Consider the following 576,716-nt stretch of genomic DNA (forward strand, 5'->3'; position numbering starts at 1 on the left):
CACATAGTAGGTGCTCAAAAATAATTTGGTGAATATTGGACAAGAGAGTAGCTGAATGAATCAGCTGCAGAGGAGCCCAAATCCCCACTTTTCAAGTTAAATAATTAGAAAAATCGGCTTTTGGCCAGGCGTGGTGGCTCACACCTGTAATCCCAGCACTGTGGGAGGCCGAGGCAGGCGGATCACGAGGTGAGGAGATCGAGACCGTCTTGGCTAACATGGTGAAACCTCGTCTCTACTAAAAATACAAAAAAAAATTAGCCGGGCGTGGTGGCGGGCACCTATAGTCCCAGCTACTCGGGAGGCTGAGGCAGGAGAATGGCATGAACCCGGGAGGCGGAGCTTGCAGTGAGCCAAGATTGCACCACTGCACTCCAGCCTGGGTGACAGAGCGAGACTCTGTCTCAAAAAAAAAAAAAAAAAGAGAAAAATCGGCTTTTAATGAGGATGCAGGAAAACTGAAGCCCACTGGGGGTAACTGGGTTACAAAAGGAAGCCGCAGTGATTCCAATGTAAAGCAAAACTGGGAGCGTGGCCCAGAGAGCTGCAGTGCAGGGGCTGGGTTAGCCTAAGAGCTGACTACTTGATATTCACAGCAAGCAGCTCAAACAAAGAGAGAGGAGAGGGACGAATTCCATGGGGAGCTGAAGGCCAAAGGCCCGAAGCTGAAGGCAGAAGTGGTAGATTACCCTGGGGGCGGGAGGCTTCCAGCTGCAGAAATCGCCCAGATTCTAGGAATCCATCCCACCCGTGCCCCTGCTCACTGCTGTCTTACCTGAATTGCCTGCCCGCAACCCTTCGGCTCACCAGCCTCAGGAACAGTGACTCACTCCAATGCCTCTGTCCCAGCTACAGCCCAGGCCTCCACCAGCCTGATGTCAGAACCTCTGTAGGGTGGCCAGGTCTAGCAAATACAAATACAGGATGCCCAGTTCAGTTTGAATTTCAGATAAACAAGGAATCTTTTTTTTAGTATAAGTACATCCTGTATCAGTCTGGCACCTCTACCTCTCTGGTCCCATCAAACTCTCCCCAGCAATGTCCTTTCACAGTTACCTTTCTGCTGCTCAGAGTCTTGAGCCTCCTTGGAAGATAAACTGGCCCCCTGTGACCTCTGGGTAAGGGAGAAACCAACGCCAGCCGAATAGGGTGGAGTAAGGACCTCCCCGCCACCACCAAAAAAAAAAAAATGCAGGCACAGTGGCTGAAGCCTGTAATCCCAGTGCTTCGGGAGGCTGACTTGGGAGGATACTTGAGGCTAGGAGTTTGAGACCAGCCTGAGCAACACAGCACGATCTCTTCTCTACAAAAAATTTTAAAAATTAACTGGGCTTGGTGGTGCACACCTGTAGTCCCACCTACTCAGGAGGCAGAGGCAAGAGGATTACTTGAGCCCAGGAGTTCAAGGCTGCAGTAAGCTATGATCATGGCACTGCACTCCAGCCTGGGTGACAGAGCAAAACCGCATCTGAGAAAAAAAGGAAAAATAAATGACCTACCCAGTTCTTAGCACAGAATACATTCTCCATAAAAAGCAACTTCATACAGCCATCCTTTACTCTACGGTCACCTAGGGGCCTCTCACAAGTCCTTGTGAGATACATGGCATGGATGGTTGAACCCTTTTCACAGAGGAGAAAACTGAGGGCCTGCTAATTGGTGGAAGGGCCAAGAAGAAAAGTCCTGCTCTTTAGGATTCTGCTGCTAAAGCTCTGCTTGAGTCTGTCAGATGTGAATATGCAGGAAACTATAAGCCACATGAGGGCAGGTTAACTGTGGCTTCACCGATGGACTCCTGGATCCCAGCACAGTGCTCCAGCCCTTAGCAGCTGCTCCGGAAATAACTGCAGAGCAGCTGAGCGTGATGCCTCAGGCCTGTAATCCCAGCACTTTGGGAGGCCGAGAGGGGCGGATCACTTGAGGTCAGGAGTTCGAGACCAGCCTGGCCTTCATGGCAAAACCTCATCGCCACTAAAAACACAAAAGTTAGTTGAGCGTGGTCGTGGGTGCCTGTAATCCCAGCTACTCAGGAGGCTGAGGCAGAAGAATCGCTTGAACCCGGGAGGTGGAGGTTGCAGTGAGCCGAGATCACACCACTGCACCCTAACCTGGGTGACAGAGTGAAACTCTGCCTCAAAAAAAGAAAGAAATAATTGCAGAGCGAATACAAATCCACCAGAGTCTCCACGACGACCTGATAATAGAGCACACACTTGTGGTCAGGCCCCTTCTCTCAATCTCTCTCTCTCTCTCTCTCTCTCTCTCTCTCTCTCTCTCTCTGTCTCTCCCCTGCACCCCTCTGCCCTGCCCCATGTTCTGGGTCTTGAGCCCAGGTCTGTCTTTCTGTGCTGTCTCCGTAGCCCCAACTACATGGCTACATGGTGGGGAGAAGGAGAGGATGAAGCTTAAGGCAGATTTCTGGCTTTTCTCTCCAAATGAAGCAAAATAACAAATGTAGCTTCAAAAGGAAAGCAGCATGATCATGGAAATGTCAAAACAGCCACGTTCTTTTCTAGCCAGGCAGAAGAGACTTTATAGAACCTGACTCAACACAGTTGCATTCAGCATTCCTTAAACACCTAACATAAGCTCCCCTTTACTGGCAAATTGCCCTGAAACAATTAGGAGGTAAAGGAATTCCCAGAAGAAAAGGATTTTCTAGGGCCTTTGAAGAGATGTGTTGACTCTAACCCAAACAACCCTCTGAGAACATGGAGCCACTTGGTTAGCTCTCTTTGAGAGTTGTCCAACAGGTAAAGCAGGGGCATCCACCAGTATCTGTTTTTAATTGCTTTTGTCTTTACCCAAGGTCAGAAATGAACATTGGGATTTGACTGAGGAGTTACTTTCCATTTCTTACTTATGTTTTCTTTATTCAGTTATAGGGACAGGGTGGCCATGGGGTTGGTGAGGGAAGTTTGGACTTTGAGACCATTTTGATCAGGGCCTTTACTCTTTATAAATGGGAAGTGACTTGCAGGCATTAATAGGCTCATCAGGTTCTCACCTTTGGTGCATCTCCCCCATGGTCAGTGCCAGCCCAGTCATGGATCTTGACCTGATCAGCGGACTTTTCTCCATAAACTTTCCCTAACACCTGGAGAGATACTTCAGCTGCAATGTCACCTCCTCAGAGAGGCCTTCCTTGATTGCATTATCTAGAGGCGATTCCCACCCAGCCTTGCCCAGCAGTCACCCTCTATGAGGTCACCTGTTATATATTGTCCTATGAGGACTCCTATCAACTATCACACGCTGTTGCTTTATTATTATTATTATTATTATTATTATTTGAGGCAGAGTTTCACTCTGGTTTCCCAGGCTGCAGTGGGATGGCACAATCTCAGCTCACTGCAACCTCTGCCTCCTGGGTTCAAACGATTCTCTTGCCTCAGCCACCCGAGTAGCTGGGATTACAGGCATGCACCACCACACCTGGCTAATTTTGTATTTTTAATAGAGACAGGGTTTCTCCGTGTTGGTCAGGCTGGTCTCGAACTCCCAGCCTCAGGTGATCCACCCGCCTCGGCTTCCCAAAGTGCTAGGATTACAGGCGTAAGCCACCACACCTGGCCTATTATCATTATTATTATTTTAAATTTATTTATTTTGAGACTGAGTTTCACTCTATCACCCAGGCTGGAGTGCAGTGGTGCAATCTCGGCTCCCTGCAACCTCCATCTCCCAGGTTCAACTAATTCTCCTGCCTCAGCCTCTGAGTAGCTGGGACTACAGGCACGTGCCACCATGTCTGGCTAATTTTTGTATTTTTTGTAGAGATGGGGTTTTGCCATGTTGGCCAGTCTGGTCTTGAACTCCTGACTTCAGGTGTTCCACCGGCCTCGGACTCCCAAAGTGCTGGGACTACAGGCATGAGCCACCGTGCCCAGTCTTATTTTTTTGAGACGGAATATCACTTTGTCACCCACACTGGTGTGCAGTGGCACGATGTCAGCTCACTGCAACCTCCACCTCCCTGGATTCAAGAGGTTCTCCTGCCTGAGCCTCCTGAATAGCTGGGATTACAGACCTGTGGCACTGCACCTGGCTAATTTTTGTATTTTTATTAGAGACAGGGTTTCCCCATGATAGCCCAGGCTGGTCTTGAACTCCTGGCCTCTAGTGATCTGCCCACCTCAGCCTCTCAGAGTGCTGGGATTACAGGCACAAGCCACCACACCTGGCCTGTTGCTTTATTTTTGACTTGTTGGTCTCTTGGTCTCTGCAACCAAGATGACAGATGTCATCCGACTGTCAGCAGCATGACGACAGGGCCTTGTCTGGCTTCTTCACTGTGGATTCCCAGCCTCAAGAAGGCAACCAGGCCCATGTGTAGCCACTGAGTCAGAGCCTTTAACAAAAAGGATAAAGAAGAAGAAGAAGGCCGGGTGCGGTGGCTCACGCCTGTAATCCCAGCACTTTGGGTGGCCGAAGTGGGTGGATCACGAGGTCAGGAGATCAAGACCATCCTGGCCAACATGGTGAAACCCTGTCTCTACTAAAAATACAAAAATTAGCCGAGTGTGGTGGCGCACGCCTGTAGTCCCAGCTACTCGGGAGGCTGAGGCAGGAGAATTGCTTGAACCCGGGAGGAGGAGGCTGCAGTGAACCGAGATCACTCCACTGCACTCCAGCCTGGCGACAGAGCGAGACTCTGTCTCAAAAAAAAAGAAAAAGAAGAAGAAGAACAATACTAATAATGACTTACATTAACTGTTTGCTAATTGAATCCTTACAGCACTGTGACATAGTAGGTACATTGATTTTGCCACTTTGCACTTGCTGTTCCCTTTGCCCGGAACACTCTTCCCAGGTGTTTGCAGGACTGTTCTCTCCATGCAGGTCTCTGCTCAAATATCACCAACTCAGAGAGGCCTTTCCTGACCCCCTCCCTAAGGGAGTGCCAAGCATCACTCCCTAATCCCATATCCTGTGGTTAAGGATTTCACTGTGTCCCTTCTAAAAAGATACGTTAAAGTCTTAACCCCCAGTACCCAAGGATGTGACTTGATGTAGAAATGGGATTTTTTTTTTTTTTTTTTTTGAGACAGAGTCTCGCTCTGTTGCCCAGGCTGGAGTGCAGTGGCGCAATCTCGGCTCACTGCAACCTCCACCTCCCTGGTTCAAGCAATTCTCCTGCCTCAGCCTCCCAAGTAGCTGGGACTACAAGCATGTGCCACCACGCCCAGCTAATTTTTTTGTATTTTTAATAGAGACGGGGTTTCACCGTGTTAGCCAGGATGGTCTTGATCTCCTGACCTCGTGATCCACCCACCTCAGCCTCCCAAAGTGCTGGGATTACAGGCGTGAGCCACCACGTCTGGCCTGAAATAGGATCTTTACAGAAGTAATCAAGTTAAAATGGGGTCATTAAGGTGGGCCCTAATCCAATATGACTGATGTCCTTATAAAATGAAGAAATCTGAGGCCAGGTACGGTGGTTCACACCTGTAATCCCACCACTTTGGGAGGCCAAAGCAGGTGGATCACCTGAGGATGACCTCTGGCCAACATGGCAAAACCCCATCTCTACTAAAAATACAAAAATTAGCCAGGTGTGGTGGCACACGCCTGTAATCCCAGCTATTTGGGAGGCTGAGGCACAAGAATCACTTGTACCTGGAAGGCAGAAGTTATAGTGAGCCGAGATCACACCGCTGCACTCCAGCCTGGGCAACAGAGTGAGACTTCACCTCAAAAAAAAAAAAAAAAAAAAAAGAAATAGGATCTTTACAGAGGTAATCAAGTTAAAATGGGGCCATTAGGGTGGGCCCTAATCCAATATGACTGAAGTTCCTATAAAAAGAAGAAATCTGAGGCTGGGTGTGGTGGCTCACGCCTGTAATCGCAGCACTTGGGAGACTGAGGCGGGCGGATCACTTGAGGCCTGGAGTCTGAGATCAGCCTGGCCAACATGGTGAAACCCTGTCTCTACAAAAAATACAAAAATTAGCTGGGTGTGGTGGCGCACAGCTCTCAGGAGCTGAAGCAGGAGGATCACTTAAGCACAGGAGTCGAGGCTGCAATGAGCTGTGATGGTGTCATTGCATTCCAGCCTGGGTGACAGAGTAAGACCCTGCTGCCAAAAAAAGAAGAAGAAGAAGAAGAAATCTGGGCTAGGCACAGTGGCTCACGCCTGTAATCCCAGCACTTTGAGAGGCTGAGGTAGGAGGATCTCTCAAGCCCAGAAGTTCAAGACTAGCCTGAGCAACATAGCAGGACCCTGCCTGTTTGAAAAAAATTTTTTTAATTATCAGGGGTTGGTGGTATGTGCCTGTAGTCCCAGTTACCTGGGAGGCTGAGGCAGGTGGACCACTTGAGCCAAGTTGAGGTTGCAGTCCAGCCTTGGTGACAGAGTGACACCTTGTCTCAAAACAAAAAAGAAGAAATCTGGACACGTGGCCTGAAAAGAGCCGTGCACATTCCTCAGCCCCGGGCTCAAAACAAACAAGCCCAGTACAAACACATCCCATCCTCCCATCCCACCACATATCACCATATATCTCTTAAACTTCCCCCGGGCTCAAAACAAACAAGCCCAGTACAAACACCACCAGGAAAGTCTCCGATAAGGGGACAGATGAGGGGACAGCCGTTCGAAGTTTTACTGAAAGAGCGGGAACCAAAAGAATTCCTTTGTTCCCCTGTAACTTTCAGGCTATAAAAAAGCAAACACTCGCATTGTTCGGGGCCCTCTTGTATGCGGTGGAATGGAGGTACCAGGTTCGAACTTGTAGTAAAGATCCTTGCCGCTTGGCTTTGACTCTGGACTCTGGTGGTCCTCTTTGGGGAACAAACGGTCTGGGCATAACAGGCCGGGCATTGGTGGCTCATGCCTGTAATCCCAGCACTTTGGGAGACCAAGGCGGGCAGATCACCTGAGGCTAAGAGTTTGAGACCAGCCTGACCAATATGGCAAAACCCCATCTCTACTAAAAATACAAAAATTAGCCGGGTTGTGGTGGCACGTGCCTGTAATCCCAGCTAGTTGGGAGGCTGAAGTAGGAGAATCGCTTGAACCCGGGAGACGGAGCTTGCGCTGAGCCGAGATTGCACCACTGCACTCCAGCCTGGGTAAAAGAGCAAGACCCTGTCTAAAATAAACAAACAAACAAACAAACAAACAAATAAAAAAGAAAGGAAGGAAGGAAGGAAAGAAAAAAAAGGAAAAGAAATCCGGACACAGAGACAGACACAGACGGAAGATGATGTGAACACAGAGGATTGGAGCAATGCATCTACAAGCCAAGACATGCCAGAAATTGCCAGCAACCACCTGAAGCTAATAGGAAGAGGTAAGGAAGACTGTCCCCTACAGGTTTCAGAGGAAGCATGTCCCTGCACACCTCGATTTGAGACTTGTAGCCTCCAGAACTGTGAGACAATATATTTCTGTAGTTTTAAGCCACCCAGTTGTGCTGCTTTGTTTTGGCAGTCCTAGCAAACGGACACACTTGCTTTATTTTTCTTTATTGCTCTGATAGCCACCTGCCACTGCACACATTTATTTGCCTGCTGACTCCCTGCACCCAGGATGGACTGCAGGTCTCTTGAAGCTGAGGTCTCATGTTCATATGTTCATGCATCTGTTACAAGGGCTGGCATTTACTCCTTCCTTCAGGAACTATTCATTTGAGTGCCTACTATGCCAGGCCCTGCCTTCTTCTTTTTTTTTTTTTTTTTTTTTTTGAGACAAAGTCTCACTTTGTCACCCAAGCTGGAGTGCAGTGGTGCAATTCTCATGCCTCAGCCTCCTGAGTAGCTGGGACTACAGGCATGTGCCACCACACCTGGCTAATTTTTTGTATTTTAGTGGAGACGGGATTTCACCATGTTGCCCAGGCTGATCTCAAACTCCTCACCTCAGGCAATCTACCCGCCTCGGCCTCCCAAAGTGCTGGGATTACAGACAGAGTGAGCCACCGCGCCCTGCCAAGCCTTGGCTTTTTGAAGTTTACATTCTAGTAAGAAGAGACAGGTAATAAACAATAAATAGATAATAAAAAACAACAAGTAAATAATAAACAATAAATAGGAACAATAAAATAGTGTGTTAAATGGTGATGAGTGCTATGGAAAAAAATATAGCAGCAAGGGAGATGGTGGGGGTTGGGGTGGGCAACGGTGGTCATCAGTGTAGACAGAGGCCTCACCAAGGAGGTGACAGCTGAGCCTGAATAAGATCAAGGAGGAGGCGTGGGGATTTTGGGGGAGAGCAGTACAGGTTGAACAGGGGTTCCCAGCAAGAGCGATTTTGCCCTCCAGGGGACATTTGTCTGGAAATATTAGGGAGTTGCTCCTGGCATCTAGTGGGTAGAGGCCAGGGATGCTGCTAACCATCCTGCAATGCATGGAACAGCCCCATAACAAAGAATGGCCCAGCTGGCTGGGCACGGTGGCTCGTGCCTGTAATCCCAGCACTTTGGGAGGCTGAGGCTGGTGGATCACGAGGTCAGGAGTTCGAGACCAGCCTGGCCAACATGGTGAAACCCTGTCTCTACTAAAAATACACAAATTAGCCGGGAATGGTGGCATGTGCCTGTAATCTCAGCTACTCAGGAGGCTGAGGCAGGAGAATTGCTTGAACCCAGGAGGTGGAGGTTGCAGTGAGCCAAGATTGTGCCACTGGACTCCAGCCTGGGCAACAGAGCAAGACTCTGTCTCAAAAAAAAAAAAAAAAAAAGAAGAAGAAGAAAAAGAAGAACGGCCCAGCCACAAATGTCCGCAGCAGTGAGGTTGAGAATCCGTAAGGGAGAGGGAAGAGGAAGCCCTCGGCCTCGGAGTGCCCTGCAGGGACCAGGTGTTGGAGGAATAGCCAAGGCGATCACTGCTCAGATGTTTTACTCTCTGGGAGGACACCGTGGTGGGGAAGGTTAGAGGGTACTGAGGAAACAGAAATATGTCACAGGCCATTTTAAGAAGTTCAGTTTTTACTCTAAATAAGACCAGAAATCACTGGAGACTTTCCACAGATAAGAGACACAGGCTGACAAGTTCCACAAACATCACTCTGGTCATGGGGTTGCAAATCGACTGAAGGGGGCCATGGCAGATGTAGGGAGACTAGTGGGGATGGTTGGAATGTTCCAGGCCTGCGATGCTGGTGGCTCAGAGCAGGGTGAAGGAGGACAGCAAGTCAGGATTCTGGATCTACTTGGGAAATCTAGTTGTCAGGGTTTGTGGAGTATGGGAGGGAGGAAGAGGAGGCATGGATGACTTCAAGATCTTTGTTGTTGTTGTGTTTGTTTGTTTGTTTTTGAGACAGGGTCTCGCTCTGTTGCCCAGGCTGGAGTGCAGTGGCGCGATCACAGCTCACTGCAACCTCCACCTCCCGGTTTCCAGCAATTCCACTGCCTCAGCCTCCGGAGTAGCTGAGATTACAGTTGCACGCCACCACGCCTGGCTAATTTTTGTATTTTTAATGGAGATGGGATTTCACCATGTTGACCAGGCTGGTCTCAAACTCCTGACCTCAAGTGATCCACCTGCCTCCCAAAGTGTTGGGATTACAGACATGAGCCACCGCAACCGTGATTTGTTTTGTTTCCAGGCTGGAGTGCAGTTGGCGCCATCATGGTTCACTGCAGCCTCTACCTGAGCTCACGTGATCCTCCCATCTCAGTCTCCTGAGTAGCTAGGACCACAAGCCCACACCGCTATGCCCAGCTAATATTTTGAATTTTTTGTAGAGACAGGGTCTTGCTATGTTTCCTAGGCTGGTCTCAAGCTCCTGGGCTCAAGTGATCCACCCCCACCTTAGCCTTCCAAAGTGCTTAGACTTCAATATCTTCTGACCTGAGCTGCTGGGGGGCTGGAGTTGGTGCGGGCTGAGATGGGGACAGCAGTGGGAGGAACAGGCTGGGGGAGGATGAATGTGGGGGTGAGCTATTAGTCATCCAAGTGGAGATGTCACGGAGGCAGTCGGATGATGGAGTGCAGGGGAAGTTTGGGCTGGAAGTATAAATGTGGGAGGCATCAGCATCTAGACGGAATTTAAAGCCATGACGCATATGGGCTGAGATCACCTAGGACTGTGCGTGATGGGAAAGAATCGGGTCCAAGGGCCAGTCCCTGATGCTCTCCACAGCTTGGACATTTGGCTGTGAGAATGAACCAACAAAGATGACAGCCGGGTGCGGTGGCTCATGCCTGTAATCCCAGTACTTTGGGAGGCCAAGGTGGGCAGATCACCTGAGGTCAGGAGTTCAAGACCAGCCTGGCCAACATGGCAAAACCCCATCTCTACTAAAAAATACAAAAATTAGCTGGGCGTGGTTGCAGGCACCTGTAATCCCAGCTACTCGGGAGGCTGAGGCAGGGAGAATTGCTTGAATCTAGGAGGTGGAGTTTGCCGTCAGCTGAGATCTCACCACTGCACTCCAGCGTGGGTGAAAGAGCCAGACTTTGTTTCAAAAAATAAATAAAATAAAAAAAAAAAAGAAAAAGAAAATTGCTCCTTCAAGCCACATAACAGGAGCAGAGAAGGAAAGGTGGGTCGAAGCCCAGCTTGGGCATTTTCCAGGTGTGACCTTGGACAAGTTCCGGCCTTCCCCAGTTACCCCATGACACTGCTGTCAAGGATAGAGGAGATCATGAAAAGTGAAGAGCCTCTCAGCTTTGTAAACTGTGAAGTGCCTTCTAAGGATCGGGGTGATTGCCAACTGAGCATTTCTATAACACCACCACTGAAATAAAAGTTCAAGGTCGCACAGCTTCTGCTGACATCATTCAGCAGAGAACAGATGCAGAATTTCCAATCTTTCAAGAGCTGTGCACCCTGTTAGCTTGAGGGCCAAGACCTTACCACTTCCTGACCAAAACATAATGCATACAGCATATTAACCTGAAAAAAATTCTAGGAAATAGAAAAACATGCATGTAGTAAATAATTAAAATGGCATAGAAACGTATCCATGGGGCTGGGCGTGGTGGCTCACGCCTGTAATCCCAGCACTTTGGGAGGCTGAGGCGGGCGGATCATGAGGTCAGGAGTTCGAGACCTGCCTGGCCAACATGGTGAAACCCTGTCTCTACTAAAAATACAAAAAATTAGCCGGGCATGATGGCAGGCACCTGTAATCCCAGCTAATTGGGAGGCTGAGGCAGGAGGATCTTTTGAAGCTGGGAGGTGGAAGTTGCAGTGAGCTGAGATCAAGCCATTGCACTCCAGCCTGGGCGACAGAGCAAGACTCCGTCTTGAGGAAAAAAAAAAAAAAATTAGCTGGGCGTGGTGGTGGGCGCCTGTAATCCCAGCTACTTGTGAGGCTGAGGCAGGAGAATCACTTGAACCTGAGAGGCAGAGGTTGCTGTGAGCCGAGATCGCGCCATTGCACTCCAGCCTGGGCAACAAGAGCAAAACTCCGTCTCAAAAAACAAAAAAAGTGGCTCACGCCTGTAATCCCAGCACTTTGGGAGGCCGAGGTGGGCGGATCACAAGGTCAGGAGATTGAGACCATCCTGGCTAACACGGAGAAACCCTGTCTCTACTAAAAATACAAAAATTACCCGGGTGTGGTGGCGGGCGCCTGTAGTCCCAGCTACTCAGGAGGCTGAGGCCGGAGAATGGCGGGAACCCGGGAGGCGGAGCTTGCAGTGATCCCAGATCGCGTCACTGCACTCCAGCCTGGGCTACAGAGCGAGACTACGTCTCAAAGAAAGAAAGAAAGAAAGAAATTTATCCATGGAAAAACGAAGTCTCCGTCCCACCATGATCCTCTGATACTCTCCCCAGAATCAGAATCAATTACTATTACCAGGTAGCAGAAATAACCCGTGCATGCAAAAGCACAGTACCTTGCCTTTCCTGGTTTTGTTGACACAAATACTGGCATGCCGTGCACACTGTTCTGCTCCTTGCTTTTTTGCAGTCGTCAGTATATCTTGGAGAATTGCTTGGTATCAATTCACATAGAGCTGTTTTATTGTTTTTAAGTGGCTGTGGAGTTGTATCCACCAAGCAGCTGCATCATCATTTATGTAACCATCTCCTATTGATGGACATTTGGATTGCTTCCAGTCTTCAGCTATTATGAGCAATGCAACAATACATCTCCTAATTTATCTGTCTTGGGCAAGGATTATCTATAGGAAAAATTCCTAGAAGTGGAATTGCTGTGTCAATAGGTCTCTGTATATTAAAGCATTGGTGTAAGTATATGTAAGGATATCTCTGTGTTTAAACTTTTATAGGATGGCCACATGACTAATGTACAGGCTTCTTGACTATGTATGGAGGAGAGAAGGTATGTGAAGGTAATTTTTTTTTTTTTTTGAGATAGAGTCTCGCTCTATCACCTAGGTTGGAGTGCAATAGCACGATCTCAGCTCACTGCAACCTCTGTCTCCCGGGTTCAAGCGATTCTCTCACCTCTGCCTCCCGAGTAGCTGGGACTACAGGCATGTGCCGCCACGTCCAGCTAATTTTCCTATTTTTAGTAGAGACAGGGTTTCACCATGTTGGCCAGGCTGGTCTGGAACTCCTGACCTCGTGATCCGCCCGCTTCGGCCTCCCAAAGTGTTGGGATTACGGGTGTGAGCCACCGCGCTCGGCAATATTTTTATTTTTTATTTTTATTTTGTAGAGACAGGGTCTCACTATGTTTCCCAGGCTGGTCCCAAACTTGTGGACTCACATGATCCTCCCACCCGGCCTCCCAAAGTGCTGGGATTACAGGAATGAACCATCATGCCTGGCCAAACACTATTTGTTTGTTTGTTTTGAGATGAAGTCTCATTCTGTTGCTTAGGCTGGAGTGCAGTGGCACAATCTTGGCTCACTGCAACCTCTGCTCCCGGGTTCAAGCAATTCTTCTTCCTTGGCCTTCCGAGTAGCTGGGACTACAGGCAGGTGCCACCATGCCCGGAGTATTTTTGTATTTTTAGTAAGGATGGGGTCTTGCCATGTTGTCCAGGCTGGTCTCAAACTCCTGACTGCAAATGATCTGCCTGCCTCAGTCTCCCAAAGTGCTGGGGTTACAGGTGTGAGCCACCGTGCCTTGGCCCTGGGTTTTTTGTTTGTTTGTTTTTTACAAGATATTGGATAAGCTTGGATGTCCAAGCTAACAGTAATAGGTAACATTTGTTCTCTCTGGTAGTAACAGGCACTGGGCAAAGTAGTGTCATCTCATGTAAATGTCAGAACAACCCCCGAGACTGAAGTAATTGTCTCCATCCACAGGTGAGGAAACTGAAGCTCAGAGGGGCTCATCCAGTGTCCCCCTGCAAGTAAACAGCCAAATCAGGATGTGAGTGCTATTCTTTCTGATACCAAAGCCCACTAGAGATGCTTCCTGGAACTGGTCAGACTCCAGCTGGGAAGACAGAACAGACTTAGAAAATCAGAATGTACAAGAAGGTCACTGCCAGGAAGGGAACACTCAAGTGATCAGACTCCAGGGGGTGGATATATTTTTCAGCCAAATGCCTGAGAGTCTACAGGCTACAAGACAGATTAAATTGAAAACATTATGCTAAGTGAAAGAAGCCAGACACAAAAGGACAAATACTGTATGATTCCACTTATATGAGGTCCCTTGAATAGGCAAATGCAGAGACAGAAAGTAAATGGTGGTTGCCAGGAGCTGGGAGTGATGGATAACAGAAAGTTAGTGTTTCGTGGGTACAGAGTTTTAGTTTGGGAAGATGAAAAAGTTCTGGAGATGGATGGTGGTGAGGGTGGCACAACGACGTAAATGTACTTAATGCCACTGAATGGCAAACTTCAGGTTACAATGGAAAATTCCATGTTATGTATATTTTATCACAACTTTATTTTTAATTTTTAGAGACAGGGTCTCTCTCTCTCTCTCTCTCTCTGTCTCTCTGGGTCTCTCTCTCTCTCTGAGTCTCTCTCTCTCTGGGTCTCTCTGTCTCTGGGTCTCTCTCTCTCTCTCTGGGTCTCTCTCTCTCTCTGGGTCTCTCTCTCTCTGGGTCTCTCTCTCTCTCTCTCTCTGGGTCTCTCTCTCTCTCTCTCTGGGTCTCTCTCTCTCTCTCTGGGTCTCTCTCTCTTTGGGTCTGTCTCTTTGGGTCTCTCTCTCTCTCTCTGGGTCTGTCTCTCTGGGTCTCTCTCTCTCTCTCTTGCTGAGGCTGGAGAGCAGTAGTGTAATCACGGCTCATTGCAGCCTCAACCTCCTGGGCTCAGGCTATCCTTCTGCCTCAGCCTCCCAAGTAGCTGGGACAACAAGCATATTTTACCAGAATTTTTAAAAATTTTTATTTATTTATTTAGTTTTGAGACAGACTCTCACTCTGTAGTCCAGGCTGGAGTACAGCGGCGTGATCTTGGCTCACTGCAGCCTCCGCCTCCCAGGTTCAAGCAATTCTCATGCCCCAGCTTCCCGTGTGAGCCACTGCACCTGGCCTATTTTACTACAATTTTAAAAAACATCTGGCTGGGTGTGGTGGCTCATGCCTATAATCCCAGCACTTTGGGAGGCTGAGGCAGGCAGATCACCTGAGGTCAGGAGTTTGAGACCAGCCTGACCAACATGGTGAAACCCCATCTCTACTAAAACTACAAAATAAGCTGGGCATGGTAGCGCACACCTGTAATCCCAGCTACTTGGGAGGCTGAGGCAGGAGAATTGCTTGAACCAGGAGGCAGAGGTTGCAGTGAGCTGAGATTGTGCCATTGCACTCTAGCCTGGGCAACAAGAGTGAAACCCTGTCTCGAAACAAACAAACGAACAAATCCTAGGCCAGGCGCAGTGGTTACCACCTGTAATCCTAGCACTTTGGGAGGCTGAGGCAGGAGAATCTCTTGAGTCCAGGAGTGCCAGACCACCTGGGGCAACATAGGGAGATCCTATCTCTACAAAATAAAAAACATTAGCTAGGCATGGTGCCGTGCACCTGTAGCCCAAGCTAGCAGGGAGGCTGAGGCAGGAGGATCACTTGAGCCCAGGATGTTGAGGCTGCAGTAAGCTGTGATTGCACTACTGAACTCCAGCCTAGGCAACAGAGGGAGACCCCCCCACCCCACATACACACACCCACCTCCTCACTCTGATCCACCAGGTCCTACACATCTGTCCCCCAAGCCGCTTTTCTCTGACCTCATTTGCTTTCCATCCTCCCCTAGCTCACTCCAGTACTACTACCTTGAGGCACTTCCTTCTGTTCTATTCTCACAGCAAAGCACTCAGGGCCCCAGGGCCTTTACACTTGCTATTTGCTCTCCCTGGAATGCACTTCCTTCTGTGTTTCTTGGCACCCTTCCCCTCATTTTATTTGTCTCCACTCAAGTGTTTCCTCCCTGCCTTCTCTGTTTAAAATAACTCCTCCAGGCCAGGTGCTGTGGCTCATGCCTGTAATCCCAGCACTTTGGAAGACCTAGGCAGGCAGATCACTTGAGGTCAGGAGTTCAAGACCAGGCTGGCCAACATGGCAAAACCCCATCTCTACTAAAAATACAAAAATTAGCTGGGCATGCCGGGCACCTGTAATCCCAGCTACTAGGGAGGCTGAGGCAGGACAATCACTTGAACCCAGGAGGTGGAGGTTGCAGAGAGCCGAGATTGCGCCACTGCACTCTAACCTGGGCAACAGAGCAAGACACTGTCTCAAAAAAAAAAAAAAAAAACAGTTCCATCTGTAACTGGCTGTGAACAATCAAATGAGATAACTCACTGCCTTCGGGCCAGCCAGGGTGTAGACTTTGAACAGTTTGCCTTGAAGGCCCAGAATTTAAACTTCTTTCCATGGCCACACTACCAGCCCTCTGTAATTGTTCATGAATCATTAACTTGCTGGTATGCATTTTTATTTTTATATATTAATTTGTTCTCTGCTTAAGGGAAAGAAAATTCTGCTGTTGTAACACAATATTGGCTTTTTTTTTTTTTTTTTTTTGAGACGGAGTTTTGCTCTTGTTGCCCAGGCTGGAGTGCAATGGTGCGATCTCGGCTCACTGCAACCTCCACCTCCCACGTTCAAGCAATTCTCCTGCCTCAGCCTCCCGAGTAGCTGGGATTACAGGTGCCTTCCCCCATGCCCGGCTAATTTTTGTACTTTTAGTAGAAACGAGGTTTCACCACATTGGCCAGGTTGGTCTCGAACTCCTCACCTCAGGTGATCTGCCTGCTTCCGCCACCCAAAGTGCTGGGATTACAGGTGTGAGCCACTGCGCCCGGCCAATTTTGGCTTTTTAACAAGCCTGCCCGGTTCTGGCCCTCCTCCTTCAGGGAATGAGAACTACCCAAGTTACTTAGAAGGTACTTAAGGAGGCACTGGCTCTCAAGCACCCACCCTAGACTTGCACAGCTCCGAGAGTGACAGCATCCTTAAATCCTGGCACCTCTGGGCTGGGCGTGGTGGTTTATGCCTGTAATCCCAGCACTTTGGGAGGCCGAAGCGGGTGGATCACGAGGTCAGGAGATCGAGACCATCCTGGCTAACACAGTGAAACCCCGTCTCTACTAAAAATACAAAAAAAAATTAGTTGTGCATGGTGGCGGGCGCCTGTAATCCCAGCTACTCCAGAGGCTGAGGCAGGAGAATGGCGTGAACCCGGGAGGCGGAGCTTGCAGTGAGCCGAGATCGCACCACTGCACTCCAGCCTGGGCGACAGAGCAAGACTCCATCTCAAAAAAAAAAAAAAAAAAAAGAATTTATAAAAGCACAGGGTCTTCCAGAAATTGTGGATTAATTGGTCTGGGGAGACGACCAAGCATTTGATTTTTGTTGTTTTTTTTTTGTTTGTTTTTTTGAGTTGGTGTCTCGCTCTGTCGCCTGGGCTGGAATGCAATGGTGCAATCTGCGCTCACTGCAACCTCCGCCTCAAAGGTTCAAGCAATTCTCCTCCCTCAGCTTCCCAAGTAGCTAGGATTATAAGCACCTGCCACCATGTCCGGCTAATTTTATTGCATTTTTAGTAGAGACGGGGTTTCACCATGTTGGCCAGGCTGGTCACAAACTCCCGACCTCAAGTCATCTGCCCGCCTCGGCCTCCCAAAATGCTGGGATTATAGGCGTGAGCCACCGCACCCAGGTTGATATAGTTTTTAAAGAGCCCCAGCTGATTCTAATGTGTAGCCACGGTTGAGCGCCACTGTTCTAGAAAACTACAAGTTTAAACTAGAAGAAAAAGAGGCATTTTGGCCCGGCGCAGTGGCAAACGCCTGTAATCCCAGCTACCTGGGAGGTTGAGGCAGCAGAATTGCTTGAACCCGGGAGGAGGAGGTTGCAGTGAGCTGAGATGGCACAACTGCACTCCAGCCTGGGTAACAGAGCGAGACTCCGTCTCAAAAAAAAAAAAAAAGCAGGGGGAGGGGCGGCATTTTGGCATGTCCATCACTAATGGGATATACACGCACACCATATCCTGGGTTGTAGCTTTGCAGGCAGTAAATCTAATTTTTAAATTTTTTTTCAATTTCAGCTCCACTCCTAACTAACTATGATTTAGGGCTGTAGGGAAGAAAAAGTACCTTTTCCTCACCCATCACAAGGTTCATGGCTAACACCCCTAAAGACAGATTAACAAGAGATGAGCATGACAAATTTATTTAACCCAAGTTTTGAGTGACTCAGGAGTCTTCCAAAGTGAAGAACCGTGACCCAGGGCACCTGTGTTTTTATGGACAGTCAAGCAGCAGTGTCACAGGAGGACAAAAGGGTTTGATCCAATGATGTACACGGTGGGAACTTAGCAAGGCCTGTGAGTTTAGTCTTCATTGTCTCCACGGACAGGACCGGACCCCCTCTGGAATGAGGGGCTTGGGGCCTGCTTTCAGGAGAGGCAGGTCAGAGAAAACTTGAGTGGCCCACTGCAGAAGAGGAAGGCAGGAGAAGGTCAGAGAGTGACCTTCCTGCTTCTATGGCTTCCTCAAATTCCTTCAGCTTCAAATGCTCAGTTTGCCAAAGTGCTGTAATTTGGGGTATTGTGTTCCAAACCCCTACAGGAGAAGTCCCTACTGCTCTAAGCAGACTTGAGCAGGCATCAGAAGCACGTGGGCAGCTTGCTAAACACTGATTGAGGGACTCACCCCCACCGAGTTTCTCAATTGAAAGATTTGAGAATCTGCATTTCTTGAAATTCTCAGGCCTTTTGATTAAGAAACTCTTTTTTTTTTTTTTTGAGACAGAGTTTCACTCTTATTGCCCAGGCTGGAGTGCAATGGCATGATCTCAGCTCACTGCAACTTTAGCCTCCCTGGTTCAAGCGATTCTCCTGCCTCAGCCTCCTAAGTAGCTGAGATTACAGGGGCCCGCCACCACGCCCAGCTAATTTTTGTATTACAGGTGCCACCACGCCCAGCTAATTTTTGTATTTTTAGTAGAGACAGGGGTTTCACCACGTTAGCCAGGTTAGTCTCAAACTCCTAACCTCAGGTGATCCATCCGCCTCGGCCTCCCAAAGTGCTGGGATTACAGGCGTGAGCCATCACACCCGGCAGATTAATAAATTCAATCAAGGACTTTGGGGGAAGTGGGGCTGAGAATTTGCATTTCTATCAAACGCCATCAGAATTTAGCAGGTGCTGCTGCTGATCCAGGTAACAGGCTTTGAGAACCAGGGCTCAGTTGATTAGTAGTATAATTAACAAACTCTGATCCCATCACTGGCTCCCATTTCAGAGCAATGGTTGGTGCCTGCAAGCTTTCATCTCACTGTGTCCACACACAATCCCATGGGGTCCCAGTGTTCTTATGGATGAGATTACCACGGCTGCAACATTCACAGTGAATTGTCCAGGGTCACGCAGCTGCAGCCAAAGTCTGGGGTGGAACACAGGTCTAATTACAAGCAGGAGAGAACCTGGGCAACACTTTCTTTGGGAGCATCAAAGCAAGCTCTCCCACCACCTGCTTGAGCACTTCCAAATCCTGCCGACATACCCAACCCTGCAACAGGCAAAGAGCCTCGCCTCCTGCTGGGAGAGCAGCTTCTTGCGGCGCGGCCTTCGCGAAACTCCGTGGAGAAATGGCGCCCCCTGGTGGCTCCAGAGAGAGCAGCGTTCCATTCCCCGGGCTGGGAGCTCTGGTCTCATGCGTCATGGACATTCTTGGACCCCATCACTAACATGGAAAACATTATTCAGTCCATTCCATCCTAGGAAAGAACTCAGGGTGCTGAAAGGAGGTGGGGACTTCAGAGCTCAGGAATGTAAAGGAAGGGCGGCGGACCGAGCCCTGGGGCTCTCAGGGGGCTGGAATGGTTAAAGCACAGCTGAGAACAATTCGGAGTTTCACCTTTGACCTTCCCAAAGACTTCTGCTGAGGAATTTTCTTTCTTTTTTTTTTTTCTTTCAGACGGTGTTTCACTTTTGTCGCCAAGGCTGGAGTGCAATGTCGTGATCTCGGCTCACTGTAACCTCTGCCTCCCGGGTTCAAGTGATTCTCCTGCCTCAGCCTCCTGAGTTGCTGGGATTACAGGCGTGCACCAGCTAATTTTTGTATTTTTAGTGGAGACGGGGTTTCGCCATGTTTGGCCAGGCTGGTCTCAAACTCCTGACCTCAGGTGATCCACCCACCTTGGTCTCCTAAAGTGCTGGGATCACAGGCATGAGCCAGCGCGCCCGGCGGAGGAATTTTCAGTACTAAAGCTATAGTGTTGTGATGAGAGTCCGGCGTGCTCCCTGAATGCCGGTGCCCGATTCATAATCTAGTGCATTCGTTCACACATTATTCATTCAACAGATATGCTTTTGCGTGCAGTACTATTCTGGGTGCTGGGACCACAGAAATCAGCAGAACAGACAGAATCTTTGCCTTCACGGATGCCTCCTGCCCTAGAACAGTGAATGAATGAATAAATCAATAGGTAGAACACATGGAAAATAAAGAGATGACACTTAATAAAGAGATGTCATTGAGATGACACTTAAGCAAAACCTGGAGTGAGGAGAAAGAGCAGGTATCTGGTGAAGAAGTGTTCCAGGAAGAGAGAATGATAAGAGCAAAGCCCCCGGGGCGTGGGTGTGTTTCTTTAACATGTTTGAGTTCTTTTTTTTTTTTTTGAGACGGAGTCTCCCGCTCTGTTGCCCTGGCTGGAGTGCAGTGGCACGATCTTGGCTCACTGCAAGCTCCGCCTCCTGGGTTCACGCCATTCTCCTGCCTCAGCCTCCCGAGTAGCTGGTATTACAGGTGCCCGCCACCACGCCCGGCTAGTTTTTTGTATTTTTAGTAGAGACGGGGTTTCACCATGTTAGCCAGGATGGTTTCGATCTCCTGACCTTGTGATCCGCCTGCCTTGGCCCCCCAAAGTGCTGGGATTACAGGCGTGAGCCACTGCGCCCGGCCTTTTTTTTTTTTTTTTTTTTTTTTTTTTTAAATAAGGGCCAGGCACGGTGACTCACGCCTGTAATCCCAGCACTTTGAGAGGCCTAGTGGGGTGTATTACCTGAGGTCAGGAGTTTGAGACCAGCCTGGCCAACGTGGTGAAACCCCATCTCTACTAATTTGCTGGGCATGGTGGCACGCGCCTGTAGTCCCAGCTCCTTGGGGGGCTGAGGCAGGAGAATTGCTTGAACCTGAGAGGCTGAGGTTCCAGCAAGCCGAGATTGTGCCATTGCACTCCAGCCTGGGCGACAAGAATGAAACTGTCTCAAAGAAAGAAAAAAAATAAACATAAATCTGGTGCTGGGCGTGGTGGCTCATGCTGTAATCCCACCACTTTGGGAGGTAGAGGTCAGGAGTTGGAGACCAGCCTGGCCAACATGGTGAAACCCCCTCTCTACTAAAAATACAAAAATTAGCTGGGCGTGGTGGCCTGTAATCCCAGCTACTTGGGAGGCTGAGGCATGAGAATCACTTGAACCCAGGAAGCGAAGGTCGCAGTGAGCCAAGATCATACCACTGCACCCCAGCCTGGGTGACAGAGCAAGACTCCGTCCCCCTCACCCCCAAAAAAGAGAGAGATGGGGTCTCTCTATGTTGCCCAGGCTGGTGTCGACCTCCTGGGATCAAGGGATCCTCCTATCTTGGCCTCCCAAAGTGCTAAGATTACAGGCATGAACCACTGCGCCCAGCTTGAGTTGTTAAAAAATTTTTTTTGTAGAGATGGGGTCTTGCTATGTTGCCTGGGCTGGTCTTGTACTCCAGACCTCAGCCAGTCCTCCCACCTCAGTCTCCCAAAGTGCTAGGATTACAAGTGGGAGCCACCACGCCTGGCCTAGACTAGACTGTTGATGATGGAGTGGGATGTATCTCTTCATATCCAAGAACCACTTACCCTGTTATTAATTCGACAGTTTTTATTAAATCAACTTATTTTGTTTTATTTTTTGTTTATAGAGACAGGGTCTTGCTATGTTGCCCAGGCTGGTCTTGAACTCCCCAGCTCAAGCAATCCTCCTGTCTGGGCCTCCCAAAGTGCTAGGATTACAGGTGTGAGCCCCCATGTCTGGCCTGAAATAAACGCAGTTTTTTTTTTTTTTTTGAGACAGTCTTGCTCTGTCGCCCAGGCTGGAGTGCAGAAGTGTGGTCTTGGCTGACTGAAACCAGGCAAAATCTGGGCCGGGTGCGCTGGCTCATGCCTGTAATCCCAGCACTTTGGGAGGCCAAGGCAGGGGGATTTCCTAAGGTCAGAAGTTCAAGGCCAGCTTGGCCAACATGGTGAAACCCTGTCTCTACTAAAAATACAAAAATTAGTCAGGTGTGGTGGTGCACGCCTGCAATCCCAGAGCTACTGAGGAGGCTGAGACAGGAAAATCGGTTGAACCTGGGAGGCAGAGGTTGCGGTGAACCGAGACTGCACCATTGCACTCCAGCCTGGGCAACAAGAGCGAAACTCAGTCTCAAAAAAAAAAAATCTAAATAGGCCAGGCACGGTGGCTCATGCCTGAAATCCCAGCACTTTGGGATGCCGAGACAGGAAGGTCACTTGAGCCCAGGAATTCAAGACCAGCCTAGGAAACAGAGTGAGACCCTCCATCTCTACTAAAAATTTAAAAAATTAGCCCAGTGTGGTAACACATGCCTGTAGTCCCAGCTACTAGGGAGGCTGAGGCGGGAGGATCGCTTGAGTCTGGAAGGTGGAGGCTGCAGAGAGCCGTGATAGCACCACTGCATTCTGGCCTAAGAGAAAGAGCCAGACCCTCACACCTAATCCCAGAACTTTGGGAGGCCGAGGTGAGCAAATCACGAGGTCAGGAGATCAAGACCATCCTGGCTAACACGGTGAAGCCCCGTCTCTACTAAAAATACAAAAAATTAGCCGGGTGTGGTGGCAGGTGCCTGTAGTCTCAGCTACTCGGGAGGCTGAGGCAAGAGAATGGCGTGAACCTGGGAGGTGGAGCTTGCAGTGAACCGAGATCGTGCCACTGCACTCCAACCTGGGTGACAGAGTGAGACTCAAAAAAAAAAAAAAAAAAAGAGCCAGACACTGTCTCAAAAAAAAAAGAAAAGAAAAGAAAAGAAAAAACTGAAATACTTATTTCAGCCTGATAGAGTCCATTGAGGAGAGAACAGGAACAGGAGAGAAAGGGGAGATGGTAGCGATAAACATGCCTTCGAGAAATTTTACTAAACAAAGGAGCAGAGAAATGGGACCCTCTGTGGAATGACATCCCCAGAGGTGTCTAGCTAGATAAGACAGTAAGATTTGCTGGGCGCGGTGGCTCACGCCTGTAATCCCAGCACTTTGGGAGGCTGAGGCGGGCGGATAACTTGAGGTCAGGAGTTCGAGACCAGCCTGGCCAACATGGTGAAACCCCATCTCTATTGAAAATACAAAAATTAGCGGGGCATGGTGGGCAGGCCCCTGTAATCCCAGGCAGGAGAATTGCTTGAACCTGAGAGGTGGAGGTTGTAGTGAGCCAAGATCGCACCACTGCACTCTAGCCTGGGTGACAGAGCAAGACTCCATCTCGAAAAAAAAAAAAAAAGATTTAAGTGCATGTTGACACCTTGTATGGTCCCAGGATTTGGGGCCTGGGTCTTGCCTTGTTTCTAGATAATCTGGTTCAGTGCCAAGATTTTAAATAGCATCTCCATGCTGATGACTTCCCTATTCATATCTCCTGTCTCCTGCACACATCCAAATCTACAGACTGGCTGGCGTTCTCAGCCATCAATTGTCCAGAACAGAACTCTTGACTGGCTCTTGTCCCACCCTCTGCCCCTTCCATACGGCTTCATAAGGATGAGAGTAAGGAGTGGTCCTTGTTCTCTTTTTCCTCTCACTTGGCTTCCAGGCCATTAGCAAGCATTGCGGGCTCCCACCCTCACCCCCATCTCTACTGCTCCCATCTTTTAGTCTCTCTGTCTCCACCCTTGGCCCATGAATCACTTTTCCACTCAGCAGTCAGGCAGATCTGAAAAAGTAAATCAAGTCACGCCAGTCTTCTACTTAAAATTCAACATTTTTATCCAGGACAACCAGAATAAAAACCAAATTGGCCAGGTGCAGTGGCTCACGCCTGTGGTCCCAGCACTTTGGGAGGCTGAGACGGGCGGATCACGAGGTCAGGAGATCGAGACCATCCTGGTTAACACGGTGAAACCCCATCTCTACTAAAAATACAAAAAAATTAACCGGGCATGGTGGCGGGCGCCTGTAGTCCCAGCTACTCGGGAGGCTGAGGCAGGAGAATGACGTGAACCCGGGAGGCAGAGCTTGCAGTGAGCCGAGATCACGCCACTGCACTCCAGCCTGGGTGACAGAGCAAGACTCTGTCTCAAAAAAAAAAAAAAAGAAGAATAAAAACCAAATTTTTTTTTTGAAATAGGGTCTTGCTCTGTCACTCAGGCTGAAGTGCAGTGGTGTGATCACAGCTCACTGCAGCCTGGATCCTCCTGCATCAGCCTCCCAAGTAGCTGGGACCACAGGTGTCCCCCACCACGCCTGAGTTTCTTTTTTTTTGAGATGGAGTGTCTTGCTTGTCACCCAGGCTGGAGTGCAATGCCAAGATCTCAGCTCACTGCAACCTCCACCTCCCGGGTTTAAGCAATTCTCCTGCCTCAGCCTCCCAAGTAGCTGGGATTACAGGTGCATGCTACCATGTCTGGCTAATTTTTATATTTTTAGTAGGGACAGGGTTTCACCATGTTGGCCAGGCTAGTCTCGAACTTCTGACCCCAGGTGATCCACCCACCTCAGCCTCCCAAAGTGCTGGGATTACAGGCATGAGCCACTGCACCTGGCCTAATTTTTTAATTTTAAAAAAATTATTATTATTATTATTATTTTTTGAGATGGAGTCTCGCTCTGTCACCCAGCTGGAGTGCAGTGGCATGATCTCAGCTCAGTGCAACCTCTGCTTCCTGGGTTCAAGCAATTCTCTGCCTCAGCCTCCAGAGTAGCCAGGATTACAGGTGTCTGCCACCATGCCTGGCTAATTTTTGTATTTTTAGTAGAGACAGGGTTTCACCATGTTGACCAGGCTGGTCTTGAACTCCCAACCTCGTGATCTATCTGCCTTGGCCTCCCAAAGTGCTGGGATTACAGGTGTGAGCCACTGCGCCTGGCCAATTTTTTAATTTTTATATTTGTTTGTAGAGATGGGGGTCTCCCTGTGTTGCCCAGGCTGGTCCTGAACTCCTGAGCTCAAGCAATCCTCTGGCCTCAGCCTCCCAAAGAGTTGGGATTACAGGTGTGAGTCACTGTGCCTGGCCCCAGACTCTCTTCAGTGGCCTCCAAGTTCCTCCATGATCTTTTCCTGGCCTCTGATTTCATCTCATACATTCTCTGCCTTCTTCATCATTTTGTTCTCCAAGAGTCTATCCCCTGCCACGCCCACACCACCCCCACCACTGGCACCTCTTGAATTTCTCAAACTAAGATTCCTTTCCAATGGCATATTGCGTGGGATTCTCTCTTCCAGTATCTGCACATGGCCAGTTTCTTTTCATCCATCTCAACTTAAACATCACAGGTAGATGCTTTTGTGCAAACACAACTTCCCTGTCCACTCTGCCCCACATCCACATGTGGCCTTGTCATGTGGTCATGCCTAGCTGCAAAGAAAGCTGGGAAATGTAATACTTAATTGGGCAGCTCTGTGCTTCCTTTTAGTCACATCCCCCAAGGGCAGCACTATCTTGATTACTCACCGTGACATGGGTTTTACATTTACACAAATAGCCTCCTGTTTTTTTTTTTGAGACGGAGTCTCGCTCTGTTGCCCAGGCTGGAGTGCAGTGGCGCGATCTTGGCTCACTGCAAGCTCCGCCTCTCAGGTTCAAGCCATTCTCCTGCCTCAGCCTCTCGAGTAGCTGGGACTACAGGCGCCCACCACCACGCCCGGCTAATTTTTTTTTTTCATTTTTAGTAGAGATGGGGTTTCTCCATGTTAGCCAGGATGGTCTCGATCTCCAGACCTCATGATCCACCCGCCTTGGCCTCCCAAAGTCCTGGGATTACAGGCGTGAGCCACCGTGCTCAGCCAGCCTCCTGTTATTTATACTTACTTTTCACTCTGTTTTGAATATCTCTTTTACTCCAATGCTGATGAGTTCCTGTCACCTGGATTCCAGGACTTGCCTCAGATCCTAGCCTTCCAGAAGCCTAGTTTCAGCCTTTTTTTTTTTTTGAGACGGAGTCTCACTCTGTCGCCCAGGCTGGAATGCAATGGTGTGATCTCGGCTCATTGCAACCTCTGCCTCCTAGGTTTAAGCAATCCTCCTGCCTCAGCCTCCCTAGTAGCTGGGATTACAGGCGTGCACCACCACGCCTAGCTAATTTTTGTATTTTTAGTAGAGACAGCGTTTCGCCATATTGGCCAGGCTGGTCTCAAACTCCTGACCTCAGGTGATCCGCCCATCTTGGCTTCCCAAAGTGCTGGGATTACAGGGATGAGCCACCACACACGGCCTCCAGCCTTTCTTTTGAGTCAATAAGCTACACCATATTCTACCAATATTTTTACTTGAGTCAGCAGTGGTTTCCTACACCTGCAACTCAAGAACTCTAAGGGTTACTGCCTCCATTGTTTGTTAAGGCACCACAAGACTTTGCTGAACTGTACATAATGCTTTAGGTCAATAAAATAATCATCATAATGACAACTGAGGAGAAAGTCATGATAATATCAACCTATTGAGCACTACGGTTTTTTTGTTTTATTTTGTTGAGACAGGGTCTCTGTCACCTAGATTGGAATACAGTGGTGTGATATTAGCTCACTACAACCTCTGGCTCTTGAGCTCAAGCCATCCTCCTGCCTCAGCCTCCCGAGTAGCTGGGACTATAGGCACGTGCCACCATGCCCCGCTAATTTTTTTTTTTTTTTTTAAGTAGAGACGAGGTCTTGCTATGTTGCCCAGGCTGGTGTCGAACTCCTGGGCTCAAGCTGGGCTCAAGCTATCCTGTCTCAGCCTCCCAGTGAGCAATATATTAGTTAGCACATAGATTCTGTACAAAGATCAAGAGAGAACAGTCTACTTTATTTCCCATTTAGTAGTCCATCTATAAGGGGTTGAGAGCTATTTGGGTGGCTTCCTGTTCTCTGGCTGGGCCCCAGGCTCCTCCTATCTTGTTGCTCAGTGTCCTCAACACATGGCTTCCACCTTAGGGACCAAGAGAGTCACTCCAGCTCCTGCAGGAAAGAAAGGAAGAGAGAGGGAGGGCACTCTCTTTTCCATTTATGGTCTTGGTCCAGGAAGTTCCCATCCCATTGGCCAGAACCTTGTCATGTGGCCACGCCTAGTTGCAAAGAAAGCTGGGAAATGCAATATTTCATTGGGCAGCTCTGTGCTTCCTTTTAGTCACATCCCCCAAGGGCAACGCTATCTTGATTACTCACCGTGACATGCGTTTTACATTTACACAAATAGCCTCCTGTTACAGAGTTCTTTGGTTTTCATTTTCACTCTGTTTTGAAGATCTCAACACGGGTCTCTGTAAATATCTAGTCCATTTCTTCGGCTTCCCCATTTTCTGTGCATTCACCACATTTTACCAAAGTACTCTCCTAGCAATGGCCCCCATATGGCCGCCTCCACACACATCACTGCCTCTTCTCCCCAGGAAGGAGATGCCGGGGCATAGGCTATGTGGGTGCAAAACACTGCCAGGTTGCTCTCCCACATAGCAGCTGCCAGCCCACACTCCTGCCAGGTGCATGTGGGGGTTCTATAGTCCCATAAAAGGTATTTTATTCATTTTTGTCATGTCTATAGTTGGACATCTGTTGTTTTTTGCATGGCCAGCATCCATTCTTCTTTTTTTGGTCACTGTGCCCTAGCATTCTTTTGGGAAACTACCTTTTCCGTCATTCTCAATCCACGTGATTCAGATGGGACTGAATCTCTTACTTACTGGTGTGACCAGGTGACGACACACTGGCCAACAACCATCTAGCACCTCCCGATCAATCCAGTGAAGGCATGTGACTCAAACCGAATCAAATTAGAGCCAGGTCAGGACTCTCACTGGAACTGTTGGGAAAAGGGCTTTCCCTTTCTCTGTGGGTGGTTAAGCTAGAGTGGGTAGAGGCCAGGACTGCTATGATCTCAGGGTAGAAGCTACCTGAGGGTGAAGCAGGCCTCCACAGAAGAAAGTATAGCTGAGAGATGAAGAGAGAGGGTAATTCTCATACTGTGAGAACCAACCATGCCTGAAGGCGACTTGCACTAGAGCTTTTATAAGTTACATAAGTTTCATAGAGTTACATAAGCCAGTAAATTCCCTATTTATTTATTGAGACAGAGTCTCATTCTGTCGTTTACACTGGAGTGCAGTGGTACAATCTCAGCTCACTGCAACTTCTGCCTCCCAGGTTCAAGTGATTCTCTTACCTCAGACTCCCAAGTAGCTGGGATTACAGGTGCGTACCACCATGTCCAGCTAATTTTTTTATTTTCAGTAGAGACGGGGTTTTGCCACGTTGGCCAGGCTGGTCTCACACTCCTGGCCTCAAGTGATCCACCTGCCTCAGCCTCCCAAAGTGCTGGATCACAGGCGTGAGCCACCATACCCAGCCAAATTCTTTTTTACACAAGCCAATTTGAGTTGGGCTTAGGTCACTCAAAAGAAGTCAGACTAACCCCACCCATCCTGGTGCTAGGCATACAGTAGGTCATAGGACAAATGTTTGTTTTTTCTTTTTTTGGTAAAAAAAGGCAGACTTACTAGAGAAAGTAGGAAGATACACTGCATGAAAGCAACGGGCAGCACAGCAGAGAAGGGGCTGTCTGCAAATGTTTGTTGAATGAATGAATGAGCCCATGTGTGGGAATAAATGAGACATGACAGACAGCTACCCAGTGATGTGTAAATATCCACAGTGAGTTATCCAGGAGTTCAGGTGAGGAGCACAGGCTTACTTATTTTGCTAAATATGAATTCTAAGGCTAAACAAGACACATGTGAGCTCATTCATTCATTGCACTTCAGTTTTGTTCCTTTTGCTTTCAGATAATCAGATCATGACAGGCACCGGCCATCACACCTGGCTTATTCTTGTATTTTTAGTAGAGATAAGGTTTCATCATGTTGGCCAGGCTGGTCTCGAACTCCTGACCTTAGGTGATCTGCCTGCCTTGGCCTTCCAAAGTGTTAGGATTACAGGTGTGAGCCACCACGCCTGGCTCTAAAAGGGTATCTTTTTTTTTTTGAGGTGGAGTTTTGCTGTTGTCACCCAGGCTGGAGTGCAATGGCGTGATTTCAGCTCACTGCAACTTCCACCTGCCAGGTTCAAGTGATTCTCCTGCCTCAGCCTCTCGAGTAGCTGGAACTACAGGCACACGCCACCACGCCTGGCTAATTTTTGTGTTTTTAGTAGAGACAAGGTTTCAATGTGTTGGCCAGGCTGATCTTGAACTCCTGACTTCAAGTAACCTGGCTGTCTTGGCCTCCCAAAGTGCTGGGATTAGAGACGTGAACCACTGCACCCAGCCAAGAGGGTATCTTAAGACCCCACTACATTCCCCCTAGAGGAACAGAGACTAGATAGGCACCACAGGACCCTCTATTCTGCAATTTTCTAGGTATGTTTTATTTTGAGCTGATTTTTATGAAAAGTGAGTACTGAGAAATCCTGAGTGTGGATATTAATCCCATACATCTTACAATGATTTAAATTAAAATTAAATTTGAATTTTTTTTGGTCTTTTACTTGAGTATTTGTAAAAAGTAATAAATGTATTTCATTTAAAAATTACCAGTGTTCAGTCCAGGTGCAGTGGCTCACACCTGTAATCCCAGCACTTTGGGTGGCCGAGGCAGGAGGATAACTTGAGGTCAGGAGTTCGAGACCAGCCTGACCAACATGGCAAAACCCCATCTCTACTAAAAATACAAAAATTAGCCGGGTGTGGTGGCACACGCCTAGTTCCTGCTCCTCGGGAGGCTAAGTCATGAGAATTGCTTGAACCCAGGAGGTGGAGATTGCAGTGAGTCGAGATCATACCACTGCACTCCAGCCTAGGCAACACAGTAAGACTCTATCTCAAAATAAATAAATAAATAAATGTAAATAAAATTACCAGAGTTCAAGCACAACACAGGACATGTGTGACAGGCCTGTGTCCTTTGCATCTCTTACCTGTGATTTGCTTTTTTTTTGAGTTGGAGTTTTGCTCTTGTCACTTAGGCTGGAGTGCAATGGCGAGATCTTGGCTCACTGCAACCTCTGCCTCCTGGGTTCAAGTGATTCTCCTGCCTCAGCGTCCTGAGTAGCTGGGATTACAGGCACCTGCCATCACGCCCAGCTAATTTTTTTATTTTTAGTAGAGGCGGGGTTTCACCATGTTGGCCAGGCTGGTCTTGAACTCCTGACCTCAGGTGATCCGCCTGCCTCAGCCTCCCAAAGTTCTGGGATTACAGGTGTGAGCCTCTGTGCCTGGCCCCTGTGATTTGCTTTTGTATTGAGATACAGTCTCACTTTGTCACCCAGGCTGGAGTTTGTGGCATGATCATGGCTCACTGCAGCCTCAACCTCCCAGGCTCAAGCAATCCTTCAACCTCAGCCTCCTAAGTAGGTGGGACTACAGGTGCCTGCCACTACACCTGGCTAATTCTTGTATTTTTTGTAGAGGCAAGGTTTCACCATGTTGCCCAGGCTGCTGTGATTAGTTTTTGTTTTTGAGATGGAGTTTTCCTCTTGTTGCCCAGGCTGGAGTGCGATGGCACAATCTCGGCTTACTGCAACCTCTGTCTCCCGGGTTCAAGTGATTCTCCTGCCTAAGCCTCCCAAGTAGCTGGGATTACAGGCATGTGCCACCACACCTGGCTAATTTTGTATTTTTAGTAGAGACGGGGTTTCTCCATGTTGGTCAGGCTGGTCTCAAACTCCCGACCTCAGGTGATCTGCCCGCCTCAGCCTCCCAAAGTGCTGGGATTACAGGTGTGAGCCACCACACCCGGACTGATTTGTTTGTTCGGTTGGTTTTTTTGGAGATGGAGTCTCGCTCTGTCGCCTAGGCTGAAGTGAAATGGCGCAATCTCGGCTCACTGCAACCTCCACCTGCCAGGTTCAAGCAATTCTCCTGTCTCAGCCTCCCTGTAGCTGGGATTACAGGCGTGCACCACCACACCCGGCTAATTTTTTGTCTTTTTAGTAGAGACGAGGCTTCACCATGTTGGTGAGGCTGGTCTTGAACTCCTGATCTCAGATGATCTACCCGCCTCGGCCTCCCAAAGTGCTGGGATTACAGGCGTGAGCCACCGTGCCCAGCCTGATTTGTTTTTTATCTATTTTTCAACCTTGAATTTCCAATTCATTAAAAAAGAAATCCTGGGGGTGCCAACTCTCTAGGAGCTTAATAATATTTCACTTCGGGCCTGGCGAGGTGGCTCACACATGGAATCCCAGCACTTGGGAGGCTGAGGCAAGAGGATCCCTTGAGCCCAGGAGCTCGAGACTAGCCTGGGCAACATAGCAAAACACTGTCTCTACAAAATATGAAAAATTAGCAGGGTGTGATGGCACGCACCTGTACTCCCAGTTACTCGGGAGGCTGAGGTGGGAGGATCACTTGAGCCTGGGAAGTGGAGGCTTCAGTGAGCTGTGATCTCACCACTGCCCTCAGCCTGAGTGGCAGAGGGAGATCCTGTCTTAAAAAAAAAAAAAAAAAAAAAGATTTCACTTGAGGAACGGACTTTTGAATTCCCAAGCTAAAAGAAATCATAAGTATAATTATAATTATGGCATATTAGTGTTGCACCTAAGTAGCATAAGAAATGAATCAGTTAGGAACTTTCTGGGCTTTGGGCTTTAAATAGCAGAAACCATGATTTAGGATGGCTTACATGGCCAGGCACAGTGGCTCATGCCTGTAATCCCAGCACTTTGGGAAGCCGAGGCAGGAGAACTGCTTGAGCCCAGGAGTTTGAGACGAGCCTGGGCAACATGGCAAGACCACACTCTACAAAAAATAAATTAGCTGGGTGTGGTGGTGCATGCCTGCAGTCTCAGCTAATCGAGAGGCTGAGTGGGAAGGATCACTGGAGCCCAGGATGTCAAGGCTACAGTGAGCCACGTTCACACCACTGCATTCCAGCCCAACACAGGGCATGTGTGACAGGCCAGCAACCTTTGCATCTCTGACCTGTGATTCACTTTTGTCTCATAAAAACAAAAACAAAACAAAACAAACAAACAAAACAGAAGAAAGGAAAAAAAGAGTGGCTTACATTTTTTTTCCCCAAAAATCTGGAGGTAAGTATCTGCTGTCGCTGGTGGAACAATACCAGTGCTGGCTATTCTGTGATCATCTTGGCTTTTCTTCTTGGTAAACAAGATGGCTGCTGCAGCTCCAGGTATCATGTGAGTATTCAAAGCAGGAAGAGGCAGGAAAAGGGCTGGAGCCAGTTGTGTCTCTCCCTTTTATCTGGAAAGCAAACATTTCTTGGAAATCCAACAGCAGAGTTGGCAACTGCAGTTGCAAAGGAACCTGGGAGAACAAATGTGAAGCTTTCCAACTTCTAAAATAGGAAGAAGAATGGCCGGGCACGGTGGCTCACGCCTGTAATCCCAGCACTTTGGGAAACCAAGACAGGTGGATCACCTGAGATCAGGAGTTTGAGACCAGCCTGGCCAACATGGTGAAACCCCGTCTCTACTGAAAATACAAAATTAGCCAGGCGTGGTGGCCTGTATCCCAGGTGCATGCCTGTAATCCCTGCTACTCGGGAAGCTGAGACAGGAGAATCGCTTGAACCTGGGAGGTGGAGGTTGCAGTGAGCCGAGATCATGCCATTGCACTCCAGCCTGGGCAACAACAACGAAAGTTCGTCTCAAAAAATAAATTAAAAAAAAAAATAGGAAGAAGAAAAGAGTCACAGGTTAGTGATGGTAGTTGGCGTAGCTAGTAGGCTGTATCTGTCACAAGAAAGATCACAGAAGCCACAGTGTTCTAGAATATTGAAATCTCTTGTCCTCCTTTCAGTTCTTGCCCCTGAATGACAGACACCGCCAGAACTCATTTCAGGTCTATATGCATCCAGGGGCGACTTAATAGTAATTCACTATGTGAGTTATTAACGGTTATTAAAATGCAGCATTTGTGAACTAAAATTAGCCAATTTATCCATGCCTGTATTCTGCCAAGTCCTTCTGGCTGCCACTCAATGCTTAATGACCTTGCCTTTGCACAAACAGCTGAAGTGGGTATGGGGTTTCCTTTTGAGGTGATAGAAATGTTTTAGAACTAGATAGAGGTGGTGGTTACACAGCATTGTGAATGTGGTAAATACCACTTTGGTTAATTTTCCCTTATGTGAACTTCACCTTAATTTAAATGAAGGAGAAGGAAAAGGAAGAGGGAGAGGGGGAGGAGACACAGAAGGCAGAGGAAGGGAAGGAGAGAAAGAAAAACAAAGAACCTTAACAGTTATTGCTGGTGGCCATAAGGAAAAAAACTCTAATACTTTTTTTTTTTTTTTAGACCTGAGTTTTGCTCTTGTTGCCCAAGCTGGAGTGCAATGGCGCCATCTCGGCTCATTGCAACCTCTGCCTGCTGGGTTCAAGCAATTCTCCTGCCTCAGTCTCCCGAGTAGCTGGGATTACAGGTGCCCACCACCATGCCCAGCTAATTTTTTGTATTTTTAGTAGAGATGAGGTTTCACTACATTGGCCAGGCTGGTCTCAAACTCCTGAGCTCAGGTGATCCACCCACCTTAGCCTCCCAAAGTGCTGGGATTACAGGCGTGAGCCACCTCGCCTGGCTCTACGTTATTGTGCTTTTTTTTTTTTTTTTTTTTGAGACATTGTTTCTCTATTGTTGCCTAGGCTGGAGTGCAATGGTGCCATCTCTGCTCACTGCAACCTCTGCCTTCCAGGTTCAAGTGATTCTCCTGCCTCAGCCTCCCGAGTAGCTGGGATTACAGGCATGCGCCACCGCACGTGGCTAATTTTTTGTATTTTTAGTAGGGACCGGGCTTCAGCATGTTGGCCAGGCTGGTGTCAAACTCCTGACCTCATGTGATCCACCCGCCTCGGCCTCCCAAAGTGCTGGGATTACAGGCATGAGCCACCGCGCCCGGCAACCCTAATACATTATTGTTACAGCCTTTGGGCAAGGCCTTTTAACATTTCCATGGGATAAGTTCCACTATTGGGAACTAATATGTAAGAATATATGTGCAAGAAGATTTGTGCAATATTGTTCATCTTGGCAAAAATGGCAAACAAAGTAAATATCCATCCTTATAGAGTTTCTGAATAGATCACGGTATAGCCACACCACAGAATATTGTACAGCCACTAAAATGCTCTTTGCCAGGTGGCCTGGAGGGATGTCAATGTGATGTGTTAAATGAGAAAAGGAGGATACAGAAAAATGAGTATAACATGATGCTATTTATATAAACTCCTGTGTATTCAATGTGTATGTAGTATGTTTGCATGTCTATATTTACATATACATGTACGTGTATCCAAATATGTATGTATATGTGTATTTGTTTTTTTTGTTGTTGTTCGTTTGTTTTTCCAGATATAGTCTTGCTCTGTTGCCCAGGCTGGAGTGCAGTGGCGCAATCTCAGCTCACTGCAACTTCACCTCCTGGTTCAAGCAATTCTCGTGCCTCAGCCTCCTGAGTAGCTGGGATTACAGGAGCCCACCACACCTGGCTAATTTTTGTATTTTTAGTAGAGACGGGGTTTCACCATGTTGGCCAGACTGTTCTCAAACTCCTGACCTCAAGTGATCCGCCTGCCTCGGCTTCCCAAAGTGCTGGGGTTAAAGGTATGAGCCCCCGAGCCTGGCCGTATATGTGTATTTGTATAAAATTACCTAGGCATGGAGAAAAAGATGGGAGCATACAAATCCGAGGTGAGAACGGGAGAGAAAAAGGAGAAATAGGGAAGGAGAAGCCAAGAGAAAAAAGAAAGAAAAACCAAAAAGATTTCTCTAGAAGAAACTTCCTGGCCGGGCATGTTGGCTCACGCCTGTAATCCCAGCACTTTGGGAGGCCAAGGGCAGGGGTGGATTACCAGAGGTCAGGAGTTCGAGACTAGCCTGGCTAACATGGTGAAACCCCGTCTCTACTAAAAATGTAAAAATTAGCTGGGCGTGGTGGTGAGCCCCTGTAATCCCAGCTACTCGGGAGGTTGAAGCAGGAGAATCACTTGAAACTGGGAGGTGGAGGTTGTGGTGAGCTGAGATTGTGCCATTGCACTCCAGACTGGGTGACAAGAGCAAAACTCCATCTCACAAAACAAAAAAAACAAAAAACAAAAACTTTCTTTCCCCCAACATATATGATATGATCACATTTATGATTTTATGTAAAATTATATGCGTGTGCATGTACATGTATAAAACCGTTAAATCATAGACTTAATGCATTATAATCAAACAGAATTTAACACAGAATTAGACTTACTGTTATTATGGCACCATCATTATTAATTATGCCTGCAATGCCTCCTTTATGCAGAGAGTAACAATGCATTTTTGCATGAACAGTATTTCTGGTGTATAATTTTCCAATTATTTGGTATTAGAATATGCACGTATTATGAGTCAAATATGAATTATTTAGACTCTTCCCCCGAAATATATCCAGAGTCCTGGAAGTCAATTTATGTGGTTGAATAATTAATATAAGTGATTATAGCACCCCGCCCCCTTAAAGAAAAGACCATTTGGTCTTTGTCTGCCCAGCAACTGAGGCCCTTGGAGGAGACTCTGCCTTTGCCCAATAGTTTCCCTGGATTTTTGTAATGGGAAGAATGAAACAGGAGCCAGACAGAGAGGGAGCTATGGAGTAGATCAGTAGAGCTTTTCCTGCTGAGCAGACTCTTGCCAATCACTTTCGTTCTTCTACTCCAGATCTGGATCTCTCAACGCTTGATGTGAACATGTGACCCAGACCTAGCCAATCGGAGGGCTTCATCCATCTGGCCAATGTGATTGGTCATATCTGGGCACATGACCCAAACTGGGCCAATCAGAGGATTCATTTCCTACCACTTCCTGCTGAAACTGTCAGAGGCACGCCTTTCTTGAGACTGCTGGCCCCTCTCACCACACTGAGAGTGAAGCCTCACAGAAGACGCTGACAGCATGAAGGACTAGAAGATTCTGAAGACATCTTTGAGCACCTGGCTCCAACTGTGCTAGGATCTTAGGATCTGGGTATATTTAAAGTGCACAATGTCTTTTATTTTATTTTTTTTTTGAGACGGAGTCTCAATCTGTCGCCCAGGCTGGAGTGTAGTGGCGCAATCTCGGCTCACTGCAAGCTCCACCTCCCAGGTTCACGCCATTCCCATGCCTCAGCCTCCCCAGTAGCTGGGACTACAGGCGCCTGCCACCACGCCCAGCTAATTTTTTTGTATTTTTTTAGTAGAGACGGGGTTTCACCATGTTAGCAAGGATGGTCTCCATCTCCTGACCTCGTGATCCGCCCGCCTTGGCTTCCCAAAGTGCTGGGATTACAGGGCGTGAGCCACCGCACCCGGCCTTTTTTTTTTTTTTGAGACAGTCTCTCTCTCTCGCCCAGGCTGGAGTGCAATGGTGCGATCTTGGCTCACTGAAACCTCCGCCACCTGGGTTCAAGAGATTCTCCTGCCTCAGCTTCCCGAGTAGCTGAGATTAAAGGTGCGCACCACCATGTCCGGCTAATTTTAGTATTTTTTGTAGAGAAGCGTTTTCGCCATTTTGCCCAGGCTGGTCTTGAACTACTGGGGTCAAGTGGTCTTCCTGCCTCTGCCTCCCAAAGCGCTAGGACTGCAGGCATGAGCCAACACGACTGGCTGTGTTCATGAGCTAATATTGTCTCTTCTGGTTTCTGTTTGATTTCCAGATTAATGGTATATCCATCAAGAGTAGTATTCTTGGCCTGGGGCTGTGGCTCACACCTGTAATCCCAACACTTTGGGAGGCCTAATTGGGAGAATCACTTGAGCCCAGGAGTTTGAGACCATCCTGGGCAACGTAGAGAGACCGCATCTCTACCAAAAAAAAAAAAAAAAAAAAAAAAAAATGCCGAGCGCGGTGGCTCACGCCTGTAATCCCAGCACTTTGGGAGGCTGAGGTGGGCGGATCACTTGAGGTCACGAGTTCGATTCGAGAACGGCCTGGCCAATATGGTGAAACCCCGTCTCTACTAAAAATACAAAAATTCGCCGGGTGTGGTGGCGGGTGCCTGTAATCCCAGCTGCTCGGGAAGCTGAGGCAGGAGAATCGCTTGAACCCGAGAGGTGGAGGTTGCAGTGAGCCGAGATCGCGGCATTGCACTTCAGCTTGGGCGACAGAGCCAGACTCCGTCTAAAAAAAAAAAGAAGCCAGGCGTGGTGGTGCGTGCTTGTGGTTCCAGCTACTCAGAACACTGAGGTGGGAGGATTGCTTGGGCCCAGGAGGTCGAGGCTGCAGTGAGCTGTGATTGCACCACTGCACTCCAGGCTGGGTGACAGAATAAGACCTTGTCTCAAAAAGAAAAAAAAAAAAAGCAAGATTCTTGGGTTCTGTTCTTTCTCATTTGTTCTTTCTTTCTTTTTTTTTTTTTTTTTTGAGATGGAGTCTTGCTCTGTCTCCCAGGCTGGAGTGCAGTGGTGCAATCTCGGCTCACTGCAAGCTCCGCCCGCCGGGTTCACGCCATTCCCCTGCCTCAGCCTCCCAAGTAGCTGGGACTACAGCGCCCGCCACCACGCCTGGCTGATTTTTTGTATTTTTAGTAGAGACGGGGTTTCACCGTGTTAGCCAGGATGGTCTCGATCCCCTGACCTCGCGATCCACCCGCCTCGGCCTCCCAAAGTGCTGGGATTACAGGTGTGAGCCACTGAGCCTGGCCTTGTTCTTTCATTAAACTTTTCCTCAACACTATGTGCCAAGCCTTTCTGAGGCTCTGAGGATACAAGGATGAATCAAACTGAGTATTATGGCAGAGACAGCTGTTTCAGCACTAATATCTCTTTTTTTCCCCTTCTTTCTTTAATAACAGAAGTTATGAGTTTTAGGTGGGTGCATGTTTATCCAGTTGATGACTACATTTCTCTTTTTTTGTTTTGAGACGGCGTCTCACTCTGTTGCCCAGGCTGGAGTGCAGTGGCACAATCTTGGCTCACTGCAACCCCCACCTCCCGGGTCAGTGATTCTCCTGCCTCAGGCTCCCGAGTAGCTGGGACTACAGGTGCCGGCCACTGCGCCTGGCTAATTTTTGTATTTTTAGTAGAGATGGGGTTTCACCATGTGGGCCAGGTTGGTCTCCAGCTCCTGATCTCAGGTGATCTGCCCACCTTGACCTCCCAAAGTGCCAGGATTACAGGGGTGAGCCACCATGGCCGGCCCCCGATGACTACATTTCTTTTTTTTTTTTTCTTTTCTTTTTTTTTTTTTTTTGAGACAGAGTCTAGGTCTGCCACCCAGGCTGGAGTGCAGTGGCGTGATCTTGGCTCACTGCAACTCCTGGGTTCAAGCAATTCTCTTGCCTCAGCCTCCTGAGTAGCTGGGATTACAGGCACCCACCACCATGCCTGGATATTTTTGTATTTTTAGTAGAGACAGGTTTTCACCATGTTGGCCAGGCTGGTCTTGAACTCCTGATCTCAGGTGATCTGCCTGCCTCGGCCTCCCAAAGTGCTGAGGTTACAGGTGTGAGCCGCTGTGCCCGGCCCAATGACTACATTTCTCAGCCTGCTTTGGATCTAAGTGTTGATGTGACTGAGTTCTGGTCAGTGAGATATAAGCAACAATGATAAATGTTCCTTCTAGGTCATGCTATTTTTTTTTTTTGCTCTGACACACTTTATCATCACTTAGTGGGTCATGCTATTAAAAGGAATGGATATGTTCTCCCTTTGCCCCCTTTTCTGCCATTTTCCACTGGCCAGGATGCTGGTGTGATGGCAGGACCTAGAGCAGGTACCTCGACCCAGAGATTGAAGCTGTGTGTTGAAGCTGGCCATTGCCTCCCTGCTACCCTAGGACCTCCTAACTTGGGTTGTTAGTGAGAGAGATATATACTTGATTTTGTTTAAGCTACTAAACTTAAAGTCTCTGTGTTATAGCAGCCTAGATTTTACCCAAACTAATAAGCCTCTGACCTCCACTTCTAGTGAAATAGACCAAAGAGACAGCCACCCCCTGCCCCCCGCAAAAAAGTGACAAGTTCTGAAATAGATATAGCCCCATGGTGTTGTGAGGTTATAAATTAGGGCATGCGTGGCTGGGCGCAGTGGCTCACGCCTGTAACCCCAGCACTTTGGGAGGCTGAGGCAGGCGGATCACCTGAGGTTGAGAGTTCGAGACCAGCCTGACCAACATGGAGAAACCCTGTCTCTACTGAAAATACAAAATTAGCTGGGCATGGTGATGCATGCCTGTAATCCCAGCTACTCGGAAGGCTGAGGCAGGAGAATCACTTGAACCTGGGAGACAGGGGTTGCGGTGAGCCGAGATCACGCCACTGTACTCCAGCCTGGGCAACAAAAGCGAAACTCCATCTCAAAAAAAAAGTTAGGGCATGCTCAACTTGGGCTGAGACACTGTTTGATGAAAGGCTTACTGAGGAGGATGGCTGAAAAGAATTCCCATAAGCAGAAATTGGAGTAGGGCTGGACGTTTGAATCAATTAAAAATGTTTTGAGCTGTGAGCAGTGGCTCACACCTGTAATCCCAGCACTTTGGGAGGCTGAGTCAGGAGGATCACTTGAGTCCAGCAGGTCAAGGCTGCAGTGAGCCATGATCAGGCCACTGCACTGCAGCCTTAGTGACACAGCAAGATCCTCACACACACACACACACACACACACACATACACACACACACACACACACACACACGGTGTTTTGGCTATAAGTAACAAGAATAACAAAATACAACAAGGAATATCTTTAAGGAGTCATTCATTTATTCTACAAACATTTTCCTGTCACTTACTATGTTCCAGGTACTGTTCTAGGTGCTGGGGATATGGCAATGAATAAAACAGACCAACCCCCTCACCACTCCTGAAAATCCAAGAAAAACTCTGGCTTTATAGATTTTATGATCTGTGGGGAGAGATTTATTATCTTACAGAACAAGAAATCCAGAGATAGGTGGTCCTGGGCTGGTGGATACAGAGGCTCAACACTATCTTCAAGGACCCTTATTCTTTCCATCTCTTCACTCTGCCATCCTCAGGGTGTTGGCTTTTTTCTCAACCTTGTAACCTCATAGTTGTAATATGGCTGCCACTGCTCCAGGAGGCACATCACATACACATTAACCCAGTGGAGTAGAAGAAGAGAACCTGTTTCCTCCCATGCTGCTCTTCTTTTTTATTTTTCTAGCAGGAAAACTTCCTCGGAAGTCTTCAGCTAACTTTAAATCTTATTTACTAGAATTGCATCACATTCCTAATAAAATCACTGGCAAGTCGAAGGAAACAAGCATGAGTGGCTTAGGTCAGTGTTCTCAAATGGTTGTCTCAGGACCAGGCACGGTGGCTCATGCCTGTAATCCCAGCACTTTGGGAGGCCGAGGTGGGTGGATCACCTGAGGTCGGGAGTTTGAGACCAGCCTGGCTAACATGGTGAAACCCTATCTCTGCTAAAAATACACATATTAGCTGGGCGTGTTGGCACGCACCTGTAATCCCAGCTACTCGGGAAGCTAAGGCGGGAGAATCGCTTGAACCTGGGAGGCGGAGGTTGCAGTGAGCCGAGATCACGCCACTGCACTCCAGCCTGGGTGACAGAGTGAGACTCCGTCTCAAAACAAAACAAAACAAAATGAGACAAAAAAGCTGTTGTCAGGTTATTAATGACTCCAAAGAGCTTTGGTTTATGTGGTTATGTCTATTGATATTTGCTATATTAGAAGTTAAAAGTGAAAAAATTAAACATGTATTTATTAGTTTATTCAAAATTACCCTTTACATAGTAACACAAATAATTTTTTTATGAAAAATAGCTATACTTTGCAAGACAAAAAATAGTGCAAAGCGTGGCATTTTTTGTGTGTTTCTTTGTGTGTTTGTTTTAGACAGGTTCGTGCTCTGTTTCCCAGGCTAGAGTGCAGTGATGCAATCATAGCTCCCTGCAGCCTCGACCTCCTGGGCTGAAGCGATCCTCCTTCCTCAGCATCCTGAGTACCAGGAAGCACAGGCGTGCAGCACCACATCCAGCTAATTACTTCATAATTTTTGTAGAGACAAGGTCCTTCTGTGTTCCCCAGGCTGGTCTTGAACTCCGGGGCTCAAGCGATCCTCTGGCCTTGGCCTCCAAGTGGCATAGTGGCCCTGTTTTGCATTTTGCTATTATCTCTTTGATGTCTGCTTAACAGAAGAAGCTGGATTTTCATGTCTGCTTCTGCATTCAACCCATTGTGATATTCTGTTTTGCTTTAAATACACAGGAATTCTGGTCTCATACAGGTATGTTGTTGCAAAAAAGAAGGCTTTGTGGACCTCTTGGAAAGGTCTTGAGGATTCAGCATTCACAACTGGAGAACCACTGACTTAGATTGATTAAAACTCGCTCTCTGAGGATCCCTTGAGCCCAGAAGTTTGAGACCAGCCTGAGCAACATATTGAGACTCCGTCTCTAAAATATAAAAATAGGCCAAGTGTAGTGGCTCATGCCTGTAATCCCAGCACTTTGGGAGGCCGAGGCAGGTGGATCACTTGAGGGCAGGAATTCGAGACCAGCCTGGCCAACATGATGAAATCCTGTCTCTACTAAAAATAGCAAAATTAGTTGGGCATGGTGGCGCACACCTGTAATTCCAACTACTTGGGTGGCTGAGACAGGAGAATTGCTTGAACCTGGAAGTGGAGGTTCAGTGAGCCAAGATTGTGCCACTGCACTCCAGCCTGGGCGACAGTGCGAGACTCCATCTCAAAAAAATAAAATAAATAAAAATTAAAAAAATTACCTGGAGGTGGTGGCGGTGTGCACTTGTAGTCCTAGCTGCTTGGGAGGCTGAGGTGGGAGGATCATTTGAGCCCAGGAGGTGGAGGCTGTGGTGAGCTATGATCGTGCCACTGCACTCCATCCTGGGAGACACAGCAAGACCCTGTCTCAAAACAACAACAACAACAACAGCACTCACTCCCTGGGCTATAAAGAGGCTTAGCCCCCACCCATTATTCCACACAGCTCAACCTCCCTATAAACACATGGCTGCTTCCATTCCTTAACAAAATCATAATTCTCTCAGCAAGGAGAAAGGCAGGGAGGGTTATTGGGTGGGCAGCCCACAGAGTCTGCCACGGATTACTCTACAGTGGAGGTTTTCCAGCCTATTCGACTGTATCCCACAGTGACAAATACATTTTACATGGTGACTCGGTACACACATGCACACAACAGAAAAATTTTTATTAACAATACTTAGGCTTGCAACATGGAATGCCCTCTGATATTTTCTATTCTTTGTATTCTTTTCTATTTCATTTTTTAAAAAGTGCTGGCTGTAACCCAATAAATTCACTTCATGATTCACTAGTGGGTCATAATCCTCAGTGTGAAAAATACTGTTCTCTAGGGACTTGTTATTTGATTGGATAGAGGGGCTAGACAGAGGCCTTCAAAGGAGGGAATTCATAACCATTGCCTCAAAAGTTGGCCAAGGAATTGCCCCGAGATGCCTGTGTTGACCCAGCCTTTGTCCTTTTTGCCTGCATTAACTCTTTTATATTGAGCAGAGGGCAAGCAGGCTCAACTCTAATGGTGTTAAGTAAAAAGGTAAGGCTGGGCGCAGTGGCTCACACCGCGGCACTTTGGGAGGCCGAGGCAGGCGGATCACCTGAGGTTAGTCTGGCCAACATGGTGAAACCCCATCTCTACTAAAAATACAAAAATTAGCCAGGCATGGTGGTACGCGCCTGTAGTTCCAGCTACTCGGGAGGCTGAGGCAGGGAGAAACCCTTGAACCCGGGAGGCGGAGGTTGCAGTGAGCGGAGATTGCACCACTCACTTTAGCCTGGGTGACAAAAAAAAAAGTCTCAAAAAAAAAAAGTAAAAAGATAAACAGAATTATAATTATAACAAAATTTATTGACTCATAGAATTGGAAATCCCAGGAGCCTCGTGAGCTTCAGGCACAGCCAGAATGATGGCCACAGGGTAAGTACTTGTTGATCTCCACCTGGAGACCCTCATGTCCTCCATGTTGGCTTCTCAGGAGGAGAATCTCAGGCAATAGTGCCCCCTGTAGCTCCCCAACTTCAAAAACCAGAGTATAGAAAACTACATCTTACTGGCAGGTCTAGAAAAATGTCGCCAAACCTGGATCATGCATCCACCTTTTTTTGTTTGTTGGTTTTTGAGACAGTCTCGCTCTGTTGCCCAGGCTGGAGTGCAATGGCACGATCTCAGCTCACTGCAACCTCCACCTCCTGGGTTCAAGCGATTCTCCTGCCTCACCCTCCTGAATAGTTGGGATTACAGGTGTGCACCACCATGCCTGGCTAATTTTTGTATTTTTAGTAGAGACAGGGTTTCACTATGTTGGCCAGGCTGGTCTTGAACCCCTGACCTGGTGATTCACCTGCCTCGGCCTCCCAAAGTGCTGGGATGGGATCACAGGCATGAGCCACCGCACCTGGCCTATGCATCCACCTTTTGAAGGGAATGCTGAGATCAGCCTTCTCTGAACACGTAGGGTGAGAGTGGATGGGCAGTGGCTCTCCAGTGGAGAGGAGGAAGTTGTTGCTTGAAGCTGAAGCGGGGAGGATTTTGAGCAGGCAAAACCAGCAGATGTTTACTACCTCAAGCTCCATGAGGCCAGGGAAGGTGCTGGGTCCTGAGCACCACTGTATGCCCAATGACTGGCACAGATTAGACTCAGAAAATACTTGTATGAACAAGGGCAATTGTGTTGTATGATTGGGTATCCATGGACAATTTACATATTTGAAAAGGTAACAGAAAGATTTGTAGGGCATGATGGCTCATGCCTGTAATCCCAGGACTTTGTGAGGCTGAGGTGGGAGGATTGCTTGAGCCCAGGAGTTCAAGACCGGCTTGGGCAGCACAACAAGATGCCATCTCTACAAAAAATTAGCTGGGTGTGGTGGCATGTACCTGTGCTCCCAGCTACTTGAGGGGCTGAGGCAGGAGGATTGCTTGAGCACAAGAGGTCAAGGCTGCAGTGTGCTATAATCCTACCACTGCACTCCAGCCTGGGCAACAGAGAAAGACCACATCTCAAAACAAAAAAAAATAAAATAAAGAAAGGTTAGTGGAAGAGAATAGAAAGTCCAGCTAGCTGGGTGCGGTGGCTCACGCCTGTAATCCTAGCACTTTGGGAGGCCGAGGCGGGCAGATCACAAGGTCAGGAGATCGAGACCATCCTGGCTAACACTGTGAAACCCTGTCTCTACTAAAAAAAATACAAAAAATTAGCCAGGCATGGTGACGGGCGCCTGTGGTCCCATCTACTTGGGAGACTGAGGCAGGAGAATGGTGTGAACCTGGGAGGCGGAGCTTGCAGTGAGCGGAGATGCGCCACTGCACTCCAGCCTGGGAGACAGATCAAGACTCCGTCTCAAAAAAAAAAAAGAAAAAGAAAGCCCAGCTGAAACTGACACATATATGGCCAAATTCTCTTCAACAAAGTCACCAGGGTAATTCACTGAAGAAAATCAATTTTGTATTTCAACAAATATTACTGGGACAGGCCAGGTGCAGTGGCTCATGCCTATAATCCCAGCACTTTGGGAGGCTGAGGCAGAAGGATCACTTGAGGCCAGGAGTTTGAGCAGCCTGGGCAACATAGGGAAACCTCGCCTCTGTCTAAATAAATAAATAAATAAATAAAATTCACTGTTGAGAAAAAGAAAAGGCCACTGAATTGTATACTTTATTTTATTTTATTTATTTATTTTTGAGACTGAGTCTCGCTCTGTCACCCAGACTGGAGTGCAGTCTCATGATCTCAGCTCACTGCAACCTCCACCTCCCTTCAAGCGATTCTCCTGCCTCAGCCTACTGAGTAGCTGGAATTACAGACACGCACCACCATGCCCAGCTAATTTTTGTTATTTTTAGTAGAGATGGGGTTTCACCATGTTGGTCAGGCTGGTCTCCTGACCTCGTGATCTGCCCACCTTGGCCTCCCAAAGTGCTGGGATTACAGGTGTGAGCCACTGCGCCCGGCCTGAATTGTATACTTTAAAATGGTTTGGCCGGGTGCTGTGGCTCACGCCTGTAATCCCAGCACTTTGGGAGGCTGAGGCAGGTGGATCATTTGAGGTCAGGAGTTTGAGACCAGCCTGACTAACATGGTGAAACCCCATCCTTACTAAAAATACAAAAAAAAAAAAAAAAAAAAAAAAGAAGAAAGAGAAAGAAAGAAAGAAAAAGAAAGTAGCTGGGCGTGGTGGCATAGTCCCAGCTACTTGGTGGCTGAGATGGGATAATCACTTGAACCCGGGAGGTGGAAGCTGCAGTGAGCCGGGATTGCGCCACCGCACTCCAGCCTGGGCAACAAGAATGAAACTCCGTCTCCCCACCAAAAAACCCCCAAAAAACATTGTATCTTCCTGGCTAAGTGATTGGCTTATGGTAACTCAGACTGAGCCAACGAAGCCCTCCTCAGTTTGTTCTTGGAACTATTGTCAGGGGTATTTTCCCTTTCCATTGGTGTTGCTGTGCTGGTGAGAAATAACCCCAGAACCAGCATGTAGGCAAAGCTACAGGAGAGGAAAGCCGACTTGGAGAAGAACCGAGAGATGATAGAGAAATGGAAACCAGCCATGTTGAGCCCCTGGGTTCAGGTTCACCTGATGTCCTCCAAACTTTTTGTTCAGGCTAGTTTAGGATGTGCCTATATTTCTTGCAAATGAGTCTCCAAATACAAATCCCAAATCATTGTAGCAAAATGCACTGACCAACTGTGCTTCCAAGATCAGATCAGTAAGCTGGGTGCAGTGGCTCACGCCTGTAATCCCAGCACTTTGGGAGGCCAAGGTGGGCGGATCACTTGAGGTCAGGAGTTGGAGAACAGCCTGGCCAACATGGTGAAACCCCATCTCTACTAAAAATACAAAAATTGGCCAGGTGTGGTGGCAGGCACCTGTAATCCCAGCTACTTGAGAGGCTGAGGCAGAAGAATCACTTGAACCTCGGAGGCAGAGGTTGCAGTGAGCTGATATCATGCCACTGCACTTCAGCCTGGGCGACAGAGCAAGACTCCGTCCCAAAAGAAACAAACAAACAAACAAACAAACAAAAACCAATGTGTAAGTGAACAGAGAGAACAAGAAGTTTAAGGAAAATTAAAAACATAAAGGACAAAGTGAGAGAAGAGAATATCTGTAAAATACATGAATACACACACACGCAGTAGATGTTTCATGGTTGTTTATCCCCCACCTCTCGCTGGAACACAGACCGGTGCCCCACTTCGTGCTTGGGATGTCCTTCCTCTGTTTCTTGGCTGAGTCGAACTTGTGCTGCTTCCTTTCTCCTTAAATATCCTTTCCTCTGGACAGGATGTTCCTGAAGGAGGCCACAAGGCAGAACATCTCGGCTAACTTTAGTTTGCTATTTTCAGCCTGAATTTGTGCCTGGGCAAATCAGTCCACGGACAGAGTATCCTCCCCAGTTGGATATTTCTTGCATGAGCATCAGAATTTTGTGGGACACAAGGCTTAGTTTCACTAAGCTCTGAGCCTCAAAACCTGGTATGCATCTGGGTTAGAGAGCCTCATCCAGTCTTTTTTTTTTTTTTTTTTTTTTTGAGATGGAGTCTCACTCTGTCGCCCAGGCTGGAGTGCAGTGGCGTGATCTCAGCTCACTGCAAGCTCTGCCTCCCAGGTTCACGCCATTCTCCTGCCTCAGCCTCCCGAGTAGCTAGGACTACAGGCACCCACCACCACACACGGCTAATTTTTTGTATTTTTTTTTAGTAGAGACGGGGTTTCACCATGTTAGCCAGGATGGTCTTGATTTCCTGACCTTGTGATCCGCCCGCCTCGGCCTCCCAAAGTGCTGGGATTACAGGTGTGAGCCACCGTGCCTGGCCCTCATCCAGTCTTAAAAAAAAATTCCCTGAGCTATAGAATATATGGTGGACATATTTTCTGCATTCCTTTTTTGATGCAGGTAGGAAAAAAAAAAAACCCAAATCACAATTGTCCCTCCAGGGAACTGAGAAGCTGGGGTACTTACCCATTGACTCCTGTATTCCATTGGTTAAGAATAGCTTCTGGTGGCTTTAAGTCCCTAACACTTTTTTGGGGCTGTCTTGCATCCTGTGCTGGAGACAGCTCTTAGGTTAAGAGACACAGGTGTTCAGCCTGGGCAACATAAGGCGACACTGTCTCTGCCAAAAAATAAAAAAAATAAAAAATAAAAGCCAGGGGGTGGTGCGTGCACCTGTGGTCCCAGCAACTCAGGAGGCTGAAGTGAGAAAATTGCTCGAGTCTAGGAGGTTGAGGCTGCAGTGAGCTGTGATCATGCCACTGTCCGCAGCCTGGGCAACAGAGCAAGACTTTGTCTCAAGAGAAAAGAAAAGTCAGATGCGGTGGCTCATGCCTGTAAACCCAGCACTTTGGGAGGCTGAGGCAAGTGGATTACTTGAGGTCAGGATTTCAAGACCAGACTGGTCAACATGGTGAAACCCCATCTCTACAAAAATACAAAAATTAGCTGGGTGTGGTGGCTTGCACCTGTAATCCCAGCTACTTGGGAGGCTGAGTTAGGAGAATCACTTGAACCTGGGAGGTGGAGGTGTCAGTGAGCCGAGATCGCCCCACTGCACTCCAGCCTATGCAACAGAGTGAAACTCCATCTCAAAATAATAAAAAAGAGACTAGTGTGGGAGGATCACCTGAGCCCAGGAGGCGGAGGTTGCAGTGAGCTGAGATCACGCCACTACAGTTTAGCTTGGGTGACAGAGTGAGACTCTCTCAAGAAAGAAGAAGAAGAAGAAGAGAAACAGATGTGTGTGTGAGGTGGGAGCTGCCAGCCTGTCCATCACAGTTGTAGCTAATCTCAGAAGCAGGCCAAGGGGATTTGCTATAGGGCACCAGCAGTATATGCTAGAAAGAGAATGTAGTACATATACTGGCTTGTAGCACAGGGGACATTCTAGTTTTAGGCAATGCTGAATCAAGGGCCTCAAATAATGTCAACAGGACTTGAACTTTCACTATCTTTTAGTTCCTTACACCTTATATCCTCTATTAGTGGCTTCTCACAACTGTGGGCTTAATCCTACCAGTCCAGGAGCCCCAGTAGAACAGAGCACCCTTTCTAACACCTGAGCTGACTTTCATGGTCTTGCTTGAGTTCTGTGCCCAGTCCTGCTCTATGGCCAGGAAGCTGTGGCCCTCTGATTGACCAGATCTGAGCTACACGCAGTGGTGTGTTGATAAATGTCTAACAATAGTCTTTTTGAGAAAATAAAAGTTTTGACTTGTAGTGTTTCCTGATTTCTATGATGTAAGTACCCCCATTAGCTTGAAACCATAGCCGATTTCAATTACCAATGTAGTGTCAACCGGTTTACAGAACTCTTGTCATGTCCCATCAGCTCTAGTGAGCTAGTTCGAGCCAGCTCAAACACAATGCTGGCTCATGTGTCTCCTGTTGAGCAGAGGCAGTTGAGGCACCCCATGCATTCCACAGGGACTGAAGGTGGGGAAGGGAAATCGGGTGCTGTTATCACGATTTGGGGGGCGAATAGTTGCTGAATGGGAAAAACCAGGTCTCCATCAATCATACAGACAGACAGAGATCCTGTCTCCAAAAAAAAAAAAAAAAAAAAAAACCCAAAAAACTGCAACAAACATCTTGGTAAATATATCCTTATAATATAAAATTATATATCCTTTGTTTGTTCGTTTGCTTGTTTGTTTTGAGACAGGGTTCTCGCTCTGTCACTCAGGCTGGAGTGCAGTGGTGTAAACTCAGCTCACTGCAACCTCTACCTTCCCGGCCTCTACCTCCCTCACTATAACCTCAACCTCATACCTCAGCCTCCTGAGTAGCTGGTAACATAGGCATACACCACCATGCCTGGCTAATTTTTTGTATTTTTGGTAGAGAGAGGGTTTCACCATGTTGCCCAAGCTGGTCTCGAACTCCTGAGTTCAAGCGATCCACCACCTTGGACTCCCAAAGTGCTGGGATTATAGGTGTGAGCCACCATGCCCAGCCACCTTATATATCCTTATATGTTGTCTTTTCTATAACACTGGTCAGCAAACCAAGGCCCACAGAAAACCAAACCCAGTCTGGCACCTGTTTTTGTTTGTTTATTTATTTATTTATTTATTTATTTATTTATTTATTTATTTTAGATGGAGTCTCCCTCTGTTGCCCAGGCTTGAGTGCAGTGGTGTGATCTTGGCTCACTGCAACCTCCGCCTCCCAGGTTCAAGTGATTCTCCTGTCTCGGCCTCTCGAGTAGCTGGGACTACAGGCACGCCCCACCATGCCCGGCTAATTTTTATATTTTTAGTAGAGACGGGGTTTTACCATGTTGCCTAGGCTGGTCTTGAACTCCTGACCTCAGATGATCCACCCGCCTCGGCCTCCCAAAGTGCTGGGATTACGGGCATGAACCACCTTGCCTGGCCTGGCACCTGTTTTGTAAACAAAGTTTTGCAGGAACACAGCAAACTCATTCATTTACATAATGTCTGTAGCTGCTTTTGCAGTACCCCAGCTGAATGGAGTCATTCAGAGACTGCATGGCCCAGAAAGCCTAAAATATTTACACTCTGGCACCCTTTACAGAGAAAGTTTGCTAACCTCTGCTCTATAATATAGGACCTACATTATGGAAAGGGAAAAAGATATATGTTTTAAAAAATTTAACAGAGAGCCGGATGCAGTGGCTCACGTCTGTAATCCCAGCACTTTGGGAGGCCAAGGCGGGTGGATCACCTGAGGTCAGGAGTTCAAGACCAGCCTGACCAACATGGCGAAACCCCGTCTCTAATAAAAATACAAAAATTAGCAACGCATGGTGGCACGCACTTACAATCTCAGCTTCTCAGGAGGCTGAGGCAGGAGAATAGCTTGAACCTGGGAGGTGGAGCTTGCAGCGAGCCAAGATCACACCACTGCACTTCAGCCTGGGCGACAGAGCAAAACTTTGTCTCAAAAAAAAAAAAAAAAAAAGAAGTGTACAAAGAAGAAAGCCCACTCTTCTATCGCAATTACTGTTACCAGTTTGGTGTAATAGTCCAATCAACACAATAATCAATACCCACACACACAGTTTTGTCCTTTCTTAAAACAAAAACAAAAACAAAAAAACAGGAATGGATCAGTAATTTCCTGTAGCTGTTATCCCCGAAATACTTTTGTATTATTCTGCCCTTTTTCTGATAGCTCATATCCAAAGAAAGATCACTGCAGGTGTTTGGACACAAAAATCCTAGCAGCTGGTGCCCCTCGCAGCAGAATTTCAACCTGACACACTGGGAGCCAGAATGTTTGTTGGCTCTGATAAGCTAATAACCACATGTTTCAATGTCCCGTGTCCCTGAAGAAGCCATTTTCATGTGACTTTCCTGCTTCAGACCAGGCCCAGTTCACTGAGTTAAAAACCAAAATGCTCATCGTGGCCTACAAGTTCCTCCGTGACCTGGCCTGTAGCCAGTTTTCTGGTACCGCTCTTCCCCTTGGTCTCTGTGCCTTCTTTCACTTCCTCCAAGTTGCACCAAGCCCTTTCCGGCCTCATACTGGGTTAGTCAGAACTCTTTCAGTTTCAAGTGACAGAAACCCAACTCGAACTGGACTAAGCCTTTAGAGTGTATTAGGCTCATACAACCGAAAAGTCCCAAGAAGGCCGGGCGTGGTGGCTCACGCCTGTAATCCCAGCACTTTGGGAGGCTGAGGTGGGTGGATCACCTGAGGTCAGGTTCGAGACCAGCCTGGCTAACACGGTGAAACCCCCGTCTCTACTAAAAATACAAAAATTAGCCAGGCATGGTGGTGTGCGTCTGTAATCCCAGCTACTCGGCAGACTGAGGCAGGAGAATTGCTTGAACCTGGGAGGCGGAGGTTGCGGTGAGCCGAGATCGCGCCATTGCACTCCAGCCTGGGCAACAAGAGTGAAACTCTGTGAAAGGAAGGAAGGAAGGGAGGAAGGAAGGAAGGAAGGAATGAAGGAGGAAGGAGGAAGGAAGGAAGGAAGGAAGGAAAGAAAGAAAGAAAGAAAGAAAGAAAGAAAGAAAGAAAGAAAGAAAGAAAGAAAAGAAAAGAAAAGAAAAGAAAAGAAAAGAAAAGAAAAGAAAGGACGGACCCAAGAAGGTGGATTCAGACATAGATGGCTCTAGTCTCCCTTGGCTGCCCCTAGTCTCCACTGCATTATCTTCATTCTCAGTCTCTCCCAAAGGGATGGAAGGATGGTCCTAAGGTTGCAGCCTAATTAGCCATCCAGGTGGAAAGAGGATTCTCATTTCCTCTTTATTGCTCTAGAAAAAGGTCCTGTGGGCCAGGTGCAGTGGCTCATGCCTGTAATCCCAACACTTTGGGAGGCCAAGTTGGGCGGATCACGAGGTGAAGAGATTGAGAACATCTGGCCAACATGGTGAAACCCTGTCTCTACTAAAAACACAAAAATTAGCTGGGCGTGGTGGTGCAAACTTGTAGTCCCAGCTACTTGGGAGGCTGAGGCAGGAGAATCGCTTGAACCCAGGAGGCAGAGGTTGCAGTGAGCTGAGACTGCGCCACTGCACTCCAGCCTGGGCTGCAGGGCAAGACTATTCTGTCTCAAAAAAAAAAAAAAAAGAAGGCGGCCCTGTGGATAAGGCTCATTGAATCAGCTGGGGTGACACAACCATCCCTGAACCAATCACTGTGATCAGTAGGGTAGGCTTCACTGATCAGTCAGCCTTGGGTCTTGTGCCTCACACCCTCCCACCAGCACTGGTGGGGGAATCTGCCCCATCTGAAACATGAACACTGGCAATCAAGAAGGGAAATAGCCGCAGGCAGGCAAAAACAACAGGTGTCCATGGCAAGCCTCTGTTCATATCCTCCCCTCTGCCTGGAGCACCCTTCACCCACTTTTCACTGTGACAGCAAGGTTATTCTTCACAGCTTTGGTAGAGCAGGCAAAAGATTAGAAGTGGCACAGCTGCCTATTAATAAGAAATTGCACTTTGGGAGGCTGAGGTGGGAGGATCCCTTGAGCCCAGGAGTTTGAGGTCAGCTTGAGCAACACAGTGAGACCCCATCTCTACAAAAAATAAATAAACTAGCCAGGTGTAGTGGTCCTGTAGTCCCAGCTACTTGGAAGCCTGAGGTGGGAGGATTGCTTGAATCCAAGAGTTTGAGGCTGCAGTGAAACCCTGTCTCTTAAAAAAAAAAAAAAGAATGTAGAGAATAACTTTGCTTGTGCTTCAGACATAGGCAGTAGAATGCCGAAATAGGCTTGTCCCTGCTCCGGAGAGCCACTTCCTAAAAAGTCAGGAATCTTAAGTCAGTTGTACACTGTAGGTAGCTTGAAACTAGCCATGGTGGAAGTATTTACACCACAGAAATTGGCAAATGCTGCAAACCAGGGCTGTTTTGTTTGTTTGTTTTTCCCTTGGAGAGCCTTTTCATCAGCACACCACTGCCAAAGGGGGGTTTGAAAAGTTCCTCTGGTCAGAGGTCAAAGAGCACTGACAATTAGCCCCAAGAAATCAGAACAGCCAGGTATGGTGGCTCACGCCTGTAATCCCAGCAGTTTGGGAGGCTGAGGCAGGAGGATCTTGAGCTCAGGATTTCGAGACCAGCCTGAGCAACATGGTGAAACTCCATCTCTACAAAAAATACAAAAAATTAGCTGCGTGGTGGTGTGTGCCCGTGGTTCCAACTACTTGGGTGGCTGAGGTGGGAGGATTGCTTGAACCCGGGAGGTTGAGGCTTCAGTGAGCTTAGATTGCGCCACTGCATTCTAAGCCTGGGTGACAGAGCAAGACCCTGTTAAAAAGAAAAGAAAGAGAAGGAAGGAAGGAGGGAGGGAGGGAAGGAAGGAGGGAAGGAAGGAAGGAAGGAAGGAGAGAAAGAAAGGAAGGCAAGGCAAGGCTTGGCTTTGGGCAGAAGGGAGAAACTTATTGGGTCAAAGGAGGAACAGAGGTCTAGGTAGTTGACTTTTCTCCCAAAGTACAGATCCCTTTGAAATAAAGCCAAGGCACTATGAGGGTCGTGACCCTGAATCATATAAGTGCCGGCTGGTCTTTGTTTAATGCTCGCTGATCTTTGTTAAATGCACTGGGTGGTAGGATAGTGCTTTTGTCTAGAGCTAAGGTCAAAGAATATTACACTAAGGCAAAGATTTCTCCCTACTTGCAGTAGGGATCAAATAGGAAAATGAATGCAAACATTTGGAAAAGTACGAAATAGCCTCCCAAAACATTAGGCAAAAGTTAGAGAAAATGATGATTCATGCTACAATAATTACTACCTTTCCAAGGAAAAATCAAATCCTTTATGCTTCTGGCACAGTAACATTGCAATGTACATTACCACTCACTGCATTGCCTCAACAGTCATCATTTCGTGCCCCCAGGAAAGGAAAGTTACAGTGATTAGGAAAAGCAAAAAAAATTCCACAGTTATTGACAACAGTATTCATGGAGGTTAAAGAGGCAGTTTGGCCTCATTTTATTGTGAACTCCGCTTCTTATAACAGCAAGAATAATCATCCACTTTTTTTTTGGAATGCACACTTGATGTGAAAATCCAGGAAATAAAATGTTTCCAATTCAAGATGTTCTTTCCATATAATTCCCAGCATCCTCCCTCCCTTAGCCCTGAGACCATCAGACAGGACCAAGAATCTCTCCCTCCCTTCTTTCTTCACAGATAACTTTCTCATTGGCCAGCCTGCCCTCAGCCCCTGCATTGTTAAATGCTAGTGGCTCCCTCCCTCCCTCCCTCCCTCCTTTCCTTCCTTCCTTTTTTATTTATTTATTTTTTTGAGTTAGGATCTCGCTCTGTCACCCAGGCTGGAGTGCAGTTATGTGATCATGGCTCACTGCAGCCTCGACCTTCTGGGCTCAAACAATCCTCCCCTCAGCCTCCCGAGTAGCTGGGACCGCAGGCATGCGCCAGCCACCACAACTGGCTTTTTTTTTTTTTTTTTTGAGACTGGGTCTCACTCTGTCACCCAGGCTGGAGTGCAATGGCATGATCTCGGGTCACTGCAACCTCTGCCTCCTGGGTTCAAGCGATTCTCCTGCCTCAGCCTCCCAAGTAGCTGGGATTACAGATGCCTGCCACCACGCCTGGCTAATTTTTTTTTTTTTTTGAGGTGGAGTTTCTCTCTGTCACCCAGGCTGAAATGCAGTGGTACGATCTTGGCTCACTACAACCTCCCCCTCCTGGGTTCAAGCGATTCTTCTGCCTCAGCCTCCCAAGTAGCTGGGACTACAGGCGCGAGCCACCATGCCCAGTTAATTCTTGTATTTTTAGCAGAGAGGGGGTTTCACCATATTGGCCAGGCTGGTCTCGAACTCCTGACCTCGTGATCCATCCACCTCAGCCTCCCAAAGTGTTGAGATTACAGGCGTTGAGCCACAGCGCCTGGCATTTTTTTAAAAAATATTTTAAGTAGAGACGGGGTTTCATCATGTTGACCAGGCTGGTGTCGAACTCCTGACCTCAGGTGATCCGCCTGCCTCAGCCTCCCAAAGTGCTGGGATTGCAGGCATGAGCCACCGCGCCTGACCACAACTGGCTAATTTTTAAATTTTTAATAGAGACAGGGGTCTCACTATGTTGTCCAGGCTGGTCTTGAACTCCTGGCCTCAATCAATCCTCCTGCCTCTGCCTCCCAAAGTGGTAGGATTACAGGCGTAAGCTGCTGTGCCCGGACTACCTCTTTCTTAATATGCAAATTGTCCCCACGTAGTAGGGGCTCAAAAGGAAGGCGGTGCTGGGGTGAAAGCAGGCATCAATTTAAGCAGTTCTTAGACTAGAGCCATAAAACCAAACTACACTGTCTGTCATCACCTGAAGAGAGGGGCTGTTCCAGGCGCAGCTGGGAACACAGCAGCAAACTGGGTTTCCCAAACGTGAGTTAACCAGCGTCTTACACGCGGGTTAAAATGTCCCCTTACATTACGAGATGTAGGGAAGGGGTGGTTCCTGATCAAGAAGGCCACTTCAAACCAGATGACTTTGCTTGTCCGCATAGAGCCTGCACTGTGCATGGCTGCCCTGTGTCACAGATGGGCTCTTGCTTCCTTCTGTCAATTTCAGGAAAGATGCATGCTGGGAGACCTGGGGCAGGAAGAGAGGGATGCCCCTAACTACATTACTCTGTAGAATCAGATTAAGATGCTCAAGTAGAGGGGCCTAGGAGAGGGAAGGAGTTCACAGAAGGGCAAGCAGAGAGGAGGAGGAATGATTTCCAGCATCCCCATCTTCCCTGTCCCTCCTGCTCCACTGCTCTGAGCACTCCCTCCCTGCACAGAGGGACTAGAAATAGGGTCTCAGGGCTGGGAGAGCAATGGCTCATGCCTGTAATCCCAGCATTTTGGGAGGCTGATGTGGGAAAATCACTTGAGCCCAGGAGTTCGAGACCAGCCTGGGCAACACGGCAAAACCCCCATTTCATTATTGTTATTATTTTTAAAGACAGAGTCTCACTCTGTTGCCCAGGCTAGAATGCAGTGGAGTGAGCTCAGCTCACTGCAACCTCCGCCTCCTGGGTTCAAGAGATTCTCCTGCCTCAGCCTCCTGAGTAGCTGAGATTACAGGCACCCACCACCACACCCAGCTAATTTTTCTATTATTGGTAGAGATGGGGGTTTCACCGTGTTGGCCAGGCTGGTTTTGAACTCCTGACCTCAGGTGATCCACCCACCTCGGCCTCCCAAAATGCTGGGATTACAGGCGTGAACCACCGTGCCCGGCCCCAAACCCCCATTTCTACAAAAAAAAAAAAAAAAAAAATTAGCCAGGTGTCATGGTGCATACCTGTGGTCTCAGCTACTCAGGAGGCTGAGGCAGGAGGTTTGGTTGAGCCTGAGAAATTGAGGCTGCAGTGAGCTGTGATTATACCATTGTCCTCCAGCCTGGGTAACAAAGCAAGACCCTGTCTCAAAAAAAAAAAAAAAAAAAAGGATCTTGGGACTTTTCACAGGGCCCAGGGCCCAGGCCTCCCATCCAGAGAGGGCCTCCCACCAAGATGTGCACATCCCCTCTGACAGGACCGAGTTTTAAAAATCAACAACAGTGTTGGTAACCCTATTTGGTTTTTCTGCTTTTTTCTTTTTCATTAAGTGAGACCTTTAAAAAAACAGAAGTGCCTTGGTCTTCTCTCAACCTCTGAGAGGCCCTGTGTGCTGCAGGCATCTGCTTTTCAGCTGGGAAAGTTCAGCCTCCTCCCACTCCACAGCCTCTCTCTGGCTCCAACCGTTAGCCCCCAGCTGGGGTGGCAGGTGGGACCTTCAGAAAGGTGGTGTCTTGAGTTGAGTTCCTGGAGAAGCTAACTAGGGACAGACTCCGTGCAACAGTGGCATGAGCCACTGTGCCTGGCCACAAATGGCTTTATTTTATGTATTAAATTAATTAATAATTAGGGCTGGGTGTGGTGGCTCAAGTCTGTAATCCCAACACTTTGGGAGGCTGAGGCGGGTGGATCAGTTGAGGCCAGGAGTTCGAGACCAGACTGGGCAACATGGTGAAACCCCGTCTCTACTAAAAATACAAAAATTAGGCAGGCGTGGTCGCAGGTGCTTGTAATCCCAGCTACTCAGGAGGCCAAGGCAGAGAATCACTTGAACCTGGGAGGCAGAGGCTGCAGTGAGCTGAGATTGTGCCACTGCACGCCAGCCTAGGCAACAGAGTGAGACTCTGTCTCAAAAAAAATTAATTAATAATTATTAATTAATTTGCCCAGGCTGGAGTGCAGTGGTGTGAATACAGCTCACTGCAGCCTTGAACTCCTGGGCGCAGGTGATCTTCCTGCCTCGGTCTCCCGAGTAGCTAACAGTTGTAAGCCACCATACCTGGCTAATTATTTTATTTTTTGTAGAGATGAGGTCTCACTTTGTTGCCCAGGCTGGGCTTGAACTCCTGGGCTCAAGCGATCTGCCTGCCTCAGCTTCCCAAAGTATTGGGATCACAGGTGTGAGCCACTGTGCCTGGCCACAAATGACTTTCTGAGACCCGTCTCCTCCCAATTTCTAATCTTAAGAAAATCAGAGGATCGGGCAACCCGCTCGGGTCCCCTTCCACACTGTGGAAGCTTTGTTCTTTCGCTCTTTGCAATAAATCTTGCTACTGTTAAAAAAAAAAAAAAAAAAAAAAAGAAAATCAGAGGATCAGGCCACATTGGGCCCACGTCCCTGTCTTGCAACTCTTGGTTGAACTGAGAAGTGACTGCCTCTTTTATTTATTTGTTTGTTTGTTTGTTTGTTTGTTTGTTTGTTTTGAGACAGAGTCTCGCTCTGTCTCCCAGGCTGGAGTGCAGTGGCACAATCTCGGCTCACTGCAACCTCCACCTCCCGGGTTCAAGCTATTCTCCTGCCTCAGCCTCCTGAGCAGCTGGGACTACAGGTGCGCGCCACCACGCCCAGCTAATTTTTGTATTTTCAGTAGAGACAGGGTTTCACCGTATCGGCCAGGCTGGCCTTGAACTCCTAGCCTCGTGATCCACCCACCTCGCCTCCCAAAGTGCTGGGATTACAGGCGTGAGCCACCGTGTCCGGCTGTGACTGCCTCTTATAAATAGAGCCACGCTTTCCTCTGGGTCCCCATTTGGTGCATTTCACACCTTTTGTTAGTTCAGTGTCAATATCTTGCCTCTAGAGAAGTCAGGGACCATTTCTGTCTTATCCTTCTAAAACCCTCCTCCCACCCTCCCAGTCACTCGCTACCCCACCCACACTGTCTCCCTGTGGCTTGCACACGTTCCCTTTGCACCTGTACTTCCCTCTGTCTGCCCAGAACACTCTCTCTCCAGAGTTCCCGCTGGCTCACACACTTTCTGGTTTGGTACAGATGAGCATTCTTGGAAACCAAGTGTTAAGGACAGTGGAGCCACAAGATAGGGGTTCAGGAACATGGATCCCCGAATCTGTACCTGGTGGAGGAGGAGCTCCATTGATCAGGAACTCCTATTGTGAAATTTATAGGAGAAGAACTAAATGATTGCATCAAACCATCAAGATTTGGAGCTTATCTGTCCATGACCCTGGCAGTACCCTAAATGATGAACAAGGTGAGTCACATTTGGGGTGGAATGCTTGCAAGCTCGCTTGTCCACACACCAAAAGCCATATTCTCCAGCCAGCATTGTTGGGGATAATGGTGATCATTTGTTCTCACTCTGAGACAAGCATTTGTCTTTCAAACTATTCTGAATTCAGGTGATAGAAGAGGATGTTGCTTATTACGACACTTAAAATTCCAACAAGAATTAAGGCCTGAATAATACCATGGGTGGTATTGATGGTATTGATGGGGAGAAGGGAGGAACAGGTTCTGAAACACATATAAAAAAATCGATCGGATGGCACAATTGTTTTCCAGGCAAAAGAGCAAACCAAACTATTTTTAAATGTCAAGAGCTAAATATCCTGGAGAAAATGTAATATATTACAAGCAGTAAGCAACAGACCTACACATAAGTTGATACCTTTCAGCATAACAGAATGGCGAGTCCTGGCTTAACCTTCTGCACTTCCAAACCGGTTCCCTCCTAGAATTAGCATTTTCTTGTCATCTTAGAGTAAAGGCTGTGCATTCTCAGCCATTAAGTCTTCCAGGCTGAAAGCTTTCCTTAAACTTGTTTCAATCCGTCTTTGATTCTGAAATGCTCCGATTACATTTCCATAGTGGCCATGTTAATTAATGGTGATGATCAGACTTAATGAAAGAGGGAATTAGTAAGCCATTCCCTGGCCACTTTCATAAAAAGGGAGAGTGCTAACAAGTGCTAATGGCCTGACATGGAAACCTCACCTTCCCCGGAGCTTTTAACCTGCAGTCACATCCTGAAACATAACCTGAAGGCTGCTCTAAGCAACTGGGTGTTTGATCTTCTTCTTGTAAGCAGAGCTACTTATACTCAGATTTCTCAACTGAATTCATCCTAGAAAATAGGGCCTTCAGGCCTGGCATGGTGGCTCACACCTGTAATCCCAGCACTTTGGGACGCTGAGGTCGGGGGATCACCTGAGGTCAGGAGTTCAAGACCAGCCTGGTCAACATGGTAAAACCCTGTCTCTACCAAAAATACAAAAATTAGCCAGGTGTGGTGTCACATGCCTGTAGTCCCAGTTACTTGGGAGTCTGAGGCAGGAGAATCGCTTGGACCCGGGAGGTAGAGGTTGCAGTGAGCCGAGATCGCACCACTGCACTCCAGCCTGGTAACAGAGTGAGACTCATCTCAAAAAAAAAAAAAAAAAAAAAAAAAAAAAGGGGCCTTCAAGCAGCAAGAGATTTGGGTCCAGAAAACCATGACTGGCAAAAGCCAATCATTCTGCCCACAGACTTAATAGTTGCATTATCATGTAGTATACATTGTTATGTTAGTATGTTATATGACATTATATTATTTTATAAAATTATGGGCTTTTTTTTGTTTTTTGGTTTTTTTTGAGACGGAGTCTTGCTGTGTCACCCAGGCTGGAGTGCAGTGGGGTGATCTCAGCTCACTGCAACCTCCACCTCCCAGGTTCAAGCGATTCTCCTGCCTCAGCCTCCCAAGTAGCTGGGACTATAGGCGCATGCCACCACGCTTGGCTAATTTTTGTATTTTTAGTAGATACAGAGTTTCACCATATTGGCCAAGCTGGTCTCAAACTCCTGACCTCGTGATCTGCCCGCCTCGGTCTCCCAAAGTGCTGGGATTACAGGCGTGAGCCACCGCGCCCGGCCAAAATTATGTTTTATAATTTTCTTTTTTATTTTATTTATGTTATCTACTGCACAAGAATTAAAGCTCTCTGTGTATGGCCAGGCCTGGTGGCTCACACCTGTAATCCCAGCATTTTGGGAGGCTGAGGCAGGTGGATCACTTCAGATCAGGAGTTCAAGACCATCCTGGTTAACATGGTGAAACCCTGTCTCTACTAAAACTACAAAAATTAGCTGGGCGTGGTAGTGCGTGCCTGTAATCCCAGCTACTTCAGAGGCCGAGGCAGGAGAATCACTTTAATCCGGGAGGCGGAGGTTGCAGTGAGCCAAGATCCCACCACTGCACTCCAGCCTGGGCTACAGAGTGACTTCGTCTCAAAAAAAAAAATACCTCCTTGTGTAGAAGTCTGGTATTGTTCACTTCTGCATCCTCACTGTCTATAAAAGTGAACAAGCTGGGTGTGGTGGCATGCACCTATAGTCCCAACGACTTGGAAGGATTGCTTGAACCCAGGAGTTTGAGGCTGCAGTGAGCTATAATCACGCCACCGCACTCCAGCCTGGATGACACAGGGAGACCCAGTCTCAAAAAAAAAAAAAAAAAAAAAAAAAGCAGGTGCGGTGGCTCACGCCTGTAATCCCAGCACTTTGGGAGGCCAAGACGGTTGGGTCACCTGAGGTCAGGAGTTTGAGACCAGCTTGGCCAACATGGCAAAACCCAGTCTCTACTAAAAATACAAAAACTAGCCGGGCATAGTGGCACGCGCCTGCAGTCCCAGCTACTCGGGAGGCTGAGGCAGGAGAATCGCTTGAACCCAGGAGGCAGAGGTTTAGGTGAGCCAAGATAGTGCCACTGTACTCCAGCCTGGGTGACAGAGCAAGACTCCATCTCAAAAAAAAGAAAGACAATCACAAGTTTTTTTTTGTTGTTGTTTTTGAGATGGAGTCTCGCTCTGTCGCCCAGGCTGGAGTGCAGTGGCACAATCTTGGCTCACTGCAAGCTCTGCCTCTCGGGTTCACGCCATTCTCCTGCCTCAGCCTCCCAAGTAGCTGGGATTACAGGCGCCCACCACCATGCCCAGCTAATTTTTTTGTATTTTTAGTAGAGACGGGTTTTCACTGTGTTAGCCATGATGGTCTTGATCTCCTGACCTCGTGATCCACCCTTCTCGGCCTCCCAAAGTACTGGAATTCCAGGCGTGAGCCACCGCGCCCGGCTTGTTTTTTTTTTTTTTTTTGAAATTTTTGTGTTTTTAGTAGAGACAGGGTTTTACCATGTTGGCCAGGCTGGTCTTGAATGCCTGACCTCAGGTGATCTGCCTGCCTCAGCCTCCCAAAGTGCTGGGATTACAGGTGTGAGCCACCGTGCCCTGACCCCATCTTGTTTTTTTTGTGTGTGTGTGTTTTTTTTTTTTTTTTTTGAGACGGAGTCTCGCTCTGTCGCCCAGGCTGGAGTGCAGTGGCGCGATCTCGGCTCACTGCAGGCTCCGCCCCCCGGGGTTTACGCCATTCTCCTGCCTCAGCCTCCCGAATAGCTGGGACTACAGGCGCCCGCCACGTCGCCCGGCTAATTTTTTGTATTTTTAGTAGAGACGGGGTTTCACCGTGTTAGCCAAGATGGTCTCGATCTCCTGACCTCGTGATCCGCCCGCCTCGGCCTCCCAAAGTGCTGGGATTACAGGCGTGAGCCACCGTGCCCGGCCGTTTTTTTTTTTTTGAGAAGGAGTCTCACTCTGCCACCCAGGCTGGAGTGCAGTGGCGCAACCTCTGCTCACTGCAACCTCTGCCTCCCGGGTTCAGGCAATTCTCCTGCCTCAGCCTTCTGAGTAACTGGGATTACAGGTGCGCACCACCACATCTGGCTAATTTTTGTATTTTTAGTAGACATGAGGTTTCACCACGTTGGTCAGGCTGGTATCAAACTCCTGACCTTGTGATCCACCTGCCTCGGCCTCCCAAAGTGCTGGGATTACAGGTGTGAGCCACACGCCTGGCCCCCATCTTGTTTTTAAACTCCAAACTGCCCTTGGTCACTCTTGAGTGTGGAGTGAGCTAACATTGGGAGAAATTTAGTTCATAGTTTAAAGGATAATGGCTCTTCCCTAAACTAAGCTGCTTTATAAAACTAATAAAAGGCCACAAGTTTAAGATTATAAGAGGGGTCTGAATTCTGCTAAAATGTAGGCATAGTTAAATAATTACCAGCCATTGTTCTGGAAGTCACAACTTCCCCAGTTAGTCCTGTAAATAACATCACTATTATAAAACTTAAGATTGGGGCCAGGCATGGTGGCTCATACCAGTACTCCCAGCACTTTGTGTGCCAAGGCAGAATTGCTTGAGTCCAGGAGTTCAAGACAGCCTGGGCAACATAGGGAGACCCCGTTTCTACAGAAAACAACAAAACAAAAATAGCAGTCATGGTGGTGTACACCTGTGGTCCCAGCTACCTGGGAGGCTGAGGCAGGAGGACTGCTTGTGCCTGGGTGGTAGAGGCTGCAGTGAGCCATGATCAACCACTGCACTCCAGCCTGGGTGACAGAGTGAGACCCTGTCTCAAAACAAACAAACAAACAAACAAACAAAAAACAAAACCAAAGAAACCAAAAAAACAAACAAAAAAACCCCCAAAAACCTAAGATTGGCCTTCCAAGATATCTTTTCAGATTTTTGCATTTCTGACTACTAGGTAACTCCACTTGGATCAGCAACTCCTCTGTGGCCCTTACCCAGAAGCAGACTCAGTGCACAAGGACTGTTTTCCACAGCCCTGTGATTGCATCCCCAACCAGTCAGCAGCACCCATTCCCTAGCCTCCTGCCTCCTATCCTTGAATAACCCTAGCCTTCAAATTTCGGGGGTGGTTGATTTGAGTAATAATAAAACTCCAGTCTCTTGCTTAGCCAACTCTAGGCATATTAAGCTCTTTCTCTATTGCAATTCTCCTGTCTTAATAAATTGGCTCTATCTGGGCAGTGGGGAAGGAGAACCCACTGGGCAGTTATGTACCTATGTAAATGCATACTAAGAATTTTGGAGGCTGGGCACAGTGGTTCACACCTGTAATCCCAGTGCTTTGGGAGGCCCAGGCAGAAGGATGGCTTGAGCCCATGAGTTCAACACCAGCCTGGGCAACATAGTGAGATCTCATCTCTCCAAAAAAAATTTTTTTTTAAATTACCTGGGTGTAGTGACAAGCACCTGTAGCCCCAGCTACTTGGGAGACTGAGGTGGGAGGATCGCTAAAACCTGGGACGTGGAGGTTGCAGTGAGCAGAGATCACATCACTGCTCTCCAGCCTGGGTGACCGAGCAAGATCCTGTCTCGGAAAAAAAATTTTTTTGGAAGAATCTACCTAAAACCTATGACAGTGGTTACTTCAGGGGAAGAGCCTGAGATTGGGAACTGTAGTTGAAGGCTACTTCAGATTTACCTGGAATGATTCTCAGCCAGGGGTGATTCTGCCCTTTTTTTTTTTCTTCCTTCTGCTTTTTGCAGAGCAGGGCTACCCCACAGGCAATGCACCCGAAGTAGTTGATTCTGCTCTCTAGGGATATTGGGCAATGTCTGGAGATATTTTGGGTTATCACAAATGGTTGAGATGGGGGAGGGTGCTACTAGCATCCAGTGGGTCAAGGCCAGGGATACTGCAAAATAGTCCACAATGCTTAGCACAGCCCCCGCAACAAAGAATTATCCAGACTAAAATGGCAATGGTGCTGAAGTTGAGAAACCCTGATCTGGATCATTTTAACTTTTATAAGGAGATAGGATTCAAGTATTATTTGCATAATTTAAAAAGGGCTGAAAAAACAATGATGTGGCGGGGAGGAGTCTCTCTGAAACTATTTTGGTCTGGGAGGCTGCCTGATTAAAAAAAAAAAAAAAGACAGGGATGCTGTGATCCACCGTCCACCTTCCCTTCCCTCTGCAGGACACAGCAGGTATTCCCCTAGCTGCCAGGAGTGTTAGCTGCTACTCCCTCACATTCTGATGAGTCCCTCTTCAGAAATTGCCCTGAGCTGAAGGAAGCTGCCTTGTTCAACAGACTTTCTCCTTGAGAAGCCTCTGCACTGTTGACATCATGCTTTGTAGCAGGGGTTGGGGGAAGTGTCCTGTGCCCTGTAGGACACGTGGCAGCATCCCTGGCCTCTATCCACTAGATGCTAGCAGCCCCCTCCTCTTTTTTTTTTTTTTTTTTTTGAGAGAGTCTTGCTCTGTGCCCCAGGCCGGAGTGCAGTGGCATGATCTCGGCTCACTGCAACCTTTGCTTCCGGAGTTCAAGCAATTCAATTCTCCTGCCACAGCCTCCGAAGTAGCTGGGATTACAGGCACGCACCACCATGCCCAGCTAATTTTTGTATTTTTAGTAGAGGTGGGTTTCGCCATGTTGGCCAGGCTGGACCCCTTCTCCTATTACAACAACCAAAAATATCTCTGAACATCACCAAATATCCTCTGGGAGGCAAAATTCTCCCCCTCCCTGCATTAAGAACCACTGATGTACCCAGTGCCTGGTTAATACAGCAGCACAAAGGCCCAGCCCCCTGACCTCAGTTTGGAGTATCTCTGAGGGCCATCTCAGCCTTTGTTGAGATTGCATCATAAATTCCTCTCTTTGCCCAATCCTCCTTCCCTCTCCCCATCATAGGTGTTGTTTTCCAGAGCATTCTCCAATAAATATTCTGGTGCAAATCTCCCTCCCAGAGACTGTTCCTTGGGGCCACTGACCCAAGACCAAGACGAAGGCTTAGGGGGGTTAAGTGGCTTTTCAAAGGTCCCACAGCAGGCTGGATGTGGAGCTAAGACTGTGACCTTTCTCCTCACTCCACAATTGGTGCTCACAAGCATTGCGCTTCAAGGCCTTATTCTTGGGCTCTGCTGACCACAGCTATCTTTTTCTTTTTTTTTTGAGACAGAGTCTCGCTCTGTTACCCAGGCTGGAGTGCAGTGGTATGATCTCGGCTCACTGCAATCTCCGCCTCCTGTGTTCAAGTGATTCTCCTGACTCAACCTCCTGAGTAGCTGGGACTACAGGTGCCCGCCACCATTTCCTACTAATTTTTGTATTTTTAATAGAGATGTTGCCCGCCTCGGCCTCCCAAAGTGCTGGGATTGCAGGAGGAGCCACTGCACCCGGTGCGCAACTATCCTTGATCTCTGACTTTTCAACCCCCTTGCCTACCCCATGTGTATTTCTATAATAGAAGAAACAGAAGAAAAATTCATAGAATGTGCAACCCAGTGGCATGAACTTCAGCCCTCTTCCTTTGTTGTTCTTAAGCAATATATCTTGTAGTTGTGCTTGTCTGCACCCTCTCAACTGGTTGACAGCCAGCAAGTTCAAACACATAGACTTTTCAACTACAAGTATCTCATATGATTGCATAAAGTCCTTTGTGCTCAAAAAACTTTTAAAAATTTTTTTGTTTTTTATAGAGACAAAGTCTTGCTATGTTGTCCAGGCTGGTCTCAAACTCTTGGGCTCAAGCGAACCTCCCATCTTGGCCTCCCAAAATGCCAGAATTACAGGTGTGAACCACCGTGCCTGGCCAGAAAACTTTTTTGTGTATTTGTTTTTTGTAGAGATGGGGGTCTCACTATAGCCCAGGCTAGTCTGGAACTCCTGGGCTCAAGAAATCCTCCCACCTCTGCATTTTTTGTTTTTGTTTTTTGATAAAAATATGGATGTGAGATAATGGGCCCATACAAGTATGTGGCTGGGACGAGGTCATTTCTCGGTATGATGGTCCATTTCTAACATCATGGGACAGTTATGGAGGTTAGAATGCTGTGGTCTGGTGTGAGAACTCTTGCTATGCCAATAATAATAATAAACATTAGGCTGGGTGAGGTGGCTCACGCCTGTAATCCCAGGACTTTAGAAGGCCGAGACCAGAGGATTGCTTGAGCCCAGGAGTTCAAGACCAGCCCGGGCAACATAGCGAGACGCTGTCCTGTTAATAAATAAAAATAAAGGCTGGGAGCAGTGGCTCACGCCTGTAATCCCAGCACTTTGGGAGGCCAAGGTGGGCAAATCACGAGGTCAAGAGATTGAGACCATTCTGGCCAACATGGTGAAACCCTGTCTCTACTAAAAATACAAAAATTAGCCGGGCGTGATGGCAGGTGCCTGTAGTCCCAGCTGCTCGGGAGGCTGAGGCAGGAGAATCGCTTGAACCCGGGAGGCGGAGGTTGCAGTGAGCTGAGATCGCGCCACTGCACTCCAGCTTGGCGACAGAGCGAGAGTCCGTCTCAAAAAAAAAATAAATAAAAATAAAAAAGAATAATAAACATTAATCGAGCTATTGCTATATACCAAACACTACATACTTATATATATATTTATGTATTATTAAATATATACTATATTAATATATAATACATATAATGTATTTTATAATATATATAATAGTTAATAGTAACATAATATTAATATATTACTGTATGTATATATACTGTATAGGTGTATGTATACTATATAGTACATTACTATATTTACTGTTATATATATACATACATATTTATAACATATAAAATAACATTATATATCATGTTATCAATAGGCAGATATTGTTATTTCACCCACTTACTGGTGAGAAATCTGAGGCACAGAGAAGCTAAGTAACTTACTCAAAGTCACACAGCTAGTAAGTGGCAGAGCCACTCCAGCCTGCATGACTGCTCTTCATTTTCAGAAGGTGCGGCTCTAACTCAGAGCACATTTATTCAACTGAATGCATTTATGAGGAAGATCTTGAAAGCCTGTCTCCCTCTCTCCCTCCCAACACATCAAAAAATAATGGAATGTAAAACAATTGGCTGGTCTTCATCTTAAACTGGTCGGCTTAAGCTGGTCAGTGTCACCCAGGTTCAAGTTATGGAACTGTGTGTAAATGTTGAAAATGTATCATTGTATCTTTTTTTTTTTTTTTTAAGAGACAGGGTCTCCATATGCTACTATGACTAGCAGCATAGTCATAACTCACTGTAACCTTGAACTCCTGGGCTCAGGTGATACTCCTTTCACCTCAGCCTGCTGAGTAACTGGGACTATAGACAGGCACCACCACGCTTGGCTAATTTTTTAATTTTTTGTACATATTGGAGTCTCACTATGTTGCCCAGGCTGGTTTCTTTCTTTCTTTTCTTTTTTTTTTTTTCTCCTGAGATGGAGTCTTGCTCTGTCACCCAGGCTGGAGTGCAGTGGTGCTATCTCAGCTCATTGCAAGCTCCACCTCCTGGGTTCACACCATTCTCCTGCCTCAGCCTCCCAGGTAGCTGGGACTACAGGCACCTGCCACCACGCCTGGCTAATTTTTTGTTTATTTTTAGTAGAGACGGGGTTTCACCGTGTTAGCTAGGCTGGTTTCAATCTCCTGACCTCGTGATCCACCTGCCTTGGCCTCCCAAAGTGCTGGGATTCCAGGCATGAGCCATGGTGCCCGGCTTGCCCAAGCTGGTTTCAAACTCCTGCCCTCAGGTGATCCTCCCACTTCAGCCTCCCAAAGCATTGAGATGAGAGGGGTGAGCCACCATACCTAGCCCTGTGTATTGTATCTTAAAAGGAAAATGTAATTATGGATTTATGGTATATTTTCTTTTTTTTTTTTTTTGAGACGGAGTCTCACTCTGTCACCCAGGCTGGAGTGCAGTCGCGCAATCTTGGCTCACTGCAAGCTCCACCTCCTGGGTTCACACCATTCTCCTGCCTCAGCCGCCTGAGTAGCTGGGACTACAGGTGCCCACCACCACGCCCAGCTAAGTTTTTTGTATTTTTAGTAGAGATGGGGTTTCACCATGTTAGACAGGATGGTCTCGATCTCCTGACCTCGTGATCTGCCCGCCTCAGCCTCCCAAAGTGCTGGGATTACAGGCGTAAGCCACCGCGCCCGGCCAATTTACGGTATATTTTCTTGCATTGAAACTGGAAACTCTTGCAACACATAAGTACATTACTCAACTTCCAGTTATTCAAGAAACACTCTAATTTTTTTAGCCATCATGTATTGTATAAAAGCAGTAGGAGAGTTGATCAATTACTCACTGTTTATTTAAAGCTGTGGTTTAAACACTTTCTGTATAGTATCTCTTTATTGAAGGATTGTTGAGAGAGCTGGAATTACCTCTGTCACTCATCTTTGTGCTAAGAAACCCTGATGTGTGTTTTGTATTGGTTAGTTTTTGCTTCTCTACTGACGAACAGGATCTGATCAAGTTGAGCTTGCAGTAGAATAATTCACAGAAAAGTGCAGGGTGCGGTGAGTCACGCCTGTAATTCCAGCACTTTGGGAAGCCAAGGTGGGTGGATCACGTGACGTCATGAGCTCAAGACCAGCCTGGCCAATGTGGCGAAACCCCGTCTCTACTAATAGTACAAAAGTTAGCCGGGCATGGTGACGCGTGCCTGTTGTTCCAGCTACTCGGGAGATTGAGTCAGGAGAATTGTTGGAACCTAGAGACGGAGGCCGCAGTGAGCCGAAATCGCTCCACTGCACTCCAGCCTGCGCGACAGAGCAAGACTCTGTCTCAAAAAAGAAAAAAAAAAAAAAAAAGAATAATTCACAGAAAAGTTAAGAAAGGTTATCTATGGCCTCTTAATCTTCCTGATCTGAAACGGCAACTTGGGGTAAGGGAAGAATGTTGAGGAAGTGGAGCATAAAAAAAAAAAAAAAAAAGAGGAAGAAGAGAAAGAGAAGAGGGAGTGAGGGGGAGAGAGAGTGAGGAAGGAAGGGAAGAAGGGAGGGAGGGAGGAAAGAGAAAAGGAAAGAAAGAAGGGAGAAAAAAGGAAGGAAGAGAGAAAAAGAGAAAAGGTTGGTGTCATAAATAGTGTAAATATACTTAATAAGCAAGTGAAATCAAAGGCTGAGTAGTACGTCATACTGATGTCTAATATTTTAAAATTTAGGCTGGGCACGGTGGCTCACACCTGTAATCCAAGCACTTCAGGAGGCAGCGGCGGATGGATCACCTGAGGTCAGGAGTTCGAAACTAGCCTGGCCAACACGGTGAAACCCTGTCTCTGCTAAAAATACAAAAATTAGCCAGGTGTGGTGGCATGCACCTGTAATCCCAGCTACTCTGGAGGTTGAGGTAGGAGAATCGCTTGAACCCGGGAGGCGGAGGTTGCAGTGAGCCAACATCGTGCCATTGCACTCCAGCCTGGGAGACAAGAGTGAGACTCAGTCTCAAAACAGAAAAAAAATAAAAAACATTTTTAAAAAAAGGAAAAAGGAGAAAAATTTGGACACAGAGACATGGACATACAAGGGGAGAAGGCAGGTGAAGATGTAGGCAGAGCGTGGAGTAATGCATCTACAAGCCAGGGAAAAACAAAAATTGCTGGCAACCTCTAGAAGGTACAGGTGGCAAGGAAGGAATCTTCCCTAGAGGTTTAGAAGGGAGTCCAGCCCCGCTGACACCTTGATTTTGAGCTTCTAGTCTCTGGAACTGTGAAAGAACATGTTTTGGTTGTTTAAAGCTACTAAGTTTTTGGTAATTTGTCATTGCAGCCCTACGATACAAATATATTCACAATAAAAGAAATGAAAATTAAAATTATACTGACATGCCATTTTTAACCTGCCACTTAGACAAAGATCAAAAAGCCTGATAACAGACTAAGTCAGAAAATGTGTTGGGAAATTGATTGCTTTTATTTGCTGCTGGTGGGAGTGAATGTAAACTGATATAATCTCTAGAAATTACTTGACAATTTCTATCAAAATTACAAATGCACATATCTTTTGACCCAGCAATTCTGCTTCTAGGATTTTCCGACATTGGAGAAAGTTGCATACGTGGACAATTACACATGGACACGTTATGTATCACAGCACTCTCTGTAACCGCAGACATTTGGAATGAACACTAACTGTTCATTGTCAAGCGATGTTTGAGTACACTGAAGAACATCTATACTTGGAGTCAGCAAACTTTTTACATAATGGGCCAGAGAGTAAGTACTCTAGGTTTGCAGACCCAGGGGGCTCTGGTGCAATGACTCAACTCTGCAGTTGTAGCTCAAAAGTAGTCATACAGGCTGGGCACTGTGGATTACGTCTGTAATCTCAGCACTTTGGGAGGCTGAGGCGGGTGAATCACCTGAGGTCAGGAGTCCGAGACCAGCCTGGCCAACATAGTGAAACCTCGTCTCTATCAAAAATACAAAAATTAGCCGGTGTGGTACTGGACACCTGTAATCCCAGCTACTCGGGAGGCTGAGGCAGAAGAGTTGCTTCAACCCAGGAGGCAGAGGTTGCAGTGAGCTGAGATCGCACCATTGCACTCCAGCCTGGGCGACAGAGCGAGACTCCGTCTTAAAAAAAAAATGTAGTCATATATCATACATCATATATAAGTGAATGGGCATGGTTGTGTTCCAATAAAACTTTATTTACAAAAAACAGGCAATGACCAGATTTGGCCCATGAGCCTGTTTGCTGATCCCTGATCTATTCAATGGAATATTATGAGCTGAAAAATTAGGGAGGTGGCTATGTTCTGCTCCACAGTGACTTCCAAGGTAAAGTGAAGAAAGCAAGACTCAGAACAGTATGGATTTGGCAGAAAAAAATATATAAATTTATATAAAGAATTATTTGTATATTCACAGGCAATGTCTGGAAGTATCCATAAGAAAGTGGACCCATTACTTATTTCTGGGATAGGAAACTGGGTGTCTCAGTGTCTCAGTGGGGAAGATATTTTCCTTTGTGTTTTTGAATTCTGAACCAAGCTGAAATTATTACCCATTCAGAAAACAAAATAAAAATGTGAAAAGGTAAGCAAATTTATTTCCCTACCACATACTTTTTCTTTGCAGGGCCAGTGAGCACAAATGGTTTTTAGTTCCGTTTTTGTTTGTTTGTTTGCTTTTAATAGAGATGGCATCTCACTTTGTTGCTTGGGTTGGTTTCAAAAAGGCAAATTTTTCTTCTTTCTTTTCTTTTTTTTGGGATGGAGTCTCGCTCTGTTGCCCAGGCTGGAGTGCAGTGGCACCATCTTGGCTTACTGCAACCTCTGCCTCCCAGGTTCAAGCAATTCTCCTGCCTCAGCCTCCCGAGTAGCTAGGACTACAGGCATGCACGACCAAGCCCAGCTAATTTTTGTATTTTTAGTAGAGACGGGGTTTCATCATGTTGGCCAGGCTGGTCTCGAACTCATGGCCCCAGGTGATCCTCTGGCCTCAGCCTCCCCAAATCCTGGGATTATAGGCATCAGCTATCACACCTGGCCGGGTTTTCACATTTTTGGATGGTTGAAAACAATCCCAAAAAGAATAATATTTTGAGAAGGGGGTGGGGGAAAAAAAGAATATTTTGTGACAAAAGAAAATTATGTGAAATTCAAATTTCAGTGTCCACAAATAAAGTGTAATGGAACACAGCCCTGCCTATTCATTTGCATTCTGTCTATGATTGCTTTGCCTTACACTGGCAGACTTGAGTCATTGTGACGGAGAGCCCATAAAGCCTAAAATATTTATCTGGTCCTTTACATAAACAGTTTACAGATTGTTGTTCTAGATTAAAGAACAAAACAATCTTTCACATGCTTCTACAAATAGAAAGTTCATATTTAATATTGAATGACCATTCCATGAGGACTTTAAAAAATGAAATGGCTTATGAAGAACTCAAAATTAAATTGTGAATTTTCTTGCTTCTTCTTAGAGAATATTTTAAAAAGCTGTGGCCTCTAAACAAAAATAAAGCACTTATCCCATCTGTCTGGGTCTCACTGTACACCGTGTTGGTGAGGCCATCAGAATGAAAATGTATCACAACCCACCTTCCCCTTTATTTTTATTTTTTATTTTATTTTATTTATTTTTTTGAGACGGAGTCTTGCTCTGTCGCCCAGGGGCGCGATCTTGGCTCACTGCAAGCTCCGCCTCCTGGGTTCACGCCATTCTCCTGCCTCGGCCTCCTGAGTAGCTGGGACTACAGGTGCCTGCCACCACGCCTGGCTAATTTTTTTGTATTTTTAGTAAAGACGGGGTTTCACCGTGTTAGCCAGGATGGTCTCGATCTCCTGACCTTGTGATCCACCTGCCTTGGCCTCCCAAAGTGCTGGGATTACAGGCGTGAGCCACTACGCCCGGCCTTATTTTTATTTTTAATTTATATATATATATATTTTTTGGGGGGTGGGCAGGGACAGGGTCTCACTCTGTTGCCCACACTGGAGTGCAGTGGCATGACCTGGGCTCACCACAACCTCCGCCTCCCGTGTTCAAACGATTCTCCTGCCTCAGCCTCCCGAGTAGCTGGGATTACAGGTGCGTGCCACTGCTGCCGGCTAATTTTTGTATTTTTAGTAGAGACAGGGTTTCATCATGTTGGCCAGGCTGGTCTTGAACTCCTGACCTCAAATGATCCACCCGCCTAGGCCTCCCAAAGTGCTGGGATTACAGGTGTGAGCCACTGCACCTGGCCGATTTTTTTTATATTTTAAGATGAGGTCTTGCTATGTTGCCCAGGCTGGTCTTGAACTCCTGGGCTCAAGTGATCCTCCTGCCTCAGCCTCCCAAAGTGCTGGGATTACAGGTGTGAGTCACTGCATCCGCCCCTCCATGTCCCTTATTTGACAGAAAATTCAAAGTACTTGATGTTAACAAAAAGCTGAGATGACCTGGAATTGCTTTTAATTTTTACTAAGAATGAATCAAAGCTTTCTGTTGTTGTTTTGATGGTGGGAAGAACACACTTGTACCTTTTTTTTTTTTTTAATCACCGATAAAACAAGGATACAAGGAAACTCTGCCTTCTGAAAGTTTTGTTCTTGGTTTATAGGAGACAATAAACCCATATAAAAATTTATGTAATAAGAGGACAGTCAATAACTATGTTTTCAACATTTTCGGCAATGATCCACAGTAAAATATATGTTTTATACTATGACTCAGTAGATACATATATACACACACACAAAAATAAAAATATGGGGCTGGGTAAGGTGGCTCACACCTGTAATCCCAGCACTTAGGGAGATCAAGGTGGGTGGATCGCTCGAGTCCAAGAGTTTGTGACCAGTCTGGACAACATAGCAAGACCCCGTCTTTACAAAAAAATTAAAAAAACTAGCCAGGTGCAGTAGCATGCCAGTAGTTCCAACAGCTGGGGAGACTGAGGAGGGAGGATCACTTGAGCTCAGGAAATCGAGGCTGCAATGAGCCATGATCATGTCATTGCATTCCAGCCTGGGCAACAGCAAGAACCTGTTTCAAAAAAAGAGAAAAGGCAAAAATTTTTTTTTCTTGAGACAGAGTCTCACTCTGTTGCTCAAGGTGGAGTACAGTGGCGCGATCTTGGCTCACTGTAACCTCCACCTTCCAGGTTTGAGTGATTCTCCTGCCTCAGCCTCCCAAGTAGCTGAGAATACAGGTGTGTGCCACCAGGCTTGGCTAATATTTGTATTTTTAGTAGAGATGGAGTTTCACCATGTTGACCAGGCTGGTCTCGAACTCCTGACTTCAGGTGATCTGCCCACCTCGGCCTCCCATAGTGTTGGGGTTACAGGCATGAGCCACTGTGCCCAGCCAGAAAAGACAAATCTATTTTTTTGTTTGTTTGTTCTTTTTTTGAGTTGGAGTCTTGCTCTGTCGCCCAGGCCGGAGTGCAGTGGCGCCATCTCGGCTCACTGCAACCTCCACCTCTCGGGTTCATGCCATTCTCCTGCCTCAGCCTCCCGAGTAGCTGGGATTACAGGCACGTGCCACCACACCCGGCTAATTTTTGTATTTTTAGTAGAGAAGGGGTTTCGCCATATTGGCCGGGCTGGTCTCGAACTCCTGACCTCGTGATCCACCCGCCTCAGCCTCCCAAAGTGCTGGGATTACAGGCATGAGCCATCGCGCCCAGCCAGAAGAGACAAATCTATTAAGGCAAAAAGTACAGTAGTGGTTGCCTGGAGCTGGGAGTGGGATCAGAGATTAAGGATAAGCAGGCCTGAGAGTTCCTGTTGGGGTGATGAAAAAGCTGCATTATATTAAAAATTTACTAAAAATAATCGAATTACACAAACAAAAGCAGTAGATTTCATGGCATGTAAATTACATAGCAATAAAACTGTCTTTTAAAAAAGAGAGGAAGAAAAGAAGAAGCAAAAGAAAAGAGGCCGGGCACAGTGGCTCATGCCTGTGATCCCAACACTTTGGGAGGCCAAGGCGGGTGGATCACCTGAGGTCAGGAGTTCGAGACCAGCCTGGCTAACACGGCAAAACCTTGTCTCTACTAAAAATACGAAAGTTAGCTGGGTGCTGTGGCGTGCGAGTGTAGTCCCAGCTACTTGGGAGGTTGAGGCCGGAGAACCCTTTGAACCCAGGAGGCAGAGGCTGCAGTGAGCCGAGATCACACCACTGCACTCCAGCCTGGGCAACAGAGCAAGACTCCGTCTCAAAAAAAAAGAGAGAGAGAGAAAAAAAAAAAAAAAAAAAGAGGAAGAGGAAGCGGAAGAATAACCACCCAAACCAATCGGTCTGCAGGGCTTGGGATTCAGCTTTTAAAAATTACGTACATTTGCCCAACTCCAATCTTCCAGTTGTTCCCACTCTCCACAATTTCTTGAAGATTACTGCCTGCATTTCCTCGGTCACATGTGCCAATTATTTCAGTCCTCTGGAATGTCATTCATCAGGTTTAGAAACTTTTCGACAAGGTGAATATGGTAACGAAGTCCAAGAGTTGGATGTTTTCCCGCCCTTCTGAACCTCTTCCCTTCGCATACTCTTCTCCTCTGATGACTTCTCCTTTAGTCCGTGTTTACATTTTGTGATTTCTTAGACGTGAGCTCCTAGGCAACAGAAAGAGCTGGGGTAGTTGCGTGCACAGTGAGCTGCACCTTAGGAAACTGTGGGCTTCTGGGGTGGCCTTCCCCTAAGTTCCCTGTGTGACTGTTGTAGATGTTTGTAGCTCAGTCTACCTAGCAACCCCTCCTCCTTCTGGAAACAGCTCTAGGTTTCCTGGGTGGGGTTTCCTTCTCCCCCTTGGTGTCTGTGGTCCTGGTGAGGCAGACCGCCACCCATGGGCTCCAGGAATAAGCAGGCGACTCAGGTCAATCCGGACACCAACATAGCTCAGCTCTGGCTGTGGTGATTGGCTGAAAGATGGACATGTGACCTAAGAGAGTCCAGTGAAAGTCAGTTCTGAGATGTTTTCTAGAAATACTGGAAAAGAGATGTTCTTTTTCTACCATGATTGCTTTGTGGTGGGATGTAAGGTTGACTGCTGTAAGCCTCGCTGGGCCACCATATGGGAAATTACCAAGAATGAAGCATTTACCTTTCCTATAGTCCCTGAAAAAAATAAAAATAAAAATAAAAATAAAAATGAAGCTAACACAAGCCGGGCACCGTGGCTCATGCCTGTAATCCCAGCACTTTGGGAGGCCGAGGTGGGCACATCACCCGAGGTCAGGAGTTCGAGACCAGCCTGGCCAACATGGTGAAACCCCGTCTCTACTAAAAAAATTACAAAAATTAGCCAGGCGTGCTGGCATGTGCCTGTAATCCCAGCTACTCGGGAGGCTGAGGTAGGAGAATTGCTTGAACCCTGGAGGTGGAGGTTGCAGTGAGCTGAGATGGTGCCACTGCCCTCCAGCCTGGGCGACAGAGTGAGATCCATTTCAAAAAAAAAAAAAAAAAAGTTAAATAAAGGAAATGGATCAGGAAATAGAGACAGCCAGACGCAGTGGCTCACGCCTGTAATCTCAGCACTTTGGGAGGCCGAGGCGGGTGGATTGATTGAGACCAGGAGTTTGAGAGCAGCCTGGCCAACATGGTGAAACCATACAAAATTAACTGGGCGTGGTGGTGCATGCCTTTAATCCCAGCTACTAAAGAGGCCGAAGCAGAAGAATTGCTTGAACCTGAGAGATGGAGGTTGCAGTGAACTGAGATCGCATCACTGCACTCCAGCCTGGGCTACAGAGTGAGACTCTGTCTCAAAAAAAAAAAAAGAAGCTAACACAAAGGAAATGAATCAAGAAATAGGGAAACAGTACTGATCTCACTGTGTGAGCCTCTGGGTCCATCCATACCTAAAGCTGGTACAAGCTGTACCCTTGCTATCAGGTGAGCCTGTGAATTCTCTTTTCATAACCAATTTGATCGTGATTTTTGTCACTTGTTGGCAAGAATAACACAGTGTCTGGCCAGGTGCGATGGCTCACATCTGGAATTCTAGCACTTTGGGAGGCCAAGGGCGAGGGATCACTGGAGGTCAGGAGTTTGAGACCAGCCTGGCCAACATGGTGAAACCCCATTGCTACAAAAATACCAAAATTAGCTGGGTGTGGTGGCAGGCACCTGTAGTTCCAGCTACTCGGGAGGCTGAGGCAGGAGAATCGCTTGAACCCGGGAAGTGGAGGTTGCAGTGAGCTGGGATCATGCCACTGTGCTCTAGCCTGGATGACAGAGTGAGACTCTGTCTCAAAAATAAATAAATAAATACATAAATAAAATAAAATAAAAATAAAATAATGAATAAAATTTTTAAAAATGTAAAAAAACCCATCCAGGAATGGCCAGTTATTTCCCAACATCCATTTTTTGCCCTTCTCCACATTAAGAGAGTCCAATTTTTTCTCTTTTTTTGTGGGGGGGGGACAGGGTCTCAGTGTGTTACCGAGGCTGGAGTGCAGTGGAACAATCACAGTTCACTGCAGTCTCGACCTCCTGGACTCAAGCCATCCTCCCACCTCAGCCTCTCAAGTAGCTGGGACCAGAGACACGTGCCACCGCACCTGGCTGAATTTTTTTTCTTTTCTTTTTTTTTTTGTAGAAACGGTCTCACTATGCTGCCCAGGCTGTTCTTGAACTCCTGGGCTCAAGTGGTCCTCCTGTCTCCGCCTCCCAAAGGGCTGGAATGATAGGCATGAGCCACTGTGCTTGGCCAGATTCCAATTTTTATTCTAGCACATTGCCACCTAGAACTTAGAATAAAGGTTAAATTTCCCAGTTTCCTTTGCAGTTAGGTATAGATGAAAAAGTAGTGTCACTTTATAGCTTAGTCATATGTCTAAGTTCTGGCCAATGAGATATAAGTTGACATGAGTGGAGGCTCCCAGAAAGGAAAGGGTGCACCCTTTTCTCCCTTCCCGCTTCCTGCTGCCAGGAATGCAGATTTGATGGATGGCATTCCAGCCACTATCTTGAGTCACGTGGATTTAAGAATGGAAGCAGACAGACAGAAACAAGGTTTCTGGGGAAAGAGGACCCACCATACCAGCCTTGGAGAACTAATCTATAGACTTCTTTTACATGAGAAGAGAAATAAACTTTTATCTCATTGAAGCCACCAATCTGTCCTGTCTCTGTTACTATATCCAAAGTTGAGTCTGATTGACAGTGCCATGTTCCTCACACCCTGGCCACATGTTGTATTATCAGTTATTTTTTCATTTAGCCTATCTGACAGGTGAAAAAGCAGTGTCACTTCATAGTTCTAAATTCATTTCTGATAAGAGCTGATCTTATTTTTGTAGATTTTGAGCCATTTGTGGGATTTTGGGTCTGTGAACCATCTTCCCTCCCTTCCCCTCCTCTCCTCTCCCCTCCCCTCTCCTCTCGTCTTTCTTTTCTCTCCCTGTCTCTCTCTCTCCCTTTCTTTCTTCCTTTTTTTTTTTTTTTTCCAGACAGGGTCTGGCTCTTTCACCCAGGCTGCAGAGCAGTGCTGCAATTATGAATCACTGCAGCCTCCACCTCTCTAGGCTTAAGCAATCCTCCCATTTCAGCCTCCCAAGTAGCTGAGACTATAGGTGTGTGCCACCATGCCCAGCTAACTTTTTTAGGGATGGTGTCTTGCCGTGTTGCCCAGGCTGGTCTCAAACGGCTGGGCTTAAGCAAGCCTCCAGCCATGGCCTCCCCAAGTGCTGGGATTACAGGCCCCATTTCTTTCTTTCTCTCTCATTTTTTTTTTTTTTTTGAGATGGAGTCTTGCTCTGTCGCCCAGGCTGGAGGGCAGTGGTGCGATCTCGGCTCACTGCAAGCTCCGCCTCCGGGGTTCACGCCATTCTCCTGCCTCAGCCTTCCGAGTAGCTGGGACTACAGGCGCCCGCCACCTCGCCCGGCTAATTTTTTGTATTTTTAGTAGAGACGGGGTTTCACCATGTTAGCCAGGTTGGTCTCCTGACGTTGTGATCCACCTGCCTCGGCCTCCCAAAGTGCTGGGATTACAGGCCCCATTTCTTTCTTGACTCCATTCTCAGTCAGCCCCATTCCTGTGATTCCAAGATGGCTGCCAGCAGCTCTGGACTTTCATCCCACCTCTCAGCACCCTCAGCAGGGAGAATGCCGCTTTCCTGGATGGTGCAACAAAAGTTTAGGGATTGTCACGAGAAAGAGAGGACAAGTCACAGACTGAGAGAAACATCTGCAAAAACATATCTTGATAAAGATCTTTTATCCAAATAACACAACAATCCGGCTGGGCACAGTGGCTCTTGCCTGTAATTCCAGCACTTGGGAGGCTGAGGCAGGTGGATCGCCTGAGGTCAGGAGTTCGAGACCAGCCTGGCCAATACGGCGAAACCCAGTCTCTACCAACAATATAAAAAGTAGCCGGGCGTGGTGGTGCATGCCATAATTCCAGCTACTCAGGAGGCTGAGGTAGGAGAACGGTTTGAACCCAGGAGGCAGAGGTTGCAGTGAGCCGAGATGGCGCCATTGCACTCCAACCTGGGCAACAGAGCGAGACTCTGTCTCAAAAAAAAAAAAAAAAAAAAAATTAAATAAAAATAAAAATAAAAAAACACGTAACTCAACAATCTGAAAATAGAGCTGGGCATGGTGGCATATGCCTGTAGTCTATTCAGGAGGCTAAGCTAAAAGAATCACTTGAGCCCAGGAGTTCAAGATTGTAATGTGCTATGATCCTGACTGTGAATAGCCACTGCACTCCAGTTTGGGCAATATAGCACGATGCTGACTCGTTTAAAAAAACACGAACGTGAATGACCTGATTAAAAAATGAGCAAGGCCAGGCGTGGTGGCTCATGCCTATAATTCCAGCACTTTGGGAGGCCGAGGCAGGTGGATCATGAGGTCAGGAGTTCAAGACCAGCCTGGCCAAGATGGTGAAACCCCATCTCTACTAAAACTACAAAAATTAGCTGGGTGCGGTGGCAGGTGCCTGTAATCCCAGCTACTCGGGAGGCTGAGGGAGGAGAATCACTTGAACCCGGGAGGCAGAGGTTGCAGTGAGCCAAGATTGTGCCACTGTACTCCAGCCTGGACGACAGAGCAAGACTCTGTCTCAAAAAAAAAAAATATATATATATATATATATATATACACACACACACATAGCAAGACTCTCTCAAAAAATATATGTATATACAGATGGCAAATAAGCATATAAAAAAGTGCTTAATGTCATATGTCATTAGGGAATTGCAAATTAAAAAAATGAGGTACCACTACTCACCTATTAGATAACAGCTAAATTTTTTTTTTCTTTGTTTTGAGACAAGATCTCATTCTGCCACCCGGGCTGGAGGACAGTGACGTGATCACTGATCACTGCAGCCTTGACTTGCTGGGTTCAAGGGATCTTCCCACCTCAGCCTTCTGAATAGCTGGGACTACAGGTGCACGCCACCCTGCCTGGCTAATTTTTAAATTTTTTGTAGAGATGGGAGTCTCCCTATGTTGCCCAGGCTGGTCTCAAACTCCTGGGCTCAAGTAATCCGCTGGCCTCAGCCTCCCAAAATGCTGAGATTACAGGCATGAGCCACTGTGCCTGGCCTAGGATGGCTAAAATTTTTTCTTTTCTTTTCTTTTCTTTCTTTTTTTTGAGGCGGAGTCTCGCTCTGTCGCTCTGTTGCCCAGGCTGGAGTGCAATGGTGAGATCTCGGCTCACTGCCACCTCTGTCTCGCGGGTACAAACGATTCTCCTGCCTCAGCCTCCCAAGTAGCTGGGATTACAAGCACGTGCCACCATGCCTGGCTAATTTTTGTATTTTTAGTAGAAACGGGTTTTCACCATGTTGGCCAGGATAGTCTCGATCTCCTGAACTCATGATCCTCCCACCTCAGCCTCCCAAAGTGCTGAGGTTACAGGTGTGAGCCACCATGCCTGGCCGAATGGCTAATGGCTAAAATTTTTAAAAATGACAACACCAAATGCTGGTCAAGATGTTGAGCAACAGGAGCTCTCATTCATTGCTGTGGAAATGCAAAATGGCACAGCTACCTCGGAAGACAGTCTGATAGTTTCTTCTAAAACTGAAATGCTCTTCCTACATGATCCAGCAATTGCACTCCTTGGCATTTAACCCAAGTGAATCGGAAACTTACATCCACACAAACACTTGCACACAAATGTTTATAACAGATGTATTCGTAATTGCCAAACTTGGAAGCAACCAAGCTGTCCTTCAGTAAGTGAATGGATAAACTGTGGTACGTCCAGACAGTAGAATATTATTCAGTGCTGGCCGGGCGCAGTGGCTCATGCCTATAATCCCAGCACTTTGGGAGGCCGAGGCTGGCAGATCACTTGAAGCCAGTAGTTCATGACCAGCCTGGCCAACATGGCGAAAACCCATCTCTACTAGAAAAAAAAAAAAAAAAAAAAATAGCCGGGCATGGTAGCACACACCCGTAATCCCAGCTACTCAGGAGGCTGAGGTGGGAGAATTGCTTGAACCCAGGAGGCAGAGGTTGCCGTGAACCAAGATTGCACCACTAAACTCCAGCCTGGATGACAGAGCAAGACTCTGTCTCAAAAAAAAAAAAAAAAAAATATTATTTAGTGCTAAAATGAAATAAGTTGCCAAAACATAAAGAGGTGTGGAGAAACCTTGCCTTAGTCTGTTTTCTGTTACTATAACAGAATACTAGAGACTAGGTAATTTATAAAGGAGAGAGGTTTATTTAGCTCAAGATTCTGGAGGTGGGGTTGTCTAAGATCTGCAGGATGTGGGATTCAGCTTTTAAAAACTGAGCTTCTGGTCGGGCTTGTAGCTTACACCTATAATCCCACTACTTCAGGAGGCTGAGGATCACTTAAGGCCAGGAATTTGAGACCAGCCTGGACAAGATAGGGAGACCTCTTCTCTACAAAAATAAAAATAAAATGGGCCAGGTGCAGTGGCTCACGCCTGTAATCCCAGCACTTTGGGAGGCTGAGGTGAGCGGATCACAAGGTCAGGAGATGGAGAACATCTTGGCCAATATGGTGAAACCCCGTCTCCACTAAAAATACAAAAATTAGGCCGGGCATGGTGGCTCACGCCTGTAATTCCAGCACTTTGGGAGCACTTTGGGAGGCTCGTTCAATTCGAGCATTTGAACGCCTGAGATCAGGAGTTCAAGACCAACACGGTAAAACCCTGTCTCTACTAAAAATACAAAAATTAGCTGGATGTGGTGGCATGCACCTGTAATCCCAGCTACTAGGGAGGCTGAAGCAGGAGAATCGCTTGAACCCGGGAGGCAGAGTTTGCAGTGAGCTGTGATCACGCCATTGCACTCCATCCAGCCTGGGCAACAGAGTGAAACTGGGTCTGAAAAAAAAAAAAAAGAATTAGCCAGGCATGGTGGTACGCACCTATAGTCCCAGCTACTCTGGAGGCTGAGGCAGGAGAATTGCTTGTAACTGGGAGGCAGAGGTTGCAGTGAGCTGAGATTTCACCACTGCACTCTAGCCTGGGTGACAAGAGTGAAACTCCATCTCAAAATAAATAAAATGGCTGAGCATGGTGGCTCATGCCTGTAATCCCAGCAATTTGGGAGGCCGAGGCAGGTGGATCATTTGAGGTCAGGAGTTTGAGACCAGCCTGGCTAACATGGTGAAACCCCACCTCTACTAAAAATACAAATAAATTAGCTGGGTATTGTGGCGCACGCCTGTAATCCCAGCTACTGGGGAGGCTGAGGCAGGAGAATCGCTTGAACCTGGGAGACACAGGTTGCAGTGAGCTGAGATCACACCACTGCACTCCACCCTGGGCAACAGAGTGAGACTCCATCTCAAAAATAAATAAATAAATAAATAAAATAAATACAAATAAAAATAAAAATTAGGTGGACATGGTGGCCTGCAGTCTCAGCTACTGGGGAGGCTGAGGAGGGAGGATGGCTTGAGCCCAGGAGTTTGAGGCTGCAGTGAGCTGTGACGGTGCCACTGCATTCCAGCCTGGGTAACAGAGGAAGATCCTGTCTGTAAAAAACAAGCAGGCTGACCATGGTGGCTCATGCCTTTAATTCTAACACTTTGGGAGGCCAAGGTGGGAGGATTGCTTGAGCCCACGAGTTCAAGACCAGCCTGGGCAACATAGTGAGACCCTATCTCTACCAAAAAATTTAAAAATTAGCTGGACATTGTAGTGCATGCCTGTAGTCCCAGCTACTCAGGAAGCTGAGGTGGGAGGATTGCTTGAGCCCAGGAGGTCAAGGCTACAGTGAGCTGTGATCATGGCACTGCATTCCAGCCCACGTGAAAGAGTGAGACCCTGTCTCAAAAACGAATGAATGGGCTAGGCGCGGTGGCTCATGCCTGTAATCCCAGGACTTTGGAAGGCCAAGGCGGGCAGATCACGTGAGGTCAGGAGTTCAAGACCATCCTGGCCAACATGGCAAAACACCATCTCTACTAAAAATACAAAAAGTAGCCAGGTGTGGTGGTGCGTGCCTGTAATCCAAGCTACTTGGGAGGCTGAGGCAGGAGAATTGCTTGAACCTGGGAGGCAGAGGTGGCAGTGAGCCGAGATCATGCCACTGCACTCCAGCCTGTGCAACAGAGCGAGACTCTGACTCAAAAAAACAAAACCAAACAAAAAAAACGAATGAACAAAGAAAAATTGAGCTTCTAGTGAGGGTCTTGTGCTATGTCATAACATGATACAGAAGAGGAAGCAGACATGTGCAAAGTGACCAACACAAGAAGCAGTCTCACTTTTTTTTTTTTTGAGATGGAGTTTCACTCTTGTTGCCCAGGGTAGAGTGCAATGGCACAACCTCGGCTCACTACAACCTCCACCTCCCAGGTTCAAGCAATTCTCCTGCTTCCTGAGTAGCTGGGATTACAGGCGTGTGCCACCACACCCGGCTAATTTTGTATTTTTAGTAGAGACGGGGTTTCACCATGTTGGTCAGGCTGGTCTCGAACTCTCAACCTCAGGTGATCCACCCGCCTCAGTCTCCCAAAGTTCTGGGATTACAGGCGTGAGCCATCATGCCCAGCCTGCAGTCTTGCTTTATAACAACCTGCTTTGGAGCTGATGAATCCAATCCCATGGGATCGAGAACTCAAGGGAATGAGAAAGACCTTAATACATCTTAATGACCTAATCACCCCTTAAAGGCACCACCTGCCAACACTACCTCATTGGGACAAAGTCACGACATAAATTTGAGTGGGGACAAACTGTATTTAAGCCATAGCAAACCTAAAATACTTATTATCAAATGAAAAGAAGCCAATGTGGAAAGACTACAAACTGTATGATTCCAATTATATGACATTCCGGAAAAGGCAAAACTATGGAGACAGTCAAAATATCAGCAGTTTCCAGGGGTTAGGAAGGAGGAGATGTAGGTGGTACACCGAGGATTTTTAGGGCAATGAAATAATTCTGTCTGATACCATAATGTGCTTACATTTTACTATACATTGGTCAAAACCCATAGAACCGCATAATACCAAGAGTAAACCCTAATGTAAACTATGGACATTGATTCATAATGAGGGGTCATGAGGGTTCATCAATTTTAACAAATATACCACTCTGGTGCAGGATGTTGATAATCAGGGAGGCTGTGCATGTGAAGAGACTGGGTATATGGGAACTCTCCATATTTTTTATTTTATTTATTTATTTATTTATTTATTTTGTGATGGAGTCTCACTTTGTTGTCCAGGCTCGAGTGCAGTGGCATGATCTCTGCTCACTGTAACCTCTGCCTCCCAGGTTCAAGCGATTCTTCTGCCTCAGCCTCCCGAGTGGCTGGGATTACAGGTGCCCACCACCATGCCCAGCTAATTTTTGTATTTTTAGTAGAGACGGGGTTTCACCATGTTGGCCAGGCTGGTCTCGAACTCCCAACCTCAGGTGATCCACCTGCTTCACCCTCCCAAGGGCTGGGATTACAGGCATGAGCCATGGCACCCAGTCTATTTATTTATTTATTTGAGACAGGATCTCACTCTGTCACCCAGACTGGAGGACAATGGCACAATCTCTGTTCACTGCAACCTCCACCTCCCAGGCTCAAGCGATTCTCCTGCCTCAGCCTCTCCAGTAACTGGGACTATAGGCATGCATCACCACACCTGGCTAATTTTTGTATTTTTAGTAAAGACGGGGTTTCACCATGTTGGCCAGGCTGGTCTTGAACTCCTGACCTCAAATGATCCACCTGCCTCTGCCTCCCAAAGTGCTGAGATTACAGACGTGAGCCATGGCGCCCAGCCCATATTGTTTTTTTTAGAGACAGGTCTTGCTCTGTGGCCCAGGCTGGAATACAGTGGTGTGATCATAGCTCGCTGCAGCCTCAAACTCCCAAGTTCAAGGGATTCTCCCACCTCAGTCACCTCCCAAATAGCTGGGACTGCAGACGTGAGCCACCACGCTCATCTAATTTTTCTATTTTTTAGAGGCAGGGCATCCCCATGTTGCCCAGGCTGGTCTTGAACTCCTGGCTCCCAAAGATCCTTTTACCTGGTCTCCAAAAGTGTTGCAATTATAGGCATGAGCCACCATGCACAACCAGCTCTGTGTTTTGCCTTCAATTTTGCTGTCACTCTAAAACTGCTGTATATTATAGTCTATTTTTAAATTTAATTATTTTTATTTTTATTTTATTTTTTTTGAGACGGAGTCTCACTCTGTTGCCCAGGCTGGAGGGCAGTGGTGCGATCTCAGCTCACTGCAAGCTCCGCCTCCCGGGTTCACACCATTCTCCTGCCTCAGCCTCCCGAGTAGCCGGGACCACAGGTGCCAGCCACCATGCCCGGCTAATTTTTTGTATTTTTAGTAGAGACGGGGTTTCACCATGTTAGCCAGGATGGTCTTGATCTCCTGACCTCGTGATCTGCCCACCTCGGCCTCCCAAAGCGCTGGGATTACAGACGTGAGCCACCGCGCCCAGCTTAAATTTTAATTTTAATTAATTAATTTATTTTTTGAGACAGAGTGTTGCTCTTGTTGCCCAGGCTGGAGTATAGTGGCACAAGCTCGGCTCACTGCAACCTCTACCTCCTGGGCTCAAGTGATTCTCCTGCCTCAGCCTCCTGAGTAGCTGGGATTACAGGCACCCACCCCCACGCCCGGCTAATTTATTTGTACTTTTAGTAGAGATGGGGTTTTGCCACGTTGGCCAGGCTGGTCTCGAACTCCTGACCTCAGGTGATCCACCCGCCTCAGCCTCCCAAAATGCTGGGATTATAGGCGTGAGCCCCTGTGCCTTGCCTATAGTCTACTTTTTAAAAGGAGAGAGGGATTGGCCCTGAATGGATCAACTTAGGTCATATGACTCTCTGTTCTAATGAATGTGGCCAGAGGAACTGAGCACACTGGTTAGTCATGTTCAGGTGCATGCTCATCTCTGGAGCCAGGAGTGGAATCAGCCCTCCAAAACACATGGAGGCCAGGTTTGGTGGCTCATGCCGGTAATCTCAACACTTTGGGAGGCTGAGCCAAGCAGACTGTTTGAGCCCAGGAGTTTGAGACCAGCTTGGGCAACATAGTAAGACCCTGTTTCTAAAAAAGAAAAAATAAAAATAAATTAATTAACCAGGTGTGGTGGCATGTGCCTGTAGTCCCAGCTACTCAGGAAGCTGAGGGGGGAGGATTGCTTAACTGGGTAGTTCAAGGCTGCAGTGAACTATGATTGTGCCACTGCACTCCTGCCTGGGTGAAAGAGCTAGACCCTGTCTTCAAAACCAAACCGAAACAAAAAAAAAAACACACGGATTAGGGATGGGAGGGATAGAATCCTAGAAAGAAATTAAGGACTTGTTTCCAGAGAACAGGGGAACAGATATTCAGAGGTTAAATCAATAGATATTGACTCTCCTAGGCAAAGAGGAGAATGAAATCCTTGTGATCAGACAGCACAGAGTCCAGAGGCCTTGTTGATAAAAGAGATGGAGTTTGTGGAAATACTGAGTGATCCATTCTCATTTAGATGTCCAATTAACTCCCATTCCCGTCAGCTTTATTAATTTATTGACCACCTAATATGTCCCAGACTTTGTGCTTGGAGTTGAAGAGACTTTTGTGAATAACAACTCAACCAACAAGTCCATGAATTTTCAAAGGCTCCATGTTTATTCCGTGCACATTTAGAAGACCTTGCAAATTTCACCACTATGAAATTAAATTTCACATGGCCTAATTAGAATATCCGCACCCCTAAATCATTGCAATTGCAGAGAATCGGAGGGTTCAAAGGAAAGCAGGGCACTCACGTAATTCACCACAACCCCCAGGCTGCTGGAACCCTTGGTTAACTTTTGACCTTGGCCAACTCCAGTGACCACTTGAAGGGAAGAAAGTGCCATCCCAGGATTGCCCATGATTACTCTTGGGTGGTTAGACCCCTAACTGTGTGCGTCAATCTGGAGATGTTGTTACTGTTCAAAAGAGGGGGACATGAACCACAAATTAATTGGTTTTACATAGGCTTTTAAAACCAACAAAATTAACTTTTTAATATTGTTCATGAAACGAAATACAAACCCTTTATTATTTTAAATTTTAGTGTCTGGACACTTTTGAAGTGGTTTTGTCCATTTTTTTTCATAAAATACTGCCACTGCTCCATTACTGTTTGTGAGGAAGAAAGTATAATAACACATTATTTTCTCTGCCCCCGCCACCACCCCACCATGGTTCCTGTTTATATATATATATGTATATATGTGTATATATGTGTGTATATATATTTTTTATTATTTTTTTTTCTGAGACGGAGTCTTGCTTTGTCACCCAGGCTGGAGTGCAGTGGTGCGATCTTGGCTCACTGCAACCTCCACCTCCTGGGTTCAAGCAATTCTCCTGCCTCAGCCTCCCAAGTAGCTGGGACTACAGATGTGTGCCATTATGCTTGGCTAATTTTTTTAATTTTTAGTAGAGACAGGGTTTTGCCATGTTGGCCAGGCTGGTCTCCAACTCCTGGCCTCAAGTGATCCGCCCGCCTTGGCCTCCCAAGGTGCTGGGATTACAGGCTTGAGCCACCATGCCCGGCCTCTTGTTTCTATATTAAAAAGACATTTACCTAACTAGATAAAGACCTGCTATGCCATTAACTTAATTTTTTTTTTTTTTTTTTTTTTTTAGAGACAGGGTCTCACTCTGTTACTCAGGCTAGAGGTGAGTGGCACGATCACAGCTAACCTCAGCCTTGATCTACCTGGCTTAAGTGATCCTCCCACCTCAGCCTCCCATGTAGCTGGGACCATAGGTGCAGCGTAAGCCACCACATCGTTTAGCAGAAACGGGGTCTTAGTATGTTGCCTAGGCTGTTCTTGAACTCCTAGGCTCAAGCCATCCAACCACCCAATCTCTCAAAGTGCTGGGATTACAGGTGTGAGCCACCACACCCATCTCACACCATTAACTCTTTCAGTCAATCTGCATTAAGCATTTAGTATGTACTTGGTACTATGGAAAGCATCAAAGAAATTGACACTACAGGTTCTAAAAACTTTCCACTGAGGAATTAAGACTTAGTCGGTCTCTAGCTGTGTGATCTTAAGCTAGTTACTTAATGTCTCTGAGTTTCCATTTCCTGATCTATAAAATAAGGATGAAATATCGCTCTTGCAAGGCTCTTATATATCCATGTATTCAGCAAATATAGCTTGAGTTCCTACTCAGTGTTCCACACACCTTTAGGAAGCAGAGATTCAGTAGTGCTGGGCATTGGAAGGAGTTTTCAGTGGGGATGGAATCCAGGCTGCAAAGCGAAAGCATTTGTATGTGAATGCTTCTGGAAAATTACTTAAAGCTGGGCTCAGTGGCACACGCCTGTAGTCCCAGCTGCCCAGGAAACTGGGGTGGGAGGATCTCCTGAGCCCGGGAGGCTCAGGAGGCTGCAGTGAGCCATGATTGAGTCACTGCATTCCAGCCTGGGAGACAGAGCAAGACCCCGTCTAGAAAAATAAGTAAGTAAGTAAATAAATAATGACCTAAAACCATCCCAGAAGACAGGAACGTGAGTCTCTGAAGGCCTCTGTATTAGCTATCTATTGCTGTGTAACAAATTGCTTCAGAATTTAGCAGCTTAAACCAATAAAACATTTATCTCACAGTTTCTGTGGGTCAGGAATCCAGGAGTGGCTTTGCTGGGTGGTTCTGCCTCAGGGTATCTGCCCTGTTTACAGTCATGCTGTTGGCTGGGCTGCAGAGGCTGGAAGCCTCTTTGGGGCCAGATGATTTGTTTCTGAGCTTGTTCATGTGGTTGTGGTCAGAAGGTTTCAGTCCCTCATGACATGGAAGCTGGCTCCCTCACTAAGTGAGAGAGAGAGAGAAACCAAGAGAGAAGTTTTCAGAAAGAGAGAGGGGCTGGGTGTGGTGGCTCACAACTGTAATCCCAGCACTTTGGGAGGCTGAAGCGAGCAGATCACTGGAGGTCAAGAGTTTGAGACCACCCTGGCCAACATGGTGAACCCCATCTCTACTAAAAATACAAAAATTAGCCAGGTGTGGTGGTGCACGCCGTAATCACAGCTACCCAGGAGGCTGAGGCACGAGAAGCACTTGAACCTAGAAGGTAGAGGTTGCAGTGAGCCAAGATGGTGCCACTGCACTTCAGCCTGGGCAACAGAGTGAGACTCCATCTCAAAAAAAAAAAAAAAAAAAGAGAGAGAGAGAAAGAAACCAAGACAGAAGCAGTATTGTCATGATGCACCATCACTTCTGCCTAATTTTACGGGTCACACAGACCACCCTGGTGCAATAGAGGAGGGCACTGCACAAGGTGGGCACACCAGGAGGCAAAGGATCATTGGATCACTGGAGGGCATTTTGGAGTCTGGCTAACACAGCCCCATGACTTTTTTGTGATTTTTCATTTTATTTTATTTTTTTGAGACAGGATCTCACTTTGTCACTCAGGCTGGAGTCCAGTAGCATGATCTTGGCTCACTGCAGCCTCAAACTCCCGGGCTCAAGTGATCCTCCCACCGCAGCCCCCCATAAGTAGCTGGGACTACAGGTGCACACCGCCACACTTGGCTAAATTTTTTTTGTGTGTATATTTTTAGTAGAGACAGGGTTTTACCATGTTGGCCAGGCTGGTCTCGAACTCCTGAGCTCAAGCTATCTGCCTGCTTCGGCCTCCCAAAGTGCTGGGATGACAGGTATGAGCCACTGCATCTGGCCCTGTTCTCACTTTAAATATTCACCTTTTTCCTTCTCCTCCTCCTCCTCCTCTTCCTATCCTCCTCCTCCTTCTTCTTCCTTCTTCTTCTTCTTTTCTTTCTTCTTCTTCTTTTTTATTTATGTTTTTGAAACAGGAAACAGGGATTTGCTCTGTCTCCCAAGCTGGAATGCAGTGGTGCAATCACGGCTCCCTGCAGTGTCAACCTTCTGGGCTCAAGCAATCCTCCTGCCTCAGCTCCCGAGTAGCTAGGACTATAGGCACATGCCACCACACCTGGCTAATTTTAAAAAATCTTTTGTAGAGACAGGGTCTCACATGTTGCCCAGGCTAATCTCGAACCCCGGCCTCAAGCAGTCTTTCCACCTCGGCCTCCCAAAGTGCTGGGATTATAGGCATGAGCCACTACACCTGGCCTAAACATTCACTTTTATACCTAATTTTGTACTTAAATTTTGTATTTGTTTTAAAGAAGGCTCCCCCAAATTGTCTAAGCTTCAGGTACCACAAAACCTGGATCCATCCCTGGTCCTAAGACAGGTCTTCAGTTTTTTGTGACAGTGGGTGTTAGAGATTTTGTACAAAAGTTCAGAAGCTGGACTCAGCCCAGCGAAAAGGTTTGTCGATCTGCCTGGGGGAAGGTGTGGATTTCAGCCCATCCCTGTATGCCTTCACTCAATACTCCTTTGAAAGCATAAGCTGCTGGAATTAAACCAGCGGTTTTGATGTGCTTGGAGCTGAAGATAAAGTCCTGTTTGCACACTGTAATGGTGTATTTAAACATTTTGACAATTATCAGGTGAAATCTTTGGCTGTTATTGACTCCGCTCCTCTGTAAGTGATTGTGTGCGGCAGGAGAGTCTCTCCACCACATGACTGGGCCCTCACTTACAAGTTAATTGACTTGTTTGGTCGCTTTCTTCTTAAGCCACAGGAGTGGTGAAATGCAATTTTTTTCTTGTGTTCTTTCGTAACACACCAAGACAAACAAAGCTGAGTTTTAAATCCTGTTGCATTTATTAACTTTTGAGGGTCTAGCTATGAGTTTTCAGAAACAACAACCAACCACCAGCTCTTCTGATCTTGGTTTGAATCTCTATGATCTGAGATAAATTAGGTTCCCCCCAAAAAAACACACCCCCACCCCAAGTTGGACACTGAATGATGTATTGGGAATTTGTTTGATACAATAAATGGCCACTATTTATTTATTTTTTGAGATGGGGGTGTCTCTCTGTCACCCAGGCTGGAGTGCAGTGGTGTGATCTCAACTCACTGCAACCTCCACCTCCCGGTCTCAAGTGATCCTCCCACCTTAGCCTCCTGAGTAGCTGGGGCTACAGGCCTGTACCACCATGCCTGACTAATTTTTTGTGGAGGCGGGGTTTCACCATGTTGCCCAGGCTGTCTTCGACTCCTGGATTCAAGGGATCTCCCCCCAACCCCTGAGATGGAGTCTTGTTCTGTCACCCAGGCTGGAGTGCAGTGGCACCATCTCAGCTCCCTGCAACCTCCGCCTCCCAGGTTCAAGTGACTTTCCTGCCTCAGCCTCCCAAGCAGCCGAGATAACAGGCATGCCGCATCATGCCTGGCTAATTTTTGTATTTTTATTAGAGACGAGCTTTCACCTTGTTAGCCAGGCTGGTCTTAAACTCCTGACCTCAAGTGATCCGCCTGCCTTGACCTGCCAAAGTGCTGGGATTACAGGCCTGGACTCAAGGGATCTGCCCATCTCAGCCTCCAAAAGTGCTGGGATTCCTGGCGTCAGCCGCTGGGCCTGGCCTATTATTTCTTATGAGTCTTTGGGTGGTTGCGTGGCCCTTCTGTTGGTCTCACCTGGGTTTGCTCGTGAAGCTGCACGTGGCTGAAGGCTCAGCCGGGACAGCCAGGTGGCTAAGTCTCTCTCATTCTGTGGATTTTCTTTCAGAGTTTCTTCTGGTGTGGTGGTCTTGGGGCAGAGTTCCAAAAGAGTGAAAATGGAAGCTGCAAAGTTTTTCAAGGTATAAGCTCTAGACGTGTGCAGCATCTCTTCTGCCCCACTATGTTGGTCAATGTAGGTCCCAAGAAGCTCCACGTGGGTTTAAATCATGTTGGTCTTTTCAGGGCTGTATCCTCAGTATCTAGAATAGAGCCTGGTACATAGAATATTTATTGATGCAACTGAGATTATCATAGTGTATTTTTCTGTGAGCACAGCAGCTTATTCACAGCAGCAGTTTCCTAAATGGTGGCTATTTTATTATAGCTTTCCTAGGGGAGACACATAATGTAAATTTTCTGTTATTTCTTTTCTTTTTTTTTTTTTGAGACAGAGTCTTGCTTTGTCCCCCAGGCTGGAGTGCAGTGGTGCGATCTCAGCTCACTGCAACCTCCGCCTCCCAGGTTCCAGTGATTCTCCTGCCTCAGCCTCCCGAGTAGCTGGGACTGCAGGCACCGGCCACCACGCCCAGCTAATTTTTGTATTTTTAGTAAAGACGAGGGTTTCACTATGTTGACCAGGCTGGTCTCCAACTCCTGACCTCAAGTAATCCACCCGCCTCGGCCTCCGAAAATGCTGGGGTTACAGGTGTGAGCCACCGCACCCAGCCTCAGTTATCTGCTATTTCTAGGAATACTTCAGGTCGGCAGAGAATGAACACTGATCTTAACTGCTTTCCCCAACCTACCCCCAATTCGCTGTTATCTGATACTCAGTAAACTGCCAGAGATGCATTACCAAAATAACATGGAGGTGGTCGAAATCATCAGGAAGAATGTAGACATGGAATCTGTTTGCCTGCGTTCAAATCCCGGCCCCACCTCTTACTCGCTGTGAGACCTTGGATGAGTCATTTAAACGCTCTATGCTTTTGTTTCCTCATCTGTAAAATAGGCTTAATAATCGTACGTATTTCCTGAGATTGATAAAAATTAAATGGGTTAATATTTGTCAAGTACTAACAAGAGAGGTTGGCATGCAGTCACTGTTATGTAAGAGTTAACTGTCATTATAAGTAACGCACAGGCCCTGACTTTGAGTTTCCAATGAGTCACTTTCTTCAGATACCACAAAAACTTTTGGGAGATATTGTTCTCTGCCTCATCTGACAGTCTTCTGGGAATTAGGAAGCCGTCAAGATGAACTCTGAGCAGGAGTGAAAGCAGTTCATGACTGGATAGCTTTAATTCACCTGCTTCTAATTTCATCCATGGTGTATAGATTGTTAACTGTGGTTTTCTATCAGTAGATATGAATTAGAATGCCTTTTATGGAGAAGTCAGCTTTACAGACTTAAATAGAAAAATAAGGCTGGGTGTGGTGGCTCAGGCCTGTAATCCCAGCATTTTGGGAGGCCGAGGCAGGTGGATCATTTGAGGTCAGGAGTTCCAGACCAGTCTGACCAACATGGTGAAACACATCTCTACTAAAAACACAAAAATTAGCCTGGCGTGGTGGCACGTGCCTGTAATCCCAGCTACTTGGGAGGCTGAGGCAGGAGAATCGTTTGAACCTGGGAGACAGAGGTGGCAGTGAGCCGAGATCACGCCACTGCACTCCAGCCTGGGTGACAGAGCAAGACTCTGTCTCAGAAAAAAAAAAAAAAAAAAAAAAGAAAGAAAAAGGAAAATTTATAGCAGGAGCTTTCCTTTATTGATTATTATTATTTCATTATGAAAAAATCAAACATACAAAAGGAGAGAAAATAGTATCATCATCTCCCTTGTCCATTATCTGGTTTCTACAATTATCAGCTCAACTGGGCACAGTGGCTCATATCTGCAATCCCACTGCTTTGGTAGGTTGAGGCAGGAGGATAATTTGAGCCCAGGGGTTAAAGACCAGCCTGGGCAACATGGCAAGACCCTGTCTCTACAAAAAATTTAAAAATTATCTGGGTGGGCCAGGCACGGTGGTTCACGCCTGTAATCACAGCACTTTAGGAGGTTGAGACAGGCGGATTACTTGAGCTCAGGAGTTTGAGACCAGCCTGGGCAACATGGTAAAACCCCATCTCTACCAAAAATACAAAAATTAGTCAGGTGTGGTGGCACACGTCTGTGGTCCTAGCTACTTGGGAGGCTGAGGCAGGAGGATCACTTGAGCCTGGGAGGCAGAGGTTGCAGTGAGCCAAGATTGCGCCACTGCACTCCAACCTGGGTGCACACCATCCAAAAAAAAAAAAAAATCAGCTGGGCGTGGTGGCACACACCTGTAGTCTCAGCTACTCAGGAGGCTGAAGCAGGATGGGGATCACTTGAGCCCAGAAGTTGGAAGCTGCAATGAGCTATGATCCCACCACTGCATTCCAGCCTGGGCAACAAAGCAAGATCCCGTCTCTAAAAGAAAAATAAAAACATAAAAAAGATACTGACAATTAGCAATTTAGGGGCAATCCTGCTTCATCTTTCCCTCCACTCTCGTTCCTGCTGCTTGGATTACTTTGATGCAAATCTCAGCTATCACACCACTCTGTGGATACTTCCGTGTGTATCTCTAAAAAATAAAGACTCGACTTTGGTCATAATCACAATTCTAATATCATACATTTTAAAAGTTAACAATGGCCGGGCGCGGTGGCTCAAGCCTGTAATCCCAGTGCTTTGGGAGCCCAAGGTCGGCGTCAGGAGCTGGATGTGGTGGCATGTGCCTGTAATCCCAGCTACTCAGGAGGCTGAGGCAGGAGAATTGCTTGACCCGGGAGGCAGAGGTTGCAGTGAGCCGAGATTGTGCCACTGCACTCCAGCCTGGGCTACAGAGCAAGACTCTGTCTCAAAAAAAAAAAAAAAAAAAATTAACAATAATTCCTAATGTCATCAAATATGCAGGTACTTGATATATTCAAATTTCCCAGCTGAGAGCATTTCTTTGCTGAACTCTTTGTACCCTGTAACATTGGGACTCACTCCCTGACGTCCAGCGATTGGATGCTGTGTCAGAGAACACAAGGAACAGTAGAGCCTGTGTTTACCTTTATTTATCAGTGCAATTTTTCAACAATTTATGAGAACAGTTGCCAGAAAATTAAGCGGCACATAGACCGTGTTATAGTTAATCTACTGGCTAAGGGATGCCCAGGTAGCTGGTAAAACATTTCCAGGAGGGTGTTTCCAGAAGGGATCAGCATTTGAAACAATAGACTGAGTAAAGAAGAACCTCGCTCGCCAGTGTGCATGGACATCACCCAATCCTTGAGGGTCTGAATTGAAGAAAAAGGCAGAGGGAGGATGAATTCTCTCTCTGTTTCAGCTGAGACATCCACCTTCTCCTGCCGTTCTGACTTGGGCCTTCTGACTTGGACCAGGACAGATGCTGTTGGCTCCCTTGGTCCTCAGGCTTTCAGATTTGTACTGGAACCGCATCACCAGCTTTCTCGGGCCTCCAGCTTGCAGATGGCAGATAGTGGGACTCCTCCGCCTCCATAATCCTATGAATCAATCCCTGTAATAAATCTCTTCCTGTTCATAACTATCTATCTATTTATCTGTCTATCTATCTATCTATCTATCTATCTATCTATCTACCTACCTACCTACCTACCTATTATCTGTCTACCTATCGCTGATTTTTTTTTTTGAGATGGAGTCTCACTCTACTGCTCAGGCTGGAGTGCAGTGGTGTGATCTTGCCTCACTGCAACCTCTGCCTTCTGGGTTCAAACGATTCTCCTGCCTCAGCCTCCCAAGTAGCTGGGACTACAGGCATGTGCCACCATGCCCAGCTAATTTTTGTATTTTTAGTAGACATGAGGTTTCACCATGTTGCCCAGGCTGTTTTCGAATTCCTGACCTCAGGTGATCCGCCCATCTCAGCCTCCCAAAGTGGTGGGATTACGGGCATTACCTATCATCTATTTATCTCTTTATTATCTATCTATCTATCTATCTATCTATCATCTGGTATCTATCACCTATCTCATCTATGATCTATCGATCTATTATCTATCATCTATCTATTAATCTATTATCTATCAATCTATCACCTATCAATCTATTTCTATTATTTATCTATTATAAATCAATCTATTGCTCTATCTGCCTATCATCTATTTATCATCTATCTACCTATCATCTATTTATGTACCTATCTACCTATCATCTATTTATCATCTATTATCTATCACTTATCTATCATCTGTCAATCTACACTTGATTTTAGCCAAAAGGCCAAGAGGCGATCTATCTATCATCTATCAATCTATTATCTATCATCTATTAATATAATTATCTATCTATCTATCTATCTATCTATCTATCTATCCTACTGGTTCTATTTCCCTGGAGAACCCTGACTAACACAGGTGGTAAGTAAGTTGTAGTGGTAACTGGGTTTGAGTCTGCCTCCTCCACTCCTCAACCACTTGAATCTCTCTATGCCCTGCCTTAGCCACCTATGAAATGGGAATAATTACAGCAAGGCCAACTCTTCTTCTTCTTTTTTGGAGACGGAGTCTCACTCTTTCACCCAGCCTGGAGTGCAGTGATGCGATTTCAGCTCACTGCAACCTCCGCCTCCTGGGTTCAAGTAATTCTCCTGCCTCAGCCTCCCGAGTAGCCGGCTAATTTTTTTGTATTTTTAGTAGAGACAGTGTTTCACTGTGTTGCCCAGGCTGATTTCAAACTCCTGAGCTCAGGCTAACCGCCTGTCTTGGCCAACTCTTCTTAATGTCTGTTCAGCATCTCTTCTCCCTGTCTTCCTTTTGTCTCTGGAACCCCCCCATAGGATGCCCTAACACACAGATTTTGGTATGAGTGTGTTCAGCCCCATCTAACTGAGGATGCATCGGAGAGGTCAGATGTGCACATTCACTGTGAAGGGACAGCCTTGAACGTGGACCCACACAGGGGTGATTACTGGTGATGAAAACTCCCTTGAGTTTTACTGAGTTGCATTGCCAGAAGTGACATGATTGTCTAAAGTAGTGAACAAGTTTTGGTAATGTTCCAAACAAAAGAAAGTACAGGCTTCCCTTAATTTATACAGAAGTGACCTTTGTGGAAAATTCAATAATATTGTCTTAAGTCTGTTTTTTGTTGCTTATAACAGAAATAACAGAATACATAAAACTTGGTAATTTATAAATAAAAGGAATTATTACGTTTTAAATTTTTAATTTATGTGGGTACATAGTAGGTACATATATGAGGAATTATTTCTTACAATTATGGAGGCTAAGTCCCAGGCTCGAGGGGCTGCATCTGATGAGTGCCTTCTTGCTGTTGGGGACTCTTTGCAGAGACCCAAAGAAGCACAGGGCATCCCATGAAGAGGGGCCTGAGCAGCTACCTCAGGTCTCTCTTCTTCTTCTTCTAAAGCCACAAGTCCCACTCTATGACAACTCATTAATCCATTTACCCATTAACTCATTGATCTATTAATTCATGAATGGATGAATCCATTCATGAGAGCTTTCATGACCCAATCACTTCTGTTTTTTGTTTTTCTGTTTTTTTTTTTTTTTTTTTTTTTTCTTTTTGAGACAGAGTCTTACTCTGTCACCCAGGCTGGAGTGTAGTGGCACGATCTCGGTTCACTGCAACCTCCAGCCTCCTTGGTTCAAGCAATTCTTCTGCCTCAGCCTCCCCAGTAGCTGGGATTACAGGCATGCATCATCATACCTGGCTAATTTTTGTATTTTTAGTAGAGATGAGGGTTTCACCATGTTGGCCAGGCTGGTCTTGAACTGACCTCAGGTGATCTGCCCGCCTCGGCCTCCTAAAGTGCTGGGATTACAGGTATGAGCCACTGGGCCAAGCCCAATCACTTCTTAAAGGCTGAACCTCTCAGTACTGCCACATTGGGTATTAAGTTTCAACATGAATTTTCAAGGGGACAGTCAAACCATAGCAGATAGAAGTGTGCAAAAAAACGCAATCAGACCAGGTGCGATGGCTCACGTCTATAATCCCAGCACTTTGGGAGGCTGGGTGGGTGGATAACCTGAGGTCATGAGTTCAAGACCAACCTGGACAACACGGCAAAACCCCGTCTCTACTAAAAATACAAAAACTAGCCAGGTGTGGTGGCGCCTGCCTGTAGTCCCAGCTACTCAGGAGGCAGAGGCGGGAGAATCACTTGAACCAGGAGGCGGAGTTTGCAGTTAGCTGAAATCATGCCACTGCCTGGGCGACACAGCGAGACTGTCACAAAAAACAAAGAAACAAACAAACAAATGCCTTTTTTAGGAATGAGGAAGACACAGAGAGTTCATACATGTGCCCAAGGCCACATTAAGCTCCTAACTGCTATAAACTAGCTGCCTAAATAGAAAGAATGTTCTACAAGGACAGAGCAGAAAGGCTCAGAGTGGTTACCTCTGAAGAAGGGTGAAGGAAAGGGTACAAGGAGAAGGCTGGGTGTGGTGGATCATGCTCATAATCCTAGCACCTTGGGAGGCTGAGGCAGGCAGATCGCTTGAGGCCAGGAGTTTGAGACCATCCTGGGCAACACAGCAAGACTCTCTAAAAAATAAATAAATGCTAGCCAGGCGTGGTGGCGCATGCCTGTAATCCCAGCTACTCAGGAGGCTGAGTCAGGAGAATTGCTTGAACCCGGGAGGCAGAGGTTGCAGTGAGCCGAGATTGCACCATTGCACTCCCGCCTAGGCAACAAGAGTGAAACTCCGTCTCAAAAAATAAAAATTAAAAATAAATAAATAAATAAATAAATACAACTTAAAAATAATATAGGTTAACTACAATACCTAACAAAGTTTGACATTTACCTACTGCTGACCCAGTAATTCCACTCTTGGATTAAGAGAAATGTGTGCCCATGTCCATAAAAATACTTGTTCCAGGCCAGGTGCGGTGGCTCATGCCTGTAATCCTAGCACTTTGGGAGGCTGAGGAGGGCGGATCACCTGAGGAAAAAAATTAGCTGGGCGTGGTGGTGCGCGCCTGTAGTCCCAGCTACTCAGGAGGCTGAGGTAAGAGAATCGCTTGAACCCAGGAGGTGGAGGTTGCAGTGAGCTGAGATCTTGCCATTGCACTCCAGCCTGGGCGACAGGGCAAGATTCCATCTCAAAAAAAAAGAAAAAAAAATTTGTTCCAGAATGTTCATAGAAGCTTGTTTCATAATAGTCCAAACTGGAAACAACCAAGTGCCCGACAACAAGAGGGTAAACAAATGATGGTATGGTCCCAAAATGGAATTCTACTCAACAACAGCCAGGAAAGAATTACTGGGGCATCCAGCGTGACTCAATCTGAAAAGCATTATTTGAGTGAAAGGAGCCAGATACATGAGTTCATGCTGGATGCAGTGGCTCACGCCTGTCATCCCAGCACTTTGGGAAGCTGAGGCAGGTGGATCATTTGAGGTCAGGGGTTTGAGACCAGCCTGGCCAACATGGTGAGACCATGTTTCTACAAAAAATAAAAAAATTAGCCAGGCGTGGTGGCGGACACCTGTAATCCCAGCTACTTGGGAGGCTGAGGCAGGAGAATCCCTTGAACAAGGGAGGCGGAGGTTGCAGTGAGCCAAGATCATGCCTCTGCACTCCAGCCTGGGTGACAGAGCGAGACTCTGTTTCAAAAAAGAAAAAAAAGAGTTCATTCTGTATGATTCCATTTATGTGGAGTCTAAGAATAGAGAAAACTAAGGGTGATAAAGGTCAGGATAGTGGTTATCTTGTTTTGGGAAGGGGCAAGAGGGAACTTTTTGGAGGATGGAAATGTTCTGTGTCCTAGGGGATGTTTGGCACTGTCTGGAGAGGTTTTTGATTGTCACAACTGGTGGTGGGGGTGCTACTGGCATCTAGTGGGTAGAGGCCAGAGATGCTGCTAAACTGAATCTTACAATGCACAGGATTACCCCAAAACAATTATCTGGCCTGAAATGTCAATCGGGCTGAGAGTGAGAAATTTTGGTATATGATTTAAATTGCTTAAACACGATCAAGGCATTTCTGCATCCTTGTGGGCATTTGCCATTATTACAGGCAATATTTGAGTGACGGAGATGGCTAGTTATCCTTAGGATATAGAGTTGTCATTGGAAAGCAGCCAGGGACAATATTTCCCAATCCCCTTTGCATCTGGGTACAGCCTGTGATTCATTCTGCAAATAGAATGTGAGCAAAAGCAATGTGTATTAGCTCTGCACAAAGCAGTTGAGAAACATGTGCACCTTTTCCATTCTCCTTCCCCTGCCACCACTGGATGCAGACATCAACGATGAGGCCCCAGGGATGGAGGAAAGCTGTCAGTCAACTGGCAATGCAGCGCTAGAGGAGATAAACTTCTATTATGCAAGCCTCTGAAATGTGAGTGTTATTTGTTACAGTGGCTAGCGTTACTCTAATAGAGTATTCAACAAAAAAAATATAGTCTTTGAAGGGCAGGTCTCCCAAACTGATATATTAAGGGGCAGTTAATCTCACTTGTAAATTCTCTGAGAGCAGGATCATGTGCTATACATTTTCTTAATCTTCGATAATGCTAAGTACCATGTTGAGCAAATGACATGTTTCTTTCTCTCTCCTTCCACCCCCGCCCCCAAAGTCCTATGACTTCCTGGGTTGGAAGAGAATGTAAGTGTTCTTTTGTAATCTTTCCAGGACACCATTAATGGAACCACAGAACACCAACTTTCACACTCTAATTCCATGTGTTTTGGAATAAGATTTACTTTACCCCATGCTCCAGAGTTGGGTCCTGATTGGCTTACATCAATCAAAGTCTTTTCTTTACCCTGGCCTTCCCACTCTGTCACCCAGGTTGGAGTGGCACAATCTCGGCTCACTGCAACCTCTGCCTCCTAGGTTCAAGTGATTCTCCTGCCTCAGCCTCCTGAGTAGCTGGGATTACAGGCACATGCCACCACGCCAGGCTAATTTTTTTGTATTTTTTTAGTAGAGACAGGCATTCACCATGTTGGTCAGGCTGGTCTCAAAACTCCTGACCTCAGTTGATCCGCCCGCCTTGGCCTCCCAAAGTGCTGGGACTATAGGCGTGAGCCACCACGCCTGGCTTCCCTAGTCTTCTCGTTAGGGTTCGCAGATGAACACATCACTGAATGAGAGGCAATGAGATCCAAGGTTTTATCTGGGACTCCGGAAGGCAAGCAGTTTCTTCCCTTTCAAGAGAAAGCCCTGAGCATACGCTTTTCTCCTGTGTGGTGGTGTCGGTTTGGGAGGCTTCAGTTACTACAGTAACTTTGCCACCAAGAGAGCAACTCTTTCAAGTTGTCAAGGATCCATAGGTATAGATAGTTCTCAGGGGCTCAAATATTGTCAGAACCTAAATTCTTTCTGCAGTTCTTCTCTGCCTCTCTTAGTGTGTTAGATATTCTCACTCGTGATGCCACGATAATGCCCACAATTTCAGACATTCAAGTCATAACAACACGTTTCTGTTAATGAGAAAAACCTTTCCCAGCGTGCAGCGGAGTTTTTTTCTTGTCTTATTGGCTAGAGGGCATCACGTGATAAGCCTAAACCAACCACTGACAAGTGGTCTGGATCACCGTGATTGGTTCATATGTATTCCTCAGGCTGGGGTTGGGACTGGGATCCATCTCCCTGGAAGCACATGGCCAGCAGGAGAAAGGTGAACATCTGGTCCCAACCAGAATTCTCGTTTAAAAAGGAAGAAAAGTTTTTGAGTAGGCCAACAATAATGTCTGCTATGTATCCTGCCATTTGTGGTGGTATATATATCAGTCAATTGCAAGTAACAAAAAACCAAAAAGAAAAAAGATGTTAGGGAGAAATGTATTGGCTGGCACAACTCAAAAGTTCAGAGTTTCCCAGCTTCAGGCATGGCTGGATCTGAGCAGCAAGGTCATACTTATTTGGTCTCTGTTTTTATTGCTCATCTCCGCTTTATTCTCAGGCAGAATCTTACCGAGTGGTGGCTCCAGCAACTACAGACTTACTTCCTACCAAGTTAGCAATTCCAGAGGAATCTTTTAGGCAACTGTTGCAACAAAAGTTTAAGAACTGAGCCTCAAAGACTTGGCTTGGATCACAACCCCATTCTTGAACCAATCACTGTACCCATAAGGAATGAAAAATTCTAACTGGTCAAACCATTTCTTTTTTCTTTTTTTTTTTTTTTGAGATAGGTCTTGCTCTGTTGCCCAGTCTGGAATACAGTGGGGTAATCATAGCTCACTGTGGCCTCAAACTCTGGGTTCAAGTGATCCTCCCACCTCAGCTTCCCAAGTAGCTGAGATTAGTGGTGTGCACCACCACGTCTAACTAATTTTTTAAATTTTTTGTAGAAACAGGGCCTTTCTATGTTGGAAGAGGGTCAGGCGGGTGACTTGAGAAATCAAGCACCCTGTTTTACCTGTGATTTGTGTTTTATATGCTGACATACTTCCGGGGTCTTGAGTTCCTTCTCCCGTGATTTTTCACTGGGGATGGGCTGTCTGCACGTGCAATGTGTTTATTGGAGTTGCTCGTGCTCACTTGAGGCATTCTTCCCTTACCAGTTGAATGTCCCTAGACGGTCATCAGTTAAACTTTGCCATTTTGCCTCTTAATTCCCATGCTTGAGCCCATTTACCCAGTCCTGAGATCTTACTGGGAAGCTGCTGATCACCAGTTTCAGGTTGGTTTTTTTTTTTCTGCTTATTGGGAGACTGCCTTTCCCTGGCGTCGGCTGAGACCAATCATTATTTTAGAGAGATAGTTAACAACCGCCTGAGCATCACCTGATGGTCACCTCTGGTCACCTGACATTCCTGGTGTGTGTGTGTTGTGGGGGAACTCTCTCTTGCTCTGTTCCTGTCTGACTAGCTACCTACTGTAACAGCTGCACCACTGCATTCCAGCCTGGGTGACAGAGCGAGACGCTGTCTCAAAAAAAAAAAAAAGGTGGTTTGTGGCGATGGCAAAAATCTCAAAGGCGTTACATGAGTCACTGAAATTTGGGGAACTCTGATAGACCCAGGTTCTATCCTGGACTTTATTTGGCTGAACCAAACTGAACAAAAATTCCCTTGCATGAAAACTGGTGCTGGAGGAATATTTTCTTTGATTGATTCATTGAGGCAGGGTCTCACTGTCACCCAGGCTGGCATTGAGTGATGCAATCACAGCTCACTGCAGCCTCAACTTCCCGGCCTCAGGTGATCCTCCTGCCTCAGCCTCTCAAGTAGCTGGGACCATGGGCGCACACCCAGCTACCCAGCTAATTGATTTTTGTGGGTTTTTTTTTTTTTTTTTGAGATGGAGTCTCACTCTGTCACCCAGGCTAGAGTGCAATGGCTCGGTCTCGGCTCACTGCAACCTCCGCCTCCCAAGTTCAAGCAATTCTCCTGCCTCAGCCTCCCAAGTAGCTGGGACTACAGGCACGTGCCACCACACCCAGCTAATGTTTGTATTTTTAGTAGAGATGGGGTTTCACTATGTTGGCCAGGCTGGTCTCAAACTCCTGACCTCGTGATCTGCCCACCTCAGCCTCCCAAAGTGCTGGGATTACAGGTGTGAGCCACTGCGTCTGGCCTATTTTTGTGTATTTTTTGTAGAGCTAGGATTTTGCCATGTTGCCCAGGCTGGTCTTGAACTTCTGGGCTCAAATGATCCTCCCGCCTTGGCCTCCCAAAGTGCTGGGGTTACAAGTATAAGCTACCATGTCCAGCTTGAGGAAATCTTTCCAAGGACTGCTGCCTTCAGGTGGAGCTTCAAGGTTCAAACGGTCTTTATTCATAGCCTTTTTAAATTTGGTGGGGGCTACATTTTTCAAATATATTTTCAAAGGCCTTCATTTGGGGAGAGGCCTTAAATGTGCCAACTGCCAGCTGCAAGAACCAAGTGGCCAGAACATCGAGGTTTTGAAGTCTCGCAAAACAGATGTGTAAAAGTCAACTGCACAGGCAGGACCTTAGAGTGGCACCCAGAACCCAAGGCCTTGAAAGATCCCAGCTTGTTTCTTTACAGAAAGCTTGGCTTTGTTGACCAGGCTGATAGAAACCGCGCCCAGCTGTAGAAAGTTTGCGTGTGTATATATGTGTGTGTTTCTGCTTCCTCTTTTTTTATCTCATACGATTACAAACACATAATCTCAAGGGTCTGCAGCACATGTCACCTTGGAGTTATTTTTGATTTACCCCCGGAACATCAAATGTTCATTCCAGAAGGGTTTGACAGGGCATAGAGAGTGCCGACTAAACCCAGAGGGGGCAAGTTCAAGCATGTTTTTTGCTACCCCAATTTGCATCAGTGCCTCCCCACCCCCCAAAAACACATGCCTCTTTTGCATTACTCAGTGAAAAGTGAAAACTGATAAAGAAAAGGCATGTTTTGTTAATTAAAAACATCTTTATTTAATAGCGTGGCTGCTAAATCTGGTAAATAGCAGCATGCTGCTAGATCTGAATAATGGGGTCGTTTTTTTCTTTGACACAGGGTCTCACTCTGTCACTCAAACTGGAGTGCAGTGGTGCAGTCATGGCTCACTGCAGCCTGGAACTCCTGGGCTCAAGTGATCCTCCTGCCTCAGCCTCCTGAGTAGCTGAGACTACAGGCACGTGCAAGCATGCCCAGGTAATGGGGTCATTTTTGTTTCTTTTTCTTTCTTCTTATTTCAACCCTATTATCTGACCTTTTTTTTCCCTTGCAAATATTCTTGTTCTGTCTCCTATGTCTGGAGATGGAAGATAAGGAAACCCATACTAGTCCTTTTGGGTTGCTCTGATCAAATAACAGAGCAACAGACAGAGAAAACAACAGAGGGAGGGAGGGCTTTCCCTCTTTCCCCCTCCCTCCCTCCCTCCCTCCCTCCCTTCCTTTTTTTCCTTCTTTTCTTTCTTTTCTTTCTTTTTTTAAGACGGAGTCTCGCTCTGTCGCCAGGCTGGAGTGCAGTGGCGTGATCTCAGCTCACTGCAACCTCCGCCCCTGCCCCAGGGTTCAAGTGATTCTCCTGCCTCAGCCTCCCAAGCAGCTGGGACTACAGGCGTGTGCCACCATGCCCAGCTAATTTTTGTATTTTTGTATTTTTTGTATATTTTGTATTTTGTAGAGACGGGGTTTCACCATGTTGGCCAGGATGGTCTCGATCTCTACCTCGTGATCTGCCCGCCTCGGCCTCCCAAAGTGCTGGGATTATAGGCATGAGCCACCATGCCCGGTCTTCTTTTCTTTCTTTCTCAATTTTATTAAGTGCATCCTATGGTACTATGCTGGGCATAATGGAAACCAAAACAGAAATAATGTCTACTCAGATGGAGTTTAATTTCTGGACAGGAGTAACAAACTGAAATGCGTTAACAGGAACCTAAGATGCAATGAATAGAGCTGGCTTAAGAAAGATAACCTGTAATCTTCACTGGCCTCAGTGTCTGGAAGGCATCAGGGAATAGTGGGTACCATGGTAAACTGGAGAGCCCATGCTCCTTTCCAGATCCTCAGATCAGCCATTAGGAAAGTAGACCCTCTTTTCCCATACTTTTATATACATATTTCAAAAGAAGCCAGAAATTGACAGAAATTCAGATCTTTATGTGAAATCTACCAGTATTCAAATACTGACAACTCATTCAGATTATTTAAAATGCTTGTATGGGCCGGGCGCAGTGGCTCACGCCTATAATCCCAGCACTTTGGGAGGCTGAGGCGGGCGGATCACGAGGTCAGGAGATCAAGACCATCCTGGCTAACATGGTGAAACCCCGTCTCCACTAAAAATACAAAAAATTAGCCGGGTATGGTAGCAGGCGCCTGTAGTCCCAGCTACCCGGGGAGGCTGAGGCAGGAGAATCGCTTGAACCCGGGAGGTGGAGCTTGTAGTGCAGTGAGCTGAGATCGCGCCACTGCACTCCAGCCTGGACAACAGAGCGAGACTCCGTTTCAGACAGACAAACAAACAAAACGCATGTATGGGCCAGGTGTGGTGGCTCATGCCTGTAATCTCAGCACTTTGGGAGGCCAAGGCAGGTAGATCATGAGGTCAGGAGATCGAGACCATCCTGGCTAACATGGTGAAACCCCATCTCTACTAAAAATACAAAAAATTAGCCTGGCATGGTGGCAGGCACCTGTAGTCCCAGCTACTAGGGACGCTGAGGCAGGAGAATGGTGTGAACCCAGGAGGCAGAGCTTGCAGTGAGCCAAGATCATGTCACTGCATTCCAGCCTGGGTGACAGAGCGAGACTCCGTCTCAAAAAAGAAAAAACAACAACCACCTTAGGTTCTATAGGTGATGTTATCTATAGAAGCAATTGGGAAAGTTACAAATCTTGTGACCTCTGGCCACATGACTCCCGAGCAGTAAAGGATTATAGAAACTGTGCCTATTTTATCAGAATTCAGTCCCCTCTCATCCTGCTAACCTTGTGGCCTTTCATTAGTTTTACAAAGCTGGTTTGGTTTTGGGGAGGGCTATTATTATCTTTGCTTTAAGATAAAACTATAAACTAAATTCCTCCCAAAGTTAGCTTGGCCTATGCCCAGGAATGACCAAGGAGTTTGGAGGTCAGAAGCAAGATGGAGTCAACTATGTAAAATTCATCTTACTGTCATAATTTGGCAGAGGCAGTTTCAAGGCCAGCAGTGAATGATAGCCGCAGTGTGCTATCATTGCACCTGTGAAAAGCCACTGTAATCCAGCCTGGACAACATAGCAAGGCCCTGTCTTTTAAAAAATCTATTTTAAAAAAGGCTGGGCAAGGTGGCTCATGCCTGTAATCCCAACACTTTGGGAGCCTGAGGTGGGCAGATCACCTGAGGTCAGGAGTTCCAGACCAGCCTGGCCAACATGGCAAAACCCTGTCTTTACCAAAAATACACAAATTAGCTGGACATGATGGCGCATGCCTGTAATCCCATCTACTCAGGAGGCTGAGGCAGGAGAACTGCTTGAACCCAGGAGGCAGAGGTTGCAGTGAGCTGAGATTGCACCACTGCATTCCAGCCTGGGTGACAAAGGGGGACTCCATCTCAAAAAAAAAAAAAGTGTATAATCAGGCATCCAACTCAACCCAATTGACTAGGACTTTCCTGATTTTAACACTGCAAACCTGGAAAGTCCTGGACAAACCAGAAGGAGTTGGTCATCCTACTTATATGGTACTTAGCATTTGCCAGGCATGAAGTCAGTGGTCAGGGACTGCTAACAGGTGGTGGGCCAACTCACAGGCCAAATCCAGCCCCACCACTAGTTTTTTTTGTTTTTTGAATTGAAAAAATTTTGGACCAAGCATGGTGGCTTACACCTGTAATCCCCACACTTGGGAGGCTGAGATGGGAGGATTGCTTGAGGCTGGGAGTTTGAGACCAGCCTGGGCAACTCAGGGAGATCCTATCTCTACAAATTAAAATGAGAAGTAAATAATTTTGATAATTGCAGATTCACACGCACTTGTAAAAAATAATACAGAGATCTCTTTTACATTTTGTCCATTTTCCTCCAACTATGCAAAAGCATAGTATAATATCACATTCGGGATGTTGATATTCATATGACCCACCAATCTTATTCAGATTTCTCTTATTTGTAGAGATGGGGTTTTGCCATGTTGGCTAGGCTGGTCTTGAACTTCTGGCCTCAGGTGATCTGCCCATCTCAGCCTCCCAAAGTGCTGGGATTACAGGCATGAGCCACCTCACTGGACCAGATTTCCCTTTTTAGCTGTACTCATTTGTGTGTGTATTAAGTTCTATAAAATTTTATCACATGTCTTGTGTGTCCACCACCGCAGTCCAGATACTGAACAGTTTCAAGACCACAGGGATCCCTCATTGTGCCTTTGTATAACCTCACCCAAACCTCTGTCCCACAGACTGCACTCGCAGCCCTCTTCCTTAACCCCCTGGCAACTGCTAATCTGTCCTCCAGTTCTAAAATGTCATTTCAAAAATGTTACAAGCTGGATGTGGTGGCTTACGCCTGTAATCCCAGCACTTTGGGAGGCCGAGGTGGGCGGATCACCTGAGGTCAGGAGTTTGAGACCAGCCTGGTCAACATGGTGAAACCCTGTCTCTACTGAAATTAGCCGGGTGTGGTGGCAGGTACCTGTAATCCCAGCTACTCGGGAGGCTGATGCAGGAGAATCACTTGAACCCGGGAGGCAGAAGTTGCAGTGGGCTGAGATCACACCACTGCACTCCAGCCTGGGCAACAGAGCAAGACTCTTCCCCCCTGCCCCCCTGCCCCCTACACAAAAAGTTACACAACTGGAACCATACCCAGTCCCCATACAGTGTGTAATTTTAGGGGATTTTATTTCCCCCTCAGCATAATTTTCTGGAGATTCTTTCTAACTGTCGCATGAACCAACAATTCATTTCTCTTTATTGCTGAGTAGTATTCCATGATACAGATGTACCAGTTTAACTATTTACTTGTTGAAGCATATCTGGGCTGATACCAGTCTTTGGTTCTGCCTCCTGTTTTTATATAAAGTTGTATTGGAACACAGCCATGCCCATTTATTTACATTTTGTCTATGACTGCTCCTTAGAGTTGAATAGTTTCATCACAGACCATAGGGCCCACAGCCTAAAATATTTACTCTCCAGCCCTTTGTAGAAAAAGTTTGCCAACCCTTATGCCAAGCACCTAACATTTATTAATCTTAATTTTCACAACATCCCTATATAATTGTTATCTTCATTTCGCAAAGGGAGAAACTGAGGCATAAAGAAAGTAAGTAATTTGCTCATAGTCACACAGCCGAGCTAGGTTTTGAACTCAGCAATATGGCTCTAGGGGGCTGCCTCTTAACCAATCCTCCTCAAAAGATAATCTGACTTCTCAGTTCAAGACAGAGGGACTCGGCTGGGCGCGGTGGCTCACACCTGTAATCCCAGCACTTTGGGAGGCCAAGGTGGGCAGATCACCTGAAGTCAAGAGTTCCAGACCAGCCTGGCCAACATAGTGAAACTCTGTCTCTACTAAAAATGCGAAAATTAGCTGGGCTTGGTGGCAGGCTCCTGTAATCCCAGCTACTCGGGAGGCTGAGGCAGGAGAATCGCTTGAACCTGGGAGGCAGAGGTTGCAGTGAGCTGAGATCACACCATTGCACTCCAGCCTGGGCGACAAGAGTGAGACTCTGTCTCAAAAAAAAAAAACAACAAAAAACCACACGCACACACACAAAAACAGAGGAACTGAAAACTGAGATAAGCACACAAGAGAGCTAGCAGCTGAACAACAGGGCTTCTCTTTGAGGGCTAGAAGGAATAGTAGGATTTAACTTGTGATCATTTGCTTTGTTACCTGAATAATGCTTGGAACAGAGCTAAAATTTCTCATTCATTTGAATTAATTTGATATAGGGCTTTTAAAATTTTACCAGGATTTTACAAAGGTTCAGGACCCAAGTGTCTCTGGTCCCCTGACTTTCTTTCTTTCTTTCTTTTTCAGACAGAGTTTCGCTCTTGTCACCCAGGCTGGAGTTCAGTGACACGATCTCGGCTCACTGCAACCTCCGCCCCCCGGGTTCAAGCCATTCTCCTGCCTCAGCCTTCCGAGTAGCTGGGATTACAGGCACCCACCACCGTGCCCGGCTAATTTTTGTATTTTTAGTAGAGATGGGGTTTCACCATCTTGGCCAGGCTGGTCTTGAACTCCTGACCTCATGATCCACCCACTTCAGCCTCCCAAAGTGCTGGGATTACAGGCGTGAGCCACCGCATCTGGCCAGTCCCCTGACTTTCACAGCCACATTTGTAACTGGAAAATTAGCACAGTCATTGTTATCTTTTGCTTGTCTCCCAGGGGTTTTTCAGGTAAGTACAGACCTGAACCTAGAGAAACTTCCCTAGGCCAGCATGAGGCTAAATGGTGGCTTTTAATGGAAATACTTTTCTTTCTTCTTCTTTTTTTTTTTTTTTTTTTTTGAGAGGGAGTCTTGCACTGTCGCCCAGGCTGGAGTGCAGTGGCATGATCTTGGCTCACTGCAAGCTCTGCCTCCCAGGTTCACGCCATTCTCCTGCCTCAGCCTCCCGAGTAGCTAGGACTACAGGCACCCGCCACCATGCCCGACTAATTTTTTGTATTTTTAGTAGAGACGGGGTTTCACCGTGCTAGCCAGGATGGTCTCGATCTCCTGACCTTGTGATCCGCCCACCTCGCCCTCCCAAAGTGCTGAGATTACAGGCGTGAGCCACCGCATCTGGCCGCCTTTCTTCATTTTTGTGGAGAGACTTATGCCCAGCTGAGAGAATTTGGGTCTCCCTTTAGGGTGACCAACTATCATGATTTTCCTGGGATTGAGGGGTTTTCTGGATTGTAGGACTTGCAGTGCTAAAACCTCTGCCTCCTGGGCCCAAGTGATTCTCCTGCCTCAGCCTCCCAAGTAGCTGGGATTACAGGCACACGCCACCACGCCCGGCTAATTTTGTATTTTTAGTAAAGACGGTGTTTCACCATGTTGGTCAGGCTGGTCTCAAACTCCTGACCTCAGGTGATCCACCCACCTCGGCCTCCCAAAGTGCTGGGATTACAGGTGTGAGCCACCACATCCAGCTTGTAACATTTTTGAAATGACAACATTTTAGAACTGAAGGACAGATTAGTGGTTGCCAGGGGGTTAAGGATGAGGGCTGGGAGTGCAGTCTGTGGGAGAGAGGTATGGTGGCTCATGGCTGTAATCCCAGAACTTTGGGATTACAGGTGGGTGGATCACCTGAGGTCAGGAGTTCGAGACCAGCCTGGCCAAAATGGTGAAACCCCGTCTCTACTAAAAATACAAAAATTAGCCAGGCTGGTGTGGTGCTGCACACTTGTAATCCCAGTACTTTGGGAGGCTGAGGTGGGTAGATCACTTGAGGTCAGGAGTTCGAGACCAGCCTGGCCATCATGGTGAAACCCCATGTCTACTAAAAATACAAAAATTAGCCAGGCTTGATGGCGCATTTCAGTAATCCCAGCTATTTGAGAGGCTGAAGCAGGAGAATCGCTTGAACCCAGGAGGCAGAGGTTGCAGCAAACTGAGATCACTCCACTGCACTCCAGCCTGGGTGACAGAGTGATACTCTGTCTCAAAAAAAATAAACAAATAAAATTAGCTGGGTGTCATGGCACATGCCTGTAATCCCAGCTACTCACTAGGCTGAGGCAAGAGAATCACCTGAACTCAGGAGGCAGAGGTTGCAGTGAGCTGAGATCACACCACTGCACTCTAGCCTGGGCAACAGAGTGAGACTCTGTTGGGCAAATGGAGAGAAATCAGTCACCCTAGTCCAACTAGTCCCTGACCCAGACTTGGAAGGAGAGGGTAGATTTCAAAAGACAAAGATATATTCATTCATTTTTTGAGATAAGGTCTCACTCTGTTACCCAGACAAGAGTGCAGTGGTGCAATCATAGCTCACCGCAGGCTTGAACTTCTCAAGGGATACTCTTGCCTCAGTCTCCCAAGTAGTCAGGATTCAGGTGTGCACCACCCCGCCCGGCCACAAAACAAAGACCAAAAACAGCAACATTTCAGCCCTGGGTAGTGGCTCATGCCTGTAATCCAGTGCTTTGGAAGGCCAAGGTGGGTGGGTTGCCTGAGGTCAGGAGTTCAAGACCAGCCTGGCCAACATGGCGAAACCTTGTCTCTACCAAAAAATAGATAAAAATTAGCCAGGTGTGGTGGTACTTGCCTGTAATCCCAGCTACTCGGGAGATTGCGGCAGGAGAATTGCTTGAACCAGAGAGGCAGAGGCTGCAGTGAGCCAAGATTGCGCCACTGTACTCCAGCCTGAGAGAGAGCATGAGACTCCCTCTCAAAAAAAAAAAAAAAAAAAAAAAAAAGAAAGTAAAGGAATGAAAGAATGGCTACTTCATAGGCACAGCAGTAGCATGGGCTGCTGATTGGCTATTTTTATGGTTATTTCTTTCTCCAGCCTGGGCAACAGATCAACACTCTGTCTCAAAAAGGAAAAAAAGAAAAAAAAAGTTACCTTGCCACATATTGAAATGGCCCCAGGAGCCTCCTCCTTTCTCCCCCTCCCCTCAACCCATTATGAAAAAAAAAAAAAAAACGGCCCTACAAAGCCTTCTTTTGTGGGGGAAAATTTGCATTGTAAAGAATTTCTATGAATATAACTAGATTTTTCGTCTTCCAGGCTCTCCAAATCCTGGTGAGATTAACTGAGAATCTAGCATCCTGTAAAGGTCTAAATAGAAAACATTAAAAAAAAATTATAGAGATGGGGTCTCACTCTGTTGCCCTGGCTGGTCTTGAAGTCCTGGGCTCAAGTGATCCTCTTGCCTTGGCCTCCCGAAGTGCTAGGACTACAGGCATGAGTTACCACGCCCGCCCAACAAATAGGAAACATTTGTCCTCTATTGTCTCAAAGGGCAGCCACCTATGAGACTTCATCTACTTCATACAAACCTTGGTCTCCATAGCCCCTTATTGTAACCCAGACACTCCTTTCTTTTGATTCTAGATCTCTAGATAGTAACTTAACTTTCAGCCAATTGCCAATCAGAAAATCTTTGAAACCACTTGTTACCTGTAAATACCCTCGCTCACTTTGAGTTGTTCCACCTTTCTGGACTGAACCAATACACCTCACATGTATTCATTGATATCTTATGTCCTCCTAAAATGTATAAAACCAACCTCAAAGGGCGGGTGCGGTGGTTTATGCCTGTAATCCCAGTACTCTGGGAGGCGGAGGTAGACAGATCACCTGAGGTCAGGAGTTTGAGACCAGCCTGGCCAACATGGTGAAACCCTGTCTCTACAAAAAATAAAAAATTAGGCCAGGCGCAGTGGCTCACACCTGTAATCCCAGCACTTTGGGAGGCTGAGGTGGGTGGATTGCCTGAGGTCAGGAGTTTGAGACCAGCCTGACCAATATTGTGAAATCCTGTCTCTACTAAAAATACAAAACTTAGCCGGGCATGGTGGCGTGCACGTGTAGTCCCAGCTACTCGGGAGGCTAAGGCAGAAGAATTGCTTGAACCCAGGAGGCAGAGGTTACAATGAGCCGAGATCGCACCACTGCACTCCAGCCTGGATGACAGAGGGACACTCTGTCTCAAAATAAAAAAAAATAATAATAATAAAATTAATTAATTAAAAAATTAGCTGGGTGTGGTAGTGCACACCTGCAGTCTCAGCTACTCCAGAGGCTGAGACGGGAGGATTGCTTGAGCCCGGGAGGTGGAGGTTGCAGTGAGCTGAGATTATGCTACTGCTCTCCAGCCTGGATGACAGAGCAAGACCCTGCCCCCCACCCATCCCCCCCAAAAAAGTCTTCTGCTAGCCATCATCACTCATATTTGGCTCAGAATAAACCTCTTTAAATATTTTGCAGTTCAGCTTTTTCAACACCTCCAATTTGAACTTGTCTGATTGTGTCCACAGGTTTAGATTCAGGTTGAATATTTTTGGCAAAAATACTATAAAAGTGATATTGTGTGTGTCCTTCTTGGGGAATGATTTTTATTATACTACGTTTTAATAAATTTACTTTTAGCCGGGCATGGTGGCTCACGCCTGTATCCCAGCACTTTGGGAGGCCAAGGCAGGTGGATCACCTGAGGTCAGTTGTTCCAGACCAGCCTGGGCAACATGGTGAAACCCCATCTCTACTAAAAATACAAAAAATTAGCCAGGTGCAGTGGTCGGTGCCTGTAATACCAGCTACTTGGGAGGCTGAGGCAGGAGAATCGCTTGAACTGGGGAGGCAGAGGTTGCAGTGAGCTGAGATCACGCCATTGCACTGCAGCCTGGGCAGCAAGAGTGAAACTCCATCTCCAAAAAATATATATTTTTTATTTATTTACTTTTCATTTATTTAAGAGGGGTATAACATCACATGGAATCTTTGTCCAGTGGCCTTAGCAGGAAGATTGTTTCAGAATTTGGCATGAACTATGCCCATAATTCCATGGGTCTGAGTTACCTTTCCTCACATCACTCTGGTTTTGTTCAGTTTGCTGCCGGGAGTCACTGTCCTGTTCTTTGCTTTGTATGCATAAGCGCATCTCTTGCCCAAATAGGATTCAGTTTCATCTCAGGCATAAATGCCTTCAATGTTAAGAAGAGCTGTGTACTCCCTTTGGTTCAAGAGACCCTGCTTATAGCCAGCAAAAGTGGCCTTGGGTCCAGGCCCAGTGGTTCATGCTTGTAATCTCAGCACTTTGGGAGGCCTAGGCAGGAGGATCACCCGAGGCCAGTAATTCAAGACCAGGCTGGTCAACATAGTGAGACCCTGTCTCTACAATAAAAAGAAAATAAAGCCAAGTGCAGTGGCTCACGCCTGTAATCCCAGCACTTTGGTAGGCCGAGGCGGGTGTATCACCTGAGGTCAGGAGTTTGAGACCAGCCTGACCAACATGGTGAAACCCCGTCTCTACTAAAAATACAAAATTAGCTGGGTGTGGTGTCACATGTCTGTAATCCCAGCTACTCGGGAGGCTGAGGCAGGAGACTCACTTGAACCCAGGAGGCGGAGGTTGCAGTAAGCCGAGATTGTGCCATTGCACTCCAGCCTGGGTGACAGAGTGAAAGTCCGTGTCAAAAAAAAAAAAAAGAAAAAAAAGTAAAAGGAAAAAAGGAAAAATGGCCTTAGACCACAGCCTTCCAGACATATCTGCCTTTTAGAAGTCCTGTCCTGGTTGGGCAGGGTGTCTCATGCCAGTGATCCCAGCACTTTGATAGGCCAAGGCGAGAAGATCCCTTGAGCCTAGGATTTAGAGACGAGCCTGGGTCTCTAAATATAACATAAGGAGATCCCATCTCTACAAAACACTAAAAAAAGTTAGCTAGGTGTGGTGGCATGCACCTGTGTTCCCAGCTACTGAGGAGGCTGAGGTTAGAGGATCACTTGATCCTGGGATGCTCTAGGTTACAGTGAGCTATGATCGCACCACTGCACTCCAGCCCGTGCGATGGAGTGAGACCTTGTTTCAAAAGAAAAAAAAAAAAAGGCCCTGTCAAGCAGACAGGCTCCAAGATGGTAGAAAGAGAAAGGCCTTGGGGAAAGATTTTTAAATTTACGGCAGCTGAGAACCTAACTTCTTAGAGGGGGAAAATTGTGAAATACTAAAATGTGAAGGTGAAATCCCTTGCCCAAGGTCATATGTGCCTTTTAGTTGGTGACCCCAGACTCTAATCCTGGTCTGCTTGTCTGTCTGTACCTATGTGTTCTTCTGTCTTCTCTGTTCTTAGAAACAAACTTTTTCCTCCCCCCACCTACAGCATGCCTTCTGTGGTCAGAATTCTGCTTTAAAAAGCCTTTTTCCCTTATTACTTTTGCACACAACTCAGTTCTCTCCAACAAGGCCTGAACTGCCATTGTTTGCTTCAAACTTCCTTGCATCCAATCCTTCCTCTTTTCAAGATAAGGCCTGTTTTTCCCAGGGCTCTGGGGGAACCACACCTAGAAGAGGCTGTTCCAGACAAGTCTAGCATTGCTTCCCTTTTTCTGATAAGGTTCCATTGTTGAGAACACTCCCTTTGTTTCTTACCTGTCTCCAAAACATTCTGGAATTTACTTCTATTTTAGTTTGCTGATGTGGCCATTACTGTTAAGTGGTGGTTAATTATCTTTGTATTCTACATTCTTTTTTTTTTTTTTTTTTGAGACGAGTCTCGCTCTGTTGTCCAGGCTGGAGTGCAGTGGTGCGATCTCGGCTCACTGCAACCTCTGCCTCCTGGGTTCAAGTAATGCTCCTGCCTCAGCCTCCCAAGTAGCTGGGACTACAGACGTGTGCCACCACGCCCAGCTAATGTTTTGTATTTTTAGTAGAGACGGGGTTTCACCATGTTAGCCAGGATGGTCTTGATCTCCTGACCTTGTGATCCACCCGCCTCCCAAAATGCTGAGATTACAGCCGTGACCCGCAGTGCCAGCAAGAATTTGTATTTCTAACCTAACCTAATCTAATCTAATCAAGTGATTCTGGCCCACAGATAACACTTAGAGAATCACTGGGAGCTGGGTGTTGTGATTTGTGTCTGTAATCCCAGCACTTTGGGAGGCCAAGGCAGGAGGATCTCTTGAGGCCAGAAGTTGGAGACCAGCCTGGACAACACAGCAAGACCTCATCTCTACTAAAAATTTAAAAAGTAGCCAGGCATGGTAGCATGCACCTGTAGTCTTAACTACTTGAGAGACTGAGGCAGGACGATGGCTTGAGCCCAGGAATTTGGCTGCAGTGAGCTATAATCACACCACTGCGCTTCAGCCTGGGCAACAACAGAGGGAGACCCTGTATGTTAAAAGAAAACAAAACAAAAAAATCATTGGCTTAAACTGACATTTATATAATGTCAAACTGATTAGGCTGGGTGCAGTGGCTCACACCTTGAGCTTTGGAAGGCTGAAGCTGGCAGATTGCTTGAGCTCGGGAGTTCAGGACCAGCCTGGGCAACATGGTGAAACCCCATCATAAAAAGAAAGAAAGAAAGAAATACAAATTCTCAGCTCTTCTTCCTTCCTTCCCTCCTTCCTTCCTTTCTTCCTCCTTCCTTTCTTCCCTCCCTCCTTCCTTCTTTCTCTCTCTTTCCTTCCTTCCCTCCCTCCCCTCCTCTCTCTCTCTTTCTCTTTCTTTCTTTCTTCCTTTCTTTCTTTCCTTCTTTGCCTTCCTTCCTTCCTTCTTTCCTTCCTTCCTTCCTTTCTTCTTTTCCTTTCTTTCCTTTATTTTTCTATTGACAGGATCTTGCGCTGTCACTCAGGCTGGAGTGCAGTGGTGCAATCTCGGCTCACTGCAACCTTCTCCCCCAGGCTCAAGCAATCCTCCCACCTCAGCCTCCCGAGTAGCTGGGACTACAGGTGTGCACCACCATGCTGGCTATTTTTTGGTATTTTTAGTAGAGATGGAGTCTCATTATGTTGCCCAGGCTGGTCTTGAATTTCTGAGCTCAAGCGATCCGCCCGCCTTGTCCTCCAAAAGTGCTGGGATTACAGGTATGAGCCACCATGCCCGGCCAAAACCCCGTCTCTACAAAAAATACAAAAGTAGCCAGGTTTGGTGGTGTGCGCCAGTAGTCCCGGCTACTTAGGAGGCTGAGGTGGGAGGATAGATTGAGCCAGAGAGATCGAGGCTGCAGTGAGCCATTATCCCACCACTGCACTCCAGCCTGGGTGACACAGTGAGACAACGAGACTGTCTCAAAAAACAAAAACAAACAAACTGATTATATTGAAGTATCATAAAGCAAGTTATAGACATGAAGTCACCCACAAAACCTAAAAATGTCCACTTCCCAGGGGTTCAATTCTCTACTTTCTCTTGCTGTCCACATCTAATCTGTTTTGAAGTTTTTCTTGTCTAGCTTCAACATATACCCTGAACCCCCATCCTTTCTCCTACATCGTCTTAGCCCAAGCTCATATCCCCTCTCGCCTAGAATACCGCAGCCACTTCTCATCTGGTATCCTCTCCCAGTCTTGACCCAACTCCCCACACAGTCACCAGGGTTATCGTTGGAAAATGCAAGTCAGATCATATCACTCTGTTAAAAACACATCCAGTGGCTACTGCAATTAGAATAAACGGCAAACTTCTTTTATGACTGACAAGAACCTGCATGCCCAGACCCTGCCTGTCTGTCTGGCATTCTCCTTGCTTCTTGAGCCTTGTTTATCACGCCCAGGTTTACTGGCGTCTTCCTCTTTCTGCACATATCAAACTCTTGGTACTTGTAATCGTCTGGATTGTACCCCACTCCCAGCCTGAATTCTGTGCTTGACAAAAGGCTACCTTTTCTATCCACTTACCTAAAGAAAGTGAAGAAATGTCTAAGATGTGCTGGTAGGTGAAAAAAGTAAGGTGGGAAGTATGTATTGCATACATGTTACCTTTTTATTTATTTATTTATTTGAGATGGAGTCTTACTCTGTTGCCCAGGCTGGAGAGCAGTGGCGTGATCTCAGCTCACCGCAACCTCTGCCTCCCGGGTTCTAGCGATTCTCCTGCCTCAGCTTCCCAAGTAGCTGGGATTACAGGCATGCACTATCATGCCTGGCTAATTTTTGTATTTTTATTTTTCATTTTTATTTCTATTTTTTTGAAACAGAGTCTCTCTCTGTCGCCCAGGCTGGAGTGCAGTGGTGCAATCTTGGCTCACTGCAACCTCTGCCTCCCGGGTTCAAGCGATTCTCATGCCTCAGCCTCCCAAGTAGCTGGGATTACAGGCACGTGTCACCACACCAGCTAATTTTTGTATTTTTAGTAGAGATGGGGTCTCGCCATATTGGCCAGACTGGTCTTGAACTCCTGACCTCAAGTGATCCACCCACCTCGGCTTCCCAAAGTGCTGGGCTTACAGGCCAGGCTGTAATCCAGCCTGGCCTGTGAGCCACCGAGCCCTGGCCATGTTGGCCAGGCTGGTCTTGAACTCCTGACTTCAGGTAATCCACCCGCCTCAGCATCCCAAATTGCTGGGTTTACAGGCGTGAGCCACTGCACCTGGCCTAAAAATTTTGTAGAGACAAGGTCTTGCTATGTTGTCCAGGCCAGTCTCAAACTTCTAGCTTCCAATGACTCCCACCTCAGCCTCCCAAATACTGGGATTACAAGCATAAGCCACTGCACCTGGCCTCTATGTTACCATTCAGGAGATATATAGCCCTTTGCTTGTACATGATTCAACTACTTCTGAAAGCATACACAAGAAACAGTTAACTCTTGTTGTCTCTAGGGAAAGATGCTGGGTGTCTAGGGAAGAGTGGAAGAAAGATTTTTACCAGAAATCTTTTGTACCTTTTGGATTTTGAACCACATTATACCTGGTCAAAGTAAATTAACAAATAAATACCATCAAGACTAACTGGTTAAATAAGTAGTTCTGTGGTTATTCTGTGCCTGTCACAAGCTGTTTTTTTTTTTTTTTTTTTTTTGTAGCACTGATTACAATCTGTAATTATCTTGCTTTTGTGTATGTGTTAACTGATGTTTTGTCCCCGTCCCTGCTGGATTACAAAGTCCTGAGAAGAGAGACTGTTGCTGTTTGTGTCTCACCATTACATGCCTAAGAATTAGCACAGTGCCTGGTAAACGGCAGGATGTCAACAAATATTTCTCTGGGATTTTTTGGTTTTTGTTTTTTTCTGAGACAGAGTCTCGCTCTGTCGCTCAACCTGGAGTGCAGTGGCGCAATCTCGGCTCACTGCAACCTCCGCCCCCTGGTTCAAGTGATTCTCCTGCCTCAGCCTCCCCAGTAGCTGGGATTATAGGCACCCGCCACCAAGTCTGGCTAATTTTTGTATATATATATATATCTATGTATTTTTTTTTTAAGATAGGATCTTGTTCTGTCTCCCAGGCTGGAGTGCAGTGGCGCTATCATGGCTCACTGCAGCCTGGAACTCCTGGGCTGAAGTGCTCCTCCGGCCTCAGCCTCCCAAGTAGCCAGGACTACAGGCATGTGCCACCATACCCAGCTAATTTTTTTTTTTGAGACCGAGTCTGTTGCTCTGTCTCCCAGGCTGGAGTGCAGTGGCGCGATCTCAGCTCACTGCAACCTCTACCTCTTGGGTTCAAGCGATTCTCGTGCCTCAGCCTCAAGAGTAACTGGGACTACAGGCACACACCACCATGACCAGCTAATTTTTGTACTTTTAGTAGAGATGGGGTTTCACCATGTTGGCCAGGCTGGTCTCGAACTCCTGACCTCAGGTGATCTGCCTGCCGCAGCCTCCCAAAGTGCTGGGATTACAGGCATGAGCCACTGCACCCGGCCTCCCAGCTAATTTTTGCATTTTTTGTAGAAATGCGGTTTCACCATGTTGCCCAGGCTGGTCTCGAACTTCTGGGCTCAAATGATCCTTCTGCCTTGGCCTCCCAAATTGCTGGGATTATAGGGATGAGCCACTGTGCCTGGACTGTTTTTTTTTTTTTTTAAATATGAAACACTTCATGAATTTGCATGTCATCCTTGCACAGGGGCCATGCTAATCTTTGTGTTATTCCAATTTTAGTATATGTACTGCTGCAGGGAGCATAAATATTTGTTGAATGAATGAATCTTGTCCAGCAGGGACGAAGTGGAAAGGAAGGTGCAATACAATCACTTGTGGATTCAGGATCTGCATACCTGACCGGCAGACCTGCTTGCTGGCTTGGAACCTCCTGAAGTTCATGACTGTCTAATGAATTCTGAATCAGCCATCCTCTGCAATTTCCTTGCTATGTCGGAGTCAGCGAGATTCTATTACCTGCTCTGGGCCTTAGGTTTCATGCCTGCAAAATGGGCCGAGTGAAATAGATCTGTGTTTGCCTAACTGGAGTTGTTCCTGTTCTATCTTTATGATTTTTGCCATATCGTCTATATTATTTAGCATTTTTATATCTGTACCATCTATATTATTTACTTAACATTTTTCTTGCATCGGTTCACTTATTTTTAGCTATATAAATATTATTTCAAAAGGAAACCTTATGTCAATACATAAGCAGAAAACCTATACCTCTTGCCATAAATGGGAGCTAGAAGTAAAAATAAAGACAGTGAAACAACACAATATGATTACATGCTGGCTAGAGACTGTTGCCTGTACAGGCTTTAGGGTCCAGATCTGCTTGTCCTTTGTCATAAAGGAGATTGGGCTGGGGGTGGTGGCTCATGCCTGTAATCCCAGCACTTTGGGAGGCTGAGGTGGGAGAATATTTTGAGGTCAGGAGTTTGAGATGAGCCTGGGCAACATAGGGAGACCCTTGTCTCTACAAAAAAAAAAAAAAAAAAAAAAATTAGCAGGGCATAATGGCACCTGCCTGGGGTCTCAGCTACTTGGGAGGCTGAGGTGGGAAGATCACTTGAACCTAGGAAGTCGAGGCTGCAGTGAGCCACGATTGTGCCATTGCACTCCAGCCTGGGCAAGAGAGTGAGACCCTGACTCAAAAAAATCAAAAACAGAAAAGGAGATTGCACCACACTGAGACTTCCTACTAGAGGTAGAATTAGAAGAGGATTGAAAAAGGGGTGACTGAGGCCAGGCGTGGTGGCTCAAGCCTGTAATCCCAGCACTTTGGGAGGCTGAGATGGGTGGATCACCTGAGGTCAGGAGTTCGAGACCAGCCTGGCCAACATGGTGAAACCCCATCTCTACTAAAAATACAAAAAAATTAGCCAGGGGTGGTGGTGGCACCTGTAATCCCAGATACTCGGGAGGCTGAGGCAGGAGAGTCACTTGAACCCAGGAGGCAGAGGTTGCAGTGAGCCAAGATTGCACCATTGCACTCCAGCCTGGGCAATGGGAGCCAAACTCCATCTCGAAAAAAAAAGAAAGAAGAAAGAAAGAAAGAGAGAGAGAGAGAGAGAAAGACAGAAAGAAAAAGAAAGAAAGAAGAGAAAAGAAAGAAAGGAAAAGGGGTGACTGGCTGGGTGTGGTAGCTCACGGCTCTAATCCCAGCACTTTGGGAGGCTGGGATGGGAGGATCACTTGAGGCCAGGAGTTTGAGACCAGCCTGGGCAACATCGTGAGACCCCCCCATCTCTACTTAAAAAAAAAATGAAAGAGAGATTCCTTTCCACAGTGCTTTTTAATGGTGCCCGAATATTTTACCAAAAATAATCTTATCTACACTAGGGGAAACATTGAGTTTAAATTGCTCATTTCGCAAACGTAGAAACTGAGGCCCAGTATGGGGGTTGAAATTTTCCAGGGTAGTCATTTGGGAATTTGTCAAGTCTGGACTGTAAGCTTTCATAATAGGAACTGCATTGGCATGTGCTTGGGACAGGTCTGGTACACAGTGTCATTCAATAAATGAGTCCTGGGCCAGGCATGGTGACACATGCCTGTAGTCCCAGCTACTCAAGAGGCTGAGGCTGGAGGGTCCCTTGAACCCAAGAATTTGAGGTTGCAGTGAACTATGATTGCACCACTGCACTCCAGACTAGGCTACAGAGTAAGACCATGTCTCTAGAAAAAAAAAAGTAATAATAAATAAGAGAAAAAAGAGAAAGAAATTAGTTTTTTTTTTTTTGGAGACGGAGTCTCGCTCTGTTGCCCAGGCTGGAGTTCAGTGGCGTGATCTCAGCTCACTGTAACCTCTGCCTCCCGGGTTCAAGCGATTCTCCTGCCTCAGCCTCCTGAGTAGCTGGGACTACAGGCGCATGCTGCCACGCCTGGCTAATTTTTTGTATTTTAGTAGAGACGGGGTTTCACTGTTGTTGCCCAGGCTGGTCTCGAATTCCTGAGCTCAGGCAATCCATCTGCCTCGGCCTCCCAAAGTGCTAGGATTACAGGCGTGAGCCACCGTGCCCGGCCAGAAATTAGTTTTTATTTTATTTATGTATTTATTCATTTATTTTGAGATGGAGTCTCGCTCTGTCCCTTGGCTGGAGTGCCGTGGCGCGATCTCGGCTCACTGCAAGCTCCGCTTCTGGGGTTCACGCCATTCTCCTGCCTCAGCCTCCCGAGTAGCTGGAACTACAGGTGCCTGCTACCATGCCCAGCTAATTTTTTTGTATTTTTAGTGGAGACGGGGGTTTCACCATGTTAACCAGGATGGTCTTGATCTCCTGACCTCGTGATCTGCCCACCTCGGCCTCCCAAAGTGCTGGGATTACAGGCCTGAGCCAGGTTCTTTATCAAACCTGCTTGCTTTTTTTTTTTTTTTTTTTTTTTTTAATAATATTATTCTGTTTGCATATTTTGGTACCTTCTTTTGTGTCTTTAATAATTATTAGCTCATCTTTCGATGGTTTTTGTGCAAACATGCTATTATCTGAAGCTACGCCTTTGCTTGCTGGGTTGACTCCTAGCTCCAGGAGGATGATTTCTGTATTGTAATTTTGGATTATATGAGCCCCAAGGCCTGATTTCCTGCCCTTGCATTTGCATTGCATTTGGAGGTCTTTGCTTTCTGAGACCCGTGACACCTCCTGCTCTGGCATAGTATCTATCAGTTCACACTACCGGTTGGGTTTCAGTTCCATTTTTGTTTTTTGACATGGGGGATTTCCCTTTCTTTCCTGTGAACCCTGTGATTCATTTAAAAGAGAACTTGTTATCTTTTACTCAGAATTTCCAGATGTTTTTGCGGGTGGGGTTGAGTGTTTCAGGCTATCTAATCTGCTGTATTGCTGGAAACTGACCACCTTTGCGCTTTTTTTAGTTTCTTTTCTCTACCCCCTAGCTCTGAATATTCAGTTTCTGTTCTTTCATTTCCCACCCTACTCCCTCCTGTCTATCTTTTATACCTTCAGCTTCAAATCCTTAACAAGTTGATTTACTCTGGAGTTTCTAATTTAAATGCATCCCAGGTGGCAATCTCACAGGTCAACCTGGTTCCTGTTGGGCCAGATATTCTGGGTCCAGCTATCTCATAAATCACTTGCCCTGCCCATGCATTGGCTGCCCCTGGGGCTGATGCCCATGTCTGACACAATCAGCTGTGGTGTGAGCAGAAGTTGCCAGTCACATGGTACCAAAGAAGGTGACTTCTGCTCTGTCTTTAGAAGGGTCTGTGGGTAAGTGGGGCAGACATCATGACTGACATGTACAGTAACATCCTTAACAGGTTTGCAATGTAGTTGATTGATAATAGCCAGAGGGTTTAAAATATTTTTTTTTTTTGAGATGGAGTTTTGCTCTTTTTGCCCAGGCTGGTGTGCAATGGCGCGATCTCGGCTCACTGCCACCTCTGCCTCCCGGGTTCAAGTGATTCTCCTGCCTCAGCCTCCCGAGTAGCTGGGATTACAGGCATGCACCACCACCCTGGCTAATTTTGTATTTTTAGTAGAGACGGGTTTTCTCCATGTTGGTCAGGCTGGTCTTGAACTCCTGACCTCGGGTGATCCGCCCACCTCGGCCTCACAAAGTGCTGGGATTACAGGCGTAAGCCACCACGCCTGGCAAATTTTTATTTTTTTTTAAAGCTAGAATCTTAACTTGCCTTATACATTCACCTCTGGCATAGATACTGTTTGCATGCCCCAACATGGCTACTCCTTCCATGTTCCTACTCTGTAAGTACTAAATCATTGGTAGAGGGTTTATCCTCTCAAATAAGCTTACTGTCATCACTTTAAAACACTATTTCTTTACTTTTCTTTTTTTTTTGAGATGGAGTTTCACTGTTCTTGTTGCCCAGGCTGGAGTGCAATGGCACGGTCTTGGCTCACTGCAACCTCTGCCTCCTGGGTTCAAGCAATTCTCCTGCCTCAGCCTCCTAAGCAGCTGGAATTACAGGCACCCGCCACCACGTCTGGCTAATTTTTATATTTTTAGTAGATACGGGGTTCCACCATGTTGGCCAGGCTGGTCTCGAACTCTTGACCTCAGGTGATCCGCCCGCCTCGGCCTCCCTAAATTCTGGGATTACAGGCGTGAGCCACTGCACCTGGTCCCCGAATTCATTTTTTAAAAAAGGAAGTGTTTTATTCCAGGGCTGGAGTCAGCCAACCTTTAAATGCCCCTGAAACTCTATATGATGGGATACCATGTAGCCAGTGAAACATTATGAAGCTGCTTAACACTCAACAGTTAAAAAAGATCTCCCAGATACTTTACTTTTAAAAGAAGTTGTGGATACATTGTAGGTGTATATATCAATGGGGTATATAGGATGTCTTGTTACAGGCATGCAATGTGAAATAAGCACATCATGGAGAATGGGGTCCAGATACTTTAAGTTAAAAAAAAAAAAAGAGATAAAGCAGTGTGTATAATAGGCCTTATTTTGTGTTACAAAAATGTATATATATATACACCAGATGCGGTGGCTCACGCCTGTAATCCCAACACTTTGGGAGGCCAAGGCAGGCGGATCACTTGAGGTCAGGAGTTCAAGACCAGCCTGGCCAACATGGTGAAACCCCGGCTCTACTGAAAATTAAAAAAATTAGCTGGGTGTGGTGGTGCACGCCTGTAATCCCAGCTACTTGGGAGGTTGAGTCAGGAGAATTGCTTGAACCCAGGAGGTGGAGGTTACAGTGAGCAGAGATCACGCCACTGCACTCCAGCCTGCGTGACAGAGGGAGACTCCATCTCAGAAAAAAAAAAAAAAGAATATATATAAATACGTGTGTGTGTGTGTTTATTTGTAAATGCATCTCTTAAATAATACCTAAGAAATTGGCAATGGTGGCTCCTCTGGAAGAGGAAGTGGGTGGCTGAGGGACTTATATCGCATTTCCTTTGTAGAAGTTAAAAATAAATGAAGAGGCTGGGCGCAGTGGCTGACGCCTGTAATCAAAGTGTAAGCAGCAGTTTGGGAGGCCAAGGCGGAAGGATCACTTGAGGCCAAGAGTTCAAGACCAGCCTGAGCAACATAGTGAGACCTTGTCTCTACAAAAAAATTTTAAAAATTAGCTGGGTGTGGTGGTATGCGCCTGTAGTCTCAGCTACTCAGGAGCCTGAGAAGCAGTGGAATAGTTTGAGCTGCAGTGAGCTATGACTGTACCACTGTACTCCAGCGTGGGTGACAGAGCGAGACCTTGTCTCTAATAAAATAAAAAATAAGGGCAGGGTGCGGTGGCTCACGCCTGTAATCCCAGTACTTTGGGAGGCCGAGGCGGGTGGATCACCTGAGGTCAGGAGTTCAAGACCAGCCTGGGCAACATGGTGAAACCCCGTCTCTACTAAAAATACAAAAATTAGCTGGGTGTGGTGGCATGTGCCTGTAATCCCAGTTACTCGGGAGGCTGAGGCAGGAGAATCGCTTGAGCCCAGGAGGTGGAGGTTGTAGTGAGGCAAGATTGCACCATTGTACTCCAGCCTGGGTGACAGAGCGAGACTCTGTCTCAAAAAAAAAAAAAAATAAAATAAAATAAAAGGAAGGAGGAAAAAAGAAAGGAAAGAGGAAGAGAGGAGGAAAGGAAAGAAAATATTGTCTGGGTACAGTGGCTCATGCTTGTAATCCCAGCATTTTGGGAGGCTGAGGCAGGCAGATCACCTGAGGTCAGGAGTTCCATACCAGCCTGGCAAACATGGTGAAACAAAAATTAGCCATGTATGCTGGCACATGCCTTTAATCCCAGCTAATCGGGAGGCTGAGGCATGAGAATCACTTAACCTGGGAGATGGAGGTTACAGTGAGCTGAGATCTCGTAACACTGCACTCCAACCTAGGTGACAGAGCAAGACTCTGTCTCAAAAAAAAAAAGAAAAAGAAAAAGAAAATGGGCCCGGAGTGGTGGCTCACTCCTGTAATCCCAGCACTTTGGGAGGCTGAGGTGGGTGGATCACCTGAGATCGGGAGTTCGAGCCCAGCCTGACCAACATGGAGAAACCCTGTCTCTACTAAAAATACAAAATTAGCCAGGCGTGGTGGTGGACGCCTGTAATCCCAGTTACTCGGGAGGCTGAGGTGGGAGAATCGCTTGAACCCGGGAGGCAGAGGTTGTGGTGAGCCGAGATCATGTCATTGCACTCCAGCCTGGACAACAAGAGCAAAACTCCGTCTCAAAAAAAAAAAAAAAAAAAAAAAAAAAAAAAGAGAAAATGTAAGAATAGCTCCTAAGCCAAGCTGGGAAAATATTTGCTGAAGAATGGCAACACCTCACATTTATCTGTCTCTAGAAAAAGGCAAGGGTTAAGTCAGTTCCTCAAAAAGGCCACCTCAGAAGCCATGGCCTTCCCACTGGCAGTACTTCTCTCTTGACTTTACCCTTAAGAGGAATTGGGATCTCAGATCTATATACCAAGCCTGGCCCATAGGTTTGAGGTCATGAAAAAGAATGTGGGGGCCAAAAATTCATCCTCCTAGCTCAGTGTCTTCAAGCCTTTGGCTGAATCGCAGAACAGCAACAAACATATTTCACATTGTGATTCAGTATTGACACTTGTATTTCTTTCTCTTTTTTTGAGATGGAGTTTCACTCTTGTTGCCCAGGCTGGAGTGCAATGGTGCGATCTCAGCTCACTGCAACATCTGCATCCTGGGTTTAAGCAATTTTCCTGCCTTAGCCTCCAGAGTGGCTGGGATTACAGGTGCACGCCGCCATGCCCGGCTAATTTTTGTAGGTTTTTTTTTTTTTTTTAAGATGGCCGGCTAATTTTTGTATTTTTTTAGTAGAGATGGGGTTTCATCATATTGGTCAGGCTGGTCTCGAACTCCTGGCCTCAGGTGATCCGCCCACCTTGGCCTCCCAAAGTGCTGGGATTACAGGCGTGAGCCACCACGTCTGGCCTATATATATACATATTTGTAACACAAAAAAAGGCCTATTATACATACTGCTTTACCTTTTTTTTTTTAACTTAAAGTGTCTGAACCCCATTCTCTGTGATGTGCTTATTTCACATTGCAAAACTGTAACAAAACATCCTATGTACTCCATTGATATATACACCTACAATGTATCCACAACTTTTTTTTAAAAGTAAAGTATCTGGGAGATCTTTTTTAACTGCTGAGTGTTAAGCAGCTTCATAATGTTTCATTGACTACATGATATTCCAACATATACAGTTTGGCTGACTCTTGGTATCCCATCATATAAAGGTTGGCTGACTCCAGCCCTGGAGTAAAACACTTCCTTTTTTAAAAAATGAATTTGGGGACCAGGTGTGGTGGCTCATGCCTGTGATCTCAGCACCTAGGGAGGCTGAGGCGGGCAGATCACGTGAGATCAGGAGTTCAAGACCAGCCTGGATAACATGGTGGAACCCCGTCTCTACTAAAAATACAAAAATTAGCTGGACATGGTGGTGGGTGCCTGTAATTCCAGCTGCTTAGGAGGCTGAGGCAGGAGAATTGCTTGAACCTGGGAGACAGAGGTTGCAGTGAGCCAAGACCATGCCATGGCACGCCACCCTGCGCGACAAGAGCAAAACTGTCAAAAAAAAAAAAAAAAAAGAAAATGAGTTTTAAAGTGATGGCAGTAAGCTTATTTGAGAGGATAAACCCTCTTCCAGTGATTTAGTACTTACAGAGTAGGAACATGGAAGGAGTAGAGATGTTGGGGCATGCAAACAGTTCTATGCCAGGGGTGAATGTATAAGGTAAGTTAAGATTCTAGCTTTAAAAACATAAAAGTTAAAACCCTGTGGCTATTATCAATCAATTACATGGCAAACCTGTTAAGGATGTTACTGTACAAGATTTTGCATGGACATATGTTTTCAATTCACTTGGGTATATACTTAGGGGTATAATTGATGGGTCATATGGCAATTCTTTGTTTAACACTTTGGAGAACTGCCCACCAATTTTGCGAAATGGCGTACCATTTTACAGTCCCACCAACAGTGTACAAATGGTTCAATTTCTCTATATTGTTGTTAACACTTAAAAAACAAAACAAAACAAAACAAAAAACTGGGGTCAGGCGCGGTGGCTCACGCCTGTAATCCCAGCACTTTGGGAGGCTGAGGCAGGCGGATAACCTGAGGTCAGGATTTCAAGACCAGCCTGGCCAACACGGCGAAATCCCATCTCCATTAAAAATACAAAAAATTAGCTGGGCCTGGTGGTGGGCGCCTGTAATCCCAGCTACTTGGGAGGCTGAGGCAGGAGAATGGCTCGAACCCGGGAGGCAGAGGTTGCAGTGAGCCGAGATTGTGCCATTGCACTCCAGCCTGGGCAACAAGAGCGAAACTCCGTCTCAAAAACAAACAAACAAACAAACAAAAAACCAAAAAAAACCCCAAAACTGGAATGCTTCACGGAATTTGCATGTCATCCTTGTGCAGGGACCACGCTAATCTTCTCTGTATTGTTTCAGTTTTAGTGTATGTGCTGCCAACATGAGCATAGTCCTTATTTTTATTTTAGCCCTCTTACAATGGGTACTTTTAAAGCATTTGATAGCAAATGATTTTTTCTTCCAAAGCAAATATGTTTAATATGTAAGTCTAGAAAGGAAAAGCAAAACAAAAATGAGCTGGGCTTCAAATTCTTCCAGCTGTGGAGTCATTTGCAGGTTGTGGAGCAGGACAAGTCTGTTGCAGCCAGGCCAGGTGCCAATTCCAACAGGCGCATGTGTCATCTCTGGCACAAAAATCACAGGTCGCCAAACCCTGATTTGAGTTTAAAGGAAGAGGCATGAACAAGGCGACTCTGGGTTGTAAAGCTCAGGCTGCTCTTTATCTCCAAAAATTTGCCTTTAATATGATTCTTCTCAGGGGTGTTTTTCCCCTCTTTTAAGCAAAACAAGAAGTCAAGTACTTGTTTACCCTAAATTGCATTTTTTGATCTCTCTCTTCTGCTCTCTCTTTCCCCCTCAGTTGTGTGTCCTTCCCAGGGAGAAAAGTGGTTCAGAGTACAGCCTGGGGGTGGAGCTTGGGGCTGTGCCAGCTCATTTTCAGATTAGGTATTTCGAAACAGAGTTTTAGGCATGTGCAGGGTTTAGGCTTCTACCCAAGGAATCTATTTTCACTTGCAGGGAAATTTCACACTGTAATTACTATAATGAAGCAAAATATGGTGTGGGGTGAGGGAGGAGAACATTGTTACTAACCCTTGGATATTAACCCCTACGAAGCAAGTTTGGAACTGCCATACATTATCATTATTAACATTTGAGTGCTCTGTGCTTGACGCTGTGTTTAGAGCTTTCACTATGCTGTTCTATTTAATCCTGATAATACCCTATGACATAAGCATTATTGTTGTTGCTATTATTATCATTATCAGTGTTCTCACTTTAGGAAATGGAGGCACAGAAAGTTCAAATAACCAGCCACTATCACACAGCTTTGTAAGTAGCAGAACCAGCTTAGCAGGTTAGGCAGTGAGTGTCAAAGCCCACATTTTCTTTTTTCTCTTTTTGGACTCCAGGGTGGAGTGTAATCACCTTGACTTCCCTGGCTCTAGTGAGCCTCCTGCCTCAGCCTCCCAGTAGCTGGGACTACAGGTGCATGCCATCATACTTGGCTAATTTATGTATGTTTGTATGTATTTGTTTATTTTTGAGACCGTGAGCCCCGCGATCTCGGCTCACTGCAGCCTTAACCTCCTTGGCTCAGGTGATCCTCCCACCTCAGCTTCTTGAGTAGCTGGGAGGCTACAGGTGCATGCCACCACACTTGGCTAATTTTTTTTTTTTTTTTTTTTTGGTAGAGGCAGGGTTTTGCCATGTTGCCCAGGCTGGTCTCAAACTCCTGAGATCAAGTCATCCGCCCACCTGGCCCTCCCAAAGTGCTGGGATTACAGGCAGAGCCACTGCGCCTGGCCATAATTTTTCTAATTTTGTAGAGACAGGGGTCTCACTTTGTTGCCCAGGCTGGTCTTGAACTCCTGGAAAGTCCACACTCTTAACCATTAGGGTATCTGGCTATATCTCACACAATGAAAGAGGGAAGAATGTGGGAGATAGCAGTAGGGACAGAAACTGAGGCACGAAAATGACTTGAGCCCAAAAGGTCCAGGCTGCAGTGAGCCGTGAGCATGCCACTGCACTACAGCCTGGGTAGCAGAGTGAAACCCTGTCTCAAAAAAAAAAAAAAAAAAAAAAAAAATCAGTCGGGCACGGTGTCTCACTTCTGTAATCCCGGCACTTTCAGAGGCTGAGGCGGGCGGATTTTAAGACCAGCCTGGCCAACATGGTGAAACCCCATTTCTACTAAAAACAAAATTTGCCTGGCGTGGTGGTGCACGCCTGTAATCCCAACTACTCGGGAGGCTGAGGCAAGAGAATCGCTTGAACCCAGGAGGCAGAGGTTGCAGTGAGCCAAGATTGTGCCATTACACTCCAGCCTGGGTGACAGAGTGAGATTCCATCTCAAAAAATAAAAACAAAGGCCGGGCAAGGTGGCTCATGTCTGTAATCCGAGCACTTTGGGAGGCCGAGGCGGGTGGATCACAAGGTCAGGAGTTCAAGACCAGCATGGCCAACATAGTGAAACCCTGTCTCTACTAAAAATACAAAAAATTAGCTGGGCCTGGTGGCAGGCGCCTGTAATCCCAACTACTCGGGAGGCTGAGGCAGAAGAATCGCTTAAATCTGGGAGGCAGAGGTTGCAGTGAGCAGAGATCGCGCCACTGCACCCCAGCCTAGACGACAGTGTGAGACTTCGCCTGAAAACAAACAAACAAACAAACAAAAAAACCCCAAACCAACCTGTGTACCCTAAACCTAAACGTACTAATTGATCACATTTTGCCATATTTGCTCATCTGTACTCTCTCTCCCTGTGTGTGTGCATTTTTTCTCCCTAAATCATTTGAGAGTAAGTTGCAAGCAGGCTAGTTACCATTGTTACCGGTCTGGAGTTCCTTTCATATAAAACATGTGATCCAAGCTAGATCAATTGAACAGATTACTCTTCGGAATTTGAATCTTGGAATAGGGTAATGAGAGGACAGGATAAAATGAGTGGTCTTCTCTAGATCTACTGCTGGTCTCAGATAAGATGTTCAAGTATGGCCAGGCGCAGTGGCTTACACCTGTAATCCCAGCACTTTGGGAGGCCAAGGCAGGTGGATCACCTGAGGTCGGGAGTTCAAGACCAGCCTGGCCAAAGTGGTAAAATCCTGTCTCTATTAAAAATACAAAAATTAGCCAGGTGTGGTGGCACATGCCTGTAATCCCAGCTACTTGGGAGGTGAGGCAGGAGAATTGCTTGAACCTGGGAGGCGGAGGTTGCAGTGAGCCATGATTGTGCAATTGCACTCCAGCCTGGACCACAAGAACAAAACTCCATCTCCAAAAAAAAAAAAAAAAAGGAAAAAGAAAAAGATGTTCAAGTATCTTCAAGTATCTTCTCTTCCCTTGCTTTCTTTTTCTTTTTTTAAATCTTTTTTTCTTTTTTTATTTATTCACTTTTACTTTTCTTCTTTTCTTCCCTTTGTTTCTGACATTTCCGACCTGGCCCTCCAGACTTCCCATTGATTCTTTGAGTTCCTGGATATCATTTTGCTACATTTCAAAGTCTATTGCTGTTGCTTGCAACCCAAGAATCCTAACTGGCACAGCTGCCCTTGAGGAAGTTCACAGGGCAGCATGTAAGTAGAGGCTTCATGCACTCAGAAATATTTGTAGGCAGGATCTCTTCATTTCTGGAGGGCTTGTTCTAGTTGACCTTCTAATCGTATCCTCAGAGAATTTGTGCCTTTGGGTCCCCTAGGTCAAGCCAATTTTATTGAGGGATAATTTCAGAATTTGAAATTATTCTTCCTACCTATTAAAAGTTCTCAGCCACAGTTCAACAAAACTTCACACTTACATAGTATTTCAATAATCCATTGCTGCATAGTAAATCACTGTAAAGATTAGTGGCTGAAAGAACAACATCTTTATTATCTCCCATGATTCTCTTGGTTGATTAGGTTTGGTGGGATGGTTCTTCTGTTCCAGTTCTTTTTTTAAAAAAATTATTTAATTATGATTTAGTTTTTTTTCTTTTTTTTTTTTTTTGAGACTGAGTCTCGCTCTGTTGCCCAGGCTGGAATGCAATGGCGTGATCTTGGCTCACTGCAAGCTCTGCCTCCTGGGTTCAAGCGATTCTCCTGCCTCAGCCTCCCGAGTAGCTGGGATTACAGGTGTGTGCTACCATACCCAGCTAATTTTGTATTTTTAGTAGAGACAGGGTTTCACCATGTTGGTCAGGCTGGTCGCGAACTCCTGACCTCAAATGATCCACCTGCCTTGGCCTCCCAAAGTGCTGGGATTACAGGCATGAGCCACTGCGCCTGGCCATTTATTTTTATTTTTAAAAACTACCTATTTTCCTTTTTTATAATTTTTTTTTTCACAATGTTCTGGTCAAGGCTATAGTCACCTGGGGCCTCTAAGGACTGAAATGTATGAGAAGGCTCATTTGCATGGCTGACAGTTACTGCAGGCTCTTGCCTGGAATCTCAGCTGGGGCTGCCAAGTGGAGTGCTTCAGTTTTTACTTCATGTAGCCTCTCCATGTGGCTTAGGCTTCCCATAATCTGGCAGCTGGGTTCCATGAGGAAGAAAGTGTAAGCTGCCAATCATCTTTATTTTATTTTATTGAGACAGAATCTCACTCTGTCGCCTGGGCTGGAGTGCAGTGGCACAATCTTGGCTCACTGCAACCTCCGCCTCCCAGGTTCAAGCGATTCTCCTTCCTCAGCCTCCAGAGTAGCTGGGTTTACAGGCATGTGCCACGGCGCCTGGCTAATTTTTGTACTTTTAGTAGAGACGCGGTTTCACCATGTTGGCCAGGCTGGTCTCGAACTCCTGACCTCAGGTGATCCACCCGCCTCAGCCTCCCAAAGTGCTGGGATTACAGGCATGAGCCACCCCAATCATCTTAAAGCCTAGACTTGAAAGTCCCATGACATCACTTCCACTATTTCCATCGGTCAAACAGTTACAGTGTCAACTCCAGTTCAAGGAAGAGGAAATAAAGCCTACCTTTCGATGTAGGAGTGGCCTGTGCAAACAGCAGGAAAGAATGATAGTGGGCACCTACACAGACTATCTTGTAGAGTGTGTCACTCATTTGGCTTAGATTTTGAGTCTAGAGCAGTGTTTCCACATGTCACTCACTACAAGATCACCTACAGGTTCCATCAAACTCTGCCAATGTTTGCCAGGCGCAGTGGCACACGCCTGTAAATCCCAGCATGTTGAGAGGCCAAGGAGGTTGGATTACTTGAGGTCAGGAATACAAGACCAGCTTGGCCAACATGGTAACACCCCATCTCTACTAAAAATACAAAAATTAGCCAAGTGTGGTGGCATGTGCCTGTAATCCCAGCTACTCGGGAGGCTGAGGCAGAGGAAGCCCTTGAACTCAGGAGGCGGAGATTGTAGTGAGCTGAGATCACACCACTACACCCCAGCCTGGGCAACAGAGCAAGGCTCTGTCTCAAAAAAATTCAGCTGAGCCAGAAGTTTGAGGTTACAGTGAGCCATGATTGTGCCACTGCATTCCAACATGGAGAAACCCCATCCCTACTAAAAATGCAAAAAATTAGCTGGGCATGGTGGCACGTGCCTGTAATCCCAGCTACTCAGGAGGCTGAGGCAGGAGAATCACTTGAACCCGGGAGTCGGAGGTTGTGGTGAGCCGAGATCACGCCATTGCACTCCAGTCTGGGCAACAAGAGTGAAACTCCATCTCAAAAAAAAAAATTTCTAAAAAAATTCAGATGGTGTATGGTATGAATCATTATGAAGACAAAGCAGGGTGATATGACTGTGTTTGTGTCTGTGTGTGTGTTTAGTGCTTTAGAAGTTCTATCCGAGAAGGAGACATTGCAGCAGAGACTTGAATGGCAATAGAAAGCAAGCCAGGAGGAAAGAAAATTCTAGACAAAAGGAACAACAGGTGCACAGGTCCTAAGGCAGGAATATGCTTGGTGTGTTCAGGAATGTTAGTGTGACATGGGGTGAGATATAGGGAGAGATATATCACCTGAGATCAGGGAGGGGAGCAGAGACCAAATCAATTAGGGTCAGAGTAGTTTGTTTTCTTAAATGGAGTCAGGGTCTCCCTCTGTCACCCAGGTTGGAGTGCACTGGCACAATTACGGCTCACTGCAGCCTCGAACTTCCGGGCTCAAGCAATCCTCTCACCTCAGCTTTCTGAGTAGCTAGGACTAGAAGCGTGGGCTACCACACCCAACTAGGGTCTGAGTTTTATCCCAAATGCAATGGGATGCCATTCAAAGCTGTTTAGGTTGGAAGTTTTTTGTTTTGTTTTGTTTTGTTTTTGAGATGGAGTTACACTCTTGTTGCCCTGGCTGGAGTGCAGTGGCACGATCTTGGCTCACTGCAACCTCTGCCTCCTGGGTTCAAGAGATTCTCCTGCTTCAACCTCCCAAGTTGCTAGGACTACAGGTGTGTGCCACCATGCCCAGCTAATTTTGTATTTTTAGTAGAGACAGGGTTTCACTATATTGGTCAGGCTGGCCTCAAAACCCTGACCTCAAGTGATCTGCCTGCTTTGCCCTCCCAAAGTGCTGGAATTACAGGTGTGAGCCACCGTACCCGGCCTAGGTTGGAAGTAACATGATTTAATACATGATTTTTCAAGGATCCCTCTGGGTACTGTATTGGGAGTGCCTTGTAGAGGACCAGTGGGAGAGAAGAAAGGAGAGTAGCTAGGAGACAGGTGCAGTTGCTGAGGTGAAAGGCCATACACGTGTGAGCATTTCATCTCTGGGTTCTCAGCATCTAACGCAGTATTTTATTTTATTATTTTTATTTTATATATATATATATTTGAAATGGAGTCTTACTCTGTCGCCCAGGCTGGAGTGCAGTGGTGCAAGCATGGCTCACTGCAGGCTTGACCTCCCCTACTCAGGCAATCCTCCCACCTCAGCCTCCTGAGTAGTTGGGAATACAAGCAGGTGCCACCACACCAAGCTAATTTTAAAATTTTTTGTAGAGACTGGGTATCTGCTTTGTTGCCAAGGCTGGTCTTGAACTCCTGGGCTCAAGCAATCTCTCGGCCTTCCAAAGTGTTGGGATTACAGGCCTGAGCCACTGTGCCCTGGTGGAAATATATATATATATATTTTTTTGAGACAGAGTTTTGCTCTTGTGGCCCAGGCTGGAGTGCAGTGGCGTGATCTCGGCTCACTGCAACCTCTGCCTCCCGGGTTCAAGTGATTCTCCTGCCTCAGCCTCCCGAGTAGCCAGGATTATAGGCGCCTGCCACCATGCCCAGCTAATCTTTTGTATTTTTAGTAGAGACGGGGTTTCGCCATGTTGGGCAGGCTGGTCTGGAACTTCTGACCTCAGGTGATCCGCCCACCTCGGCCTCCCAAAGTGTTGGGATTACAGGTGTGAGCCACCGTGCCCGGCCCAGAAATGAGATATTTAATTTTTTAATTTTTACTTTTTTTTTTTGAGACGGAGTTTCACTCTTGTTGCCCAGGTTGGAGTGCAATGGTGCCATCTCGGCTCACCGCAACCTCTGCCCCCAGGTTCAAGTGATTCTCCTGCCTCAGCCTCCTGAGTAGCTGGGATTACAGGCATGTGCTACCATGCCCAGCTAATTATGTATTTTTAGTAGTGACGGGGTTTCTCCATATTGGTCAGGCTGGTCTTGAACTCCCGACCTCAGGTGATCTGCCTGCCTTGGCCTCCCAAAGTGCTGGGATTACAGGCGTGAGTCACCGCGCCCAGCCAAAATGAGATATTTTAAATAACATAAGTAAACAGAAATATATCGTGATTTTAATGATAATTCATGCTCTGAAAATAAATGAAGAAAGGAATAGGAGTAGGGAAAGCTGGGATCAGAGTGGGCAGGAAGTTAAAATAGAGCAGTTAGGGAAAGCCTCACTGAATAAGTGACATTTGGACAATGACCATGGGGAGATTAGGGAATGGGTTATTTGAATTTTCTGGGAAAATACTGTTCTAGGCAGAGGAAATAGCAAGTGCACGATCTTTAAGGCCAGAGTGTGCTAAGCACGTTGGAGAGGCCGAGTCCATTGTAGCCGAGTTACAGAAGTGAGTGGAAGAGAAGAAGGTGATGAGTTTAGAGAGGGAAGGGGAGGGCAAGAGACGGGCTGTATGGGGCTTTGCAGGTTACTGCAAGAATTTTGCAGGAGGGACATAGACTGACTTGGTTCTTACCAGGATCCCTCTGGCTGCTGTGTTGAGTATAGACTGTAAGGGGAAAGAGTGGAAGCAGGCAGAACACTGAGGAGGCTGTTGCAGTGGTCCAGGTGGGAAATGAGGTGCTGACCGTGGAGGTGGTAAGTGGTCAGATTATTCTATTTTATTTACACTCAACACATCTAATACTGACTCAATATTATCTAACATACAGTCCACATTGAAATTGCCCCCCAAATTCTTTTTACATAAATAAACATCCTGAATCCAATCAAGTCTCACCTATTGCTTTTGGTTTTCACCTCTTTCATGCTGTCATATTTTAAAAGACTCCAGGCTAGATGTTGTGTAGAATGTCCCACATTCTGAATTCGTTTATTTTTTCAGGTAAGCTTTTTGTGTGTGTGTATGTGGCAAGAATGCGACAGAGGTAGCAATATGCTTTCCCCACTGCATCATATTAGGAGACACATAACAACAGTCCTGACCCATTATTGGTGGTGCTAAGTTCGATCACTTGGTAAGGGGCACCCGTTGTAAAGCAAGCTGTTCTTTATTGTAAGTCATAAATACGCTGTGGGATGATACTTCGGGACTAAATATACCCTGAATATACTGCTGCCCAACAACATTTCACCCAGTGACTTTAGCAGCTAAGGAACAGCCTCGTGGCTTCCGACCTTGTGCCTCAGTTCGCTCATCTGAAAAATGAGGATGATCATGGTCCCTACCGGATGCTTGTTTTGAGGATCCGTGCTTGGCATACCAGAAACGCTCCACAAATGTTAGGTATTACTGGACGAAGGCAAATATGAAAAAAATTAAGGGCAGGGCTAGGACTGCATTCCGGTTCTCCGGATCCCGAGGGAGCTCCCAGTTGATGCTGGGCGAAAGCGGCCGCACGAGCCCATGTCGCCACGCCCTCCGCCGCGGAAGCCAGGGTGGGGGGCGCTGGAACCCTAGGCCGGCCGCGCAAGGCCCCCTGGGACCGGTAGTGCTGGGCGTGGCCTCGGGACTACATATCCCAGTGGCCCCCCGTGCGGCGACTTCAGCTGCTGCTGCCTCAGCCGCTCCACAGCGACGGCGGCGGCTGCGGCTTAGTCGGTGGCGGCGGCGGCGGCGGCTGCGGGCTGAGCGGCGAGTTTCCGATTTAAAGCTGAGCTGCGAGGAAAATGGCGGCGGGAGGTGAGTGGAGATAAAGGAGGAGGCGGTGGCGGGCGAGGGGGTGGAGTGCGAGGCGGAGGGAAGAGGGGCGAGTTCCCCAGGCTGCGAGAGCCAGCGGCTTCAGATCTGCCAAGGCACTGAGGGGCGCGCCGGCCGGGGGACGCGCTGAGGTAGTTTCGGGGTGTCGGGGCCGCGCCGCTTCCCCTCAGCCCGGGGGGCGGCCCGCGGCGGTCGGAGCTGAGACGAAGCTGGGTGGCAGTCCGCTTGGGGATCCGAGAGGGTCCCCGCGCGGAGGGGTCACCCGAGGAGTTTGCGGGGGGACTGCAGGGGCCCACTTTCCCCTTCTGTCCCTAAAGTTTTTTCTTCCTCTTGCCTCCCCCAGCCCTTTTGAAAGCTCCCCGCGTCCTCCTCCTGCTGCCCCGGCTCCTTAGCAGCTACTGGGACGCACGGGAGGGAAAAGCCGCGGGGACCCCCCCCCACCCCAGCCTCCCAGCCGGGTGAGATTTGGTTGCTGTGTTTCCTCCTCACTTGGGCATTTAAAAAATATTTTAACACGAATTGTCCGCGGAATTTTCATGTTGGGCTCGGGTAGGTTCTTAGTTTTCTCGGTAAAAAGGCGTTTTACTACCTCTGGTGTGAAGGCTGGGAAATGGGAAGTGGGAAGTTGGTTGATTAAATTTGGGGTTTGGCTGTCTTTATTACTACTTTTTTTTTTTTTTTTTTGCTCTCCCTATCTCTCATTTTATGAACATCGACCCAGTTCGTCACGGTTTAAATAAACTGCTTGTCTTGTACCTGCCTTAACAAAACTAGCCATGGGTCGTTGGGAGACTTAGTTGCTTCCTAAGCAGTTTGAGGGCATCTAGGGTGGAAAAGTTAACCGAGAGAGCGAGCATCTACCTCACTAGCAGGATCTGGGATTCCCAAATGGAATGACACGGAAGCTATGAGATTCTCTCGAAGTCGAAACTTTTTTCCCCCTCCCGAATGCGAAGACTTCCTTTTTGCAGTATTTGAGCAGGGCTTCAAAACCAACCTGTTTTTGTTATTAAGCCTGTACGGTAAAGAAACAGGAAGGAGAGTACCAGCTGTCTTGCTGCAGTGGTTTTAAATGGAGTTGAATGAGATGCGTGAGAGTGGTGGTAGTATTGAGTAAGATTGCTGCATCTCTTTGATTTAAATGCCTGGCCTCGGATCCACCTAACTGATCCCTGGCTGCAAAAAAGCTTCAGTATTTGTTGCAGCAGGTTGTTGAGAAGGTGATTGGAGGAATAAAAATCCTAGGTCTTCAGCGAATGCTGCACAAACGAAAATGTTAATGGAAACCTGTAAGTTTGTGAATTGTTTGTTCTTGAAAATATTTTAAATGTATGCTCATTTAGAATATGGTTCTACCGAATGATATCCAATTGGAAAGGTACAAACACATTGAAAAGTGAATCTCTCTTTCACGCCAAACCCTACAGTTTCCCCTTCTCAGAGGCAAAGACTGTTACTGGTTTTTAGAATATCCTTGGTCTTTGGAATAATTATTTTAAGATTTTCATTTGAAACCACTTCTGTTGGATACCAAAAGCAGGGAAATAAAATGAACAGAAGAAACAGAAAATGTGGGAATACTGTTTTTGCTCTCTTAAAAAAAATGTTGATAGCTATTGGAAAAAGCTCTTCTGAACTTACTGCTTATGTCACCTTATCTATTAATACCGTTAAATAACAATCTGTGAGGCTTTAGGATGAAGAACTCTGCCAGGGTTCATTGTTTGTATGTACAATGAAGCCTCTGCTTGTAACATGTAAAATGATATTGAACACTATAGCTCCTGTCACTAGAGGTTGCTTCAGGTTCTGCAATGAGCAGAAATCTAAATTGCCTGTGATCCTAAATTATAGGGGCATTTTATGTATAGATGGAAATGACTTAATTGTCCAATCAGCATTTGAAATAAGAGGCATATACCAGCTTTTGGCATATAGAAGATGGGGATTGTGGACTAAGCGGGAGGCTGTAATATTTCTAGAGCAGTTATAGGAAATATTTCTGCCATAAGATATTTAATTACAAAGGCTTTGAAAATGTACAACTTAAGCATCAATAGCGAGATTTATATTTTTATATTTTAGAATGGTTGTTTGAACAGCTTGCCAACACTAACAATTTGCTAAGGAAATTCAGTGATATTAGAGCTAGGTTATTAAAGATTATATTAAATAATTTAACTATTTTGAAAATGATTACGCTGTGCATTTCCTTCTCTGTATAAAAATTATTTCTAAAAAGTGCCACGCACCTCCCGAGCAAATAAAATAGAATTCAGTAAGGAGTGAAGTACTGTTGTACCTGGGACCCTTTTTCTAGGGGATATGCAAATAAAAAGTAGTTTAAAAATGGTTGCTTACTAATGTCTTCTTGACTGGTCTTTTGAAATAAGCTTTCTTGCAGGGACATTACATTAAAGATAAAAGCTAAGTGTGTCTTTTTTTTTTTTTTTTTTTTTTTTAACGAATTCAGTTCTTCCTGCCGGGCTGCAGTGGCTCAGGCCTGTAATCCCAGCACTTTGGGAAGCCAAGGCTGGTGGATCACGAGGTCAGGAGTTTGAGAACAGCCTGGCAAAGATGGTGAAACCCCTTCACTACTAAAAATACAAAAAATTAGCCGGGCGTGGTGGCGAGCACCTGTAGTCCCAGCTACTCAGTAGGTTGAGGCAGAAGAATGGCTTGAACCCGGGAGGCGGAGGTTGCAGTGAGCTGAGATTGCACCACTGCTCTCCAGCCTGGGCGACAGAATGAGACTCTGTTTCAAAAAAAAAAAAAAATTCTGTCTTGTGCATTAGCAGTATGATTCTGGAATAATTCATTTTAACTTGGAGTACTGTAATTGAAAAGTCTTTAAAAGAAAATTAAAAAATAAATTTTAGTTTGGACAATAGGGTAAGATTTAAAAACTCTGCTATTGTCCTATCCCAAATTGATGGTTAAAATAAATGGCTTTGGGTTTTTGTTTTTGTTTTTTGTTTTTTTTTTTGCGGGCAGGGGCGGTTTTTTTTTTCTTTTCTTTCTTTCTTTTTTTTTTTGAGATGGAGATTTGCTCTGTTGCCCAGGCTGGAGTGCAGTGGCGTGATCTTGGCTCACTGCAACCTCTGCCTCCTGGGTTCAAGCAATTCTCCTGTGTCAGCCTCCCAAGTAGCTGGGATTACAGGTGCGCACCACCACGCCCCGCTATTTTTGTAGTTTTAGTAGAGACAAGGTTTACCATGTTGGCCAGGCTGGTCTCGAACTCCCAACCTCAGGTAATCCACCTGCCTTGGCCTCCCAAAGTGCTGGGATTACAGGTGTGAGCCATCACGCCAGCCTGCATTTTAAAAAACTATATAATTTCACACTTTGGCCAGAGGAGGTAGAGTACTTTTGAAAACTTTTAATTTGTTGCAAGTTTAGAATGCATATTAGCCGCCAGTGACTTTTGGTCTACAACAGCAAATTTGTCACAATTTAATACAGTTGTTACCCTGTAAAGCTATCTAGGATTAGAAAAAAAACAAGACTTGTTGATCATGATTGAAGAGATTACCTGTAGCAGTTTGGTTCATATCCTTGGTATAAATATTTGTTTTTTGCATTACTGAGCGGTTAAAGCTCTGAGAGCAGAAAATTAGTATTGGAAATGTATGTTAACTTTTTCTTATTTTTTTCTCATACTTCAAAAAATTGAAAAACAAGTGCACTATATTGGTTTGGATTCTCAGGAATAGCTTTGAGATTGAGTGCTGCAGTAAAATGTAGGCATTTTCTCCTTTTTTTTTTTTTTTTTTTTGAGACAGAGTCTCACTCTGTTGCTCAGGCTGGAGTGCAGTAGCATGATCTCGGCTCACTGCAACCTCTGCCTCCCAGGTTCAAGCGATTCTCGTGCCTCAGCCCCTGCCCGAGTAGCTGGGACTACCGGCGCTCACCACCATGCCCGGCTAATTTTTGTATTTTTAGTAGAGACGGGGTTTCATCGTGTTGGCCAGGCTGGTCTCGAACTCCTGACCTCAAGTGATCCTCCTGCTTTGGCCTTCCAAAGTGCTGGGGTTACAGGCGTGAGCCACCGCTCCCGGCCCATTTTCTCCCATTTTATGAGTGCTTCTTCGGGTTGGGGAGGGGTTACAAAATAAACACTTCAGAATTAAGGTGGAGGAGGGGCTTTGTGGTAATGAGGCATATTCCATGAGTTTGGTCATGTTTTTACTAGGTAAATTCATTTTGTCTATCATTTTTCTGAGAGGGTTTCTGGGAGAAGATTATTTTAGGTTAAAGATGCAATTTATCCAGAGGCTAACTTTATTTTCAGCCCCCTAACAAATTATGGAATTGAATTTAATTGCCTTTCCCTTTCCTACCTTCTGGTAGAGAGTTTTTAAATGAACAGGAAAATGGCCAGAAAATACACAGCAGGAGTAGGATGGGAGACCTGCGGTGTGTAGAAGGCCGATTTATCCACAAACTGGATAATCTTCTTAGGCTGCATACTGCCAGTACCAAACTTTGTTAGCATTAACTCAGTTTGGTAGGTACTGCCAGCCTAGGTCAGTTTACAGTGGGGGGCAGTAATAGGGTTTATTTAACTAACTGTGTAGTAAACTTTGTGGCCTAAAGGCAAAGGAAAGGAGTCGGACCTGACTGGCAAACAGGTTTTACCCATTTAAAGTAATATTCCAAGAGCAAATGGACTAGTGTCTTTTTTGTTTGGCTTTTTAAATATTTTTGTTAGGAACATCTGTGTCTTTTTTTTTAAATTTTCTGTTAATTTTTTTTATTGATATGTTCTAGGAAAGGGTGTGACATTTTTCATCTGTTATTCCTATGAAAAGGTATTCTGTTGAAATGTTTAATTTCCTTGGTTAGAGGCTATGAGTGAGGGTTATGCAGCTTCACTTTTTGGAAACCAGGGTGACTAGATTACTGAATTTAACTATTGATTAGCCACATAATGATGAAAAGGGAATCTTGGCCTGGGTATCACACAGTAATGGATAATCTGCTTCCTGGGGCTTTGCTTTGGTGGCTATGGCAGCTGAGTTGGAGTGGTAGATGGATAGATGGGAAAGGACTGCAGAAGTCAGCATAATCCTCAATTAGGATAAGCCTTATGGTTAATTGAATGTTGAGTGTACAGGTTAAATCCCATTATAACGAACTCCAGGGGACTGGCCAAATTATTTTGTTGTACTGGGATTAGACTTTATTAAATATTGTTTAAAACAGTCTTTTTGTTAGAGGTGTTAGAGATTTTGGAAAAATTTCCATTTATTGTAACAATTTGACAAGTTGTTCATGAACCTTCCATCTTTAATGCTTTTACCTTTAAAAAGAAAAGAAAGCATGTTGAGCTGGGCAGTGGCAGAGCATGTATATCACCCCTCCACACCATGTTCTGAGTAGCTCTTGGTTTATGTCGACAACCTAATTAGTTTGTTAGTAAGTACTACCACCATCTAAGTGTGGTCAGAAGAATGGGAAATTCCCCAGGTTTGCAGGTGACTGGAGCTGTTAATTTTTTCTGTCCCCAACAACATGTATATATATTTTTAAATTTAACCCTGATCCTTAGAGCACCCAACAACTTTTTGTTGTTGTTGTTGTTTTGAGATGGAGTTTCACTCTTGTTGCCCAGGCTGGAGTGCAATGGCACGATCTCGGCTCACTGTAACCTTTGCCTCCCAGGTTCAAGTGATTCTCCTGCCTCAGCCTCCTGAGTAGCTAGGATTACAGGCTTGTGCCACTACACCTGGCTAATTTTGTATTTTTAGTAGAGATGGCGGTTTCTCCATGTGGGTCAGGCTGGTCTCGAATTCCCAGCCTCAGGTGATCTGCCCGCGTCGGCCTCCCAAAGTGCTGGAATTACAGGTGTGAGCCACCACGCCTGGCCAACAACTTTTAAAAAATAAATGAATATACATCATTTTAGTGTGAAATTTAAGTCAGTAATAATTGACTTACCCCCTTTCTCCTCAGCTATCAATGTAGGTTGAGATTTTTAGGTCTATAAATTGTATTGTTAAAAAAAAAAAGGGATAGTAATGATGTAGTTTTTAACTTCGTGATACTATCCATATAAATATGAAAATTTTCAGAAACAAGCTTAATTTATATACATATAAGAAAAAGACTGTTCTTATGCTTGGCCAGAAATATACTTCTTTCTGTCCTGTACTTTTATTAGATTGGTGTTTGCCAAGCTTCAGGCATTTACATCCCACCTTCATATCTAAGGCTAGCATTTTTAGTTTGTTTAGAGAATTTGGATTGGGTGCAGCAAGACATTTTTGAAGTCATTGTTTTAAATAGATGTTCCATGAAGGAGGGAAAATCTGAAAGAAGGAATTTCAAAGCAACCCAAGCAGTGTTTTGAAAATTCTCAAGACTGAAGAATAATGACTGACTAGTAGGCAGGAAGCCTGCAGTTGTATTGTGGTATTGTTCCTCCATCTCATGCATTTGAGAACTTTAGTACAAAAGAAGAGAAAGCATGGGGAGGGGAAGAAAGGGTTTTAACAAAAAAGGGGGCACTTTTGGAGTAAATATTCTTTGCCCTTCTGTTTAAACGAAATCTAAAGCCATATTATTTTACTTTGAAAGAAAATGTGTATCATAATAGAAATGTCCTAAACTGACATTTTTATAAATGAAAGTTAATTGCTGTTGGTGGAAAGAGCAGCATGATCATATGTTCAGTTTCAAAACAGAACTTTGATTAAAAAGAAATCTACATGTGAAAACCTTTTTTTCCTTTTTGGTACCTGATCAATATATTTTGTTAGCTTGTTACTTTGAAAAGAAGACTTACCTAGGGCAGAGTTCAGAATAATTTGTAAGCATGTGCTATAAGCTTTGGACAAATCAGTCTCTCTAGGCCAGTTTTTAAAATTTTAAAACAAAGGGTGCTCTGTATGGTTTTCCAAGGTTCCTTATTTTATACAATTCTATAAACTTAAGGCATTATGTAGATATGTACAATACTCTTTTACTTAAATTTTGTTGATCGAACATAACTGAATTAAGCTCTTTATACCAGATAACCGTGTGAAGTTAGATGCAGCTTTCAGTGCTGACTTAAAAAGAATTTAGAGGCTGGGTCCCATGGCTCACACCTGTAATCCCAGCACTTTGAGAGGAGGATCACTTGAGCCCAGGAATTTGAGACCAGCCTGGGCAACAAAGTAAGATCCTGTCTCTATAAAAAATAGGAAAAAAAAATTAGCCGGGCATGGTGATGTGCGCCTGTGGTCCCAGCCGCATGTGAGACTGAGCTGGGAGGATGACTTGAGCCCAGGAGGTTGAGGGTGCAATGAGCTGTGATTGTGCCATTGCACACCAGCCTGAGTGACAGAGTGAGACCCTGTCTCAAAAGGGACTTTAATCGCCTGACTTCATCACAGTATATGCTATAACTGGGTAAAAGTGTGTGTGTGTGTGTGTTAGAGAGGGATTTTCAGTCCCCTCCTTCTCGTGTAAGAAAAGCAAGTGTTACTTTCTTTACTCTCAGTGAAATTGCTGTCGTTGAAATGGATTATTTAAGTCATCTTGTGGAGTAGCTATATCAGCTTGAGTTTGTTTCCAGATTGAAATTTGGCAATTTTTGGGCTGAGTGCAGTGGCTCCTGCCTGTAATCCCGGCAATTTGGGAGGCTGAGGCCAGAGACATGCTTGAGCCTAGGAGTTCAAGACCAGCCTGGGCAACATAGCAAGACCCCCCCATCTCTATTAAAAAAATTTGGCAATTTTATTTGAAAATGTTATAAGAGTTACTCAGTACTCTTTATCAAATTGTCCCTTTAGTCTACTACACACTCTGTGTTCCATCCCAGCTCATCTGTTTCCTTTTACTTGCTTGGTGGTACTTGTGTTTTATGACAATGTGTTAATCTCAATTGAGGTAGTTGTCTTCACCGCAGTTGGAACAGTAGTTGACTACGTATAGGAAAATCTACCAGTGAAGAAACTCCACCAGTGAGAAAAATAACTCTGCACATCTTGCATCACTGGAGGGTCAGTGATATCTTTGTCATATAATAAGACAGGACTGTTACCATATTAAGTTTAAAACTACTTTCATCAGGAATCAATAAAATGGAATCCAGAAAGCGACTTTAAAAGTACACAGTCATGGCCAGGTGTGGTGGTTCACGCCTGTAATCCCAGCACTTTGGGAGGCCAAGATGAGTGGATCACGAAGTCAGGAATTGGAGACCATCCTGGCCAAGATGGTGAAACTCCATCTCTACTAAAAATATAAAAAAATTAGCTGGGCACGGTGGCGGGTGCCTGTAATCCCAGCTACTCAGGAGGCTGAGGCAGGAGAATCGCTTGAACCCTGGAGGTAGAGGTTGCCGTGAGCCGAGATCGCGCCACTGCACTCCAGCCTGGGTGACAGAGCAAGACTCCATCTCAAAAAAAAAAAAAAAAAAAAAAAAGTACACGATCATATCTAGAATGGTAGAAGCCTTGAGTGTATGGGTTCTAAGATTTGGCAAACCTGTAAGCATGAACTTGCCCAGTAACCTTCAGTTTCCCTTTTCTTTCCCCCAAATCACAATATAGTCATCCACATGTGACTTTTAAAAATTAATTCAATTTTTGGAGAGGGTCTTGCTCTGTCATCTAGGATGGAGTGTAGTGTCACCATCACAGTTCACTGCAGCCTTGACCTACTGGGCTCAAGCGGTCCTCCCAGCGCAGCCTCCCAGTAGCTGTGACTACGGGCACATGTCACCACTCCTGGCTGATGTTTTTAAGTTTTGTGTAGAAGGTGTGTCTTTGGCTGGTCTTGAACTCTTGGGATCAAGTGATCCTTCTGCCTTGGTCTCCCAAAGTGCTGGGATTACAGACGTGAGCCATCGTGCCCAGTATAGTGAGTTTTCTTAAACTTAGTTTTCATACCACTGTTCTAAGTCTTGAGGCCTTAAACTTCAATCATCTTTAATTTGCTGCTGCTTGGTTGTTGTTGCCTACTCTTCCATGCACAGACATACTTAATCAGTGATTATTATGCCTTTACTATTTAAGGAACTGTGAGAGTTAACAAAGTTTGTGACCTCCAAGTGTGCACAATCAGGTACTCATATCACTTCAGTACAAGGCAATCAGTGATAAGTCGGTTTTGCCTATAGAGATTGTAGAGAAGTTCAGAGGAGGCAAGGGACTACTACTGATCCAGGCCATCAGGGTACAGCATGTTGAAGAATAAGATTTAAACATTTTTTTTCTTTCTTTCTTTTTTTTTTTTTTTGAGATGGGGGTCTCACTGTGTTGCCCAGGCCAGAGTGCAGTGGCATGATCATGGTTCACTGCAGCCTTGACCACCAGGGCTCAAGCGATTTTCCTGCCTCTGCCTCCCAAGTAGCTGGGACTACACGTGTCCACCACCATGCCTAATTTTTTTTTTTTTTTTTTTTGAGACAGAGTCTCTCTTTGTCACCCAGGCTGGAGTGAAGTGGCGTGCTCTTGGCTGTATAGATATATAGCTGAGATATGTATCTTTCTTTTTTTTTTGAGACAGGGTCTTGCTCTGTCACCCAGGCTAGAATGCACTGGTGCTATCTCAGATCACCGCAACCTCCGCCTCCCCGGTTCAAGTGAATCTCCTGCCTCAGCCACCCGAGTAGCTGGGGTTACAGGCAGCACTACCACGTGGACCCAGCTAATTTTTGTATTTTTAGTAGAGACGGGGTTTCACCTTGTTGGCCAGGCTGATCTTGAACTCCTGGCATCATGATCTGCCCGTCTCCAAAATAAAATAAGTGGGAACTATGCTACACATGGACATATTGTGTGGAATAATAGACAAGAGACTAGGAAGGGTGAGGAGGGGGATGATGAGAGATTACTTAATGGGTACAATGTATGTGATTTGAGTAAATGATGCCCTAAAAGTCCTGGCTTCACCACTAGGCAATCTATGCATGTAACAAAATTACACTTGTACCCCATAAATTTATACAAATTAAAAAAAATCAGGCTGGGTGCAGGGGCTCATGCCCATAATATCAATACTTTGAGAGGCTGAGGCAGGAGGACTGCTTAAAGCCGGAAGTTAAAGACTAGGCTGGGCAATATAGTGAGACCCCATCCTATGAAAAAAAAATAGGAAATAATAAAATAATTTTTACAAGAAACAAAATATAAACAAAAAAAGGTTTTCTTCTAGAAAAAATAACTAATTTACATCTCAATAAGATAAAAACAATCCAACTTAAAAATAGGCAAAAGAGACTGGACCCCGTGGCTCACACCTATAATCCCAGCACTTTGGGAGGCTGAGGCGGGCGGATCGTGAGGTCAAGAGATCGAGACCATCCTGGCCAACATGGTGAGACCCCGTCTCTACTGAAAATAAAAAATTAGCCGGGCATGGTGGCACATGCCTGTAGTCCCAGCTACTCGGGAGGTTGAGGCAGGAGAATTGCTTGAACCCGGGAGGCGAAGGTTGCAGTGTGCCGACATAGCGCCACTGCACTCGAACGTGGCAACAGAGTGAGACTCTGTCTCGCTAAAAAAAAAAAAACAAAAAACAAAAAACGCAAAAGATATATACAGAGACTTCACAGAAAAAAGGTACCCCAGTGGCAAGTAAGTACGAAAAAAGATGCTCAACATCAGCCATTAGGGAAACTGAAAACTACAACGAGATACCACTATACACCCACTATGAGGGGTAACATTAAAAAGACTGACCATACCATTTGTTGGTAAGGATGTGGAACAACTAGAACTGTATCATACGTGGATACATGGCTAGGAGAAATGTGAAATGGTACAATCACTTTGAGAAACAGTGGGCAGTTTCTTTAAATTTGTAAATATTGGCTGGGTGCAGTGGCTCAAGCCTGTAATCCCAGCACTTTGGAAGGCTGAGGTGGGGGATCACTTGAGATCAGGAGTTTGAGACCAGCCTGGCCAACATGGCAAAACCTGGTCTCTACTAAAAATACAAAAAATTAGCCAGATGTGATGGCGTGTGCCTGTAACCCCAGGAGGCCGAGGCATGAGAATAGCTGAGGCATGAGAAGAGCCCAGAAGGCAGAGGTTGCAGTGAGCTGAGATCCCACCACTGCACTCCAGCTGGGGAAACAGAGCAAGACTCTGTCTCAAAAAAATTAAAAAAAATAAAATAAACTTGTAAATATTATACACTTAGCATATAACCCAGCCATTCTACTTCTGGGTTCCCCCCAAGAGAAACACAAGCTTAGGTCCACACACTACCCTATACACAAATACGCAGAGAAGCTGCTTACTTACCATCAAATACATATGAGGATATTTACTTCCAGTTTTGTTTGAAATAATATGAAACTGAATAAATCATGATATAACCATACAATGGAATGCAGTGTAATTATTAGAAATTTCTAAGCAACTATTAGCCGGGCGAGGTGGCTCAAGCCTGTAACCTCAGCACTTTGGGAGGCTGAGGCAAGCAGATCATTCAAGGCCAGGAGTTTGAGACCAGCCTGGCCAACATGGCAAAATGCGGTTTCTACTAAAAATACAAAAATTAGCTGGGCGTGGTGACACACACCTATAATCCCAGCTACTCAGGAGGCTGAAACATGAGACTCACTTGAATCCAGGAGGCAAAGGTTGCAGTGAGCCAAGATCGCGCCACTACACTCCAGCCCGACGGAGCAAGACTCTGTCTGAAAAAAAAAAAAAAAAAAAAAATTATAAGCAACTGTAAATCAAACTGATATGAATCCTTCCTCAAGATCATTTTTAAAGTATGTACAGTGCAAAACAGGGCTCTTGAGCGCCAGTTACTTAGGTGTGTTCATTTTATAACAATTTAGCAAGCTGTACTTGTGCCCTTCCATAAATATATTATACATCAATTTAAAGTTTGCCAAAAATATAGGAGAAATGCTTAAACTTAAAAACTTTAAACTATATGCATGTATATGTACCTAGACTAGGGTAACAATGGTTCCAGGGCAGGGAAGGAGGCAGCTAAGAAAGGACGGCCACTGTATACCCTCTGATAACTTTTAAATTGATCTGATGTGTACCTGTAATTTATTTCAAAAAGTATTTTCTTAACTGAGACCATTTGCAACTCTCTTTAAGTCAACATTTTCTTTTTTTTTTTTCTAGTATCAGAAGATTTTTTTTTTTACTTTTAGTTTTTTGAATTTCTTTTTTTTTTTTAATTTATCAACATTTTCTTAATATAGAAATAAAGTAGAGGCAGAGATGGATTTAGGTCCATAACAGTTCTTCATAACCCAATTTCAAATTTTCTACATATTATAACAGTCTCATTCTCACTACTTTTATAACTGAAAAAACAGTATAAATTTCAAAAATAAACTTGTAACAAATCTTTTTTTTTTTTTTTTTTTGAGACGGTCTCTGTTGCCCAGGCTGCAGTGCAGTGGTACAATCTTGACTCACTGAAATCTCCGCCTCCCAGGTTCAAGCGATTCTCATGTCTCAGCCTCTGGAGTAGCTGGGATTATAGGCATGTGCCATCATGCCCACCTAATTTTTTTTTTGTATTTTTGGTAGAGATGGGGTTTCACTATGTTGGCCTGGCTGGTCTCAAATTCCTGCCCTCAAGTGATCTGGCCCACCTCGGCCTCCCAAAGTGCTGGGATCACAGGTGTGCTGTTTTTTTGTTTGTTTGTTTTGTTTTGTTTTTTGCTTTTTTTTTTTTTTTTTTGAGACAGAGTCTTGCTCTGTCACCCAGGCTAAAGAGCAGTGGTGCAATCTCAGCTCACTGCAACCTCCGCCTCCAGAGTAGCTGGGATTACAGGTACCTGCCACTATGCCTGGCTAATTTTTGTATTTTTAGCAGAGACAGAGTTTTGCCATGTTGGCCAGGCTGGTCTTGAACTCGTGACTTTAGGTGATGCACTTGCCTCAGCCTCCCAGAGTGCTGGGATTACAGGCATGAGCCACCACACCCAGCCTCTTGTATTTTAAATAGTGTTTTGTATAAGATTTCATTTGTGTTAAAAAAAAAAATTCTACAGCAAAAGAGGTTTGAAAAACCGGGACTATGAATGATATAATGTATATTAAGCATTTAACACTGCCCAGGGACAGACACACAAATAGTAACTTTTAATAGCTATATATATATATATATTTTTAATTTTTTTTTTTGAGATGGAGTCTCGCTCTGTTGCCCACCTGGAGTGCAGTGGCACGATCTCCGCTCACCACAACCTCCGCCTCCTGAGTTCAAACAATTCTCCTGCCTCGGCCTCCCCAGTAGCTGGGACTACAGGCGCACACCACCATGCCTGGTTAATTTTGGTATTTTTAGTAGAGATGGGGTTTCACTGTGTTAGTCTCGAACTCCTGATGTCGTGATCCACCCCCCTCGGCCTCCCAAAGTCCAAAGTGCTGGAAATACAGGCATGAGCCACCACACCCGAGCTTTTTCTTTCTTTCTTTTTTTTTTTTTCTTTTTTTTAAGACAGGTCACTGGGTCACTCTGTTACCCAGGCTGGGGTACAGTGGCGTGATCTCGGCTCACTGCAGTCTGCCTTCTGGGTTTAAGCGATTCTTATGCCTCAGCATACTGAGTAGCTGGGACTAGAGGCATGCACCACCACTCCCAGCTAATTTTTTATTTTTTAGTAGAGACGGGATTTCACTATGTTGGCTGGTCTTGAACTTCTGGCCTCAAGTGGTCCGCCTACCTCAGCTTCCCAATGTGTTAGGATTACAGGCGTGAGCCACTGCCCTCAGCCTTAATACCAATATTATCATCAATCAATAAGTGGTAGCTTTTCTGTGGTACATCCAGACAATGGCATATTATTCAGTACTAAAAAGAAATGTGCTATCAATTCATGAAGAGATGTGAAGAAAACTTTAAGTTTTCACTTAGTGAAAGAAGCCAATTTGGGTGCTCGCTTCGGCAGCACATATACTAAAATTGGAACGATACAGAGAAGATTAGCATGGCCCCTGCGCAAGGATGACACGCAAATTCGTGAAGCGTTCCATATTTTTAATGGTATGTCAGTTATAGAATTAGTAAGTATCTTAAATCTAAGGTAGCTTGTGCTATTTTATGTCAAGTAAGTGTATCAAGTTCTCAGAAAACAAAGTGACAGAAGTCAATGTAGTTGATACTTGCTTCACTATTTTCTAAACAGGCTTGGATAGTCTTAAAGGACATTAAAGTACAATAAATTACACAACCTTTATGTTAACATTCAATGTTAAGTTATGAACATGAATCAATGGTGCTATTAAATATGAAATGTCAAAAAAAAAAAAAAAAAAAAGAAGCCAATTTGGAAAGGCCACTTACTGTGTGATTCTAACTATGTGACGTCTTAGAAAAGGCAAAATTTTGGAAACACTAGAAAGATCAGTGGTTGCCAGGAGTTAGTGGGGGAGGAAAGAATGAGTAGACAGAGCACAGTACTCAGGGTAGTGAAACTACTCTGTATGATAGATACTATAATGGTAGATACATGTTGTTATAAATTGTTCCAAACTCATAAAATGCATGATACCAGGAGTAAACTCTAATGTGAACTACACACTCTGGATGATAATGATGCCTCAGTGTAGGTACAAATGTATCAAGATGGTGGGGGGATGGTGATAGGGGAGGCTACACATGGGTTTGGGCAGGAGGTATATGGCAAATCTCTGTATCTTCTGTTCAATATTGCTGTGAACCTAAAACAGCTCTAACAAAATAAAGTGTTAAAAAATAAATGGCAGCTTTTATCTTTTCTACCCAGGAATAGGAACTGAAATATAGATCAGGACACAGGGAAGAGAATTTTATTGGAATAAGAGGGTAGAAGACAGAGCAAGGGTCTAGACTATCAAGCAACTGACATATAAATAAGATACACACATAGAATTAGAAAGATGGTGGTTGAAATGAAAATTAATAGTCAGATTATGAAAATCTTTGGGAGCTCCATGTGAAGTTTAGTTTCGAATTTTAGACAATAAAAAACAAAGGTTCCAAGCAGTCAAGCAGGCTGGGTGCAGTGGCTCAAGCCTGTAATCCCAGCACTTTGGGAGGCCGAGGCAGGCATATCATTTGAGGTCAGGAGTTCAAGACCAGCCTGGCCAACATGGTAAAACCCTGTCTCTACAAAAAAGTACAAAAATAAAATTAGCCAGGCATGGTGGCACACACCTGTAGTCCAAGCTGCTCGGGAGGCTGAGGTGGGAAAATTGCTTGAACTGAGGAGGCAGAGATTGAGCCAAGATCACGCCACTGCCCTGTAGCCTGGGCGAGAGTGAGACCCTGTCTTTAAAAAAAAAAAAAAAAAAAATTTGCTGGGTGCAGTGACTTACATCTATAATCCCAGCACTTTGAGAGGCCTAGACGGATGAATCACTTGAAGTTAGGAGTTTGAGACCAGCCAGCATGGTGAAACCTCATCTCTACTAAAAATACAGGCGTGGTGGCACATGCCAGTAATCCCAGCTACTCGGGAGGCTGAGGCAGGAGAATTGCTTGAACCTTGGAGGTGGAGGTTGCCATGAGCTGAGATAGCACCACTGCACTCCAGCCTGGGTGACAGCGAGACTCCGTCTCCTCCCCCAAAAAATTACTTTATAATATTTTTTACTATAACGAAACAGTACAGAGTAAAAAGAGATGAGAAAGAGAAGAAACTGAAACAGCAGTTAATTCCCTTTAGATCTATTCCATCTTCTTCAAGTATTCGCTAATAATCCCAGTTGAAAAGGACTTTTCTTCCTCTGAACTTGTGAACCACCTGCTTATGTTGATGCAATTACATTTTCTTCTTCTTTTTTTCTTTTTTCTTTTTTTTTTTTTTTGAGAAGGAGTCTTGCTCTGTCGCCCAGGCTGGTGGGCAGTGGTACGATCTTGGCTCACTATAACCTCTGCCTTCTGGGTTCAAGCGATTCTCCTGCCTCGGCCTCCCTAGTAGCTGGGATTACAGGTGCTCGCTACTACACCTGGCTAATTTTTGTATTTTTAGTAGAGACGGGTTTTTGCCATGTTGGCCAGGCTGTTCTTGAACTCCTAACCTCAGGTGATCTGCCTGCCTCGGCCTCCCAAAGTGCTGAGATTACAGGCGTGAGCCACCACGCCTGGCCAATTACATTTATTTTTCAACTAGATTATAAACTCCTAGATCACAAAGGGATTCTAACAGTCACATTACTTAGCACAATTCTTTGAAAAACAGTGGTACTGAATAAAAACATTTAAATGATGTAAAGAAGGATCGTCCAGTCCTAGGGCAATTTAGAAAACATGGAATGTACTCTAAGGCTGATATGATTTTCCTGGGACAACTCTGTGAGGGAGACACAGGTCCCAAGCAAATCCCTAGGAATATTTAATTTTAACTCCATTTCCAGGTAGAAAAACTGACTCGAGAGTTGAATTCTAAAAACTTTCACATCCAGGCCAGCCATGATGGCTCACACCTGTAATCCTAATACTCTGGGAGGTCGAGGTGGGAGAATTGCTTGAGTCCAGGAGTTCATTACAAGTCTGGGCAACATAGGGAGACCCCGTCTCTGCCAAAAAAAAAAAATTAGCTGGGCATGGTGGTGCGCACCTGTAATCCCAGCCACTCAGGAGACTGAGGTGGGAGGATCGCTTAAGTCCAGGAGTTCCAGGCTGCAATGAGCCATGATTTCACCACTGTACTCCAGCCTGAGAAACAGAGGGAGACCCTGCCTCAAAATAAATAAATTAAATTGGGGGAAAAAAAAAGAAACATAATTGAAAAAAATAATAGAGGATTTTCTTTTTCTGTTTTTTTTTTTTTTTTTGAGACAGAGTTTCGCTCTTGTTGCCTGCCCAGGCTGCAGTGCAATGGCATGATCTCGGCTCACTGCAACCTCCACCTCCCGGGTTTTCAAGAGATTCTCCTGCCTCAGCCTCCCGAGTAGCTGGGATTACAGGCATGCACTGCTACGCCTGGCTACTTTTGTATTTTTAGTAGAGATGGGGTTTCACCATGTTGGTCAGGCTGGTCTCGAACTCCTGACCTCAGGTGATCTACCCGCCTCGGCCTCCCAAAATGCTGGGATTACAGGGGTGAGCCACCATGCCTGGCCAATAGAGGATTTTTAAAGCTTATAAAAGGATTACTCCTTACCTTCAAGAAATAGACAATTTGAATCCACGCTACCAATCAAGAAGTACTGACTCACATGCACATGAACAATTAAGATTCATCTAAGAAATGACTGGTGCGGTGGCTCACGCCTGTAACTCCAGCACTTTGTGAGGCCGAGGTGGGTGGATCACTTGAGGTCAGGAGGTTGCAACCAACCTGGCCAACATGGTGAAACCTTATCTCTACTAAAAATACAAAAATTAGGTGGGCGTGGTGACGGGCACCTGTAATCCCAGCTACTCAGGAGGCTGAGGCAGGAGAATCGCTTGAACCTGGGAAGTGGAGGTTGCAGTGAGCCGAGATTGTGCCACTGTACTCCACACTGGGTGACAGAGCGAGACTCCATCTCAAAAAAAAAAAAAAAAAAGCCGGGCACGGTGGGTCATGCCTGTAATCTCAGCACTTTGGGAGGCCGAGGCAGGTGGATCACTTGAGGTCAGGAGATCAAGACCACCCTGGCTAACATGGTGAAATGCTGTCTCTACTAAAAATACGAAAAGCCAGGCGTGGTGGCGTGTGCCTGTAGTCCCAGTTACTCAGGAGGCTGAGGCCGGAGAATTGCTTGAACCTGGGAGGCCGAGACTACAGTGAGTCAAGACTGCACCATTGTACTCCAGCCTGGGTGACAGAGCGAGACTCCGTCTCAAAAAAAAAAAAAAATGATATTTTTAGTTTTGGTGTTCTGGTAATTTACCTACATGAGATGGTACCTGAGATGGGCCCAACAACTAGACTAGAAAGCAGTGGAGAAACAAGGGAGAAGACGGAGAAAAAACAGTATGTCTGAAACCAAGGGAAATTAGTCTGAAAGACTGATAAAAAGACGGTGATTAAGAACTGAATATCAGGTTAAGAAATTTGGAGCCAGGCATGGTGGCACACACCTGTAATTCTAGCACTTTGTGAGGCCCACTTGGGAGGATTGCTTGAGACCAGGAGTTCAAGACCAGCTTGGGCAATGTGGCAAAACTCTTGTCTCCACAGAAAATTTTTTTTTTTTGAGAGAGTCTCGCTGTGTTGCTCAAGCTGGAGTGCAATGGCACAATCTTGCTCACTGCAACCTCTGCCTCCCAGGTTCAAGAGATTCTCCTGCCTCAGCCTCCCGAGTAGCTGGGACTATAGATGCCCACCACCACGCCTGGCTAATATTTGTATTTTTAGTAGAACCGGGGTTTCACCATGTTGGTCAGGCTGGTCTCGAACTCCTGACCTTGTGATCCGCCGGCTTCAGCCTCCCAATGTGCTGGGATTACAGGTGTGAGCAACTGTGCCTGGCCAAAAAAAAAAAAAAAAAAAAAAGGAAGGCTACAGGTTGTCAGTGGCCTCAGTGCTTTCGGGCTACACCCTTGTTTACAGTGACAACAAGGTGGTATTGGAGTGTTACAGGGTCAGAGAGAAGACCTTCAATTATCAATTAGAGGTTTTAAATTTAAATTTACCCTGGCTTTTAAAGGAATAGGGTACACTGTTTTCTCTTTACTACTTCTCTCTCTGACTCTGTCTCTCTCTTTCTCTCTTTGACTCCCTCTTTGTCTCTCTGCCTCTCTCTCTTTCCTCTGCTGGTCTTTCCCTGCCTCTGCCAGCCACTTATGCCGCTGTTCTCCCCTCTCCTTGCCCTTCCCCAAGGGAGGAACCGGCAGGAGTGGAGCTACTCTTTCTTCCCCTGAGAAGAAAGGAAAGGGGAGTTCTGAATATTTTCCTTACTACCGGAGGTTTGTGTGAGGTTCAACCCCCTGAAATTTGCGGAAGGCTCAACCCCTCAAACCAGTGGTGTCTTGTCTTGGCTGTCCTGGAAGACTCAACCTCTCAAACCAGGGATGTCTTGCCTTGCCTGCCCTGGAAGGCTCAACCCCTCAAACTAGGGATGTCTTGTCTTGCCTTGCCTGCCCTGGAAGGCTCAACCCCTCAAACTAGGGAGTGTCTTGCCTTGCTGCCCTGGAAGGCTGACCTGTTTCCTCCCTTTCCCCCTCTGAAGGTCCTTTGCGCTCACTGAACTTGTGTTGTCCTCTCTGGCTGCTCCCCCGAGGGAGAATTAGGCCCCTCTTAGCGTTGGCGTGCCGGTATAAATCCCACGGCAGGATCTGCCCTAAGCCATATGAGGTAGCTACGGAACGCAGAGGGTACCCACTCACTCTGTCCAGCAGTAGGACTTGTCATCATCTACACGAACAACACCGCAAGTACGGTTGTTTGTGATCATTCACAAACATACACATTTAGCCCTCCAGAATTTGACCACCAAGGAAGTACTCTATCGGCTCCCACGGCTTCTCCTTCCTTGGTGTGTGCACAGAGTCGTCGCCGCAGTATGTGAGGATCTTTTACCTAGGTTGCTGGCCAGTTTCTTTCCGCCTTGCTGAGAGCTCAGCTTATTCCTCGCACTGCGTGGGTCCTGAGGCCGCCACAAGGGGGCGGGGTGCACCTCCTCACAAGGGAGAACCAGAGACCGCCCCCGGAGGGGAATGTAATCACAGGCAAGCCCCCAAATTTGTATAAAGTTTCGGTGCCACAAAAGAAATAGCATTCGAATATAAGATTTTCTTTTTTTTTTTTCCTCAGCAAGGCAATTTACTTTTATAGAAGGGTGCACCTTCACAGATGGAGCAATGGTGAGCGCACACCTGGACAAGGGAGGAGAAGGGGTTCTTATTCCTGACGCACGTGGCCTCTGCTGCTGTGTCGTTCCCCTATTGGCTAGAGTTAGACTGCACAGGCTAAGCTAATTCCGATTGGCTAATTTAAAGAAAGTGTTGGGGTGAGTGGTTTGGCGGGAAAAATGGCTGTGGCAGAGCAGGAAACAGGAATGAGTCAAGGTGAACAATGAGTCAGGGTGGAGCAGGTAATCAGAATAAGTCAGAGTGGAACAGGTAATCAAAAAAGGTTGCTCTACAGGGAAGTTAAGTTTAAAAGTAGAAGGCAAAGAATTGAACATACTGACATATTCTTTGAAGAGAAATTTAGAACTCATATCCAACACTCAGGCACCATACCATATAGATTATGGAGGTCTTGAAATCAGATAGAGTAATTCTTCTAACTTTATTCCTTTTCAAGTTGTTTTGGCTATTCTAGGTCCTTTGCATTTCCATATAATTGCTAGAATCAGCTTATTTCTGTGAAATTTCTGTTGATATTTTGATTGTGATTGCATTGAATCGGTTGATCAATTTGGAGAGAATCAACATCTTAACAGTATTGTGCCTTTGCTTCCATGAACACATTGTATATCTTTTCATTTATTTAGGTTTTATTTAGTTTCCGTTAGCAGTGTTTTGTAGTTACCATTGTACAGATCTTTTTTTTTTTTTTTTTTTTTTTTTGAGACGGAGTCTTGCTGTCTCCTAGGCTGGAGTGCAGTGGAGAGATCTCGGTTCACTGCAAGCTCCGCCTCACTGGTTCACGCCATTCTCCTGCCTCAGCCTCCGGAGTAGCCGGGACTACAGGTGCCCGCCACCACGCCCGGCTAATTTTTTGTATTTTTCGTAGAGACGGGGTTTCACCATGTTAGCCAGGATGGTCTCGATCTCCTGACCTCGTGATCTGCCCACGTCGGCAAAGTGCTGGGAGTGCTGGGATTACAGGCGTGAGCCACAGCGCCGGGCCCTTTTTTTTTTTTTTTTTGTGGTTTTAAGGAGAGAGTTTAATAGGCAAGAAGAAAGGGAGAAGACGGAAGAAGCTCCCCCATACAGAGACAGAAGGAGGGGGGGCTCCAAAACCAAAAGAGGAAGTCCCCACTTGCCACAGATACCAGCCAGGTATATATGCAGCGGCTGGAGGAGGCAGTGTTTGATTTGCATAGGGCTCGGGATTGGTTTGACTCAACAAATCATTCGCGTAGCCCGTGAAAAAGCTGACCCTCCCACCCTGGCCTTTTAATATGCAAATGCAGGGGCGCTATGATGTTCTACACACGTGGGGATATGTGGGGGAGGCCATGTTGCCAGGAACTTGTGGGGAAAGGGCAAGAAGGCTGAGGCAATCTCCATGTTTGGGTGGACCCATTTTCTAATGGCCTGCATTTGCATATCAAAGGTTGTTGGCCTGGCTCTAAGAGCTGAGGCTTTACGAGAAACTTTGCCAGAGATGCTTTAAAAAAAAAAAACGAGCCGGGCGCGGTGGCTCACCCCTGTAATCCCAGCACTTTGGGAGGCCGAGGTGGGCGGATCACGAGGTCAGAAGATCGAGACCATCCTGGCTAACACAGTGAAACCCCGTCTCTACTAAAAATACCAAAAATTAGCCAGGCATAGTGGCGGGCACCTGTAGTCCCAGCTACTCGTTAGGCTGAGGCAGGAGAATGGCGTGAACCCGGGAGGCGGAGCTTGCAGTGAGCCGAGATTGCACCACTGCACTCCAGCCTGGGTGACAGAGTGAGATTCTGTCTCAAAACAAAACAAAAACCCTGAAAATTTGGCTGGGCGCGTTGGCTCACGCCTGTAATCCCAGCACTTTGGGAGGCCTAGGCGGGCAGATCACAAGGTCAGGGGATCAAGACCATCCTGGCTAACATGGTGAAACCCCGTCTCTACTAAAAATACAAAAAGCCAGGCGTGGTGGCCTACACCTGTAGTCCCAGCTACTCCGGAGGCTGAGGCAGGAGAATGGCGTAAACCCGGGAGGAGGAGCTTGCAGTGGGCCGAGATCGCGCTACTGCACTCCAGGCTGGGCGATAGAGCGAGCCTCCGTCTCAAAACAAAACAAAAAACCACGAAAACTTCCCAAGGACCCCTTTTCCTATCACATTATCCCCTGTGGAGATGCCCCACTAACTGTTAGGGGGTTTTGGGCGACGACTCTTTCTGGCTACTTCCTGCTGAAAAGGGGCGTCGAATGGGAAACAGCAGCTAGGGCTCCTTCTGGGGTTGATCCAAGGGTCTTCGGAGGAATGGCTGGCCTGTCCATGTGTGGTTCAGTTTATGGCACCATTTGGAGTTTGATTGCTTCTAGGCAAGAAGAAATATTTCGAGTGATAGTATTAACTATACGGGGTCCAAATATTAGTACAAGACATATAAGCAAGAGAGTGCTTAGTAAAGGGGTTAACCAATTCCATAAAGAAGACTGGAATTTATTAAAGAGGGGTTGTAGCCACTCGGAGCTGAATCTGGCATTTTCCCTGAGCCTGTCAATAATTTTGATTTTTAAGTACCTGTAGATTTTCCTCTACTTTACTAGAGGTGTTAATCCCAAAGCAGCATGTTTCGTTTAAAACTGCTTTACTAAACCCAATAAAAAGTCCTAGCGGACTCAGCGATAGTAAAACTTTCATGCTTCCTTTTTGTAAACTATTATCCCTGCTATAAGGATAATAATTAAGCAAAATATTACAGCAGTGGAAACTCTCTAATATTTCAGTTAGAAGGTGCTACCATGTATATATAACCCTATTGCAAATAGTAGAGTGAGGACAGCAATTCCCACAAGTGTGGTATTTTCATAGCCCATGCTAAAGCATTTACCCATAGAAGAACGGTTCCAGTTAACTTCTGAACTTCAAATCGCCTTACTAATTAAGTACCATCTTAATAGGAGCCAGAATAGATGGCTTAAAGGAATGCAGGAACCGAATGGCCATTTTCCTGTCAGTGGGACAATATTGAGACAAAAATTTGTCTACGGAAGACATTTTACTCCTGTTAAAAGCAGAAACTTCCTGTTCCCAGAAGAGGCCTACAGCCTGATTTCTACTAGGTGGCTTAGAAATACCATGTGTTTGCCAGAATGTAGAGAGAGAGAGACATTTATTGAATTACTGCCTGCCGTGATTCACAATCTTTCTAACATACCTGTTTCCCTGAACTGTAAAGACTCCTGCATGTTAGACACACGGAGAGAGGGTAAGAGGCTGAGGATAGAAAGAGAAAGAAAGTTTGGCGACAGGGTAGCTGGAAGAGAGCCTTGAAATTAAAGGACAGATTTAAAGTTGAAATCCATTCCATACCCACCACTCTGATGGTTGAATTTCCTTTCCTGGCCCATGCACCAAAATGATACGGCTCTAATGAGTGGGGGAACACCAGGGTTCTTGGTCCTCATGCCAGTTTAGATAAAATGACTTGGGCACACGTGGAGTGGTTTTAAGGAGCAGAAGGTTTAATAGATAAGAAGTGAAGGGACAAGTGAAGGGAGAAGACAGAAAGAAGAAGCTCCCTGGTACAGAGACAGAGGGAGGGGGCTCCAAAGCCAAAAGAGGAGCTCCCCTCAGTGTACAGATCTTATAAAGCTTCTGTCAGATTTATCAGTAAGTTCCATATATATATATATTTTGAGATGGAATCTTGCTCTGTTGCCCAGGCTGGAGTGCAGTGGCACAATCTCGGCTCCCTGCAACCTCTGCCTCATTCTCCTGCTGCAGCCTCCCCAGTAGCTGGGATTACAGGCATGTACCACCATGTCCAGCTAATTTTTGTATTTTTAGTAGAGATAGGGCTTTACCATGTTGGCTAGGCTGGTCTTGAACTCCTGACCTCAGGTGATCCACCTGCCTCGGCCTCCCAAAGTGCTGGGATTACAGGCATGAACCACCACATCCAGCCAGTTCCATATTTTTAAATGAGATTATAAATAGTATTGGATTTTAGATTTCAATTTGAATAATTTATTCTTAGTATATAGCAATACAGTTGATTTTTGTATTTTTGCCTAATATAACTTTGCTAAATTAATTTTAGTAGCTTTTATGTAGTTTGCTTAGGATTGTATATATAGGTGATCATGTCTGTGAATAAAGACAGTTTTATTCCTTCCTTTCCAGTCAGCATACCTTTTTTTTCTTGCTCTATTGTTATGGCGAGTAATTCTAGTACATTGTTGAGTAGACGTCTTTGTTTTGTTCTCAGTGTTCGGGGTGAGTATTAAGATGTTATGGGTCTGCTGATCTGCTTTGTATTAGTATAGTATTGTTTCTAGAATTTCATATAAATCTCATGTAATCATAAAGTATGTTGTGTCAGCTTCTTTTTTTTCTTTATGTATATTTTGTTGCTGTTGTTGTGTCATACTTCTTTTGCTTAGTCTAATTCCCTGAGATTCATTCATGTTGTTGCATATATGAGTTCTTATTTTGTTTCTGAGTATGTATATAGTATATAGACAATACATATGGGCAGTTTGTTTATTTACCAGTTGAGCAACATTTCTTAGCTATTATGAATAGAGCTGCTGTGAACATTTGAATACAAACCTTAGCGTGGGCAGAAGGTTTCATTTTCTTGGACAAATATCTAGGAGGTGGAATTGCTGGATCATATGGTAAATGTATGTTTAACTTTATAAGGAACTGTGAAACTGTTTACCTGTCTGTTCCGTTTTGTGTTCTCACCAGCAGTATAGCCAAATTTCAGTTTTGTAACCTCACCAACACTTGGTATTAATATTCTCCTATGTTTTAGTCATTCTGGTAGATATGTAGTGGTATCCCATTGTGATTTTAATTTGAAATTTCATTCAGCTTCTTTGGTGAAGTGTCTGTTCAAATCTTTTGCCTCCTTTTCCTTTCCTTTTTCTTTTCTCCTCCCCCTTCTGTTTTAAAAATCAGGTTGCTTTTCCGTTACTGAATTCTTAGAAAAAACTGAGTTCTTAGGAAAAAAACTCATTTTTAAAAATGTTCTCGATATCCATCTTTTATTAGATATGGTTTGCAGATATTTTCTCCCAGGCTTTGGTGGTACAATTCTAATTGATCAGCTGAGTCTCTGTAGTAATGCTCCATTTCTTGGTCATATGTATATTTTGAGGAATAACAAGTGTTTTAAAGCTCAAAATAACAGTTATGCTAACATATACTATAAACTGCATTCTTTAATCCATATATAGGGAAAGAAAAACCTAGATTGTTAATCCGGAACATTTACATTCTTAAACATAGTAAATTGTCTACTGTACTTAACTATGTTAAATACTTTTAAATGGCCTAGAGCTTCATCTTTTTATCTAATAAAAATGAATAAATAATTCCTTGTCTGTTTCATTATTTATTATTACTAACTAAAATGAAAAACTATGAATATATTGGTCTGGTATAAACCTAATGAAAAGTTGCCAAATAAAAAAACACTTAATCTTGCCTATAAGCGTTTGCCATTGTTCCCTCTCTAACCCTCACTGAAAAACCCAATCTTTATGGCTTACCTCTATTAGTATACAATATATTACTTTTGCATCAAGTATATACACATACTGTCTTGTCTTTTTGTTCTTTCTATGCGTAACTGTTCTACTGACTTGAATTAGTTTTTGAATGCTTGCTGTATAAGCTGATGAGAAAAAAAAATCAGCTTTACCATGTGTTATTTGTCACATTTAGCAATTATATTAAATTATTGTAACACTATATTACCTAAGTATCTACCTGGACACTTTTTTTTCTTTTTCTTTTTTTTCTTTTTGAAACGGAGTTTCGCTCTTGTTGCCCAGGCTAAAGTGCAATGGTGTGATCTTAGCTCACTGCAACCTCCGCTTCCTGGGTTCAAGCAATTCTTGTGCCTCAGCCTCCCAAGTAGCTGGAATTACAGCCACCATGCCCAGCTAATTTTGTATTTTTAGTAGAGACGGGGGTTTCTCCACGTTGGTCAGGCTGGTCTCGATCTCCCGACCTCAGATGATCCACCCGCCTTGGCTTCCCAAAGTGCTGGGATTACAGGCGTGAGCCACTGTGCCTGGCTGGACACTTTTTTTTCTTACTCAGGGTGATACTCAACTCTATTTATTTATTTATTTAAAAAAATTTTTTTTCTTTTTTTTTTTTGAGATGGAGTTTCACTCTAGTCACCCAGGCTGGAGTGCATCTCAGCACTGCAACCTCCACCTCTTGGGTTCAAGCGATTCTCCTGCCTCAGCCTCCCAAGTAGCTGGAATTGCAGGCACCACCATGCCCAGCTAATTTTTGTATTTTTAGTAGAGATGAGGTTTCACCATGTTGGCCAGGCTGGTCTCGAACTCCTGATCTCAGGTGATCCACCCACCTTGGCCTCCCAACGTGCTAGGATTACAGGCATGAGCCGCCGTGCCCAGCCTCTAAAAAACTTTTTTGAGACAGAGTCTTTGTCGCCCAGGCTGGAGTGCAGTGGTGTGATCTTGGCTCACTGCAGCCTCCATCTCCTGGGTTCAAGTGATTCTTGCGCCTCAGCCTCCCGAGTAGCTGGGACCACAAGTGCATGCCACCACACCTGGCTAATTTTTGTATTTTTAGTAGAGGTGGAGTTTTGCCATGTTGGCTGGGCTGGTCTCGAACTCCGACCTCAAGTGATCCACCGGCTCAACCTCTCAAAGTGTTGTGATTACAGGCGTGAGCCACTGCTCCTGGCCTTACCTCAATTTATTTAACAGTCCCCTCACCCAAATGTGAAGATGATAAACAATTCTTTTCTGTCTGAATTATTCTTTCTCTCATGCTGGAATTTTGGAACATTTTACAACTTACATTTAAGAAGGCTAGTTTAAAAAGAAACAGTGGAAATTTCCACCTTTTAAAAAAACTTAATTTCTGGTCTATTAACTGCTTTGCAGGAAGAAAGAAATATGAAGAAGAACCGCAGACATTCTGGATGTCAGCCTGTGAAATTTTCCACTATTTCCCATAATAACATGCAGGCATGCTTATACTGCTGGATTCATTGCAACTGCAGTTGCACTCTGAGTGGAATTTGAAGCTACTCTTATCAGTGATAAAATGGCATGTAGCTTTTAATGAGCAGTGCATATATTTTCACATCTAAGGTATTGTATGTTTGTTTCATCTCTGCCTGAATAGTGTGGCCATAAACACTGAAATTGTAAAATTATTTTAAAAACTTCTGATTCCAAAATTCCTGATTGTTTCAAATGGTTTTGATTGTTTTATTTCAGTAGATTATGTATCTGAGAAGATATATAATCATCCTTTTAGTTACAGTGCTGCATACATAAAATTTTACAGGGTTTTATACATACAGAAGAATGATGAGAAAAAGTTTTAAAAGGATTTGTATAGAGGAGAAAATTGAGACAAAGTTTTAAAAAGATTTGCATAGCTCAGTATTTTGGTTTGATTCAATAAATTTTTAATGATTTAACTTTTTTTTTTTTTTTTTGAGACAGAGTCTTACTCTGTCACCCAGGCTGTAGGGCGGTGGCACGATCTCGGCTCATTGCAACCTCCGCCTCCCGGGTTCAAGCATTTCTTCTGCCTCAGCCTCCCAAGTAGCTGGGATTACAGGCTCCCGCCACCATGCCTGGCGAATTTTTGTATTTTTTTAGTAGAGACAAGGTTTCACCATGTTGGTCAGGCTGGTCTCGAACTCTTGCCCTCAAGTGATCCACCTGCCTCGGTCTCTCAAAGTGCTGGGATTACAGGCGTGGGCCACTGCGCCTGGCCAACAATTTTAACTATTTTAGGTTCCTGTTAATCTTTTAAAATGTCAGTAGACTTTATATTAAAATTGATGCTGTGTTTTTGTTTGGCTCCTTGAAATTTAAAGGCAAACATGGTGTTATTATCCAACTTTTCTAATGATGTAAGTCCAGGTTTCCTAGATCTGTAAACTGGCGTAGCAGTAGGGTGAAGAGTAGATTACAAATACATTGTAATTATCTACTCTGTTTCATCTTTCATCTCTTCCATGGCTAATGCCTAACAGTGGTATTAAGGAATAAAATTGAGGAATTTGGCTGGGTGCGGTGGCTCACGCCTGTAATCCCAGTACTTTGGGAGACTGAGGGCAGGCAGATCACTTGAGGTAAGGAGTTCAAGATCAGCCTGGCCAACGTGGTGAAGCCCTGTCTCTACTAAAAATACAAAAATTAACCGGGTTTGGTGGTGGTCACTTGTAATCCCAGCTACTCGGGAGGCTGAGGCAGAAGAATCGCTTGAACTCAGGAGGCAGAGGCTGCATGCAGTGAGCCGAGATTGTGCCACTGTACTCCAGCCTGGGCGACGGAGCGAGACTATCTCAAACAAACAAACAAACAAACAAAAAGAAATTGGGGAATTCAAGATATATAAATTAACCTTTAAACTGCACTTTTGCAGAGAGGAATTTAAGGGTTCAAAGTGATGAAACAGATGTATTACAGATATCTTTCTGTGTTTTTACACTTACACATCACTGACATTTTGGAAGTACAGCCATATTAATGCAGAAGTATATCTCTTCTGGACTGTTGGGCTAGATTTGAGCAAGAACAGTGTTGTGACATAACAGTGTTCTCCATCCCTTTCCTGTGATCTGCTCCTCCCTTGTACAGTCTCATCCTTCCTCTTGACCTTTCTTGTATCTATAACTTTTCCCTTGACCTCTTCATGCACTTCCCCTTCTCAGCTTTCCTTCAGTCTGCAACTGTCTTATCCCTTCCCTCAGCCTAAATTTCCATCTGGCTTGTAACCTTTTTACCTCTGTCAACTTTCCATCCTTCAGGTCCCTCACTTTTTCTGGTTTCTCACTGTTAACCAAGTCTTTTCTTTACCTTTGGAAGCTTCTTTACTGCGTGTGTTCTCTGCTCCTGTCAGATTGATTTTTGTTTAGTCCTTGACCCCTCAAACGTGTACATCCTCACACCCTCCAAAATCCTTTAACTTTCATTTCTTCTTCCATGCTTTAATTTATTCTGCAAAAATTTATTGAGAGCTAGCCATGTGTTGCCTATTCCTTAGATGTTAGGAATATTCCAGTGACTAGAATGGTTACGGAAAAAAAATAAAACTTTGTAGGGGGGGACTTGTGTGTGTGTGTTTGTGTGTGTGTGTGTGTGTGTGTGTGTTGGAGGGTTTACGTTTTAGATATCATGGTAAGTTTTGCTAAGTAAGTGATACTTAAACAAGGACACCAGGAAGTAAGTAAGCCCTGAGAATATTGGGTTGGGGTAAGGTTGGGATGGGGAGCTTTCTGTTTAGAGGGAACTACCAGTGGAAAGGCCCTTTGTTAGGAGCATTCTTAGTGAATTTGAAGAACAGCAAGGTGACCAGTGTTTCGGAGCACAGTGTTTGGAGGACAGTGAACAAAGACGTAAGTAGCAAGAGAAATCTGAGAGGTAACAGTGAGGCCTTGCAGACAGTTGTAAGGACTTCAGCTTTAAAAAAAATTCATTTTTTAAAAAATAGCATAATAGCATATAAATGCATGGTTTCCATTATTTTCCTTTTGAGATGGGATCTCATTATATTGCCCAGGCCCAGGCTGGTCTAGAACTGCTGGGCTCCCACCTCAGCCTCATGGGTAGCTTGGCCTACAGGTGAGTGTTAAGACGTGCAGCTAATTAAAAAAAATTTTTTTTTCTTGTAGAGACAGGTCTTTTTTGCTGCCTAGTCTAGTCTTGAACTCCTGACATGAAGCAATAGTCCCACCTCAGCTTCCCAAAGTATTGGCATTACAGGTGTGAGCTATCATACCTGGCTTCCTGCAGATTTTTTAATTGTATTTTTGGTTATTCCAAAAAGATCATTTGGCTGGGCACGGTGGCTCACACCTGTAATCCCAGCACTTTGGGAGGCTGAGGCGGGCGGATCACTTGAGGTCAGAAGTTTGAGACCAGCCTGGCCAACATGGTGAAACCCCGTCTGTACTACAAATACAAAAAAATTAGCCACACGTGGTGGCGGGTGCCTGTAATCCCAGCTACTCGGGAGGCTGAGGCAGAGAATTGCTTGAATCTGGGAGGCGGAGGTTGCAGTGAGCCAGGATTGTGCCATTGCACTCCAGCTTGGGCAACAGAGCAAGACTCTGTCTCAAAAAAAAAAAAAAAAAAAAATTAACCGGGCGTGGTGGCAGGCACCTCTGTAATCCCAGCTACTCAGGAGGCTGAGGCAGGAGAATCATTTGAATTTGGGAGGCGGAGGTTGCAGTGAGCTGAGAACACGCCACTGCATTCCAGTCTAGGTGACAGAGCCAGGTTCCGTCTCAAAAAAAAAAAAAAAAAAAAAAAGATCATTGATTTTTTTTCTCTTTTTCCCCTTCAAATTAAAGCATTTCTTTTTTCTTTGGTTGTAAAGGTGATTAATTCATGTTCATGTGGAAAACATGGAAAATCCAGAAAAGTACAAAAAAATAAGGATTACTAGCAACCACATCATCCATTATTAATAGATTTTTGTGTGTATATCTTTCCAGTCTTTTTTTCTTTGTTCTTTTACACATACACAGTGCCTTATACAGTATATGGGTTTAGCAGAGATTAAATGAACTCTATCAGGGTCTTCATAAGACCCTCCAGCAGTCATGTGAAGAGTAGCCTGTAAGAGTGCAAGGGTAGAAGCAGGGAGAGCTAGGCCAGGTGCACTGGCTCACACTTGTAACCCTAGCACTTTGAGAGGTCGAGGAGGGTGGATTTCTTGAGCCCAGGAGTTTGAGACCAGCCTGAGCAACATAGATCCTATCTCTACAAAAAATGCAGAAATTAGCCCAGCATGGTGGCAGGTGCCTGTGGTCCTAGCTTACTGGGGAGGCTGAGTTGGGAGGATTGCTTGAACCCAGGAGGTTGAGGCTGCTGTGAGCTGTGGCTATGCCACTGTACTCCAGCCTGGGCAACAGAGCAAGACCCTGTCTCCAAAAACAAAAACAAACGAAAAAACAAAACACAAAAAACCCAGGATGACCTATTAGAAGGCTGTTAGAGTAATCCATGTTGGTTTAGACTATGATTATGGCAAGAGAGGTGATAAGAAGTGGTCAGATTGTATGTATCTTCTTTTGAAGGTAGAGCCAACAGGATTTTGTGATGGTTTCAGTGGGGGAGGGGGCGAAGAGGGAAGAGAAGAATCAAGCATAATTCAAAAGTTTTTGGCTTGAGCAACTAGAATTGTTTGGCTTCATTTTCTTGTCAAACTACCCATCCAAGGCTCTTCTATTGTGTCCTTCCTGTCCATTTGAACTTGTGATTCTTTAAAAAAAAAAAAAAAAAAAGATTTATTTGCTCTACAGAGAAACCAAAGCATGAACTTGTGATTATTTCTTTCACCAGGCTTCTAGTTTGTGCTGTCCAACTTGGTACTTGGTACCCACCACAAGATGCTATATATAACAAGTGTTTCACTAGCATTAGTCTCCCTAACTGGGTTGTGAGCATCCTTTTACTGGATCATGCTGAATTTGAGTCTTTTCAGGGACCTGTAACTTTCTGAGTACGTTGTGGACGTTCAGAAAATGTCTATTTATTGTATGTTTTTCAGGCTTAAGAATAAGATATGAAAAAACCTCAAAGTAACTGTCTGCTTTTACTTCAGATTACTGACATCTTTTGAGAATGTGTTTGGGCCAGATGAGCTGGTTCACACCTGTAACCCCAGCACTTTGGGAGGCTGAGGCAGGCGGATCGCTTGAGCTTAGGAGTTCAAGAGCAGTCTGGGCAACGTGGCGAAACCCCATCTCTACCAAAAATCCAAAACATTGTCTGGGTGTGGTGGCGTGCACCTGTAGTCCCAGCTGTTGGGTGGCTGAGGTGGGAGGATCGGTTGAGCCTGGGAAATGGAAGTTGCAGTGAGCAGAGATCACGCCATTGCACTGTAGCGTGGGTGACAGAGTGAGACTCCATCTCTCTTTTTTTTTTTTCTTAATTTATAAAAAAAGGTGTTTGGATAGTTATTTTCCTTATATCCAGTGTAAGAATCATTACAAGGTCTGGCTGTGTTGCCCAGGCTTGTTTTTTTTTTCTTTTTAAATAATTAGCGTTATTATTATTCTTAGTTTTTGAGTCAGGGTCTTGCTTTCTTGCCAGACTTGAGTGCAGTAGTGCAGTGGCACAATCATGGCTCACTGCAGCCTCAAACTCCTGGGCTCAAGGAATTTTCCCACCTCAGCCTCCTAAGTAGCTAGGCTCACTTCTTCCGTGCCTCGCTGCCCAAACCCCTAGGGGGAGCATGCAGACGGACAGGTCGTGGGGAGTGTTTTTGGGCTTTGACTCCATAGCAGCATCTAGGGTTGAGTGTTTCCAGCTCCTGAAGCCCCAGTGGCCGTGTGTTACAGTGTGCTCTTTCAGTTTTGTGGTCTACAGGTGGCTTGTGCTAATCAGCTGAGTTACACTCTCTGCCTTATCGCAAGGATAGAGGGCTCTCTGTATCCCAGGTTCTTGCCCTAGTGTGCTGGAAAGATCGGATCACACACGGACTTGGAGAATGAGTGCAAGGTTTTTTTGCTTTTTTTTTTTTGAGACCGAGTCTCACTCTGTTGCCAGGCTGGGGTGCAGTGGCGCAATCTCGGCTCACTGCAACCTCCTCCTCCCAGGTTCAAGTTGACTCTCCTGCCTCAGCCTCCCGAGTAGCTGGGATTACAGGCATGCACCACCACATCTGGCTAAGTTTTGTATTTTTAATAGAGATGAGGTTTCACCATGTTGGCCAAGATGGTCTTGATCTCCTGACCTTGTGATCCGCCCATCTCAGCCTCCCAAAGTGCTGGGATTACAGGTATGAGCCACTGCGCCCGGCCGAGTGCAAGGTTTTATTGAATGGTGGAAGTAGCTCTCAGCAGATGGATGGGGAGCCATAAGAGGGATGGAGTGGGAAGGTGATCTTCCCCTGGAGTTGGGCTGCCCAGCAGCCGGACTCTACTCCGACCACCCCCTATCAAATTCTGCATCAACTTAAATGTGGATGGCTGGCTGGCATCTGCTGGTGTCTGTCAGTGTGCTGTTCTGCTCCTCTGTTCCTCTCGATGTCCAGCCGCTTGTGTGTGTGTCTGCTTAAGGTCCTGGGCTTATATGAGCACAAGATAGGGGGGCATGGCAGGCCAAAAGGCAACTTTTTGGGTGCGTAAACAGAAATGCTTGTTCTCACTTAGGTCCGTGAGCACAGGCCCGAGGGTGGAGCCCTCACCATGTACCCTACTCTTCTCTACCCAGCACTTACTTCCCTGCCCTTCTCCCATATCAAGACTACAGGTGTGCACCTACATGCCCAGCTAATATGATAAACTTTTTTTGTAGAGAGTGTCTTGCCACATTGTCCACACCTCAAGTGATCCTCCTGCCTTGGCCTCCCAAAGTGTTGGAATTACTGGCATGAGCCCCCTATCCGGCCAGTGAATGTTAATGCTTACCTGGTATATGCAAAGCATCCTAGGAGATAGAAAGTTTTGCAAGAAAAGGTCCCTGCCCAAAAAGGAGCTTATTTTTTGGTGCAGACAATATATCCTATACACATTTTGTCTCCTTTACAGGAAAATAATGTATTATCATTTACTGCAAAACAAATTGTTGTCATGCCTTTGTCATTCTAAAGCTTGTAGGGGCTCTTTGCCTCTTTATTAAGTGATGATTGATATCTGTGCTTTGAGTTCTTATTTATTTGTTTTTAAAATAGAGATGAGTCTCACTTTGTTGCCCAGGCTGATCCCAAACTCCTGGTTTCAAGCCATCCTCCTGCCTGGGCCTCCTAAAATGCTGGGATTACAGGTATGAAGCCATTGTGCCCAGCCTCACTGTTTTTTTCTTTCTTTTTTTTTTTTTTTTGAGACAGTCTTGCTTTTTCACTCAGGCTGGAGTGCAGTAGTGCAATCTCGGCTCACTGCAACCTCCGCCTCCTGGATTCAAGCAATTCTCCTGCCTCAGCCTCCTGAGTAGCTGGGATTACAGGTGTGCGCCACCATGCCCGGCTAATTTTTTTTTTTTGTATTTTTAGTAGAGACGGGGTTTCACCATGTTGGTCAGGCTGGTCTCAAACTCCTGACCTTGTGATCCATCCACCTCGGCCTCCTAAAGTGCTGGGATTACAGGCGTGAGCCACCGCGCCCGGCCTGTTTTGTTTTAAGCAAAGAAGTTCTTCATATTTATAGATGCTGTCTGGTTTAGAGGATATGCTATCTATCCATATACAACTGAGTTCTCTACATTTCCTTGGTCTGGAAGGGACTAAATCTTTTAGACAAGGAGAAGGAAAGTTCGTAAAAGTAGTGCTTTTCAGTTACGTTCTTTACTTGTAGCGTTGTAAAGAACTTATCTGAGAAGTAAATTGAGTGTAATTTACTTTTGCCTGTGGTCATCACTTCTACCTCGTAATGGAGTGTTTTTCTATAGAAAGGTTATAGAATGTAACTCAAACTTTTATTTTTGTGATAATCGGCGGGGGTGGAGGGGGGAAGTGTTGGGAAAACAGGTGTGAGCCTTTGCACCTGGTCTATTTTATATTCTACTAGGAAAGAAAATGTAAAACTGCCAAATTAGCTAGTTCAACAAATGACCACCTATAAAAACCAAGGGGTTTACATAGGGTTTTTTTTTTTTTTTTTTTTTTTTTTTTTTGAGATGGAGTCTTGCTCTGTCGCCCAAGCTGGAGTGCAGGTGGCACGATCTCAGGTCACTGGAACCTCTGCCTCCCAGATTCAAGTGATTCTCCTGCCTCAGCCTCCTGAGTAGCTGGGACTACAGGTCCTTGTCACCACACCCGGCTAATTTTTTCTACTGTTAGTAGAGATTGGGTTTCACTGTGTTAGCCAGGATGGTCTTGATCTCCTGACCTGGTTGTGATCTGCCCGCCTCGGCCTCCCAAAGTGCTAGGATTACAGGCATGAGCCACTGTGCCTGGCTGTTTGTTTGTTTGTTTGAGACAGAGCTTTGCTCTTTCTCCTAGGCTGGAGTGAAGTGGCTCAATCTTGGCTTACTGCATCCTCCACCTCCTGGGTTCAAGTGATTCTCCTGTCTCAGCTTCCTGAGTATCTGGGATTACAGGTGCCTGCCACCATGCCTGGCTAATTTGTGTATTTTTAGTAGAGACAGGGTTTCACTATGGTGGCCAGGCTGGTCTTGAACTCCTGACCTCAGGTGATCCACCCACCTTGGCCTCCCAAAGTGCTAGGATTACAGGCATGAACCACCGCGCCTGGACTAATAGGTTTTTAAGCTCTAACTTTGGGGGAAAAAAACCCAAGATGATTAAAAATGTCCCATTTAGATGATCTTTAGTTGACTTGACACAAGTCTTTTGGTCTGGACTGCTATAGTAATTCACGATGTGGTTTTTTTAGGCACTGCGTTAGAAGCGAAGAATAATATTAATTTATTTGGGTTAGAGAGTAGTGGTGAACCTGACTTGTAACATTCTGTTTAAGAGAGTCTGATGTTCCAGTCTGTAACTGCAATTGGAAGAGCTTTGGAAAAATGATTTGTGGACACATAAGATAATTTTTAAAAACATAATTTTCTCTGCCTCCTTAAAGAAGTTTGTGTTTCTTAAATAACCAGCATTATTACTATTCTTTTTTTTTTTTTTCTTGAGACACCTGTCACCCAGGCTAGAGTGCAGTGGTGTGACCTCAGCTCACTGCAACCTCTGCCTTCCGGGTTCAAGTGATTCTCCTGCCTCAGCCTCCTGAGTAGCTGGGATTACAAGATTACAGGCGTGTGCCACCATGCCAGTCTAATTTTTGTATTTTTAGTAGAGACAGGGTTTCCCCATGTTGGCCAGGCTGGTCTCGAACTCCTGACCTCATGATCCTCCCACCTTGGCCTCCCAAAGTGTTGGGATTTCAGGCGTGAGCCACTGTGCCCAGCCAGTATTCTTCTCTTTCAGATGAATCTAAAAGATGTTTAGTTTTCAGAAACTGGAGAAGATGTTATATTCTCACTTTTCCCTGTTAAGTTTCAGCACCTGTTCTGGCTGTTTTACTTTTTCCCAAACCTTTTATTTAGAACAAAAACTTGGATGAATTGATTTCAAGACTTCACTTTGCCTTTGGGTAAGGTTTTCCTTAGTGGTTTGCCTGAGTTGTGTTTTAGTATCTTTCTTGGGTTGCTTAGCTTTTTTAGCCTTTGGGACAATCTGTTGACTTAGTTGTGAATTTTAGCTTTTCATTTCTTGTGCCATAGAATTTGTGTGTGCTGCCAGGCATGGTGGCATGTTCCTGTAGTCCCAGCTACTTGATAAGGTGGCTTGATAAGCTACTTGATAAGGTGGTAGGAGGTAGCTTGATCCCAAGAGTTTGAGGCTGCAGTGAGCTCTGGTCATACCATCGTACTATATGTAGCCTGGGTGACAACGAGACCCTGTCTCCAGGAAAAAATAAAATAAAAGTTGTGCTAATAGAACATAAACTATTTGAGGGCTGGGAGGTATCTGTTTTGTTTACTGCTATATCCTTAGTGCTCAGAATGGTGGCAGACACATAGTAGGTACTCAAATATTTGCTGAATAAATTTAGAGTAGCAGTAGCAGGTTTTTATTTATTGAGCACACACTGAATGGCAAAGTGCTAAGCTCTTTGAATGGATTTGGTGGTTTTTCCATTTTATAGCTTGTTTTCTGTTCATATGATAGTTTATGAATGGGTGTGAGGGAGGAAGGAGGAGATGAAGCCAGCGTTGTTGAGGATGCTGCTAGCTATTACCAAATTTCATCAAGTTTAAGATACCATCAATTATAGAACACAACATTATTTTACGTATTACTAGGTCTCAAACTCCTGGCCTCAAGTGATCTGCCTGCCTTGGCCCCCCAAAGTGTTGGGATTACAGGTGTGAGCCACCGCACCCGGCCTATTTTATGTACTACTGGGAAAGAAAATGTAAAACTTCCAAATAAATAATTGGATACTGCCAATAGCATGACATATCCTGATTTTAAAGATGTAAAAATATGAACAAACCCCAGAATATTTAAGGGATACTAGTTTTACATAAACTCTCATTTAACAATCATGAAACCTTCTAGAGTTGGATATTACTATCTTCATTTGAGAGAGGAGGAAATTGAAGCTCATGGGTTAATTACATAAGCTCTCCAGTAGAGGAACCAGATTGAGGTCTCTCAGATTTCGGAGGCCATGCCCTTTTTACCACCCTACATTGCCTTAGGAGTCAAGGAAATAAAATAGTACATTGGCCTTTCTGTCAACTTTGGCTTGAAGATACTTAGTTGGCATGGCTTTAAACATTTTCTTTGAAATTGATTTTTCCTATTTTTCCTTAAAATCAAATATCTTGGCTGGGGCGCGGTGGCTTACACTTGTAATCCCAGCACTTTGGGAGGCCAATGAGGGCGGATCATCTGAGGTCAGGAGTTCGAGACCAGCCTGGCTAACATAGTGAAACCCCCCCTCTACTAAAAATACAAAAATTAGCTGGGCATGGTGGTGGGTGCCTGTAATCCGGCTACTTGAGAGGCTGAGGAAGGAGAATCGGTTGAACCTAGGAGGTGGAGTTTGCAGTGAGCTGAGACCGCAGGATTGTACTGCAGCCTGGGCAACAAGAGTGAAACTCTGTCTCAAAAAAAAAAAAAAAAATCAAATATCTTTGTATTTACTCTGTGCTAGCTACTCTGTGGGTCTGTGTGTATACAAAACAATATAAGGTCTCATCTCTTCTTCTCAAGGAATTTATAGTCTGTTTGGGGAGATGAGAAATAAACATGAAAGATAACTAGAGAAGATTTAAATAACATTTCAGAGAATAATGCAAGAGGTTTAACAAGGCAATGAAGGATTAATTGCCAAATAAATTGTACAAATAATTGCTTTTGGAGTTCAGAGGAAGAAATGATTGTTTGGGGCTGGGGTAATCTAGGGAAGGATGTAAATGAATTCCTGGGAGATATTTTCAGTTAGTGAGATTATTTACTTTACCTTTAAAATCATATTAATGTTTGTTACAAATGGAACTGCAAACTGTTTGAACATGAACTATTGTATCTTAATTTTTTTAAATCTCCATATGAGAGTGCAGGAGCTACTACCCCAGAGAAAAGTAGATCATGCTTTCTACATGTATTTGCTTCTATTGTATCAAGTAGATGGAGAAAGTACTCAGTTTTAGAAGAAAAATCTTTGGGTGAAAAAAAAGAGGAACTCCCTGTCCCTAAATTCCTTCAATGTCACTCTTGCCACGTTTACAATCAGTTGTACTTTGTGAGTCATTGCCGAGGTCACTTTTTGTGACTTGTAGCATTCATGATTAACTTCTAAAGGGTGGAAACAAGCATTAATCCCCTTTACATCACTAATGTTCTCTCTGTCCCCCCTCCCCCCTCCCCTCCCCTCCCTTCTCCTCCCCTCCCTTCTCCTCCCCTCCCCTCCCTTCTCCTCCCCTCTCCTCCCCTCTCCTCCCCTCTCCTCCCCTCTCCTCCCCTCTCCTCCCCTCTCCTCCCCTCTCCTCCCCCCCCCTCTCCCCTCCCCTCCCCTCCCCTCCCCTCCCCTCCCTTCTCCTCCCTTCCCCTCTCTCTCCTCAGGCTCAATGGATCCTCCCACCTCAGTCTCCTGAGTAGTTGGGACCACAGGTGTGTGTCACTGTGCCCATTTAATTTTTAAATTTTTTGTAGAGATGGGGCCTTTCTATGTTGTTGCTCAGGCTGGTCTCGAACTCCTGGCCTCAAGTTACCCTTCTGCCTTGCAAGGCCTCCCAAAGTGCTGGGATTCCAGGCAATAATCCTTCATACCGTTTTGAAGCAAATACTAGACATTATATAATTTCCTTAAGTATCTATAAAAGATACAACTGTCTTTCATAAAAAGCAAACTATACATTATTACGTCTAGAAAACCTGCATTAATTTCTTAGTAGCATCAAATACACAGTCACTTCAGTTTTCTAGTTCTCTTCTCATTTTTTAATTTGTTGGAATCAGATTCAAACAAGATGCAGACATTGCAGTTTAGTTTTTATGCGTCCTAAGTTTCTGTTAATATAGGTTTTCTCTTCATCTCTTTTTTCCTTCCAATTTATCAAATTATTTTTTGCCCTGTAGAGTTTTTTGTTGTTGTTGTTGTTGTTGGAGGGACAGAGACTTATTCTGTCACCCAGGCTGGAGTGCAATGCTGTGATCATAGCTTACTGTAGTCTCAAACTCATCGGCTCAAGCGATCCTCCCACCTCAGCCTCCCAAGTAGCTGGGATTAAAGGTGCACACCACCATGCCAGCTACATTAAAAATTTTTTTTTTTTGGTGGAAAAGGGGCTCTTGCTATGTTACTCAGGCTGGTCTGGAACTCCTGGCCTCGAGTGATTGTCCTGTCTTGGCCTCCTAAAGTGCCGGGATTACAGGCACAAGTAACCGTGCCCGGCTTCCTGTAGAGTTTCTTATTGTCTGGATTTTGCGAAGTATGTCTTCGTGGTGGTTTTTCAGTGTGTCCTCTGTCCTCTCTCTCTCTATTTTTAAAATGGTAGTTAGCTTTCAAGTCTTGATCAGTTTCTGGTTCAGTTATTTTTTACAAGTATATTCATTATCTGTTGCTGTGTAACAAATTATCTCCAAACTTGACATCTTAAACCAGCATTTATTGGTCCCAGCACCTCAGGAAGCTGAGGTGGGAGGACTGCTTAAGCCTGGAAGTTTGAGGCTGCAATGAGCTATGATTGCACCTGTGAATAGGCAACTCTTAGGCAAGGCCCTCTCTCTAAAAATTGGCCAGGCATGGTGGCTCATGCCTATAGTCCCAGCGCTTTGGGAAGCCCAGGCGGGTGGATCATTTGAGCCCCGGAGTTTGAGACCAGCCTGGGCAACATGGCGAAACCCCATCTATACAAACAATACAAAAATTATCCGGGCATGGTGGCACATACCTGTTGTCCCAGCTACTTGGGAGGCTGAGGCAGGAGGGAGGATGTCTTGAGCTGGGACGTGGAGGTTGCAGTTGGCTGAGAACACACCACTGTACTCCAGTCTGGGTGACAGCAAGACTCTGTTTCAAAACAAAGCAAAATAAACCTCCCAAACTCCTTAGTATTTATTATCTTCCACAGTTTCTGAAGGTTAGGACTCTGGGAGTAGCCTAGCTGGGGAGTTCTGGTTTTAGTACTCTTAATGGGTTGCAGTCATCTGAAGGTTTAACAAAGGCTGGAGGATTTGCTTCCGAGGTGGCTTACTCAGTGACCATTGGTGGGAGGTCTCAGTTTCTGCCTGAGTGTCCTAAAGCTACTGCCAGAGCTAGTGATCAGAGAGAAGGAGAAAAGGAGGAGGGAATTTGAATTGCCTTTGTGACCTCAGAAGTGACAGCTTGTCACTTTTCTTTTGGTCACATAGACCAACTTTGATACAGTATGGGAGGGGACTGCTTAAGTTCATGAATACCTAGAGATGGGTGTCACTGGGGATGTCATCTTGGTGCTGGCTACTACAGTGAGACTACTTCCCAGGGAGTGTGGTTTATCAGAAGACACATGACGTCTGTTTTTCTTTGAGTTGTTAATATTAGCAGATACTATAAAGAAAAACTTTTTCTTTCTTTCTTCTTCTTCTTCTTTTTTTTTCCTTTGGAGAGAGTCTTGCTCTGTTGCCCAGGCTGGAGTGCAATGGTGTGATCTCGGCTCACCGCAACCTCCACCTCCTGGGTTCAAGTGATTCTCCTGCCTCAGCCTCCCGAGTAGCTGGGACTACTGGTGCGCACCACCACGCCTGGCTCAGTTTTGTGTTTTTAGTGGAGACGGGGTTTCACCATGTTGGCCAGGCTGGTCTCGAATTCCTGACCTCAGGTGATCCACCTGCCTTGTCCTCCCAGGGAGCTGGGATTACAGGCGTGAGCCACTGTGCCCAGCCAAGAAAAACTTTTTCTAATCAAGTATTTGGTTACCTGGTGTGGGTACAGTTTACATAGGAAAGATGGGATATATGTTAGACTCTATTTACTGGTATTTAAAATAACAAGTTGGTTTACTAGTATTCTCCTGTGGTAAAAAACTTTTTTTTCCTCAAAGTTTAAAAAAAAACTATTTTGAAATAATTTTAGACTTTTGGGAATGTTGCAAAAATAGTAGAGTTTTCCTGTGTACTCCACCCAGATTCCCCCAATTTAATAACTTGCATAGCCATGTTATAGTGATCAAAACTAAGGCTAACACTGGTATAATACTGTTAACTAAGTAGCAGATATTGTCAAATTTCCACTCTTGTGTTTTTTTCTGTTCCAGGATCCAATCCTATTCTTTATTAATCTCTCCCTTTTGTTTTTTTGGGGTTTATTTTGTTCAAGTTTTTTTTTTTTCAGTTAGGTGTAGGATGCATGTTCATGATAATGTATCTTTATTTGTCCTTTATTTAATACTCCTTTTTTTTTTTTTTTTTTCCCCTTAAACGCAGGGTCTCACTGTCACCCAGGCTGGAATGCAGTTGTGCTGACATGGTTCACTGCAGCCTCAACCTCCTGGGTTTAAGCGGTCCTTCTGTGTAGCTGGGACCACAGGCATGTGTCAGCATGCCTGACTAATTGTTGTGGGTATTTAAAAAAATTTATGAAGTTTGTATTTTGTTTTAGATGTTGCCTTTATATTAAAATCCTTATGTAATAGACTTAGTGCCCCCCAATTTTTTGGTTATTTTCTGTTGGTTTCTTACTTTGAATACTATTGAAATTACCTAGTAACTTCTTTTTCTTCCCAAGCATTTGATTTAAAGTAATATCTTTTTCTTTCTGTTGATATCAGGTAATCAGCCAGTTTTTTTTCCAGTTTTTATCTCTTCATACTTCAGTTTATGGATAGTTGTGCTCTAGCTACAATGTTGGAACATATAGTCATTATGTAGTATAAAGTGTCACTTAGAACCCTCATTCAGGTTTTTACAGATAAATATATATTTAATGCCCACTACCATTTTTATGTTGATATGGACTTTCCAGTTATTTGGGTCATCTGGAATTCATTTTCTCTAATAAATTCCTCAGGAAGAGCTTATGGGAACAGTATTCCTTGTGTTCCCCTATGTTTGAGAAGTTTGTCTGCAGCTTTAATAGTTAAAAGCTGGCTTGGTGATGATAAAATTCTGTTCCACAGTATCTGAAATATGTCATTCCACTGTCTTCTGGCACAGAGCATAGCTGTTACAGTATGATGATGTCGACCTGTTTTTCTTTGAGCAATGTAGCTTTTTTTTTTTTTTTGTAATTGTTTAGATATCCATAGGATTTTTTTTTTTTTTTTTTTTCGAGAGAGTCTCACTTTGTTGCCCAGGCTAGAGTGCAGTGACAGGATCTCGGCTCACTGCAACCTCTGTCTTCCGGGTTCAAGGGATTCTCCTGCCTCAGCCTCCCTAGTAGCTGGAACTACAGGCATGTACTACCACGCCCAGCTAATTTTTGTATTTTTAGTAGAGACAGGGTTTTGCCATGTTGTCTAGGCTGATCTCGAATTCCTGACCTCAGGTGATCCACCTGCTTTGGCCTCCCAAAGTGCTGGGATTACTGGCGTGAGCCACTGCGCCTGGCCTTTGTAATCTTATTGGTGTTGGTTGGTCTGACACATTTTTCCTTGGGCATTCAGTGAGTCTTTTCAATATGTATTAATAGTTTCAAGCTTCCTTCCCCTCTTCTTTTTTTGTCTCTGTTTTTCTCAATATCATGAAGGTTTTCTTAGTGCTGTTTTTTTTTTTTTATTTGCTTTTTGTTTTTTTTGTCTTACTGCCTTGGCTTTCTTCTTTGGGACTCCTACTATACATATGTTGGATCATCTTTGTGATATATATATAGAGACATGGTCTCGGACTGTCGCCTAGGCTGAAGTGCAGTGGTGTGATCATGGCTCATTGCAACCTCCACCTCCTGGGCTCAAGCGATCCTCCTGCCTCAGCATCCTGAATAGCTAGGACTATAGGGGCATGCCATCATGCCTGGTTAATTTTTGTATTTTTTATAGAGGTGGGGTTTTGCCATGTTGCCCAGGCTGGTCTAGAACTCCTGAGCTCAAGTGATCCTCCCACCTCAACCTTCCAAAGTGTTGGGGTTATAGGCATGAGCCACTGTGCCAGGCCTGTATACTGTTTATATGAGATAAACCTCTCTTTTGTTTCCTCACTTGTATATCCAACTGTCCTCTGAACCTTTTCATTTAGATTTCTAATGGACAACTGAAACTCAACATGTCCCAAACCGATCTCATCATTTTCCCTGTAAGATCTTCACTAAAGCCTTTTCTTTCTCATTGTTGGTAATTCATTCTTGCTGTTGCTTAGGCCTAAAAACCTTGACTACTCTTTTATCTCCTTGCTATTTTTAAGATATATGTAGTGTCTGGCCACATCTCAATAATTCTATTGAACCAACATTTTCTATGAGTTATTGTAATAACATCCTAATAAGTCTTCCTGCATTTTACTCTTGTTTCCTTGTATCCTGTTAGTAACGTAACAGCTGGAGGGTATCTTTTACAATCCTAAACCGGTTTGTCATTCCTCTCTTCTAGACTATGTAGAGGTTTCTTATTTCACCCGGAGTAGAAATGAAAGTTCTTACTTTGTTTCAATGAGACTCTGTGACTTGCCTCTGTTTTTTTTTTTTTTTTTTTAAGACCGAATTTCCCTCTTGTTGCCTAGGCTGAAGTGCAGTGGCGCAGTCTTGGCTCACTGCAACCTCCGCCTCCCGCATTCAAGTGATTCTTCTGCCTCAGCCTCTCGAGTTGCTGGGATTACAGGCATGTGCCACCACGCCCAGCTAATTTTGTATTTTTAGTAGAGATGGGGTTTCTCCATGTTGGTCAGGCTGGTCTTGAACTCCCTAACTCAGGTGATCTGCCCGCCTTGGCCTCCCAAAGTGCTGAGGTTACAGGCATGAGCCACCACTACCGGCCTGCCTCTGTTACATCTCTGATCTCACCTATCATTCCTGTCTTCCTTGTTCATTCTTGATCCAGTACAGTTCTTCATCCAGTGCAGGCACATTCTTGCCTTTGGGTATGCCCTTTCTTGGAATGTTTCTGTCATATGTCTGATTAAGTTCCTCATCTCTTTAAAGTCTCAATTCTTACACTCTTAATGAGGCCCACCCTTACCACCCTATTTAATACCGGAACCTCTGACCTTATAGCACTAGTGCTCTAATATATTAATACTTTACTTATTTATTGTGTTTAATTATAAAGCATATGCTCCACAAGAACAAGAATCCTAGTCCCCATTGCTCACTGACATATCTCAAACACTTAGGTAAGTGTCTGGCATATGGTAGATGTTCATCATTCATTTGTCGAGTGAATAAATACACCCTGTATTTCCTTGAAAGGGTGACGTCCTAAAGCCCTTCTCTCACCCCATCTGTGGCGTTAAGATGTTTTTCTGGGTCACAGCATATCGTTTCTCTTTAAACCCTGTGGTGGGAGTACTTTAGGAAAGTTCCTAGTTTTTGTTGATTTTATTTTATTTTTATATTATTATTATTATTATTATTATTATTTTTTAGACGGAGTCTCGCTCTGCCACCCAGGCTAGAGTGCAGTGGTGCGATCTCGGCTTACTGCAAGCTCCACCTCCCGGGTTCACGCCATTCTCCTGCCTCAGCCTCCCGAGTAGCTGGGACTACAGGCGCCCATCACCATGCCCGGCTAATTTTTTGTGTGTGTGTTTTTAGTAGAGACAGGGTTTCACCACATTAGCCAGGATAGTCTCGATCTCCTGACCTCGTGATCCACCCGCCTCGGCCTCCCAAAGTGCTGGGATTACAGGCATGAGCCACCGCGCCCGGCCCATTTTATTATTTTTTGAGATGGAGTCTCGCTCTGTCACCCAGACTGAAGTGCAGTGGCATGATCTCAGCTCACTGCAACCTCCACCTCCTGGGTTCAAGCGATTGTCGTGCCTTAGCCTCCCGAGTAGCTAGGATTACAGGCACCTGCTACCACCCCCTGCTAATTATTTTATTTTATTTTATTTTTATTTTTAGTAAAGATGGGGTTTACCAAGTTGGCCAGGCTGGTCTTGAACTCCTGACCTCAGGTTATCCACCTGCCTCGACCTCCCAAAGTGCTGGGATTATAGGTGTGAGCCACCATGCTCAGCCTTTGTTGGTTTTATTTTAGCTTCCCGTCTCTTTAGGCTGGAACTGTTTCTAGAAATCCATTTAAGATGGAAGTTGACTCTGAAATTGGTTAAATAAAGTTAGGGTGATTTGTTAATATAGAGGAATTGTGAGTTACCACCTGTCACATATATAAGAGAATTTCTTATTTGTTTTCTTACTCTCTAAGCCTAATAAAAAAAGGTTCCTTTAAAAAAAAAAATTCATTCTAGGCCAGGTGCGGTGGCCCACACCTGTAATCCCAGCACTTTGGGAGGCAGAGGCAGGCAGATCACCTGAGGTCAGGAGTTCCAGACCAGCCAGCCCAACATGGCGAAACCCCGTCTCTACTAAAAATACAAAAAATTAGCTGGGCATGGTGGCAGGTGCCTGTAATCTCGGCTACTCGGGAGGCTGAGGCAGGAGAATCACTTGAACCTGGGAGGCAGAGGTTGGAGTGAGCTGAGATCATGCCACTGCACTCCAGCCTGGGTGGCAAGAGTGAAACTCCATCTCAAAAAATAAAATAAAATAAAAATTAAAATTAAAATCTTTTTTACTGCATTTTCAGTGGCAGTTTGAGAAGAAGGGGTGGTACATGTCGATAGACATTAACATGCAATTGAGAAATGCTTTTAAAAAAGTGCATGTATATTATGCCTTCTCAATGTTTTTATTCTGTTTCAGCAAATCAATAGAGTTGCAGTAATCTAGAAAGGATTAATTATGTCATGATGGTTTACTGTGTAGTCTCCCCAAGAAGGGCCACTCTGTTCTGCGTACTGCTGTTAGGCACAAGATGTGAAATAATATCTGTGAGGTCTTCATTTGGTGAATATGATAAAATCAATAGCATTTTAAAGGGTCTCCTAAAAATACCATTTAATGAATTTTAAAAATTAATAGTGAATTATTATTATTGAGAACATTTGTTAAATTAGTGTTTTCTTGGTTTGGATTGGATGTAATGCATAAACTTCAAAGATGTAAAAACTGTATTTAAAACATTTTTTAAATTTTTTGTAGAGATGGGGGTCTCACCACGTTGCCTAGGGTGGTCTCGAGCTCTTGGGCTCAAGTGATCCTCCCACCTCAGCCTCCAAAAGTGTTAGATTACAGTCCTGAGCCATCATGGACTTAACTATCCTTAATTTTGTATCACCTATGGAGAACATGTATTAACTTTGTAATAAAAAAGTTTTTAGGCCTGGTGCAGCAGCTCTTGCCTGTAATGCCAGCACATTGGGAGGCTGAGGTGAGAGGATCACTTAAGCCCAGGAGTTTGAGGCCAGCGTGGGCAACATGGCAAGACCCCAGATTGACAAAAAATTAAAAAAAAAAAAATCAGCTGTGCATGATGTGGTTAAAAAAAAATTTATCTGGGCACAGGATGACAGGTACCTGTGGTCCCAGCTACCTGGAAGGCTGAGACATGGCAATCACTTGAGACCAGGAGGTTGAGGCTACAGCAAACTATGATCTGTCTGCTGCACTCCATCCTGGGCAACAGAGTGAAGACTCTGTCTCAAAAAAAAAAAAAAAAAAAAAAGTCTTCTGTATTTTCTATAAATTGGTGGTGGTTGGATCTAGAGGCTTGAGCACAGATGATTTAATGAGATCAGTTTCCAGGTTTGCAGATTGACAAACCTTTGTTCTCTTAAATTCTTCTTCTTTCTTCTCTTTTTTGGAGACAGAGTCTTCCTCTGTCACCAGGCTGGAGTGCAGTGGCACAATCAAGGCTTATTGCAGCCTCTACCTCCCAGGCTCAAGAAATCCTCCCACCTTAGCTTCCTAAATAGCTGGGACTACAGGCGCACGCCACCACCATGCCTGGCTAATTTTTGTAATTTTTTGTAGAGACACGATTTCACCATGTTGCTTAGGCTGGTCTCAAACTCCTGAGCTCAAGCAGTCTGCCTACCTGGGCCTCCCAGAGTGCTGGGATTACAGGCGTGAGCCACTGCGCTGGCTGTTCTTTTAACTTTTTAAGTTGGCCTGAGAAAGCTTGCAGAGCCTTATTTTCCAGATGTCTCTTTTTACAATTATTCTTCTAACTGCCAAAAGAAGTAAGAAATCTCCCATTTTACTGTGTTGTATTTCAATTTTTTTTTTTTTTAAAAGGGTTTGAAGTCCAGGCGTGGTGGCTCACGCCTGTAATCCCAGCACTTTGGGAGGCCGAGGTGGGCAGATGACCTGAGGTTGGGAGTTTGAGACCAACCTGACCAACATGGAGAAACCCCATCTCTACTAAAAATACAAAATTAGTCGGGCATGGAGGCACATGCCTGTAATCTCAGCTACTCAGGAGGCTGAGGCGGGAGAATTGCTTGAATCCGGGAGGCAGAGGTTGCTGTGAGCTGAGATCGTGCCATTGCACTCCAGCCTGGGCAACAAGAGCAAAACTCCGTCTCAGAAAAAAAAAAAAAAAAAAAGGTGGGGGGGGTTTGAAACACATGGGCAATTAGAAATATTGGTGTCAGAGTTTAACAAGTGAATGACTCTCAATGGCTGATTAACAAACGACCTACTAGTTGGTTTCTAAGTGTGTTTTCATCAGAATTGAGGTGGGAGTTAATCAAATTGCTCTCTGAGAGATCATGAAAACATAATTTTTGATGGTAGTTCACTGAGACTTTTATCATGTAATTAAGATTATACTGAAAGAATTGAATGACATCGCTTTCACATAACTCCTTCCATGTATTTAATCTACTTATGTCAGCACATTTTAATCTTACAAAAAATGAGTGCATGTTAGTGGTGGGAGAAGGACAAAACATCTTGCTCATTGTAGCGAACAGATTCACTGGCAGTGAAAAGTGTATTTTTATGTATATATTACCCAAATTTGTAATATGTTTATGTTTTGAACAATTACATCCTAATAATGATCATAGTAACTCAGAATAAGATGTTTTTCAATACTTAGACCTTATGATCAGATGGAATTTATTTCAGTTTATATATCTTTTTTCAGATATAGGATAATAAAATACATTCAAGCATAAAATGGCATTTCCTCATGATTAAATTCTGGGGAAGAAGAACGGAAATTTTATATTTCAGGAGAAAGGAAGAGTTGTAGAATTTCTGACTCGGAGATGATCTAGGTTCTTTTCAATACATAAGAGTGATAAAACACCTTATTAAAATGCTAATGCTCATAATATCTTGGAAGTGACTACTTCGTAACTAAATTGATGAAAAATTTAAATGTCAACTTGCAAATGTTCTGGGGCCCATAGTTTTTCAAGAATCTTCTGGTAGGTACTTGAGCAAAAACATTCAAGTCCTTTGGTACCTGTTTGTTGTCAGGCTCCGTGCTGGCTGCGTTGGTGATGTAATGACACGTTCCCTGAATTGACACATTCCCATCTTTCAAGCAGTAGACTTTCTACAACAACCAACTTAATTTATGTCTGAAGCAAAGATGTATAACTGTACACACTAAAGATCTTTACATTTCGTGTTTTTATAAACAGAATTACAAATGCATATTTTGTATTTGAAATTTTAAGACCGCTCACCTCCAGGATGTGTGTGTGTTTCTTTATGAAAGTGCAGGCTGGAAGATAAATTTTCTTACTAAGATGAATGTTTCTTTTTGACAGTGATTAAAAGATGATTAAAATAGTGGTGATTCTGTTGAAAAATTTTAAACATGTATTTTTAAAAAATGGAAAAACATTATTTGTGTATGCCATAGCAATTTATTTTGCCCACGTAGGAAACAGAAAGGGAAAGAAGAATTTTTATATGGTTCAATATTTTACTGTTAAGATAACTTAATACGTATGTATCCTTCCATGAGGAATAAATAGGAAGGCTAAAATAGAAAGGTTAATGTAAACATTTTTTAAAAGTAAATTGTTAGGTTTTAAAAAAACTTTAATTTTACTGTTGTTTTTTGGGCTTTAAGGAAGCTCTGTATCTCTAGGTTTTTAAATCCTAATGTACCAGGTTGGCCCTTTTGCTGAGGATGAGGCACTTTTGTGGCAGTGTTGCCATGGTGACTGCTTGCCAAGTGCTGTCTCAAGGTCACTCATCACTCATAGCCCTGAATACTTGGATTTTCTTAAGGGAAAATATCAACACTCAGTTGATAAAATGAAGTTAATTATCATATCACATTACTGAAGCATATCTAGCAAAGTTATACTTATAAACAGCATTTTGTGTTAGTATTGATGAACTGTATGTTTTTGAATACTGAGTTTTAACCTGCCAGATTAGAAGGCCAATGGAAAATCTATAAATTAACCATAGCCCATATTGTAATACTTTAATTTTATTCCATTTCTGACTTTAAAAAATGCAGCAGCGTAATTTTACTGTGGTTATGTTTGAAGATATCTAAACATATTTCCCTCAATATTTGCTTTTTGATATGAGGCAAGAGCAAAGATTTCTTAGCATTTATTTTATATTTTGGTAAACTTAGCTTGAAGTTGCCAGTTGCTGAAGCCCTTGTCCATATAAGAATAGGATGATCATTATATTTTCCCCAAACCAGATTGCAGGTAGATAGTAGATCTATCTACCTAGGTTCTATTTCATATATTCTTTGTCTCATACTGCTGTTAATTTTCCTTGTCCTTACTTTGTAGGTTTTAATTTTTTTGTTATATACGAACATTATACAAGAAAAGCTGTTCATTAAAGGTTTTTGTTGTTTTTATCAAACCAGTTTTCAATAAAGGAATATATGAAAAGAAATTCCCCTTTGCATTAGTCTATATTTCATCTGGGTCTTGTTCTAGAGAGAAAATCAGAGCTATGTGTCTTCATTAGGATGAAAGGTGACTTTGAAATCAGAGATGAGAAGCATTACTGTAAACGGAAAAAATGTGATTGAAACAAACAAAAACATGCTTTTCAAAATACATGGTTAGATTTTTTTTTTTTTTTAAGACAGGGTTTTGCTCTGTCACCCAGGCTGGATGGAGTACAGTGGTACGATCTTGGTTCACTGTAACGTCTGCCTCCAGGGCTCAAGGGATCCTCCCACCTCAGCCTCCCGGGTAGCTGGGACTACAAGCACACACCACCATGTCCAGCTAATTTTCGTATTTTTATGTAGAGACGGGGTTTTGCCATGTTGCTCAGTCTGGTCTTGAATTCCTGGGCTTAAGGGATTTGCTCGCTTTGGCCTCCTGAAGTGTTAGGATTACAGGCGTGAGCCACTGTGCCTGGCCTGAAAATTTGGTCTTTTGGCTAATTAGAATCTAACTAGTTCCTCTGCTTTCAAGGGAATTGGATGAATTGGTTCTCCTAAAGCATTTTCATCTCTGCTTCTGTAGAGCAGACACCTTTGCAATGTCCGATCAAGATATTTTTACACTCTTGAAATTTTTTTTTTAAATTATTATTATTATACTTTAAGTTTTAGGGTACATGTGCACAATGTGCAGGTTTGTTACATATGTATACATGTGCCATGCTGGTGTGCTGCACCCATTAACTTGTCATTTAGCATTAGGTATATCACCTAATGCTATCCCTCCCCTCTCCCCCCACCCACAACAGTCCCCGGTGTGTGATGTTCCCCTTCCTGTGTCCATGTGTTCTCATTGTTCAATTCCCACCTATGAGTGAGAACATGCGGTGTTTGGTTTTTTGTCCTTGCGATAGTTTGTTGAGAATGATGGTTTCCAGCTTCATTCATGTCCCTACAAAGGACATGAACTCATCATTTTTTATGGCTGCATAGTATTCCATGGTGTATATGTGCCATGTTTTCTTAATCCAGTCTGTCATTGTTGGACATTTGGGTTGGTTCCAAGTCTTTGCTATTGTGAATAGTGCCGCAATAAACATATGTGTGCATGTGTCTTTATAGCAGCATGATTTATAATCCTTTGGGTATATGCCCAGTAATGGGATGGCTGGGTCAAATGGTATTTCTAGTTCTAGATCCCTAAGGAATCGCCACACCGACTTCCACAATGGTTGAACTAGTTTACAGTCCCACCAACAGTGTAAAAGTGTTCCTATTTCTCCACATCGTCTCCAGCACCTGTTGTTTCCTGACTTTTTAATGATCTCCATTCTAACTGGTGTGAGATGGTATCTCATTGTGGTTTTGATTTGCATTTCTCTGATGGCCAGTGATGACGAGCATTTTTTCATGTGTTTTTTGGCTGCATAAATGTCTTCTTTTGAGAAGTGTCTGTTTATATCCTTCGCCCACTTTTTGATGGGGTTGTTTGTTTTTTTCTTGTAAATTTGTTTGAGTTCATTGTAGATTCTGGATATTAGCCCTTTGTCAGATGAGTAGGTTGCAAAAATTTTCTCCCATTCTGTAGGTTGCCTGTTCACTCTGATGGTGGTTTCTTTTGCTGTGCAGAAGCTCTTTAGTTTAATTAGATCTCATTTGTCAATTTTGGCTTTTGTTGCCATTGCTTTTGGTGTTTAGACATGAAGTCCTTGCCCAAAATCTCCTTAAGCTGATAAGCACTTCAGCAAAGTCTCAGGATACAAAATCAATGTGCAAAAATCACAAGCATTCTTATACACCAATAACAGACAAACAAAGAGCCAAATCATGAGTGAACTCCCATTCACAATTGCTTCAAAGAGAATAAAATACCTAGGAATCCAACTTACAAGGGATGTGAAGGACCTCTTCAAGGAGAGCTACAAACCACTGCTCAGTGAAATAAAAGAGGATACAAACAAATGGAAGAACATTCCATGCTCATGTGTAGGAAGAATCAATATCGTGAAAATGGCCATACTGCCCAAGGTAATTTATAGATTCAATGCCATCCCCATCAAGCTACCAATGACTTTCTTCACAGAATTGGAAAAAACTACTTTAAAGTTCATATGGAACCAAAAAGGAGCCCGCATTGCCAAGTCAATCCTAAGCCAAAAGAACAAAGCTGGAGGCATCACGCTACCTGACTTCAAACTATACTCCAAGGCTACAGTAACCAAAACAGCATGGTACTGGTACCAAAACAGAGATATAGACCAATGGAACAGAACAGAGCCCTCAGAAATAATGCCGCATATCTACAACTATCTGATCTTTGACAAAGCTGACAAAAACAAGCAATGGGGAAAGGATTCCCTATTTACACTCTTGAAATTTCAATGAATGCAAAGCTCTATAGATATTGTTGCAAATATGCCAGGTAGTATATATATGCCAGCTAACGTTTGTTTCATTTTTGCATATTTATGAAGCCAAGTATATTATCTGATGCTATATTTGCTAATTTATTTGGAAAAAGGTGTTAATATAAAACTCTGTAAGCTATGATGTTAGGCAACATGATCTAGAAAAAAGAATATTGGAGTGGGAGGCCAGGGCCCTGCACTGATCTTCCATCTTTCTTTTACTGTGTGAACTTGGTTAAGTCACTTGTTGTGGTTCGTGTTTCTCATTTGTAAATCAAGGTATTTCCATTTCTGTTGTGACCATCCATAATTCCATTGTCAGTATTCTGTGTAGTAAAATTTGGATTATCTTCAATAATGGGGAGAATTGTAGTTCATACCAATCTAAAGTGCTGAAGCTTTCAAACTGATTCCTTTGATTTTGGATGCAGATTTATTTTGTTTTTCCTTAGATACTATTAAAGTTTTTTTTTTTTTTTTTTGGGACAGAGTCTCGCCCTGTCGCCCAGGCTGGAGTGCAGTTGCACTATCTCGGTTCACTGCAAGCTCCGCCTCCCAGGTTCATGCCATTCTCCTGCCTCAGCCTCCCGAGTAGCTGGGACTATAGGCGCCTGCCACCATGCCCGGCTAATTTTTTTTTTGTATTTTTAGTAGAGACGGGGTTTCACCATGTTAGCCAGGATGGTCTCGATCTCCTGACCTCATGATCCGCCAGCCTCGGCCTCCCAAAGTGCTGGGATTACAGGCGTGAGCCACTGCACCCAGCCTTTTTTTTTTTTTTTTTTCTGAGGCAGAGTCTTCCTCTGTTGTCCAGGCAATGGTGTGATCTTGGCTCACTGCAATCTCTGCCTCCCGGATTCAAGCGATTCTCCTGCCTCAGCCCCCTGAGTAGCTGGGACTACAGGCATGTGCCACCATGCCTGGCTAATTTTCGTATTTTTATTGGAGACAGGGTTTCACCATGTTGGCCAGGCTGGTCCCGAACTCTTGAGCTCAAGCATTCCACCCGCCTTGACCTCCCAAAGTGCTGGGATTAGAGGCATGAGCCACTGTGCCAAGCCTATTAAAGTTATTTTGTATTCCACATGTATATTTAACCAGGTTGTTTTGGAACAAGAAGGGGAAGAGTTTTTATGATGGAACTGTTTATGTGGCAAGTAATTAGCAGTTTTTAAAATGTTTTGTGACTAACTCCACAAGGTTAGAATTGACTGTAGAAATAGCTGCTGAAAGAATATAGAGTAGAAATTGATTTTGCAGTATTTTGAACCTGGGCTTCAAGTAGACTCTGGACTTTTTCAGTAGAAGGAAGGGTTAATGTGCAATGTATTTTTCTTTGAAGTTTTCTTTTCTTTTCCCCTTTTTTTGTTTGAGATGGGGTCTCACTCTGTCACCCAGGCTGTAGTACAGTGGTGTGATCTCAGCTCACTGCAACCTCCGCCTCCTGGGTGCAAGTGATTCTCCCATCTCAGCCTGCTGAGAAACTGGGATCACAGGTGCCTGCCACCATGCCTGACTAATTTTTTGTATTTTTAATAGAGATGGGGTTTCATCATGTTGGCCAGGCTGGTGAAGCTTTCTTTAACATGTCCCATTCTATAGCCCAGGAAAGCATTACAGTCTCAAAAGATGGTGGACATCAATGTTTATTAAAACATTGTTTTTAAAAGTTTACAAAGTAGAATATATGTGAAAAGTGAAAGCTTTAGAATTAAATCCTTTCATACCCATTTCCGTGCATTTATAAACACACAGTTTTTACTTTGTTGGCTTACCTTGTACTTACTCTGCCATTGCCATCTTTTTGTCAGTATATAGAGATCTTTTTCATTTAAAAAATAATGGCAAATATGAATCTGTGGATAGTCTAATAATAAACCAGCTATTTGCTGTTAAAACAGTGCCACAAAGAACATCCTTTTTCTCCCATCTTTACCCACTCCTGCAGAAATTTCCATAGAACGGATTCCTGAAAGTCAAATTTTTTGGGTCTGTGGATGTCCAAGGGATATCTTTCATATTTGGCTGGATTTCAAAATTGCTTTTCAGAAAGCTTTAATAGCTTACAGTCCTGTCAACAGTGACACCTACTTTTTTCATGCCTATTTTCTTTGGATGATGATCTTATAGCAGCCACTTATTGAGTGCCCACCATGTGTTAGGAATTGTGTCAGGTGCTTAACTTGGCTTTCTCTAATCCTGATAATCCTGTAAGATATTATTTTCATCCCCATTTACAGTTGAGGAATTTGAGGGTCAGAGAGGTGAAATAACTTGCTTAAGGCCGCATAACTAGTAAATGGTAACACACTGGGGTTTAAACCGCCACCTGTCTGATTCCAAAGTCTGTGTTCCTCTTAATCACAAACTGTTTCTAATATTGAGAGGACCATCTGTAAATAGGTGCATATATACAAATTGAGAATGTACATATTTTCCTTCAAATTAAGTAATATAGTCAGATAATACATAGAAAGTTAATAGTCCTTCAAATCAGCCATAGCCCAAACAATATAGATAATTCAGTTTATTGACAAAGATATATATGAGATATAATTTCTGACTCTGGCTTTAGATGTTTAGGTTTTTGACTTTTCAAATGAGTATAATCCTTAGTGGTTTCAAGTTTAACTTGAGGAACCAATGATTACAACTAAAAATATACTGCTAGTCTACAAACCCAGTCTAGTTAAGGATGCCATAACAAAGTGCCACAGACCGAGTGGCTAAACAAATTTATTTTCTTAGCGTTCTGGAGGCTAGCATTCCAAAATCAAAAGTCAGCAGGGTTGCTTCCTTCTGAAGCCTCTTTCTTTGACTTGTAGATGGCTGACATCTCCCTGTGTCTTCACATGGTTTTCTCTCTGTTCTCTTTGTCTAAATTTCTTTTTTTTTTTTTTTTTTGAGATGGAGTCTGTCTCTTGTTGCCCAGGCTGGAGTGCAATGGCGCAATCTCGGCTCACTGCAACCTCCCCCTGCTAGGTTCAAACGATTTCTCCTGCCTCAGCCTCCCGAGTAGCTAGGATTACAGGCATGCACCTCCACGCCCAGCTAATTTTGTTTTTTTTTTTTTTTTTTTTTTTTTTTTTTTTTTTTAGTAGAGATGGGGTTTCTCCATGTTGGTCAGGCTGGTCTCAAACTCTTGACCTCAGGTGATCTGCCTGCCTCGGCCTCCCAAAGTGCTGGGATTACAGACGTAAGCCACCGCGCCGGCCTAAATTTCCTCTTACAAGGGCACCAGTCATATTGGATTAGGGCCACCCTAGTGACCTCATTTTGAATAGGATCACCTCTTTAAAGTTCTGTCTCTAAATATAGTCACATTGTGAGAGATTAGGATTAAAACATGAAATTTGGCAGGGTGCAAACAACTCTACCAGTTCTTCCACTGTTTGCATCAGTTTCAGTGTCCCTATCAGTAAAAGAAGTCACAAGCCGTCTTGAATAATTGGAACCCTTCTGCCAGATTGTCTAATGTCAGTCTCTTTTTTTTGGATGCTGCTTCTTCTAAGTCATCTTCCTCATTGTTTGGCACTGGTTCAGAATCCCTCATCTCCATCAAGTTCTCTTAATTCCTCTGGTGTGTGTTGTCTTTTAGCTCTTACATTTCTCTAAGATCCATATCTTAAAACCCTTCACTCCCTACTTTTTTCACTTTTTTTTTTTTTTTTTTTTTTTTTTGGCCATATCCACAACCTCCATGATTTCCTTGATAGGCTCTGTTTTAAATCCTCTGAAGTTATGCACGACATCTGGACACAGTTTTCTCCAGCAGGAATTTATTGTTTTGGACTTGATGCCTTTCACAGCTTTTTCCGTAACAATGATGGCATCTTCAATGGTGTAATCTTTCCAGATTTTCATGATGTTTTCTCTATTAGGGTTCTTTTCCATAGCATCCATAATCCTTCCCATAGAGCACTATGTGTAATGAGCCTTAAAGGTCCTTATGACCTCCTGATCTTCAGACTGAATTAGAGTTATCATGTTTGGGGGCAGGTAAACCAACTCGATGCCTTCATTGTTGAACTTATAGGCTTCTGGGTGGTCAGGGCATTGTCCAATAGTAAAAGAACTTTAAAAGGCAGTCCCTTACTGGCAAGGCACTTCCTGACTTCAGGGACAAAGCATTGATGGATTCAATCCAGAAAAAGGCTTCTTGTTCTCCAGGCCTTCTTATACAACCAAAAGACTGGCAGCTGGTGTTTATCTTTTCCCTTCAAGATTTGGAGCAGGGGAGGGAGGTGGTGGCTAGCAGCTTCTTAGATGAGGGCAGTCCTGATCATAAACCCTACTGCATTTGTACAAAACAGTAGAGTTAGCCTGTCCCTTCCTGCCTTATATCCTGATGCTTGCTTCTCTTTCTTACTAAATGTCCTTTGTGGTCTTTTTTTCTTCCCCAGAATAGGGCACTTTCATCTGCATTAAAAATCTTTTCAGGCTCTGTGTGGTGGCTCATGTCTGTAATCCCAGCACTTTGGGAGGCCGAGATGGGCGGATCACTTGAGGTCAGGAGTTCGAGACCAGTCTGGCCAACATGGTGAAACCCCGTCTCTACTAAAAATACAAAAAAATTAGCCTCCCAGGTTCCAGTGATTCTCCTGCCTCAGCCTCCCAGGTAGCTGGGACTACAGGCACACCCTACCACACCTGGCTAATTTTTTGTATTTTTAGCAGAGACAGGGTCTCACTGTGTTGCCCAGGCTGGTCTCAAACTCTTCAACTAAGGCAGTCTTCTCACCTTGGCCTCCCAAAGTGCTAGGATTACAGGCGTGAGCCACTGAACTGGCCAATTTTTGTATTTTTAATAGAGATGGGCTTTCATCACATTGGCCAAACTGGTCTCGAACTACTGGCCTCAATCAGTCCACCCACCTTGGCCTCCCAAAGTGTTGGAATTACAGGAGTGAGCCACCACACCTGGCCTTAATTTTTTTTTGGAGACAGTTTCGCTCTGTTGCCCAGGCTAGAGTGCTGTGGCACAATCTTGGCTCACTGCAACCTTTGTCTCCTGGTTTCAAGCAATTCTCCTGCCTCAGCCACCCGAGTAGCTGGGATTATAGGTGTGCGCTATCATGGCCGGCTTTTTGTATTTTTAGTAGAGAGAGGGTTTCACCATGTTGGCCAGACTGGTCTCAAACTCCTGACCTGAAGTGATTTGCCCGCCTTGTCTTCCCAAATTGCTGGGATTACAGATGTGAGCCATCGTGCCCGGCCATGAGGACGTGCTTTCAAGTCAATTGGATAAATACCTGGAAGTGTGATTGCTGGATCATATGGTTAAGTTAGGTTTTAGCTTTGTGAAAAACTGCCAAACTGTCTTCTGAAGTGGCTGTATCATTTGTATGCTCACCAGCAATGAATGAGAGTTCCTGTTACTCTGTGTGCTCACAACATTTGGTATTGTCAGTTTTTTAGATTTTAGCCATTCCAATAGGTATGTCGTAGTATCTCATTGTTTTAATTAGCAGTCCTGTAATAACAGATGATGTTCAGCATCTTCATATGCTTATTTGCTATATGTGTATCTTCAGTGAGGTGTCTTTTGTCCATCTTTTAACTAGTTTCTTGTGTTACTATTTTGTCATTGAAGAGCTCTTTATATATTTTGGAATGTAAATTCTCAATGTGTTAAACATTTTTCTCACGATCCGGCTTGCTTTGATTTAAAAATATTTTTTTATTTCAATAATTTTGAGTTATAGGTGGTTTTGGTTACATTAATGAGTTCTTTTGTGGTGATTTCTGAGTTTTTAGGTGTACCTGAGCAGTGTACACTGTGCACAATATGTAGTCTTATCCCTCATTCTTTTTTTTTTTTTTTTTTTTGAGATAGGGTCTCTGTCACCCAGGCTGGAGTATAGTGGTATGATTTTGGCTCACTGCAGCTTGACTTCTGGGGCTCAGGTGATCCTCCTACCGCAGCCTCCAGCCTCCTGAGTAGCTGAGATCACAGATGCATGCCACCATACTCAGCTACTTTTTTGTATTTTTTGTAGAGACAGGGTTTCGCCATGTTGCCCTAACTCCTGAGGTCAAAGGATCTGCTTGCTTCAGCCTCCTAAAGTGCTGGGATTATGGGCGTGAGCTACTGGGACTGGCCAATTTTTTTTTTTTTTTCAAGTAGACTTTTTTTTTTTTTTTTTTTTAAGCTACACGATCTCGATCTGTTGCCCAGACTGCAGTGCAGTGGCATGTTCATAGCTCACTGCAGCTTCAAATTCCTGGGCTCAAGTGATCCTCTTGCTTCAGCTTCCCCAAGAAGCTAGGACTATAGGCCTGTGCCAGCACACCCAGCTAATTTTTTTTCTTTTTCTTTTTTTTTTTTATTTTATAGAGACAGGATCTTGCTATGTTGCCTGGGCTTTTCTCCAACTCCAAGCCTCAAGTGATCCTCTTGCCTCAGCTTCCCAAAGTGCTGGGATTACAGGCATGAGCCACTGCACCTCGCTTAGGCTATTTTTTTAAAGAGCAGTTTAAGGTTATAGGAAAATGGAGATGAGGGTACAGAGATTTCCCATATGTGCATATCTTCCTCCATTATCAGCAACTCCCTGCCAGAGTGGTGGATTTGTTATAGTTGATGAATTTATGCTGACACATCATCACCTAGAGTTCATAGCTTACATTAGGGTTAATTCATAGAATGTTGTATATTCTGTGAGTTTAGGCAAATTTACAATGATCTACCATTAAAATATCATACAGAGTAGTTTCACTACCCTAAAAAACCTGTGCCCCACCTATTCATCCCCTCCTTCCCCGTAATCTCAGGCAACCATTGATCATTTTATTGTCCCCATAGTTTTGCTTTTTTTTTGACATGTCATATAGTTGGAACCATAAAGTATGTAGCCTTTTCAGACTAGCTTCTTTTGCTTAGTAATATGCATTTAAGTTTCCTCCCTGTCTTTTTATGACTTGATAGCGTATTTCTTTACAGTGCTGAATGAGATTCCATGTGCCACAATTTATCCACTCACCTATTGAAGGACATCTTGGTTGCTTCCATGCTTTAGCAATTATGAATAAAGCTGCCATAAGCACCTGTGTATAGGTTTTTGTGTGTAGGATGTAAGTTTTCAACTTTGAGTAAAACACCAAGGAGCATGATTGCTGGTTAGAATATGTTTAGTTTTTTAAGAAATTGCCCAACTGTCTTCCAAAATGGCTTTTGCATTCCTACCAGCAATGAATGAGAATTCCTGTTGCTTCACATACTTTCCAGTGTTTGGTGTTGTCAGTGTTCTAGATTTTGGCCATTCCAACAGGTGTGTATTAGTATCATCATTTCAGTTTGCATTATCCCTGATGACGTGTGATGTGGATCATCTTTTCATATACTTGTTTGTCATCTGTCCATCTGTCTTGATTTTTTTTTTTTTAATTTGTGTTGGCAAATGAGGGTCAGGAATTGGATTTGGGATCTAGCTTTAAGGAATTAGTTAGGGTTTGGTATTTTGAATGTAAAACGGCCAGGAATGTATATAAATCACAACTGTATCATATACCTTTTATTATTTTGTGATTATAAAAGCATAGCAATCACTTTGGAAAATTTGGGATACTTTCAAAGCAGGAAAAAGTACTACTAGTAATTGTGGGGATTAACATTTTGTTATATTTTCTAAATTCTTCTTTTTCTTCTCCTATATATTCTCCATATATCTCTGTATCCTTCTTTTACATGTAATTATGCAGAACTTTTAATAATATTTTAGAGGCTACTTTTATGATTATTAAAAGTAATTTTTTTAAAATAATGATGAGGTCTTGCTATGTTGGCCGGATTGGTCTTGAACTCTTGGCCTCAAGCAGTCCTCTCCACTGGGCCTCCCAAAGTGCTAGGATTACAGGCGTGAGCCAACACGCCTGGCTAAAAGTAATGTTTATGTGAGCATCAGGTGCCACAAGCTTTGTCTGCATTTCTCATACTTCTTTGTTTAGAGTACTGGAAGTAGATTCTGGATCGAAGACTACTGCTGGATGTTACGAATTGTTTCCCTAATCTGTCCTTTTTATATTACATTAAGGAGTTTAACATTTTGTAGAGCTTAAAAAGTTTTTTGGTGGCATCATTTTTGTTTTATTTAAAAATTACAACAGAAAATTATTTGTCATTTTACCACTTAAAAGTCAGTGATTTTGGGTGATGATAATGTGTCAGTGTAGTTTCACCAGTTGTAACAAACTCACCACTCTGATAGGGGATGTTTATGATGGGGGGAGGAGATGCATATGTAGAGGGAATAGATAGGCTATCTCTGTACTTGGTCTCAATTTTGCTGTGAACCTAAAACTGCTCTAAGAAATCAAAAAGGGAAAAAAATGGTACAGTAATTAAACCATGCCCTCAATTCAGTTGCATATTAAATTTGAGAGCAGGCTGGGCATGATGGCTTATGCCTGTAATCCCAGCAGTTTAAGTGGCTGAGGCATGGCTGGGCACAGTAGCTCATGCCTGTAATCCTAGCACTTTGGGAGGCTGAGGCAGGCAGATCACCTGAGGTCAGGAATTCGAGACCAGCCTGACCAACGTGGTGAAATGCCATCTCTACTAAAAATATAAAAAAATTAGCTGGGCGTGGTGGCAGGCGCCTGTAGACCCAGCTACTCAGGAAGCTGAGGCACGAGAATCTCTTGAACCTGGGAGGCGGAGCTTGCAGTGAGCCAAGATGGTGCCACTGCACTGTAGCCTGGGCTACAGAGCGAGATTCTGTCTCAAAAAAAAAAAAAAAAAAAAAGGCTGAGGTGGGAGGATCACTTGAACTCAGGAGTTTGAGACCAGCCTGAGCAGCATGATGAAATCTTGTCTCTACAAAAACTACACAAATTAGCCAGGCGTGGTGGCGTGCGCATGTGGTCCTAGCTACTTGGGAGGTTGAGGCAAGAGGATTGCTTGAGTCTGCCTGAGGGTGAGGCTGCAGTGAGCCATGTACTCCAGCCTGGGGAAAGAGCGAGACCCTGTCTCAAAAAACGAAAAAAAAAAAAAAATTTATGCACCTTTCTCCATTTTTTTCCCCAAGTATGAGCAGATACATCTATATAAACATTGTTCTCACACATTAAAACAATCATGTTATTTTGCTTGCATTTTCTTTTTCAATTATTGTAGCATGGGCATCCTTTTAGGTAATTGTATATGGACATCTACTGCATTATTTTCAATGGCTATGTAATATACTGTTGTTGGATGTCCTTTATTTAGTCATTTATTAATTCAGCAAAGAACTATTGAGTACCTGTCATGTGCAAGTTACTGGGGATATATTCAACAAACAGAACAAACTGAAATCTCTCACCTCAAGGAGCTTGCATCAAGTTGGAGTTTATATTCCCCTATTGATGGTCATTATTTATTTCTCCTCTTTTTTTTTTTTTTTTAGGTAGAATATTGTAGTGAATATCCTTGTTATATTTTTCATCTTTGTTAAAACCCCAATTGGCATCTACATCTTTTGTATCTTGATGTACTTGTGTGTATTTCTAGCCATGGACTTGTTGAGTCTAAAGGATATATGCATTTAAAGTTTTTAATTTTTGCCACAATACCATTTTCTTTATTTTACATTTCCTGAATGCTTGGAAGGGTTGTGCACGTTTTCATGTGTTTGCTGGTCATTTGTACTAGTGTGAATTGCCTACTCTGGTTCTTAGTCCATTTTTCTTAGTAGATTGTCTTTTCTTGTCTGTTTTTCTTAGTAGATTGTGTTTTCTAATTTGTAAAGCTCCTATGTATCCTAAACTTTAATTCCTTGTTTGTTTATACACCAGAGATGTTTTCTTTCTGTTACTTAACTATAGGGTGGTGGTTTTTTTTTTTAGAAGGAGTTTTACACTTGCTGCCCAGGCTGAAGTGCAGTGGCACGATCTCGACTCACTGCAACCTCTGCCTCGTGGGTTCAAGCAATTCTCCTGCCTCAGCCTCCAGAGTAGCTGGGATTACAGGCATGTGCCACCATGCCTGGCTAATTTTGTATTTTTAGTAGAGACGAGGTTTCTCCACGTTGGCCAGGCTGGTCTTGAACTCCTGACCTCAAGTCACCCGCCTGCCTCGGCCTCCCAATGTGCTAGGATTACAGGCATGAGCCACGGTGCCTGGCCCCAGATGTCTCTCTTAATGAGTGGCTGAGCTGTATGTTTTTTTTACTCTCAGAGACATGGCTTTCCCTTATCCAGAGGCAGTGTCACTGGTAGGGAGGATCTCGATGATTTAGTCTTTGTAACTGCCCTGCTGTTTTAGATAGGTAGGGCAGGGCTGGGCACAGTGACTCACACCTGTAATCCCAGCACTTTGGGAAACTGAGGTGGGCAGATCGCGTGAGCCCAGGAAGTTGGAGATCAGCCTGGGTGACATGGTGAAACTCTGTCTCTACTAAAAACACAAAAATTAGCTGGGCATAGTGTCATGCACCTGTAGTCCCAGCTACTTGGAAAGCTGAGGCAGGAGGATCACTTCACCCTGGGAGGCAGAGGTTGCCTTGAGCTCTGGTCATGCCACTGCACTCCAGCCTCAGCCTGGGTGACAGACTGAAACCCTGTTCCAAAAAAGGAAGCAACTGAGGAGGGAGGTGGGGTAACATAGCTAGTAATTAGGACAGCTGGGATTTGAATCTTTTTTTCTCCTTCCAGATCCATTGGAACAAGCATTATTTTTGATAATACTCCCATGACCATCCACTAACTTCTTATACTTCCTAAAAGTGATGTTGTATACTAGCTTTGTATGGTTCTTTCATTGACACCATTAAACCTAAGTTTAAAAATGAAGCATGTCATTCCCTCTCCCACCGTTTTAAAATTTTTTTTTATTTGATGCTGAGTTTCTCTGTGTTGCCCAGGCTGGAGTGCAGTCGCACGATCTTGGCTCACTGCAACCTCTGCCTCCCGGGTTCAAGCGATTTCTGGCTAATTTTTGTATTTTCAGTAGAGATGGGCTTTCATCATGTTGGCCAGGCTGGTCTCGAACTCCAGACCTCAAGTGATCCACCTGCCTCGGCCTCCCAAAGTGCTAGGATTACAGGCGTGAGCCACTGTGGCTGACTTCTCCCACCCCTCCCTTTTTGTTCCCAGTTCTCATTGGTCTACAGTGTGAGTCCCAAGCTGGAATCTGGAAGAAGCTTGGGGCTATTGGACATAATGATAATAAAATAGTTAATTGATTAACTATAATTAACATGAATAATGAAATCAACTATTATATAGTGCTGTCTGTCTGGAACAGTCTGTGTGGTTGGTTCCTTTTAGCTCTTGGATTAAATGTTGTATCTTAGGAGAGCCCTTCCCAGACCTGAAATTACTTTCTTCTCCCTCTTCTTCCCCCTTATCTATATCACCTTATTTATTTATTTATTTTTGAGATAGGGTCTTGCTCTGTCTCCCAGGCTGGAGTGCAGTGGTGCCATTTCAGCTCACCGCACCCTCAACCTCCTGGGCTCAAGCGATCCTTTCACCTCAGCCTCCAGAATAGCTGGGACCACAGGCACTTGCTACCATGCCCAGCTAATTTTTGTATTTTTTGCAGAGACAGGTTTTGCCGTGTGCCCAGGCTGGTCTTGAAATCCTGAGCTCATGCAGTTAACCCACCTTGGCCACCCACAGTGTTGAGATTACAGGCATGAGCCACTGCGCCTAGCCCTAATGTGCTTTTTAAAGAGTAAGCATAGCTGGGTAGAGTGGCGTGTACCTGTAGTCCTGAGTACTTGGGAGACTGAGGCAGGAAGATTGCTTGAGCCCAGGAGTTGGAAGCCAGCCTGGGCAACATAGCAAGACTGTCAAAAAAGAAAAAGAAGAAATTTAAAAAAGTACTATTAGTACTAACAGTTTACATGATATAGTACTGTGTGTGTGTGTGTGTGTGTGTATGTATGTATGTATGTATGTATGTATGTATGTATTTTGAGACGGAGTCTTGCTCTGTCACCAGGCTGGAGTGCAGTGATGTGATCTCAGCTCACTGCAACCTCTGCCTCCTGGGTTCAAGCGATTCTCCTGCCTCAGCCTCCCGAGTAGCTGGGACTACAGGTGTGCGCCACCACACCCAGCTAATTTTTGTATTTTTAGTAGAGATGGAGTTTCGCCATGTTGGTCAGGATGGTCTTGATCTCTTGACCTTGTGATCCACCCGCCTCGGCCTCCCAAAGTGCTAGGATTACAGGCGTGAGCCACTGCACTCGGTTGTACTTTGTTTTGTTTGATGTAACATAAAATATTTGAGTATTTTTCTTTCTTTCTTTTTTTTTTTAAAGAGCTAGGATGTTATACTATTGCCCAGGCTAGAGTGCAGTGCAGTGGTGCAATCACAGCTCACTCAACCTCAAACTCCTGGGCTCAAGTGATCCTCTCACCTCAACCTCCCAAGTAGTTGGGAGTAAAGGTTCATGTCATCACACCTGGCTAATTCTTTTCTTTCTTTTTTGAGACTGAGTTTCATTGTTGTTGCCCAGACTGGAGTGCAGTGGCATGATCTTGGCTCACTGCAACCTCTGCCTCCTGGGTTCAAGTGATTCTCTTGCCTCAGCCTCACAAGTAGCTGGGATTACAGGTACCTGCTACCGTGCCCGGCCAATATTTTGTATTTTTAGTAGAGACGGGGTTTCACCATGTTGGCCAGGCTGGTCTCCAACTCCTGACCTCAGGTGATCCACCCACCTTGGCCTCCCAAAGTGCTGGGATTACAGGTGTGAGCCACCGTGCCAGGCCAATTATTTTACTTTCTTTTTGCAGAGATGGGGTCTTTCTGTGTTGCCCAGGCTGGTCTTGAACTCCTGGCCTCAAGTGTTCCTCCAGCCTCACAAAGAATTGGGATTACAGGCATGAGCCACCATACCTGGTGGCTTTTAAGTCTGTTGTTAAAAACAACTCTGGCAGAGCAAGAAGACATACAGGCCACTATTTTGTTTGCTTTTGTTTTATAGTCAGTATTTCCTTTCAAGTTCTATTTTTGGCACAGAAGCTGCATTGGTCCTGGAAGAAGACCAGGCAACAAGCTGCTGTGGCTCCAGTTGAGTTTACTTTCCTTGACAAGTGAGGAATGCATTGGGTACTTGAATAAAACCAGGGAGGAATGATGGCACTTCCGTTGTGCCAGACCGTGGCAAGAAGCTAGGCAGCTACTGTAAGTCTGTACTTTTTTTCTGTTATCTTTGGAATACTTCACATGGTAGAAGAAAAAAAAAATACAGGCATACCTCAGACCATTGTGATAAAATGAATATTGTGATAAAATGAGTCACTAATTTTTTGGTTTCCCAGTAGATAAAAAGTTATGTTTACACTCCATTCTGTTAAGTGTGCAGTAGCATTATGTCTAAAGAAACAATGTATATACCTTAATTAAAAAAATACTTTATTGTGGCCTGGTGGGTAGCTCCATCCCAGCACTTGGGGAAGCTAAGGCAGGTGGATCCCTTTAGCTCCATGAGACTAGCGTGGGCAACATGGCAAGATTCCATCTCTACCAAAACGATGTAAGAATTAACCAGGCGTGGTGGTGGTGTGTGCCGGTAATCCCAGCCATTTGGGAGGCTGAGGTGGGAGGATCACTTGAACCTGGGAGGCAGAAGCTGCAGTGAGCCAATATTGTGCCACCACACTCCAGCTTTGGTGACAGAGCCAGACTCTGTCTCAAAAAAAAAAAAAAAAAAAATTGCTAAAAAATGCTGATTGATCATCTTAACATTTAGTAAGCTATAAATCTTGCTGGGTGAAGGTCTTGCCTCAGTATTGATGGATGCTGACTGATCAGGGTGGTGGTTAATGAAGGCTGGGGTGGCTGGGACAAATTAAAACAGTTTTTTTTTTTTTTTTTTTGAGGCAGAGTTTTGCTCTGTTGCCCAGGCTGGAGTGCAGGGTGTGATCACAGCTCACTATAACCTCTGCCTTCCGGGTTCAAGCAGTTCTTCTGCCACAGCCTCCCATGCTGAGGCAGGAGGATCACTTGAGCCCAGGAGTTCAAGACCAGGATCACTTGAGCCCACGAGTTTGAGACCAAGCTGGGCAACATAGCAAGACCCCATCTCTATAAAATATTACAAAAATTAGCTGGGCATGGTGGCATGTGCCTGTAGTCCCAGCTACCCGGGAGGCTGAGGTGGGAGGACTGCTTGGGCCTGGGAGGCAGATGTTGCAGTGAGCCAAGATTGTGCCTCTGCACTCCAGCCCGGGCAACAGAGCCAGACCCTATCTCCCCACCCCATACCGTCCCCCAATAAAAAATAAATAATTTTGTTTTTTTAAAGGCTGGATGCGGTGGCTCATGCCTGTAATCCCAGCACTTGGGGAGGCTGAGGTGGGTGAATCACCTGAGGTCAGGAATTTGAGACCAGCCTGGCTAACATGGTGAAACCCTGTCTCTATTAAAAATACAAAAATTAGCCAGACATGGTGGAGGCGCGCCTGTAATCCCAGCTACTTGGGAGGCTGAGGCACAAGAATTGCTTGAACTCGGGAGGTGGAGGTTGTAGTGAGCTGAGATTGTGCCACTGCACTCCAGCCTGGGTGACGGAGAGAGACCCTGTCTCAACAACAGCAACAACAAAAGTCAATCCTCTCAAAACCCTGTTGCTCATGGCTGGGCGCAGTGGCTCACGCCTGTAATCTCAGCACTTTGGGAGGCCGAGGAGGGCGGATCACAAGGTCAGGAGGTCAAGACCATCCTGGCTAACACGGTGAAACCCCGTCTCTACTAAAAATACAAAAAATTAGCTGGACGTGGTGGCGGGTGCCTGTAGTCCCAGCTACTCGGGAGGCTGAGGCAGGAGAATGGCACGAACCCGGGAGGCAGAGGTTGCAGTGAGCTGAGATCACGCCACTGCGCTCCAGCCTGGTTGACAGAGTGAGACTCCGTCTCAAAAAAAACAAAAAAACAAAAAAAAACCCTGCGGCTCCTTTAAGAACTACGTTTATGTGATATTCTAAGTCTTTTTTTATGATTTCGACAATGTTCACAGAATCTTCACTGGGGTAGATGCCATCTCATGAAACCACTTTATTTGGTCATGTATAAGAAGCAACTCCTTAAGGCTGGGTGTGGTGGCTCACACCTGTAATCCCAGCATGCGGATCGCTTGAGCCCAGGACTTTGAGACTAGCCTGGGCAACATGGTGAAACCCCATCTCTACAAAAAATACAAAAATTAGCCAGGTGTGGTGGCACATGCCTGTAGTCCCAGCTCCTCAGGAAGCTGAGGCAGGAGGATTGCTTGAGCGTGGGTGGTTGAGGCTGCAGTGAGCTGTGGTACGCCACTGCATTTCAGCCTAGGTGGCAGAGTAAGACCCTGTCTCCAAAAAAGCAGGGAGCAACTCCTCAAACTCCTCATCTGTTGAAGTTTCATCGTGAGGTTACAGTAATTCAGTCACATCTTCAGATTCCATGTCTTTTCCTATTTCCACCACACTTCCAGTTACTTCCTCCACTGAAATCCAGAACCCTTCAAAGTCATCCATTAGAGTTGCAATCAACGTCTTTCAAACTCCTATTTGTGTTGATATTTTCACCTCCTCCCGTGAATCAGAAATGTTCTTAATGGCATCTAGAATGGTAAATCTTTATTTTTTTATTTTTTTTATTTTTTATTGATCATTCTTGGGTGTTTCTCGCAGAGGGGGATTTGGCAGGGTCATAGGACAATAGTGGAGGGGAAGGTCAGCAGATAAACAAGTGAACAAAGGTCTCTGGTTTTCCTAGGCAGAGGACCCTGCGGCCTTCCACGGTGTTTGTGTCCCTGGGTACTTGAGATTAGGGAGTGGTGATGACTCTTAAGGAGCATGCTGCCTTCAAGCATCTGTTTAACAAAGCACATCTTGCACCGCCCTTAATCCATTTAACCCTGAGTGGACACAGGACATGTTTCAGAGAGCACAGGGTTGGGGGTAAGGTCACAGATAACAGGATCCCAAGGCAGAAGAATTTCTCTTAGTACAGAACAAAATGAAGTCTCCCATGTCTACTTCTTTCTACACAGACACGGCAACCATCCGATTTCTCAATCTTTTCCCCACCTTTCCCCCGCTTCTATTCCACAAAACCGCCGTTGTCATCATGGCCCGTTCTCAATGAGCTGTTGGGTACACCTCCCAGACGGGGTGGTGGCCGGGCAGAGGGGCTCCTCACTTCCCAGTAGGGGCGGCCGAGTAGAGGCGCCCCTCACCTCCCGGACGGGGCGGCTGGCCGGGCGGGGGGCTGACCCCCCCACCTCCCTCCCGGACGGGGCGGCTGGCCAGGCGGGGGGCTGACCCCCCCACCTCCCACCCGGATGGGGCGGCTGGCCGGGCAGGGGGGCTGACCCCCCCACCTCCCTCCTGGACGGGGCGGCTGGCTGGGCAGAGGGGCTCCTCACTTCCCAGTAGGGGTGGCCGGGCAGAGGCGCCCCTCACCTCCCGGATGGGGCGGCTGGCCGGGCAGGGGGCTGACCCCCCCCACCTCCCTCCCGGACGGGGCGGCTGGCCGGGCGGGGGGCTGACCCCCACCTCCCTCCCGGACGGGGTGGCTGCGGGGCGGAGGCGTTCCTCACTTCCCAGACGGGGTGGCTGCTGGGCGGAGGGGCTTCTCACTTCTCGGACGGGGCGGCTGCCAGGCGGAGGGGCTCCTCACTTCTCAGACAGGGCGGTTGCCGGGCGGGGGGTCTCCTCACTTCTCAGACAGGACGGCCGGGCAGAGGCGCTCCTCACATCCCAGACGGGGCGGCGGGGCAGAGGTGCTCCCCACATCTCAGACGGTGGGCGGCCAGGCAGAGACGCTCCTCACTTCCTAGATGGGATGGCGGCCGGGAAGAGGCGCTCCTCACTTCCTAGATGGGATGGCCGCCGGGCAGAGACGCTCCTCACTTTCCAGACTGGGCAGCCAGGCAGAGGGGCTCCTCACGTCCCAGACGATGGGCGGCCAGGCAGAGACGCTCCTCACTTCCCAGACGGGGTGGCGGCCGGGCAGAGGCTGCACTCTTGGCACTTTGGGAGGCCAAGGCAGGCGGCTGGGAGGTGGAGGTTGTAGCGAGCCGAGATCACACCACTGCACTCCAGCCTGGGCACCATTGAGCACTGAGTGAGCCAGACTCCGTCTGCAATCCCGGCACCTCGGGAGGCCGAGGCTGGCGGATCACTCGTGGTCAGGAGCTGGATACCAGCCTGGCCAACACAGCGAAACCCCATCTCCACCAAAAAAATACGAAAACCAGTCAGGCGTGGCGGCGCGTGCTTGCAATCGCAGGCACTCGGCAGGCTGAGGCAGGAGAATCAGGCAGGGAGGTTGCAGTGAGCCAAGATGGCAGCAGCACAGTCCAGCCTCGGCTGGGCATCAGAGGGAGACCGTGGGGAGAGGGGGAGACGGAGAGGGGGAGGGGGAGGGGGAGAATGGTAAATCTTTACCAGAAAGATTCACTTTGCCCATATCCATCACAGAAATCATTATCTATGGCAGCTGTAACTTTATGAAATATGTCTTAAATAGTAATACTTGAAAGTTAAAATTGCTCCATAATCCATGGGATGCAGAACAGATGTTGTGTTAATGGGCGTGAAAACAACATTAATCTCTTTGTACCTTGCTATCAGAGCTCTTGGGTGACCAGGTGCACCGTTAATGAGCAGTAATATATATATACACACACACACACACACACACACAAGTATATACATATGTGTGTGTGTGTGTGTGTGTGTGTATACATTTTTTTTTTCCCCATACAGAGTCTTGCTCTGTCATCCAGGTTGGAGTCCGGTGGCATGATCTCAGCTCACTGCAACCTCTGCCTCCCAGGTTCAAGCAATTCTCCTACCTCAGTCTCCCAAGTAGCTGGGATTACAGGTGTGTGCCACCACGTCTGGCTAATTTTTGTATTTTTAGTAGAGACAGGGTTTCACCATGTTGGCTAGGCAGGTCTAGAACTCCTGACCTCAGGTGATCCACTCACTTCAGCCTCCCAAAGTACGGGGATTACAGGTATGAGCCACCGTGCCTGGCTAATTTTCTTTTCTTTCTTTCTTTTTTTTTTTTTTTTGAGACAGACTCTCGCTCTGTTGCCCAGCTGGAGTGCAGTTGCGTGATCTTGGCTCACTGCAACCTTCACCTCCTGTGTTCAAGTGATTCTTGTGCTTCAGCCTCCAGAGTAGCTGGGACTACTGGCACACACCACCACACCCGGCTAATTTTTGTGTTTTTATTAGAGATGAGGTTTCACTATGTTGCCCAGGCTGGTCTCGAACTCCTGGCCTCAAGCAATCCACCTGCCAGCAGTAATATTTTGAATTTTTTTTTGGTGAGCAGTAGGTCTCAACAGTGGACCTAAAATATTCAGTAAATCATGCTGTAAACAGATGTCATTCAGGCTTTATTGTTGCATTTATAATGCACAGGCAGAATAGATTCAGTGTAATTCTTTTTTTCTTTTTTTTTTGAGACAGGGTCTCCCTCTGTCACCCAGGCTGCAGTCTGCAGGCTGCAGTGCTGTGGTGCAATCTCAGCTTACTGCAACCTCTGCCTCCAGGCTCAAGCAATCCCTTCCACCTCAGCCTCCTGAGTAGCTGGGACTACAGGCACATGCCACCATGCTCGACTAATTTTTTTGTTCTTTATGGAGACAGGGTTTCACCATGTTGCCCAGTCTGGTCTCTAATTCCTGGACTCAAGTGATCTGCCTGCCTTGGCCTCCCAAAGTGTTGGGATTGCAGGTATGAGCCACTACACCTGGCCCTTTCATTTTTATGTTATGTAGATGGGTTCTTTCCTTAAACCTCATGAAGCAACCTCTTCTAAGTTTTCTTCAGCTTCCTCAACTGTCTCAGCCCTCATAGAATTGAAGAGAGTTATGGTCTTGCTTTGGCTTATGGAATATTGTGGTTGGTTTGATCTTTCCAGTCCATGAAAACATTCTTCTTACCAGCAATAAGGCTGTTTCACTTTCTTGTTATTCCTGTGTTTATTGGAGTAGCACTTTTAATTTCCTTTTAATAACTTTCTCTGAGGCTGAGGTAGAGGGATCGCTTGAACAGCCAGCAGTTCAGGGCTGCAGTGAGATGTGATTGCAACACTGCACCCCAGTCTGGGCCATATGAACGAGACCCAGTATCTAGTAAAAGAAAAAAAAACAGTACTTGTCTCTTCGCATTCACAACTTGGCTGTTTGGTGCAAGAGTCCTAGCTTTCAGCGTCAGCTTTTTGACATGCCTTCCTCACTAAGCTTAATCATTTCTAGCCCCCTCCTCCGCCTTTTTTTTTTTTTGAGACAGTCTCACTCTGTTGCCCAGGCTGGAGTGCAGTGGAACGATCTCAGCTCACTGCGACTTCCACCTCCCGGGTTCAAGCGATTCTCCTGCCTTAGCCCACCAAGTAGCTGGGATTGTAGGTGTGTGCCACCAGACCCAGCAAATTTTTATATTTTTGGTAGAGATGGGGTTTCACCATGTTTGTCAGGCTGCTCTTGGGCTCGTGACTTCAAGTCATCTGCCCGGCTCAGCCTCCCAAAGTGCTGGAATTACAGGGGTGCGCCACCATGCCTGGCCCATTTCTAGCTTTTGACTTAAAGTGAGAGATGTGCATTTCTTCCTTTTACTTACTTGAACACTTAGAGACCACTATAGGGTTATTATTTGGACTTATTTCAATATTGCTGTGTCTCAGGGAATAAGGAGGCCTGAAGAGAGGGAGAGAGATGGGGAATGGCTATTGGAGCAGTGAGAATATACACAGCATTTACTGATTAAGTTCAGCATCTTATATGAGCACAGTGCATGGTGCCCCAAAACAATTAACAATAGTAACATTGAAGAACACTGATCGCAGGCTGGGCATGGTGGTTCACACCTACAATCCTAGCACTTTAGGAGGCTGAGGTGGGTAGATCACCTGAGATCAGGAATTCAAGACCAGCCTGACCAACATGGTGAAACCCTGTCTCTACTACAAAAATTAGCCAGGTGTGCTGGCAGGCGCCTATAACCCCAGCTACTCGGTAGGCTGAGGCAGGAGAATTGCTTGAACCCGGGAGGCGGAGGTTGCAGTGAGCCGAGAGCTGAGATCCTGCCACTGCATTCCAGCCTGGGTGACAGGGCAAGACTATTGTCTCCAAAAAACAAACAAACAAACAAAAAGAAAACACTGATTACACATCACCATAAGAGATAAAATAATAATGAAAAAGCTTCTTGAGATAATAGGAGCATCACCAAAATGTAAGGGAGGCATACAAAGTGAGCAAATGCTGTTGGAAAATTGGCACCAGTAGACTTACCTGAAGCAGGGCTGCCACAAACCTCAATTTGTAAAAAGCGCAATATCTGTAAAGCACAATAAAATGAGGTATGCCTGTAGGGCCAGGAAAAATTGAGGAAAAATTCATTCCTCTTCACTGCCCCACAGGTGTCTTGGGGAGAGGGAGTATGAAAAACTAATTTAATTTTACCCTTTGTCTTTCAGGTTTGTCCTATTTCAAAGGCACGTGATGGGATCTTTTTGAAGTGCCTTTCTTAGCCACACCTAGGGATTAGGTTCTCTGAATTCAGGGACTTCTCACAGTATGTTTTTACTTGGTTGCCTTCCTTTTCCTAAAATGATTTAAGAAGTCCTTTGCACATACAGAATGCTCCGTGGCCATTAAATAACAACCCTTTTCCTGCCAGTCATTGACCTCCAAAAATTCAAGGGGTCAGTTTGTTTGAACTTGAGATCTAACACCATTTGTTCAGTTTTTTTGTTGAAATTACTGAATCAAACTTCAGAAAAAGGGTGGGGAGCACAACAGAGTGACAAAATTATGCTATTAAGTTGTGTAGAAAATAGAAAACACTTTTGAACATATAGACAAGATAAAAAGGCCACGTTTTGCGTTTGTCATACAACCGCTAAAAATACAGCAGTGCCTTGCTGCTTCTCTGTCTCTGTGGAATATCATGGTTAAAGTATAACCCCCATTTGGTGCATAGGAAAAAGGCACACAAAATTAATTTAATTTTTCTAAGATTACATATATAAAATTACAAGGAACATGTAGATTTCCTGACTATACCTGGTATTTTATCAATGAATTGAAATGTGTAAAGAACCTCAGAGTACAACAAAGTAATTACTATGGTTTCCTAGCATGCATTGTAACTACTTAATACATTATTAATTATTCAGGGAGGTGGTTTTTTCTAGTTGCTACTATGTATATTTTGATTTTTTTAGCACAGAGGCATAGTAATATTTGTATTAATGTTGGTGAAATGAAAATTTAAAATTTTATGTAAAATGAAAATTTAAATTGAATTTCAGAACAAAACTTTATCAAATATTTTCCAAAATAGGCTTTTGTGTTTTAAGTTTCTACCTTAATTAACTTTTAGGCCACCCTTGGTTTTTGAAATTTGAATCTGATTCTGTTTTCTTCAAGGGCCTGTATCTTCCTTTGTATACGCTTTGCATAGCAAGTACAGGTCATGCTTAGCATTGTGTTGAATGTTGAGTTTATTTCAGTGTAAACTGAATGCTTTAGCGTAAACTCAGCATTCAACACAATGTCTGGCATTAAATGATTTGCATAGTATTATGTAAAATGTTCTTGTACATTGTAGCAGTGAGGATATCTGATATAATTTTGACATCAGCATTATATATGTAATTACATTTCTATTTTTAAGTATTAAGGAATGGAAATATTTTAATCTTAATATACTTAGGAACTCTGGGATCTTCCCCAACCTCCCCACTTCCCCCAATAGCTGCTGCTGGAGATGGAATCCTATCTGAGTGTTAATAATAATGCCATCACCCATCCCTTCCCCCAGCCTTATGCTAGAGCCTAGTTTGCCTGCAGCTGCAGTGCTAGGCATCTTTCAGGAAGTGACCTTGGCTTGTATTAATCAAATTCAGAACACACAAAAAAGCTTCTTGCTAACATGCTGACTTGATGTAAAATTTTATCGCATCCATTTTGTTTCAAAATGAGGCCATTTTGTAAAAAGAAGATATACAGAAGACCCCTAATTTATTATATATCTATATATATGTATATGTAAAGCTTTTGCAAGCCATGTTGAAAAAACAACTAGGTCTATTTTAAAGTAGACTTTTTATTGCCAAATATGCATAAACTTAAATCATGAAGGCTTGGGAATTGTTACTAGAAAATTACTTCTTTTAATGTCGAATTAAGAAAAAACTATCAGCATCGAGTTTATTTACTATCTTAACTGACATATTGCTATATAAACTTTAAACACTGAAGTTATTTTGGAACCCTTCAGCAGTTATATTAAGTCACACACTTCTGTATATTTGCTTACTTTCACGTTTTCAGAAATAACTGGTATCTTACTTTGCTGGTTTGAATAAGAGCTAATATCCTACATGAAATCGTTTTCTTAGGCAATGGTGGTGCCTACAGGGTATTCTAAACGTAAAGGTAAATTTAAGTCAATGAGTCTGTTAAAATTCAACTACCTATTGTGTCAAAGAGAGAAATATTGCTAACTTCAAATTTACAGTGTGTTCATTTAGGATTTGACTAATTATTTTAATAGTAGAGCAGTTAATACAGCGATTTCACTTTTATCCTGTGGTGCTTCAAAGGCATCTAGTTTTTAAATGTAGTCCAGTTAAGGTGTATGTAGTAGAGGTTTTCATTTTAGACTTGCTCAATGTTAAATATAGAATGTTGAAAATATTATTTAATGGATTAGTTTATTGGTTTCTGCATTTGAAGAAATTTACATAAATTAGTTAGGGAGCAGTTGTACCTACTGCCAAATGGTTCACTCCTGAGTTTATTGTACAGTTACTCCCAGGTACTGAAATATAAGAAAAGAAAAATTTAAACCTTAGCTAAGAGCTCTGCCTGCATTTCTGTGGATCCACATTATGAAAAGGATAGAGGAACATTGCCTGTGTATAGTAATGGTTTGAGGAGAGGGTAGGGATACTATGCAAATAAAAAAATTGGGGTATAGGTGAATCCTTCAGTTAGATGTCTTTATTATCTGAGTTACTTTTAAAGCATTTACTGGATACACAACCAGTATTATCTTTTTACCATCCTATAAATTGTTCATAGAATTGCAGCCTCATGGAGGAAAATCCATCTCCTTTACCTGCCTAAATTTATTCTTTGTCTTGATACTAGCATTAATAACTGGTTTGTTAGATACTACAGGCTAAAGAAACTCAGATTTCAAGAAGAAAGAAGATAATTACTCGATCATTTCTCCCCTCAAACACCTGTTTAAAATATATTGTCTTGAATAAAATTGTCACCTTGAACTTATTGTGTTCTTTGCCTTCTCCACTCCCCTGTCCTTAAAAAAAATAAAAAGAAGGGAAAGCCTTATAAGAAAAGGAAAATGTGCAATCCCGGTAGCCAATGAGTTAATGTTCATTTGCAGCCCGAGGGGTCAGCATGCAGCCTGTGTTTCCTGATTGGCTGCTAAAAGGTGAAATTGAAACCACTGTAAACTTTTGACCCTGTAGCAATTCTTGTGGAACGCCTTCCACTGGTGGAGCCCAGAGCTTTGCTCACTTCCCCACCCAACTCTCCCACCCTCTTTCCTGTATTTATTTTGTGTGATCCTGCAGCACTGCATGCAGTTTTTCCAAAGTGGCAGGGAGAGAGAGGCAGAACAAGCGCAAGCAAGCGGCTTGCTTGAATGCCTGTTTTGGTAACCATTGGATAAGAGCTAATATTCAACTCAGCCAAAGATATCAGGCCTTTTATACTAATCTGCCAACTAGATTTTTAAGTTTTCTCCTTAATCTAAAGCTAATTTAAAAAATTTAGGCTAGTTTAGTTCCATTGTTCATCAGTGGATAGTATCGTTGTATAAGCAAAAATGTATGGCATAATTTCCTGGATGTCTTGAATTAAAAATAAGTTTTAAGTTTTAGCTACCTTTACCCCATTTATGTTTCCTGTATCCCTATGTAATTTTTACACAAATGGCCATTTCATAGAAGGTTTTTTGTCCTTTGCCTTTTATTATGAAGAAACTCAAATGGCATTTTGGTTATGACAACTCTGGACATAATTGCAGAAATTGTACAATTAATGCCTCCCCCTTTGGCTGAGATAAATGGTTTTGGATTTGTCTTGCTTTCACATGTAAATAGTGTTGAACAGTTAACAACCCCATGAAAAAGGCAGGGTAGTTTTTCTCTATTCTTTCCTTATACTCTCATGGGACTCTGGTCTTTTTAATTCTTCCTTTTATCCATGGTGTCTAGCACAATGTGGCACATGGATGCTTAGCAGATGCTTACTGAATGAACATAGCTTTCATTTTAGGAACTTTAGGTCTGTTTATACCTGCTTCCCTTTTCCTAATTAATTGATGGCAGCAACTGTGATTTGCTTATTTCCAAGTGCCAGTGCAGTGCCTGATTCTAATAGATACACAGCAAGCATTTAATTGAAATCGAATTAAAATCTAACACAAGATCATTTCAAGAAGCAGGACTTTACAAAATCTAGGTTTTCAGAAGCCAAGGCGTCTGTTTTCACTGCGTTATTATGAATTTTCAGGCTGATTCCGTATAGAACGAAATGTTTAATTTATTAAATATGTAGAATACATTATAAGTCAGCTTGATTCTTTCTAGTATATATCACAAGATATGTGGTAATACCTGTCTTTATTTTACTAGACATGCGTATGCTGTAATTTGAAATAATTCCTTGTCCCCCACTCCCTTATCAAGAAGATTATAGCATTTAAAAAAGATTGTAATAAATGTCTTACCAATGTTCTCCTGGGAAGCAAATACATTTTTACTTAATTGAACATACAATAATGGACTAAGTAATGGGAAAAAAAAATTCTTAAACTGAGTTAAGTTTATATAGCTTAAAAAAAGTGGTACCATTTTATATAACTTTATTATTATTATTTTTTAAGACAGAGTCTTGCTCTGTTGCCCAGGCTGGAGTGCAGTGGCGTGATCTCAGCTCACTGCAACCTCTGCCTACGGGGTTCAAGTGATTCTCCTGCCTCGGCTTCCCGAGTAGCTGGAACTACAGGCGCCCGCCACCACACCCAGCTACTTTTTGTATTTTTAGTAGAGATGGGGTTTAGCCATGTTGGCCAGGCTGGTCTCGAACTCCTGACCTCAGGTGATCTGCCCACCTCGGCCTCCCAAAATGCTAGGATTACAGGCATGAGCCACTGCACCCAGCCCCATTTTATATAACTTGAAATGTTCATATGATTTTCAACTTGCAGTTGGTCTTCTCCTTTCATTATAGCTACAGATTAGCTGTAGTTGATTGTTGCAAGTGAAACCTATGGTTAGAGTTTTGATCAAAGATACTTATCACTTGATAAATCATCCCAACTGCAAAAGTGTTGGATTTTGATGTTAAATTTAACACTAATATTTTGCAGCCTTTAACCTGAAATTCATTTGGTGACCTAGTCTACTCTGTAGTACTTTGAAGATTATTGAGCAACAGCTAGCTTTTCCCAGTGACAGTGGCTCCCCTTTTCTGTGACTTTAGGGAAGTGAGGAAGGAGATCCTGGGAGCAGTGCCAGTGGGAGCTTGGAAAGAACAATGGGTTTAATATGATTAATTGTAGAATCCTTTCCCCTTTTCATGTTCAACAGTAAAAGAAAAACATGTTTATAATATTCAGTGGCTGCTTTTTGCCCTGTTGGTGTTTCCAAGCATGATATATTATATAGTTTGGATTTTCCTATGTATCAACTCCTCTCCCCAATTTTATTCTTTGTTCTGGCTTTGAGGCATATCTTCTCAGACTAGCTATTAACAAGGCTTAATTTGATGTTTGATTTCCCCTCACGTCCTTTTAGGTCTCTGGTGATGAAGGTTTAAAATAAAAACCTAAAACTAAAACAGGGGCCATGTTGTCCAAGATGGACTCAGATTCCTGAGCTCAAGCAATCTTCCCGCCTCAGCCTCCTGAGTAGCTGGCGTTACAGGTGTGCGCTGCCGTGCCTGGCCTGGTGATGCAGGTTTTGGTAATGTAGATGTCATCAGTAAACCATTAATTCTACTAGAAAATTTAATGTCCCTGTTACCTTCTCAGATGTCTAATGTTTCTGGAACTTCTCACATTTAGTTTTATGTCAGTATGATTTGGTTTTTGTATGTGTGATTGATTAAAATCTGAATTGTGAAAAGGGATAATCTTGTTTTTGATAAAGAAAAAAAATACTGTCCTAAGAAATCTGCTAGGATTGTTGCCTTTGCCGAATCTTTTTTCCAGACAAGTTTAACTCACCAGCAAATTTACTAACAGTTCTATACTTACAGGATCCTGGTATATAGTAGTACTCCTTTCCAGGTTCCTGGTAGGCAAGCCAATCATTGTTCTGTGACTATTTGCGAATCTCTCTGGTTTAATTATACACTTCCTTGGAGGGGAGAATTTTGTACCTGGCTTGTCTTTGTGTTACTGAACTGAACTGGGTCTATTTTTCTGTGTATGCAATGGAAAGCTGAACACTAAGCACCAAGTTTTTGTAGGAAGAAAAGTTTATTGCAAGGCTGCTGTGTAAGGAGACAGGAGTTGGGCTCAAATCTGCCTCTCTGAACTAGAGTTTGGGTGCAGGTTTTATATTTGGAGAGTAATGAGGTGTGATCTGAGTGGATCCTGCCATGGGGTGATGTCAAGGCTTGATTTGGTTGCATCTTCTGTCCTGCCATGTGGTGTCTGCTCTTATTCATTCGCTGTTCCTCAGTTTGATCATTTAGATTCCACCCATGGTTGCATTCTTTGTTCATCTGGGCATGCTGACTTTACATGATCTTCCACCTGGGGGTCCAGCAGTTAACATTTGGGTCCAAGGGTGCAGATTGGCGGGGTCAGCATTCCTTTGAGAAGTAGGAAAACCAGCACTATAACACTGGAGTATTAATCTAGGCCCTCTCACCACCTTCTACACGAGGCAGCAGTAATTGTTTCCTAGGTCCATTATGCTACTAGATACTTTCTGACTCAAATTCCTTTCCTGGCCGGGCACGGTGGCTCATGCCTGTAATCCCAGCACTTTGGGAGGCCGAGGTGGGCAGATTTCTTGAGGTCAGGAGTTCGATACCAGCCTGGCCAATGTAGCGAAACCCTGTCTCTACAAAAATTAGCTGGGCATGGTGGCATGCACCTGTAATCCCAGCTACTTGGGAGGCTGAGGCAGGAGAATCGCTTTAACCTGGGAGGCAGAGGTTGCAGTGAGCCGAGATCATGCCCCACTGCACTCTAGCCTGTGCAACAGAGTGAAACTCCATCCCCCACCCCCATCCCCCCAAAAAATCCTTTCCTTATCCCACCTCTTTTGTTCCTTAGGTGCTAACCCCACCCCATGACCCTCCTTCGTCTTTCCTAATAAAGGAAAAAACATAAGAGAACCATTTTAGAAGTCAAACCTGATTTAAAACAGGGCCAGAAGATCTTAGAGGTTCTTTACAGAAGTTCTGCCTACCTTTTCTCCCTTCATCTTACACGAATTAAATTGGATAGCATAAAAATTCAAGTTAAAAAACATAACATTCGGTCCGGTATGGTGGCTCACACCTGTAATCCCAACACTTTGGGAGGCCGAGGCAGACAGATCACTTGAGCTCAGGAGTTCAAGGCCAGCCTGGGCAACATGGTGAAACCCTGTCTCTACAAAAAATATAAAAATTAGCTGGGTATGATGGTGTGTGCCTGTAGTCCCAGCTCCTTGGGTAGTTGATGTGGGAGTATTGTTTGAGCCTCGGAGGTCGAGGCTGAGGTGAGCCATGACCATACCACCACACTCCAGCCAGTCTGGGCACAGAGTGAGATCCTATCTCAAAAAGAAAAAGAAAAAAGCTACAACTTTGGTGCACAAAATTATTAAAAATATTATATAAAATTACCTTCAGGCTGTGTGTATAAGTAACATAAATGAATTTTATGTTTGGACTTGGGTTTCTTCCCCTAGATATCTCAGTATGCATATGCAGATATTTAAAAAATCTGAAAAAAATTCGAGACACTTATGCTTCCAAGCATTTTGCATAAGGGATAGTCACCCGGCACTACCTAGAGTTTTCTTTTTCCTTTGTTGTGAGCCACATGTAATATGCCTCCGATTCCCTGCTCACTGATTTTCTCCCCTCTAATTTTAGTTTCAGAAGCACAACAGACCTTTCCATAATGCAGCTAGATTGTGGTTGGCTCTCCCCATATACTGTCTGCAGACTACACTACGTGGAATGTCCATGGCTATAATATGTTTGTTACTTGTAACTTGTGAATATATCATTTTTCCTTTCCCCCATACCAACAGATCTACCAATTCCAGCATGAAAGCTATTAACTTTAGGGCGTAATTATGGTTGTTATCTTGGTTCGATACCATTGGAATTAGTGGCAATCATATTGTTGCTTTATTGTTAAATTTGGAAATTCGTAAGGTAAAGTGAATGTTCTTACTGGTTCACTTATTTATTGCAGCAGAACCTGCACGCCATTTCTTCAAGTGCAAAAGCCTGCTGTTTATATGTTCATGTGTTTTACTGCAGATTATTTTGAAGAACGATCTCTCATTTCCTTGCTAATATTTTGTTTTGGTGGTCAAAATGCATCCTTTTATAGAAGGCAAGAAAACATCTGAGCCTTTCCTCTGGCCTTTGCTTGTTGGCTTTATCCATCCCTCCCTCATCTGATAATTTTTGGACTAGGGCATTTAAGCATTTGATTCTGCCAGGGTATTAATGTTGTCTTTATTCTCTGTTGAGCACTGATTTTGGACAAATGAATACCCCCACAAGTTCAGAGTACCCATCTGTTTTGATCACTTTTCAAGATTCAGAACTGGTCTCCACCACCTCCACTTTGCATTATCCATTTTTATAAACTGTGACAGAGTATATATTATATATTCTATGCCTGACTTTTATTTTAATTAATTAATTAATTTACTTATTTTTGAGATGGAGTTTTGCTTTTGTTGCCCAGGCTAGAGCGCAATGGCATGGTCTTGGGTCACTGTAACCTCTGCTTCCCTGATTCAGATGATTCTTCTGCCTCAGCCTCCTGAGTAGCTGGACTACAGGCGCATGCCATCACACCAAACTAATTTTTTGTATTTTTAGTAGATATGGGGTTTCACCATGTTGACCAGGCTGGTCTCAAACTCCTGACCTCATGTGATCCACCCACCTCGGCCTCCCAAAGTGCTGGGATTCGAGGCATGAGCCACTGCGCCTGGCCCTGACTTTTGTTTTTTAATTTTTATTTTTTTGTGTGTGGAGATGGTGTCTTGCTATGTTGCTCAGGCTGATCTTGAACTCCTGGCCTCAAGCGGTCCTCCTACCTCAGCCTTTCAAAGTTCTGGGATTATAGGCATGAGCCACTGCGCCTGGCCCTATGCTTGACTTTTCAAACAGAAGTAGTGATTATATGGTACAATAAGACATCTACTCAAATTCCTAGGAAGAGGTGGTGTACTTGATAGCTTTTGTTTGTTTCATATATCCAGGGAAGGGAAAAATGGGAAGACTTAATTTTTTTGAGAGAGAATCTCGCTCTGTCACCCTGGCTGGAGTGCAGTGGCATAGTCTCGGGTCACTGCAACCTCTGCCTCCCAGGTTCAAGTGATTCTCCTGCTTCAGCCTCCTGAGTAGTTGGGATTACAGGCGGATGCCATGTCGCCTGGCTAATTTCTGTATTTTTAGTAGAGTTGGGGTTTTGCCATGTTGGCCAGGCCAGCCTTGAACTCCTGACCTCAAGTGATTTGCCCGCCTTGCCTCCCAAAGTGCTGGGATTACAGGCATGAGCCACCACGCCCGGCTGGAAGACTTAATTTGTGGGTGACTAATCATAATGCTTAAATGAAGAAAAGACAATAAAATTCAATCCCTCCTCTTCTTTTTGTCCTCAGGATCAAAATACTTGCTGGATGGTGGACTCAGAGACCAATAAAAATAAACTGCTTGAACATCCTTTGACTGGTTAGCCAGGTAATTCAGCTTTAGTTTGATTTGATCCTTTGTAATTTTTTGTCTTCAACCTTCTGAAGATATTACCCTCCTCTTTAATTTATGATTTAATTAAAACTATTTATGCTTCATGTTTTTCTCTTTAATGATTATTAAATGAATGTGCTTAGAGTACTTGAGTGAATACGTATGTGTATGTACAGTTGGCCCTTGAACAACTGAGGACTGGGGACACTGACCCCTTGTTCAGTAAAAAATGTGCAGAACTTTCGACTCCCCCCAAACTTAACTACTAATAACCTCCTCTTGCCTAGAAGCCTTACTGTTAATATAAACAGCTGATTAACGCATATTTTGTATGTTACATATATTATATCCTGTATTCTTACAATAAAGTAAGCTAGAGAAAAGAAAATGTTATTAAGAAAATTATGGCCAAGTGCAGTGACTCATGTTTATAATCCTAGGACTTTGAGAGGCTGAGGTGGTTATATCACCTGAGTCCAGGAGTTTGAGAACAGTCTGGGCAACAGAGCGAAACCCCATCTCTACAGAGAATGCAAAAACTAGCCAGACATAGTGGCCTGTGCCTTAGTCCCTAGCACTAGAGACACTGAGGTGGGAGGATTGCCTGTGCCCATGAGGTTGAGGCTGCGCCTCAGCTGTGATTGTGCCACTGCACTCTAGCCTGGGCAACAGAATGAAACCCTGTCTCCGAAAAGAAAAAAAAGAGATAGAAAAAAGGAGAAAATTTTAAGGAGGCTGGACATGGTGGCTCACTCATATGCTCACAACTATGATCCTAGCACTTTGGGGATTGGAGGTGGGAGGATCACTTGAGGCCAGGAGTTGGAGACCAGCCTAAACAACACAGTAACATCCCCAGTTCTACAAAACACACAAAAAATTAGCTAGCTAGGTGGTGTGCGCTTGTAGTCCTAGCTGCTTGGGAGGCTGAGGTGGGAGATTGCTCGATCTCAGGAGTTTGAAGCTGCAGTGAGCTATGACTGCACCACTACACTTCAGCATGGGCAACAGTATGAAACCTTGTCTCTAGAAAATAAGTAAATAAATAAATAATTAAAAAGGAAAGACATGGCCGGATGTGGTGGCGCATGCCTGTAATCCCAGCACTTTGGGAGGCCAAGGTGGGTGGATCACCTGAGGTTAGGAGTTTGAGACCAGCCTGGCCAACGTGGTGAAGCTCCGTCTCTACTAAAAACACAAAAATTAGCCGGGCATGGTGGCGTGTGCCTGTAATCCCAGCTACTCGAAAAGCTGAGGCAGGAAAATCACTTGAACCTTGGAGGTGGAGGTTGTAGTGAGCTGAGATCATGCTACAGCACTCCAGCCTGGGCAACAGAGTGAGACTTCATCTCAAAAAAAAAAAAAAAGTCATAAGGAAGAGAAAACATACATATTATTCATTAAGTGGATCATCATAAAGGTCTTCATTCTTTTCGTGAGGTTGAGTAGGCTTGAGGAGGAGGAGGAGAAAGAAGAGGAAATGTTGGTCCTACTGTCTTAGGCATGGCAGAAATAGAGAAAAATCTGCGTATAACAGAACAAATGCAGTTCGAATGTGTTGTACAAGGGGTTATGGTATTCGTATATATGTATATACATACAAATACAAACATAATTTTGGGGGAAGAGAAGAAATTCCCCCTCCTTACGTGTGAATATTTTAATGGCATTTAGTCAAACATCTGAATTAGCCTAACTTACATTTGCTGTTTCACCTTGTGAAGACAAATTTCCCCAGATTGCTTGTGCTGGCAAATAACATTTCATCTAACCCCTTTCTTAACTTTTTTTTTTTTTTTTTTTTTTTTTTGAGACAGAGTCTCCCTCTGTCACCCAGGCTGGAGTGCAGTGGTGTGATCTCGGCTTACTGCAGCTTCTGCTTCCTGGATTCAAGCAATTCTCGTGCCTCAGCCTCCCAAGTAGCTGGGATTACAGACGTGCACAGCCACATCCGGCTAAGTTTTGTATTTTTGGTAGAGATGGGATTTCACCATGTTGGCCAGGCTGAAACTCCTGGCCTCAAGTGACGTGCCTGCCTTGGCCTAAAGTGCTGGGATTATAGGCGTGAGCCACTGCGCCTGGCCCCTTTTCTTAACTTTTAATATTACATCAGAATAGGAAAAATGAGAATAGAAAAAGCTGTCTGGTTGCCGAGAAAACAGTCATGCTTTGTTTAGCTAAATTTCTTTTGGTAATCCCATCATTCTCTTGGTTAGCTAGGTTTGAAATCTGAGTTGTCTTTGAATCCCACCGTACTCTGATTCATTTGGTAAGCAGGCTTTATCTGGCTTTCTATTTTCATGTGTCCTGTATTTGTTCCACTTTCTGTTCCTAATTTTAGCTTCCGAGGCCAAGACCCCGTAATTTCATGAGGGTGTTTGTCCTTGTCTCTACTGCTTCCTTGTCCACTCACTTAAAATTTAGCTAGATTTTCCTAAATGTATACTTTTAGCCAAGCTTATGTTGTGCTCTAAGTTTTGTGCTACCTTTCCTTGGCTTACAGAAAGAAAAAGTACAAACTCCCTTCTCTGACATTTCAAATGGTACTTTGTCTGAGAATCTATCCAAGTTACCAGCCTTAGGTCTTGCAATTTCCCTGTAAAATCCCTCAGTTAATTGTGATATATACCCATTCTTCTGAACATGGCAGAGAACTATCTCCACAGGTTTTTTTTTTTTTTTTTTTTTTGAGACGGAGTTTGTTACCCAGCTTGGAGTGCAATGGCACGATCTTGTTTCACTGCAACCTCCACTTCCAGGGTTAAGTGATTCTCCTGCCTCAGCCTCCCGAGTAGCTGGGATTACAGGCACCCGCCACCCTGCCCGGCTAATTTTGTATTTTTAGTAGAGACGGGGTTTCACCATGTTGGCCAGGCTGGTCTTGAACTCCTGACCTTAGGTGATCTACCTGCCTCGGCCTCCCAAAGTGCTGGGATTACAGGTGTGAACCACTGTGCTCGGCCAATTTTTTCTTTTTTAAATACCTTTTATTTGGAAGTATACATTTACAAAAGTTACAAAAATATAGTATAAAGAACATCTGGATATCCTTTATCCAGACTTACCCACTTGCTTTATTATTTGTATTTGTGCTGTCCTACTCTCTTTTCTCTTGTTCTACCAACGTAAACACACACACAATTTTTTTTTTTAACCATTTGAGGGTGAGTTACATATGTTATGCTTCTTTCCCCTAATACTTCTGTTGTATTCCTACAAATAGGGTCATTCTCTTATATAACCATGGTACAGTTAATAACTTCATAAATGGACATCGATGAAATCTATCGCCCATATTCCAGTTTTGTCAGTTGACCTAAGAAAGTCTCTTGTAGCATTTTCTATGCTTCCTGTATAGACTACAGTCTGGGGTCAGGTTCTGCATTCAGTTATTATTTCTCTTTGGCCTCCTTTTTCCTGGGATATTTTCACAGCCTGTCTTTATCTCTTATGACATTGGCATTTTTGAGAACACAACCCTTCCCTAACCCCCTTACTCTCTTCAATGGAGATGTTCTTCATTTTATGTTGGTCTGAAATTTCCTTGTGATTAGATTAAGATGTTATGGATTCTTGGCAGGAATACTGCATCCGCAATGTGATACTCTGAGATGGGGTCATATGACGTCCATCTGTCCCTTATTGTGATGCAAATTTTGATCCCTTGGCCAAGGTGTTGCCAGATTTCTCCACTGTTTGGTTTTTTTGCCCTCTCTTTTGCCAAGCAATAAGCAGCTTGTGGGGAAACAATGCAGATATTCTGATTCTTTTCACGGTTTCTTCTAGATTTAGCATCCATTGACTCTTGTCTGATCCAGCTTTTTATTGTGATGATTGCAAAATGGTCATTTTTTTCTTTCCAGCATTCCTTTCCCATTACCCGTCAGATCTTGGCTGTATTCCATAATCAATAGCCCTATGTATTGGTGATGGATTCATGAATTCCTATTTTTTGAATGGTTTACAATTCACTTACCCTGCTTAATTATTTTAGTGCTCAAATTGTCCTAGAAGTTTGGCTAGTGAAGCTCCTGTAAGTGGGCCGCTGTGTCCTTGTGGGGAATAAAAGTTTTAGAGACCAAGATCTCTCTGAGTGCTAGGTGTCCTCACTACTTCTGGGCTGTTTTCTCATCTTGGCCTTTTTAGTGGATAGAGCTAGGAAATAATATGCATGCTTATACACATACATGTACATATACATACTCATACAGTCATCCCTTCGTACCTGAGGGTGATTGGGTCTAAGACCCTTTGTGTGCACCAAAATCTGCTGATGCTTAAGTTCTTTAAACTATAAAGTAGCAATTGTATTTGCATATAACCCATGTTCAATTTCTTGTATGCTTTAAGTCATCTCTAGATTACTTATAAGAATCTAACACAGTGTAAATACTGTGTAGGTTGTTGTTAAACTGTATTTTTTAATTTGTATTTTATTGTTGTATTGTTTTTTTAAATTTATTTTTTGAGTATTTTTGATCCATGGATGCAGAATCCACGATACAGAGGGCCGACTTCGCATGTGTTCATTGAAACATACATATACATATTTTAGAAATCATGAGCTTATATCAGTATGTACATCTTTATTCCATGTCTACAGGGTTCTTTGTACTTCATTTTTTATTTTTATGTCCCTTATTATTATGTGGGAATCCTGACTCTCAACCTTAGTACATTTACTCATTTGCCTAATCCTCTAATACATCTAAAATAATTTCAGAATTGGTTTTTTCATTTCACTGCAATAAACAAACTGAAAATGAGTGGAGCATTTGTCTATAATTCTTCTCCACCTCCCAATTTTACCCAAGACTGAGAGTAAACAGTTAAAATTTAAATTGCTTGGATTAGCCCTCCATACCCTTTCTCCACCCCACTTTTTTTTTTTTTTTTTTGAGGCAGTCTTGGTTGCTCAGGCTGGAGTGCAGTGGTGCGATCTTGGCTCACTGCAACCTCTGCCTTCTGGGTTCAAGGGATTCTTCTGCCTCAGCCTCCTGAGTAGCTGCAACTACAGGTGCGTGCCACCATGCCCAGCTAAGTTTTGTATCTTTAATAGAGACAGGGTCTCACCATGTTGCCCAAGCTGGTCTCCAACTCCTGAGGTCAGGCGATCCGCCCGCCTCTGCCTCCCAAGGTGCTGGGATTACAGGAGTGAGCCACCACGCCCGACCTCCACCCCACTTTTACTTCCCACCTTACTTTCTGTATAAACTAGTTAGGGTATTCATTTGAAACAAAATTAAGTTTATTTACTTGTTTGCTTATGCTGCCTCCCATTCTGATTTTTATTTTTGTAATATGTAGAATAATAACATGCTTTCAAAAGTCAAAATTATACAAAAGGCATACATTGCTTTTGTGTCCCTTCCATGCCATTTTTCTTCAGTTTTCTTAGGTAACCAACTTAAATGTTTTCTGTCTTATCCTTCCCATTTCTTTCTTTTGATGGTATCTGTATGTTTTATTTATTTATTTATACAAAAGATAGCATACTATATATACTCTTTTGCACTTTGTTTTTTTTCCTACTTAACTGATATCTCCTGGAAATAATGCCCTATCATGCCAAAGAGATATTTCCCATTCATTTATTTTAATTGTAGTAAAATTTACAGAATATAAAATACAACTTTTTTTTCTTTTAAAGACTGAATTTGGCTCTTGTCTCTCAGGCTGGAGTACAGTGGTGCAATCTCGGCTCACTGCAACCTCTGCCTCCCAGGTTCAAGAGATTCTCCTGCCTCAGCCTCCCAAGTATCTGGGACTACAAATGCCCAACAGCACGCCCGTCTAATTTTTGTATTTTTTTTAGTAGAGACAGGTTTTCACCATGTTGACCAGGCTGGTTTCAAACTCCTGACCTCAGGTGATCCACCCGCCTCAGCTTCCCAAAGTGCTTGGGAGTAAGTTACAGGTGTAAGCCATTGTGCCCGGCCAGAGGACCAACTTTTGATTAAATTATAGATATCCAGTTCCAGGGCTATTTGTAGAAAAGATGTTCCTTTTTTCTTGGTTTGCTTTGGTAACTTGATTAATTGATTATATTTGCCAAAGTCTCTTTCTGGCCTCTATTCAGTGCCATCCTCATGCCCATATACATTGTCTGATTATAGGACTTTATTTATTTTTTTGAGATAGAGTCTCGCTCTGTCACTCAGGCTGACGTGCAGTGGCGCACTCTTAGCTCACTGCAACCTCTGCCTCCCTGGTTCAAGTGATTCTCCTGCCCCAGCCTCCCGAGTAGCTGGGCTTACAGGTGCCCACTACTAAGCCCAGCTAATTTTTTTTTTTTTTAAGTAGTGACTGGGTTTTGCCATGTTGTCCAGGTTGGTCTCGAGCTCCTGACTCAGGTGATACACCCTCCTTGACCTCCCAAAGTTCTGGGATTATAGGCATGAGCCATTGCACCTGGCTGACTTGAACTTTTAAAGTCTCTTTTATTTGTTCTTTTATCCTGAAACTAGGAAACAAATACAATACCCTCTCCACCAGATTTCACTTGGAATACTTATAAATTTGGATGAAGTCATCTCTTGTTCAGGTTCCCTAAATTTACTGAGTCATTGGCTGCCACTAAGTGACCTTCCATCTGTGAAGCTAGTCCCTGTAAACCAAGAACAGGTACCAGGCCCATAAGCACTGACTTCTTGTATAATGTAAAATCTTTGTTTTCTTTTTAAAAAAAATTTTTAATTTATAAGATGTTTATTTAAAATGTTTTGTGGAAGTGAGGAATCACTATATTGCCTAGGCTAGTCTTGAACTCCTGGGCTCAAATAATCCCCCTGCATTGGTTTCCCCAAGTGTTGGTGCTGGGATTACAGGTGTGAGCTACTGTGTCCTGCCCTACTATCTTTATTATAGTGGTGGACTTGTCATACGATTATATTATAATTATATGACATTATATCATTATATTGTTCTTAATTATAAGACATAGTATATGACCTAGATGTACAATTATTTGTCCAGTTATCCTGGTAAATTTTATTTACCTTTGTCTTGATGGAATTTGATTAAGCCTATGCAAATAACGTTATTAACATGAAAAAATAGACTTAGTTTTTACTTTATTTTGAGGTGGGGTCTCACTCTCTTGACCTACCTGGAGTGCAGTGGTATGATTGTGGCTCATTGCAATCTTGAATTCCTGTACTCAAGCAGTCCTGCCTCAGCCTCCTGAGTAGCTGGGACTACAGGCATGTGCCACCGCTCTCAAATGCCATTTAAAAATTTTCCTACAAAAGCATAATATATTAAATTGTGAGCTAGAGGTAGATGAAGAAGAAAGGAAAAGGGCTTCCTCATATAGCCATCAGAAAACAGAATATTAAAAAATAACACCAGCCTGGGCAATATGGTAAGACCCCGTCTCTACAAAAATAAAAAATAAAAACATTAACTGGGCATTGTTTCACATGCCTGTGGTCCCAGCTGCTGGGGAGGCTGAGGTAGGAGGATTGCTTGACGCTGGGAGGCTGATGCCTCAGTGAGCCATGATCGCACCATCGCACTCCATCCTGGGCAAGAGACCAAGACCCTGCCTCAAAACAAAACAAAAAACGGCTGGGCATGGTGGCTCATACCTGTAATCCCAGCACTTTGGGAGGCTGAGGCAGGTTGATCACCTGAGGTCAGGAGTTCAAGACCAGCCTGACCAACATGGTGAAACCTCTCTCTACTAAAAACATAAAAATTAGCTGGGGGTGGTGATGGGTGCCTGTAATCCCAGCTACTCGGGAGGCTGAGGCACAAGAATCACTTGAACCCCGGGGGGCAGAGGCTGCAGTGAGCCGAGATCGCACCATTGCATTCCAGCCTGGGAAATAGAGTAAGATTGTGTCTCAAGACAAAAAACAAAAAACAAAAACAAAAACAAAAACAAAAGAAAAAACCATAGTCTGAAACAACTGGTTAAATTTCTGTCACTAGTTCATTTAGTCCTATGCAGTTAATTCTGTTTCTCTTAGTCTTATTCTGTAGTCACTTTTAAGTTGTCTGCTTAGATGTTTAAGATACCTAGACATTTTGGCCTTTAGTATAGTTTTAAAATTTAAAAATGTTAGCTCAGTAGTTCATTGCCCAGAGTGTTTCATAAATTATCAAGATTTAAAGGTACTTTGTACAGTCTTTTGCATGAGAATCTTCAACTGTCCTTTGAAGACAAATTATAGCATATGAGTCCTCAAGGGAAGCATCGGAGAGTAGCAGAAGCCATCACCCATTTGACAGTAAGACATTTCTGGTACTCTTCATTCATCTTTATAGATGTGCATTTTCATCTGATGCCCCTTTCCCTTTGGCCTGAAGGATATAATTTCATTTCCAGAATTGTTTATCACTGATTGTCTCAACTTTTATTTATCTGAAAATGTCTTTATTTCACCCTATTTTTGAAGGTTTGGTTCACTGGATAGAAAATTCTGGGTTGTTGATTTTTTTATTTCAGCACTTTAAAGTTGTTGTTCTGTGGTGTTGTAACCTCCTCCCCTTTTTTTTTGAAGGGTTGATTTTTAATCTTGTTCTCAGTATGTGTGGTCTTTTTTTCTTGTGGATACTTTTAAGATTTTCTTTTTACGTTTGGTTTAAAATAGTTTGACTATGTATTTAGGTCTAGTTTTCTTTGTATTTATCCTGCATGGTATTCTTTGAGCTTCTTGGATTTGTAAATTTGTGTTTTCATCAAATATGGAAAGTTTTGGCCATTCTTCAACTACTTTTTCTGCATCTCTGCTTCAATTTAATTCTCCTTCCTCTGAGACTCCAATCATACTTGCTAGGCCATTTGATTTTCTTTTGTTTTGAGGTGGAGTTTCGTTCTTGTACCCCAGGCTGGAGTGCAATGGTGCTCTTTTGGCTCACTGCAACCTCCGCCTCCTGGGTTCAAGCAATTCTCCTGCCTCAGCCTCCTGAGTAGCTGGGATTACAGGTGCTTGCCACCACACCTGGCTAATTTTTTTTGTATTTTTAGTAGAGATGGGGTTTTGCCATGTTGGCCAGGCTGGTCTTGAACTCCTGACCTCAGGTGATCCATCTGCCCCAGCCTCCCAAAGTGCTGGGATTACAGGTGTGAGCCACCAGGCCCAGCTGACCATTTGATATGTTTATAAGTCATTAAGGTTCTAACCATTTTTCTTCAGTCTTCTTTCTTTCTCTTCTTCAAATTGGATAATTCTTTTGATATCCCTTCAAGTTCAGTGACTTTTTCTGCCAACTCAATTTCTAAGCACTATTCAACAATGAAATACTTTTACCTCTTATTTCATTCCTACAGCCCTGTGTTGGGGTTGATAGAGGCTTCAGAAAAGGTAACAGGTTTATCAAAGTTATATACCTAGTTTGTGGCAGAACTGAAATTAGAACCTAACTTGATTGTTTACAAACTACAGACCATTTTCTTTCCATAATGCCATGATCTTTATCTTCTAATAAGTTGCTGTCATTTAAAATGTTCATACTGTAACTGGTGTGAGTGGTGGTCCTGGTAGGGGATGCTACTTAATTAACAACATTGTCAAATTGCAGAAAATTGAAGTTCTTCTCATTTAAAAAACGGTTTTCAGTTGAAGAATTTAAGTATCCTGAAGTCAGTAATACCTTGAACTAATCTTTTTAGATGACATTCCTCCAGCAGTGAAAGCATGTCTGTGGTTGCTCAACAGAAAAATTTAATTCTAATGACAGACTGTTTTTTTGAGACAGAGTTTTGCTCTTGTTGCCCAGGCTGGAGTGCAGTAGTGTGATCTCCTCTCACTACAACCTCTGCCTCCCAGGTTCAAGCGATTTTCCTGCCTCAGCCTCTCAAGTAGCTGGGGTTACAGGCATCCGCCACCACACCCCGCTAATGTTTTGTATTTTGTAGAGATGGAGTTTCACCATGTTGGCCAGGCTGGTCTTGACCTCCTGACCTCAGGTGATCCACCTGCCTCGGCCTCCCAAAGTGCTGGGACTACAGGCCTGAGCCACTGCACCCAGCCACCACATACGTTTTAAAATCAAGACTTTGGAATCCCAGACTGCGGTATCATTCATTGTCTCGGAAATTAACTCTTCGGAGTACCTCCTCTTGAGTTGATGGATTTTTTTTTTTTTTTTTTTTTTTGAGACAGTCTCGCTCTGTCGCCCAGGCTGGAGTGCAGTGGTGCGTCGCGGCTCACTGCAAGCTCCACCTCCCGGGTTCACGCCATTCTCCTGCCTCAGCCTCAGGAGTAGCTGCGACTACAGGCGCCCGCCACCACGCCCGGCTAATTTTTTTTGTATTTTTAGTAGAGATGGGGTTTCACCATGTTAGCCAGGATGGTCTCGATCTCCTGACCTCGTGATCCGCCTGCCTCGGCCTCCCAAAGTGCTAGGATTACAGACGTGAGCCACTGCGCCCGGCCAAGTTGATGGATTTAACTTCATGAAAATTTTTTAAACCAGTTTTTGTGTCATCTTAGTTAAAATAAGAACATTATAAAGTTTGGTAAAGGAGTGAAAGCATTACTAAGCCAGGATAATTATCAAGTGCCTTTATATAAACATTTTCCTAAAATTCTAGTTTCTAAAGTTCTGTTAGAACCTTATAAGATAATTAGTAGTATGGGAAAAGAATTACTGGCATAAGAATGACATTCTTAGTTGTAGTAACCGTATTTATATTTCTCCTTCAGTTTATTTTGAAATTAAATTTCTAAAGTTTAAAGGTAAACATTTTAATTATAAATTCTGCATTCATGCCTTCTAATTAAAATATGAACCAAATTCATAGAAATCCTATAAAGCAACGATTACTTAAAAACCAAACAACTTAAGTGAATTGTTTTTAGGTTTGTATTGCCTTATGTATAAAAATCAACATTTGTTGATTTTGCCTTGGATATAACACCTCTCATATTTAAAGCCAGAAAACACATGTTGCCAGATGGGAACTAGGAAGAGTAGTAGTCTCATCTTGGCATCATTTTCCTCATAATGACCGGTTCACTTGTTTTACACATAATCTCAGGTTCTTTCCAGCTTTAATTTTCTATGATTGACGAATCAGATTCTACATTACAGAACCTTTTAGTTACCTGCTAACTGCTATTACACCACTCAAGATGCATGATAACCAGTCAGATTAGAAGATGAAAGTCTTGGCCAGGTGCAGTGGCTCATGCCTGTAATCCTAGCACTTTGGGAGGCTTAGGTGGGCAGATCACTTGAGGTCAGGAGTTCGAAACCAGCCTGGCCAACATGATGAGCTCTCGTCTCTACTAAAAATACAAAACAATTAGCCTGGCGTGTTGGCAGGCACCTGTAATCCCAGCTACTCAGGAGGCTGAGGCAGGAGAATCGCTTGAACCTGGGAGGTGGAGGTTGCAGTGAGTGGAGATTGTGCCCCACTGCACTCCAGGCTGGGCGACAGAGCAAGACTCTGTCTCAAAAAAAAAAAAAGAAAAAAAAGATGAAAGTCTTCATGATATTGCTGGGCACGGTGGCTCACGCCTGTAATCCCAGCACTTTGGAAGGCTGAGGCGGGCAGAATACCTGATTTTTTTTTTTTTGGAGACAGTTTTGCTGTTGCCGCCCAGTCTGGAGCGCAGTACCGCGATCTCAGCTCACTGCAACCTCTGCCTTCCGAGTTCAAGTAATTCTCCTGCCTCAGCCTCCTGAGTAGCTGGGATTACAGGCACCCGCCACCACGACTGGCTAATTTTTGTATTTTTAGTAGAGATGGAATTTTGCCACGCTGGCCAGGCTGGTCTCGATCCCCTGACCTCAGGCAATCCGCCTGCCTTTGCCTCCCAAAGTGATGGGATTACAGGCGTGAGCCACCACGCCCAGCCTTTAAAATGACCTTTTTTTTTTTTTTTAAAGACACTCTCACTCTGTCACCCTAGTTGGAGTGCAGCGGCGCCATCTCGGCTCACTGCAACCTCCGCCTGTTGGGTTCAAGCGATTCTGCTGCCTCAGCTTCCCGAGTAGCTGGGACTACAGGCACGTACCACCATGCCCAGCTAATTTTTTATTTTTAGTAGAGATGGGGTTTCACCATGTTGGCCAGGCTGGTCTCAAACTTCTGACCTCAGGTGATCCGCCTGCCTCGGCCTACCAAAGTGTGCTGGGATTACAGGAGTGAGCCACCACGCCCGGCCTTAAAATAATTTTTTACAGGAGATGTCTATAGGGATAGGTCAAGAATCTACAGTCCTTGGCTGGCGCTTAACTTGCAAAGGACCGTGATTTATAACTGGTTTTAAATTTTTTAGACTGGTGGGATCTTCCACTTGGTGTGGCTGGAAAAGAGTGATTTATTATTGGAAGTCCAGTAAGGCCAGTTCTATCTAAACTGTTAGAATAGCTGTAAGTGATGTGGCTTTACTGAGATTCCATGAAAAAAATAAAATATTTGATGCCATGACATAAGGCTTTTTTTTTTTTTTAATTTTTTGGTGGGATTGGTTAAAAGCTTGGCTCTGAAGTTAGAATGACTTGGATTTAATTTCTAGCTCCACCACTTACTAGATGTATGACTTTGGGTTGAGTTTACCTTTCGATGTCTCAGTGTTTTCAAGTGAAGTAGGGATAATGTTGAACTGTACTTTCATCTAGCTCACTATTCTGTGTTTCATAGGGCTGTCAGGAGGATTAAATGGGAGTAATAAGTGGAATGCATTTATCACAATACCTCACTCAGATGTTAGAGCAAGTATTTGTTCACATAGTGATTTTTTACTTTAAACACTAAAATTACACATTATTTTTATATAAATAGTATATATTATTTGAATTATGAAGTATACTTTGAAGGCTATTCTTGAACTCACTACTTGAACTGAAGAACGGGACGGTCAGTTCGTACAGTGTACCTGCTCCGTGAATCTTTCTTCCCGAAGTCATCCTGCTTCTATCCTTGAAGTCACAGCTATCTTTGAGTTAATAATTAACTTCATTTAAAAAACTTTGAAAAAGTCTCATTTGGATGTGTCCTTGAACAATGTTTAGTTTTCTTGTTTTTTTTAGCTTTCCAAAAATATAATGGATGTAATGTGGTGGCTTTCTAAATTGTAAGATCCAACCATGTTGTGTATAATTCATTTTTACCATCCCTGTATTGTATTCTTTTGCATGGCTTCGTTAGAATTCATTTTTCAAATCTGCAATTGATAAACATTAGAGTTTCTTCTAGCTTTTGAAGTGTGAACAACGTTGCAATGATCATTTTTTGTATCTCGTTTAAAATATTTTTATTGCTCTAAAGTTTTAAACAAACTTGATTTTAACTGCTAATATATTTGCTTTCAGTGTGGTGGTACTACTTTAGAAAAAGTAAATTTTCTTTCTTTTTTTAAATTTTAGACAGGGTCTCACACTGTTGCCCAGGCTGAACTGCAGTGCCATGATCTTGGCTTACTGCAGCCTCTGCCGCCCAGTCTCAAGCGATACTCCCACCTCAGCCTCTTGAGTAGCTGGGACTACAGGCGCTTGCCACCACACTTGACTAATTAATATTTTTATATTTTTGGTAGAGATGGGGATTTCAACATGTTGCCCAGGGTGGTCTCGAACTGAGCTCAAGCGATCCACCCGCCTCGGCCTCCTAAAGTGCTGGGATTACAGGTGTGAGGCACCATGCTAAGCCAAAAGTAAATTTTCTTACTGAAATGTTTTATACATTGTTTCTTGTTTTATTAGCTAAGTTATTTCATATCACTTTTTATTTATCATAGGATTAGCAATAAGCACTGTAATTTTCCTTAAGTACTTGATTTCAAAAAACCAACTTTATTAAAGCATAATATACATACAAAATATTTACCAACCTTACATTTACAATTTAATGAGTTTTGACAAATGTGACCATCACCACAGTCATGATATAAAACATTTCTACCATTCCCTAAAGTTCTTTGTGCCTCTGTGCAATCAGTCATCTCCACTGGTCCCTAGCAACCAGACGAAACCTCCAACTGGTCTGCTTTATGTCACTACTGTTTTACCTTTTCTAAAATTTCATGTGAATAGTATTCCCATTTTGTGTGTGTTACACCTTTTATAATTGTCCCACCATTCTCGGATATTCTTTTCTTTTTCATTTTCTCTTTCTTTTTCAGTTTTGGGGAGTTTGTATTGATCTTAAGGCTCTCTGGTCTCCCACTCCTATGTTTGGTCTACTGATGAGCCCATCAAAGGCATTTTGCATTTCTGTTAGTCTTTTTTGATTCTAACCTGTGCTTTTTTTTTTTTTTTTTTTTGGGAGGGGGAGATGGAGTTTCGCTCTGTCGCCTAGGCTGGAGTGCAGTGGTGCGATCTCGGCTCACTGTAACCTCTGCCTCCCAGGTTCATGCCATTCTTCTGCCTCAGCCTCCCGAGTAGCTGGGATTACAGGTACTCGCCACCAAGCCCAGCTACTTTTTGTGTTTTTAGTAGAGATAGGGTCTCTCCATATTGTCCAGGCTGGTCTTGAACTCCTGACCTCAGGTGATCCACCCGCCTCGGCCTCCCAAAGTGCTGGGATTACAGGTGTGAGCCACCGCACCTGGCCTAACCTTTCCTTTTGATTCCTCCTTAGAGTTTTTATCTCTCTGCTTACATTACCCATCTCTTCTTGCATGTTGTCTGCTTTCTCCATTAGAGCCCCTTAACATATTAATCATAGTTAAGATTCCATGATTGGTTTTTAGATTTTTAGAATAAAAGTTTTTAAAGAACCTGGCTTCGGCCGGGCGTGGTGGCTCATGCCTGTAATCCCAGCACTTTAGGAGGCCGAGGTGGGTGGATCATGAGGTCAGGAGATTGAGACCATCCTGGCTAACACAGTGAAACCCCATCTCCAGTAAAAAATACAAAAAAATTAGCCGGGCGTGGTGGCGGGCGCCTGTAGTCCCAGCTACTCTGGAGGCTGAGGCAGGAGAATGGCGTGAATGTGGGAGGCGGAGCTTGCAGTGAGCCAAGATCACGCCACTGCACTCCAGCCTGGGCGATAGGGCGAGACTCCGTCTCAAAAAAAAAAAAGAACCTGGCTTCTTTACTGTTTACTAGCGAACTTTGGAAGCATCATTTACATGTATTATCAAACCTGTTTTTATTTTATTTTATTTTGAGATGGAGTTTTGCTCTGTCGCTCAGGTTGGAGTGTCGTGGCACAATCTCTGCTCACTGCAACCTCCACCTCCTGGGTTCACGCGGTTCTCCTGCCTCAGCCTCCTGAGTAGCTGGGATTACAGGTGCGTGCCACCATGCCTGGCTAATTTTTGTTATTTTTAGTAGAGACAGGGTTTCACCATGTTGGCCAAGCTGGTCTCGAACTCCTGACCTCAAGTGATCCTCCTGCCTTGGCCTCCCAAAGTGCTGGGATTACAGGCATGAGCCACCACACCTGGCTGAAACCTATTTTTATTATTAGTGCTCATGATTTCTCATTTAAGAATATACATAAACACACAGCTTACACACAAATATTCATAGCAACAGTATTCATAGTAGCAGAACAACAACTTAAATTTCCATCAGCTGATAGGTGGATAAATAAAATGTGGTGTATCCATACAGTGAAGTATTAGCCAGAAATAAAAAGCAATGAAGTACAGTCATGTAGCATATAACAATGTTTCAGTCAATGAAGGAATAGGACCACATACATGACAGTGGTTCCATAAGATTATACTGTATTTTTACTGTACCTTTTCTATGTTTAGATATGCTTAGATACACAAATGCCATTGTATTACACTTGCCTGCACTATTCAATATATTAACATGCAGTATAGGTTTGTTGCGTAGGAGCTGTAGGCTATACCATATAGCCTAGATTTAGGCTGTATTATCTAGGTTTGTTAAGGGACACTCTGTGATGTTTGCACAATGATGAAATGGAATGAAGACACATTTCTCGTAATGTATCCCTGTCATTAAGCTAGGCGTGACTGAACCGATATGTGCTACAATGTGGATGTGTTTGAAAACACTATGCTAAGTAAAAGAAGCCAGTCACAAAGAACTAGATATTGTGTGATGCCATTTATATTAAATGTCCTGAATAGGTAAATCCATAAAGACAAAAATACGTAAGTGGTTGTCAAGGGCAGGGGTGAATGGGTGGAAGGTTGGGTTATATGAGGTTGAGGGGGTGGGAATGGGAGCAGGGGGGAATAACAGCTAAGGGATGTTGAGTTCTTTTTGGGATAATGAAAATGTTCTAAAATTGATTACAGTGAGAGTTACACAACTCTGAAATATACTAAAAGCCAGTCGTGCACTTTAAGCATATAATATGTGAATTAATATCTCAGTAAAGCTGTTAAAGAATCTAGCTGATGTATGCAAAACTGCTAAGAACACTATGATGTCATAAAGAAGTTTTATGGAAAAATATTACTTTCCTCATGACACTGATCTCAAAAGGTTTCCTATCTCAAACATTGTTAGATTTCAAAAATAAGATGTTAATTGCACTCACCTCAAATTTTAAAAAACCTTATTCAGTCTTTTTATAGAGGTCATCCTGTAATTATATGGTCAATATGAATTCCAGCAGCATATCTTTTTCATGTGTCAAGAAAGTTTACATTGAAAAGATTGCATTCTTAAAAAGACCATACCCAGATCCATCTCCACTTTCCTATTTGTCCACTAAACATTTGTGAGATATTTATGGCTATCTTGCGCAATGCCTCCAGAAATCAATGTTTGCTCTCAAGTTTATAACTACAGTTTAAAAAAAATTCACCAAAAAATTCATAATCCTGGTGGATCTGCTGTTTAGGACTAGTTAAGTGCAGTATATACAAGTAGAAAAGCTCCAATTATTTTACTTGAGATGATCTGATGGCTAATTCTCTCACTTCCTTTGTGTGTGTGTGTGTATATTTTATATATATATATATATATATATATATATATATATATTTTATTTTTATTTTTTTTTGAGATGGAGTCTTGCTGTGTTGCCCAGGCTGGAGTGCAGTGGCACAATCTTGGCTCACTGCAAGCTCCACCTCCCGGGTTCACACCATTCTCCTGCCTTAGCCTCCCAAGTAGCTGGGACTACAGGCGCCCACCACCACGCCCAGCTAATTTTTTGTATTTTTAGTAGAGACAGGATTTCATCATGTTGGCCAGACTGGTCTCGAACTTGTGACCTCAGACAATCTGCCCGCCTCGGCCTCCCAAAGTGGTGGGATTTCAGGCGTGAGCCACCACGCATGGCCGCATTTATAATTTTAAAAGCTTAAATGTCTTTTTTTTTTTTGGCGGGGGTGTGGGTTGGGGGAGATGGAGTCTCAGTCTTTCACCCAGGCTCTAGTGCAGTGGTGTGATCTCGGCTCACTTCAGCCTCCGCCTTCCAAGCTCAGTCCTGCCACCTAAGCCTCCCAAGTAGCTGGGACTACAGGCGTACACTAGCACACCCAGCTAACGTTTTGTATTTTTGGTAGAGATGGGGTTTTGCCATGTTGCCCAGTCTGGTTTCGAACTCCTGGGCTCAAGCTATCTGCCCTCCTTGGCCTCCCAAAGTGTTGGGATTACGGGCATGAGCCACTGTCCCTGGCAAAAAAAAAAAAAAAAAAAGATAGAATTCAAAAATTCTATCTTGAATTTAGTGTTGCTCATATGACAACTTACTGTAAAAGGTAATTTATTTTAAGTATAGGTCACATACTATACAGGGGATGCTTTCAAAAGACAATTCCTATTGATAATTGTATTTTATTATTAAAGTCAAAGAATGTCTTAGTCTGTTTTCTGGTGTTCTGTTCTAGTGTTCTGGTCTTCTAGGGTTAGAAACTAGGTGTAGTTTATAAAAGAAAGGTTTATTTAGCACATGATTCTGGAAGCTGGGAAGTCTGAGATCTGGTCAGCTTCTGGTGAGGGCCTTGTGCCATGTTGTAACACCACGGTGGAGAAGTGGAAGGGGAAGCAGGCATGTGCAAAGTTACCAACACAAGAGGTGGTCTCACTTTATAACAACCCACTCTTTAGTCCAAACCTGTGGGAGCAAGAACTCAAGGGAGTGAGAAAGGCATTAATCCATCTTAATGACTTAATTGCCTCTTAAAGGCACCACTTCCGAATACCACATCGCGGACCAAGCCTCAACATGAGTTTTGTGGAGATAAACTATATTCAAACCATAGCAAAGACCAAAGGTTATGGCGGTTTACTTTCTGCTAAGCTTTCAGATATAGACATGAAAATCGTTAGATCGGTAATAATATAGCTTTATAGTACTTAATTTTGTAACTTAAGAAATAGAATTAGCCTAAATATCAGCTCAATAATCTAATAAAAGGTGAACTGCTGTACAAATAGTCCAGTTTGTATCACTGTTATAAATGAGCCTATCTCATGTGCCAAACTTTTAGAGTAATTGCCTTCTTAGGATTTTGTCTGTTTCCAAAAACTTCTAATTGGAGTATGCTTTTGAATCTGTGTAATATTTAACATATAAAGCCTGCATTATTTAGAAGTTGATATTGAAAACCTTTAAACTTCTGACCTCAAATAGAATTTGCTTATGTATAACCATTACATGCAGCTGGTGGGTTCAAAATGGCCTTTTCTGGGTCTCTGCTCTGTGAAAAATAGTATGTATTGGACATGAGTACATGACAGCTGACATTTATCAAGGATAACAGGGGGAGCCATATTCATTTTCACATTTTAAAGCAACTTTGAAAGCTTTGCATGTACACACATGCTCAACATATGTTCCTAAGCTTTAAATATATTTTCCATCATGTATTGCTTATCATTAATATAAGAAACTAAGTGTAAATCTTTAATGAGCTCAATATATTAAACTTATATGAGTACACAAGCATTTGGAAGATCAGCAATGCAGGCTACTTCATTCATTTACATGGAATTTATCTTTTATAGTTTCTGTGCTATTACAAATAATGTAACACATTCCAGATAGCCCTTTTGTTATATAGTGTTTGATTTGGCCCTTCTTTAATTTCATTACCATAAAATTTTGTCCTGTTGTAGAAGACTAAATTGTAGAAATTAACTTTTTTCTAAACCAACTATTGGTATATTGCTGTTCTCTTTGCCAAGCTATTTATAGGGCTATTTTACTGGAGGGTGACATAAATAGAATTGGAATGGCATAATTGTTAGTCTGAATTTAAAAATTTTCTTTAAATTGTGATAATTCAAAAAGAATTATAGAATAAAACTGTAAAGCTCATAATGTTGCCAACTTGTTAATTAAAATAACACCTTTTGTGGTTGGTATAGGTTTCAGATACTGTGACCGTTTAATATATTTATATGCAGATCACATTGACTTGCTGCAAGGTAACAGGAGAAATGCTTTGACTTCAGAAGATAAATTGGCCATGCACAGCTGTAATCCTACTGTCTTTTCATTTCCAGACATGATTCAGTAGTTTAAGGCTTTGATTCCTAGGCGCTGAGAAGAAAGTTGAAATTTATTTTTGTGTATGAGAATTTTTACTTAGGTTTTTGATAAGTCTAGTTTGTGGTGTGAAGGTACCATCTAAACTGTTGGTGTTTCCATACTTAAATAGCTCTCTCTTAATTTTATTTGAAATATGAGAAGCCTGAGTTTCTTTCCATTTTCCTTTTGGCAGTTGGAAAGGAAGCCATCTTATTAAGAGTGATGAATAGTGAAGGGTTTTTTTTAGGCTAAATTGCCAGTGTCTTTAGATTAAAAAAAATTGCAGAGCGATAAGTTATGAACGTTAACATGATTTTTCAAGGAAGAAGTAATCCTTAGTCACTTGTAACCCAAATGCCTTTCCTAATAAGAGTTCCGTTTCTACAAATTCTTTTGACAGAGAAGTGTATGATATCAGAGAGGTTTTTAGAAAACATTTTAAGTGCCATAAGAACAATTCAAGACCACTACCAAAACTTCATTTGAAGATCTTAGCATCTTTGAGAATTTAGTATTTCTCAAGAGACATCTCTTAAATTCTCCTGTAGGCACCAAGATTTAGACAATTTGCTTAATTTATTCAGCTAATTAAACGGGAGAGTTCCCTGACCCCCCTCACAGGACGTGCGACAGGGCTGTGGCTCATCTGTTCCGTGCTCTCAAACCCCTTTTGGGAGGAGGAGCATGCATGCAGGCAGGTGCAGGATCTGGGGCGAGTGCCCCTGGGCTCTGTTCTCATGGGAGTGTCCAGGGGTGGGAGTCTGCAACTCCCCAAGCCCAAGTAGGCATGTGTTACAGTATGCTCTTTTTGCTTTGCCGACCATGGACGGCTTAAGTGTTAAACAGCTCAGGGCCTTCTTGGTATTCAGGTCCTTGTCCAGCATCGAGGAAGAATCAGGTCACGCACGGACTTGAGGATGGTGAATGCGGGGATTTTATTGAGTGATGGAGTTGGCTGTCAGTTGGATGGATGAGGAGCTGGAAAGGGGATGGAGTGGGAAAATGATCTTCCCCTGGAATTTGGCCATCCAGTGGCCCATCTCCTCTCTCACCGTCCTCAGCCGAACTCCTCTTGGTGTTCAGATGTTCCTTCTCTTCTTTCTCTGCCGTGCCATTCTGCCATTCTTCTGCTCTTCTGTTTGTCTCCTTGTGGAGCCGGGGGCTTGGGGTTTATATGGGTACAGGATATGGGGGCGTGGTGGGTCAAAAGGCAACTTTTAGGCATGAAAACAGGAATGTTTGTTCTCATTTAGGGTCATGGGTTTTCAGGCTTGAGTGGGGCCTTTGCCAGGGAACTGCCTTCTTCTACCCAGTATTTCCCTGTCTCCTGTCTGTATCAGTAATATAGGAATTAGAAAACACAAATATCTTTTATTGTAAACTAGGTTGTAGATCTGTTTGTAGTTAAGAGGCCAAATTCCATTTTTCTTAATTACCTTGATTCTGTCTGTAAATCGTATGGTTCTTGAGGGAGCCATTTTTCGAGAGCCTACCATTTGCCAGACATCACTGAGGTTTTGTTTTACCTGTGGTTTTTAATCCTCTCAACAACTTTGTAAAGGTGATGGATGTGCATTTTAGAGAAGATGAAATTGAGCTTCAGAGATGTAAATTTGGTAAGGTCATGCTGAGCTCAAATCAGCTGTTAAGTCTGTATTCTTTCCCCCTCTTTACTTCACTATGCTTCATTTAAGTTGGATTCGTTGTTTTCTTGTTCACTGATGATGTGTGCTTGTGTGTCCAGTTTAGGAATTAACCTTGTCTATTGATTCTTGGTTTCAGACAAGTATCCCATGTCTGTCTAGAGTTTGGCTGTGGATAATTGATGATACTATCTTTTCAAATTATTTATAATTCGTGAAAGCTTATAGTTCTTTTAACATCCATTTATTCTTCTGTTTCTTTTTATCATTTTTAATGGCTTTCAATTATTATTTTAAAAATCGAGATGGGAGCTTGCTATGTTGCCCAGGCTGGTCTCAAACTCCTGGGCTCAAGTGAGTCTCCCACCTCAGCTTTCCAAAGTGCTGGCAATGTAGGCTTGAGCCACTGTGCCTGGCCAATTCTTTATCTCATTAAGGATCATAAACATTTATTTTAAACCAATTTCAAGATTTTTATTAAGCATTGAATTCATCTTTTGATATTGATGAATTTCTTGACTATCTTCCTTAGTTCAGTTATTTTTTATTTTTATTTATTTTTTTTGAGTTGGGGTCTTGCTCTGTCACTCAGGCTGGAGTGCAGTGGCGAGATCTCAGCTCACTGCAACCTTCACCTCCAAGGTTCAAGTGATTCTCCTGCCCTCAGCCTCCTCAGTAGCTGGGACTACAGGCGCATGCCACTACCCCCGGCCAATCTTTGTATTTTTAGTAGAGACAGTGTTTCACCATGTTGGCCAGGATGGTCTCGATCTCTTGACCTCGTGATCCGCCCGCCTTGGCCTCCCAAAGTGCTGGGATAATAGGCGTGAGCCACCACGCCTAGCCCATTAGTTCACTTTTTAAATACACTTTAGGATTTTAGTTTATGGTTTATATGCTGAGTGGGAAATAATTTTTTTCCCTTTATTTTGGTGTTCTTTTCTGTATGTCTCCCTGCCACCTATACCTCTGTTTTTGTTGCCTTCATACATTTACACCATGCTTTCAGTCTAGATCTAGGATTCTAATTCTGAGATATTATTGCAATGTTGGTGATATGCATTACTTAGGTTTTGTTTGTGTGTGTGTGTGTATGAGACATATATATATTATTATTATGTATATATTACCTTTTATTTATTTAGAGTACCTTTTATTTCCTCTACAACTGCCTGTGGCAGTTTGAAATAATAACTTTAGCTATTGATAATACCTTTTTTCACCTTCCTTTCATGAGTTTTTTGTTTGGTTTCTACCTATGAGATTTTTTCGTTTTACCTGTGAGCCTTGCTTTTGGTTTTCTTATCTTGTGCATGATTTCATTTCCTGACTGCCTTTGCTTGTTTCTTGTCCTGGAGCTCAGTTGGGTTCATGGAGTTATTAATTTATTGCTTTATATTTCCCCTCTGTCATGGTCCACAAATATATTTGTCATGTTTGAGCGTAACTGTGTCTTTTGAAGTTAATACAAAATTCGTATTTTATCTGTCATTATTATATTTGGAGCAATGGGATAAGGTGGTGTTGATTGATAGCAGCATTTCTCTGTTATCCTTTCAGGAAGTCTCCATGTTCTTTTGATCTCACAACATGGCTTGTTTATATAGGCCTGCAGATAGTAGATACTAAAGCATCTGTTTATTTACTTACTTATCTGCTTACTTGCTTTATTTACTTACCACCACCCCTGACTAATTTTTTTGTATTTTGTAGAGACAATGTCCTGCCACATTGCCCAGGCTGGTCTTGAACTTCTGGCAAGTGACCCTCTACCGTAGCCTCCCAAAGTATTGGGATTATAGGCATGAGCCACTGCTCCTGGCCCTAAAACATTTATTACATGAACGTGCGGTATCTTGGAGAAGCCAGACCCAGTTTCAGGCTCTCAGCCCCAACCTTAATCTAATATAGTGGCTCTCAACGTGTGGTGCGTGGACTCCCGGTAGTCTCTGAGAACCTTTTAAGGGGTCTACATGGTTAAGACTATTCTTATTATAATGCTAATGTGTTATTTGCTATTTTCATCCTGTTGGTGTTTGCACCGATGGTGGAAATGCGGTGATGCATAAAATTGCTGACACCTTACCATGAATTAAGGAAGTGGCGCCAGACTCCGCTCTTAGGTAGACATTGCATTCTTCACTGCCAGGAGCTCATAAAGAAAAAAAAAAAATCAGTTTTCCACTGAGGATTGTCCATGATGAAGCAGCAACATTACGCCTGGCCCTCATTCACTTTTTACCTTAAGTACCTTTCACTGTACCCTTAAGTACTGTTGTTTTAATGTTCTGTGTGATGAGAATGGAAAATGTGCACAAAGACTTCTGCCTGCCAAAGTATGATGGCTGTCTCCGGGAAAAGCACTTGCGCAGTTTGCGTTGTGAACTGAAGTACCCACTTTTTTCATGGAACACCATTTTTACTTGGATGACTGACAAACCATGGCTATTGAGTCTTGGTTATTTGGAGACTGTCTTCAAATTGAGTGAGGTGGACCTGTCACTATAGGGAAAACATCTGACTGTATTGGTTGACAGTGATAAAATTTGAGCTTCAAGTGAAATTATAAGTAAGTAAACTTGAATCGGCCACCATGAGCATGACAGCCTTTTATTACTTTCCTGATGAGATGGGTGGTGACATTAATGAATGTGGGTTAAAAAAATTGTGTAACGAAATGTACCAGCATTTGAAAGATCTACTTTAACTCAGTGAACCAGTATTATCTAAATGACCCGGTGTTTGATTATACAGTGATGCATGGGTTAAAGATCTGTTCAGAGTGCAAGTTAGATCCAATGCATTTTAATGAGACAGCATGAAAATTCATTTATATGGTTTCAGATTCCACTTTGCAACTGTAGGAGACTAGAATATACCACCCTAAAATATGCCTGTTTGGTGTAAGGATTATTTTGAGAAGCAGACACAGGAGAAGTTCTGAAAACAGAGTAGAAGTTACCCTTTTGTAAGGGAAAATTTATATCTATAAAGGAAATCTCCCTTGTAAGGGTGTCTTCCTCATTACCAGGAAAAGGATGACTCAATCACTAGAAACTTACTAATGGAGAAGGCATAGACTTAAATCTGTATAACAAGCCTTACTGTTGTTTACCATGCTTTTCTTGGTCGCCTCTCCATAACTATTGCTCCCCAGCCCCTGTGCCCTTCTTTATTTGTTTCAGCTGAAGATGATATTTAAGTCTGAATTCTAAGCCACCTCTTAGAAATGAAAAGATTTACTCATTTCTCTGGGTATCTCTCATGGATACATGAGATATATTTATTATATTTCTGATTTTCTCTTGTTAATTTGTCTTTTGTTAAGGGGTCTGACCCAACTTAGAACTCAGATAGGGTAGAGGACAAATTATTTTTTTCTCTCCTATAAAACTCACCTTTAAGAAATTACCAGTTGTTTTAGTGTAATATCAAGAAATATCCATAATTATTTATAAAAGTTTATTAAAATAGTCCTTCCTTTTACAAGTACATGTCTTTGTGAGGCCAGATTTTCTTTATATCCTTAAATCAAGATAACATTGCGCCGGATTAAATGCAGAAGTAAATAACTGTTTTCTATTAAGTCAGGTAATTATATGCAAATATATGTTTTTAATTATTTTATAATTCTCATTGTTTCAGAAATTTTGTTTTTTGCAAAAATTGTTATTTATGTTAATATATGATGGGCTTTAAAAAGTGAATGAGGGCCAGGTATAGTGGCTCATGCCTGTAATCCCAGCACTTTAGGAGGCCAGGCAGGTATATCACCTGAGGTCAGGAGTTTGAGACTAGCCTGGCCAACATGGTGAAACCCTGTCTCTACTAAAAATACAGAAATTAGCCGGGCATGGTGGCAGGCACTGTAATCCCAACTACTTGGGAGGCTGGGGCAGGAGAATCGCTCGAACTGGGGAGGTGGAGGTTGCAGTGAGTCAAGATTGCGGCATTACACTCCAGCCCAGCCTGGGTGACAAGAGCAAAACTCCATCTCAAAAAACAAAACAAAACAAATAAACCAAAAAAGTGAATGAGTCTGGCTTGGTGGCTCATGCCTGTAATTCCAACACTTTGGGAGGCCGAGGTGGGAGAATTGCTTGAGCCTAGGAGTTGGAGACCAGCCTGGGAAACATAGCAAGACCTGGTCTGTACTAAAAATAAAAAAAACCAGCTGGGCATGGTGGCACATGCGTGTGGTTCCAGCTACTCTGGAGGCTGAGGTGGGAGGATCACTTCAGACCAGCAGATCGAGGCTACAGTGAGCCGTGATCACACCATTGCACTCCAGCCTGGGTGACAGAGCTGAGACCCTGTCTCCAAAAAAAAAAAAAAAAAAGTGAATGTTTCAAATGTTTCTAAGTTTTAATTTCTAATATGGTGAATACTGACATAACCCACATAGCAGAAGTTATTACAGGTTTCCAGTTTTTAAGAGGTAAAGGAATCCTGAGATCAAAAGGCTTGAAATCTAGTGAATTTGGTTGGAACTCTAGAAGCATTTGACTTAAACCTTTCACCTTGTTGTATTTGGTATCTTGTAGCACACCCAGTTCCTGCTACAGCTGCCTCTATTCTGTGCTGCTTAAATACGGAGGAGGTCTGAGCTAACCAATCTGAAGTTTGGCCAATTTCAGGGGCATTTAGTTGTTAACCTGAATCTACTTCTTTTATTTGTAAGAAACATATCTACTATAGAGATTTAGGACTTTGAACAGCTGTATAACATTATAGGATATGTCTGGTACTCAGTTGTTTCTGTTTCTGAATCACAAATCGGCCATTAATTTTAAATAAAGACGTTTTGTAGCATATAATACAATTTCTGATGATCTCCTTACTAGTTTCTTAATTCCTCACACTGAGTCATCAGCTCCTTGAAGGCAAAAAAATTCCTGTTTTGATCAACAATTCATCTACCCCAAGCACTTAGCATAGGGGATACTATTTCCTTTTTCTATGTGGATGACACCCGATATGTTGAACAGTGACCACTCTTAAGATACTTGGTGAAGTAGGTTTTGGTTTTAACCAGTTGAGGTGTATGGATGATTTTACAGAAGTTCGTAATAAAATTTTCTTGCCTCAGATATTCTCTAATAATAATGAGGTGCCCCCAGCTTCATTTACCAGACATGGATAGGCAGGTTTTGTGAAGTACAGAAAAAAAGTTCTTTAAAGTTATGGATCATGTCACGAGGTCAGGAGTTTGAGACCATCCTGGCCAACATGGTGAAACCCCATCTCTACTAAAATACAAAAAAATTAGCCGGTTGTGGTGGTGCACACCTGTAGTCCCAGCTACTCAGGAGGCCGAGGCAGGGGAATTCCTTGAACTCGGGAGGCAGAGATTGTGGTGAGCCGAGATTGCACCATTGCACTCCAGCCTGGGTGACAGGGCGAGACTCCATCTCAAAAAAAAAAAAAAAAAGTTATGGATCATGAAACTAACATTTGAACAGCAACAAAGAAAAAACCAAGCTATGTTGTATTTTATTTTTATTTTTATTTTTTAATGTTGTATTTTAAATTGAATGATGTACTTCTCCTCTTTTCAGTATTTTATATTTTTGCTTACTGCACATTTCTTCCCTGAAGCAATCTTGACCTAATGGTATAAATGTTTAGCTCCACATAAGACGGTAGCTATTTTTTGGAGAGGAATGGAGAGGGTCAAGGGTTTTATTGAGTTTTCAGTTCTGATACCTTTTAACCTTTTTACCAGTGCTACCCCACCCTCCAGAAAGCAAATAATGTTGAAAGCTTTTTTTATTTTTTAACTTTTTGATATATATTTTCTTATTCATTATTTGTATTGTTGTCATCAGATGAATAATGGCTTTAGAGATTTATTTGAAAAGACAAATTCTATTATCAGACACATAACTTCTAGGCATATGGAAACTATTATTATTGTTACTGTTTTGAGACGGGGTCTTGCTCTGTCCCCCAGGCCAGAGTGCGGTGATCATGGTTCACTGCAGACTTGACCTCCTGGGCTCAAGTGATCCTCTTACCTGAGCTTCCTAAATAGCTGGGACCACAGGCACATGCTGCCATGCCCAGCTAATTTTTGTGTTTTTTGCAGAGACAGAATCTCACTATGTTGCCCAGGCTGGTCTCAAACTGCTGGGCTCAAGCAATCCTCTTGCCCCAGCCTCCCAAAGCGTTGGGATTACAGGTGTGAGCTACTGAAACTGGCCCGGAAACATTTTTAAAAAAGGATTCTTTTGAATTTAAAGTTATTTAATGATTACTGAAGAGTAATAAGCTGCGAGGTCAGGAAAAAAAGGACTGAGCCACAGACTAAGCAGCAGTTCAGGAAGTCTTGTGAGTCAGACTTGCCGTGTCGTGTTGCTAGAGTTACAGATCTGCTCCAACCTCTTTGCTTTATAAGAAGGACATCTCTCTGTTCTACCTTCAATATCTTTTCTTTGAAAAATCAACCCAAAAGTCTTTTATTAGCTTTACATTTATTTCTACAATGTTAATTTTTGTAACATCAGTGTTGCAGGTGAACAAACTCATTGTAGCCTCTATTTTTGATATTGCTGGACAGGGCTAACTTTAGTACTATAGTGGGAAGTTTGTTATTTTGTTTTTTTACTCTACAGGCACTCTGGTTCAGGAATATTTATCTGTCTTGCATTTGACCATGGTTACCATTCCCCCTCTTCATTGTTTACTTAGTGTACCATGGTACACTTTATGTACCATCCTTGCTGCTCTCAGCTGTTTGGTTACCAGGTGGCTAATGTTGTCATCTCTTAAGCTTTAACATTTACTTCTCAATACTGTCTTTTCCTCTGTGAGGTAGATGGAAAGAATAGATTAGAAGAGAATGGGGCATATGCTGTGATCATCTCTCCTTTACATCTTTATTGCTTATTAATTTAACTTATATCAGATTTCATTTCTGCTCTGTGCACATACCCACTGTCCCTCCTCACCACTCTTCTTTATCCAGTTCTTTCTCACTTACCTTAGCATGGCTAAAACCCTTGGTTTTTTATTTATCTCTTTCTTCCTCTGCTGTTTTTATTTTCATTATATGCCACAGGGACAAACTTAGGTATAAGTACTACTTTTGATGTAGAGATATTTATGTCTGTCAAAGGAAAATTAAACTACAAACCCCAGAGGTAAAAAGTGGTACACAATACTGGGGTTTAAAAAATCTCCTCCTCGGCCGGGCTCATGCCTGTAATCCCAGGACTTTGGGAGGCTGGGGTGGATTGGTCACCTGAGGTCAGGAGTTCGAGACCAGCCTGACCAACATGGCGAAACCCCGACTCTACTAATAATACAGAAATGACGTGGGTATGGTGGTAGCTGCCTGTAATCCCGGCTACTTGGGAGGCTGAGGCAGGACAATCGCTTGAGTCTGGGAGGCGGAAGTTTTAGTAAGCCGAGATTGCGCCACTGCACTCCAGCCTGGGTGACAGAGCGAGACTCCATCTCAAAAACAAAACAAAACAAAATAAAAAAGCCCCACTCCTTCTGCCCCTCCAGACCAGGGTCTCACTCCCTTCGCCCAGGCTGGAGTGCAGTGGCGTGATCCTTAGCTCACTGTAACCTCTGCCTCCCGGGCTCAGGTGATACCCCCACCTCAGCCTCCCGAGTAGCTGCGACTACAGGTGTGCGTCACCACGCTCGGCTAAGTGTTTTGTATTTTTTGTAGAGGTGGTGTTTTGCCACTTTGCCCAGGCTGGTCTTGAAGTCCCGGGTTCAAGCTGTCCTCTCATCTTGGCCTCCCAAAGTGTTGAGATTACAAGTGTGAGCCACCACACCCAGCCAAATTATTTCTTTTTACCTCTGTAAAAGGAGAACCTTCTCTGTATTTTAAGAAAATGTGGAGTTGGTCAAAAGTACAGCTGATGGGAAAGCAAAGGAGAACTGGAGTTTGAAAAGAGAAGAGGAATGGTGGTAGTTAAAAAAAAAAATTCGTAAAAAATAGAGTTACATACAAGTTTACACAATGGTTTAGAGCTTACAAGGTAGGAAGCAGAGACAGAAATAGTGTAATATGTAAAATGTTATAGTAAAAGTATGGAAAATGCTTAGGATAAAGAAGGGAAAACTTTTGTCTAATTGGGAGAGTCGGGGATGGTTTTACCAGAGGTGACAAATTAATCTTGAAGGGCAGGAATATTCTAGATGGAAAAGCGATGTGGGAAAGATTAAAAAAAAAATTAGTGGCTTAAGGTTAAAAATAAAGGAAATGTTTCAATTACCTTTATTAAAAACTTTTAGTATAAAGATCATTTTGGAGTTGCTGGTGGTGATTGATGAGGAAGAAGTATGACTGGTAACAGGTTGTTTAAACTGAAGCCAAATTCAGGTTTATGAAGCTCAGACTTAAGTCTGTTCTTATATATGAGATAGATTCAGTGTATTAAATTGTAGAAGTCAATGTAACCTTTAAAACAAAAGAGTTACCCAGCTAGTTAGTATGCTGTCAGGAGAGGGTAACTTGATTTGGATTCGGATGGAATTGGCTTCCTTAACTCCCTCTGTACAGTGTATTATCTGTGAACTTCAACTCTGTTGCTCATGTAGAGGTTGAGAAGTCTCTTGGCAGCAAGTTTCCAGTTGCAACTAACACCTGAGTTGGCTAATTGGTGTGCCCAGTTCTAGCACTCTAGTCTCTGGGGAGTTTATGTTTGAATTCAACTTCATCAGGTTTAAACTGGAACATAAATGTGCAAGAAGGAAGAGAGAATGGAACTTTGCGCATAAAATAATTTACATTCAGATGCTTTTCTGTTCAATTTATATATTAAAAATAGGATGTTTTACTTTATTGTTTCTTGCTAGCCTTTCACTCAATATGCTGGCATTATAAAGCAAAGATAGTGGAGAAGAAATTACCAAGAACTGAAGTTGTACTGTTTTCTTGTATACATCTCCACCAAGGTAGTTTCTTGTAGATACCATGTATATGTTTTGTTTCTAAAAACTGTAGGCTCCTAGCTTTGCTATTCATTGTGTTCAAACGATTCCTTCTTTTTTTTTTTTTTTTAACACTTACCAAATTTAATTGTTTTTCTGTTTTCCTGTTCTGCTAGCCTGAGAGTTCTAGTAATTGGTAGTGACATTTATCCCTGTTTTCTGGGGCTAAAATGATTCTGGGCATGCAAAACGTTTGAGCTGAAATGGAATTAAATTGAAAAAAAAAAAGGATTGTGTTATACTTTATCCTACAAAACATAATAGCAAATTATCAGCCACAAAACAAAAGGATATAAAAAATTTCCCTCTCTCTGACAGAGGATGAGGAAGCAAAAGAAAAATAAATAAGTAGGCCAGGCGCGGCGGCTCACGCCTGTAATCCCAGCACTTTGGGAGGCTGAGGCCGGTGGATCATGAGGTCAGGAGTTCAAGACCAGCCTTTCCAAGATGGTGAAACCCCGTCTCTACTAAAAATATAAAAATTAGCTGGGCGTGGTGGTGGGTGCCTGTAATCCCAGCTACTCGGGAGGCTGAGGCAGGAGAATCGCTTGAACCTGGGAGGCGGAGGTTGCACTGAGATTGCGCTACTGCACTCTAGCCTGGGCGACAGAGCAAGACTCTGTCTTAAAAAAAAAAAAAAATTAAAAAAAATTTTCTTTTCTTTCCCCTCCTACTTATCTCCTCACAGCTCTTAACTTCCTTACCAACATTGAAAGAAACAAAGGTAGGAGGAGATACTAACTGGAAGAGTCATCCACTTGAGGAGGAAGCTTTTATAACAGTTCCACGTTTATGAACTTGTCTCTTCCCTGCCTTCCCCTGTCCTTTACACACGTTATATTTGTCTTCAGTCCTTTCTCCGTGGTACCAGTTCTCTTGGAGCTCCTCTTATTTTATTAGTAAGGGTATGAATGACGGATTGAAAGAAAGAAGATTAAGAAACTTTTTGATATTTTTAGGGTAGAGAAAAAAACCTTGTAAGATTAAGTCCTTACTAGTAGTTAACTAGTAGTGGTTATTTTCTAAGTTGTCTGATTAGGAATTTGAGAATTTGGAATTTCAGTTTTGGGTAGAACTTTTATGTATGACTGTCTCATTCTTCCCAAGAACTTGTTTTTTCTGATTGACTTGAGCAGTCTCTGCTTTTGCATAGTGCTTGAAGCAGTTTTTAATAAACCAGTTCAGATCTATAGCTCTTTGAAAAAATTTCCATAAGTTACTGTGATTCTCAAGAAATACACCAAACCTCTCTCTAATTAGTGTATTTAATCATACCTTGTATAAGTTAGGGAAACAAGCCTGACAGATAAACTAAATTGCTGCTGGGATAGTCAAGTGGCTCCACCATTTAATGATAGCAAACCAAAGAATAACAATACTTGACTGACCATTTTAGGGTATAGTTTGTACATGTCGATCTCAAATTTTCCTTTTGCTGTGTGAGCCATTGACCATCTCAAGTGGAAGTAAGGGTTATGGGTAATATTAGACCACCACGAAGGGCAGTTTAGTGACATTGGTGGGTAATGGTTAGGTAAGGTACTTGAGGGGAGCATTAGTATCTGCTGAGCTTGAGCAACTCCTTGCCTCTGTCCCTAATACTGCATGCCCCTAAACTATGGCTGTCATAACCTCTCAGTGTTCTTACTGATAAGCTGAGAAATTTTCTGGCTAACTGGTTGGCTATAGTGTGATTCAGTAGTACAAATGGCTTGTTTTGGTGGTGGTGGGGAATAAAATGCCCAAGAAACATTTGATACATATTTTGTTGGTTATGAAGTCTGAAAAAATATTGTAGTTCCAGCTCTGCCATCCAGAATCTGTGTGTGCTCTAGTGGAAAGTTAGCCATTTCCTTATCTGTAAAATGGGACTATTATAGTAATACATACTCTGGAGGGTCGTGGTAAATAAATTACAGTATATATGAGATGTCTAGCATTGTACTACCACAAAATTATCTCCTTATTTCTCCCTTATTAATTTAGGAAAAGTAAAATATTTTAGTTGGTTTCTATGTCAATTTAGATTTACTGGATAACCCATCTCCTATTTTGGCACAGTATAGCTTTTTTTAGGTCCCCCAAAATAACTTCTTGCTTGCCTAATGAACACTGGTAGTGTTGATTGATATCTTTTCCTTTTGGACAGGGAGTAGTTCCTGTATCCTTGTCCATTTAGCTAATTTGCTGTGTATAATCAAACTTTTTCCCTCCTGTCTTAATCCCAAATAACCAAAAGGAAAGCTGATTAGTGCTGCTAAGCCATATACCAAAATTTTCCTGGTTTTTGAGCTAGCAGGTATAATTCTTTGCTGCTTTTCAGCTTTAATTAGTTAGTTATTCCATGAAAGTTCATTTTCTAGCAATTTATTATATATTCTGTTGATGTCTAAGCTTCAACATGTTCCATAGCTTGAATGTTACGTATAGAAAGGCCTATAGTATTTATAGGAAACATTCTATCCAGTTGTTTTAAGATACTTGTTCATTTTAAATCTTATCATGGATATACTTTGGACTTTTCCATATAATATAGAAATAGCGTTAGATTTTGATAGCATTGAAAGGTATTCTCATTGTTACTATTCTACATTAAAGTAATTGTGACCAGATGTGGTGGCTCATGCCTGTAATTCCAGCTCTTTGGGAGGCTGAGGCGGGTGGATCACTTGAGGTCAGGTGTTTGAGACCAGCCTGACCAATATGGTGAAACCCCATCTCTACTAAAAATACAAAAACTAGGCCAGGGTGGTGGCAGGCGCCTGTAGTCCCAGCTACTCGGGAGGCTGAGGCAGGAGAATTGCTTGAACCTGGGAGGTGGAGGTTGCAGTGAGCCGAGATTGCACCACTGCACTCCATCCGCACCCCGCCACCACCCCCCCCCCCCCCCCGCCAAAAAAAAGTAATTGCATGGAATATATTGCTTAAATGCAGGTTTTTTTTTTTGGACGGAGTTTCATTCTTGTTGTCCAGGCTGGAGTACAATGGCACAATCCCGGCTCACTGCAACCTCCACCTCCTGGGTTCAAGCAATCCTCCTGCCTCAGTCCCCCAAGTAGCTGGGATTACAGGCATGTGTCACCACGCCCGGCTAATTTTGTACTTTTAGTAGAGATGGGGTTTCACCATGTTGGTCAGGCTGGTCTCGAACTCCCGACCTCAGGTGATCCGCCCACCTCGGCCTCCCAAAGTGCTAGGATTACAGGCGTGAGCCACCCCGCCCAGCCTTTTTAAAATGCAGTCTTAAAGTGTGCATTGCCATATTGAATACATTTAAGTAGTGTAGCATACAACTTTTTTTAGTGGAAACATTTTAGATAAGGAAAATAATTGTAAAAATGGCTCATGGATCTGGATGGTAGAGTTTATATTGAAAGATTGACTTGGTTTTAGCCTTTGAATTCTGATAAAATGAGAAGTTCTTCCTTCCAGTTCTTTTCTGTACTTTGGTGCCAGGGGCTTGAAAAGGCTTCTGAGACTGGATTGTGTATCTTCTTGGAAGTGCATTAGAGGTGCACTGGAAACTTCAAAATATGGATGCATCTCACAATTGGATGTATGATGTAACTTCAGGAGGACAGATTACTTGGGAGCAAGTATAGGTCCTAATTTCTTTTCTATTCAACTATAAGTGATAATATCTAATTGTAGGGAGTCAGAATTAAGAAGGGACTCTATGTTAATAGACTGTTCTTTTTTTTCTTTTTTAGACGGAGTCTCACTCTGTCATCCAGGCTGGAGTGCAGTGGCGCAGTCTTGGCTCACTGGCAACTTCTGCCTCTCGGGTTTAAGCTTTTCTCCTGCCTCAGCTTCCTGAGTAGCTGGGACTACATGTGCATGCCACCATGCCCAGCTAATTTTTGTATTTTTAGTAGAGATAGGGTTTCACCATGTTGGCCAGGCTGGTCTTGAACTCCTGATCTCAGGTGATCCACCCGCCTCGGCCTCCCAAAGTGCTGGGATTACAGGCATGAGCCACCGTGCCTGGCCTAGACTGTTCTTACAATCAAACTTATTGTGAGACTGTTGTGCTATATTATTTCCCCTTTGAAGATGGCTTTTATCAACTACATATATTCTCCAAACTAGATGGGTTGTAACTTAAGATGTAAAAATGTAAGCTAGTCTCAGGTAGTTACTGTTCCTTGTTTCTTACCGGTTAAGAACTTCATGGTCTTGGTACCTGCCTTATTCCCCTCTCTTATCTTCATTCTTGACTGTTGACTGAAAGTGATCTAGATCTATTGTGTCTGTGCTAGGCATTTACCTTTTATATCTTAATCTACCAAAATAGCATATCCTCCCAGTGAGAAGGAGATAACAGGCATGGCAACTAAAACAAATGCCATTTTTGATTTTTTGTTTATAGCTAAGATTAATACCAAATAGAAAACTGTACCTGAAGGGTTAGTCATAGTCATTTGTGCTCAGGAATTATATTATTGTATATATTGAAATTATTATTTTGGGGACCAGAAATGCTTTTTTATTTCTCATGTTGAACATTTTCTTTAGTTTAATTAAATTCAGGAGATGTTTGCTCTACTTTGCTTTTTGTTATAAAACAATTTGTCATTTACTCTTAGACATTGTGGTGTCTTATACAGTTGTACAGTAAATGTACCTAAGTTTTGTCCATGTCTAATTAAGAACTACAAATCTATCCAACCTGTTCCTAAAAAACCCAAGATAGAGACTGGACATGGTGGCTCATGCCTGTGATTGCAGCGCTTTGGGAGGCTGACGTGGGCAGATCAGTTGAGGTCAGGAGTTCGAGACCAGCCTGGCCATCATGGTGAAACCCTGTCTCTATTGAAAATACAAAAATTAGCCAGGCGTGGTGGCACACACCTATAATCCCAGCTACTCGGGAGGCTGAGGCAAGAGAATCATTTGAACCCAGGAGGCGGAGGTTGCAGTGAACTGAGATCATGCCACTGCACTCCAGCCTGGGTGACAGAGTGAGACTCTTGTCTCAAAAGCAAAACAAAACAAAAAATAAGATAGAAATATTTTATATCTTAAATAATTATACCTTTATGTTCGGGTAAACACCTTTTTCATGATTTTAAGTTATTATTTTCCCTTAGTTTTTTTTTTTTTTTTTTTTTAATAGACAGAATTCACTCTTGCTGCCTAGGCTGGAGTGCCAATGGCCCAATCTTGGCTTACTGCAACCTCCATCTCCCAGGTTCGAGCAATTCTCCTGTCTCAGCCTCCTGAGTAGCTGGAATTACAGACATGCACCACCACGTTTGGCTAATTTTGTATTTTTAGTAGAGATGGAGTTTCTCCATGTTGGTCAGGCTGGTCTCGAACTCCCGACCTCAGGTGATCTGCCCATCTTGGCCTCCCAAAGTGCTGGGATTACATGCATGAGGCACCACACCCGGCCTTCCCTTAGTACCTTTTTGGATAATTAGGTTGGACTCTGAAGGAGTAAGTTTGGTAGCAGGAAGATTGCACAGGCTTATGTGTACAGTGTAGCTTGTTTTGTGAGATCAAGAGAAAAAGCTGCATGTGTCTATGGACATAGCTCGACATATTTCGGTTTCATTATATGCACAAAAACATTGGCTTAACACAAATGATCTGCATTTCTGGTTTAAACTGATATTTGTGCTTATTAATTTTTTTGCATATTAAGAGATTGTCATGACTTAGTTTTTCTATTGATTTAATTTATGCTGTCAGAATTTATTGTAACACTATATCAACTGTAGAAGTAAACATTTAAAAAGTTTAATGCAGTAGGATTGCATTGAATGATTGTTATAGATCAGAATAAAGGAAATTTCTAAACTATGATTTAGTAGGTTGAATGTTGCTTTTATATTTATTCAATATTTATTGAAGACATACATTGACCACCTATTACATGGTAGGCCCCTTACTCCTTACTGAGTATTCAACTTATATTTAATAACAAAGGAAATAATATTGAGAATATAGGCAAAATTTTATCTTTCAAATTAAAGAAGTGCTGTTTTCCATGGAATAGTTTCTCCATTTGTTTCAGGGATTCAGCTTATAAACAAAAGCCAAAGTAAGGAAATAATATCTAGAATGTGGAATAAATTACATATTTAAAATAAAGAAATGTAGGCTGGTTGTGGTGGGTCATGCCTGTAATCCCAGCACTTTGGGAGGCTGAGGCAGGCGGATAACTTGAACCCAGGAGTTCAAGACCAGCCTGGGCAACATAGTGAGACCCTGTCTCTCCAAAAAATACAAAAATTAGCTGGGTGTGGTGGTGCTCACCTGTTGTCCCAGCTATTGGGATACTGAGGCAGGAGGATTGCTTGAGCCTGGGAAGCCGAGGTTACAGTGAGCTGAGATTGTGCCACTGCACTTCAGCCTGGGTGACACAGTAAGACCCTGTCTTTTTAAAAAAAAAAAAAAAGTTATTACTCAATGGATAGTTTGCCATTCAATTTAAAAATCACCTTTGAATGAAACAAATATAAAACCAATTATAGAGACATAACAAGAATTATTCTATTTTTGTACTTAAGGAATGGAATCACTATTCTTTTTATTTTTATTTTTTGAGATGGAGTCACACTCTGTTACCCAGGCCTGGAGTGCAGTGGCGGGATCTCAGCTCACTGCAACCTCCGCCTCCCAGGTTCATGCGATTCTCCTACCTCAGCCTCCCAAGTAGCTGGGACTACAGGCGCCTGCCACCACGCCCAGCTAATTTTTGTATTTTTAGTAGAGACAGGGATTCACCATATTGGCCAGGCTGGTCTCGAACTCCTGACCTTGTGATTCACCCGCCTCGGCCTCCCAAAGTGGTGGGATTACAGGCGTGAGCCACTGCACCTGGCTCTTTTTAATTATTTAATTTATTATTATTATTGTTTTTAAGAGACAGAGACTCACTCGGTCACCCAGTCTGGAGTGCATTGGCGTGATCATAACTCACTGCAGCCTCAAACTCCTGGGTTCAAGCAGTCTTCCTGTTTTATTCCTAAGTAGTTAATGCTATAGGTGTGCACCATGATGCCTGGCTTATTTTAAAAAAAATTTTGTAGAGACAGGGTGTTACTGTGTTGCACAGATTGGTCTCAAACTCAAGTGCCTCAAACTCAAACTGCCTGAGCCTCCCAAAGCACTGGGATTACTTGAGCTACTCTTTTTAAATATGAAAATTGGAAAATCAAAACCGAACATACCTTTAAGTTTAAAACTCTTTTATTTGAGGATAATTTTAAACTTAAAGCAAGGTTGCAAGAAAATAGTACAAAGAGTTTTTACGTTTATCTCCCCGCCGGGTCAGGATTCACCTAGTGTCAACTCCCTTCCTCATCCTTGCCCTGCCTGTCCCCGTTCCCAGGTTTATTCACTCACTCATTATATATGCAATTTTTCTTAACCATCTGAGGATAATTTGCATATGTAATAGCCTGTTACCCCAAATATTATACTAAGAATATTGGTCTCTTAAATAACCGTAGTTCATTTATCAACTTAAGTGTATTAATATTGACAACATACTTTTATGTCTATTGTCCATATTCCAATTTTGTCAGTTGATCCAATAATATTCTTTATAGCATTTTCTTACCCTCTAGCACAGGATTCAGTCTAGGATCAAATATTGCATTTAGTTGTCATTTTCTTATAGCTTCCTTTAAAATCTGGACTGTTTACAGACTTTCTTTGTCTTTTGTGACATTGACACGTTTGAAAATACAATACCCCTGAGATCGTGTGATCTGACTGTGCCACTACTAATAATAGTGAGCCACTACTAATAAAGGTTATTTTAAGACTTTTTCTGTCCTTCATTTAAACTTGTCATGGGGAAAAAACAAATACTTAAATCATCTCAGCTTTTTAGCCTTTCCATTTTACAACCAAAGTTATAGAATGAATTTTCTTGGTAATTTAATACATATTTAGTGCATCTGTAAAGACAATGTTGCAATCTAGATTTTCTGATTTATATTATGATCATGTGATTTTTTAAATTTTTATTTTTTTGTTTTTTTGCTTTTGATTTTTTTTTTTAAAGCTACACATTTGAAGTTTGATCAGCATCTTGAGTGAATTTTTTCATTTTTATAAATCTGTCTTCCTTCCTGGTAGCATTCTGCCACCTAGTGGAAATTTATGTCCTCCAGCATACGTCTCAGAGTTTAGTTGGAATGCAAGATGCATTTTAATATATAAAAATTAGTTTAGAATCATTGAACTTCTTTGGTTGACATGTAATTCTTTACAACAGTGATCGTCTTGTTTTAAACAAGAGTTTAGTACAGATAAAATTCTTAGCAAATGAGGGCTTAGTAGATGTCTTAAATCATCTTTCTCAACAAGAAGTACTCTACATTTATCTTCTTCATCAATGAAATTTTAACTAAAGCATACTATTTTTCCATCAGTCAAAATTTTTTTTTTTTTTTTTTTTTGAGATGGAGTCTAGCTCTTGTCACCCAGGCTGGAGTGCAGTGGTGCCATCTCGGCTCACTGCAACGTCTACCCCTCGGTTCAAGTGATTCTCCTGCCTCAGCCTCCCAAATAACTAGGATTACAGGCACCTGCCACCATGGCTGGCTAATTTTTTATTTTTAGTAGAGACGGGGTTTCACCATGTTGGCCAGACGGGATTTCACCATGTTGGTCAGGCTGGTCTCAAACTCCTGACCTCAGGTGATCCACCTGCCTCGACCTCCCAAAGTGCTGGGACTACAGGCATGAGCTACCGCACCCTGCAAGATACACATTTTTAGTAGGACTTGAGGAACATTTCTGTCTTGGAGTTGTACATACGTTCTGCATAATTCATATTAGAATATGAAATCTGAGGTTGTCTTCAGTATAGTCATTTATGAAAAAGAATATTGAGAATTATCTGTTTAGAGAAAGTAGTTCTGAATTAAAAGTTGCAGTCATTCAGTCATATAACACCTTCATAGAGTCATGTATATTTTTTAATGTACTTATCTTATTTCTCATTATTCTCTCTTAGTTGCTGATGTATATTCAAGATGAGTGGATTAGGAGAAAACTTGGATCCACTGGCCAGTGATTCACGAAAACGCAAATTGCCATGTGATACTCCAGGACAAGGGTAGGTGACTTATTTCCTGGTGCTTTACCACACTTGTTGTGCCTTTGTTTAAGGATAACATTTTAACTTCTTGCCATTTACATTCTCTGGTTAGATTTTTTGGTGGTTTCACTTCGTGGTAAGTAGAGTGTTACTGATGAGATGGACATCTTTTTGATGTAATAGAAGTTTTTTTTTGTTGCTGATTCATATAGAAGGTAGAATATTAACAATTCGCGGTACTATAAGAATTTCTGAATGGAAGGAGGGGTAGGAGTTACGAATAGATGACCAAGGTTATGTCACGTGCGTCCGTGTGAAGAGACCACCAGACTTTGTGTGAGCAACAAGGCTGTTTATTTCACCTGGGTACAGGCAGGCTGAGTCCAAAAAGAGAGTCAGCAAAGGGTGGTGGGATTATCATTAGTTCTTATAGGTTTTGGGATAGGCAGTGAGTTAGGAGCGATGTTTTGTGGGCGGGGTTAGATCTCACAAAGTACATTCTCAAGGGTAGGGAGAATTACAAAGAACCTTCTTAAGGGTGGGGGAGATTACAAAGTACATTGATCAAGTTAGGGTGGGGCAGAAACATCACAATGGTGGAATGTCATCAGTTAAGGCTATTTTCACTTCTTTTGTGGATCTTCAGTTGCTTCAGACCATCTGGATGTATATGTGCAGGCTTGGGCTCAGAGGCCTGACAGTTATAAGTAAGAATCTTTGCTATCTTTTAAGAATGGGTTATAAGTTGATATTTTGTCATTTGTGAGGTTGCATCCTTTTTTTTACCAAGTGAAATGAGAAGCTTAAAAATTAGAAACAAAATAATGTAATCTATATAACACTACTCTATAGCTTTTAAAGTATTTGCCAAAGTCAGTGTCAATTGAAGTTTAATGTGCTAGTTGAAAAATATCAATCTACAATGAATAAAACTTCATCATTAATAAGTAGCTACCACTGTTTTTGTTCTTATTTGTTAGTTGTTTTATTATCTCTAAGAAGTAAAGATGATTTATTCATATTTTCTAGATGAAGTAACTGAGGCTAACTCTGCCCAAGGCCACCTAGCTAACAAAGATGGAACTGAATTTAGGTTTACATGAATCTCTATTATGTTGTACTACTTCTCCAAGACAGCATTTTTGATAGTTTATATTGGCTGAGTTTAGTTTGTTTACATATGAAAATAATAGGCCGGGTGTGGTGGCTCATGCCTGTAATCCCAGCACTCTGGGAGGCCAGGGTGGGTGGATTACCTGAGGTCAGGAGTTCAAGACCAGCCTGACCAACATGGTGAAACCTCGTCTCAACTAAAAATGCAAAAATAAGCCAGGCGTGGTGGCGCATGCCTGTAATCCCAGCTACTGGGGAGGCTGAGTCAGGAGAATTGCCTGAATCCGGGAGGTGGAGGTTGCATTGAGCCAAAGTCGCACCGTTGTACTCCAGCCTGGGCAACAAGAGCGAAACTCTGTCTCGAGGAAAAAAAAAAAAAAGTAATCATGTAATAGTGTTGTATAGGGGCTGATTCTGCTAACAGCTCTTTTGTGATATATATATTATGTCTCCTTTCCCCCCTTTCTACCCCTTTTCCCTTAGTCTTACCTGCAGTGGTGAAAAACGGAGACGGGAGCAGGAAAGTAAATATATTGAAGAATTGGCTGAGCTGATATCTGCCAATCTTAGTGATATTGACAATTTCAATGTCAAACCAGATAAATGTGCGATTTTAAAGGAAACAGTAAGACAGATACGTCAAATAAAAGAGCAAGGTAATAAAAACACTTACGTCTTTTTGAACAGTGGTGGTTCCCAACCTTTTTGGCACCAGGGACTGGTTTTGTGGAAGCGAGTTTTTCCATGGACCTGGTAGAGGGGATGGTTTCAGGATGATTCAAGCACATTACGTTTGTGGTGCACTTTATTTCTATTATGGTTACATTGTAACATATAATGAAATAATTACACAACTCACCATAATATAGAAATCAGTGGGAGCCGTGAGCTTGTTTTCCTGCAGCTAGATGGGTCCATCTGGGGGTAATGGGAGAAACTGTGACAGATCATCAGGCATTAGAGAATCATAAGGAGCACACAACCTAGATTCCTCGCATGTGGAGTTCACATTAGGATTTGCACACCTGTGAGAATCTAATGCTACTTCTGAGCTGACAGGATGTAGAACTCAGGTGGTAATGTGAGTGATGGGGAGGGGCTGTTGTTAATACAGATGAAACTTTGCTCACTTGCCCACTGCTGACCTCCTGCTGTGCAGCCCCATTCCTAACAGGCCACAGACTGATACTTGTCTGTGGTCTGGGGGTTGGGGACCCCTGTTTTAGAAGGAACTTGTTGCTATATTTGCCTTTTTGCTCCTTTGTTTGGGTAGAGACTACAACTGATGGAGGCTAGCAAGTATGGGAATAGACAAATGTGTTGACCAGCTGTGCTTTTTGTTATTTATGTATTTATTTATTTTGAGATGGTGTCTCGCTTTGTCTCTCGGGCTGGAGTGCAGTGGTGTGATCTCAACTCACCACAACCTCCACCTCCCGGGTTCAAGAGATTCTCCTGCCTCAGCCTCCCGAGTAGCTAGGATTACAGGCACCTGCCACCACGCCCAGCTAAGTTTTGTATTTTTAGTAGAGACGGGGTTTTGCCATGTTGGCCAGGCTGGTCTCAAACTCCTGACCTCAGGTGATCCACCCGCCTCAGCCTCCCAGAGTGCTGGGATTACAGGCGTGAGCCACCGCGCCGGGCCTCCAGCTTATGCTCTTTAGAGACGGTTAACAGACAATTGCCTGTTATTTGGTAGTTCCTTTTCAGGAAGCTGTAGGATAGTACATTTAGTAGTGAAATGATTTAGGTATCTTCTGGCTTCCTGGGCAACTATGAAGTTTAGTTTTGATGTTATAATATTGTAGCATCATTCTCTTATGAGGAAATGTTTTGTATGTATGTATGGGCATGTGCATGTGTATCTTTATGTCTCTTCTGGGGACTATTCGAAGGTGATTTAATCTATAACTGATAGTGTGTTATTCGTTATATCACCTTCTGTCTTTTCAGGAAAAACTATTTCCAATGATGATGATGTTCAAAAAGCCGATGTATCTTCTACAGGGCAGGGAGTTATTGATAAAGACTCCTTAGGACCACTTTTACTTCAGGCAAGTATAAAGATTTTAACTGTCCAGTAGGCTGTATTGCTCTTTGGTTTATTATAAAGTTATAAAAAATCGATGAAATTTTGGTTAGGAAATGAGAACAAAAAGAAAACATTTTTTTCTTTGAGACAGTTCAGTATTCTGAATATGATGGTAAAATGCTCTTATAATTACAATATACATAATTCAGGAAGCCTTGTCCCCCTAGTAAAAATATAGTTGCAAACTGAGAAACCACACATATACAAACATAGAAATATAAGCAAGCAGGAAAGGAAAGGTAGCCTGTAATTTCACAGAGATATTTGGGTACAAATGGCCCTTCATATCCATGGGTTTTGCACCACAGATTTGGAGGCTGAGGAAGAAATAAAAAATAATGTTAAAACAATAAAAAATACCTCAGTGTGATGACTATATAGCACTTACATTGTATTAGGTATTATAACTAATCTAGAGATGATTTAAAGTATATTGGAATATATGCATAGGCTATAGGCAAATACACCATTTTATATTGGAGACTTGAGCATCCTCAGATTTTGCTATCTTTGGGAGGTCTTGGAACCAATCTTACACAGATACTGGGGTATGATGACTGTACGTTTCAGCTCAGACATTTTTGGTGAATTTTTGCGTGATTGATCACATGGCACGCTATGGTTTTATATTCTTGAGGAATTGTTAAGACTTAAATATGTGCTTTGTATTTGTTTAGGGGCTGAAGCCCTTCATAAAGTTAACTTGTCAACTTCTTTTTGTTTCAGGTAGTTTGTTCCAACTACTTTCAGTTGATCAGTTTTGAAATTCCTCTTTGTAAATTCTCATTAAGGAATAGTAGAGCAGTTTCTGTAGCTTGACTTGGCATCAAATGGAAAAATGGGAAGAGCTAAGGATGCTTTTCTCATTTTTAAAAGCTCCTTTAAAGATATAATTCTTTAAAAATTAGGTTAGACATTAATTCAGATTTCATGCTGAACATATTTATGTACACACTCCCCCACCCCCAATTCTTCTTCTTTTTTTTCCCCCCCAGTAAGGCCTGTAGTAATGGTGCTAATGTTAGTAGTAATGGTGGCTTACAGTTGTTTGCAGTGATTAAGTCAGCAGTAGTTTTTACACATTCTACTTACTACTATGGCTGCTGTTTGCTGATACTACCATAACAAAATACCACAGACTTGGTAGGTGAAACCAAATAAATTTATTTCTTACAGTGTTGGTGGCTGGAAGTCCAGGATCAAGGTGTCAGCAGGATTGGCTTCTCCTTGGCTTGTCACTGTGTTCTCCCATGGCCTTTTTCTCTGCGTGCACATTCCTGGTGTCTTTCTCTCCCCTTATAGGATACCAGTCATATTGGATTAGGGTCCCCACCATTATGACCTCATTTATCTTTAATTACCTCCTTGAAGGTCTTGTTTCCAAATACAGTTACACTGATGGTTAGAGTTTCAATTTAAGAATTAGAGGGAGGAGGATACAATTCAGTCCATAACAGCCTGTATTAACATATCCTATTTTAGGCATTGGATGGTTTCCTATTTGTGGTGAATCGAGACGGAAACATTGTATTTGTATCAGAAAATGTCACACAATACCTGCAATATAAGCAAGAGGACCTGGTTAACACAAGTGTTTACAATATCTTACATGAAGAAGACAGAAAGGATTTTCTTAAAAATTTACCAAAATCTACAGGTAGGCTTTTAATGTGTATTTTCTAAATAGGTTAAATTTTTTTCCTTGACCATTTCTTAGAAAATTGAATGTATCTTTTAGGAAGTCAAGCGATCAAATGAGGGTAGAAAGGCATGTGATTTAATAGCAGAATTTTCACATATGGAGTCAGTGAATTAAAAATTTGGTATACATTTTAAGAGGCATATAGTTACAAAATATGCAGTGAGATTTCTGTTAAAGTTGAAATTATTCACATGTTTTGTATATTGCCAGCCTGAAATGTTAGTATAGATATAACTATGGAAAACATGCATAATGAGAAAATGCAGCTTGAATTCTTGATGATGGTCATAGAATGAGTTACCAGCTTTTTAAAATGTCATTTCAATTTGTTTTCCAAAGTTAATGGAGTTTCCTGGACAAATGAGACCCAAAGACAAAAAAGCCATACATTTAATTGCCGTATGTTGATGAAAACACCACATGATATTCTGGAAGACATAAACGCCAGTCCTGAAATGCGCCAGAGATATGAAACAATGCAGTGCTTTGCCCTGTCTCAGCCACGAGCTATGATGGAGGAAGGGGAAGGTAAGAGCTATCATATGTTTGTGATGTTCATGAAACAAATAGTGGCCATACTTGGAGTTTTGAAACTTGTGTTGTAACCCTTCTTACTGAATTCCATGTCCTTGCTTGCCTATTGAACATATATATCCAAAAGTTAAGTATAATCCTTACCAGGGTGAATTTTTTATTGTAGATTTGCAATCTTGTATGATCTGTGTGGCACGCCGCATTACTACAGGAGAAAGAACATTTCCATCAAACCCTGAGAGCTTTATTACCAGACATGATCTTTCAGGTAAAAACTCTTTTTTTGTCTCTCTCTCTCTCTGTGTATATGTACATTTTTATTTTGGAAATTTTTGTAAATGTTACTATTTTTAATCTGTACTATCATAGAAATGTATACCTACTGTAATGAGTGCTTTATGTGTATCATTTTTCATGTTGCTTATGCAACCTTAAAAGAATTTCACTAAAATTCTTGGCATTTGAATTGGGTATGTTTGGCATTTTAAATCCCCCAAATAAATTTTAAAAAAAATTTAGGGGCACCTGGTTTTCTCTCCAAATTGCATTTTGCGTCAGAATTTAGTATTTCTTTAACTTCAAGCCCATTTGTCATAAAGAAACATGTTTTAAAAAATTACAAGTAATTTAATGAGAATTATTGGGAGTAATTCCTTTTTTTTTTTTTTTTTGTTGTTGTTGTTGAGACGGAGTCTTGCTCTGTTGCCCAGGCTGGAGTGCAGTGGTGCAATCTCGGCTCACTGCAACCTCCACTTCCTGGGATCAAGTGATTTTCCTGCCATGGCCTCCCAAACAGTTTGGACTACAGGCACGTGCCACCATGCCCGGCTAATTTTTGTATTTTTAGTAGAGATGGGGTTTCACCATGTTGTCCAGGCTGGTCTCGAACTCTTGACCTCAAGTGATTCGCCTGCCTCAGCCTCCCAAAATGCTGGGATTACAGTTGTGAGCCACTGTGCTTGGCTGGGAGTAATTCTTGACGTCAACCTGAGTTTCAATCTTGGTCTGCCATTTTTTAATCATAGAAATAAAAAATTAAAGACATCGTGGTTGATAAGATGCATTAATGAAATTAAACACTGTGGCAATATTATTTTTATTTACCTTCAGGGTTACTCTTATGGTCACCTAAGTGTAAATGGGGATGCCAAGGGTTTGTCATATATGCCCCATTTCAGAGATAAAGAAACAGAAGCTTGGTGACAGAGATTGGGTTATTGTCCAAGATCATGGCTAATAAGAAAATTTATAGCTGAGTCTGCCTGACTTAGCCTGTATTCTTTGCTTTGTGTAACACTAATTTTACAATGTGGACCTTTAACAAGTGATATAAAAATGGAGTAGGTATACATAAAACATAGCTATCACTATTACATATGTGTGTGTGTGTTTGTAATATGTATATATAATATACATAATGCAGAATATTTTTAAAGAAATATTGCTATTTTTGCAGTCATTCAATCATTTTATGCCATCAGTAACCTATCTTCAGGATTTTTGAGATTAATTTTCACAGTTAAAAGTAGCAAAGGATTATTTTGACAATTCACAGTATAATCTTGTTTACGCTGATGGATGTTACTTTTTTTTTTTTTGAGACAGAGTTTTGCTCTGTCGTGCCCAGGCTGGAGTGCAATGGCATGATCTCGGCTCACTGCAACCTCTGCCTCCTGGGTTCAAGTGATTCTCCTGCCTCAGCCTCCCGAGTAGCTGAAATTACAGGTGCCCATCACCACGCCTGGCTAATTTTTTACATTTTTAGTAGAGACAGGGTTTCACAATGTTGGTCAGGCTGGTCTCAAACTCCTGACCTCAGGTAATCCGCCTGCCTCGGCCTCCCAAAGTGCTGGGATTACAGGCATGAGCCACCATGCCTGGCTGTATGTTACTTTATATTTGAACATTTTCTCTGTATTAATTCCCCTCAGATAAACATAGTGACAGCAATTGTTATATATTATTTTATCCTTTTAGAGTGAGTCTTTCTCTGCACCTCTTATGATTTGGCAGTGTTAATTTTCTACTTGAATAGCCATGTTTTACATTTGCTACTGAAGATACTAAATAAAATATCTTTAAGCAGTTTAGCAAGTAGCATCTTTGAAAATTATCTCATCAGTATATAAAAGTGATACATGTTTATTATAAAAGTTAGAAATTACCAAGCATGAAAGAAAACAGGACATGATGGAGAAAAAAATTGCCAAGCAAGGAAGATCAAATGCTTTGTGTGATTAACATCATTTAAAACTGAGATCCTACTTACTTTTGACCTCTGGAGATATTTTATCTTCTGTCCCTGATGTGTTTCATTTAATAAACTTTTTATGGACATCTGTTTTGTATTTGTCATGTGGCCCAGGGCTAAACTCAGGAGAGGTGGTTGAGGACAAATCATGTCTATTTTGGGCACGAGTGCACAGGTATTTACTCTTTCCCAGAATGCGTTTATCCCTTTTCCCTAGTCTCCCCCTGCTACTAATAAGATTTTTGGTCACCATTAAAATTCTGAATTTTAAACAGATTATTGGACTGGTGGTTTATTTCTGTCAGCTTATTCAATATTAGTGCCTTTTAAATCTCCAGTAGCTTTTGCAGAATTACCTTTCACTATGAAGCCCCATGAGTTTTCCCAAACCAAACTTGGTTTTCTTCAGTATATTTTCTAATGAATATGTCATAGAAAGGATAAATACATGGGCAAGACTTTTTTTTTTTTTTTTGAGACGGAGTCTCACTCTGTTGCCCAGGCTGGAGTGCAGTGGCGAGATCTCGGCTCACTGCAACCTCTGCCTCCCAGGTTCAAACCATTCTCCTGCCTCAGCCTCCTGAGTTGCTGGGACTACAGGTATGTGCCACCACACTCGGCTAATTTTTTGTATTTTTAGTAGAGATGGGGTTTCACCATGTTAGCCAGGATGGTCTCGAACTCCTGACCTCATGATCCACCCACCTCGGCCTCCCAAAGTGTTGGGATTACAGGCATGAGCCACCGCGCCTGGCCTGGGCAAGCCTTTTCAATGTCTTTCCTAATTTGTCTGGAGTCAGTTTATTGCCCACTTCTTTCAAGTTATTTGTCTGTACCTTTTGGGTCACAACTTCCATCATCATTGGGATTTGGCATATCTGTTGGTGCTGAGCATAAGAGATTGCCCAAGTCTGATTATTGCATTTCTTAGTAAAACCTACACAAAACAGATAACTATTGGCAATCTTGACATCAGCAGGAGCTTCCTATGAAGTGTGCCATGTTTAACCATGGAGCATATTTTGTCACAGAAAAGATTACTGAGGATGTCCAGGTCAAAAACTGTGTGACCAGTTATTATGGCTTGGATCATTGTGTCTGCATTCAAAGACATAGAAAAGGCCTGAAAGCTGATCCAAGACCAGCCATGGAAGCTAGTCACATAGTTTTTGACCTGGATGTCCTCAGTAATTAGTCTGAATTTTCTAAGGGCAGTTTCATCATTATGCAGATCAGCAAGGTTCATTTCAAAAACACAGTTCTTGAGGCCATCAGATGCAGTTTTGGTTCCTTGAGCCCTTTTGACTAGTTTGTTACCAATTAAACGTAGCTGGTGCTTTCACATCATATCAGTCTTTTTTAGGAAATGGATTAACCACTTTCTCCTTTGCTCCCATTCTGCCACTTTTTGTAAGGCACTTGCTTTTGCCAACCACCCTAGTGCTGCTTAGAGTGAAAAGGCCTAGACAGTTTTTAAGGACTATCTATTGTCATGAAACCTTCTTTAATTTCATAGTATTTTTGAGTATGTATATTTGGTGTCTCCATTGTATTTGATATTAAGCAAAAGTTGTCAGAAGCTTCCAGCATTGTAGAAATGAGTATTTGGTTAACCCTCCAAGTTTAGGTATTAAGTGTACAAAAATGTGATCATCTCTCAGATGCAAATAATTGTCCCTGCTGGCTTACTTTAAGTAGGTATTTTCTCTTGCTTATAGTTGTAGGGATAGAATCTCTTCGGACAAACAACTTTCCTCATAGGCGTTATTTTTTCCCTTTACACGAAAATGAACTTAAGGTTATCTGGACATGTATATTCAGTACATTCAGAAAGTAAAAGGAGTTTGTGTGATATATATTCTGTACAGCATTTGGGAAAACACTGTTTTTCTACACTGCCACACCACTTCTGACCCCAGATGTATTTTTTTCTACACTAACCAGCGCTCTGTCTGACATAAGCTGGGTGCCCTACAATTTTAGTTTGGACAGTTTCTACCTGGGTTTAGCATTAGATCTTACAAGTTTAAGGGTTCAGTCCCACGATCTCAGCTCACTGTAACCTCTGCCTCCCGGGTTCAAGCAATTCTCCTGCCTCAGCCTCCCAAGTAGCTGGGATTACAGGTACGCACCACCACGCCCAGCTAAGCTTAGATGGGGTTTCACCATGTTGACCAGGCTGGTCTCGAACTCTTGACCTTGTGATCTGCTTGCCTCGGCCTCCCAAAGTGCTGGGATTACAGATGTGAGCCACTGTTGCTGGCCCGAGTTTTTTTTTTGAGATGGAGTCTCATTCTATTGCCAGGCTGGAGTGCGGTGGCATGATCTCGGCTCACTGCAACCTCCGCCTGCCAGATTCCAGCGATTCTCCTGCCTCACCCTCCCGAGTAGCTGGGACTACAGGCGCACACTCCCATGCCCAGCTAATTTTTGTATTTTTACTAGAGATGGGGTTTCACCATGTTGGCCAGGATGGTCTTGATATCTTGACCTCGTGATCCGTCTGCCTTGGCCTCCCAAAGTGCTGGGATTACAGGCGTGAGGCACCGCACTAGGCCAAGAGTTTTTTATAGCATTTAATCACCAGGCTCTCCTTCCTCCCTCATGCCCCTTCCTGGAGGTTAGTAGATGGAACTACTAACAGAAAGTTCCAATCCTTTAATTACTTGGTCTTTCTGATTACCAGCTCCATCCTGAGGTGATCTAGAGACCCCACCCTAAGTCTCCTCATCAGCATAAATTGAGGTGTGTTCCAAAGGGGCTCTTTATGAATAACTTGAAAATACTTTTATTACTCAGGAAATTCTGAGGATTTTGGATAGGGGCTCTGTGCTAGAAATCTGACAAAGACCAAATGTATTATTATACTGGTTAGCAGAACATGTAGGGAGAATCCTGTGGTGCTATGTCTTAAGGAGAAAAGCTGTGGATATAGTAGAAATTTGGATCAGAGAAGATGGAGCAAAGATTTAATATCTTTTATTTTATTCTCCAGTGCTAAGCCATGTGTAGGCAGCCAGTAAATACTTGTGGGCTGGATATAAGTCTTTTTTTCCTTTTTTTGTTTAATAGGAAAGGTTGTCACTATAGATACAAATTCACTGAGATCCTCCATGAGGCCTGGCTTTGAAGATATAATCCGAAGGTGTATTCAGAGATTTTTTAGTCTAAATGATGGGCAGTCATGGTCCCAGAAACGTCACTATCAAGAAGGTAAAGAATTTTGGGGTTGATTGTTCTTATCATTTTATTCTTTAGAGACAGGGCCTTGCTATCTTGCCCAGGCTGGACTCGAACTCCTGGATTTAATTGACCCTTCTGCCTCAGCTTCTGAGTAGCCGAGACTGCAGGTGCACACCACCATACCTGGTTTTGTGGTTGATTCTTGATCTTGTTTGTCATTATGTTTGGTATACACATGACTAGTTGCTCTCTTGTTGGTGAGGGGTAGGAAAATGATGCCTGAGTGTTCTTATTTTACCCTGTTGATGATTTTGGTGCAGATCCAGTCTTTCCTTGGATTTTTAGAAATGTACTTGAAGTATATTTCCTCCCTGTCCCCTCCTATATATATTTGTTTTGCTGACTGTAGTTACCAGTGATGGGATATTTTCCCCAACAGCTTATCTTAATGGCCATGCAGAAACCCCAGTATATCGATTCTCGTTGGCTGATGGAACTATAGTGACTGCCCAGACAAAAAGCAAACTCTTCCGAAATCCTGTAACAAATGATCGACATGGCTTTGTCTCAACCCACTTCCTTCAGAGGTAATGATAGATTACTGTGTATTCTAATACGAAATGCAGCAGTGTTCTCAAAATGCTTTATTATTAAAGTAAAAAGGGAAGGGATAAAATGAGACAAAATTTAGGAAGGTTATTGGGTTTGATGAAATGAGTTTAGATTCCTGGATTATGATATGTTTAAGGTTGTATTTTTATGTGAAAGTGATTACTTATTAAATACTTTACAGGAAAGCTAGGTGATGGGAAGGCTAATGGGTGGATAAAAGAGCACATAAAATCTGATTACATGTCTTACCACTCATTTCTGATGATGTGTGTTGCTTTGGGGACTGCATTTAAAATTTGAGGGTAAACTTCAAGAATAAAGGTAGTTACTGTCTGGGTTGGTAGTGGCAAATAAGAAATGCATGAAGGGGAAGGATATTCACCCATTAATTATCTTGAGTAATTTGCAGGTACCCCCAGGTGAAGCCCTAGATAATGTGGCAACTCTAATAAAGCCCACCTGAAACTCCAGTTAACATAGCTGTTGGTCTTTCATAATACTACAGTGGTCTCACTCATAGATTCTGTGGCTTACTGAAAAATATGTTACTAGGTAAATAATTGATCGATATGTAGATTGGAACTGTCACTAGGTATTGGAATGCTGCCTAAAAAGTTAAGTTCCTGGGTAGTTAATTCATCCCATTTTTTTATTCCCTCTCCTTCTCTCTCCCTTCTTCCTTTCTTCTTCTTCTTCTCTTCTTCTTTTTTTTTTTTTTTTTAAACAGAGACAGGGTCTTGATCTGTCACCCAGGCTGGTGTGCAATAGTGCCATCACAGCTCACTGCAACCTCGAACTCCTGGGCTCAGGCGATCCTCCCACCGCAGCCTCCTGAATAGCTAGGACTACAGATGTGTGTCACTATGCCTGGCCAATTTTTAAATTTTTTGTAGAGACATGATCTTGCTGTGTTGCCCAGGTTGGTTTCAAACTCCTGAGCTCAAGTGATCCTCCTGCCTCAGCTTCCCAAAGTGCTGGGAATATAGGTGTTAGCCACTGTAGCTGGCTGGCTTTTAAAAATTTTATTTTATTTTAAAGCTGATTAAAAGCTTTCATGCATGCTTAGAATTTTTTAGTAAAAGTTTGATGTTTGTTTTGCAGAGAACAGAATGGATATAGACCAAACCCAAATCCTGTTGGACAAGGGATTAGACCACCTATGGCTGGATGCAACAGTTCGGTAGGCGGCATGAGTATGTCGCCAAACCAAGGCTTACAGATGCCGAGCAGCAGGGCCTATGGCTTGGCAGACCCTAGCACCACAGGGCAGATGAGTGGAGCTAGGTACGGGGGTTCCAGTAACATAGCTTCATTGACCCCTGGGCCAGGCATGCAATCACCATCTTCCTACCAGAACAACAACTATGGGCTCAACATGAGTAGCCCCCCACATGGGAGTCCTGGTCTTGCCCCAAACCAGCAGAATATCATGATTTCTCCTCGTAATCGTGGGAGTCCAAAGATAGCCTCACATCAGTTTTCTCCTGTTGCAGGTATTTGTGTTGACATTTCCTTTTATTTTTTTTCTAAGTAATTATTCTTTCCATACTACTATAATTCTTGTAAAGTTAATCTATTTTATAATAGAAACTTTGAAGAATTAAGTTGTATTTTGTTACAGTGTCTGGTAGTCTAATTCTTTTCCTAAATTTTTTTTCAAATTCAGGTGTGCACTCTCCCATGGCATCTTCTGGCAATACTGGGAACCACAGCTTTTCCAGCAGCTCTCTCAGTGCCCTGCAAGCCATCAGTGAGGGTGTGGGGACTTCCCTTTTATCTACTCTGTCATCACCAGGCCCCAAATTGGATAACTCTCCCAATATGAATATTACCCCACCAAGTAAAGTAAGCAATCAGGATTCCAAGAGTCCTCTGGGCTTTTATTGCGACCAAAATCCAGTGGAGAGTTCAATGTGTCAGTCAAATAGCAGAGATCACCTCAGTGACAAAGAAAGTAAGGAGAGCAGTGTTGAGGGGGCAGAGAATCAAAGGGGTCCTTTGGAAAGCAAAGGTCATAAAAAATTACTGCAGTTACTTACCTGTTCTTCTGATGACCGGGGTCATTCCTCCTTGACCAACTCCCCCCTAGATTCAAGTTGTAAAGAATCTTCTGTTAGTGTCACCAGCCCCTCTGGAGTCTCCTCCTCTACATCTGGAGGAGTATCCTCTACATCCAATATGCATGGGTCACTGTTACAAGAGAAGCACCGGATTTTGCACAAGTTGCTGCAGAATGGGAATTCACCAGCTGAAGTAGCCAAGATTACTGCAGAAGCCACTGGGAAAGACACCAGCAGTATAACTTCTTGTGGGGACGGAAATGTTGTCAAGCAGGAGCAGCTAAGTCCTAAGAAAAAGGAGAATAATGCACTTCTTAGATACCTGCTGGACAGGGATGATCCTAGTGATGCACTCTCTAAAGAACTACAGCCCCAAGTGGAAGGAGTGGATAATAAAATGAGTCAGTGCACCAGCTCCACCATTCCTAGCTCAAGTCAAGAGAAAGACCCTAAAATTAAGACAGAGACAAGTGAAGAGGTAATTTGTTTTCTGTATATTTCAGCTCATATTTCATCATTTTTCGGTGTTAGATAATGTGATATAAAAATTCTTCCATTTTAGGTTTATTTAAAGAAAGTTAAATCTTTAGCTGTCATTTCTTTATAATTATTTTGGATGTCAGTAAAATTATGATGTAATTTAGAAATAACAGATGTGTATGTTTTAAGATGTGACTATAACTCTTTAGTAGCCAATATGAAATTTTTTCATGGAGGTGTTTATTGCTGGAATGGGCAGATTGGGTCACTAAGAGAATGGTAGAAGTAATCAGGAAAAAAAAAAACTTGTATTAAGCAGCATAATTTTTATTTTAAGGTAAAATCAAGTTTCATGCACAAGATGACATTCTGTATAAGCATTTCCCAAACTTATAGGATATATTAATATGCACTTGAGAAAATGAAAGGCTTAAAGTTAGGATGTGGGCTTTAACCTACTGTTCACCAAATTTATTGACCGAAGCCCTTTTTAGAGCATGCCTATGAACATCCCAGCTTGCTCCTTTTATTATTAATCACACTTATTTTCAGAAGGTATGTGTAGATGCAGATATCTGTTAGCTAATTATCAATGCACTGCTAGTGACTGTTACCTGCAAAATATTCTACAGTTTGAGAATGAAATGTCTTGTGTAAATTTAAAAAATGCCCCTTTGAAAGGACCAAATGTAGTGATTTAATCTCAGAGGAGGAAGATTAGAGATGGGGGTCATAATAAACTGGCCTTTAAAGTGGGTATTATCATTGTAGGTAGTTTTTGTATTTTACTTGCTTCTATTTCATGTATCATTTTTTCTGATGGGTATGTTTATACCTGTGTGTCTGGTAATGTATACAGGTTAATTTTTAAAACTTTATTTTCAGGGATCTGGAGACTTGGATAATCTAGATGCTATTCTTGGTGATCTGACTAGTTCTGACTTTTACAATAATTCCATATCCTCAAATGGTAGTCATCTGGGGACTAAGCAACAGGTGTTTCAAGGAACTAATTCTCTGGGTAAGAATGAACTAGGTTTTTTTTTTTTTTGCTGCCTTTGAAACTTTTCTGCATACCTGTAAACACTCTTACACTAAGACCAGGATATAAATAGCATTTATAACTTCAGAACATATATTCTGCCTCTGTTTTCTATACTAATTTATATTATATGTGCTTTAGAAAGCTTTTTGAACATTTTCCTGTTTTTTAAAAATTAAATAAATTTCCCACTTCTAACTAATATGCCAGTAATCATGGCACTTATAGAAAAATATTCATCTTTGATTATTCCAGGTGAGTACTGTAGGTACTAGGGCATATATTTTTCTTAGCCACAGAGAATTGGATTAAAAAGCAACTCAGACTCTAGATTAAAACCTGTCCATTGGTGTTTTAACAGAATCTTGTCATTTAATTAAGATAGTTTTCTTTGGTGTTTGCTGGTTCTTATCTAGCCCCTCTCCTGTTGCTGTGTGTTGACTTCATCAATTTAACAAAGGTAGGCCGGGCATGGTGGCTCACACCTGTGGTCCCAGCTACTCGGGAGGCTAAGGCATGAGAATCGCTTGAACCTGGGAGGCGAAGGTTGCAGTGAGCCAAGATTGCGCCACTGCACTCCAGCCTGGGTGACAGAGTGAGACTCCGTCTCAAACAAACAGACAGAAAAACAAAGATATATTGTGTGTGTCAATTGAAAAGGCAGCATGCACAATTATTCAGAATGGTCATTATTCAGTAGCATTATTTCCTAAACTAGAATGGATAGATCAATTAAGAGTGGGGGGGAAAGAAGAAGGTTAGAAGGGGATTTTACATTTTATTTATTTTCGATCAGAAGGCAACTTATCTGGTTGATTGTTAAAATTATAAACAGTATACTTAAGTACAAATATGCAAGAACCTTCAGGAGCTTGGAACATTTGTGAATTTTTCAATATTAAGTGAAGCGCAGAGTATCAGTGACCATATCAGGCTACAGAAAAGTTCTCAATACTTCAGCCGACATGGAGATTGTTGTTTCTACTTTATTTGGAATATGAGACCTTTTTTTGGCTGGCAGGGGGGCGGGGGGTGGCGGTGGTGGGTGAGGGCCACTGCCCTCACTTATTTTGTAAAGGAAGACAGTGTTTGTTTTTGTAAGAAAGACATTCTTGGGTGGGGAGTGGTGGTATTTGTGTTTTGTACTTGATTATTTATATATTAAATCACCAAGAAATATTTTTGTATTGTGTTTTCAACAGGTTTGAAAAGTTCACAGTCTGTGCAGTCTATTCGTCCTCCATATAACCGAGCAGTGTCTCTGGATAGCCCTGTTTCTGTTGGCTCAAATCCTCCAGTAAAAAATATCAGTGCTTTCCCCATGTTACCAAAGCAACCCATGTTGGGTGGGAATCCAAGAATGATGGATAGTCAGGAAAATTATGGCTCAAGTATGGGTATGTTATTTCTAATTAGTATGTATGATTATTTTGGGAAAAGCATATTTAAAATACTTAAAGCCATCTAAATAATTGGGAGTAAATAATAACTTTTTGAATAACGTATGTTTCTTCCATGAATATCCTTCATTTATTCTATGTTTTGGTTATGTAAACTCTTCAAGAGTCTTTTGGTCTATGACATTTTCCAACCTGTTGAATACATGAGAATAGTGGCCTATGTCTCCACAGTTGGCCAGCCCTTTTCTTACCATGACAAAGTGCTGTTTTGTCAAGGTTGATGTTGTTTATAATGGCTGTACTTACATGGTATAAGAAGGATTTCATTATAATATGGAAAAGACCTAAGTATGGCTACCTGTTTTAGGTGGGCCAAACCGAAATGTGACTGTGACTCAGACTCCTTCCTCAGGAGACTGGGGCTTACCAAACTCAAAGGCCGGCAGAATGGAACCTATGAATTCAAACTCCATGGGAAGACCAGGAGGAGATTATAATACTTCTTTACCCAGACCTGCACTGGGTGGCTCTATTCCCACGTTGCCTCTTCGGTCTAATAGCATACCAGGTGCGAGACCAGTATTGCAGCCGCAGCAACAGCAGCAGCAGATGCTTCAAATGAGTAAGTGTCCACCCTCCCCCCTTCATGAAAAAAGAAAGTTAGATGTTTCAGGATAATTTTTGCTCTTATTTGAGAATTTGTGCTTTCTTTTTGCTCCCCCAGGGCCTGGTGAAATCCCCATGGGAATGGGGGCTAATCCCTATGGCCAAGCAGCAGCATCTAACCAACTGGGTTCCTGGCCCGATGGCATGTTGTCCATGGAACAAGTTCCTCATGGCACTCAAAATAGGTGGGGTGTTATTTTGTGACTCTGTAGAAAATCTCAGCATTGGGTAGTTTAGAAAAGAGTTGGAGCACAGAAGCAAACGTGAAAGAGAATGAGAATTCCCTATAATTGAGGTACTGGGTTGCCAGCTGGGCATTTCTCATGTAACTCTGTGTAAAAATGAGGCTGAAGCAGTAAGCAGTGCGTGTGGCATTCACAGGAGAGGGAGGAGATACAACCATGTTGTCCAGCCATTAGGGCCATTCAGTGGCCAAACTTCTGAGAGCCTCTCTGTGAGACGATTGTCTCTCTAGTCCCATGAGGAGGGGAAAAAAGATAAGTACATGTTTCTAGTGGTTTTATAAATGTTCTTCAGAGGATTAGCCTCAGTTTTCCAGAAAATTAAACTTTTTTAAAAAAGCTTTTCTTTTCCCCCAACCACCTGCTGCCTATTGAGAAAATTCTCAAAAGGATTGGCTAATTGTTTTCTAAAATTATTTTAAACATTTCAATGATGATAGTGAAATAACTATATAGCATCTTTAAAATTTTTCATAAAATAAAGATTGTAGGCCCGATGTGGTGGCTCACGCCTGTAATCCCAGCACTTTGGGAGGCCGAGGCGGGCAGATCACAAGGTCAGGAGATCGAGACTATCCTGGCTAACAAGGTGAAACCCCTGTCTCTACTAAAAAAAAAAAAAAAAAAAAAAAAAAAAAAATTAGCCGGGCGTGGTGGCGTGTGCCTGTAGTCCCAGCTACTCAGGAGGCTGAGGCAGGAGAATGGCGTGAACCCGGGTGGCGGAGCTTGCAGTGAGCTGAGATTATGCCACTGCACCCCAGCCTGGGCAACAGAGTGAGACTCCGTCTCCAAAAAAAAAAAAATTGTAGATTGTATTTCATTTTTATTTAGCTTAGTAATTTACTTGCATGCAAGAGGCCATGGTCAATGTCAGCTCTAACAGGAATTCTACAGTAAGTTAAGCAAGGAAAATAAAAATGAACTGATCTATTGAGCAGACAGTGATGTAACTATATGAATTTATTTGAGTGCTTCTCTACTCTATATGAATTTATTTGAATGCTTCTCTACTCAATAGAGAGCAAATAGTTTCAAGTTAACAGAACTTTTCTGAGGCAGGATAAATGTTTAACTTCATGCCCTTGTATGTGTTGGAGAACTGAGGCAACTTGCTGTGGGTGTATGGGGTTTGTGTTACACTTGCCAATATGGGCTCTGTGGGCCAAGTGTGACAAAGTGATTTTGGTATTTCTCCAGACTCACGTCAGTGATAGCTCAACATTTCTTTTTTTTTTTTTGAGACGGAATCTCGCTCTGTCGCCCAGGCTGGAGTGCAGTGGTGCAATCTCGGCTCAAGGATCTCCTGGGCTCAAGCAATCTGCCCACTTCTACCTCCCAAAGTTCTGAGATTACAGGTGTCAGCCACCACGCCTGGCTCCCTTCTTTTTTTTTTTTTTTTTTTTTTTTTGAGACAAAGTCTTGCTCTCTCTCCCAGCCTGGAGTGCAGTGGCGCGATCTCGGATCACTGCAAGCTCCGCCTCCTGGGTTCATGCCATTCCCGCCTCAGCCTCCCGACTAGCTGGGACTACAGGCGCTCACCACCACGCCTGGCTAATTTTTTGTATTTTTAGTAGAGACGGGGTTTCACCATTCACAGGATGGTCTCGATCTCCTGACCTCGTGATCCGCCCGCCTCGGCCTCCCAAAGTGCTGGGATTACAGGCTTGAGCCACTGCGCCTGGCCATAGCTCAACATTTGTATCCTTCCTTTTATTCTTTTGATTTCTCTAATTTTCAAGTATTATAATTATTACCTCCTTCACTGTTTTCGTGAGGAGTATCTTCTCCCATCCTTCCCTACCCTCCCCCTGGCCCCCATTTCTGCTATACCCCAAATGCCTAGGGTTTGGCAATTACAATTTGGTGGTGGGATTGGGGGTTTAAGCTGTATATGGTGGTCTAAAGTGGCCTGGTGAAATTTCTAAATTGTGGGCCTTAAACTTAAATTGATGCCATTCACTCTTTTTTACCACTTGGTTTATTACTTGTGTTTGTAGCATTTGAGTTACTGTTCATTAAAAATACTATGCATGGTTGCTGTGATCTATTACTCTTAGAAAAAAAAAAAGCACCATTGAAATTGATTGCAAGTCTTTTTCTAGGCCTCTTCTTAGGAATTCCCTGGATGATCTTGTTGGGCCACCTTCCAACCTGGAAGGCCAGAGTGACGAAAGAGCATTATTGGACCAGCTGCACACTCTTCTCAGCAACACAGATGCCACAGGCCTGGAAGAAATTGACAGAGCTTTGGGCATTCCTGAACTTGTCAATCAGGTAGGTTGCATTAACATGGAAGTAGGAGAGTGTATATTTGTGTGTGTGTGCACGTGTGTGCGTGTGTACACATTCATGAAGCCACATACAAGAATGCCTGTGTGTGTCTCTCCTAGTACTTGTGTTATATCACTACATTCATGGATACCAGCATTAAATTTGGAAAATATCCTTTTTTGGTCTCAATTCATATGTTAAAATAGAAAATATACTTATGATTGCGATATTACTTTCAACAACCCACTATTTTTGGCAATTGTAGAAATGATTTAGTTAAGCTACTGTACTGTTCTTAAAAATGTGACCTTTTATTCATGTTAACAGTTCTCATTTTTATAACTATCTTTCTCTACTACTTAGCCAAGCCATGTGTATTCTGAGGCAAGCTTTTTTTTGTTTGTTTGTTTAAACAAAACTTGTTTACAATGGCCAGTCTGAACATCCTAACATCATGGTGTCCTGTTCCTGTTTACATACCCCGCCTTATGAAAACATGCCATTCACATATCTGTATTTCTGAAAGACACATTCTGTAGTGACTGTTTTTTCTTTTTTGAGTCGGAGTCTCGCTCTGTCAACCAGGCTGGAGTGCAGTGGCACAATTTCAGCTCACTGCAACCTCCACCTCCAGGGTTCAAGTGGTTCTCCTGCCTTAGCCTCACGAGTAGCTGTGATTACAGGCACCCGCCACCACGCCCGGGTAATTTCTTTTGTATTTTTAGTAGAGATGAGATTTTGCCATGTTGGCCAGGCTGGTCTCAAACTTCTGACCTCAAGTGATCCACCCGCCTTGGCCTCCCAAAGTGCTGGGATTACAGGCGTGAGCCACCGTGCCCAGCCATGACTGTTTTTATTTAAAGGCTATGGAGGGGCCACTGTATAGGTTTGTGCGTTCAACAGTAAGCAGGAAAGATCATCAGGGGGCTGTCAGTTGTTGTTGGGGAAATAGATGTGTACATATGGAAGTACACTGCCATGTGGCAAATGCTGTCACAGTGCAGATGGGAAACGCTGAGCAGTCCTTGTGTACACCTTCAGGGATACCAGTGACATAGAACCTTGGCACTGAGGAGCCATATTTTATACTCCAACAGAAGTATAGAAGTTCTTTTTTATTTCTTTACTTGTTCAGGCACACTAAATAACCCATCAATTCCTTCCTTCCCTCCTGTAGTTCTCTCTGTTTTACTGTGTCCTTGTGAGGCAAGTCTAGAAATTAATAATTGTCACTATTCCCCTGTGCTGGACTCCTAGTATCCTGAATCTCAAATTGCTTTCTGTCTTGATTTACTCCTTTGTTTTGCTGCAACACAACTTCTATTAACTTCTTCATCCCTACTGCATGAAATAAAATGTTTTGGGTTCTTATGTGTCTGAAAATATCTTTATTCCACCCTCCTACATGTCTGGCTATGTATTACATTCTAGGTTTAAAATAATTATATACTTTTGAAAGATTTCTCCCATAGTTTTCTGGCATCTAGTGTGGCCACTGAATTGTATTTCTTTCTGCTTTTGATTCATTTGCATGTGACCCGTTTATTCTCTTTGGAATGATTTAGGAACTTTTTCTCTCCGAAATTTTATGATGCTGTATCTTGGTATGGGTCTTTTTTCATTCATTCTGCTGTGTACTAGATACACTGATATTCCCTTTGGTTTAGGGGTGTTTTCTTGTATAATTTCTTTATTAACCTTATCTCGCCCATGTTTTTTTTTCTGACCTACTTTTCTGGGATTTCTGTTGACATGTTGGGCATTAAATTTGTTCTATTTTTTTTTTTTTTGAGACGGAGTCTCGCTCTGTCGCCCAGGCTGGAGTGCAGTGGCGTGATCTTGGCTCACTGCAAGCTCCACCTCCTGGGTTCAAGCCATTCTCCTGCCTCAGCCTCCCGAGTAGCTGGGACTACAGGTGCCCACCACCACACCTGGCTAATTTTTTGTATTTTTAGTAGAGACGGGGTTTCACCGTGTTAGCGAGGATGGTCTCGATCCCCTGACCTCGTGATCCACCCACCTCAGCCTCCCAAAGTGGGATTACAGGCTGGGATTACAGGCGTGAGCCACCGCGCCTGGCCCTTCATTCTATATTTTGAAGTCTTCTCTATTTTTCTTGTCTTTGATTTGCTTGAGTCACGTTCAAGCTTGGAAAGTGTTGGACGCTTTTATCGAGTATCTGGTGATCCCTGACTGTTCTTACATGTTAAGAGTGAGACATTAAGAAGCTGATTTGACACTTTGCAAGTGTGAGCAGCATCAGTTGTCTTTACTGAGGGTAATTAAGTGGGGAACTAGCCCTAGCCCTTTTATTTCAGGACTCCCCAAATTTTTATTTATTTATTTTTGAGACGGAGTCTCTCCCTATCGCCCAGGCTGGAGTGCAGAAGCGTGATCTCGGCTCACTGCAACCTCCACCTCCTGTGTTCAAGCGATTCTCCTGCCTCAACCTCCTGAGTAGCTGGGACTACAGGCGCACGCCACCACGCCCGGCTTTTTTTTGTATTTTTAGTAAAGACGGGGTTTCACCATATTGGCCAGGCTAGTCTCGAACTACTGACCTCGTGATCCACCTGCCTCGGCCTCCCAAAGTGCTGAGATTACAGGTGTGAGCCACCGCGCCTGACCAGGACTCCCCAAATTTCCACATGTAGAGTTGTTTTCAACCACCACTACCACTCCTGCCACCTGGTAATCTTTTATTACCTGGTTGCATTTTGGGAGCTGGGCTAGGGAGGCAAGTGTGGGATATTAAATTATAAAATATAAAATTTTATTTAAATTGTAAATATGCTAAATATAAAATTTCCTGTTTTCAGCCTCTGCCTCACTCCTTTCTTAGGCTCTGCTTGGTGCCCCTGAACCCCTGTACCTTTGTGGGTTAGGTAGAAGGTACAGGCCTTTCGGGAGTCAGGGAGCAGGCAGGGAGGTAGTTGACCTCCTGCTCTATACTCAGACTCCTAACCAACCTCCTCATTTCAGCACCATGCTCTGATCCCCTACCACCCTCACTGGAGTCTCAATAGATCTGTGGAATACATTTGCTCGTTTTTCATATGTATTTTTCCTCTGTAGGCACATAAGTCTAAGTTTTTCTGTTCTGTTGAGTTGGTTCCTACTTCTCTATTCACTTTGTATCTTCTATTATAAATATGGAAATACTTGATCTTGTTGTGTTATTAGTGTTTTATGGATAAATACTACCTTTTAAGTATTTTTTTTTTTTAAATAAACTGGATACCTCTTAGTTCCCTTTATTGTCATTTTAGTAGGGTTAGCAAGTGAATGCAGGTAAGCATGCATGATCAGTCTGCCATGTTTAACTTAAAGTATAGTTTGCTTTATTAAGATATCTTCAGCCAGGCATGATGGTGTGTGCCTGTAGTCCCAGCTACTGGGGAGGCTGAGGTGGGAGGATCACATGAACCCAAGTTGATGGGACAAAATAGAAACATAGTTGCCAGTTACTATGGTAACAGTCCAAGAGGTGTCCTGGGAAGGGTCATAAGGGTGAAATGGAAAGAAGGGAGGGATACATGATATGCCCTGGAGGAAAAATTGACAGGACTTGGTGGTCACACGTGTTTACTCTTGGAAAGGGAGAATGGGAGAATGTGAAGAATCAAATTGCTGGGTTTTGGTTCCTGGGCAGTGAATGGTGATGCTGTGTACCGTCACCACTTGATATCTGTGAGGGGTTGGTTTCAGGACCCCTGTGGATACCAAAATCCGTGGATGCTCAAGTCCCTTATATAAAACAGTCTAGTATTTGCATATAGCCTATGCACATCCTCCCACATAGTTTAAATCAGCTCTACATTACTTATAATACCTAATACAATGTAAATGTTATGTATATTATATAGTTGTTACACTGTATTGTTTAGGGAATTATTATAAGAAGAATGATGACTGTGTGTATTCAGTCAGGTACAGCTACCGTTTCCTTCCCCTGGAATGTTTTCAGTCCCCTGTTGGTTGAATCCATGAGTGTGGAACCATGGATATGGAGGGCCAACTGTATTGCGATATAGTAGGGTAGGTTGGAGGAGAACAAGCCTGCTTGGGGGGAAGGGCTGTTGGGAATCATGGTGTCTGTTTTCTGCTTGTTAAGTTTGAGATACCTGAGACATCAGGGTGCGGATGTTAAGTAGGCATTTCCATAAACAAAACCAAAAGTTTAGAGATGTTTTGGCTGGAGACAAAAATGTGATCATTATCACCAGTGGATGAGAGCGCCTAAGTAGAAAATATATCAAGAGAAAATAAGAGAGCCTAGGACTGAACCCTGATGAACAGTTAGCATTCATTCAAGGAAAGGCCAGAGAGATGGGAGAAAAATGAGAAGTGTTGCGAAGTACAGTGGGGTGAAGTATGCTTCAAGAGAGACATGTCAAGCATGCTGGCTGCATGCTTGGCATTCAGTGCTTGTGGATGAGAAAATAAAGGTGAATGCACAGTACACATGGTTCTTGTCTTAGCACAGCAGGTTGTTCTCTTCTTCAGAATATCAACTTTTACTTCTTTTTCTGTCACCTGTGGGTTGTTATTTTGAATGTATCCTTAGCATGTAGAGAAGTGATGCCTGGCACATAACAAGCATTTACTTAAATACTTGTTGAATGACTGGATTTTTTTTGCACTTTCTTTAGAGCATTTGACTTCTGTTGCTTTCATAGATGTTCTTCACTGTTCTTTTATGTGTTGTGTTTAAGGGACAGGCATTAGAGCCCAAACAGGATGCTTTCCAAGGCCAAGACGCAGCAGTAATGATGGATCAGAAGGCAGGATTATATGGACAGACATACCCAGCACAGGGGCCTCCAATGCAAGGAGGCTTTCATCTTCAGGGACAATCACCATCTTTTAACTCTATGATGAATCAGATGAACCAGCAAGGCAATTTTCCTCTCCAAGGAATGCACCCGCGAGCCAACATCATGAGACCCCGGACAAACACCCCCAAGCAACTTAGAATGCAGCTTCAGCAGAGGCTGCAGGGCCAGCAGGTAACCAGTCATGTGTTCTTCCCTCTGGCTTCTCCTTCTGTTGTTTTCAGACTATGTTTCTCAGTGTTCTTACCACTGGTGCAATCTATCCCTGTCAACTAAAGAAATTCTTTTTGTTTTACTTCTGTGTAAGGTTTTATTTGTACAAATGGCTCCTTGTTAAGGAGTAGTTTTATGAGAATATTCTATTTTACAGGTAAAAAGTAAAAAAATGTCAGGAAGGATTGCTCTTGGGGAAGAAAAATGTTACTTGATGACTTTGTAGTCTTAAAGGTAGATAAGGTTTTTTTTGAAAAAAAATCCTTACTGCTAATAACCAAATACTTAAACCTTCTTGATTTCAGCGTTTTTAATGGAACTCTTCTTTCTAGATGTTTTATAAAACTAGAGCTGTCTTTTAATATTCTAAAATATGACTTCTGTTTACCCTATTGTTTTCTTAGTCCCCAAGAAATGTTTTAAAATTCAATTGTTTTTACTGTTTATGTCTTCAAACCATATAAGTAGATGAATGCCTGAGGTTTTTTTGTTTTTTTTTTTTTTGTTTTTTTTTTTGAGGTGGAGTCTTGCTCTGTCGCCCAGGCTGGAGTGCAGTGGCATGATCTTGGCTTACTGCAACCTCCACCTTCTGGGTTCAGGTGATTCTCATGCCTCAGCCTCCTGAGTAGCTGAGGAGCCACGCAAGCCCGGCTAGTTTTTGTATTTTTAGTAGAGACAGGGTTTCACCATGTTGGCCAGGGCCGTCTTGAACTCCTGACCTCAGGTGATCCTCCTGCCTTGACCTTCCAAAGTGCTGGGATTACAGGTGTGAGCCACCGTGTGCGGCCAAATGCCTGAGTTTGGAATCCAAAGAGCCAGAGACTCCATTGCATAAATATTGTTAAAAGTCAGTTTAGGTACTCAGAAAAGCTGTGTTACTGCATTCATTTTACTTTCTGCCATTTCTTCACTAAAAGTCATTTAGGGAAAGCTAATGGAGTTTATTCAGAATTCCTCTGATCAACTTAAAGGTATTTCCCCATGTGCCCGAATAATCCCAGAGAAAGCCTGACTATAAATCTTTTGAGTTTCTGTTGTGTGTGTGTATATATATATAAAATTTATTTACTTATTATTATTTTTTCTGATACAGGGTTTCAGGATGGAATGCAGTGGTGCAGTCACAGCTCACTGCAGCCTCGACCTCCCAGGCTCAGGTGATCATTCCACCTCAGCCTCCCAGGTAGCTGGGACTACAGGAGTGTGCCACCACTCTTGGCTAATTTTTTGTAGAGATGGGGTTTCTTCATGTTGCCCAGACTGATCTCAGACTCTTGGGCTCAAGTGATCTGCCCACCTCAGCCTCTCAAAGTGCTGGGATTACAGGTGTGAAGATATTCTTTAAGCTGCAAAATTGCACTTTACTTTTTTTTCCCCAGTGCCAAACAGTAGCCCATCATATGCTAGCCAAAGACTTTTCAACATTGACCTTTTTGCAGTGTGAAAGTACTGGTTCAGTTTAGATGTGACTTAGCCAGGTTATTGTGTTTGGAGATATTACCTCATTGGCTGGTGCTGAGGGTCTGGAAAGCTGTTTTGGCAGACTGACGTGCTCTGCTTGCATTCTAACCAACTTGTCTCACCTCAGTTTTTGAATCAGAGCCGACAGGCACTTGAATTGAAAATGGAAAACCCTACTGCTGGTGGTGCTGCGGTGATGAGGCCTATGATGCAGCCCCAGGTGAGCTCCCAGGTGAGGATGATGAGCCTCTCCACATGCATTGCTCTGTGCTCAGGACAGGGCTTGGCCTGTGGTTGGCTCTCAGTAAATGTTTGTTAAACAAATGAAGGTAATTCTGAATTTCTTGTGTAAGAAAGCAGTCGCATTAAAGACTTTCGACTCTTCCATTCTTCTCTCTGGCTGGTGACTGGGAGGAATCAGAGGAGGGAGAGCTTTCTTCATTAAAACCATCGATTAGTGTTTCTTTAATTGGTTCCCTTTGTGATCAGTTGCTGTACTGTGAGAACAGCTATCACTTGGCTTTTTAGGAATTTAATAAATCTGTAAATGTTCCTCTGTTCCTGGATTATGAAACAACATGCACACTGGGTAAAATTCTGAAATTATAAAGAAGAAAATAAAGAATACATAATCCTGTTCTCAGTGATAGCCTCTGAGATGACCTGTTTCCTGTAGTAGGAGGGGATATTAAAATTCCCTTCTACTTCCAGCCAGTGGTGGAGACAGTATTGAGGGGTTTTTTAAATGTCCATGAGGCAGATGACCACACAGCAATCCTCTACTGTGATTTGAAATATCGTTTATAATTGTTTTTTAAAAAGCAACTGTGAAATGCTCGATTTTTATTGTCTTATGCCTACTTGGAAGTACTGATATTTACATTTTCTTGATAATAAAACATCTTGTGGAAGCTGAGCTAGAATGTCCTACAGAAAGATGATAAAAGCTTGCTTTTTGGAGATGACCCGTAGCTAGTAGAGCTGCAATCAGCTTCCTTGTTGTACTTCGGTTATGTCACCTTCTGAACCTCCAGATAGCTTCTGCTTGCCCCTTACCTCTTTCTGAAAGTTTAAAGAAAGTACAAGATTTTCTGAGGTGGACCCCTGCTTATCTGAGTATAACCCCATCTTCTTATTTTTTTTGGCTTCATGTTTCAGCCCTCCACCACCCCAACACACTGAATCCTCATTTTCCTGTAATTGTCTTTCATAGTTCCTGAAAAATTTGTCCTCAGATTCCACCCCTAAATGTTTTCTTACTTTGTGGAATGTTTCTAGTCATGTTAAAGCTTGACAGTGTGTTGTCTTTTGTCTTTTAACCCCAAATAATTTTCAGGTCCTTCTTCTTCAGTTCTCCCTCCCTCCCCTTGCAATAGCCAGAAAGCTTTTTTTTTTTTTTTGAGAGTCACTGTTGCCCAGGCTGGAGTACAGTGGCACGATCTCGGCTCACTGCAGCGTCAATTCCCTGGGTTTAAGGGATTTTCCTGCCTCAGCCTCCTGAGTAGCTGGGATTACAGGTGCTTACCACCAAGGCTGGCTAGTTTTTGTATTTTTAGTAGAGACAGCGTTTCACCATTTTGGCCAGGCTGGTCTCGAACTCCTGACCTCAAGTGATCCACCCACCTTGGCCTCCCAAAGTGCTGGGATTACAGGCGTAAGCCACTGCACCAGGTCAGAAAGCTTTTATGTGAAGAATTGTATGTTTTGGCCAGCACAGTGGCTCACACCTGTAATTTAAGCACTTTGGGAGGCCGAGGTGGGCGGATCACCTGAGGTTAGGAGTTTGAGACCAGCCTGGCTAACATGGTGAAGCACCATCTCTACTAAAAATACAAAAATTAGCCAGAGTGGTGGTGCACGCCTGTAATCCCAGCTACTTGGGAGGCTGAGGCAGAAGACTCGCTTGAACCCGGGAGACGAAGGTTGCTGTGAGGCGAGATTGTGCCACCGTGCTCCAGCCTGGGCGACAGAGTGAGACCCTGTTTAAAAAAAAAAAAAAAAAAGGCCCTGGGTGTTTTCTGTCTTATACCTGGTGTATTGTGGGGGTACTATATGTATGCAACTGGCAGGTTCTTGCTATATATATGTAATTGCACTCTTTCTTGGGTATTAGCAGGGTTTTCTTAATGCTCAAATGGTCGCCCAACGCAGCAGAGAGCTGCTAAGTCATCACTTCCGACAACAGAGGGTGGCTATGATGATGCAGCAGCAGCAGCAGCAGCAGCAGCAGCAGCAGCAGCAACAGCAACAGCAACAGCAGCAACAGCAGCAAACCCAGGCCTTCAGCCCACCTCCTAATGTGACTGCTTCCCCCAGCATGGATGGGCTTTTGGCGGGACCCACAATGCCACAAGCTCCTCCGCAACAGTTTCCATATCAACCAAATTATGGTAAATCTGACAGTGAAAATGTGCCTTCCCCAAGTTAACATTACTAAGGACATAAGCTTCATTACATTTATTGCACATGAAAGACAAAAATACGATTCACTCCCTCTTTACTTCACAAGGAAAACCAAATTAATTTAAACGATTGGAAAACAAAAATGCTGCAGCACACAGGTAATTGAGACAGGTGTATCCTGTCATAGTTGAGTATTTTTTTCAGTCCCACTCATTAAGAGTCCCCAAACTCTGGAAGAAACCTGCAAAGTTGTCCCCTTGCCCCTTCTTATATGTTCCAGTATAGTAGAACTCTCTAATCTCTGAATGCTTTGTCAAGTCAGTGAGAGGAATGCACTTTGTGGGCTTTTAAGTTGATTTTCTTGGTGACTTGGATTTATTATTATTTTTTTGAGATGGGGTCTTGCTCTGTCACCCAGGTTGGAGTGCAGTGGTGCGATCTTGGCTCACTGCAACCTCTGCCTCCTGGGTTCAAGTGATTCTCCTGCCTCAGCCCCGAGTAGCTGGGACTACAGGTGCGTTCCACCACCCCCGGCTATTTTTTTTTTTTGAATTTTTAATAGAGACGGGGTTTCACCGTGTTAGCCAGGATGGTCTCGATCTCCTGACCTCGTGATCTGCCTGCATCGGCCTCCCAAAGTGCTGGGATTACAGGCGTGAGTCACCGTGCCCGGCCCTGGATTTATTATTACGGTGATGCAGATACCTCTTCATTTCAGCCTTTGAGAGGTTCCAGGAACATGGTGGGAATAAAGGTGTCTATTGGGGAGCCCTGTCATCTGAGGATTATAACTCCCCTGCCCTTTAAAGAAGGATGGAGTGATGTGAGTTGAGTGATACGGAGTCCCTTTTCTACAGAAAGCCCATTGAAGCAACTGATCTTTCAGTGATCCAGATGGTGCTCCTTTCTGTAGTAAGCCTGTTACTCTAGTCGTCATCTTGGTGAGAATCTAGAATACCTGGGGGGCGGCATCTTATAGCACTCTGTATCTTACACTTATCACTTCCCTCCACCCCCACCTCCTTTAAAAAAAAACATAAAATTACTACAGAAATCTGATATTCTAAGGAGAAGGCATTTGGGCATTTTTATTTCTTCTGTTTTATTTTTGTAAGGAATGGGACAACAACCAGATCCAGCCTTTGGTCGAGTGTCTAGTCCTCCCAATGCAATGATGTCGTCAAGAATGGGTCCCTCCCAGAATCCCATGATGCAACACCCGCAGGCTGCATCCATCTATCAGTCCTCAGAAATGAAGGGCTGGCCATCAGGAAATTTGGCCAGGAACAGGTAAAGAACAGTGACTTATAAAGTTAGTCACATCCTAGTCCCAGAAGTCCAAGAACTTAATGTATTTTTCAATCAAGCCTTTTTGGATGGAGAGGTTGAAAGGACTGGGTTCATATTAGAAGGTGTGATTTGGCTTGTCCATTTTGAGAGTCCTTCAAGCACGCACATATCTATTAGGGTGTCTAGTACAGAAAGCTGTGAAAAATGGATCACAGGCTGTCAGGGAGTTTTCTCTCTAACATTCCCAGCTTAAGTATAGCAATGTTTGACACAATTGTAGTAATTTCTGTGGGCATGCCCTTTGTCGCTAAAGTGACTTCCAGAGGTAATATTACCATTTGTTTACTTACAGCTCCTTTTCCCAGCAGCAGTTTGCCCACCAGGGGAATCCTGCAGTGTATAGTATGGTGCACATGAATGGCAGCAGTGGTCACATGGGACAGATGAACATGAACCCCATGCCCATGTCTGGCATGCCTATGGGTCCTGATCAGGTATGGGATCGATTCCTTACCTTTTTCAAAAAGTTTTTCTTGTTCTCTGGATAGAACTAAAGCCTAGGCTATAATCAGAATGTCCTAGGTATATTTTAACTTGAATGTATAACTTAAAATATAGTAATTGAAAAAACTTGGTTTGAAGGCATTGGGCCATTAGATACTTTTGGTAAGCCAGAGCTGCATTGTAAGATGGGATCTCAGGAACCTGAATCACTCAGCCAGAGCTGCACTGTAAGCCATGAATGTGGACATGGGTATTTTTTTGTTGTGCAAAGCGTGTGTTTTACTCAGTTTTTTTTTTTTTTTTTTTTCTGGTTGCTGACAGAAATACTGCTGACATCTCTGCACCAGGACCTCTTTAGGAAACCACTGTACAAATGACACTGCACTAGGATTATTGGGAAGGAATCATTGTTCCAGGCATCCATCTTGGAAGAAAGGACCAGCTTTTTGAGCTCCATCAAGGGTATTTTAAGTGATGTCATTTGAGCAGGACTGGATTTTAAGCCGAAGGGCAATATCTACATGTTTTTTCCCCCTCCTTCTGCTGTGTATCATGGTGTTCAAAACAGAAATGTTTTTTGGCATTCCACCTCCTAGGGATATAATTCTGGAGACATGGAGTGTTACTGATCATAAAACTTTTGTGTCACTTTTTTCTGCCTTGCTAGCCAAAATCTCTTAAGTACACGTAGGTGGGCCAGAGAACATTGGAAGAATCAAGAGAGATTAGAATATCTGGTTTCTCTAGTTGCAGTATTGGACAAAGAGCATGGTCCCAGCCTTCAGGTGTAGTAGTTCTGTGTTGACGCTTTGTCCAGTGGAATTGGTGATTCTGAATTGTCCTTTACTAATGGTGTTGAGTTGCTCTGTCCCTATTATTTGTCCTAGGCTTTCTCCTAATGAAGGTTTTCATTTGCCGTTCATGTCCTGTAATACTTCACCTCCAGGAACTGTCATGGATGTCCAAATGGCTTTGCAGAAGGGAAATGAGATGACAGTATTTAATCGCAGCAGTAGCAAACTTTTCACATGCTAATGTGCAGCTGAGTGCACTTTATTTAAAAAGAATGGATAAATGCAATATTCTTGAGGTCTTGAGGGAATAGTGAAACACATTCCTGGTTTTTGCCTACACTTACGTGTTAGACAAGAACTATGATTTTTTTTTTTAAAGTACTGGTGTCACCCTTTGCCTATATGGTAGAGCAATAATGCTTTTTAAAAATAAACTTCTGAAAACCCAAGGCCAGGTACTGCATTCTGAATCAGAATCTCGCAGTGTTTCTGTGAATAGATTTTTTTGTAAATATGACCTTTAAGATATTGTATTATGTAAAATATGTATATACCTTTTTTTGTAGGTCACAACAACTCATTTTTACAGAGTTTGTGAAGCTAAATATTTAACATTGTTGATTTCAGTAAGCTGTGTGGTGAGGCTACCAGTGGAAGAGACATCCCTTGACTTTTGTGGCCTGGGGGAGGGGTAGTGCTCCACAGCTTTTCCTTCCCCACCCCCCAGCCTTGGATGCCTCGCTCTTTTCAATCTCTTAATCTAAATGCTTTTTAAAGAGATTATTTGTTTAGATGTAGGCATTTTAATTTTTTAAAAATTCCTCTACCAGAACTAAGCACTTTGTTAATTTGGGGGGAAAGAATAGATATGGGGAAATAAACTTAAAAAAAAAATCAGGAATTTAAAAAAACGAGCAATTTGAAGAGAATCTTTTGGATTTTAAGCAGTCCAAAATAATAGCAATTCATGGGCTGTGTGTGTGTGTGTCTATGTTCAATTATGTTACCTTTTCATCCCCTTTAGGAGCGTTTTCAGATTTTGGTTGCTAAGACCTGAATCCCACATTGAGATCTCGAGTAGAATCCTTGGTGTGGTTTCTGGTGTCTGCTCAGCTGTCCCCTCATTCTACTAATGTGATGCTTTCATTATGTCCCTGTGGATTAGAATAGTGTCAGTTATTTCTTAAGTAACTCAGTACCCAGAACAGCCAGTTTTACTGTGATTCAGAGCCACAGTCTAACTGAGCACCTTTTAAACCCCTCCCTCTTCTGCCCCCTACCACTTTTCTGCTGTTGCCTCTCTTTGACACCTGTTTTAGTCAGTTGGGAGGAAGGGAAAAATCAAGTTTAATTCCCTTTATCTGGGTTAATTCATTTGGTTCAAATAGTTGACGGAATTGGGTTTCTGAATGTCTGTGAATTTCAGAGGTCTTTGCTAGCCTTGGTGTCATTTTCTAGCAATAACTGAGAGCCAGTTAATTTTAAGAATTTCACACATTTAGCCAATCTTTCTAGATGTCTCTGAAGGTAAGATCATTTAATATCTTTGATATGCTTACGAGTAAGTGAATCCTGATTATTTCCAGACCCACCACTAGAGTGGATCTTATTTTCAAAGCAGTATGGACAATTATGAGTTTGCCCTCTTTCCCCTACCAAGTTCAAAATATATCTAAGATTGTAAATCCGAAAACTTCCATTGTAGTGGCCTGTGCTTTTCAGATAGTATACTCTCCTGTTTGGAGACAGAGGTAGAACCAAGTCAGTCTGTCTCTTTTTCAGCTCAATTGTATCTGACCCTTCTTTAAGTTATGTGTGTGGGGAGAAATAGAATGGTGCTCTTATCTTTCTTGACTTTAAAAAAATTATTAAAAACAAAAAAAATTTTTTTGCAATCCTTTCCTCAGACCTGGCTCCAGGCTAACTGGAAGGCAGCACTCCCTTTTTTATATAGTAGAAAAATGAAGTTTATTATAAGTTTTTATATTTTCTACTTGTTCATTTGGTGCAAACTCAAGATTTCTTTTAATAGGTGCAGTCTTTGAGATAATTCGTTTTTACCTGTATTGCCCTTTATCTTTTTTAGGTAATTCTTTGTACTCCTGCTGTCTACCTCTCCTCACACCCCAGCACCCCCCATTTTTTCAAACCTTGGTATCTGTTGGGTGAACAGTATAATCTTTTCATCTGCTTTTAGAATGTGGGATATTTCCAGTACCTACTTTTTTTTTTTTTTGCTGAATCCAAAGATATATAAATAAAATATATATATTTTATAAAGATCAGAATGATATAAAGGAGATACATGTTTCTTCCTTTAAAAAATAAACGGAAGTTACATTGTTAATGTTCATATTATGATGCCACTTTTCTAAACTGCATCTGGATTGAAAGGTGTAAATATCAATAACAGTGCTACTTAGTTATCATCAGTATTTAATATCTGAGGTGAGTTGGGGGTATCTATATTAGGGGTAGGGTATTACAGAAGATAATTGGCTTGATGTCCTAGAAGTTTTGATCCAGAGGTAGGTGCAGCTGAAAGTAAACAGAATGGATTGCCAGTTACATGTATGCCTGCCCAGTTCCCTTTTTATTTGCAGAAGCTGTGAGTTTTGTTCACAATTAGGTTCCTAGGAGCAAAACCTCAAGGATTGATTTATTGTTTTCAACTCCAAGGCACACTGTTAATAAACGAGCAGGGTGTTTTCTCTCTTCCTTTCTAATATATGGAGTTTTGAAGAATAAAATATGAGAGCAATATTTAAATTCTCAGGAACTGACTTATACTCTTGAGAATGAATTCAGTTTCAATCAAGTTTACATTATGTTGCTTAAAAAAACAGAAATTATTCTTTATCATCTTGCAAAGAATTGAAACCACATGAAATGACTTATGGGGGATGGTGAGCTGTGACTGCTTTGCTGACCATTTTGGATGTCATTGTAAATAAAGGTTTCTATTTAAAATTGGAGCCTAAAGAGTTTTTTTTTTTAAATCCCTGTTGGGTTAAGGGTAAAGGAGGTTAAGGAAGCCTATTTCAAATAATGGTAACAGTTTCTGAGAAGTTTAAAAAAAACGCCACTAGGGAGTTGCTAGGGAGCCTTGGCCTGTTTGGGGCATTGAAACAAATGTGGGTGCTTTTAGGGATTATCTCCGTCATCTGTTAAATGAGAAATGGGTTGGACTGGTGATTGATGATAGTTGAAATCTGTCAACTACTTGTATCAGGTTAGACTACCTGATACACAAAGAAGGGTTGGCCAAGGCGAATTTCTTTGCAATTGATTAATACTTTTAAAAAATGAAGTACCAAAGCTGGTATACTATGAGACTTACCTGTAGTCCCTTGAAGTATGGTAGACTTTAGTCAATCTACAACCATCTACTCCCCTTTTAAGAAAATCTTCTAAACCCAAGGCATTTTCTTCCAAAAAGATGTTGACTGGTAGTATCTTGAATACTTTAAAAAAACAGACACACCAAAAAACTCCAAGAAATGGCCTTTTACAAAATGTCAAAGGTTCTTCATACCAACTGCTGGTCATTGGCTGGGGTTTTGAACACTGTATGACAATACTTAAACTACAAAATTTTTTTTACAAATACAGTTTCATCAAAACTTGGGACATACATCAACTTCATTTCTTTTCAGTACCTTAAAAAAAAACATCAGTTCTGGGACATAACAAAGAAATACTAGGAGAAATGGTATCTGGACAGGAACAGAAATGTCCACAACTGTGAGGGATTTTCTTTTACACTGGCCACAGAGCGTTTATTGACATCACCACTCCTGAAAATTGGGATTTCTTATTAGGTTCCCCTAAAAGTTCCCATGTTGATTACATGTAAATAGTCACATATATACAATGAAGGCAGTTTCTTCAGAGGCAACCAGGGTTTATAGTGCTAGGTAAATGTCATCTCTTTTGTGCTACTGACTCATTGTCAAACGTCTCTGCACTGTTTTCAGCCTCTCCACGTTGCCTCTGTCCTGCTTCTTAGTTCCTTCTTTGTGACAAACCAAAAGAATAAGAGGATTTAGAACAGGACTGCTTTTCCCCTATGATTTAAAAATTCCAATGACTTTCGCCCTTGGGGGAAATTTCCAAGGAAATCTCTCTGGCTCGCTCTCTTCGTTTTCCTTTGTGAGCTTCTGGGGGAGGGTTAGTGGTGACTTTTTGATACGAAAAAATGCATTTTGTGCAGCTGGTGAGGTATAATCCAAAGCAAAAGCAGGGGCAAAAATGGACTTCCTGAAGTTATCTCTGCTCCTGCTGGTTATCCTCCAGAATCTGCCATGTTGACTGAGAGTGCGTGCTTGCTTTCTCAGGCCTCCTGGCCAATAGCACAGGTCTGCTGGAAATCACCCACATGGTTTTTCATTGCCTGTGCAGTCAGGTGATGCCTCTATGTTTTTGGAGGTCCACCTCTGTTGTTTCTTAACCTTCCCAGCCTTCCCACAGTTGTCCCCTAAAGAACAAAACAAACTCATCTTAGCACTTAGCTATCACGGTCTTTATCATGACTTCCTAATCGGTCCTACAGCTGAGGAAGCTTTGCTTCAAGGCTGCTGAGAATGAATATTTCTAGGTTACTTAGAACGGGATTGCCACCACCTAGTCACCTCAATTTTTTGTTTACTTATACACTCAATGCCTGGCAAGGATGGCATTTAAGGATCTGGACAGAATAGTGGCTAAGGAGATTGTGATATGTAAAGATTCTGTACCTTAATTCTAGAAGCACCGAAGAAAGGCTTAGGTGACCTGTTACTAATGTCCTATTAAAGCCACACAGGTTTATATGCATATAAAGGAAGAAATGAGTAGACTAGAGGTTGCAAGTGGCAGTTCACCAAGGGCAATAATTTGCCCACATGGTTAACTTAATGTCAAATTAGATGATAATGATAAAGAATTCTCACACATACTTGCATTTTTGGATTTGGTAGACGAATTAGAAAATCTGGCAAACCTCAGCCCATTCCTGCAGGGAGCAAACTGGCCTGCTCCCTTTAGAATAGAGGTGAACTTCACAGGTTGCCAGTCTCTTAGTCCCTGTCAGCCTCCAGTGGCACTGGAGTGAGAGTTTGTAGCATGGGCTTTTTGGAAACCATTTAATGAGGCCATCCTACTACTGATGTTGTATATCAGTTAGCACTTTTGTAGCCACAGCCTTCAAGATGCCTAGCAATTTGTAATATTTAAATGCTTCTCAACCTCTAAGTAATAGCTCAAGTTTACCAAGCACAGGTTATAGCGAGAACAGCAGTGTACTGGACAAGGCATTAATCTAAAACATGAAATGGATTCAAGTGTTTTCTTAGGGAAAGATGTGCATTAGTACTTCCCCCCCACCCTCATCATGAGAACAAACGAAGGGTGGTATGTAAGAAATGGCATGCAAATAGAATAGCATTGGCAAAATGAAGCGGTCAGAACCAGATTTCTATTTGTAAGCTGGTTCCTCAACTCACAGTGATTTGGAAGAAGGTCTCTTCATTTCTGGCCACTTTCGACGCTGAAACTGCCTAAGTTTTCAAGTGTCAAAGGAGAATGAATGTTAACCATCACCAAGAAAGAAAAAGTCCCCAAAGAACTATACAAAGAAGGTCTCCTAGGTGACACCTATCTTTGGTGGGTGATCCTGGTCTCGGGCAGACCAGAGGGAAGGGCAGTTTCTCAAGATAACAGGTGCAGACTCACAGAGATGAGACTGAAGGATGGGCCAAGATAGGAGAACTTTGTTTAGGCTTTAATAATAAAACGAAATACCTGTATTGCTCATAGCTTCCTCCATCTTTAAGTCCTAAATGAAGGAGAAATGAAAAACAAAACAGGAGCAGATAGTTTAGGCAAAACAACCCCAACACACCAGAAAACCATCTTATGCTTTTTTGTCACAATCCCATGATGCTGATAGTGTTCCCTACTCTGAGGGGTAGACTGAATTATGAGGGGAACCTGCCCTAAGTCTCCTAGATAGCCTTGTAGATTGCCTAAAATCCAGTGTCACCATGATCAGTTTCAGGACCCTGATGGCTTCATTCAGCGCTGACCTTAGTTATGGTGAGGGAGGTAGATGCAGGCATGAACATCTGTGCTCCAGAGGACAGAAAGCCAAGAGCCCTGACCAAGTGCAGGAGGGAGTTCCCCTTTGGGCTTTGGGGAAGTTTTCCTGAGGATGTGGCAGGATCAAGTGCGTGGGCTCCGGGGTCAGCCCACCTTGTTCACCTTACTCCTCCATAAAATGAGGATAAGATTCACCTCAAAGCTTATCAGCTAACACATGTAAAATGCTCAGCACAGAGCCTGGCACGCAGTGACTAATATGTCATTGCACTTTGATCACAAGAGTAGCAGCACTTGAGTGGCAGAGGTTAGGAAGCTACTAGTGAAAATTCTGATCATATCAGGCTCCTGACCAGAAGTATTAGTGCAACATCTTGTGTAAACACATTAGCTCTTCCCTCTTCATAACTAGAGCCGACGGTAGCGTCTGAATTCCTCCTAAGCTGTGTAGCCATTTTCCTGACATGAACTCTAGGCATCCTCCTAGACACAGTCCCTTCCCCAAGGGACTTTAAATACCAAAGGTTTTTTTTAAGCCACTCTCTCTCGCTAGTAAGTGAACTTCATTTTTCTTTTAGCTTTGTTTTCTTTTTTTAATATATATTTTTTTATTTTTAGAGATGGGGCGACAGCTCTGTCTCCCAGGCTGGAGTGCAGTGGTGCTACCATAGCTCACTGTAACCTTGAACTCCTGGGCTCAAGTCTCCTCCCACCTCAGCCTTCCAAAGCCCTGGAATCATAGGCATGAGCAACCATGCCTGTTTAGCTTTTTTCATCTTAAAATATCTATCTGGTTGGCATTCTAAACTTAAAACTGCAGATTTTGTCCTGTCCCAAACAAAACTCAGGATTTACCTGGGACTCCTAATCCCGCACCTCCCATCACCATGTTGTCTGGGGGCTTCACCACCTGAATCGGAAATCCATCATCTTTACTGCTCCCACCTCTAGTCCAAGCCACCATTTCTCCCTGGATAACTGGGCCATCTTCGCTGTTTTCTCCCATAAAGTCCCATTCTCCACCTAGCAAATGTCGGTGCCCAGGTTAAAACCCTCCATTGGCTTCCTGATACACCACAAATGAAACCTAAACTCTACCGTGGCCTAGGAAGCCCCGCACAGGGTGGCCCGATGCCCTCCCGCCACTCTCCACTGGCCTCAGTTGTGCTGGCTGCACCCCCTGAGCTGCTTTCTGCTCCTCACACTTTAAGCTTCCTGGAGCGCCAGCCCTCCACGTTTTCTCAGTGGTCGATTGCGTCCTACTTTTCAGGACTCAGTTCAGAGGTCTGACCCTGGTTTTATTTAGCAGTGCCCTTCCCCAGTCACACTGGATTCTACCATCCAGTTTTACCCTTTCCATACAAGCAAGAGGCCTCCCGCTGTGGACTGCTCTTCTTAGGACAACACCGGCTCCACACAAGTCAGCGAGGATGGGGTCATCTTTAGTCAACATGGTTTCAGGTGTAAGTTCTCAGGAAGTGTTTGTTGAATGCATGAGTGGACAAAAGGGAGGACAATGAAATGAGAGGGAATTCCGTGTGTTTCCTGGGTAGTTGGTGCAGGTGTTCCTCTCTCAGGAATCACAGCTTGTTAAAGGTCATCTGCCTGCTATGGACAGGGGCTCCCATGACTCGTCTGGAACTGTATCACCTCCCAAAGCCTGGTGATTTCAGGCTCATTCTTGGGGTAGACACCACCTCCTGAGTCCCTTCCTTTGGTTACCCTGCTGTCCAAGGGCCCCATATTGGGGTGCCTACTCACCCAGGTCCATGTTTCGAGTCCGGGGGTTACACTGCTTGTAACCCTTGCAGCTCCTCAGCTCCATGAGCTGTACGTGTAGCTGGTTGAGGACATCCCTGTCCAGTGTGTTCACTGCGTTCATCAGCTGGTTGCAAAAAAGGTAGTCTGTCAACAAGGTAAGTACAGGGACTCTCCCCTGCCCTTCTACCAACCAGGGGACATATTTCAGGCGGGTGGAAGGTGCTAGGGGCTGGTGACCTGTTTACTCCAACTTCTGCAAGAGCCAGCGTTTGGAAGAGTTAGGTGACTTTTTGGCTTCAAGTCCCACCAGGTTCACTCTTCATGAGAATGAAAACTCAGGAGAATAAAAACCACGTCTGTGTATTTAACGGAGTTCTGCAGCCACTGGTCAGGAAACTTCCCAAGCTTGGAAAGAAAGCCTTCCAAGTCTTGGTTTTATCAGCAGCCTTCATTCAGGGGCCCTCAGCTCCTCCTGATTGCAAAGCAGCCATTTGATGAAAGGACGGGTAAGTGGCCTGGGTTCTTGTGTAGTCTGGGAGCTACCGGTGAGGGACTTAACCTACCCCTTTGGTAAAGTATGAGGGTGAACCTATCTAAGGAGAAAGACTGCACACCTATATAGTAATGAAAGCATTTGTGCTGCTGACATTTAAACATCAGATTTCATTTAAATTATTTTAGGCTTTTCTTGAAAGGTCAAAGCCTGGGCAATACCAAGGCCACAGTACAGGAAAGCTCTAGTGCTGGAGCTCAGTAGTGACTGTCCCTGTACAAGGGCCCACATGTGCCGATGACCAGACATGCCACTGCTCCTTTTGGTCTTGTGTGGTCCTGGGCCACTTCAGTCGCGTGTGTGTTTAGATGGCTTACTGTACGGAAGCACTTAGCAGAGTGCTTGGTGCAGTGTGTTACTGTTACATTAGCTGCGCGGTCCGTGTAGGCCCTGCAGTGGGTAATATTTGGCTTGATCCTACAGCCTGACAGTGTTAGGAGTCTTCACAAGTTCCGGCAAAACCTGGTTGCATGTTGCATGTTAAGTTAGAGGGAAGAAGCCATATATATTACACACGCGGGGTGATGGAGGCAAAAAGCAGAGTGATGGAGGCAAAAAGCAGGGTGATGGAGGCAAAAAGCAGGGTGATGGAGGCAAAAAGCAGGGTGATGGAGGCAAAAAGCAGGGTGATGGAGGCAAAAAAGGCTGATTGAACACAGAACCCCCAATCTCAGCAGCTTCACAACTTACTCCCACTGGCTCAGGGACTCAGTGGCACTTGGACAATTTGTCATCACTTCCCTGAGGTTGGGGGGGCCTACCTGGCAGCACTGGTGTACCCCACACCCCCATCTCTCTAGCTCGGGTTGTCTGTACCTGGTAGGGGTCTGTGTTGAGATCAAAGTACTCTAGGAAGCCAGTTGCAAATTCACAGAAGAGGAAATTGTGAGTCTCATTGATGGTCCTCATGCACCAGTACGTGTTATTGTTGGCGCTGGTGCAGGCACAGAAAGGCCCCACTGCCAAGGAAGAGAGAGCATGTCCTGAGTGCCTGCGGGAGGAGGCCCCATCTGCCAACAGTGATTCCTGTCAGGGACAGCCCCCAAAACCAGTTCGTCAAATGCCAAGAGGCTGTCCCGAGCACCGTGGACCCCTGGTGTTGGGGACCCCCTTTCTGAGAGAGGTCTGGGTCACTAAGTGGAGAAGTTTCTTGAACCCCTGGGCCTCAGCCTGTCCACCCCTGCCCTGGGCTTGCTCACGTGTCCAGAAAGGCGCTGTCTGCCAGTGCTGGTTGTCGTGGGTGAAGCACGTGAGGCCTGGCATGCTGCACGTGTCGTTGTTCTGCAGGCGCTTGAGCAGCTTGCGGAGTTTCTTCTTGCGCTTCTGCTCCCGCAACAGCCACACCTTGTCCTTCTCTTGCAGGCCCTTCCTATGGGCGCAGAGGGCCACACACACCTTGGGCCTCTGAGGGATCAGTGACCCCATGTCTCTGCTCTTCCTGTCCACCTAAGGGCTGCGCTGAGGCTTCTCCAAGAGAGCCATGGGCATAGCAATTCAGGGTCCCAAGTCCCAGTGCTGCTCCAAGGCAGAGCCGGGACCAGAACCTGGGTCTTGTCATTCTACTTTAACTCCCAAGGGGGCACAAGCTGGGGACAGAACCAGGCAGCTACTGGGACTCCTGTTGACACCCCTTTCCCCTCCTTCCTGTGTCCTGCCCTGCTTGATGGAGTTGCGGTAACCCCATTTAGCCACAAGGGGGCGTGGGAGGCCCGCTCAGTGTTGATTGGGAAGTAAGGCCTCTTCGAGGGCCACCGTGGACTTCCCAGGGAAGGGCCTGGACTAATTTCCTTTTCTTCTGAGTTTTAGCTTAAGGGAGGGCCACCTCCTCACGCAGGCCTCTGCATCTCTTCCCCAGGACCTCAAGCTGCTCTTACCTGAAAGGATGCAGACTGGAGCCTTTGTGCTTGAGGCGGCCTTTGTGCTGGGTGTGGTAGCTGTAACAGACCCCCCCAGCCCCAGGCTTCAGGAGTGGCTCCGAGGGCTCCGCTGGCAGGTGCAAGCTGTGATTTCTGGGACTCCCATGTGTTGCTGCTGCCCCACCCCTGTCCCTCCTTCTGAGGTGGTGGTGGGTAGGGTACGACCCTATCCTCAGGGCAGCAGGTACCTGCCTGAGTGGCTTCTTTCTCCAAGCATGAGCCAGGACTCTGCCTGGACTTTTGCTAGACTTTAGCAGGTTGGGTTAATTGTAATTTAGCCACGACTAGAAGCTGGGCCTGGCTTTAGGTGCATCAGCCTCAGCATCCTTTTTCCTTTCTTTTTTGATGGTTAATTTTACATGTCAAAGCCTCAGCATCTTGAGGTTGGTTCCCTCACCACCCTGCCTACTCACACTTGGTCGGGGTCAACACAGGGAAGCCTGTGTTTTGCAGCACTTTCTGGAAAGACAGCAGGGCTTCTACAGCTGTGCTGTCCAGTATGGGAGCCACTGGCCACAGGTGGCTACTTCAATTTGAATTAAGCAAAATAAAAAATTTGGCTCCTTAGTGACACTAGCCACAATTTTAAGTATGCACCAGCCACGTGTGGTGTAGTGCAGATATAGCCCATTTCCGTCAGCACAGAATGTTCTATTAGAGCTGTTCTAGAGTTCAGTCCTTTGGGCCAGGGGACCCCTAAGCCGGGAACATGGACCTCAAACCACATGGGGGATTTCTGAAAGGGCAATCGGCAGAGGCACTTTTCCGGCCTGGAGCTGGCTCTGCGCAGCCAGCACGGGTCTCTTGCTAGCAATACTGGAATCTGGGCGCCAGCCTGGCTGAGGAGCAGGTCCGTGTGCCACACTGGCTGACAACAGGGAGGTAAATTACGGATTTTTTTAATGCCATGAGGGGAGAAGATAATTTTATGCCATGAGGGGAGAAGATAAAGATAAAAATAAAAAATGAAAGGGGTCAATCATGAGAGGGGATGAACTGAACTGTCCTGTAGGAGAGTGGGGTCTTAGGGAGGTCCCTTTGCTACTGCCTTACCTGATTTTGTGACAGTCACATTCTTCTGGCCGCTTTTTCTTCAGGTGACCTCGGACTTCCCTCAGGTTCTTAATTTTGTTCTGCAGGGTTTCAATCTGAGGGAGGGGCAGGAGAGGAGGCCTTGAAACCTTCAAGGCTGGACAACAAAGGCTTGGCCTGGTGACTGCCCCCACGCTGCCGTGTCTGTGCTCAGCAGCGGCAGCCTGCACTCCCCGGGCCCCAGGGCCAGCACCGGCATGTCTGGGTGGGGAGGAGGTACTTGTTCTGCCTGAAGGAAGCCCGCCTTCTCCTCCAGCCAGCCCTTGCAAGGGAACCGAGTCATTTTCCTGGCCTGGCCTGGCCTGCGCAGGAACCCGCTGAGCCCACTGAGGCCTCCAGTGTCTCCCCTGGGCTTGATGAAAGGCCTCCTGTAGCGTAGACTTCTTGTAAGTCAAAAGGGGGACAACGTGGCTAAGCCATCGTCCCTCAGACAGCCTGGGCAGGAAGCTATCTGTCTCATGCTGGGACTGACGCCTATCCCCGGGTTGAGGAATCTGTGGGGACCTCACTTCACCTCTCCGGCCTCTTCCCTGGGTCTGGCCTCACTGCCCTCCCACCGTGAACCGGGGGTCCTGCCAGGCCCGTGGTGGCCGAGAGCACGCTCCTCTCCCGCTCTCCACTCACCTCGTGGTCGATGTGCAGCTTGTGGTCTTTCCAGGCCTGCAGGGACTTGTACAGGTCCAGGTCACACTGGACTGTGTCGTTCTCTAGGATGTAGCACCTGCTTGAGAGAAGGGATCACGTGTGGCTCGGAGGTGGTGGAGGGGGAGCAGCCCAGGTGCCCAGGAGGTGTGGGAAGCCCTTGCCGAGGTCTGTCCTGTCCCCTTCACCCTCGACTTCCACCTGGACACTCACCGATGTGTCACTTTAATGGGGTTGGCGGCTGAGTAGTCGGGAAGGCCTCCAGTGCCACTGAAGTCCCCACCATCCTTGTCATCTTGGTCCTCAGGGGCCCCTGGCCAGTGCCGCTTGGTGAGGTTTCGGGGCTGGGCGGCATCACCCAGGCCTACGTGGTACACCCTGCCGTCCACCTCGATGGCCACTGAGCGGATGGAGCGACTGCGGACATAGCTGGCCTTGTACTCTGTGGACATTAGAGGAGTGGCAGAGTTAGGGAGGCAGGAAAGGCTGGCCAGGCTCCCAGGGCAGTGGGTCCTTCATCAAGATAGGGCCGGGCTTCCAAGCATGAGGCTCAGCTTTGCCTGCGACCCGAGGGGTCGTGGAATCTACCCGCCTGCTCGCAGATCCTGGACCGCAGGGGAGGGCCTCGAGGTGATCACACCGGCAAGACGGAAGTCCTGGAGCCAAGAAGCCACTGACTCAAGAGGATTTCAAGCAAGAGCTGCTTGCGGGTAAACAAAGGGCGGTACATCATCTGTACAACGGAATATGCGACCAGAACCAGGAGCGAGGTTCTGATTCACGCTAGAGCGCGGATGAATGTCAAAAGCAGGCGGAGTGAAACCAGCCAGACACAAAGTGGGCTCGTATTGTTACATTCTATTTATAGGAACTACCCAGAATAGGTAAATCTATAGCGGCAGAAAGAAGATTGGTGATTGCCAGGGGCTGGGGGAGAGGGTAGTGAGGAGTGACTGCTTTGTGGGTACGGGGTTCCCTTTTGGGGTGATGAAATGTTTTGGAACTAGGTAGAGGTGTGCAACACTGTGAACCTATTAAATGCCTCTGCATTGTATATAATTGTAAAAATGGTGAGTTTTATGTTATCTGAACTTCACCTCAATTAAAAAGGAAAAAAAGTATCATGGATGTAAAAATGTTGATTTAAACTGGGAAAAAGGGGCCCTGCAGTGCCTGTCTCTGGGTAGAAATGGACGGGGACTGGGGAAGCCACTTAGCTTCTTTGAGTCCCAGAGAGCTGGAGGCTGCCCACCAGGTGGTAGGCAGGTGCTACACCCAGGTGGGCCGGCAACAAGGCTGAGAGGGGGCTTTTGCATACGCCCTGACGCTGAAAACTCAGGGGTGCAGGCTGAAGTGACACCCCAGGTAGCCTGTATCTTCTGTGTCTCAAAAACAAATCTGAGTTGGTAACGTTAAAGAAACAGGGGAGGTGGTGGCGGTGATGTAGGGATCCAGATTTCCAGCTTCCAGAAAGGAAACAGATGTCTCACGGGCCCACAGTTCCATATGGTCAGGACGGGCTGGGGATGGGCGGCCCCTTTGGCTGCCCACTGTCTTCCCTGTTGGCCACAGCCCCTGCCACTCCTTTCTGTTTTAAAACCTCTGCCCACCTGACACATGCCTGGCCCCAGCAGGCACGCACTGCAGTTGTCATCCTTCTCCAGATGTGCCTCACTTAAAGAGAAGGGCCTGGAGCCAGTTAGTGACCCAGGTTTTGTTGGATCCCAAGTGACCCCGAGATGGTGACCAAAGAGGACCAGCTGGAGGCAGGTGGTGGCGGAAGGCAGTGGAAGGAGGGAGGAAAGGGCTCCCTTCTCACGTGGCCCGGGTGCCACCCCCACTCTTGGGGGATGTTTTGTATCTTTCAGTTCTCAGACACCTTGCATCAGAGTCACAAGGGCCGAAGGATCCTGAGGGGCCGGGAGAGGCCTCCCCTCTCCAGCAGAGCCTTGGGCCTTTTCTGACACAGGGCAGCCTTCTCCTGGGCACTTCTCTCCCTCGGTTTAGTCTCCCGATGCAAGTACACAAATTGCCGAGGATGCTCCCTGTGCCAAGCAGGTCCTGCCCCGAGAGGCTCAGGAAATAGACCCAGCGTGTCCTCTCCACTCCTTTTGTCTCAGTCGGCTCATAAGTGAGCTGCTTTGCCTCTTTCCACCCTCCATCTCCCAGCTCTAGATTCAGGGGTCCCTAAACCATGGCCTAAGGGCCCAGGCCAGCCTCCATCTGTCTTTGTGAATACAGTTTCACTGGGTACAGCTGCTCGCATTCCCTTATACCTCTGCAGTCGCAGGGCTGAGTTGCAAAGCCCAAGACCTTTACTCTCCGGCTCTTCACAGAAGCGGTATGCCAGCCCTGTGTGAATCCTTTCCTGGACTGAAGCCACACTACCTGCTCTCCCCATCACTCTGTGTTCGTGTCCAGAGTCCTGGAGGTACCCTTCCTGCCACACCAACGGGGAATGGGACAGGACTTCATAACCCGGCGGCCAAGAGCTTTGCTGCAATCAGATGGCTCAGGTGCAAACCCCTGAGCACATGTGTGGCCCCGGCGATTTGGGTAACTTCTCAGGATGGTGCCTACCCTACAAAGGCTCCTTGGAGGATGGCACGAAACGGAACTAGTGAAGCATTCATGCCTGATGAGCTGGTGTGGACCAGCTACTGCAGGGGGTGGGGACTCTGCCTGCAGCTGACGTCCTCACCTAAGGTGACAACCCTGGGCCCACTCCCTGCCTCTCCACGCCGGTGACCGCCTGTGTGATGTGGCTGCCCGTGCCCATGGTGCTTCTCACCACCCTCGGCCACACCGGTCACCTCTCTGTGACTGGGACTCACCGCCCTGATTCTGAGCACAGGGTCTTTGTACTCCATCTTCCTCCTCCTCAGAACACTTGCTCTCTGGCTGGTCACAAGACCTGTTCCTTTCTGTACTTTGTTCTCATTAAATGTCCATTGAGCGCCATTCTGGAGCCGCCACCCCTCTCTGCTAGTCCTGCCACCGCTGCATCTCCTTCATGCGTTTTTCACCAGGGGAAGTGGCCCTTTGTTCACTTGTTCACATCTTGTCTCATCCATGAGGTCCAAGTCCGTGTCTCTCCAGGTCAACTCTAATCTCAGTGTCTTGCACAAAGTTCAAGAAATGAATGAACCCCAGTCACCTGGGCCCATCCCCCGAGTCCTCGTCCCCTTCTCCTGTTCCTGGGTCCCCCTTCTGCTGTGAGCTGGCTGGCTCTGCCTAACATCCCCACGCCGCAGCCAGGATCCCCGTGGATCAAGGTGGGCCGGGGCTTCCCAACCTTACCACTGCGGCCACTTTGGGGCCAGATCAAACTCTGTGGTGGGGGCCGTCCTGTGCGTTGCAAGATGTTTTGCCGCATCCATAGCCTCTGCTCACTAGACGCCAGCAGCATCCCTCCATCACACACAATTGTGACAGCCAAAACTGTCTCCAAACATTGCTAAGTGTCCCCTGGGGGACAGAAAGCCCCCAGTTCAGCCTGCTGTAGGCTGACTGCTCAGAAAAGAGGGACAGAGTGTCTTGTCGGAGACTCTAGCAGGGGGAAGAATGCCAGGCAGGAGATGGGGCTGGAGTCCCCAAATCAGCCACGTGACCCAGTCTTTCCTGTCCATCATCAGGGGGTGATCACCCCTGCCCTGCTCACAGGGCTTTTGAGAGGTGCAGGTCCCGGCTCTGACATTACACTCACATGAGGATTCTGACCAGGGCTGAGCTGACTCTCGGCTACTTTTAGGTATTTTTCTTTCCTCTAAGCATTAATAAGGGGAAAAGAGCTGAATTTCTCCCTGCCAGATCTTGTATTATTTAAAGATTATCGACTGTGCCACATATTGAAGCAAGGAGATGCTGGCTGTGTAATCCAATCTGGAAACCAATCATTCTGTTCAGCTAGAAAAGTTAATGTAGTAGTTCGTAATCAGCTGGTGAGGAAATGTAACGGAGGGTCATCAGCTGGGAAACGGTGTTTGAGGCAGTGGCTGGGCTGTTATGGAGAGAGACTTATCTGCTCCACGATGAAGACATTTGCTGCCTGGCTGGCTGGACCAGAGGAGATCACTGCGCCTGCCGTCGGAGACCTCAATCTCTAATTAGTCTGTGGTACAATATCATCCGTCTTACAAAGAATGGAGACTTCTTGTTTTTTTTTGAGACAGTCTTGCTCTGTCACCCAGGCTGGAGTGAAGTGGCATGATCTCAGTTCACTGCAACCTCCTGCTCCCAGGTTCAAGCCATTCTCGTGCCTCAGCCTCCTGAGTAGCAGGGACTACAGGCACCCACCACCATGCCTGGCTAATTTTTGTATTTTTAGTAGACACGGGTTTCACCTTGTTGGCCAGACTGGTCTCGAACTTCTGAGCTCAGGCAATCCGCCTGCCTTGGCCTCCCGAAATGCTGGGATTACAGGCGTGAGCCACTCTGCCCGATCAGGAAGGAGATTCCAACACAGGCTACCATGTGGATGAACCCGGAGAACATTATGCGAAGAGAAATAAGCCAGCCACAGGAGGACAAATACTGTACAATTCCACTTAATATGAGGCCCCTAAAGCAGTCAAGCTCATAGAGAAGAAGAGTGGTTGCTGAGAACGGTGGGAGAATGGGGTGACAGCAGGGTGGGAGAACGGGGTAGGAGAACGGGGTGGGGGTGGGAGCGGGGTGGGAGAACGGGGTGGGAGTGAGGTGGGAGAATGGGGTGGGGGTGGGAGCGGGGTGGGAGAACGGGGTGGGAGAGGGGTGGGAGAACAGGGTGGGGGTGGGAGCGGGGTGGGAGAACAGGGTGAGAACGGGGTGAGAGGGGTGGGAGAATGGAGTGGGAGAACGGAGAACGGAGTGAGAGCGGGGTGGGAGAACGGGGTGAGAGCGGGGTGGGAGAACGGGGTGGGAGAACGGGGTGAGAGCGGGGTGGGAGAACGGTGGGAGAACGGGGTGAGAGCGGGGTGGGAGAACGGGGTGAGAGCGGGGTGGGAGAACGGGGTGAGAGCGGGGTGGGAGAACGGGGTGAGAGCGGGGTGGGAGAACGGGGTGGGAGCGGGGTGGGAGAACGGGGTGGGAGAACGGGGTGAGAGCGGGGTGGGAGAACGGGGTGGGAGCGGGGTGGGAGAACGGGGTGAGAGCGGGGTGGGAGAACGGGGTGAGAGCGGGGTGGGAGAACGGGGTGAGAGCGGGGTGGGAGAACGGGGTGGGAGAACGGGGTGAGAGCGGGGTGGGAGAACGGGGTGAGAGCGGGGTGGGGGAACGGGGTGAGAGCGGGGTGGGGGAACGGGGTGAGAGCGGGGTGGGAGAACGGGGTGGGAGAACGGGGTGAGAGCGGGGTGGGAGAACGGGGTGAGAGCGGGGTGGGAGAACGGGGTGAGAGCGGGGTGGGAGAACGGGGTGAGAGCGGGGTGGGGGAACGGGGTGAGAGCGGGGTGGGGGAACGGGGTGAGAGCGGGGTGGGGGAACGGGGTGGGAGAACGGGGAGATGGCGTTGAATGGGGACAGTTGTAGTTTTGCAAGATGAAAAGAGTTCATTTAGCAGATAGGTTGCGTAGTAGTGGGAATATAGTTGACACTACTGGATACTTAAAAATGGTTAAGATGATAAATTTTATGGGAATTTCACCATAATTTTTTTTAAAAACAACACCTAAAATCTCTCATGAGGCTTTGGCTGTCCTTAGGCCAGAGAAACGGGCTACGTGGGAAGCTGCCCAGCCTTGGAGGGCACACTTCTAGCCGGCGGACCCCGACACCTCCACACATTTTCAGGGCACAGGCTCATTCCTGTTTTAAAGTCATGCAGGGACCATTCTTCCTGTTTGATGGTGGGAGCTGAGCCTCAGAATGGTGAAGTGATAGCCCAGGGTGGTGGCTGAGCCTTCTGGCTGGGTCTAGAAGAGTCCCTCTCTCCACTTCACCTGCTCCCTGGCTTCTGTCTGACTGTCCTCTCCTCGGCCCCTGCCGAGAATGAGGTGTGAAGGTGTAGACACTTCTTCAGCTGAGTGAGGCTTTTCCCCACTCAACTATAGTCTATTTTTGTTCTTCAGGGTAGTTTATTTTTTATTTTTTTTGAGACCGAGTCTCACTCTGTCGCCCAGGCTGGAGCACAATGGCGTGATCTCAGCTATCTGCAACCTCTGCCTCCCGGGTTCAAGCGACTCTGCTGCCACACCACAAGCCCAACTAATTTTTTGTATTTTTAGTAGAGATGGGGTTTCACCATGTTGGCCAGGCTGGTCTTGAACTCCTGACCTCAAGTGATCTGTCCACCTCAGCCTCTCAAAGTGCTGGGATTACAGGTGTGAGCCACCGTGCCCAGCCCAGGGTAGTTCTATAAAGTCACCACAAACACTGACTAATTGAACGCTGAAACATGGCTCCTAGGGGAAGCACAGAGCTGGGTTCCTGTGAACCTCTGGTCCTAGCATTTTCACCAGCCAATCAATACAGAACCTTGTATGTGTGTTTCTTCCTTTTTTTTGAGATGGATCTCGCTCTGTTGCCCAGGCTGGAGTGCAGTGGCACAATCTCGGGTCACTGCAGCCTCTGCCTCCCGGGTTCAAGCGATTCTTATGCCTCAGCCTCCCAAGTAGCTGGGATTACAAGCGTGAGCCACCACATCTGGCTAATTGTTGTATTTTTAGACGGGGTTTTACCATGTTGGCCAGGCTGGTCTGGAGCTCCTGACCTCAGGTGATCCGCCTGCCTCGGACTCCCAAAGTACTGGGATTACAGGCGTGAGCCATTGCGCCTGGCCTTATCTGTTTATTACTACTGCTCCCCACTAGAATGGGTGGCTCGTGAGGAGGTGTGGCTGTGTCCCCAGCCCCTAGATCACCACCTGGCAAAGCGACAGTCTCTGTGGAACTGTCGGAGTGAATGAATGGGCCCCCCAGGCATGGTCTCTCTCCTCCTGTCCCACTTAGCCAGGCTGTGACACTTACTCTTCTTGAAGAGTTTTTTCCGGCGTCCGGCCAGGCTGAGCTTGTAGTCCCCGCTGTCACAGGTGCAGGCCTCGCTGCCCTGCCCGTAGTACTTGGGCACGAGGTTGGAGAGGGCTCTGCTGCCGCCCAGCCGCATGGGGCCCTTGCACTTATGCAGCTTCAGCTTCCCCGTGGCGTCCTCCACACACTGCCACTTCTGCAAGACATGCCAGGGCCTCGGCCAGCTGCTCATCTGCTCCCCTAAACCCGCCTCTCCCCTGCCACCCCCATCCACCCTGGAGACATCCCTCTCCCTGCTTGCATCCAGCTGTTACCGAGCCCCACCTCTGCTATCTCCAATGCCGCTTCTCTCCACTGCCACTGCTTGAACCTTGGGCAGAGCTACCATCATCCCCCAGCAAGATGCCTCCGACAGCCACCTCTCTCACGGTTACCTGCTTCTGTCTGCTCCTAAAATCCACCCACATGGCAGCTAGAGGAATCTTTTTAAAGGGCAAGTTGGATCATATTACTCTCCTACTTAAAACCCTTCAATGGCTCCCACTGTCTTTAAGACAAGACCCAAGCTCCTGATACTAGTCTTTGAACATCCTCTGCAATCTGGCCCTGGCCTACCCATCGGTCCTCCTCTCCCTCAGCCCTCTCTCCAGTATCCCCTGTGGGCTGCTGCCCCAGGGACTTGGCGCTCACTGTTCCTTCTGCCTAGAATGCCTTTTCTCCAGCCCTTCCTGCTGCTGGAGGCTTCTCTTCCTTCCCGTCTGCTCCAGCGCAAGGAGGTCTCCCCTGACCACCTTCCCAGACTCAATCAGTGCAGTGTGTGCAGAGGCTCCACGTGTGCACTCAACTCCAGGCCTGTGGTCAGACGCTGAATGTAGATAGAATCACTGTCCAAATCTCTCGTGTTGATCCCTCTTCTCTTCCCCAGTTCCAGCCTCCTGGATCCCCTCACGGGATTCTGCAACCACCTGTAAACTGGATTCTCTTCCCTTCTGTCCACACCTGCTCCAGCCCATTGACCCAGTGACTCTTTAGGGCCTATTCTGTGCCAAAGTGACCTTTCCAGGCCATGGGTCAGATCTGTTCCCTGTGTCTCTCCAGCACTTAGCATGTGCCAAGCACTGTGTGTTAATATATTAACTTGCTTACTACACCTCACGCTACCCTACGAGGCAGGTGCTGTCATTACTGTGCCGATTCAAGATGAGGCACACAGAGGTAGAGAGATGTGTCCTGGCTCACACAACTGGGAGGTGCAAGAGCTGTAAGGAAAAGTGTGGAATCTGGTGCCACCATCCCCCCCAACCCTCTGCTGCATCGCCTGCCCCCGCCCGCTGCCGTTGAAGGCCCTGGTGCCTTTCACCTGCTCATCTTGCCCCTGTCCCGCCCATCTGTTCTCACCTGGAGGCTGAATCTGATTGCATTCACAGCGCCCTGCCACCCTCCCATCCCCTTCAATGCATGCAGGCCCTTCCAGCAACCTGGATTCCTTAGGGCAGAAGTAGACTGATGGGCCAGCAGGCATGGCCCTGAATGAGGCCAGCCCAGAAGCGCCTGGGGGACCTGGGGAGGCTAAAGTGGGCACTGTGACCGGCTATACCTATCTGACTGTCGCCAGAGGGGAGCACAGGCCCAGAAGCCCAGGTCTGATTTTTCAAGAAAAGCCAGGGCTCTGAGTTCTGCGTGAAGCCCTGAGCTGTGTGCGCTGGCGAGCAGCCTCCTGTCCACTTAGCTCTCTCTGCCTGGAATTCTCCTTCCCCACTGCCTGCTCCCCCTCCAACCCAACAAACTCAGCTGGGGCACGACTTGAGGGGTCGGCAAACAGCATCCCTCTTGCTAGTCAACTCCAGCCCACGGCCTGTTTTTGTATGGCCTGCAAACCAAGGACGGTTTTTACATTGTACATTTTTAGAGTTGTAAAAAGCAAGAACAAAAACAAATGTGTGGCCTGCAAAGCCCAAACTATTTACTGTCTGATCTTGTGCGGAAAGGGTTTGCTGCCCCTGCAACTACTCATGTAGAAGCCGTGTCCACATGGCCCGTCCCGAGGCTGTCCTGGCAGGGGCGGCGCCTGAGCCCCACAGGGTTGGGCCAGTGTCGGCTTGACTTGGGGTCCCTACAGCTGCTGAGAACGAAGGTCCCGCAGCCCAACTACCTGGGTTCAAATCCTGGCTCCACCACTTGAAGCTGTGAGGCTGTGGGCAGTTTGCCTGAGCCCTGGGCCTCAGTTTCCCCGTGTACAGAACATACCTGCCAGATAGGGTGGCTGGAGGTAGAGCTTACACTCACGTGTTGCCCGTGATGATCATCATTACGAGGTGCCCAGGGCACATTTACTCCTGCCCGGCCTGGGCCCTGGTCTGGGCTTTAGCAATGATGACATGAATTCTAGCCGGGCCCTGCCCTTAGGATGTCCCCGTGTCACCGGGAGACAGACAGATGCACATGAGCTCGGTTCCTGGGCATGTTTGTTCAGCAAATGACAAAAAAACATCTACCACGTGGGGTAGCACGGACAAGGTACCCAAGACAATACTATGGCTGGGTGTGAGGCCCCTAAGAGACGTCCTCGGGCCACAGGGTACAGCTTCTACACTGGACAGGGAATTCCAGAAGGCACGGCACAAGCAGGGACATGGCAACGGCACTCGGGGAGTACGGGCTTGTGAGCAGGGCCGTTGCCTGGGATGGGGGGCAGACGTCTGAGCCTGAGGTCCCCACAGCTCCAGGGCTGGGTCGGGGGCCGTGGGTTGCTGCCTCCCAGCTGGCCTAGGCTAAGTGCCCCAAACTCCGCCCTCAGCACTCTCTTCCTTTGGCTTCAGTGGTGTGCTCTGATTGTTTGGAAAATGCTGATATCTCCTCTTTCTTGGCCCCAGCAAAGAGGTCATTCTGGCTGCCCAAGCCCTGATCTGGGTCAGGGGAGACATCAGAAAGAACCAGTGGGGGACTTGACAACGTTCCCTCGTCGAGGGGCAAAGACTTCCTGGCCTCCTCATTTCACTCCTTTTAGCCCAGAACTAAAATCAGAACCACTTCTGGGATCTCGGTACAAAGTCAAGGCTGAACTCTCTCCAGAACATCAGCTCTGGGAGGGCAGGAGTTTCTGTTGAGCATATTCAAGGCTGTGGCCCTGCGCCTAGGACAGTGCCTGGCAAGCGGAGGTACGCGTTCATGCTGTACAACGGAGGGATGAAATCCACAGCTCCTGCCCGGTGGCAGATACGGGTTAATTGTGTGACTAAGAGGGGTCTGTGGGTTTACAAACACACACTGGGTGGGGAGGCACAGTCAGGCCTGTATGGGCCTGTACTAATTCTGTGTGCAGTGTTAAGATGGAGTCATTCAAATGCAGTCCATCAGAAACGCATCCACTTCAGGCCTTGGCCTTCAATACCAGGGCCCTGGTTTTGCTTTTTCTCATAGGTGAAACAGGCACACAGCTCCAGCCCCAGCTCAAAGTCCCAGCCTTTGACAGGCAGGGCAGGGACACACCTCCGGCACCCCTTGGGCCAGCCAAGGCAGAGTTTCCATCCCACTCCCCTCCCTGCCCTGCCCTGCCCCGCCCCCGACCCTCCTCTCCAAGCCTGCCCTGGCTTTCCAGCCTCAGAAAAGCCTCCTTCAGGCTTTCCCAAACATGTCAGTTTCTGGCTATCTCTGATACTTCCCAGATAATTTTCTTTTTTCTTATGTTTTTAGAGACAGGGTCTTATTCTGTCACCCAAGCTGGAGTGCAGTGGCGCAATCATAGCTCACTGCAGCCTCCAACACGTGGGCTCAAGCCATCCTCCCGCCTCAGCTCTGGAGTAGCTGGGACCTCAGGCATGAGCCACGGACTGTTCCTGGCCATAATTTCCTTAATATTTCTCTTGCAATCAATTCACTTTTTAAAACCTTACCTATATTTATTTTAAAAAGCCATGTCTTATTACTCCTATAAAAGGAAAACCAGTCACAAAGAGGATACTGTCAAAGTGAATATGGTGAAAATAAAGTAATTTAACTCCTGCTGGGGCCTTTGTGCAAGAGAGATCGGCAAGGGCTAGAGAGGAGCTAAGGGCATACACACACCCATGGGACACTTGGCCTCTGACACGGTCAGTGTCGAAAGGCTGCTGAGAAATGAATCACTTATTGTGAGCGTCATCCTGCACCACCAAACAACATCTTGGGCATCACACGGCAGCAAAGGGCTACCCGTTGGGAGGCCCTGGCCCTGCTGGCTCAGCGGCTCTCAGAGCCTCGCAGGTCAGGGCTGGCTGCAGTCAGGAGGGGGAGCCGTTGGGAGGGAAGGGAGCCTTCTTACCTGTCCCAGCTGCTCACACGCCGTCTGGTACTCAGCGCGCTGACACAGGTCCTTCACACGCTGGTACTTGGGCAGAAAGTTCTCCTCCTGGGCGTCCACCTTGTCATTGTCTCTCTTGTGTAGCAGCTTGCTATGGGGCAGAGAGCAGGAGCCGCGGGGCCGGCCTCTCAGCTCTGGAGGAGCCCCGGAGGCATGCGTGCCCACCTAGAGGGGTGCCCCTCGGCTCCGGCTTTTCCTCACAGTGGAGGGCGCAGGGCCACCTGCCCGGGTCTTCTGATGTTTAGGAAACTTAAGACATTGGAATTTTATAAGAAACTTCCCAAATTGCATGAGTTGGCAATAAATTAAATAAATTGAAGACATTGTAGAGGCTGGACAAAGCATGCCAAAAGGGTACACGTGACCTCAGACCCCAATTCTGTGTCTATAGGAGCAGTGAATGGGCTTTGTGTTTAGGGGCCTTTGGACCAACTTCAGAGCCATGGGCAGCTCCTGAATAGCATGATGCGGTGGGGCTACAGAAGCTTCCTGGGCAGAGGGAGGGAGGTGGGCAGGGGTGTCCCTCCCAGGACCCGGCACTCACCCTCTCTCCACCAAGAAGGAGTCCCGCCAGACCCTCATCTTCTTTTTCAAGTGAAACCTGGAAAAAAGCACGGCTCCTGCTTCTCAGCAACATGAGGGCTTCCCACGACCCCCTGTTCCCCCAGGAGCAGGGACGGCACCAGGAGTCAGCCTTGGTTTACGGTCAGCCTGGACAGCAATTGTGGTGAGCGTGCCCAGCTGGGCACTGGAGCATTGCCCACCCTCCTCTGAGTTGAGCCACCCCTTCCCCAGAGACTTGGGTCTGGAGACACACACGGTAGAAATGACCCAGGTCAAAATCACTGTAAATCCCACCCAAGTAACTGTGTGTGTGTGTGTGTGCGCGCGCGCACGCACATCTCAAGCCCCTCCCAGGAAGCCCAGCAACTCCCCCAGCGCTAGACAAGCTCTGTCTCGAGTTCAGCGTCAGGCGCAGTGGTTCGGCGTCTTGAGCTCTGTCTTGAGCTCAGTGTCAGGCGCAGTGGTTGCCTTGACGTCAGGTTAATTGCATTGGGTTTTGGGAGTATTTTCTTCTTTGGTGCTTTGCAGTTGCATGTATGAAATTTGTATGTTTCATCCAGTGCCACCTGGTCATTTCCATTTCCTAGATGGGGACTCTGAAGCTGAGAGGGGAAGCTTCCACCCTGTCCCCTGACCCCCAGGTGTCCTGGCTCCCAGGCCAGTGTCCCCAAACATGTCCATTTTATACCATTACAGCTTGCCTGGCCTCACAGTCAGGGGAGGAGCCTCAATGGACACGGTCCCCCTACAGGGCAGCCAGATGTGGGCACACAGTGCTCGCCTGGCTGGAGCCTCTGGGAGGCCACAGGGGAAGGGCTCCGCTGCCAGAGGTGCAAGCCAGGAGTTGAAGTAGCACCTGGAGGCCAGGAACCTGGTGGCTGTTAAGAGCGCTGGCCACCAGATGTCGCTGTGGCCACACCAGCCTCCCCGCCCTGACTCAGCCCACCTCCCACCTGTCTGACTTGCTCACCCTCACGGTTCCTATTCTGCCTCTCTGGACACCTAGGAATATGTTCCCATCACACCCTCCAGCATTAAAGTTATGGGGCGTGGTGAGTCAGCATCTGAATTCCCAGAGCTACATCCAGACTTGCTGGGATACCTCTGACACGTCACTCAATCGCTTTGGGATTCAGATTCCAAACTGGTAAAATGGGGATGATGATAATGTCCACCTCGCTGGATTACTGTGAGAATCAAATTCCTAGATTTCCCTGCACAGTACTTAGAATAGGGCCTCACACACAAGCGCCGTGCAGTTAGCGCCAACTCCTACCATCACTGCTGCTATCATTTCAAGCTTTGGGTAATTTTAGCTCAGAGAAGGTCCCCAACTGGTCACCTTGGCCACATTCCAGATGGGAAGACAGACTCTCGGAGAGGGGACCATGCTTCTCTCCCACAGCAGGTAAGTGGTTGGCATGGCGGGACCTGAGAACCCCAGCTCCCGACCCTTGGAGACCCCACGTTCTAGACCCACAGGGTTTTGCTCTGAGTTCCCGCAGGTCAACGTCCCGGCCCCCTCAACACCTGCCCTGCTCCGTCCTCACCGATTCACCGGCCGCTCCGTGTCCAGCAGCTTGAGGATGGATTTCCCGTCCATATCCGCAGGTATGTCCAGGCCTGCAATGTCCAGGATGGTGGGGGCCAGGTCAATGTTGAGGACGATGTGGGGATTCCTGGGGGAGGCAGGAGATCGGGGACTCAGTCACTCAGGTGGTGGTGCCTCAGCCTCGCGCGGGGGGTGGGGAGCGGTAGGTGGGCAGCAGTTTGTGGGAGGCTGACATCTGCAGGTATGGAAGCTGCAGTCTGGCACCTCAACCTCAGCAGCTCCCCTCTGCGGCCCAGATTCAGCTGAACCCCCACTCTGTGCTCGCCCCCCCTTAGTTTCTGTGTCTCAGCTCATGCCATGCTGTGAGCTGACAGCCTCACCCTGTCCCCCTCCTGCCCTTCCTGTCCCCACTTCCTGAGCGAAGGCGACCCCCCTTTTACAGCCAGCCGAAACCCTGGCCCTTCCCGAACCCTTCCCCTGAACCTCTGGGGCAGACACTGGCTCCTCGCTGTTCCTTGACAGCCCAGGCACAGTGCAGCCTCAGGGCCTTCTTCTTTACCATCCTCTCTGCCTGGAATGTCCTTTCCCTGGAGATCAGGGGCCACCGTCCCTCACCCCTTTAGTTCTTTGCTCTATGACCAAGGAGGCCCGTGACAGGCCTCAGTGGTCCCCAGAATCCCTGTCCCTGGTGATCACACCTTAATGTGACCCCCTCACCTTGGGTGTGGACCAACCTGCACCTGCTGCCAACCAGTGGGTTGTGAAGGTGATGGGCTGTCACTCCCGTGGTTGTGTTATGAGATAGTCAACTACTATCCTGCTAGCAGTCTGGCTCTGGTTTCTTTCTCCCCTTGCTGGCTTTGAAGAAGCAAGCCACTCTAAATCAGCAGCTAGACTGTGAGCAGTTTGGGAGGCAGACTGCATGGGTTCAAGTCCTCTGCTTGCACTTGACCTGCCCCGTGAGCAGGGACGCAGATGCTCCCCAGTCAAGCCTCTGGATGAGACCACAGCCCTGGCCGGCACCTTGATTTCAGCCTAAGCAGACGACCCTGCAGGGCTAGGCCCAGGCTTCTGACCCTCAGACACTGTAAGTTTGTACATGTGTGTTGTCTTAAGCTGCTGAGTTTGTGGCAGTTTGTTCTGCAGCACAGATACCCAACACAAGGCCCCTCCTGAGGACCCTATTCAGAACTGCGCCCCCTCCCCACCCTCCCTGCTTTATCTTTCTCCTGAAGACTTATCACCATCTCATATGCTATATAATTTACTTATTTCTCTGGCTTATTGTCTATTGCCCAGTTAGACTCTAAGCTGCAGGAAGGCTGGCTCAGGTGGTCACTTCTGTATCTCCAGGACTTATACCCTTAGAACACAGAGGAGCTACTCAGTAAATATTGGCTAAGTGAATTCCCATACATCTGCCACCTTTCCTGGCTCCTGTTTCTTTTTTTGAGAGGTGTCTTGCTCTGTCACCCAGGATGCAGTGTGGTGGCATGATCTTGGCTCACTGCAACCTCCACCTCCTGGGTTCAAGCGATTCTCATGCCTCAGCCTCCCGAGTAGCTGGGATTACAGGCATGTGCCAGCACACCCATAATTTTTGTACTTTTAGTAGAGGTGGGGTTTCACCATGTTGGCCAGGCTACTCTTGAACTCCTGACCTCAGGTGATACATCCGCCTCAGCCTCCCAAAGTGCTGGGATTACAGGCATGAGCCACCTCTCCTGGCTCTTGTTTCTGGCTGATGGCATTCCCAATGTAGGGTAAGGGACTTAAGGGGTGTGCCCAGTACAGGACCCAGGACCTGTTGAATGGTGGACAGTCCCGTCAGAGCATCTGAGTGCCTTCCCCGCTAGTTCCCTGGGGACCAGGGCAGGGCCTGGGTCCTAGGGTTTCCGTCATCTTTAACCCCTCATCTCTCCCCAATCCAGTGCCCTGTGAACATCGGGCAGGCTGCCAAGCATGTGTGCAGCTGCTGAAGATGGGGCTGTGTCATGGGGGGCTCGAAGGCCAGCGTGAGGCGCTACAACTGAATCCAGAGGCGAGGGAGCTGGGAAGACTGCCGAGCAATGGGCGCTCTGCAGAACCCAGCAACCGGCAGCTGATGGGGCTGAGCTTGTCCAGTGGTCCCGCTCCCCCAGGCTCAGGGGAAGGAGGACAGTGGTTGCTTCTCCTGGCCAGCACCAATGCCTTGCTCTGTGTCACAGCTTCTAATTCTGTAGGAACTACCTGGCCCCATTCAGAGTCCCCTGCCCAATGCACTCAGCCTGGTTACTCAAGGGTTTCTGTCACCTCTGGCTACAGTGAATGGTTCAGGGAAGGACACGTGACCTAAGTCAGGCCAGTGGGAGTCAGCCTCAGGTCTTCTGTTCAAAGCAGTTTGGCTTCCTAAACAGGATGGCTGAAAATCTGGAGCTGCTGACCCTGCCACAAGGAGAAAAACCCGCCTGAGAATGAAGCCAATTCAGCGGAAGTGGGACTGAGAGATAAGAAATGAGAGCTTTCCAATGGCATTGTAAGACTGCTGGATCCAGCCATGCCTGAGGCTGGAGCTGTGCATGGACTTTTCAGTAACTATATTTACTGTGTTCCTTTTATCTTATATGCCTTATCTGGTTCAAAGGTCATTTCTGCTTGCAACCAAAGGAGTCCTGGCTGACAGATACTGTGTGTCTTTGGTCCCAAACCTGACATGAGCACTCTCTTTTTCTTGACCATGTGGGATGTGGTTTTGGGCCCTATGAGTCAGATCACAGATTCCGAGGCTGACCAAACCCCCAGTGTCAGTGTTTGTAGAGCCCTCAGTGGGTCAGATTCTTTCTGTTCACAGAGATGGTTTGAAGTTTCTGAGAGGTGTGGCAGATGGGAATAGAGACTGCCTGGCTTCAAGCCCCAGCCCCTTCCCTTACTTGCTGTAAACTCAGGCAACTTAACCTCTCTGTGCCTCAGTGGCCTTGGGTGTAAAATGGGGCTACTATGAGCATCCACGTCACAGGGCTGTTGTGATGCTGACATGAATTATTAATTTTTTTTGAGATGGAGTCTCACTCTGTCGCCCAGACTGGAGTGCAGTAGCATGATCTTGGCTCACTGCAACCTCCGCTTCCCAGGTCCAAGCGATTCTCCTGCCTCAGCCTCCTGAGTGCTGGGATTACAGGTGTACGCCACCATGTCCAGCTAATCTTTGTATTTTTAGTAGAGGCAGGGTTTCACCATGTTGGCCAGGCTAGTCTTGAACTCCTGACCTCAAATGATCTGCCCACCTGGGCCTCCCAAAGTGCTGGGATTACAGGCATGAGCCACAGGGCCCGGCTTGCAATGAATTATTATGTAGTTCTTAGACCAGGCCCTGAAGAGTAGACACTCCATACGTGTGGACTGTCGTTATTACAGCTCTTAGTCCAATGGGGACGCTAAGAGCCAAAGACGGGCGTGATCTGATAAGGTCAACAGTCAGTCATCACTTTTTCTAGCCTTGAACTCATGCAGCCTGCCTCCTGGAATTCTCGCAAAATGTCCAAGGCAGTGGGAACATGTCAGTCTGGAATTCCACACTGCACTGTCAACGCCTTTTCAGGAGGAATTCTGCAGCCAGCCCTGTGTGAGTGCTGGGTGTGTGTTCCCACATCTGGGCATGAGCAGAAGGCAGACCAAATGACAGTCTTAATAGCAACACATCTGCTTTTCAAAAACCCCATTTAAGCCAGTCTCCATAATATCCCAGCCGATCCAAGGAAGCTGCTGCCATGAACAGCGGCCTGTCCGCTCCCCTGCCCCAGACGCAGCATGTTCGCTGCCAGAACGTGTCATCTCAAAGGTTAGCCCAAGGAGAATGGCTGGCTGAGGGCTGCGGCCCACGTGGTCCTCCAGGAAGGATGGGAGGGAAGAGCATTTCCCTTTGTGCTGCTGCCCAGAGTTGGCTCAGCTGATCCCAGCTGACAACCAGCTGCCTGTGCTGTGGTCCGGGGTTCCTCCCTGACAACCTCCAGGCCCAATGACTGCCCAGCCCAGAACAGAAATCCAAGCACCATTCCCACCCGCTGCTGACATGCATGTGCGCGCACACACGTATACAGCCCAGCTCCCTGGATTTCCTGGCATACAGCCCCACCACACCTGTTTCCACAGGTGCTAACAGCTCCTGGCCTCTCCTTCCCCAGCAGAGGGATATAACATGCATGACATAATTGCTTTCCGTTGGCCCTGGGGTACATCTGCGAAAACTGTGTGCCACCCAGGGTGGGCTTGGGTTTGGGCTGCACGGTTGAAGCCCTGAGCTGGGCCCAGGGGCCTCCCTGGGTCCCTGGGGGATGACACACTTACAGAGAGCCGGCTTCCACGTTGGGGCCCCTCACGTAGAACGGGACCCTGATGTCAAACTCATATGGCATGGATTTCCCTTTCACCAGGCCAAACTGGCCGATGTGGTAACCGTGGTCGGCGGTGTACACGATGTACGTGTTGTCCAGCTCGCCCGTCTCAACCAGCATGTTGTAAATCTGCAACACAGGCGAGGAGGCAAGGGACAGTGGGGACTGGGTGCCTGACCCGTCTCCGACCCGGGGTGACAGGCGCTTGAGATCTCAGGCCCCGTCCCTCTCCTGCTTCAGGTCTTTGCTCAACTTTTCCAGGGGCTGTCCCCTTTGTCACTGCACCTTCCTGCCTCTTGTCACCCCTGGCCCGCCCTCCCCTCCACGGTTCTTCATGGCCCTTCTTGGCATCCATCTCTTTTACTTATCTTTGGATCATCTGTGTCCCTGCCTTGGCATGCTGCCTCCATTAGGGCAGACACTTTTGTCATTTTGTTCCCTGCCTGCTGTATCCCACGTACACTGGCACTCAATAATGCTGTCGGGTGAATGAATGAATGAGTGAAACTTGGGCTGCAGCCTATGGCAGGATCTTGCGATCTGGAAGGGCGCCGTGTGGCAGAACTTTCTGCATTGGTGGCCGTGTTAATGTCTGCACTGTCCGATATGGACACATATTGGCTCCAGCCACACGAACCTACTGAGCACGTGAAATGAGGCTTGTGTGACAGAAGAACTGACTTTATAATGTTACTGCATTCAGTTTAAATAGCCATGGCTAAATAAAATGTGACAATACCCATACAATGGGATATTATTCAGCAATAACAGCGAATGAGGGGGACTGATTCATGCGACACCAGGGGTGAAGCTTGAACACGTGGCGCTAAGTGAAAGAAAGGCGCTGGGCACGGAAGGCCACAGCGTGTACGATTCCATTTATAGGAAGTGTGCAGAACACCAAATCTATAGAGACAGAAAGAGATCACCAGTTGTCTGGGGCTGGGGGTGAGGGAGATTTAGTGGGCGATGACTAAGGGCTGTGAGGTTTCTCTTTGGGGTAAGAAAAATGTCCTAACATGGATGTGGTGATGGTTATACAACTCTGGGCATATTAAAACCACAGAATTGCACACTTTAATTGGGGGAATTGTATGGTATGTGAATTACATCCCAATAAATGTGTTCAAAAATGTAAATAGCAGGAAAAAATATAACTAGCATATATGGTTACCGTATTGGGCAGCACAGATCTAGAAAATGTTTCATGAAGGAAGAGGCTTTTGTCTGGATTGCTCCAAGCTGTTCCCCAGGTCTAGCACATGGGGCCTCTTCATTCTGCCTTTGATTTCTATTCCTCCAGGAAAACCCTGAAGGGCCAGGAGGTCTCGGCCCTGGCCTGGCTGGGGGTTCGGAGCCACGCCCACCAAGAGGCATGCAGCGGGCGCCTACCGTCTCCATGGAGTCGTCCACCGACATGAGGGTCTGCAAGCGCTTCCGCTGGAGCATGTTGGTGAATTCCATGTGGATGGGCTTCATGGGCCCCGTGTAGCGCATGATCCAGTGTTTGTCCGGGTTGGGCGCGTAGTTGTAGCTCGGCGTGCTGGTGGGCAAGGACATACACATCGGTCAAACCCAGGGACAGCCTGGACCCTGCCTGGCCCCCGCCAGACCCGCCCGGATGAGCAGCCACCCTGTGCTGTGTCTGCAGCCCAGGGCCAGGTGTGATCTCCTGGTGGGAAAGGGGACATTGGCATGTCAGGGGCTTATCCAAACTCTGTTTCAGCATTTCTCCATGTGTGAAGTGTGCACTTGGGAAGCTCCTAAGAGGCACAGCATTCAGTGACCTTGAGTGACAAAGTGAGACAGCCAGTCCCTTGTCGGCTCTCTCAGGGCAAAGTCTGTTTGGTGCTAGTGTTTCTTTAACACCTCTCTAGACTTTGCTCGTCTTCCTTTTGAAAAAAGGGAAGAAAGTCAAGTTCAGAGCCTTCATCGGGAACCAGTACCCAACTCAAATTCCATAGCATTGCTTTGTGTGCCTTGTACCTATTATTGGTAGATGGCAGTTACCTTTGGTGAATGGCAGGTGGCAGCTATTGTGGTTAAGGTAGGACCACGGAATATCCTTTTGCAATAGATTTTAGTTTGAAATAATAGAAATGGATTTAAAAATGAAATAAGTCATAGTTTTATGTGTAAGGCCAGAATTGTGAGGAAGGCACCTGAATGTGCACATTTGGGACATGCCACATTCTTTTTTATTTTTTGAGACAGTCTCGCTCTGTCGCTCAGGCTGGAGTGCAGGGGCGCGATCTCAGCTCACTGCAACCTCCACCTCCCAGTTTGAGTGATTCTCCCGCCTCAGCCTCCCAAGTAGCTGGGACTACAGGCACGTGCCACCACACCTGGCTAATTTTTTTGTATTTTTAGTAGAAATGGGGTTTCACCATGTTAGCCAGGATGGTCTCGATCTCCTGACCTCGTCATCTGCCCACCTTGGCCTCCCAAAGTGTTGGGATTACAGGCATGAGCCACTGCGCCTGGCCTCTTTGTTTTGAGATGGAGTCTTGCTGTGGTCCAGGCTGGAGTGCAGTGGTGGGATCTCAGCTCACTGCAGCCTTTGCCTCCTGGGTTCAAGTGATTCTCCTGCCTCAGCCTCTTTAGTAGCTGGGACTACGGGCTTGTGTCACCACACCTGGCTAATTCTTGTAGTTTTAGTATAGATGGGGTTTTGCCACGTTGGCCAGGCTGGTCTTGAACTCCTGACCTCAGGTGATCCACCCACCTTGGCCTCCCAAAGTTTTGGCATTACAAGCATGAGCCACTGCATCTGGCATGCTGCTTAATCGTGCAGCAGGAGTGTGTTGGGCAAAGTTCTGTCTGAGCACCTGTGATGTGAGGGATGGAGGGACCCCAAGCAGGTATCTATGATGATATCATGGCAGTGGTTGGCTATACCAGCTGCTGGGGTTCGAGCCCCAGTTCTGTCTTTGGCCAGTTAGTCCCCTCCCAAGGCATCAGTTCCCTCATTTCCTATCCAAGGAGAATACAGACAGTGCCAGTTCCCAGGAAGGTTGTGAGCACTGAGGGAGAGGCTGTAAGGGGAACCCTTCTAACCATGGCCAGTGCGTGACGACTGCTTGGGAGAGGTTATCATTGGTGTGTCCCTTTGTCATTAGTAATCACGAGTGACTCCACGGCAGAAGTCAGGTACACTGGGTCTGTCACTCACTCCGTGAGACAGCGGGCAGGTCCCCAAACTTCTCTGATCCTATTTCCTGGTTAGTCAATGGGAGATTAAACCAAAACCAGAGGAAATATTGTGAGCAAACCAAGAGCACCTCCTTGTCACCTCAGTTTATGCCGGGCCCCTGGCTCCGAGCTACTGAAAACCGCAGCATGGGGGAGTCTCCTGGGTGGGGTGCACCATTGACAGGAGGCACTGTTTAAGGCCTCACAAAACGTGGGCTTCCTCGCCCTGGGCCTGATGGTTCTTGAAGGCCAGGTTCTCTGCAAATCTGGCCTCTCTTCCCAGTCAAGGCTGAAGTAAAGGGTGAGTTTCCACTGCTTTTCACAGTGGGTGTTCTGGGGGCAAGGAGCTCCCGCGAAGAAGAGGAGGAAAAACAAGCCTGGTCAGAGGGGCACAGACATGTCTCCCTCTGGCCTGGTACGTCGGGACTTCAGCAGCGTCTCAGATATCACAATCGTCCGGGGCAGAAATTGTGACGCTGCCGCTGGGGTAGCTTGGCAGCTGTGGACACCGTTGCTATGTAAGGTGGGAGGTGAGTCACTGTCTCCAAGGCTCCCCTGGACTCGGCTTTCTCAGCCCCTGGCTGATCTGCAGCCTCGCGGCACTGAATCCATCAGGGTCCACGCTTCCTTTCATTACAGAACGGCCAGGCTCTCCTGTGGGCTGGCTCTGCCGTCTCAGGGCCTGACCCGCCATGTAGAACATTCCCAGGAACAAGCTCAGCTCCCCTCTCAGATCTCTCCCACCGAGGAACTGAAAGGGGGCTGCTGGGGGCAGCATTCGGACAGGGACGCTCTCAGAGCGGCGAGCGTGTGGGAAAATTGGTCCCGCAGGCCCAAGGGCCCGGATTCCAGGATGCAATTTTCAGCAATCATCCCTGAATCCATGAGAAGGTAGGCTGACGTCGGCCCTCGAGAACAGTGAGGGGTGACTTTGTTCAGAGGATGATGATTTCTGCAGCCCCGGCTCGGAGAGAGCGCTTTTGGAGAAGGACACTGAGGCCAGAAGGCAGCAGAGCCGGGTGGTGCTTGGGGTCGACGCCAGCTCGCTGGTTGCCTGTGTCAAGCCAGGCTCCCCCAGGGAGGATGTTGGCATCTTCCCATGGACCCAGCTGCCTGTTCAACAAACATCTGAAAACTTCACCTCCTCCAGCATCCGAGGAATATCTGGTGCGTTCACAAAAGGGCGTGAAGAAGACCATCCCCCTTCCCTTCTGCTGGGGAAATGGCGGGAAGGTGGTGGTGTCCTCACAGCCCCTCCACTGTGTGTCTGGGGCCATCAGCAGCAGCCCCAACATCCCTCGCCCCAAAGCCCTTGAAGCCACAATCAGCGCCCTTTGAAGGGAAGCTCTGAGGGCTGGTAGGCTGTGTCTGTGGGCACGCCTGTGTGTATCTTTGTATCTCTGCCTATGTCTTCGTTTGCGTGTGTGTTTGTCTTTGTGTGTGTCTGTAACTGTGTATTTTTGTGTGTCTGCATGTGTGTGTGTTTTTTTTTTTTTCGAGACAGGGTCTCACTCTGTCACTCAGGCTGGAGTGTAGTGGCGCAATCATAGCTCACTGCAGCCTCGACCTCTTGGGCCCAAGTGATCCTTCTGCTTCAGCCTTTCCAGTAACTGGGACTACAGGCGTGCACCACCACCCCTGGCTGATTTTAAATTTTCTGTAGAGACAGAGTCTCACTAAGTTGCCCAGGCTTGTATGTGTTTCATTGTGTGTGTCTGCTTGTGTGGTATGTCTCTGTGTGCCTGTGTGTATTTGCATGTCTTTGTGTGTGTCTGTATGTATGTGACTGTGTGTGTGTGGGGGTGCATGGGGAGGGTGCAGGGCCCTGGGGTCTGCAGGGTGGATGGTACCACCATCTACCAACTTTTGCCAGAGTACACAAGGCCTGCCCCAGGAAAGGGCATGTGCCGGCTTTCTAGGGGAGAAATGGGATAGGAGACCCCTAACAGAAAGATCCAGTGCTCTAACCGTGCGCCCCGGCTCTGTCCCCTCTCCACCCCTTCTTGACTGTCATCATTTAACATCCTAGCTGTAGGACTATCTCTTTTTTGGTTTCTTTCGGAAATGATTATACTCCAGAGATGAGACAGCCTTCCAAACATGCCCCTAAGAAGGCAAAGGGGGCTTCTCCACATAAGAGCAGACACTGCTCATTTTCAATTTCTGTAATTTTCATTTCAAAGGGAAAATAAACCAGCAGGCAATGCCAAACAATTTCATCATGAAATTCCGGCACCGCTCACTGCTGTTTGGGGTGAAGCCGGCACCTCTTTTAGAGATGCTGCCGAAGCAAAGCGTCCCTTCCCTCACCCACGGCTTCTCCCTTACACAGGGCTGAGTGGCCTCCACCCCCTGCAGGGATGAGTTCTAAGTGGGGGTAGGGCGGGGTGCCAGCTGCTGGGAGAGGCTGGCCTTCTTGGGTGGAGAGGAGTGGGCTTGGGTTTGGAGGGGGAGCCAGACAGATGTGCACAGCAGCAATGCTGCAGCCCCTGGGACCCAGCTCATCATCTTCTGTCAAAGCCTCCTCCCCGGAGATCAGGGGATGGGAAGGTGAACAGTGCCTTCGGTACCCTCTCTGAGCTGCTTCGAGGTCTGTCAAAAAGTAATTACAGGAGAGGCTTGAGGAGGGCAATGTATTCAGATTGTAATGAAGCTAAACACCCTGAATATTCAGGCAGATTCCAAACCACCCCATCCTTGCAGTCCCAGAATGTCACAGTAAGGGCTGCTGAGTCACTGCTAAGCAGGGGGTGGTCTGAGGCAGAGAGAAGCAGGAGAACTTTCCAGGAAGTTTCCCAGCCAGCTGGATAGAGTACTACAGGGGTGGGCAGAGGCATGGGAAGCAGAAGTGGGGGGCTGGACTTGAATCCTGGCTCTGCCACTTAGAGCTGGGTGACCTCAGGTAAGTTACCTTACCTCTCTATGCCTCAGTTTCTTCATCTGTAAAATGGGAATACCAAGTGTGACAGGCAGCCTCCAAGATGGCCCTTGATAATCTCTACTTCCTGGCCTTCACACCCCTGTGCAGACCCTCCACATTGTAGAAGGACCGGTCTGTGTGACCAATAGAATGTGGCACAGTGATGGGGCCACTTCCGAGATTAGGTTGTAAAAGACACTGTGGCTTCCTTCTTGGCCTTACTCTCTCTCTGATCATTTGCTCTGCGCGAGGCCAGCTATCATGTTGTGAGGACACTCAAACACCCTATGGACAGAGGCTCCTGTGGCAAGACCCAGCCATGGGACTGAGCCCCAGTCAAGCCTCAGGTGACTGCAGCCCCAGCTGACACCTTGATTGCAACCTCAGGAGACCCTGGGCCAGAAGCTCAGAACAGCCACTCCCAGATTCCTGACTCACAGACACCGTGAGATAATTTGTGTTTGTTGTTTTAAGTTGCTAGATTCTGGGATGATTTGTTACATGGCAATAGATAACTGGTACACCAAGGGTCATTGTGAGTATTCAGGGACTGGACATAATGCCAAGGGCTTAGCACAGCACCTGCTACATAGCCCACAGCTCAATAAATGGTGGCAAATAATTAGTCTGGTAAAACTATAGACCCCCTCCTCAAAAGAATGTTTTTAGATGTCTTAAATAAAATACACATGGCATTAAAAGGAAACCTATTCTACGCAATTCCATCCACACACCTCTTGGTGGGAGGCCGTGTATCCCAAGTTAAAAATTCTCCTGCCTTGGTCTGTTGCCCAGGCTGTCTGGAGTTGCATCCCAGTTTCACCATGGACAAGCAGTATGTTCTTGGGGTCTTTAAAGCAGGAGGATTAGAGAGGAGGCACAGCGAAGTCATGGTGGTGACAGTACTGTTGCTAAAGCCTGACCCTCCCCCTTCATGCTAAGCAGTGCCTCTGGCAGGCAGAGTGCTGAGGCTTACATGTGCTGAGATGCGTTTGGGAAGAGGCGTGAATATTGTGGGGCTGAATCCTCAGGGCCGTGGGGGGCTGCATGGCTGATGACCATGAGGACTGGCCTGTGCGGGTACATCTTCTTGGACGTGCGGAAGAAGCTCACGCTGTCATTGGTGATGAGGTCTGTGAGGTAATCCTGGGGGGTGGGGAGAGAGAGGAGAACAGGTGAGGAGCCAGGTATTCATACTGGTGTCCACTACGTGCCAGGCACCCTGCTAGGCACTGGGGACACAACAGTGAACAAAACAATTTCTGCCCTTCTGGAGCTGACAGTCTAGGGAGCAGACAGACAAGAAATAAGCAAGTAAAATAAATGAAATGCCAGACAAATGATGCAAATGGTGCTAAGCTAATTGGAGATAAAGCAGAGAAGTGGATAAGGAGAACAGGGCAGGAATTGCAATAGATCACTTTAGATAGATATTAAAATAGGCTGGGTGGGATGGCTCACACCTGTGATCCCAGCACTTTGGGAGGCTGAGGTGAGCAGATCACCTGAGGTCAGTTTGAGACCAGCCTGTCCAACATGGTGAAACACCATCTCTACTAAAAATACAAAAATTAGCCAGGCGTGGTGGTAAACACCTGTAGCCCAGCTACTCAGAAGGCTGAGGCAGGAGAATCACTTGAACACAGGAGGTGGAGGCTGCAGTGAGCCACGACTGCATGATTGCACTCCAGCCTGGGTGACAAAGCAAGACTCTGACTCAAAAAAAAAAAAAAGATATTAAAAGAATAATAGCTAACACTATTGAGTGCTTACGATGTGCCAAGGACTGTTCTGTGTTTACCTGTATTTGCTCGCTTAATTCTGACATAACTATAGAAAGTACGTATGATGATAATCCTTATTTTCCAGAACAGGAAATTAAGGCACAGAGAAGCTAAGTAAATTGCCCAATGGCACACAGCTAGTAAATGTTGGACCCAGCACTACATAGTCTTGGCTCCTAAGTCTGAAGTTTTTTCAAGGCTCTGGGGACACTGTCATGCAGGGTGGGTATATCCCTAAGTTCCTGGGGTGCCTACACTGGGGCAGGAGCAGACACATGTATAAATAAAGAACCAAGGTAGTTAAAAGTTATGACAGATGAAGGAAATATCATAAAACAGAGAGATGTAACAAAGAGTAACTGGGAGCTGAGGTGAGGGGCATATTTTAGCTGGGGCAGTCAGGGAGGTCCTCTCTGAGGAGGTGACATTTGAGTTGAGACCTGAATGATGAGAAGGAGCTGGGCATAGGAAGATATGTATCACTGGATTTTGCCAGAATCCCCTGGAGAGCTTACTGATACCTGGGCCCGCCCCCAGAGATTCTGGTTGGATTGGCCTGTGGTTTGGCCCAGGTATCAGACTTTTAAAAAACTCCCCAGGGGATTCTAATGGGTATTCAGGATTGAGAATCACTGATCCAGGGAAGAGTTCCAGGCAGAGATAACGGGGTCTGAGGCAGGAATGTGCTTGCCATGTGCTCTAAAAATAGAAAAGAGGGCAGATGGCAACTGGCTCCTTGGAAAGAGGATAAAATGTCAGAGGGTAAAATGCAGAAATGATATAAGGAGCAGCACACACACAAAAAAGGGATGGGGATGCAGTAATGTCTCCAGGAAAATAAGGAACTGACTTACATATTGGGCAAGAGGAGAGAAGAGTTGGAGGAAAAGTAAATGGCCAGAACTGGAGGCTTTAAAGGCTCAGCTAAGAAGTTGAGGTTTGCCTATACTCTTAATTTTTTTTTTGGTCATGGAGCAAAAAATGGAGCAATGGTCTTGCTCCATTGCCTAGACTGGAGTGCAGTGGTGAAATCATGGCTCACTGCAGCCTCCATCTCCCAGGCTCAAGGGATCCTCCCACCTTGGCCTCCCAAAGTGCTGGGATTACAGGCGTGAGCCACAGCACCCATACAACTCTTCCTGAATTTAGTAAATATTTAGCTGCTAATCTTTCTTCAAGGTAATGACTTCTTGAAATATACCCTCTGCTAGAAAGCAGCTCTGCCCAAAACAATTACTTTCAAAAAGTGATTATTTTCAAGAAAAAAAGGTGAAGAGGCGTCTACAGCTTCCACCCTGAAGTATACAACATATATACATACCATGATGTATTCATACATCTACAGACACTCTTTCAGGTACACTCATCCACTATATCCATATGCACAAGAATGGCCACTGCAATATTGTTTATAAAACAAAAACATTGCAGTGACCAGCAGGAGGATATATGTTTAACAGTATGCATGTATATATATTATACACACACATACATATTAGAGACAAGGTCTTGCTCTGTCAGGCTGGAGTGCAGTGGCACAATCATAGCTCAGTGTAACCCTGAGGTCCTCAGCTCAAGTGATCCTCCTGCCTCAGCCTTCTAAGTAGCTAGGACTATAGGCATGTGCCACCACACCCAGCTAATTTTTCATTTTTATTCTTATTTTGTAGAGACAGGGTCTCTACAGACAGAGTCTTGAGTATCTAACAGTGGTTAGCCCAAGTAGATACAGCTAGCAAGTGGCTGCCCAGGCTGATCTTCAACTCCTGGTCTCAAGCAATCCTCCTGCCTCAGCCTCCCAAAGTGTAGGTATTAAGGCATGAGCCAACACACCTGGTGGCATTGCTTCCATACTATGCAATGCTGTGCAGACATTAAAAAGGCATGTGTAAAGTTGTCCAAGATACATGGTTAAGGGTAAGAGCAAGCAACAGAGTCAAACTCGGAAACATTCTATTTTTTGTGGGGGCAGAGGGAAGGGAAGGTGAAGAGGAGAAACCAAACTCTAACCTCATATATTTTTGAGCATCAAGGAAAAATCTGGAAGGATATCAAAATGCTGACTGAAGACTGGGAAGAGGAGAGAAGCGGAGAAAGTTACTTGCTTCTTTATATATTGCTCCTTGAATATTATTTATGGATTAATTTTGGGGAGTAAAAATTGTATAAGGGGGCTCTACAGAATTTATTACATAAAAATAATATATGTTATATAAATCAAAGAGCTGCTGCTATAGTTTTGGAACGTGATATAAAGGTATTACAAAAGTTCTTAAAATGACAAAGGTAATTTACAATGGATCTAAAAATGGTGCAAAGCTCTGTACCCTGACATCAACAGTCAGGGCCTGAAGGGGTCAAGTCAGGAAATGGCATGAGAATGAGATGGAACTGCCAGTGGTGGACACTTGCTGCCACCCGCCAGTGGGGTGGGGTGGGAAGCCACCGTTGCTCTTCATAACAGACTCATCTTCACTACTTCGTCTTAGAACTATATGCCTGTTTGGCCGTGGTTAAACTTTTTTAAAAATAAAGCTACCATTAACCTCCATTCCTAGGAGAAGATATACAATGGGATTATAAAGCAGTGAAAAAGAACAGAGCTACCTGGATGAACACGGATCAAACGTGGATAAATCTTACAATGTTATATTGGGTGAGAAAAGCAGGTTGTGGAAGGATGTGTATGATATGATATCATTTATAAGAAGTCTAAGGACACAAACACAGCATTGTACATTGTTTGAGATATCCACCTATGGGATGAAAGAATAAAGGTATGTGTGGGTAGAAGCTCCAGGATACTGGCTACCTCCAGGGGAGGGCTCAGGCTGGGGCAGGAATGAGACCCAGGAGGGTGGGTCAGGGGCTCCCACAGTCTAATGTTTCAAAGTGTGTGTGGGGTGATTACAGTACCTGCCTCTCGAGGCTGACAGGCGGGTTAAAGCACCAATAGATGTGAAGCTCTTGCCATAGTGTCCTGTGCACAGCCAGCTCTCTGCCACCATTCAGCTAAGAATCAGGACTGTCTTGGTGGCTGGGCAGATTTCTCCATGTCTGAGAGCTCCCCTCCTTATCCATCCTCCTCAGTGGCCACTCCTCGGCTAAGTCTTCCCCGATCTCTGCTAGCTCCGCAATGCCACGTGACACACCTGCCTCCAAAGCTGCCACCCTGCTCCACCAGTGGGCAGTTAGTGCCAGGCCAGCCAACAAGAGCCACCCATCCCTCCGGCCACAGGGCTTCAGCCATGCCCAGGCGTCTGAGGGAGAGAACAGGAGGCCTGGGCCAGGGTGGCGGGGGCAGCATCCAGCAATGCTCAGGGGCAGCCAGGACAGCCACTGGGTGGATGTGGGGTGCGGGAGGGGCGGGTGACCCCCACCCCTGTTGGTCTCTGGTTTGGGCAGTTGGGGGAAGGGTAGAGAAGGCCTGGGCCGGGGGAAAGGCTGAGTTCAGATATGGGCAAACTGTGTTTGGGGTGCCCGGGTCGAGCCATGAGGAAGGACTCTGAAATTCAGACCTGTGAGCAGGAGGGTGAGACGGGTGGAGGCCCACAGGCCCAGGTGCATTTTCCAGAACCCGGCGCCCAGGAGTCAGGCTCTACCCAGGTGCTGCTGGCCTGCACGGCTCCACAGGGCTGAGAAGCCACAGCTGGGACCCCGAGGTGCAACCGGCCCCCTCTGGCAAGCACCCTCTGAGCCTCAGGTGATTCCTGCAGGCATCCACAAGCTTCACCGACTGAGTAGCTAGTGTCTGCGGAGACTGCCAGCCTCAGCCCTAGGCAAAAAGCATGTTTCCCTCCAGTGGGCACTCCGCACCGGGCTTCCCTCCAAGGCCAAGGCAGTGCGTGTGGGTGACAGCAGCTCCACAGGCTCCAGACAACTCATAATGAATGATCATAGGCTCTTCATGTTATCAAATACCTTAGCTCAGCTGATCGTCACAGCAACTTTGACAAGTGGACATTATACCCATTTTACAGATAAGGAAGTGAGGTCCCCAAACAAATAAGCCATGCATCCAGAGCTGGAGCCAAGGCCTTTGTATTTTTGGGTCAGGTCCATCTTTTTCTCCCCGCCACAGATAACATTATTAATGAGAAGCATACATAGTGGTTTAGAGCAAGTATGCACAAACCGTTCCTGTAAAGGGCCAGACAGTAAATATTTTAGACTCTGCAGGCCCCCTGTCTCCATTGCAACTACTCATTACTGCCATTGCAGCTTGAAAGCAGCTATCAGGAAAATGAATGGGCATGTCCGTGCTCCAGTAAAGCTTTATGTATGGATGCAGTTTTAATTTCATGTATTTTTCACGTGTCATGAAAATTACTCTTAAAAGCTTTATTGTGGTAAAAAAAAAAATGAGCTGTACGCTTTTTAACAAAGTTTTATCTGTGAAGTAGAGTACTGTTAACTCTAAGCACCATGTTGTACAGCAGATCTCTGGAACTGTTTCATCTTGCATAACTGAAACCTCATACATCTTGAACAGGAACTCCCCAGTTCCCCCTCCCCTCGGCCCTGCCAACCACCATTCTCCTTTTTGCTGCTATTGTCTGACTAATTTAGATGCCTCATGTAAGGGAATCATGCAGTATTTGTCCTTCTGTGTCTGGTTTATTTCACTTAGCATAATGTTCTCAAGGTTCATCCATATTGCTGCATATAATAGGATTTCCTTATTTTATTATTTTGAGACAGAGTCTCGCTCTGTCGGCCAGGCTGGAGTGCAGTGGCGCTACCTGGGCTCACTGCAGCCTCTGCCTCCTGGGTTCAAGCGATTCTCCTGCCTCAGCCTCCCAAGTAGCTGGACTACAGGCATGTGCCACCATGTCCAGCTAATTTTTGTATTTTTAGTAGAGATGGGGTTTCACCATGTTGGCCAGGCTGGTCTCGAACTCCTGGCCTCAAGTGATCTGCCTGGTTTGGCCTCCCAAAGTGCTGGGATTACAGGCATGAACCACTGCACCTGGCCGGATTTCCTTTTTAAAGGCTGAACGACATTCATTTTTGTATATACCATGTGAAAAATGCTCTTCTTTTGATTGTTTCTTCAATTAGGTGAAAATGTAAAAACCATTCTTAGCTCAGGGGCCATACAAAAACCACCAGTCTGGGCCCACAGGCTGTGGTTACTGCATGGACTTTGAAGCCAGATGGCCTGGGTTTGAATTCTGCTTTATCACTTACTAGGCTATGTGGCCCGGTTACATTACTTAGCCTCTCTGGGCCTCAGTTTTCTCATCTGACAGTTGGGAATAGTCACAGTATATACCTCACAGACTATGATGAGAAATGCATGGGTTAATTTGTGTAAAATGATTCAAACAGTATCTGGTACATGGTATGTCTAAATGAGTGTTAGTCATTATTCCTCAAGAACCATATGCCTACATTTTCTTTGTGAAAATTAAAATAGTACAAAGGACAGTGAAGTCTCATTTGATTAGATTACTCCTTACCACCCCCCCACCCCCATAACCTTGGCTCTTCTGTCCCCTACTGGGAATAACCTTTCCAGTGTTTTGTTAGGTACATTATAGTATCACTTTATGCATCTTTTTATATTATTAATCACATCATACTGTACATATTCATTTATCTATCTGACAAATACAGCAGTGAACAAAACAAATGAGCATTCCTGCCTTCATGGGGCTTATATTCTTATGAGAAGAGACAGATACTTAACAAATGAATCAGTAATATACACAGGGTGTAATGCACCAGATGGTGATTTGTTGCAGTAAGGAGTGTGGTGGGGGTGCCCTTATACAAGGTGGTCCAGGAAGGCTAAAGTGAGGTGACATTTGAATAAGGACCTCAGGAGTTCTGGAACTTGCTTTTCCCACTCTGCCTGATGGGCTCAGGACATAAGGCAGACCGGCCTCAACCTTTGCCGAGGACCTTCCAGAGGAGGGATGCTTCACGGTCATTTAGTTATTTCGTGTATTGGTGGACTTTGCTGATTTCTTTCAGTAATAAACAGAGCTACAACCAGCTGCTCCATCATGCCGTCTCCTGCCTATGACTGAGGCTTCTCCAGATACACAGAGAAGTGTACACGCTGCGGCAAGGGGCGGGGCACATGAAGTTCATAGAATCTGCCAGGTCGCCCCCACACTGGCCGTGCACTGCCATCACCTCCCTGCAGAGCCACCCAACACCCAGGCCCACTTTTGCCAGCTACCTGGAAGCCTCTTTTCGGGTGGACTCAACTCTAGGTCATTCTCACTTCCCTTCCCACTAACAACTGTCTTCCCCTCTCCAACCCTCTTCTGCCATTAGCGCTTGTCCTGTATCACTCTTTTCTCATCACCACTGCCTCTCTTTCTGCCCTTGACATCTGGACCCCTTTGGTGGCATGTGCCCATCTGTGGATTAGTGACTTGGGACAGAGTCCTCAGAGGCCTTCTGAGGGGGGCTTACGAAGGGTTGCCGCTTCCTCCCTGCTTGGGCCTCCCAACAAGGCCAGCCCGAGGCCAGCAGTGACATTCTGCCTTGCCAGAGGCATCTTACTGCCTGATCTAGGGCCCAGGGCACAGGGCTCCTGAGCTCTGCCTTGGCTGGAAACCCCGGGCTCACCCCTGTTCCCTTGACGCTTGGGCTCCTGCTGCCCACCGCTACCCTCAGGATTTGAACCCTGGACCTGAGCCAGTTCTGACTTCACCGCCCCGCCCTCTGCCCACGTCCCTGTTAGAGCATCTCTGTTCCCAGGCCCCTGGTAACTGGGGGGCCAGGAATCCTCTCACGCCTCCCTCACAGGGCTGTTCTCATTCACAGGGGGAGATGTGTGTGGGCAGGAAACAGGGCAAAAGGACGGACGTTCTATGTCCCCATGCTTAGCCCCAAAAGAATCCTGAGCACCCCGGGATAACTTGATTATCAGGCTGCTCTGAGATGAGGCGTGGATGTGGTGAAGAATTTTAAAAAGGAGGGAATGTATTTTTCAGGATATTTAGAGAATCCGCCTGCACTGAGGCTGGGAGGAGGGAAACAGCGTGCTTAGCCCTGCGACTGGAATTTATATTCCAAGGAGTCCATGCTGGACTGCCTCATCAGAACTTTGGAATTAATTCCCTTGGGAGGCTGGAGGCCTACTATGTGCAGAATGAGACTTGAGGGCAGGCCGGGGGCGGCTTCTGCCACTTGGGCCTGGACCCATCAGACTTAAGGGGAGCCTAGGATGACCTGTCGGAGGCAGAGGGATCTCCATGTGTGCCGGGGTTTCCAGAACAGAAGTGGGACAGAGTGTTTTTTGGCCATTGAGCACCTAGTCAGCCTTCTCCTGGTGGAAACTCCATTCTTATTTGGGGCTCTATTCTCAGCCAACGTTCCAGCGTAGAGCTCCTGCTACCCCCATGTCTGGCTCAGGAGTGGAGCACGTGACTTATAGTCCAGGGAACCAGGCATCCTCCCGGCCACACTGATTGGCTCAGGGACAGACATGGGACTGATCCAGAGCCAATGAGATGCACTGAGACTCTCTGGGACTCCTGGGAAAGAGACTCCCATGCTTGCAGCTGGCCAGGAAGCTGGGAGGATATAAGGAAGGCCGCACTGCTACCAGGAGGAGAGAGAGCTTCTGTGAATACAGTCGAGCAGAAAAAAACAGAGCTGACAGTAGAGAGAAATCAACTCCTTGGGGGTTCATTTGAACTCCTGGATCCACCCATGCCTGATACCCCTACAGCTGGTTTTCAGTTAAATAGGTGAATATATTTCCTCTTTGATTAAGCCACTGGGAGTTAAATTTCTGTTCACAAACAACTTCAAGAGCCTAGTCTGATTAAAAAAAATTACCCTATAGTGGCTGGGTGCCATGGCTCACACCTATAATCCCAGCACTTTGGGAGGCTGAGGTGGGTGGATCACCTGAGATTGGGAGTTCGAGACCAGCCTGACCAACATGGAGAAACCCCATCTCTACTAAAAATACAAAATTAGCTGGGCGTGGTGGTGCATGCCTGTAATCCCAGCTACTCAGGAGGCTGAGGCAGGAGAATCACATGAACCCAGGAGATAGAGATTGCGGTAAGCCGAGATCATACCATTGCACTCCAGTCTGGGCAACAAGCACAAAACTCTGTCTCAAAAAACAAAACAAAACAAAACTGAGATGACTGTAATAACTAGCAAGCTTGGAGGTTGAAATGGCTCATACTGGGGATGACAAAATAGACGGGTGTGATGTGACTGTGTGTGTGTGCATTAATGATGTGTGCACATCACTTAACAGTTTATATCATATCTTCATGTGCCAGACTGTGAGCTCCAGGAGGACCATGATTGGGTCATCTGTTTTCATTCACCTTGGAATAGCCAGCACTTGGCATGGTACCTGGTACACAGCAGGCTCTCAATGAATACTTGTTGGGGGTGGTGAATGAATAATGGAACCAAATGTGACTAGTCCACTCCCCTCATATGATTGTTGTGAATATCAGAAAGTACTACATGTTATCAGAAGTACTACTGTGTACCCCTGAGCACTACACAGTAGGTGTCCAGGGGTACACAGTAGGTACTCAGTAAATGGAAGTACACATGATTAAGTATGCAAGGGTATGCTTGTTTTTCAGATTTGGGAGTTGAGGCTCTTAGGAGTACGTAGCATGTCCAAGGTCACGTAATATGTGTCAAGGTTGGGGCTCTCAACTTGATCCCACTGACTCCAAATGTGAAACTCACTGTACAGTCCCCGGAGGGTGCTGGCAGAAGAACGACATGGTGGGCTGAAGGGCTGCAGGCCCATGGGTCAGGCATGCTCAATTGATGCAAGATTTTAGAAAAGTCTGAATTAGTTGCCAATATTTACCAATCAGGAGATTTCATAGGTAAAAAATACAAATTTGTGGCTTCTGTTGAAAAATCAGGAAAAGTGGCCATCTGGGCCCACAGTTCTACCTGGGCCTGATCTGCCCCTTTTGGACAGACACCTTCTCCACCGTCTCCACCACTCCCTATTGTCCACACACTCCTGGCTTGCTACCCTCTTTCAGTGACTGCCTGTTCTCTAGTGACTTTAACCTGGGAAGTCACAGTAGGCAGGGCCCAGGACTGGTGGCAGTGGGGATGGGAAAAGAGAAAGAGGGATGGATTTGGCAGCTGGTCTGGGGAAAGAATGTACCAGCTGTGGGGGGATGTCAGAGCTGACTCTGAGGATTCAGATGGGGCAGGAAGATGTGTTCATTTCCATATTTCTTTTAAAATGGGACATCTGGATGAAACATCACTGTCAGCCTCTCCTCCTTCTCCTCCTCATCATCTAAGCCAGGGGTCAGCAAACTACAGCCAAGCAGGTCGACTGCCTGTTTTTGTAAACAAAGCTTCCTTAGAGCATGGCCATGCTTGTTTGTGTATTATCTATGGCTGCTTTCACACTATAACGGCAGACTTCTGCAGTGGTAACAGGACTGTAAGCCTTGTAAAGCCTAAAATATTTAGTATCTGGCCCTTTACAGAAAATATTTGTTGCCCTGATCTAAGCTACTACATACTGAGTATTTACTACGTGCAAGGGGCGCTTCTAATGTTCTACATGTACTAACTCACGTGATCCTCAAAAACCTTTGTGGTAAAACCATAATGAAACACCGCTACATGCCCAACAAAGCAGCCCTGACAAAAAAGACAACACCAAGTGCTGATAAGAGATGCAGGGCAACTCCCATTTCTGGCTGGAGTGTAAACTGGTGCAACATCTTTTTTTTTTTTTTTTTCTTTTTTGAGATGGAGTCTCGCTCTGTCTCCCAGGCTGGAGTGCAGTGACGTGATCTCGGCTCACTGCAACCTCTGCCTCCCGGGTTCACACCATTCTCCTGCCTCAGCCTCCCGAGTAACTGGGATTACAGGTGCCCGCCACCACGCAGGGCTAATTTTTGTATTCTTAGTGGAGACGGGGTTTCACCATGTTGGCCAGGCTGGCCTCGAACTCCTGACCTAAAGTGATCCACCCGCCTCGGCCTCCCAAAGTACTGGGATTACAGGTGTGAGCCACTGCGCCTGGCCGGGCGCAACATCTTAACACATCCTATGTCCCAGCAATCCTTCTTCGGGTGTATAACCAAAAGAAATGGGTGCATATGTCCACTAAAAGCCATGGACAAAGATGTTCACGACAGCTTAGTTTATAACAGACCCAAACTGGAGACAACCAAAATGTCCATGAGTTGTTGAATGAATAAATAATACAGATCTCACAGACATTGCACTGGGTGAAAAAAGGCAGAGGCAGAGAACAGACTATACGATTCCATTTAGGTGAAGTTCTAGAATAGGCAAAAATAATCCACGCTGTCAGAAGTCAGAGTAGACGTCATCCCCAGGGTGGGGGGTCATGACTGGAGAGGGGTCTCAGGGAGTCTTCTGGAAGTGCTCTATGTCTTGATCGGAGCCGCGGTGAAATGGATGCACGCATATGTGGAAGAGATGCGCGGTGAAACAGATGCACACGTATGTGAAAATTCATCCAGCGGTCCACTTAAGATCTGTGCATGTTACCTCATGTCAATTCATCTTATGTTAAAAACAGAAAAAACTACGACTGAGGATCAACCACTGCTGCAGGTGCTCAGGCAGCACCCACTCACTCCAAACATGCACACGCCCTGTGCTCAGCAACGCTGCTGTGAGGAACGGGTATAACAGAAACGAGCCTCTATGCTCACCAGGAGCTAGGTTCTAGACAGTGCTCAGCAGCGCTATTTGTAATAACCTCAAACTGGAAATACCTAAATGCCCAATAAAAGTAGAAGAAATAAACAAATTGTGGTATAAGCGCATGATGGAATGCTGGGCAGCAAGAATGAACTCAACATAATACTAAGCAGGAGAAGCCAGATGCAGAGTGAATCTGTAACGCTAAGAGTCTGAATCATCGTTATCCTCGTGGGAGGGGTGTCGAGTGGGGGGAATTCCGTGAGGGGACTGCTGCGGGCGGTGGTGACATTCTCTTCTTGGCCTACCCGGGTGCTCATTACACATGTCCGTTCAGTTTGCGGCAAGCCCTTGAATGATACACTCTGTGTATGTACTTTCTGTAAGAATATTCTGTCTCGGCAAAATGTTAAAAAACCAAACTCTTGGAAACAGACACTATTCTTTGAGAAATGAATACATTTTTCTTTTCTTTTTTAAAGACAGAGTCTTGCTCTGTCACCTAGGCTGAAGAGCAGTGGGAAGATCCTGGCTCACTGCAGCCTCAAACTCCCGGGCTTAAGCAATCCTCCCATTTCAGCCTCTCTAGTAGCTGGGTCCACAGGCATATGCCACCACACCCGGCTAATTTTTGTATTTTTTTCGTATAGACAGGGTCTCATCATGTTGCCCAGGCTGGTCTTGAACTCCTGGACTCAAGTGATTCACCTGCCTTAGCCTCCCAAAGTGCTGGGATTACAGGCGTGAGCCACTGTCCCTGGCTGAGAGATGAAAAACTGAGGAGGAGGTGTATGTAAAATGCTCAAGGCCACACTTTTAAGTGCCTGAGTCACAATCTGAACCCAAGTAGTCTGGCTCCTGAGTTGGGCCTCTAACTGCTGGGCCACACAGCCTCTCCCAGGCTGGAAAGGTTGCAGCTTACCTTGGAGTAGTCGGAGCCGTGCTTCTCTTTCACCCCGTTCCGACACAGCGTGTAGTTATAAAAGCGGGAGTTTTTAAGGAGTCCGACCCACTCCTTCCAGCCGGGCGGCACGTAGGAGCCGTTGTATTCATTAAGATACTTCCCGAAGAAAGCTGCGGAGGGAGACGGATCAGGAGGCCACGTGAGAAAGTGCCTGACGATGTTTATTAAACTATGTGTGTCCGAGGCCTGAGCATGCACACCTGCTCTGCCATGGAGCCCTCTGGCACACAGAGCAATGGATCCCTTCTCCAATGTTATTACGTGCACTGAATACAAGATATAGGATTACAGAGAAAATCAACTGTTTGGAAATATGGTTATCAAAATACTAAACACATTTGCGATACAGTGTGTCTTTTATTTTTTATTTTTGAGATGGAGTCTTGCTCTGTTACCCAGGCTGGAGTGCAATGGTACGATCTTGGCTCATTGCAACCTCTGCCTCCCAGGTTTCAAGCAATTCTCCTGCCTCAGCCTCCCGAGTAATCCTCAGCTGGGATTACAGGCGTCTGCCACCATGCCTGGCTAATTTTTTGTATTTTTAGTAGAGACAGGGTTTCACCATGTTGGCCGGGCTGGTCTTGAACTCCTGACCAAAGTGTTGGGATTACAGGCGTGAGCCACCATACCTGGCCTACTGTGTCTTTTAAAACCTTGTAGAGAGCGATCATTTCAGAATAGTTACGAGTGAAAATATTATATTTTGCAGTATCTGCAAAAACTGCAATGGGATATTAAATACTGGTGATTTCTACAGATGACAAAGCTACAGATTCTGCCAACATACTGTGGTTTATGGCTTATGCTCATATTGGAAGCAAATGCTAAGTCTCAGCTGTAGGTTAGTGAAAACCAGAGTGTCACTTTTTTTCCCATTGAAGTTTGTGGATCCCTTGGATTCTGTCTGCTATACAGCAACCAGAATGGCTAACATTAAAGAAATGGGCAACACCTAGTATGGGTGGGGATGTGGGACAACTTGAGCCCTCACACACTGAGTGGCTGCCCCAACCGGTCCAACCACGGTGGGGAACTCTTTGGCCGTGTCTGCTAAATTTAAATGCATCGGTAACTTCTACCCAGCAATTTAAATCTTGGGTATTTACCCAACAGAAAAGTATTCATACATTCGCCTAAACTCAGGTATAAGACATGACAGCACATTTGTAATAGTGAATAGGTAGAAACAAATGAAGTGTTTATCAACAAAAGGATGGGTAAAGAAATTGTTGCATATTTACAGAACGGAAGGCTACATTGAAACTCGAACGAAAGACCTAGTGCTACATTCAAGAACAGGGATGCATCTCAACAACCTAAGAATGTTAAGAGAGATAAACCAGATACAAAAGAATACATGCCATATGACGTCATCTATGTGAAATTTGAGAACAGGCCAAACTAATCTATGATGTTAGAATAAAAACAGTGGGTATCCTGGAGACTGGGGGAGGGTGGCTGGGAGCAGCAAGGGGAGTTTCTCGGATGATGATCTTGTTCTATTTCTTGCTGGAGCAGGTGGTTCAGTTGGTGACACCTCATTGGCCTGGACATTTGGGAGCCGTGCACTTTTCCACATGCACGCTTTACATCAACAACAAAGCTTAAAGAAAATCACCCTAATTCATCGGGAAGGGGATGTGCCTAAAAGCTCTGTGATGAGGAGACAGACAAGACCTCTTCATGATCCTCTTCTGTTTTTATTTTGCATGTACATTTTTTTTTTCTTTAAGACACGTCTCACTCTGCCACCCAGGCTGGAGTGTAGTGGCACCATCACGGCTCACTGCAGCCTCAACCTCCCAGGCTCAAGTGATCCTCCCACCTCATCCTCCCGAGTAGCTGGGACTACAGGCGCACGCCACCATGCCTGGTTTATTTTTGTAGTTTTGGTAGAGAAGGGGTCTCGCCATGCTGCACAGGCTGTTCTTGAACTCCTGAGCTCAAGCGATCTGCCTGCCTCAGCCTCCCAAGGTGCTGAGATGACAGGCGAGAGCCACCGTGCCTGGCTTGCATGTACAATTTTTAATAATTATAATCTATAAAGCCATATTTAAGAAATGGGAAAATTTGAGTCTAGAGACAGCAATCCTATTCTAGTCCTCTCCTTCTAGATGAGGACACTGCGGTTCTGAAATTTCTGACGAGTATTGTTGAGAGCACAGAATATGAGCGTTCCAGGAGGTTGTAGGGATGTAAGGAGATCTTGCTAACAGACAGCTCAGCGCTGGGCCTTGTGCACGTGAGTGCTTGGCCGAGAACCCAGGATGAAGAGAGAAAGGCCAGGGAGGTGAACCCCCAGAGGAAGGAGGAGAGTGGGTGGGATGGGGCTCTGGTGCCCCTAGAGGAGAGGACAACCTATCCACCAGTGTCCTTGGAGAAAGCACAGAGCCACCTGGCCCTGGGAGAGCTGTGATGGAGCTGGCTCCCTCTGCAGCGGTTTTCCTGGTGACCTGGCAGATGGCTGACACTTTCCAGGAGTGGGAAAACCCCTTAGGAACCCAAGCAGCTGGATTCTGAAACCCCCAAAGTACAAGGCAAAGGGGAGCACTTCATTAAATGACTTGCCCATCATGCAGGGCCGGGAGGTGACCGCTCCAGAGGGAGGAGCTGATGAAACACCTCCTGGAAGGATCTGGGTACACAGGGGAGGTGAAAATAGGAAGGGAGGATCCCCCAGCAGCCTCAGGGGTAAGGTCCGGGAATGGAACCTCCCTTTGTGTGGGAGGATGGAGCAAAAATAAATGGGAAGAACCTGGCGTTCTGCAGAGGAGGCGGGGAACCGGCTGCAGTCTCTGAGTCTGAGTCATATCCAGTTTTCACAGAGTGAAATGTAATTAGGTGGTGGGTGCCTAATTAAACAGCGACTGGGCGTCCCTGGCTAGGTGTCAGGGAGTAACTGATGGAGTGGAGGCAGCATGAGAGTCCCGGGCAAGCTAAAGGCCTGCGCTTCTCTTTCTCTGGGACCTGGAATGTTGGAGATGCCTCAATGCATCCAGCTCCTCAAAGCAGTGGCTCTTGGCCAGAAAGGGGGTAATTTCCGTCCCCAGGAGACACTTGGCAATGTCTGGAGACATTTTTGGTTTCATCACAACTTGGTGTGCTGTTGATATCTGGTGGGTGGAGGCCAGGGATGCTGCTCAATATTCGCCGATGCACGTGACAGCCCCCACACTACAAAGACTGAGCCAGGACAAAATGTCAGCAGCGCCTAATCCAAGAAACCTTTTTTTTTTTTTTTTCTTTTTGAGAGAGGGTCTCGCTGTTTTCCAGGCTGGAGTGCAGTGGCGTGATGTCGCCTCACCGCAACCTTTGCCTCCTGGGTCCAAGGGATTCTCCTGCCTCAGCCTCCCGAGTAGCTGGGACTACAAGCGTGCACCATGATGCCCAGCTAATTTTTGTATTTTTAGTAGAGATGAGGTTTCATCATGTTGGCCAGGCTGGTCTCGAACTCCTGACCTCAAGTGATCCCTGCCTCGGCCTCCCAAAGTTCTGGGACTACAGATGTGAGCCACCATGCGTCGCTGAGAAACCCTATCTTATTTAAATAAACCTGCCTATGGTCCAACCCTCCAGCATCTCACCCCTCAGGTCTTTAGAGCCATATTGTGAGAGCCAGGAAGGCCCCTGGAGACCAAGTGTAGTTCAGGAAACAAGATTTCCTAAACCTAGTGACCTTGACCCCCACCTCTAACGCTGCCCTCCATGCGGGGGGGCTCCACTTCTGTAACACTCCTGGCCTCTCTCCATGCTCTCCTGTACCTCCTCCGAGGGGGACAATATACAGCAGAGGTCACCAAACCTTTCCTGTAAAAGCCAGATAGTCAATATTTTAGGCTTTGTGGGCCAGAGGGTCAAAGGGTCTCTGTGACAACTGCTAAACCCTGCTATTGTTAAAAAGAAAGAAAAAAAAGAAGTCACAGACAAGACATAAACAAGTGGGCGGGGCTATGTTCCAATAAAACTTTATTTACTAAAACAAATGGAGGGCCTGGTTAGGTCCATTGGCTGTGGTTTGCTGACCCCTAGCATGTGCCTAGTGGATTTGAAGGGCCGAAGTGGGCATGCATAGCCCAATCCCTTCCCTTGCTTTTCCTCTGGGGACTGAGCTGCCCCCGGGGAGGGCTAGTTTTCAGGAGGCTTGTCCTGTCTGCGTGGGGAGGAGAGGTGTGGACCTGTATCAGTGGGAAGTCTGTCACACTCTGGAGTTTAGTCAGGAAGCCCAAATGCTCTCAGAAGGAAGCCATGCGCCTCAAACCCAGCCTTCACCAGATTCATCAGAGTGCAGTGTTGACTTTCATCTGCTGACTCTTGGGTCTGATTTCTTAATCGGCTCAGGACCTCAACAAGGAAGAGGGTAAAATTTAATAAGCCCCCACATAAATCGGTATTCCCATTTTTTCTAAGAAAAAGATGAGTTGTATTATTATTATTATTATTTTTTGAGATGGAGTCTTGCTCTTGTCACCCAGTCTGGAGGGCAGTGGTGTAATCTCAGCTCACTGCAACCTCTGCCTCCCAGGTTCAAGTAATTCTTGTGCCTCAGCCTCCTGAGTAGCTGGGATTACAGGCATGGCCACCACACCTGGCTAATTTTTGTATTTTTAGTAGAGATAGGGTTTCACCATGTTGGCCAAGGTGGTCTTTAACTCCTGACCTCAGGTGATCCACCCATCTCAGCCTCCCAAAGTGCTGGGATTACAGGTGTGAGCCACCCTGCCCGGCAGAGTTTTATTATTTTTTACTCTTCTTTTTTCTCCATTTCCCCCGTGCCCCACTTCGCCCTTTAGAAATGCAATTATAACCTTTTATCTCCTCTACACCAGACACTCTCTTCAGGGCAAGTTCATCTAATCACGTGCTTAGAGGCTCTGGAGCGGAACTTTCACTCACTGGGAGGTTGCCTCGAGAGACAATGGTCCACTACAACCCAAAGTATGCCTGCTGCGAAACTCCCTCCCAGGTGGAGAGCTTCTGGCCACCCTTACAACCTAGTTCCACCCACAAAGGCACCAGTGGCTGCCAGCTGACTTCCCGGTAGATGAAGTACTCGAGTGAGATATGCGGACCCCCCCAGCACTCAATTCCTCCCCTGTGTGCCATTCATGCCAGGCCCCCTTTTAAAAGCACCTCCTTTCTGCTCCTAAAAGCAAAGCAGTACCCTTAAGGCAGGAAGACTGTACTTCTTCCCCTAAGCTAGCTTTGGAATAAAAAATCACTTTCTTTATACCAGATCTCGCTCTTATTACCTGCGTTTTGGTTACACCCCTACAGAGCCCCGACACTTTCTACTCGTGGCAAACAATACTGTCAGTGATGTAAAAGATTCCTTTTGAAACAACTGAAGTCCAGAGTGAAATAATCTAGGGTAAAATGTTAACAGAATCAGTGTACCTGGGCATGGTAAACCTCACGATGGTGGCACTCGAAATTGCTGAATTTGGGGTCCCACTGCCCTAGGGAAGGTATGCATGCCTGTATCCATTCGGCAGGTGTTGATTAAACACCTACGGTATGCAGGGAGCTTCCCAGGCACTGGAATCACAGGAGTGAACAAGACCACCAGGATCCCTTCTGCCCTCGTGCGGTTGATGTCCTAGTGGGGAATGGTGACAAATGCGATGAAGAAAATAAAGGAGAATGACAGGACAGAGTGGCCCCACGCAGTGCTATAAGAGGCCTCGCTGGGCTGAAGAGCAAGAGTCAGAGGGGATAGGAGGAAAACTGCTCCAGGCAGAGGGAATTGGCAGGTACAACTGCTCCAGGCAGAGGGAATTGGCAGGTACAAAGTCCCTGAGGCCAGTACAAACGTGGGGGCATCGCAGAACCCAAGGGGGACAGTGAGGGAGGGAGGAAATGACATCACGGGGAAGAGGGGACAGATCCCATAGGTTCCTGGAGACTGTCATGAGGAGTGGCAGGGTTCGTACCGCTCCTGGAACACTGCATGCCAGATTTTGCCTTTTGTGCATTTTCCTGGAAACAAGTCCACAGCTTTTGACACATTCTGAAAGGAGCCCAGATCACAAGTCATTTAAGAAGCACAGATTTTCACCCCCTCAGTTTGCAGAAAAGTGAACTGAAAGTCAGAGAAAAAGGCTTCACTGAACTCCCCACTGGGGAACTGGGTTTCCCGCTACACTCCCACATCTTCCAAATCTCCAGCCAGTGAACCTACTGGTTCTTGAAGACTTGGGCCAAGGTCTTTCTGATGAATGCTAGAGTTTAGCTTCTTGGCTTGGCTGCTGGGATACGAATTTCTTCATAGGGAGTGGGTGGGGGTCCTCCTCCTGCCCATTCTTTTCAGTGCCACGGATGTCAGCATGTCCCAAGCTGTTTCCTCTGCTAGCATCTCCCCTTTCACGTCTCTTTCCTTTCTCCAACCCCCAACCCTTAAAAACCCAAAAAGGTGTATTATTCAGTCTCCACCAGGCCCTAGAAAACAGGGCTTCAGTCAGAGGCTTTTAGTGCCAAATCAGATTTTGCTCTCATTTGATTAGATTTCCCCAAGGCACTTTTAAAAATGGTTATTCTGGCACCAGTGGAGGTGGGAGAAGCAAATTAGCATGGGCCCTGGGGTTCCTGGGCTGGGAGATACAGCCAAGAGAATGAGCTGGAATTAAAACCAAGATTAAAAGCCCAGCCCAAATTGTGGCAGGTGGCTGGTGCCTGGGAAGCTTGGATTCGCTGAGCTTTTGAGGCAAGGACAGCACAAGAGGAGGGGCAAGCTGGGGGCTGGCGTGGGGGTGGGACAATTTGGCAGGCAGATTAAGAGGAATTAACGGCAGGCCAGGAAAGGCCATTGACAATGAGCTGGCTGGCGACTGCCCCTGGGCAGCAGGGCTGGCATCTGCTGAAAGGCCAGAGCAGTTACTGCCTCCTGTGTGCCCGGCAGTAGGTGGAAGCTTCACCTGCCTGGCTCTGTCATCCTTTGGGCACCAACACTTCCTTATTTAAGTCGCACGGGCTGACCTTGACTGTTGATTCCAGGAATGTGTGCAAATCCTTGACTCCCATCAGGACCGCATTCCCCTGGTGATCATGCGCAAACTGGTTAGTTGAGGCAAAGGCATGTGACCCAAGCTGGGCCAACTGCAGAGAGTCAGCCCTGGGATTTTTAGGAGCTACTAGAAAAGAGAAGGTCTTCTTCCTCCAGGCTTGGAACTGGTGGGATACATAACTGAAGCTGCTGGCAGCCATCTTGCCACCAAGAGGGAAGAGTCTGTGTGTGTGTGTAAAGCAATATGGAAAAATGCGGAGGTGGGAAAGATAGAGACAGAGAGAGAGAAGAGATAGAGAGATATAAGAGATAGAGAGATAGAGAGATGCTGGTTTGAGGCCCTGGGGATCCACTCTTACCTGAAACCACTTTTTTTTTTTTTTTTGAGATGCAGTCTCACTCTGTCTCCCAGGCTGGAGTGCAGTGGCATGATCTCGGCTCACTGCAACCTCTGCCTCCTGAGTTCAAGCGATTCTCCTGCCTCAGCCTCTCGAGTAGCTGGGACTACAGGTGTCCAACACCACGCCCAGCTAATTTTTTAATTTTTAGTAGAGACCAGGTTTCACCATGTTGGCCAGGCTGGCCTTGAACTCCTGACCTGAGGTGATCTGCCCGCCTCAGCCTCCCAAAGTGCTAGGATTACAGGCGTGAGCCACCGTGCCCAGCCTAATGTTTTAATTTTTAGTAGAGATGGGGTGTCACTATGTTGCCCACGCTGGTCTGGAACTCCTGGGCTCAAGTGATCCTCCCGCCTTGGCCTCCCAAAGTGCTGGGAATACACGCATGAGCCACCATGCCCACCATATTTTTACTGTACTCTATTAACATGTTCACGTATGTTTAGATACACAAATACTTCCCATTGTGTTACCACCGCCTACAGGATTCAGTATGGTCACATGCTGTAGGGGGGTTTGTAGCCTAGGAGTAATAGGTCACGCCACAGAGCCTAGGTGTGTAGTAGGCTATGCCATCCAGGCGTGTGTAATGCACTCCATGATGTTCGCACAATGACAGAATCACCTAACGACACGTTTCTCAGCATGTATCCCCATTGTTACGTGACACACGGCTGTACATTGCTTGGAACTGGCACATAGCAAGTGCCTACTAAGGGTTATATTTTCATTATCCACCAATGGGCCCGTCCCCTGTTATAGCCAACTTCTTGCTGTTAACATCTGGCTTAATGGAGTCCCCCTGCCCCCTTGGAGGGGATCGCTAGCTCCCCATATCCTTCCTGCACCCTGCTTCGTGGCCCAGCAGGTCGGCCACTTCCCCTGCAGGCAGCTCTGCGGTGGAGGCTCCACGCGGCTGCTTCCCCATTTGTCTAAGTGCTCCTGGGGAACGATTCGGAGCCTGATGGGAGGAGGAGACCCTTCTGTTTTCTCTCCCAGCCCCAAATCTAACTGAATTGCCTTGTAATAATTGCATTTGTGATCTGTGAAAGCTGTGTCTCGTGGCGACCAGGGACTGAGATTAGCTGGTGAAAAACCCGGCACAGGGGCACACATGGCATCACTGGGGATACTAAGCAAGCCAAGGACAATGGGGTAGACAGAGGGCTCCTGCAACCAGAAACCACTGGGAACCTCGGCCACCTCTCCCTGCCGCAGACATGTCCCCGCCATGCCGGGCCGGCGTAGGAACACGCTGTTCCTCCCAGCATCAGTTCTCCCTTTTCCCAGTAACACAGGTGGTAATGTGGCAGAGTGCCCAAAGCGTCTCTGCAGTCAGACTGTCTGGGTTTGAATCCTGGATCTGCCACCTCCTAGCTGTGGGACCACAAAGGACTTTGTCCCCTGTGGTTGTTGGCAATGAAACGACAGTGCACCCCCACCCACTGCTATGCACGTGGATGAACTGACAGGCATGCGAAGGGTGAAACAGGACCTGATCTGTCCTAGGGACCTCCCAAGAGGCAGCCAGCAGGACAGAAAGCACCCGCTGCTTTCGGAGGACTTTCTCTCCCCCACGACGGGCCATCTGGCTGGAAATATCCACAGGGCTTCTTTAAGGACATCAGCAACTTTCGGTACATGTTCATCCCACACCATTTCCACCCACACACTACATTAAAGGTAATCGACAAACAGCTCTCTAAGAGTCCAAATGTTCCAGAGCTGACTCGCTGAATCATGCAACACCATTTCATTAAATATTTATTCACTTTGATTTGGCAATTTGTCCTCATATTTTGGAACCAGCACACAAACACATCTACACACCTGCATAAATATACAACACATACATATACACACATGCATGAATACATATACACAAGCACAAATACACTACATATACATACGTGAACATACAACACACATATACACACGAGTGAATACATGACATAAAAATACACACATGCATTAATATATGGCACACATATACGCACATGCATAGATATACAACATTCACATATACACAATGCATGAATATACAGGTACATATGTACATATACACAGTGCAGGAAAATACAATAAAAGCACATATACACACACACACGAATACACAACATACACATATACACAGGATATAAAATCCCAAAAAAGACAGAAATGCATCTTGCTTCTTCACCTGTTTCCTTCTCACAGCCAGCTTCCAACTGGACTTCTGCCTCCGCAGCCTTCCCAGAGCCCAGACTTCCCCAAATGGCCAGAGGGCCCTTCTGAGTCCAAGAGCCATCAGGCCATCTCCCTTCAGGGACGCACTGCTGAGCTCACTCTGTTTCAACTTCTCTAGGTCTCACGCTCCCTAGGAGCCAAGCTCTCTACCCCCCCGAGCATTGGCACCTGCTCTTCCTTCTGCCTGGGACGCCTGCCTCCTCCTCACCGTGGCACCTCAGGTCAGATGAGAAGTTGTCCCTGGTCACCCATCCCTCTATAGTCACCGGGCTGTTTATTTCCTCTACGGCACTCTGCACTCTCTGAAATTATCCTATAGATGCATTTGTTTTCTTGTTTATCCTCATCTCCCCAACTAGGGTGTGGGGTCCGTAAGGCAGGAGCCGTGCTGGGCACTGTAGCCCCAGCCCAGTACCTGGCCCAGAGTGTGCACACGGTGAGCAGCGGCCGACAGGAGGGCTGGGTAGGTGCACCTGATTGAGGTACACAGCTGTGCAAGGTGGGGCAGCGCTCTCTAATGTTAAGCGTCACACCCCTCGCCCAGGAGTGCAGGAGAGGTGGCAACCGCATGTCTTACCGAAAGGGATTCTAGGCCTGGTGTGGTGGCTCACGCCTGTAATCCCAGCACTTTGGGAGGCCAAGATGGGCAGATTGCTTGAGCTCAGGAGTTTGAGGCCAGCCTGGGCAACATGGAGAAGCCCTGTCTCTACCAAAAAACCAAAAAATTAGCCAGGTGTGGTGCTGCACGCCTGTAGTTCCAGCTACTTGGGAGGCTGGGGTGGGAGAATCGCTTGAGCCCAGGAAGTGGAGGCGGAGGCTGCAGTGGACCAAGATCCTGCCACTGCACTCCAGCCTGGGTAACAGAGCCGACCCTGTCTGGGGGGTAGGGGTTGGGGGAGAAAAAGAAAGGAAGGGATTTCTATTAAGTGTCTGCAGCACAGTGCTACATGCTGAAAAAAATGGGTCAACGGAGCAGGTAGGGCTGCCAACCTGAAGCACGTCTGTGTGCAGAATACACTGAACCAGGGGTGATTTTGCCCTGCAGGGGACACTGGGCAGTGTGTGGAGACATTTTTCACTGCTATGACCTGGGGGGTGGGGGAATGTGCTACAGGCATCTATCGGGCAGAGGCCAGGGATGCTGCTGACCATCTTCCAATGCATGGGATGGCCCTCCTCCCCCCGTAAAGAATGATCCAGCCCCCAAGTGTCACCAGTGCGGAGGTTGTGAAACTCTGTGTAAAGTGCACAGTTTAAAAAGTTGTCCAAATGTACCATTAACGACAGGGGTGCAGTGTGGCTTTAAAGAGCTTGGTTTGCAGAGTCAGAGGACTCTGACTCCTTGGGCAAGCGAGTGCTCCTGTCTGAGCCTCAGTGAATTCTTCTATAAAAATGGGGGCAGCAACAAATGAGATTGTGCGTAAAGAACTCTGAAAAAGGGCCAGGCGCGGTGGCTCACGCCTGTAATCCCAGCACTTTGGGAGGCCGAGGTAGGAGGATCACTTGAGCCCAGGAGTTTAGGTCTGCAGTGAGCCATGATCGTGCCACTGCACTCCAGCCTGGGCAACGGAGTGAGATTCTGTCTCTGAAAAAAAAAATCATAATAAAAAACAAAAAAACAAAAACAAAAAAGAACTGTGAGTTCCCAAAATACAGCCTGCTTTCCGTTTTCAGGGAGGGGGATGAAAACTTGGGCCTCTGGAGAAATAAAAATGGTTGTTAGAAACCAGATGTGACACCGTTTTGGAAAATGGCAAGGCCCCTCCGAGACTCCAGTAATGAGCTTGGGGAGGAGTGTTCATGCCGCACAGTGAAGTCGGCTGAGCATGACACACATCTATCAGCAGAGATGGGCTGGAGCGCGGAGCCAAGCCAATGACAATAAACAGTGTTTGGCAAAGCAATTCAGAGAGGTCGGCGAAAGATGAAGCAGAAGCCTGTGGAAAGTCCGTCCTTCCCGAAACAGACCCGCGCCATTTCGCAGGCACGGAGTCTGCGGAAACAAAACGGGGTCTTTGCCCTTCGTGGCATCATCTCAATTCCGGCTGTCCGCGTGCCTCTCACACATGTTTGGCCGTTTTTATGTATCATTTGGACCGCTGCATACTTAGTAATTTCCTTCAAATCACTTCATTTGGTGTCAAATCAGCACTTCACACCGGCCTCTTGATTTTCGCCCTGTGATCCATACATCCGTCAATGCCAGTGGGTCAAGGCTACGCATCATGGAGGGGACTTCAGCTCCTCTGTCCTCCCTCACATATGTCCCAGCAGCTTCACCCTCAGGACACATCCAGGTCTGACCACTTCCCATCATCCGCCTGTCACCATCTTGGTCCAAGCCACCACTGCCTCTGCCTGGACCTTGCTGGAACCTCCTCCCTGGTCCTCCTGCCTCCACCTTCAGCCCATCTTCCACAGCAGCCAGAAGGATCCTATTAAATCACAAATTTGATCAAGCCCCCCACTCTGTGCAAAGCCCTTCAGTGGCTCCACATCCACCTCAACTAAAATCCAAAGTCCTTGCCATGCCCTACAAAGTCCTACAACTGTCTCCTGTCCCGCTCCGTGACCGCATCTGCCCCCACTTTCCCCCCAGCCTCCTGTCCTGGGGTCTCCCTCTATCCTACCAGCACCCCAACCCCAAAGCTCATTCCTGCCCCAGGGCCTTTGCCCTTGCTGTTACCTGAAAGAAATCACCTTCCTCAGATACCTGCATGGGCTGCTTCCTCACCTTTCCCAGCTATTTGCTCAAAGCTTTTAATTTTTTTCCAATACAGGGTCACACTCCATCACCCAGGCTGGAGTGCAGTGGTGCGGTCATGGCTCACTGTACCCTCAACCTCCCCAGGCTCAAGCTATCCTCCCACCTCAGCCTTCCAAGTAGCTGGGACCACAGGCACAAGCCACCATGCCCAGATAACTTTTGTATTTTTTTTTTTTTTTTTTGTAGAGACAGGGTTTCATTATGTTGCCCAGGCTGGTCTCAATGCCTGGGCTCAAGCGATCCGCCCACCTTGGCCTCTCTCAGTTCTGGGATTACAGGTGTGAGTCACCATGTCCAGCCTTAAATGTTAACTTACTGGGGCTCAATCCTAACCCTCCTATTAAAATGGCATCTCCCCACACTGCCCAGGCTCTCCCCTTTCCCCCGACATTGCTTGTCCACATATTTATTCACTGGTCACATTTATCTGTCTTCTAGTTTTTAATCACGTGCTTCTCCCACCAGAGTACCAGCCCCATGAGGGCAGCGGCTTTCTGAGTCCCTTGTCCCCTGTGTCCCCACATCTAGAACAGAGCTTGGTCAGTGAAGAGACCTCAATGAATGTTTGTGGAATAAATGGGTAAACGACTGAAGCAACGAACACCTCGTAATGGGAGGCCTGTGGGAGACACAGCTGAGTGAGGGAATGTCGATTTTTTTTTTTTTTTTTTGAGATGGAGTCCCACTTTGTCACCCAGGCTGGAGCGCAATGGCACGATCTTGGCTCACTGCAACCTCTGCCTCCCGGGTTCCAGTGATTCTCTTGCCTCAGCCTCCCGACTGGCTGGGATTACAGGTGTTCGCCACCATGCCTGGCTAATTTTTGTATTGTTAGTAGAGACAGGGTTTCACCATGTTGGCCAGGCTGGTCTTGAACTGACCTCAAGTGATCCACCCGCCTCGGCCTCCCAAAGTGCTGGGATTACAGGCGTGAGCCACTGCGCCTGGCTGAGAACGTAGATTTGTTTTTTTTATCATCCAGTGCACACCCTCTGTGAGTGGAGGAGTGGGTAGAATTGTTAAATTCTTGTCTTCCTATTTGCTTGTATGGTGTTTGGCTGGCTGAACCTGGATCTATTTGGCCCACACGGGACATGACTTCCATTTGTGGGTGTGCTTTATAAAACCAAAAAAGCACTCAAGGTCAGTGTAAGGCAACAGCAGTGCTTTTCAATATGGTCAAAATTTATTAAGGAACCGAGAGTCCTGTGTATGTTGGTTATATCTAGTGATAGTTATTATATTAGAGATGAAAACTGAGAAACTTAAAACATATTTGTTCACTCATTTAAATAATAAACTCACTACTTGTTAGCATACATTTAAAAAATGATAAATAGAGGCTGGGCGTGATGACTTATGCGGTCAGGAGTTCAGGACCAGCCTGGCCAATGTGGTGAAACCCTGTCTCTACTAAAAATACAAAAATTAGCCGGGTGTGGTGGCGGGCGCCTGTAATCCCAGCTACTTGGGAGGCTGAGGCAGGAGAACTGCTTGAACCCAGGAGGTGGAGGTTGCAGTAAGCTGAGATTGCACCACTGCACTCCAGCCTGAGTGACAGAGCAAGACTCTGTCTTGGGGAGAAAAAAAGATAAATAACTATATTTTTCCCAAACAAAATACAATTAATGAGAAGAGTTGCATTGTTTTACATTTTTGCCAATCTCTTCAATGTCTTGTTTACTGGAAGGCAGCAGGATTCTTAAATCTGTTTTGGCATTCAATCTGCTGAGATATATTGTTTTGGTTGTTTAACATGAAAAATCCAGCCTCACACAGACATGCAGGCCAGGGACAGTGGCTCACGTCTGTAATCCCAGCACTTCGGGAGGCCAAGGCAGGAGGAGTGCTTGAAGCAAAAAGTTTGAGACCAGCCTGGGTGACAAAGTGAGACCTCATCTCTACAAAAACTAAAAAATAAATATATATAAATATAGCCAGTCGTGGTGGTGTGTGCCTGTATTCCCAGCTACTCGAGAGGCTGAGGTGGCAGGATCACTTGGACCCAGGAGTTCGAGGCTGCAATGAGCTGTGATTGTGCCACTGCACTTCAGCCTGGGTGACGAGTGAGACCCTATTTCTAAAAAATAAAATAAAATGGATATGCAGATGGAAAAGGGAAGAGTATTTTAATCCTTTTTAGATAACTAGATATGCTATGTACCTGCTAGAAAACTCCACTGTCTACCAGAAGGAGAATGACGGTAAAAAGGTAAATAGTGTCCTGGTATTATCATGAAAATAGTTTTGAGTCTAGAGATCCTGGGACCGCGCTTTGAGAGCCACTGGTTTAGACGATGGCCTACAACATCCCAGTGAGGTAGATCCTTTTTTGGTCCCTATTTTACAGATGGAGAAACTGAGGCACAGAGCGGCAAAGTCCCCTTTTCACCGAACATCCCACAACTGCCAAGTGTCAGAGCTGAAATGAGGCTCAATCCCAGGTTGTCTGTCTCCACCTGGATTTTGGTGACTACCCTGTTCAGCCTCTCAGCAGGACTCCAGCGACCACAGACTGGAGCTCTTCCCATCCACGGGGACGCGGAGAGGCAGGGAAGAGGGAACAGCAGAGGGACTGCCCCGTGGCTAAAGGTGGGGACACACACAAATGGGACTCAGCCTCCGAGAGCTCCTCCTCTCCGACGTGGCTCAGACTATCCCCGAAGTGCTTTCTGCCAGAATTCCAGGCAAAGGGGATTTCCACACTGAGATTATCTTCCCATGCTGCATCCTCCCAGAATTCATCAGGCCGTGGGCTTTTGAAGGAAGGTCATTCCCAGGACCCGGGCACTTTGCCTTTCTTGAAGCATAGGTGGGGGACACAGGTAGGAGCCATAGTCATTATCCAGATCAGTCTTTCCAGAAGTGTAGGGTTTCAGAGATAATTTTTTTTTTTTTTTTTTTTTTTTGAGATAGAGTCTCGCTCTGTCACCCAGGCTGGAGTTCAGTGCTGCGATCTCGGCTCACTGCAAACCTCCGCCTCCCGGGTTCAAGCGATTCTCCTGCCTCAGCCTCCCGAGTAGCTGGGATTACAGGCATGCGCCGCCACCACGCCCAGCTAATTTTTTGTATTTTTAGTAGAGATGGGATTTCACCTTGTTGGTTAGGATGGTCTTGATCTCCTGACCTCGTGATCCACCCGCCTCGGCCTCCCAAAGTGCTAGGATTACAGGCGTGAGCCACCTGGCCTGGCCTCAGAAATGATTTTTAACCTCCGAGGCAGGCAGGCCTGAGGGCTGGGCATGGGCTCTGGAGCCAACAGCCTGCGTTTAAGTTCAGCTAACTCTGCCTTCCAGCTCAGTTTTCTCAACTGCAAAATGGGAATAATAATAATATCCCTACCTGACAAAGCTGCTGGGAAAGATTCAATGAGAAAATATGTTAACTGCATCTAAATGGTTATTGTTTTTATTATAATATTATTGATCATGATGTTATATATTCATTCATTCAATCAGTAAACATTAAAGGAGGACTCCTGTGTGGCCGGGATGGTTCTAGGCACTGGGGATACCAGTGAACAAAACAGAAAAAATTAAAGCAGCAAAAAACCTGCATCTTCCTGGAGCTTCTGTTCTGTCCTAGAATTGAGGCCAGTCTGAGGCAGGGAACTGGAATGTTTGGGGCTCTCACAGTCATTCAGGAGACAGACTGTGATGACTACAATCATGGCAGGCGAAGGGCTTGGGTGGTTGGTTCCAGGCTATTTTTAAAGGTGGAACCAATGGGATTTGCTGATGTGGCATGCGAAAGAAGTAGAGAGTCAAGGATAACTCAAGGTTTTTGGTCCAAGCAATGAGGAGGACAGATTTGCCCTTATTTAGGAAAGGGACACTGGGAGGGGCAGAGTTGGGGACGGGGGTTGATAAAGAAATCAGACACATTAACCTCGAGACTCAGGTTAGACATTCAGGTGGAAACAGACCAGGTTCACAGAAAAGCTACGGAATTACAAACTGAGGAGCTGTAAGCATTTAGATGGCACTTAATGCCATGGAATCGAATCAGATCACCTGAGGAAGAGGTTCTTAATCTGTTGTCCCAAGATATAATTTCCTGAAATTGAATGGCAAAAGTATGTATTTGTTTATTTTCATTAACCTATAACTAGCATCCCCTTCAATTATGAATGATGGTCCCTGGGACTTTGTCACCAATGGGAATTACGGATATTTTCATATCACATTGTAGTCAACATGGACTTCTTAAAATATCATTTGAGCCAGCGCTACTTCGAAATCATGGAAGTTATCAGACCTATCCATTGTCCATTAAATAACCGCTTCATCGTGCCACTTTATGTGTAAAGAAGCATACATATCACAGTTTATAAAATATTTTGATCAATATGTTTTCATATAACTGGCTTCCTTTGTAATTCTCTGTATTTTCTATGAACTGGAGGGGTACACCAGGTGGTGTGTGACTTCTGGAAACTCCCCTCCAGGAAGGGAAGTGAGCTTCCCTTATAGTTTCTGTGTCCTGCTGGCTGGATGCAGACAGGATGGGATGCTGCTTTAGATAAGGACGATCGCCCAGGATGATGGAACGCCATCTGACCATCACGCATCAGAAGCCTGGGAGCCAACACCATGCCTGCCACATCATCTCTAGGCTGTTTATGCCCAAACTGTCAAATGGGAGAGAAATAAGCACCTATCATCTCTAATCCACTGTTAATTAGGGACTGAAGTACCCTCAACTCCACCTATATTCTAATAAATCCTGGGGGTATCTGTGGCACAAATCCAGTGGGCTAGCGCCACTTAGGAGGGCTCAGCAAACTACTTCTGCAAAGGGCCAGACTATGTGTTTTCAGCTATGCAGCCATAAGGTCTCTATTGCAATGATTCAATTCTGCCACCGTAGAGCCAAAGCAGCTACAGACAGTACATACACTAATGGGTGTGGCTGTGTTCCAGAAAACTTTATAAAACCTGGCAGCAGACTCCTGTAGGCCACAGTTTACTAATCCCCACCATGCAGGAATGTTACCAGTAATGGCAATACCATCATTATCATTATTATCTTTTTCAAATTTTTGTTTTATTTTTTGAGACAGAGTCTTGCTCTGTTGCCCAGGATGGAGTGCAGTGGTGCGATCTCACTGCAAGCTCCACCTCCCAGGTTCACGCCATTCTCCCACCTCAGCCTCCCGAGTAGCTGGGACTGCAGGCACCTGCCACCACGACTGGCTAATTTTGTTCTTGTATTTTTTATTAGAGACGGGGTTTCACAGTGTTAGCCAGGATGGTCTCGATCTCCTGACCTCATGATTCACCCGCTTTGGCCTCTGAAAGTGCTGGAATTACAGGCTTGAGCCACTGCGCCTGGCCTTTTTTTTTTTTTTTTTTTTGAGGCAGGGTCTCACTTTGCCACCCAGGCTGGAGTGCAGTGACATGATCTTGGCTCACTGCAACCACTGCCTCCTGGTTCAAGTGATTCTCCCACCTTAGCCTCCTGAGTAGTTGGGAGTACAGGTGCACGCCACCACGCCCGGCTAATTCTTTTGTATTTGTAGTAGAGACAGGGTTTCACCATGTTGGCCAGGCTGGTCTTGAACTCCTGGCCTCAAGTGATCCACCCACCTTGGCCTCCCAAAGTGCTGGGATTACAGGCCTATCGTAATCTTTTTTTTTTTTTTTTTTTTTTAAAGAGAAGTTTGTAATCTGGGTATTTTTGGTGAAATTTCCAGATTTTAAAAAGCATCTTGTAACTCTGACAGAAATTTGGGGTTGAAGTGTAGACTCAGGCTGCCAGCTGCCATTTTGCAAGATCCATATTTGGCCCCCAGGGTCGCAAAATAGAAACTGAGCTGGTTCAGGCTGAGTTTTGATCCTACCCCTGACACCAGTAGAAGAGTCCTCCACTGGGCCACTTTCACCATCTGTCATTTGGCTTCCTGGGGCTCCCGGTCTGGGCAGCAGAGAACAATCCCATTAACCTAGCAGGGGAGCTGGAGGTTCCTGAGGAACAGTGATAAATGAAAAGGAAGCCCTTTTGCAAACTCTAGAACAGCATAAATATTAGATGTGAAATGCCACAGGACTGAAGTCTTTGTTTTTTTGGCAGACAAATTGGCTGAGGAGGCAGGGCTGGGAAGAAACGCATTAGATAAACCCAGAGCTCCACAGCTCTCAGGGCTGGGGTATTTCTGATATTCTGTAACCGGATCCTTTTAACTTTGTGCTGCTTTGCAAGGTTACAGCCTGAGTCGAGTTCTTCTGCTTTTGAAAAAAAAATACCAAATGCAAATCACTGCACGAAGTGATAAATCAATGCTGTAAAAGTTCTGGATGCCAGAGATGGGATCTTGCTGAACTGAAAGCTGTGTGAAAACAAATGAGGAAGGTGGGGTCATGATTCCGCACGAAAGAGGCATCTTATGTTGGAAGCAGAGCGAGCTGGGGGCTGGGAGAAATGCTCTCCTCCCACTTGCCCTTTAGGAAGAAGCTATTTTTTTTTTTTTTTTTTATGAGACAGAATTTCACTCGTTACCCAGACTGCAGTGCAGTGGCATTATCTTGGCTCACTGCAACCTCCGCCTCCCGGGTTCAAGAGATTCTCCTGCCTCAACCTCCCCAGTACCTGGGATTACAGGCATGCGCCACCACGCCCGGCTAATTTTGTATTTTTTTAGTAGAGATGGGGTTTCACCACGTTGGTCAGGCTGGTCTCGAACTCCTGACCTCAAGTGATCCACCCGCCTCAGCCTTCCAAAGTGCTGGGATTACAGGCGTGAGCTACTGCGCCCGGCCTGCATGTGGGTTTCTATAGTGGGTATCTGTTTTATTTTTCTGCCCAGAATCCATTGTCCTGTCTTTTCATAATTGTGCCTTCAGTCACCAAAGAGGGAGGGAACCAATTTTTCCCCTTTCTCAGCCTTACATGTTCTGATGAGGCTCTTTCTAGCTCTGACTCCTGGACCAGGCCCATGAGGTTGGCCTGGACAATCAGGGTATCTCCTTTTGCCTGGCTGCTGTGATTGGGTGAAAGAGACATAAGACCCTAGATGAGCCAATGAGAGCTTTCCCTGGAACTTTTGCTGGAGCCCTTGGAAAGAGGCCTCTCTTTCAGCTGGGGTCACTACACTGGGGAGATGGACCTGTGGGGGCCATCTTGCCATCACAAAGAGGGAACCTTCCTAATAAAGCCAACCCAATGACAGAAAACCCAAGAAGCAGACAGGGTTCTGACAGCGTTTGAGCACTGGGACCTGGCAAAGTTTGCCTGAACTAATTTCGATTATGTTTCTTCATGCTGGATAAATGAGATAGTAATCTAAATTCCATTTTGTTTTCATTTTTTTGCTGACTTCAAGCCTAAGGCCCAAGAGTTCTCCATCTGTTCATTTTTTTTATTCTTTTGAGTTGAGGTTTCACTTGCCCAGGTTGTAATGCAGTGGCACGATCATGGCTCCCTGCAGCCTTAAAGGCCTGGGCTTAAGTGATCCTCCCATCTTAGCCTCTCAAGGAGCTGGGACCACAGGTGTGTGCCACTATGCCTGGCCAGTTTTTAAAATTATTTGTAGAGACAGGGTCTCTCTATGTTGCCTAGGCTGGTTTTGAACTCCTGGGCTCAAGTGATCCTCCCACCACAGGCTCCCGAAGTGCTGGGATTACACGTGTGAGCCACCGTGCCTGGCCTTGTTCAAATCTTTACTGAGTACCCAATACCTGCCTGGTGCTATTTTTGGATGGGCAGCAAACAAAACATGTAAAAAATAAGTTCACTCGCCAGGTGCAGTGGCTCACGCCTGTAATCCCAGCACTTTGGGAGGCCGAGGCGGGCAGATCACTTGAGGTCAGGAGTTCGAGACCAGCCTGGCCAATATGGTGAAACCCTGTCTCTACTAAAAATACAAAAATTGGCCGGGTGCGGTGGCTCATGCCTGTAATCCCAGCACTTTGGGAGGCTGAGGCAGGTGGATCACTTGAGGTCAGGAGTTCAAGACCAGCCTGGCCAACATGGTGAAACCCCATCTCTACCAAAAATGTAAAAAATTAGCCGGGTGTGGTGGCATGCAACTGTAATGCCAGCTACTTGGGAGGCTGAGGCAGGAGAATCGCTTGAACCTGAGAGGTGGAGGCTGCAGTGAACCAAGATCGTGGCACAGCACTCCAGGCTGGGTGACAGCAAGACTCCGTCTCAAAAAAAAACCAAAACAAAAAACGAAAATTAGCTGAGTGTAGTGGTGGGTGCCTGTAGTTCCAGCTACTTGGGAGGCAGAGGCAGGGGAATTTCTTGAACCTGGGAGTTGGAGGTTGCAGTGAGTCAAGATCATGCCACTGTACTCCAGCCTGGGTGGCAGAGTGAGAGTCCATCTCAAAAAAAAAAAAAAAAAAAAAAAAGTTCACAAACATGCAAGATAATTTCAAGGGAGCGAGAAGTCCTAAGAAGAACATAAAGCCGGGTGTCATGGTCAAGAATGAGAGGGGTGAGGAGTACTAACCGACACAGGAAGGGCAGGAAGGAAGAGAGAATGGATGGAGGAAGTTCTCCGCGGTGTGTGAACAACGCTCTAGACCAGGGATCCCCAACCCCTGGGCTGCAGACAGGTAGACAGGTAGCGGTCTGCGGCCTGTTAGGAACTGGGCTGCATAGCAGGAGGTGAGTGGCAGGCGAGTGAGCAAACTTCATCTGTATTTACAGCCGCTTCCATCACTTGCATCGCTGCCTGAGCTCTGCCTCCTATCAGATCAGCAGCAGATTATCATAGGAGCGTGAACCCTGTTGTGAACTGTGCATGTGGGGGATCTAGGTTGTGCACTCCTTATGACAATCTAATGCCTGATGATCTGTCACTGTCTCCCATTGCCCCCGGGTGAGACCATCTGGTTGCAGGAAAACAAGCTCGGGCTCCCACTGATTCTACATTATAGAGAGATGTATAATTATTTCATTACATATTATAATGTGATAATATTAGAAACAAAGTGCACAATAAATGAAATGCGCTTGAATCATCCCAAAACATCCCTCATCCCCAGTCCGTGGAAAAACTGTCTTCCACGAAACCGGTTGCTTGTACCAGAAAGGTTGTGGGCCGGTGCTCCAGACAGAGGTAACTGCACGTACAAAGGGCCTGGGGCAGGAATGGACCTTGGAAGTTCTGAGGAACAAAGAGGCTAGGCAGCCTGAGTGCTGTCACCAAGGAAGGGACAGATAGGAGATGTGGACAGAGAGGTGAGCAGGCCCAGGCCAAGCAAGGTCTTGGCAGCCCTGGCGAGGAGATGCCAGTTTATCCAAAGAGCGGTGGGCAGCCGTAGGAGGTTTTCAGCCGGAAGTGATGTGGTCAGGTTTACATTTTTTAAAAGTGTCCTCTGGCTGTGGGTGGGGAGAAGGAATGGCCAGTTGCTAGGGACAAGCAGATCACCAGGGCGAGAGGCGAGAGCTGCTTCTGTCTTGCCACTCCATGCATTCCTGTCTTCCGCCTGCCTGTTTTTAGTGAGGCTGTGGCTATTGAGGAAGACTGGGCTGCAGGGGACACCAAGGCCCTGCTGACTGGTTGTAGCAGGGCCAGGCGGAGCTCTGGGTGTTGGTGGCATGGAGGGCGGGCTGCCTGTGCCTAATTAAATGCTAGCTCCAGCCATCCGCTCCCTAGAAGGGTCTTGCAGCTCCTGCAAATGAGGATGAGGCCCATTCATTCCCTGGAAACTCAATTAGCTGGGTATGGAGGGCTCCATCTCTAGTGACAGGTTTTATTGCCTGCTGAGTCACCACGAGGACAAGCTGTGTCTTAAATATCTGTCTTGTGCCTTTTAAAATGTGGTTTTATTCAGAGGGATGGACTAGAGGAGGGGGAGAAAATCCACAACAGACCCTCAGAACAAGGCCTGTCACTCAATGGATATTTAATTATCGCCTTGGAGGAATCTGACACTACTTGCATCTTTCAAAGAGCTGTTCTCAGCGCCATCAGACTGACCTCCCATTTCTATGACAAATATTTTGTACAGCACCTTTGTTTTCTTGAAAGGAAATTTATAGGTAACAAAAGCTACCTATGCATGTCATTTCCACAAAATCAATATAATGCTCTAACTGCAATCTACGGGAAAAATAAAAGGAAAGCAATTTATAATGAAGATAAATTTCAATATGAAATTCCCCCAGCACATCCATCAAGAAGGCACAACACAGTAGTCAGGCAGACGCCTGCACCTAGACACAGATTCACTGGGAATGTGACAATTACAAGGGCAGCTGGGTGGGCGGGCGACATTTGCCATTCAAATCCTTTGGCGTAGCACTGTCATCGGGGATGGGACTTTCAGAAATAAGGAATGACTCTTGGGAAAGTTTTGCACTCAAGTATAATATTGCCTCCATTTTCTTGTTCCGTACATTCCTGGGAATATGCAAAAACCCTCCAGTATTTACATATAAAATAGACGTAGGTTCAAGACTCAGATGACAATAAACATAAAATAATCTACCCATATGAGTGATGTGGTAGGAAACTCAGAAGCTATGTGGAATACAATGCAATGTGGGGGCCACGTGGGCTCTGCTGTGCAGAGCAGGACATCAAAGTCCTTCCTAGTCTCCGCCCCCAGGAAGCCAGCAAAGTCAAATCCTTCACCATCACCGGCAATGCTGTCACAGAGTTTAACCCCTAGGGGGCGGTGTGCTCCCTTGAGAACCACCAGCTTAGAAAGAAGTTGGCAAGCTGGTGGCCTGCGGACCAATCCATCCCTCAGGTGTGTTTGCTGTGGGCCTGCCTGGTGTTTTCAGTTGCTCATTCTTAAAAAGTAGAGTGAACAGTCCACAGTTGAAATCTGGGCACCCCTTCCCCACCCAGTCTGCCTCTCTGCTTTGGGCTACCTGCCAGCCCTCTATGCATTTGGAGCCCCCAGGCTAGAACGAGTTCACACAGGGATGGCAGAGGAAGCCCCGCTCCCGGCCTCGGTGTAGGAGCTCGGTTTCCCTTCATTTGCTCAAATCCCCTGCGACACAGATGGATTCCCAAAGGACTCGCTGTGTGGGCTGGCACAACCTGCTGGCCCCAGGATGGATGGTGTCTGCTGCTTGGAGAACAGGAACCTGTCCTGAGACCCTGACCCGAGACCCAGGAAGGTTTGGGAAGACAGATCAAGGTACTGGGAGCATAAGGGGAAGTGAGTGCAGGGATGATGAGGACGAGATTGGATTACAGATGAGGAATCACGAAAAGCACTCACCTAAAGTTCGATAGGCACCACCCCCTGCGTTTTTATTGCCCCTTCTCAATGCTGTGTGTCACTCCCCACTCCCAAGAGATTTTGTTTGATTAGGCTCTATTCTTCTTTCTTTTTTAGAGACAAGGTCTCAGTCTGTTGCCCAGGCCGAAGTACAGTGGTGTGATCATGGCTTACTGTAGCCTCAAACTCCTAGGCTCAAGTGATCCTCCTGCCTCAGCCTCCCAAGTAGCTGGGACTACAAGCATGGACCACCATGTCCAGCTAATTTTTTTTTTTCAAATTTTTTGTAAAGATACGGGTCTTACTATGTTGCCCAGGCTGGTCTCAAACTCCTGGCCTCAAGAGATCCTCCTGCCTTGACCTTTCCAAGTGCCAGGATTACAGGCCCAGCCATAGGCTGTATTCTCATGCTGTCCAAGAGTCCTTTCTGTGCCAATGGAAACATTCTCTATGTGCATTATCCAGTATAGAACCCATGTGCGCCTACTGAATACCTGAACCATGGCTAGTGCACCTGAGAAACTGAAATGCTAATTGTAATTAACGTAAAGTTAAATAGCTCCCTGTGGCTAGTGGCAACGGTATTGGGCCATGTGGCTCCAGCCTAACTCATTCCAGAATGTTCAGGGAGTCGCAGCTAGCACCTAGGAGAGGACTACAAAAGGTCTCATGCACTCTGAAACCCCCTGGAAGCCTCTTGAGGCCCAGGAGACAGGGTGTGCCTGTCTGTCACCACAGTCACCCTTCCCTCACTTTTGACCCTGCAGCTGTTTCAACGCCCACTGCAGGTGGAGATTCCTTGAGAGAAACCATGGTTGGGAAGGGAAGGCTACACACGGAACTGATCTGCAGGGCGGCCACATTGCTCCCCACCCAGGACCACAGCTGGGGCAGTGAAGAGGGGAAGAGCGGCAGGTTTGCTCAGTTTGACATCGGCTCTGCAGCCTTTATGGGGGGGCGGGGTTTAATGTGTGAAAGAACCCAGCCGTCACGAGCTGAACTGTGTTCCCCAAAATATATGCTCAAGTCCTTGCCCAGGTACCTGTGAGGGTGACCGTGTTTGCAACGTGGTGTTGTAAGATGAAGTTACGCTGGATCAGAGCGGGCTCTAGTCCAATCACTGGTGTCCTGACAGAAGAGGGAAATTTGGACACTGATTCAGAGAGGAGCAGGCCACGGGAAGAGAGGGACCCACAGGGAGGAGGCCACATGAAGATGAAGGCAGAGGCTGGAGTGATGCGGCCACAAGCCAAGGGGTGCCAAGATTCCCAGCAACCCCCAGGAACTCAAGGGCAAAGGACCCTCCCCTGAAGCCTGCAGGGAAAGCGTGGCCCTGATGATGCTTGATTTTGGGGTTCTGGCTCCCGGAACTGTGAAAAACGCCTTTTGTTCTAAGCCACCCAGTCTGTGGTCCACTAGGGAAGTGGATACACCTGCTAAGGGGGTGGGACAGAGAGGGTGTCACCTGGAAACAAACGGAAACCCTGCCCCATCGGCCTCGTATCAGCTTCCTCTTTCCCCGTGGCCACTTCCTCTTACTGCGCAGGGAACCTCTCCTCCTGGGTTTGTGGGCACAGGTCACGTATCACTCAGGGTGGCGTCTTATCACAGGCACTGGGTGACTAGTGCTTAGATGTCACAACACGGCTGCACAGATGGAGAGACTGACGCCCAGAGGGGATGAGGTCTCAGCTCAAGGTCACAAGGGCGCTTAAGGCAGAGTCTGATTCTTTAGACTCTTGCTCAAAACAAGTGCTTCACTTATTTTGAAATCCGAGGTCTTAGAGAAAGGAAGTGACTATCAAATTAGAGGAAGAAATTTCGCTTGAAGATGTGCACGGAGGCGGCAAATCCGTGCCTCTCGAGGACACGCTGGGTCAGCCTGGGTCCCAGGAGGGGCTGTGCAATCCCCGTGGATACTCGGATCCCCACAGTGGGGAAGGCTGGGTCCTCGCTGCAGAGAGACAGGAAGGCTACCTGCTGTGAGCAGTGGATACACTCCACGGGGTGAATGGAGAGGCTCTGCTGTCCCCCCACAGGCCGGAGAGGGGGAGGGAAGATGGGCAGATGAGAGGCAGCTGGACCGAGGGAAGAAGGGAGCTGTGTGTGTGCGTGCGTGCGTGCACACTTGTGTGCACTCAAGGGGAGAGGAAGAGAGCAGGGAGCAAACCCAGGAGAAGAGCCAAGCAAAGAGAAGGCTGCCATTGTGAAGGCAGGGACAGCTGCACCAGGGGCCCAGGGACGGCATCCCGGGAATAATTTCAGTCTTCTCTTCCCTGTGTGTGCAGAGAGGCTGAGAAGAAAGAGGAGGAAAGGCTGAGATGGTGGGAGTGGGGGTGGAGAGGAGAGAAATGGGAGAGGAGAAAGGAGTGTGGAAGAGATGGGGGTGGGCTGCTGGCGGGGACAGAATGTGGAGACTCAGTCACCACTCATCCTGGGAAGGTCTCCTGAGCACCTACGATGGGGTGGGCACTCTCTAGGCCTGGCAACCCCCGAGGGCACAGAACAGAGGCCGCTGCTTCCAGGGAGCTGGCATTTTATTTATTTATTTTTGAGATAGAGTCTCATTCTGTCACCCAAGCGACAGAGTGTAGTGGTGTGATCTCGGCTCACTGCAACCTCCACCTCCCTGGTTCCAGTGGTTCTCCTGCCTCAGCCTCCCGAGTAGCTGAGATTACAGGCTTGCGCCACCACATCCAGCTAATTTTTGTATTTTTAGTAGAGATGGGGTTTCACCATGTTGGCTAGGCTAGTCTCAAACTCCTGACCTCAAGTGATCCACCCGCCTCAGCCTCCCAAAGTGTTAGAATTACTGGCATGAGCCACCACGCCCGGCCTGAGAGCTGGCATTTTAGAAACGAGACAATCAACGAGACAAATGGGCAGAATACACAGTCAGTGGTGTTCAGTGGTGATGGGGGCACTGGTGGGAAAAAACTGGGATGAACAGGAGGCATGGGGTAGTCAAGGAAGGCTTCTTTGAGGAGGCAGCATTGGAACACAGACACGAGGAAAGTGCAGACGTGTGGAAGTTTTGAGAAAAGGAAAGAAGTGCAAAGCACTGTGAGTGGGTGCATGTCAGGTATGGCTGACTGCTTGAGAAGCTGTGGCTGGAGGACAGTGACTGAGGGGAGACCAGGAGGCTGAGAGGGTTCAGAGAGAAGGGAAGGATCATTTGGACCCTGAGGTGGCTGACGGGGCCTCTACCCTGAGTAGGTGGGAGCCAAAGAGGGCTCTGCCCAGAGGAGAAAGAGCATCTGAACTAGGTTCTGACCAGACCCCTCTGGCTGCTGCATTGAAAACAGACCAAGGGGTCATAAACGCAGAAGCTGGGGGATCCCAGGAGAAACCTGGAACAGGGCAGGCGGGGAAGACAGTGGCGCGGATGGGCTGGTGGCAGCAAAGGGGACTCTGGGCATATTTTGAAGGCAGAGCTGACAGGGTTTGCTGATGAACTGAATGTGGAGTGTGAAAGGAATAGGAAAAAAAAAATCAAGAATGGCGCTAAGGTTTTGGCCTGAGCAACTGGAAAACTGGAGGTGCCGAGGAGAAGCCTGTGAGAGGCGCCAGGGAGGCGGGGGACCAGGAAGTGATGCTGGACTCATGCTTGATGTGCCGGGGAGAGCTCTGGGGCGATGGCCAGGAGGCAGAGGGGCCAGGGTGGATGGGGTTCAGGGCAAGGGGCTAAGGGTAGATCCAGAGAGTGGCAGGGAAAGAGGGGCGTTGGGCCACTTTATAGCATCACAGAGGAGGACGGCCCACGCAGCAGCCCTCCTGCCCCTGCGGTCCTGAATGAAACCGCTTTAGGGAAAAAACAAGTCTCATTTGTTGGGGATGCCAAAATGCCTAGCGGGCGCCTTTCCATCCTCTTGTGTGAGAGGGCGATGGGGTGCCCCAAGTGTCCCTCCATGGTGGGGTCATCAGGACACAGAGGCCCCCCAGACCCTGGTGAGGGTAGCTGCCCAAGGCTGATGGCCAGGTTCCGGTCCTCAGCCGACCTCTCTACCCAGCTTTGTGCGAGAAGAGTGAAAATAACTGGGGCGCTCAGGGCCAAACCCCAAAACAGGCTCCAACTGAGCGCCCTGGCAAGACCTGGTCTTGTAAGGAGCATGTACCCCCTGCTCCCCTGACGCATTTTAGAACATGATGCGGAAGGGCAGAGGGCCCGCCACCATCTCTGCGAAAGTCTGGACCTGATGGCAGAAGCTGGGGCTGGGAAACAACTTCAGAACTGCCAGATTCAGGTGTGGAAGGAGAAAGGCATTATCCCAATGGGGAGAAAATGGCACTCCAATCTAGTTCACCAGAAAGAGCTGGAAAAGGTTGCCTTTTTGTTGTTCCTTTTTTTTTTTGAGATGGAGTCTCATTCTGTCACCAGGCTGGAGTGCAGTGGTGCAATCTCGGCTCACTGCAACCTCCGCCTCCTGGGTTCAAGCGATTCTCATACCTCAGCCTCCCTAGTAGCTGGGATTACAGGCGTCCACCACCACACTCAGCTAATTTTTGTATTTTTAGTAGAGACAGGTTTCACTATGTTGGCCAGGCTAGTCTCAAACTCCTGACCTTGTGATCCACCCTCCTCGGCTTCCCAGAGTGCTGGGATTACAGGCGTGAGCCACTGTGCCTGGCCAGCTGATGTTACTTTTTTTTTTGTTTTTTGTTTGCCAAAGGCAGTGTAGTAAAATTGTGATCGGCACTCCAGTATGCTTTTCCTTATTCTTTCCAACAGCCCTTGATTTCTACCTGGCAGTACAAGTGCTGGGGAAAAAGGGACTCAGCCAGCTGCTGCAGAGCAGGTGACCCACGCTGGGCAAGTTGGCACAAACCATGTTCTTTTGCGATGATTGGCTCAGGGGCTGGCATGTGACTCAGGGTGGTCCAATCAGAAGGGATCTCATGCCTTGAGCATTCTGGAAAAGGATGCTCTCTTGCTCCTGCCAGATGTGGACAAAGAGGCACACAGCTGCTGGAGTGCCAGCCACCATCTCCAGACCTCCAGCCTCGTGATATGATCATGATACTCGTAAACCACAAGATCCGACTCTGCCTGCTACTCACCTGTATCTTCTCTTTTTTTTTTTTTTTTTTTGAGACAGAGTCTTACTCTGTCACCCAGGCTAGAGTGCAGTGGTGCGATCTCGGCTCACTGCAACCTCCGCCTCCCAGGTTCAAGCAATTCTCCTGTCTCAGCCTCCCCTGTAGCTGGGATTACAGGTGTACATCACCATGCCTGGCTAATTTTTGTATTTTTAGTAGAGATGGGGTTTCACCATGTTGGTCAGGCTGGTCTTGAACTCCTGACCTCAGGTGATCCGCCCATCTCTGCCTCCCAAAGTGCTGAGATCACAGGCTTCAGTCACCATGCCTGGCCTGTTTAGGGAGCAAAAAATTCAATGTTTTTGAAGCCAGCTGCAGTCGGGGTTCCTGTCCGTTGGATCTAAAGGCAATCTATTGCCATGAGCATCACACATCTTCAAGAGCAAACAGGGCAGCCAGGAAGTGTGTTCCCTTGCTCAAGCAGAACTCACACATCAACATCACCTCCTCAGAACCGAGGGGGACACAGCCAGAGTAAAATTGCTGAGTGGAAGGAGATGTCCATTTTCAGCTTTGCCAGAAATTGGCAAACTGCTCTTCAAAGTGGAGGGAACAATTTACCATCATACTGCTAGCACATATGATTTCCTGTTTTCCTACATTCTCACCAACATTTGGTGCGATGGGACCTCTTCATATTTGCCGTGGTCATGGCTGGGATGTGATAATGCACTGTTGGCTGCGTTTGCATTTTGCTGATTACTAGAGAGGGTGAGCACATGCTGCCACATTTTGATCCATGAGTGCAACTTACCATGACATTCATCAGAACACTGGCCTGAGGTGGGCTGTGTGATGTCGTGCTATTGTGCAAATTGTCATCGTCATTGCTAACTTTTTTTTATTATTGTTTTTTAAAAATTGAGAAGGGATCTCACTATTTTGCCCAAGCTGGTCTCGAACCCCTGGCCTCAGGTGATCCTTCCACTTTGGCCCCCCAAAGTGTTGGAATTACAGGTGTGAGCCACTGCACCCAGCCATCATTGCTAAATTTCCCAAGTGCCTACCATGACCATGTACCAGACACTGTTCTAATATATTTAATCTTCACAAAACTCTATGAGTTAAGTGACATTATTAACTGTGGTTGAGGTGGCCAAGACACAGAAGCTAAATAACTTGTCCAAGTTCATGCAGGCAGAAAGCAGCAGAGACTGGATTCGAACCCAGGCAAAGCTAATGCCCTCAACCACTCTGCAGAGAGCTGGGAGGTGTCTCATTCTGGGAACACTGTACAACTTTGACTTGTGGATATATAAGTGATCACAGGCAGGGCAACAGCACTTCAACTGCTGAACTGTGTTAAAGGATGACTATAAAACCTTTGTAAAAACTGAGGATGTGGCGAGGTGCAGTGGCTCACACCTGTAATCCTAGCCCTTTGGGAGGCCGAGGAGGGTGGATCGCTTGAGGTCAGGAGTTCGAGGTCAGCCTGGCCAACATGGTGAAACCCCGTCTCTATTAAAAATACAAAAAATTAGCTGGGCGTGGTGGCACGCACCTGTAATCCTAGTTAGTGGGGAGGCTGAGGCAGGAGAATCGCTTGAACCTGGGAGGTGGAGGTTGCAGTGAGCTGAGATTGTGCCACTGCACTCCAGCGTGGGCAACAGAGTGAGACCCTGTCTCAAAAACAAACAAAAAAACAAAGAAAACAAAAAACCTGAGGATGCAATTGATCCTTCCAAGGGTATTCATATCTGAGATCCAAGTCCCTCAAGTTGTAAGAAGCCATACAGAGAAATATTCATGAACAAATTGATATTTATCCTGCTTAAACTTAGCTTCTCTCATTTTGTCCTTTGTCAATCTCCACTGCAAACATGGAGCCATGCAAAGCAAGATCACTGCAAAATGAAATTGCAAATATTTTAAAAGATGCAGGGTTTGTAAAATTAATTAAAATGACGCTGGAAGATAGCTCAAAAAACACATGCAAATCCACTGACGAATAATTACCTGGTCTATAAAGATACTACATGAAGGAGAAGAGACTATTGAGAAGGATGATGAAGTATGAGATGCACTTCACAGGGGAAGATTCAGATGTCAGAGAATTAGGAGAGGCCCTTGAAAAAATTGATCAAATCCTCAAATACTTTTGCAAAAATGTCCCTAGTGAAGTAAAGGATATCATCTTGTGCCATCCATTTCAATTTGTGAAACACATTATATTCCTCCCTACACTTCGTCAATTCACTTGCTTGAAGAATCAACTCATTAGTTGCAACTAGAGCCCAATATTTGTTAAATATCATTAGATGCAACCTAACAGAGGGCCGGGTGCGTTGGCTCATGCATGTAATCCCAGCACTTTGGGAGGCCAAGGCAGGTGGATCACTTGAGGCCAGGAGTTTGAGACCAGCTTGGCCAACATGGCAAAACCCCATCTCTACAAAAAATACAAAAATTAGTCAGGCGTAGTGGCAGGCGTCTGTAATCTCAGCTATTCAGGAGGCTGAGACAGGAGAATCGCTTGAACCCAGGAGGCAGAGGTTGTAGTGAGCTGAGACTGTGCCACTGCACTCCAGTCTGGGTGACAGAGCAAGACTCTGTCTCAGAAAAAGAAAAAAAGAGATGTAACATAACAGAGTTATTCTCGAAACATTGTAGTTTCATTTCAAGATCAAATACCTTACTAAATACATTAAAAGCACTATTTATTATGAAATGTTGGTCCACTTAAGTAGCATTTTTCTGGGGTCAGTCTTCCTCAGTTTGGGCTGATCTCCTCTATTCAAACGAGTATCACAAACACAAATGGCTAATAACTGTTAGGGTGGCCTAGACTTCACTTGTCCTTCAGTATCCATTTTCTTCTCCCACAGTAAAATAACTTTCATCTGGGCAAATGTCCACCTAGAATAAGACTACATTTCCCAGGCCCCTTTGCTGCCATGCATGGCCATATGACTTGTTTCTCACCAATAGGAAATAAGGAGAAATGGAGTCGGAGTCTCTGACCACTTCATAGAGCAGCGCCACCAGAACAACTTGGAATTTTATTTGACATCCCCGGTCTCTCTCACCCACACAGCCAAACTTAAATCCAACTGAACCAACTTTGCTAGGTGGCCACATGAACACAGGGTTTAACATGGCTGAAGACTCAGCAGGAACAATTTACTTTTGGTCCTTGGGGGATTACAAATTTACAGTATATTCTAATATGTATGTACAAATCAATCTAAAAGGAAAAAATAATCTAAAAGGTTTTGAATTCATTATAGGTTTTTGTCATTTTTCTTAGTCAACACTGATCAGTATAACATATCATGCAGTTGGATCTTTAAAAACATTTCCACTTTAAACAACAACTCAATATAAAACTCAAACCTGAGCTTCCTAGCTGCCAGGGCAAAGAGGGAAACTATACAGGGTATGTGGCTCTTATTATGTAATAACAAGGAGTACACCAGTTCATCAGACTAAACAGGTGTTTTCAGGGTCCTGAGTTCTGAAAGTAAGGCTGGAATGGGATTCTTTGTACAGAGTGGCATTCTAAATATAATGAATAAAATTCTCAGTGGCAGTTTTACAGAAACGTAAATGTTCTCGGTATCTGGCTCTTTACACTTGACATTACGCTCCCAGTCTTCATGAGGGTATAATAATGAAGCATAGTTGAATAAAAGCACTTATTTTAGGGAGACAGCTTTTTGGTGATTTGCATACATTCAAGGACAAGTTTGGGAAATCCACTTTAGAGAATGTTTATTCTTGAAATGACTGATTTTCTCATGTCGCCTGTAAGATTTTGAAACACTAGCCTTTAGCTCCCGCCCTGAGCCCTCAAAATGGCACAGAATATATGAGTTTCCTTTCAGTCTGATGAATACTATTTCCACGCCCCCTCTGAATTCCCATGATCTTGCATTCCATTTTGATTATGCCACAAACACCTCACTTTGACTCTGGGCAGGTCTCTTTTTTGGGCTGCAGTGGCCCTGGCTGTGAAATGAGGGGGATTGATGAGAACAGGTCTAGGGTCTTTACTGATCTTCCAGCATCCAAAACGAAAGGTTTCTGTACAGACCTTTCACCCAGAGGTTGTGAAAAGACAGTCTGTGAGCCACACACTCACCCCTCAGACATATTTTCTTTGGCCCCCAGTATACATTGAAGAAAAAATAAGTTGTGCCGGCATATTTTAAAATAAGATTTTCAGTGAAATATTCAGACTTTAAAACATTTCAAGGCTGGTCACTCTTGAGTGCATGGCTGTACTTTCTAGACCCAAGTTGCAGGTGCATCTTCAATAAGGGCCCACTGCTCTGCTGCGGGCCTGCCTGTCCTGCTTCTGCTAGCAACATCCAGGCCCCCGCCAATCATCTAGGGTGGTGGCCATGGTAACTTCTGACACATGTGGCTTTCTGCAGAGGCTCAGGGGAACCAACAGGTGGTTGATTCTGCATAATGGCATGCACAATACACACGAACAAGGTATAGGAACGAGGCCTTTCTAGTTCTCAGCAGAACACACTTTCTAGGTGATTCTGGCTATGGGATGAGGCTGTAAGAAGACACACCTTACTGGCTTGCTCCCCACACCAAAGCATCCCTGCCAGCCCACACTGTGTATCTGAGAGGAAGCTGCCCAGCCTCGAGGGCTGCAGGTCCAGCGCTGCGGACAGGGCTGAAGGAGGAGTCCATCCTTCCCTTGCGGCACTCCCACCCAAACAAACCCCTTGTCACTTGGATGCAACTTCCTGGGGTTGCAACATCTGAGCCACAATATCTTGATTTCACAACCGCCGCGGCTTCTTACCCAAGGCGGGGAGTATTTATTTATTTTTAATTAAAGCAAGTTAAATGAATTGAGTCTGGAGGGTTTTGCAATGGTGCTAGAGGTAAGTGACTATACTGTAATTGCATCTCTACCTCAGACAACCAGCCTGGCAGGTGAGCCTTCAGAGCCCACCAAAGACCTCCTGCAGGATAAGCAAACAGGAACTGGGTCGCCCTCCACCCAGGATGACACGGGTGAGTGTGGACAGTCAACCACCATGTCAGTTTCTGCACCACCTTGGTTACTGCCACGTAGAAAGCGACCACACAGCCCCATTATCTGTTCCCCTCCATGAATTCCTATCCCCCACCCCTATGTTTTGGAACCTTCTTCCAAGCTGATGGTTTGAAGTCAACGAAACAGTCCCTGATGGGCTTAATAACTATTAACAGAGGATGCAAACTCATGCATGGGCACCTTATGGCCTCTCCACACTATAATTCATAGTTTGAAAAGACTCACTTTTTTGGGGGACTCAAATTCCTTTGACAAGGTCACTTTACATCACTACTGTAGGCAAATAAATCTGTATTTCTTTAATACACACAGAAATAAATGCACAACTCTGAAATTATAAGACAGTTGCTCTAGGGGCTATCCAGAATCAACTCGGGTACCGCAGTGGTGTGCAGACCACACCTAGGGACGCCCGCCCTGGCTGTCACTCCCTTCCTGCACCTGCCCCCGTCCCTGCTCACCTGTCCGGTAGCCGGTGCTATTGAGGTACACGGCAAAGGTGCGGCTCTCGTGCTGTGCCTGCCAGGAGGGCGAGGAGCAGTTCTCGTTATTGGTGTAGGTGTTGTGGTTGTGGACATACTTGCCGGTGAGGATGGAGGAGCGTGAGGGGCAGCACATGGGTGTGGTCACGAAGGCGTTGATGAAGTGCGCCCCGCCCTGCTCCATGATGCGCCGGGTCTTGTTCATCACCTGCATGGAACCTGCAAGTCAAGGGTGGAAGTAAGGCGCAGGGCAGGAGACCCGGGGGGCACCGGCACTGGGGGGCTCTCAGCACGTGGCATTCCTAGGTCTGGAGTGGGCACATTCTGCAGACCTATGGGGCAGACGGGGCAGGGGCCACTGCTGCACGGTGGGACCGTCCTGCACAATCAGGAAGGACCCTGGGTCCCGAGTCCACCTGGACACTCCTGAGGTCCAGGTCTGGAGTCTGGAGGATTTTGCAATGGTGCTGGAGGTGAGTGACTGTAAGTGACTGTACTGTCACTGTCCTGTACTGTAATTGCATCTCTACCTGCAAGGCAGGTAAAAACCTGTTTATAAATGACCTGAGACTGGAATCAAACTGTTTTACAAATTTTAAATACAACATTGTTTTTGCAGGGTATTAATATACATTGTTTTGTTTTTTCTTTTGGAAACCAACCACCGTGTAAATTGAGGGAAGATTATACTTTCTTTTCTTTGGAACTTTCCCAATAATTGTTTGCTCTTACTGAAATCTGGTCACGCCAACCTGGTGGCAAACCTTCTCCCTGAGTATTCCCTGGCTGAGGTGCTCTGCCATCAGCCACAAACCCTGCTGGCCTCTTGTCCACACTTTTCTTCGAGCCTGGAACCCACCACCCCTCACCCCAAATCCAACCCATCGGCCTAGTACGCCTCTCGTAGGGAGCCTCTGGCACCACCCTGGGCTTGAGAGCTCTGAGCAGTCTTGTAGCGTGTGTCCTGAGTACTGATCATACCCCAGGCTTCGAGGATTCGGTCATGTCTGCTCTTGTTTCTTTCTTTTGTTTTTTGTTTTTTGTTTTTTTTTTTTGAGACAGAGTCTTGCTCTGTTGCCCAGGCTGGAGTGCAGTGGTATGATCTTGACTCACTGCAATCTCTGCTTCCTGGGTTCAAGCGATTCTCCTGCCTCAGCCTCCCAAGTAGCCCCTATACGCAGCTAGTTTCTGTATTTTTAGTAGAGACAACGTTTCGCCATGTTGGCCAGGCTGGTCTGGAATTTCTGACCTCAAGTGATCCGCCTGCCTCTGCCTCCCAAAGTGCTGTCATTACAGTCATGAACCACCTTGCCTGGCCATGCCTGCTCTTGTTTCTCAACCAAGCTGTAAGCAGAGCAAGACACTTAGGAAGAAAGGCAAGAAGGAAGGAAGGAAGCAAACGAACGTGTGTGGGAGCCCTACTGTGTGCAGGCCACGGTCCCAGGAGGGCAAAGGCCATGTGCTCCGCTCAGCCCTGAATCCTCAGCACTGCCGCCGTGTGTGACACACAGTGGGTACTCAACATAGGTGTGATGAGTGCATGCTCAATTGTATGCTGTGGTTGGTACCCAGACCCTTAGTGATTTGATGGAAATATTCCATGGAGACCCTCTCTCTTCTTCTATGGCCATCCTTGGTTTTTCCCCTTTTCCTTGCAGTTCTTAAGGTGTGCAGTGGGTTGAATGGTGCCCCCGTCCCCTAAAGATAAGACCATGTCCTAATTTCTGGAAGCTGTGAATGTGACCATATTTGGAAAGAGGGTGATATGGTTTGGCTGTGTCCCCACCCAAATCTCATCTTGAATTGTGGCTCCCATATTTCCCACGTGTTGTGAGAGGGATCTGATGGGAGACAGTCGAATCATGGGGGTTGTTTCCCCCATACTGTTCTCTTGGTAGTGAATAAGTCTCATGAGATTTGATGGTTTTATAAAGGTTTTCCCTTTTGCTTGGTTCTCATTCTCTCTTGCCTACTGCCATGTAAGATGTGCCTTTCACCTTCTGCCATGATCCTGAGGCCTCCCCAGCCACATGGAACTGAGTCCATTAAACCTCTTTTTCTTTCTAAATTACCCAGTCTCGGGTGTATCTTTATCAGTAGCATGAAGACAGACCAATACGGGGGGTCTTTGCAGATGTAATTAAATTGAGGCTACTGAAATGAGATTTGTTCTGGATTCCCCAGGTGGGCCCTAAATCCAGTGACAAGTGTCCACATAGGACACAAAGTGGAGAAGACGCACAGGCACAGAGGGGAAGGCCACATTCAAAGGGAAGCAGAGACTGGAGGGATGCACATACAAGCCAAGGAACAAGGAACTCCTAGGGTCCCCAGGGCTGGAAGAGGCAAGGAAGGGCTCTCCCCTAGAGCCTTCTGAGGAAGCACAGCCATGCTAACACCTTGATTTTGGACTTCCGGCCTCCAGAACTGTTGAGAGAGTAAATTTCTGTTGTTTTAAGCCACCCAGTTTGTGATTTGTTAGGACAGCAGTGGGAAACCAAAACAGGGTCTACCAGGCATGTGAAGGCTGTGATCCCAATCACCTAGCAACCCCCTAGAAACCTGAAAACAAGCATCAGACCCACTGCAGCCTCCTGGGATCTGGGGAAGGCCCTCTGCTCAGCAATCAGCTGCTTCTACTTTAAATTTTTACCACCAATCAAGTCACCAAGGTCGTGCCCTTGAGGTCCCAGGATTGCACATCGGCCGCCCTCCCACCTCCTGGCCCCTGCCTCAGCCGTACCCCCAGCCTGGGATGCTCTCACTCCTCCAATCACAGGGCTACCTCTGTCTCCTTCAAGTTATTGATCAGACACCACCTTCTTGGAGAGGCCTTCCCTGGCCTGTATTGAAACCACCTCCCGCAACCCACAGCACTCTCCACTCTGCTTCCCCGCTCCGTGTCTCTCCACAGCAGTTACTGTCCTCAAACATAAGTCATTTTGATTTCACTTATTTGTACGTTGCTGACTTCACCACAAGGGCAGGGACTCAGCCTACTTTGTTCACTGCCTAGCACAGTGCCTGGCACATAATGTGCTCAACAGAGACCAGCTAACTTAACATATAAAATACTATCTTACACTCGGGTTTTCATATCTCAGGAGTCCAAACCAGTTGGTGTCCACAGACCTGTGTGTTGGTGTCTTGTAGAGTGGGTTTTAAAAATGTGACATTAAATAGCATCACACAGGATATGTGCTCTCCAGTTTGCCACACTCCCCCGTGCTCCCTACAGTCTTACACCACCTGCACCCACTCTCATTTCCTACCCGACCCCTGAAGGCTTGGGTGTTGCAACCTTCTGATATAGCTAAGGAATTGAGAGCACTCCAACTTATTCCTGGGGAAGAGGGCAGTCTTCTATGCCAGTAATAATCATTATAATTAATAGTGGCGACTATCACTGGCTGAATGCTTATGGCTGGGCTGAAGACATTCATCACTTAATTCTCCCAATGGCCCATTTTACAGAAGAGGGAACTGAACCTGGGGAGCTGAATGACTGGCTAAGGCTGCACAGCTGGGAAGGCAGTGAAGACTCAAGCCTAGCAGAGGCGGGGTGCTGAGTTTCACGTTCACAAAATGTCACAGTCACACGGGAGGTGGTAACAGTGTCCTGAGGAAGTGCAGAGAGGTCCCCATGCTCTTGGTCCACTCTTGGCTTCAGTTAAGCTCAGAATGGTCCCTTGGTGACCCAGAAGGGGGTCCTCTAGTGGTGACTTCATCGGGCACACCAGGGGTGGGGGTGGCCCAGGGTCACATCACCAAACACCAGGGATGCTGGTGGTGTGAAAGGCCACTGGGAGCTCCAGGCAGGGGGTGGCATTGCCTTAGATTAATTGCGTGGCTTGGTTTCCTTCTACTTAGGGCAAGTAACCTTAGCTTTTCCTTTAGGGTGGTGGAAATCCTCTTAAAACAACAACAACAACAAACAATTGCAGCCGATTTTTAAAAAGTAAATAATCGTACAAGTGGCACACAGATATATGATGAAAATTGTGAGGGAATGATTAGAATTTGGCAATCATTGGCTTGGTACAACCCGGACCTGACATCCCTTGATATGTGGCTTGGTACAACCCTGACATCCATTGATGTCATTCGGCTGTCGATTAGACCTCGGGTGCCACACCCACAGCCGAGCCCTGATGTCACCGTCCCTCCTGCTCCTCCCGAAGCCACTCCCCTTTCCTCCGGGTACTTGGGCAATCATCTTGGCTACGGTTCCTCCCATCTTTCAGTTCCCACATCCAATCCATCAGCAAAGCCTGTTGCCCTCTCTTCAACGTAAACATCCACGATCGGACCCTTGCCACCTCCCCCGTGGGCCAGGCGATCATCCTCTCTCCCTGAAATCAGGCCAGTTGCTTCCTGATTGGACTCCAGTCACTTATTCCCCACGGTGTAGCCAGAGTCTCCTCTCCTGACACTCTCCGGGGCTCCTGCTCACTCAGAGGAGCCCAAGTCTTTCTGGCCATCCACAGAGTGTGGTGGGACCCAATCCCCTCCCTCCCTAACCCCATCCCCCTCTCCGCCCACTCTCTGCAGCCACAGGGTCCCCTGCTCTGTCCACAGACTGACCAGGCGTGCTCCCATCCCAGAGCCTGCGCCCTGCTGTTCCTTCTGCCTGGAAGACCTCTCCCCCGGAGCCCCACAGCGGTGCCCTCACCCCCTTCTTGTCTTTACTCCAAAGTTCCCTTCTCCGTGGAGCCTTCCCTGGCCCCCAATATTTTCTACTCCCTTCCTTGCCTGACATTTTCAACCCTGCACTCATCATCTAACACACGATATACTTCTATGTATTTATCTACTGATCCCGTTTGTTGTCCCCTGTGACTTTTGATGGCTCCACAGCTTAGCCTAGAACAGTGCCTGGCACGCAGTGGGTGCTCATAAATATTTCTTAAATGCACGAGTCCAGGGCACCCCAAGTGGAATCAATCCTTTGCTCCCTGGTCCCAAACAGTAAGGAGAAAGGATGAAGCAGCTGGTAGTGAGAGCTCAGCCTCTCTCGGTCTCCAGCGCCTGCAGAAAGGACAAAAGCTGGCCACCCACCTAACTGGTCAGACCCTTCTCCTGGAAGGGAACGCAGGGCAGGCCGTCACCTGATGAAATCACCTGCACTCCGCAGCCCCCAGTGCTGCCTTGGCAAACAGTGAACAGCCTCCAGAACCATTTCTTGTTTTTAATGGGCTCAGATCCAGGGTCTCCAAATGCTTAGATCTCCTTCCTCCTCATTCCAGAGGAAGCGAGCTGTGAGGTGCTCTTGGCCAGCACTCACCCTTCCCAAATCAGCTGGCGGAGGAGCGCTGTGTCAATCCACGAGTAAAGGACAACAGTGCCCCGGAATGACAGCAGCATCTGTGCATGGGCAGTGCTATGTGCTAAGCCTCCCCTTGGGGACAGTAACCTGCTTTATTAAAACTGCCATAGCGACGAGGCTGTGTAAACCTACCTCTGTAACACAAAAACATATGATTTCATCCCCTCGCCCAGCCCCAGCCCTAATGCAGAAGGACAGCTCCGACGGGAGGGAAGGACCTGAACGACGCGGCCACACAGAAATGAAAAGGCCAGTTTTCAAGCTTTTCAATGCAGCTGGGCCAGCCAACCTCAACTTCTTTCGTCCAACATAAACCTGGGGACATGCAGACAAAAACAGACCCGGTTTCTTTCCATGACCAAACCTTCCCACCATACTAGGTTGAGGGTGAGGTCACTCTTGACACCTCTGTGACTCTGATGGGCTGGAGAGGCCTCACCCCCAGGCCCATCTGTTGGGATTTAAACTTGGGGGCCCAAACCACCCAACTGCTAGAATGCAGTTTCTCCCATGACACTCCTGAACTGCCTCCCCATTCACGGTGGCTTTTTGGGGGCCTCTCTGTGTACGACTGTGCTATGATTTGTTTGATATTTTTATTTAACGTGATTTAAGAAAAAACCCTTTAATCTCAATCCAAGTTAACTACGTCGAGTTAGAGAATTAAGGTGTGAGTTATATATATATATTTTTGGATGCACCATCCAGTAAGTCCATCGTTGATAAAATCAATATTTTGCTGACCTGCCACAGGTGACGACGTTGCCAGTGTCATAGGAAATGCTGAATGAATTTGCCCTTCTAAAGGTCTAAGTCAGAGCAAACACTATCTATGGGGACTTAGCAAGGTGCCAGGGAGTTTCAGGATTCAAAACATGATTTTTTTTTTTTTTTTTTTTTTTGCCATTCCTGAGGCTTAGGTGGCTCCTATCTGTTGGAGGCCTGCTTCAGCTGGGAGCAGGGGAACCCTGTACCCCTCCCAGACAAACCCCTGCGGCCCTCAACTTGGATGATTTTGATGTATAACTAGTGAGATGCCTTCCTATGGCTAGTTTCTTTAAATTATAGATATTATTAGAGTCTGTGATGGCAGGGCCTCCTAGAGAAAGCAGCAGAAGGAAGAATGGGGCAGGGAGAAAAATAAAGGCGGAGTCAGTAAACACAGGACCTTGACTTAAATTCACTCTAATCACTGTTTTCTCTGCCTGGACTATTGCGGTAGGCTCCCAAGCTGTTCTTCTATTCTCCGTTTGGTGGCCAGAGGCTTTTTCTTTTGAGACAGGGTCTCACTCTGCTGCCCAGGCTGGAGTGCAGTAGTGCGATCATGGCTCACTGCAGCCTCGACCTCCCCAGGTTCAGGTGATCCTCCCACCTCCGCCTCCTGAGTAGCTGGAATTACAGGTGTACACTACCACACTCAGCTAATTTTTGTATTTTTTGTACAGGTGGGGCTTCACCACGTTGCCCGGGCTGGTCTTGAACTGCTGGGCTCAAGTGATCCTCCTTCCTTGGCCTCCCAAAGTGTTGGGATAACAGGCATGAGCCACCATGCCTGCCTGGCCAGGACTTCTTTTAAAACAATCAGTGAAATCATCATATTCGTTGCTCTTTGTCTTCCACTGACTGCCTGCCTCACTCAGAGTAAAAATCAAAGTCCTCCCTCTGTCCTACAAGGTCCTCAGTGATCCGGATGCTCACTTGCCCCAACTACAACTCCTACTGCGCGCTCTCTCTCTAAACTTCCTCTGCTCCAGTCACACTGACCTCCTCCTTGTTGTTCCTCGAACACACCAAGCATGCTTCTGCCTCAGGACCTTTGCACCTGCCACTCCTCAGCCCAGACTCAGTCCCTCATTGCCTTCAGGTTTCTGCAAATATCACCTTCTCAGCAAGGCTTTCTCTGGACTGCGCTGATTAGAATCATGCCTTCCCCTTCCTTCTTGCCTTTTGCTGCTCTTCCTGGTGCTTCCGTGTGAGTAAATGAAGAGTAAACATTCTTAGGGGACATGCAGGCTACAGATTCTTAGGGGACATGCAGATGCCTTTGGGGTGAGTGGTGTACACGGTGGGTGGGGAGTCAAGGGCTATCTCTGCTTTGCATTACTTGGATATTTTAAAGTTTTGCTTGTGTAATTTTATTGATTGTTTTGAGATGGAGTCTCCCTCTGTCTTTCAGGCTGGAGTGCAGCGGCGTGATCTCGGCTCACTGCAACCTCTACCTCCTGGGTTCAAGCGATTCTCCTGCCTCAGCCTCCCGAGCAGCTGGGATTACAGGCAAGTACCACCATGCCCAGCTATTTTTTTTTGGTGTGCATTTTTAGTAGAGACAGGGTTACACCATGTTGACCAGGCTGGTCTTGAACTCCTGAATAAATAAAAAATAAATACATGCAGCAAGAGGGCCACAGGTTTCTAGAACAATGGGAGAGGGCAGGATTTGGCACTTGGCATTCCTGCACGGGTCTGCAGGCCTGTCTGTGTGCTACCCCTGTGTGAAGCAGGCCCTAGGATTTAGGGGAAAAGGGCACACAGTGGGCTTTCTATAGATGACCGAAAAATCTATAGATGGTCTTGAACTCCAGGGCTCAAGTGATCCTCCTGCCTTGGCCTCCCAGTGTTGGGATAACACTGTTATCCACTGTGGCCACTGTTGTGGCCACATATCACCTGCTATACTCTACCTGGGGCCAGTCTGCTCCCAGGGGCCCCCAAGCTGTGCTTTCTTTCCTTGAGGAGAGGGGCATTAAGGTCCACCTGGCATGGGGCAGGCTGAGGATGAAGGGGGCACCACACACCCCTCTCCAGGCCGCGTCCTTCTCCTGATTCCTCTCTTACCTGTTTTGTTTTCTATGTTAAAAGGGTTCAGCTGCTACAAATGAACATGTGTATAACACACACACAAACACATGCACATATACACTTCGGTCCTAGACTGAATCACCAGGCCCTTTTTCATCTGTAGACTTTGGGTGCCAAAGAGCACTGAATTGAGAGGCCAAGAATGAGGTGTGAACTGCCGTAAATCACTGACTTTGAGCCTCAGCTTCCCTGTCTGTAAAAACACAGCCCATAAATAACTTTAGGTATAAGGTTTGACTATGAAATTCTAGGATAGATTCTAGAACCTATCACTATGTCACCATACTCAATAGGATGAAAAAGGTTTTCAGTCAGAAGGCCTGATTCCAAATCTTGATTTTTGCCACTTCCTATTAACCAGGTACCTTGTGCAAATGATTTAGCCACCCTGCACCTCAGTTTCCCCGTCTGCAAAGCGGGAGAATAACAGTGCCTCCTTCTCAGGGTTGTTCTGAGTTTTGAGGGGGAAAATATATATATATATACTTTTTTAGTTCAATGCTTGACATACAGAAAGCACTTAATGCATGCCAGCTTTTATTTATTTATTTATTTACTTATTTGAGACAGAGTTTCTCTCTTGTCACCCAGGCTGGAGTGCAATGGCACGATCTCGGTTCATTGCAACCTCTGCCTCCTGGGTTCAAGTGATTCTCCTGCCTCAGCCTCCCGAGTAGCTGGGATTACAGGCTCCCACTATCATTCCTGGCTAATTTTTTGTATTTTTAGTAGAGATGGGGTTTCACCATGTTAGCCAGGCTGTTCTTGAACTCCTGGCCTTAAGTGATCCACCTGCCTTGGCCTCCCAAAGTGCTGGGATTACAGGAGTGAGCCACCATGCCCGGCCACATGTCAGCTTTTCAACAAGTATCATCTCACACAGAGTTAAAAAACGGAGTCCCTCTAGACTAAATCTTGTCTGCATGTGTGTTTGATTTAGGTCTGCCCAAAAGGAAAGGATTTTAAAAATTGAACGGCCTTTTTCTTAAATTGCGAGATTTCACATCAATTCAACTTTCTGGCTTTGCTTGAAAAATGCAAAGATCTGGCTTTGATGGGCCCACGATGGGCTAGACCCGAGTAGCGAAGGCCCACTTGACAAGGTCTTCCTCCGGTCTTCCACGGCCCCTACCATGCCGACTTCCTCCTTGCCAGCACCTGCCTAGCCCTGTGGGCGTGGAGTTTGCAACCCTTAGCTGATTCAATTCCAAGTGAAGGGAGCAGCTAAATAAATCTGCAAAGGTAACGCTCTACTGGGGCCCAGAGACCTGCAGAGAACAGGCATTCAGCGGGGAAGAGAGGCTGCGGGGTCAGGTACAGGTTGGAACAGAGTCTTGACCTGGACAGGTGGGGGATGAAGAGGGCTATGAGGTCGAGCCACAGGCAGGAAAGAACCTGTGTCCTGCACTGACCTCTGGCTACTGGTGTCCACCTAACAGGCTGGAACTCATTCAGCAGCCCTCTCCTGGCCCTCAAATGTCCCTGGAATGTCCGCAGTGCTGTAGGATCAGCTTGTGAGCTCCCTGTCATGCCCAAGGCAACACCTGCTAATGGGCTGCAGCAGGCTGGGCCCGATCAGACCTGACCAACTGCCCCAGAATAGCTCTGTCTCCAGCAGAGGGGAGAGAAAGGCCTGGGGCACAAACAGCAGAAATCGGGAGCCACACTTGGGCAAAAGAAGGATGAGTTCATGTCCTTTGTAGGGACATGGATGAAGCTGGAAACCATCATTCTCAGCAAATTATCACAAGGACAAAAAACCAAACACCGCATGTTCTCACTCATAGGTGGGAATTGAACAATGAGAACACATGGACACAGGAAGGGGAACATCACACATCGGGGACTGTTGTGGGGTGGGGGGAGAGGGGAGGGATAGCATTAGGAGATATACCTAATGTAAATGACGAGTTAACGGGTGCAGCACACCAACATGGCACATGTATACATATGTAACAAAACTGCACGTTGTGCGCATGTACCCTAGAACTTAAATAAAATATATATATATACACACACACATAAAAAGGGAATCTCTTATTTTTCACCTAGTATAGATGTGCTCACTGCTGCTGGTGGCAACTCTTGCTGTGCCTGTAACTCAATCCAGAATAATTACACTGGATTCTGGAGACCTGTTGCTCACAGGTTGTTGTTTTTCTTTTGTTGGTGCAAAGGTGAACCATTCCTGACTCTTGGACATTACAAAATAAAGACAAATGTTATTGCTGGTTTCAGCTACGAAAAGCCAAGGCTCCAAATCGGTTCCTAAACCCAAAATCAATTAAGCAGATGTCGAGGAGGCAGGACTGAGATTCTATTAATAAGCATCGGGTTGTCAGAGAGACCATGCAGTTAATTTTTTCTCCGTTGCTTTCTGCTGCCTCTGGTTGCAGAAGTTCCTGGGAGAAAATTCTGCTATGGTCATCGTCAACCATAGCAGAGAGGTGGCAGAGCACATGTGGGAAAGGGCAGGGCTTGGGTGTAATTGACGGGGCTCTGCAATGATTGGTCATTTCCTCTCTGAGAAACTCCACCCAGAAATATTCCTCTAACTCAAAATGCTACAATCACCATCCCTGGGAGGGGATATTTATTCAATGGGGCAGGGCTTCCAGGGTGTTTTCCCCACTTTTCAGAAGGGGCTACGCAGAGCTGCCGCCCAGCCACAGGCCTGGTGGGTGATGTTTGCAAAGCAGCTTAATGTCCCCCCCTTCCCCACCTCTCCCAATCTGTTCCTCCTGCCCCCGCCTTCCCATCTCTGTAAATGGCACTGCCATCTGCCCAACGGCTCAGCCAAAAACCTAGGAGTCATCCCCGATTCCTCTTCCCTCACCCACCCACTCAGGATCCATAAAGCAAACCCTGCCGACCTTCCAAGCAGCACCGGAATCCACCCACCTCTCTCGCTCTGCAGTGCCCCGTCCTGCTCCGTACCACCAGCATCTCCCACCTGGACTGCTGCAACCACCACCTGATCTCCCTGCTTCCGCTCTTGTCCCTGGGCCACCCTCTTCACCTACAGCCGGGGTGTGCCTCTGAGAACATGCACGCATAGCTGACCAGCTCAGAACATTCTGGGGACCTTCCATCGGGCGTGCAATCAAATCCAGACCCTGCTGCATGGCCTGCTGGGGACCACCAGGTCTCCCCTGTCTGCTCTCTGCCGCCCTCTTCCCCATCCTCCTCCCCTTCATTCCCATGTCCTGCTGCCCTCCTCCAACGTCCTGGGAAACCTGTTCCTGCCACAGGGCTCTTGCACGTGCCGTGCTTCTGCCTGCAGTGCTCCTGCCTCGGGTTTCCACATGAATGTCTCCTCATGACGCAGGTCTCCCCAGTGTTAGGCCACACAACCCCACTTCCCACTGCTAGGGGAGCTGCCCTCGCTGGGACCCTTGCTCCTGATCTCTGGTGTTGCTGAGACCCTCAGTTGCCCACAAATATCTCTTTCTCCTTCTTCCTCTGATCAGGCTGTGACTTTATTTTCAATGCACCCAGCTAGGAAACATTTCCCAGATTCCCTTATGGCCAAAGATGTGCCAGGAGCCTGCCTGCTGCCTTCCAGCCCTGCTCTCTGTCCAGTTCTCCACCCCAGGGCACTGGCCTGGAGGTGCTGGTTCAACAAGCCCCTTCGCTCTTTGGGCTTTGGGTTGGATTTGACTGACAAGGGCCCCTGGCAGGAGATCGGAGAAAGAAGAAAGTGAGGTTGGTGGACAGATTCCTCCACCTTCCTCTCTGTGGTGCCAACAGAGGGTGACAGCTCTTGTGGGGTGACCCTCTGTGTCCCTGGGTTCCAGTAACCTCTTGTCCCACTGTTGCTAATTAGCCTGGGGCACTGCCCTATCCCTAGTGGTTTCCTCGCACTTGCTCACACCTTAGCAAAAAACACTTAAACCGTCTTCCAATGATTCAAATTTGCATGTGCTTTATAATTCTCGCTGAGATCATGTGGCTAAGTAAATAAGATCTATTCGTGTTGCATGTGACTTCTGAAGTGGTTTTTTTTTTTTTTCTTTTTCCTGCCCTTCTGCCTCTGCTTTCTTCTTCTTGCTGCCTAGAGTGTGGCTATGAGAGCTGGAGCTCCAGCAGCTGTTCTAACCACAAGGTGACTTTGCAGATGGAAGCTACGCAGTAAGTATGATGGAACAGAAAGGCAGAGAAGGAGCTTGGGTCCCTGATAACCTTGAAGCCACCAAGCCAGCCCTAGACTGCCTACCTCCAGACATTTGTATAATTCTGTCTTGTTTAAGCCACTGTTATTTTACGTTTTCTTTTACATGCAGCCAAACCTAATCCTGATACACTTAACTTCCAGAACTCAAGTGATCTCCCAAATGTTGCTGAATTGAAAAAAAATCATCTTACAGGAATGTGCTTGGCAAGCTGAACACCAGTGTGGGTCCGAATGAGCCTCTGTTCTTCCTGAGATAACCTGCATCCACATGTTTTTTCTCCTCTAGTGATCAGCAGCAGGAAGGCCAGGAGGTGGGATCTCAGAGAGGCTGAGCTGGAAGTTACCACTGATCTGGTGTCTGGAATCTGGGTATGTTGTCCTGGGCTTCCAGCCATCTGGCCCCTACAGAGAGTACTTGAGCCTGCGATTTGGAATTGATCTCCTGGATATCAGGCTGTGGCACAGGGTGTGGTTTCCTTGTGTTCACAGATGGAAAGTGGAAAACAGGAGGCTGGCCAGACCTCTGCTACATCTTTCTTTCAAAAGCCTGCCTCTCCCACTGGACAGTTCTCCAGGCTGGATCCCTGCAACTTTCAGGATCTGGGGAGGGCCTCAGATTCAGTAAAGCACAAACAAGCACACAGTTTGTATACGATCCCCACCGTGCCCTACTCTAAGTCCACCCAGGCCTGGGCCTCTCTCTTCAACGTCTGACTGATGTGGCTGCCTGTTGGACAGTTCCTGTTGGCTTTTCACAGGCACCTGCAACTTCCCAGGTCCAGAACTGAGCTTTTTTATTTATTGATTTATTGATTTATTGAGACAGAGTCTCGCTCTGTCGCCAGGCTGGAGTGCAGTGGCGCGATCTCAGCTCACTGCAACCTCCGCCTCCTGGGTTCAACCAAATCTCCTGCCTCAGCCTCCCGAGTAGCTGGGACTATAGGCGTGTGCCACCACACCCCGCTAATTTTTGTATTTTTAGTAGAGATAGGGGTTCACTATGTTGGCCAGGATGGTCTCGATCTCCTGACCTCTTGATCCGCGTGCCTTGGCCTCCCAAAGCGCTGGGATCACAGGTGTGAGCCACCGCACCCGGCCCACAGCTTCTAACCATGGTTTTCCCCATCTCTGTACACAGAAAATCCATTCTCATAGTTTTTCAGGCCACAACCTTGGAGTCATTCTCAACTCTTCTTTCCCATCCCTCATCAGTTCCATCAGCACTTGTATCAGCTCTACCTTTGAAATATGACCAGCACTTACTACTTTCCTCACTCTGGTCTGAACCGCCATCATCTCATGCCTGGACCATTGCAATAGACTCCTCATTGGGCTCATCTCATGCGTGGACTGTTGCAGTAGACTCCTTACTGGACACCCTGCTCTCATTACACCTATTCAGTCTATTCTTCTAGAGGGGTCCTATGAAGACACAAATCAGATGCTCAGTGTCCCCTATTGGTGTCCATCTCACTCAGAAAGCCAAAGTCTTCCTCCCATTCAAAGGCTCATGCCTTGCACGGTCCATCCAACCACCACCTCCCTATTACCGTTCATTCTTCCTGCTGCTCTTGTGCACGCTGCTCTGGCCTCTTTGCTGCTCTGAGCCTGCTGAGACCGCATCTGCCTCAGGGCCTTAGCACACACCGTTCCCTCTGCCTGGAGTGCTCTTCCCCAGGGATCCCTCTTGACTGGTTTCCTTACCTTCTTTGCTCAGATTTCCCCTTCCCAATGAGACCACCCTATAGAAAATCCCAGCGATTCTTTTCTCCACCTTTCTCCTGGTTGATCGCCCCTCCTGGCTTCCCCTCCTGGCTTTATTCTCCTCCTCACTTTCTGCTCTTTTATGTACTATAGATTCGATGTGTCTTGTTAACTCTTGCATTAGAATGTAAGCTCTGTTTAGTTTGTTTGCTGTTGGATCTCCTTTGGCATACAGTAGGTGCTCAGGAAACACCTGCCGAATGAATAAGTCTGGTCCACAGTTTGAGGAGCTGCTTCAGAGAGCGCCATGTGAGGGTGTCACGAGCATCTCTCTAACTGGACTGCACGCCAGCTACCTGCCTTCTTCTGGCACTAGCTTCTGAATTTTCCTTTGGGGAATCTGCTCTATCCCAATCCCAGTCCTCATGGTTCAAGTGGGGTTGGCTCCAGTCCTGGCTCCAGGAATGTGCACGTGACTCCATCTGGCCAACCACTGTGTTCCATTCCCCTGAATCTGGTTGACCAGAAGTCCCAGACAGTGTCAGACCAAAAAGACTCAATTTGGGTACTCTCTTCTAGGTGAGAGAAGCTCTCTTTCCACAGGGATGGCTTGCACCTGTATGGTGTTCATGTGGGTCTAGTGATGCCAGGAATGCTGCCTGGAGAGCTGCCCTGAGAGTGAAGCCAACTTGGAGGAAAGCTGAGGTCAGGGAGATGGAGGGACAGAGGCCATCCAGAGACAAAGCTCCTAGATCCAGCCGCACCTGAAGCTCAATGTATACTTGGACTTATTCATATGAGTCCAATAAAGTCCCCTTTTTGATTCCTCAATCCTGCTCGAGTTGGGTTTACATCACTCGTAACTGAGAGAATCCAGGCTGACAGAGAGTGGTTGTGACACACGCGTTTTTAACACCCAGTGGAAGGCTGGTTCCCATGGCACTTTTGCAGGCCCCAAAACCACCACTCAGTTGCTTTTCACCAGCCATGATGGTGCAACTCTGTTCATCAGCAGAGGCAGTAACGGCAGAAGAACCCATGCCAAACTTGATTGACAAGTGTCACTCAAATTACGGGGTATGTAACCATGCCAGGCTCACATACCTGGCAGAGTGGGTGCCAGCTCACCTGCATGAGCGTGGACAGCACTCACCCCACTGTGTCGGCTGGGAGGAGACTCTAATGTTGCTGTTCAGTGCCATGAGACATTTAGATTTTAATGTCGTTTTGATATGCAAAGCTTGCTGTAGACAAACCACACTGTGGCATTGGCCCAGGGTGCTGTAACAGAGGATGGCTTTAACAACCCAAGTGAGAGCAAACTGTCACACACATGACAGGTGCCAGGTATTCCTCACAAGAATGCCAGGGAAACAGATCATCATCTCCACTTTATAGATGAGTAAACTGAGGCACAGAGAGGGCAAATCTTTCCCAAGGACACACGGTCAATGGTAGAGTGAGGATTTGAACCTAGTGGCTAATGAGACAGCTCTTACCCTTGCAACTTTACTCGGAGTATTTTCATTTAAAGATGTTCTGATAGGCTGGTGCAGCGGCTCGCATCTGCAATTCCAGCACTCTGGGAGGCCAATGGGGGCGGATTGTTTGAGCTCAGGAGTTTGCAACCAGCCTGAGCAACATGGCAAAAGCCCATCTCTACAAAAAAAAAACAAACAAACCCCAAAAACTCCCAAAATTAGCTGAGTGTGATGGTGCGCACCTGTAGTCCCAGCTACTTCGGGGGCTGGGGTAAGAGGATTGCTTAAGCTCAGGAGGTCGAGGCTGCAGTGAGTAGTGATCACACCACTGCATTCCATCCTGGGTGACAGAGCGAGACCCCGTCTCAAAAAATATAAACAAATAAAAATAAAGATGTTCTGAGAGGCAAAGAATTCTTCTGAAATGCAAACATCAGGCCAGGTGTGGTGGCTCATGCCTGCGATCCCAGCATTTTGGGAGGCCGAGGCGGCGGATTGCCTGAGGTCAGGAGTTCGAGGCCAACCTGGCCAACATGGCGAAACCCTGAATCTACTAAAAATACAAAAATTAGCTGGGTGTGGTGGCGGGCACCTGTAATTCCAGCTACTTGGGAGGCTGAGGCAGGAGAGTCACGTGAACCCAGGAGGCAGAGGTTGTAGTGAGCCGAGATTGCGCCACTGTACTCCAGCCTGGGTGACAGAGTGAGACTGTCTCAAAAAAAAAAAAAAGAAAAGAAAAGAAAAGAAATGCAAACACTGGATGCAGTCTCGTGGGGCACACTTCAAATCCGACAATCTGAGGGGCCTCGAAAAGGCACCCATCTCTGCCTGGTGTGAACACTCAGGAAAATGAGCACTGGGGAATCCGCTCTGATATTCCGGGGTTTGGAGTCTGGCTGTGTCCTTAACCCTCTGATACAAAAGCCACCACCAAGTGGTCCCCATGTAAGTGGGACCCCCACATCAAAAGCTTGAGAAAGTTCTTCTCTTTTCTAGTCTCTATCCTGCTGATCAGGCCAAGAAGAAAGTCTCGGCAGGTGCTACTTCACCTTTAATGCCGCTTCTGAAACTGCCCATCACCCTCATTACAGTAGAGACACACCGGCTTTCTGGGAGGCAGCATCTTGCTGAAATTTAAAAACACGACTTGGTTTTCACTGTGTTTGGTTTTACAGTGATCCTTTGCCGAAGGCAATGGGTATTGGTTTTTTCCTTTACAGTCAGAATTTGGAGGTTCCTTTTAAAATAATATTTAAGCTTCAAAAATAAGTCCAGTTAAAGAAATTCTCAAGTCATAGATCAGAACCGGGATGCTGCAAAAATTCTCTTGCTCCAGGCCAGAACCATGTCTTAATCCTCTTGCTGTCTCAGAGCCTGCTGGAGCCCCAGAGGCTCCCCAGAGGTTTAGATCAAATTAAATCAGTAAACCCTGGCAGAGCCCAAAGATTCTACTGCCTCCCTGAACAAAGGATGTCTGCAAACGAGACCTTTACCTCCATGTGCTTCCCTCTTATTCTTTTGGAGTGGAAGTCCAGCAAAAGTCCGTTGGTCTCAGAGGGCCACTGAGACACAGGGATGTCCCCAACTACTTTAAACATGTAATGATAATTTAGGCCACTTACGAACTAGTATGGCCCTGGAAGCAGTTCCCCTGGGCATTTGATAATTCCAAATGACAGCTTAGGGAGTCAAATGCGTGCAGGGAAAGGAAAATCGAATATACGTGGTACAGCCCCGAACCCCCCAACCTTGCAATTAGGAAACAGAACAAGCCCCTCGTCTTGTGTATCTGGCACCAGTCCTCCCAACCGGACCCTAATGAGGATGGACGTCTGTTCTCTGTCCTGGGACTGGAAAGAATCCTGGGATTATCTCAGTCAAGAAGTCTCCAGCCCAGAGGGCTGTCAGAACCGCTGCACGGATGGGCAGAAAATAGCAAATGATAAATTTTTTAGGACTACCCGCTGCACGCCAGTTGTAGCAGAGACTGTGAGATAATGTATTGGGCTTTTTGGGGACATGCATTATTGATCTGGGTCTGTCTAGTGGTTTATAAAAAGCCTATCATGCCCCTCCCACAACCACCTTCCCATCCCTCACCTCCTGAAGGAGGCTCAGCCTCCTTCAAAACCCAGTGCTGCTGGTGGAAGAGGTCTGGCTTGTTTATAGAGGGCAAGACTTGTAGGCCCTAATCTATGCTGTGTAGTGCTGTTGGGCAAGAGCTGACACAGGCCACTGAACACCAGGGGCTCTAAACGCACCGCATCCACCTCCTAGAATTTATCCTTCAGAAGCACTCCCTTGCCTGTGCAAAGATGCCTGTTTAAATTTCCAGCAACAATATCCGTAACAGTGAAAAACTAACAAACGCACACACTACCAATCTGAAAACAACTCAATATCCATCCCAGGAATCTGGCTAAATAGAGCAGTGGCTAAGATCACGCGTTCTGGGTTCAAATCTTGTTTTTCTCTTTTTTTCTGAGATGGGGTTTTGTTCTATTGCCCAGGCTAGAGAACAGTGGTGTAACCTAGGCTCACTGCAGCCTTGACCTCTTGGGCTCAAGTGATCCTCCACCTCAGCCTGCCATCAGCTGCTACTACAGGTGTGTGCCACCATCCTTGGCTGATTTTTACATTTTTTGTTAAGACAGGGGGTCTCACTATGTTGCCCAGGCTGGTCTCGAACTCCTGGCCTCAAGTGATCCTCAGGCTCCCAAAATGCTGGGATTACAGGCGTGAGCCACTGCACCCAGCTCAAATCATGTTTAATCACATTCCAGCTGTGCAAACTTGGACAAGTGACTTCTCTCTGCCTCAGTTTTTCCATCTGTCAAATGGAGAGAAGAAATCTCTGTATTTTAAGTCAGCCACGGCTTTCTTTGTTCTCCTCTCTCCTGTGTCTACTTCATACTTGCTATTGGTTTCCTTATATCTGCATATGCCTTTGGTTTCTTTTTATCTGCATACACTGTTGATTTTATTCACAAGTCACAGATGCAAAATTCAGTCAGATTCAGACATGAGACTTAGCTGGATCATGTTGCAAAAATGTGTTGTTCCTAAGAGTGGGTATTCAGCCACTCACCTGTTGATTCGGGCCCCAAATCTAGCGGCTGCCCTTGAAACGTATCTTTTCCATAACCCACATACCTAACCCATTGATCAGTCTATTTCCCAAATATATATCAGGTGGGACCGCATCTCAGCACCCGGGTCTGAGCTTCCATCATCACTGCCCTATCACCCCATCGGCCTCTGAATGAGTGTCCTGTTTCTGCCCTTACCCCTGCGATTTAATTTCATCAAAAGAGCTGGGGGATCCTGTTAGAACCTAAGTGAGGTCACGGCCTTCCTCTTCTTAAGGCCCCCTCATCCATGTCTATTTTACTAAGAATCAAACTCAAAGCCCCCACCATGTCCACAAGGCCTGGTGCAACCCGGACCAAGTCAGCTCCTCAGCTTCATCTTTCTCCATCACGGCCCCAGCTCCCTCCACTCCGGCTCCCTGGCACTTTTTTTTTTTTGCTCCAAACCACCGAGCCCATTTCTATCTCAGTATCTTTGAATTTCCTGTTCTCCTCACCTGGAATGAGCCTCCCCTAGTTCTCTGGCTCCTGACACAGTGCACTGAATGCAACAAATGCGTAATAAACATCTGCTGGATGAATGAACAAACGTGCAGGGCATCGGAAATTCTAAGCATGACTATAGCCGAAACAGCGTCGGGGCTACACAATGTGAGACCAAGAAGCTCTGAGGTCCAGGTGCTGCCTGCAAGACCCCTCTGCAAAATTCTTCAAGAAACGAAACACACCTCTCTGGCCACAGTCTGCAGACTCCCCATAGTTATCAAATGCGCCTCATTCTAAATGCTGCCAGGAGATAGGTATCCTATGTGTCAAATTGTCAATAAAAGCTCTGGGCTCTGATTGCTTCCTGGCTACAAATTCTTTCTGCACTGAGAAGCTCCCAGAGGAAAAAATCTATACTTGTGATCATTAATACAAAGCATTGCAAGGAACAACTTGGTTTTATGTAAATTACCTTTTCCTGGTAGCTAAAAGACAAATTCGGGTTGTCAAGGCTAACCTAGTCAACCTTCACATTTGTTGCCACCAACAACACGCTGTTATCCTTTAAGAGTGGACAGAGGCTGAGGGACCACCCTTCACGGGATCAATGATTGACAGTCTTTGCCACAACCCACAAGAGCCTCCAAAATTTGGCTCCAGGCTCATGTCTCATCTTTTTTTTTTTTTTGAGACTGAGTCTCACTCTGTCACCCAGGCTGGAGTGTAGTGGCATGACCTCCACTCACTGCAACCTCCTTCTCCTGGATTCAAGTGATTCTTGTGCCCCAGTCTCCTCAGTAGCTGGGGTTACAGGTGTGCGCCATCATGCCTGGCTCATTTCTGTAGTTTTAGTAAAGACGGGGTTTCACCACGTTGGCCAGGCTGGTCTCGAACCCCTGACTTCAGGTGATCCACCTGCCTCGGCCTCCCAACGTGCTGGGATTACAAGCATGAGCCATAGCGCCCAGCCTGTTCTCTTTAACTCTTTGGAGAAATCCAGAAACGGTTGTGCAACTGGAGAAGGGTAGAGACCCCTAACCTTGAGGACCCAGTTGTGACCCCAAACACGTGTGGGTGGCCCGTGTCTTGGTTTCAATGTACTCAAAAGTGAGCACGACACATCATCACCACCGCCTTGCCTCAGGAGCCTCAGCCTAACCCAGGGACCCTGCTCCGAGGGGCCGAGGTGCCACCCTGGGGCCCCGAGGCTTACCCAGCTCCACATCCTGGTCGTCCGTCAGCACCAGGATGATGTTGGGGCGGATGTTCCTGCGGTCCCTCTGAAACCTGCCTTTCAGGCGGTGGTGCGACAGGAAGGCCGAGCTTCCACCCAGCAGGGAGAACACAGTTGCGGACAGCAAGCACAGCATGAGGCTCGGGGGGCCCATCTTCTTTTTTTGCTGATCTGGTGCTTCTTTTGGGATGCGGGAGTCTCAAGTTGCGTCTGTGGCTTTGTTTCTTTTCCCTCGTCCCTCTTCACTCGCAGATCTAGAGGAGGAGGAAGAATCAGGTCAATATTTATGTCAAGGCTGCCGGCGCTGCTCATTCTTGCATAATGATTTGTATGGCGGCTGGCATGAACAATGGGAGTTTCTTTGAACAGGGGTGGCTATGGCAGAGTGAAAACCGAACTCCGCTGAAGTTAGCAAAGTCTTTACAATTTGCTTGGTCAACAGACTGGCAGAAAAGCCTTCTGTGGCCACTTCTGCAGAAACAATTTCTTCCCTGGATCCAGTGAGCCTCTGATGTGTCGGTGGCAGCCCAAGACCCGAGTCAGATAACAGCCGTCTCTGAATAATCCACCCAACTCCACAGACAAATCGTCCCCAGGGAGAGGAACAGCAGCGGGCTGGTCTCAAGGGGTGAATATTTGCCGTCCTCTTGCATCTGCCCGCACCGTGGGGTACAGAGGTGAGGGAGATGAAGTTCTAGCTCCCCAGCAGCGGGGGATTCAATCAGGGGTTTAAACGAGAGCCTGGAGCTGGATGTTTTGGGCTGGACAACTGGCATGTGTGAGTGGCAGATCTTCCACTCACTGGCTCAGTTTTCCCGTGAGCAAGCCCGTTTGGAACCTTGGTTTCCCCATGAACAAAATGAGTAGACAGGGCTGTTGTAAGATTTCAGTCTGCTGGGGATGTGTGTGAAAGCCCCTTGTTAAGGGATCTTGTAGTTGGGCAAAAAAGTATTCCTTTTTTTTTTTTTTTTTCCAGACAGAGTTTTGCTCTTGTTGCTCAGGCTGGAGTGCAATGACGCCATCTGGGCTCACTGCGACCTCTGCCTCCTGGTGTTCAAGCGATTCTCCTGCCTCAGCCTCTAGAGAAGCTGGGATTACAGGCGCCTGCCACCACGCCCGGCTAATTTGTTGTAGAGATGGGGTTTCACCATGTTGGCCAGGCTGGTCTTGAACTCCTGAACTCAGGTGATCCACCTGCCCTGGCCTCCCAAAGTGCTGGGGTTATAGGTGTGAGCCACTGTGCCCAGCCTATTAGTTTTAAGTTGCAGAATAAATGAAATGACAATAGAGAAAATTGAGCGCTAAAAGGTGGAGGGGGAAGACCTGCCACAGGCCACTGTGCCCTCAGTCACCCCCCTGGCCCCAGGTCAGACTAGGTCACCAGCGAAGGTGGGTGAGGGGAGGCGGGGACGTGACTCTGGCTCAAGCAGTCTCTAATCTCGCCCTGCTCTTTGCTCTCCGTGGTCATTTTTTCACTTCTTGAGGAAATAAGCCTTCAAGTCCTGTCCAGATATAGACTTTTGGTATCATTTATTTAAAACAAGAGAGCATGAGCGAGAGAGCCACAGCCTGCAGATGTGCTGGGAGGAAGCCAAGTGTCGTGGGGGCGGCTGTGTTGCTGTGACCTTGAAAGGGTCTGTTTGTCCTTGCCCTCCATGGGGGACCCCAGCCATCAGCTCAAAGTCATGACTCAGAGGCTCAGCAAGGTCTCCGGGTTCAGCAGGGGGATGTGCTGCCTGCTTCATCTCTCCTGGGGACTGCAAGGTGGCCTGAGGGGTCTCCCGCCTCCCTCTTCCCTGCCCCCATCCTCCATTTTCCCAGGGCAGCCGGAGGAATCTTCCTAAAATACAGATCAGATCACAGCACTGGGCAGGGGAGGGCACAGTGCCTCGTGCAGGTACAGACTGAAGGGGGTGCTCGCTCCCAGGCTGCACAAGTGCCAGGCACTCACCTCACCTTAGTGCCAGTCCTGTGCTCACCTGCCGCACCTTCCCTGGCTGCTCATGGCTCACAGGATAAAATGCAAACTTCTTGCCAGGGCTGCCCTGGCCCGTGAGATCTGGCCCCTGCCCACTTCTCCTCGACCTCTCCTTTCCAGCCCTACTGGCTTCTTTCTGTCGAATGGACAAGTCAAGCTTCTCTCTGCCCCAGGGTCTTTGCACCTGCTCTTTTAAAAATAACTCCTGTAGCTGGGCGCAGTGGCTCACATCTGTAATTCCAGCACTTTGGGAGGCTGAGGCAGGTGGATCACCTGAGGTCAGGAGTTCGAGACCAGCCTGATCAACATGGTGAAACCCCACCTCTACTAAAAATACACAAATTAGCTGGGCATGGTGGCACATGCCTGTAATCCCAGCTACTCGGGAGGCTGAGGCAGGAGAATCGCTTGAACCTGGGAAATGGAGGTTGCAGTGAGCCGAGATCATGTCATTGCACTCCAGCCTGGGTGACAGAGTGAGACTCCATCTCAAAAACAACCACCACCACCACCACCACAAACTCCTGCTTTGTACTCCTGGCTCTTTCTGTCAAAAGAACAAACGTCATCACCTCAGAGAGGCCTGCCCTGACCACCCTATTTAAAGCGGGGGCCCCCAACCCAGGCACTCTGCATTTTATAACCGGTTTTGTTTCTCTTGTAATCACTACTACAGCCTGCAATTTCTTATTTATTGTCCAATTCTTCCCCACTAGGGGGTCAGCTCCCTGAGGACAGAGACAGGCTTATGTTATTCATGGCTGTCTCCAGGCCTTGGCACAAAGAAATAGATAAATAAAGGAACGGAGGTTCTGCTAAGGTCCTTTGAGTTCTGCAGAGTGAGGGAAGCTGGACTCGGCAGGGCCGTGCCATAGCTTGGGTCTACATGGCTCAGAGGCATCCATCACTGATGCCTTGCCCCAGCCACCCTCCATGGACACCAACGAGGAGCTGGCCACTGTGTTCTCTGGGCAGCGCTATGGTTGAAAAACCCCAGGAAGGGTCACTCCTGCTCCATTTCTCCCGCAGCTCTGCTTGGCACCCTGGGAGGCTGAGCTCTACAGATGGCATGGTCGGCACGTCCCTGCTCTCTGGCTTCTGGCTGGGAGGCTGCAGCATGGGAGGTGGTGGGAAGTCCGTGCGTTTATTCTCCTCCCGCACGCAGTAGCTCCCCAGGCAGTAGCCTTCATGTCTGTGTGTGTGGATGCAGCTCCTGCCGGGGGCCCCTCCTGGCTCTAGTGTCTCCCCAGTTCTGAGTTCACCTCTCCCTCCTCTTGCCCCATCAAGTCTAGGGAAAGTAAGGGCTCCTATTGCTACCAGTTCCTGGGTGCAGCATCATTTCTTTGCTCCCTTTGCCCACCTGCCTCTGAAAATAGTGCTTTCAATCAACTCTCCCAGCTGCCCCGATGCGCACCCTAATTTACTTCATTCAGGGACCTGTATCCTATGTCAGGCTGGCCAGGACAGCAAGTCTCCCTTCTAGCACCTCCCCTGGGAGCAGGAAGCAGGCTCCGCTCAATGCCTCCTTCCCAGGTGGCTCTGAGAGTCACAATTTCAGGGGAGCTGGGGACACACTCGATGCAGTCGTCTGACATGAGAACTGTGAGTTTCATGGGACCAGAGGGTGAACAACAGCTTCCTTCTCAATCTCTCATCTGCAGAAACATACACCTCATGAGAGCCAGAGCCACTGCGGCAACTTTGCTGGGCACCTGCTTTGTGCCACGTGGTGTGATGGTTAAGGACGTGGACTTTGGAGTTACTTGCTGAAAGACCCTGAGCTAGTAACTTAACACCTTTGTGCCTCAGTTTCCTCATCTATGAAATGGGTGTGCAGGATTAAATGTGTTGATACAGTGTGCTGGGACTAGAGCCTGGCCATAGTACTAACTGGAATACACATTCCACAATGTAAACCATTGTTAGATTGATCCTACCGCTGCAGCTGTCCTGCGTCAGGCACTCTGAAATCTCCTTCAACCTCCACCAAGGCTCCCTCCTGCAAGTACTATTATTAGCCCCAGAGAAAACTGAGGTTTCGTTACTGTCCTAAGGCCACCCAGACAGAAGATGGCAGGGATGGGATGTGAATTCTGCCCTCCCTCACCGTTCAGTGTGGGCTTCTCATCACGAAACTCGGATTTCCCAACTCTTTCCATTCAAGGACCACGGCCCTGATTTCTGCTGAATCTGCAGAGCCCTTCAGTGATTATTTGCTTAACGTGCTTCTTTAAATGGCCTCATTTTAAAATAAAAACACAAACACATGTTTTGGGAAAAGAAAACTTCCTACCCAAAGATAAATGGAAAGTGGACATCGCTTCCCTGTAGAGCTAATTGTACAAATAAAAGTCAAAGAAAGCTGAATCAGTGGAACTTGATGCAAATAGCTTCCCAGGCTTCGTGTGCCCTCGCGCTCGCACTCTCTTTTGAAGTGAGATTAGCAGGTGTTGAAAGGAGTCAAAGCACATTAGCACCATCTGAGACTTTCTGCTGGAGGTAACTGGAGGCTGCCAGACAGCTGAAAAGGAGACAAACTCTAGCCATCGAATCAGTCCCTGAACCACCCCAAATCAGAGTAATCCTCAAACTATGTTGTGTATCTGATATGGTTTGGCTGTGTCCCCACCCAAATCTCATCTTGACTTGTAGCGCCCATAATTCCCACGTGTTGTGGGAGGGACCTGGTGGGAGATAATTGAATCATGGGGGTGGTTCCCCCATACTGTTCTCGTGGTAGTGAATAAGTCTCATGAGATCTAATGGTTTTATAAAGGGTTTCCCCTTTTGCTTGGTTCTCATCTTCTCTTGTCTGCCATCATGTAAGGCGTGCCTTTCACCTTCCACCATGATTGTAAGGCCTCCCCAGCCACATGGAACAATGAGTCCATTAAATCTTTTTCTTTTAAATTACCCAGTCTTGGGTATGTCTTTATCAGCAGCGTGAAAACAGACTAATACATTATCAGTGGCCCATGTCCCTCCATCGGGAAACACTATGGGATGCTTTGCACTTGAAACTACGATTGCAGCAGCCAGCGTGCTAAGATGCACATTCACGTTCCTTCAGAGAGACAGACGTGGAGTGCTAATATTGGGAGAATTCTGATGGGGTGCCCTACAAATAGCAACTCTCTGAAACCAGAAACCAATCACAGGAAAACCTTTCTGAAAGCTTGCAGCACACTCCAGTCTCTGCTCTGAGCTGTTTGCAGGTGTCAACCCAATTAATATGCACACCCACCCATCAATATTTCACCCATTTTATGGATGAAGAAGCTGAGGCACAGAGAGTTAAAATCACTTTCCCACGATCATATGGGTAAGTGGCAGAGAAGGGGTTCAAACCTAGTCTGGCCCGATTTGGGCAGCTCAACCAGGACCCCCTAGAAGCAGATCTTTGAACAAGTTCCTAAGAGTCTCCCAGCCTCAGTTTCCTCATTTGCCAGGTGGCCAGGTGCCCTCTGAGGGCCTTTTTGGCCCTGGGCCTGTGATGCCAGGGTACAGGGGGGCTGGGAAGGGCAGTCTTCATTGGGAGCCCTGGGCTGGGTAAAGATGGAGCCCGGGGCACAGTCAGCTGGACTTCGTTCCTGGCTCCCATGTTGGTTTCAGAGCACCCCCCACTCCTGGGCGGCTATCACCCGCTCTCCTCTGGATGGAAGTCAAAGCTCCGGCACCAGAAGCCAGAGAATAACAGGAGCTAATTATTTCATCAGATCAAGTCATCAGTGGGTCGATTTCTGATGAATTCCCCTGGCTCAGACTTCTCGTGGCCTCATGCCAGTTTCTCTCCGGATGCTGAAGAAATCAATTAAAGATGACACAAGGGATTCTGCCTTGTTTTTTTTCCTTTTTCTTGGTAAAATATTCAAAGTGGCTGAACCGAGAGAGCACCCAGTGAACTCACGCAGCACCAGCTGCCTGCCACTCCATCCCTGCTGTGGACAACACCTCTCCTTCCCACCAGTTCCTTTCCAGGTCTCTCTGACTCCTCCTCTCCATCCTGAATCTTCTCCAGGACCTTGGCAAAGGCTCGCCAGCCCAGGAGACATCTCTGGAAACACCTAACGTCCTGAGCATTTAGAAACATCATTTTTAGTTCTCAATTTCTCTGCCAATCTGCAGAGAGGAACGGGTCTCAGAGTGACTGATGCCCTCACCTTCCCAATGCCACAAACCACGGTGGTGAACAAACACCTGGGACCTCATCCAGACCTGTTTAGAAAGACCCAGATGGGCTGTTTTCCTCTGAGGATCTCCAAATCCAACAACAGGAGGAGAGAGAAGTTTGGGAACAATCAGGCAGCTGAGGTGGTGGGAGAGGAAGAAGGGGCCAGAGGCAGGAGGCGGCACTGGTCAGATGGTAAATGTCCATGAAAGGCGGGAAGAAAGCAAACTGTGGGTGTGCAGATACGTCCCACGGGCTGGGGCCAGAGCCCCGCAACAGACCTAGCAGCCTCCCCAGGTGGTCCAGAGAACCTGATCATTTCTCTCTCTTCCTTCTTTCACTTTACAAATACGTATGAAGGACCTCCTATGAGGCACAGTGTTCAGTGATAGGAGAATCCTGCCTGGATTCCAACAGCCTCCTAACTGGTTTCCCTGCTTCTACCTCGTCCCTTCCATCAAGCAGCCAGACAGATCCTGTTAAAACAAAAGCAAGGGCCTGCCTTCCTCCACTGAACAGCCTTCAATAACTTCCATCCCATGCAGAGTAAAACGCAAAAACCCTCCAAAGGGGCTACAAGAACCCACCCGACCTGCTCCATCACCTCTCCGACCTTATTGCCTTCCCCTCTCTCCCTTGCACACCTGGCTCCAGCCACACGGTCTCTGTACTGTTCCTTGCACATGCTAGCACAGCCCACCCCAGGGCCCTTGAACTTGCTGCTCCCTCTGCCTGGAGCCTTCATTCAGGTTATCTTCACCATCCCTTCTTCCCCCTCCTCAGGTCTTTGCTCAAATTTCACCTTGGCAGGTTAAAACCGAAATCTCTGCCCTCCCCAGTAGCACTTACCACCTCTCACAGCTAGCTCCTTTATTTCTTTGCGGGTGTCCTCCAGCAGAATATCAGCCCCCTGAAGGTACAGGTTTTTGTCATCTTTGTTCAGATCTATATCCTCAACAATTAAAACAATGCTTGGGGCATAGCAGGCATTCAAAATATTTACTGGCTTAACAAAGAATTATCTCCTGTCTCCTGGTAACAGCCCCTGTTAGTGCTTTGAGGCCACAAGTGCTCTTATTCCCCACCCCCAACCCCCCTTATATATGGTTTGACTGCAGGGCAGCTCATGTGAGCCAGGTGGAGCCAATCAGCAATTCCATCTCTAGCTTCAGCGATTGGTCCTGGGGCAGACATGTGACCCAAGTCTGGCCAATAAGCGAGAGGGGGTCCTGGAGGCTGGAGGAGACCGTGCTGGGTGCCAGGAGGCCTGAATCTGGTGCTGATGGTGGCCGCCCATTGGATGGAGCCCGAGAGAGAGGATGCTGGTGACAATGGGGTGGACCAAGTTGCATCTTGTAGCCAGGTACAGACTCAAAAAAGTGCCCTTTGCTGCTTAAGAGAGTCCGAATTAGGGCTGTCATTTGCAACAGGGAGCACCCAGACCAGCACAGGAAACACCCTAGAAGAACAATAATGAATGATAGCTAACATCAGGGGCCCTGCACAATTCTAAGCACTTTTAGTGTGTGACCTCATGCCACCCTTACAACCACCTTGTGAGTTGGGATGCTCCATTTACAGACAAGGAAGATAAGGCACGGACAGGCTCCAGAACCTGCCCAGTGTCGTGCAGCATGGGTGCTGAATACTGTCCCTTTGGTCATCCCTTCCCATCTTCTCTCCACCTCCAAATCCAACAAGAGGAGGAGAGAGGGCTGGGCGCGGCAGCTCACGTCTGTAATCCCAGCACTTTGGGAGGCCAAGGTGGGCGGATCACGAGGTCAGGAGATCGAGACCATCCTGGGTAACACGGTGAAACCCCGTCTCTACTAAAAAAAAAATACAAAAAATTAGCTGGGCGTGGTGGCGGGCGCCTGTAGTCCCAGCTACTTGGGAGGCTGAGGCAGGAGAATAGTGTGAACTCAGAGGTGGAGCTTGCAGTGAGCCGAGATCGAGCCACTGTACTCCAGCCTGGGTGACAGAGCGACACTGCCTTAAAAAACAAAAACAAAAACAAAAAAAAACAAGAGAGAGAAGTTTGGTAATAATTAGGCAGTTGAGGTGGTGGGAGAGGAAGAAGGGGCCAGAGGCAGAAGGCAGCATTGGTCAGATGGGAAACACTCATGAGAGGTGGGAAGAAAGGAAATTGTGGGTGTGCAGATATGTCCCATGGGCTGGGGCCAGAGCCCGGCAACAGACCTGGGGGCCTCCTCAGGTGGTCCAGGGAGCCTGATCATTTCTCTCTTCCTTCATTTACTTTACAAATATTTATTAAGGGCCTGCTATATGTGAGGCACAGTGTTCTGTGATAGGAGAATCCTGCCCGATTACAACAGTAATCCGCTCTTCCCCGTCCCCTGGGAGGTTCACTTGGATGTGCCACCCTCAAGTGACAGACAAAACAAGCAAGCCAGCATGGCTATTTGCACACAGACATTCTGACCCCAGAGCCTACTCTTTTGACACTTATGCTGACTTGGAAAGCAACAAGTGATACAAGGGACTGAGGTTAAGTGTGTTGCATAAACAGCAAGAGGAAAGGGGAAACTGCTGGCCTGGGAGCAGTCAGGGAGGGCTTCCTGGAGGAGTACTTAGCATAAACTGAGCAGCCTAACAGGAGCAAAGTTCTGAAGAATCCACAGGATTTGGATGGCCAGTGAAGAAGAGGGTGGAGGACAGGATGCTTCAGGCAGGAGAAACGGTTTGGGCAAAGAGCAGGCAGAGGAAACAGAGAGAGGCCCCTGGAGGGATGGGAAAGTGTGGTCCCAAACCTCACAAGCCCAGAAGCTGTCTAGACAGGGGATGACACACGCACATCTGTTAAACTTTACACTCCCCTGTGTCTCCCCTTCTTCCTGGCTACAGGCTTTCTCCAGCCTTCTCTCCTCCTCTTTGGGGCCGTCAAAGAAAGGACAGAAGCTCCTGTAACCTATGGGCCACAGCTTCTCTCTGTCTCCCCTACCTAGGTCCAGGCCATCTTGTGGCTCTCCTTGCCTGTTCTTGGAATTCCAAATGGAGGCAGAGAACCAAGCCGGCTCTCAAGAACAGGGCAGGAGACAATAGAAGGGTCATTCAGAGGGAGGAGGGAAAGATCAGGTTTCAAGACAAAGGCTCAGGATCTGGAAAGGAAATTAGGGCATAAAGATTGTAGGGCAAAAATGCAGGGCTTAGGAACCCAGTTACCTGCCTAACTATTGATGTAACAAGACATTCCTGAAGGCTCGTGTGTGCCAGGCACAGTTCTTGGCACTGTGGATAAAGCAGTGAAAAGAAAGCTCCCTGCCCTCCTGGAAGTGATATTCTAAGTCAACACAGGAAAAGCTGGAGTTGAAAGATTCCAGCTACATGTGAGAATGATCAGAAAAGAGGACTGGAAATAATGGCAAACCACAGGCAAGCTGTGAGAACAGAGTGGCCATGGATTAAAGTTAGAGCACAAAGGAAATTTAGAAACAATGTATTCAAGTCTTAGGAAGCTGAGCACCAAAATGTTTTGTATGTCAAGTGGGTAGATGTTTGACAGGCCATATAATTCACACCCTCAAATACCTGAGCATCTGCCACTTGCTTTGTACTGTTTCATGATCAGTAGAAAAAAAAAAAAAGAACAGACAAAACTCTCGATTCTCAGAGAGCTGACAAACAGCGGACAGAGGTAAGCAAACAGCCTGATACTTACTTGGGGGAAAATGCCACAGGGAACACGCTGAGTAGGAGGAGGGTAGGATCTAGAGCTAGCCTGCCTGGGTTTGGATCTCAGCTCTGCCACTTACTAGAGGTTGGGCAAGTGTCTGAACCTCTTGTCTTCTCAGTGACTTCATCTGGAAAGTGAGGACACCTACAAGCACTTGCCTACAGAGTGGATGGTTTAACATGCACGGAGACTTTCAACAGATCTGTATGCAGCAAGTGCCCAATAAATGCTGGCTTGTGTTCTCTGCTAGGTTTGGGCCACCCAGGATTATCTCCTTTCTATAACAGCTCCCAATTTTCTTGGGAATCTGAGGCCGGGTGTGGTGGCTTACACCTGTAATCCCAGCACTTTGGGAGGCCAAGGCAGGTGGATCATTTGAGGTCCAGAGTTTGAGATCAGCTTAGCCAACATGGTGAAACCCCATCTCTACTAAAACTACAAAAATTAGGCTGGGCGCAGTGGCTCAGGCCTGTTATCCCAGCACTTTGGGAGGCTGCGGCAGGTGGATCATGAGGTCAGGAGATCGAGACCATCCTGGTTAATGCGGTGAAACCCCATCTCTACTAAAAATACAAAATTAGCCGGGCATGGTGGCACATGCCTGTAGTCCTAGCTACTTGGGAGGCTGAGGCAGGAGAATGGCGTGAACCCAGGAGGCAGAGCTTGCAGTGAGCTGAGACTGCGCTACTGCACTCCAGCCTGGGCGACAGAGCGAGACCGTGTCTCAAAAACAGCAAAAATTAGCCAGGTGTGATGACATGTGCCTGTAATCTCAGTTACTCGGGAGGCCAAGGCAGGAGAATTGAGCTGAGATCACGCCACTGCACTCCAGCCTAGGCGACAGAGCAAGACTCTGTCTCAAAAAAAAAAAAAAAAATATTGGGGGATCCTTTTCTCCCCACCCTTGGTCCACAAAGTTCAAATTAGGCTCCAGTTCTGGAGCTACAATGCTAGATCGTGGGATCCTAGACCTGGGCCAATCAGAGCCTCCCCACCACTTGCCTCAGTGACGGGCCAGAGTAATCCAGGCCCTTTGGCCTGACTGGTCAGGAAGAGGCATCCAGTCTTTACAACTGGCTAACTCACTCCATGTGGTTCCAATGTGAGGACCAGGGAAGACAGCGACGCCACTTTGAGTGGGGTCGGGAATGAAGCCAACACACCGAACACAGCAGTGCTGTGAAATGCACCATACTTGGGACTTAACAGCACTGGACACCTGCATCCAGCCCAGCCTGAAAGAGGAAGATTTGGGTTGGGTTCTTTGTTTCAGGCCCAATAAATTCCTCTTTAACTAGTTTCTGTTTTCTTTGTAGGTCAGTTTCCCCATACTTTGACTCTTCAAGATCAGAAGTGAAATTCCCTTTTTTCAATTAGGTCATTCCTAGTTGCTCTCTCACTTGCAACCAAATGAACCCAAATTGGGGGGCGGGCTGGAGGCAGAGGGCTGACTCACGTGGCTTCCTGGCCACCTTGTGCCTGTGTGAACAGAGGCCTCAGGGCACGGCCTGCCAGCCCACGCTAGGCCTCCTCGGCCTGTGCCCAACTCTCCGCCTTACTGAGGGCCAACTCGCCCATCCTTCTTTGACAACTGATAAGAGAAGGTAGTGTGGAAAAGCGGAAGGAACGTGGGTGTGGGAATCACAAATTCTGGACCTGACTCGGCCACCCTGGCTGTGACTTGGGCCTTCCCTGGCCCTCTGTCCCTGAAGCAGGCCCTGCTCTGTCACCCCCACCCCCAGTCCCAGCACTGCTCTCTTCAGAGCACTTATCATAACTTGTGATTCCTCTATTTACTCTCTGGCCTGAGTTTGTGTTTGTGTGTTTTTTTGTTTGTTTTTGTTTTTGAGATGGAGTCTCCTCTGACATCCAGGCTGGAGTACAGTGGCATGACCTTGGCTCACTGCAACCTCCACCTCCCAGGTTCAAGTGATTCTCCTGCCTCAGCCTCCTGAGTAGCTGGGATTACAGGCACCCGCCACCATGCCTGCCTCATTTTTTTTTTGAGACGGAGTTTCACTCTGTCGCCCAGGCTGGAGTGCAGTAGCGTGATCTCAGCTCACTGCATACCTCTACCTCCTGGGTTCAAGTGATTCTCCTGCCTCCGCCTCCTGAGTAGCTGGAACTACAGGTGCCCACCACCACGCCCGCTAATTTTTTTGTATTTTTAGTAGAGACGGGGTTTCACTGTGTTAGCCAGAATGGTCTCAATTTCCTGACCTTGTGATCCACCCGCCTCAGCTTCCCAAAGTGCTGGGACTACAGGCGTGAGCCACCGCGCCCGGCCACACCTGCCTAATTTTTGTATTTTTTTTTTTTTTTTTAGTAGAGACAGGGTTTCACCATGTTGGCCAGGCTGGTCTCAAACTCCTGACCTTAAGTGATCTGCCCACCTTGGCCTCCCAATGTGCTGGGATTACAGGCGTGAACCACTGCACCTGGCCTGGTTTTTTATTTTGTAGAGGGGCATCCCTCCACCAGAAGCTCGCATGGGCAGGGGCTGTCTCTTGGTTGCCTGATGCCACGGCCCTAGCTCCTGGCAGAGCCGAGGTGCTAATTCTTCCAGATAGGCAGCTGAGATTTCCTGAGCACCTACTATGTTCCCAGCCCTATTCTTCAGTGCTGGGAATCAGGAAAAACAATCCTTCATGGATCAGACACCAAAATAAATTACACAACATATGAGGCAACGTGTCCCAAGGAGATCAAGTCCTAAGGAGGGAGGTTGGAGTGCTAGGGAGTGAGGGGGTGTAACTTTAAATAGGTTGGGTAGCGAAGGCCTGAGAGATGACAGTTGGGTGGATCCCTGCAGGAGGGGAGGGAACATGCCTTGTGGATATTTAGGGGAAGAGCATCCTAGGCACAGGGAACAGAAAGCGCAACTGTCCTGAGGTAGGAAGATGCCTGAGGGAGGGCCGGAAAGGGGGCACGCATGGCGGCATGGAGCTGAGTGAAGGGGGCTGGGGGGTTCTAACTTGCGGGTGATGTGATCTGGTGTAGTTTTTTGTTTTTTTTTTTTTTTTGAGACAGAGTCCTGCTCTGTTGCCCAGGCTGGAGTGCAGCGGCACGAACATAGCTCACTGCAACCTCCATTTCCCAGGCTCAGGCAATCCTCCCACCTCAGCCTCCCAAGCAGCTGGGACTGCAGGTGAGGACAACCATGCCCGATTACTTTTTAAATTTTTGGTAGAGATGAGGTCTCGCTATGTTGCCCAGGCTGGTGTTGAACTCCTGGACTCAAACAATCCCCTCACCTCAGCCTCCCAAAGAGCTGGGATTACAAGCATGAGCCACCATGCCCAGCCCTGATGTAAGTTTTAACAGAATCCTTCTGACTATGTGAGGGGAACAGACTGCAGGGCATGAGGGTAGGCACAGGGAGGCCACTGAGATGACTAGATGGGAGCAAAGAAGGGGCAAGAGGTGGACGGTTTCTGAATATTATTCAGTGAATGAATGAATAACTGCACGGTGGGAAGCCTGGAATTGGCTGAATGCTCCAGTTACTAATACTGTGTAACAATTTACTGCAAAACTTAGTGGTGAATTAAAATCTTTCTTTTATTCTCAGAGGCTCCTGATCAGGAACTTGTGCAGGACATGGCAGGAAGGGCTGGTCTCTGCTTTGTAACGTCTGAGGCCACTGCTGAGAAGGCTCAGCAGGGCCTTGGCTTGTCTGGCAGTTGTTGCTGGCAGTTGGTTGGGAGCTTGGGAGGGGCTGCGGAGTGGGCACCTCCATGTGGCCTCAGTGTGGCTTGGGCTTCCTCACAGCATGGTGGCCTTGCAGTGGGGTCTGATTTCTTACACAACAGCGAGGGTCCCAGTGATCCAGGGGGAGCTGGCTCATCTTTTCTGCTGTCCCATGGTGTTCCTTCCACCAGGGCTACGCACGTCTGGCCAGATTCAAGGGGAGGGGACACAGACCCACATCTCGAGAAAGGAGCATCAAGGTCCCACCATGGATGAGCCTGCAGGGTACCGTGTGGCCATCCCGTAAAACAGTCAGTCCTGCTGGGTCACAGAGGCTGGCCAGGCCTGGGGCAGCCACGTGGGCCTCCCCTGCAGTACATCCTCCCTCCTAGGAAGTGAAACCCAATCTGATCCCTGGCTGTCGGGGCTGGGCGATTGTGCTCACGTCCATTTCAAAGAATCCGTGAGCCTCGGAAAGTCCTGGGTGGGCAATCTTCCTTCTCACATGACCCAAGGGTGTTAAAGCCACGATGTCAGGTCCAGGGGGTTCTGAGCAGGGCAGAAGGGTGAACTGAAGGGCTCGTACTGGGAGCTAGAGTCACAACAACCTCTCCTCCTTATTCTAGATAACACATCTGCTCAGTTCTATGTACGCCAGAAACATTGATTTCTTCCCATTTTTTAACCACCCCCAGCTTATTTTTAAGTAGAAAGGAAGCCACCTAACAAACCCAGAAAACCCCACAGAAGAATAAGACCTCGTTTGGGGAAAAAGGCCCCAACCTCCCCCAGCGCTTCCCTTCTGCAGAGGCAAGAAATTTTCCAACTCAGCCTCTGCCCTTGAGTCCTGTGCTCAAAGCTGCCCAACAACATGGAGGTTGCCCTGGAGTCCAGGAGGGAAGGGAAGGCTGCTGTCCCTGGGAGCCCCTCTCATCAGGCAGGTATTGGCTTGTCAGTGGCAGGATGGGGCGGGGGCGGGGGGGCGGGGGCAGTGATGATGAGGCTCTGCAGGCTTCAAATGGGGGTGCTGGGCCAGGGCTCCGGGGCCAGGCTTGGAAGGATGCTCATCATGCCTGGCTGGGCAGGAGACCTGGAAACATCTCCCAACCTGCCGGAACTCCGCCTGCGATAACACAGCTTTTCCACCTGGGCCAGAATCAACTGCTGCTAGAGTTTTTTACAGGCAGCTCCCCAGGAAGTTTCTGGCAAGATGGCAGCTTCCAGGGCAGGGGCTCCCGATTTGAGGCAAATGGTACAGCCTGATCTGCTCCGAAAGGAACGACAGGGCTGATCGTTAACCTCTGTGCTCCATCCCATATGCCAGGGTCTCAGAACAAATAAATGAATTTTTAAAAGTCTGGTATAAGTAGAATACCCAAATCTGGGCCTAAATTCATTCATTCATTCCCTTTCTTATTTCAATAAATTTATTTAGAAAGAAAAGTCTATCTTGGAGGAACCAGCACCCATTGCCATAAACCTGGGTCTCTCAACCTTGGCATTACTGCCGCGTGGGCAGGATCATTCTTCGATGGGGGACTGTGCTGTGTATCTCAGGGTGTTCACAGGCCTCTGTCCATGAGATGCAAGTAGCACCTACCCCAGTTGTGACAATCAAAAGTATCTCCAGACACTGCCAAATGTCCCCCTAGGGGGCAAAACTGCCCCTAGGTGAGAACCCCTGCCATACTTAGATGGCAACAGTATAAAGGCAATGACATTGTGGTTACATTCTTGCTTGCCAAGGCCTCTGAGCTTCCCCTTACACTGGGAGTAGGTCTCCTTGAAGACCATAAAGGAGGAGTTCACGCGATTCCCTCCTTGATGACCCAGAGGCTTGGAGGAGAGCAGAAAAGGAAAAGGGGAAAAAGGAAAAGTTAAAGGTTTTTACGTTGGAAATAGCATTTCCAATGTAGTCCAGGCCCCACCCCGTCTCTTATCCTGAATCTAGGCCACTTCACTCACTCAGGTCTCCTGCCCGACCCTCCTCCTGCCATGACCTGCTTATGATGAGATCAACGCCACTTAACGCCCTGTGCGTGGACGGCTAAGATGAAGACTACACCTTGATCCAGTCAATGGGACCTGGTTGGTGGAGGCCAGCGGTCTGGCACAAGACTTGGCATTGCAAGAAGTCTGGATGTTGTCTGGTGACCTTTGGAGAGAGATATCTGTCTGCAGTGGCCTTTGTCTAAAGCAGGGACAAATATGCAAATGCGTCCAAGGGTCGGGCAGGAGACCTGAGTGAGTGAAGTGGCCTAGATTTAGGATAAGAGATGGGGTGGCACCTGGACTATACCGGAAACGCCATTTCCAAAGTAAAAACTTTCAACCTATTTTAAGCACTGAGCGGGCTCCATAAAGCCCCGCTGGAGCTTGGCCTGGGAGCTATGTGCAACTCTTCCAAGCTATCCAATCTTTCCTGAGCACCTACTATGTGCCACATGCTAAGAAACAGCAGTGGCCAGAAGGCAGGCCAGGCCTCTGTCCTCATGGAGCTGTGATACCTTGGTGGAGGAGAAAATGAATGAATGAAGATTGTCTTAAGAGCTTTGGAGGAAGTTGTCAGGTGATAGGATGGACAGTAAATTGGGAAAGGCCTCTCTGGCATGAGGAGGTGGCATAACGAAGTGGCATCTGAGCTGAGAGCAGAGGCGGGCGAGAAGCCAGTTGTGGGCAAAATGCTTTCTATGAACGGAGGAAGTAAGTGCAAAGGCCCTGGGGTGGGAATGTGCACAATGAAACCAACATGGTGCAGCCGAGCACAGCAGTGTGGCCCATGGGAGGCTGGACACCCCTTTGCCCCAGCCCATGCCTTCTGGGCAGGCCACACCCGCTGTCCTTTCTGGCTGTTTAGAGGAAGTAGAAATCAGATACAGAAATTCCCACCTCTGTTCTTTGTTCCTTTGTCTCAGCTGTGGACAAAAGCTTCCCTGGCAGGGAGTTACAAAGTTATTTCTGCAAAAGGCCTTTGGCCAAAAGCAATAAAGTCCGACTTGAACAGAGTCATTATTCACGCCTAATTGTGGGCTGGTTCTCAGTGTAGACTGCCACAGTGAGGACTGACAATTCCACCTTTTTAACCCCCTCCCCCTTTTCAGCCCCACATTTTCTTAGCCCTGCTTACCCCCACAGAACATGTATTTATGTTTCCAGAGATTGTCGTTTCCTTCCAGAAGAATATAAAAGGAATAAAAGGTATTTTGACGGCTTGGTATTAATAATCCAATTACTTCTTTCCTTTTCACCCAATCCACAGGCGAGCGTGCCGTCCTCAGCCAGCTTGCCCCTGCTATTAGCAGATGAGCTGTTCATTAGTTCACCTTGGAAACAGCCCGACACTTACAATTATTTTAGAAGCTGGGGGAAGGAGTCAGAATCAACTTTTACCAAATCACCTGCTACATTTGGAGATGCGAGTGGAGTGCCTTTGGAACGACAGGTCGGCTTCCCAACGTGGCTTGCTGTGCAATCTAATTAGCAGCCGGAAATAGACCGGCAAGTGGGAGGAAAGCCCGGGTCAGAGGCTCTGCGAGCTGAGATGAGTCTGGATCAGTTTTTCCTACTAGCAGCCTCCCCTGCCGTGGGGACTCACTGGGTGTCACCAGGTGTTGGGGTGGAAGGCAGTCTCACTGGTGAGGCGGGGTCTGGGAGGAGGGAGTGCAGGCATTGAGCCCAGGTCCCTCATTACCGCGCATGCTCTCCTTTCAGGAGCCAGAAGCAAACTGCCCCTATCTTCTGGAGGGGGATATTGAGGCATGGCAGGGGTTCTAGGAGTTGACTTTGCCCCATAAAGTGGAGAGAAGCTTCCAGACCCCCAGCAGCACCTGAGCTATGGGGCCCTGGAGCTGGAGAAGCTGCCACACAGGTTTGGGCATTCTACTTATACTGGACTTTCAAAGTCCATTCACTCGTTTTAAAATGTTCATTGCTCTGCCAGGGGTGGAGTCACCTATGCAGGGGCGGTGCAGAGATTTCTAACAATTTTTGTCCATCTGGTCCCCTTCTTTTGACAGCACCCCAGCTTCCTTTTGAGGACTCCCTCCCCTCTGCCAAGATGCCCCCATCCTCTCTGCCAAGGGGTGATCATGTGACCAAGGTCAATCAGACTTTCTCACCATGTCCCCAACTGTCAAATAAAGTGTCAAGGGCAGAAAGAAAAAGCAGGGGTGCATTTGTCGCATTGGGATGGAAACTCTCCTTCAGGAGGCTGCTAGTAACTCCTGCGCCAAGGTCCCCAGAATTTCCTCAGTTCCTGACCTGTCCTTTCCTAAGCCCCCCAGTAAATCCTGTTCCAGCTTGAGGTAGTAAGTGTTGGGCTCTGCTACTTGCAGTCTGTGATGAATGGGTACTTTGGTGGACTCCAAAAAGCCACACTGCCTGGTATTCAAACCCTTGTGTGGGCCCCACCTCATGAAACCGGGCTGGCTTTGTGACCTGTTTTGACCAAGAGAAGGTGGCAGAAGTGATGCTGTGCCGGTTTTGCGGTTAAGCCTTAAGAGACCGTGGCAGCTTTCATTTTTGCACTCTTAGAAGTCGGGCTACCCTGAACCTGCCATACTGCGAGGAAGCCCAAGTAGCCATAGGGCAGAGCCCACATGGAGAATAACTGAGCTCCCATCTGGTCACCAGCAAGAGCTGCCAGCCATTTGAATGGGGTTGTTTTAGACCTGCCAGCTGATATCACATGAAGCTGAAGAACCACCTGGTCAAACCACAGAATGGTCCAAAATAAAATGTTGTTACCTTAAACCACTGAGTTTGGAGTGGTTTGTTATACAGCAGAAACACAACCCAAGAATCCTCAGTGACACTGATCAGAGCCCATTCCCCCAACAGAAATGTCACAAATGACTATGAGGTTAAGACTTTCAGCCTCTTCGGCTAATGAACACTTGGAGGAGAACATCATTCATTCATTCCTTTAATCATTCATTCAAACAGCCAGTAAGCCTAGCACAGATGGTACAAAGATGAACAAGCTTCAGGACCTCCTGTTCTAGTGAGGGCATCACACACAGTGCCTCAGTTTCCTTACTGATAAAGTGAAGATGATATTAGTCCCTGCTTCAAAGGCTTGCTGTGATGATGAAATGCTGGGCAAAAAGTAATCAATAGATATTAGACATTATTATTACTACACACTTGCAATGCACAATGTAAGTGTCCAGGGACACTTGCAATGTCCCTGGAAGTGTAGCCATTGGGTACAAAGTGTCACAACGGGAGACAAACTCAAATGCCTACGTGGGCCAGGCAGATAATGTAAACGGGTGAAGTGGACGCATAAGAAAACTCCACACCCCACTTCCTCTCCAGCTCTCATCTGGCCACTTTTGGTAGAGATGGAACAGAGAAATATTGCTCCACAATGAGAAAAACAGAAGGGAAAGTGCAATGAAAAGCCAAATGAATTGGTTCACAATCTCAGGCTATAGGGGATGGTGGGGACCACATCTCCCCATTTTTCAGGAGAAGCTGAAAATCCAGATTTTTAAAATGTGAAATCTCGTAGTTGTTACAAATCTGACAGCTTTTTAGAAGGTTCAAACAAAACATTTCTGCGAGCTGAACAGAGCCCCTGGTTAGGTGGCCTGTGATGTCCTATTCTACCAGCATGGCAGAGCAAGGAGAGACTTCGTTGTGTCTCTTTCCTCCTTTGTAAAACGGGGTTGGAAGATCCCCACATCGCTGAGTTATTCCACATTCACAGGAGCGAGCACTTAAACCACCACTAGGCTGTACAAAGTGCTCGGTAAATGTGAGCTTTCAGGAGGGTAGGTTGGGGAGTGGAGGTTAAAGAGGCTGCTCTCCTGGGCTGTGACCGCTGTTCTTTCAGGAAGGGACAATTTAGGGAAGGGAGTTGTCTTTTCAAGGGCACATGCAGAAATATTTAACCCAAGAGCCCTCATTAGAATGTCACACCACTGACCTGGAAGACTAGCTTGGCCCCAGAGTCATCAGAAGTGGAGGGTTCCACCAGCCCTTCTGCAAGGCTGTGAGGTCCCTGCCGTGGCATAAAGGGGACGATCCTTCCTCTGCAAGCAATGCTAGCACAAAACCCCAGCTCTGGCACTGGGGAGCAAGTGAGTGTGTATGAAACCAATCCTCCCAGCCACCCGCTTAGCTTTTTGCAAATGACTAACAGGTTTTGACATCCTTGCCCTGAGCAGTCACCTTCGAGCAAACACGCGAGCCAGATCTGCCTGTAGCTCTCCAAGCCTCTTTCTTTTCTTGCTTCCTTCATTCAAAAAAATATTTACTGAGTATCCAAAGAGTGCCACCCTGGTTCTCAGTGCTGGGGATACAGCGATGAACAAGACAGACAATGTCCCTACAAGCACAGAGCTTGCTTTTTAGTGAGGGGAGAGAAGACAAAGGACAAATAAGCAAACCAGGCTAATTCCAGAGAGTGATAAGTGTTATAAAACATAAAACAGGTTGTCCTTCCAGCATTCTAGGGAGGTGACATTTCAGCTGAGATCCGAAGGATAGGAAGGAGCCAGGTCCTTTCCCAGTGTTTGATTTAGAGGGAGTGCAAAACCCAACTCCGGACCAATGAAACAGAAAGCAAAGTCTGCTAGGGTGGGAGTGTTCTGGCAAGGATTTTACTCTCTGATTAAAAGAGAGACAGCAAAGAGTCCTGTCCTATAGTCCCACTTTGTAGGGTGATGCGACGTCTGGAGCTGTGGCAGCCATATTGAGACTATGAGGCAACAAGGCCAAAGACATGATGAGGACAGAAGAAGAGGCTTGAAAGATCCTGGGACCTTGGATGACACTGTTGTACTGAAAAACCAGCCCCTGGACTCCCCTGCTTTGGACTTGGTGTTATGTGAGAATTAAATGTTTCTATTGCATAAGCCACTGTCAGTCAGAAATGTGATTCCTCATAATGAAACCATTTCAATTCACATTCAAATGATCAGGACTCTAAGCTACTAAGAATTATAGTAGGCTTTCCTGGTCTCTGAAATATCCAGATAAGTGGCCTGCAATCAGAAGTCTATGGATAGTATCTGTCTCGAGAGCAGACCAGAAATGTGGCTTTCAGATGGTCTGATTTTCACCAAGCAGGAACATCTCCAAGGCTTCTGTGAGCTAACAGTTTTTTCAATCTCTTTTCAAAAAGTTCCAGGCCAGGCAGGGTGGCTCACGCCTGTAATCCCAGCACTTTTGGAGGGTCACTTGAGCCCAGGAGTTTGAGACCAGCTTGGGCAACATAGCAAGATCTCATCTCTACCACACACACACAAAAAAAAAAAAAAAAAAAAAAAATTAGCTGGGTGTGGTGGCCTGTGCCTGTAGTCCCACCTACTTGGGAGGCTGAGGTGGGAGAATCGCTTGAGCTTGGGAGGTTGAGGTGGTAGTGAACTGAGACTGTGCCACTGCACTCCAGCCTGGATGACAGTGCAAGACCCTGTCTCAAAAACAAAAAAGCTCTTCTTCTCTGGCTACTGGGGTGGGTCAAGTCACCCGCTGGGGTCCTGACCATGAGCCAATAAGAAAAGCTATTGGCCACATTCTTCCCCTAACACATCTGGCTTCCACATGGCCAAACACATCTTTGGTACTATTTGTGGTCCCTGGGGATGGCCCTGTCCACCAACTTACACACACAAGACCTGGCCATAACAACTCTGAGTTTGGGATAGAATTTATCTAAGATTCAAGCTGGGCCCAGGTGTGCAGAGCAGTGGGCCAGGCCTTCTGTAAGATGACGCTCCATGGCAGAGGCCAGGGCCACGGGGCAACGTGTGCTTTGGAATCACATTAAGAGAATGTGGGGAATTCAAAACATTCTGGTTACAGAGAATTCCAAGAAGCCCTAGTCTGGGCTGGAGGAGAAGCTCTGAAGGCCATGCCAACAGCTGTTCCACCCAGAAGGCATCGTGCTGCCCACAAGGCCCGAGATCCCACATGACCTTAAGCAATTTCCCAAGGGCATCTGTGGCAGAGCAATTTAGCTCTGTCTGTTAATCACTGAGAAACCAGGCGATGGAGAAGGGGAGGCTCAGCCCGAGCCTTCAGGAACTTCTTGGAAACGTCAGAGAGGTGAGCATGTGGGATATGCTAAAAATATTCATCAAATAGATTCATGACAGGCACTAGGGGGAGGCTGGGGGGAGAAAACCACACTAGAAAACAAAACACATTCTCTCTGGATGATTGTGTCCAGTCCCACAGCTTAAAATAACATCAATATGCCGATAACTCCCAAACTTAGGTTGCCAGCCCCGACCGGCTGCAGACATCCACATTCACCACCCACTGAGCTTTCAGACATCCAGGTGGGGTTCATCTCAAACCCAACATTTCCACATCGGAATTCCAGATCACTCCTCCTCCCCAAAACCTTCTCTCCTATCTTCCCTATTTAGCAATCACCATGCACCAGGCTGCCTAGTCACCTTTGACTCCTTGGCAGGATACATCATGAATATTTGGGCTGAATCATTTTTTCACTGTGGGGTCATCCCGTACATTGCAGGTTAAGCAGCATCCCTGGCCTCTACCCTCTAGATGCCAGTAGCAACCCTTCCCCAGTTGGGACAACCTATACTGTCTCCGGATAGTGTTAAAATGTTTCCTGGGTGTCAAAATCACCCTCGGTTGAGAATCAAAGCCCTTTCCCTCACTCTGTAATCCAATCCACTAGGAAGTCCTGTGGGCCCTACCTCCAAAATACATCTCCAATCCCCATTTCACTCCATCTCCATTGATACCACCACGGTCCAAGCCACTCTCGGGCCCTCTCTGTTGCCTAACAGTCCCGGTGATCCCACTTCCATCTGCACAGCACGCCTCTCACAGGAGCCAGCAGGATCTTCTCGAAACACAAATCATATCATTCTCTGACTTAAAACCCTCCAGTGGTTCTCCATTTTATTTTTTTATTTATTTCTTTTTGAGATGGAGTCTTGCTCTGTCACTCAGGCTAGAGTGCAATGGCACAATCTCAGCTCACTGCAACCTCCACCTCCTGGGTTCAAACGATTCTCCTGCTGCAGCCTCCCGAGTAACTGGGATTACAGGTGCGCGCCACCATGCCTGGCTAATTTTTGTATTTTTAGTAGAGATGGGGTTTCACCACGTTGGCCAGGCTAGTCTTGAACTCCTGACCTCAGGTGATCCACCCGCCTTGGCCTCCCAAAGTGTTGCGATTACAGGCATAAGCCACCGCGTCCAGACAGTTATCCATTTTATTTAAAATAAAGTCTAAAATTTCTTAGCATGGCCTGTATTTCTCATCTCTGACGTGCCCTCCCCCACTTACTCCTGACCCTCTTCCCTAGTTGACTTCTTTTTTTTTTTTTTTTTTCTTTTTTGAGACAGAGTCTGACTCTGTTGCCCAGGCTGGAATGCAGAAGTGTGATCCCGGCTCACAGCAACCTCTGCCTCCCGGGTTCAAGTGATTCTCCTGTCTCAGCCTCCCAAATAGCTGGGACTACAGGCACGTGCAACCATGCCTGGCTAATTTTTGTATTTTTAGCAGAGATGAGGTTTCACCGTGTTGGTCAGGCTGGTCTTGAACTCCTGACCTCCAGTGATCTAACTGCCTCAGCCTCCCAAAGCACTGAGATTTCAGGCGTGAGCCACCGCGCCTGGCCTACCTCACTTGACTTCTATTTGTGTTTGGAGCAGGTGTCTTGGACAGGCCCCTCCCACCGCCTCTGGGCCTTTGCACTAGCTGTTCCTTCTACCTGGCATGCTCTTCCCCCAGATCTTTCCAAGGTGGACTCCTTCCTAAAATCTAGGTCACAGTTCAAAGGTCACATCCTCACAGAGGCCTCCCTGACAGCCTGCCTAAAGTTGCCTCCCACCCCATCACATCATGCAGTCATTTTTCTTTTAAATTTTTTTTTGAGACTGAGTCTCACTTTGTTGCCCAGGCTGGAGTGCAGTAGTGCGATCTCAGCTCACTGCAACCTCCGACTCCTGGGTTCAAGCGATTCTGGTGCCTCAGCCTCCTGTGTAGCTGGAATTACAGGCAAGCACCATCACACCTGGCTAATTTTTGTATTTTTAGTAGAGACAGGGTTTTGCCATGTTGGCCAGGCTGGTCTCAAACTCCTGACCTCAAGGGATCCTCCCACCTCGGCCTCTCAAAGTGCTGGGATTATAGGCATGAGCCAGCACGCCAGGCCTAGAGCATTTTCCCCGCCTTCTGACAGCCCCTGCATTAGGCAGGAAGACAAAGAGGCCCACGCTCCAGAGCTGTCTTCGCCAAACCCTCCTGCTGATATAGAATATACACATGACATACTGGTCATGCCCCCCAGCATCCAGGACCCTCCCTAGAAGTTTGATTCAACAGGATCTGGTCTTTGCCTTTTTAAACAAATACTGCCAGATGATTCTCATGGTGGGAGGTTAGACAAACACTGCCCCTGGCCCCCCGAAAGCACAGGATCAAGGCCAGGCCCCATCCTTCAGACAGTAAGGCAGAAAAGTCAGGCCTTTGATGCCTCCTGGCTCTGGTGGAAGGGAGAGGCATTGCCCAGGCAGTGTGTTTCCCCAGTCTCCACCTTGGCCAAAATGAAGATGGGTCCATCTGGCCAGCATTGCTCACATTAGTGGCCCATCATCGCAGGCACTGGCCATCTGCCTCTCCAGCAACCGGGCTTCCCTTTCACTGGGGACTCCCCGTGCTGTTTTCTTCCAGGCTTTGGGGTCTCAGCAGTCAGCCTCCATCCAGCTCCAGGGAGAGGCCTGTGAGCCTGGCTTAAGCCAATTGTTGGCAACTCATTTCCTTAGCCAGTGACTGGTTTGGACAAAAAACAGTCCAATCAGAGGGAACCATGGGGCTCGGGCGTGCATTGCCAGATCAGAGGCTTGTTCTTTCCTTTTGGGCTTAAACCAGAGGGGATGAGACCCCTCTGCTCCATGACATCTGTCCTGACACCTAAGTTATGGTAACAGTCAATGCCTACTGAAGGCTCACCTGGGTCAGACGCCCTGCTAAGCACTTGACATTGATCATCTCATTTCATGCGTACCACAAGCAGGAGACAGGTGCTATGATCATCATCATTTGTTGGATGTGAACATCAAGGCACAGAAAGGTTAAGTAGCATGCCCCAGATCCCACTGCTGGGCAGGGAGCCAGGCAGTCTGGCTCTCCTAGCCACGGTGCCCACAGCTGCCAGGGACTGCCTGCCCCAGAGCTGGAGAGAGACATCAGCCTCATGGAAGGCAGAGGAGCGGTGGATAGGAATGGATTCTCATTACAAAATCTGAGCTGTGGGTCCAGCTGTGTCTGAAGCTAGAGTTAGTCACCTGAAGACTTTTGGTTATGAAAACCAGTAAGTCCACTTCTTTTCTCCTTAAGCTGGCTTGAGTTTTTTTCTTCTCTTTTTCTGTTGCTTGCAAGAGAAAGGAACCTGATTACTTTACAGTTCTTCTAAGCAAGTACCCCTAACTGATACTCCATTTGCAACTTGCACACAGCAGCTGCTCAGTAAACACCAGCAGATACGGATGGACTGCTCTCCCTTCCGGTCCATTCACTGCTGGCTCTGTACCCTGACACCCAACTGTGGCCAGCCCAGCGCTTCTTCCCCTTTAGGCTCCAAGTGAGGCCTCGTTCCCTAGCAACCACCCCAATTAGGCAACCATGCCATTTATCGGGATGCCAATTAATTATAACGATCTTAATGCTCTCCCAATTAGACAGTGCCTTCAATCCGGCTGGGCCAGGGCTGTCTGTAGATCTCCACCAAGGCCCATTCCAAGGAGGCCCAGAGAAAGCAGGTTTCAGGGAGGGCCCCCTCACCTGCAGGTCAGCATTGAGAGAGGCCCCCATCTTCCACATCCGCCCAGGCCTGACACAGAGCACCCTGGCACCACCCCCAGGGCCAGGCCAGCGAGACTCCATCACCAACCACAGGAAGGTCTCACCTCTAGGAGAGCTTTTGCCCTCTGGCCACTGTGCTCTGAGTGGGCTGAAATCTTCACCTTGGTTCACCTGGCTTTTCCATCAGCTGCATTTGATGTTTCCCTTTGCATTTTGACTGGGGGAGGGGGACAGTGTGTCTGCTCACAAGCAGAAGAAAAAGCACCAGGCAGACACATGTTTTCCTTGGGGCAAAAAACCTCAAATACAAACCCGGACTCTCTGTCGGAACAGTGGGGGTTTATGGAAAGTTAAGGGCCTTTTACTTTGCAAAGTTTGACTGTCTGAAGGTGTTTTCTTCCCCTGCATATGTGTTTCTTCTACATCTGGGACAAAGGCCAAGGTCATGGAGGAGAGTCCAGTGGTTCCAAGTGGACCCCGGAGCTTGAGGGCCTCTTGAATCCCAGCTCTACCTGTGACCAGCTGTAGGCAAGTCACAATTCTCTCTGTGCCTGTTTCCTCATCTTTAATATGGCAACAATGGCAGTACTTACCTCACAGGGTGTTTGTGTGGATTTAATGAGTAAGGTATAAGGGCTTAGATCAATGCCTCAGATCAGGCCCATACAAAACTACTTAAGTGTTACCAATTATCTTAAGTCTGGACTAAACCTTTTAACTACAAGCTGGTCAGAAATGCTGATATTTTTCTGTAGGACAGGGCTTCTGGACTCCTTCTGCAGGACTAAAGTCTAAGATCAGATAATGGCCAAAGCTTGACAGAGTTGGGTGATATTCTGCCTGGTTAACCCAGCTGCCCTCTTGAGGCAGGTCCAAGCAGATAAACTAACCAGTGCCAGAAAAAGTGAGAAGGAAATGTTATCTCCCAAATCAGGTCCAAATCAGGTGTGAAACTGCATATCAACTGGGTTCTTCGGACAGCAGCTGAACTGGGGGAAATGTACGTGCACGCACACACACTGCTATGCTGTCCTCCTCCAAGACCAGACTTTTACAGTCAACTCATCACTCTACTCTCAAGTTTGAAAATTTAACATGTTATTAGGGTTTCAGAAAAAGCCATAAATTCAAATAAAAAACCCAAGAAGTACACACAAAGCCCAAACCCACATTGACCCTCAGCTGCAGCAGTGATGCCAACATCACGGCCTTTATGTACATAAATTTAGCTGGGGAAGGAAGAGGCCTTCATGTACAAAGGTCCAACATGCCATCTGCCCAGCCCACCACCTTCGCCTTTCAAGCTGCTTATTAGAACGCTAAATTACACATCCGACAGGCTGTCTGGATGAGTTTTCTCTTCTCTATGATGTGGGACAGACGAAGCTGGGGAGAACATCTCTTACAGGGAAGGGGCCTTCGTTCTGTCCTCCCTACCCCGTTCCTATACTTAACGATTGGCTCTAATTTAATTAGAACCCTCTGGTGGTTCTGTAATGGGAGGCAGAGGCTGTCAAGAAATCACCTTCACTATTCACTACAAGCTGAAATTTGGAGAGCGCGCAGATCCGGGGGTGTCCTCCAGAGAAAGCCCGTCTCTCCTGCTCCCTGTCTCCCCCTGAGAACCTGCTCCAGCGCAGCCTCCCCTTCTCTGCCCCAAAAGTGGGGGTGGACCCGGTGGGAAACAGGCAGGGGACAGATGGAGGGGCGAGAGGGCGGGAGTCCCAACACGCACAGATGAGCAAATACCCAGATTGAAACGTAAGCTGAATGTAATTACTTGGTTAATTAAATATTGACTTTTAACTCAAAAAGTGATTAAAACAAGCTGCAGGAAGACTGTCCAGAAAGGGGGCAGGGAATGAATCAAAGCTTTCAAGGGGGAGGAGGAGGAGAGGGTCGTCACAGGCAGGTCTGGCTTGCTCTTCCTACTGTGTGCTGGGCCTACTGCGTGCAGGTGGGGGAGTTGCGGACCGAGGCCAGTGTGCAAACTAGGATTGCAGGCTTCCGTTTCCATCTTCCACCCCGAGACGGCATCTCTCTACCCTGCTGCCCTCCCAGTGAACCGGCAGCTTCTGGCGCGCAGGAGCCAGATCCTGTTCAGCCGCGTTTCCCTGGAACAGAACGCGGTGCCCGGCACGAGGGGGTGCTCCAGAAATGCTTGTAGAACGAATGAACGAACTACTATAAGGAATGTTTGTTTGGAAAAGTGCACTCCTAGAATTCACCGCTAGACTTCTGAAACCCCGAGGAGCCGGGGAGGGGAGCATCCCTCCGCCAGACGATGGAAACTCGTTCTGCCCTGGCCTGGGAGGAAGTCTGCATTTTCGATCCTGTTTGTCCTTTCGGTGTCTGCGAGTTTCCAACCACTCTGAAGATCCGGCCCACTGCTTCCCCGAGTCCTGCCCGGACAAGCCCCACGTGGGCTGGCATCTACCGGTCCCTTGGGTCTAAACCCTAAGGGTCAACAAGGCCATGCCCCTGCGGATGGCCGGCCCAGGCGCGCTCCCCCACCCGGGGCCGCCTGGGCTCGGTGTGGCGCGTCCGCGGGTCAGGGGCGCGGCGGGAAGTCCTCGCCCGCCCGCCAGCCAGCGGGGTCAAACAGGTCATCCCTCTGCGGCCGGCCGGCGCCGGAGCCTCCCGCCCGCCCGCCCGGACCCACCTCCGCAAGCAGCGCTGGGGCCGGAGCCGGGCGGTCCGGACCAGCCCCGGCTCACCTGGGCGGCGCTCGCGGCCGGGCTCACGCCGGGGAAGGCTCCGGCCGCCGCGAGCCCTCGCCCGAGCCCGGCGTCCCCCAGCCACCCACCTGCCCCCCCCCGCCCCACTCACCAGCGCGCACGGCCCCGGCAACCTCACCCGGAGCGGGGCGCCGCCGCCGCCTCTGCCGCAGCCCGGCCGGGCCGCGGGGCGCAGGGGACTCCGCGCCGCCGCTGCTGCTGCTGCCGCCGCCGCTGCCGCTGCTGCATCCCCCGGCGAGCGCTGCTGCTCCTCCTCCTGCCTCCTCCCCGCCCCCCAGCGCCGCCGCCACCGCCCCCGGCCCCCGCCCCGCGCGCCGCCCCAGCCAAAGTCCGGCTCCGCACCCCGCCCGGACCGCTCTTAAATCGCCCCAGCCCGGCCGGCCGCGCTGCCCCAGCCAGCCCCTTGGCACGGCGCTACCGCCCCCCGCTCGCCTGCCCGCCGGCCTCCGCGCAGGGGAGGCGGGCGCGCTCCGGGGCGGGGAGCGTCGGGCCGGGAGCCGCGGACGGCTGGGGCCCGGGGCGCGGGGGGCCCAGCCGCGGTGCCCTCCTCGAGCCCTCCGCGCGCTAGCGCTTTTACCTCCGGCCTGGGGGACGCGCGGCCCGCGACCCGGCCCTGCCTGTCCCCGGCGCACGGCCCCGGCCCCGAAGTCCAGCTCCGGACGGGGCAGTGAACGCAGAGCTGGGGTCCCGGCGGCTCTCGGCCTCCCGATGCCTCCGGACTCGGCTGGCCGCGCTCCCGGCGCCGAGCGCGCACCCTCGCCGGGACACACAGACGCACACTCACCCGACACACTCTCGCTCCCGCTCGCCCTCGGCGGAGAGTTGAAACAGATGTGGGATTCGCCCAGGAGCTGGAAACGAGGGAGGGAAGCGAGCCAGAGCCTTGTGTGCACGTGTGTGTGCGTAACACACAAACCAGGGGGCATCGCTAATAAATCAAATATCGTGATAAATTCAGGAGGGCCATCGATCAGGTCCACTTGGCTGGAAACGACGTGAATCTGCCTCTTTTCCGCATTCTTCTTCTCCTCTCTCGGAGCTGGAGGGAGCCAAATGTTCCGCGGGGAGTGCGACAGCCCCGGCCGGGCGCTCCCCTCGTAATGACACGTTAATAAATGTTTTCTTTTATCTGCTTTCACAGGACTCGCCCCGGTCTGCAAACACTCGACTGCCTTTGCCGAAAGCCTCGCGCTCGCCTCCAGCCACACACATTTGCCATTGGAGAGGCCGGCGCCGGCCGCGACCCGCAGCTCAATCGCAGGGCAAACCGAGCTGCCTGTGCGCGCCCGAGAACTCCCCGAGAAATTAACTTGGGCTCAAGTGAAAATAGCAGCTGTTGTCCAGAAATGGCCCGGGAGTAGCATAGAAAGGAGAAACCGGCTTCCTCCGAAAGGGGAGGAATTCGACTCAAGGGGGTGCTGTCTACCGTGGTTTCTGCTGTCCCTCGCGCCACAGAAGAGGCCGGAGGGGGACCGGCCTGACGCGGGTGGGCAAAGAGCGGGCAGAGAACTCACCAGCAGCTGCAGAAAACACAGCCGAGTTGCTAGCTAAGGGGAAACAGACGCCGCTGTGGGAAAGCACTTGTAAACAGCAGTAACTTATTAAATCTTGTGACAATCTCACACAGTAAGTTACTATGCCCGTTTTACCATGGAAACCAAGAGAGGTTTAGTAACTGTCCGAAGATCACACAATTATAAGTGGTGGATCCTGTGAAGCCAAGAAGCCTTAGCTCCCGGCTTATGCTCTTAAATCCTAGGATGTTTTTACTTTTCAACCTAGCATCTCCTTTCTCTGATATGATCCTCCATGGTAGAGTTGTCAGACTTAACAAATAAATACAGACATCCACGGGGAGGAACTTAGTACTAAAAAATCATTCATTTTTAAATCTGAAATTCAAATCGGATCTCCTGACTGGGTTTGGAGCTCTAGGCTCCTCCCCATAACCTCTGTTAGCCACGCCAATCAAGTTAGAGCCTAAATAAATCAGAAAAACCTTGAACTTGCTTTTCCAAGTCAGGTGCTGGCCCTACCTTTGGCATCACTGATAAGGCTGAACAGCTCCCACCTTCTTTGCCCTGGGACAGAATGTCAGGCTTCACCATCATAGACCGAAAAATAATGGAGACCCCTCTCCTTCCGCCTCATCTCTGCAGAAGGACATATATATCATTTAGAATTTTCTAGTAGTGGCATTAGAAAGTAAAAAGAAACAGGTGAGGGCCGGGCACAGTGGCTCACGCCTGTAATCCCAGCAGTATGGAAGGCCGAGGTGGGCGGATCACTTGAGTTCAGGAGTTCCAGACCAGCATGGGCAACATGGTGAAACTCCATCTTTACAAGAAATACAAAAATTAAGCTGGGCATAGTGGCATGTGCCTGTGGTCCCAGCTACTCGGGAGGCTCATGTGGGAGGATCACTTTGAGGCTGGGAGGTGAAGGCTGCAGTGAGCCATGATTGTTCCACTGTACTCCAGCCTGGGTGACAGAGTCAGACCCTGTCTGAAAAAAGCAGGTGAAATTAATTTTAATATTAATAATACAGTTTACTTAACCTAGTATATCCAAAATCGATCTCTTCAACATGTAATCAATATAAAATTAATGAGATATTTTTACATTATTTTTTCTTACTAAGTTTTGTAATCTGGTGTACATTCTAAACTTACAGCACATCTCAATTGGGACCAGCCACATGTGGCTCAGGGGTCCCATGCTGGACAGTGCAACTCTGGCAGGTTCTGCGGTCAATGGCTGTTTCCACCGGGTCATTTCATGTAATCCTCCTGACAATCTTTCAAGCAAACTGATGCTCAGAGAGATAAAAGGTCTTGCCTATAGTCAAAAACTTGGCCAGTGGGATTTCAACCCTTTTGATGCTGTCCCTGGTTTGGGGACATGTACCCCACTGCAGAAGCAATTTTCTTACTGAATCCTCAGAGCCCCTTGGTGGTGCTTCTGGGGCCTGGGGTGGTGGAGGGAGGCCCAGGAATGGGATCTGCCTCCCTCCTACTTTTTATGTTGGGTTCTGGAGAATATTTCAGGGGTGGGGAAATTTCCATGGCAAAAAAAGTCTAAAAAAAAACCCACTGCATTACCACACTATGCCCTTAGGTCCTCAAGTTCCTGAACATGGCTCTCTCATACCCATATGGATCCTGCCCACAATGTTTCACTCCATCCTTCTCTGCTCATCAGGTAACCCCAGTCAGAGAGGGGATGCTTACAATCCCTTCTTCTGGGGCTGTGGGCCTGGCGGACACGTGGCATTTGCTTATCTTTTTGGATATGTTGTTTCCATTGTTGCTGGACATTACCAAACATGGTAACGTCTATGTTGGCCCCTTATCCTTCCTTAAGTAGACGGGGACAGATCTTGTGTGTGCATGCATGTGTACCTGTGTGTCCGAGCATGTATGTGTGTGTTCATTGTAGGCAGGTGCTATGGGTCATGCGTTTTAGTCTGGACTTACTGGCTCAGACACCCATGAGGTCAGAGGGTCTGCAAAGCTCCTCTGGCCATGTTTCTTCCCCATAATTCCCAGCAAACTCCCTGGTCCTCTGGGTTCAAGGCCTCAGCCTGTTTTCCAGGTCCTTCCAGGCCAGTGGGGACCGCAGGCCCCGTTCCGGAGCTTGGAGCTCGGTGTCTGCCTGGGATACATGAGGGGCCCCGAGGGCTCACATGTCCCCCAGCCTGGGAAGTCGCTCAGCCGGGCCTTGGTGGGGCTCAGCAGAATCCTGGGCACCCCCACAGCCTCCTGATACTCCAGCCCCTGCCGCCTCCACCCACACGGAGACAGCCTTTCTCCTCCCACATCCCTCATCCCCCATGACATCTCTTGGTATGATCCTGACCATCCTAGCTGGACAACCAAGCTTTTCAAGCTCCTCACGCCGCCCCATTCTCCCCAGCATTGTTGATTTAACCTCAGGGGGACCTTTCTCTTGACGCCTCCATGCCTCGTTTCTTCCCTCTGCAGATTCCTTGGCAGCCCTTTTGTGCAGAACAGCCTTCCGGTTCTATCTCCCTTGCAAGGCCGGAGTTGCTGTTTTATTCCCTTGACTCATATGTAACAATAAAAAAAATCATTCTTGCTATGTGTTTCTTTATCTCCATCAAGTGGTTGAAACTCAATCTGATTGTCCGAGCACTTCTGGCTGGATTTGGGTTGGAGTCGATGGGATTTTATGAGGGTTGTAAAAGTCAAGCTTTTAACATGTCTCAAACAAATTGGCGTGTAAAGGAGAAACGTTAGAAGAAGGAACATGGCTGCAGACGGGAGGCTTGGGAATGCGAGCCGTAGTACTGGGGCACAGGTGGCTTTAATAATGCACACAAGTTTGGCTGTAAGTTGCTTCTACAAGAGCAGAAGAGGCTGCAGAACCACTCTCAGGAGGTTGAGATCAAACTTCTCAGCTCCTGAGTGCAGACAGTTTTGCATGGCTTTTAAAATACAGATTCCAGGATCATCCATAACAATATAAACCTGTGGTTAATTCTGCTGAATTTTCATTTAGACCCAAGCTGTGTTGTCAGTAGAAATGCAATTGCGTTAGAGAAAACTGTTTATATTTCTTGAGATACTGTGATAATGAAAAACAGTACCATAAACCCCCATTAAGTAAGAAGAACATTAATTGTATTTCATGCTGCCTCCCTGGGCCAGCACGCTGACACAGACATGCTTTACTTCAGCAAAACACGGCTAATCTTTGCAGCACGGTACCCATTTTCCCCTTTAATTACACATAATTGTATAGTCTAATTTATTCTAATGCCTGACGCCGAAAAGTGCACATTTATGAATCAAGGGTTAGTTTGGGAGGGAGGAGAATTATAAACGGGTATAATTGCAGTCTCCTGGGGGCTGCTTATGAGTGATTTCAAAGAATGATGATGTTTATTCTGAATTCTTACCAGTGAAAGACAGTAGGGCTGCCTCCATTTAAGATACTGTTCTAAGAACGCAGATAACAGGACAATTTGTCTAGTTGCTTACCACACTAGTGGTTTTCCTTTGGATAAGCAGGCAAGAAATATTAAAGATGTGGGTTCCACATATTTTGTGATGTGATGAAATCCAGGCACACAGACAGCATCAGCAAATGTGCAATTGAATATTAAAATGAGTAATGTGGCCCCAGGCAGCACAGCTGCAGATCTCTGTGGACAAGGGAGAGTGCTTGGAACTCTGTTGGATGATAGTTTTCTCAGGGGGAAAAGCAGGATCCATTTGACCATTAGTGCAATTCACTTTAAGGCTCTCTCTGGAACAGTGCATCTAGTTTTGCAATCATATTTCAGAAAAATCACCTTTAAGCTTTGATCATAATTAATTAATCAATTATGATGAATGTTGATGGTGATTTAGTAAAAGTGGAATGATGACTTAGGGCCCCCCCAGGGCTGAGGTTTCTAACGAACCTAGGCTCTGCCTCCACTGTCTGGCCCCTCCTTGGCTGATCTTCCCGGGCCTCAGTTTCCTTATCTTAAGAATGAGGATAATATCGAGGACATTGCTGGCTGTCATGTGGATTAAGTGAGATTGATAAAGGTAAAACGCACACACAACGCCTGGCTGGAAGGTACACAATGAGTGTTCACTAAATCAGAATTGGAAACATGCTGTCTTGTGCTCCTGAGAGAGACACTCCTTCATGGTCTGCAAAGCCAGACTTTGAAATCCAGGGCAGTTGAGGCAATGATGCCAAAGGAAACCAGATCACGCCACTCTTCAGCCTAAAATCTCCTCCTCTTAGATGGAGACGCGATCCTGCTCCTGCCTGGCACTCCAACATCTTTCGCTGCTGTCTTGCTTCCATTTTTATTATGACAATTTCACATGGAAAAGTTGAAAGAATAGTACAGTGGACACACTTATACTCTCCACCTAGAATCAACAGTTGCTAATATTTTGCCATGTGTGCTTTATAAGTTGCAGAAACATTTGAGAGGTGGTTGCAGACATGATGACACATTACCCCTCAGGACTTGGGCAGGCATCTCCTAAGAATCAGTTGTTTTCCCAGGTGACCTCCCTATTATTATCACACCAAAGGAAATGAACAGTAATTCCGTAATCACTCCCTTGCTCACAGAGACACAAAGGTATCTTTCACTTTGTTCCTCAAGCCTTTTCCTGCCTCAGGGCCTTTGCACTTTCTGTGGCCTCTCCCTGGCATCTCTCTCCCAAGATTGTGCTCCAAAGACTCTTTCTCATTACTTGGGTTTCAGCATAATGTCACCCCCTGGGAGAGTTTGTCCCTGTCTGTTTCACCTAAAAATGCTTCCCAATCACTCTATCCTCCCTCCCCATTTTAGCGTCTTCCTATGACATACCACTATCTGAAATTCTGGTTTTATTTTCTGTCTGTGACCGCGGTCTATGTCCCCCTCCCCACTCCCCACCCCACACTACCTGCAGGAGAGCAGGGGCCGTGTCCATTTGTTCACTGTTGTAGCTGCAGTGCCCAGAACACTGTCTTGCATGGAGTAGACACTCGACAGATATTTGTTAAATGAAGGAATGAATATCCCATATGTGATGTTTTCAAACAGAAGAGGTGGTAAAATGGAGGGATTGGACCCTAGTTTTTAGAGCTAAATCCACACAGCTTCAATCCCAGTGCTACCACGCACCAACTGTGTGTTACTGTGGGCCTGTGTTCCTTAAACTCACCTGCCAAATAGGGACAATGACAATCATCTCTCCACCTTCTAGGACTGTTGCGAGTTATTAATGAGCTTATATACCAAGAGCTTAGAACAGAATCTGGCATCTAACGCCAACCTTTCATAAGCACTTACGATTAATGTTGAATAGGCTGGCCAGAGGCCCACGGTTTTAAGCACCACTGGCTGTTCACAGGCTCACACAGAAACTGTCTCCAAGCACAATGCCCCTGGGAGAACTTCTTGGAAGTGCTGATGCTGCCCTGTGTGAGACCAGCTAGGTCAACATTTGCCTGGAAAAAGCTCTGGTTGTTTACAGCAGGCATCTGGGCTGATGGGTCAGGGCCTGTGGTTAAACATTTTGATTCTCACCCCTGAGACCAGCCCTTGGAAGCTCACACAGGAGCCGAGGCAGGGAACCTGGAGAGAAGAGGACAAACAGAGACTTCTCTCTGCTAAATGAGAGTGAACCCGCTGGCAAGGGTCTGACTCTGTGGATTCCCTCCCAGTCCACTCTGGTAGGTAGACTCTGTTGTGAATTTTACCTTATTACTGGCCTGTACTTTTTTTTCTTTTTGGCAAGGTCTTGCCCTGTTGCCCGGGCTGGAGTGTAGTGGTGCAATCATGGCTCACTGCAGCCTCGACCTTCTGGGCTCAAATGATCCTCTCACCTCAGCCTCCTGAGTTTCTGGGACCACAGGTGCATGCCACCACACCTGGCTATTTTTTTGATTTTTTTGTAGAGATGAGGTCTCACTACGTTGCCCAGGCTGGTCTCGAACTCCTGGGCTCAAGCAGTCCTTCTGCCTTGGCCTCCCAAAGTACTGGGATTATAGGCATGAGCCACCACACCCAGCAGCCTGTACATTTTTACAAAGAGAATATTTGGTACTGGATGTCCATATGCAGGGGCATGTAGGTAAAGATGCTTTTCAGCTAAAGCTGCAATAAAAAAAAAAAAATGAGTTAGGACTGGGCGTGGTGGCTCATGCCTATAATCCCAGCACTTTGGGAGGCCGAGGTGGGCAGATTGTCTGGGGTCAGGAGTTCAAGACCAGCTTGGCCAACATGGCCAACATGATGAAACCCCATCTCTACTAAAAATACAAAATTAGCTGGGTGTGGTGGCACACGCCTGTGGTCCCAGGTACTCGGGAAGCTGAGGCACAAGAATTGCTTGAACCCGGGAGTCGGAGGTTGCAGTGAGCTGAGATCGCACCACTACACTCCAGTTAGGAAACTAACAGAAGTGTTGGAAATCTTGACGATAAAAATTGCATTTAACTGGAAATAAATAAGGTAGTCTACCCAGGAAAGTGTGTATGTAATATAGGTAATGGGATGACCGGCTTTAATGCAGTTGACTCAGCTAGCATTTCTACTGTACTGGGTGGAACGGTGTCCCCCCACCCGAATTCATGCCAATCCAGAAACTCAGAATGTGACCTTATGTGGAATTGGGGACCTTGCAGCTGCAGATAGTTAAGATGAGGGTGTAATACTTAGATTAGGGTGGACCCTAATCCAATGATTGGTATCCTTCTAAGAAGAGAAAGTGGGGGCCAGGCATGGTCGCTCATGCCTGTAAACCCAACACTTGGGAGACCAAGATGGGTGGATCACTTGAGGTCGGGAGTTTGAGACCAGCCTGGCCAACATGGTGAAATCCCACCTCTATTAAAAATATAAAAGTTAGCTGGGCTTGGTGGTGTGCACCTGTAATCCCAGCTACTAGGGAGGCTGAGGCAGGAGAATCACTTGAATCCAGGAGGCAGAGATTGCAGTGAGCCAAGATTGCGCCATTGCACTCCAGCTTGGGTGACAGAACAGGACTCTCTCACAAAAAAAAAAAAAAAAAAAAAAAAGAGAGACAGAGAGAGTGGGGACGTAGAGATACAGGGAAGAAGTTCATGTGAAGGAGGAGACAGAGATCAGAGTGATGCTGCTGCCAGCCAAGGACATCAGGGATTCTGGCAGCCACCAGCAGCTGGAAAGACCCTCCCTGGAGCCTTTGGAGGAGTGTGGCCCTGCTGGCACCTTGATTTTGGACTTCTGGCCTCCGGAACTATGAGAGAGTCAATTACTGCTGTTTTGAGTCACCCAGTTCATGGTTATTGTTATAACTGCTCTAGGAAATGGATATGCCCATCAATGAATTGGGGCGGGCGGGGGGATCACTCCTCTTCTCCCAGGGTGAATGAGTGATGGTGGCAGTGGAAAGAGGATGTCCCCACGGTGACACCAGAGCAGGAATCTCAGCCCAGGCCCCAAATCAGAGATTCTGATTTAATGGTTCAGTGATAGATCCAGGCCTGGGTATTTTTTTTTAAAACAAGTTTATTGAGGTATAATTTACATACCATAAAATTCACCCATTTTAAGTGTACCATTGAATGATTTTTAAATGTCCCAAGTTGTGCAACCATTACTGTAATCCGGTTTTGGAACATTGTCAGCTTCCCAGTTCCATCCCTTATGGGCATGGGTGGTTTTCAAAGCTGCCTAGGTGGCTCCAGCCTGCGCCAGGGCTGAGAACTCCCGCTCCCTGGGGAGTCCTGGGGGAAAAGGAGGGTGGTATAAGGTTTCCCCAGAGGTGCTCAGGACTAGTTGACCCTGAAATAAATGTGTAGGTAACTTCAAAACATGCCAATAGGCATCCACAGAAGCAGTTTTGGTTGTGGTGGTGGGGAGAGGGTGGGAGGCCGGCTGCTGAGGTGCATGAAAGCCCATCTGGGCTGTGGATAGTGTCTGGGGAGGGGGTGAGGAGGGAGGGGCTGGTCCCATTTCCACCTGGCTGGAGAGAGCACTGTGTCCACTCCCCAGTGCATACATCCTATCTGCCCTGGAAGTTAGAGTGGGGGGATGGGAGATGGGAACTGGGGTTGCTAGCAGGGAGTCAGTGGGTGTCAGGAGGCCCAGCCTGGCCCCTGCATGGCCCAGAGTCAGGTATGTGAGGCTCACTGTTCCAGAGGGGTGAAGCACCACCCCCAAGAACACATAGTAAGGCTAACACAGGGGAGAAGAGGACCCAGGGCTTCGACTCTTTTATTTATTTATTTATTTTTGAGATGGAGTCTTGCTCTGTCACCCAGGGTGGAGTGCAGGGGTGTGATCTCGGCTCCCTGCAACCTCCGACTTCCTGGTTCAAGCAATTCTCCTGCCTCAGCCTCCCAAGTAGCTGGGATTACAGGCACACGCCACCACGCCCAGCTAATTTTTGTATTTTTAGTAGAGATGGGGTTTCGCCATGTTGGCCAGACTGGTCTCAAACTCCTGACCTCAAGTGATCTGCCCACCTTGGCCTCCCAAAGTACTGGGGTTACAGGCGTGAGCCACCGCCCCCGGCCTCTACTCTTGTTCCACCTTGGCGCAGCTCCCTGAGCCCTGTGCAACCCCGGACAGAGGCTGGGGCCAGCTTGGTCCTGATCAGCACCCAGGGCCGGTCTCTGCTGGGCTCCTGCTGGAGCATTTCCTTGCCTGCCTTCCAGCAAGACCTTGCCTTGCCACGTGAGTCTGACCTGAAAGGTGTCTCCTGTCCGTCACAGCCTGGTCCTCTGCCAGGACTTGGTGGAATCGCTGCCTACTTGGCACCCAGGTCTGTCCTCACCCTGCGATGGCTCTTGGGTGACTCATCAATTTGTGCTTATATCCGGTCGTCTATGGCTCTGGCAGGTCCTGGTACCCACAAGGGCTGGGCTGCCAACCAGGCTTGCAGCAGAGGCCTCTGGGGTGAGCCTGGCTTATCCTAGTCGGTTCCCCTTCACCTCAGAGCCAGTGATTTATGAGTATCACAGCTACTGCTGATTGAATATTCACTGCACATATATGGGACGTCAGCTCTGAGTAGCAGATCCTCGTCGGTAAACGGACTCCCAGATCTCCCCCAGCCTTGGATCCTTTCAGGACCACTGCGTGGATCACATGTGAGTGTGAATGTAGAACAGAACGATAAGGCATTTTCGTCTTCATTAATCATATTCCATGCTAGCAACTTTCCAGAAGTTTCCCCTGTGGCTAAGGAATATGTAACAGGTACTGCCTGTTTGCAGCTGCATTCACTCAGGGTCATAAGGCATCACATGCCGGGCTATTGGAGTTCTCAGCCGGTGGTGTCTGTTTAGGCGATTAGTGAATTAAGGGCTTGTTTCTTTGACTTCAACAAGGGACCACATCCCAGTGGACAACTAACAGACACTATTTGGGATGGATGGCCACAGGCTCTCTGTGTCAGCGGTGAAGACCCCCAAACAGGCATTGTTCTTGGGTTATCCACAGGCTGAGTTCTGACCCTGCAGTGTCACTGCAGAGCAGAGAGCCAGCCTCCCCGGGAGGACAGGCTGACAGGGAAGACACCTGAGCTGCTTTGTAGGGAAGCTGCCGTCCTGGTAGAGAAGGGGCTGCTTTGTGTTTTGTGTGTTTTTGTTGTTGTTGTTGTTGTTGTTTTTGAGTCTTGCTTTGTCGCCCGGGCTGGAGTGCAGTGGTGCGATCTCGGGTGACTGCAACCTCCGCCTCCTGGGTTCAAGTGATTCTCCTGCCTCAGCCTCCTGAGTAGCTGGGATTACAGGCGCCTGCCACCACGCCCAGCTAATTTTTTGTATTTTTAGTAGAGACGGGGTTTCAACCCATTGGCCAGGCTGGTCTCAAACTCCTGACCTCGTGATTTGCCCACCTCGGCCTCCCAAAGTGCTGGGATTACAGGTATGAGCCACTGTGCCCAGCCTGCTTTGTGTTTTGGAGGCTGCCTGCATGGGTTCCAGGAGGGTGTTTTGATCAAGGTGACTTGAGGGTGCAGCAGCCTTGGACATCTTTGGTGACATGTTCATTTATCCACTCATTTGAAAAATCTGTTTAAAGTTGCCACCAAGTCACAGTAACTGTATCAAGACCCCAAGGCCCAAAAAGGTGACTTTCGTGACCCCTTGCTCCCAGGGGGCCTAGAGTCTAGTGGGCAAAAAAGATACAAGTGAGCTCCACAGAGTTTGTGACAGAAAGTCTTGTATTTTACCACCACCTACCTCCTTTTTCCCTTTGATTGGTTTGGGTGGTCACGTACCCAGCTCAAGATCACTGAAGCCAGTGGTCCTCGAAGTGTTGTCCCTGGACTGGCAGCATCTGCATCACTGGGGAACTTGTTAGAAATGCCAAATCTTGGGCCCCATCCCAGTCCCACTGAATCGGAAACTCTGTGGGTGGGGCCCAGCCATCCCTGCTTTAACTAGCACCGCTTACCCTGCGCCAGTCATATGCGTGGACACTTGACTGCTTCTTGCCAATGAGATGTCAGGAAGTATTTGCTGGGTTTTGGGGAAGTCACTTTCTTCCTGTTAAAAAGGCCAGAGTCTTGGAAGGAGGGGGCCTGCCTCATGCCCCCTTCCTGCTGCTCTATGTGTGGTCCTGAGCGCACATGTGCATGGCATTGAAGAGTCAACGTATGGCCAGGAAGGGCAATGTCACTGTCACCAATCGGCTGAGCCTGACTGAGCAGAAAAGACCAGCCCAGGGAGTTCTTATTAACAAGACAGCAAATGCTTTCATAACATTGCTACTTGTAGCCAAGAGCACCCCCAACTGATCCAAGTTCATGAGGTTGATAATGATGTAGGTATGACCAGAACATCTCCCTGGCTTATTATGATGTTGCATAAGTCCTTTTCTTGCTCTGTACCTCTGTGACATCTGTAGTTCAAAAACCTTGGCCAGACCAACTTACACCCTTTACGATGGCTACTGTCAAAAACCAGAAAATCACAAGTGTTGGTGAGGCTATGGGGAAATTAGAACTCTTGTACACTGTTGGTGGGAATGTAAAACCTTTGAGTGCAGCCACTGTGGAAAACAATATGGCAGTTCCTCAAAAAATTGAACATAGAATCACCATATGATCCATCCATCCCACTTCTAGGTATATACCCCGAAGAACTGAAAACAGGGACTTGAAGAGAGATTTGTCTCCCGTGCTCATAGCAGCGTTATTCACAATAGCCAAAAGGTGAAAGCAACTCAAGTGTCTATAAATGAATGTTTAAGATGGTAAATTTTATGTTTGTATATTGTATCATAACTCAACATTTTTTTTCCATGTCCATAGAAATGAAATAATAAACTTTTTTAAAATTAAACTTTTGTTTTTTTAAGAAACATGGCTGGGCCTGGTGGCTCACACCTGTAATCCCAGCACTTTGGGAGGAGGCCAAGGCCGGTGGATCACTTGAGCTCAGGAGTTTGAGCATGGGCAACATGGCAAAACCCTGTCTCTGCCAAAAGCAAAACAAAACCATAGGTTAACTGGGTATGGGTGCACGTGCCTGTAGTTCCAGCCACTTGGGAGGCTGAGGTGGGAGGATCGCTTGAGCCCAGGAGGTCAAGGCTGCAGTGAGCCATGATTGTGCCACTGTGCTCCAGCCTGGGCGACAGAGTGAGACCCTGTCTCAAAAAAAAACAAGAAAATAAAAATAAAAAAAGAAAAAAGAAACATACATACATGACTCTTAAAATCCACACCCTTTCCCTCATTTATGTCTGCAGGGTGATGGTCACTGTTGTTCTTGCCACTCCTCTGAGTTCCAACAGACATCTCATTTATCCAACAGACATCTTGACATCTCCACCTGGATGTTTTGAAGGCAACTCAAGCTAGTGTGCCTGGGTCTGAACTCCTGACCTTCCTTCCCAAACCTGCTCTTCTTGCTGTGTTTGCCTTTGGAGTGACTGCCACTTCTATCCATTATAAGTCAGAAATCACCTCCTCCTCAATCTCCTCCCCTGGCTTAATCCATTTCAAATTCCTTGTGATTGTCCTTCCTAAATACCTGCCAAGGGCGGCCACCCCTCCAATCACCTCTGACAACTGCAGTGGTACCCGACCCAGCTCCCTGTGCAGACCAGGGCACCGCCCACATCCACCTTTCATGACAGGAGCCAGAGTGAGCTTTTCCAACTGCAGATCTGATTGATTTCATTCTAGTTTCACTCTCAGCAATCAATGCCATATGAAAATATTTCACAGAAAAATCCAGCCCCTCCCATTATAAATTGCCATGCAGGCTTCTTCTGGGTTGATTTCTCATCTAGTTATAAGAGCCAAGCTGTCTTCTGGGTCTCTTTGGACTGAGTCTCTCAGATTTGGGGTCTGACCTTGAGGGTGGGTGGGACAGATGTCACTGACGGTTGATGCCTTAGTTTGGGTTGTCCCAGGTGCAGATTCTGAGACAAGAATTTGAGAGCAAGTAGTTTATTTGAGAGGTGACCTCAGGAAGCTCTGGCAGGGCTTTAGGAAGTGCAACAGGAAAGGGAGGAGGCCAATTCAGGGCGTAGTATTCAGCCAGCTGGTGCAGAGGACAGCTGGAGTTCAGTCCCATGGAGAAATCACACACAACAGAGGAATCCCAGGAGCGAGGGAGAGGGGGTATTTATACACCAACTCCTATGAGTTATTATTTGGGGGTTGTTGGAGGTGAGTGTTAATCCCCTGGCACCTCCCACCTGCCACAGGTGTGGGTAGAGTGGACTGCTGAGGTCATGGACAAAAGCCTGCAGGCAAAAAGAAGAAGACATTGGCAGTTAGAAGTGGCTCTGAGCCTGCTGGAGGGTTCCAGGGCTATGTGGAGGGCATGAACAGCATCTGCTCCCCTGGGGATGATGACAGGTGACACTGGGTGACTCAGATCTTCTTGACATAACATGGAGACACATGGTTAGAAAGCCAGTCCAATGTCTCAAGGAGAAGAGTCCCAGTTTGGTGCTAATAATCTTAACACCTTTCCAACATTGTTCATCTCCATCTGGAACCAAGAAAGAGCCAGCCTTGGGCCTAGCGTCTTTGGTAGGCCGTCGTATGTACCTACCTGCAATTGATGATGTTGCTTTGGTTTCTACTTAATTTTTTCCAATAAACTTAAGCATATAAAGTTTGCTGTTGAAATAAATTTATATAGTTAAAAAATAAATTGATCTTTAAAGTGTTCAATGCCATCCCAGGCTGCCCTCCATGAGACAGGTGGCAGGCAATGCCTAAATCAAGGGGACACAGTGCACACTCTGCCATGGGCATCTCAGGCCTCTGCCCTCTGGGTTCCAGCCCCTCTCTAACCTGGTTCTCACTTCTCCCTGTCCACTCTATCCACCAAAGCCGCCTTCTCGCTCCCACTAAGTAAGTTCTGGCTCTGGCTTTTTTCCCACCCCACCCCTCTTCCCTCCTTTCTTTTCAATGTCCTGCTCATGCTTGGAGGCCTGACTCCAACACCACCTCCCCACCCCACCTGAGTCTCCGACCACCCCCTGCAACACACTCCCAGTGGGAGCTGAGGGCTTCCTGCTGGGGCCACCCCCACTCCAGGATTATTTCATGCTGGTGCTGTGCTATTGACTGTTGACAGGTGGGTCCCCGACCAGCCCCGGTGCTTTGTGGGAACAGAGTCCTGGCCCTCTCTGAGCCTGGCCTGGTGCTGTCTCAGAAGAGCCCATGGTCTGTGCTGAGCCAGTGCAAGAGCAGAGTGGACCGCAGCTTCCTCCTCCACGGCACTCCCGAAGCCCCTCGGGTGACTCCGGCCAACCAGGTGTTCCAGCAGAGAGAAGGAGGATTACGGGTGTGACTGTGGCCCTTGTCCTTCCACGGCTCAGGCCGCACTGTGGGAGCTGGTCGCCTTTTAGCCTTTTAGCACTGGTCCATCCATTTCTTTCCATTGCCCCGTGGAGTCTGTGGCCTTTTCTCCGGGTTCTGACTGAGACCAGAGTCCAGCCTGCCTGGGGGCAGTTGTACACTGCCTTGAGTGCCTGGTGACAGGGTGACAGCACTGCCAGCGTCTCTGGGTTGGGTTTGGGGAGGCACCAGAGGCCTGAGCAGACGGCTGGGGTTGGTTATGGCTGCTGGGAAGGGCACAAAGCCAGGAGTGGGTGGGGCAGGGAGACCATGAGGAGCCTGTGCAGCCCGTTTTGTCTCAGCAGAGGGGCGAGTCCCAGTAGCTTCCCCGGGCCAGGGCGTCAGCTGAGTCCTGGCAGTGCAGGCAGCCCCCAAGCTGGGCATCTGGGCAGCGGGTGGGGGGGGCTTCGGGGGGGGCTTCAGGGAGGACGCGGTGGGTAGCACATGTCTCATGGGACACGTGTGCGTGTGAGAGGGTGACAGTGTGTGTATATGTGCGCCTATGAATGTGTATGTGACTGTGTGCGTGACAGTGAGGGTGTATGTGAGTCTGTACATGTGTGAATGTGTGTATGTGTGTATGTGAGTGTATGAGCCTGTGTGTATGTATGCATGTGTGTGTGAATGTATGTGTGAGTGTAGGTGTGTTGGGGCCTGTGTGCGTGAATGTGTGTAAGTGTAGGTGTATGTGAACCTGTGTATGTGTGTGAGCCTGTATATGTGAGCGTGAGCCTGTGTGTGTGTGTATGTGTGAGACTGTATGAGTGTGTGAGCCTGTGTGTAAGAATGTATGTATGTGTGTGTATGTGTGTGTGAGAGTGTGTATGTTGGGCGTGAGAGTGTGCGCATGTGTGGGAGACAGAGTGTCTGGAGGAGGCAGACAGTGGGATATGGGAGCAGAGAGAGCAAGGCGACCTCCAAGGAGAAACGGTGTCTGGGCGACCCTGAGAGCCTGAGATGTGGCCTGGGGGTTACCATGGACGGAAGGGAAGTAGGAGGGTCAGGACGACTCACGCTCTGGTCCTTGTCACTAAAAGTCAGAGCAGCTGAAACTCACCAAGCATCACTCACATCAGACACTGGTCTAAGCACCTTACATGCATTCTCTATATTTTTATTTAACAAATACTTACATGGAGCTTGCTGTGTGGAGGCACTGCTCTAGTTGATTTACAAAACGAAACAAGAAGCATGGAAAACACATCGAATCAACAAACACCATCGTGAATTCTCGCAACTGCCCTGTGTGGGAGGCACTGCCGCTACCTCCATCTGCAGAGGGGTAGGGGAGCCTGGCAGCTGGTGGGCGGAGGGCCGGGTGGGGTGGAACTGGCATCTGCCTCCAGGGCTGGGCTCCTCCCATTGGTGATGCCTGGGTTTCACTGTGCTCGTAAAAGCCACGGGTCAATTATGCTTATTACCTGTTCTGCAGGTGAGAAAACGAGGCACACAGGGGTGAGCAATTTGCTCAGCTTGAAAGTGGTAGAGCCAGGACCCAGCCCAGGCCATGGCTCGGGACCCACTCTGTAATCACTCACTGGGGGACCCACAGTAATGAGCTCTTTGAAGAAAGGTGAGTCACTGACCTTGGCTGCGCCTCAGTTTCTTCATTTGCCAAGTGGGGCTCTGCTGCCCCTGCCTCTGCCCTGCTGACTTGCAAGAAGAGTGAGCGAATGGAATTGGATGAAGGCTTCCGGAAACTTCCATCAGGAAAGCGCCCTGGCCTGGGAGAAAGCCGGTCCTGGCCGGCTTTGCCTGCAATGCCCTCAGTGGCCAGTCACGTCCCCTCCTTGGCCTGCAGGTTCCTCACTGGAGCGGGGGTGGCCCAAGATATACCCTCAGATGCACCAAGCCCCACACCCTGATTGTCCAGCTCTGTCCTGATGGACAGGGGAGCTGCCTGCGGAGACTGTCCAGGAACTGGGTGTCTGGAGACGGGCAGACCCAACCATTTGAGGCTTGTTCTAGGAAGTGTGTTCAGTGCGGCCAAGCTCGGTGACTCTGGGGCTTCTGGAATGGTTCCCATGCCAGAGAATTACAAAAAGATCCTTTGTACTGAGAAGATAAAGTACAACTTATTCTCTTAGGGACACCTTCCTGGAGGGACACCAGACAAGAAGTCCAGGCCCTGGAATCAGATGCCCTGGGCCAGGCAGCTTCTGTCTCCCCGAGTTCTCCGCGGAGGCAGCACTCTCAGAAGATTCCACCGTTTAATCACACTCCAGCTCTTTTCAGAGCAGCTTCTACGTGCCAGGCATGCTCTAGGCACCAGCGATGCAACTGTGGATGAAAAAGACCAAGGCCCTGTTCTCGGGGAGCTGGCGGGGTGGGAGGGGCAGTGAAAAACAAGTACAGCCTGCCCCCGCAAGTACAGTCACATAGACATATGTGTGTATGTGTGCACATATACTTGAAATATCAAGTGGCTGGAGGGTTTACTTTAGACTGGGGGATGTGGAAGTCCTCTCTGAGTTGCGCCCCCTTTGATCAGAGGCCTGAAGGAATTAAATGAGTCTTCCATGTGCACATCCAGGGGAGGAAGTTTCCAGGCAGATGGACCCGCATGTGCAAAGGCCCTGTGGTGGAGTGTGCTGGGTGTGTTCTAGGAGGGTCAGCATGGAGGGAACAAGGAGAAGAGCTCGAGCTGAGGTTATGGAGGGCCTCGTGGGTCATGGCAAAGACATCTGGGTCATATTCTGAGATAGATGTGGTGGGGTTTGGCACAGAGAACTTTATGTATTTTGCCTTAATATTTTAAAAGGATCCCTCTGGCTGCCTGTGAGCATGGATTGTGCAGGATCAATGCAGGGAGTCGATGTAGGGAGACCAGCAAGGAGGCGATTGCCACAGTCAAGAAGGGATGATGGACGCCCAGGCCTCCGTATTCGGAGTGGTGTGGCCAGGCGATCGCATGGTGGCCATCATCACAAGCTAAAGCCAGCAGGTTTGGTAGATGGTTGGGATATGGAGGAATAAGAGAAAGAGAAGGGTTATGCTGACTCTAAGATTTGGCCTAATCGCCAGAAGGTTTTAGGTGCCTTTTTTTTTTTTTTTAAATGGGAGTGACCGGCTTGGAGGGAAGATAAGGGGCATCAGAAACCTGCACAAACCTGCAGGAGTGTGCACTGTGTGACCCTGACGCCCAAAGGTGACCCTGGGGCCAAGCAGTGTCTCCACCCTTAGTCTCTGGGGCCCCTGCCCACCTGCAGAAGGGACCCTAAACACTAACCTTTGATTTAAATCCAAAACATTCTTCCCTAACCTAAAGTTGCCCAGGGCAGTATTGGTTTCTCTTTTAAAGACGCCACCTGGATTCTATTCTAATGGTGGGGGTGCATATCTAGAAAGGATGGGCGGCCCCTGCGGGGAAAGAATGAATGGGGCCAGGTGCAGTGGCTCACACCTGTAATCCCAGCACTTTGGGAGGCCGAGGTGGGTGGATCACTTGAGGTCAAGAGTTCGAGACCAGCCTGGCCAACATGGTGAAACCCTGTCTCTACTAAAAAAATACAAAAATTAGCTGGGTGTGGTGGCACGCGCCCATAGTCCCAGATACTTGGGAGGCTGAGGCATGAGATTTGCTTGAACCTGGGAGTCGGAGGTTGCTGTTGTGGTAGGAGTTATTAAGAAATTATTTCAGGCAGATAGAAAGGAAAAGGGGTCCTTGGGAAGTTTTCGTTTGTTAAAGCATCTCCGGAAGTTTCTGTAAAGCCCGGGCTCTTAGAGCCAGGCGGGCAACCTTTGATATGCAAATGCCAGCCATTAGAAACTGGGTCACGAGCCTTCTTGCCCTTTCCCGACCAGTTCCTGGCAACATGGCCGCCCCCACATATCCCCACGTGTGTAGAACATTGTGGCGCCCTGTATTTGCATATTAAAAGACTAGGGTGGGAGGGCCAGCTTTTTCATGGACTACCATGAATGACATGCCTGGTCAAACCAATCCCCTGAGCCCTATGCAAATCAGACACCGCCCCCTCCAGCCTCTGTATATATACCTGGCTGGTATCCATGGCAGGTGGGGACCTCCTCTTTCGGCTTTGGAGCCCCCATTCCTCTGCCTCTGTACAAGGGAGCTTCTTCCTTCTCCCTTCCTTCTTGCCTATTAAACACTCCGCTCCTTAAAACCGCTCCATGTGTGTCCGTGTCATCTTACCTAATTCGACATGAGACAAGAACTCTCCTCCCCTCATCGGAACTGTATCACAGTGAGCCAAGAGGGAGCCACTGCACTCCAGTCTGGGTGACAGAGTGAACGTTCGTCTCAAAAAAAAAAAAAAAAAGGAATTAATGGAAGAAGCCCGGCCTGGTGGCTCACACCTGTAATCTCAGCACTTTGGGAGGCTGAGGTGGTGGATCACTTGAGGTAAGGAGTTCAAGACCAGGCTGGCCAAATAGTGAAACTCTGTCTTTACTAAAAATACAAAAATTAGCCGGGCTACTCGGGAGGAAGGCTGAGGGAGGAGAATGGCTTGAACCAGGGAGGCAGAGGTTGCAGTGAGCCGAGATCGCACCACTGCACTCCATCCTGGGTGACACAGTGAGACTCTGTCTCAACAACAACAACAACAACAGCAACAAAAAGAATGAATGGAAGAAGATTCCATGAGTACCCAGAGTGCTGCAGTCCCATGCACGAGATTTAACGTGGCTGCCACCTGTCCAGATGGGTTTGTGGGAAAGCACTACATCTGTTTAAGGGAGTTTGAATGTTAAAGAGGGATGTTCATCACAGGAAGGAAATTACTGAGTCTGCAAATATCATCAAGTGGGAGAAAGACGGATGGGACATTTATGGACATGTAGTTTGTCCCAGTGAAATAAAGCATCTTCAAACCTGTCTTTACTGGCATAGAAGTACTGCAGTGCCACCTAACAGAGCCGTTTACATCACAGGGTGAGTTTCTGAAAAACAAAAAACAAAAGAGTGCTTTCCACCCATCTGTCCAGCTTTCTAAAGCAACTGCAATAAAATATGTTTTTGTGCGATGGAATTTACAAAGCACCTACTAATCGCAGAACCCTGGGCTAAGGAGAAGAGTGAAGAAACAGAGCTCATCCTCAGTGGGCCCATGGCTGGTGGGAGAAACACACGGACATAAATGGCACGCAGGATGCAGTGGGTTGGTGCGGTGAGAAAGGTCCCAGGGTCCAGAGAACGGAGAGGGTCAGAAAAGTCTTTTTAGGAGGGATTGTATGTGAGTCAGCTTGCTATTGGCTGCAAGTGACTGAAACCCCTAATGAATCTGGCTTACACAGTGAGGGAGTATGTTATCTCCCATAACAGAGGTGGACTTCAGGGTGGGTTGATTCAGTGGCTCTGCAACACCACCAGTCTCCCTCGCCTGTTGTGGGATGTCACAATGTGGCTGCCACCAGCAACTGGCACATGTCTTCTTGTCCAGGTGAAGCAGGAAATTTTCCCCGACCCCTTCACAGGTGGGACCTGGAGTATCAGAAGCTGGAGCTGGAGCTACTTCGGTGCCAGCAGGGCAAACTCCATTCACTGTTGCGCTCAACCCCTTGTGGAAGGGAGCATGTAGATGAGCGGGTTCAGGAGCTGCGGCGAGTGCCTTTGGGCGCTGGCAGGAGCAAACTCTGTGCTGGCCCCACAGCAGCGTCTAAGGGAGGGGGGTACCTGCAAACCCGGAAACCCCAGAGGACGGGCGTCACAGTGCTCTTTTAGCTTTGCTGTCCGCAGATGGCTTAAATGTTAAACAGCTCAGTGGGCCCTCTGCCTTTTTGCATGAGGTTGTTGCTCTCCACCAGCGAGAGCAGACGGTCAGTATGACAGCCTTTAGTGTCCACACCTGTGGCACCTGAGCTCTTGTTTTGCATCCAGGAAAAATCAGGTCACATGAACGAATTGGACGGTGGTGAATATGGAGGATTTTATTGCCGATGAAAGGGGAGATGGAAAAGGGATAGAGCGGGAAGATAATCTTTCCCTGCTGGGGAACATTCTCTTCATCCTCTTCGAAGCAACACTGTCAAGCCGTCCCTCTGAAGTCAAGCTGCTTCTCTCCAACGTCCAGCTACTTCTCCTCTTCTCTGCTGGAGAAGCCTGGGGTTTTTATGGCACAGGATGGGGGGTGGGGCGTGTCATGTGTGGTTTTGGAAAGGCAACATTCAAGTCAGAAAACAGGAATCCGTGTTCTCACTTCGGGCCATGGTTCCAGGTTTGAGGGTAGGACCCTTGCTGGGGACCGCCCTCTTCTGCCCAGAGTTTCTCTGCCTCCTGTCCCTATCACAGGTCCCCTGGCATTGAGAGAGAAATCACTCCTTCAAGTGTGGGATATACTCCTTGTCTTCAGTACAATTGGCCATCTTGGCCCATGTGTCCCTTCCGGGACCACTGACAATCACCAGGAGATTGCTGAATGTAGTAACTGTAGACTAATTGGGATGACCCTGAAGCTGAGGACCACGTCAGCATCCCCTGAACCAAGGGGCTGCATGGGGAACAGGTAGACACCAGGACAAAGTCAGGCTTCTGTCAGGAGGAGGAACGTGAAGAAGGATATTGGTTAGGCAGCCGTCTGAGCAGGGCTTTGGTGGAGTGGTGTGCTTTTAGACTAGCAGAGATGACAACAATTACTTTTTGCGTGCTACTCACTGAAATTAGAGCTTTCAATGCAGAGTAGAATCTTCTCTGTGCAACTCCCTTAACTCACTCCCCTGTTGCTTCCAAGCCCTCCGTTCCTCTGTAAGTAGAGGGACAAGCCCACAGCTTGGGGCTATCTGCTACTCTCTGAAATGCCCATCGTGTTCTCTGCCTGCTGAAATTCAGGGGTTTGTTTCCAAACCTGTTTACTCTGGATATACCTGGCATTGCAATTGCAAAACTTAGTAAACATAGCAAACGGATAATTAGGAGGGGAAAAAGAAAGGGAGTCGCTGTTTTTATGAAAACCAAGTTGAATTGTCTGGAAAGATCTCTTAAGGGCAAAAAGCTGAAAAAGAGATCAGAAAAATATCGAGAACTGCCCAGTAACTGCCCAATATAATAGTCATTGCTGCAGGCAGGGCACCGTGGCTCACGCCTGTAATCCCAGAACTTTGGGAGGCTGAGGCCAGAGGATCACTTGAGCCCAGGAATTCAAGACCAGCTTGGGCAATGTGGGAGATTCTGTCTCTACTTAAAAAAAAAAAAAAAAAAAAAATTAGCTGGGTGTGGTATGCACAACTGTAGTCCCAACTACTTGGGAGGCTGAGATGGGAAGATTTCTTGAGCCTGGGGATTCGAGGCTGCAGTGAGCTATGATTGTGCCACTATACTCCAGGCTGGGCGGGAGAGCCTGTAATCCCAGCACTTTGGGAGGCTGAGGGGAGCAGATCACTTGAGAGGTCAGGAGTTTGAGACCAGCCTTGCCAACATGGTGAAACCCCATCTCTACTAATAATCCAAAAAAAATTAGCCAGATATGGTGGCACCCACCTGTAGCTCCAGCTACTTAGGAGGCTGAGGCATGAGAATCGCATGAACCTAGGAGGCAGAGGTTGCAGTGAGCCGAGATTGTGCCACTGCACTCCAGCCTGGGCAACAAAGAGACTCTGTCTCAAAAAAAAAAAAAGGGTTGAAAGAAATAGTCATTGCTGCATGTGACTACTGAGCACATTAAATGTGGCTGATGTGACTGGACGTGGTGGCTCACACCTGCAATCTCAGCACTTTGGGAGGCCGAGATGAGAGAATAGCTTGAGGCCAAGAGTTTGAGACCAGCCTGGTCAACATAGCGGGACCCCAATCTCTAATTTAATTTAATTAAATTAATTAATTTATTTTGAGACTGAGTTTCTCTCTTGTTGCCCAGGCTGGAGAGCAATGGCATGATAGCGGCTCACCACAACCTCCGCCTCCCGGGTTCAAGTGATTCTCCTGCCTCAGCCTCCCAAGTAGCTGGGATTACAGGCATGTGCCACCACGCCCAGCTAATTTTTTGTATTTTTATTTTTTTTTTAGTAGAGACAGGGTTTCTCCATGTTGGTCAGGCTGCTCTCGAATTCGCAACCTCAGGTGATCAGCCTGCCTCAGCCTCCCAAAGTGCTGGGATTATAGGCATGAGCCACCGCGGCCGGCCTCCATCTCTAACTTAAAAAATATTTTTTAAAAATGTGGCTGATGTGACTGAGAAGTTGAATTTTTAATTTTGTTCAATTTTAATTAATTTAAATGATTAAAAACTGATATGTGATTCAGTTATTGGAAAGCTTTTAAATATGTTTGGGGATAGTTGTTTATGTGAATCTACTTTTTCAGCTGTCAAATTTCTAAAATCGAAATAGAAGTCAAGTATATCTGATACACATGGAGGTGCACCGGAAGGGTAAAACTCACACCAGAGTTTGAAGACTTAGAATGAAAAATTTAAATGACCTTCATTTTTACATTTATTGTATGTTGAAATAATATTTTAGGTACGTTGGGTTAAATAAAATATATCATTGAAATTAATTTATTCTGTTTCTTTTTAGTTTTTTTTTCCTAATGCGGTTACTGAAACATTTTAAATTATGTTTGTGATTCACATTCTATTTCTACTGGACAATGCTGGTGTGGAAGGATCCTGCACTCGAATTGCGTGGCAAGTGTTTTTATACCCTCATTCCACTTCAAAGAAGCCAAAACTGAACATTGTAGAATTATATAAAGAACAAAGACAATGGGAGAATCCAAAAGCAGGCCCACATTATGAAGAAAGTCATTAGCCCTGGCATGAAAATATTCGCCAATTATAGGAGAGTTGCATGTTTTCTTTTAACTGTATAAAGCTGTGAGTGTAAACGGGTTTTTTTTTTTTTTTTTGGATTCCCCACCCACTTTAGCATATTTAGCTTTCTTAATGAGCCCGCTGCTGGTCCCAGCTGTGCTGGGTTTTCTGGACAGTTTCTCCTGGTTTTATGGCAGCCCTTGGAGGTCAGGGCAGTTATGACGATTCTCACTCTGGAGCTGGGGAAACAGGCTCAGGGAGGGCGCGTGACAGGCTGAGGGTCCCACAGGCAGTGAGCAGAGAAATAAGGAGTGGCCAGCGGGGGTGCCAGCCTCTGTGCCCTGGGATTCTCTTCTGCATTTTGTGTTCACCGCCTGGCCCTGGTGGCTGTACCTTCCTTCCCCTCCATGGGCCACACCTCTGGCTCTCATAAGAGGATGGCCCTGGGGCTCCTGGATCTGCCTTGCCTCAACAGAGAGCTGGTTGTGTCTGGAGTGCAGGTGTCCGGAAGCCCAGCTCCCTGCCCTGAGGCAGGACAAGGAGTGGCTGTGACTCACACCCTGGGCTGGATTCCCCTGCAGGGTGGGCTGAAGCCTGCCTCCCTCCCTAAGGGGCTTGGCTTAAGGCCACACCCTGGCCCGGCTTCCTGCTCTTCCTGATCCCCTCTCCCCACCCCTTTCTCATCTTCCCTGGTGCAGATCCTAGATCCAGTCCTTGCATGAAGGTCTTCCTCTCAGGATCTGCTTCAACGGTACCTGACATAAAATAGGTGCATGGGACGGGGGGAGAGCAGCGTTCAGAAACACGCTGGGGCTCCATACTGCATGCTTTTCAGACACTGGGGTGCTGGGAATGCACCCCTTGTCGCAAACCTCACCTTCAATTCCTGCCCCATGTAAAGCCTTAGGGAACCCCCATTCAGCGGACCCCTTCCCAGATGGGTCCAGTCCAGCATCCCCTCTGCCCTCGGAGGTTCCCAGCACTCTTGGGGGAAGAATAGTCTGAGAGATGCTGTCCTGCTTGGAGAGTAGCCCAGCCTCTGCCGGTGGTTTCTCGAAGCCCTGCTCTTTGTCTTGGGCCACAGTGTCTCCTCCTGCTAATTCCCTCCTAGAAATCTCCTTTCGAATGTCCCTCTTTCATGTTAGGGTGGTGACTGGTGGCTTTCATAGAGATTTCCATACTCTCTTTAGAACAAATTGGTTCCAACACTTCTAACTGTGGGAATGCAGCCAAAATTCTGAGAGCTCTGGAAAAGTCGGGTTCACTGGATTCACTGTCTCAGAAGAGGACTTTTTCCTGGAAAGAGGCATCTGGAGCAATATTGGTATCAGGGCTGTCACTGAGGCCCCTTTTCTGTCAAGAGCGCCATCAGTGGGCAGTGGTCAGTGGTGTGGGCCTGGTGCTGGCCAGGGGTCCTGGAAGTGGCTCCGCTGTCCTGCAGCCATGGGCCCAGGGAGCATTGATTCTGCCCAGCCCGGCTCTGTTCATCTGTGAGCTGAATCCCAATAGCATCGTTGAGTTCAGTGAGGATTAAGCAAGTTCATGCACCCGGAGAGCTCAGAACTGCAGTCCCCGACCCGCAGTAAGTGCTGTGTGTGTCAGCCCATCGTCGTCCGCTGGTGCCAGTCAGGGTCACAGATGAGCCTTGTCAAAATGCACCCCGGGATCAGGGCTTTGGGCTTAGGAAGTGAGATTTCTGTAGGAGCGCTTTGAGATTTAGCCTGTAATGGGCAGCTTTGCTTCTAATCGCTCTTGAGAGACAAGCCATCAAACATTGGTTATCCCTAAACTGAGAGCAGAAAGGGCTGAGGGGAGGAACAATGGCCCTGGCTCCCCCTGCCAGGCACCCACTCTGCCAGCTGATGACAGACGCAGACGGATGGAGGACGTTCCAAAGTCGAGGCTCAGGGCTGCTGCCTTTTCTCCTTCTGCTTCTTAATTTAAAAAAATTTATCCCAGAGTCTCCGTTACTGTAGATTCCCTGACACTCTGCTGTGGGCTAATCTTCAGGATAAAGCATCACCTTTTTTGAGTGTTTTTCTCCTTCAGGTATCCTCTTTTATCTTGAAACCAGGAAGAAACCTATGCTCTCATTCAATGCTGGAAAATGCATCCCTTGCTCATTTTTAAACCTTTTCATCTTCCCTTCATTTTCTGCCTAAATGTCTCAATTGTGTTTATCTTTCTCTTTCAGGGATGGCAGATGCTTAAGTACATGCAGGCTGTGAAGTGAGTTGTAAATAAGATATTGTTATTAGGACTATCCCTGATAAGAAAGGCATGTCCTCTGCACCTCCAATCCTGGGCCACTGCTATGCATCCCCACTTAGATGACCGACTGCAGTCGCTCAGAGCAATTGTAGAGGATGGCAAGGAATCAACCTATTTGGATGAAGACGTTTTGTGGGCGGGCAGAGAAGAAAACTCTTGAGAGAAGGAAGCATTGCCAGGGGCATGGGAGCCTACATCTGCTGGTGCCTCAGTCCCATCTTTGACCAATTCATTCAACAAACATTTATCAAGGAATGTCTTTGTGCCAGACCCCATCCTAGGCATGGGGCATGCAAGAAGGACAGGTCCCTGTACCCATGGAACCCCCGTGCAGGAAGCAAAACAGGAAATGAACAATGAAACAAATACACAGTGTAATTTCAGATCATACTAAATGGTGTAAAATAAAGTGTGTTGATGTGATAGCAAGGGACTGGGGACTAGGGAGCGTCCGGGATTGCTGTCTGTTAGGAGATCATATTTGAGTTGAGACTCGAATGCAGAGAAGGAATCTACTGAGTGAAAACTAGTGGAAGAACCACTTCTGTTCAACATAGCAGTGGAACTCCTAGTCAGAGCAATTAGGCAAGAACAATAAATAAAAGGCATCCAAATTGGAAAGGAAGAAGTAAAATTATCTCTGTACTCAAGTGACATGATCTTATATGCAGAAAACCCTAAAGATTCTACAAATCCCCCTGTTAGAACTAATAAGTGGATTTGACAAGTTGCAGGATATAAAATCAATGTGCAAAAATCAGTGAATATGAACAATTCAGAAAGAAAATTAAGAAAACAATTCAATTTACTATAGCATCAAAAAGAATAAAAGACAGGAATAAATTTGAAGAGGCAGAAGATTTGTACCAAAAACTATAAAAAACTATAAAAATTGCTGAAAAATTAAAGCAGACACAAATAAATGCAGATACCAGATGATGCTCATGAATCAGAGGACTTAATACTGGTAAAATGCCCTTACCTTCCAAAGGGATCTATAGATTCAATGCAACCCCTATCAAAATTCTAATTTTTTTGTGGAAATAGAAAAATTTATACTAAAATTCATATGGAATCTCAAGGCACCTCAAATAGCCAAAACAATCTTGAAAAAGAAGAACGGTTAGAGACATCACACTTCCTGATTTCAAAACTTACTGCAAAGCTACAGTAATCAAAACAGTATCATACTGACATAAAGACAGGTGTGTAGACCAAGGGAACAGTACAGACAGCCCAGAATTAAACCCTCACATGTAGGGCAGATGATCTTCGACAAAGATGCTAAGACCACTCAATGGAGAAAGGACAGTCCCTTCAACAAATGGTGTTGCAAAAACTGTATATCTACATGCAAAAGAACCTTATATCATATATAAAAATTAACTCAAAATGGATAAAAAACCTAAACACAAACCTAAAACTGTAAAACTCCTAGAATAAAACATAAGAGAGAAGCTTCATGACACTGGATTTGGCAATGATTTATTGAATGTGAAACTAAAAGTGTAGACAGCAAAAGAAAAAATAGATACATTGGACTACAGCAATATTAAACACTTTGCATCCAAAGACACAGCAGAGTGAAAGGTAACCTATGAAATGGGAGAAAATGTTTGAAATATATATAAGGGGCTAATATCCAGGATATTAAAAACAAACTCCTACAACTCAACAACAAAAAAAGAAATAACCCTATTATAAAATGAGCAAAGGACTTGAATAAACATTTCTCCAAAGAAGATATACAGATGGCCCATAAACACAAGAAAAGATGCTCAGCACCACTAATCATTAGAAAAATGCAAACCAAAACCACAATGAGATACCATCTCATGTTCATTAGGATGTCTACTATCAAGAAAACAGAAACTAACAAGTGTTGGTGTTGGTGTGGAAAAACTGGAACCCTTGTGCACTATTGATGGAAATGTCAATTGTATACCCCTATGGCTATACCCTATGGAATTATACCATAGGGGTATACCATGGGGGTATAATTGCATACCATAGGGGTTACCATGGGGGTATAATTGTATACTATAGGGGTATACCATGGGGGTATAATTGTATACCCATATGGAAAACAGTATGGCTGTTCTTCAGAACATTAAACATATAATTACCATGTGGTCCAGCGATTCCTTTCTGGGTATATACCCCAAAAAATTGAAAGCAAGGACTTGAAGAGGTATCTGTACACACAGGCTCATAGCAGTATTATTTACAATGTCCAAAAGACGGAAGCAATCCACGTGTCCATTGACAGATGAATGGATAAAGAAAATGTGGTATATCCCTATGATGGAATATTACTCAGCCTTAGAAAGGAAGGAGATTCTGACACATGCTGCAACACGGATGAAGCTTGAGGACTTTATGCTGAACGAAATAAGCCAGTCACAAAAGGACAAATACGGTATGATTCCACTTGTAGGAGGTACCTAGAGTAGTCAGATTATAAAGACAAGGTGGAATGGTGGCCGCCAAGGGCTGAGGGGAAGGAAAATGGAGTCGTATTTAATGGATACAGAGTTTCAGTTTTGCCAGATGAGAAGTTCTGTTGAGGGATGGTGGTGATAGTAGCACAATGGTGTGAATGTAGTTAATGCTACTGAGCTGTACACTTAGAAATGGTTAAGGTGGTTAATTTATGTGTGTAATTTACCACAGTTTGGAAAAATGATCAGAAGAGAGTTCCATGCTTAGGGAACAGCAAATGCGGAGGCCCTGTGGGTAGGAATGAGCTTGGCAGATTTGAGACAAAGGAGTCCCGTGCTCTGGGAGCGAAGTGAATCAGGTGGGGGAATGGAAAGAGGTGTGACCACAAGGACAGACAGGGGACAGAACAGGCTGGATCTTCTGAGTTTGCATTTGGTATCAGAGATGTGAAATCTGAGATTCACAACAAAGATCCCCAGTAACTTGCCCAAGGTGAAATAGTCAGTAGGTGGCAGTGGCAGGGAGTCCAAGTGGTTCCCTAATAGATTAGCTGTTTCCCCTTCTTCCTTAGTAATAGAACTACTGCTGACTATCAGTTGTGCCTATGGTCACCCAGAGTCATGACTACCTTTCCCAGCCCCTTTGCAGCTAAGCATGGCAAGGGAACTTAGTCCTAGACAGTGGGAAAGTAGGCAAAATCATCATGTGCAACTTTAAGGGTGTGTCCTTAAAGACAGAGGTATTCTCTTCTTTATCTTTTGTGCTTTCCTGGTATCTGGAATGTCAGTGTGATGGTTGGAGTTTGGCAGCCATCTTAGACCCATGAAGCAAGGGAGAGTGACATGACAGATGGGAGAGCGTGGCCGACATTGGACTTGGGAGTTGGGAGGGCTCCTGAGGTGGTGTCACTTGACCTGCCTTGTCTGATGAGGAGGAGCCAGTGGAGGGTGGGCATATTTAAGTAAGGTCACTCCTGGTAGAAGGATCTGAGGTGGGACAAGCTGGGAGTAAGACGGGGTGGTGGTTGGACACAGCAGGGAGGCTGGAGGGACTGAGGGCAGGTGTGAGGGGAGCTTGGGCAGAGATAGGAGCTGAGAGGGGGCAGGGCCTGGCCCATCAGTCCCGTGATGGGGGCACTGGAAGGTTGCGGTCAGAGAGCTGCCCAGGGCTGATTCAGCATGAGAAGGATCCTTCTAACTGCTGTGTGGGGAAGGGGCTGCTCATGACCAGGACGGGAGGCCAGGGCAAGGCTGGGGAGCCATTCAGGGTCAGCAGATGCTGGAAGATGGAATGGGAAGCACATGTTCTGTAGAGTATAGAGTGCAACCACCTGTGGGATGATGGGCCAGCACCTGCCCTGGGCTCAGGGACATCTGTGGCTGATGATTGTGATAAAGATGGCGGATGACCTCAGAGCTCCCTTCCTAGCCTGCGTTTCTGCAGGGAAATGTCAAATCCAGGGAATGGAATTGATCCCAGCATAAAAAACACATGACACTGTGGAGCCAGGAAGGAAGGTCATGAGAATGTTATCAGATGCCATATAATACTCAATATAAAACCAATCAATAATAATCAGAAGTAATCAATATAAAGCCAATAATCAATATAAAATTCAAGGCACCCGTAATGAGGGTGATGATGCCTAACATTTTAAACCCTTGCATCCCATGGGCAGACGGTGTACTGAGCACTTTACTGGTATTTTCTGCCTTAACTTGTCTGATAGTCCTATGTAACAGGAACTATCATAATCCTCAGTTTATAGAGGAGGAGACTCAGGCACAGAGAGGTTTAAATAACCTGCCCAAGGTCACACAGCTAGTAAGTGGTAGGCAGTGGGCTGGGATTTGAACCCAGAGAACCTGCCTCCCATGCAGGTGTTGTGTGCAAATTTGGCTCAGCCAATTGGATTCTCTTGTCTAGATCCGGGAGGTCTTCACCTTTCTCGATATCTGGCTCACTTGCATCCTGTGATTGTGCCCCCCCAGAGTGAGGGGGCGCATCAGGGCTGAGGATGCTGGTTTGAGTCTTTGAGCAGCATGAGAGACAAACCGAGCAGCAGATGTGGCCAGGTGGGAAAGCCGACACCTCCTGGACTCTCGAAGGCTGAACTGGAGACCCAGGGACAGGGACGGGAGGGTCCCATGGGAGTCCCCAACTCTTATCATCATTTCTGTGTTCATTTGTTCTTGGGAGAGGGGACATCAGACCCTCCTTCCCCCATTAGAATTTTTGCTCCAAGAAGGGGTTTTTGTTTGATGTGTGTCTCTAGTGCCTTGGGCAGTTCCTGGCTCAATATGTATAGAAATATTATTGTAATAAAGATGAGGGCAGCGACCTTATCTGTCCCTTTCAACCCAGCAGCTAGCAGAGTACCTGGCATGTGGTAGGACTCAATAAATATTTGTAGAATGAATGAATGGATGAATGAATGAGTGACATCTCTCAATCCTTCCCCATACCTGCCTCCTCTGTCTTCAGGACCCTTTCCTCCCCATCTCATTCCAACATCCCTGTTTTGGGGCTTTCTTGGGTGGATTTGGGGCCCCATTGTGCTCCCCCAGTGCCTGTTTTAACAGCCTCCCTCCTGCCAAGATGACAAATGTCTCTCAGCCCTGGAAGCTGAGGCTGCCTCCACTGTGAAGCTGATACCACTGTTGGAAGATGCTTCCTCCCACATTGGCACTGCTCTGCTGTGCCCCGGGGTTGCGGCACCTCCTCTGACTGGCCCTTCACTTCAGTCACACTCCTGGAAACAAGTTCCCAGGCAGACCCCGTCCCCAAAGTCTAGGATTCAATTGTCTGCTTATACGAGTGCTAAAAACAGCATGATTTCCCCCAACTCAGCTGCACCTGTGCAGACAAGAATAAGACAGCATATTTTTAGCAGGTAACAGACTGCACACATGAAGGCTATAATTAGCATTTCATTCAAAGGGAGGAGTTTCCCATCCAATGCAAGAGTGACTGACCACGGGGTCTTCTCACTGCAGCCTCTGTCTCAGGTGCCTGGTGCGGGAAGGAGCCAGCAGCACCGAGGGAGACCCTGGGGTTCCCTGGGCACCCAGGAAAGGGGTGGGGCCTTTTTGGATATTGCTCCCATCACTGCTCATACCTTTCCCTCTGGCCTGTCCAGAGCCTTGGTCCTGCCCAGACCCTAGTGCTGTCCTCCTGTGAGGATGACCTGGCCAGGCCATGTGATGAAGGTGCCCTGTCAGGTTGGTATGGGGCTTGCGGGTCCTCTGTCCTGCACTCAAGCTGCCCCATGGGGGACAGGGACAGGGCTGGGGTTACCCAGCTGTGGCAGAGACTGCTGGATGACCTCAGCATCCCTCCTGGTAGCAGTGAGCCTGGCTGCCTGGAATAAAGACTGCATTTCCCAGGCCTCCTTGTGACCAAAACATGGCCAGTGGGGTGTGAACATTGTCTCTTTTTCCTTCTCTTTGGATGGGAGAAAACAGGGGACAGATGTCTGGGATGAAGCAGAAGGCAACGGTCTCAAAAATCCGAGGATAAAGATAGAAGGAGGTGGGGCCTCAGTTTCCTCTGCTGTAAAATGGAAGAGTAATTATGTCTATGTTCTGTGGTTTCTGTAAGTTAAGATTCTTTCAGCTGCTAAGTGAAGAAAAATTAAACCCCAATGGTCTAAGGCAAAGGTGGATTTATTGGCTCAGGTAACTGGAAAAAAAATATTCAAGAAAGAGGCTGACTCAGGCATGACTGTTTATCCATAGCCTGGGGGGACCTGACTTGCCTGAGTTACCCGTGGCTGTTATTTTCCCCGTAAATTTGTTCATGTGACCAGCAATTCCGGCTTGAAAGGACCATAGAATCTTATTGTAACCCCAGTGTTTAAATCCTGAGCGCACGGGATGTCCAAAATCATCATCGTCACGATTTCTGCCATTCAGAGAGCTGACATTTTTCCTGCTCCTCCCAGCTCTTTTTTCTGGCCTCTGCTAAGGTCGAATTCTCCACTCTGCATCTCACAGCTGCCCTTCTTGCTTCTGCAAGGGTCCCTCCATCCAACCACATCGTGGGCTTCTTCTTCTGCTTTTCACATCTCCAAGTTCCACATCCCCAAGTAGCTGCTAGAGACACATTTTACTGAACATTTTGGAGCAACCCAGGAGTGTGATTTCATCCGTGCCCCGGTCCTTTGGCCATTTCTGCCAACTCTAACATCAGTGTATGTTGCTTAGCAACGCCATTTTTGTTTTTATTAAGAAACTTTAATTCAAAAGGAAAACTCTCTCACCAGAGTAAATAGAAAACCAGCATCTTTTCCATGCAAAAGGATGATGACTGTAGAACTAAAAGCAATAAACCTAAACAGAAGTGCTTCATTCTGCAGGAAGCCTGGGGCCTGTCCTTTCTTTGTTCAAAAGGATGAAATGCAAGGTCTGGAAAGGAGCTAAAGGCGCATCAGCACCAAATCAAGGTGTTTTCTTTGAGGTGATTGAAGAATTGGAGAAGAACCACTACAGGATTCAGCGATCTTAGTGCTAGCCCCGTTTGCTCTGTCAAATCATCTCATGTTTATCCTCTGGGAGTTCCTGAGCTAGGAGGGCTGTTGCGGGGCTGGGAGAAGGGACTTCCAGGCAGCGGGGCTAGTGTCACACAGGCCTGACAGGAGGTGGGGGCCCTGGTTCAAAGAAGTAGCAGAAGGCCGGGTGTGGTGGCTCACGCCTATCATCTCAGCACTTTGGGAGGCTGAGGCAGGAGGATCACTTGAGGCCAGGAGTTCCAGACCAGCCTGGCCCACATGGTGAAACCCTAACTATTTTTAGTCTCTATGAAAAATACAAAAATTAGCCTGGTGTGGTGGCACACACCTGTAATCCCAGCTACTCATGAGGCTGAGGCGAAAGAATCGCTTGAACCCGGGAGACAGAGGTTGCACTGAGCCGAGATTGAGCCACTGCACTCCAGCTTGAGCAACAAAATGAGACTCTGTCTCAAAAAAAAAAAAAAAAAAGTAGCAGAGAGAAGCCAGTGAAACAGGAGGAAAGCAGAGGAGGTGGAAGAGGAGAGCAGGCAGGGGCCAGATGGCACAGAGCCTGGCAGCCACAGTCAAGGATGCTGCCGGGCTGGAAATCTGGGGTATGAGGGCGTCAGGTGAGTGCTCTTAAAATCCAGGTGGCCTGGGAAAGAGATAAAGCATGGGGGACATTCAGCCAGGCAGGACCGGGTCCCATTCATGTGCCAACCCCAGTGTGGCCTCTGCCCCTCCCTCCCAGCAGGTGACCCCGCATCCCTCGGAGGCTGAGGTGTGGGGTAAGTGGAGGCTTTGAGTCTTTATTTCCTGAGCCCACGTGTCCCTGTCTCTAGGCAGGGACCCTCGGCCAGCTCAGGGGTAAGAATGCAGTGACAGTCAGCGGTGATGTCCCCTGTGAAGAGCCCTGATTGGATTTCCGAGGCGTCTCCAGCCATGAGGGCCGCAGAGAGGCCCTGGCCAGGGACCTTTATCCACATGCCTCTCACTCCCCTGATTGAATCTATCGATTCCCTGTCTATCACCACCTTCCCCGAGACACAAGGATGGGATGGTTTAAATGATTTACTTATTTCAAGCCACTGGGGCTTGGCAGAAAAACCAATAGGTGAATGTTAGAATGTTTTCCCTTAATTATTCAGGCTCTCTGAAGAAGAATCTGAAATATCTCGCTGTGAATGGAGCCAAGGTAGAGATGAGGCTGCAGCTACAGGAAGTGTTCTCTGAACCACCTGCCCTCCTGCCTGGGTTCCCCCAGGGCACAGGTGTATTTAATTCACCTGTAGTCAGTGAATGTTGGTGGAGCACCTCTGCCACATCGAGCACTGGTCTAGCTGCAGAGACACAGAGATGGAAACCATGCAGCCTCGGACCCTTCAGCTACTCACAATCTATTGAAAGAGGGGGTGTGTTTGGGGCATGATTAGAGCTATAGTTTAAGGATGGATAGACCAGGTTAGGAGCGCAGTGAAGAGGAAATTCATGGAAGGGATACAGAAACAGAGCTGGAAATGTACACAAGGGTGAGGATATTTGATGCTTAAGAATTTTTAATAAATTATTTCCTTCTTTTGTTTCTTTGAATACAAAAGAAACCTTTACAAAATTTAAAAAATAAAGATTATAGGCCACGCTCTGATCATTACAAATGACATTAAAATAAATGGTAAAGAGATAGCCCTGGCCAGATGTGGTGGCTCATGCCTGTAATCCCAGCACTTTGGGAGGCCGAGGCAGGTGGATCACTTGAGCTCAGGAGTTCCAGACGAGCCTGGCCAACATGGAGAAACCCCATCTCTATCAAAAATACAAAAAAATGGCCAGATGTGGGGGTGCGCACCTGTGGTCCCAGCTACTCAGGAGGCTGAGGTGGGAGCTCTCATTTGAGCCCGGGAAACAAAGGTAGTAAGCTGAGATCGCATGCCACTGCACTCCAGCCTGGGTGACAGAGTGAGACTCTGTCTCAATAAATACATAAATAAATAGAATAAAAGATAGCCCTGCTAGGAATGCTCTGTGTCTTGATTGGGATGATGTTTACTTGAGTAGACACATTTGTCAAAACGCATTGAATGGGACACAGAGAACAGTGCCTTTTACTGGGGAAGGAATTCTCTCCCAGATAACTCCCAGATCAAAGCAGAAACCAAAACTAGAATAATGGTTTCTAGAAAACAACAAGAATAGTTTACACCAGCATCTGAGGGACTCGGCTAGTGCTGTACTCAGAAGAAAATTTATAGTCTTAAATGCTTGTATTGCTCCAGGGTTTCAAAAGGGCGATGGTAAAAGTACTGAGTTCTCAAAAAATAGGAAAAAACAAAAAACAAAACAAAACACAACAAAAAAAAACCCCTAAATAAGCCAAGATAAAATGGGGAGAGGAAATTATAGATAAGAGCCAACATCGAATATGCACAGGGTATGGACGGTGAGTTTTTGGGGGAGTTAGTGATGGGAGCACGCCGCTTCGGAAGTGTATTTTTCCATTTCAGGAGCTGGAGGGTTTTTACGCAGTAGAGTGACCATGCGTGGAGCTGGATGGAGAAAGACCCTGGAGGCCGCAGGGTGGAAAGCTGACTGGGGAAGACCGATAGTCACTGTCTGCCTTGCCTGTTCTTGTTCTCTTTCTGGGCTCTAAGATTTCTTTCTTTCTTTCTTTTTTGACAGAGCCTCTCTCTGTCACCCAGGCTGGAGTGCAATGGCGTGATCTTGGCTCACTGCAACCTCCGCCTCCTGGGTTCAAGCAATTCTCCCGTCTCAGCCTCCCATGTAGCTTTGACTACAGGCACGTGCCACCGCTTTCGGCTAATTTTTGTATCTTTAGTAGAGACAGGGTTTTGCCATATTGGCCAGGCTGGTCTTGAACCCCTGACCTCATGTGATCCACTTGCCTCAGCCTCCCGAAGTGCTAGGATTACAGGTGTGAGCCACCACGCCCGTCCAAGATTTCTTTTCCTTCTCTAAATCATTACAGGGGGTCTGGATGCTAGCTGTGCCCTGCCTCTGGGTTATGCAGCCCAGAAATGAAATTTCAAGAGAGTGGGTTCATCTGTGCCAAGTCACATCTTCACCAAAGAAATCTGGGTTCTGATGGGGTCTGCGATGGACTTGTACGTGTGCCATCTGGGGGATGGAGGGTGGGGTGGTGGCCAGGACGGGCCTGTCTGGGAAAGAGGCTTCCCTGAGCCAAGACAGTGGGGGCCACAGGGGACTCTGGGATGGGAAAGCCAGCCCAGCCAGGGTCCTTGGGGGATCTGGAGGGGACGTGACAAAGCAGGAGGGTAGGAGGGGAGCCAGGAGTGGGAAGCTGGGGAAGCCAGAGCAGCAGAGGCTGAAGCAAATCCTGTGGGAAAGAACCAGGAATGGGTGGTTCCTGAGGGAGTGGCTCAAACACCCTCGCAGAGGGGTGGCTCACCTTTAAAGAATGTCTTGCTCAGGCCAGGCACGGTGTCTCATGCCTGTAATGCCAGAACTTTGGGAGGACAAGTGAGACGAGGTTGGTTGCAGTGAGCCGAGATTGTGCCATTGCATTCCAGCCTGGGCAACAGAGCGAGACTCCATCTCAAAAACAAAACAAAACAAAAAATGCCTTGCTCTTCCTCAATCAAAATCCCCCTGGGAGTAAAAAATATTGAATGATAGCATACATAAGAAAAGTGACCAGGCCAGGAGTGGTGGCTCACACCTGTAATCCCAGCACTTTGGGGGGCTGAGGTGGGTCGATTACTTGAGGTCAGGAGTTTGAGACCAGCCTGGGCAACATAGTCAGACCTCATCTCTTAAAAAAAAAAAAAAGAAGAGGAAGAAGGGGTAGGAGGAGGAGGAGGAGGAGGAGAAGAGGAAGAGGAAGAAAAGAAACGTGCCCAGATCATAAGAGTACATTTCAATTAATCCTCACCAGGTACACGCACCTGTGCCCAGACCCTAGATAAAGAAACAGCAATCTCACTACACAGAGTCCAACTGAATGCCTCTCAGAGGGCCACATTCTCCTTTTCAGCGCTGAGGAAATTGGATCCAAAAGAGCCTTGGGTCTCTTTTGGTTGTTTCATTTGAGTATTCTATGGGCAGATTTTTCTGTATTGGACTTCTTGAAATGGGACTTACCTGTGCTTAATTTATCTTGATTTCAGCCCACTGGGTAATAAATACAATGGACCCTTGAACAGCACAGGTTAGAACTGCCACAGACCACATCTACGCAGATTTTCTTCTGCCTCTGCCACCCCGAGACAGTAAGACCAAACCCTCCTCTTCCTCCTCCTACTCCTCAGCCTACTCAATGTGAAGAGACAAGGATGAAGACCTTCATGATGACCCACTTCCACTTAATGAAGAGTAAATGTATACTCCCTTCCGTATGATTTTCTTAATAACATTTTCTTTGCTCTAGCCGACTTTATTGTAGGAATACAGTATATGATACATTTAACATACGAAAACTGTTTATGTTATCAGTAAGGCTTCTGGTCAACAGTAGGCTATCAGTAGTTAAGTTTTTGCAGAGTCAAAAGTTATATGTGGATTTTTGACTGCGTGGGATTTGGTGCCCCCAACTCCCACATTGTTCAAGAATCAACTGTATTCCAAATGACAGAATGTAATGCCAGACATCTGGAAAAGACTGATACATTTTTCTGACCACCAGAAGAAAATCCACCCAGGGAATTGGTCAGCGGAGGCAGGCACTCAGGTTTCACGGAGCCATGAGTTGGAGGGATTCTGCCAGCTTGGGTGAGGAGGGGCTCACAGGTCCCAGGAAGGTGGCAGTAGCCTGGGAGCTGCTTCCTTGAAAAGTCTGAACGGGCTGGGACCTGTGGAGAGGGACAAGCGAGGGCTCAAGGGATGGGTCTGAGCTGGTTTTTAAAGTTTATCTGTGTTAGAGAAACTGCCGCTCCAACACCAAGAATAAATCAGCTCCATTTCCCATCACCTCGGTTGCTTCTTTTTCCCATCTCTTCCTCTCTGTAAGTTTTGCCTAAGAAAAATGTATTATGTTTTCTGAAGGCAACCGCTTCCCCCTCCTCCCTTGTGAACAGTCAGGCAAAGAATGAATTTAGATTTTTTTGTAGTGTCAAGGCCTCTCTCATTAAATTACTCCCACCATCTCTTGTCTCTCCTGGTGAGTGAGTTTAATGATCTCTTGCTCCTTATTCTCTTGAAAACTGCCTCGTGTGCTTCTGGCTTGGGCAATCTTAATGCTTTGGGCAGCTTTCAGTTTCCTGACTGTAGCTTGCACTCCAGACCTCATCCCCAGCCCGTCCCCATCCTCTTCTCCGCCCAGCGCTTCCCATCTTCCCACATTCCTCTTCTCATCCCCTGTTCTCTCTGCACGTATTTGCTCACTGACATTCCCATATTTTCTACTTCTACTGAAATCCTGATTGTATCCAGTCATGCTTTTTTGATTTTTTAAAAACACTGAAATGTCTGTAATTCCAACACTTTGGGAGGCCGAGGTGGGCGGATCGCTTGAGCCCAGGAGTTTGAGACCAGCCCAGGCAACAGGGCAAGGCCGTATCTCTATAAAAAATACAAAAATTAGCCGGGCATGGTGGCATGCGCCTGTATTCACAGCTACTCAGGAGAGCGAGGCAAGAGGATCGCTTGAGCCCAGGAGGTTGAGGCTGCAGTGGGCCATGATCACACCACGGCATTCAGCCTGGGCAACAGAGAGAGCACCTGTCTTAAAGACAAACAAACAAACAACCCTGAAATTTTGGCTAGATGTGGTGGCTCACACCTGTAATCCCAGCACTTTGAGAGGCCGAAGTGGGCAGATCACTTGAGGCCACAAGTTGAAGACCAGCCTGGCCAACATAAGGAAATCCTGTTGCTACTAAAATTACATAAATTAGCTGGGTGTGGTGGCGGGCACCTGTAATCCCAGCTACTCGGGGAGACTGAGGCACAATAATTGCTTGAACCTGGGAGGCTAAGGTTGCAATGAGCTGAGATTTTGCTACTGCACTCCAGCCTGGGCAACAGAGTGAGACTTCGTCTCAAAACAAACAAATACACACACACACACACACACACACACACACACACACAAACACAAACAAAAACCCCTGAAATGTGATGATGACCGTTGTGTCCTTATCAACAGCCATTGCTTGCCTGCTTACGTTAGTTGCAGTGGGAGGGTAGGCAGCCAGAAGTATTGGGCATTCCCCTGGCCTGTGCATTTTGAATGATGAATACAAAACTGCTCAATTCACCAAAAACAATCATGTAAGAAAGGAACGTTTCACTTCTTCATATGGGCCCCTGATTGCATGTGATGCAGGTGACAATTACATATGTCCCCTTAACAGTCTGGAAAATTCTAGTGAAGAGAGGAGTTTAAGTCCCTTCACACTGAACTGAAACAATTAATTCTCTATAAAAATCTCCGCATGATGGATCATGTTGCATTTCAAACCTCTACAGACTGTCTCATATAAATATCTGTTTCTCTTTTTTGAGACAGAGTCTCGCTTTGTCACCCAGGCTGGAGTGCAATGGTGCAATCTTGGTTCACTGCAACTTCTGCCTCCCAGGACCTGCAGAGGTCCTGGTCTCAGAGTTCATGCCCTGCAGTTGCTGTGTGTCCAGCAGCTGGCAGGGCAAGAGGGTTGGGGGGTGGGCGTCACTCCCACAGACACACAGCACCCGGCAGAACCCTGGCCTAAAGGCGTGCAGCTCTGGGGTCTCCCAAGCCCACCTGGGAGTAGGCCCATGGGGACAGCTGTGGGGGCAGGGACTCCCAATGTACAAAACAGGCCATGAGCTGGGCAAGCTGCTCCTTCTCATAACCTCAGACCTTTCTTCTGACCCAGTCAGGACCAGCTCCTGGGAGCCTGCAGACAATCCTGGGCCCAGAGAAGCAGGCAGATGTGGCTGTTGGTAGCACTAATATGGGTTGTGAATATCATCCTGTGGTTATTACTTTACTTACGTTACCTGCCAGTACACTCGATCCTGCATATGTCCCCTCACTTCACGCTCACGGGGTTTGCATGATGGGACGAGCACTCCCAGCAGGTGATGAGGTTGATAAATGGCACCTGACATTCCTGGAGCACCTGTTGGTGCGCAGGGCGGGGCTTAGTGCTCTGTTTGAGTCTGGAGACTTTACTCTGCAACAGCAGCTGTGTGACCCCCGGTGAGTGGTTTAACCTTTCTATGCCTCTTCTTTCTCAACTCTAAAGGTGGATAATAAAGTCCCTGCCCTCAAGCAATCAAAGATGTGTAAGAAGGGCCTGGCACATGGCAGGCAGGCAGTATACATGGTTGGGATTAACCCCACTATACAGATGAGGAAACTGAGGCTCAGAGGCACTGGCCTGGCAGGAAGTAGGACCTGCGCCCAGGCTCGTCTGATGCTGAGCGCTTTGGCCTCCATCCCTTATGGCTGCTCCCCACTCCACACTGGGACAGATCCTGGAGAGGCAAACCCCAAATACCCTCCCTAACCAGAAACCGAAATACCAAAATCCACTAGATCCCAGCCCTTACAGCTGCCTTCAGAAGGGACAGAGCAGAGGGCCACACCTTCACACGCACACAGGGGCTGACCATCCAAGGACCCCAATCACCTGGCTGAGAGCAGCCCTGCTCCCACGGGGACACTGACTGCTCCGAGTGCCCGGCATTTAGGCCTCAAGCCACCCACTCTGCACGGCACGGGGCCTCCTTGGAACGCATCCCTCCCCAGAGGCTGTTTCTCTGCGGGATGGCGCTGCTGCTGTGGGGAGGACCCTTCCTCCCTCCTTCACGACGACCTGCCCTCACCTGGCTCGTCTCTTGGTAGACGCTGTCCCACGCATCTCTGTCATTTGTATGCCACCAAGGTGACAGTCTTCCTGGCCACGGGTGTGACAGGGCCTTTTAGTTTCTGACTGACACAGTCACAGCCCGATTTCACCTGATTCCACTTACAAAGGCAGGTTTCCCTTCCCAGCCGCACATGGGGGTGGTCTCAGTGGAGTTCAAGAGGATGTGGGCTGGGAGGAGGGGCAGCAAAGAATCCCCAGCCCACCCCAAGCAGGAGGTGGCAGGGTCCATCCGGCCGTCTGGAGACAGCCGAGACCCTTGGCCACTGCAGTTCCCCCCACTGAGCCTGCCCCCATCCCCACTCCACACTGGAACAGATGCTGGAGGGGCAAACCCGAAATACCCTCCCTAACCAGATACCAAAATACCAAAATCCACCAGATCCCAGCCCAGCCTGGCCAGATAGTCTGACTTTCCAATGAAGACGAAAATACAGATTTTTAGAATTAAAATGTAAATGCTGGCAACTAATTCAAATTCAATTTTGTGGTGGTGTTTTTTTTTGTTTTTGTTTTTGCATGGAGGGCTTTCTGGTGAAAACCAGACCCCACCTGGGAGCAGGCCCTGGGGGGACGGCTGTGGGAGAAGGGGACCCCTTCCCCTCAAGTACAAAGAACAGGCCACGAGCTGGGCACAGATGCCTCTTCCCGAGCCCACCTGGGAGTGACAACCGGAAAACGTGCTAGACAAATTCTGAAAGAGCTGTAACACCTTACATTATTTTAAAAGTCCCCAGGTTGAGTTAATCCCAGACCCTTTACAGCTTTTGCCTTCTGATTGGTGAGGCCTCAGCTCAAATGTCACCTCCTCAGAGAGGCCCTCCCCCATGGCCCTATTTAAGTAGCCCCCACCAGAGTCTCAGTCAGCGACACGCACCCTTCATTTCCTTCTTGGCGCTGACCCCTACCTGCAAGTGCCTCGTCATTTGCGGTTGGCATCTGCACTGTCCGTCTCCACCAGCACTTAGGCTCCGTGAGGACAGACGCACGACGCCTTGTGCCCTGGTGAATCCCAAATCCCTGCCCTGAGCGCAGTGCCTGGCACAGAACAGACACAGGCAATGAGTGCTGCTGAAAGTTCCCCATGGAGCCAGTGGTGATCTGTCCAGGCTCTACAGCCCTCCCGCTAAACGTGTTCAGAGACGGGGACGCTGGGGCCACCCTCCTTGCTCCACTCCTGGTGAAGAGCCCTCAGACCCATAAGATGGGCTTGTCCATATCACCTTCTCAGGTGAGCCTCATACATAAGCAGGTTCAGTGGGTTAACCAAGCCTACATCTTTAACCCACGTGATAACCACAGTACCAGGTTTCTGCCATCAAATCTTTTCTATCCTCAGTCCTGCCTTGGGAATTCAAACTCACCCAGAATTCAGAGTTTCACAGACTCAGAAGAGAATGTGATGCCAGATTGTTCTGAAATGTTTGGTTTTAAAGCAAGATCAAATGATTACATTTGTGATCTGAAATCATTTGATTGTGTCAAGCCATATCCCCTTCCAAATTATTCTCTTTAAATTCTCCCCAGAACGGGGAGCAGTATTAATTGTTTCCAATGAAAAGACTGCCCCTTTCATCAAAGCCATGAGCTTTATCTGCTGTTTTTGAATATAATGCTGGCTTAGTGAAAGTTGATTGTAAATAGCAGGTCTTCTTTGTGCATTTTGTGCTTCCAAATGTGCTAGTTGGAATAAAGAAGTGAAAAGTTTAAAAATCCTCTCTTGTAAATGTTTGGAAATTGCACTAGAGTTATTTCTTGCTCTTTGAGGGTAGAGGTCACCCTGCAAACATACAGTCACACCTGTTCAGCTCCTCCGGGTTCTGAATGTCACTAGACCCCCACTTCCCCCCCCACCTTGGCAGGCCAGACTCTGTGAAGGACACTCACTGTCTGTGTGACCTCACACCAGGTACAGGGACCGGGGGAAAGAGGCACGTCTAGCTTGTGGGACAGTCCTGCAAGGCCACTTTTCTGGTAGGGAGGTGACACCTTCAAAGGAATCTCTCATTTCTCCCAGCTCCAGCCAGTTTCAACAACAGGTGGGGTTTTCTTTCCTCTCAATTGTTATAGATTTCTTTTCTAATAATCAAAGTCATGTCTCATTTTGAAAGTTTTTAAAAATAGAAGAAAACAAGATTTTAAATCACGCGTGATTCCAACACCAAAGATAAGCAGCATTTGCATTTTGCTATGTAGTGCTCCTGTTAGACATACACACACATATGATCACACTTACACACTTATGCATTTTTGCTTCATTAAAATAGAATAAAGCTTTATGGGCCAGGTGCAGTGGCTCATGCCTGTAATCACAGGCGGATCACTGAAGGTCAGGAGTTTGAGACCAGCTTGGACAACATGGTGAAACCCCAGCTCTACTAAAAATACAAAAAATAGCTGGATGTGGTGCGTGTGCCTGTAATCTCAGCTACTCGGAAGGCTGAGGCAGGAGAATTGTTTGAACCCAGGAGGTGGAGTTTGCAGTGAGCCGAGATCTCACCATTGCACTCCAGCCTGCACAACAGAGTGAGACTCTGTCTCAAAAAACAACAAAAAAAAAGAGCTTTGTTTACACTAAACAATATTTTGTGTCCATATTTACACATAGATAACCAACAGATCACTATCATTTTTGGTATGGGCATATGTAGATATAAGTATTACATGAATTTCCTACTTTTTATCCAGTTATGGTTATATCACCTATCAGTGATTTAACTTCAGCCAAGATAGAAGTTTATCTCATAAAAACCAAGACTGGGCCGGGCACAGAGGCTCACGCCTGTAATCCCAGCACTTTGGGAGGCTGAGGCGAGTGTTTCACTTGAGGTCATGAGTTCGAGACTAGCCTGCTCAACATGGTGAAACCCTGTCTCTACTAAAAATAAAAAAAATTAGCTGAATATGGTGGCACGCACCCGTAATCCCAGCTATTCAGGAGGCTGAGGCATGAGAATCACTTGAACCCAGGAAGTGGAAGTTGCAGTGAGCTGAGATCACGCCATTGCATTCCAGCCTGGGCAACAGAGCAAGAGTCTGTCTCAAAAAATAAAAAAGTAAAAACAAAACTGGAGGTTGTCAGTCTAGGGTGGCGTTAGGGACTTTCATTTCCTTCCAGAGGACATTCTGCTATCCACAGGGTAGAAGCCTAATCCTCAAGGTTCAAGGTGACAAGAATAGCTCCAACCATCATACACTTATTCCAGGAAGCAGGTCAAAGGATGGAACAACTAAGAAATGACATTAAAGATATGGGTCAGTCCATCTGCGTTGCTATAAAGGAATACCTGAGGCTGGTTATTTATAGAAGAGAGGTTTAATTGGCTCACAGTTCTGCAGGCTGTACAAGCATGGCACCAGCATCTGCTCCTGGGGAGGCCTCAGGAAGCTTCCAATCATGGCAGAAGGTGAAAGGGAAGCAGGTACATCACATGGCGAGAGAAAGAGCAAGAGAGGGAGGAGGATGTGCCAACCCCTTTAAACAACCAGATCTCCCATAAACTCAGAGCAAGAATTCAGTCATTGCCATAGGGACGGCACCAAGCCATTGTGAGAGGGATCTGCCTACATCACTAAAACACCTCCCACCAGGCCCCACCTCCAACATCAGGGATCACATTTCAACATGAGATTTGGAGGGGACCAACATCCAAACCATATCAAGACAGAAGTTACAGAAGGGGGTCTCCAAAAATACCACCCAACACTTTTATTGCCTCCCATTGGCCAGAACCTGGTCACATGGCCACAACTCACTGCAAGGAAGCCTGGGAAAATGTAGCCTGTGCCCACCCACTAGGAGAGGGGAGCACTGGTGCCAGGGTGTGGGACCACCAGCGGGCATTTATGCTTCCTACTTCTTTCTTCTTATACAAATCCTTGAGATTCATCTTTGCATATTTTTCTGACTATTTCCTAGGGATCAATGCCTATAAATGAAATTTGGGACCAAAAGTTATGCACTTTCATTGGCCAGTTGCAAAATTGCCCTCTAGAAATGTTGTACCAACGAACTCACCCAAGAGATGGGGTTCTATTTCATGAAATGTTTCTCCACCCCACATTTCCTTTTAATCCATACCCTTTGGCCTTTATTAGGCTTACACATCTCTTCAGAATCCGTGCTTCCTACATCATAATCTTGGGGTTTAATACATGTTTTTCATTCGGGTTATTATTAATATCAGATTTATCTAACTATGCGTGAACCCAGCCACAGCCTTAGGGAAAGAGATGTATCTTTCAGCGCTGAAGAGAAGAAAAATGAATAATCCTCAGAGACTTTGAAACTGAAGTGGGCAGGCAAGGGTGGAAACAACAGATCTCATTCTACGAAGTGCATGGAAGGATATTCACAGAGCATGTAGTGCTGAGTACAGCGGACCAGGCACCTGGGGACACCCAGAGAGCAGCCTTTCCTCAACAGAAAAGGAGTGAGCACCACAGAGAGCTGCAGAAAGGGAATCCCAGACAGGGGTAACGATAGATGCAACGGCCCCATGGCAGGCACCAACTTGTCCAAGTTTGCCCAGAACTTTCCCAGTTTTAACACTAGAAATCCCATGTCCCAGGAAACTTCTGAGTCTCAGCCAAGCTGGGATGATTTGCCTGGAACTGCCCCTGTTATAAAACTGAGAGGTCAGTGCCCCATGACCCCCCTCAGTCCTGAGTAAGCTGAGGCAGTGGGTCGCCCTAGACTGGAACGACATGCATGATGGTGGGAAGAGCCAGTGACTCTCTTTCATGTCCTCTCTCCCCTCAACCTCAGGAGTCACCCAGGTGGGCACTGACATCCAGGATGAAAACTTCCCAGCATCCCTTGCAGCAAGCAGTGGCCACATGACCAGGCAGTGACCAATGCACATGAGGCCAGTGCACAGCAACTGCCATTAGAGGAAGGAAGATTTGTGTCCTCTTGTTCTCTTCTCCCCTCCCTGCTGGCTGGCAGTAGATAGGATGGACACTGTGGGGGAAGCTATACCCTAAGGAAGTCAGAGCAGCAAGATGGAAGTAGCCTAAGACCCTGAAAAATGCACAGAGAAGAATCACCCGACTGGCTTGAACTTTCATGTGAAAGGAATGAACCTCTGTCTTAGTAAAGCCACCGTTGATTCAGGGTCCTTGTCACATTCACTGAGGCTGTAACATAATTGTTAGAAAGAACAGGAGCGGGAGAGGGGATGCAGTCGGAGAGGCAGGCAGAGGTCAGATCACATCAGGCCTGTAGGCCAAGGCGGAGGAAGAAACAGGCAACATAGGACTCAAGGACCACACCTGCTCCCAGGCGAAGGGAGTTTGCTGTGGGTGCCCCTCTCTGTCTGTGTGTCCAGTGTGTGGATATTCTTTATACCTTGCCCATATTGTACAAATACATTTTTCTATTCAATATTTAGAAGACATCGCATTAAATAGCAAGATGGCAGATGAACATCAGGAAGGAACATTAGGAACATCCACAGTGTTCCATCCAGGAACCTTCACCGTGGAAACCCTTGTGCTCATAGGCGTGGTCTCAAGACAAAGGCAGCTGTTGGGGATCAGCGGCCACACTCATCGTAGCAGAAAGGCAGGACCAACTGGGAGAGGGTCCTTCTGTGACACCTACTGCATCACCGGGCTGTGTGAAGTGACTCAGCTGCCAGAACTCACACAATATCATTCTGCACCAAAACCTCATGGGAAAAATGGTAAGTTCTCAGTTTCTCCATTAATAGCAACTCTCAGGTTAATCTCTGTCCTCCATCGCTTCTCCATGAAACAACTTTTTATAGCTTTGCTTGGGTCTATTTTTCCATTTTTTAAAAATTTTGCTAACTGATTGAAAGATATACATTGTGTGTGTGTGATTTTGTCTCTGTCAGCCAGGATAATCATGGTTTAATTCTTATTATTTTTATTACCAACATCCTTTAGTTTTTTAAGCTTTTCAATTCCTAAGGGTATTAATCAAGATCTTTCTGTCTCATGAGACACAGAAAACAAATCCAAACTGTGTAAGAGGAAAAAGAATGCACTCAACACTAGCATTGAGGAGTTCCCAAGCTTAGCTTGCTTGGGGTACAGCTACGTCTACCATTTCCAGGGTCATCCTGTAATGCTCTCTCTCTACTTCCCCAACTTTGGCTCCATGTTTAGCTCCACGACCCTCAGGCTTAAACAGCAGTACTGGCCGCTCCCCAGATCTCCAGCTCCCTGACCCTTAAACTCCAACTGCAGCACCAGCTCCGCCCCGGGTCTCCAGCTCCACAATCCTCAAACTACAACAGCAGCACCAGCTCCCCTGTGGATCTCCAGCTCAATGACTCTCAGACTTGGGAGGCGGCACCGGCTCCCCACCAAGCCTCCAGCTCCACAACCCTCAAACTAGAAAGCAGCACTGGCTATTCCCTGGGTCTCCAGTTCCCTCAAACTTCAGCTATAGCACTGGGTCTTCCCCGAGCCACCAGCTCCACAACCCTCAACTTACACAGTGGTAGCACCAGCTCCTCCCTAGGTCTCCAGCTACACTACTGTCAAACTTGAACTGCAACACCAGCTTCTCTTCGGCCTCCAGCTCCACAATCCTCCAACAACAACAGCAACACTGGCTCCTCCCTGAATCTCCAGCTCAACAACCCTCAGTCTTGAGAGGTAGCACGGACATCTTCCCCAAGGCTCCAGCTCCATGACCCTCAGATTTGAACAGCGGTAGCACCAGCTCCTGTCCAGGTCTCCAGCTTCACGATCCTTAAAGTAGAACAGCAGCACCGCCGCCTCCTTGGGTTTCCAGCTCCATGACCCTAAGACATGAATGAAAGTACTGGGTCACCCCAGGGCTCCAACTCCAAGACCCACAGATTTGAACGGCAGCACCGGCTCTTCCTGGGATCTGCAGCTCCACAGCCTTCAAACTAGATCAGCAGCACCGGCTCCTCCCTGGGTCTCCAGCTACACAATCCTCAGACATGAACAATAGCACCGGCTCCTCCTTGGGTCTCCAGCTTCACTACCCTCAGACTAGAACAGCAACACCAGTTCCTCCCTGGGTCTCCAGCTCTACAATCCTCAGACATAAACAACAGCAGCACCGGCTCCTACCCTTGTCTCCACTTCCATGACCCTCAAACTACAACAGCAGTACCGGCCTCTCCCCAGGTCTCCAGATCCATGACCCTCAAAATAGAATGGCATCATCGGATCCCTCCTGGGTCTCCAGCTCCCAAACCCTCAAACTTCAATTGACACACCGGATCCTCCCCACAGTTAAACAGCAGCACGGGCTGTTCCCAAAATCTCCAGATCCACGACCCTCTGACTTAAATGACAGTAGCACCGGCTCCTCCCTAGGTCTCCAGTTCCACAACCCTCAAACTACACAGCAGCACCGGCTCCTCCCCAGGTCCACAGCTCCACCACCCTCATACTAGACACCAAGACTACCTCCTCCCCGCTCTCCAGCTACACGACCCTCAGTCTTGAACAGCAGCAGCTCCTCCCTGTGCCTCAAGCCCCATGACCCTCAGACTTGAACAAGAACAACACCATCTCCCCCCAGGGCTCCAGCTCGGGGACCCACAGATTTAAACAGCAGCACCGGCTCTTCCTGTGATCTGCAGCTCCACTAACCTCAAACTAGAATAGCAGCACCGGCTCCTCCTTGGGTCTCCAGCTTCACTACCGTCAGGCTAGAACAGCAACACCGGTTCCTCCCTGGGTCTCCAGCTCAATGACTCTCAGATTTGAAAGGCAGCACCGGCTCCTCACAAAGTTTCTGGCTCCAAGGCCCTCAAACTAGAATAGCAGCAGCTGCTGCATCTTGGGTCTCCAGCTCCACAACCCTCAAAGTAGAAAAGCAGCCCTGGCTCCTCCCCGAGTCTCCAGCTCCTCAAGTCTGAGGGTTGTAGAGCTGGAGACCCGGGGAGGAGTCAGTGCTGCTGTTCTACTTTTGAGGCTCGTGGATCTGGAGACCCAGGGTGGAGCCGGTGCTGCTGTTCTAGTGTGAGGGTCATGGAGCTGGAAGACCCCGGGAGGAGCTGCTGCTGCTGTTCTAGTGTGAGGGTCATGGAGCTGGAAGACCCCGGGAGGAGCTGCTGCTGCTGTCCTAGTTTGAAGGTCATGGAGCTGGAGACCCGGAAGGGAGTCATTTGAACAGCAGCACTGGCCCCTCCCCAGGTCTCAGGCTCCACGACCCTCAGACTTAAAAAGCAGTAGTAGGGGCTTCTCCCTGGGTCTCCAGCTCTACAACCCTCAGACATGAACAGCAGCACTGGCTCCTCTCCCTGTCTCCAGTTCCACGAACCTCAAACTACAACAGCAGTACCGGCTTCTCCCCAGGTCCCCAGATCCACGACCCTCAAAATAGAATGGCATCATCAGCTCCTCCCTGGGTCTCCAGCTCCCAAACCCTCAAACTTCAATGGACACAGCAGATCCTCCCCACGTTAAACAGCAACATGGGCTGTTCCCCAAAGCTCCAGATCCACGACCCTCTGACTTAAATGGTGGTAGCACCAGCTCCTCCCTAGGTCTCCAGTTCCATGACCCTCAAACTACACAGTAGCACCGGCCCCTCCCCAGGTCCACAGCTCCACCACCCTCACATTAGACACTAAGACTACCTCCTCCCCGCTCTCCAGCTACATGACCCTCAGCCTTAAACAACAGCAGCACCAGCTCTTACCTGGGTCTCCAGCTCCACAACCCTCAGCCTTAAACAACAGCAGCACCAGCTCCTCCCTGTGTCTCAAGCTCCACAACCCTCAGACTAGAACCGCACCCCTCCTCCCTGAGTCTGCAGCTCCATGACCGTCAAACTACAACAGCAACACAGGCTCCTCCCTGAATCTCCAGCTCAACAACTCTCAGACTTGAGAGGCAGCACCAGCAACTCCCCAGAACTCTAGTTCTGTTCAGACTAGAACAGCAACACCGGTTCCTCTCTGGATCTCCAGCTCAGTGACTCTCAGACTTCAAAGGCAGCACCAGCTCCTCCGTGGATCTCCGCATCCATGACACTCAAAACAACATGGCGCCTCCCTGGGTCTGTAGCTCCACGACCCTCAAACTACAATAACATTGTTCCTACCTCGGTCTGCAGCTCCACGACCCTCAACCTAGAACAAGACTTCTCCTCCCTGGGCCACCAGCTTCCTGACCCTCAAACTACAACAACACTGCTCCTCCCTGGGTCTGCAGGTCCGCGACCCTCAGACCAGAACAAGACCTCTCCTCCCTGGGTCGCTAGCTTCCTGACCCTCGAATTACAACAACCTTGCTCCTCCCTGGATCTGCAGCTCCACAACCCTGAAACTAGAACAAAACTTCTCCTACCTGAGTTGCCAGCTTCCTGACCCTCGAACCACAACAAAATTGCTCCTCCCTGGGTCGGCAGCTCCACGACACTCAAACTCGAACAAGACGTCTCCTCCCTGAGTCTCCAGCTTCCGGATCCTCGAATTGCAACAACGTTGCTCCTGCCTGGGTCTTCAGCTCCACAAAAATCAATCTAGAACAAGACCTCTCCTCCCTGGGTCGCCAGCTTCCTGAACCTCAAACTAAAACAACAATGCTCCTGCCTGGGTCTTCAGCACCACGACCCTCAAACTCGAAGACTTCTCCTCCCTGGGTCGCCAGCTTCCAGACCCTTGAACTACAACAAAATTGCTCCTCCCTGGGTCTGCAGCTCCACAACCCTCAAACTAGAACAAGACCTCTCCTCCCTGGGTCGCCAGCTTCCTGACCCTCGAACTACAACAAAATTGCTCCTCCCTGGGTCTGCAGCTCCACGACCCTCGAACTCGAACAAGACTTGTCTTCCCCGAGTTGCCAGCTACCGGACCCTCGAACTACAACAACATTGCTCCTCCCTGGGTCTGTAGCTCCATGACCCTCAGACCAGATCAAGACCTCTCCTCCCTGGGTCACCAGCTTCCGGACCCTTGAATTACAACAAAATTGCTCCTCCCTGGGTCAGCAGCTCCACGACCCTCAAACTAGAACAAGACCTCTCCCTCCTGGGTCGCCAGCTTCCTGACCCTCGAACTACAACAACATTGCTCCTCCCTGGGTCAGCAGCGCCCCGACCCTGAAACTAGAACAAGACTTCTCCTCCCTGAGTCGCCAGCTTCCTGACCCTCGAACTATAACAACCTTGCTCCTCCCTGGGTCGGCAGCTCCACGACCCTCAAACTCGAACAAGACTTCTTCTCCCCACGTTGCCAGCTACTGGACCCTCGAATTACAACAACATTGCTCCTCCCTGGGTCAGCAGCTCCAAGACCCTCAGACCAGAACAAGACCTCTCCTCCCTGGGTCGCCAGCTTTCTGACCCTCGAACGACAGCAACGTTGTTCCTGCCTGGGTCTGCAGGTCCACGAACATCAAACTAGAACAAGACCTCTCCTCCCTGGGTCGCCAACTTCCAGACCCTTGAACTACAACAAAATTGCTCCTCCCTGGGTCTGCAGTTCCACGACCCTCGAACTCGAACAAGACTTGTCTTCCCCGAGTTGCCAGCTACCGGACCCTCGAACTACAACAACATTGCTCCTCCCTGGGTCTGTAGCTCCACGGCCCTCAGACCAGATCAAGACCTCTCCTCCCTGGGTCGCCAGCTTCCAGACCCTCGAACTACAACAAAATTGCTCCTCCCTGGGTCGGCTGCTCCACAACCCTCAAATTTGAACAAGACTTCTCCTCCTCGGGTTGCCAGCTTCCGGACCCTCAAATTACAACAAAATTGGTCCTCCCTGGGTCGGCAGCTCCACGACCCTCAAACTAGAACAAGACGTCTCCTCCCTGAGTCTCCAGCTTCCGGATCCTCGAATTGCAACAACGTTGCTCCTGCCTGGGTCTTCAGCTCCACAAAAATCAATCTAGAACAAGACCTCTCCTCCCTGGGTCGCCAGCTTCCTGAACCTCGAACTAAAACAATAATGCTCCTGCCTGGGTCTTCAGCTCCACGACCCTCAAACTCGAAGACTTCTCTTCCTTGGGTTGCCAGCTTCCAGACCCTTGAACTACAACAAAATTGCTCCTCCCTGGGTCTGCAGCTCCACGACCCTCGAACTCGAACAAGACTTGTCTTCCCCGAGTTGCCAGCTACCGGACCCTCGAACTCAACAACATTGCTCCTCCCTGGGTCTGTAGCTCCATGACCCTCAGACCAGATCAAGACCTCTCCTCCCTGGGTCGCCAGCTTCCGGACCCTTGAATTACAACAAAATTGCTCCTCCCTGGGTCAGCAGCTCCACGACCCTGAAACTAGAACAAGACCTCTCCTCCCTGGGTCGCCAGCTTCCTGACCCTTGAATTACAACAAAATTGCTCCTCCCTGGGTCAGCAGCTCCATGACCCTCAGACCAGAACAAGACCTTTCCCTCCTGGGTCGCCAGCTTCCTGACCCTCGAACTACAACAAAATTGCTCCTCCCTGGGTCTGCAGCTCCACGACCCTCAAACTTGAACAAGACTTCTCTTCCCCGGGTTGCCAGCTACCGGACCCTCGAACTACAACAACATTGCTCCTCCCTGGGTCTGTAGCTTCACGACCCTCAGACCAGATCAAGACCTCTCCTCCCTGGGTCACCAGCTTCCGGACCCTTGAATTACAACAAAATTGCTCCTCCCTGGGTCTGCAGCTCCATGACCCTCAAACTCCAACAAGACTTCTCCTCCTCGGGTTGCCAGCTGCCGGACCCTTGAATTACAACAACATTGCTCCTCCCTGAGTCTGCAGCTCCACGACCCTCAGACCAGAACAAGACCTCTCCTCCCTGGGTCTCCAGCTTCCGGACCCTCGAATTACAACAAAATTGCTCCTACCTGGTTTGGCAGCTCCACGACCCTGAAACTAGAACAAGACCTCTCCTCCCTGGGTCGCCAGCTTTCTGACCCTCGAACTACAGCAATGTTGCTTCTGCCTGGGTCTGCACCCCATGACCCTCAAACTAGAACAGCAGCACCAGCTGCTTCCTGGACTTCCAGCTCAATGACTCTCACACTTCAAAGGCAGCAATGGCTCCACCCCCAGGCTCCAGCTCCAACACCCTCAGATCTGAGCAGCGGCAGCACCAGCTCCTTTCCGGGTCTTCTTTTTCACGATCCTTAAATTAGAACAGCAGCACCATCTTCTCCCTGGGTCTCCAGCTCCACGAAACTCAAGCTAGAATAGCAGCACCGGCTCCTCTGGGATCTTCAGCTCCACGACCCTAAGATATCAGTGGCAGCACCGGCTCCTCCCCTGGACTCCAGCTCCAGGACCCTCAAACTTGAACAGAAACACCAGCTCCTCCCCAGGCCTCCAGCTCCTTGACCCTCATAAACAATCCCTTCTTATGAAATGTAGCAGTCAGGAAAACTGTAGAGGAAGTAAATAAATAAATGTTTTCCTTTCAAATTGATGTTTCTTTTCTGTTCACGCAAGTCAGAAAACTTCTACTTTCCATCAACCTTGCAACCTACTTGCATTCAATTGTAAGATGGAAATCCATCATTTGAAATAACCTTTAAAAACTTAGTAGTTCTTTTTTACTATGATCTTATCTCACAGCTCTAGAAACGATCTTTCACTTTGCTTGTGCAGAAGTCTTGTGAACATTCAAACTATGAATTTACTTGTTTGAGATTCCTAGAATACACATTATCCCCAGATGTTCCTGCCCTCCTTAAAATCTTCTAACACGTTCCCCTCACCCGAGCATAAATGCCAGGTCCTATCCACAGCCCACAGTGCCCAGCACGGCCCTGCCCTCTGCCCTGACCTTATGGTCTCCCCTCTGCTGTTACTTTCCTCCCAGACAGGCCTCTGTCACTTCCTCAAACCACACAGGCTCAGGCCTGACTCGGGGCCTTTGCCCCTGCTGTGCCCCCTGCGTGGAGCGCCTTTCCCCGGCTCCCCATCCTCCTCAACCCGCTCAGCTCCAGCCTGCTGGCCGCCCCTCAGTCCATGAACACATGATGTCGTCCCCTCAGGCCTTTGCACATGCTGTTCTCTGTGCCTGAAACCCTTCCCCCCTCACCATCTGCGTTCACTTTTCTAATTTCCGTTCATCCTTGGAGTCTCCCCTGAAATATCGCCCCCCGCCTGCCCCCACCACTTGGACTTAACCTTGCTTAGGTTGAAAACCCCCATCTCCTGACTCCGGGAAGCTAGATGCTATCCTGGCACTTGGAACTTTCCCATCACAGCGTTTTGCACACTCGTGATTTATTCTATTAGGTTGGTGCAAAAGTCATCACAGTTTTTCCATCAGTTTTAATGAACGGCAGCGCCGGCTCCTCCCGCTTTTGATTGCCATTACCTTTAGTGGCAAAAGCCGGAATTACTGCTGCATCAACCTAATAGAATAATTTATATTTATTCACCTATCATCTGTCTTCCCCTCTAGAAAGGAAGCTCCATGAGAATAGGGACCAAATCTACTCCAACCACTCCAGCTTCCTAGCACATTGTCAATAATTATTTACCGACTGACTGATAGAGAAATATCTTCATTGTTGCTGGGATGAGCCACATAACATGACACGCCCCTTTGAAAGTCAATGTCATGGACAGTTAGCATTTGCTTTTCACTCCTGCACCCGTGGCTTGGCTGGGCTTAGGCTGATCTAGTCTGGGCTTGACTCCAGGCTGAGGGTTGGAACCCTGCGTACTCCACACGCCTCTCATCCTGCAGCTGGAGCCGAAGTTCCCTGGGGCACGCTCGTCTCGTGGGAAAAATCAAGAGCATTAGAGGGCAGGCCTGGCAGTGCCAACACATTCCAGGCTTCTGCCTGTGCCGTGTCTATGAAAATCTTGTTGGCATAAGCAAGTTACCCAGCCACGAGCAATACCTATGGGATGGATAAGTCTATCCACCCTCCCTCGGGCCCTGGTAAGGACGTGGATGTGTCATACTCTTACAGGGGGAGTGAAATACTGAGGCCCAACATTAAATCACCTACAGCACGATACATCAGCCTCTGTGTCCCCACGCTGAATCATGCTTCACCAGCGGGTTTACCTGAGCTGACTCCCCTTTGCAATGGTGCCTGCAGGTTTAGGCCAATGCTGTTCCTTGTGGAAGACAGAGAAGCCTCAGTTGGCCTCCGACTGTTGGCAAGAACAACATATTAAGTTGGCACAAAACAACCAGAAGCCCCAGGTGGCCCGTGCCCAGTGAGATAGGAGAGGGGCAGGAAGAACTGTGGGAGCTCAGGGAGGCTCTCATCCCCAGCCCCCTCCCCACTAGTCCCCATCTCTGCTTTCTTTTTCCTGTTTTTTTGTTTTGTTTTGTTTTGTTTTGTTTTTTTGAGACAGGGTCTGACTCTGTCACCCAGGCTGGAGTGCAATGTTATGATCTTGGCTTACTCCAACCTCTGCATCCCAGGCTCAAGCAGTCCTCCCACTTCAGCCTCCTCAGTAGCTGGGACCACAGGCACATGCCACCACACCCAGCTAAATGTTTTATTTTTGTTTTGTAGAGACGGGGTTTTGTTGTGTTGCCCAGGCTGGTCTCGAACTCCTGAGCTCAAGCAATCTACCCACCTCTGCCCCCCAAAATGCTGGGATTGCAGACATGAGTCACTGAGTCCAGCCTGCTTTATTTTTTTTTACAGTACTTGGAACCTTGTAATGTACTAAGTACACATCTATTTTCTTTTTTTCCCTCTCTTCCCTAGAATAGGAGCTTAACGTGGGCGAGTATTTTTGTTTATCTCATTTATCACCCTATCCCCAGTGGCTGGAATAGCGTCTGGCACATGAATGGTGTGTTCTAAATAAATATTTTTAACAAATAAATGAAATATCCTACAAGAGAAAGCTAGTATTTGGAACTCACCCATCAACAGAACCAAAAAGCCGAAGACCTTCAGCCTGTCCCTACCTCTGAATGCACCCAGCCCCAGCAGATTAAAAACAGGAACAAATTTGGGGAAGGGAGCAGGTGGTGCCACCTCCGACCAAGGACCCCTGAGGCTTAGGCTGAACTTGAGCTGGAGAAGGGACTAATCTAGGCACTGGGTGTGAGATTAAAGTTTAGACTTGTCTGGCCTGGATTTTGTAACACCGAAACATGAGCTATTCCATTCATTTTTGTTTTTGTTTTTTTTGAGACAGAGTCTTGCTCTGTCTCCCAGGCTGGAGTGCAGTGGCATGATCTCAGCTCACTGCAGCCTCCGCCTCCCAGGTTCAAGCGATTCTCCTGCCTCAGCCTCCTGAGTAGCTGGGATTACGGGTGCCCATCACTAGGCCCAGCTAATCTTTGTATTTTCAGTAGAGACAAGGTTTCACCATGTTGGCCATGCTGGTCTCGAACTCCTGACCTCAAGTGATCTGCCCACCTTGGCCTCCCAAAGTGCTGGGATTACAGACATGAGCCGGCGCCTGGCCATATTCCACTCATTATTAGCAAGTCTGTTATTATAAATCAAAGTGACCAAAATCCTAGGAAAACTTCCCCAGATGTCATCAAGGAGCAGAGACCAGAGACCTATCAGCAGGATGGGGACTAGGGCGAGGCAGGGGAGGGAGGCGCTCATCTCTGGATTATCAGGGTGCAGCAAGTGAGGCATAAAATTTAAGGGGGCACCAAAAAATTCACGGATCAAAATAAATAATATTTTAGTGCAGAACTTTTTTAAAAAGTTAAATTCAATGCAAAAAAAAAAACCAAAAAACCCTAATGGGAAAGTTAACAACATTTCAACTAAGACACAATTTGACCCTGTATTTGCATGACTTGGCCTCACTCACTCACCCTAATCTGGCCCCTGCCTCACAGAAGCTGCTGGAATGCAGCGGCTAGAGAACAATGAAGCTGTTTTCTGCTCCTATCCAATTCAGACCTTCCATAAAGCAGCTACAGGTGAGACCGTGATGAGCCGCCTATGCCAACCAGGACCACAATCTACCATTAGGACCACCATGACCGGGTCCATGTTGGCTGTCCCCAGCTGTGCCCGGACGCTTTGGCTTAGAGGCTCAGGCCAGTGCTGCTTCTCCCGTTGACACCGGGCACTCATGAAGAGAAAACAGACACGGCCGGGCACGGTGGCTCACGCCTGTAATCCCAGCACTTTGGGAGGCTGAGGTGGGCAGATGACCTGAGGTCAGGAGTTCTAGACCAGCCTGGCCAACATGGTGAAACCCCCGTCTCTACTAAAAATACAAAAATGAGCAGGCATGGTGGTGCCCAGCTGAGGCACAAGAATCACTTGAACCCAGGAGGTAGAGGTCGCAATATCGCGCAGCTGCACTCCAGCCTGGGTGAGAAAGTGAGACTCTGTCTCAAAAAAAAAAAAAAGAGAAAACAGCCTCGGTTATAGGAACTCAGACCTCCACACGACACAATCAAGGAGCTTAGTTATTTAAAACGCAGCTCCGTGTGGGGGTAGGTTGGGGAATGATTCTTATTTTCTACTTTATTCTCTTTCTCTGTTACTTGGCGTCTCTGGCCATGAGCCCGTCATTTCTGTAATGAGAGCACAGATTGTGGGGAGGGGAAGGACAGGCCGCCTGGCAATGTGGTCCTGTTTTTCCTGGACCAGCCTTTGTGTGAGGACCTGTGCCCAGTGGGCAGATTCGGGTCCCTGAGGAAAGAGGAGGAGCCAGGTAGTGGGACATTTGAGGTGACGGCCCTTCCCCAGCTGCCCAGGGCCCGCTTGACACCGATGGTCATTCCCAGCATGTTGGGTTGGCCTTCGGGGGTCTGGTCAGGACTCTCGGGGCCATCAGGGTCTGGCAGACCCTGGTCTGGGTGTGAAGACACCTGGGGCATCTCAGACGCCCTCTCTGGCCACTCACACACCCAGCACTGAGAGGCCACAGCACGTCTGCCCACGCCTCTGTCCTTGTTCACTTGGTGGCTGGCCAGTCATCGTGGACACTGACCGTAGCTCAAGTGTGGGGTCCTCAGGTTTCTGCTGGGCCAGCAATTGTGCCCCTCGTGCTGCTGTATCTTGGGGTGCCAGTACAGGGTCTCCATAGGGATAGAGACAGCATCTCTGCACCAACCAGTGGGCACACAGCTGTGTTTCAGTACAAACACCTGGGCCAGCTGGACAACGCAGCCTGGGCCCAGCAGCTCTGATTTGCCTGAATCCCAGAGTTGGCATGGTGGGGTCATTCTTTCCAGCCAAACCAGAGAGCACGTCCTTGGGCAGGATGAGGAGTACTCAGAGCAGGTGAATGGAGCTCTGCAGGGAATGACATCTCCTCCAAGAAGTGAGGGCCCTGAAATAAATCCAGGGACACTCTCTGAGCATCCCCAGGGTGCACACCAGGCCTCAGGGAGCAGGGAAATGTCAGCCAGCAAGGACAGGTCTGTGCTCTGTGGATGGGCCAGAAAGAGGGGGTGCAGCAAAGGAATCATAGTCGCAGAGGAGAAAACGGCCAGAGTCACAGCCTGATTTGTCCCTTTCTCACTGGGTGCTGCCAGGAGTCCAGTCCAAGCCAACTACCCCCGAGCACAGGTATCAAAATGGACTGAGACCCTCTAATCCCCTCCTGGTGTCTTGAGATAGCCTCCTACCCACCGGCCCCCAACGCAGAGCCCTGCACTGGCTTCTCCAAGAAGAAACTGGGAGGCTGAGGGGCTGACTTGCGGGGACACATTTCATTCAGTGCCCGAGAACCTGTTGAATGTTTAACTTATCCTTAAAAAACATGCCTGCCTCTTTGCATGTCTAACTCTCTGTAAGGAGCATGTGTTACTTTGCTAAAGAAAGAAAACATCACTCCAGACCACCTGTGCATTTAGCAAACACCAATTCCCAGCCCAGAGCAGATTTGCTGCTGCAAAAAAGCAAAAGCTCAAAACCCATGTGGAGCCTTCAGAGGCCGCCTGGCCCCCAGCTCACCCTTCGGAATTCACTGACAGGTGTGTTTGTGGCTCTTTCTTCTTGGCGTCTGGTGTCAGGAAAGAGAAGACACAGGGACACCAGTTGGGGTTTAATCCCATCAGACCCAATCCTCGGTTCTCTGTGCCCCTTACCTTATCCCCATCGAGACGTCGCTGGAGCTGAATGAACCACAAGCTGCTGCCCTGAGCAGGGAGTTGAATCCACCCTTGATCAGACGGTTGAAACTGCACACACCCTCTAGGGCCCTGCATGGAGATGGGGAGTTACACCTCGGTTTTATCTCACAGCAAGGATGACCCCTCACTGGGCACCCCAGCTCAGACCTCAAGGGAAACAGGCCCGAGGAAAGATGGGTGGAAGGATGGGGCCCCTGGTGGGAGGACTCACAGGGTAAGAGACCCCACCCACTCAAGCAATTCACACTCAGGGTCTTTGGGGCTCTCAGAGGAAACATTGGTTCACAGTGAACACAGGTCCAGCTATTCAGGGTCACAATTATCTGCAGCAGGCACAACAACCCACTCTCAAAAGTTGAATTCAGTAAGGCAGAAACTTAAGCTCAAGATGGATTTTTATTGAAAATGATTTCTGTAATAATGTTTTATTTACCTGTATTTACAGATTAAAGTTTGAATATGGCACCTTAATTCCTTATCAAAGAGAAAGAATGCATATCTTGTGGTAATGGGGACCAGCAGCTCCATGAATCGAAGTTTTCTGTGGCTTGATCTAGTTCAGAGTCTGAGTGATACATTTAATGTGCCAGCAAAAGCCTCTGGTAAACAGGGAGCAGCATTACAGCCAGCAGAGCCCAAGGGCTTGCGGAGCTGATGGAGATTTAAGGGAGCAGGTTCGAGCTCCTCCTGAGGCGGTGTGAGAGGAAGCCTCTCCCCATCTCCTGAGTGTCAGGCTGGACTCAAAGGGGAGAGAAAATATTTTAAATAAAACAAAACAGTGTCGTCGCAATAAAATGTGACAATTCTCTTCCCTTTCCTTTTTTTCTTTTCTTTTTTCTTTTTTTTTTTTTTTTTTTGACACAGGTTCTTGTTCTGTCACCCACCCAGGCTAGATTACAGGGGCATCATCTTGACTCACTGCAGCCTCAACCTTCCAGGCTCAGATGATCCTCCTGCCTCCTCAGTAGCTGGGACCACAGGCATGTGCCACATCTGTTTTTTTTTTTTTTTTTTTTTTTTTGACATGAGGTCTGGCCACGTTGTCCAGGCTGATCTCAAACTCCTGGGCTCAAGCAACCTGCCCACCTCTGCCTCCCAAAGTGCTGGGATTATAGGTGTCAGCCACCACACCTGGCTCCCTTCTCTTTCTTTTTCACCTGACAGTGTCTCTGCATCCCCATCTCTTAGCACTCTCCTGACTTCTTAGATACCCTGGCCTCATCTCTGATCTGCCTGATCTCTGGCCTTAGCACTTGCTGTTCCTCCCACCTAGCACACTGTTCCCTCAAATCACCCATGGCAGCCCCTTCTTATCCTTCAGGACTCAGCCCATATGTCACCTCCTCAGAGAGGCCCTCCCAGACCACCCAAAATGAGACAGTAGCTCCACCCCCATGACTCTTTATCCCATCTCCCAATCTGTGTCCTTTATTGCATTTTTCACAGTCTGAATGATGTTTATGTGTTGACCTGCATGCTGTCCATCCTCATAGACTGGAACTTCCTGAGAGTGTCATGAGATCAGATGGCTCTTACTCACCGCTGTGTCCCAGACACCAGCACAGCAGCCTGTGTTTAAAGGTGGTCCGTCAATATTTGTTAAGTGACTGGACAGATACGGAAGTGGACAGTTACACTGACAGTTTTTACAGGGGGACGTGTTGCTTTGCCTTTGACTTGTTCCATTGTCCTCGTATGTAACGTGGGCCTGACCAGGAAGAGGTGGTGCCTGGACATGACGAAAAACTTTCACACGATCTGTCGGACAACAAACCACATAAGTACCCCTTCTCTATCCGTTATTCTATACCTTCATGGATAAATCACTAGACCTCACGTGGGCACAGGAATTTTGAAATATATTTTTAAACAAATTGCTAATGTAGACAGGGATCCTAAAATATAGACAGACGTATAGACATTAACCCGAGCCCTGCACACTCTACACATGACTTTGCAATCCATCCTTCGAGGAAGTCTGCAGTGAAGACGGCCCTTCAGAGCTGTGATGAATTGAGTCAAGGGGCTGGACCTTTAGACCCCTGTGTTTACCACCAGTCTTTGGAGATGGAGGGACCCCAGGAAGGGTGACTGGGCAAAGCAGCTCCTGTCAGCCAGGGGCATTTTCTGGGGAGGGTCTCAGCTGTGAGCTCTCAGCAGGCAACCCCCTGGGCAGTGGGGCATGCGTGCCTGCTCCTGAAAGGGGATGTGGGGGACACATCCCAGCATCTGCTCCAAGCCATGAGTCTTTCTCACCCGAGCCATTGTGCAAAAGCTTCCTGACAGGCCTCCCTTCTTCCACTCTTGCCCTATTTACCTATTTTCCACACAGCAGCCAGAGGAAGCCTGTGAAACCCAGGTCAGGTCCTGTGCTTCCTCTGCTCAGAACTCTCCACGGCTCCCGTGTACTCAGAGTAAAACCTGGAGCTTCATGATAACCATGAGGCCCGCAGCTTCTGCCCCCAAGGCTTCTCTGACCTCACCTCCCGCTGCTCCTCTCCTCACTCGGCCGCAGCTGTGGCTACCTCCCTGGTTTTCCTGGAACATGCCAGCACACCTGTTGCTGGCTTTGTACTCACTGTTTTTTTGCCTGGAAGGCTCCACCCTCGATGTCATCCTGGCCCACAGCCTCAGCTCCTCCAGTCTTGGCTCAAATGATGGCTTCTCAGCAGGGTCTTCCCTGACCATCCTACTGAAAATCAACAACCATCTTCCATAGGGGGCTGAACAAGGGCCCCCCATATGTGTCCACATTCAAACCCCTGGGACCTGTGTGTATGTCCATTGCAAAGGCGCTTTGCTGGTGTAAAGTGAAGGATCTTGAGATGGAAAGATGACTCTGGATGACCTGGGTGGGCCCAGTGTAATCACAGGGTCTTTATAAGAGGAGGGCAGGAGGGTCTGAGTCAGAGGAGCTGTAGTGACAGGGCAGAGACTGGAATCATGTGCTTGAGGATGGAGGAAGGAGCCACGCTCCCAGGAGTATGAGGGGCTTAAAAGGAAATACAGGCCAGACCAGCACTTTGGGAGGCCGAGGCGGGTAGATCACTTGAGGTCAGGATTTCAAGACCAGCCTGGCCAACATGGTGAAACCCTGTCTCTACTAATAATACAAAAAACATTAGCTGGACCTGGTGGTGCGCATCTGTAGTCTCAGCTACTTCGGAAGCCGAGGCAGGAGAATCACTTGAACCCAGGAGGCAGAGGCTGCAGTGAGTCAAGATTGCACCACTGCACTCTAGCCAGGGTGACGGAGCGAGACTCCGTCTCTAAAAAAAAGAGACAAAGACAGAGAGGAAAAAAAAGGAAGGAATGAAGGAAGGGGAAGGGAGGGGAAGGGAAGGGAAGGGAAGGGGGAAGTGGAAGGGGAAGGGGAAGGAAGGGAAGGGAGGGAGGGAGGGAGGGAGGGAAGGAGAGGGAAGGGGAGGGATAAAGAGAGAAAGAGAGGGAGAGAAGAAAGAAGGAAAGAAAGAGAAAGAAAGAAAGAGGAGGGGAGGGGAGGAGAAGGAAGGGAAGGGAAGGAGGGAAGGGGAATGAGAGGGAGGAGAAAGAGAAGGGAGAAAGGAAGGGAGGAAGGGAGGAAGGAAAGAAAGGAAGGGAAAGAAAGAGAAGGGAAGGGAGAAAGAAAGAGAGAAAGAGAGAAAAAGAAAGGAAGATGGAAAGAAACAAAGAGAAAGAAAGAAAAAAGAAAGGGGTGGAGGGGAGGGGAGGGGACGGAGGGAATAGAAGGAAGGGAAGAAGGGAAGGGGAAGGAAAGGGAGGAGAAAGAGAAGGGAGAAAGAGAGGAAGGGAGGAAGGAAAGAAGGAAAGGAAAGGAAGAGAAGGGAAGGGAGAAAGAAAGAAAAAGAAAGAAAGGAAGAAACAAAGGAAGGAAGGAAAGAAGGAAGGAAACGCAGACACTGAAAATGCAGAGTCCTGCCCTCAGGGCGTCCAGCAGGAGCCAGCCCTGTTGACACCTTGACTTAGCCCAGTGAAACTGATGGCAGACTCCTGACCTCCAGAGCTAGGACAGAGTCCATCTGTGTTGTGTGAAGCTATCAGGTTGGTGGTGATTCGTCACAGCAACCACAGGAAGCTAACACACCCTCCCACATACCTGGAGCTTCCTATCCCCAAGCCTGCTGAATGTCTCCCTGTAGCATGGATTAGCAGCTGACATGCGTACCTTTCACTAATTTGTTTCTCCTTCTCCACTTACTGAATGTCTGCTCCATAAAAGCAGGAATTTTGTTTGTTGCAAGATCCCCTGCACCTAGCACAGTGCCTGGCAGATAGCAAGTGCTCAGCAAACATCCTCTGCAATGCTGCACTTGAGTCCTGAGGAGGGAGGAGGAGCAGATCCTGGGATGAGCCAGGGGACAGAGCTCCCGGCAGAGGCAGCAGCAAGGGTAGAGTCTGTGTCACAGCCAATCCCATCCTTCTAGATGGCTGCTGTAGGACCCATGGATAAACTTCCTCCTAGCCCTGCCTCCACAGAGAAGTCCCTTCAACTGAAGCCATGGAAGCTGAGGACTCACTTAAGAGCCCCTACAGTGAGAGATTAAGAGCATAGGCCCTGAAGCCAGGCTGCCTAGGTTCAAATCTCAGCTCTGCCACTCACTAGCTGAGTGACTCTGGGCTAATTAATTAACCTCTCTGTGCGAATTTCCTCGTCTACAGAATAAGGATAATGATAGTGTCCATCTCATAGGGCTATTGTGAGGATTGAAATAGCTAATGCATTTAGCACAGTGCCTGGCACACAGTACACATGATCTACTGTTCCTATTTGGGTGGAAAAGTCCAGCAAGTTGCAAAGATTGCTAAAAAGCAATGAGAGTATACCAGGGTGTCTAAACTGACAAGCAAAGGGTATGATTAAAAGACAAGCCAGGTTGGCTGCAGAACATTCGCTTTCCTTGGCCTGGGCCACAGACAAGGAATTGAAAGGTAGCCTGGCAACGCTTTGAGAAAAATTAATCACCCCTGTGGCCTGCCTGCCCCTGCCCATCCCATTTAACCTGCATTCCCCCGCCCCCTACCCTACCCCTAAAGGGATCCTGGAGCCTCCTGTTGCACAGGCCGGGCTGTGACATCCACAACACACCCCAGCTGGGCCCAGCAAGTTGTTTTCCAGCCCCATCTGCCCAGACACAGCCCTGTGAAGAGAGGGCCGAATACAGAGCCAGGGCTGTGTTGACTGCAGAAGGGACAGAAGCAAATAGATGGGGTGCGGTCTGCACAGTGGGAGGTTGGTGTGTCATGTGGGTCTCACATGTGGCTTCCCTCCAACAAGCCCCCTGCAATCCCCACCAGACGTAAGGAGGGAGGGGTGAAAATGGGGTTTCCGCCAGAGGCAGCAGAGCTGAGGAGGGGCCCAGGCTGCAGGGACCTGTGTACAGGGCATGAGATGTCACCGGGGGCTTCCTACATGAGATACAGTGAGTCATCAGGGTGCAGGGTGGAGGCTCTGAAGGAAGAGCCCAGGGGAATACAGGAAAAAGGTGACATGAGAACCCATCAGCCACCACCCCAGTCCTTCCCTCCTCTGTTCAGGAGCAGGACCAGGGCCCAGGAGACAGGGTGAGCTTCCTGCAGGAGGGACACCCGCCCTGAGAGGAACCTGGGCTGTCACAGCCGCACAGACACTGCAAGCCAGGAGCAGTGGCCACACCCGTAGAGCAGGGGCATCAGAAGGGGGCAGAAACACAAGCTTGTCACCTGAGGGCTGGGAGCATCTGTCTTTGTGGTGACCAAGGGGAGACAAAGCAAGTGACGGAGACGCCTTCTCGTCAGCAGTGGTTCCCTCTGCAGGTCTCCAGGGACAGTGGGTCTGAGGGGCAGGAACGGTGGGGGGCTGTCACGGGTGCCGCATTAGGATGTCCCCTTCTACCCTGAGCAGCAGGCAGTCCCCTCGAGGATTCCACGTCATCAGCCTCTGGCCCGAGGGCTTCCCAGCGCCTCCCTTTCTCTGTTTTGGGTGACTTGGGCAGGCACTGGTGTCTACATCTGTGCACTCTTGGCACCTGGTGGGTGTGACCTGGGCCCTCCCATCAGACACACTTCAATCTCATCCCACACAGCCCAGGGCCAGACCTTGGCACCTCATGCAGACTCAGACTACGCACCTGGGATCCGGGCACTGAGACTGCACGTGGCCTCTTCCCAGTGTCTCAGAGGGAAATGAGGCTGGAATTTCTCCTGGGACACTGGACACCCTGCATCTCATGGTGCTGCATAAGAGGATGCTTGGCCCTGCATCCTCCCTGCAATAACCATCATTTAATCAGGCCAGAAGAAGTGGAGAAGGCGCGGCCCACGGGGCAGCCATGTGTTCAAAAGCAGCCCCCACCCGTGCACAAGCAGCCCTCAGAGGTGTCCAGGCAGCTCCAACCAGCAGATAACGGGCACCCAGAATGTGCAGAGCCAGCCCAGATCACAGCCTGGATCTCAATTTGCAAGAAAGAACTTGCCAGGTTGAGCAGCTGCCACGAGTCCCAGCGGCTTGGCAGTTTCTCTTGGAGGCTGTTCGCAGAGCCAGACCAGGGACAGGGTCTTGGCCACTGTGGGTCCCCGCAGTCTGCACCGAGCTTGGAGTCACCAGGCTGATTTCACGGATGTTTATGGAGCCTGCAGGAGACCTTAGCTTAGTGTGTCCCCTGCTAATTAAAGGACAACGGCCAGTTGTTCCCCGTCAGAGATTATAAAGGATGATTGCTTAGGTCCCCAGGGAGTGGATGGGAGCGTATCAGATGCCAAAACCTGGTGCCTGCCACCTGGCATTCTTTGGAAGTAACCCTTTGAGGCGCATTGGCCATTATCGGGGAGATGGGTATTGGGGAGCCTCCCTCTCAGCTCTGGGGTCTCAACTCTGCCCACATAGGGCAGGAGGACAATGTCCTGAAGCTGTGCCTGTCCTTGCCCAAGGAGGGTTGGGGGCTTTGCCGGGGGGTATGTGAATGCCTGCAGGCCTGGGGGTCAGGGGACCCGTGCAGGGCTGGAAGAGGGGTTCTTGGCCACAGGACAGCTCTGCTTCTGCCAGTGAAGCCATGTGTGGAAATACAGCTCAGCATTGCTCAACCTTCCAGCAGCCAGGACACCCTGGGTTTGAGTCCCCGCTACAGATAAAAGAACCGAATCTGACCATTTGTCTCCAGCCAGTCTCAGCCTCTGCCTCTCTCCCCAGCCCCTCCACCAGGTGTTCAAGGAAAGCAGAGCCCAGAACCTGTCGTGTAGGGCCTTGGGCTTTCCACGGCCTGATCAGTGCTAGTCTCTGGGGAGCACTTTGGGGGACACATTCAGATTCTCTCGAATGCCTCATACCCGGACTGCAATCCCCCATTCCACCAGCGATTTCAGGACCATGTGGGAAATTTCATCAAATTTGCAAGTGTGTTGTTTCTCCTTTTACCCCCATTCTATCTGTGAGATGCTCTAGAATTCACCAGATGTAATATATCTTTGGGATTCATATTCTATGTTAAGTCCTTTGAAAGCAATCAACAACTGTAATCCAATTACTATTGGCTGTATCTTTCTCTTTTGCCCCAAACCTCATCCTGTGTGCCAAGCTCACCACACACACACACACACACACACACCTCTCACAACAGATGCTAATTTTGTGCCTCGCTGCCTCACATAACATGAGAGCGTTGAGTAGTGAACAGCTGATCTGCATGAATTAACGTGGGAGGTCAGGTGGGCCCTGAAGCTTTCACACTCACAAACCAGTATCAGGATGGGTTGTCATGGAGATCACATGGAGGGACACCAGAGTTCCCCCAGGACTCTGGGCCTTCTCTGATGAGCAGGTCACATGGGGATCTGGGGGGAGGCACAGGCACGAACTGCATATTAAATACACCTGACTCACTGTGTCTGTGAGTGCGTGGGCGTGTGTGGGTGTGGGAGAGTGCATATAGGAGTGAGCATGTGTGTGAGTGTACATATAAGTGTGTCTATGTGTGTTAGTGTGTGCATATGAGTGTGTTTGTGTGAGTGTGTATGTATCAGTGTGCATATATGTGTGGGCATTGTAGGCACACATGTGCATATATGTATATGTATGAGGGTATCTGTGTGTGAGCAAATGGATGCATGAGTGTTTGTGGGCATGTGTATCTGTGTGTGCATATGTGTAAGCGTGTTAGTTTGCATGCATACGTGTCCAGAGCCCACATGGGATGAAAACTGAATGGCTCTAAAGATCTACTGGACATATTTCAGATCCTAACAGAGCTCTTAAAGCTCCAAGGGGTCACTGAATGGACAATGAGTGTTTCTGAGTCCAGGTGGCACTGACTCAGCAATGCAGGAAGGCAGCTCCTTGAGTTCCAGGAATGACCTGCACCCCTTTTCTCTCCCTCCCGGTCACCCACCCCTCCCCACGTCCCTTCCTCTTCCTCTGTTTGCCTTCATCACTTCTACTTCCTGCAGTTCAATTCCCCTCCACCCCTCAGCATAGACTGTGGGATGAGAGAGCCACAGCCTTATCCCTGACGTAACCAAAACTTTTGGCACCAGCTTAGACCTGTTTTTCAGTCTTATAAACAGGTCTCAAATCAGGGAAATGTAAGGTTCTGAGGAAAATGATCACCACCAGGTGATTCCCCTCTGTGTTACCGTAAGGCGGTGAGACAGAGATTCTCTAACGTTTTTAGTGCAACCCACCGTAAGAAACCCACTGCAAACTGCCACCCAGCAAACACGTGCACATCCATTTATACAGAAACGCAGCACGTTTCCCCAAACGACAGTCACCCTCGCTGCACACAATGCGCTCTGATGTCTCCTGACCTAGTCTATCCTGGTCTATTGCAGATTTTCAATGCGGGGCTCGACACTCTAAATTGATTTCAAGACCCACTAATGCATCACAGCCTGCGATTTGATAAACTCCACGCTAAGACACATCCTGTTGTGAGGTGTTCGACCCAGAGGCCATTTATCCTGCAGCGAGTGGGGTGAGGAGGAGGTGGGGAGGCAGGATTAACCCTGAGGCACCCCTCCTCCTGCTCCTCCCATGTATTTTTGGTAGAGATGGGTTTTCTCCATATCGGTCAGGCTGGTCTTGAAATCCCAACCTCAGGTGATCCACCCACCTCGGCCTCCCAAAGTGCTGGGATTACAGGTGTAAGCTACTGCACCCAGCCCCCCAATAGGTAGTTTTTCAGCCTTCCCCCCCTCCCTTCTTTTCCCCTTTAGTAATCCCCAGTGTCCATCATTGCCATGTTTATGTTTATGTGTAGCCAATGTTTAGCTCCCACTTATACGTGAGAACATGTTGTGTATGGTTTTCTGTTGCTATGTTAAATCACTTAGGATAATGGCCTCCAGCTGCATCCATGTTGCTGCAAAGGACGTGATTTCCTTCTGTTTCATGGCTGCATACTATTCCATGGTGTATATGTACCATAACAAATGTCTGTTTCTTTTCCCTGAGTCTTTTTGGGCCCCATGTAGAAGGATCTGCAGGAAAGTTAACCAGCAACAGTGTCAGGATTGGGGAAGGGCAAAGCTCACAGGGATCTTGGCTGGGGGGAAGCTCGGGAAGCCCCCACCTTCAGCTGGGCCCAGGGCTCAGGCTGAAAGAGAAAAATGGAGTTGATCCCGGAAGGCTTGGCAGTGGAGAGGACGAGACATTGCTAGATCACTGTAAGAAGGTGATAAATGCTTGACCCGGCTCAAAGTGTTTTGTGCCAGGGTTATGTTCTGAGATATAGGAGGGTTAACTAAGCTGGGGCTGTGGATTAGTTATCTATTGCTTTGTAAATAATTACTTCCAAAACTTAGTAACTTAAAACAACAAACATTTATTATTTCATATGTTTCTGAGGGTCAGGATTCTGGGAGCAGCTGAGCTCCCAGAATCCGTCACGAGGTTGCAGGCAAGCTGTTGGCTGGGGCTGCAGTCTTCTAAGACTTGTAAGAGCTCGAGGCAGATGGGCCTCCAGGATAATTTACATGGCTACTGGGAGGAGTTTTTGGTCCCTAACCGCATGGGCCTCTGTACCACATGGCTTCTGAGAGAGAGAGAGAGAGAGAGAGAGAGAGAGAGAGGATGAAGATGGAAACAGCTGCCTTTATAACCTAATATTGGAAGTGGCACATCATCACTTCTCCCAAATGCTCTTGGTCACCCCCACCAAATATGGTACCACATGGTGGGGGACAGCTGAGTTCCAGAAAGGAGGGCTCACTGGAGGCCAGTTACCAGAGGCTGGGTGTCTCTCGCTGATTCAATCTTTTATTCAAATACTGGCCTGGCGCAGTGGCTCATGCCTATAATCCCAGTACTTTGGGAGGTTGAGGCACAGGGTGGCAGGGGTGGGGGGGTATAACTAATCCACAGCCCCAGCTTAGTTAACCCTCCTATATCTCAGAACATAACCCTGGCACAAAACATGCTGAGCTGGGTCAAGCATTTATCACCTTCTTACAGCGATCTAGCAACGTCTTGAGGTCAGGAGTTCGAGACCAGCCTGGCCAACATGGCGAACCCCCGTCTCTACTAAAAACATAAAAGTGAGCCAGGCGTGGTGGTGCACACATGTAATCCCAGCTACTCGGGAGGCTGAGGCAGGAGAATGGCTTGAACCCAGGAGGCAGAAGTTGCAGTGAGCTGAGATCGCGCCACTGAACTCCAGCCTGGGTGACAGAGCAACACTGTGTCAAAAACAAAAACAAAAACAAAACAAAAAAACCCAACAATAGAAAAACAAAAAGTATGTAGTGAGCTCCTGCCACAAGCAGAGCATCGCTCTGGTCTCTCAGAAGTCAACAGGAAAATAGACAATGTCCCTGCCTCATGGAGTTCCCACTGGAGGAGTGAAAGAGACAGACAAGATACACGTAAATGTCTAATACCTTTCGTTGGCTCTAAGATGTGCGTTTTCCCGCATCTTTAACGTCTCTAAAATTGCCATCTATCTTATGAGTTGATGCTGTGTCATGGCACATTTGACGGTGTTTTATATCTTCTTCTCTTCAGGGTGGGACAGGAAAACCTCATGAAAAAGAAGAGCTGGGGAGAGTTAAGGAAGGGACTGTTCAGCGACCATGAGCAGTGGAGCTGGGTTGCAGGGACCCAGGTGGGGGTGCTGCCCCTGGGACAAGCTCCAGCCTCCCAAGGCCTGAAGGGGCAAGAGGAGGAGGTAGTGTATCAGAACCTGGTTGAACATGAGCCAGGGGAAGGGGCCGCAGAAGCTGCGGGTGTTGAGAATTGCAGCTGCTGCCAACGCCACAGCTGTTGCCTGGCACCCTGGGGCAACTCTCTTTACTCCCGTCCTGCATCCCCTGCCAGAGTGCCTGTGGGCTGAAGCCAGGGAGGCTGGGGGAAGGTACCTAGAAACCAGGCTCCTGGGGCATCAAGTAAGGTGAACAAGGGATATGGAGAGAAGGTAACCAGCTTTTGGAATAAAGGCATAAGGAGAGAGGGATATCCCAAGAGGACTGCTGGGAAAGGCCACTCTATGAAGTCTCAGCTAAGATGCGGGCCATGTAAATGTCTGGGGAGAATGTCCCAGAGAGGGCAGGACCTGAGTGGGCCGAGCGTGGGCTGCAGGAAGCTGAGGAGCTGGTGGGCCTGGGTGGAATGGGCAGTAGGAAGAGAAGTCAGGGATGAGGTCAAAAATTAGGTAGATTCTGGACCACGTGCAGGACCTTGTGCCATGGTGAGGAGTGTGGATTTGACTCAAGCATGACAGAGCCGCTGGGGGGTTTTGAGCAGAGAGAGGACGTGATCCAGTGGGTTTAACAGGAGCCCTGTGGCTGTCATGGAAGAAATGGCCCCATAAAGGGTGAGAAGGAGGCGGGGGCAGTGAGGAGGCTCTGGAATATTCCAGGCGAAAGATGAGGGTGGCCTGGTGGTCCAGGGTGGGATGGTGGAGGTGGGGAGAAGCGGTGGGAGTCAGGACTGATTTTGAAAGTAGAGCTGGCAGGATTTTCTGATCAGTTGGAAGTGATGTGAGGGAGAAAGGAGTCAAGAGCATATCCAAGGTCACTTCGCGCTGTTCCTATGGAGATGCTCCAAACATGGGACTTATGAGCTGTGATGAATTTATAATTAAGAGTATGTCGGCAGATGCCTCAAGCTTCCAGGACTTCTCTAGAATGTTCTCATGATCAAAAAACTTGAGCAAGACCCACACTCATGATGTTCACCCCTCAACCCATGAAGTGTGTGCTGCAATAGCCCACATGTATCACTGGAGTCCTCCTGTGGCCATGTATGTGCTGGGAGGTGATCAAGCTGCTTGCTACAAACCCAAAGATGTCGGCGTTGGGGGAAATAGGGTTGAGACAGGAAGATGGAGCCTATAAGGATGAATGAGCCCAAGAAAGGTGTCTAGCACCCTGTCTACAGAGGGAGGAGGGCCTTGTGGTTCCTCCAGCCCCTGGCTGGGTGAAGTAACATCACCCAGACCCTGCTGTGGTCGGTCAGTTCAGGAGGAGGCAGGGCCACAGGTGAGCCTGTCCAGAGGAGCAGGTGCCATGAGGCCCAGAGAAGGGAGGTCAGGAAGGTCTACCAGGAGGAGCTAACATGTGAGCTGGGCTGGGCTGGGCAGGGTAGGTGGGAGAGAGAGGAAGGAGGTCCCAGGAGGAGACAGCAGGACCAGAACATGCAAAGGTACAGCCGGCAAGGCCAGAGGGAAGTGATCTGGGACCTGATCCAGGATGATGGGACTGTCTAGAGCAGCGGTGCCCAAATTTTTGGCAGCAGGGACCACTTTCATGGAGGACAATTTTTCCACGGACTGAGGTGGGGGTGGGGATGGTTTCAGGATGATTCAAGTTCATTACATTCAGTGTGCTCTTTGTTTCTATTATTATTACATTGTAACATATAATGAAATAATTATGCAACTCACCATAATGCAGAATCAGCGGGAACTCTACACTTGTTTTCCTGCAACTAAACGGTCTCATCTGGGGGTGATGGGAGACAGTGACAGATCATCAGGCATTAGATTGTCACAAGGAGCACGCAACCTAGATCCCCCTCATGCACAGTTCACAATAGGGTTCGCCCTCCTATGAGAATCCAGTGCTGCTTCTGATATGACAGGAGGCAGAGCTCAGGCGTTCACCTCCTGCTGTGCAGCCTGGCTCCTAACAGTCCACAAATCAGTAGTGGTTTGTGGCCTGGTGGTTGGGGACCCCTGGTCTAGAGCCATTTAGATCCATTAGGGCCCTTTGGCTGCAAGTGGCAGACACCTAACTCAATCCAAACAGGGCCTTCGTGGCTGGCTCTGTGTGGAGTTCTCAGACACAGGAGGGGCTGGGGACCAGGAGTAGAGAGGACAAGTCCGGGGCCACACCAGGAAGTCTCAGAAGCAGGAACTGGGGGGCAGCCTGTGCAGGCCCTACCCTCGCATCCACGACACGGCTGGTCTTTGCATTTGAGGGAGAAGAACCCACAGGGCCATGGCGGCCTCATGGGGTGCTGAATTCCAAGGTCATGCAGCGTGTCCACTGTCACATGACCAGCAGGTGCAGAGGGAGGGTGCCTATCCCAACCCACAGGCTCCCAGGCTCAGATTTTCCTACTGCAACAGAGCTCTCAAATCTCAGACATTCCCGAACTGCTGTCATAATTTTTATCATTTGCATTATAAATCTCTTCTAATATTAATTTTTAAAATTCATGTTTCATATGCTAGTTTTATTTTTGTCTAATGTCCAAGTACTCTTATACTATTAAAATAAGCAGCACAGGCTGGGTATGGTGGCTCATGCCTGTAATTCCAGCACTTTGGGAGGCCAAGGCAGGAGGATCGCTTGAGGCCAGGAGTTTGAGACCAGCCTGGGCAGTGAGGCCCTATCTCCATTAAAAAAAAAAAAAAAAAGCAGCATTCATTTGTGAAAGACCCAAATCATCTTTGGAGGTATGTGTACCTTGTTTTGGGAAACCCTGTATCATAACTAATGCTCCTTTCTATCTGGAGGATGATGTAGGCTGAGTATTTGCAGTCGCTTTTAGCAAAGAACTCTTGTTCACTGGAATCATTTGCAGAAGAATAGGGGTGGCTCTGCCGGGAGAGAAGCATGGGGACCACCCGTCCTCATTGGCTCAGAACTGAGGGGTTTCCTGGGATATGGGACTATTGGTGCTAAAACTGGAGAGTTCCGGGCGATCCTGGATAGTCGGTGACCATGGAGATGAAGTTGGAGAATCAGAGTCCAGCCCACCTGGTTTTCCAGCCCTCACTATGTGGCAGATATGAGGATGCTTCCTTGGACCCCGATACATGAATGAAGGGGGCCTGCATCAGGAAAGCAGAAGCTGCAGCCCGAGGTCAGTGTGTGATGAGTGCTGTGGGTGGGCACCTCCACCTGGTCCGCTTCCGGGGCTGCAAAGGCTGGAAAGCTGAAACCTGCATTTCCCAGGCTCTTGGACGTGGAGGAGTTGAGGCCCCCGCTTCAGTGAGTGCCTCCAGCCGGGGGCACAGTGGGAAGGGTTGGGTCTTCTGCATCAGGGTTCCAGGGCATGGCCATTCAGTTTGTGGGTTTGTTCCAGGGATTTAGGAGCTGAGCCGGGGGAAATCTGACCATGAGGTGGCAGTAGCACACACTCGCTTCACTGGGCAGTACTTTGACAGGTTTGCAAGCAGAGAAGGTCCCTCGCAGCAGAAGCCAGGGAGGGCAAGGGAAGTCTGGGGGCAGGAGCTTGTGTGACGAAGTGATGTCGTTCAGCAGCGTAGCCCAAGGAGTCTCTGGCTCAGGGTGCTCCCAAGGGCAGAGAACATTTGGGGGCCCTATAATGGCAAGGCTTTCTATCTTTAATGCATGAGTAAGAGCTGTCACTTGAGGTTTTGCAGGGTAGACAAAGCAGGCAGGCTCTAAATGGCTAAAAATCTCTTTGGGTTATTTAAAAAATAATCAGGTGTGTAAAAATTTGAGTTTGGCACCAGTGGGCTTTCAAGGTAATGGGGCTCAGTTTGCTGTGAAGAAAGAAATGGGCCAGGTGCAGTGGCTCAAGCCTGTAATCCCAGCACTTTGGGAGGCTGAAGGGTGGGGGGGCACATCACCAGAGGTCAGGAGTTCGAGACCAGCCTGGCCAACATGGTGAAACCCTGACTCTACTAAAAATACAAAAACTAGCTGGGTGTGGTGGCATGCGCCTGTAGTCCCAGCTACTTGGGAGGCTGAGGCAGGAAAATTGCTTGAACCTGGGAGGCAGAGGTTGCAGTGAGCCGAGATTACACCACTGCACTCCGGCCTGGGCAACAGAGTGAGACTCTGTCCAAAAAAAAAAGAAAGAAAGAAAAGAAAAGAGAAAGAGAAAGTACGAAAGAAAGAAAGAAAGAAAGAAAGAAAGAAAGAAAGAAAGAAAGAAAAGAAAGAAAGAAAAGAAAGAAAGAAAGAAAGAAAAAGACAGCCCAGGGGCCAATCCTCAGAGTTTATATTTGGCTCCTCTGTGTAACAGTGGGGTAGGGGTGCATTTTGGAGGCAGCTGCTTCTTGACCCCTGGTGTGTTCTTCAACTCAGCAGTTCCTCCCCATGCTCCCCAACCCCACAGCCCATTTCTCTGGAGTGCCTGGCTATGTGGTTTGTTTATGTCCCTGGCGGATCAGTTCTGGGGTCCTATTCTGGGTGTCTCTTCTGAGGACCCAGACTGCAGCCTGTGCCCCTGCCCTTCTCATGATTTTGGGGGGATCCTAGTCCCCTGTATTCAATCTCTTTCTGCCTAACATGGCTAATGTTGTTCCTGGTATCTGGAACTAAACCCTCCTGAGACAAATAATGGCTGACATCCGGTCTTGGTGCCAGGGAGACAGCGGCCAGCACCGGGGGCTCTGGAGGGCTTGGGAGGGGGTGGCCTCCACTCAGCTCCTGCCATGTAGGGTTGGCCAGTGTCTAGAGTTTCAATGAAAGAGATTCTTATGTAAAATAATTTGAGTCTTGAATGTTGGCTCATTTAACAAAAACAAACACAAAAGAGAAAGGGCCAAATGAAACATGTCTGTTGGTGAGGGTGCTAATCTGCAGGGGCCGTTGTAACCCAGTACCCTGGACTGGGCACTTTGACAGCAGAAACATATTGTCCTGCAGTTCTGGAGGCCAGGAGTCTGAGATCAAGGTGGCAGTGGGGTTGGTTCCTTCTGAGGACTGTGAGGGAATGCTGTGTTCCAGGCCTGTCTTCTTGGCTTGTAGATGGGCCATCTTCTCCTTCCATCTTTCCTCTATGTGTGTTTCTGTGCCCAAATTTCTTTCTTTTTTTTTTTTTTAATGAGGACACTGGTCATGTTCTATGAGGGCCCACCCTAATCACCTCATTTTACTTTTTTTTTGTTTGATTTTTTTTTTTTTTTTTTTTGACAAAGTCTCACTCTGTTGCCCAGGCTGGAGTGCAATGGCATGATCTTGGCTCACTGCAACCTCTGCCTCCCAGGTTCAAGCGGTTCTCCAGGCTTGGCCTCCCGAGTAGCTGGGATTACAGGTGTGCACCACTACACCCAGCTAATTTTTTGTATTTTTAGTAGAGATGGGGTTTCACCATGTTGGCCAGGCCAGTCTCGAACTCCTGACCTCATGTGATCTGCCTGCCTCGGCCTCCCAAAGTGCTGGCATTACAGGTGCGAGCCATCGTGCCCGGCCCTTATTTTACTTTGATTACTTCTGCAAAGAAGGTCACATTCTGAGGTACTGGAGGTTAGGATTCCAAGAAAGGAATTTTGAAAGGGACACAGTTCAACCCAGGGCAGTGAGACGTGTGGAAAGGGCCCCAGGTCACAGCTGCTGGAGGATCCAGGGCTAATGAGCAGCTAAAGGAAAGAAGGACTGGAGAAGAGCAGATTTCCACAGGCCTGGGTGCCCTCCCCTTTAGGAAGCCTGCCCCAGAAGTCCCTTTGTGGCAGCTTTGAAATGCTCCTTTCTGACCCAGGCCAAGGGCTGTGCTATTGTGATGACGCCTGAACCAGAAAACACCCATTGGTGTGCCCGTGACACAGCTCACAGACCCGAGACCGTCCTCTCCTCCCAGAAGTGAGTCAGCGAGTTTCAGAATCAGAGCATCTGGGCAGATGACAGGTCAGCGATGTCCCCTCTGCACAGTTCCCAGGGTGTCTGGGGCAGATTAGCTGGGCAGCGAGATCACAGAGCAACCAGGCCCTAAACTGCTCCAACGAGGAGGCAGGACTTTTCCTCCCTGCCCTTTTCAAACTTGCTGTGGTGGATTCCTTTTTTTAGTTCAGGGAAGATTGATGATTTCATTACTTGTGGCACTCAGCAACAAATCCCAGAGTTGCAGCTAAAGTGAGCTCTTTCCCCACGCTGCATCTTCCGCTCTGGTATTCATCATGTTTAATCATTCACTTACCTCGGACCGCTGCCGGCCTCGGAAGGGCAGGGTATTATGGACTTGGGACAGTTTTACACTTTAGAAGCTGAGGGGAGGGGACCGTGTTAGGAAGGAACAGGGCTGGGGTGGGAGGGTCATGGCTCAAGGTGGGCGGGAGCCAGTGAAGCTTCAACGGAGGCGACAGAATGACCAATAAAGGGAAGTGACAGCAAAACCCTCCTGGGACCTCAAAGGCTGGCCCTGTTTGCCAAGAAAATCTCTCATAAAAGGGGTGAGACTTAACGCCAAAAAGAAAAGGAGAGAAATGGCCGGAGGGTTCTCTGCCAAGGGAATGTTGAAGAATTTAATTCGAGATGAAATGTGCTCTTGTTTGTGTACAATTAATTTTCTCCCCAAATGAAAGGTTTTGTCTGTCACTCGAGTGTTTCAATAGCAACCGCGTAATTAAGGTAGCATGTGCCTCTTCAGTTTGGGAAGCGGCTGTTTGTGTTAACATGTTGGGGAAGCACACATTGCTTGGACTGGTTCCTGGGTCTAAGAAGGTAAAAAACAAAACAAAACACACAAAGAATAGAAGAAAATACCTCCAACTAGAGCCTTGGCTCCCGCGGGGATGATGTCATCTGGAAAATGTGAGCAGGACCTTCCCTGAGAACCAAGAGGCCTGGGCTTCCTGGGATGGGAGGCTGTGAGGAGGAGAACTTAGACAGTTTCCAGAAACTCTAAAAACGGAGTCATGAATTCAAACGCCCGCGGGGGCCAGGTAGGAGGTGTATGTCCTGGAAGGGGTTGGCTGTAGTTTTTCAACACAAGTGTGTTTTGTTTGCGTAGCAACACACAGGTGTGAATACTTTAGTTCCACAAAGGAGTATGCACTCTCATTTGTGTTGAAATACCTGGGTCTCTTAATTTAACTTTCATGGGTTTTTTTTTTTTCCTTTTAATAAAGAGATGGTGCATTACTTCTCTACTGCTGTGTAACAAATTGCCACAAATTTAGGGGTTTGACACAGCAACCACGTCTTATCTCACAGGTTTTCCAACATGATGTGGCTGGATTCTCCTCTGAGGGTCTGACCAGGCTAACATCAGGGTATCTGCCAGGCTGTGGTTCTTATCTGGGACTCAGGTCCTCTTTCAAGTTTCCTGGTTGTTGGTAGAATTCATTTCCTTCTCATGTTTTCCATGTGGTCCTCCCTATGTTCAAGCTAGCTATGGTGGGTGGAGTCCTACTCATGCTTTGAATCTCTCTGTCTTCCTTTTTAGCTTTTAAGGGTTCCTGTAATTATCTTGAGCCCACCTGGATAATTCAGGATCATCTTCCTATTTGAAGGTCAGCTGACTATTTAATCTTAATTACATCTACAGAGTCACTTTTGTTCTGCAGTATAACATAATAATGAAAGTCACATCTGGTGGTGGAGGTTATGGAGACCAACTCAATGTTGAGAAGTGAAAAATCTGGTTAAAAAGAGATGAGAGATCTGAACAGACATTTTACCAAAGAAGATATATGAGTGGCAGCTGAGCATATGAAAAGATGCTCAATGTCTTTGTTGATGCAAAGTAAAATCACCATGTGATGCCACGACACACCCAGTAGAATTGCTAAATTGAGAGAGACTGACAAGACCAAGTGTTGGCAAACATTTGGAGCAGACGGAACACTCCTACATGATTGGTGGTTGTTCCAATGGTATCACCACTGTGTCAAAACAGTTCCCAGTTTCTTACAAAGTGAAACTCACACTGTTTGACCCAGTGATCTCACTCCTCGGTATTTATCCAAAAGAAATGAAAACATATGTCCACACATAGCAGCTTTATTCATCATGAAACAACACAAATGCGCATCACCCGGTGAATGGGTAAACACACCAGTGTATGCAGTTACAATGGAATATGATACTACTCAACAGCAATGCAAAAGAAATGATTTACCGATAAAAGCAGCAGGAATGGAGTTCAAAAGTATAATGCAGCCGGTCCCAGTGTGCTGTGGCTCCACATGGCCTGTAGTCCCAAGTCCGTGCCCCACATTGCCTGCCTGCCATGGAGCCTGACCCTAAGGGCCCTGCTGCCTCCAGCCTCACTGCCATCCCCGAGGGCTGGTTCCACCAGACGTGTAGCCTGTGGTCCGGGCAGGCCTTGTCTCTGCTCCACGACCAGCACTCGCACTACCAGAACATCCTTGTCTTCTGCAGTAAAACCTACAGCAATATGCTGGTGTTGGATGGCATCGTCCTGGGCACAGGAAGGGATGAGTTCTCCTGCCAGGAGATGGTAGCCATCCTGCCTCTCTGCAGCCACCCCAACCCACGAAAGGTGCTGATCATCGTGGGCAGAGATGGGTATCTTGCACAAGGTGGGGAAGCACCTCTCCATGGAGTCTGTGGTCCAGTGTGACATTGACAAGGATGTCATCCAAGTCTCTAAGAAGTTCCTGCTAGGCATGGCCAGTTGCTACTCTAGTTCAAAGCTGATCCTTCATGTGGGTGACAGTTTTGAGTTCATGAAGCAGAACTAGGATGGCTTTGATGTTATCACTGACTTCTCAGACCACATGGGCCCGGCTGAAAGCCTCTTCAAGGAAGCCTATTGTCAGCAGATGAAGGTGAAGGTGGCCCTCGCGGAGGACAGCATTCTCTGCTGCCAGGGAGAGCACCAGTGGCTGCACCTTCACCTCATAAGGAGATGCGGCAGTTCTGCCAGTAGCTGTGGTGGGCTACACCTACTGCATGGTCCCCATCTACCCCTGCAGCCAGACTGGCTTCATGCTGTGCAGCAGAACATGATCACCCATGACTGGGAGCTGGTGCAGCACCTGACACAGCAGCAGGTGGGGCAGATGCAGCTGAAATGCCACAGCCCAGACGCGCACCGCACAGCCTTTGTGCTGCCCAGGTTTGCCTGCAAGGCCCTGAATGGTGTGAGCTGAGCCCCACTGCCACCACCAACACCACCTGGGACCTCGGACAACGGAGTCTCCAGGGTGCCTGGGTGCCTCCAGCCCTGGGCCAGACCTCCTGCCGGCTCTCACCGATCAACCGAGTGTTACAGGCCCCAGAATGCTGCCCGGACTGCCCTGCTGGGTGGACTGTCTGTCTGTGTGTCTGTGTTGCTCTGTGTGGCATTCAGCCTCCAAGCCTATACCAGCTGTGCACACCGCTGTCTCTCTCACTTCTGTTACCCTCCTCACTCACCAAACACACGTATTAACAACAACAACAAAATAGTATGTTTAGGAAGAAGCCAGGCACAATGCGGTTCCCTTTGCATGCAATTCTAGAAAATTCAAAACAAAAGTGACAAAGAGTAGTGGTTGCCAGGGGCTGATAGTGGAGAGAAGAGATTGACTGCCAAGGGGTGGGAGAAAACTTTTTTGGGATCAGGGAACATTCTGGATTACGATTGTTATGGTGGTTATTTATATGACTGCATACAATTGTCAAAACTCAACAAAATGTTCACTTAAAATTGGTGGCTTTTATTATATGCAAATTATACCCTCATAGAGCTGACATTATATCATTACTATAATGGAAAAATCAGTGCTCCCTGCCAAAATTTCAGGCAGCTGTAAAAAGAAATACACATATGTGGCTGGGTGCGGTGGCTCACTCCTGCAATCCCAGCACTTTGGGAGGCTGAGGTGGGTGGATCGCTTTGAGCTCAGGAGTTAGAAACTAGCCTGGGCAACATGTCAAAACCCCATCTCTACAAAAAAATACAAAAATCAGCCAGGCATAGTGGCTTGCGCCTGTCGTTGCAGCTGCTTGGGAGGCTAAGGCTGGAGGATCGCTTGAGCCTGGGAAGCAGAGGTTGAAGTGAGCTGAGATTGCGCCACTGCACTCCAGCCTGGTGACAGAGTGAGACCCTGTCACACACACACACACACGAAATACATATACGTAAAAAGTATATGAAAATATATAAAAAGAAAACAGACATCCCAGGTGTTGTGTGTGCCTCCTTGCACCCCCAAACCCATACTATGGCTTACTAGGCACTAGATTCCAGCTGTGGGTTACATCTGGAGAGCCCCCTATTGCCCCCCATAGATGACCACAGCTGTATAGATTGTGACTATGAAGATATTTGTATGCATTGTAGAATCAGCTTAATATGTGAAATGGTAGATGTTATTCAAGGGTGCTAGTCTAAACCCACAACTGGAGGTTTGTTCAGTGAGAAGTGATTGTACACACGGTCTGTCAAATAGGACCACACTTTGTGCCTCCAGGACTTTGCACATACTGTTCCCTCTGCTGGGATTGCTCTTCCTGCAGCTCTTTGACCAGCCGGTTTCTTCTCTTTCTTGGGATTTTTGCATCAAAATAGTCTCAGAAAAGCCCTCACTGACCACCAGCCGTGCTAATGCAGCCCCCACCCCAATTACTCTCTGACTCAAAGCCATGCTCATGTTTTTCGAAGTCTTTTCATAACTAGCTTGTTTATTGATTTAACTGTTTTTTTTTTTTTCAGAGACAGGGTCTCACTCTGTGTCCCAGGCCGGAGTACAGTGGTATGATCATAGCTCATTGCAACCCTGAACTCCTGGCCTTAATAAAGGGATCCTCTCACCTCAGCCTCCTGAGTAGTTAGAACTACACACAAGGTTTTTTTTTAATCTAAAATTTTTTGAAATTTATTTTTTGTAGAGATGGGGGACTTGCTATGTTGCCCAGACTGGCCTGGAACTGCTGGCCTCAAACAACCTTCCTGCCTTGATTTCTCAAAGCACTGGGATTACAGGTGTGAGCCACTGTGTCTAGCCACTGATTTAAATGCTTGAGTGTAGATTTTCTTTCCAACCAGACCATGAGCCCCATGAGGCTAAAGCCAGGTCTGGACCATCCCATGCAGTTTCTCCACAGCCTTGAGTGGGGGCAGTCACAAAGCAGACTGGATTAGTTTTCCATTGCAATGTAATAAATTGCCATAAACTTGACAGCTTAAAACAATGTGCTTTTATGATCTCACAGTTTCTGCAGATGAGAAGTCTGGGCATGGCTTAGTCAGGCCCTCTGATCAAGGTCTCAAAGGCGGCAATCAGAGTGCTGGCTGGGGCTGGGGTCTCATTTGAGGCTTGGCTCCTCTCCCATGCTCCTGTGGTGTTGGAAGAATTCATTTCCTTATAGCTATAGAACTCACAGCAGCTTGCTTCTTCAAGGACAGTGGGAGGGCATGTCTCTGGCTTCAAATCTCTTCCTTCAAAAAGCCTGATATTCTCTTTTAAAGAGCTCACTTGATTAGGTCAGGCTCAACTGAGATAATCTCTCTTTGGATGAATTCAGGGTCAACTGATTAGGGACCTTAATTACATCTGCAACATAACATAATCTAATCACAGGAGTGAAATCCCATCCTATCAGCAAGTCCCACCTACATGCAAAGAGAGGGTGTTATACCGGGTGTGTTCGCTGCGGGGTGGAAATCTTGCAGGCCATCTAGAAAATTCTGCCTACAACATTGGCTCTCAATACATTTGTTGAATGGATAAAACACCTGCCCTTCCAAATGCCTTCCTTTGTTTAAGATTATTTCCTTTGCCAGGAGTTCTTTCCATCTTGCTGCCGACTTTGCTTGTCAAATCTCGTTTATCCTCTGGCTCAGATTCCCTTCTCATTCCTGACTTCCTCACTGTTTCAGGCAGACAAAGGTTAGGATTTACCTTCCTCACTACATATGTGAGGCCAGATGGTTTCTTAGTTGTAACGTTCTTATGTAGAGACACACAGGTACATTTACATAAAAGGGATCACATGACTCCTGTTGGAGTGTGGACACTTTTTTCTTCTCTACCTTTCCCCTCACATCTGTCCCTCCATCTCCAAATATAACTTGTATTTTAAAAAACCAGCATATCCTTCCATGTTTTCCTTTGTATTCCTATAACCCCATAACCCTGCAAAGCTCATTTCTTTCTCTAGAACTCCTTTCTCTTTCTCTTTCTTTCTCACACACACACATACAAAGGTATAAAAGGAACTTTTTTTAAGGGAGGATGAGTCATTGTTTTGGAAAAATGGAATTGTATGACATACATTTTTCTGCATCTTGATTTTCTCACTCAATATCTTGTAGGAATATCTTCAAGTCATCTTGTATAGTTCCAAATTAAAGTTAGTTCCTTACAACAGATGTGCATTATGTCACGAAGTGAATATACTCGCAAAGTGCTCAGCCATTCCCCTGGAAATGGGAATTTGTTTGCTTCTGGTTCTGCACCACTATGAACAACGTTGCAGTAAGTATCTTTGTACATTTTGGTACAAATAGGATGGATTGTCAACGGTTCAAGAGCTGGGTGCATACACAGGGTATATGCACTTTTAACAATTTTACTAAATGCTGCCAGATTGCCTTCAGAAGAGATTGTATATTCCATGTTTCTACTAGACTGTAGGAAAGTATATCTTCCCCACAGCCCAGCTGCAATAGGATTTATGGCACTTTTAAATTTTTGCCAGTACGCTAGGCATAAAGCCATAACTCAGGGTTGAATATGAAATTTCTTGAATACTGAGGAATTCAAACATCTTTTCTTTTCCTTTACTTTCTTTCTTTTTTTTTTTCCTTTTTCTTCCTTCCTCTCTCCTTCCCTCCCATCTTTCCTTAATTTTCTTTTTTAAATATTGAGATTTGCTCTTCTGGGAATGGTCTCTTTATAACCTTTGCCTCTTTCTGGTTAGTTTGTAAGAGCTCTCTGTATATAATAGAAATTAACCCTTTATCATTTGCCTTACAATAATTTTGCAGATTTATAGTGTATATATATATTGTATTTACATAATCTTGCAATGTACAAAATTTTAATATTCAAATATGCTTTTTTTTCTTTTATTGCTTCAGGATTTCCATTCTTGGTTTGTAAGATATCCCTAACCTTTAGATTATATCTGTAGTATCCTAGATTTTCTTGCAAAATTTTAATTTAACTTCGTACAATGAAGTCTTCATCTTGTTAGAATTTAACTTCATAGAAGACATGAGACAGGGATGCATTTTACTTTTAGCCTTAATTTTCTGGCAAATAGGAAACCAGTTGTTCTGGCATCATTTGCTAAACAAGTCATCCTTTTCCTATTCGAATGAATTGCTGTCTTAAGTTACCTGGTGGTTTCTTGGGAGCTCAGCCAGCATCGTGAATGTTGGGTATAAGTTTTGTTTTCTCTCTAACCAGCTTGAGTGAACAGAGCATCCTGGGGTGCCTCTGTTTAATTTGTTTACTCATTCATTTAACATTAGTTATCATCTATTATGTTCCAGGCTGAAAAACATGCCCATTCTATGTCCTCAAGCCCTTTTTGGTTGAATACGAGATATAAGAAAAGTACAGGAGGTCTTTGTCAACCAAGAAAAATAGTCCCTTAAAGTCAATTTACTTAAGACAGGGACACCATATTTCAAAATAAAGAGTGGAAAGAGTGATTGAGTCTTTATCTTGAATAGTCAAATGAAAAGTTTTAGAGAAAGTGTATTTTCTTATCTCTAACAAAATTGATGCCATAATTGCAATGAAGGAGGCATTGATTTGGGGGTATCATTTTCCTATAAATCCCCTGCACTTCGCATTTAACGTTCACAGTTCTATAAAAGAAATTCAGTTTTGCAAAATATTTCATTGCTCATTCATTTCCACAAAGGACTCAATTCTTTTGTATGCAAATAATTCTCTTTTTAAGTACCCATCAGGTAGTGTGTCGTTAACTGGTCTAATTACCATGTCTTCATGTGCCCATGGCTTCATGAGCTGTTCTCACTAAAAATTCATGAAATCCCATAGTCTTTGCAAGATTTGCATTTCCATTTGGCACTGGTTTTCATCTACTTGCATTATGTGCACAGATGTTTTCACGTCACCCTCAGGAAACCTGGCCTCTGAGGACCTGTTGGGGTTGGCACAGGGGAGAAAAGTGCAGCTGAGACTGAAGAGGTGGATTTTGGAGATGAATGTTGTAATCGGCCAGTTCATTAGTGAACTCTTGGACTATGATGGCTTCATCTCTCTATGCAACTTTGTAATAACTGTGGGGACTCCATTCATAAAGATTTGGACCATGTGAATGCCTTTATACAAAAAACTGTGATCTACAAAATAGGAGAGAAATATTGCTGGAACACTCTGGGAGTTCTGAGAGGGAAGTGGCTACGGCTGGGTGAGAGGCTCATGGGGAACAGGTGACGGGGTTTGCAGGAGTGGCAGGAGCCCGCTAAGTGGTTCCTGAGGGATGAGTTGGGTTTGGCTGTGCAGAGGGCATTCTAAGCTAAAGGGAACAGCATGACCAGATGCAGAGAGGAAGACACGAAGAGCAACATACGGGTCTCCCTTCAAGGAAGGATTTGCTGCTGGGCTGTGGCAACATATGGTCAGCAGACGGTCTCCAGCTGGCAGCTGGAACCACCTCTACCATAATCAATGTCTCCCCGTGCCTGGCCTGTCTCCCACTTCCTTTCACAAATGTTGATCCCTACAAACAACTTCCACTGAAAACTCCATCTCAGTCTCTGCTTCTGGAGACCCCAGCCCGAGGCAAGAGCAATGGGTTGGTGTGGGGGCTACTGTGGGATCCACGTGGTTCAGCTCCAACAGCAGGAGTCCCCACTTGGTTCCAGGTTTTCATCATCAAGCCCATGCATTCCTCAGATCGAGGGGTTCCACGGTTGATAAAAGGTATCATGTGTCATGTTTTGGGGATTTTGATGAGATTTGCCTGTGACATCAGGAGTAGCCTTTTATTTTTATTTTTAAATGCTTATTTCTGTGCCCAGCCCAGACCTTTACCTGATGTCCAGGTTCATGCAATCAGCTGTGGTTGGGCTGTCTCCAACTCAAATAGTCGTGGGTTTCCCTCGCCGCCTTCTCCCTGCATCCCCCACCTCCATGATGGCCCTTCTTCCTGCCCAGGTGCTCAGGCCGGCATGGCCAGCTCCTCTCCTCCCCTGGCACTCACCCTCTGACCGCTCAGCACCTCTGTCCATCTGCTGTCCACGTGGACCAATTCCCGAACTGCGGCCTCCTGTCTTCTCCCGCTGCAGTCCCTGCCCGGCTGCTCTCGGAGGATGATCACACCGCGGCCCTCCCTGGTCTCCCTGCTCAGCCTCCACCTCAGTCTATTCTATTCAACGATTCAGATCAGCCAGGCCAGCACCGAGCCCAGGTCTCCAGCCTCGCTCTGTGCAGCCACAGCCTTTTCCCGGTCGACAGGGCCCTGAGCCTCTGGCACCTTCCACCTGCCGGTCTCTTTCCTGCTTCTCTCCCATGTCGCCTCGCTCTGTTCAAGCCAGGAGCTCCCCGCCTCGGGGTCTTACCCTCTGCCCCATCCGCCCTGGGATGCTCCTTTCTGGGATGTCCACCCACTGTGCCCTCACTGCCTGGGCACCTGCTGCTGAGACTGCAGAGGTGGATTTTGGACCCCTTCTCCGGGGGCTCCTCTGATGTCCATGAGCAATCACAGCCCCTCACCGCCACCCCCTCCCTTCCCAGGGTTGTCTTTCTCCAGTGCACTTCCCACCATCTGACATAGTTTGCCTGTCGCACACCTTAGGTTGGATTCTGTGCAGCAGAACCTGAGCACCCATGTGTGGGAGCCCGTGCAACACTCGACACAGCAGCAAGTGGGGCAGATGCAGCCTCAGATGCGCACCGCGGAGCCTTGGTGCCTTTGAGACTGGGCGTGACTCAGTTCATCTGGAGAAGTCCCCGGGAAGCGAGGGCAGGACCGCAGGGAGGGAGACGGGAAGGAAAAAAACGCCCATCCTGATGGGATAAGGAGCAGGTGCCCACGGTGGGCCACTGGTGCTCAGCTGTGCTGGGGACCTCAGGGAGACGCTGAGGAGCGGCCTCAGAGGGGTGCACTGGAGAGGCGGGGAAGCCAGATCTGCTCCCCCGCAGCTTCCATTCGCCCAGGGCAGCTTTCCAGGACTCCACTCCCAGGTCACACAGGCTCCTGCAGCCCGAGGAGGCCCCGCAGGAGAGCAGGGGCAGCAAGAAGCCATCGTAGGGCAGAGACGGTGAGGCTTGCGGGACCCACGCGGCACCACCAGCTTCTGCTTTGTGCACTGTCTTGGGCTGTCACCTGCTTATCCTCTGGGTCATGAGCTCCCTGAAGACAGGGGTCTGTTTTGTTCTTTGCTGTGGCCAGAGACTACAACTGTGCCTGGAGCACAGTTGGCCTTGCTTAAATATGCGCTGAGTGAGTGACGCCTCCTGGGTCCGCCTCTGCAGGCTTCTGAGATGGATATTTGGCATCTTTAAAGAACCCAGATCCCAGGCAAAGTCACCCCTGATTTGGCTGATGCAGACTCCACCTCCTGCTGCTTCTGGGCTGACTCCGAAGCCTGTTGCTACTGTTTGCAGCCAAGTTGGTGTTCCCAACAGCAGCAGCTCCAGAGAGGGACTCAGACCGCTGATAAAAGCTCCCATTACACCGGGTGTTTTTCTGATGCTTTTGTACAGCTGCCCTTTGATGCTGCAGTCATGAATCCTGATGGCAGAGTGACGATAATGGTCCCTATTACCCCTGGCATCTCACTTGATAGGATGACCAAGAGCCCACAAATCGCTCCTGAGTGTACCTCTAGCGACACATTTTTTTTTGGAAACGGTTCCACCTGGTTTGTTCAGGAGAAGAAACAACAGATATGTATTTTCATTTCTTCCTTTAGTGGAGGTGTCACAATTGTTTTGGAAGTTGTCCAAGTGCCCAAGACCCCGGTCACAGACTCGACCCTCCTCCCCATCCTTGAAAGCAAAGCATCCGTCTCCACATCTCCAGCACCAGCACAGGGCCTGGCAGGAGGTAGGGCTCAAAGCAAAGCGTGTCTGTGGGCCACCCGAGTGAGGTTAGATGGGAGCCCGGACCGCTGGCCTGCAGGAGGGCCCGAAGTCTGCGTGAGTCTCCTTCTTTCCCTGGGGGAGGTTCAGCCCCAACACCGTGGCCAGGATTGCTGCAGAAGGAGCCTCCGCCTGGCTCATCGCAGCCTGGAGTGAGGCTTGTGATGTCTCTTCACGCTTCGTGCTGAGTTTGAGTTGGGTGCTTGGTTAAGGTGCTGGCCATCAGAGTTCTCTGTTGTAAAGGATCCCTTTCCCTTTGAAATTGCCAAATAACATGTGTAGTGATATTTTGGGACCTTGTGGACACCCTGTTTGTCAAAATCTTCCCCCAGTGGTTTTGCATCCACTGATGGTCTACGTACAATGATGACATTGAAGGTTGCAAATGGTCTTGTACATTTACCAGCAGGCCTTCCTCCAGGAAGAACTGTCCGTTCTCTCAGTCACTATTTTCAGTATGGTTATGGACTCAGGGATTCTTTTTTACTCCATGCATTCACAGCCACCACCGAAATTGTTTTATGTTCTTACGTTCCTACATCTGGCCAGTGGGAGCCCTATTCCTCCAGCTTCTATTTTGTGGTTTGTTCTGATTGCCCCCTTTGAGGACTTTCTGATTTTCTGGTACAAGATGAAATCTTAACAACACGTCAATATCATGAGAAACAAACGAGGAGGGTGCACTGTTCTAGGAGATGGGTCATGACAACCAAAGACCATGCATGACCATCCATAGGATCCCAGAATGAGGGAAAAAAGCTCGAAATTTGGACTTATAAGCCAGGGATATTCAATCTTTTGGCTTCCCTGGGCCACACTGGAAGAAGAAGAATCGTCTTGGGCCTCACATAAAATACACTAACACTAACAATAGCTGATGAGTTTTAAAAAATTGCCAGAAAAAAAATCCATAATGTTTTAAGAAAAAAATTTGTGTTGGGCTGCATTCAAAGCCATTCTGGGCCATATGTGGCCTGCGGGCCATGGGCTGGACAAGCTTGGTATAAGCTATATTTCTGCATCAATATTACATTATTGGAGGTGAAAATGGTTTGGACACTTTGTAGATCTATTTTTTTTTTTTTTTTTTTTTTTTTGAGACAGAGTCTTGCTCTGTTGCCCAGGCTGGAGTGCAGTGGCACGATCTCGGCTCATTGCAAGTCCTGCCTCCCAGGTTCACGCCATTCTCCTGCCTCAGCCTCCAAAGTAGCTGGGACTACAGGTGCTTGCAACCACGTCCTGCTAATTTTTTGTATTTTTAGTAGAGACAGGGTTTCACCGTGTTAGCCAGGATGGTCTCAGTCTCCTGACCTCGTGATCTGCCCGCCTCTGCTTCCCCCAGGTTCAAGCGATTCTCCTGCCTCAGGCTCCTGAGTAGCTGGGATTACAGGGGTGCACCACCACGCCCTGGCTAATTTTATGTATTTTTAGTAGAGACGCGGTTTCGCCATGTTGGCCAGGCTGGTCCCGAACTCCTGACCTCAGGTGATCCACCGTCCTCGGCCTCCCAAAGTGCTAGTATTACAGGCAGGAGCCACCATGCCCGGCCAAAATTTTTCTATAGCTTTAACATTTTTCCAAATAGTAAGTTGGAGAAAATAAAAATAAAATCAAATAAATCAGACAAGAAACACGTATTGAGGTTGGAGGCAAACCTTTGGCCCTTTGACTGCTCTGTAAATATATCTCCTATCACTGCTGCCTGTGTGTGCCATTGAAAGCGACACTTTTTTTTTTTTTTCTGACTAAAGGATAAATGTGGACAGACTGAAAAGCAATTGTCTCTCTCTCATTCAGGAGAAGGATAATAAGGCAAAGAGGAGGGAGGAAGGAAAGGAGGGAAAGAAAAAAAGAAGCAAATGTGGAAGGCAGAATGGAAGGAAGGGATTTATTGATTAGCATGTCTGAACCAGGCACTGTGTTAGGTACTTGCTTTTACGTTATTCATCTCCTTCCAACGGCAACCTTTAAGAGGCAAGAAAATCAGGGCTTAGAGAAGCCGCAAACCTGTCCCTTGGCCACAAAATAAACACTGGGCATCTCAGATAATGATGTTCAGCAAAGAAATATGATTAAGCTAATTAGCCATAAGGTGATATTGGTGGAAAGCTTCCTGGACATAGAGATTTAAAAAATCCTTGGCTGGGCATGGCGGCTCATGCCTATAATCCCAGCACTTTGGGACGCCTAGGCTTGAGCCCAGGAGTTCGAGACCAGCCTGGGCAACATAGTGAGACCCTGTCTCTACAGAAAATAAGAAAATTAGCTGGGTGTGGTGGTGTGCACCTGTAGTCCCAGCTACTTGGGAGGCTGAGGTGTTAGGATCACTTGAGCCCAGAAGGTGGAGGCTGCAATGAGCTATGATTGTGCCACAGCACTCCAGCCTGGGTGACTTAGTGAGACCCTATCTCAAAACAAAAATAAAAGCAAAAAATAAAAAACCCTGACCAAGGTTTATCTGTTTGTAAAAGGAAGCTTTGTAGCAGGAAGGGTTGTGTCCCTTGAGCTGAAACATGAGTAGGGACAGCCTGGCCCTCTCACCTAAGTTGAACCTTGGCTCATTGGACAGGCCTTGGAAAGCAGGTGCTGTCTCCTTTGCTTCTTACACAGTCTGTGGGACATGACCCTGGCAGGACCCTTCCCCATCAGGGTGCTCCACTTCTTGCTTCACAGTGAGGAGTGGAGGCCCTTGGGGGACTTGGTGGCTGGGGTGAGCCCTGAGTGGAGGGTGGGGCTGATCTGGGCACAGCTTCCCCACCCCTGGCCAGTCCTTTACAGGGTTCAGAGCACCATGGGCATAAACTCAGGGGCTTCCTCTGCAATTTGAAGATGGTCCCGAGAAATAATCTTAGGCACAGGAAGGCTTTGCCCTGTGCTGTTACAATGGAGTCAGCGGCTGGGTGTGGAAATTAGGGTGAGAGGGTGGGAATATATTGCCCCTTCCCCAGCCCCAGCCACCCATGACACCTGCAGCTCTGGGAGGGAAGGACACTTTTGCAAACTTAAACAGCACTGACAAGGACTCTTTCTGATTGCTCTCCAGTGAGACATGAGTAAATTAGCTAATTAAGGCAGCTCCACTGAATACATTCTACATGCAGGCAATTTGCTGTTTATTTCCCACATGGACAAAGAAATGAAAATAGGAACTAAATCAACATCTCAGAAAGAAAAAATACCTTTGATGAATGAATTATAATGAAAGATTTCTTGATTATTGAAAGTGTGTGAAATGGTTCTCACCCCAAGGTCAAAAAGTTAATAGCCCCCGTCCAAACCAAAGTGTCCATCATTCGTTAAGGAAAGTATTTGTTTAGCGCCTGCGACGTGCCAAGCTTGTGGCTGGGCCTGATGATGAAATGGTGGGGAAGGCAGAGCAAAGGAGGATATTAATCAAATAGTCAAACAGATGAGACAGATCAGAGCCCTTCTGTCCACATTTCCTGGGGTCTGGCATCTCTTGAGATTCTGGTAACAACAGGCCAGGAAGGAGGCAGATGCTGTTTGTGCAAAGAAGACAGAGTCTGTAGATGGGACTTGCTGGCAGTTGAAGCATCTGATATGTTTCAGATGCTCTTTTTTGAGGCCACGTCATCCTGCGGGGTCCTGTCCTCCCCCAGCTCTCACCCTCCTGGGCAGTTCTGGACCAGACAGGAATGACTGACTGTCACGCCACAGTGGGGGCAGAAGAGATAAGGTCTGGGGCGGAGTGGACAGTCCAGGGAGTTGAGGAGTGTCAGTGGAGGAGGGGAGAAAGTGAGGGGGTGAATGGAGAAAAGGGTGGGGCCAGCTTCCTGCCGGCCGAGGGGGGGTTTTGTGGTTCTCCCTGACAGCTTGGGATGGAGGTGCATTCCCATGGATAAGCTTGGGAGGCAAGTGGCCAGAGAACTCCTGTCCCACCCCGTTCCTGTGTCACAGGGAGGATGCCACATGGGTTGCGATGTGCCTGAATCCGGGTGAAGTACTGACTGTTCACTGTTTCTTCTTTGTGTGTCCCTGGATGGCAAAGGAGGCCTATTTTATTGCAAACTGTTGCACTCCTCTCCTCTCTGATGAGTGCATTCAGCCAGAATGTGCATTCTCACATGTCTGAGATCCCTGAACTACTTGGTGACCAACCACCCCCAAGAAAATTGCTCTAGTTCTTAGGACAGTCCTTGGACACAGTGAGCATTCAGTAAACATCTGTGGACCCACTGAATGCGTGTCTTAGGACTCAGGCAGGGGCCCTGTCAGGGGATGGTGCTGTTGGCTTCCTGCTCAGAAGCTAAGCAGCATTGGGCCTGGCTGGTACTTGGATGGGAGACTGCCTGGGACGGTGCTGAGGAGCAGGAGTGGTGTCAGCATAGGGGCTTTGGGATTCAGTGTCCCCTTTGAGGGAAGCAGGTGAAGAGGAGGCAGCTGGGGCCTGGATGTTGGAGTCCCTGGGTAAGGTGCCCGAAATTTGGTAAATTTGATAACAAGTGCCTCCTCTCAAAGTGAGGGCCATGGGTGGGTGTGACTGCAGTGGGTGCTGGTTAAAAAAAATGTAAAAAGCTCTTCTGGAAAAAAGACCCCAACAACCCTGATTTGTAGCAATTGCCAGTTTCCCTGGTGTAAATATTCCCACCATGACTGATTTCAAGCTACCAAAGATGTAACTGCCAATTAGCAAAGTTTCTGAACATTTCACAGTTGGCTCTCAGAGCCAGCTGCCTGCACTCCACTGGGTGTGAGGGACTGTCTGGTCCCTACTAGGGGTCTCACAGTGGATGTGGGGTGGGGGCACCATGGGGCTGTGGGTGAGCCTATATATCCTGCCATGCAACGGGAAGCATCACTTGAATCACGCACAAAGTCCAGCAGTGAGGACCTGGCAGATGTAGACCAATAAACACTGAAGAAGTGGAACCAGCAGGGATGAGGATGAAGCAGGATCTCCCAAAGGGAACGCAGACCATGTCAGGAGGAGGAGAGACCCCTGTGGAGGCTCTGAAGCCCCTAACGGTTTTTGAAAATGTCTCCTTTGATCAGGCTGCAAAACTCAAACCTGGGGGGAAAGAGGTTGACTGTCGCTACAATTTTATTAGAAGAATTATGTTGAAAAATGAGAACTTGATTCATTCTTTGATTAAGAATTAGGGCACAGGCTGGGCGTGGTGGCTCAGGCCTGTAATCTCAGCACTTTGGGAGGCCAAGGTGGGCGGAACACGAGGTCAAGAAATGGAGACCATCCTGGCCAACATGGTGAAACCCCATCTCTACTAAAAATACAAAAATTAGCTGGGCGTGGTGGTGTGCACCTGTAGTCCCAGCTACTTGGGAAGCTGAGGCAGAAGAATCACTTGAACCCAGGAGGTGGAGGTTGCAGTGAGCCAAGATCGTGCCACTGCACTCCAGCCTGGCGACAGTGAGACTTTGTCTTAAAACAAAACATAACAAAAAAACAAAACAAGAATTAGGGCACGTTTGCCACTATAACCTAAATGTTGTTGAATAGGAGAGAAAAACTCATTTTCACCAATTTAATTTCATATTTTTTGATAAAGCTGTAGTTAAGCTTTTCTCTTTTCTTTTTTCTTTTTTTTTCAGAAGGGGTGGTGAGTGCGTGGCTGACAGCAGGGGCTCTGGTGCAGGGTGACCTGATCCAGTCCTGAGGATGCCAATTTCTACACAAGCAACCACCTTTCTGTGCCTCTGTGTTTTCATCTGCAAAATGGGGACGGTGATGTAGTAGTGCCTGTTTTGGAGAGTACATGATTTAATACACATGGAGTATGGGGAACAGCGCCTGGCCTAAAGTGAGTCCAAGGTAAATGTTTGTTAACTAAATCACAAAGCATTTGTTGTGAAACTTTGGTACTCAATTTAATTGAATTTACCTTGAATGGGCTTTTTAGTTGTATGGGTTGTCCTCAGATAACAATGGCCTTGTTTCATTACATGTGGTCCTGGCTGGGAAGAAAAGACACCACAGTGTGATAAGAGGGGCCTTGGGGGACCTGACCTGGGCCCTGGGCCTGGGCGAGGAGGTGATGAGGACACAGGAGAGGGGGACCTGACCTGGGCCCTGGGCCTGGGCGAGGAGGTGATGAGGACACAGGAGAATCCCCCCAAGGAGGTGACATTCATCTGAGACGTGACAGGTGACGAGGCTCCTGGAGGTAACTGGGTGAGGATGGGGGTGGGGGTGGGGGCATATTCTAGGAGGAGGGGCCAGCGCGTGCCAAGACCTTGAGGTTCTGGGAAGCCTGGTCTGTCCAAGACCAGCGGAGAGGCCAGTGTGGCCATGACCGAGTGGACACAGGGGTGAGTGGTGGGAGGTGGGACTGGAGGGGGGCAGGGACCTGTGGGGGTTTGGTCCAAGGGCAGCCTCTGTGGTTTGATGGGTCCAATCTTTCTCTTTGGACGTCCCCATGGGAGGGCCTCCTTGTCTAAGGCTGATCCTTTCCTCCCCATTCCCACCATGGCCTGTTTCACAGGTAAGAACCTGGGTGGGAGGGGAGACCTCTGTTTCAGGGCCTTGGCCACATCTCAGGAGAAAATCTGTGAAGACTGATTTCCAGGAAATGCTTGGCTGGGAACTCTGCCATGGGAAGCAGAGGTCTGAGAGCCAGGTCAGCGATGCTGTCTTGTACTCGCGACTGAACTGGAGGCAGGGCAGCCAGGAGAAGCCCCAGGACCCTCCTGATTCATGCGGGCCTATGCAGGGAACTGCCAGGGGTCAGAATGAAGGCGTCTGGCTTCGGGAGCATCCAGTGGGAAGCAGCCCAGGCTGGGAAGTGCAGATTTTACCGGAGCTGTAGGTTTTCATGAGGAACCTGGGGGTCACTCAGGCATCTCCCTGCAAACAGCTGCCTGCCCATGGTGAACATCCAGGGGCCGGGTCCCAGGGCTTCTCCTGGCTTCCCTGCCTCCGGTTCAGTCCCAAGAACAAGATGGTGTCACTGACCTTGCTCTCAGACACCCGCTTCTCACAGCAGAGTTCCCGGCCTGCCTGCAAAGTGCTAACCACACTGTTGGAATTCCTCAGGGGTGAGCACGAGCCTCTCCATTTCATCTGTGCCTATCGTGGACGCATTAACTATTTCATGAAGTAACACAAGTAGCATTTGGAGTAAAAAAATTAACTAAAAATAGGTGAAACAGTGAAATTCAGTGACAAGGATGCTCATGAATAATTAAGAGGCCAACACAGGACCACGTTTTAAGGAGATTCTCATTCCTAAGCCTGTTGCTTTTCCCTGCACAGCACAGGCAAGACCTGACTTCCCAGCAGGAAGGTTGTCTTAATTAAATCTTATTTGTCAAGAAGGCAAGATGTATTTGTGTTTCCTCAGGCTCCCATTGTTATAAACTTCGCAATGTTTTCTCTGAGAAATGCTCCTTTTCTGCTCAAAAGAGCTGATTGTTGCTGTTTTTCTCTCTTCCATTGTGAGGAGGAAATGCTACAAGTTCTTTGTCAGGTAATCAATTATCCTCCTTAAAGGATCCGTGAAGTTGTCATTTGAAAATTATGGCTCCTGAAAAATAATAAAATGGCCACTTTAACATATTGTTGCCTGTCAGAGTGAGTTTCTCTCCCCTGCAGAGTCACAGAGCCTGCAAATTGCCCGTGGTAATGACCTCTGGCTCCAAATGCAGTCACTGGTCTCTGCACAGATAGACACTGTCTGTCACTTCTGGGGTTTCACTGTTAACGCTGTGTCTCTTGTAGCTTCTAGGAAGCCCTGTAATGATGCTGTAATTAGCAATGCATCCTTCCCTCTCTCCCAACTCCAATTGCTGTAATTTATGTCCCTCGACAATACTTACACCAAGCACGCCATCTGTACCACTGTGTGGGGAAGGAAGTTCTCAGGTTCAAGGTCTCAGGGACATAAACACAATTTTAAGTTCACGGACATCCTCAGCAATCAACATCAACTACCACACCAAGAAAGCAAGACCTTGGTATTGTTGGCGAGTAGCAGGTAATTGATGATCCTGTCAGCATGATCTACTGTCCCTGATCTGTATCAATATGAAATAAACCATTTAAGAGGTGTCAGGAAAACATGTCAGGCCCCCCTCCTCCTCCTCCTACCATTTGACATTGACTCATTCATGTATAAAATTGAGTCTTTGTGATGGTGAAGTGTTAAAGACCCTGTGTGGTCAAATTACTATCATGATACCAGTGAGTGGAAACAAGTTATTAAATGTCCCTGGTTCCTCCTCATTCAAACAGGTGGAAGAAAACAAACAGAACGCTTAGATGCAAATGTGACTTCATGCCCAAGTGTTCGTGAGAACCAACATATGCCAAGAAAGGGAAAGCCGGGTGGTGCCCCAGCTAATTCGGGTGAAAAAGACTTCTACCAGAAAATCAAAGACATCCAGGCACAGCTTGAAGATGCAGCCGTAGTCCATCCATTGTGTCTTCTTGTGAATGAGCCTCAAGTTTCTTAGCAACACAGGAGACGCTAAGTGTCCCTGTGACATTCAGTGGAAATGTTGAAGCATCACTGAAATTCCTTGAGCCAAGGTGCACCTGTTTAGGTCTCAAGACCTTTTCTGAGAGCTGGGCAGACCACCTTCCCTCACTGGGCTTTAGCTTCCTTATTTAAAACTACACATTCCTTTGGACATTCCTGTTTCTGCCCAATGCAAGATAAAGGAGAGGTGGCAGAAAAGTTGAACTTGTTTCTGCTGGTGTTCCCGGAAGAAAAATCTTGATCTCAGGGCATCCTGAGGTGTGTCCTTGGGAGAATGGATCCTTGATGTTATGAATGAATTGTGTAGGAATCGCACCCTCTAATGGAAAGTCGAACTTTCAGACTCGCCAAAAATCCAAAAAGAGGGTTCTGAAGTGTATGTGGAATCTTCATGTGTCTTTTTGCAAGGACATTACTCATTCATTCCCAAGGCATTGGGCCGTTCCACTGTAATTCACAGTTGGTTAATTGCTGGTGTAGACCCCAACATTTAGATATCCTACTTCCTTGCAAGGAGAGCCCTGGTTTTGCTCAGATGCTGGGAAGCAATGTGCTCTCTGACACCAGGGAGTGGATTACCATTGGTCTGAGCCCAGCATGGCAGTCTCACTTACTTTTAGTAATTGGCTTGGAGGGGACATTGAGTCAGGGCTAGTCAATGAGATGTAATTTGGGAGTCTATTGGTGGGGGCTTCTGGGGTCTCTAAGGGGATCTGTGAGGAGCAACTCTCTCTTTTCTCTCTTCTTTATTCTGGTCATGGTTCTGAGTGGATGTCTTGGCAGGTGAGATGGCAGCCATCTTGTCTCTATGAGGGCACAAGGCAGAGGAGAAGGCTGGCACACAGAGGAAGGGAGAGCAGAGCCAGGGGGCATCAGCAGCAAGTGGCTGAGGTGACTAGCAGGGGACTTGCCTACGTGTGGCTCTCAGACCTTTCCTTATTGCTGCAAGCATTTCCCTCTGAGAAGGACCAGCTCTACCCACACTCTACCACTCCATCTGCAAGCCCAGAGGTGCCCAGGAGTCCCTTGGCCTCCATATGAAGCTACCCCTTCCCTGGCCCACACCTCAGCTGACAGGGGCTGATAGGAAGCTCCACAATGCTGCGTGAGCCTGGAAAGATCCCCACCTTCCTGCTCCTAAAGACACACCTTCCCCAGCACATTCCACCCTGAGAGCATGGAATTAATCACCGGATACCTTCTATTCCTGTTGAAGTCCATCTCCTCGTGAAGCCCGCCTCCTGGGTCATCCTCTGTCCCCTGGACTCTCAGCCCTACATGACCCAGTGGGAAATGAGGCCTGAGCCCTATTTCTCTGGCCCTTCCTGCCCTATTTCTGTGTCAGTTTCCTTTGTAGCATTGTCATTGTCTGACTCGGTCTTTCCTGGGGATCCTGGAGACAATCATCTTAGCCCAGGTCTCCTCACCCAGAGCCAAGGCCAACTGAAAGAGTCAGTGCCTTTGGGGCGCAGTGCCTTCGGGGCAGATGCAGTCCCAGGGGTCCAGGGTGGGGAAACGGGAAGCGAGGTGGGGAGGCTGGGAAGTGATGACTGAGCTGGTGACAGCCTCCCAAAGACCCAGCTGGTCACCAGGTCACATGGAGCATTTCCAGACAAGCTGTGCAGAAACGCTCCCCACAGGATGGCCCATATGGGGATGGTTGGGAGGGGCCATTTATAGCTAATCTCTCTTTTTTCCTCTCCCTTGAGGGTGCAGGTTTGCTCTTCAGGGAGTCATCTCTTTCTTTTCTTTTCTTTTCTTTTTTCTTGTTGAGACTGAGTCTTGCTCTGTCATCCAGGCTGGAGTGCAGTGGCATGATCTCAGCTCACTGCAACCTCCACCTCCAGGGTTCAAATGATTCTCCTGCCTCAGACTCCCGAGTAGCTGGGATTACAGGTGCCTACCACCATGCCTGACTAATTTTTGTATTTTTAGTAGAGACGGGGTTTCACCATGTTGGGCCAGGCTGGTCTTGAACTCCTGACTTCAAGTGATCCACTTGCCTCGGCCTCTCAGAGTGCTGCGATTACAGGCATGAGCCACCACACCTGGCCGAGTCTTCTCTTTCTTAACACCAGGGTGCATCACCCAGTCCCTTGGCAGCTGCTGGGGAATCCAGATCCCACGCTCATTTTTGTGGCAACTTAGCTGAATCCAGAATTGGTGGAGGATCCAGAATCTTGGGGCGTTGGTCTCAGGCCGTGTGTGGTGTAAGGCCTGAAACTGAAGTGTAATATTAAGTACGGCCTTGATGTCTTTGAGCTTCACAGGGCTGCAGAGGCCAAACTACTAGTTCCCTTCCCTCACCAATATGCTCCCAGCTCAGTGGGAAAGACTCCCACCTGGTAGGTTTCCTGTCAACTGGAGCAGCCACGCTCCACCTGGTCCTCAGCTTAACTGGCTTCACCTCTCTGCCCACAGGAACCAGGGGTACCTCACCCCGTTGTTACTTCAAGGTCTGCCTCCCACAGCCCCTCCTGTTCTCTCTGTTCCCAGGTGCACACCCTGTGGCTCTGCAGGGCGCGTGTTGTCCTCCCCTGCGGGCTGTATTTGTGGCCGACCCGCTGCCCGTCTCATGTGTCCAGCGCTGGGTGTTGTGTGCTCGGCCATCTCATACTATTTAGGGCGAGGATGCGTCCCTCACCGATGGGGTGAACGGGAGGTAGCCGGAACACAGTGGTGTCCTGTGGACCTGCGCTGAGTCAGTTCCTGCAGTGGAAGGTGGGGAAACCAGAGGTGACACGCTGCATGGGTCTGATACACAGCCCGGATAGTTTGCATCTCATTTGCTTGACAGTTTTTCTCTAGTGGAAAATATACTTATTTTTTTTTCTTTTTCTTTTCTTTTCTTTTTTTTTTTTTTTGAGATGGAGCCTCACTCTGTTGCCCAGGCTGGAGTGCAGTGTCACGATCTCCGCTCACTGCAAGCTCCGCCTGCTGGGTTCACACCATTCTCCTGCCTCAGCCTCCCGAGTAGCTGGGACTACAGGCGCCCACCACCATGCCTGGCTAATTTTTTGTATTTTTAGTAGAGACGGGGTTTCACTGTGTTAGCCAGAGTGGTCTCAATCTTCTGACCTTGTGATCCACCTGCCTTGGCCTCCCAAAGTGCTGGGATTACAGGCATGAGCCACCGCGCCTGGCCCAAACTACTTTTTAATGAATGGCCTCTTCGGAAACTGCTCTAGGGGGAAAGATGACTCTGGTTCTTGCAGCCAAAGTCTGTTTCCCTTTGCACTAAGACTGATTTGTAATACTCATCATAGCCGTTCATTTTACTTTTGTGGAATGAATTCCAGAAGAATTTCTCTTTTACAAGCCTATCAAATATTAGGTGGTTTTGAGCAAGAGCTTTCATAAGCAGTGTGTCAGGCTAACCCGCAATAATGTGAGAAATTTAAAAAATAATTTGATTATCTTCCTTACCTCTGCCTCCCCAGTGAATGGGATGACTGTGAAAAGTGTGATGGGGATGACTTCGGAGGCAAGGCTCCGTCTTCACAGAGAGAGGCCATGCAGCCTGGCTTCACCCAGTCAGACCACATCTGTGATTTTCTTGCTCTCCTTTTAGCCTGACACACTTTGTTTCTTCATTTCACTTTGATTTTTGAGATATAAATCAAAATCCACATACAATTCACACTTTAACAGTATAAAATTCAGTGTTTTTTAGTATTTGCAAGGTTGTGCAACCTTCAATATCAAATCCCAGAACATTATCATTGCCAAAAAGAAACCTTGTACCCATTAGCAGTCATTCTCCAACTGTCCTAGGGAATTACTAATTTATTTTCTGTCTCTATGGACTTGGCTGTTATGGACATTTCATAAATGGGACCATATACGATGTGATCTTTTGTGTCTGGCTTTTTTCACTTGCTATAATGTTCTCAAGGTTCATTCACATTGTAGCATGAATCAGCATTTCATTCCTTTTTATGGCTGAATAATATTCCATTGCATGGATAACTCTGTCATTTTTGTTTGTTTGTTTTATTATGTGTTTTTGAGACAGAGTCTTGCTCTGTCACCCAGTCTGGAGTACACTAGCATAATCTCAGCTTGCTCGAACCTCCACCTCCTGGGTTCAAGCGATTCTCATGCCTCAGCCTCCTGAGTAGCTGGGATCACAGGCATATGCCACTACACCGTGCTAATTTTTGCACTTTTAGTAGAGATGGGGTTTCACCATGTTGTCCAGGTTGGTCTTGAACTCCTGGGATTACAGGCATGAGCCACCACACCCAGCCTATTCTTTTGGTTTGAAGTGAGGAACAATTCAAGTTACCTTAAACAAACAAACAAAAGAATGTTAGGCCTCACATCACTGAAGAGTCCAGAGGTGTGGTGGGCAGATTCCAGAATGATTCCCAATGACCCTTGTCCTTGAAAAGCCTCTTCCCCTTGAGTGTGGGTGGAGCTTGTGAATAGGCTAGTACTCCTGTGACATCATATGACAACGGGGATTGTGCAGATCTAATTAAGTCTATTAGTCAATTGACTTTGAGGTAATCAGAAGGCAGATTAGCAGGTGGACCTGACCTAATCACACTAGCTGTTTGAATCTGGGCCTAGAGATCAGAGACAGAAGTTAGGAATTCATATCACAAGAGTGATTCAAAATGCCATTGACTTAAAAATGGAGGGGCCCAAATGCCAAAGACTCGGGAGGCCTCTAGGAGCCGAGAGTGGTTCCTGGCCAGAAGATGGGAATCTTGGAACCTTAGTCTTTTCATGTTTTGTTTTGTTTTGTTTTGTTTCTCTGCACCCCCATGTTTATTGCAGCACAACACACAATAGCCAAAATATGGAATCAACCTAAGCGCCTGTCAGTGGGTGAATGGATTTTAAAAAGTGTTCTATACACAATGGGTTATTATTCAGCCATAAACAAGAATGACATCCTGTCATTTGCAGCAACATGGATGGAGCTAGAGGCCATCATTTTAAGTGAAATAAGCCAAGCACAGAAAGACAAATATCACATATTCTCACTCCCATGTGGGAGCCACAAAGGTGAACATCGTGAAGATAGAAAGTAGATGGGTGTCTACCAGAAGCTGGGAAGGGTAGGGGGTGGGGTCATGAAAAGAAGTTGATTAATGGGTATGAATGCATAGTCAGATGGAAGAAATATTTAGTATTGTGTAGATCAGTAGGGTGACTACACTTTACAATAAACTATTGTACATTTCAGAATACCTAGAAGGGGGAGCCTTAGTCTTGTAACCAAATGGAATTAAATTGTGCCAACAACATGAACTAGCTTGGAAGCAGCTTTTACCCCCAAAGCCAATAAGAACTCAATACCTTGTTCTCAGCCTTGTGAGACTCTGAGCAGAGCCCAGTACTGCTGGGCCGAACTTCTCACCTGCAGAATTATGAGCTAATAAATGGGTGTGGTTTTGAGCCATTAAGTGCATGGCAATTTGACACAGGAATAGAAAACTAACACAAAAGGCCAGCTGCTTTCAGGTACTGCTGCATCCGGGTGCTCAGATGACATCAGGAGGCCTCCCTGTCTCTGCGTCTCTCCAGGCTCATTTGCTTAGACTTGTTGGTGCATTTGGAGGATGGCTCTCTCCTTGTGGTGATGACGCCTCCAGAAGTCCCTCTTCCTTCTCCCAGCTTACCTATCCCAGGGGATAGGAAGCCTCCTTTGCCATTCATACAACAGCCCTTGGATAAAGTTTCATTTGAAGGGTGATTTTCACAAGCTCCTCCCTAAACCAATTGCCACAGCCAAGGCTAAGCCCTGGACTGAGCGAGCAGGGCTGGGTCCACCCCACCCATGGATGGAGAGCTGGGGAGGGATCGCTTTTCCAAAGGGGACTCAGGACCCAGAAGGAGCAGCAGGTGCTGGGTGGGAAAACCAAGGGTGTCCCGCACACTCATGCATCTGTCTCTCCTGCAGCTCATGGGGCACAGCCTGCGCTACCTCCTCTGTCCTGGAGGACCCAGTGCCCATCCTCCATGGCTCCAGGATGGAGCTGGCCCTCCCACAGCCCTCACCACGGGCTGTGGAGGACAGGGTGTTGAAGGGACAATGATTCAGGTCCTGATCAGACAGCTGGCTGGAGCCCTGACACTGGGCATCTCCTCATCCTCCTCGGCCGTGACTGACTCTTCCTTGTCATTTCTGAGATGGTGGAAGGGAGACTTTAGAGCATCTCAGCAGACCCTGGTGAAATGGCTCTACTCTAGACTTTTTGAAAAACTAAAAAATCACTTTAGGGTCTTAGAGAGCCATGCAAGGGAGAGACTTCAGTGTAGCTGGATGAAGACAAACTTGGACACTTGGTTGTCCCTTCAGAGCTGGGTCTCGGAGCTTTCATGGAGCGCCCCGGGGAATACACAGGCTCAGGAGTCAGACCCCATGGGCTCAGGTCCCAGCTCTGCCTCTTACAGCGCTGCAACATTGTATAAGTTACTTTAGCTGCGCCTCAGTTTCTTCATCTGTAAAATGGATCTGATAATAATGCCCACCTGAAAGTGTGGGTGTGAGGATGAAATGAGCGAACATGTGCTTAGTGTGGTACATAGTGAGTGCCTGCTGAATGCACCTGCCACGATGCTATCTGAGTGTGAGTGCCTGCTGAATGTGACCTGCCATGATGCTATCTGAGTGTGAGTGCCTGCTGAATGTGACCTGCCATGATGCTATCTGAGTGTGAGTGCCTGCTGAATGCACCTGCCATGATGCTATCTGAGTGTGAGTGCCTGCTGAATGCACCTGCCATGATGCTGAGTGTGAGTGCCTGCTGAATGTGACCTGCCACGATGCTATCTGAGGTGTGTGAGGATGAAATGAGCTAACATGTGCTTAGTGTGGCACATAGTGAGTGCCTGCTGAATGCACCTGCCATGATGCTGAGTGTGAGTGCCTGCTGAATTCACCTGCCATGATGCTATCTGAGTGTGAGTGCCTGCTGAATGTGACCTGCCATGATGCTATCTGAGTGTGAGTGCCTGCTGAATGCACCTGCCATGATGCTATCTGAGTGTGAGTGCCTGCTGAATGCACCTGCCATGATGCTGAGTGTGAGTGCCTGCTGAATGTGACCTGCCACGATGCTATCTGAGGTGTGTGAGGATGAAATGAGCTAACATGTGCTTAGTGTGGCACATAGTGAGTGCCTGCTGAATGCACCTGCCATGATGCTGAGTGTGAGTGCCTGCTGAATTCACCTGCCATGATGCTATCTGAGTGTGAGTGCCTGCTGAATGTGACCTGCCATGATGCTGAGTGCGCATTTCTGCTGAGATAGTTAATTCTTAGGTCCATTTCAAAGATCAGGAGCCTGTGACCAAATGTTCAGTACTTCTGGAAAACACTTCCATTTATGCTGTCTCTGAATTGGCAGCATTAGGAATGAAAGAGAGATAAATTAGATCATCCAAGATGATTGCTCTGAATGCCCTCCTCAGGAGCTCTTTACAGTGTCACCTCCTAATGTACAATGAAACCGTGCTTGGTGCTGTCCTAGCCAAGGCTAGGGAAAGAAGGGAACTAACCTCCTCAGTTATTGGCCTAAGCATCTCATAACCTACCAGGTAGGGCACAAGATGTTATATCTGTGCCGTTTCCTTTACTGTTACATCAACCTTTGCGGCATCACATGCATTTTGTGGATGAGTAAACTGAAGTCCAGGGAAGTTAAGTAACTTGCCCAAGGTCACCCAGAAAGTATCGGAGCTAGATTTGAATCTATGATGGTCTGCTTCCAAGGGCCAGAGGATTTCAGCTCTACATCAGTTTTATTTTTTCCCAGAGAAACAAGAGAGAAGCTGAGGGCACCATCTGCGGTGGATTCGGGCTGTGGGATTGCTGAATAGTGTCTACATTTGTATTAAGGAGTCATTTTGAGAGAACATTTCGAAGGCTCTCCAATCCATAGCACAGTGTTTTACCATCATTTGTCTCCAGGTGCATTGGGAACCATGTATTCACTCCAGGTGGTTTGAGAGGGAATGTGGCATTGCCCTTTCCTTGTTTCTCAGAATCCTTATTTCCTCTCCTCATTTTGCCCCTTTCTCCACAACGTTCTTTTCAAGACTTTGACTTTGGGCAAGAATCGGGTGATAGGTTGCATTGTCAGGGGCTTAATGCCTCAGATTTTCTAAGGCAGTCCTGCTTGCCAACCTTCTGTTCCCGGCTCATTTCTGATCTGAGACCCAGGTTGTGTTGGTGGCTTTGGTGACTGCAGAACCACTGCTCTGGAGCCATTCACTCCACAGTGAGGTTGACACCCTGAGTCCCACAGGCCCCCTCTATTGCACCCACACTCTGTTGTGTTGGTGTGGCCAAAGAAGAGGAGGACAGAGAAGCTTCCCCAGAGATCTCTCCATGCTCCTCACAAGTGTTTTTTTTTTTTGAGATGGAGTCTCTGTCACCCAGGCTGGAGTGGAGTGGCATGATCTCGGCTCACTGCAACCTCTGCCTTCTGGATTTAAGCAATTCTCCTGCCTCAGCCTCCCAACTAGCTGGGATTGCAGGCGCCTGCCACCACGCCGGTTAATTTTTGTATTTTTAGTAGAGATGGGGTTTCGCCATGTTGACTAGGCTGGTCTTGAACTCTGACCTCAGGTGATCTGCCCGCCTCAGCCTCCCCAAGTGCTGGGATTACAGGTGTGAGCCACTGCTCCCGGCCACAAGTGTTCTTGGCTTTGTTTGTCTCTGCATTTGTCTCTGCGGAGGTATCACATTAACTTTCCATGTTTGTGGACTTGTACCTATAATATGATTACAGTCTATACTTTCTAGAATTTTCTCAGATCCTCCATAGAACGACGTTTTTCGTGGCAGAGATTGTGTCTTCAGTGTGTCCCAACAGAGCTTGATCTGGAACCTCACCCAGAGTAAGTGTGGATTTGAAGCACCAGGGTCTTGGAGATCCTGGAGGGGCTTGGCCCTCTTAGCCAGGCCTGTGTGGTGGGGATGCCGAGGGGAGGAATGATGGATGGGAGAGATCACGTGACAGCACAGGACACTCTCCTGGGGCTAAAACAACTTCAGCGTCTGCTGTTGCAGTCTGGCCAGCCTGGTGGGGATAGAGGTTTGGTGGGAATTTTTTTGTAAGATTCATTAACCTTTTTCTCTTCTTGTTTTCCCCTTTTCTTTTCCTCCATTTTAAGCAGGCAGGCAGTCTTGCTAATGTCAGAAGTTAGGGTTTGGGGTGATGTGAAAGTTAAGGTTAATGTTTAGCAGATAGTCAATCCCCTCACTCTCTGACTGTGGTTAAAGAACTCATCCCTGCCCCACTGACTTTGGGCTTGGCCATGTGACTTGCTTTGGCCAACAGAATATGAGTGCACATACTGTGAGCAGAGGCCCTGAGTGCACTGCCACGAGAAGCGTGTGTCCTGGGGAGCTGCTGCCTCTTGTGCCCGGGTCTAGAAAAAGTCATGTGTCGTCAATCCAAGCCCAACCCATAGCCTGGAGCAGAGCTGCCCTTAGACCACCCCAGATCATCCAAACCTTAGTCACCCTGCAGACTCCAAGTGTGAGGACAGAAGCTCGTGTTATAAGCCATGAGTTTGGGCGATGGTTTGTTATGCAGCACCACTGTGACAACAGAAGACTGATATGGGTGGTGTCTGTTGGGAGGAACTGGGTGGCAACGGCAAGTGAATCGAAGAAGGCCGAAGTTATTGGCTTTTGCAAAATACTGAACCAGTGAAGAGATTTGCCCAAGTGTCCAGGAGGGTGGGAGCCTTTGGCCAGCAGCCAGGTGGGCCGAGCCTTCTGCAGAGCTGCGCAGGCTTGCTGATGCCTGTGTTTGGACAGTGGTGGAGACCTGGCTGAAGCCTGTGTTTGGACAGTGGCGGAGACCTGCATTGCGTTCCCTAGAGTGTCGGGGGTATTGCCAGTCTTGGGCCTCAGACAGAACAGCCTCTACTGCCTGAGGAACCCCTGTTTTCCAGGGATTGGTTTAAGCATCTCCTATGACCTTACTGTACCTCCTCAGCAGGTGGGTGCTGTCACTGGACAGATGAGGAAACTGAGGCATAGAGTGGTTAATCACTGCTCAGGGTTGCACAAGGGATAGGTGGCAACACGTGGCGTGGAGTCTAGGCAGTCCGCTTCTGGATGCTGCGCTCATCGTCGCTACACTGCCCGCCCCAGTGCACCTGAGGGACTGCAAAGGCCGAGTGGCATCTCATGATAACCAGGGACTGAGAGCAGAAAGCTTGGCTTCCCTCATTCCCAACGTTAGACCCTGGCAAGGCCTGTGATGTGGACCTCCCCTCAGGTTGGGAGAGGAAGAATGGCTGAGATGGCATTTCCTAGCAGCCCAGGGGGACGGAGGCTGCAGTCACAATGCAGTGGACTTAAAGAAAAGAAAGAGACACAGCCTCTCTTACACCCCGGACTCAGCACAGATGTTCACCCTTGCAGCCCGTGGCGTTGGATGGCAGGCTTGATGCCACCTGTCTGGCACAGGCAGCATTTCTGTTGGACTCAGGGACCACAGGCTCTAGGTCCCTGCAGGATCCTTGGACATCACTGGCCACAAAGAAGGGGTCTCCCAGATGTCACATGCAGGTGGCCTTGGGCTGGAGCCAGGGCCAGGGTCTGACCTGGAACTGCAGAAAGCAGTATGTCCTGAGCTTGCTGCTGACTCTGGGGAGGAGGCGCAGCTGGCCACGGAGCTGCCCTGAAGCCATCGGAGGTGGGGGGACCACGTGGCTGGAGCACAAGATGCACATTTCCTGAGAATACTTTTTCCCCAACACTCCCATTGCTTCATTTTTAAACACCACACTTAATTCATGTATAGATCTGAAATCACACTGAACAGGAATGTGAGTTTTCCGGGTTTGCCAAAAGGGGACCTGGGTTAGCAGCAGTGGCGAGGGGGCCTGGCCTTGCAAGGGTGAAGGTGAAGGTGTTGGTGAACTCAGCTTCCCTCCTGCATGTCTCGGGAAGATCATTTCCCGGCCCCCATGGTTGAGGAAGAGCAATAAAGAACCAAATCTCCTTTGAAAGGCATTTGACAACATTTAAACTCCGTCAGGCAGCCTAAGGATCATTTTCAATAAATTCATCTTGAGCTAAAGTTTCTGCCTTACTGAATTCATCTTTTGGGAGTGGGTGGTTGTCCCTGCTGCAGATAATTGTGACCCTGGATGGCAGGACCTATGTTCACTGTGAACCAACTTTTCTTGCGAGGGCCCCAAAGACCCCGAGTGTGAATCGCCCGAGTGGGTGGGGTCTCTTGCCCTGTGAGTCCTCCTACCAGGGGCCCCATCCTTCCACCCACCTTCCCCCGGGTCTGTTTCCCTTGAGGTCTGAGCTGGGGTGCCCAGTGAGGGGTCATCCCTGCTGTGAGATAAAACCGAGGTGTGACTCCCCATCCCCATGCAGGGCCCTAGAGGTCATGCGCGGCTTCAACCATCTGACCGAGGACGGATCTGACTCCCTGCTCAGGGCAGCAGCTCGTGGTTCATTCAGCCCCAGCGGCGTCTCGATCTGGGTAACGTAAGGGGCACAGAGAACCGAGGATTGGGTCTGATGGGATTAAACCCCAACTGGTGTCCCTGTGTCTTCTCTTTCCTGACACCAGACACCAAGAAGAAACAGCCCCAAGCACATCCGTCAGTGCATTCCGAAGGGTGAGCTGGGGGCCAGGCGGCCTCTGAAGGCTCCACATGGGTTTTGAGCTTTTGCTTTTTTGCAGCAGCAAATCTGCTCTGGGCTAGGAATTGGTGTTTGCTAAATGCACAGGTGGTCTGGAGTGATGTTTTCCTTTTTTAGCAAAGTAACACATGCTCCTTACAGAGAGTTAGACATGCAAAGAGGCAGGCATGTTTTTTAAGGATAAGTTAAACATTCAACAGGTTCTCGGGCACTGAGTGAAAGGTGTCCCCGCAGGTCAGCCCCTCAGCCCCCCAGTTTCTTCTTGGAGAAGCCAGTGCAGGGCCCCGCGTTGGGGGCCGGTGGGTAGGAGGCTATCTCAAGACACCAGGAGGCGATTAGAGGGTCTCAGTCCATTTTGATACCTGTGCTCGGGAGTCGCTGCCTTGGACTGGACTCCTGGCAGCACCCAGTGAGAAAGGGACAAATCAGGCTGTGACTCTGGCCGTTTTCTCCTCTGCGACTATGATTCCTTTGCTGCACCCCCTCTTTCTGGCCCATCCACAGAGCACAGACCTATCCTTGCCGGCTGACATTTCTCTGCTCCCTGAGGCTGGGTGTGCCCCCTGGGGATGCTCAGAGAGTGTCCCTGGATTGATTTCAGGGCCCTCACTTCTTGGAGGAGATGTCATTCCCTGCAGAGCTCCATTCACCTGCTCTGAACCCTCCTCATCCTGCCCAAGGACGTGCTCTCTGGTTTGGCTGGAAAGAATGACCCCACCATGCCAACTCTGGGATTCAGGCAAATCAGAGCTGCTGGGCCCAGGCTGCATTGTCCAGCTGGCCCTGGTGTTTGTACTGAAACACAGCTGTGTGCCCACCGGTTGGTGCAGAGATGCTGTCTCTATCCCTATGGAGACCCTGTACTGGCACCCCAAGATACAGCAGCACGAGGGGCACAATTGCTGGCCCAGCAGAAACCTGGGGACCCTACACTCGAGCTACGGTCAGTGTCCACGATGACTGGCTAGCTGCCAAGTGAACAAGGACAGAGGCGTGGGCAGACGTGCTGTGGCCTCTCAGTGCTGGGTGTGTGAGTGGCCGGAGAGGGCGTCTGAGATGCCCCAGGTGTCTTCACACCCAGACCTGGGTCTGCCAGACCCTGATGGCCCCGAGAGTCCTGACCAGACCCCCGAAGGCCAACCCAACATGCTGGGAATGACCATCGGTGCCAAGCGGGCCCTGGGCAGCTGGGGAAGGGCTGTCACCTCAAATGTCCCACTACCTGGCTCTTCCTCTTTCCTCAGGGACCCGAATCTGCCCACTGGGCACAGGTCCTCACACAAAGGCTGGTCCAGGAAAAACAGGACCACATTGCCAGGCGGCCTGTCCTTCCCCTCCCCACAATCTGTGCTCTCATTACAGAAATGATGGGCTCATGGCCAGAGACGCCAAGTAACAGAGAAAGAGAATAAAGTAGAAAATAAGAATCATTCCCCAACCTACCCCCACACGGAGCTGCGTTTTAAATAACTAAGCTCCTTGATTGTGTCTGTATGGAGGCCTGAGTTCCTATAACCGAGGCTGTTTTCTCTTTTTTTTTTTTTTGAGACAGAGTCTCACTTTCTCACCCAGGCTGGAGTGCAGCTGCGCGATATTGCGACCTCTACCTCCTGGGTTCAAGTGATTCTTGTGCCTCAGCTGGGCACCACCATGCCTGCTCATTTTTGTATTTTCAGTAGAGACGGGGGTTTCACCATGTTGGCCAGGCTGGTCTAGAACTCCTGACCTCAGGTCTTCTGCCCACCTCAGCCTCCCAAAGTGCTGGGATTACAGGCGTGAGCCACCGTGCCCGGCCGTGTCTGTTTTCTCTTCATGAGTGCCCGGTGTCAACGGGAGAAGCAGCACTGGCCTGAGCCTCTAAGCCAAAGCGTCCGGGCACAGCTGGGGACAGCCAACATGGACCCGGTCATGGTGGTCCTAATGGTAGATTGTGGTCCTGGTTGGCATAGGCGGCTCATCACGGTCTCACCTGTAGCTGCTTTATGGAAGGTCTGAATTGGATAGGAGCAGAAAACAGCTTCATTGTTCTCTAGCCGCTGCATTCCAGCAGCTTCTGTGAGGCAGGGGCCAGATTAGGGTGAGTGAGTGAGGCCAAGTCATGCAAATACAGGGTCAAATTGTGTCTTAGTTGAAATGTTGTTAACTTTCCCATTAGGGTTTTTTGTTTTTTTTTTTGCATTGAATTTAACTTTTTAAAAAAGTTCTGCACTAAAATATTATTTATTTTGATCCGTGAATTTTTTGGTGCCCCCTTAAATTTTATGCCTCATTTGCTGCATCCTGATAATCCAGAGATGAGCGCCTCCCTCCCCTGCCTCGCCCTAGTCCCCATCCTGCTGATAGGTCTCTGGTCTCTGCTCCTTGATGACATCTGTGGAAGTTTTCCTAGGATTTTGGTCACTTTGATTTATAATAACAGACTTGTTAATAATGAGTGGAATATGACCAGGCGCCGGCTCATGCCTGTAATCCCAGCACTTTGGGAGGCCAAGGTGGGCAGATCACTTGAGGTCAGGAGTTCGAGACCAGCATGGTCAACATGGTGAAACCTTGTCTCTACTGAAAATACAAAGATTAGCTGGGCCTAGTGATGGGCACCCGTAATCCCAGCTACTCAGGAGGCTGAGGCAGGAGAATCGCTTGAACCTGGGAGGCGGAGGCTGCAGTGAGCTGAGATCATGCCACTGCACTCCAGCCTGGGAGACAGAGCAAGACTCTGTCTCAAAAAATACAAAAACAAAAATGAATGGAATAGCTCATGTTTCGGTGTTACAAAATCCAGGCCAGACAAGTCTAAACTTTAATCTCACACCCAGTGCCTAGATTAGTCCCTTCTCCAGCTCAAGTTCAGCCTAAGCCTCAGGGGTCCTTGGTCGGAGGTGGCACCACCTGCTCCCTTCCCCAAATTTGTTCCTGTTTTTAATCTGCTGGGGCTGGGTGCATTCAGAGGTAGGGACAGGCTGAAGGTCTTCGGCTTTTTGGTTCTGTTGATGGGTGAGTTCCAAATACTAGCTTTCTCTTGTAGGATATTTCATTTATTTGTTAAAAATATTTATTTAGAACACACCATTCATGTGCCAGACGCTATTCCAGCCACTGGGGATAGGGTGATAAATGAGATAAACAAAAATACTCGCCCACGTTAAGCTCCTATTCTAGGGAAGAGAGGGAAAAAAAGAAAATACATGTGTACTTAGTACATTAGAAGGTTCCAAGTACTGTTAAAAAAAAAAATAAAGCAGGCTGGACTCAGTGACTCATGTCTGCAATCCCAGAATTTTGGGAGGTGGAAGTGGGCAGATTGCCTGAGCTCAGGAGTTCGAGATCAGCCTGGGCAACACAAAAAAACCCTGTCTCTACAAAACAAAAACAAAACATTTAGCTGGGTGTGGTGGCATGTGCCTGTGGTCCCAGCCACTGGGGAGGCTGAAGTGGGAGGACTGCTTGAGCCTGGGATGCAGAGGTTGGAGTAAGCCAAGATCACAACATTGCACTCCAGCCTGGGTGACAGAGTCAGACCCTGTCTCAAAAAAACAAAAAAACAAAAAACAAAAAAAACAAAAAAAAACAGGAAAAAGAAAGCAGAGATGGGGACAAGTGGGGAGGGGGCTGGGGATGAGAGCCTCCCTGAGCTTCCACAGTTCTTCCTGCCCCTCTCCTATGTCATTGGGCACGGGCCACCTGGGGCTTCTGGTTGTTTTGTGCCAACTTAATATGTTGTTCTTGCCAACAGTCGGAGGCCAACTGAGGCTTCTCTGTCTTCCACAAGGAACAGCATTGGCCTAAACCTGCAGGCACCATTGCAAAGGGGAGTCAGCTCAGGTAAACCCGCTGGTGAAGCATGATTCCAGTGTGGGAACACAGAGGCTGACGTATCTTGCTGTAAGTGATTTAATGTTGGGCCTCAGTATTTCACTACCGCTGTAAGAGTATGACACATCCACGTCCTTACCAGGGCCCGAGGGAGGGTGGATAGACTTATCCATCCCATAGGTATTGCTCGTGGCTGGGTAACTTGCTTATGCCAACAAGATTTTCATAGACACGGCACAGGCAGAAGCCTGGAATGTGTTGGCACTGCCAGGCCTGCCCTCTAATGCTCTTGATTTTTCCCACGAGACGAGCGTGCCCCAGGGAACTTCGGCTCCAGCTGCAGGATGAGAGGCGTGTGGAGCACGCAGGGTTCCAACCCTCAGCCTGGAGTCAAGCCCAGACTAGATCAGCCTAAGCCCAGCCAAGCCACGGGTGCAGGAGTGAAAAGCAAATGCTAACTGTCCATGACATTGACTTTCAAAGGGGCGTGTCATGTTATGTGGCTCATCCCAGCAACAATGAAGATATTTCTCTATCAGTCAGTCGGTAAATAATTATTGACAACGTGCAAGGAAGCTGGAGTGGTTGGAGTAGATTTGGTCCCTATTCTCATGGAGCTTCCTTTCTAGAGGGGAAGACAGATGATAGGTGAATAAATATAAATTATTCTATTAGGTTGATGCAGCAGTAATTCCGGCTTTTGCCAGTAAAGGTAATGGCAATCAAAAGCGGGAGGAGCCGGCGCTGCCGTTCATTAAAACTGATGGAAAAACTGTGATGACTTTTGCACCAACCTAATAGAATAAATTACGAGTGTGCAAAACGCTGTGATGGGAAAGTTCCAAGTGCCAGGATAGCATCTAGCTTCCTGGAGTCAGGAGATGGGGGTTTTCAACCTAAGCAAGGTTAAGTCCAAGTGGTGGGGGCAGGCGGTGGGTGATATTTCAGTGGAGACTCCAAGGATGAATGGAAATTAGAAAAGTGAACGCAGATGGTGAGGGGGGAAGGGTTTCAGGCACAGAGAACAGCATGTGCAAAGGCCTGGGGGGAGGACACCGTGTGTTCATGGACTGAGGGGCGGCCAGCAGGCTGGAGCTGAGCGGGTTGAGGAGGACGGGGAGCCGGGGAAAGGCGCTCCACGCAGGGGGCACAGCAGGGGCAAAGGCCCGGAGTCAGGCCTGAGCCTGTGTGGTTTGAGGAAGTGACAGAGGCCTGTCTGGGAGGAAAGTAACAGCAGAGGGGAGACCATAAGGTCAGGGCAGAGGGCAGGGCCGTGCTGGGCACTGTGGGCTGTGGATAGGACCTGGCATTTATGCTCGGGTGAGGGGAACGTGTTAGAAGATTTTAAGGAGGGCAGGAACATCTGGGGATAATGTGTATTCTAGAAATCTCAACCAAGTAAATTCATAGTTTGAATGTTCACAAGACTTCTGCACAGGCAAAGTGAAAGATCGTTTCTAGAGCTGTGAGATAAGATCATAGTAAAAAAGAACTACTAAGTTTTTAAAGGTTATTTCAAATGATGGATTTCCATCTTACAAATGAATGCAAGTAGGTTGCAAGGTTGATGGAAAGTAGAAAAGTTTCCTGACTGGCATGAACAGAAAAGAAACATCAATTTGAAAGGAAACCATTTATTTATTTACTTCCTCTACAGTTTTCCTGACTGCTACATTTCATAAGAAGGGATTGTTTATGAGGGTCAAGGAGCTGGAGGCCTGGGGAGGAGCTGGTGTTTCTGTTCAAGTTTGAGGGTCCTGGAGCTGGAGTCCAGGGGAGGAGCCGGTGCTGCCACTGATGTCTTAGGGTCGTGGAGCTGAAGATCCCAGAGGAGCCGGTGCTGCTATTTACTAGCTTGAGTTTCGTGGAGCTGGAGACCCAGGGAGAAGATGGCGCTGCTGTTCTAATTTAAGGATCGTGAAAAAGAAGACCCAGAAAGGAGCTGGTGCTGCCGCTGCTCAGATCTGAGGGTGTTGGAGCTGGAGCCTGGGGGTGGAGCCGTTGCTGCCTTTGAAGTGTGAGAGTCATTGAGCTGGAAGTCCAGGAAGCAGCTGGTGCTGCTGTTCTAGTTTGAGGGTCGTGGAGCGCAGACCCAGGCAGCAGCAACGTTGCTGTAGTTCGAGGGTCAGAAAGCTGGCGACCCAGGGAGGAGAAGTCTTGTTCTAGTTTCAGGGTCGTGGAGCTGCCAAACCAGGTAGGAGCAATTTTGTTGTAATTCGAGGGTCCGGAAGCTGGAGACCCAGGGAGGAGAGGTCTTGTTCTGGTCTGAGGGTCGTGGAGCTGCAGACTCAGGGAGGAGCAATGTTGTTGTAATTCAAGGGTCCGGCAGCTGGCAACCTGGGGAGGAGAAGTCTTGTTGGAGTTTGAGGGTCGTGGAGCTGCAGACCCAGGGAGGAGCAATGTTGTTGTAGTTCGAGGGTCCGGAAGCTGCCGACCCAGGGAGGAGAGGTCTTGTTCTAGTCTGAGGGTCGTGGAGCTGCCGACCCCGGGAGGAGCAATTTTGTTGTAATTTGAGGGTCTGGAAGCTGGCAACCCGAGGAGGAGAAGTCTTGTTCGAGTTTGAGGGTTGTGGAGCAGCCGACCGAGGGAGGAGAAATTTTGTTGTAGTTCGAGGGTCTGGAAGCTGGCGACCCAGGGAGGAGAGGTCTTGATCTGGTTTGAGGGTCGTGGAGCTACAGACCCAGGGAGGAGCAATGTTGTTGTAGTTCGAGGGTCCAGTAGCTGGCAACCCGGGGAGGAGAGGTCTTGTTCTGGTCTGAGGGTCGTGGAGCTGCTGACCCAGGGAGGAGCAATTTTGTTGTAGTTCATGGGTCAGGAAGCTGGCGACCCAGGGAGGAGAGGTCTTGTTTTAGATTGATTTTTGTGGAGCTGAAGACCCAGGCAGGAGCAACGTTGTTGCAATTCGAGGATCTGGAAGCTGGAGACTTAGGGAGGAGACGTCTTGTTCTAGTTTCAGGGTCGTGGAGCTGCAGACTGAGGCAGGAGAATTGTTGTTATAGTTCGAGGGTCAGAAAGGTGGCGACCCAGGAAGGAGAGGTCTTGTTGTGGTCTGAGGGTTGTGGAGCTGCTGACCCAGGGAAGAGCAATTTTGTTGTAGTTCGAGGGTCAGGAAGCTGGTGACCCAGGGAGGAGAGGTCTTCATCTGGTCTGAGGGTCGTGGAGCTGCAGACCCAGGGAGGGGCAATGTTGTTATAATTCGAGGGTCCGGCAGCTGGCAACCCAGGGAGGAGAGGTCTTGATCTGGTCTGAGGGTCGTGGAGCTACAGACCCAGGGAGGAGCAATGTTGTTGTAGTTCGAGGGTCCGGTAGCTGGCAACTCGGGGAAGACAAGTCTTGTTCGAGTTCGAGGGTCGTGGAGCTGCAGACCCAGGGAGCAGCAATTTTGTTGTAGTTCGAGGGTCAGGAAGCTGGCGACCCAGGGAGGAGAGGTCTTGTTCTAGTTTGATGTTCGTGGAGCTGCAGACCCAGGCAGGAGGAACGTTGCTGTAGTTTGAGGGTCAGAAAGCTGGCAATGCAGGGAGAGGTCTTGTTCGAGTTTGAGGGTCGTGGAGCTGCCGACCCAGGGAGGAGCAATTTTGTTGTAGTTCGAGGGTCAGGAAGCTGGCGACCCAGGGAGGAGAGGTCCTGTTCTAGATTGATTTTTGTGGAGCTGAAGACCGAGGCAGGAGCAATGTTGTTGCAATTCGAGGATCAGGAAGCTGGAGACTTAGGGAGGAGAAGTCTTGTTCTAGTTTCAGGGTCATGGAGCTGCAGACTGAGGCAGGAGCATTGTTGTTATAGTTCGAGGGTCAGAAAGCTGGCGACCCAGGGAGGAGAGGTCTTGATCTGGTCTGAGGGTCGTGGAGCTACAGACCCAGGGAGGAGCAATGTTGTTGTAGTTCGAGGGTCCGGTAGCTGGCAACTCGGGGAAGACAAGTCTTGTTCGAGTTCGAGGGTCGTGGAGCTGCAGACCCAGGGAGGAGCAATGTTGTTGTAGTTCGAGGGTCAGGAAGCTGGTGACCCAGGGAGGAGAGGTCTTGATCTGGTCTGAGGGTCGTGGAGCTACAGACCCAGGGAGGAGTAATGTTGTTGTAGTTCGAGGGTCCGGTAGCTGGCAACTCGGGGAAGACAAGTCTTGTTCGAGTTCGAGGATCGTGGAGCTGCAGACCCAGGGAGGAGCAATGTTGTTGTAGTTCGAGGGTCCAGTAGCTGGCAATCCAGGGAGGAGAGGTCTTGTTCTGCTCTGAGGGTCGTGGAGCTGCTGACCCAGGGAGGAGCAATTTTGTTGTAATTCGAGGGTCAGGAAGCTGGCGACCCAGGGAGGAGAGGTCTTGTTCTAGTCTGAGGGTCGTGGAGCTGCCGTCACAAGAAGGAGCAATTTTGTTGTAATTTGAGGGTCCGGAAGCTGGCAACACGAGGAGGAGAAGTCTTGTTTGAGTTTGAGGGTTGTGGAGCAGCCGAGCCAGGGAGGAGCAATTTTGTTGTAGTTTGAGGGTCTGGAAGCTGGCGACCCAGGGAGGAGAAGTCTTGATCTGGTTTGAGGGTCGTGGAGCTACAGATCCAGGGAGGAGCAATTTTGTTGTAGTTCGAGGGTCCGGTAGCTGGCAACCGAAGGAGGAGAGGTCTTGTTCTGGTCTGAGGGTCGTGGAGCTGCTGACCCAGGGAGGAGCAATTTTGTTGTAATTCAAGGGTCCGGAAGCTGGCGACCCAGGGAGGAGAGGTCTTGATCTGGTCTGAGGGTCTTAGAGCTACAGACCCAGGGAGGAGCAATGTTGTTGTAGTTTGAGAGTCCGGTAGCTGGCAACTCGGGGAAGACAAGTCTTGTTCGAGTTGGAGAGTCGTGGAGCTGCCGACCCCAGGAGGAGCAATTTTGTTGTAATTTGAGGGTCTGGAAGCTGGCAACCCGAGGAGGAGAAGTCTTGTTCGAGTTTGAGGGTTGTGGAGCAGCCGACCGAGGGAGGAGAAATTTTGTTGTAGTTCGAGGGTCTGGAAGCTGGCGACCCAGGGAGGAGAGGTCTTGATCTGGTTTGAGGGTCGTGGAGCTACAGACCCAGGGAGGAGCAATGTTGTTGTAGTTCGAGGGTCCGGTAGCTGGCAACCCGGGGAGGAGAGGTCTTGTTCTGGTCTGAGGGTCGTGGAGCTGCTGACCCAGGGAGGAGCAATTTTGTTGTAGTTCGAGGGTCAGGAAGCTGGCGACCCAGGGAGGAGAGGTCTTGTTCTAGATTGATTTTTGTGGAGCTGAAGACCCAGGCAGGAGCAACGTTGTTGCAATTCGAGGATCCGGAAGCTGGAGACTTAGGGAGGAGACGTCTTGTTCTAGTTTCAGGGTCATGGAGCTGCAGACTGAGGCAGGAGCATTGTTGTTATAGTTCGAGGGTCAGAAAGGTGGCGACCCAGGGAGGAGAGGTCTTGATCTGGTCTGAGGGTCGTGGAGCTACAGACCCAGGGAGGAGCAATGTTGTTGTAGTTCGAGGGTCCGGTAGCTGGCAACTCGGGGAAGACAAGTCTTGTTCGAGTTCGAGGGTCGTGGAGCTGCAGACCCAGGGAGGAGCAATGTTGTTGTAGTTCGAGGGTCAGGAAGCTGGCGACCCAGGGAGGAGAGGTCTTGATCTGGTCTGAGGGTCGGGGAGCTACAGACCCAGGGAGGAGCAATGTTGTTGTAATTTGAGGGTCTGGAAGCTGGCAACCCGAGGAGGAAAAGTCTTGTTCGAGTTTGAGGGTTGTGGAGCAGCCGACCCAGGGAGGAGCAATTTTATTGTAGTTCGAGGGTCTGGAAGCTGGCGACCCAGGGAAGAGAGGTCTTGATATGGTTTGAGGGTTGTGGAGCTACAGACCTAGGGAGGAGCAATGTTGTTGTAGTTCGAGGGTCCGGTAGCTGGCAACCCGGGGAGGAGAGGTCTTGTTCTGGTCTGAGGGCCGTGGAGCTGCTGACCCAGGGAGGAGCAATTTTGTTGTACTTCCAGGGTCAGGAAGCTGGCGACCCAGGGAGGAGAGGTCGTGTTCTAGATTGATTTTTGTGGAGCTGAAGACCCAGGCAGGAGCAACGTTGTTGGAATTCGAGGATCCGGAAGCTGGAGACTTAGGGAGGAGACGTCTTGTTCTAGTTTCAGGGTCGTGGAGCTGCAGACTGAGGCAGGAGCATTGTTGTTATAGTTCGAGGGTCAGAAAGCTGGCAACCCAGTGAGGAGAGGTCTTGTTGTGTTCTGAGGGTTGTGGAGCTGCTGACCCAGGGAGGAGCAATTTTGTTGTAGTTCGAGGATCAGGAAGCTGGTGACCCAGGGAGGAGAGGTCTTCTTCTGGTCTGAGGGTCGTGGAGCTGCAGACCCAGGGAGGGGCAATGTTGTTGTAATTCGAGGGTCCGGGAGCTGGCAACCCGGGGAGGAGAATTCTTGTTGGCCTTTGAGGGTCGTGGAGCTGCCGACCCAGGGAGGAGCAATTTTGTTGTAATTCAAGGGTCCGGAAGCTGGCGACCCAGGGAGGAGTGGTCTTGATCTGGTCTGAGGGTCGTAGAGCTACAGACCCAGGGAGGAGCAATGTTGTTGAGTTCGAGGGTCCGGTAGCTGGCAACTCGGAGAAGACAAGTCTTGTTCGAGTTCGAGGGTCGTGGAGCTGCAGACCCAGGGAGGAGCAATGTTGTTGTAGTTCGAGGGTCAGAAAGCTGGCGACCCAGGGAGGAGAGGTCCTGTTTTAGCTTGAGGGTTGTGGAGCTGCCGACCCAGGCAGGAGGAACGTTGCTGTAGTTCGAGGGTCAGAAAGCTGGCGATGCAGGGAGAGGTCTTGTTCGAGTTTGAGGGTCGTGGAGCTGCCGACCCAGGGAGGAGCAATTTTGTTGTAGTTCGAGGGTCAGGAAGCTGGCCACCCAGGGAGGAGAGGTCTTGATCTGGTTTGAGGGTCGTGGAGGTACAGATCCAGGGAGGAGCAATGTTGTTGTAGTTCGAGGGTCTGGTAGCTGGCAACCCGGGGAGGAGAGGTCTTGTTCTGGTCTGACGGTCGTGGAGCTGCTGACCCAGAGAGGAGCAATTTTGTTGTAATTTGAGGGTCAGGAAGCTGGCGACCCAGGGAAGAGAGGTCTTGTTTTAGCTTGAGGGTTGTGGAGCTGCCGACCCAGGCAGGAGGAACGTTGCTGTAGTTCGAGGGTCAGAAAGCTGGCGATGCAGGGAGAGGTCTTGTTTGAGTTTGAGGGTCGTGGAGCTGCCGACCCAGGGAGGAGCAAGGTTGTTATAGTTCGAGGGTCAGGAAGCTGGCGACTCAGGGAGGAGAAGTCTTGTTCTAGTTTCAGGGTCGGGGCGCTGCTGACCCAGGGAGGAGCAATGTTGTTGTAGTTCGAGGTCAGGAAGCTGGCGACCCAGGAGGGAGAGGTCTTGTTCTAGTTTGAGGGTCGTGGAGCTGCTGACCCAGGGAGGAGCAATTTTGTTGTAATTCAAGGGTCCGGAAGCTGGTGACCCAGGGAGGAGAGGTCTTGATCTGGTCTGAGGGTCATGGAGCTACAGACCCAGGGAGGAGCAATGTTGTTGTAGTTCGAGGGTCCGGTAGCTGGCAACTCGGGGAAGACAAGTCTTGTTCGAGTTCGAGGGTCGTGGAGCTGCAGACCCAGGGAGGAGCAATTTTGTTGTATTTCGAGGGTCAGGAAGCTGGCGACCCAGGGAGGAGAGGTCTTGTTCTAGTTTGAGGGTGGTGGAGCTGCAGACCCAGGGAGGAGCAATTTTGTTGTAGTTCAAGGGTCTGGAAGCTGGCGACCCAGGGAGGAGAAGTCTTCGAGTTTGAGGGTCGTGGAGCTGAAGACCCAGGCAGGACCATTGTTGTTTTAGTTCGAGGTTCAGGAAGCTGGCGACCCAGGGAGGAGAGGTCTTGTTCTAGATTGATTTTTGTGGAGCTGAAGACCCAGGCAGGAGCAACGTTGTTGCAATTCGAGGATCCGGAAGCTGGAGACTCAGGGAGGAGACGTCTTGTTCGAGTTTGAGTGTCGTGGAGCTGCCGACCCAGGGAGGAGCAATTTTGTTGTGGTTCGAGGGTCAGGAAGCTGGCAACTCAGGTAGGAGAAGTTTTGTTCTAGTTTCAGGGTTGTGGAGCTGCAGATCCAGGGAGGAGCAAGGTTGTTGTAATTCGAGGGTCAGGAAGCTAGCGACCCAGGGAGGAGAGGTCTTGTTCTGGTCTGAGGGTCGTGGACCTGCAGACCCAGGGAGGAGCAGTGTTGTTGTAGTTTGAGGGTCAGGAAGCTGGTGGCCCAGGGAGGAGAAGTCTTGTTCTAGGTTGAGGGTCGTGGAGCTGCAGACCGAGGTAGGAACAATGTTATTGTAGTTTGAGGGTCGTGGAGCTACAGACCCAGGGAGGAGCCATGTTGTTTTGAGTGTCATGGATGCGGAGATCCACGGAGGAGCTGGTGCTGCCTTTGAAGTCTGAGAGTCACTGAGCTGGAGATCCAGAGAGGAACCGGTGTTGCTGTTCTAGTCTGAACAGAACTAGAGTTCTGGGGAGTTGCTGGTGCTGCCTCTCAAGTCTGAGAGTTGTTGAGCTGGAGATTCAGGGAGGAGCCTGTGTTGCTGTTGTAGTTTGACGGTCATGGAGCTGCAGACTCAGGGAGGAGGGGTGCGGTTCTAGTCTGAGGGTTGTGGAGCTTGAGACACAGGGAGGAGCTGGTGCTGCTGTTGTTTAAGGCTGAGGGTTGTGGAGCTGGAGACCCAGGTAAGAGCTGGTGCTGCTGTTGTTTAAGGCTGAGGGTCATGTAGGTGGAGAGCGGGGAGGAGGTAGTCTTAGTGTCTAATGTGAGGGTGGTGGAGCTGTGGACCTGGGGAGGGGCCGGTGCTACTGTGTAGTTTGAGGGTCATGGAACTGGAGACCTAGGGAGGAGCTGGTGCTACCACCATTTAAGTCAGAGGGTCGTGGATCTGGAGCTTTGGGGAACAGCCCATGTTGCTGTTTAACGTGGGGAGGATCTGCTGTGTCCATTGAAGTTTGAGGGTTTGGGAGCTGGAGACCCAGGGAGGAGCTGATGATGCCATTCTATTTTGAGGGTCGTGGATCTGGGGACCTGGGGAGAAGCCGGTACTGCTGTTGTAGTTTGAGGTTCGTGGAACTGGAGACAGGGAGAGGAGCCAGTGCTGCTGTTCATGTCTGAGGGTTGTAGAGCTGGAGACCCAGGGAGAAGCCCCTACTACTGCTTTTTAAGTCTGAGGGTCGTGGAGCCTGAGACCTGGGGAGGGGCCAGTGCTGCTGTTCAAATGACTCCCTTCCGGGTCTCCAGCTCCATGACCTTCAAACTAGGACAGCAGCAGCAGCTCCTCCCGGGGTCTTCCAGCTCCATGACCCTCACACTAGAACAGCAGCAGCAGCTCCTCCCGGGGTCTTCCAGCTCCATGACCCTCACACTAGAACAGCAGCACCGGCTCCACCCTGGGTCTCCAGATCCACGAGCCTCAAAAGTAGAACAGCAGCACTGACTCCTCCCCGGGTCTCCAGCTCTACAACCCTCAGACTTGAGGAGCTGGAGACTCGGGGAGGAGCCAGGGCTGCTTTTCTACTTTGAGGGTTGTGGAGCTGGAGACCCAAGATGCAGCAGCTGCTGCTATTCTAGTTTGAGGGCCTTGGAGCCAGAAACTTTGTGAGGAGCCGGTGCTGCCTTTCAAATCTGAGAGTCATTGAGCTGGAGACCCAGGGAGGAACCGGTGTTGCTGTTCTAGCCTGACGGTCGTGTAGCTGGAGACCTAGGGAGGAGCTGATGCTACCACTGTGTAAGTTGAGGGTTGTGGAGCTGGTGGCTCGGGGAAGAGCCAGTTCTATCGTTGAATTTTGAGGGAGCTGGAGACCCAGGGAGTAGCCGGTGCTGCTTTCTAGTTTGAGGGTTGTGGAGCTGGAGGCTTGGTGGGGAGCCGGTGCCACCTCCCAAGTCTGAGAGTCATTGATCTGGAGATCCACAGGGGAGCTGGTGCTGCTGTTGTAGTTTGAGGATTGTGGAGCTGGAGACCTGGGGCGGAGCTGGTGCTGCAGTTGGAGTTTGAGGGTCAGGGAGCTGGAGATCTGGGGAGCGGCCAGTACAGCTGTTTAAGCCTGAGGGTCGTGGAGCTAAACATGGAGCCAAAGTTGGGGAAGTAGAGAGAGAGAGTTACAGGATGACCCTGGAAATTGTAGACGTAGCTGTACCCCAAGCAAGCTAAGCTTGGGAACTCCTCAATGCTAGTGATGAGTGCATTCTTTTTCCTCTTACACAGTTTGGATTTGTTTTCTGTGTCTCATGAGACAGAAAGATCTTGATTAATACCCTTAGGAATTGAAAAGCTTAAAAAACTAAAGGATGTTGGTAATAAAAATAATAAGAATTAAACCATGATTATCCTGGCTGACAGAGACAAAATCACACACACACAATATATATCTTTCAATCAGTTAGCAAAATTTAAAAAAATGGAAAAATAGACGCAAGCAAAGCTATAAAAAGTTGTTTCATGGAGAAGCAATGGAGGACAGCGATTAATCTGAGAGTTGCTATTAATGGAGAAACTGAGAACTTACCATTTTTCCCGTGAGGTTTTGGTGTAGAATGATATTGTGTGAGTTCTGGCAGCTGAGTCACTTCACACAGCCCGGTGATGCAGTAGGTGTCACAGAAGGACCCTCTCCCAGTTGGTTCTGCCTCACTGCTCCGGTGAGTGTGGCCTCTGATCCCCAACAGCTGACTGTGTCTTGAGACCACGCCCATGAGCACAAAGGTTTCCACGGTGAAGGTTCCTGGATGGAACACTGTGGATGTCCCTAATGTTCCTTCCTGATGTTCATCTGCCATCTTGTTATTTAATGCAATGTCTTCTAAATATTGAACAGAAAAAAGTATTTGTACAATATGGGCAAGGTATAAAGAATATCCACACACTGGACACACAGACAGAGAGGGGCACCCACAGCAAACTCCCTTCGCCTGGGAGCAGGTGTGGTCCTTGAGTCCTATGTTGCCTGTTTCTTCCTCTGCCTTGGCCTACAGGCCCGATGTGATCTGACCTCTGCCTGCCTCTCCGACTCCATCCCCCCTCCCGCTCCTGTTCTTTCTAACAATTATGTTACAGCCTCAGTGAATGTGACAAGGACCCTGAATCACGGTGGCTTTACTAAGACAGAGGTTCATTCCTTTCACATGAAAGTCCAAGCCAGTCGGGTCATTCTTCTCTGTGCATTTTTCAGGGTCTTAGGCTACTTCCATCTTGCTGCTCTGACTTCCTTAGGTTATAGCTTCCCCCACAGTGTCCATCCTATCTACTGCCAGCCAGCAGGGAGGGGAGAAGTGAACAAGAGGACACAAATATTCCTTCCTGTAATGGCAGTTGCTGTGCACTGGCCTCATGTGCATTGGTCACTGCCTGGTCACGTGGCCACTGCTTGCTGCTAGGGGTGCTGGGAAGTTTTCATCCTGGATGCCAGTGCCCACCTGGGTGACTCCTGAGGTTGAGGGGAGAGAGGACATGAAAGAGAGTCACTGGCTCTTCCCACCATCATGCATGTCGTTCCAGTCTAGGGCGACCCACTGCCTCAGCTTGCTCAGGACTGAGGAGGGTCATGGGGCACAGACCTCTCAGTTTTATAACAGGGCAGTTTCAGGCAAATCATCCCAGCTTGGCTGAGACTCAGAATTTTCCTGGGATATGGGATTTCTAGTGTTAAAACTGGGAAAGTTCTGGGCAAACCTGGACAAGTTGGTGCCTGCCATGGGGCCTTTGCATCTACTGTTACCCCTGTCTGGGATTCCCTTTCTGCTGCTCTGTGTGGTGCTCACTCCTTTTCTGTTGAGGAAAGGCTGCTCTCTGGGTGTCCCCGGGTGCCTGTTCTGCTCTACTCAGCACTACATGCTCTGTGAATATCCCTCCATGCTCTTCCTAGAATGAGATCTGTTCTTTCCACCCTTCCCTGCCCACTTCAGTTTCAAAGTCTCTGAGGATTATTCATTTTTATTCTCTTCAGCGCTGAAAGATACATCTCTTTCCCTAAGGCTGTGGCTGGGTTCACGCATAGTTAGATAAATCTGATATTAATAATAACCCGAATGAAAAACATGTATTGAATCCCAAGATTATTATGTAGGAAGCAAGGATTCTGAAGAGATGTGTAAGCCTAATAAAGGCCAAAGGGTATGGATTAAAAGGAAATGTGGGGTGGAGAAACATTTCATGAAATAGAACCCCATCTCTTGGGTGAGTTCGTTGGTACAACATTTCTAGAGGGCAATTTTGCAACTGGCCAATGAAAGTGCATAACTTTTGGTCCCAAATTTCATTTATAGGCATTGATCCCTAGGAAATAGTCAGAAAAATATGCAAAGATGAATCTCAAGGATTTGTATAAGAAGAAAGAAGTAGGAAGCATAAATGCCCACTGGTGGTCCCACACCCTGGCACCAGTGCTCCCCTCTCCTAGTGGGTGGGCACAGGCTACATTTTCCCAGGCCTCCTTGTAGTGAATTGTGGCCATGTGACCAGGTTCTGGCCAATGGGAGGCAATAAAAGTGTTGGGTGGTATTTTTGGAGACCCCCTTCTGTAACTTCTGTCTTGATATGGTTTGGATGTTGGTCCCCTCCAAATCTCATGTTGAAATGTGATCCCTGATGTTGGAGGTGGGGCCTGGTGGGAGGTGTTTTGGTGATGTGGGCAGATCCCTCTCACAATGGCTTGGTGCCGTCCCTATGGCAATGACTGAATTCTTGCTCTGAGTTTATGGGAGATCTGGTTGTTTAAAGGGGTTGGCACATCCTCCTCCCTCTCTTGCTCTTTCTCTCGCCATGTGATGTACCTGCTTCCCTTTCACCTTCTGCCATGATTGGAAGCTTCCTGAGGCCTCCCCAGGAGCAGATGCTGGTGCCATGCTTGTACAGCCTGCAGAACTATGAGCCAATTAAACCTCTCTTCTATGAATAACCAGCCTCAGGTATTCCTTTATAGCAACGCACATGGACTGACACATATCTTTAATGTCATTTCTTAGTTGTTCCATCCTTTGACCTGCTTCCTGGAATAAGCGTATGATGGTTGGAGCTATTCTTGTCACCTTGAACCTTGAGGATTAGGCTTCTACCCTGTGGATAGCAGAATGTCCTCTGGAAGGAAATGAATGTCCCTAACGCCACTCTAGACTGACAACCTCCAGTTTTGTTTTTACTTTTTTATTTTTTGAGACAGACTCTTGCTCTGTTGCCCAGGCTGGAATGCAATGGCATGATCTCAGCTCACTGCAACTTCCGCTTCCTGGGTTCAAATGATTCTCATGCCTCAGCCTCCCGAATAGCTGGGATTACGGGTGCGTGCCACCATATTCAGCTAACTTTTTTTATTTTTAGTAGAGACAGGGTTTCACCATGTTGAGCAGGCTAGTCTCGAACTCATGACCTCAAGTGAAACACTCACCTCAGCCTCCCAAAGTGCTGGGATTACAGGCGTGAGCCTCTGTGCCCAGCCCAGTCTTGGTTTTCATGAGATAAACTTCTGTCTTGGCTGAAGTTAAATCACTGATAGGTGATATGACCATAACTGGATAAAAAGTAGGAAATTCATGTAATACTTATATCTACATATGCCCATACCAAAAATGATAGTGATCTGTTGTTATCTATGTGTAAATATGGACACAAAATATTGTTTAGTGTAAACAAAGCTCTTCTTTTTTTTTTTTTTTTTTTGAGACAGAGTCTCACTCTGTTGTGCAGGTTGGAGTGCAATGGTGAGATGTCGGCTCACTGCAACTTCCGCCTCCTGGGTTCAAACAATTCTCCTGCCTCAGCCTTCCGAGTAGCTGAGATTACAGGCACATGCACCACATCCAGCTTTTTTTTTGTATTTTTAGTAGAGCTAGGGTTTCACCATGTTGTCCAAGCTGGTCTCAAACTCCTGACCTTCAGTGATCCGCCTGTGTTTACAGGCATGAACCACTGCACCTGGCCCATAAAGCTTTATTCTATTTTAATGAAGCAAAAGTGCGTAAGTGTGTAAGTGTGATCATATGTGTGTGTATGTCTAACAGGAGCACTACATAGCAAAATGCGAATGCTGCTTATCTTTGGTGTTGGTATCACGTGTGATTTAAAATCTTGTTTTCTTCTAGTTTTAAAAACTTTCAAAATGAGTCGTGACTTTGATTATTAGAAAAGAAATCTATAATAATTGAGAGGAAAGAAAACCCCACCTGTTGGTGAAACTGACTGGAGCTGGGAGAAATGAGAGATTCCTTTGCAGGTGTCACCTCCCTACCAGAAAATTGGCCTTGCAGGACTGTCCCACAAGCCAGATGTGTCTCTTTCCCCCGGTCCCTGTGCCTGGTGTGAGGTCGTACAGACAGTGAGCATCCTTCACAGAGTCTGACCTGCCAAGGTAGGGGGGAAGTGGGGGTTTAGTGACATTCAAAACCCGGGGGAGCCGAATAGGTGTGACTGTATGTTTGCAGGGTGACCTCTCCCCTCAAAGAGCAAGAAATAACTCTAGTGCAATTTCCAAACATTTATAAGAGAGGATTTTTAAACTTTTCACTTCTTTATTCCAACTAGCACATTTGGAAGGATAAAATACAGAAAGAAGACCTGCTATTTACAATCAACTTTCACTAAGCCAGCATTATATTCAAAAACAGCAGATAAAGCTCATGGCTTTGATGAAAGGGGCAGTCTTTTCATTGGAAACAATTAATACTGCTCCCCGTTCTGGGGAGAATTTAAAGAAAATAATTTGGAAGGGGATATGGCTTGACACAATCAAATGATTTCAGATCACAAATGTGATCATTTGATCTTGCTTTAAAACCAAACATTTCAGAACAATCTAGCATCACATTCTCTTCTGAGTCTGTGAAACTCTGAATTCTGGGTGAGTCTGAATTCCCAAGGCAGGACTGAGGATAGAAAAGATTTGATGGCAGAAACCTGGTACTGTGGTTATCACGTGGGTTAAAGATGTAGGCTTGGTTAACCCACTGAACCTGCTTATGTATGAGGCTCACCTGAGAAGGTGATATGGACAAGCCCATCTTATGGGTCTGAGGGCTCTTCACCAGGAGTGGAGCAAGGAGGATGGCCCCAGCGTCCCCGTCTCTGAACACGTTTAGCGGGAGGGCTGTAGAGCCTGGACAGATCACCACTGGCTCCATGGGGAACTTTCAGCAGCACTCATTGCCTGTGTCTGTTCTGTGCCAGGCACTGCGCTCAGGGCAGGGATTTGGGATTCACCAGGGCACAAGGCGTCGTGCGTCTGTCCTCACGGAGCCTAAGTGCTGGTGGAGACGGACAGTGCAGATGCCAACCGCAAATGACGAGGCACTTGCAGGTAGGGGTCAGCGCCAAGAAGGAAATGAAGGGTGCGTGTCGCTGACTGAGACTCTGGTGGGGGCTACTTAAATAGGGCCATGGGGGAGGGCCTCTCTGAGGAGGTGACATTTGAGCTGAGGCCTCACCAATCAGAAGGCAAAAGCTGTAAAGGGTCTGGGATTAACTCAACCTGGGGACTTTTAAAATAATGTAAGGTGTTACAGCTCTTTCAGAATTTGTCTAGCACGTTTTCCGGTTGTCACTCCCAGGTGGGCTCGGGAAGAGGCATCTGTGCCCAGCTCGTGGCCTGTTCTTTGCACTTGTGGGGAAGGGGTCCCCTTTTCCCACAGCCGTCCCCCCGGGGCCTGCTCCCAGGTGGGGTCTGGTTTTCACCAGAAAGCCCTCCATGCAAAAACAAAAAACAAAAAAAACCCACCACACAATTGAATTTGAATTAGTTGCCAGCATTTACATTTTAATTCTAAAAATCTGTATTTTCGACTTTGTTGGAAAGTCAGACTATCTGGCCAGGCCGGACTGGGATCTGGTGGAGTTCGGTATTTTGGTTTCTGGTTAGGGAGGGTATTTGGGGTTTGCCCCTCCAGCATCTGTTCCAGTGTGAAGTGGGGGTGGAGGCCCAGGCTCAGTGGGGGGATCTGCAGTGGCCAAGGGTCTTGGCTGTCTCCAGATGGCCGGATGGACCCTGCCACCTCCTGCTTGGGGTGGGCTGGGGCTCTTTGCTGCCCCTCCTCCCAGCCCACATCCTCTTGAACTCCACTGAGACTACCCCCATGTGCGGCTGGGAAGGGAAACCTGCCTTTGTAAGTGGAATCAGGTGAAATCGGGCTGTGACTGTGTCAGTCAGAAACTAAAAGGCCCTGTCACACCCGCGGCCAGGAAGACTGTCACCACGGTGGCATGCAAATGACAGAGATGTGTGGGACAGCGTCTGCCAAGAGACGAGCCAGGTGAGGGCAGGTCGTCGTGAAAGAGGGAGGTGGGGTCCTCCCCACAGCAGCAGCGCCATCCTGCAGAGAAACAGCCTCTGGGGAGGGACGCGTTCCAAGGAGGCCCTGTGCAGTGCAGAGTGGGTGGCTCGAGGCCTGAATGCCGGGCACTCGGAGCAGTCAGTGTCCCCGTGGGAGCAGGGGTGCTCTCAGCCAGGTGATTGGCGACCTTGGATGGTCAGCCCCTGTGTGCGTGTGAGGGGGTGGCCCTTTCCTCTCTCTTCTGAAGGCAGCAGTAAAAGAGGGAGGCCAAAGAGCTCAGTGTCAGATGAGCCTGGGTGCAGGTCCCACTGCCTGCCAGGCCAGTGCCTCTGAGCCTCAGTTTCCTCATCTGTATAGTGGGGTTAATCCCAACCATGTATACTGTCTGCCTGCCATGTGCCAAGCCCTTCTAACACACCTTTGATTGCTTGAGGGCAGGGACTTTATTATCCACCTTTAGAGTTGAGAAAGAAGAGGCATAGAAAGGTTAAACCACTTACCGGGGGTCACACAGCTGCTATGGCAGAGTAAAGACTCCATACTCAAATGGAGCACTAAGCCCCGCCCTGGGCGCCAACAGGTGCTCCAGGAATGTCAGGTGCCATTTATCACCCTCATCACCTACTGGGAGTGCTCGTCTCATCATGCAAACCCCGTGAGCGTGAAGTGAGGGGACACGTGCAGGATCGAGTGTACTGGCGGGTAATGAAAGTAAAGTAATAACCACAGGATGATATTCACAACCCATATTAGTGCTACCAACAGCCGCATCTGCCTGCTTCTCTGGGCCCAGGATTGCCTGCATACTCCCAGGAGCTGGTCCTAGGTGGGTCAGAAGAAGGGTCTGACGTTATGGGAAGGAGCAGCTTGCCCAGCTCATGGCCTGTACTGTGCATTGGGAGTCCTTGCCCCCAACAGCTGTCCTCCAGGGCCTGCTCCCAGGTGGGCTCAAGAGGCCACAGAGCTAAGCAGCTTTAGGCCAGGGTTCTGCCGGTTACTGTGTGCCTGTGGGAGTGACACCCCCACCCCCAACCTTCCTGCCCTGCCAGCTGCTGGACACACAGCAGCCACAGGGCACTAACCCTGAGACCAGGACCTCTGCGGGTCCCATGGCACACAGCCCCCTCCTCCCTGCCCGACTGAGAAGGAGGAGGCGCGCCTCAGGGTGAATCCTGCCCCCCCTCCCCCGCTCACTGCAGGATAAACGGCCTCTAGATCGAACACCTCACAACAGGATGTGTCTTAGCGTGGTTTATCAAATCACAGGCTGTGATGCATTAGTGGGTCTTGAAATCAATTTAGAGTGTCAAGCCTGGCATTGAAAATCTGCAATAGACCAGAATAGACTAGGTCAGGAGGCATCAGAGCGCGTTGTGTGCAGCGAGGGTGAGTGTCGTTTGGGTAAACGTGCTGCGTATCTGTATAAATGGATGTGCGTGTGTGTGCTGGGTGGCAGTTTGCAATGTGTTTCTTAGGTGGGTTGCACTAAAAATGTTAGAGAATCTCTGTCTCACCGCCTTACGGTAACACAAAGGGGAATCACCTAGTAGTGATCATTTTCCTCAGAACCTTACATTTCCCTGATTTGAGACCGTTTATAAGACTGAGAAACAGGTCTAAGCTGGTGCCAAGAGTTTTGGTTACGTCAGGGATAAGGCTGTGGCTCTCTCATCCCACAGTCCATGCTGAGGGCTGGAGGAGAATTGAACTGCAGGATGAAGTGATGAACATGCAAGAAATGAGACCGGGAATGGGAGAGGCTTGCAAGGCAAACAGAGATGGGGAGAGGAAGGGACGTGGGTAGGGGTGGGTGACTGTGAGGGAGAGAAAGGGGGTGAGGGGTTATTTATGAAGCTCTAGGAGCTGCCTTCCTAGAGTCCGTGCCACCTGGACTCAAACACTCATTGTCCATTCAATGACCCCTTGGAGCTTAAGATCTGTTAGGATCTGAAATGTGTCCAGCAGATCTTCGGAGCCATTGAATTTTCATCCCATGTGGGATCTGGACACATATGCATGCAAACTAACATCCTTACACATATACACACACAGATACACATGCCCACACACACTCATGCATCCACGTGCTCACACACAGATACACTCATACATTCACGCACATGCATGCATACAATGCCCACACATATATGCACACTGATACACACTCACGGACACACTCATATGCACACACTAACACACATAGACACACTTATATGTACACTCACACACATGCTCACTCCTACATGCACTCTCCCACACCCACACATGCCCACGCACTCACAGACACAGTGAGTCAGGTGTATTTAATACGCAGTTTGTGCCTGTGCCTCCCCCAGATCCCCGTGTGACCTGCTCATCAGAGGAGGCCCGGAGTCCTTGGGGGAGCCCTGGTGTCCCTCCACCTGATCTCCATGACAACCCATCCCGACACCGGTTTGTGAGTGTGAAAGCTTCAGGGCCCACAGGACCTCCCACGTTAATTCATGCAGATCAGCTGTTCACTACTCAATGCTCCCAAGTTATGTGAGGCAGCGAGGCACAAAATTGGCATCTGCTGTGGTGTGTGTGTGTGTGTGTGTGTGTGTATATGTGGTGAGCTTGGTGCACAGGTAGGATGAGGTTTGGGGCAAAAGGGCATGAACGATACAGCCAATAGTAATTGGGTTACAGTTGTTGATTGCTTTCAAAGGACTTAACATAGAATATGAATCCCAAAGATATATTACATCTGGTGAATTCTAGAGCATCTCACAGATAGAATGGGGGTAAAAGGAGAAACAACACACTTGCAAATTTGATGAAATTTCCCACACGGTCCTGAAATCGCTGGTGGAATGGGGGATTGCAGTCCGGGTATGAGGCATTCGAGAGAATCTGAATGTGTTCCCCAAAGTGCTCCCCAGGGACTAGCACTGATCAGGCCGTGGAAAGCCCAAGGTCCCACATGACAGGTTCTGGGCTCTGCCTTCCTTGAACACAGGGGTGGAGGGGCTGGGGAGAGAGGCAGAGGTTGAGAATGGCTGGAGACAAATGGTCGGATTCGGTTCTTTTATCTGTAGCAGGGACTCAAACCCAGGGTGTCCTGGCTGCTGGAAGGTTGAACAGTGCTGAGCCGTATTTCCACACATGGCTTCACTGGCTGAAGCAGGGCTGTCCTGTGGCCGAGAACCCCTCTTCCAGCCCTGCACAGGTCCCCTGACCCCCAGGCCTGCAGGCATTCACATACCCCCTGGCAAAGCCCCCAACCCTCCTTGGGCAAGGACAGGCACAGCTTCAGGACATTGTCTTCCTGCCCTATGTGGGCAGAGTTGAGCCCCCAGAGTTGAGAGGGAGGCTCCCCAATACCCATCTCCCCGATAATGGCCAATGTGCCTCAAAGGGTCACTTCCAAAGAATGCCAGGTGGCAGGCACCAGGTTTTGGCATCTGATACGCTCCCATCTGCTCCCTGGGTCCAAAGCATTCATCCCTTGTAATCTCTGACAGGGAACAACTGGCTGCTGTCCTTTAATTAGCAGGGGACACACTAAGCTAAGGTCTCCTGCAGGCTCCATAAACATCCGTGAAATCAGCCTGGTGACTCCAAGCTCGGTGCAGACTGCGGGGGCCCACAGAGGCCAAGGGGAGCCCCCGCCCCCGGTCTGGCTCTGAGAACAGCCTCCAGGAGAAACTGCCAAGCCACCGGGACTCATGGCAGCTGCTTAAACTGGCAAGTTCTTTCTTGCCAATTGAGATCCAGGCTGCGATCTGGGCTGGCTCTGCACATTCCAGCCACCTGTTTTACCTGCTGGTTGGAGCTGCCTTGGTACCTCTGAGGGCTGCTTGTGTGTGGGTGGGGGCTGCTTTTGAACACATGGCTGCCCCGTGGGCCGCGCCTTCTCCACTTCTTCTGGCCTTATTAAATGATGGTTATTGCAGGGAGGATGCAGGGCCAAGCATCCTCTTATGTAGCGCCGTGAGATGTGGGGTGTCCAGTGTCCCAGGAGAAATTCAAGCCTCATTTCCCTCTGAGACACTGGGATGGGGCCATGTGCAGCGTCTTAGTGCCTGGATCCCAAGTGTGTCGTCTGAGTCTGTGCATGAGGGGCCAGAGCCAGGCCTTGGGCTGTGTGGGACGGGATTGAAGCACGTTTGATGGGAGGGCCCAGGTCACACCCACCAGGGGCCAGGAGTGCACAGATGTAGATGCCAATGCCAGCCCAAGTCACCCAAAATGGCGAAAGTGAGCTGCTGGGAAACCTTCGGGCCAGAGGCTGATGACGTGGAATCCTGGAGGGGACTGCCTGCTGCTCAGGGTAGAAGGGGACATTCTGATGCAGCACCCGTGACAGCCCTCCAGTGTTCCCGCCACCCAGACCCACTGTCCCTGGAGACCTGCAGAGGGAACCACTGCTGACGAGAAGGTGTCTCCGTCACTTGCTTTGTTTCCCCTTGGTCACTGCAAACACATGCTCACAGCCCTCGGGTAACAAGCCTCTTTCCGCCCCCTTCTGATGCCCCTGCTCTATGGGTGTGGCCACTGCTCCTGGCTTGCAGTGTCCTGTGTGGCTATGACAACCTGGGTTCCTCTCAGGGCCGGTGTCCCTCCTGCAGAAAGCTCACCCTGTCTCCTGGGCCCTGGCCCTGCTCCTGGACAGAGGAGGGAAGGACTGGGGTGGTGGCTGATGGATTCTCATGTCACCTCTTTCCCATATTCCCCTGGGCTCTTCCTTCAGAGCCTCCACCCTGCACCCTGATGACTCAGTGTGTCTCATGTAGGAAGCCCCCGGTGACATCTCATGCCCTGTACACAGGTCCCTACAGCCCGGGCCCCTCCTCAGCTCTGCTGCCTCTGGGGGAAACCCCACTTTCAGCCCTCCCCCCACTCCTTACATCTGGCAGGGATTGCAGGGGGCTTGTTGGAGGGAAGCCACATATGAGACCCACACGATGCACCAACGCCCACTGTGCAGACCCTACCCCATCTATTTGCTTCTGTCCCTTCTGCAGTCAACACAGCCCTGGCTCTGCATTCGGCCCTCTCTTCACGGGGCTGTGTCTGGGCAGATGGGGCTGGAAAACAACTCGCTGGGCTGAGCTGGGGTGTGTTGTGGATGTCACAGCCCAGCCTGTGCAACAGGAGGCTCCAGGATCCCTTTAGGGGTAGGGTAGGGGGCGGGAGAGTGCAGGTTAAATGGGATGGGCAGGGGCAGGAAGGCAGCAGGGGTGATTAATTTTTCTCGAATCGTTGCCAGGCTACCTTTCAATTCCTTGTCTGTGGCCCAGGCCAAGGAAAGCGAATGTTCTGCTGCCAACCTGGCTTGTCTTTTAATCACACCCTTTGCTTGTCAGTTTAGACACCCTGGTATACTCTCATTGCTTTTTAGCAATCTTTGCAACTTGCTGGACTTTTCCACCCAAATAAGAATCATGTGTACTGTGTGCCAGGCACTGTGCTAAATGCATTAGCTATTTCAATCCTCACAATAGTCCTATGAGATGGGCACTATCATTATCCTTATTCTGTAGACGAAGAAATTGGCACAGAGAGGTTAATTAACTAGCCCAGAATCACTCAGCCAGTGAGTGGCAGAGCTGAGATTTGAACCTAGGCAGCCTGGCTTCAGGGTCTATGCTCTTAATCTCTCACTGTAGGGGCTCTTAAGTGAGTCCTCAGCTTCCATGGCTTCAGTTGAAGGGACTTCTCTGTGGAGGCAGGGCCAGGAGGAAGTTTATCCATGGGTCCTACAGCAGCCATCTAGAAGGATGGGATTGGTTGTGACTCAGACTCTACCCTTGCTGCTGCCTCTGCCAGGAGCTCTGTCCCCTGGCTCATCCCAGGATCTGCTCCTTCCCCCTCCTCAGGACTCAAATGCAGCACTGCAGAGGATGTTTGCTGAGCACCTGCTATCTGCCAGGCACTGTGTTAGATGTAGGGGATCTTGCAACAAACAGAATTCCTGCTTTTATGGAGCACACATTCAGTAAGTGGAGAGGGATAAACAAATCAGTGAAAGGTACGCATGTCAGCTGCTAATCCATGCTACAGGGAGACATTCAGCAGGCTTGGGGATAGGAAGCTCCAGGTATGTGGGAGGCTGTGTTAGCTTCCTGTGGTTGCTGTGACGAATCACCACCAACCTGATAGCTTCAAACAGCACAGATGGACTCTCTCCTAGCTCTGGAGGTCAGGAGTCTGCCGTTGGTTTTACTGGGCTAAGTCAAGGTGTCAGCAGGGCTGGCTCCTGCTGGAAGCACTGAGGGCAGGATTCTTTGTGTTTTCAAGTGTCTGTATTTTTCTTTTTTCTTTTCTTTTCTTTCTCTTTCCTTCTTTCTTTCTTTCTTTTCTTCTTTCTTTCTTTCTCTTCCTTCCGTCCTTCTCTCTCTTTCTCACTTTCTCTTTCTTTCTTTTCTTTCCTCTCTCTGTCTCTCTTTTTCTTTTCTCTCTCTCTCTTTCTCTCTTTCTTTTTAGGCAGACTCTTGCTGTGTCACCCAGGCTGGAGTGCATGGGTGTGATCTCGGCTCACTGCAGCCTCTGCCTTCTGGGTTCAAGCGATTCTCCTGCCTCAGTTTCTCAAGTAGCTGGGACTATTGGCATGCACCACTATGCCCAGCTAATTTTTGTATTTTTTAGTAGAGATGGGGTTTCAGTATAAGTTGGCCAGGCTGGTCTCAAACTCCTGACTTTGGGTGATCTGCCTGCCTCGGCCTCCCTAAGTGCTGGGATTATAGGCATGAGCCACCGCACCCGGCCTGCATTTTCTTTTAAGCCCCTCATACTCCTGGGAGTGTGGCTCCTTCCTCCATCCTCAAGCACATGATTCCAGTCTCTGCCCTGTCACTACAGCTCCTCTGACTCAGACCCTCCTGCCCTCCTCTTATAAAGACCCTGTGATTACACTGGGCCCACCCAGGTCATCCAGAGTCATCTTTCCATCTCAAGATCCTTCACTTTACACCAGCAAAGCGCCTTTGCAATGGACATACACACAGGTCCCAGGGGTTTGAATGTGGACACATATGGGGGGCCCTTGTTCAGCCCCCTATGGAAGATGGTTGTTGATTTTCAGTAGGATGGTCAGGGAAGACCCTGCTGAGAAGCCACCATTTGAGCCAAGACTGGAGGAGCTGAGGCTGTGGGCCAGGATGACATCGAGGGTGGAGCCTTCCAGGCAAAAAAACAGTGAGTACAAAGCCAGCAACAGGTGTGCTGGCATGTTCCCGGAAAACCGGGGAGGTAGCCACAGCTGCGGCCGAGTGAGGAGAGGAGCAGCGGGAGGTGAGGCCAGAGAAGCCTTGGGGGCAGAAGCTGTGGGCCTCATGGTTATCATGAAGCTCCGGGTTTTACTCTGAGTACGCGGGAGCCATGGAGAGTTCTGAGCAGAGGAAGCACAGGACCTGACCTGGGTTTCACAGGCTTCCTCTGGCTGCTGTGTGGAAAATAGGGAAAGCAAGAGTGGAAGAAGGGAGGCCTGTCGGGAAGCTTTTGCACAATGGCCCGGGTGAGAAAGACTCATGGCTTGGAGCAGATGCTGGGATGTGTCCCCCACATCCCCTTTCAGGAGCAGGCACGCATGCCCCACTGCCCAGGGGGTTGCCTGCTGAGAGCTTACAGCTGAGACCCTCCCCAGAAAATGCCCCTGGCTGACAGGAGCTGCTTTGCCCAGTCACCCTTCCTGGGGTCCCTCCATCTCCAAAGACTAGTAGTAAACACAGGGGTCTAAAGGTCCAGCCCCTTGACTCGATTCATCACAGCTCTGAAGGGCTGTCTTCACTGCAGACTTCCTCGAAGGATGGATTGCAAAGTCATGCGTAGAGTGTGCAGGGCTCGGGTGAATGTCTATATGTCTCTCTATATTTTAGGATCGCTGTCTACATTAGCAACTTGTTTAAAAATATATTTCAAAATTCCTGTGCCCACGTGAGGTCTAGTGATTTATCCATGAAGGTACAGAATAACGGATAGAGAAGGGGTACTTATGTGGTTTGTTGTCCGACAGATCGTGTGAAAGTTTTTCGTCATGTCCAGGCACCACCTCTTCCTGGTCAGGCCCACCTTACATATGAGGACAATGGAACAAGTCAAAGGCAAAGCAACACGTCCCCCTGTAAAAACTGTCAGTGTAACCGTCCACTTCCGTATCTGTCCAGTCACTTAACAAATATTGACGGACCACCTTTAAATACAGGCTGCTGTGCTGGTGTCTGGGACACAGCAGTGAGTAAGAGCCATCTGATCTCATGACACTCTCAGGAAGTTCCAGTCTGTGAGGATGGACAGCATGCAGGTCAACACATAAACATCATTCAGACTGTGAAAAATGCAATAAAGGACACAGATTGGGAGATGGGATAAAGAGTCATGGGGGTGGAGCTACTGTCTCATTTTGGGTGGTCTGGGAGGGCCTCTCTGAGGAAGTGACATGTGGACAGAGTTCTGAAGAATAAGAAGGGGCTGCCACGGGTGATTTGAGGGAACAGCATGCTAGGTGGAGGGAATAGCAAGTGTAAAGGCCAGAGATCAGGAGGATCAAATATGAGGCCAGGGTATCCAAGAAGTCAGGAGAGTGCTAAGAGATGAGGATGCAGAGACACTGTGAGATGAGATAGAAAGAGAAGGGAGTCGGCCTGGCACGGTGGCTCACGCCTGTAATCCCAGCACTTTGGGAGGCTGAGGCAGGTAGATCATGAGGTCAGGAGATCAAGACCATCCTGGCTAACACGGTGAAACCCCATCTCTACTAAAAATACAAAAAATTAGCCGGGCGTGGTGGTGGGCACCTGTAGTCCCAGCTACTCGGGAGGCTGAGGCAGGAGAATGGCGTGAACCCGGGAGGTGGAGCTTGCAGTGATCCGAGATCGCGCCACTGCACTCCAGACTGGGAGAGAGAGTGAGACTCTGTCTTAAAAAAAAAAAAAAAAAAAAAAAAGAGACGGGAGCCAGGCATGGTGGCTGACACCTGTAATCCCAGCACTTTGGGAGGCAGAGGTGGGCAGATTGCTTGAGCCCAGGAGTTTGAGATCAGCCTGGGCAAAGTGGTGAGACCTCATCTCTACACACACACACACACACACACACACACACACACACACACACACACACACACAAAGCCAGATGTGGTGGTGCATGCCTGTGATCCCAGCTACTTGGGAGACAGGAGGATCACTTGGGCCTGGAAGGTTGAGGCTGCAGTGAATCAAGATCATGCCCCTGTAATCCAGCCTGGGTAGGTGACAGAGCAAGAACCTGTGTCCAAGAAAAAAAAAAAAAAGGAAAAAAGAAAAGGGAAGAGAATTGTCACATTTTATTGCAATGACTGTGTTTTATTTCAGTTAAAAAATTTTCTCTCCCCTTTGAGTCCAGCCTGACACTCAGGAGATGGGGAGAGCCTTCCGCTCATTCTGCCTCACAAGGAGCTCGAACCTGCTCCCTTAAATCTCCATCAGCTCCGGCAAGCCCTTGGGCTCTGCTGGCTGTAACGCTGCTCCCTATTTACCAGAGGCTTTTGCTGGCACATTAAATGTATCACTCAGACCCTGAACTAGATCGAGCCACAGAAAGCTTTGATTCATGGAGCTGCTGGTCCCCATTACCCCAAGATATGCATTCTTTCTTTTCGTTAAGGAATTAAGGTGCCATATTGAAACTTTAATCTTTAAATACAGGTAAATAAAACATGATTACTCTACAGAAACAGGACCCCGAGGGAAATATGTGTTTAATAGCTCTAGCATTTGGGGCAATAATTTCCACATTCCATTCTGTTTGTATAATGTATTATACTTTCCAAAAATATTTTCTCATGCACCAGTTCATTTGTGCTCATTTAATATGTGGAAGGTATTTACATGTTGCACATATTTATAGCAGTTTTCCCAACCAAGTAAAAAGAGAAAAAGGGAAAAGAAAAATAAAATGCCTGCGGGTCCTCAGTTGCATGTACTTTCTGGTCAGTACAATGAACTCACATTTGCATTCTTTCCTTGTCTCTTATTTCACCCTTTTCTTTCTCCATGGTGTGTGTTTAACATTAACCATAAACCAGTTCTTCTCCTCTCTCTTTCACTCATAAACATGTAGGGGTGGGCAGCTTTTGCTCTTGTCCATCCAACATTCATTCCTCCTTCTAATTGCACTGCCCTAATTTTATTCTCAGCAATGACCCCTCCCCTCTTCAATCCACGTGTGTGTGTTGACTTTACTAAGACCCCAGCCCTAAATTTGGTCTCATGCCCCAGGCCTGGACAATCAGTGTATTCTCTCTCTCCACCTCCCCTTTCATTCTCTTAGGTCAGAGTGATTCCTGGATGGCCAATGAAACTTTGGTTTGATTTACTAGACTTTGGTTTGATTTACTAGACTTTGGTTTGATTTACTAGAAAGAACACCTCTCTTTTTATTGGATTGGTTTCTGTGAGAGTGTAAGCAGGGCCACAGAGCAGAAACTTCTTGTTTGTGAAGGCACTGCACAGGAAAATGGAGCCTTGTAGACATCAATCATTTGAGCGACTGGATGCAGCCATGCCTGAAGCCATCACCCTTAGGGCAGGTTTTCTCAACCTTGAGACTATTGACAGTTTAAGCTGGGCATTTCTTTGTTGTAGAGACTGTCCTGAGCATTGCCAGATGTTTAACAACATCCCTGACCTCTACTCACCAGATGCCAGTAGCATGCCACCCTCCCACCCGCCACTCCCATCATGACAACCAAAGATGTCTTCAGGTGTTGCCAAATGTCCCTGGGGAGAAATTTCCTCCACTAAGAACCACCATCCTAGACTGCCCATAAGTTATGCAGGTCAATAATTATCCGTTTTGCTTATTTCTGCTTGAGTTTCTGTTCTTGTCTTCAAGGGGCTTTCTGCCCGAAGGAGAGCTGTACCTTTAGGATGGACCTTCCAAAGGAACTTTCTCTGAATTGCCCAGTGTGGATGGTGAGAGGGACAGTCTGCATTTGGTCAGGTCCATGAGGGAGAAATGTACCAGAGAGAAAGTGTTGAGTGAGCACTTGTTTATGAGGTCCTGAAGGATCAGGAGAGGAATTGATCTCCGTAGCCTCTCATGCTTAGGGAAGGCTTCCTGGAGGAGGTGAATCTTACAGGGTTCATAGGGGTAGTAAAGAGGGAGGACAGGTTTGTGTATGTGTATGTGTTGGGGGGAACCTGTGAGCATGAAACAGGATGGAATGGGGTGGGTGGGTTGGCAGGAGGTGCTGAGGAGATCATCTGGCCAAAGCCAAAGAGGGGTGTGTCAGGCAATCATTTGCGCTGGGCTGACAGATGGGTCCAGAGTCAATGCCAAGCTAAATAAGTTAGAATTTAAACGTCCAAAACATATTTACCACCATCACCATGTGTGGTAGACAAAATAATGGTCCCTTAAAGATATTCATGTCCTCACGCCCAGAATCTGTGACTATGTTACACAGTGTGATAAACGGGACTTTGCAGAGGTGACTAAGTGAGGGACCTTGGGATGGGGAGATGGTCCTGGATTATCTGGGGGGGACGAATGTAATCACAAGGGTCCTTGTAAGAAGGAGGCAGGAGGACCCGGGTCAGAGGTAATGAGATGATGCGAGCAGGGGGAAAGAGGAGGAGGTATGAGGACGAAAGTGGAAGGGGGAGTGATGTCTTTGCTTCCTTAGGAGTGGGAAGAAGGGCCATGAGCAGTGGAATGTGGCAGCCTGCAGAAGCCAAAGCAGGAAAGTCAGCAGCTTCTCCCCCAGAGCCTCTGGAGGGATGCAGCCCTGTGGACCCCCAGATAATAAATTTGTGTGTGATTTTTCAAGCCACTAACTTTGTGGAAATTTGTTACAGTGGCAATAGGTAACTCATATACTGTGCTTGCCCAATTAGCATGCAATTTGTATGTTATTACTTGATTTTTTTTTGTTTGAATTGACTCTATTTACTTTACTCCAAATGAAGATTTCACCCTCGGTGTTCATATCTGTGAAAACATGGGGTTGATGGCTGAGTATACATTTTTCCCCAAAATGAATGGAAATAAATACATGACTTAAACATGACTTTAAAAAACTTGTTTGTCCATGTTACGTGTGAAATCATCTAGTGTCTTGCTGGTGGTCTGGTCACATATACTTTGGACTCATTAGTGGGATAAGGAGAGTTGTGGAAGTCTTCTGAACAGGGGAGGGAGGTGATGGAAAGTGCCACAGTCTTAGTAGACTCCATGTAGATGGAGTGCTTTGGATGTGTTGGCAAAGGGAACTACAGCCAGGGTCAGCGGGGAGGGGTTCCAATAGTTAGCAAGAAGACATGAGGTCCAAACTGTGGTGGAGGATGGGAATGAAAAAAGAGCAAAAGAGCCAATGGGAAACAAAGGAAGAATGATCAGGATCATTACTGATCATGAAACTGACCCAATAGTCCCACAGAGAGTTTTTTTTTTTTATAAACATGGAAATTGGCCTTTCTGGTCTTAAAGCTTGAAACTTATATTTGTTTTATCTGAGTTCCTTCCTCAAGAAAGGATCCCTAGGCCTTCAAAAGTATCAGAGAACTGAAACTCACAGATTGCCACATGCAGACAATGAAATACATTCAAGATGATTGTTTCTTTGCCCCTCCCTAACTCCTGTTTGCTTACTCATTGTTACATTTCTTCTCTGCTGTATAAAAACCCCTAGTTTTAGTTGATCAGGAGATGGATTTGAGACTGAGCTCCCATCTCCTTGGCTGCAGCACCCGATTAAAGCCTTCTTCCTTGGCAATACTCATCATCTGAGTCATTGGCTTTCAGTGTGGCGAGCAGAAGGACCTAGACCAAACCCCTGGTGTTTTGGTAACAGTCAGGTTGCTGAAAGGTCCAAAACTAAGTCAGAAGGAATTGCCAAGGAACAATGGGGCTGAAAGTGTCAGGAAGGATTGTCTGATGGCAAGCAACAGAACTCAACTTGGGCTGTACTCACAGAGGAGAATTGATCGGTAGGCTATTTGGCAGCTCAGAGAATCAAAAGAAAGGCAAGAAACCAGGTTTAGAAAAAGAATAAGAACCGAAATCATGTCAGGGCGTGGAGAGTAGGAAGTTATGGGCAGGCCCGGAAGGGCATCACTGGTCATATGAATAGTTCTTGGTTGTTTCTGTAGCCCGTGCTGCTTCTGTTAAGATCCAAGGTCCAGAGAGGGCTGGGTCCTCCCAGCTGAGGTCTCATGCCTATTGTTTGGTGAGGGGAGGGCAGGGCACTTCAATTTACCATCTGTCTCAGACTTCACAACAGGGAAAGTTAATTCTCCAAAACAAAGTCTGAATGTCAAGCACAAGGTGAGGTAAGGCTGAGTCCTGAAAGATTTGGCCAACGAAGGAACAATGAGCCCTATTTAGATTCAGCTGGCTTTTGACTTACCTAGAGTAGCCAAGGGTGGTAGTTCTGATATGGTCTGGATATTTGTCCCTGCCCAAATCTCGTGTTGAAATGTAATCCTCAATGCTGGAGGTGGGGCCTGGTGGGAGGTGTTTGGATCATGGGGTCGGACCCCTCATGGCTTGGTGCTATCGTCATGATAGTGAGTTCTCATGGTATCTGGCGTTTAAAAGTGTGCGTCACCCACTCCCCCTACTCTCTCTCCCTCTTGTTCCTGCTTTTGCCATGTGGCATGTAGGCTCCTGCCTGGCCTTCCGCCATGACTGTAAGCTTCCAGAGGCCTCCCAAGAAGCAGATGCTGGTGCTATTGCTTCCTATACAGCCTGTAGAGCCACGCACCAATTAAACCTTTTTGCTTTATAAATTACCTAGTCTCAAGTATTCATTTATAACAATGCAAGAGCAGCCTAATGCAAGCTCCTAGGGCCCTTATGCAGATGACACCTAAATAGGGCCTGAATGACTGCCACAATTAACGGGACACCCTATGCAGAGGAGCCAGTCCTAGAGTGCAGCCAAGTAGTTTTATGGTCTGCAATGATGTTCTGAGGGGCAAGATGGAAAACATACTGGAACCTGCCTGGTAGTGAGAAACTGTCCCGTGAGCCTCTCAGGGAGAGAGGGAGGTGAGTGGAAGATGCCTGGGGTACCTCATGTTCCTGGAGGATACTAAGACATTCTGCCAAGAATCCAATGAGCCATGGTTCAAGCCTTGCCTGCATGGCTTATGTTGATATGTGCAAGACCATCAGGGTGCCATGGCAGATTTGTTCCCCTGTATTATTTTGAAAAGAAGGGTAATATGTGTTGGGAGGTTAAAATAAAATTTTGCCACTATAATAACCAGTCCAAAACAACTCCAGGGCTTCAGTCATCTGGGAAAATGGTCGGTAGCTGGCCAGTGGGATCCCTTACCCAAGTAGACATTTCTAGACATTCCCACATGTCTGAAGGGTTGGCATTTTGGAGGGCACATATCCAAGATTTGTGGCTGGTATTTTGTGTAGATGTGGCAGACACTTAAGGGCACTGAGAGTGACAAAGCTGACTTTTACATCAATCTCAGAGCAGGGGAGGGTAGGGCTGAGCAGGATCACAGCTGAATCTGAAATACTTTCCTGGGAAACCCCCACCCTCTCCTCAGGTGTGTGTCTTGTGTTCACAAGGATGATACTGGGATCCTGGTATTTGGGGGTTTCATCTGAGAGACCCTCACACAAAGAACTTTCTGGCACTCTGCTGTTCTGATGTGGAATAATCCTGAAAGTGCGATGGCAGCCATGCCACACGTCACAGTGAGAACACAGAGAGAGAGGGGAAAAGAGAGGGTAAGACAGGTGGTGGGAAGTGGATGGCATGTATCAGTGGCTCACTTGGTATTTAATTCCTGACGTCAGTAAGCTTCAGGAGAGCTGAGACCTGCGGCCAGCTACAAACTCTTAAATCTTCCCTCTTTCCAAGACAGAGCTGTATTAGTCCATTTTCACACGCTATAAAGAACTGCCTGAGACTAGGTAATTTATAAGGAAAAGAGGTTTAATTGACTCACAGTTGTGCATGGCTGGGGAGGCCTCAGGAAACTTACAGTCATGGTGGAAGGGAAGGGGAAGCAAGGCACGTCTTACATGGAGGCAGGTGTGTGTGTGTGTGTGAGAGAGAGAGAGAGAGAACTTTAAAAACCATCAGATCTCATGAGAACTCATTCACTATCAGGAGAACAGCATGGGGGAGTCTGCCCCCATGATCAAATCACCTCCCACCAGGTCCCTCCGTTGACACATGAGGATTACAATTCAAGATGAGATTTGAGTGGGGACACAGAGCAAAACCATATCAAGATCCAAACTCACCATCTCAATGAGGGAAAGGCTGGGGGCCCCTAAACTTCTGTCCTCAGAAGGGGACCCCTAAACTCACTTCACCCTCGGGCTTGAAGTAAATTCTGGAATGGGACTAAGATGAATCAATTAACATTCTCCCCCTGGGCTTTCTTGAGGGGGGATGCCAAAACTCTGAAAAATCAAGATAAATATTATTGTAATGGAATAGTTTAAATGTCAAAACCAAAGCAAGAAAATCCACAAATAACAAAATGTTAAATCTTTAAGGACAGGATCTGTCGTTGAGATTGATGCCTCTAATTTCCTGATTGCTAAACCAATCCTATTCTTAAAAGTACTATGATGAGAACCATGGCTTATTAAAAAAACAAAAAACACCCATCGTGGTGGCTCATGCCTGTAATCCGAGCACTTTGGGAGGCTGAGGCGGGTGGATCATGAGGTCAGGAGTTCAAGACCAGCCTGGCCAAGATGGTGAAACCCCAACTGTACTAAAAATACAAAAAAATTAGCCAGGCGTGGTAGTGGGCACCTGTAATTCCAGCTACTCGGGAGGCTGAGGCAGAGAATTGCTTGAACCTGGGAGGCAGAATTTGCTGTGAGCCGAGATCGTGTCACTGCACTCCAGCCTGGGTGACAGAGCAAGACTCCGTCTAAAAACAACAACAACAACAACAACAACAACAAAAACACAAAAAACAACCCTAACGAACTAATTTATATCAGAAACAAACCTGTGATATATTTTCTAAAGCAACTGAACAAGATTTTCACAATATTCAATCATCTGAATAGATACTATGTCTGAGTCATTGAGGGGAATGCCCAACTGAGTTAACAGGAATGATCAAACCCGAATTCCCAAGGCAAACCCTTTTGGGGTTCATAAATCCAGCCCCCAGAAATCTTGCAAATTGCCCTCTTTGGGTCGACGCCTGCCCATCTGTCAACTCGGGACCCTCACTCTTTCCTCTGTCCCAAAGGACCCTCCTCTGTGTCTTGCAACACGTTCCAGAAGAGAAGGGTATTTCTCAGGTCTGCAGAAACCCAAAGAAGAAAATTCGTGTTATGATCTGAAGGGAGATGAAAAGCATATTTTAGCAGGGCATTGCAAATGCATTCCGTGCTCATGACAGAAGCATCCAAAATACCTACATTATTTAGAAAGCTGCAGGAGAGGGAAAAATGAATGCAGAATATGTGAACGATTCATTTTGTTTTTTAAAAAATGCAGCCGAGCCAGAAAAAGCTTCACAAATGATCCAAAGACAATATAAAATCTCTTCTGTTTGCAAAGTCAACACGGTAAAGAGATGATTAAACGAAAGCAAACCTGAGACTTAACCTTAAAGGAATTGAGCATTTTAATTTTTTAAAAGGTGGAAAAAATGCCATAAAAGCATGTCTGAAGGTTAAGGAAACTGTTATTAAAATGAGAATTATGAGCTCGGAGCTGTTCTCAGCTCTGTCCCTGGAGTGTGAAATTAGTGACTGAAGGCAGATTTCACAGGCACTTCGTTGGAGCGTGTTGGTGTGGCAGTGGATTTGTGATGGGGTCTCTCTGCCAAGTCCTGCCCACTTGCAAGCTGCTGTCGTTATTCATGCACAGCACAGATAATCATGAATATCTGGAGCATTTTGCATTTATGTTGAACGCAGCCTCTCTCCTTCCCAGCCGGAGTGAGTTTCGGGCTGTGTGCATGGGTGAAGTGCAGGGGAGGAAGCAGCTGCAAGACCAGCATTCCCACCAAGGCCATATTTTCTCTTCGAAGAAAAAAATCCATCCATATGGATTACATTCAGCAGAAATGTTGGAAAATATATAGAAAATAGGAATATGGTTTAAATTTTAAACCTTAAAATAGCTCCAAGGGCAACAAGGAATTCTCTGGGTCTGGGTTTCAGGTCTGAAACAATTGATGCTAATGATGTCCACATTCCCCATCACACCGATATTTCGGAAAGTTGGTTTGGGGAAGTTTAACAGAAGAGAGAAAACTCAGGAAACAGTGAATTGGGAGAAGTTGTTGCATTTCCTCATTCTCTCTCCGTCTGTCTCGTTCTCATCCACTTAGTCACACACGGCAACCAAGCAAAAGTGTAAATATTACTTTTCATGCATTTATCTAGGCATAGTTAGGCAAGCAGAATTGAGCAAGGCCCCAGGTAAAGGGACCTTTGAAGTAATAGCACTTTTTTGGCTGTTTTGTTGGTCAATTTTTGGGTGCATTATGCTTTTAAGATAGAACTTAATACCAACCATTAAAAAACCACCTCCTTTTCAAAATGAATATTCTCCCTTGTATGGCTTCTTTGGTGATGGTAAGGTATTTGGCACCTCCCAAATGTGGTTTGAACTTTGAACACTCTTGTTGAAAATGTGAGAGAAAATAAAAATCAGCTCACAGCTCTCCAAAGCATACTGCAAATTAACTGTGTATCGGGATGTTTTTCGGAACAAATAACAGAAACTCATATGGCAATTGGCTTAAACAATTACAAAATATGTTGGTTCATATAATCTAGAGGTGATCCAGCAATCCCAAGATGTCTTCACGGATCAGACCCTTTCCATCTCTGCCCTGCTGTTCTGTGTTGACTTTATCCCAAGGCTGGACTTCCTCCTGGGTGAAGATGAAATCAGGTAACCTTTGCAAGCATTCTCAGAAGAGCAAGCAGGGAGTTTCCTAGAAACCACAAGCAAACCCATTTTTGAATCTTCTTGACCTCAGTTGCATGATATGTGTGCTCTTGACCAAAACCCTGTCAATGGAATGACTGGGATCACCCTTAGAACAGTGCTGTAGCTAGGATGGGAGCAGGATGAACTTTCTTGAATCCCTGGGATGCAGGGAAAACAGGATTCCTGAAAAGTGAAGAACTGCATGTGTGTGTGTGTGTGTGTGGATGGCATTAAAATGTTGGGTAGGCAGTCAACAGTATTCACTACACCTAGATTCCAAAGGTATCTTGGTCACCTTGATTAGCACTCTAAATGTGTTTAATGTGTGTATGTACGCATGTTCACATTGTGCTGAATTGGTTAGAATTTCAAATGGATTTGGCATTGTTCTGTATGGACATGGCTTCCTCTTAAAGTTCCTCAATTGATCCACAGGGATTAAAACCATTCAAACCATGGGTATCTTTGGGCTGGAGGGAATCAAATCTCTGTTCTTCTTGGGAGCTTCTTGGAGCTTCTCTGTAGACTGGCTTCCCTTGCTTTCTGGAAGCCTCTGCCCTCACTTCACTCTGTCTTGCCTATGATTTGGGCTGAGAATGGCACAGGGAAGCCTCCTCTTCACATGAATTTAAGTTCCAGAATCTACCACTTACTGGCCATGGAAGTATTGCCCGATGGCTGGACTACTCACCTACATGGAGTTGGGGGTAAGGGGTCACCTGAATGCACACATCTTGATTCCACCCCCTCAGCTGGGCATGTGACGTAAGCATTATACACACCTCCAAATTGCTCTACCTTAGCTGAGAGCATGTCTTTCTTAACTTTGGAAACCCTAGAGCTGATAGTTGCATACTGGTCATTTAGTAATAACTCACTTAGTGAATAAATGAATGAATTTATTGACCCATGTGGTCTAGGACTAGAATGTAAACTTAATGAGAGCAGCAGTCATGTTTGTTTTTCCTCATTACAACCCCAGTGCCTAGCACAGTGTGTGGCACCCAGTAGACAGCTAATGAAAGTTTATGGAATAAACAACCTGCAGGGCAGTCAGAGGATGGAGGTTGAGCACCTGGAATCAAGTCAGAGAGCAGGGTTGAATCCAGACCTCACCACTTTCTGGCTTTGTGACCCTGGGCAAGTTTCCTAAGGTCTCTATGCCTACTTTTTTCCCACCTGTAAACTGGGGATAATAAGAACACCAGATTAGAGAATAATTCCGGAAGATTTCACCAGAGAACACTTGTAAGGCACATAACCTATCGCATGGCACGTGGTAAGTGCCATAGAATTATTCACTATTATCACTTTCTTCTCCATAACCCAGCTTCCATGGCTGTAAACTTTTCTCTGTCTTGTTCACTGCTGTGTCTTCAGTATGCAGCACAGCACCTGGCATATAGTACATGCTCAGAAAATATTTGTTCAATGAGTGAATGGAATTCTGGAGACATACAAAATGAGGATGTTAAGGATTAGACCAAATAAAATCCACCATTCTAGAATTCTGTGGATTGAAATTCTAAGAGCTACTCAATGAATGTGTTGAGTTGAAAGTATTTCTTTGGTTAAATGGTAACTCTCCCCCTCCCCCATTTGTCTGAATGCCCAGATGTTGACGCACTGGGAGAATTTTGGGAGGGCACAAAACCTGTACAGGAGCCACTTCTTTCACTTTCGGGCAACTCTCCTGAGAGACCAAAATCTACCCTACAAAATCCTATATCAACCCTTTGCTTTGTCATTCCAGTTGCCATAGGCGGGAGAGAAATGTTCCGTTTTAATTCTGTGGAAGGTAAAGCAAAGCAATACCCTGGGATACTTGTAATAGTCCAAAACATTCCTGAAATAAAACATTGGTTCTCAAGAGTGCAGGAAATCTTCCATTTTCTTAACATGTGGGAAATCATTTAAAGGCAGCCATCTTGCCGCTTAATTTTGAACTTCCATTAGCCTTTAATAAGAAGATAATCAGTCACTGCAGATCTTGTCTTCCCTACCTCCATAGGAAATAGTCCTCCTGCCATTCAGAGAGAAAAACTATTTATTACATCTCAACTATGTACGTGTCAGACACCTTTCTATGCACTGGGGATGGGAGTGTGAAAGTAAAGCTAATTCTTTTTTCGAAGACCCTCAGAATCACACAAAAGCCAAGGTCATGTGTAATGTGTGGCAGATGCTGTTGGTACCCTGCCCGCCTCTCCTAGGTACTCACTGTTCCTATAAATAAATGCCAGTGACATCCACTGTGAGCACCTGCGGCTCTCCGCCTAAGAACTTTCTTTGGTTGTTGGAGTGTGCTCAGCCTGTGTGTGGGGCAGACTGGAGGTGCCAGAGAGTTAATGCCCCAGGGACAGCCCCTAATCAGTGATGGAAGTGAGCTGGTGGCTCAAAATCCCAGTTTCTTTGCCCTTTGAGTGGGATAATTCACCATGTTCTTCACAGCCTTCAGCCTGAACTGCCTATTCTAGAACGTGCCTATTAAGTCACCTTGGATGGTTTCCTTTCTTTTTCACATCTCAATTTCCTATTCCCCTACTGTTGCTTTTATGGCTCCCAAATAAATGACTTTCACTCAAATTTGTCTTCATGCCTGCCTCTGAGAGAACCCTACATAAGACAATCAGTATGGCTCTTCCTACTCAAGGGACGAAAATCTCAGCTCAAGGTTGCTTGAATAAAAGGATTGCCTGAATCATGCTGTGATTCACAGGAAAGCCCAGGGGACATATTGGCTTCAGGTATGGCTAGATTGAAGCACTTAATCGTGTGAACACTGAGTTTCTCTCTAATTCTGAGGTTTTCTTTCTGTTGTATTTGTTTCTTTCTCAAGTTCTTTTCTGTGGTCCTAGGAAGTTTCAGTCTCTTCCTTTGGTTCAAAGGAATTGCCTGAGAATTAGCTTCACATTTTGTCAAAGTCTTTTCCAATAGCTCACATAGCAATTCTGAGTTTTGCTCTAATTTTGATTTCCTATCTATTCATTCCTTATGAATGAATTTTCCTTTATGTCCTTTAGCATACGTATAACAGCTACTATAAAATCTTTGCTAATTTGAACATATGAGTTATCTTCAGATAAGTCTCTATTCTTATTTTTTTATGTTGAGGCTTTGTCATATTTTCCTGCAATTTTGCATTATATCCAGAATATTGTGACCAATACAGTAATTCTGGATTCCGTTGTTTTCCTGTGAAGACTGTTGATTTTTTGAGCAAGCGGCTAAAGTGGCTGAACTCAAATTGAAAAGACCTTGCGTTCAGTTACTAAAGGTAAAAGAAAAAAAAAAAATGAAAAGGTTTGTGTTTCCTGGAGTGGGAAATAGCTCAAATTTCAGTTCAATTCTGTGGCAACCCTAGCTGGGCTACTTGTAGTCTGCCTACACATATGTGGTTTAGGGACCAGCTAGACATTTGAAAAGTTTATACATAAAATTTGGGGCTCCCTGTCTCTGATGTCTCTCTGCATTTGTAATTTCCCTGCTCCATTCCAGTGGCTATGGTTTCCCAGAGCCTGGTCCTCTGGTTCTTCAAGTGGGTGAGATGACTGATTTTTAGTTGGAGTTTTAGTTGTCCCTCTTTTGCAGACTGAAACCTCCTCTCAGGTGAAAATCTGTCCAAGCATCAACTCCCCTCCCATATCTGTCTGCCTTTCTTCATTGTCCTGTGCTTTCAGGTCGTTGTTTTTAAAATTTTGTCCAGAGTTTATAGCTGTTGTATGTGAGAGGACTGGCCTCCCAGAGGCTTACTTGGCCACAAAAGAAGCATAAGGCCTAGTCTCAAGATTCATTCTGATTGGACCAGCTTAGGTCACATGACTATACCTGGACCAATCACTGTAATCAGAGTAATGATATATACCGATTGGTGAGGGCTTCATTCTTGAGGCCAAGGGAGGGGCCACACCAGGTCATGTGAACTGGAAATTGGGAAGGTAAACATCCACAAAAGCTAATAATGTTGAAAGAAAAGAGAATGGATACTGGTCAAGAGACTACAAAGTGCTCAGGATGTGTTTGCAGATGTTCAGCATATATTAGCGTTTGTCCAGTGATGGACGTCTGACCACTGCTCTCGTAGGGTCTGAGAGAAGGCATCTCAGAAGAGGGATCACTCAAGTAGGGCCTGGAAGCTCAGATCAGGAGCTGTCAGTCAAGGATCGAGGACAAAGCATGCAGTCTAGGAAAAAGCATGATATTTTCTACCTCGACCTGTCAGATTCCTTTTAAACATGGCTTTACAGCTCACACTCATGAATCTTCTTTCCATGTTTTTGCTTCACCTAAGACCATGACATTTGAAAAAAATAGAAAAGAAAGGAATAAATAAACCTCTGAGGCAGGATGAGTCAGAATGACTTCATTGTCTCTCCTCTCAGTTCCATATATTGAAAAGAGGATGAACAATACCCTTTGCATTTCCAGATGTGGAATATTTTGCTGTATCAATTTGTGTTATCTCCTCTGTGATGACAACTCTTATGATTTATGATAAACAAATTACAACTTAATGTACCAGGTAGGATTATCTGATCCAGATTACTGCTGTGAGTAATAGTGCTCCCAGTCACAGACATCTGAACAGACGTGCATGTACTTTTCTCCCACGTGGTAGTCTGGGGCGATAGCTCAAGGCTGGCATGTGGGCACTAGTTGACCAAGCACCCAGGGACTTGATTTCTTCATTCGGGTTTCCCTGCCAGGTGCGGCTTCTATTCTCAGGAACAGTACATGGTCCAAGATGGCAGCTCCAGCTCTAGCCTCAGCCCCAGACGTGTTGCCCCCAAAGCAACCAGAATGAAAGAAGGTATGAAGTCAAAAAGGCTCAAAGCATCAGGTTTCTTTTCAAGGAACATTCCAAGAAGCTGTCACACCTCACTTCCACTTACACCCTATTAACTCTGTTAAATTAAATAAGTAGGAGGTCATTAGCCTGAGGCTGTCTCTGTACTTTGAGTTCTTCCATAAAGCTCTGCAACCTAACTTAGTATATAAACAAACTGAAACCTAATTTAGGAGTGTAGATTTTTTGTAACAGATACCCAGATCTCAGCCAATCACCAGCTGCCAAGCTTCAGCCAATCAGAAACTGCTGAGCTTCAGCCAATCAGAAGTAGCCAAGAGGTCAGACCATGTCCAAATAAGGCAAATGCCTAGGTGTAATCAATCAAGTTAATTTTCTACTTTATTTATATCTTCTGTCTATAAACACTTGCTCTCCACCTTGCTGAGTTGAGCCCTCAGAATGTCTTCAGGTTCTGAGTGCTGCCTGATTCTTGAATTGTTCTTTGTCCAAATAACCTCTGTTAAATTAACTTTGTCTACAGGTTTTTTTTTAATGCCTTCAAAGCCACGCAGAGCTGCAGCATGTTTTTTGGATGACTTCAATATTAAAAAAGATTCCTGAATACTGCGTAGTACTGTTGGTGCTGTTGCTTCCACCACTATGACTACTACTGGGATAATGATTGTTGTGCTAGATACACCTCTAAGCACTTAACACGTTGAATCCTCTTAACAACTCCAGCATGTAGATACTATTATTATTCCAAGTTACAGAGGAGGAAATGGGAGCAGGGAGAGGATAGGTAACTTGCCCACAGCCATGCAGCTGGTAAGTGTCAAAGAAAGGATTCAAACCCAAATAGTCTTGTTTTAGAGAGTACACTCTAAAACACTACTTGCTATAATTACTGCAAACACTATCTGATTGGAAATTCCTTTGATTTATTTAGGAGTTTTGATCCAGTAGTTTTTTCCCCACAGGTCTTTTAATTTAATTTATATAAAGTATATTATGCGTATTTTCTTTTTTTTTTTCTTTTTTTTAAATTTTATTTTATTTTATTTTTATTGATCATTCTTGGGTGTTTCTCACAGAGGGGGATTTGGCAGGGTCATAGGACACTAGTGGAGGGAAGGTCAGCAGACAAACAAGTGAACAAAGGTCTCTGGTTTTCCTAGGCAGAGTGTTTGTGTCCCTGGGTACTTGAGATTAGGGAGTGGTGATGACTCTTAACGAGCATGCCACCTTCAAGCATCTGTTTAACAAAGCACATCTTGCACCGCCCGTAATCCATTTAACCCTGAGTGGACACAGCACATGTTTCAGAGAGCACAGGGTTGGGGGTAAGGTCATAGATCAACAGGATCCCAAGGCAGAAGAATTTTTCTTAGTACAGAACAAAATGAAAAGTCTCCCATGTCTACTTCTTTCTACACAGACACGGCAACCATCCTATTTCTCAATCTTTTCCCCACCTTGCCCCCCTTTCTACTCCAGAAAACCGCCATCGTCATCATGGCCCATTCTCAATGAGCTGTTGGGTACACCTCCCAGACGGGGTGGTGGCCGGGCAGAGGGGCTCCTCACTTCCCAGTAGGGGTGGCCGGGCAGAGGCGCTCCTCAGCTCCCGGACCGGGTGGCTGGCTGGGCGGGGGGCTGACCCCCCCATCTCCCTCCCGGACGGGGCGGCTGGCTGGGCGTGGGGCTGACCCCCCCGCCTCCCTCCGGGACGGGGCGGCTGGCCGGGCGGGGGGCTGAGCCCCCCACCTCCCTCCCGGACGGGGCGGCTGGCCGGGCAGAGGGGCTCCTCACTTCCCAGTAGGGGTGGCCGGGCAGAGGCGCCCCTCAGCTCCCGGACCGGGTGGCTGGCCGGGCGGGGGGCTGACCCCCCCACCTCCTTCCCGGACGGGACGGCTGGCCGGGTGGGGGGCTGACCCCCCCACCTCCCTCCCGGATGGGGCGGCTGGCTGGGCAGAGGGGCTCCTGGCTGGGCAGAGGGGTTCCTCACTTCCCAGTAGGGGCGGCCGGGCAGAGGCGCCCCTCAGCTCCCGGACCGGGTGGCTGGCCGGGCGGGGGGCTGACCCCCCCACCTCCTTCCTGGACGGGGCGGCTGGCCGGGTGGGGGGCTGAGCCCCCCACCTCCCTCCCGGATGGGGCGGCTGGCCGGGAGGGGGCGCTGACCCCCCCCCACCTCCCTCCCGGACGGGGCGGCTGGCCGGGCGGGGGGCTGAGCCCCCCACCTCCCTCCCGGACGGGGCGGCTGGCCGGGCAGAGGGGCTCCTCACTTCCCAGTAGGGGTGGCCGGGCAGAGGCGCCCCTCAGCTCCCGGACCGGGTGGCTGGCCGGGCGGGGGGCTGACCCCCCCACCTCCTTCCCAGACGGGACGGCTGGCCGGGTGGGGGGCTGACCCCCCCACCTCCCTCCCGGATGGGGCGGCTGGCCGGGCAGAGGGGCTCCTCACTTCCCAGTAGGGGCGGCCGGGCAGAGGTGCCCCTCAGCTCCCGGACCGGGTGGCTGGCCGGGCGGGGGGCTGAGACCCCCACCTCCCTCCAGGACGGGGCGGCGGGCCGGGCGGGGGGCTGACCCCCCCACCTCCCTCCCAGATGGGATGGCTGGCCGGGTGGGGGGCTGACCCCCCCACCTCCCTCCCGGACGGGGCGGCTGGCTGGGCAGAGGGGCTCCTGGCTGGGCAGAGGGGCTCCTCACTTCCCAGTAGGGGTGGCCGGGCAGAGGCACCCCTCACCTCCCGGACGGGGCGGCTGGCCGGGCGGGGGGCTGACCCCCACCTCCCTCCCAGACGGGGTGGCTGCCGGGCGGAGACGCTCCTCACTTCCCAGACGGGGTGGCAGCCAGGCGGAGGGGCTCCTTACTTCTCAGATGGGGCAGTTGCCAGGCAGAGGGTCTCCTCACTTCTCAGACGGGGCGGCTGGGCAGAGACGCTCCTCACCTCCCAGACGGGGTCGCGGCCGGGCCGAGGCGCTCCTCACATCCCAGACGGGGCGGCGGGGCAGAGGCGCTCCCCACATCTCAGACGATGGGCGGCCGGGCAGAGACGCTCCTCACTTCCTAGATGGGATGGTGGCCGGGACGAGGCGCTCCTCACTTCCCAGGTGGGATGGCGGCCGGGCAGAGACGCTCCTCACTTTCCAGACTGGGCAGCCAGGCAGAGGGGCTCCTCACATCCCAGACGATGGGCAGCCAGGCAGAGACGCTCCTCACTTCCCAGACGGGGTGGCGGCCGGGCAGAGGCTGCAATCTCCGCACTTTGGAGGGCCAAGGCAGGCGGCTGGGAGGTGAAGGTTGTACGGAGCCGAGATCACGCCACTGCACTCCAGCCTGGGCACCATTGAGCACTGAGTGAATGAGACTCCGTCTGCAATCCCGGCACCTCGGGAGGCCAAGGCTGGCGGATCACTCGCGGCTAAGGAGCTGGAGACCAGTCCGGCCAACACAGCGAAACCCCGGCCCCACCAAAAAAACACGAAAACCAGTCAGGCGTGGCGGCGCGCGCCTGCAATCGCAGGCACTCGGCAGGCTGAGGCAGGAGAATCAGGCAGGGAGGCTGCAGCCAGCCGAGATGGCAGCAGTACAGTCCACCTTTGGCCCGGCATGAGAGGGAGACCGTGGAAAGGAGAGGGAGAGGGAGATGGGAGAGGGAGAGGGAGAGGGAGAGGGAGATGGAGATGGGAGAGGGAGCGCGTATTTTCAAATACACACGAAGTATAGGAGAAAGTGTAAGAAACTTCCATTTATTTACCCATTACCCAGCTTTAACATGTGTGGTAAATCTCATTTCATCTCTATGTCACCTTATACTAGTTTATTTTCTTTTGGATTATTTTGAGGCCTAGACCTTGTATCATTTTTATCATAATACTTTAGTATGTGTCTCTAAAAGCGAAAGACTCCATATTAAAACACAAATATAATACCAGTATCTTGCCTACAAATAATAAGCAATAATTCTTTTAATATTATCAAATATCTAGTCAACATTCAAATTTTCCTGATTATCTCATAAACTTTTCTTGAGCTACTTTTTAAAATAAAGATTCAATGAAGGCCCATACTTTGTTTCTTCCATCTGTTGTTAGTCTGTAACTTTCCTAACATCCTCTGTGTGTGTGTGTGTGTATGTGTGTGTGTGTGTGTGTGTGTGTGTACATTTATTTCATGTTCTGATGAAAACTGTGTGTCTTACAATGGATCCTTCTTCAAAAGTTTGGGGGGAAAAACCTGCTCTAGAGAATTTGAACACTGCTTTTTTTTTTTTTTTTTTTTTCCATAGCCAATTGGATTACTTCCCCCTTGCAAACTTCTCTGACTCAGATGTCATGAAAATCCTGGCCCAGGAGTCCTGTCTGACTCACAGGGACCAGGAAATTCTACCCCTCTCTAGGGGACAAGGAGGGATTTGTGTGATTTTAGGGAGCAGATGATGCTGTGGAAAATACTACAGGCCTCAACTCTTCCCCTAGTTATAAAGTCTGCTGACTCCAAAGTGTGCCCCATCTGCTCTTCCTTTGATTCTAGGGGCAGACATAATTACATAAAGTAGGACATTGATCTTTTTGCATTTTTAAAGCCAGAGTCATGTCTGGGAAAGCCAAGGTCTGCCGTATCTGTAATAACCACCTTAAAAATGCAGGAAGGAGAAGGGACGTGCATGGAGTTGAAAAGTGTCGAATGCAAAGCAAGTCAGTAATTATGGCACAGAGTGAGGGCAGTAAATGTGCCTGATTATGCAAATCCAGGTGGAATGTGGATGCCAGTGGTGTTCTCATCTCCAGCTAAGAAGGTGGCTGTCAGCACGAGAGTCCTGGACTGAGGGAGTAGGAGGGAGGGGGGAGGCCAGAAGGGGCAGGAGCCCCGGAAGCTGGATGTGGTCCTGGGTGGGCACAGCCTCAAGCAGTGAGGGCCCTGCATCCAGGGACAGCTAGGTATGGAGGGTGTGCAGGGGCCCCCAGATGGAAATAAAGCTCCACCAGCATCTGGCAGGCCACCCAGGTGAGTAGACTGGGGCCCCAGGTAGGAGGCACCTGAGGCTGGGAAGATGGTTCCCAAATTGTGATCTACCTGTCCGTGGTGGCTCATGAAATGAGTTAGACAGCAAGAAAAATCTTGCTATCTGATGGTTATGGGTGTATTTGAATGTTATTTCACTGATACACAGGGGACTGGTGATGGGTGTGAGCTCTGCAGCTTGAATGCCTGGGCTTGAATCCTGACTCTGCCATGGACTTTCAGCTGTGTGACTCAGCCCTGCTGTGCCTCAGTTTCCTCACCTATTATTATATGCATATGCATATAATAATAGACCTACCTCCAAGAGCTGTGGGGAGAAATCAATAATGAGCTAGGAAAGTGTCTGAAATGTAGGAAGAAGTCGATAGATACCAGTGGTTATTGTTGTTGTTCAGAGAGGTAGTTGAGAATTTAGACTCGGGAGTTGGACAATAGGGAGTCAGGTCTCACCTCCCTGGTTTTCTAGCTGTGAGGCCTTGGGTAACCTCTTCGTGCCTCATTGTCATCATCTGTAAAATGGTGACAATAATAATATCTTCCTCATAGGGCTGTGGTAAAGATTAGACAAGCGACCGTATGGAAAGCCCTTAGAGCTATGGGTGGCCCATGGTAAGTGCTCAGTCAATATGCACAGCCATCATTAGTATTACTAGTTCTTAGTAGCAGGCTACATTATACAAATGATCCAACTTTTATAGTCCATTTGAAAAAAAAACATGTTAAGTAATTGTAGAGGTATTATCCAGGAGTGGCAGGGAAACTGTTCTCATGGTAGGCTAGCTCTGAAGTTTGGGACATAGAAAAGCAGGCATATTTGAAGACCTAGCTGGTAGTTCATATCAAGGATGTAGCCAAAACATTTGTCTATGAAAGCACCATGTCTCAGTTATCTAGAGCCACATAATAAACAACCACAAACTAGTGGTTCAAAACAACAAACATTTCATTATCTTTCATGGTTCTGTGGGGTAACTGGGCTCCGCTGGGCAGTTCTTCTGGCTGCTTATTTTCAGCTGGTGCTGCAAGCCAGAGAAAGGGAGGAGCTAAGAAGATGCCCAGGGTTGTAGCCAGAGTAACTGGAATGGTGACATTTCCATTTGCTGAAATGGGGTAGACTGTGAGAAGAATAATTTTGGGGCCTGAGGTTGAACAAGAGTTCAGCTTTGTTAAGATCATGTTTGAGGAGTCCAGTGGGCAGTTGGATATACAAGTAGAGATCTCAGGAAGAAGTTGGGGTAGGACTGAAATATTTTAGAATGCTCAGCATAGAATGAGTATGTAAAGCCTTCAGTCAGGATGCGATCGCCTGGGGAGTAGGAGGCCTAGGAAGACACAGACGCGGAAACTGAAGCAAAGGGGTTCAAGGACTTGCCTTGTCCACAGACTGTTGTGGAGGAAGCTGCACTTTGAGTTCAGGACGTCTGGGCTCTCTCCCAAATGATGACCGAAAGGCAGTTGGGCCAGGATGCCCGAGGATGTCAGAAACTCATGCGCTTCTGAAGGCTCTTCTCAATTAGCAGCAAACCCACAGATGAGCTGGTGTCTCTGTGTTCCAGGCCAGGGAGAATGTCTTCAAATACCTCTTATTCCTTCCTGGGTGGATATCTAATCTGATATGAAAATAGAGTCCACGTGCGGTGGCTCACACCTGTAATCCCAGCATTTTGGGAGGCCGAGGTGGGCAGACCACCTGAGGTCAGGGGCTTGAGACCAGCCTGGCCAACAAGGTGAAACCCTGTCTCTACTAAAAATACAAAAATTAGCCAGGCGTAGTGGCAGGCGTCTGTAATCCCAGCTATTCGGGAGGCTGAGGCAGGAGAATCGCTTGAACCCGGGAGGCGGAGGTACAGTGAGCCAAGATCACACCACTGATTCCAGCCTGCGCGACAGAGCGAGACTCTGTCTCAAAAAAAAAAAAAAAAAAAAAAGGAAAAAAG

At 46.9% G+C, this 576,716-nt stretch overlaps 2 protein-coding genes, 3 long non-coding RNA genes, 3 other non-coding genes and 3 pseudogenes across 34 annotated transcripts; 6 read left to right on the forward strand and 5 right to left on the reverse strand.

Annotated features, from left to right (window-relative positions):
* Positions 1-26,306: 26,306 nt before the first annotated feature.
* On the reverse strand, positions 26,307-47,181 carry LOC104003602 (uncharacterized). 2 transcript variants are annotated; one of them, XR_010154265.1, is made up of 5 exons: positions 46,434-47,181; positions 45,636-45,761; positions 41,191-41,331; positions 31,517-31,713; positions 26,307-26,477 (listed from the first exon to the last, which is right to left on the reverse strand). It is a non-coding gene; the product is annotated as an uncharacterized LOC104003602 (long non-coding RNA). The 2 variants fall into 2 exon arrangements; XR_676280.5 differs by lacking the exon at positions 45,636-45,761 and having other exon boundaries at positions 46,434-47,040.
* Positions 47,182-118,135: 70,954 nt separating this feature from the next.
* Positions 118,136-118,239, reverse strand: LOC112206629 (U6 spliceosomal RNA). The gene has a single exon (XR_002941037.1). It is a non-coding gene; the product is annotated as a U6 spliceosomal RNA (small nuclear RNA).
* An 8,594-nt stretch (positions 118,240-126,833) lies between these two features.
* On the reverse strand, positions 126,834-126,941 carry LOC112206621 (U6 spliceosomal RNA). The gene has a single exon (XR_002941030.1). It is a non-coding gene; the product is annotated as a U6 spliceosomal RNA (small nuclear RNA).
* An 8,729-nt stretch (positions 126,942-135,670) lies between these two features.
* On the forward strand, positions 135,671-290,807 carry NCOA3 (nuclear receptor coactivator 3). 18 transcript variants are annotated; one of them, XM_016938073.4, is made up of 24 exons: positions 135,704-135,862; positions 213,513-213,641; positions 217,572-217,650; positions 256,601-256,702; positions 258,281-258,453; positions 259,751-259,851; positions 261,372-261,546; positions 261,931-262,119; positions 262,292-262,393; positions 267,449-267,589; positions 267,999-268,146; positions 269,273-269,664; positions 269,838-270,709; positions 271,597-271,732; positions 272,956-273,150; positions 273,521-273,775; positions 273,878-274,004; positions 276,164-276,335; positions 281,048-281,341; positions 282,969-283,073; positions 284,955-285,231; positions 286,360-286,534; positions 286,887-287,028; positions 287,360-290,807. In XM_016938073.4, exons 4-24 carry the CDS (start codon positions 256,620-256,622, stop codon positions 287,369-287,371), a joined length of 4,266 nt encoding a protein of 1,421 aa, XP_016793562.3. In that variant the 5' UTR covers positions 135,704-135,862; positions 213,513-213,641; positions 217,572-217,650; positions 256,601-256,619; the 3' UTR covers positions 287,372-290,807. The 18 variants fall into 18 exon arrangements, with proteins under 18 accessions (XP_016793561.3, XP_016793565.3, XP_016793566.3 ...); XM_063803076.1 differs by having other exon boundaries at positions 284,958-285,231; XM_063803078.1 differs by having other exon boundaries at positions 282,969-283,061.
* LOC112206613 (U6 spliceosomal RNA) lies at positions 149,735-149,841 on the forward strand. The gene has a single exon (XR_002941022.1). It is a non-coding gene; the product is annotated as a U6 spliceosomal RNA (small nuclear RNA).
* A 517-nt stretch (positions 290,808-291,324) lies between the features above and the next one.
* Positions 291,325-421,117, reverse strand: SULF2 (sulfatase 2). 9 transcript variants are annotated; one of them, XR_010154266.1, is made up of 22 exons: positions 419,845-419,979; positions 391,668-391,942; positions 371,315-371,554; positions 337,118-337,269; positions 324,729-324,898; positions 319,033-319,183; positions 317,594-317,769; positions 313,269-313,397; positions 311,699-311,755; positions 311,116-311,245; positions 306,816-307,011; positions 300,088-300,316; positions 299,857-299,953; positions 299,194-299,288; positions 298,099-298,158; positions 297,424-297,593; positions 297,041-297,183; positions 295,672-295,795; positions 295,273-295,350; positions 293,614-293,647; positions 293,316-293,369; positions 291,325-292,309 (listed from the first exon to the last, which is right to left on the reverse strand). XR_010154266.1 is itself a non-coding variant. In XM_016938080.4 (21 exons), the coding sequence occupies exons 2-21, from the start codon at positions 391,840-391,842 to the stop codon at positions 292,279-292,281; spliced, it is 2,613 nt and encodes an 870-aa protein (XP_016793569.1). In that variant the 5' UTR covers positions 391,843-391,942; positions 420,538-421,117; the 3' UTR covers positions 291,325-292,278. The 9 variants fall into 9 exon arrangements, 8 of the variants coding, with proteins under 8 accessions (XP_016793569.1, XP_016793568.1, XP_024208029.1 ...); XM_016938080.4 differs by lacking the exons at positions 295,273-295,350; positions 419,845-419,979 and adding an exon at positions 420,538-421,117; XM_016938079.4 differs by lacking the exons at positions 295,273-295,350; positions 419,845-419,979 and adding an exon at positions 420,331-420,586.
* Positions 312,492-313,329, forward strand: LOC134809181 (uncharacterized). Its single transcript, XR_010154267.1, has 3 exons — positions 312,492-312,770; positions 313,077-313,126; positions 313,215-313,329. It is a non-coding gene; the product is annotated as an uncharacterized LOC134809181 (long non-coding RNA).
* Positions 314,098-315,956, forward strand: LOC107970043 (uncharacterized). Its single transcript, XR_001712270.4, has 2 exons — positions 314,098-314,357; positions 315,202-315,956. It is a non-coding gene; the product is annotated as an uncharacterized LOC107970043 (long non-coding RNA).
* Positions 421,118-461,457: 40,340 nt separating the features above from the next.
* On the reverse strand, positions 461,458-461,523 carry LOC112206574 (U7 small nuclear RNA; annotated as a pseudogene).
* A 36,556-nt stretch (positions 461,524-498,079) lies between these two features.
* LOC107969917 (spermidine synthase-like) lies at positions 498,080-499,116 on the forward strand (annotated as a pseudogene).
* A 47,183-nt stretch (positions 499,117-546,299) lies between these two features.
* LOC112206573 (U7 small nuclear RNA) lies at positions 546,300-546,365 on the forward strand (annotated as a pseudogene).
* Positions 546,366-576,716: the final 30,351 nt, after the last annotated feature.

The sequence above is a fragment of the Pan troglodytes genome, chromosome 21 (genome assembly GCF_028858775.2).
Source record: "Pan troglodytes isolate AG18354 chromosome 21, NHGRI_mPanTro3-v2.0_pri, whole genome shotgun sequence".
In the NCBI taxonomy this organism is placed as follows: Eukaryota; Metazoa; Chordata; class Mammalia; order Primates; family Hominidae; genus Pan; species Pan troglodytes.

Bases quoted from the DNA above. Each gene is read 5' to 3' on its own strand.
- NCOA3 (XM_016938072.4), top strand. From the start codon at position 256,620: ATGAGTGGATTAGGAGAAAACTTGGATCCACTGGCCAGTGATTCACGA. The intron at 262,120-262,291 runs GTAAGAGCTATC...TTTTTATTGTAG, and splicing joins TATGATGGAGGAAGGGGAAG to ATTTGCAATCTTGTATGATC. The intron at 273,151-273,520 runs GTATGTTATTTC...TACCTGTTTTAG, and splicing joins AAATTATGGCTCAAGTATGG to GTGGGCCAAACCGAAATGTG.
- SULF2 (XM_016938080.4), bottom strand. From the start codon at position 391,842: ATGGGCCCCCCGAGCCTCATGCTGTGCTTGCTGTCCGCAACTGTGTTC. The intron at 297,594-298,098 runs GTAAGAGCAGCT...CTGCGCCCATAG, and splicing joins TCCAGTCTGCATCCTTTCAG to GAAGGGCCTGCAAGAGAAGG. The intron at 292,310-293,315 runs GTGAGTTGAGGA...TTTGTTCTTTAG, and splicing joins AGACCTTCTTCCAAATCACT to GGGACAACTGTGGGAAGGCT.